This window comes from Trachypithecus francoisi, unplaced genomic scaffold, assembly GCF_009764315.1.
Source record: "Trachypithecus francoisi isolate TF-2019V2 unplaced genomic scaffold, Tfra_2.0 Lachesis_group0, whole genome shotgun sequence".
Classification (NCBI taxonomy): domain Eukaryota; kingdom Metazoa; phylum Chordata; class Mammalia; order Primates; family Cercopithecidae; genus Trachypithecus; species Trachypithecus francoisi.
This window is the reverse complement of record NW_022681453.1, coordinates 80,531,081-81,107,796: the sequence shown is the minus strand read 5'-3', so window position 1 is coordinate 81,107,796 and position 576,716 is coordinate 80,531,081. Positions and strand designations below refer to the sequence as shown.

Genomic DNA, 576,716 nt, shown 5'->3' with positions numbered 1-576,716 from the left:
AAACAAGAGAAGTTTATTCTCTCACTATTCTGAAGGCCACGCCCTCTCCGAAGAATCCTGCCTTCCTAGCCTGGCAGCCTTTGGCATTCCTTAACTTGAGCTGCATCACTCCAGGCTCTGCTGCTGTCTTCGCGGGATCTTCTCTGTCTCTGTGTGCTTTCCTGTTCGTATAAGGACATCCATCATTAGATTTAGGGACCATCATTAGATTTAGGGATCATCTTGAGATCCTTAACTAAATATACCTGCAAAGACCCTATTTCTAAACAAAGATCACATTCTAAAGTTTGGGGTGAACATGAATTTGTGGAGGGAGGTGGGGTGGATAATATTCAACTCACAAGGCTGGGCACTATGGCTCACACCTGTAATCCCAGCACTTTGGGAGGCCGAGGCAGGCGGATCATGAGGTCAAGGAGCGAGACCATCCTGGCCAACATGATGAAGCCCTGTCTCTACTAAAACTACAAAAATTAGCTGGGTGTAGTGGTGCATGCCTGTAGTCCCAGCTACTCAGGAAGCTGAGGCACGAGAATCGCTTGAACCCAGGAGGCAGAGGTTGCAGTGAGCCGAGATGGCACCACTGCACTCCAGCCTGGTGATGGAGCAAAAGACTCCGTCTCAAAAACAAAAACAAAAACAATAGAATGAATGAATGAATAAATAAATAAATAAAATTCAACTTACGATAAACATGTACATCTGGACCAAAGTTTCTAGGCCTAGCTTGCAATTTTTTCTTTTTTCTTTCCCTCTACCATGGCAATCAGCAATGCTCAGACAGCAGCTGCCCGCTCAGCCTGGGTCCTAGAGTGAGGATGAGGCAGACCAGAGCCCTAGGTGACCTACAAAGGAAAATAACATAAATAGAAATAAATGTGTCATCTCTCCTGAAGTCTGCCACGTATGTACGGTAGTTAATGACCACAGCCCATCCCTTCAGAGATACTGCCAGCAGCCACGGTAACTCCCTACTTCCTTCCTTTCACACAAACACCCTTGAATTGACCGAAACCATTCTATCGACTCATTGTTTCTTTTAATCCCAACCCCCTTGGCAACATTTCACTGCACTGTAATTCCTCTTTGGGGCCAAGGTATAGAAAGAAATAGATCTCCAAAGACTGCCTTTTGTATCCTTAGAGGGACAAGTTTTGTAGGAAAAGAAAATGAAGGCTAGAGTACATGGGTGTTCTCTGAAATGAGCTGCAGAGTAGCTGTCTGCATTGCAGACTGACAATTCCAAATGACAATTTCAAATGAAGTTTGCTTATTGATGCTACTACATGAGCTCTCTGAGTTCCATCTGCCAATCTTCTTTTCTCTGATACTGATCTCATTGCTATGGGTGTGGGCTAATGGACTCAAACTATCTTTAGGGGGCCTTAAAAGCGAAATGGATAAACTGGGTTCAAACAGACAAGACAGACAGACATGTCTGGAATCATGAGAAAGGCTGCCTGATTCCAGGCCCCGCCCACCTCACTAATCCGTCTTGAACAGCCCCTGGGTTTGACTGCTCCCACATACTAACTGCTGCTGCAGAAGCTGCAACTTCCCTCATCTCTTCCCCAACCACAAGCCCTGGGAACCACAACGGTAGTAAGAAAGAAAAATGTTCTACCAACACTGAGCTTAGAGGGGTGGTTCTCAAAGGGTGCTACTTGGGTTTATAGCATCTGCAGCACCGGGAAACTTGGAAATGCAAATTCTTGGGCCCAGCCTTAAACCTACTAAAGGAGACACACTGGAGTGTGGCGGAGCAATCTGTGTTTTATCAAGTTTTCCAGGTGATTCTGGGGCATGCTAAAGTTTGTGAGCCACTGGCTTAGTGTCTGACCTCAGAAGACAAGCGGCCTGCCTGTTCCATGATTTATCTTGGTAAAAGTATCACCGGTTCCTCTGTCCCCTTTGCTTGGTCAGGAGGGATCCACCTGTAGTAGAGTGGAGAATCCCTGTGAACCCAAGTTGTATCCTGGCCTCCTGGGTGTTTTGTATTAGCTTCAGGTCACAAGTGCTAGTCGGGGTTGTGTAGCACCCAGGAGACAGAAGCAAGTCAGCTACAAGTGAAGCCTCTCATGTGGACAGCAGGGTCTCTAACATCTGTTAAAGCAGCACATGTTCTACCTTTGTTCTGATAGAAACCAATGTGTACTTCAAAGTGGCTTGAGAATCTCTTTAGTTCTATATTTGGTGAGCTTAGAAATACTTTAAGAAACTGGTTTCACTGTAGTTTACAAAATGCCCTTTTTGTGTGTCTATCAAAGTACTTTGTATCTGAAATCTTTGCTAATCTCTTGTGAGTTTCCATTTACAAGATGCCATTTTGATAAAATACAGGAAGTATCCATATGGTTACGCAATTTTGTCTCTTTGTCTGGAGAATGAAGGAAACGAAACTGGGGGATCCCCTGGAGGAATGACAGATCAATAACCCATTTCACCAGGTGGCAAATTCGGTGGGTCCCATGAGGCAGTGTGTGAAGTAGAGGAGAAATGAGTCATACTCTATAATTCAAAAGAAAATGATATGTTCATTTTTGACAGCCATCTGGGCTAGACCACCTGGAGCTGTTTCTGGCGCACTAAGGTAAAAAGCTCATCCTAACCTGCCCTGTCCTCGAAAGCAGCGTTCTCTACACAGGGCTTGCATCAGTGCTGCACTGGGCTCCTGGCAGACAAATCAGTCAGACCTAACCGATGAACTCCGCTTCTTCAGTCGTCTGGATAATTCTCTTAATTTTGTCTGATAGTACTGAATTGCCTGAGAAAACCCACTGGTTTCTTGCACAGCGCAGTCTGTGAATCAGGATTTTTTTTTGTCCTTTTTATGTGAAAAAGTTCTACTTCTTAATCTTGTCCTCCTCTCCACCTTCAGAGCTCTCACTGTGTTTTGGAGTGTGATAAGTATGGCCCCAGGAGGCCAATAGAATCCTGTGATTTGTGCTCTAATATTCTGTATCCTGCCTGCCTTTTTGGGGTCTATTAGTCCATTTTCACACTGCTGTAAAGACATACCTGAGACTGGGTATTTTATAAAGAAAAGAGGTTTAATTAACTCACAGTTCTGCATGACTTGGGAGGCCTCAGGAAACTTACAATCATGGCAGAAAGGGAAGAGACACATCTGACATGGCGGCAGGCAAGAGGGACAAAAGTGAGTAGTGAAGAGGGAAGAGCCTCTTATAAAACCATCAAATCTTGTGAGAACTAACTCATTATCATGAGAACATCATGGAGAAACCACTCCCGTGATCCAATCACCTCCCACCAGGTATCTCCCTAGACATGTGGGGATTATGGGGATTAAAAGATGAGATCTGGGTGGGACATAGCCAAACCATATCAGGATCTGAGCCTTATGCCTATCTGGCTTCATTTTTCTTCCAAGAAATGCTTTGTGTTAATGGGCCTATAAGCTAGACAAAAAGGTATCAAAGTGCTAAGGGAAACAGTATATGTAAGTGAGCACGCATATCACAAGTGACAGCTTTTTTCCATGGAAGTTAAGATGGTCTCAGTGTCCCTAATTGGCACCTGCATATCTGTGTGCATGCACATTCTGAGGGGGTCATACATGGCTGAACCCACCCTACAGAGCCAGAGTGGACAGTTGTCCATGGGCTGTGATTGGATTTTGCTTCAGGGACCTCTCGACGACTACCCCAGCTGGTCCAGGCCAAGTGCCTGTTAGAAATTCCCACAGTCTTTGAAAGTTGGACTTAGGCATTGAAAGTTGTTTAAATGCAAATTATTTTCCACAAGGTAGAGACATTATTATTCATTAATATTTGGGCTTTAATGAATCTATCAACTTAAGAGAATGTGCCAGGGTCCTCTTTTGGTAATGCAAGTCAAAGAGATGTGTTTTAATAATGACAGTTCAAAGAGGAAAGAGTAAGTTCTGAAATGTTGTAGAAACTAAAGCCACAGACTTAAGGAATAGTATGAGGACAATAGTGATGTGGTAAGACATGAAATGACAAACGGGAAGTGGGAAAGTGGAAGACAAAATGCCTTCATAAGTCCACAGGTCATTTCTGCCTATGGCTCCTAGTGACTGTCCTAAGCACAACTGTTTGTGGAAACCCTTGCTGAGACACTGATACATTTTACCTCTGCTGTAGCATTATTGCTTCAAAGAATTTATTCACTTATTAAACACCTGGAGCACGCCTATACACCGTGGGGGTATCAGGAAAACAAAACAGGCAAAACCCTCTGCCCTCGTGGAGCTTGCATTTTAGTGGTGAGATGGGGAGAGACAACAGACATAATAAATAAGGAAAATGTGGTGTTAAATGGTGTTAGATGCTATGGAGAAAAGTAAAGCAGTGAGGGGATGCTGTTTTAAATAAGGTGGTCAGAGAAAGCTCACTAGAAGATAGCATTTGAGTATAAAGTGAGTAAAGGGTGAGCAAGCCAGGCAGATGTCAATGTAGAGATCATTTCAGACAGAGGGGAAGGTCCATGCAAGGCCCTGCAACAGGAGCATGCCTGGCTTATAGAGGAAGATCAGGGGCTCAGGGAGTGGTCAGTTTGGCCCGCCCAAAGTGAGAAAGGAAAACAGCAGCAGCTGAGATCAGAGAGATCATGGCGCAGGGAGGCGAAGGGAGGTGGGGATGGGGAAGTTCAGTTCATACAGGGCCTTAGAAGACTTTAACTCTGAATGAGGGAGTTTTGAGCAGGACAATAATATTATTCAACTTACAACTTAAATAGGCTATCACAGGGGTTAGCAAACTTTTTCCGTAAAAGGGAAGAGATGGTAAATATTTTTTCAGGCTGTGAGATCTCTTGCAACTCCCTGACTCTGCCATTATAGCATGAAAGAGCCACAGATAAGGTAAACTAATGAGTAGGGCTGTGTTCCAATACAACTTTATTTACCAAAGCAGTTCATAGGACAGATTTTGTCCATGTTGACCCTTAGGCTATTGCAATAATCTGGAGGAGAATTGTAATAGTAGTAGAAGCAAGAAGGGGTGAGATACTGGCTATATTTTGAAGGTAGAGCCAGCAGGATTTGCTGTCAGATCAAATACTCCAAGGTTTGTGGTCTGAGCAACTAGAGTCACACTGTTGAAATGGGGAAAACCAAAAGGGGAGGTAGGTAGGAGGAGAGGTATAAGGAATCCATTTGGGACATGAAATTTGAGATTCCTTTAGGATAAAAGAATTAGATTCAATGTTCTGTAACTCCCCTTCTAGCTCTAATATTCTATGACTGTACAACTGTGAGAGAATGACGTCTACCCCAGTGGCTTCTGCTGTGATCGTGTTCTTCAGGGAGACCTTCCACACTGCGTTACTCCATCCTTCCCAAATGCAATTGGTGATTATGTTGGCTAGAGATAAGTTGCTGGAAGGAAGAAATGCTGAAAGGGAGGCAACTTCCAGCTGAAACTAGCAGGGGAACTTGGAAGAGTGTCATAAACAGTATATGTGCCGGAGGAGGCTTGGAGGACTGGAGGCAAGTTCCTGTGTATCTTAGTTTCTGAGGGGTTACTGGTAATGGAGTGTTGTCAGTGGAGCAGGCTAACTTTTAACATGTTTTCAGAAAAGAGCAATGCAACTTCTTAAACTTCACATTTACTCCATGGTCCAAATGGCCAGACTTCAGTTGTGCTCACCCTCTGTAGAGATGCCCTGGAGCCCTATGTGGATTCCGATGGCCTCTATACGCCCACAGGACACAGCCATGGTCTTTGTCACTAGCTTCCCAGGCAATTTCCTCTGTCTTCTCTCTCCTCTCATCACTGGGAGATATGTCTTCTGTCTGCCCAAATTCTTTCCACCCAAAAAGTGGCTGTGTGCCAGTGGGATTGTATGCTATATGGAGAGCCGGCAAACCACTTTGGGAGTGAGCTGATAGCAATATATTTAAAATATGAGCATTTATCAGAAGCAGCAGATGGAGGCAGCAGAGTGGAGCTCCCAGAACTGAGGGCAGGGAGTGTTTCATTCAAGTGTAAAGGCACACCATCTAGACTCAGCTGGCACCAGCTCATGAAACCAGTGAAGAGAAGGAGGGGAAAAAAAGGCCACCTTTGTGCTAGGTTCGGAAGGTCACAGCGTTCCCTGACCTTGAGTCCTCGGTGCCTCAAAGACAGCATTCACTCTACGACTGGAAAAAACAAAAACCTTCCCGGTTGCTCTCTTTAATATTTTTTACTTCCTTAAAGCCTAGTAAATAGAACAAAAATCCTGAAGCTCAGAACAAATGGAAATATAGCCCATTTCATTTATGCATGCATGCATTAATTCATTTGAAAAATGTTTGTGACATGGCTCAGACATGGCAGAATCTATGGAATACTCTGGGGCAGAGAACAACGAGGCAGAGAGATATGTTGTAATTATTAAAGATTAAACATATTGAAAGTATTTTAATTTTAATTTTTTATCACAGTCTCCTAACCCACCCCTAAAAATAAAAATATATTCACAGCCTCTTCTACTATTTGAACTAAAAGAAGTATATGTTTTAGTGGTAAATTTCCTCGGGGTACAAGTAACAAACTCAATGCATTAGTGGGAATAGGGCAACAATATTAATTTCAAATCACCAGTTTGAGAAGAGTACCATGATGGTGACATCCACTTGGAAAGGACAGTTTTAATAGCTGATGTCAGGTCTGCAGATGAAGGTGTTTTGGATCAGAATTGTAATAGTAGTGGAAGCAAGAAGGGGTCAGATACTGGCTGTATTTTGAAGGTAGAGCCAGCAGGATTTGGGCTCCAAGGAAAGGACTCCAAGTCACCCAACAGAGGGCTTATACATTATACCCATAACAAGGAACCTTTGGGGAAATGCTTGCCTTCAGTTCTTTTTGAGAGACTTTGAAAAGTACCATTAGTGAATAAATCACATATTTCTTCATATTGCCTTTATATGAGAGTTTCAAAATATGAATCTTTTCAAAATATGGAAGGTGTGGATCTTTGGAACTGTGTAGAACTGTCTTTTGAAAAGTTCTCCCCAAATCCCCTGGTCAAAGTTAATCACTCCTTCCCTTGGTGCCACTAGGGAGGCATAAAGTCACATTTAACGATACCAAGTTATGTATGTAGCTGTTTCTCATGATGCATTGTGAATTTGCCAAAAGAATCTGTCGCTCAGTGCCTGGCACACAATTGACACTCGAGTATGTTGAATAAAGGAGCAGAGATTGCAGAAATTGTTGCCGTTATAATGAGGGAAAAATGAAAGATTACCAAATGTCCATTTTTATCATACTATCTTCAGGGTAAAATAGATAAATTGGAAAACATTCCACTTTAATGGATGCCAATATCATATCTACATACTCTCACAGTTTTTCTTTTTAATTTTTTTAAAAGTCATTTATTCCACAATTTTTGTTAAACATTTACTCAGTTTCAGATTGTGATGTCCTGGGGGTTACAAAGGTAATTAAAAAGCATTCCTGATGTAGTTAGTAAAGTTAAGAAGATAAGGTCATATTGAAGTGGGGTTGGCCAGTATGATGGGTGTCCAGTATGACGGATGTCCTTATAAGAAGAGGAGAGACAGAGATGAGAAAAAAATGTCATGTGAAGATAGAGGAATAGAGTGATGCATCTACAAGCCAAAGAATACCTGAGATCACCAAAAGCTAAGAGAGAGGCATAGAACATCAGCTTCTTCACTAGAGCCTTCAGAGGGAATGTGGCCCTGCCAGTACCTTGATTTCGGACTTCTGGCCTCCACAACTGCGAGACAACAAATTTCTCTCTTTTCAAACCAGAGAGAGGAAAACTCTTGCTCTGCTAACAGCTGAGTATACTAAAAAGGACTGGGTTAGAACTACATTTAGGGGAGCTGGGAGAGCACCATGGAAGGAAAGAACCAGGAAATCACCAGAGATGGAGAGAGAAACTGTGTCACTCTCAATTGACTTCCTTCCTTCCACTGAGGCTTGAAGGAAGCTTTAGAGTGTGTCAGGTTGTCTTAGTTCATTTGTGTTGCTATAAAGGAATACCCAAGGCTGGGTAAATTATAAAGAAAGGAATTTTATTTGGTTCATAGTTCTGCAGGCTGTATAAGAAGCATGGTGCCAGCATCCACTTCTGGTGAAGGCTTCAAGCCACTTGCACTCATGGTGGAAGGCAAAAGGGAGCTGATGTGTGCAGAGATCACGTGGCAAAAGGGAGGAAGCAAGAGAGAGGGGAGGTGGATACCAGGCTCTTTGTAACAACCAGATCTCTCAGAAACTAATACCAAGAGCTCACTTACCCCTCCTCCCCTAGGAAGGCCATTCATCTATTCATCAGGAATGAGCCCCCATGACCAAAATAATTACCAGTAGGCCCCACCTCCAACATTGGGGGTCAAATTTCAACATGAGGTTTAGAGGGTCGAGTATCCAAACTATAGTACAGGCAGACCAATATTCTCAGTAGGAAAGGCATTGGCCTCTCGGGGAGTTTGGAAATTTTAGGGGTCATTACTGGTGGTCACTGATGGCAGGACAGCTCTGGCATATGGTGGATGAAGGCCAGATATGCTAGATGTCCTGCTGTGCTATGGTTTAATCTTACACAACAAAGATTCATCCTGTATCCAGCATGATGTTTGAATGTCTCGCAAGATATCCACGTAGGTGAAAATGTGGTTATAATTATCTGAATCTAAAACCTAACTCATGTCACATGTACACAAAGCATACTTTACACAATTTTAATGAAAGCTGCATTTTGCAGAAATAGGAATCCCTTATGAATCAAAGGAATATTTTGTTTTGCTATCTTTGGAACTTTGCCAAAAGCAGTTCACCATCTTGGAAAACCACATCACCGACTATCTCATCACTCATGGTATTTGTATGTCCAATGTAACACACCTGAATCAGTCTTGTATCTGTCAGTCCCCAGTGATCCTAAGCAAACATCTCATTACTTTGTTATGTCTTTGAGGATAGTCATACCAACACATTTAAATAGAGAAATAGGGAGGGATAGCATTAGGACAAATACCTAATGCATGCGGGGCTTAAAACCTAGATGATGGGTTGATAGGTGCAGTAAACCACCATGGCACATATATACCTATGTAACAAACCTGCATGTTCTGCACATGTATCCCAGAACTTAAAGTATAATTAAAAATAATAGAGATATAGATATTTTATTTCATATTTCTTGTCTTTTTCAATATTATAGTGAAAGCATTATATTGAATTCTTTAAATTATGAGTATAGATCATATATGTTATCCATAACATTTATTCCAAGATTTAAAGGGCAGGTTAATGTCACTTAATATATGCCAAGGAGAGCAATGGGTCTGTAAGGATGAGAACCAGTGAGATGGGGAAAGAAGAACATTTTAGGCAGCACTTTAAAACTTTAACGTGCACATGAATCACCAGGGGATCTTGTTCAAATGTGGCTACTGTTTCAGTGGTTCTGGGGTGAGGCCTGAGAGTCTGCATTTCCAACAAGCCCCCAGATAACGCCGATGCTGCTGGCCCATGGGTCACATTTTCAGTAGCAAAGTTCTAGACAGAGGGGATTGAAGGTGCTAAGGTTTGAAGGTTTGGAAGACTTTTTCTGGGAAACAATCAGTGACTTGGTATAATCAGAGCACAAAATGCAAAGCATTACATGATGGTTGATGAGACAGTCAAGGCAAGCAGGGTCAGAGCACGCAGGACCTGATTCCTGTGTTTGGGCTTCATTTCGTAGACAATGGAGGACCCTGAAATGATTATAAGCAGAGTTCTATAATTTAGATCTCCCTGCCACCATGTGGAATGGCCCTGCTGGACACAGAGAGTCCAGTGAAGATGCTTTTCCAATTATGTTGCCAAGAAATAACAAGGACCTGAAGTGAGGAAGCCACAGTAAGAAAGGAAGGAAGAAGACAAGCTCGTTTTTTTAGAGTTAGATTTCCTGAGCCTTGGTGATTGATTGAGTGTGAACTGTGAAGAGGAGGGAGGTCGAGGATGACTTGTAAGATCCTGACTTGTGCTCTGGGTGTATGATGATGCCACTGGCCAGCACAGGGAGCACAGAAGGAGATGCAAGCTTGGGAGACAAAGTTCGGGGGGACTAGCTTTCAGACATGTGAATTTGAGATGCTGTCTTATCAAAAACCAGAAAGATATCTGTTTGAACTTTGATGTTAAGACCTTTATTAAAAGTGTATTGAGTTTCATCATAACAGGCATCACTCATGTAGGTGTGTTCATTTGCCAGGCTTCTGTGGATTTCTGAGAGAGTGGAGGGGGAACATGTACTATTACCACAAGCTCCATGGCTGACCAGCACAGGCATTAGGGTGAGAAGAAAAGGGGCAGTACTAACTTTTACGTATGTTAAGTATTCACTTGGGGAAGCCAAGGCGGGAGGATCACCTGAGGTCAGGAATTCCAGACTAGTGTGGTCAACATGGTGAAACCCTGTGTCTACTAAAAATACAAAAATTAGCTGGGTGTGATGGCGCATGCCTATAATCCCAGCTACTTTGATGGCTGAGGCAGGAGAATTGCTTGAACCTGGAAGGCAGAGGCTGCAGCTAGCCGAGATTGCACCACTGCACTCTGGGCAACAGAGCGAGACTCCATCTCAAAAAAAAAAAAAAAGAAAGAAAGAAAGAAAGAAAAATATGTAAGTACATAATCAGCGTGGTGTCAGAAAGTAGGAGACACAGTTGGAATTAATTCCTGCTTCCCAGGGTTGGTCTTTCTCTCTCTGTCTTTTTGTGTGTCTCACTCACACAACACACACCCCACCCACACCGCTGTCTTTACTATACCACTGGTTCACAGATGTTTGCAGGGTGGTGAGTTTGAGGTGGTCCTATGAGACGACAGGCCTGGTGTCCCCATTTCGTGTACTTAACCATGTCAAACTCCACCAACACCATGCCGCTAGTCTTCAGTGAGTGCTAGGGGCCAGGTCTTTGTCCATAATCATAAACAACATAGCTCTAGGGAGAAATTTTATAAATAAGTAAATGGAAGCTTATAGAGACCAGATAATTTGCCTCAGGTCACACAGAGAGAAGAAAAGGTGAATCTAGCCTGATCCCATTTCTTTTCTCACTGAGGCTACAATTCATTTCCTCTAACCTCTCCCAGTCCTACCGAAGTAAAACTGTCTCTCAAACACAGCATGCTGGTTCACATCTCTGCACCTCAGAGTATTTCTGCTTGGAATCCTCCTCTCTGATATTTAACTGTCAAAGTTCTATCTAGTAATCTGTCAAAATCCTACCCAGTGATCACCACATCTGTGAAGACTCTTCTAAGCCTCCTGATTTGATGCCCAGTACATATTTCCTGTCTTGCACGTTTCATGCTGCACTGTAACTGTGTGTTTACAAGTCCCTTTCTCTCTCAAGGCTGTGGGCTCCTGAAGGGCAGGGACCGTGTCTTAGTCCTCTTCCATCGTTGTGTCTGTTCCAGTACAGACTTTTGAAGTGAACTGGTGTGCACAGTCATTAGCAGGTTCTCTGTAAATTTCATGGATTGTAATAATGCCTGGAAAGTATAAGCCAGTTTCTAAAGAAAGTAGATATTAGCAATGGACAAAAAAAGTGGCTTGGAAAATCATAATCTTTTAGCACATTATTTACATACACAAGTTTCTATAAAAAAATGGGTTTCACAATGGACTCTCTTCCTCCTCCCTCCTGTCATCCCTCACCAGTAACATTAGGCTTAAATATTTAAATTAATTTAGTGGGAGTCAATATTTAATTTAAAGTCTAATTCTTATTAGGATTTTAATAAATAACATTTAATAACTACCAATGACACTTCAGCATATAGAATCTAATGGAAACAATTACTCCACACGGAAGTCTACACCTTGACCAAGTTTGAATTCTAAGTCTTATCCTTGGTTCTCTTTGTGTTGCTCATGTCTGTTGCTTTCTCTCTCTCTTTTCCTATTATTTCTTGAGTGGGTTTTATGTGAAAGAAGATGGACTTCCTTCAGGCCTACAATAAAGTAAAGTGACACTGACTTAAGAAAAACAAAATATCATTTATGTTTATATACAAGAAGATATAAAATGTCTACAAATTAGCAGATTTGGGTTTGAACATTAAACTTCATCATTCGCGTGCTGCATTGTTCTGTAGCATGTGTTTAATTTTATCATAAATTATCAAGTACTTTAAAAAACATGTAAAATGCTGTTTTCTGACTTTTGTAATTCAGATAACATTCTGGAATGGGACACACACACACACACACACACACACACACACACTCTTATATCTCCCTAAAACCACTGCATTAGTTAGGATCTTAAGGGAACAATCACCCAGATAACGTAAAGTAATATAAGTTTATCGTAAGGTCATATGTCTCAAACCGAGGTAGCCATGTCTCAAGGGATTACATGGCATTAGCCAAAAATATGGGAAGTAACTAAAACAAAAAATACGTCATGTCTGCCTAAATTATCCGTTTTAAATGAATGCAGCATTTTTAATAAAAAATAATACCAATCTCTCAAGGAGGAAAATGTAAATGGAATTTTGAAGATGAAAACAACATGAGACAGCAAAGAAATGCTAAGCTCGTGATAAGCCTCTTGGGCTGTGCCCCAGACTGCTAGTAGTACTGGTACCTCCTTTTCTTTTCTTTTGTTTAGTAGAAAAGTCAGAAAAGTGTTGTATAAGATTCATGTAGAAATAAGGACAATAACAAGAGCTGCACAAGAGTTGATACTGGAGACTGGAATGCTAGTCAAAGAACAGAATTCCCCCAAACATGCGAGACGACCCCTAGCAACTGAATTATCTTGACATCACCTCAGCAGTAGACTGCCGTTGGGTAACTCTGGCAAAGGTATACATATAATCTGCTTTAACAGTCCTTATTCCCACCAACCAACTATGCTTCCTGCCCTTTGTTTAGCTTTTGGTTGCAGCTTTCTTATAGCTTTTGCCCACTTCTAATTTCAGTATACCCAATGGCTTTTCACAATATCTACAGTTGACTTTTTCTCTGGGTATCTTCTGCTCCCACTCCATCTTCCAAATGCTCAAACCAATTTGTGCATTAAATGCCAAAAAAATAAAAAAATAAAAAATTCAGCCAAAGAAGGCATTATCATTCCTTCAATTAATCACCATCATCCCCATTTTGACAAAGATTTGTGCCATGCTGCCCGTAGCGCACTGGCCAGTCTACATGTTGTTTGCCTTTGAGTTCACTTCCCACTTTTGGCAAGGCTGGCTGTTGTTCTGTAGCAAGGTGACACAGGCTAAGAATTGAGATTTGTCAACTTAAGGATTCACTGTGGTCAGGTTTCCTCTGCAGAAGACCATGGAAGTGTGTCATGGTCATTCTGACTCTTGCCCTCTTCAAAATAGCCCCGCTAACAGGTGTCAGAAACTGATTCCTTTGGTACGGTAAACAAATGGTATAACCAGATAAGGCTTTGAAGGCTTTGCAATGAACCCCAATTTGTAAGTAGTTGCACAGAAATTTAAAGAATGGAATCTCTGTTTGGATAGATGTCCTATATAATGCAGGTATCCTTTTTTATTTATTTTCCTTTCCTTTTTTTTAAGTTTTGTATTTCAGCTACAGTGGTTTCAGTTAAACATACTTCTTAGTTCCTATTCCACCATTACTACTGGTTCATCACCCCCTTAGTCCTTTAGTGCTACTGTAACAAAATATCAGTGGCTAGGTAATTTATAAAGAACATAATTTTATTTCTCTCAGTTCTGGAGGCTGGGAGTACAGGATACAGATGCCAGCAGGTTTGGTGTCTGGTAAGAACCTGGTCTCTGTTTCCAAGATGGTGCCTGTTGCTTTATCCTCTGGAGTGGGTTAATGCAGTGTCCTCATATGGTGGAAGGGATGGGAGGGCAAAAGGGTGCTTCCTCCAACCTTGAGGTCTAAAGGGCCTAATGCTAATACCATTTTTTAAGATGAAGCCCTCGTGACTTAACTACATCTTAGAGGCCACACTTCTTAATACTGTTGCATTGGGCGGACAAAAACATTGAAGCCCTAGCACCTCCGTTGATTGGTTGATTGATTGGAATCCTTTTCATAATCTCTGACAGGGATTTAACCTACTGCTGGAACTTATTATCTCATAAGGGAGACAGCCTATTTCATATATTGAACTTGCTAATTCTTAGTTAATTCTTTCATACATTAAACCAAAAATAACTTTCCCTTAACTTTGCCCTAATGTCCTCAGTTCTTTCTTGTAGAACCATGTAGAAAATGTCTATTTCTTCCCCCAACACAATAGCCTTTCAACCCTACAAGGTTGGCTATTAACACACCTGACTTTTCACTTTTCTATGTGAAACATAGTCTGTTGTTTCATCAGTTCTTCATATGATGTGGGTTTAAGGCACTTTACTACCTAGTCACTTTCCCTTGGACACACTCTAGTTTGATAATGTCTTTTTAAAATATATATATACATTTAAAAATAGATATGCTCTGCCATTGAAGAACATGGTGGGTACAACCTTGCTCCTCTCATCTCTAGTTTTGGTTTTTATTAATGCATCCTAAAATTTGTATCAGTTTTTTTTTGGAAATAATATCACATTTTTGACTCTCATTGAACTTTAAATCTTTTTCAAGTGAACTGCTGTCAATTCAGAGCTTTCCTACCTTATATTTAAGTAGTTGATTCTTTGAACTTAGACGCAGAACTTAACATTTAACCCTATTAAATTGTATATTGTTAATTTCATTCCATCCTTCTCCTTTCCAAGGTCTTTTTCAAATTTGATTCTTTAATATTATCTATCAGCTTTACCTCCAACTTTCAGCCATCTACAAACTTGATAGGCAAAGTTTTTATTGAAATTCACCCAATTCACTGATTAAAATGTTTAGAATTTCAGAATAGAAGACAAAGAATCACCTTTAATAGTGGTTCTAAAATTTTAGTGTGCAAAATAATTACCCAGGACATTTGCTAAACTTGCAGATCCCCAAGTCCCATTTCCAGAAATTTTGATTTAATAAGTCTGGGATGTGATTCCAGGAATGCGCATTTTTAACTAGCACCACATTTGATTCTGATGCTTTTTGTCCTAGGCTACAGTTTTAGACATATCTTCAAAATTTTCCTTTTGGTCTAAATTGACATTAACATGTTCATTTAATTTTAATAGGGTGCTTTTTTTTAGTACAGTGTTGGACACATGATTAATACTGAATGAATGACTGAACAAAAGAAAGAATGAAGGGTGGAAGCAGTGCTCAACTAATAATTCAGCTATATTTCTTCATTTTAGTCACAAAGCCAATATGATCAGCTTTTTCAAATGTTTTGTTGTAATTGAATTATATTGTGTCTTTGATGTTTCCCACCGAAGGAAAAAAAGAGATGTATTTTGCATGACCTTTTCTTAATGAACATATGTTTTCTCTTAGTGATCATTGCTTTCCTTTCTAAGTGCTCACAAATCATGTATTTAACTCTTCTGTCTAGAATTTCATTGAAAATTAAAAGGTGCCTTATATTTAAACCTAGAAATCTCCTGTTATGAATTCTTGCTTTACTTTTAAGAAATTAGGGCATAGGTGTAGTGTTTTACTTATTTGCTATGCTTTAGGCCATGTTAGTTGTCTTTTATGTCTTAATATGTTTGCAGATAAATAAGAACTCAAATACTGGACACTTCAGCAAAAAGAAATGTCTTACTTTTTCCTAGAATTCATATTTACAAAAACTTTCAAAATCTGCAGAAAGACTCAAAGAATATTACAATGTTCTTAATCTAGAGCAACAATTGTTAGCATTTTGCTATATTTGTTTTTTTATATGTAGCAAGATATATAGCTAGCTAGATTTTCCCTTCCCCGCCTCCTGAACCAATTGGCTGCCATGTTATTTAGTCTCCTTTAGTCTAGAACAATTTTTCTGCACTGCTTTCTGCCTTTCGGAATGGATGCCTGAATTCTCTGATTATACTTCTTGGTTTTCTCTGTTTCTTTAGTTGAGTTTTGGCTTTTGAGCCATGTAAAGTTTTATATGTTCAAAAAATAAAATTAAAGAGGATTAAAAATAGCAAATTTTAAAATTTGTTCCTAAAGGGGAACTGGGGTGGCACATCACCATGTTCATCATCAATTTTAGGGAAGCCAGAGGCTAATCCAAAGTACAGAAGAGAGGGAAGGAAGGCTGGGCGGAAGAATACTCGACCGCTGTGAAGGTTCGGGAACATTCAGCAAGGTCATCGGGGATTTCCCCAGATAAAAATCAGCTATCAGATCAGTCTCCTGCTCCCAGCAAGGGGCCTGCCTCAGTATCCCCGCTGGCTCTGTTATCGGCTGGGAGCATCCAGGGCAAGGCGCAGCCTGCGCGGTGCAATGCAGCCATGGGTTTCAGATCTCAGTCCGGGGGGCTGTGGGAGGAAACCTGAGGTGACTCTCAGGGTTGCCAAGTCAAGGCCCAGCTCCTTTCGGGGGGTGGCTGGGTGATTGATTGCAGGGATATCAAGGACCCATCTCTAGCCCCAAGTCAGGGAAGATGTGGTGGTCCCCACTGAGGCTCTATCAAGATTTCATCGCAGTTCGACCTTTTGCTCTGCTCTGCTCAATCCTGTTTCCTTCCCTTCGCTGCCCGTGGGGCTAATTTTAAGTGCACCCCCTAATAAACCGCCTGCGTGCCCATCTGCAAGCACTGCTCCAAGCTCTTATTACCCTGTTAACACGTATGTGATCCTCACAACGCTGAGGTGGGTGCTGTTAACATCTTCATTTTATGCATGAGGAAACTAAGGAACAGAGACTGGCTAAGTGGCTGCCCAGAGGAATTCATGCTCCTGGGAGGTAGCAAAGGCTTGCCTCAAACACAGACATGGTGACTCCCTGCCGCCCCCTTATCTGCCACTCACTGCTCTTCTCTGTGACATAGAGATTGCTGTTAGCATACCCAGTATCGTAGTCCTATTATATTTCCCAGATGCTTTCCTAAGCAGAAATGTAGAAAAACTTCCTGGAGATTTAGCGTAGGAGGAGATGTGCCCTGATTGTGTGAAGGCAGTTCCAACCTCAATCTATTCATCCACAGGGCTTTAGCTCCAACCTGGAGAACTAGCTTCACCCTGTAAGCTGCATTCCCCAGCACTCAGTTTTCCTCTGGCAACGTGATACACCTGCCACTCCCATTCTGCAAAAGGAAAGACTATGTACAGCACAAATACCAAAATGAGAGGTAAATACTCTCCTCTTCCCTAAGACAAGAGCTAGTTCTTGTTTCCTGACCTATTTGACTGCACATTCAGAGCTTGTATAACGCAGCTAAACTAGCCTACTTAGCATTTATGCAATCTGCTCTGTTTTCCACAAGCTCTTTAAGATGTGACTTTAAAAAATCTTCTAAAAAAATAACGGCAAGGTCACAATAGCCATTTCTATAGGGAGACTGAGGAATGATCAAGACTCCGGTTGCAATTTAGGGTGGGGAAATCTTTCCACTCCGAGGAGCTTCTCAGGCGTTGGAAGGGTCATCAGTTGTCCCAGTTTTCCCTGGGGCTGACAGGTTTCCCAGGACATGGGACTTTCCTCTCTGAAACTGGGAGAGTCACAGGTAAACTGCGACAATCAGTCACCCTACAATGGACACTTTACGGCCTAGCATTGCTATGTTACAGAAATATCTGCCCCTCTACTGTGACTACTTTGTATTATTTCAAAAAAATATTGATTTTTTTTTTTTTTTTTTTGGCCTAGGAAATTCTCTATAGAAACTATGGAGATAAACAAAGAGAAAACTAAAAACCATTCACTAGCTCATTATGTAGAAGTCAATGTTTAAACCTTTCAACATCTTCTGTGTTTTTCTTTGCGTGTTTGTGTACACACATATTTTATACATCTAAAATTGTGCAGTAAGAAAAATTCTGTATGCTGATTTTCACTTAGTATAAGCATTTTCCCATATCAATAAGTATTTTTTGAAAACACCATTGCTATTGATTGCATAATTTCCACTGAGGATGTACTACATTTTATTGAATCATTCTCTTATTGTTCAGCACTTAAACTAATTTTTGCTGTTAATGATAATTTTGCTGTGAAGATCTTTGGGTTTCTAATGGTTTATTTTGAAGTGGTTTCTAGGACTTTACTGGATGAAAAGTTATGGGCTTAGTTAAAGCTACTGAATCCTGTTTCTAAAATGCTTCTGGAAAAGGCGGTAAATCAGCAGTGTTAATGCCCACTCCACTGAACTCCTGCCAACACTGAGAGTTTTTTCAATCTTCACTCATCTTATAGATTATTTTTTAAAAAGTAATACTAGACAATCTTCATTTCTTTGTTTACTAATGAAGTCCAAACCTCTTTCATATCTTTCTCATCTGAATTTTCCTGGGAAATTGTTTGTGCGTATATTTTTCCAGATAATTTATTGAGTTGTCATGTCTTCTCAATTTATGTGAACTCTTTACAGACTAACTACAATAAGTCTTTTTAGGTCATAATTGTTTCAAATACATTTTTGACTCACTGTTTGACAGATGTCTTAAAATATCCTAAAACTGTTTAAATGTTTATGCTCTTTAAGCAGTATTTTAAGCCCTGTACTCATATACATACGCACTTGGTAGAGGTTTATGCTTTCCTTTAAAAGTCTCTGATTTTTTTCACTTTTAGCCCATCTGTGCTGATTTAAAATTATTTGGTAATATTTGAAAAGAATATGTGTAATGCATATGTAATCATAAAGAGAAAAGGTAAAACAAAATTACATGAGTCCACCACCCAACTTAAGGAGTGGAACACACCTAGTTCACGCACTAGAACATATACCCTGTGTTCCTCCCCAATCTCAGATCCCTAATTTTCCCAATATGGAATTGTCATCCTGCTTTTGCCTTTGTTATTTGATTGCTTTTAAAAAACTAGTTTTATTATATATATGTTTGTGCCTCTAAGCATATGTTTAGTTTTAATATTTTTGAGCTTTACAAAACTAGATTCTTCTTTTATCTCTTCATCTCAGTCTTGCTTTTTTTCAGTAAGTACTGTGTATGTTTATCCATATTTTATGAGAAGATGTAGCTCATTCATTTTCAGCACTGGATAATATTTCATTTCATTTCTCATCTATATGTATGTATGTATTCATGGTGCATATGTACAAGAATTTCTCCTAGAGAAATATTATATTATATTGTATTCTTATTACATATATTATGTGGGAGTGGAATTGCTGGGTTGAAGTCGAAGTGCATGTTCAATTTTACAAGCCATTGCTAAATTGTTTTCCTGAATGGCTGTACTAATTACATTCCCAACTGTAGAATATAAGATTCCTGTTGCTTGACTTTCTTGCCAATACTTTGATATTTTCAAGTATTGAAATCTGGTAGCCATTTTTCACCCAGTAGAATTGCCCTCACTTTTAAGGCTTATTGGTACAAGTTCTTAAAGACTGAAAAGGAGTTCTCAGAAACAAATCAAACCTCTTTTTATGTGGGCTTCTCGTTTCTCCTTGGGGTCAGACACTTAACAAGCTGTTCATAATATGCAATGCTGGGCCTAATGTTCAGTCCTTAGAAGAAAAGGCCATATCAGCTGAGACAAGTGAACAGCAGACAGAGTTAGGAATTAGGAAGCTTGGGCTCTAACCTGCTTCTGTCACTGAAGCTTTGCAGGGCCCACGTATGAGTCATGTCCCCTCTCCGCATCCTATCTGCTCACTAGGCATAACAGAACTGACCTTCCTCCCAGCCCCGCCGTGAGGATGAAATCCTGTGTGGAGCACTTTGAAATCCTTGGATGAAAAGCGCGATAGAAGTGCCAAGTATGATTGTTACCCGTGCCAGCCACACTAGAAGACAGCATAAAAATAGGAAGCAAAGAAATTTCATTTTACAAAAGCTTCAGTGAGAAAATTGGCTGGTCAGAATGTCATTTCCTGGTTTTGGTTCACATACACGTTGTCTTTTATAAAATTAAAAGAAAAAAATAATTGTACACATTTTTAACTTTGCCGAGAAGAAGCCCTTTGGTCACCACCATCCCTGTGACGCCAGGTGAGTCCCTGATGCAGAAGGAAGATCGATACGTGAGGAGACCATGTGGAATCAGTTCTTTGTAGTTGCTCACCAATTTCTGTTTTTCATTGCAAGGAATCGAAGTCATAAAGTCTGAGGGGATGTTACAGGTTGAGGATTAGGGAGTGTCTAAACCTTGACGTCGTCACAACATAGGATCCGAGATACCTCCGGCTGAAACGGAGACTGTGCTTTCAGAACTGGCCCAGCACCCAGTCTCTACTCCAATGCTCTCAGGATCCTGCCCTTAATAGGAGAACAAAAGAGTTGCAGATTTAAAAACCCAAGAGGAAACCGTTGCAACAACCTTTGTCATATTAGGAATCCCAAAATAAGGTGAGTCACGCCCGTTAGTGTGCACCTTCATCCTAAAAATGACTTAGCTGTAGTTTTAATAGCTTATATCCATCTTGGTATAATGCTATAAGTGAGTTGTGATAAGCTGTAACCACCTTTGCTTATAAATTGGATAGACTGTGGAAACAGTTGCAAACCACGGAAAAGATATTTCAAACTCTGAGCTTGCTGCCTGATATGACACGCAGAGAATTTAGAATAGGAGTTTTGGATGCTGTTGCCACGTCTTTACTGCCTGTCTTTTACACTGGAGTTTTAAAAAGTCAAAACCCGACAGGGTTGTTTGGTTGCTGCATCCCACTGAGAAGTTGAGAAAGTAAAAGGTAAGGGGGCGTAGCCATGGGCTTGTCAGGGAGACGTGAGTGACACGAGTCCACCCACAGCAACTGTTCCATGAAGTTATGAATCATATTGTACTCGACTTGTAATTTCCACCCAGGAAGGGAAAGCTACTGAGCACTATTGAAATGTTTTGTTCAGAAGTTTCTCAGAGGGAGGGTCTTCATAGTGTTTTACAGAATAATTTGCATTCTAATTGGCATAATTGAATTATTGCCACAGAATTTGCATGGTACGGCTCCAGTAGAAATACTTTCCATTAAGAAATAAATACTCCTTAGAGGGGAAAAAATGTCCGTCAACTGTAGTATCCAATCACACAACAATCTCTATTTATTCCTCTTCATAACCCCATGAGAAGGGTCATCCTCACTGGATTTTCAATTTCTTAACTGAAGAAATTAGTTGAAAAGTGGAAATCCAACCTGCTGATAGTTTCTTTATCTGTCCACACCTCATAATGGGTTTGACTGATTCTTCTATTTAAATTGACAGATTATTTACACCTCTGTGAATTACAGTGTTGCTATGGTCTTTCTTTCCTTTACATTTGTGTGTGTGCGTGTGTGTAGAACGTCTGTAGTCAGGCTAAAATTCAGATCCCATCTTTATAATTCTTGTTTGTGTAATACGAATTTATCACAACGGCAGGATAGTGGATTATCATACAGCCTTGAAATATCACACTGATTAAGACAGTGGAGAGCCATAGGGAAATGATGGCATGTTAAGTGGAAAAGAATATGAAATTACATCTTTGCCACGCTTTCAAGTACTTAAATTGTGCATATGGAAGCATGAGCTGAAAAAGAAATATGGAAAAAAGAAACAGATGGTTGGTTGAAATTATGGGATTATGAGAGTTCCCTCTCCACCTTTTCATTCTTTTGTTTTCCATTAACACTCTTACAACATTGCCTGTGTAATAAACATGATATTAAAATTATTCAGCTGGGTGATTAACAATGGCCGAGATATGCAATCTACTTAAGTGTCCATCAACAGATGAATGGATAAAGAACATGTGGTATATATACACAATGGAATATTATTCAGCCATGAAAAAGAATGAAACCTGTCATTTGCAGTAACAAGAATGAGCCTGGGCGCCATTCTGTTAAGTGAAATAAACCAGGCACAGAAAGACAAATACCACATTATCTCACTCATATGTGGAATCCAAAAAGTAAAAAGTAAGGAGGTGTAGCCAATGGGCTTGTCAGGGGGACTTGAGTGATACGAGTCCACCCACGGCAGCTGGAAATTGCTGGAAGTAGAGTAGACTAGTGGTTACCAGAAGCTGGGAAGAGTAGGGTGGGGAGTGGGGAGAAGTTGGTGAAAGGGTACAAAGTTACAGTAAGGCAGGAGGAAGTTAGATAGGAGTGACATAGCAGTTATAGTATGGGCGTGGTGGCTCACACCTATAATCCTAGAACTTCAGGTGGCTGAGGTGGGCAGATGGCCTGAGCCCAGGAGTCTGAGACCAGCCTGGGCAACATAGCAAAATCCCATCTCTACAAAAATTTAAAAAAATTAGCCAAGCATGGTGGCACGTGCCTGTGGTCCCAGCTACTCAGGTGGCTGAGCTGGGAGGATCACCTGAGCCTGGGAAGGTCCAGGCTGCGGTTAGCCGTGATCACACACTGCACTCCAGCCTGGATGACAGGCTTAAACATTTTTGAAACCCCATCTCAAAAAAATGAAAATAAAAAATAAGAATAGTTACAGTTAGATAAGTTCTAGTGTTCCATTGTGCAGTAGGGTGACTATAGTTAATAAAAATTTATTGTGTATTTCAAAGCAGCTAGAAGAGAGGAATTTGAATGTTCTCAACACAAAGAAATGATAAATGTTTGAGATGATGGATATGCTAAATATACTTATTTGATCATTAAACATCATATACAGGTATGGAAATATCACGTGTACCCCATATATATGTACAATTATTATGTATTGATTAAAAATAAAAGAATAAAATTATATTTCAAAAAAGTACTTGGTTACAAGAGAAGATCTATCATAAAACGAATAAAGTTTAATAAACAAAGGACCTGAGTTACAGGTCCTTTCCCATGCAGGGCGCCTGTGAAAGCCTGGGTTGCTAAGAGTGATAGAGTTCCAGGTGGAGAGAGGAAGCTGGGTTACAATCAGGAAACATTTCTATGTCAGCATTTCGGGTAAATTGCTTAAAGCGATCTCAGAAGAAAAGGAACTAATTCGCCAGCGCTCCTGTAATTTGTCATGATATAATTTCTCATTCTAAGTAAATATTCGCTTTCATGCCTAATTTTGTATTTGCAATTTTGCATTCTTCTTCTTAAAGAGGGCTCCCATAATTGTATAAGCCTCATGCCTCACAAAACCTGAAGGTGCCTTTGGTGAGATGGATCATCAGAACACCAGCTGAGCACCTTGAAGTGTGAAATCTAGCATTGGATTCCATCCCTGACTTTTCCTAAGAATCACTGTGAATGCGCTGGACAAACTGCTGCTGCGCCGGGTGCTCCCTGTGTCATCACACTTCCTCATTGTATTTCTGGGTCCTCCGAAGCTGTTCCCAGTGCTTAATCATAAGAAAAGCAGCTCCAAATACTAGTTCAGAAACTCAGGTAGAAAGAGATCTTAAAGGTCATGTCCAGTCACTCTTCTGATGCTTGGTTCTTCTCTTCAGGAGGCATCTGGGCCTGGGCTTGGACCCCTTGCCTCAGTCAACCTATTAGAAAGGTCTTTTCTTGTCTTGAGACAAAATCAGTCCACTGCTACTGGCATTGCTCTGTACTTCCAGGCTCTATAAAAAGTGTCTAACCTTTCAGATGAGTATGGCAGAGGAAAGCGAGAAGAAAGAAATTTTAGTTGTTCTTCAACTTCCCAATTAGGCACGCCGTTAGGGGTTTTTAATATGGTGCTTGATTTAATCTTCTCATTAACTTTCTGTTGTAAGTATTATTATTTTATTCTAGGGGTCCCAGATGTAGCAAATAAAAATAGAGGATGTCCAGTTATATCTGAATTTCAGATCAAAACAAATGATTTTTAAAAAAACGTACACTCCCAAAAGTGTGAAATTAATTTGTCCTTGGACAAGAGATATGGAAATGTCATGTATTTTACCTGGAAATCCTGTTACTATGCCCATTTTTGGAGCTGAGAAAACTAAAGGTTGGAGCCTAGGTAAGTAGTGGAGCTGGAATCTAAGCCCAAGTCCTTGATTTCAAAGCACCACCCCATGGCCCACAATATCATACACTGATTTAGTATCTGCCTCCTACCTACCCCCAAGAAAAATGTGAAGTTAATTTGTCTTTAGATAAGAGCTACCAAAGTTATAAAAACAAAAGAAAACAAATGTATTCACAGCTAAGAGAAGACAATCTCCAGGAAACTACTGCTTCATTTATTTGACACTGGGCAGAAGTTTTGGTGAGAAATCAGCAAGATCATAGCCTGGAGTGAACACTGGAGGCATGAGATGTCCTTGAGAAAGAGGCTACAACAGAGGGTGGAACACCTCTTCTATTAAAGCGGCTGTTTTCCAGAGTCTCTGGAAAGCTCCCTCCTTTGTCATGGTGGTGGTGGGGAAGGGCAGGCTGGGACCCTAATGCATGACTTTCCACCTGGGTGTTACTGGCATCTGATGTCCTAATCATATTTCCCTGTCACCTCTCAGTGCTGATTTACTTTCTCCTCCCATTCTACATGCTGCAGAACTAATTGCCTGCCTAATTGCCAAAACTAATTGCTGTGACATTCATTGTTCATCTGCTCCTTTCTCCGGCTTGAGCTCAGGCAGGTGGCTCCCATGAAGGCAAGGGTGGAATTATTCCTGCTTTGGGGCCGGGATGCTTCAGAGTGATGGCCCAACAATTATCTTCCTCATGGAGGCGGACCAAGGAATCACCTTCCTCACTGAGCAGGGGACAATAATTCTTGGCAGGGGTTCACCTTCTTCTGGTGTGAGATTGGGTAGCTCTGACAGATTGTGAGTCAATTAAATTGTACTTTTCAGGGAGTTCCTCTCGCCCATTTAGAGATTAGGATTAGATTTGCTCATTAGGAAATTGACCCAGAGAAGTGAGACAGCTACTTGCTGACCACATAGCCCATTCATGGCGAAGTTGAAACTGGGGCTCAGATATCCCAATTCATAGCCCAGAATAATTTCTACTGCACCACACCACAACTGTTGCAGTTGGAATAATTACAGTTTTATATTTCCTAATAAACTTTTATTAAACCACTATCGAGTAGTATGTCTTCATTGGTAGCAAGAATAATAAATATTTATTGAGTTGTTATGAATATTAAGCCCACTTTTTTTCATGTAATCCTGAAAAAAGGCAAAATGACACAGATGCTCTCCATATCCTTATTTTATATCAGGGAAAATGGAGGCAGAGGGAGGATGGTAACTTGCCCAGGTCTGACGCCAGATCCCATCCTCTTACCCCTACAAGGCCACGTGCAGACTCCTCCTGACAGCTTCTGGATTCTGATACACAAAAGAACTTGTGAAGATGATTTGAAGGTTGGAGCCGGAGCTACGTGAAACTAATCAACCAGATTATGCAAATTATTATGTAAACTCCTATTATTGAGCCAGGATTCATGACAGTCCCTTTCTTCCAACACTGCTGAGATAAAAGCAAATGGATTGCAACACTAGCTTGGGATGAATTCAGGGAGCTTGGAAAGAATTCCTGGGATTTTCTGGGCAGTGGAAAAGACAGTGGGTTGGGAGTCAGGAACCTGAAGTTTAGTTTTGGGTCTGGCACTAGGTAGCTGCGTGGCCCTGGGAGGACCTAGTGCCTCAGTTTCTTCAACTGTGAAACGAGATAAGACTCCATGCTCTGGAAGACCCCTGCCATTCCAGGCATCTCGGATGGCATGTCCAAGATGGAAGCACACAATGACAGAGGCTTGTAGTGACCTTCAGGACAGCTTTCCAGTAGCTGTAAATAAAAGTCTTATTGTTTGGTTCTTGGTCTTTCCCCCCTGTCAGTGACAGGAAGAATAATAAAAGCAATGGCACTATTGTGTGAAATAAGTGTTTTCTCATCCAAAAGAAAACATGACATATACAATAGCAAACCATTTGCAAGCTGAAAAAGTAATTAATTGTATAAGTCATTGAACATGATAGGAAAAGTGAATTATGATAAAGGAGGACTGAGAGTTAACAAATGAAAATTTTATTTAAAAGTTTAAAAAGACAGTTTTTTAAAAAAGGAGAGCATTGGAAGGTGATTAACCTACAGAAAGAAAGAACTATTTCAAACACATTTAAAAAGGCACAATTAGAAGAATACTGGAAAAAGAAAAAGAAAAATTCAGTTTGATCTTGGGCGGGGGAAAGCTGTCTTCATGAAAAACAGATTTTGAAGTACTTTTGTCATCAGCTTCCTTTCAATTCTTCTGGTTAATTTCATGCAGGCTGTGTGACCTCTCAACTTCCCAATGTTTGTAGGAGAGGAGGGTGGTAAGGTGTGAGTGGAAAAAAAATTAATTTTCAAGGTATGGGATTTTAGAGTAGAGACTTCCTTAGCAGGATGGACCGTGACAGGGTGTTAGTGATGGAGACCTTGGGAGGAGCGGGCAGAAGATATGGATTTGAGGCCCTGACGTACTCGGCCTGCTGTATGATCTTGGACAAGTTCGACCCCTCTCAGGGCTTCAACATCTTCTTACCTACATGAAGCGATGGGATTGAACACCTCTGTGGGCCTCTCTAGTCTATATGTTTGCATTTCTAACAGTATAGTATGATTAAAAAAATAGAAAGTCAGTGGTCTTTAGGTTACTAGTCAGGATGAAACTCAAAAAATCTATTTTTAAAATTATGAGTATTGGGTGTGGTGAAAATACTCATATTTGGGGTCAGAGAGTTTTTCTAATAGAATCAACTCTAGAGTATTCAGGTTTGCTCTCACTCCAAAGAGGAAGTGAAGGCAAGCTCTGCTTTCTCCTCTGCTGCTTTCTTTGTTCATGGGAGTGTGCAAATTTTTCTGGCAACACAGAAGACTGAACACAGGAAGCCTGAACCCCGTGAAGCCATAAGGCTTAGCATGGGCGTGGGGGGTGATCAGCCCTTCATCTGTCATTCAGAACTCCATGCTGCAACACAGAGGGGGTAAAAAACCTTCTGCTCCCTGTTTCAACCTCAAGGGCAGAGAACACAGGCCGAGTTGCTGTTCTTGTCTCACAATCTGGAGGCCAGAAGTCTGAAATCAAGATGTCGGTGGGGTTGGCTCCTTCTGGGAGCTGTGAGGGAAGTATCTGTTCCCGGCCTCTCTCCTTGGCTTACAGATGGCTGTTGATATGGTTTGGCTGTGTCCCCACCCAAATCCCATCTTGAATTGTAGTTCCCATAGTCCCCACGTGTCATGGAAGGGACCTGGGGGGAGGTAATTTAATCATGGGGGCAGTTACCTTCATGCTGTTCTCGTGAAAGTGAATGAGTTCTCAGGAGATCTGATAAGGGGACTTTCCCCGTTTTACTCACTCAGTTCTCTTCCTGCCACCACTTGAAGAAGGACGTGTTTGCTTCCCCTTCTGTAAGTTTCCTGAGGCCTCCCCAGCCATGCTGAACTGTGAGTCAATTACACCTCTTGCCTTTATAAATTACCCAGTCTTGGGTATGTCCTTATAGCAGCATGAGAACGGAAATACAGCCATCTTCTCCATGTGTCTCTTTGCATTGTCTTCCCTCTATACGTGTCTGTTTCTGTGTCCAAATTTCACCTTGTTATAAGACACTAGTCTTATTGGATTAGAGACTCTAATGACCTCATTTAAATTTGATTACCTTGGTAAACACACTATCTCCAAATAAGGTCACATTCTGAAATGCTCGGGGTTGGGACTCCAGTAATATCTTTTTGGGGGGAGACACACTTCAATCCATAACATACTACAAGAGAAGGGAGCTGCTTATCATTGTCCGTTACCTGGAATCAGTTCAGACAACCATCATCTTCCTACATGCAAAGGAGAAAACAGTTCACCTGGCCATTTTTGCTATGGCAGGAGGAAATGTCAATACCAAACCATTGGAGAAGGTAGCTGAGTCATTCAGTTGTGGCAGCAACCACCTTTCTTCCCTGCACCCCCTGGCTAGGCTGCTCCATGTTGGGAGGCAGGGTGTTCAGTACAGCCACCGTGAGCTGAGTGAGGGCTTCAGCTGCAGGCTGGAGTGAGCCAGGGAGGAACTGCCGCCTATCAAACGGAAACACCTGCCACTGAAGGTTCACTGAAGCCTGAGAAAATAAAGGTCAAGGGCTCTGGGCTGTGCCGCCACCAGTCTCCACCACTATTCTGGGGCAGAATACACCTATTGGCTCACAATGCTGTGAAAGAAAACAAGAAAGTCATGATGGTGAGCACAGCTCTACAGAGGTAATGAGCCACTGGAGTAGTTCTGAGGCAGGAGCCAGAGGAGCTGCGACTTAAAGGCAGTCAGGGAGTGGGACTGGGGTCATGGGAGAGACTGGACCCAGTGGTCTAGTGGGTCATCTCATTCCAGATATGTGACCTAAGACCTGCATGTGTGTGCCTGTGCATGTGTGTGGTGTGTGCCTATGTGTATGTGGACGTGTGGATACATATATGTGTGTGCATGTGAGTATGCATGCATGTGCATGTGGGGGGTGTGAGTGACTAGATGGGGGAACATGGGGAAAGGGAGGGAAAAGAGAGGGTTAAAACCATGACAGGATAATAAGCATCTGAAATACTTAACTACAACAAAATGTTCTGAGGCTTTGTACAGCCATATTTTCCAAACTGCAGGTTGTGGCTCAGCAGTCAGCTGGGAAATCAATTTATCCATGCAGAGGTTCTTAACCTGGGGTCTGTGGACACTGCCCTCTCCCCACAAGAGGCCCAAGGATAGAACTGTATTTCAATATCATTGATTTCCTTTGTAAGCCTACGAGTTTTGCTTTATGCCTTTAAAAACACTCCAAGAAAGGATCCATAGACTTCATCACATGGGGTAGAAATGGCACGCACACACACACACACAAGCGCATACACACACACAGATACACATACACATACACACACACAAACACATACACACACACACACACGATTAAAAATCTCTAGGTCAAAACCAGCATTTTAAAAAGTTGTTAAGATAAATAGATTATAAAGAAATTAAAAAATTTGAGCTATGTATGTAATGAGGGTATTGTTTTGTGAAACTTTTGTTTTAGATATACAAATACTTATGTATGTAAAATATACATATGTATATGTGTGTGTACATATTTATGCACACACATATTTATTTATTTTGTGATGGAGTCTTGTTCTGTCACCCAGGCTAGAATGCAGTGGCATGATCTCAGCTCACTGCAACCTCTGTCTCCCAGGTTCAAGCGATTCTTCTGCCTCAGCCTCCTGAGTAGCTGGAACTACAGGTGTGCACCACCATGCCCAATTTTTGTATTTTTGTATTTTTAGTACAGTTACTAAAAATAAAAGTTTACTAAAAATTACTAAGCGATTACTAAAAAAAAAATTTTGCTAATTTTTGTATTTTCAGTAGAGATGGGGTTTCACCATGTTGGCCAGGATGGCTTCAATCTCCTGACCTCGTGATCTACCCACCTCAGCCTCCCAAAGTGCTGGGATTACAGGCGTGAGTCACCCTGCCTGGCCATTTATTTCTAACTGTAGAGCATGGGGCAAAAATTTGATAGCCACAGTTCAATAGCCTACTGGACATTAGGGTAAAAGATTTAAAAACTTTTTTTTTTAAATTATGAGTGAGGAATGTAGTGGGCCATTTGTGTTTTGGATTGGAGGGCTCTGCTCTTAGGCAGACGTTTGACTTTTCACTCAGCATAGCCACATTCCAGCCAGTCTCCCAGGGAATGGTGATAAGCTGGGCCTGACCATGCCTGTATGGCTACAGCCCTCTCTGCCTTGTTGAGGCCTGGGTTAATTTGAAGTGTTGCAGAGACGTGTTGATTCCTGTGGCTACAAGGCTCCTGGAAGTCTCAGAGGCAGAGGTATTGTTTCCTGGGAGGGGTGTCTTCCTGTGTACCGCTGGTGTACCACTAGTATATGCCTGCCCGGAAGTTTGTTCTTTCACACTCACAAGGCCACCTGAAGAAACAGAGAGAGGGTCTCCCACAGAATGGGACAGCAAAAGAAGTCAAGCAAAAGTGAAGAAAAGAGAAATAGGGGACAGAGAGGGGAGCTGTAACAAGTGTTCAGGAAAAGGGGGGTCAGATAGGAGACAGAAGCAAAGAGAAAATCGCAAGTGTATAAAGCAAGTGGCGGGACTTGCTGAGCCGTAGGTGTAGTAAGAAGCTATCGCACCAACCTGTTAGCTCCCTGCAGGTTTCACAGCATCAAGGATGGTGAAACCGAAAGAAAGAAAAGGCAGTTCAGCAGGAAAGATCAACAAAGACAAATCCTGGGACGAATCCAAACTGCTGTTAGAATTGAACCAAGCAAAGATATGACCACCCATATTAGTGACCTGTTGCTTAGTTTATTTTAAATGAAACTCATATTTACTTGATTAATTTAGAAAATCTGAGATTCACTAGAGCAGGAACTGTGCCTTCCTCGGTTCCTAGATCAGTACCAGTTACATAGTGAAGGCTTAATAAATATTTATAAAGGAATGTTAATGAATCAGCTGGTAATTGATATGTAAAATTGCTTGAAATTATAAAATAATAGTGATAACTAAAAGTAATACAGTGCATAATAGTATAGAAATCAACTTCATGGTTATCTCATTTAATCCTCACACAGTCCCATCAGGTATCACCATGATCATCTGCACCTTAAGATTAAGGCACTAGTTCAAAGCCACTCTATGATTTGTGCCTGGGATTTTAAACAATATTCTCTGATGCAAAAGCCAACATAGCACTTTGCCTCTTTGGGCATGTTGTATATGCCCACTCATGACGAATGCTTTGTATATTTAAGTAGGCATATCCATAGTAGGTATGGGTATCAGTTTGGATTCTCCAGGAAGCAGACACCCCGATGAAATTAGGAGTGTATGAGGAGAAGGGGGTCACACCTGGGAAAGATAAAGGGCGACTGATCAGGTTGGTGCAATGTATTAGTCCATTTTCACACTGCTCTAGAAAAATACCTGAGCCTGGGCAATTTATAAAGAAATGAGGTGTAATTGATTCACCTTTCCACATTGCTGGGGGAGATCCACACTTAGAATCATGGCAGCAGACAAAGAGAAACCAAGGACCTTCTTCACATAATGGCAGGAGAGAGAAGAGCCAGTGAGTGAGGAAGTGCCACACTTTTAAAATGATCAGATCTCATGAGAACTTCCTTACTACCATGAGAACAGTTTGAGGGAAACCTTCCCCATTATTCAATCACTTCCCACTAGGCTCCTACCTTAACACTTGGGGATTACAACTCAAGATGGGATTTGGGTAGGGACACAAAGCTCAGCCATATCTGACAGGGATGCTGATGTGCCACTTATGAAAGGAGAGGCAGAAGGAAGCAGGATGGAGCTGGGAGTGCCTCAGTCCATAATGTAGATCTGATGAAGTCTTAGCCAATATAATGGAAGTCCCATAGCAAAGACTGCCTGCAAAATAGCCTCACACTGGATAGAAATAGCCTGGCCTGGCCGTGAACCTCCATGCTCAGGCAATGTCTGGGTCTGCCTAGGATGTGCATGACCTTGGCTTGAAAGTTAAGGTGCATTCTACAGGCAGTGTACCTGGATGCTGTCAGCTAATTGCACATCTTGCAACCGGACAGCAAGTTCTTCCTTGAAGGGAGAAGCAAGTGGTACACCTCATGACTATATATGTTTACAGTTTTAAAGACATGACATTTTAATACAATTCCCACTTAAATACTTTAGCTGGCTGTTGTTTTCTTTACTATACCCTGACTTTCTAGTTAGTGAACTATAGCCAACATAGAGACCAAATGTCCCAGTTTGAAAATACTAAATTCCTACCTACAGGGTTAAGAGAAGAGAAGGGATTATGCTAGATTGAGCAATTAAAATTTGATACACTGGATCAGGTCAACTGTTACAAAAACACAGGTGCTGCCACTCTATTTTTCACATCCCTGGCGGACTTGGCCGATTGATCACAGCACTCTTCCTTATGAGTTGTGTTGTCTGCCTCAAAATTATTTTCAACATTGTGATCCAGACAGCCATTCCCAATCTATCACCATTGGCACCTAAGATGAAACCAATTTATCATCCCATCACTAGGTAATAGGGGGGAAAACACAGGTTTTGGAGCAGGTGTGTGTGCCCAAATGCTTGTGAGGGTGCTAATGAGAGTGTGAGATTGAGGGAGATGTAATGAAAATAAACACTTGAAGTTGTTTATCAATTAGAAGGTTAGGTTTTAATTTTTTAATTAATCTGTTTGAACCCAGAATACCTTTTTCCCAGAGGCAATATTACAAATAAGGATTATATACAAAAGTCAGCATCTAAATCCCTACTTATGTATATGTAACTATTAGTGAATTTGCTTTTGGATCCTAACAATAAACTCAGTGCTCATTGACCTTAACATATAAGGATTTATTCTTTCTCCCATAAAACGAAGTCCGTAGGTAGGCAACTATCAGCATACGTTCAGGCTTTTAGCAACAGATCTTTGTGATTCTGTTGCTACTTTCCTCGTAGTTACAGAATGGCTGTTGTTTCAGGCATTGTCTTCAATATTATTTGGAGGTAGGGTGCCCCTATTCATTAGGAAATTTAAAACTCTGTAAGTAGTCTCCCCCAGAAGAATTCCATGTACATTTCATGTGCCAGACAGGATAACATGACTGTCCCTAGCTTCAAGAACGATGGGCAAACCACATATTTTATTTTCCAGCCTCTGTGCTGGGAGGTAGCAAGGGAGAAGGGGTTAGACACAGCTTTTAGATAGTTTGCCAATAGTGAATGGTACTTAGACCTAAAAATAGCAGTACTAGTTTTCTAGAGGTTAAAATAATACTTGATGTTTTCGGGCATGAGCAGAAATATCCTGCGTTCACTCCTCTACTACTCACGTCCACTTTCTAATAAAAAGAATTTGATAAATGTAATGAGCATGTCTGTATATTTGCTGGGTGAGTATGGATTCTACATGTTTGTGCTTTAGCAAAATAATTCCTCCTTTGAGTTTCAATAGACTTATGTCTTAAAATCTAGTCATTGGATAGCTTTAATCTGAAATGCTGTTGATACATTACTATTCACTGTAGGATTAACCTGACAACCCACCACAATTTAAATGGGAATTTAAAAATTAAATTAACAATGAGTTATAAAGAAAGGTAAGAATGGCAGAAATGAAAATCTCCAGCCCACTAAGGATAACACTCAAAATGTATAGCATATTTACTAAAAATTACAGAAGTTCCAAACTATCTCCATGTCTCTAAGTGAGTCACATGCCAGAATTAACAGTTCTTTGGTGCTCTGCAATCTTCTTAGAAGAGTACAGAATTAAGTCCTTGGCAAACTGTAATAATGTGTTAATTTTAGATCATTATACCATAATGTAGTAATCCTTAGTAAATACTTAGTAAGTTACTAGAAAGTAGCTCTTCATCATATGCAAAAAATAAAATTGAAGACATTGCTTGTCATTGGCTTCCAAGAATTGAAGAAAGGAGATTTTAGAGTCAGTTTCTGGTTCATCTATAAGACAGTGTGTTGGATCACATTGTAAAGAATTGTGATGCACAGATGAGAGCACTAGTTTGAAATCAACAGCTGGATTTGAATTTCCATTCCACCTATGACTGCTCAGAACAAGTCTCTTAAGCCCTGCGTAGCCCAGTTTCCTCATTATTAGACTGGCAACTACTAACACAGAAACTATTCTACTTACAGTATGTTTGTAATTGAATCTATTTGTTGGAAATTCCAAAGTGACTAAGCTTGCCGTCACAAACACACTTCCAGGAACAGGAGCATGAATCAGTTTCTCAAAGCTTTTAATAAAAGCTGGTGTGCTTGTTTATATATGTTCAATGCCATATCTGTCTAGGTGATAAAATAATGCTTGGTACACAGAAGACACTAAAATATATAGCTTTTAAATGAGTGAAGGACATTTCCCCCCAAATTATTGTCATTTGTCATTTGTCTCTGCTGGAAGTCTGTGGGGGCAGATAACTGTTCTCCTTGGGGATCTCCTAAGTGTCCTGAGGAGGCCCTTAGGAGCCACAGCCTGCATTCTTGTTGCCTCAGCCCTCATGTGGATGTGAACCGGACCGGAAGAGGCGTTCCCTTTGCCTTCATGCAACAGTTTCAAGAGCAGAGTCTCTTCTGGCAGCTCTTAACCTTCTCCCATGCTAGCCCTCCCCGGAATGAACAGGAGACTCCTCTGCCCATCTAGTGTCGAGGTGTCGACTCAAGAAAAGTCATTCTTTGTCTTCGTCTTCCATTTTCCTGCTGTTATTGTCCACGAGCACAGGCGCAGCACTTTTGTATGTTGCACGATTTGCTCTTTGCCCTTTATAATCATTTCTACCATTGAATAATTCATCTTATATTGGTGTGAACAGTTCCTGTGTCTCTCATCACTTCTAGTTTTTAAAAATCTCTTCTGTTTCCATGGTAATTGTATATATCAACAAGGACTTTGAACACTCTCCATTTTCTTGGATTCATTGAACCTGATGTAGTTAATAATGCTTGGGAAAACTTCTCAAAAAAAGACTCTCACAAACACAGCAAAATGCACTGATGGTGAACAGCACAGTTTTTTAGTTCAAAAGGCAACATATACATTCCATATCATCTGCTGGTACCATGTAGTATGTTCTCACAGGAGAGCTTGGGATATTACCTGTGACTATCCACAGGTTGAAAGTTGGTAAGCAGAAGAACATCTGTAACTAACCTACTTTTTTCTGCAGGTTTGTTGGGATAAAAGTTAAAGTGCTCTAGTGCACTGTAGCCTATAAAATGTTATCCTTTCTGTGACTTGTGCCCCATTTCCACAGTGCCATGTAGAGACACAAAGAACAGATCTTTGTCCTCAGGAAAAGTGGAAACTCAGAGTTGAACTTTCTCCTCACTCCAAACATCACCATGCACGTGCACATGCGCGCGTGCACACACACATACACACACACACGCACGCACGCACGCACGCACGCACGCACACAAACTCCTAAGAGCTGGAGGCAGGGACACAGCAGGAAGGATAGTATAGACAAAATTTCTAGTTGCTGATCCTTGCTAACTCTCTTCATTTTCACAAGAAAACACCTCCTGGCATTTGCTTAATGGAAGGCACCTTTCTAGTCAGTCACTTGACAAGTGTTCTAAATTGGATTTTAAAAGGACAGAGGTTGAGATTAGGGTTAGGGATTTTTATTACATCTCAAAGTGCCTGTATAAATTACACAGTGGGGATTTTCAGTTGAAAGCTTTTCCAGATAATAAACAGGAGACTCATGTATTGGCATTTTTGTAATGCTCTAAGAATGAGGAAGTGTAGGTGCTGGCACGTATTCATGTAAACAAAAAGCGAGTGACGAATTTTTACCTTGAGTTTTAGAATCACACTCTTCTAAATAATTTACATATAAGGAGAGATCATAGAGATAACCTGTAGGAAAACAGAAAGATGAATTTTTTTCCAGCTAAACTTGTCTTGCTGCATAACTATCTTGGGCATATCAGATTTTATAAAGATACTTTTCCTCTTACATTTCACACTTCACTTTCACTATCGAGAAGCCAAGTGGAGGCATTTTCCCTGATAAGTGGGAGTTGTAAGGACTAGCTCAAGAGTAGAATAGGCTTAGGCAAAACTATAATGTAGGTGAAATCATTCATGTAACCTGAATCCTCTTTTAGTGTCTTGAGCCTAAGCCCTGTCTTAATTCCCAGAACCCCAAAGTTCTGCAGACAAAAAGTTCCCCATAGAAGTGGCCTCGTGATCTTTAAACAGAGCCCTGGGCTTAATCTTCCTTTTACTGCCATCTAACATTTAACAATTCTAGTATTCATTTCCTCAGGGCCTCAGCTTGTGGACAAGCTAATGAGTGCCAACATACCCAGAGTTCTTATGATCTAAAAGTGTTATTCTCCTGGGTAAGTGGTAAGTGGTTTGCATTTCAGCAAGGATAAATAAATGCCTTGGTTCAAAAGAATGACAGGATAGGATTGTTAGAAATATTACTTCCTCCAGGAAGCTTCTGCCTCCCTCTACCCTCATGGATTAGAAGTTCCTGGAAAGGCTCCTAAGTAAAGCGTGCTTCTCCTGTCATGGTACTTGGCACTCGTCATTGACAACACTTGTTTAATAAACTCTGTGGGTTCAGCCCCATGTATATTTATATACATGTACTGTTATATTAATTCCCACCACCCGGCTCCCTGATGGAACACTTGCAGGACATTAATAAATACTGTCGATTGAAGAATGAACAAGGCTAAGGGTGTCGGGAACTCTAGATAGATAATAGAGTGAGGGAGAGAAAAGCAGTATTTGAAGGCCAGATGGCTTTCACTGATGCTTCCTACTTGGTTATTTTATAAGTGACAAACCTCCGAAAATAACACTTAAAAGTAATAGTTTTCAGTATTGCTTTAAGTGCTTTAGAATCCCACTCAGCATTGGATGTAAATAGCATTGGAGGGTAGCCTTGATCTGCTACTGCCATAGGTACGTTTAATATACAGAAATTACACTGAAAGTGTCACGGCTTTCTTGTTTTACCCAGTGAGAAAATCCACTGCTCAAATTGAAACCAATGTGGAAATTACTCCTTCCATCAAAAGGAGCAGAGAATGAAAACAAAAACGACAAAATCTCCTTAGCTCCACAGTGATGACATAGAATGTTCAGATAAGAAAGAAGGCTTTGGGAAAACAACAATAAGAAAGTATTTCAATGGCATTCCAAGTAAACAATGACTAGAGTTTTGGCTCAATGTACTAGCAACACAGTGATAAGGGCTCTCCTCAAAGTAAAGTGAACTTGGAGCAAGTGAACGAGGAAACACTGAAAACAAGGGTGGGCTGAGAAAAACGCATCCTCTCAGAGCATGCAGTGAAGGCTCAGCTGAACTAATATGAGGAAAGGAAAATTTACCGCAGACTGTAGATCACTCTGTTAACCTCTCTGATGGGAGTCTTCTTCAATTGTTAGTGAGGGGGAGTTGTAGGTTTATATGATATCTGCATTGTAATACAACACAGAGTTTAGCAATGCACTGTGGCTAAGACGATTGTGTAACCAACTGGATGTAGTTCTCAGTGATAGCACACTCGGTCATTTTCAATTCTGCTTTTCTTTCATTTTCCCTTTTTCCTTCTCAGTTTCTTTCTCTCTTTCTATCATACTTCAAGTTAAAGAATCTCTTTATATGCTGCCATAGACAAATATATATGAACCACGTAGACCAAGAAACTAGGTAGTACACAAAGTGGCCAAACCCAGTAAAAGCCTATAACTTCTACACGTTTTACACATACACACACACTGCACTCATTTAATTCCCTCAACACCTCTACTCTGTAAAAATTTTATGCCTCCCATAAAATCCAAAATTTTATGCTTTTGGATTAGTAAACAAATTCAGGTAGGCTCAGTCATTTGACCAATGACAAACAACTAGAACATGGAGCATGAATTTGAAGCATCAGAGTCTGTACCCTTTTCTCTGAATATCTTGGGAGATAATTGGTACAAAGTACATAAAAATCAATATTGTCATTATTGTGTACTTAGATAACAAAGCAGTGTCTTCATTCCTAATAGATTGCGGCTCCCTGCTCAGAAAGAGGACATTTTTTAAAACTACAAGGTACAACTGAGAGCTTGGAAGCTATCCATGCGTTAAGTTTTAAAACCCAGCAGCTTCATGGTTTCCCTCTTCTGTTGGCCTGGCCAGTGGACACAGTGGTCACGCTCCTGGCATGGAGATGTCATTCACGGTAGGTGTTCTTGAATTGGAGCCTAAGGCTCCAGGATTTTTGTGGGTTCCTCCAGAATCCTACACTCCTTATACATTCCCACAGGGTGCCTGCCCAGGTGAGTGGCACGCTTCATGGTATCCTTTCAGATTCTATCACTAATACTTCTCCAACCCTGACTTACAATATAACCTGAGGCAGGATTAGAATGTTGGTACATTTTAATTTCCTCCTATGCCAAATCACAGTGCTTATATTTGCAACTCTGAGAATTGATGGGGTCAATAAACAGATTTAGAATTCACATGTGTGAGCACGACGAAATACTTTGAACTTCACTAAATGGGGAAAATACAAGACATTACATTTAGAAACTGTTTAGGAGCGGTAAATGGAGAGAAGCAACATTTTTGCTTAAAAAAACAACAACATCACAACCCCTTCATTATGTGCAGCATACAATTTAACAGGTGTGTGATTTATTCATGTATTCACAGACTCATGGACCAACCATTCCATCACAGCACTATTGTCTGCGAAGCAAAACACGTTTACAACAAACTGTATCAACTCCTCAGAGAGACTGAATCAGCCCATCTAAAAATCCGTTGCTTCTGATTGAAAAAGGGGTTAATAATCATCAAACTGATGAACATAAATAAACTTTACCTCAGTAAAGTTGTTTCCATCTTTGGATTTCTGGGTCATCTCGAATCAGTGCTTGATATGAAAGGGGAAAAATAAAACTTATGTATTATTTTTAGTGGATAAATGAAATATAATTGTTTCTCCATATGTATCTAGAATCACGGCCTTCTTGAGAAAAGTACCATAGTCCCTCCCTTCCCTGCTTACTCATCTCTTTTCTTGGGAGAAAGATGGTTTTTCTGATTGGTGAGACTGGAGAAAATTTGATACCCACTCTCGCAAATTTCTTTATCTCACACAGTTAAGTGTTGATGAGTCATTTCTCTTTTTCTTTAGCTCTCTCAGACCCAAGTGTTACCAGTGAAGGGGTGTCCAGGTTCTTGGTGCTTTGAACAAAGAATTGGACAAAACTCACAAACAAAGCAAGAAAAGAATGACACAACAAAAGCAGAGATTTATTGAAAATGAAAACACACTCCACAGGGTGGCAGTGGGCAAGCAAGCAGGTCAAGGGCCCAGTTACAGAAATTTCTGGGGTTTAAATACCCTTTAGAAGTTTCCATTGGTTACTTGGTGTACACCCTATGAATATGAAGTAGTGGCCTGTGATCAGTCTGATAGGTTGGAAGGGACCAATCAGAATGCAAACATCTGATTGTTTGTGGAGAGTGACCAATTAATACTCCTATGCAAATAAAGACTTTTTCCACAACCAACCTGTGAGAGGGGACCGATCAGAGGTACTTTCATTTTTTCACCTGTGATGCAGAAAAAGGGCGGCAGGGGAGAGGTGTTGCAAAGGGAGTAGCCTCTGGTCCTTTTGTTACTTGAGCACTTGGGCGTGGGAAGTTGGGGTTTTCCTTTTGATTTAGTTCTAGGAAGTCAGCATGAATCAGCCTTAGATTCCCTGCCTCCAGACCCTCCTGCCTCACAAGTGCTCCTAGGAGCTGTACGTGCCTCTCTTGTGTCCCCATGTGATCAGCTCGTTACGGGTGGGTCCTGCCAGGTCTCTCGTTCTTGTCTCTCCACTTCAAGATGGCTAGTAAGTCCTGGTCCAGTGAGTCCCCAGTGCAGACATAGAGCAGAAGGGAAGTAGCTCCAGTTGCATTTCCTGAAGTTTAATAAAGAACCCTGTGCTCTCTGTCCCATTACCTAAAGCTGATATTGTGCTTGGAACGTGCAGTGTTATCCAATCCATAGCTTTACCACTTCTAAAGTTGATACCACCCTTTGATCCTCTGCTTGCTCATTTTGCCAAGTTCTTAACTGCATGGAATTGGAAGTTGAGGGCTGGACTATTGATTTTTCACCCTGCCCCCAAACTCCAACAGAAACCAAGGGTTCCTGAAGAGGGGCAGGGCAGCAAGAGGGAGACTGAAACTGGGGCACCAGAACGGAATGTCTTCGAAGTGTGTGTTTGCCTAAGGTGTGTGTAGAGAAATAGCTACTTTTCAGTTTCTGCCTGCCTTTAATACATTACAATGTCCTAATTAAAAACATTTAAAAGGCTACATTGGGAGATGATCCCTGAGGCTAGAATGCTGTTGGCACAGTGAAAAGGATGCAATCAATAAGTAAACAGACAATGTCAACCCAAAGACCTTTCAGAACAACATGTGTACTCGAGGGGAAAAAAATTAGAAATCCCTTTAGCCTATTTAAATATTTTCCAAGATCTTTGTTAAATTTCTGGTAACAATATTTCTTCCTTTGAACATGCATTGTATGTTTGCCTTTGACTGAGAATGGCCTAGGCTAGAGACCATTTGGTATTCAACCTGTGACTATTTTAGTGTGGGGCTGGACCCCAAAAATTCATGCTTGATGAAATGATTTTCACTTACTGAGATGAATTTACTTTTTCTTCCTTCAGCAGTTCATCAATCTAATGGAAGAAAGAGTAGCTATCATAATAATGAGAATAGACTTCTAGGAGCATGAGCCAATGTCAATACTTGATTTAATAATGTAAATTCTATTGCTATATATTTGGTCTCAATCCAAATTTGCTTTAAATTGAGTTTTCTTGCCATTGCACACTCCTATCTCTCTGAACACACCACACACACACACCACACACTTGTTTTATTGTGTTTCATTTTATTGCACTTCTCAGAGAATGTGTTTTTTGCAAATTGAAGATTTGTGGCAACTTTGCATCGAACGAGTCTATTGGCATCATTTTTCCAAGAGCATATGCTCACTTCCTGCCTCTGTGACAGCACTTTTTAGCAATAAAATATTTTTAATGAAGGTATGTACATTGTTTTTTAGACATAATGCTATTGCACACTTGACTAAAATATAGTGTAAGTATAATTTTTATATGCCATGAGAAACTAAAAAAAAGTGGCTTACTTTATTGCAATATTTGCTTTATTACTTTGGTCTGGAACTGAACTCACAATCTCTCTAAAAGTATGCCTATATAGTTTTTCATAACATAGATATCACATTTGACCATATCCTATTGTTACTGAACAATGTTGGTGATAACATTGATGATATCAATCACTATTACTGGTATCATTATCAACATATCAATAAACATTTTTAGAACATTTTGAAATTGTCAGCTGGGTTTTGGTTAAATAAATACTTCTTGTCTGATATATTATATTCCAAAACAATAACAGTAACTGAAACTACCAAAGAAGATATGCTTTTCAAAGTAACATATTGTCATAATGTATAAATATCTAAATTTCATACTGTGGCATGACTGATATAAAGAACACTTTGTTGTTGTTGTTGTTGTTGTTATTTTGCTTTTTTTTTTTGAGACAGATTCTCGCTCTGTCACCCAGGCTGGAGTGCAGTGGCACAACTTCACCATGTTGGCCAGACTGGGCTCAAACTCCTGACCTCAGGCAATCTGCCCACGTCGGCCTCCCAAAGTGCTAGGATTACAGGTGTGAGGCACCATGCCCAGCCACAGAACACTTTTAAACCATTGAACTAGATAGAGGGGCTATAAAACTCTCATATTTCATTTTTTTTTTTTTTTGAGACAGAGTCTTGCTCTGTCACCCAGGCTGGAGTACAGTGGCGCAATCTTAGCTCACTGCAACCGCTGTATTCTGGGTTCAAGCAATACTTGTGCTACAGCCTCCTGAGTAGCTGGGATTACAGGTGCGTGCCACCAAGCCCAGCTATTTTTTGTACTTTTAGTCGAGACAGGGTTTTGCCATATTGGCCAGGCTGGTATCGAACTCCTGACCTCAAGTGATCTGCCCACCTTGGACTCCTAAAGTGCTGGGATTTCAGGCATGAGTGACTTCACCTGGTCTATTTCATTCTTTATATGCAGAAAAACTCTAAATCTAGGGTTGGTGGTTCTGAGCAGTAAGCATTTATGTGTTTAAGAATATTATGGAATCTTCTGGTTTCTCCAATCCTGTCCACTTACCTTTATTAGGATGTCCTGGGCATCTCATGCATTAGCAGTGCCGTTGACTGAACAACACGGGTTTCAATTGCCCTGGTCCACTTATACATGGATTTTCTTTTGCCTCTGCTATTCCCGCAAAACCAACCCCCTCCTCTTCCTCTTCTGCCTCCTCAACATGAAGATGATGAGAATGAAGACCTTGATGATTGATCCACTTCCACTTAATGAATAATAACTATATTTTCTCTTTGTTGTAATTTTCCCCATTCTCTTTTTCGATCTTACTTCATTGTAAGAACTCAATATATAATACATATTATATGTAGAATATGTGCTAACTGACTGTTAATGTTATTGGCAAGGCTTTGGGCCATCAGTAGGGTATTCATAGTTAAGTTATTGAGGATCAAAAGTTATACTTGGATTTTCAACTGCATGAGGGGTTGGTGCCCCTAATCTCCACATTGTTCCAGGGTCAAATATGATTTCCCAGCCCCTGTGTCTCTGGTTTCTGACCTGCTACTGACCTGTTTCCAACTTGTTCCTGACTTGGCTTTATAGTCTCCTACTTTATATCCCCCTTTATTCCTTGAACCAGGCCTTTGACTTTGGGATCCCTTCAAGAATGCTTGGCTCCTTCCCTCCTGGCTACACATACACATTGTTAGGAGAGATAAGCACCCCAGCAGGCTCTAGATGCAGCTGCTGTCCTAGTTTCTCTTGTGGGTGGATTTGGGACAGCAGGGATTCAAACCATAACGTGGTTGTTCCTCATCCTTTTTTACCTATTAAGCACTGGATTTCTTCAAGGCATAGTGCTAGGGAAGCCTATTTACTAACTCTGTGTGCTCTCTGAAAGAAGAAAAATCCACATTTATTGAGTAGTTAATTGAGTGGTTACTAAATACTGAGAACTATGCTAAAAGTTTTAAATGCAACAAGCCATTTTAATACTCCCAACAGCGTTATAAGGTAGGGAATAGTATATTCTCTGTTTTAAATATATGGGAAATTTGGAGTATTTGAGTAATTTCTTCATGGTTGCACAGCTAGGAAGTAGCAGAGCTGGGCTGCAAACTGAGGTGGCTTCATTCCAGGACTCCTGCTCCGAACCACTACCTTATATTGGCATTGGTTTCTATGGAAATCTTTAAGTTATCTCATCCACACTTTTGAGTGCAGTTGCCATCAAAGCATTGATGACTCCCAAACTTCAGTTGCCTACTCAACATTTCCATTTGAATGTCTCAAAAACACTTCAAACTAACCACTTTGAAAAGGGAACTCAGGTACCCCAACCCCTTCAAACCCGATCTTCTTATGTGTTTCCTTCCTCAGTGAAGGAAATCATCTTACATTAGTGGTACAAGCCAGATACCTTGGTGTCATCACTGGCTCATCACTCTCCTTCAATTCTGTACCCAATCCATTATTAAGTCCAGTGATTAACACCTCTGAAATACATTTCAAAGCAGTCCTCTTCTCTCTGTCTTCACAGCAACCACCTTTGTCCAAGCCACATTATCTTTCATCCAATCTAGTGAATAATGCTGTGCTAGTTAGGGTTCTTCAGAGAAACAGAAACAATAGGCTATATAGACAGTCCTTGACTTTGGGTGGTTCAACTTAAGATTTTTTGGCCTTACAATGGCGTGAACCTGTCTCAGTTTTGACGTAATGCAGTACAGTATTCAATAAATGACATGAGATATTCAACACCTTATTATAAAACAAGCTTTCTGTTTGTTGTAGTCTACAGCCTCAACTGTAGGCTAATGTAAATGTTCTGAGCATGTTTAAGGTAGCCTGGGCTAGGCTATGATGTTTGAGAGGCTATGTGTATCAAATGCATTTTCAACTTATAATATTTTCAATTTACAAAGGTTTATGAGAACATGACGTCATCATAAGCTGAGGAGCCTCTCTATATATAGATGTATAACAAGAGATTTTATGAGGGATTGGCTCATGTGATTGTGGAGGCTAAGTCCCACAGTCTGAAATCTGCAAGCTAGAGGCCCAAGTCAACCAGTGGCTCAAAGACCTGAGAACCAGGTCAATGGTTTAAGTCCCAGTCTGAATCTGAAGGCCCAATAACTGGGAGCACCAATTTATGAGGGCAGGAAAAGATGGATGTTACAACTCAAGCAGAGACAGTGAATTTGTTTTTTCTAAAGGGGATCTCAAAAAATTAGATGATGCCCACCTATGTTGGTGAGGTGACCTTATTTACTCAGTCTACCCACTTAAATGATCTTTTCTTTTGGAAATGCCCTCAAAGATACACCAAGAAATAATGTTTTCCCAGCTATCTGGACAGCTTTTAACTGAGACAAAGTGACACATAAAATTAACCATCACAATCCCTGGCTGGTCTCCTCCTATACAGCCTTGTTCCTCTTCATTTGCTCTTTACACTTAGTCTAAGTGATCTTTTCAAGATGCAAATCTGACTATATCAACTCCTGCTTCAACTCTTCAATGGTTCTCATTGTTCTTAGAGAATCTGCTTAGCATGAGACCTTGCAAAGTTTGGCCTCTGCCTGGAGCTCCAAAACCATCCAAATCTGTTCTCCCTTACTCTGCGCTCAGGCACAGCTGCCTTCTGTTATTTGGACCTCTTCAAACCACTGCAGAACCTTTGCACATGCTATTACCCCCACTGTTTGAAAGGCTCTCTAACCCTGAGTTGGGTTAACTTTCACTCATTCTTCAGTTTTTAGATCATCTATCAATTCTTTATGGACATCTTTCCTGGCGCCCTCGCAGACTGGATTAGGTTTTCCCGTCATATACCCTTACAACATCATGATACCTCACTGTCATAAAACTTAGTACAGTTTATAATTATGCTTTTATTTATGTGATTATACAATGGCTATCTTCTTCAATGGAATATAAACCCCATATGGGCAGGGACCAGGTCAATGTCAGCTAAGCATTATATACCCTGTAGGCGCTGGATAAATATTCATTGAGTGAATTACTTTAAAAACACAACAAAGTTAATTTAATTTAATTTTTTTGAGACAGGGTGTCACTCTGTCACCCGCACTCAAGTGCAGTGGCATGATCATAGCTCACTGCAACCTCAAACTCCTGGGCTCAAGCAAACCTTCCACCCCCACCTGCCGAATAGCTGGAACTACAGGCATGCCCTGCCATGCCTGGCTAATTTTTTAAAAATTTATTTTTTGTAGCTACAGGGTCTCACTATGTTGCTCAGGCTGGACTCAAACTCCTGGCCTCAAGCGATCTACCTGCCTCAACCTCCCAAAGTGCTGGGATTACAGGAGCGAGTCACTGAGCCTGACAGTTAATTTTAAATATAAGAGATTAAAGGGTAAACACTAAATCTATGGTGAATGATAGATCGTATATTAAATTTTAAGTCAGTTAAAGTGTTTCTCCATTCTATTGTGAACTTCTTAACATGCTCTGAATATCTCATTGTATAATCCTTTCAATTTTCTCAGTGGCATGTGACAGAAGGATGTGATCTGGTCTTTTCTATCCCTGGGTCCTGAGACTTGTCCCCACTCTGATCTGTGGAGGGAGAGCGGGCTGCTCCAGGACGTTGGCTGGCTGCCTGCTTTCCATCACACTCAGGACACTTCCCTGCATCTCCTCCTTCTGGTGTTCCCAGCTTCCTGCCTTGATGTCAGAACTGCTTGCTTGGGGCAACTCCTCAAATTCTTCTTTCTGTTTTTTTTGTTTTTTGTTTTTAATTTTATGTTCCCATAGGTTCAGCAGATGTCGGGAACTGGGGATTGGTGGGGATAAAGGGATGGTGGTGGTAATACCGATGGCTGGGCTAATTCCTGGGTCCTGGCAGTAGGAGAATTTGTGAAGATCTGACCTGAAATCCAAACTGTCTAGAAGAAGGGACAGGGAATTTGGGATTGCATGGAAGAATGAGATGCTGGTACAAATCACAATTTTCAGTGTGTTTTGGGAGAAATGATTAAGTGGCAAGTCTACCAACTCTCATCCTCTGAGACTAGCCCAGAAACCTGCATCTTAATATGCAGCCCAAGTAATTCTGAGGCATTTGGTCCGTGTATTGCAGTTTGAAAAATTACTGGCATAGAGATACCTTTGGCTGGCCATGGTGGCTCACACTGGTAATCCCAGCATTCTGGGAGGCTGAGGCAGGTGGATCGCTTGAGCCCAGGAGTTTGAGACCAGCCTGGACAACATGGTGAAACCTTGTCTGTATAAGAAATACAAAAAATTTAGCCAGGTATGGTGGTGTGCACCTGTGGTCCCAGCTACTCACCACAGCACTCCAGCCTGGATGACAGAGTGAGACCTTGTCTCAAAAAAAGAAAAAAAAAAAAAAAAAGAGAGATATCTTTTATTCAAAACAACATTAACCCTTGTTCTTAAAACAAAAAAGCCCTACTATATTCTCATTTCTAATGACTTACTTGGAACAACATACACAGATGCCATCATATGGGCTGATCCACAGGTCCCTTCCATTATAGTATCATTATAGTACAGTAATGGGTATCGTTGTATTTTTGTGCTAAGAAGCATACAGGAGCAATTACCTGCTTTTCTTTGCGAGTCTCAGGAACACCTGTAGACTAACACCTGGTGTTTTCTGTAACAGGTGTATGCTAGAGCTAGCAATGGTAAGAGAATCATATGATGTTAGCCTATATTATAATTTGCAGCCTGTCTCTCCTGCCAAGTGGGTCAGTTGAGATGGAGACCACAATTTGAGCAGATGTATATTAATAATTAAGGGAAGCATCACAATGTAACAGTAGAAGAATATGGAAGGAATAGGAAAGGCAATTTTCAACAGTTCAGGAAATTAATTTTCTTCCTTTCCCTCCATAAGTTTTCATCCTCTGCTCTACTTATCCACAAAGCTTTAGCTCCTCCCAAAGACTTTCTGAAGGAGATGAAAATAAGAAAGTTGTTTGAACAAAGGAAAACAGTTGCATAAATGATGGAGACACATCAGAGTTGGAAGGACCTCAGATAATCTGGTTCAAGCTCTCCATTATATGACGAGGAAATGAAGGCCCAGGGATATTACGTGACTGAGCTAGGAGATAGGCAACATTATCTTTTATTCTGTTTGGAACCCAAAGCAGGACTGGAGTCCAGGTGTCAGATGTGCTTCATTATTCTTTCCACAGTACCACAACACATTAACTCAAAGAGCACTAGGTAAGGGAAATTGTCAATGATATTCTCTCTATTACGATGGAAGTTGTATAACAACAGACACCTTGCCTATCTGGTTCACGACTGCATTTAAAATAGTGCTGTACACACTTTTAGTGCTTGATAAGTGTTAAGAAGGCCTGTGCAGCTTCCACTTTCGTGGTTCTAAGAAACTTGAACTGCTTGTAAGTTCTCTCTCTGATGGAGAGTCCATGTAATGACCACATGGAGAGGTGCACTGAGTTGAATAGTATCCCTTCAAAATTCATGCTCACCCAGAACCTGTGAATATGACCTTATTTGAAAACAGGGTCTTTACTGATATAATCAAGTTAAAATGAAATCATACCGGTTTAGATAAAACCTAAATCTAGTGGCTGGTGTCCTTATGAGCAGGCTATCTGAAGACGCAGACACACAGAGAGAAGGCCATGTGATGACACAACAGAGATTGGAGTAATATAGCTGCAAGCCAAGGGCATCAAGGATTGTCAACAACCACCTAAAAAGAGGCAAGTGGGGATTCTTCCCTAGAACCTTCAGAAGTAGCATGACCCTTCTGATACCTTGGCTTTAGACTCCTAGCCCCCAGAACTATGAGAGAACAAATGTCTGTTATTTTAAGTCACCCAGTCTGTGGCATTTTGCTATGGCAATCCTAGGAAACTAATCCAAGAGAAGAAGGGATGAAGACTAGCTATCCCAGCATTCTGGTTAACCTTTCAGGTGACTCCAGCGCCAGCTGCTGTCTGACTACAACCATATGTGAGACCTCATAGAGACAAACTGAACTCTCAAGGACTGAGGGAATTCCTGTATGCAGAACTTTCAAGGGGGCCTCAGACACATGAGTGTGCTGGCATGAGACATCTTAGACATTCCAGCCCGGAGAGCCCCCACATGATTGCAGTCACAGCTATCATCATGTGAAATAGAAGAACCACCCTGCTGAGTCCAGCCAACTCACCAATTGTGATGACAAATACTGTGAGAAATAATTAAAACGTTGTTTTGATCACTATATTTCACAGTTGTTTATCACACAGCAATAGATCACCAAGGCATTTGAGCTCTCCAGAAGCAGGCTCTGAGATAAGGAAGTGATTTGTTAGGACCTGTCCTCAGGGAAAACCAGAAGCATCGTGGAGTATCGGGACAATAAAGTGAAGCAAACGAAGTAAGTGTGTTATCAAGCAAGGTTCTAGGGAGGGTAAGTTTGATTTAATCCTGCAGGGAGTTTTGGAGACAGTGTAAGTCAAAACTCAGCACTACCCAATCAGGGTCAAAGGCACTAGAGTACCTAAGCTCCTTTAACTGCCAGTCATTGGTTAAGGGCTGTGTCCAGGATACAAAAACTTGCAATCACTTTAGAGAAGTGTATCCGTGGGTAACAGTCCCCATGGCCCACTCACGGGGGGAGTAGACACGGGGCATTTGGCAGCCTAAGGGAAGTCTTCCAACAAGGAGACACAGGTGTCAGTCTTTGGGAGTGAAGGCACACCCAGAGGCAGTCTGTGTGACAATGGTAAGCTTGGGTGACCAATTTATTCTGGTTTCCCTAGGACTGTCCGTGTTTAAAATGGAAAGTTCTGCATCCTGGAAATTCCCTCAGTCCTGAGCAAACTGAACAATTGGCCACTCTAGAAATGGATCCCAGGGGTCACAGGGAGAGCCTGATAATATCTTCTGCAGCCAATGCATGAATATCTCCAAACTAGAGTAAGTGGGGACCACAGGATCCTCTAGAGGCGGGTCTGTAGGAGGCCAAGGATGTGGGAGGTTAACAAGCAGGCAAGAACTCTTTTAATGATAAGAACCTGTGATCTATGACAGGGATAAGCAGTTTCACACCGTGTCAAACACTGCAGCAGAGCTAAGGATGATCTGAGTGGGAAAATGTCTTTTAGTTTGGCAATTAGAGGCATGGGTGAGAGAAGAGGCACATTGGTGCTACTAGGAGCTGGGCTGGAATAGGAATCTCAAACAATGGACACATGGACACAGCATCATCCTCAGACGAGGATATAAAGGGAACCAGAGCTAGGCTGAAAACTGGGGCTAGAGGAAGGATGGGGGATAGGAAGAGGTGAGTTTATTGTTAGGATTTTGAAACAATTTTCTGTGCTTCAAAAGTATCATTTTCGGATGTTTTCTGAGAGAAAGGAGTTCATGGATAAAAATGTAAGTAAAAGGTAGTCCTGGGGTAGTGAGGCTGGTGGGTTTGTAGAAGGAAGAAATGGAGTCCTAGTCACCCCAATTACAAACAAAGATGGTTTCATTTACATTAAGGTTTATGTAACTAACAGGATGGAAATTAAGAATTTGTTAGCAGGGATCAGAACTCTTTTGTGAGAGAAGACAAAGGTAACAGGGAGATTTCATTAAGGTTTATAGGTGTATTAGTCAGAGTTCTCTTAAAGGGACAGAACTAATAGGATATATTTATATATATATCCTATTGTATATATAACATATATTATATATATTTCGTATCCCTGGCACAGTCCCTTGTATATCTGTATGTAAAGGGGAGTTTATTAAGTATTAACTTACACCTTACGTGACCACAAGGTCCTGCAATAGGCTGTCTGCAAGCTGAGGAGCAAGGAGAGCCAGTCTGAGTCCCAAAACTGAAGATGTTCGAGGGCAGGAAGCATCCAGCACAGGAGAAAGACGTGGGCTGGGAGTCTAGGCCAATCTAATCTCTTCATGTTTTCCTGCCTGCTTTATATTTGCTGGTGGCTGATTAGACGGTGCCCACCCAATTAAGGGTGTATCTGCCTTCCCCAGCCCAGTGACTCAAATGTTAACTTCTTTCGGTCAACATCCTCACAGACACACCTAGGATTAATACTTTGTGTCCCTCAATCCAATCAAATTGACACTCAGTATTAATCATCACAATAGGTTAATAGATGGTTCAAGGACAACAAACACAAATTTGTTCATTTAACCTCAGAATATTAGATGAAAGGGGTGTTTTGAAATTAAGAAAGAAATTTCTACAAGAGAATCAAAAGGAATACCATTTCATTTAAATTCCACAAGCAAATAGATGGAAAAGGCTATGCTAACAAGCCCTAACACTTAAAGGTAAACTGATAAACAGGTTCAAGACAGGTTTGGATAAATTAATGAGTGCAGATCAGTACCAGATTAACAAAGAAAGGTGCTTAATCTTTACCTGTTAATGAGAACATGTGGACACAGGGAAGGGAACATCACACACTGGAGCCTGTGGTGGGTGGGGGAGCTGGGGGAGGGATAGCATTAGGAGAAATACCTAATGTAGATGACGGGTTGATGGGTGCAGCAAAACAACATGGCACAGGTATACCTATGTAACAAACTGCACGTTCTGCACATGTATCCCAGAACTTAAAGTATACTTAAAAAATTAAAAAATTTACCTGTTAATTTTTTCATTTGTATTTTATTTTGTTTAAATATTTAAGAAACATAAAAGTCTAGGTAGTGGCAACTTGCTGTCTCACATTTGTCCCGTATCTGCACAGCCTCTGCCTCCCCAAATAGAAATTACTCATATGGGTTTCTTGCGTATTGTTTCAAAGATTTTTAAGCATGTATATAAAAGCAAATAGAATAACCTTTTTGAAGGCAGGACCTTAGATCTATTTTCTCCACTGTGATATCCCCGGTAGTTAGAATGGTTCCTGAGACACAGAAGGTATTCAGTAAATATATGTCAAATGATTAAAAATATTTAACCCCACAATTTCAAACAATTAGTATCATCTGATATAGTTTGGATGTGTGTCCCTGCCTGAATCTCATATTCAAATGTAACCCCCAATGTTGGAGGTAGAGAAGGTGGGAGGTGATTGGATCATGGGGGTGGATCTCTAATGAATGGTTTAGCAGCATCCTCCTTGGTACTGTCCTCCTGAGAGTGAGATCTAGTCATTTAAAACTGTGTATCACCCCTCTGTCGTCCCTCTGCCCCCCTTGCTCCTGCTTTTGTTGTGTGATGCACCCGCACTCCTTTTGCCTTCTGCCATAATTGGAGGTTTTCTTAGGCCTCCTCAGAAGCAGATGCTGCTATGCTTCCTGTACAGCCTGCAGAACCATGAGCCTCTTTTCTTTATAAATTACCCAGTCTCAGGTATTTCTTTTTTTTTTTTTCCGATCTCTGCTCACTGCAAGCTCTGCTGCCTCCCAGGTTAACGCCATTCTCCTGCCTCAGCCTCCCTAGAAGCTGGGACTACAGGCGCCCGCCACCACACCCAGCTAATTTTTTTTTGTATTTTCAGTAGAGACAGGGTTTCACTGTGTTCACCAGGATGGTCTTGATCTCCTGACCTCGTGATCTGCCCGCCTCGGCCTCCCAAAATGCTGGGATTACAGGCATGAGCCATCGTGCCCGGCCTCAGGTATTTCTTTGTAGCAATGTTAGAATAGACCAGTACAGCATCCTATACACACTTGAGTGTGTGCATCTTGCTTTATTTACTTACCATTATATCCTTGAGATTGTTCTTTTTTTTTTTTTTTTTTTTTTTTTTTTTTAAGACGGAGTCTCACTCTGCCGCCCAGGCTGGAGTACAGTGGCCAGATCTCAGCTCACTGCAAGCTCCGCCTCCCGGCTTTACGCCATTCTCCTGCCTCAGCCTCCCGAGTAGCTGGGACTACAGGCGTCCGCCACCTCGCCCGGCTAGTTTTTTGTATTTTTTAGTAGAGATGGTGTTTCACCGGGTTAGCCAGGATGGTCTCGATCTCCTGTCCTCGTGATCCGCCCGTCTCGGCCTCCCAAAGTGCTGGGATTACAGGCTTGAGCCACCGCACCCGGCCTCTTTTTTTTTTAAAGCTGAGTTATAGTCCATTGTATATATACCACAACATATTCAACCAATCCCTTATTCAGGGCTGCTTAGTCCATTCCCAGGTGTTTTTTTTTTTTTTTTTTTTTTTTTGCTATTACAAACATCAGTGCAATGAATTTTCTTGTATGATTTTTGTATCTGTAGGATAAAGTTTTCAGAAGTGCAACACTGGTTTTTAGGAAGTCATGCCATCCCACAAATGTCTCAGATAATGGTGACAGAATTCTTGATCAAATGGACCAGTTGATCAAGTGGACCACAACATAGGCATGACACTGCCTATGTTCTTTCAGTGGTTATTGGGATTGCTAATGCCAGGTGGTTTTGGCCTGCTTTTTAAAAAATGCAGAGAGATTTTGCAGAATGAGAAATAGTGACAAGTGATGGAAGCAGTGAAATTGACACATGTATGCTCACGGTGATGCTGAATGATCAGAGCAGAATCAAATCTAAAATCCCAGTTCTTGTGTGGCCATGGCTCAGATCTCTAAGCTGGCTGTTTTAACTGTGAAGTTTAGGTTTTAGTTGCCGTAGTATACTAATACATATCTGTGTTTTAGATATTTTTCTAAGAACATTTGAGTACCCAGGCCTATGCATAATGGCTTCTTTGCCAATCTCCCTTTATCATGGCCTTTCATTTTCATCATAGCCTTAGGGCTTTGATCTTATTACTTTTGGTCAGACTCTGATACTGGGGACATCAGGCTGAAATGACAGCACCCCACGTGGTTTATCTCAGCGTTGTTCCTTATGGGGGAAGGCAAAGCCGAATCAGACATGGGTGATGGTGCTAAAAGCAAACAGTCTCTGATTCCTGAACCCAGACACACAGGGCTCTGCGTCTTCTCACTGCCTATTTCCATCTGAAACGTGAAGATAATGATACATGCCCCACACCCTTTGAGGCTGTGGTGGTGAATATTAATGAGATAAGCTTCAAAATGCAGTTTGAGCCTTCAGGCCTGAGGTCCTTGATAAAAATTGGGTTATAGAATTAGTGAGATAAAGGAGCACATTCAAACCATGACCATTTTTCATTAAAGACTACCTTGACAACTGTTTTAAGCCTTTAACTCCAATACAATACCTAGGAACTTTCACTACAGTGCAAATGTATTTGTAATACTCTGCTTTATCTTCTTATGTACTAACTGCCAAAGACAGTGGGTAGTTTATCCATTTAGCAGGTATGTTTTAAATGTTCACCTAATTCTGATGGAGTCGTTGGTCTCAGAGAGAGCCTTGGGCTGCCAGCAAGGAAGTCTGCTTTTCTCTGGCTCCACCTCAACCATCTGAATGGCCTTGAGCACTTTAGCTGAGCCTCAGTTTCCTTTTCAGTACATCAGGGAAATCATAACTTCTGCCCCACGTATCTTTGGGGATGAATGGGAAATTTCAATGAGAATGGATGTACAAGGTTGCTCAGTAGAATAAGGTCCATTAAAAATTAATATTACTATGAACATCTACACAGGTTACTTTTCAAGTTGAAAAGAGAACTGAGATGTTGGGAAACAGGTCAGTAAACTCTAGGTAAAGCCTTCCTATCAACTGAACCACAGGCCAGTAACAAATCTAAATTTTCTACTGTGACATAGCAAAATTATGTAGGCCTAATATATATGCATAAAACATGTATAAAAGATATACGTAAAATATGCACATATGGGTATAAAATATAGGGATAATAGTTCAGTAATAACAACAACAACAACCAAAATCTTTTCAGCCGGTGCACACTGAACTGGCCTCTGCAGGGACTGGCTTTCTGTGCCCTGGAAGAGTTAGGACATGTCAAAGGGGCCCAGTGTCAAACCCAGAGCCCTGCCAGCATGCATTGCATCCTTGGGGGTAGTCCCATGGCCTTTGGATGGTCTTGGGAGCCTAGTACAGAGTTTTATTATGAGAGCTCTAGGGACTCGATGAGAGGAAAACCACCTGTTGATCTTTTATTTTTCCCACTGAAAGTGGATGGCAACATGGAAGCTGGTGATGCTGGTAGCTATGGTGATGATTAGAGTCCAGTGGGCAGTGAGAATTCTCTAGATTCCACTTAAATGCCACCTGGGCAAAGTTGATAATGCAGAAGAGTAAAGCAGGTGAGATAAGGATTCTTATAATCCAGGGTCATTATATTTAGTATTCAGAACTGCTACTGATGGTCTCATTTCAGGAAGACAGCAGGGAGTGGTGAGGACTGAGGTTCAATGGAGAACAGTGGTCTGCTTGATCTGATTGTCACAGGTGGGAATGCAGGCTTTGCATTGTGGCATCTTTTGTTTCTTAGGATATCTGCAATCTGGATTTTTATGTGAAAGTCTCTTTTATGAATGTTGGTGTGTGTATACACATACCCATACCTTTACAACCACAGATCATGACATGAGGCAACCTGGAGTGGTCTCCTTAGGGGACCTTGGGTCCTCTGGTGGTGGAGGAGAGAGGGTGGTACCAGGCCAGGAGTGGAAGATGCGATTTTAGCTTAGCACTGCAGCAACATGATCCTGAGTTCCCACTTCCCCTGCTCTCCTGGAGCTCAGCCCAACCTCCGGGGTGGAAGCAGAGAGGCTTCTGGGCCAAGAGGTAAAAATGTGTCACCTTCCTAGGGACTGGCAGCTGAGAAACGCTGCTTTAGAACTGTTTTAGGTTTCCCATTTGGTGTGTCCAATATCACGGGTCCTCTTGGCCATAGGGAGTTAACATGTGGATAATGGAATTATGCTTTGGATGCCATGTGAGTTTCTAAGATAAACTGTATGAGCTGTATTACAGGAAAGGTGGGTCCATGAAGCGGAACTAATGGTGACTCCAGTAATCATAAACACCAGCTACTTCTAATACGGGGGAGGGTAACAGGCCAGTGATTCCCACCTTTGCACTTGTAAAATGCACTGCTGGGGTATAATAGCTAAGCAACAGACATCTTCCACATGATTCTGGGGAACTGGCTTGCTCCAGAATTGGAAGGATAAGCAGCATTAAATGATTCATTATCTTGCTTCTTTCCACTTCCTGGAATGTCCCAAATGGTAAGCAATGGGCAGGAAAGTGTTGGCCAGGGCACAGACGACAACTATGAATTTGGAGAAGGCACTTCTGCTCAGCTGATTACTTCAATTTTCTCACCCATAAAAGGGTATAGCCAAAGAGCACCTTTTCAATACACTGTGAAAGCTGATTTGAAAACCAAAGGCTTGATTCTTTTTTTTTTCTTCTCACTGTTAAGCCTGTATGTAGAAATCAGTTGCACCCAGTTTAATCAGACTTGTTTCTGTTTTGATGATAAGATCAAAGGACTAATAAATGAAGGCATGTAACCCCCGGGAAGGGGAGAGTGGGCAGTGATGCTGGGGTGGTGAGAATTAATACACATTTGAACACCAAATAGGTGCAGTTACCTACATTATTCCATTGATTTCTCACAACTTCCCCACGAGGGAGGCATCATTACCTTCTTTTTCCAGAGAGGGCAGTTTTCTTTTTGAAAGTTTGTTCCAATTACAAATCAAAACTAAAAATAAATGAGATACACGGGAAATGAGGGAAGAAGAGAGAGGAAATGTTGGAAGCTACATTCTTCTCCATTGCCTTTAACTTCTCTGATGAATCTTCCTTAGTTTGCTTCCTCTGATCAGTCCTTAAGGGGAAGCATTTCCAAGTCTTGGTCCTTTTCTCAGCCTCTATTGCTGACCGATCTTACCCACTCTGGGATTGAAGCATAGCTTCCAGGTAGATGATTTCCATTTCTAGCTCTGATTCTACTCCAAGTGCCAGAACCATGCCAGCCTGGCCCCCTCCTGGAAGGCTACCTGAACACATAAATGAGAAGGCTTAACTGCTCATGGTCAACCAGTGTGTGTCAGGCAAGTCCCTCTGGCCTCTCCAGAATCCCAGTAAGTTTAAGACTAAATAGCATCTGCTGAAATTAAAATGTCATGAATATGACTGAAGGGGGCGTCTCGGGATCAGCACGCCTTTTGGAAAGCTTGTGGGCTACTGAATGGTTTCTGAGAGCCACATAGAGTTTTCCGATGTCTCAGACTTCTTGGATCCCTTCCAAAAGTAGGGGAATCTCACTCAGTATCCTTACCTACTTGCTATTTCCCTACCAGCCTCAGGCGCTAGAAAGACCATATCTTTCTCTCATTCTCTAGGACCTGGCATTACTCAAAGTTTAGTATTCGGTATGATACCAATACCAACTCTTCTGCCCTGATCCCTGACTTGCTTGCCCCAGATTGAAACTCTAGGGCTGCCACTTTCTCATTCCTAACTGGACGAAATCATGGCATCCTTGGACAGACTTGGTATTTGCCCTACTGGCCTTCTCTGAAGGAATGGAAGCTTGGCCTATTGCTTCATATTTCATTACAGTGTCTAGTCCGGTTGCCCCACCGTTGCTTATTATAAGATATTCCCCTACCAAATGTTCTCTGATGCTATTTGCAACGGACTCATTGAGCATATCCACATGGACATCTCCAATATGCTTCAAATTCAACGAAATTCAAATCTAGTAGGGTCTCCCTCTTGACCCCGAATCAGAAACTTTTTCTGTTTGCATTATGTAAGAAGGGTCAATGACAGTAGGCATAGAATAGTGTAGTAGTCACCCATAGCTTCCAAAACTTCTTTGCTCTTTTTCCACTGATACTGCTCTGAAAAGTCATGACTGGAGTCCTCTCTCCCACCCTTCACCAGATCCCTTTGCCCTTTTCTTGTGGGAGAAATTTCTGGCTTTGCTACTGACTAGGTGACTTTGGTCAATTTTTTTTCTTCAAGCTATTGATTTAATACACATATAAAGTTCCTTGCAAAATAGTAGCTGCTCAATAAAGGGTATTTACAATTTAAAAAATTTTGCGCGGTGGCTCAAGCCTGTAATCCCAGCACTTTGGGAGGCCGAGACGGGCGGATCACGAGGACAGGAGATCGAGACCATCCTGGCTAACACAGTGAAACCCCGTCTCTACTAAAAACTACAAAAAACTAGCCGGGCGAGGTGGCGGCACCTGTAGTCCCAGCTACCCAGGAGGCTGAGGCAGGAGAATGGCGTGAACCCGGGAGGCGGAGCTTGCAGAGAGCTGAGATCCGGCCACAGCACTCCAGCCTGGGTGACAGAGTGAGACTCCGTCTCAAAAAAAAAAATAAATAAATAAAAATAAAAAAAATAAAAATAAATAAAAAATTTTACATAGCCAGCTTGACTTACTATTGTCCTCATGTATCATGTATCATTACATTTCTCAGATTGAAGGTTTTATGGCATAATGGATTCATATAAAGTCCACTATTATATGGCCTTGGGCATGTTACTTATCTTCTCTGGATCTCAGTTTCATATCAGTGGAATGGAAATAATACCTCCCTCAACTTAGGATGCTCAGCACAGGGCCTGACACACAGAGTGATAATAATGGTCATCGATACTATCTCGGTGCCTTTGCTCATGTTAGTTCCTCTTCCTGCTGCTTCTCCTCTTTTCCATTTTGAAAAATTCTAAAAGACTTGGCTCAACATATTTTCTCAACTGTGCTCCACTGTGCATAGTTTTGTTATCATATTTTATTGTTTTATGCCTATTTGCATTGCCCACTTTTCCTGCTTGACTCCTTAGCCTAGCATTCAAAACCCTCCACTTTATCCTTCTTTCTCCCAGTGTTCTTCTAATTCTTCCCCTCCACCACCTGAGCCCTTGATGCCCTTCCAGACCTCAGGACTTTGTGTCTTTTTCTCTGCCCAGAATGGCCCTTCCCGTTTTTCTTTGCTACCAGAATCTTACTCATCCTTCAAGAACCAACTCTATTAATTCTTACTTTCCTCCATGTTAGAATTCCTTCTTCACTCCCATTTCAATGATAGTGTGTTTATATCTCTATTATTAAACTCACCACTATAACATTTTAATTATGTACACAACCCTTTCCCATTAGACTATGAGTGTGCGGAGGGAGGGATTGTGCCTTGTTCATTTTTGTTTCCCTCAGTACCCATTACTGTGTTCAAAATATAGTGGGTAGCCATCAAATGTTTGTTGGATTTGCATGACATAGATGTACTATGTTACATCTGCCTAAACCAAGAGGCCAGAAATGTGATTAAAAGTGATGCTTCTGGGTCCACAGCCCTCTCTGTAATGCTTGTAGGCCACTGAATGTTTTCCAAGTTCCAAATGAAAAGATGGTCTAAAATGTATCATAATCTGTCTGAAATAAATATCTAGTCACAGCTGGGTGCAGTGGCACAAACCTATAATCCCAGAACTTTGGGAGACTGAGGCAGGCTGATTACCTGAGGTCAGGAGTTCGAGACCAGCTGGCAAGGTGGTGAAAACCCATCTCTACTAAAAATACAAAAAAATCAGCCGGGTGTGGTGGCGTGGGCCTGTAATCCCAGCTACTTGGGAGGCTGAGGCACGAGAATTGCTTGAACCCAGGAGGCAGAGGTTGCAGTGAGCCAAGATCATTCCATTGCACTCCAGCCTGGGTGACAAGAGCAACACTCCGTCTCAAAATAAATAAATCAATAGTCACAAACATAAGTACAGGCTAACACTTCATGACTAATGAAGTTTAGGAAGCATAAGAGAAATTGGGTCATATGTAAGGTAAATAGGTCAGTAAAACAAAGAAAAAACTAGTAGACTCTGGCTATGATATCTAGTCCCTGGGTATTATGTAGAATCCTTATTGAAATTTATGGTTGTGGAAAACTGGCCAGTTTCATTTTCAGCATGGTCGGGTCAGGGACATTTCCTCTTATCAATAGGAAGCTGCTATACAATTAAATGGATCAATGATGCAGTGAGCTGAATTAGTTTTTTTATGGTCATATAATGGGACTAGTTGTGCATTCTACATTATTTCAGTTGTACAAACATGATATTTGAATCTATCTTACAGGACAATGCTTGGGCTGCTTTAGCATATTGATTTGAGGAGCAGTAAAAGGAACTGGTGATAGGAAGGCAGTAAAGTGATATCAATAAAATTGTGCAGGGGATGCACATTTGACACACTGAATAGCTTTATGTAGACTTAATGATTTTTGAGAATAATTTACAAATCTGCTCTAATTCAATTAGTACTATAATCATCTACCTTAAAATATGGTGGGGTATTCTCTTATGTATTTACTGCATTTGGTTCTGGTCTATGGAACATCATGACACTTGTTATCAGTGGCACGCTGGTAAACTGGCTCTATGTTTTGTTTTGCTTTTTAAAACCCTGATTTCTAGTGTTTTCCTACTTCCATGGTATAAATACAGTATTCTCATAAGGGGCTGGTTTTAAGATACCAACGGTTTAACATCCAGCTTTCAAAGTTTCTGAATATGTGACAGTTTGCTTTTTGGAGATAGTTAAGAGTGGCCTCCAGCACACCACTGAAAGCTATTGTAAATAAGATAGTCTGCTAACAATTTAAAATCCCAAAAGTTTAGGACTAAAAGCATTCACAATATTCTAGTCCTACCCCTACCTTTGTAGGAAAAAAAGATTAAACTGAAGAATAGTGACGTCCTAAAAGTCATGCAGAAAGTTAGCTTGTGATATAAGAAATAGATATTTGGTCTCTGTTCCAGGTTTCTGGTACAAAACTCCTAAAACCCTTGTAATTTCCTGAGTGACAGGGATTAAAGGAGCATCAGTTGTCATTCATAATAAGCCTCTTTCAAGCATACTTAAGTTTAGGCTGATGAGGTAGCTCTTGGAGGATAGTGAGTTGAAGAACCATGTGATTAGACAGTAGGAATTTCTACACCATCCTCTGACCTCTGGGGAGAGGAGAGGATCTGGAGATTGAGTTCAATCATCAAAGGCCAATAATTTCATCAATCATCCCTATGTCATGGATCCTCCATAAAAACTAAAGGACTTCAGAGAGCTTTCAGGATGGTGAACACATGGAGGTGCTGGGACAGTGGCATGGAAACTCCATATTCCTTCTAATACCTTCCCCCATGTCCCTCTCATCTGGCTGTTCATTTGTATCATATAAACTGTCAAACATAGGTAAAGTGTTTTCCTGAGTTCTATCAGCTGTTATAGCAAATGCTCAAACCTGAGGAGGTGGTCATGGGAATCCCCAGCTTACAGCCAGTTGTTCAGAAGTGTAGGAGCCCTTGACTTGTGATTGGTATCTAAAGTGTCTTGCGGGGTTGAGCTCTTAATCAGTCAGGTCTGTGCTAACACTGGATGCTTAGTATCAGAAATGAATTGTTGGACACTCAGTTGGTATTCAAAGAGCTGGAGAATTAGTTGTTGGTGTGAAAAAAACTTCACACATTTGGCGTCAGAAGTGCTGTGAGTACAAAAAAAGTGTTTTTTTTTTTTTTTCTGTTTACTAGCAAATTTGGGATTGGAATCAAGGTGTCTGGATTCCCAGTGTATTCTATACACAAATCTTCACATAGGGAGGATAAAAGTCACTGGACATGAATGAAAACATGACTGTATAATCTTGACTTGAAATATGGATGGGACAAGGTGGGTGACAGCTGTGGTCATGAAGTTCTCATAGGGCTGCTCCAAACTACACTGAAAACCATTTAGGAAACCATGCAATTGGTTACCCTGCTCTTTGGTTTTCTGATTTAAGTGATAGTTTTTAATATCAGTATGTCCTAAAGTCCAGTGTGTATTAAGTCATCTAGGGTATTTATTAAAAATCTGCCAAGGCAGGGCTAATGTTAAGGCAATCCACAGGCCACACTGAGAATCCCTAGTTTAGATCCTCTTTAAAGACCCCTTCTGAGCTAAGATGCTTTGTTTACACAGAGCCAGGGAAAAATTCTAGATAGGTGGCTCCCTAAAGTGGTTCTTAAGTAAGCTGCATCAAAGGCACATGAGAAGCTTTTTAAAATTTCTGACCCCACCCCCCTCATTTCTACCCAAGCCGATGAAATAAAAATTGAGGGGAAGGGAGCTGAGAAATTGTATATGAGGGACTTGAGCATATATGCATTTCAGTATCCTCCGGGGGTCCTGGAACCAATCTTCCAAGGACACTGAGAGGTGATTGTATATATTTGTAAAAAATAATGGGACATTTGCTGATTGCAGATTCACAGCGTAGATAGGAAATTGTGAAGAAAATGAAACAATTCTCAAATTTCCTTGATTACACAAACTTTTGTTTTTGCGTAAAACTCATGGGAAGTGCTGACCTAGATAAATTAGAGGGCAGTAGAAAAATACTTCCTTAGAATTGTCAAAAAAATTGTTCTACTTGGCCAGCAAACCAATGACTATAAAATTATTAAAGTTGCATTCAATGTACCACAGAATTTTATTGAGAGTGAAAACCTATTTCAATAAGTTGATTAGCTATTTGATTCAGGGACAGACTGACTTCCATATAGAGCACATAATCTTTAAGAACTATCATTTTTTGAACTATTATTTTGAAATAATTTCAGATTTATAGAAAAGTTTTTAAAAGTACAGTTGAGTTCAGTATTTCCTGCTCCCACATTCCCAAAATGTTAGCAATTTCCCACATTTTTTCACTACCCTTCTCTCTGTATATGTATGAATGCACACACACACATACCTTTTTTTTCCTGAGCTATTTGAGAGTAAGCTGGTGACAGGGTGCCTCTTTAGAATCAAATAGATGTGTGTATTGTTAAAAGTATATTCTTTTATGTACAGCATAAATATCAAGAAATTAACATTAATACTATTATCCAATCCACAGGCTGTCTTCAAAATTTTCCTGTTCCACCAATAATTTCCTTTATAGCAGGGGTCCCCAACTCCTGAGGCCATGCACCAGTCCCAGTCCCTGGCCTGTTAGGAAATGGACCTCACCGCAGGAGGTGAGCAGCAGGCCAGCCAGCAATGCCGCCTGAGCTCTTCTTCCTGTCAGATCAGCAGCATTAGATGATTAGATTCTCATAGGACTGGGAACCGTATTGGGAACTGCACACGCGAGGAATCCAGCTTGTGTGCTCCTTCTGAGAATCTGACTCATGCCTGGCGATTTACGGTGGAACAGTTTCATCCCGGAATCATCCCCGTGCCCTTGCCCCTGGTCAGTGGAAAAACAGTCTTGCATGAAAGGGGTCCCTGGTGCCAAAAAAGTTGGGGATGACTGCTTTATTATATATATATATGTGTGTGTGTGCACATATATATGCTATATATTATATATATACACATACACAGACACATTAAAAATATTCATATGTATATATTTTTTCCTTTCCTGGCCCAGGGTCCAATCTGGAATCTCCTCTTGCATCTAGCTGTCTTATCTCTTTAGTCTCCTTTGCTCCGGAACTGTTCCTTAGTATTTGTTTTTCATGACATTTTTTGAGGAATATAGGCTATTTTGTACAAATCCCTCAGTTTGGATTCATCTGATGTTTCATGAGTAGATTCAAGTTATGCATTTTCAGCAGGAACCATGTAAGTGTGTGCTCTTCTCAGCAGGCCTTTGGTCTCTATTTGTCCCATTACTAGTGATGTTAACTATTATCACCTAAAGTGGTATCTACCAGGTTTCTATACTATGAACAACTTTTTCCTTGTAAAGTGTCTTACATAATTCAAGACTATGTAAATATCCTGTTTCTATCAAACTTTCACCTACTAATTTTAGCATCCATTGATGAGTCTTGCCCTAAACAATTACTACCATGGTAGATGCCATGTGGTTATTTTCTAAATCCAGCATTCCTTTTACATGAGCAGGAAGACCTTCCTCACCTCTCCATTTATTCATTCATTCATTTATATCTGTGTGGACTCGTGGTTTCTTATTCCATGTGTTACTCTTCATTACTATGATGATTGACTTTGATACTCAAATTGTCCCAGATTGGCCGATGGTAAACCCTCAATCTGCTGTGTCCTTTAGATATTTCCCATCATTATTTGAGTACTTCCTTTCTGGCAGAGCAAGTATTTTAGACTCACCTTGTGCTTTTCCTGTTGCAGCCCAGGAATCAGAAATCTAAGACTTCCTTTTTTTTTTTTTTTTTAAAGAAGAGAATTTAGATATCAAGATCTGAGTGTCCACAGTTGTAGTTGGGCTGTCACTGCTACTAGGCTCTCTCAGAGGACAGAACTAGGAAATGTGTGTGTGTGTGTGTGCCTGTATTTCTACATTTTAAATATTTCTATATTTCTATTAATCTATACATACTTTAAAAAACCCATGAATTCATACTGATGCTTCTAATTCTAATCCAATACCATAGGAAAAGAACTCATTGTTTTTAATCACTCTCTTGAAACTATACCAAGCATGCAGGCTTAATGTCATTAAACTCTTCATGCTATAGAATAGGAGCTAGAAGGAATCCTGGATCCACATAGTGCCAGTCATCTACTCATCCATTTACTAACTTAATACATTTACTAGACACTTTCTATGTGCTGGGCACCTGGCAAGGAATATGGAACTAAAAGATTTTGTACTATCCTAGAGTAGCTCAATTCATTAGGTAGGACAGAAGAAAATAACAATATAGTATAATAGGCTCTTTATTCAAGGTATGCACAGTGTTCTATAGGAAGAGAGGAGGAGCCTAGAGGCCAACCTGAGTTAACTGAAACATTTCAGAGAAGGAGGTAAAAATAGGAGGCTTATACTACTCATTGGAAGAATTTTTAGATTTTTACATGTTTGCATAAATAAAGGGTGTACTTTGCTTCTGGTAGAAATGCATTTTAAGGAAGGTTCTGATTATCTAAAAGTGTTCTCTGCAATGATTGAATTCATCAAAAAAAACTGCTCAGCCATGACAACAGTCATGCAAATAAATTCCCAGGACCAAAGGTTATGTTTCAGTTTTTGTACTAGACTCCTCCCAAAGACCATACAGGAAAAGAGCAACTTCAGATTTTTAAAAATGCTTATTTTCCCATGGTGGGTTTTCTGCCTTCTTTTTTTTTCTTAACAAATTAAATAAACTGGCTTATTTGTCATTGTATTGATGGTCACCCTCTTGCGTAGTTTATATACACTAACTTTCTCCTATCTAAACTTATCTTAAACTAAAGAGAGGTCTAGTAAGGAAAGGGAAAGATCTGTGTATGTGAGCATGTTGCAGGATACATCTAGAAAGTAAAAGCTAAGAAAAAAATAATAATATTCAGTGGAGAAAAGTATTAGGGTAAAAAATAACTTTTTAAAATTATTTTTGTTGTCCTAAACATAAAGCATTCTTATCGAATTTTACTACCACTGCTTTTGAAAATTATTTTAAAAAAATAATGCAGGCTGTCTCCTGCTTTGCGTTCCCCTGGCCAGTTTTCCCCAGTGCTGTCTGGCACTCTAATGCTGCTTTTTTCACCAATTTAGAAATCCTAGTCTAGAAAGTTGCTCAGGAAGATGCATAAGTAAAGATCATCAGTACTAGAGGCTGATCTTCATGCAACCTGTCGTCGTTCCTTCTTCTACAAAATGGTTCCCTAGTATAGCTGATACCACAGAAAAAAGCAGAAATTGAGACATGCATATGCACCTTCTCTTCATTCTAAGACCAGAGTCAAACAAAACTGACTTATCATCATTCATTTATCCTTTTATTTAGTGGCCTTAGATCCTAGAAGATAGATTCCCTATAAAATCATTTTAGCCATGAAATATTCATAAGAAATAAACTTCAAATGTTAATGAGGATACTGAAGTTTTTTTTAACCTAAAAAAAGTGGCAATTTTAGGTAGCCATAAAGCTGAGGCAAAGGTAGTTTGGGTTCTTGGAAAGAATCCTGCCTACCCATCTTTAGTGGCCTCTGGGCACAAAGCACTTATGACCACTGCAGAGGTGGAGCGATGCAAAGGACTGTGTCAGCAGTCCATGTTGTGACAGCAGCAGCATCTACAGAAAACATAGGTCATATACCTTGGCTTACACAAGGAATGCTAAGAAAAATGAGCCACCAGGTGGGAGCTTTAACACAGGTAATGATTAGTAAAAGCTCCTTAGAAAGTGAGAATTTGTAATTACTTTATTAAACATTACATTCAGTGTAAAGGCTTTAACCATCATAATCACCATGATATAATATGTGAGTATGTACATGTAAAAAAAAACCTATTGAACATAAAATTATGTTTTGAAATCTATGCAACATGAAATATAGTCTGATATAAAAAACCCAACTAATCAGAAACATGAAAACCAGTACGTTTTAATAAAAGCCTGTTGCTGGTTCTGGAATAACTGTGGCATGCATGTTCCTAGTCAGGTTGGACTTCTCCTTCAGCTTTGATTGGAGTAGTGTGTGTTCCACAATGCCAATTCTAATGTCCATCTCTACAGTTTCTTGCTTCAGTTTTGTTAAGCTCTGTTTAATCTTCACCAAAGGAGCTGCAGAATGAAAATAACATGAAATAAAAATGTTCATTTGGAGTATCAGTGTATTACAGAATTGTATGACATTTTCCTCACTTTGTCTTAAGCCAAAAATAGGGTTAAAAACATAGCCAAAAACTTACTGACATTCACACAGTTTTGCTGTGGCATTTTAAGCACCTGAGATTTTTTAGGATGAAAAATGATGTAGTATTTGATGTACTGAGACTAAACTTTCTTCCTTTTCTAGGGGAAGAGCTGCTAAACAGGTGTTTAAGGATGTGTTCAAGATGATTTTATGAGCTAGTATATTTGTCTGTAGGAAAAGGAAATACAAAGGGGGAAAAGGGGAAGAGAGAATTATCTTTGAGATGTAGATAATAGGCCCACTTAAAACATATTGCAAAAAAAAAAAAAAAAATCCTAAACATTCCCTTTTGCAAGATCATTCGGTATATATCAATAGAACTCTTGAAAATTTTTCTAGGGCATAGAAAAGCCTTCAGCAATCACTACTGGCCCATATCAAAGTAACCCGCTCACAATGGAGGATGATTACCAGAGGATGATTAATTCTTCTCTATTTGACCCCTGCCCAGTCAGTTCTACTGGGGAGGAGGGAAAATAAATTAAGGGTTATCACATCACTGCCTTAGTGTCATTTGGGCATATACTTAGTGCCCTTTTGTACATAAAATAGAAAAAGTGAAGCTCATTTGATGAAAACAGAACACAATATTATTTTTTAAATTGGCATAACAAAGTACATATTTAAATACTTCCCACTCTTTGAATCAACAGTTTGAATTTTTAAAACCTCTAAATTATAGTAAAAAAGCCTACCCTTCTCAGCTGATTTGTAAGACAAACAGTATGCTGATTATCAGACATTTTTGCACAATGAATCTCTCTTCAAACAAGCAACAAATGATTTGTTTTATGTATTTATACTATTTTGTTAAGTAGGTTTCTTGAAGAGCTATTTTTCTCTTGCTCAGTTTTTTCCCTAAAATGAGCATGTACTTACCACCATCAGTCATGCTGCTGCCCTTTTCTTCCATTTCTTGTTTTACCTTTTCTAATTCTTCCATAACCTTTCATGAAAACAAGTTTTCATAAGCATTACATTTTAATAAACTTTCAAAATTTTTGAATTATGTATTAAGAAAATGTAATTTAGATATTAGCCACACATATAGAAAAATACAGACATTAGGAACATTTTGGACATAATTCAAATAAGATAAAGTATGCAGATATACAAAGCTTTTCAGTTTTTCAGAATGCTCCTAATGATAAACTTCACCAAATGGCCGCCACGTCCGTTTTCTCATGTTGCAATACACTAAACACAATCAAAGTTGTTTTAGTCACTAGACACTCAAACCTCGCAATTAGCTCATCGCATATACTTTGAAATTCTCTAACAATTGGTTATTAATTAAAATAGTATAAACATCCTAAAGAGATTTTAGATTTCTAAAGGTTTTCTGGATATCTTTCTTAATATTATAGTTCTATAAGACATTATGTCACTTTTTCCTCTATAGGACACTAAAAAATGTTTATATCGGCCAGGCGCGGTGGCTCACGCCTGTAATCCCAGCACTTTGGGAGGCCGAGACGGGCGGATCACAAGGTCAGGAAATCAAGACCATCCTGGCTAACACGGTGAAACCCCGTCTCTACTAAAAATACAAAAAAGTAGCCGGGCACGGTGGCGGGTGCCTGTAGTCCCAGCTACTGGGAAGGCTGAGGCAAGAAAATGGCGTGAACCCGGGAGGCGGAGCTTGCAGTGAGCAGAGATCGCGCCACTGCACTCCAGCGTGGGCGACGGAGCGAGACTCTGCCTCAAAAAAAATAAAAAAAAAATGTTAATATCATATGGCTATGTATAAGAATATTCTTATTGCTTTATCCAAATCATGAACTCCAAACTCCAGGAGGCATACTTTGCTGTCACACTTGTTCCTATCTGCACTCTATTTGGCGATTATACTACTATAGCCTCTATTATTAGCAAAATTCCAAACCAGCATTAATATAAGTAGAAAATACCATCTTTAAGAAATTGAAACATTTTACATGATCTACAACTAAGCTATAATTATTGTGACTTAGTAGGCTTTATTTTTATCATACTGGTGAGTAAAACCTTCCCTGGGAATAAAGTGCTCATCCAAGTAAAGCAAATTAATTTTTTCAGGCACTTGAAACGTTACAACTGGGGATAACTATCTACTCCAAAAGAAGTAAATGGTTCCCTGGACTCCCTTCAAGTGTTAATTTACCTAACATAAGTGAATACTTTACTTCTACATACCGTTTTATTTGCTTAGAAGCACCACAGGATTAGAGTCTAAATATTTCTAATGTAATATTTTTAGTGTTTTAAAATAACTTTATTCCTCAAATTATTTCTATAAAAAAGGCTTACTTCTTTCCTGTCAAAACAGTAAAGTTTGTTCCAATTATACTGGATTGTAACCAAAGATCATCTTGGATTTTAGTCCCAAATAAACTACTGGCCTTTTTCCAAGGTTTTTTCCTCCTTTGGCTCTTCATTGAAAAATGGGAATATATATCAGGTCCTGCCTCTCTTGCAAGATCATAAAAATAAATGCAACTATTTATTTTTATGCAAATATCCTAAAGGAGGAGGTTATAAGCCACTCCCAATTGTGGACAGAGAAATACACTCAGGATCACACACAAGTTATCAATAACAGTCACTAAAATAAACCTTATATCTTGCAGACTAACATTAAAATTTGTTATAGATTCCTTAAGTCAGTGCTTTACCTATTCATCTCCATGTTAATAATAATTATTATGTAAAAATGTTGAGGAAAATTGTAAGTGTGCTAATATTATGAGCAGGTTTTTTGTTGAATTTAATACAGAAACTTCAGGCATCTTGTGGAAACAAGAAATGTATCAATTATTGATTCAGTGATAGGAAAATTAGGGATTTCCTAAAGAAAATGATTTAAAGGCACAGAAAGCAACTGCAATTAGCATTGTTAAACCATCTGTAGGTTCTCAATGGCTGGGGCCCAGCTGACAGGTGAGAAGCAGGGCAAAAGCACTGGTGTGTACCTCAGAGAGGAGTCTGGTTCTTTCCGTTACTCCTCCATTTGCCTGCTGGTATCGCTCCTTTGCCTGAAAGGAAAAACATTTTGTTTAATGGCAAATACAAAGCAGCAGAAGATTAAATACGACTGACCTCTTTGTGTTTGCAATTTCTGCATGTCATTTTATGACAACCCCCCCCTTGTTTGTGAATACATTTGTGAAAGTGACATTTAACTGTAGCCGTTTTATGTCCCTAATAGGCACCATGTATTTAACTAAAGCACTACAAAATGATGAACTACCTTAACCTTCATAAACTGACTGTGTACCTCGCATGGGCATGGTTCACAATAAAAACTGTCCTTGGTCATTCCTAAACAGTTTAGGAGAGCGGCTCTTGGTCAATCTAATTTGCATGCTATGCAGAGAAAATCAGTTCTAAAGCAAAAAATCAATCAAAGTAGAGCACGAAGCTCAGCAATTAATAAGGATTAATATTCAGTAAGACAGTACAATCAATTGGAGTATGTTAGAAACTAACAGTCAATTATATAATATTAATATTAGACAAATACATGGTGGCTTCAGAGTGTTTTATATTATTTTGATAGTTAAAATACTCATAAGTAATTGTGTATATGAGGGAATATATTAAATAAATAATACAATAAAAAAGTATAGATTTCTATTTGGTCTTTGAGAACTTCTGAAAGTATAGAGATATCTCAAATTTATTTCTACCTTTTTCTTTCTCAACTTTGTTTGCTAAAGACAAAAAATATGCCTTCGACTGATGTTTACAAGTGTCCTTACTAGTCTTCTTTAACATCAGAAAACAGGGGGCATAAATCCCAAAGGAAAGCTTTTAGATCCCTACTGCTGGGACAAAGAACTGGTGCTTTCAAAGTTTAGTGATTTTATTTTTTGGTTAAAATTCTAAAACTTTGAAAGAATGAAAAATTTGTCTCATTTTATTAATTAAACTGCTTGTCTTTGAATCTGTCTTGCTTTCACATTCCTTATGATGTGGTTGTAAGCCAGAATGGCAAGGACTGTCTTTTTCCTTTGACACATGTAAATGCATACTATTCTTCCTCCTATGCCAATGGTAAATTAACAACAGACTTAGAAACAAAACCAGGTGTCCTGATACTCTGTTCCTGTTTTAAGCTATGTTCCCCCAACAGCATATGCCTTCATTTACTTAAATCAAATGAAGACGTGCATTTAAAGGCTTCTAGGAGAAAACAACTTCTATTACATGTAAAATGGAAATAAGTTCACTTGGCTCTCTTGGCTTCCTAAAGTGGGCAGAAAATTGATGTTTTGCTGTTTATGAAAAGCATTTCATGATTCTCAAATGAACAGTATTGTGTCAAGTTTAGGGTTTAGGGTTGTTAACTTGAATAAATCCCTGGAAATAATTCTTAAATTACCTCACTCAGCTGGGCTTGAGCTGCACGATATTCTTGAACCAAATTCTCAAGCTGATTGTTGATGTACTTTTCTCGGCTGCCGATCTTTTCCAAAGTCCTAGTAATTTCATTATGGAGTTTGTCCAAAAGTCCCTAGAAATTCCATGGAATGTGCAGACAGAAGAACTCACAAACATATTTTTTCAAAAATAGTTAAAAATGGGTTAAATCTCAATCCATTCTACAAATAATCAACTACATGTGCAAAAGAAGACACCTTGAAATTTTCAATAGCATAAAATGTCTGTGATGAGAAATATTTTAATCACACTTAGAAGAATTTTAGAATAAAAATGCACCTGGCAGTGTTAGTCAATTCATTTGTCATTATACATGCTATAAAATGTATGTGACTATAATTAGCATTATATAGCATTCATAATCAAAGTAGGTAAGGGAATAACATGAGTTTCCTATAGCACAATTCAAAGGTGACTGAAATATTCCAGTTGGAAATAGATCCCTAAGCCTATAGCTCTAGCCTGGGACACATAACTTCTCAGTCTAGCTTTGCTTCTTTGTGACATTCTCCAAAGTCCCTATTTCTGGCAGGGCAACAAGCCTGCGGAGGCTGTAAGTTCTAGACATTTCTGGCCTGGTGTTCTCTCCTCCCTTAAGATTCAGAGAGGAAAGAATGATGAAATGTTTCTAATATATGTATTACCTATATATTATACATATATATCTTATATATATACATATATAGCTTTTACTAACATGTAAGTTAGCTTTCTTCAGTTGGCTTAAATGTAAGGTCAGTTGAAATGTAATATGGTACATTCAATTAGTAAGCTCCTTAAAGACAAAAATTGTGTCTTTTTCTTCTTTCATGTTCTCTTATAACAGGTGTTCCACAGATGAGTAAATGTACATTGATTCACCTAAAGTAATTCATATACCTTGGTCTCCTTTAGAGCAGATTCAATTCCACTTTTGTGCTGGTGCATTTGGTCAACATGGATTCTCCAATCCTACAGGCATAGAGCACATAGAAATAATGTAAAAAGTACTACATTTCCTTCTTTCCCCTACTTCTTGTGAAGTTGTAGCCTTTAATTACTTTGGTTCCTGCCCTATTTCAGGTGGGAGAGTCCTATTTATAGCTTCCAATCAGATTATAAAGAAATATGTGTAGAGCACTTTAGGATAAAAGGTTCTAAATAAATGTAAATTATTTTACATGTTCACAGAGTGATGTCTGACAATTTAAATACAAATTATTCCTGCACTGCTGGTGGTTAATATTTATGACTACCCATCAAAATGAAAAAAAAAATTCTAATTACTAGAAAAGAACGATTTGTTTAAGCAGTTACAATTCCGTTTGCCAAAAGCAATTCTGAACTCAAATATCATATATCAAAGATTAGTTTGTCCCTTGGAAATGAAAATGGGGCCCTCATCTTCATGAAGCCTTTTGAGTCTCTTTCTTAATAAAGGAAGTTTATAATAATTATTGGAGTTCATGTATTTTAAAATATCATCTATTACTATTAGACTGATCTGAATTAGTGTGCAAATCTGAAATCTACATCAACATTTTAATTTCCTACAAAACATATTAAAAATATTTCAGTTTACTACAAAGTAATACTTTTTTATTTTATTTTATTTTACTTTAAGTTCTGGGATACATGTGCTGAATGTGCACGTTTGTTACATAGCTATGCATGTGCCATGGTGGTTTGCTGCACCCATCAACCTGTCATCTAGGTTTTAAGCCCTGCATGCATTAGGTATTTGTCCTACTGCTCTCCTTCCCCATCCCGCATCCCCCGTCCCCCAACAGGCCTCGTGTGTGATGTTCCCCTCCCTGGTCCATGTGTTCTCACTGTTCAACTCTCACTTATGAGTGAGAACATGCGGTGTTTGGCTTTCTGTTCCTGTGTTAGTTTGCTGAGAATGATGGTTCCCAGCTTCATCCATGTCCCTGCAAAGGACAGGAACTCATTCTTTTTTATGGCTGCATAGTATTCCACAGTGTATATTTTCTTTATCCAGTCTATCATTGATGCAGATTTGGGTTAGTTCCAAGTCTTTGCTATTGTAAATAGTGTTGCAATAAACATATATGTGCATGTGTCTTTATAGTAAAATGACTTATAATCCTTTGGGTATATACCCAGTAATGGGACTGCTGGGTCAAATGGTATTTCTGGTTCTAGATCCTTGAGGAATTGCCACACTGTCTTTCACAATGGTTGAACTAATTTACACTCCCACACTCCCACCAACAGTGTAAAAGTGTTCCTACTCTCCACATCCTCTCTAGCATCTGTTGTTTCCAGACTTTTTTGATCACTACTCTAACTGGCATGAGATGGTATCTCATTGTGGTTTTGATTTGCATTGCTCTAATGAACAGTGGTGATGAGCTTTTTTTCATGTTTTTTGGCCACATACATGTCTTCTTTTGAGAAGTGTCGGTTCATATCCTTTGCCCACTTTTTGATGTTTTTTTTTTTCTTGAAATTTGTCTAAGCTCCTTGTAGATTCTGGATACTAGACTTTTGTCAGATGGATAGATTGCAAAAATTTTCTCCCATTCTCTAGGCTGCCTATTCACTTGGATGACAGTTTCTTTTGCTATGCAGAAGCTCTTTAGTTTAATTAGAGGCTATTTGTCAATTTTGGCTTTTGTTAACATTGCTTTTGGTGTTTTAGTCATGAAGTCTTTGCCCATGCCTATGTCCTGAATGGTATTGCCTAGGTTTTCTTCTTGGGTTTCTGTGGTTTTAGGTTTTACATGTAAGTCTTTAGACCATCTTGAGCTAATTTTTGTATAAGGTGTAAGGAAGGGGTACAGTTTCTGTTTTCTGTATATGGGTAGCCAGTTTTACCCCTGATCAATATCAATGTGAAAATCCTCAATAAAATACTGGCAAACCGAATCCAGCAGCACATCAAAAAGCTTATCCACCATGATCAAGTCGGTTTCAGTCCCAGGATGCAAGGCTGGTTCAACATACACAAATGAATAAACGTAATCCATCATATAAACAGAACCAATGACAAAAACCACATGATTATCTCAATAGATGCAGAAAAGGCCTTTGATAAAATTCAACTCTTTCATGCTAAAAACTCTCAATAAACTCGGTATTGATAGAACATATCTCAAAATAATAAGAGCTATTTATGACAAACTCATTGCCAATATCATACTGAATGGGCAAAAGCTGGAAGCATTCCCTTTGAAAACCGGCAAAAGATGGATGCCCTCTCTCCCCACTCCTATTCAACATAGTATTGGAAGTTCTAGCCCAGGCAACCAGGCAACAGAAAGAAATAAAGGGTATTCAAATAGGAACTGAAGAAGTTAAATTGTCTCTGTTTGCAGATAACATGATTGTATATATAGAAAACCCTTATGTCTCAGTCCCAAAACTCCTTAAGCTAATAAGCAATTTCAGCAAAGCCTCAGGATACAAAATCAATGTGCAAAACTCACAAGCATTCCTATATGCCAATAACAGACAAGTAGAGAGCCAAATCATGAGTGAACTTCTATTCACAATTGCTACAAATAAAATAAAATATCTAGGAATACAACTTACAAGGGATGTGGAGGACTTCTTCAAGGAGAACTAAAAACCACTGCTCAAGGAAATAAGAAAGGACACAAACAAATGGAAAAACATTCCATGCTCATGGATAGGACGAATCAATATCATGAAAACGGACACACTGCCCAAAGTAATTTATAGATTCAAAGCTATTCCCATCAAACTACCATTGACTTTCTTCCCAGATTAGAAAAAACTACTTTAAATTTCATATGAAGCCAAAACAAAAAAAAAAATCCATACAGCCAAAAAAATCCTAAGCAAAAACAACAAAGCTGGAGGCATCACGCTCTTTGACTTCACACTACACAAGGCTACAGTAACCAAAACAGCATGGTACTGGTACCAAAACAGATATATAGACCAATGTAACAGAATAGAGACCTCAGAAATAACACCACACATCTATGACCATCTGATCTTCAACAAACCTGACAAAAACAAACAATGGGAAAAGGATTCCCTATTTAATACAAAGTAATAATTTTAAAAGAGAAATTGAGAAATACCCATTGTAAAAGAAAAATATAATAAGTTAGAGTAAGTGATGCAACTAGGCTATTTCTTCATCGCACATATATGTTTGCATACCCTGATGCTCCACTTTGCTATCTACACTATTTTGTGAGTAAAAGGATATTTTGTGAATAGTCCCATTCTACCTATGACTTGACTTTGAAATGGCCTAGTGACTGCAGGGTAAAAAACTACTTGGGTACTTCAAATGTACCAATTATAAAATTACATTAAAGCTGCAAAGAACCTCAAAAAGCATCCAGTCTCAATCTTGTCATTTCACAGATAAGCAAACAGAGGCCTGGTGACAGCAAGGAGAACACCCAAGGCCACATAGCTATTGTTGCACCTGCATAGAAGCCAAATGCAGTCATTTCCACACAACACATACTGCCAGTTTGACGTAAAAAAAAAGGGGCAACTGCTACCTGATAGTGAAGGTGCTAGAGCAGAAAACAAATCAGCACTTTCCTTTATCCTTAAACATTTTTCTGTTTCATGAGCAAAAAGTATCTCAGAATTGGAGAGCTGAAAAGAACCTTAAAGATCTATTCCTCTACTTAACAATCATCTAGTGTAACGTTTTCATTTTATAGTTGAGGTGACTATTCACCACCCGTGACTATGACTACACAGAGTTGGCAACAGAACAAGGCCCCTCCAAGTCAGCTAATCAACACTGGAATAGAGAGAAGGGACAACTGGCTGGCCTCCTGCACCTGGACCAAAAATGGCTAAGCCTCAAAATGGAAACCTGCTGAAGCTCAAGTTAGCATCTTTATGAAAGCAAGTGAACCTAACATGCATCATTATATTATCATTAATTTTTTTGAAAAAGAACTCATTCTGCCTGGTTCCAAAAAGAATTTCAGAGGCCTTAATAAACACCAAGCTCAAGTATTTACATTGTTTCCCTCTTCCTAACAGTCTCTGTTTCTCTTTGCCTGTTTCTCTCCATATATATTTAGAAAAATGCATACATACATACATATACAAATACATATTTTTATATATGGCTTTATTATAATGGATATGTTAAAATAGTTTGTGTTCTGCCATTTCTACCCAGCATTATTTATAAATATATTTTTGCATGTATTGACATTTAAAACATTTTGAGAGAAGCAACCATGCCTGACTCATCTAGGTATAACTATGACAGTGTACACTAATGTAAAACTCCATGGAGGGGTTGGTATTTCTGTGGAACCTTGAAGCATGAGTAGCTTTTCAACAGGCTGTAAAGATGTGGGGAGGAAGTAAGTTCTTGGCTGAGGGAGTAACATGAACAAGGAAAATACATGGCGACCAAGCAGCCTAAGGCTGGCTAGCATGAAAAACACAAAGTTCTTGGGGTGGGCTCGGGAGGATGGATCACAAGAAAATAAAGCTGGAGAGGGAGGTTCAATTAGATCAAGGGCTTTTCTTACAACAACTAAAGAGTACAGATTTTATTATGTAGATAATGGGGACCTATCAGATATTTTTGGTTTCAGTTTTAAAGATAAGTGTGTTTTGAGAAAGTAACAGCGTAAAGGACTCATTAGAAAAGCAAGAGACTGAAGGCAGGTAGGGACCCAGTTAGGAGGCTAATAGTTCACATGACATAGATTAGCCAGGTCTGAATTACAGCAGTGCTTGTGAGAACAGAAAGGAAGGGATGCATTCAAGGGACATTGTAGAGGCAGAAAGAGCAAAACTTGAAGACTGACTAAAGGGAAGTACGCACATGGGGTGACTGAAGTTAAGGTGGAGTAGTAGAGAGAATGTGTCTTTAAGGTTTCCAGCCTGAGGAACTGCGGGGATATTAATACTACAGTGTGACAAGAACAGCATAGATTTTAGGGAAGTCAAAAATACTAGCAATTTGTGTTTGCACTTAAGTTTGATAAGCTACTGGGACATTCATGTATTTATAAAGCCCATTAAAGTGTTGATGGGCCAGCAATGATTTGTAATTACCTGCGAGGCAAATCTGAATATTTGTTTTATTAAAACCTTCTACATGGACACATTCCTGATATAAAGTTAAAAAAAGTAAAAAAGTATTCTTACCCTAACTTTTAGAAATTGTTCTCACAGAAATAATTGGGAATACACAAAGATTAATGTACAAGTTCTTGATAAAAGTAAAACAGCAGAAAACTAAATATCTAACAGTAGAGGACAGTTTAATTTTGTAATATTCATTCCACTACTAAAAATAATGCAATATGATACCGTTTTTATAAATCTGGAAACCAAGTAAAACTCAGTGATACTCTGTTTGGAGATACAAACATATGCGAACACACACACAAAAAAGACACTGTACACAAACTTGAGGATAGTGATTATTGCAGGTGGGAAGAAGCAGCAGCAGAGGAGCACACAGCTAACTTCAAGTGGTAATGGTCTAGTTCTCAAGTTGGGGGTGGGTTTATTATTGGGCTTCATAATTAAAATTGCTTCTCAACTTAAGATGGGGTACAACCTGATACACCCATCATAAACTAAAAATATCCAGTCAAAACTGCATGTAATACACCTAACTTTCCGAACATCATAGCTTAGTCTAGCTTACCTTCAATGTGCTTGAAAGGCTTACATTAAACTCAGTTGTGCAAAACCATCTAACACAAACCCTACTTTATAATAAAATAGTGAATATCTCACGTAATTTATTAAATATTGTACAGAAATTGAAAACCAGAATGTAGTTCTGGGTGCTCAAAGTATAGTTTCTACTGAATGAATATCACTTTTGCACCACTGTAAAGTCGAAAAATTGTTAAGTTGAACTATGGTAAGTCAGGGACTGTGTGTGTGTGTGTGTGTGTGTGTATATACACACACATACATATATATTATATACAGTAACACTAAACATCAAAATGCTAAATTCATGTTCTCAAAAAATATTTAATGAACAGCAAATATGCATACTAACAACATACATTAAAGTGGAAAATACAGTCTCAAAAAGGGTATTTTCATTAGGTGTCCAATTTAGTAAAAATTAGTATTTGCGTATTAGTATTTGAATGTGTGTGTGTGTGTGTGTGTTAAGACAGGGATTTGAATATGGGTACTTTTAAATTTCTTCTTTACTATTCCAGAATTTCCTAAATTTCCTACAAGGAAATTTTATTACTTTTATAATCAGGAAAAAAAAGAAAAAACCTTCTAGATGCCCAAGAAGTTCTTGAAAGGGGTTTAATATAGTTATAGTGGAAATAAATATAAATGATTATAACCGTGGCATTTTAAAAACATGAATATAAAAAGGCAAAATATATATCTTTTGAAAAACTATCAATACAACTAAGATAGTCAAAAGCTTTACAAAGGTTTGTGTCAAAATGAAGAAGAAGAAATGGGTTTTAATGATATGTAAGGACTTGAAATCTATCTGGATCCCTGAAATAAATAACATTAAAAGGAACTGTTCAACGATAAGAGTAATTCTTACATTAGCAGAGAATCCATTAGATTACAATGCACTTTTATATGACTTCCTTTATTTGAGACTCACAAAGGTTTGGAGACATTAAGTAGATATTGTCATCTCTTCTTATACTTCTACCTTCCCTTTAAGAGGGTTATGAGATTTGCTGGCTGGTTGTGGGACGAGTACACTTTCTTGCTTCATTGATGCTGATCTTGACTATGTGGTTCTCTTTAGTCAGTGGAATGATGGTGGACATGGTCTATGCCAGGATTGTGCAGAAGCTGTCAGAAGCATCCATTTCCCTGCTCTCTTGCTGTTTCAGACATGATAATAATAAGCATGCCACACATAGGGACTATCCTTTCAGCCTGGGTCTGAGAGTAAGAAACATAGAACCCAGCTGGCGCAGAGCTGCAGCCGAAGCAGGTATCAGCAGATATGTATTGTACGTGAAAATAAATGTGTTATTGTAAGCCACTGTGATTTGGGGGTTGTTATGCAGAAAAATTAACTACATATATGTATCTTATAGTGAGAAAAACTAAGAATCAGATAGGCTAATTGACTTTGGCAAAGTTTTATGTCCGAAAAATAGAGTGTGATCTCAAAACAGTGTGTTTTCACATACTACATCATGCTTTTTTGGGGGATAAAATAAACTACCAAAGAATTTATAAGGTAAACCAAGAATTCTTTTTGCTATTTATCAAGTTCTTGCTGGGGTCTACTGGTCACCTATTCTAAAGTGCTCTAACGTGTTCATTTGGCATCATTTCTCCTCTCTATTGAAGATGAATATTTCACTCAATTTTGCGTATTTTCTCTCTCAATGGAATTGAGAACACTAATACTATAGTACATCACTTCTTTAGAATTTCTATTTTTCAAAATCCTCTCATATGAAATCACATGTATAATGCTATCACTTATCAGGTAAATAGCAAAGGTATCAACGTAACCATAGATCCCCTTCCCACTCCAAATTCTTTAGCACTAAATTATAACATTATCTATCTCCCTTCTTCAGAAACTGAAAAACTGTGATGAAGTATCTGGAGATGGTGATTCATAGTACTCCATAAAATCAAAAAGTATGAGATCTAGTTGCAGCTGTTAAGGTGACTCGCAAGACTATAAGGATCTCTGGGTTTTACTTCAACACAATGACACCTGAAAGATTTCTTTTGCATATGCAGAGACATTTTCTTTGTCTAGATTTCCAACTCAATGCTTAAAGCTTCTCTCTGACACTGCAGGAGAAAGAGAAACTAAATCATGAGCTACAGCTAGAGATGGTAAATGGAACTTACAACTGTGTATAGGTTTCATTAATTTACAACTTGTAAAATACCAAACCCTCTTTTTTTTCAAAAAAAGTATGACTCTATGAGTGGAGAGGCATAGTGCTAAAGAATTATTGATAGAAAAAAGCCAAGGAAGCCACCTTCCCGTGTGCTGGGATGCTTTTTTCTATGCTCAGAAAAAATCCATGCCAGACCACAACTGACCATAGCAGTTCATGGAGGTCTATTCGCACTTTCTGCTTCTCCCTGCAAAAAAGCAAGAGCAGAGCTCCAAGGCTCTGATGTGTGTTGAATCATTTCCCATCACAAAAACGTTACTTATATTCTGACATTGACTCTACCCTTCCCTATTCTCACTGCCCACAATTATAAAGGTAATTACGATTCCATTATAATTACCGGTGAAACCTTAATTCAATGTTCTGTTTTGCACTTTTAGTGAATATAAAACTATTTACAAGGGGGATTATAGGCTCCATTTAAGACATCTAACTGCATTTTTCTCAGGCCATTGTTTCAACACAGAATTCACTTTCTCTAGAGATTTTCAAGATCACTCTAATGTATGGGAAAGAAATCCTATACCTCCACTTCACAGATCGGGTAACAAATTGAGGTTGTGTGATGTTTTAACACCACCAATCACAAAATGAATAAGAAACCAAGTATCCTTTCTCTCTCTTATAGGTTTTCTATTACATCAAGCAGTCGCCTTCATTTCCTTTCTTTTTTTTTTTTTTTTTTTTGAGACGGAGTCTCGCTCTGTCGCCCAGGCTGGAGTGCAGTCTGCCGGGTTTACGCCATTCTCCTGCCTCAGCCTCCCGAGTAGCTGGGACTACAGGCGCCCGCCACCTCGCCTGGCTAGCTTTTTGTATTTTTTTTTTTAGTAGAGACGGGGTTTCACCGTGTTAGCCAGGATGGTCTCGATCTCCTGACCTCGTGATCCGCCCGTCTCGACCTCCCAAAGTGCTGGGATTACAGGCTTGAGCCACTGCGCCCGGCCATTTGTTACCCAATTTCAATAAGAAGCACAGGAAGTTCTTATAACTCTCAATTCAAAGTCTGCACATTAAATGAATGTTTATTATCCTGGTTATTTTGCTAAAGCATGAACACTAGGGACGCTTGCTGCTTCTAATCTTCTGCAGACAGACAATCCAGATAAAATAACCTTGCTAGAATCATCACTAAAACAAGGATAAGTAAGTCTCAAAGAAGGATTTATAGGACTCTCCTGCTAACAAAATGCATAAAGCTTCAGTACAGTTTCTTTTGTGGTATCTACTTTAGTTACTTAGAAATTTTTAATCTCTCCTTCCTTGGGTATGGAGTAGTACCTCAACAGTCACATCCCTCCAGGGATCTTTTTAAATCTAATAATGATAATTATAATGTTAACATTCATGGAATGCTTAGTATGTGTCAGGCACTATGCTAAGCACTACTGGTACATCAACACATATAATTCTCTTAAAAAGTCTACTAAGATGAGGAAATTGAGACTTAGCTATTTTTAAGTAGACTGTAAACTCACACAGGTCAATCCATTGGTAGAGCCCAAAGTTGCAATGACCACTATATCATAACATCATTTTCCTTGATAAAATGCAGTAAAGTATACCTAAAAATTTTAAGTGGATAATGGTTAGGGGAGACTTCAGTTTGCTTGTAATATCTGAATTCTTACAAGAAGGTTATTCATATATTAATAGTGCAATAAAAATGAATTGAAAACATTCTTAGGATAAACATATGTAATTATCAGTGTTATCAGAAAAAATATCCAGCCCCCAGATGGCTTCATTATCTTCCCAAACATTTAAGAAATAATTAACAACCTTATACAAACTCTACTATACAACAGAAAAACACGGAGAGCAATTGCCAACATGTTTTATGAGACCTGCATAACATTATACCCAAACCTGACAAAGATCCCTAAAAACAAACAAAAATTACAGATCAATACCTTTTGTAATTACAGACATAAAAGTCTTAAAATATTAGCAAATCAAGCCCAGTGATATGTAATAAGGATAATATATCATAATCAAGTTGCATTTATTCCAAAATGCAAGGTTAGTTTAACACCAAAAAAAAATCAATCAATATAATTCAACACAAAGCGGGGGGCGGGGGTGGAGAGGAGACAAATTGTATAAATCATTTCAATCGATGAAGAAAAAAACTATTTGAAACAAAATTTAATGTCCTTTCATGACAAAACCTCTTGGCAAACAAGGAACAAAAGGGAACTTCCCTAATTTACTACAGGATATTTCTACAAGACATAAAGATAATATCATGCTTCACGGTGAAACTGAAATACTGAAAGCATTCTCCCTGATAACAGTGCTTAGAGCCAAAATAAGACTACAGTTCCTAACCAGTATAGCAGGCAAGATAAAGTAAAAAGACAAAAGGCTCACAAAGAAAGGCGACTGATGTTATTTGCGAATGACATAATTATAAATCAGAAAAGGCAAAATAATTTACAGGCCTACTGTTTAAAGTTAATTTAGCAAGTCACACACACACACACACATAAACACACACACACAGCTAGATACAGATATACATAAAAAATTGTATTTCTATATACCAGCAACAAATAAACATAAAATATATTTAAAAGATACCATTTTCAATAGTATCAAATAACAACAAATAGACTAAAGTGATAAGATACAGAGTCCAGATACAGACCCACACATACACGCTCACTTGATTTATGACAAAGCAGTGTACTGGTGAAAGAATAACCTATTCAGTAAACTGTCTGGGTCAGTTGCATATACATATGAAAACCAAGTAAGTCTTGAGTTCCACCTCACAACCATACACAAGAATCAAACTTAGATGGACTACAAATCTTCTGAAAGGTAACACAATAAAGCTTAAAAAAGAAAACAGTACGAGAATATCTTCATAATATTGGGGTTAGCAAAGATTTCTTAAAACATAAGTACTAGCCATACTTAATCCCTCCAAAAAAATCATTTTGGGTATATTAACATTAAGTCACTGTTTATCATAAGACACAAAGGAAAAGGAGAGCTAGAGTAGATATTTGCAGTACACGTATCTGACAAGGGATTCATATCCTGAACATATAAAGAACTTCTATAAATCAAAAGGAAAAGGAAATGGCCCAACGGCTAAACACAAAAGAAGATATCCAAAAGCTAAATAAGCATATGAAAAAGTGGCTCAACCTCATAAGTCAACCAGGATATGCAAATTAAAATGACAATGAGATATCATAACATACCTACCACGATGATTAAACTAAAAAAGACTAAAACACTACTGAATGTTGACAAAGATGTGAAGCAACTGGAAGTTCATACAGTGCTGGCAGGAATATAATTTTTTTAACCACTTTCAAAATTTATTTGGCAGAGTCTATTACAGCTGATCACATACCTACACCATGACCTAGCAATTCCACTCCTAGCAGAAATTCCAGTAGAAATGTACATAATACTATGAAAATTCTTCTATAGAACAATTTTCATAGCAGCATTATGTATAATAGTCCCAAACTGGAAATAACTCACATATACTCAGATGCAGGAAGGAGGAGACCTTGTTATGCAAATCTGCCACTGAAAGAGTGGAGAGCTAGAGGCTGTCTGCTGACCATACTTTCTGTGGCTGGGCAGCAAGGCCCTGGGGGATCTGGATAACAAATCCCTATTTCAACCACAGGGAGAGACTTAGTTATTAAATTTTTTAATTTTAGTTGCAGTGGTAGAAAGGTAGGGCCAAGTGGGAGTTATATTCCAAAAGTGACAAGTCTTGAGATTTCCTATGACATGTCTAAAAACTCATCTAGGGTCAACAATTCTTTGCAAATCTGAATGGCAGAAAATCTGATTAAGTAAAAGGGGCAAGGAAAATACTGTGATAGAAGGAGGTGCACATATCTAAGTTTACTCTAGGAAATACTTCTCAGACAAAAATCTATAAATTATCATGCTTTCTGCAAGGATATGAGCAGCATATTTCTTTCATCCACAGAAAATCCTCCCTTCCCTAATAAAAGAACATTATCTGTATTCTCTTTTTGCCACTTGGCACAAGCAGATTTGCAATCTCTTCTTGTTCTCATTCTCAGAGTTATGTTTCATTACTGCACTCATTTGTGTATTTATTTGTGTATGTGAGTGTATGTGTGAGAGAAAGAGAAAAAAAGAGAATGAGACTGTCTATTCAATTAAATAACTTTTAAAAAATGAGACTGAATAACTTTTCTAATGAAAAATGCCCATTAGGTTACAGGATAATTATAGAATGTGGTTTTCCTGAATTTTTAAATCTGACATTTTCTTCCATTGTCAGTAGCTTAAAGTCTTCTATGGTACACTCTTGTGGTGTAAAAGCGTAATTTTTATTTTTACGTGTTAAAGAACTATATGACTTAAAAAGAGTTAAGTAGCTATGTGTGGTATATATTGTGCTAATAAGGGAGGAGACCACCCCTCATATTGTCTTATGCCCAATTTCTGCCTCCAAGGGAAGAAGTAAAAACTAAAAGGCAGAAATGAAATCCACAGGTAGACAGCCCGGCGCCGCATCCTGGGCCTGGTAGTTAAAGATCGACCCCTGACCTAACTGGTTCTGTTATCTATAGATTATAGCCATTGTATAGGAATACACTGAAAATCCCTATCTTGTTTTGTTCCGATCCAATTACCAGTGCCTGCAGCCCCCAGTCACGTACCCCCTGCTTGCTCAATCACAACCCTCTCACACGCACCCCCTTGGAGTTGTGAGCCCTTAAAAGGGACAGGAATTGCTCACTCAGGGAGCTCAGCTCTTGAGACTGAAGTCTTGCCGATGTCCCCGGCCAAATAAACCCCTTCCTTCTGTAACTCGGTGTCTGAGTTTTGTCTGCCGCTCGTCCTGCTACATTTCTTGGTTCCCTGACCAGGAAGCGAGGTGAATGGTGGATGGAGGAGGCATCTCCTTAGGCGACTTGAGCCTGCCCTGTGGAACATCTCTGTGGGGGACTCCAACCAGCCCGAGCGACACAGATCCTGAGAGCGCTCCCAGGTAGGCATTTGCCCTGGTGGGGTGCCTCGCCAGAGCAGTGTGTGGCAGGCCCCGTGGAGGATCAACGCAGTGGCTGAAACCGGGAAGGAACGGGCACTTGGAGTCTGGACATCTAAAACTTGGTAAAACTAGTCTTTGAAACTTGCCCACTCTGTTTGAGTGGAAGCATGGCCTGATCACCCACGGTGTGCCTTTATCGGCACTTTGGTTTTGGTTTTGATTTGTTCTGAATTACTTGACAGGATCGGTCTTGGGAACTTGCCCACTCCATTTGAGTGGAAGCGTGGCCTGATCACCCACGGCGTGCCTTTATTGGCACTTTGGTTTTGGTTTTGATTTGGTTTGAATTGCTTGACAGGACTGGTCTTGGGAACTTGCCCACTCCATTTGAGTGGAAGCGTGGCCTGATCACCCACGGTGTGCCTGTACCAGCACTTTGGTTTTTGTTTTTGACTTGACTTGGATTGCTTGATACTTTGGTTTTGGTTTTGACCTGGCTTGGATTTCGGATACTCTGATGTTGGTTTTGATTTCGGTTTGGTGTAAACTACAAAAGTGTGTGTGCACCCTTTTTACTCATTGTTTTGTGGTGTGCATGTGGTGTGAGCGTGGTGTTCTGTCTAGAGGAAACATGGGTGAGGCACAAAGTAAGCCCACCCCACTAGGAACTATGTTGAAAATTTTCAAAAAAAAAAAGGGGGGGGCGGAATTTATATAAAAAGAGTGTTATATGGTAAATTCTTGTCCTGAAATAAATTAACTGGTTGTTTAAAGAAAGAAATGTTTGTAATAAGCCAGAAAGTTAAGGCATGTCAAAAAAAATTGCCTGTAAAAATCGTGAAAGAAAAAGCAGTTATAAAAAAAGTGTTTAAAAAAAAAGAATTTATGCAAAAAATGTTGTATAATTTAAAAGTAACTAGGCCTCCTGAATGTAAAACTATAGAAAAAAAAAAAAACAGTTTATGTGCAAGGTGTATAAGAAAAGCAAAATACACCTTTGGTAAAAGGATTATAAGGCGGCATAAGAATGTACATTTTTACCTAGATTAAAAAGTTAAAAACTACTGTTTTGAAGGTTTAAGCAAGGTTTAAAATGTTAATTGTAAAGAACATTCTGTGTGTAAACATATTAGCTAAAGTTAAAGAAGTATCATCCAGTTTTTCTGTGAACTGGACATTAAAGTAAAAGCATAACAGGTTTTTCTTAAAGCACCAACCTGCTCTTTAGCAAAAATTGTAAAAGATTAAAAAGAGTCTATAAAATCTTAACTTACGGTCAAACATTAAAAATTAAATAAATATGTCCACAAGGTTTTATTAAAATTAGGTTTAACATTAATAACACACTAATATAAAGATAAAACTTAGCTTATCTGGTATAAAAATCATACGAGAAGCATTGTTAAATGTAAAATGGTATTTGGCTTTCTTTGGTTTAAAAACTAATAAAAATAGCTGCTAAAGGAAATTTCTCAGTAAAAAGGCACTAAGGATTATAAAGTCCACTGCCAAGGTCCCCACATTTAAAACAAAAAGTCAATTTCTTAAAAATTCTATACTTGGTTTATCTTCCACTTTCCTTTCTTGCAAAAAAAAAAAAAAGAACAAAAACAAAAACAAAAAACGAAGTCTTTTAGCACATGTACCACCCCTAGAATTTCCAGTAAACCAACACCAGCCTGAAGATCACTTTCTCATCAAAAGGCAGAAAGAAGAAAACCTCGAGCCAGCCTGGGAAGGACCCTACCTTGTGCTGCTAACCACCAAGACTGATGTTCGTACAGCAAGAAAAAAAAAAAAAGAAGATGGACTCATCACACCCAAGTCAAGAAAGCGCCAGCCCCTCGAGTCATGGGCCATAGTCTCAGGGGAAAACTGTCATGCGCGTCCATGTGAAGAGACCACCAAACAGGCTTTGTGTGAGCAGTAAGGCTGTTTATTTCATCTGGGTGCAGGCGGGCTGAGTCCGAAGAGAGTCAGCGAAGGGAGACAGGGGTGGGGCCGTTTTATAGGATTTGGGTAGGTAAAAGAAAATTGCAGTCAAAGCGGGGTTGTTCTCTGGCAGGCAGGAGTGGGAGTCACAAGGTGCTCAGTGGGGTAGCTTTTTGAGTCAGGATGAGCCAGGAGAAGGAATTTCACAAGATAATGTCATCACTTAAGACAGGGACCGGCCATTTTCACTTCTTTTGTGATTCTTCAGTTACTTCAGGCCATCTGGGCGTATACCTGCAAGTCACAGGGGAGCACAGGGAATGCAATGGCTTGGCCTGGGCTCAGAGGCCTGACAAAAACCCTACCAAACTAAAGCTAAGAAAAATTTAACTCTTTTAATCTATTCTATTACTCTTTCTTCTTTCCTCATTCTATTGCAGACCATCTAGTTATTAATATAACCAAGTCAATTTCGCCTCAAACTATTGCATTTGATGCTTGCTTTATTACACCCTGTGAGGACTTGCCAAGTCAAAGACAGCTCTCTACTTCAGAAAAGTACTTCTGTCCCTCCTGACTCTCCTCAGATTAGACGTTAGTAAACTAGGACCATTTAATCTGGGGAGATTTCGATTAAATCCCAGTGCCAACCAGGAGCGTTGCCCCCCGATGTACAGCTTTCATGCCATAGTTGGTCCAACGTTCTGTGGACCACTAAAGAGCAAGGATGGACTGCCCCAATTGGTTTTTGTAATTTCCCTAAAACCATACATCCATTTTACTAGAGGATCATAGAAGTTAAAGACTTAAAACAAACTTTAGCAATTAAGGCAGGATACCAAGATGCAAATGCATGGTTAAAATGGATCAAATATTCCATCTGCACATTAAACAAAAGCAATTGTTATGCTTGCGCACATGACAGGCCAGAGGCCCAGACTGTCCCCCTTCCACTAAGGTGGTCCTCCAGTCGACCAGGTATAGGCTGCATGATAGTTCTTTTCCAGGATTCTACAGCCTGGAGTAATAAGTCATGCCATGCTCTCTCTGCTATATCCCAAAGTCCCTGCGGGTCAGCCCCCGAGGGCTATCCAGCTTCTGTCTCCCAACACTAAGTTCACTTCGTGTCTCTCATAGCAGGGAGGAAACTTAGCATTCCTTGGAGCCTTGAAAGGATGCAGTGAGCTTAAGAATTTTCAAGAACTCGGCCAGGCGTGGTGGCTCAAGCCTGTAATCCCAGCACTTTGGGAGACCGAGATGGGCGAATCACAAGGTCAGGAGATCGAGACCATCCTGGCTAATATGGTGAAACCCCGTCTCTACTAAAGAATACAAAAAACTAGCCGGGCGACGAGGCGGGCGCCTGTAGTCCCAGCTACTTGGGAGGCGGAGGCAGGAGAATGGCGTGAACCTGAAAGGCGGTTGGCGTGAACTTGGGAGGCGGAGCTTGCAGTGAGCTGAGATCCGGCCACCGCACTCCAGCCTGGGTGACAGAGCCAGACTCTATCTCAAAAAAAAAAAAAAAAAGAATTTTCAAGAACTTATCAATCAGTCAGCCCTTGTTCATCCCCGAGCGAATGTGTGGTGGTATTGTAGTGGACCTTTACTGGGCACTCCTGCCGAATAACTGGAGTGGCACTTGTACTTTAGTCCAGTTGGCTATCCCTTTCACCCTGGCATTTTCATCAACCAGAAGGAAAAATAATAACAATAATAAGACATCATAAAGTGAGAGAAGCCCCTTATGGGTCTTTCGACTCTCATGTCTATTTAGACACAATTAGAGTCCCACGAGGAATACCAGATCAATTTAAAGATTGAAATCAAATAGTTGCAGGATTTGAGTCAATATTTTAGTAGGTGACAGTTAATAAAAATGTGGATTAAACTACATCTATTACAACCAAGAGCAACAAGCTTTTCATGAGTTAAAAGAAAAACTCATGTCAGCCCCAGCCCTGAGGCTACCTGACCTGACAAAACTCTTTACACTCTATGTGTCAGAAAGAGAAAAAAAATGGCAGTTGGAGTTTTAACCCAGACTGTGGGGCCTGGCCAAGGTCAGTGGCCCATCTCTCAAAACAACTAGACAGAGTTTCCAAAGGCTGGCCTGCAGGTCCAAGGGCCCTAGCAGCAAAGGCCCTGTTAGCACAAGAAGCAGATAAACTAACCCTTAGGCAAACCTGAATATAAAGCCCCCCCATGCTGTGGTAACTTTAATAAATACCAAAGGACATCATTGGTTAAAAAATGCTAGATTAACCAAGTACCAAAGCTTGCTATGTGAAAATCCCCACATAACCACTGAAGTTTGAAACACCCTAAACCCCACTACCTTGTTCCCGGTATCAGAGAGCACAGTTGAACATAACTGTGTAGAGGGTGTTGGCCTCAGTTTATTCTAGCAGGCCCAACCTCCGAGACCATCCTTAAACATCAGTAGATTGTAAGCGGTACGTGGATGGGAGCAGCTTCACCAACCCCTGAAAAGTGACTCTGAAGAAGACGATAAGCCCTGCTCCAGTCACACCCGGAAGCTGACTGGTCCACGCACAGCCGAAGCATGAGGAAACTCATCGCAGGACTCATTTTCCTTAAAATTTGGACTTGTACAGTAAGGACTTCAACTGACCTTCCTCAGACTGAGGGCTGTTAACAGTGTGTACATTAAGCCACTGAGGTAGGACAAAAGGTTGCTACGGTCCTATTATTTTATGGTTATTATAAGCGTACTGGAACTCTAAAAAAAAAAAAAACTTGTTTGTATAATATTATTCTATACAAGGTACGTAGCCCAGGAAATGACCAACCTGATGTGTGTTATGACCCATCTGAGCCTCCCATGACCACAGTTCTTAAAATAAGATTAAGGACTAAGGACTGGTGGGAGCTCATAAATGATATGAGTAAAGTGTTAGCCAAAACAAAACAAAACAAAACAAAAAGGTTACCCAAACAAGTCACCTTAAAATTTGATGCCTGTGCTGTCATTAATAGTAATAAGTTAGCAATAAGGTGTGGTTCTCTTAGTTAGAAAAGAGGCTAAATGGCAGAAAATAAGTACATCTGTCATAAATTAGGACTGTGTGAAAATAAATGTAAATACTGGTCTTGTGTCATTTAGGCCACTTGAATAAAAGAAAAAAAATGATGAAGAGGATCCAGTCCACCTTCAGAAAGGAAAAAATTGCCCTTCCTGTACTAAGGGACAATGTAACCCCTTAGAGCTAGAAACAAAAGGGGAACATGTAACCCTAAAAATTGATGGAGCTAGACTGGATCTTCAGGTAAATATTATGGTTTGAAAAAAAGTTTATAAACGCTGTCCTGAGCCAGTATCAAATCTTCTATGATAAACTAAATGTGCCAGTAACAGAAATTCTAGGAAAAACAAGAAATTTGTTTTTGCAATTAGCCGAGCATGTAGCACAGTCTCTCAATGTCACTTCATGTTATGTATGTGGAGGAACTGTAATAAGAGATCAATGGCCATCGGAAGCCCGAGAATTAGTACCTACAGACCCAGTTCCTGATGAATTCCCAGCTCAAAAGAATCACCCTGATAATTTCTGGGTCCTAAAAGCCTCAATTACTGGATAATATTGCATAGCTAGAAAAGGAAAAGAATTCACTCAGCCCATAGGATGACTTAGTTGTCTGAGACAGAAACTGTAAAATGGTACCACAAAAACAGTCACTTGGTGGAGTTCGAATCACATAGAGAGAAATCTATTTAGCAAATTCCCAAAGTTGCAAACTGTGTGAACCCACCCGGAGTCCCACCGGGACTGGACAGCCCCCACTAGACTGTATTGGATATGTGGGCATAGAGCTTACAACAAATTACCTGACCAGTGGGCAGGTAGTTGTGTTATTGGCACTATTAAACCACCTTTCTTCCTACTGCCCATAAAAACAGGCGAACTCCTGGGCTTCCCTGTCTATGCTTCTCACAAAAAGAGAAGAATAGCTATAAGAAATTGAAAAAATGATAAATAGCCCTCTGAGAGAATCATACAATATTATAGGCCTGCTACTTGGGCACAAGACAGCACAAGACAGCTCATGGGGATACCAGACCCCCATTTACATGATCAACCGAATCACACGGTTACAAGCTGTCTTAAAAATAATCACTATAAAACCGGCAGAGCCTTGACTATTCTGGCCTGGCAAGAAACTCAGATGAGAAATGCTATCTATCAAAATAGATTGGCTCTCGACTACTTATTAGTAGCTGAAGGAGAGGTCTGTAGGAAATTTAACCTTACTAGTTGCTGCCTACACATAGATAATCAAGGGCAAGTAATTGAAAACATGGTTAGAGATATGACAAAACTGGCACATGTGCCTGTGCAAGTATGGCATAGATTTGATCCTGGGGCCATGTTTAGAAAACGACTCCCAGCGCTAGGAGGATTTAAAACCCTTATAATAAGAGTTATAATAGTAATAGGAACCTACTTACCGCTCCCTTGTTTGCTACCTGTACTTCGAATGATAGCTTCATCGCTACCTTAGTTCGCCAAAATGCCTCAGCACAAATGTACTATATAAATCACTATCGATCTGTCTTGCAAGAAGACATGGATAGTGAAAATGAAAGTGAGAACTCCCACTAATAAAATGAGTGACAGTCTCAAAGAGGGGAATAAGGGAGGAGACCACCCCTCATATTGTCTTATGCCCAATTTCTGCCTCCAAGGGAGGAAGAAGTAAAAATTAAAAGGCAGGAATGAAATCCACAAGCAGACAGCCCGGTGCCACACCCTGGGCCTGGTAGTTAAAGATCGACCCCTGACCTAACTGGTTCTGTTATCTATAGATTACAGACATTGTATAGGAATACACTGTGAAAATCCCTATCTTGTTTTGTTCCGATCCAATTACCAGTGCATGCAGCCCCCAGTCACGTACTCCCTGCTTGCTCAATCAATCACGACCCTCTCACACACACCCCCTTAGAGTTGTGAGCCCTTAAAAGGGACAGGAATTGCTTACCTAGGGAGCTCGGCTTTTGCCAATGCCCCCGGCCGAATAAACCCCTTCCTTTTGTAACTCGGTGTCTGAGGAGTTTTGTCTGTGGCTCATCCTGCTACACTGTATTTGTTGCAGGCAATGTGGGAATAATCATGGTCACTGGAAATATATGTTTCCTCAGGGATGTTCCTGCTTTCTAGAAATTCCTCACGTAGAGAAAAATAAAACATTATACATCATCGGTAAGGAAGGCGATGATAATCACTGGTATTCTCACACCTACCTATCACATAATTGAAACTGGAGATCTATAATCTCTAAATATAATACCTTTTAGTGAAATAATTATATTTCTAACATGCTCAAAGACTATCTTTACTGAAACTAAAGAGTTTTCATATGTTGACTCAGACCTATTATTCATGCTTACTCCATTAACACCCCCTTTCATATGGCCACATTGATCTTCTGAATGAGAATTTCCAGGCTTTAGGAGTTACAAGCAAAGAGAAGAGATTTGGCAAGTCAGACAGGGAGTGAATCAGGCTTCTGTGAGAATGTGGGAACACCCAGAGGTCAAATGAGAATTTAATTATTTTATAAGATGCTGAGTAACTACAGTGGAACACCAGAACAGGTGACCCCAATGGTACTCCCAACTTCAGTAATGTACGAACCAAAACTTGGATCTCATACTGATAAAACTCCCCACTTCCTCCTAGCTCAAAAAACCCTAAAAACAATAGAGGTTTCTCCTGCATATTTGAAAAACCAAGAAACATAAATTGTTACTTGGCAGAAGGAAACAAAATCAAATTAATGGGATAAAAACCATAGAGGTAAAATTTGTTAGAATATTAAGAAATTTTTTTTTTTTGAGATGGAGTCTCGCTCTGTCGCCCAGGCTGGAGTGCAGTGGCTGGATCTCAGCTCACTGCAAGCTCCGCCTCCCGGGTTTACGCCATTCTCCTGCCTCAGCCTCCCGAGTAGCTGGGACTACAGGCGCCCGCCACCTCGCCCGGCTAGTTTTTTGTATTTTTTTTAGTAAAGACGGGGTTTCACTGTGTTAGCCCGAGATCGTGTTAGGTGTCGATCTCCTGACCTCGTGATCCACCCGTCTCGGCCTCCCAAAGTGCTAGGATTACAGGCTTGAGCCACCGCGCCCGGCCGCAGAATATTAAGAAACTTTTAATAAAACTCAGTGATAGAACCACTTTAATATAATTGATTAGAAAAATGAGTCAAGCCAACAAAAAGTACATTTTATAGGAAGGTCCATATGACAAAGGCTTTATGCTTCAATTCATAGTTCATATTAAGTAATTTTAAAAAACAAATCATTCTTTGCAATAATAAAATATTTAGGTAGTCTAGAAATTTTAATTATAATCAATGTGTATTAATTCACTGCTTTCAATCACAAATGTCTAGTTGAGGTGTATCAGCAGTGAGGCATCAGCAACTTCCCTCTGCAGTATTTATATAACATGGAGTCTATTGGTTATTTCCTTAAAACTGCTACCACTGTTGATGCTCTTTAGTTACAACTGATGGTAATCTCTAAAGCAAAAACAGTCATTCTCTTATTTCAACTTATGATAAATGGAAACTTTCTCTGATCCAGTTGAAACATTTACCACACTCAGGGTAAACAGGAAGGAAGGAATCATCAACTATCTTTAAACACAGAATATCCTGAATGTTCAACAAGACTATGACAGAAGCAACTACAAATCTTTTTTAGTTGCTTAAGAATAGCTGGGTTTTTCTCCAACCCTTTACTGTATTTTTACATGTATAATTTTAAGCACAATATTCCCACAACTTTGATCTCTGTCCAGGATCCACATGAAACAAACAGCTGACCTTGCAATACAACTTTAAGTCCACAAAATAACACTTGTTTACAAATACAACAGCCCAAAACAACATTCTGTTTTGTGTAGTCTCTTAAAGAAAGCTTGTCTGTGAAAGTCCATCAGTGAATAGTTCCCCTCATTCTCTGAGACGTCATGGCAGTTGAGTAATCATACAAGCTGCTCTAAAAATGTATGTGTGTCTAGTTAATTTAGGCTGTTTATTTTGATAGCATTCACCTCTTTCTGATTATAGCAGGTGTTTTAAGAATACATTCGCTGAAAATTGTATTTTGTTTAAATAACAGCAGCATGTACATTTATGGCCTTACTATATTAAAAAGCATTTATTGTCTGGCAGCAATAGATACAATTACAAACATTTGTGACAGTAATTGGAGCTATTATTCCTGCATCGAGCCACATGGAGACCGACTTATTGCCACCTGTATTTACATTTGTTACTGGTAATTGTAAAAGCTAATTTTTTTTATTTGGCACCTTGTTTTTCTTTAAATTACGTGAATATTTCTCAACAGAAGGTCTACCAGAAAATCTGTAAGAATTATAACTGTAGTTTCTCCATTATTCAAATAACAGGCAGAGTCCCATTTTAATAACGATTATATACACAAAAAGTGTTCCCATATTCTAGGCCACAGATTATATATAATATAGATATTATTATATATTATATATTTATTTTTGCTCATGCATGCAAGAAACCTACCAACATATCCTAACTAACAACCAGAGTATAAGTCTTAACAAAGACTCTTTATTCCTAAATTATAACAATTTATAAATCCCTGCAGGTCAAAAATATTTAGAGAAGCTAAATTTTATTAATACCCACTTATATTGCATCCATGGCAGAAGGTCAAATCAAGTTACCCTTTCCACTGCTTTGGAATGAGAGGGAAAAATCCTCTATTGTTTCTAGAGGATACAGATTTGTCTATAATATGAGAAAGCCTACCATTGTAACTTTCTGCAGGATTTGGCTTCCAATTCTAAGAGACTTAGATCTAATATAGCAATTCTGTGGTCCCTCTAGGTTCATTTAAATGGAATTCTACCTGCTGATTAAAGGACGCCTCTCTTCTTTCTCTCAGGTTTTGGCTCTCACTGTGACTAGAGAGGCCCAGGGGCTCAATACTATTGCAATGATTCCATCCTTAGCACAATGACTCTTCCAGAATTGTTTCCTGCTGTGAATCACTCAAGGCAACGCTTATACAGTTTATTTATGTTAAAACAAAATCCAATGGCTTGGAGTTGAAATTTAAAGTTTAAGGTTCTTTTTACAACTGCACTCTAAGTCAGACACTAAATGAATAGGTTAAGTATTAAAAAGCAATGCAGTAAATCAAAGGTTTGAGGTAATTAGAAACACATGCTGTAATACTTCCAAGGCCTTTTAAAAATAATCTCTTTATCTAAATTCCTTGTAATGAATCTGAAGATTTACATAATTATTAATACTAGAGACATTTTGGTGGAATGAAGGGGATACCTACCCAACATCTTTTAAAACAACAAAGTAGGAAACATTTAATTATAATTTGGAAAAAAATCTACTTAAGTCATTAATCAAAATTCTAATTACAATATCCACAGGGCATTAAAGCATGTTAGAACATTTTTTCATTGCATTAAATACCTAATATTAAATCACTATAATGCACAATCGTTTAGTAATAAGTACTGCATAATTGAAGAAAAGGGCCTAAGTAGGGTTTAGTTGAAAACTGATTTCACACTTTCTGCTCTTCTTTATTTCTAGAGAACAGGAATAAATATTATTAATGATTATTTGGTTTCCATTGTGATTAAAAAAAAAAACTTGCCTTGAAAAAAAATCATGCCCTTGATAAAGACTAATGGGATTGATGATTTTAGAAGCCACTTTCCTTTGGGTCAATACATGAAGTTGAGACACTAATTGTACAAATAAACAACAGACAACAGCCAGCTCATATACAAATATGTAACTGTGACCCACCATCTGCAGCAGCCAGACCAGGAAGCAAAACCACAGCCGCTGTATCAATCAGCCCCGAACAGGGTTTAATCAATGACTGCTGGCTTTTCCACTTTTGCGTGCCACCCACTTCCAGTGTAGGACCAACCAGACAAAGCCAAATATCCTCCCTTCCCTTAACCAGCCAGTCACATATTATATCCTGCTTCTAGTTTAGCCCACCTGAAGATTACCAGCCATATCTGAACATACAGTAAATCTTCCCTTTTTTCCACTAAAAATCAGTTAAATTTCCCTACCTGCTTTTAAGTCTTTGCCAAACGGAGATGACGGTGGCTGACTCCCTTGCTATACAGTAAGCTCTGAATAAATAGCCTTTGCTTGGTCTCACTTGGATGGTCTCCATTTATTTTAACAAAGTCAAAGGTTTGCTTTTTATAGTAAAAAGAAAACTCAAAAAGATAGAATATTCTTCCTCAAGAAACAGCATTAAATATTCCTTTAGCAATTTAAAATTAATCAAAATTACAGAAAGTGAAAATTTATATGAATATGCATTCACCTTTTCCATTTCTCCAGAAATATGGAACATGGAGAATTCTTTGGCAGCTCAGCTTCAACTTTTGTTATATTCAACTCAGCAACTTTCAATTGATTCATTTAAAAATTTAAAAAGTTTATATGTTACTATAAGGAATTAAAAAATTTTTAATTATGTAGGAAAATATTATCCTTCAATAATTGTCCCAAAGCACTACTCTAGTTTAGGTATCCTCAGACAGTCAGTTTCCAAGAAATTGACTCCTGAGCTGTACTCATTAGGTCATAACTGAGGCATTACTAAAGTGGCATGAGCTAGGATTTGCCTGATTTTTACTCTCTTAGCAGAACTTCTGGCTGCATCTTTACATACATTATTCCAACTTGGGGCAGATCTGAACTGTTCTCTGGATACATAACCACCCTAGAAGTGCAGTTGTCCCTTGAACAACACTGGTTTGAACTCCATGGGTCCACTTATATGCAGATTTTTTTCAATAAATACATACAAAAAATTTCTAGAGATTTGCAACAATTTGAAAAAACTTGCAGATGAACCACATAGGCTAAAATATCGAAAAAATTAAGAAAAAGCTAGATATGTTATAAACACATAAAATATACATAGATACTAGTCTATGTTATTTACTACCATAAATATACAAAAAAATTATTATGAAAAATTAAAGTTTACCAAAATTTATGCACACAAACACAGACTGTACATGGTGGCACCATTTGCAGTTGACAGAAATGTAAACAAAGGTAGAGATGCAGTATTAAATAATAAGTGTATAAAATTAACTGTAGTATAATCTGTACTACTATAATAATTTTGTAGCCACCTCTTGTTATTGTGATGAGCTCAAGTGTTGCAAATATTGCTTAAAATGTGTGAGGTTAATCATGTCCAAGTGAGCAGTTCGTCTCTATAATAAATCATGTATCACAGTAAAAAGTTATTTCTTGAGGTTTTCATGTACTTTTCATGTTTAATGCAATATCTTCAAGTATTTTTCCTGTTTAGCGTAAACCCTGAATAACACCATGGGACCCATACAAATGTCACCTGCAATGCTGGAAGTGCTCCCAAGAAGCAGAGAAAAGTCCTGACATTACAATAAAGAGATGAATTCCTTGATATGTACTGTAGATTGAGGTCTGTAGCTGAGGATGCCTGTCATTTCAAGATAAATGAATCCAGCATAAGAACCATTATAAAAAAAGAAAATTTATGAAGCCATCACTGCAGCTATGACAGCAGGCACAAAAACTTTTCACTTTTTGCAAACTACTTTTTCCTCTTTTACTGAAAATGCAGCTTTTATGTGGGTGTAAGAAAGATACACTTACAGCCTCTATTATGATTCAAGAAAAAATGAAGTTATTATTATATGACAATTTAAAGCAAAAGGAGGGTGAAGGATCTAAAGCTGGAAATTTTGATGCCAGCAAAGGATGGTTTGATAATTTTTGAAAGAGGTTTGGCTTTAAGAAGTGTCAAGGTAACAGGAGACTCAGCTTCTGATGACTAAATGGCAGAAGATGAGTTCCTAGGTGCCATTAAGAATATCACTGTGGAGAAAAGATATCTGCCTAAACAGGTTTTTAATGCAGACTAAAGTGCCCTGTTATGAAAAAAATAAGTGCCACAAAGACATTTATTAGTAAGAAAGAGATGTGAGCACTAGGATTTTTTTTTTTTTTTTTTGGGACAGAGTTTCGCTCTTGTTGCCCAGGCTGGAGTGCAATGGCGCAATCTCAGAGCACCACAACCTCCCGCTCCCAGGTTCAAGAGATTCTCCTGCCAGCACTAGGATTTAAAGCAGGAATGGATAAGCTAATTCTACTGTTTTATGCAAATATAGTTGGTTTTATGCAAATATAGTTGGGTTTATGATTAGGGCTGCCCTTATTTATAAACTGCTAACCCCTGAGCCTTGAAAGGAAGAGATAATCACCAGCTGCCAGTCTTTTAGTTGTGCAAGAAAAAGGCCTAGACATTGAGAACCCGTTTTCTGGAGTGGTTCCATCGATGCTTTATCCCTGAAGTCTAGAAGTATCTTGTCAGTAAGGGACTGCCCTTTAAAGTTTTTTGATATTGAACCACGCCCCTGGTCACCCAGAGCCCCATGAGTTCAACACTGAAGGCACTGAAGTGGTCTAGTTGCCCCCAAACACAAAGTCTCCAATTCAGCCAGTAGATCGGGGGTCAAAAGGACCTTTAAGTCTTATTACACATAGTACTCTATGGAAAGAATTGTCCACACTGTGGATCCCCAAAAGAGGGAACATCATAAAAGTCTGGAAGGATTATATCAAAGAAGATACCATTGTTGTTACAGAAAAAGCTGTGAAAGTCATCAAGTCTTAAACAAATTCCTGCTGAAGAAAACTGTGCCAGATGTTGTGCATGGCTTCACAGGATTTATGACAGAGACAATCAAGGAAATCATGAAAGAGATTGTGGCTATGCCAAAAAAAAATTGTTGGTGAGTTTCAAAATATGGATTTTGGAGAAATTCAAGAGTTAATAAACATACCAGAGGAAATTAATAGGAGATGACTTGATGGAGATAAGTGCTTCCAAACCGTGACAAACAATGAGAAGGAAGACAAAGAAGTAGTACCAGAAAACAAATTTGATACTGGACAGTCTGGCAGAAGGGCTCTGATTATTCAAGACTACTTTGGACTTCTTTTATAACGTGGACCCTTCTATTAAAAATTAAAGCAAATTGTGGAAGAATTGGTACTATACAGAAATGTTTTTAAAGAAATGAAAAAGCAAAAAAAGCCAGAAATTTGAATGCATTTCCGTAAAGTTATACCAGTGTGCCTGCCTCTCCTGCCTCCCCTTCCTCTTCCTCTTCCTCCACCTCTACTGCTTCTGCCACTCCTGAGACAGCAAGATCAACTCCTCCTCTAGTCCGTACTCCTTCCTCAGCCTTCTCAATGTGAAGACAATGGAGATGAAGACCTTTATGATGATTCACTTCCGCTTAATGAATAGTAAATATATTTTCTCCTCCTTATGATTTTTTAAACATTTTCTTTTCTCTAGCTTATTTTATTGTAAGAATACAGAGTATAATACATACAACATACAAAATATCTGTTAATTGTTTATGTTATTAGTAAGGTGTCTAGCCAACAATAAGCTATTAGTAGGCAAGTTCTGAAGAGTCAAGAGTTAAAATGCACAGGGGTTGGCATCCCTAACCTTCATGTTGTTCAAGGGTCAACTGTAATTACCAGGAACATTATAATCAATGCCAAAAAAATGAACCATTAATATGGTCCATTCAAATCAGCATAAAACAAAAATTCTTTATCTTCAGCTGTGAAACATACTACTTGTATTCTTGGCAACATTTACTTCCCTAATTGTATTCTGTTTAAGCTAATATTAAAATTAGTTTGCATTCTTTGAGAACTGGCAATAGTAGCAAGTGGTGCCAGACAGTAGGGATAGGCTAGTTTTGCAATAAAAACCTTGTTGCAATATTATGGTGATTATACAAAATAAAATATTGGTATATGATAATATCTCATCAAAGCACATACATTAAAATATATAAAAAGAATAGAGGAGGAGATTTACTTTTCTGTAATTCCCTGCTAGGAAGCATAAAAAGAATAAATGTGTGAGAGAAGGCTGCTCTGCCTATGGAGTAGCCATTATTTTGTTTCTTTACTTCTCTAATAAACTTGTTTTCATGTAAGTTAAAAAAAAAAAAAAAAAGGAGTGTCTGAGCCTACCATGGCTCAGAAGGCTGCCTGATTCAAAAAAAAAAGTGTGAGAGAAAAAAGCAAAACACATATTTGATCCAGAGCCAAATAAATATGGGACTTATTTACTACCAAATTTAAATAACAGAGGTCCTTTACTTTTGTCTCTCTCACCTCTAAACCACTTCAAAATTAATTCAACACTGACCAGTAAAACCCACTGACCCCAAAATAATACATTTCTTTTCTTCTCTTTTCTTTAAAACACACAAGTGAAATCTCTAGATGTCCTGGATAGCCTGTGTTGAGTGAAAGGTTATTATTTTGGCCAAAGGGAAAAGAAAGGTTTTGATTTTGGTAGAGTGAGGAGTGGAGAAGGAAAAGGTCGACCATGATGCTGGAGTACACCTCTTCCAGAGGAGAATGAGTCTGTGAGAAGAGAGCTCATATGTAACCAGATGGTTTATTTTTATTTCTGAGACATAAGAAACTTTTCATTAGCTCCTTATTTTCCCAAGCCAGTATATACATTTATTTTTAAATAAGCTAAATAAAGAATTCACCTGACCCTAAAGTTGTATTTCCCAATTGCTATATCTGAAAGACTTAAAAGAAAGAGGAGTTTGTAAAATACTAGACACAAAGATCAAACAGTCTAAAGAAGAATTCTAAAAAAGCAATCAAATATGACTTTGGTCAATAGTTTTTACCACAAAGATCTAAATACAAAATGATATCTACATATTCTAAAAAATAATGAAAAAAACCTTTATCTGATACTTTGGAATGCTGTCTATAAAACTTAATTTTATAATTAAAATTAATTTGACAGAATATATCCTCATAAGATTGAGGCCTACAGAATGGCACGAGAATAAGGGTTCAACTTTCAACTCGTTAATTCTTTCCCAAATCAGAAGGACATTGATTATTTAAAAACTCAGGAGATGGCAATACTGGTCTGTTATAGAATTTGACCTGTACGTAGTTTTGTAAAAGACTATGTGTTAGCAGCTACATTTATATTCTTAAATTACTCCTATTAATGCAAAAATCAATGACTGCAAACTAAAAAATTCCTATTAGACTTCAAATGAGATGTCTGACTTTCAGAGTTTACTTAGCTTGAAAGTAAAGAAATTAAACTTGCTTCCTTGTGGGATTAAGCTATACTTGAGAGTTGCTAACTATACAATTATTTTATTTTAACACATCATTCTAACCAGAATCACAATAATAGTGAATTTTAATTTTATGAAAAGAATTTGTTCTGACAAAACCAAAAAATCAGAAATCACATTTTTGCAAATGACTTCCAGAAGATTTCGCTTAATCAGTGAAGAAGAAATTCTTATTAATATATTTTTAGATATGAGAGCTATACAAAGAATTCACCTGCAATGCAATCATTTAATAGTTGTCCTCTATAATGAGTAGGTAAATGGACTACAGGATTTGTCCACTTACCTTGAATAGAGTTTGTTTATAGCTGTTCACAGTGTAGTAAGACCTCTGTTGTTCTCGCCCTATCCTGGGACTGTTCTAGGAGTCTAGCTTATTTCCTACCTGCTCTAAGACACAGTTGTACAAGCTCAAATCCAGACATTCTAAGAATAAATTAGCTTCTAAGACATTCTGAAAACAGCAATGTTTGTAAGATTTACTGGGGGGTGGGGGGAAGCAGACACTGGATCACGCTTTCAGAGTGATAAGCTTCACTAGAACCTTGTTCCATAATGCTGGGGACATATGTCCAACCTTCTCCAAGGTTGAAAATTCTCCTTCAGTCTTTTCATCTAGATGTCTCTTTAGCCCCTTTTGTAGAGATATTTACACTACTACTGGAAGAATATTGCCTAGTTACCTATTAACTTATTCTGAAGTCATTACAGTTGTCCCTTGAACAATGCAGAGGCTGGTCGTTAGGGGCACCAATCACTTTGTGCAGTAGAAAATCCATGTATAAGTTTTGACTCCTTAAAAATTTAACTACTAACAGCTTACTTTTGACTAGAAATGATACTGATAATATAAACAACACGTATTCCTTATGTTATATGTATTATATACTGCATTCTTACAACAAAGTAAACTAGAGAAAAGAAAATGTTATTAAGAAAATCATAAGAAAGAAAACATACATTTACTATTCATTAAGTGGAAGTGGATCACTAAAAAGATCTTTATCCTCATTGTCTTCATGTGGAGTAAGAGGAGTGGTTGGTCTTGCTGTCTCAGAGGTGGCAGAGGCAGAAGGGGAAGAGGAGGTGGAAGAGGACGCAGAATAGCAGGAATACTGGGTGTAACGTTTATTGGGAAGTCTGCCTATAGTGGACCTGTGCAGTTCAAACCCTGATTTTACAGGCTACTAGGCAGAAGGGACTTGCCTTGTCTCAGATTAACCTTGTCTTTGGACTTGGACTTTTGGGGTTAATGCTGGAATGAGTTAAGACTTTGGGGGACTGTTGGGAAGGCATGATTATGTTTTGAAATGTTAAGGACATGAGATTTGGGAGAGGCCAGGGGCAGAATTATACGGTTTAGCTTTGTGTCCCCACCCAAATCTCATCTTGAATTGTAATCCCCAAGTGTTAAGGGAGGAACCTGGTGGGAAGTGACTGGATTATGGGTATGGTTTCCCCATGGGGTTCTTGTGAAAGTGAGTGAGTTCTCACGAGATCTGATGGTTTTGTAACTGTCTGGCATTTCCCCTGCTCACTTCTTCTCCTTCCTACGGCCTTGTAAAGAAGACGTCTTGCTTCCCCTTGGCCGTCTGCCATGATTGTAAGTTTCCTAAGGCCTCCACAGCCATGCTGAACTATGAGTCAGTTATACCTCTCCTTTATAAATTACCCAGTCTTGGGCAGTTCTTTATAGCAGTACGAAAACGAACCAATACAACAGTATTTATCAAATTGTAACTAGAAAGGAAGTAGAAACTTGATACAATGGGTGAATTAATCTGGTCTAATCCCCAAATCTTATTAAATATGACTTCTTGATTATTTTAACATTTTATTTATTTATTTAGAGATGGAGTTTTGCTGTGTCATCCAGGCTGGAGTGCAGTGGTGCAATCTTGGCTCACTGCAACCTCTGCCTCCGGGGTTCAAGCAATTCTCCTGCCTCAGCCTCCTAAGTAGCTGGGATTACAAGCGTGTGTTACCAGGCCCAGTTAATTTTTGAACTTTTAGTAGAGACGGGGTTTCACTGTGTTGGCCAGGCTGGTCTTGAACTCCTGACCTCATGATTTGCCCACCTCGGCCTCCTAAAGTGTTGGTATTACAAGTGTGAACCATGGCACCTGGCCAGCATTTTATTTTTAATCACGTGTATTGAATAGATTATCTAAGAGCACTTCCAGGCTGCTTTCTGTTTTGCCATGCAGCAGAGCTCTGACCTATCTTATAACTCTAATCTGTTGGTATGGTCATGGAATTCCTATTCATCTAAACATAGTATGATTTCCCAGAAAATATTCTGAGAAAATACCCCACAACACCAGGCAAATATTATGTCTTCCAAATCACTCTTTTAAAGATCTTTGCTTCACTTTTTGGACCAGATTATATTATTCAGTTATTCAACAATAATTTGTTAAATCCTTATTAAGACGAAAATGCTGAAAACTGAATCCTACTGCCCTTCTTTAATAATTTTAATAATTGGGAGTACCCCTAACCCTGAAGTTTCCTTATAACATTTTTTTTTAAGATAATGTGTTCCCACTTTGATACCTTATTGTCAGTCCTAATCGTGACTTTCAGTTGCGGTAGTACACGTTCCACTTCTAGGCTCCATTCCGCAGCATCTGTTGTGGATTCCAAAATATCTTCTTGTTTGGCAGTCTCGTTCATATCCTAAGAAAGGAAAGATATCACAAGATTGAGAGTTTATAAAAAGAAATGGTAAAAATTTGAGGCATTTTAGCAGTACTGCACAATTTAAATCAAGAATTGGTAGTGTTAAAATTATAGTGGAAGAAGAAATTCTTTTCTGTCTTCCTACAATGTTGAAAGAAAATAATGCACCAACCTGGTAGAATAGCAAAATACATATTAAAAAAGAAGTAAATATATGATTCAACTATTTTTACACGGAAAAATGTTTTTGAGACATCAGATAGAACTCAATAGGAATACCATCAAATGGACCAACAAGCCATTTAGGTATGTTAATTGGTAACAGTAGAAAAGATGTTTGGTAAGAAAACTCACTCATGTTTGGTAAGAAAACACTTAAATCAGGCATGGTGGCGGGTGCCTGTAGTCCCAGCTACTCGGGAGGCTGAGGCAGGAGAATGGCGTAAACCTGGGAGGCGGAGCTTGCAGTGAGCCAAAATTACGCTACCGCACTACTCCAACCTGGGTGACAGAGCAAGACTCTGCCTCGAAAAAAAAAAAAGAAAGAAAGAAACACTTAAATTTATTATACTGAAATACAAACCCCAAATCTGAAAGACAAAATATAAAAAAATTCCAGAAGGAAAGAATTGCTATTTACAAAATTTGTATTCATAAGTGAAGTGATAATTTATTAGGTCAAATTATAATATAGCTTAAAGGGTAATTTAATATAGACATATTTGAACTCAAATAGGGAGGGGGCCAAATTTCTGCATTTGGTTTCTACATTGGAGTAATAAAAATCCATCATAATTGTTTTTGAATTACAACAAAAAAGGCCCACTCTTTTCTTTTTTCCCACCCCTTCACATTTCAGCATTAAGTATGTATGGATCTGAAAATATAAATAATGTAGATTAATGATTTAAAGATAAAATCTAAGGCAGTAATTTTGGTACCAATTCTTCCCTTTAACTCTCTTAATAAATTATAAGTAAATCTAAAGAAAAAATTAAAATATCAATGTTTATATAGAGAAAAAGAGACTAAAGAGATATAAACAGACATAAAATGTATGAACCTTATATGAATTCTAATTTTAATAATCTGTAAAAAGATATTTTTGAGACAATCAGTGAAGTTTTAATATGGGAGAATACTGGATGATATTAAGAAATTACTAATTTTATAGGTATGACATGACATGGTTTTGTTTAAAAAGGCCTTATAAGTTAGAAATAAATGCTAAAATATTTACCGATGAATTGACAAGATGTCTGAATTTTACTTTGAAATACTATGAGGCAAAGAAAAAAAGGGAGGCAGCTTTAAATAAAACATGATTGACAAAATGCTAACAACTGTTGAAACTGGTTAATGTGGCATGTTCATTATCTTATTCTAATTTTGTATACGTTTGAAACATTCCATAATACAAAATTTAAAAATAAAAACTAGGTGAACAACCTCATGATGAAATTACATTCCCAATATATATTTATATCACTAAAATCACATTTCTTAAATGAAAGTTCATTGGATTAGTCTTTCCAATCAGATGTAACACTAACCAGAAGATTAATCTTACATTAGGGTTTGTATTTCTGTGGGAGCCTGAGGTCTTTAGAGGCTTTGAACTCACTCCCAACTAAGACTCTGGAACAGTGCTAACATAAGAAAGCCTCTCCTACCTCCTAGCTCATAACAGCAAGTCCTGTTTAGACTCAGAGCCTTAAAGCCTATACTGCTTTTTGTTCAGATTCAAAGGACTATATATTTCTAACTTCACCATTTGAGAATGGATAACTAATACACGTTTTTACACTTTATAATACATGGTCTGAATGTATTCCATTTAGAAAACCAGAAGTATAAAAACCCAAAACATTAAGTAAAATGTGAAAAAAAAAAAAAAAGCTGAAGATTCTACTTCAAACATCTAAATATGGAAACATTGTATTATTTAGAGTACTTAATGCTGTATACTTCTATATAAATTGGATCTAGGGTAGCACAAGAGTATCATAGCTAGGGAAGGAGGTGCTTCATTCACAAAGTAGATATGTGTGAAGTTACATGAGACTGTGTATGATGGCAGGAAAAGAGATAATGGGTCTCTGTGTCAAAACCTAAAGCAATAGGGAAGGTTCTCTGCCATGTAAATTCACACTGGCATCAATAAGATGCATATGTTTGGAAGAACTAGGCATATGCACATTCACCGGCACATCTGAGTACCTGTCTTAGACTCCACGAGACCAATTTCTCATTTTCTATACCACACAGGATAAACTAATGGGGGCTGGGGTAGGGAGGACATATGCTTTGCTAGTGGTATGTGAGCCCTGACCTCAGGGCATGTGTGTGGGTATACACACAGGGTTACTCCTGCCAAGGTTATGGACCCCCACATCCCAACCCTGCAAAATCAGGCTGCAACAAGACAGCATGCCCTCTCAGCAGCAGTTCTGAGTGATTCTTAATAGAATGTAGATACTGCATCAAATGATAAATTCAGTAACGTTACAGGGAACAAAATCAATATATAAAAATCGGTATCATTTCTATATGCCAACAGTAAACGATTTGAAGTAGAAACCAAGAAAGTAATCCCATTCACGACAGCTAAAATAAAATACCTAGGAATAAACTTAATCAAAGGAGTGAAAAAATCTTTAGAATGAAACTACAAAAACACTGATGAAAGAATTGAAGAGGACACAGAAAAGGGAAAGATATTCCAAGTTCACGGACTGCAAAAATAAATATTATTAAACTGTCCATACTACCCAAAGCAATCTACAGATGCAATCCCTGTAAAAATACTAATGACATTCTTCACAGAAATAAAAAAAAAAAAAAATTCTAAAATTTATAAGGAACTACAAAAGACCCAGAATAGTCAAAGTAATCCTGAGCAAAAAGAACAAAGCTGGAATGATTGCATTACCTGACTTCAAATTATACTACAAAGCTACCATAACTAAAACAGCATGGTTCTGGCATAAAAACAGACACAAAGACCAATGGAAAAGAACAGAGAATCCAGATTTAAATCCATGCATTTACAGCCAACTCATTTCTGATAAAAACACCAAGAGTATACATTGTGGAAAGGACAGTCTCTTCAATACATGGTGCTGGAAAAACTGGATATTCATATGTAGATGAATGAAACTAGATGCCTATCTCTTACACAAAAATCAAATCAATATGGATTAAACACTTAAATCTATGACATGAAACTATAAAACTACTAAAAGAAAACATTGGGGAAATGCTCCAGAACATTGGTCTGGGCAAAGATTTCTTAAGTAAGACCTCAAAAGCACAGGTAAACAAAGCAAAAATGGACAAATGGAATCATGTCAAGCTAAAAAGCTTCTGCACAGAAAAGGAAGCCATCAACACAATGAAGACACAACCCACAGAATGGGAGAAAATATTTGCAAACTACCCATCTGAAAGGGGATTAACAATCAGAATATATAAGGAGCTCAAACAACTCAGCAGGAAAAAAAACCCAAATGATCTAATTAAAAAATAGGCAAAAGATCAAAAGAGACATTTCTCAAAACAAGTCATACAAATGGCCAAAAATTATATGAAAAAATGATCACTAATCATTACTAATCACCAGAGAAATGAGAACCAAAACCACAAGATACCATCTTACTTCATTAAAATGGTTTTTATCACAAAGACAGGCAATAACAAATGCTGGCAAAGATATGGAGAAAGGGGAACACTTGTATACTGTTGGTGGGAAAGTAAATTAATACAGCCACTATGGAGAACACTTTGGAGGTTCCTCAAAAATCTAAAAATCTATCGTATAATCTAGCAATGCTGCTGTGGAGCATATACCCAAAAGAAAGGAAATCAGTATGTTGAAGAGAAATCTGCATTCCCATGTTTACTGCAGCACTATTCACAATACCCAAGATGGGGAATCAACCTAAGTGTTGATCAAGGGATGAATGGAAAAAGAAAATACGGTATATATACACAATGGGATATTATTGAGCCATAAAGAGAATGAAATCCTGTCATTTGTAGCAACATGGATGGAATTGGAGGTCATTATGTTAAATGAAATATGCCAGGAACACTAAGGCAAATATCACATGTTCTCACTCATATGTGGGAGCTAAAAAAAAGTAGATTTCATGGAGATAGAGAGTAGAATGATGGTTACCAGAGATTGAGAATGGTAGCTGGGAGGAGGGATAAAAAGGGAATGGTTAGTGGATATGAAAATATAGTTATTTAAAACTGCATTAGTTATACAGAAAAAATAAGACCTAGTGTTTAGTAGCACAATAGGGCAACTATAATTAACGATAATGTATTATATATTTCAAAATACCTAAAAATGTGGAATGGGAATGTTCTTAACACAAAGTAATGATAAATGCTTGAGGTGATTGATATCCCAACTACCCTGATCTGATCATTATATATTGTATGCCTTGTATCAAAATATCACATACAACCCATAAATACGCACTATGTATTCATAATAACTAAAGATAAAAAAGTTAAAAAATAAATAAAAATAAGTTTGATTTATGGAGTACCATTGGGGTGAACTGAAGCTAGATGCTGTTGATTAAATCCCAAAGCCAGTGCTCTCCAACCCTCATTTCCACCCTCATTTCCAACCCTCATTTCTATCCCCTCTTTCTTTCTCTCCTTACAAGATTGAAGTTCAGAATCACCAAACAAGACAAGGGGTCATACTCCTACTTTCTTTAGGCCTGGATGCGGGATTGTTCAAGTTGTGAATAACATACTCAAAATGTTTTACTGAAGGAAGGGCATTTTTCATAAAGACAGATGGGTTTGCAGTGGCCGTTTGAACTAGACCTAGAATCTGAGGCAGTAGGGTACATAAAGATCAAACGCTGCATTAAGATATGCTAGTGCATAAGCTATTTGTTTTTATGTTGGACCCTTTAGTAAGTTGCATTTACCCTTACTAGCTTATTATTTGGTTCCCTTAAGCAACAATTTGCTAACTCCCACTCCCAATGTCCTAAAATGATTTAACGTAGGAGCTCAACATTTTTCACTCACTTGTAGGCCATAATTAATATATGAGGGGAAATGGCCCAGTTACTAAATGAATAAAGGGCAAAAAGAGAACATTAGATTTGGCAGAGCAGCATTAACTTATTCAAACTATACAGTTTCTTTCTACATCCATGTTTGCATATCTATTTCATAACCTCATTCCTCACTCAACATTTCTTAATGCCTAATAACTGGATACATTAACTGAGCAAGCCCTATACAGAAAGTATAAATCATTTTAAAACTATACTACCGTGCCTTGGTTATAATACTTTGAGAAAACTTTTCTTCCCAATTGTTTTTCCATTTAACAAATGGTACTTTATGTGGGTCACTTGAAAAAGAGAAATAAACTGCTGTTTCTTTTAATCAAAATTTTATATCATCATGACAAAGTCCCTCTCTAACACGTTAACTAAGATAAAGCATTGCTTTTGGGAAGTTTCATTTTCCAGTTACTGCTGCAGAAGAAACAATTAGAAGCTCATAAGGCACAAGTTATCTAGAAGTCTCATTTATAATAAATTAATTAAACTAATAATCCATTTGTTAAACTCCTACAACATTCAAGGTAAGAATTCAGGCACTGTGCTTGGTGTGGAAAGCTAAAAGGATTTAATTGCTGCCTGCAAAATTTGCAGACTACTAGGAAGAGCCTGAGGCCAGTTAATGGGAGTAATAACTGGTCCTAGGTAAAAGGAGAAACTGATGAGATGGGAACTGATCCTGACTGCCAAAGGAAGAATTGAAAATAACAGTCTACACTATCCCATAAAGTAACCTTGGGCTCAAACAGTGGGGCACACCATCGAAGTCAGTTCAAGAATCAAACATACAGTGTTAAAAGCCTACTCAGAATCCTGTTCCAGTAATCTCTGGTCAAGCATCAAAGAAAGGCTATGTTCTGTAAAAATAAACATGAGATGGCAACCTCATGGATATACCAGTGTCCTGATTCATTTGAAGAACTCAAATCATATACCTGCTGAGAGGGTGTTAAAAGTCATATTAACTCTCAAGATTAAATACTCCCAAGACTCAAGGAAAAGGGAACTAAGTTGTCTTAAGAGTCACCACAGCATGGTGTAAATGTTACGAGGGATGGGTCTGGAATCACATCTGCTCAAATCCCACCTCCATGACTTACTAGCTGTTGGTTAAGTTACATGACCTCTCTAAATCTCAGAGTACCCATCTGTAAAATGAGAATAACAGCACCTTCCTCATTGGAAGGGGTGCTGTGAGCATTAAATGAGACAATGTATTTAAAAGGCTTGCACAGTGTATAATACATATTAACCCCTGGTATATTTTAGCAGTTATTATCATTATTATTACACGCCAAACATGGTATCAGATGCTTTTACCTATGGGTTAAATGCCCAACAATAACACCATGAAACACGGAGTCTTATTACCATCTTTTAAAGTGAGGAAACTGAGGCACAGAATAGGTAGGTGACTTTTTCAATGTCACATCCAGTGATTGGTAGGTCAGGCAGTGTTACTCTAGAGCACAAGCTCTAAAACACCTTACCATATATCTATCAACCCTTTGTCACCTAGGCTATAATTATTTTTCTCCAGTTTGTCACTTGTATTTTAACTTTATGGTGTTCCCCACTCTGCTTTCCCGTAATATAAAGTTTTAATATTTATACATTCATATTTGTATTTTATGTTTTTGATTTTCTTGTCATGCTTAATTATGCCTACTTCAAACTGCAACACTTGTCTGTCCTCATGTTTGGTGTGTGAGTGTGTGTGTTTTGTTTTGTTTTGAGACAGGGTCTCGCTCTGTCACCCAGGTTGGAGTGCAGTGGCATGATCTCGGCTCACTGCAGCCTCTGCCTCCAGGGTTTAAGCGATTCTCCTGCCTCAACCTCCCAAGTAGCTAGGACTACAGGAATGCACCACCATGCTTGGCTGATTTTTGTATTTTTAGTAGAGATGGGGTTTCACCATGTTGGCCAAGGTAGTCTTGAAATTCTGGCCTCAAGTGATCCACCTACCATGGCCCTCAAAGTGCTGGGACTAGAGGCATGAGTCACTGCACTTGGCCTCATGTTTTTGTTTTATTTTTGTGCCTTATTATTTGTTATTGTGATCCGTGTGGAGTTAATTTGGGTGTAATATATGAGGGAGGAATCCAGCTTTTTCTATAAATGGATTAGCCTATTATCTCTTCACCATTTAATTGAATAGTTCAGTTTTCCTCACTGATTTGCACTGCTTCATATACTAACATGACCACATATTTGTATTATTTTATCGACTCTATACAACTTTGTTAAATTCTGTGTATATTTTCAGACTTATAAAAAATTGCATCAATATTACACAAAAAAATTTCCATATACCCTTCATTCAGATACCACTTCCAAATGTTCTCATCTTACATAACTTTGGGCTAATTATGAATAAAAGGGTACAATGTTTCTCTCTGGATGCTGAGATTTGGGAAACTTTTCACATTTTTCTTTATACTCCTTTGTTCTTTCATTTTTTTAAAAACACAAGGAATATATTTTACTTTAAAAAAGAATAAAGTTTTTTCAATAAGCAGGTAAAAATAAAATTTGATTAACTTCCAAAAACCAGCTGTTACAGGTGGTATGCTATAGGAGTCTGAATGAGAAAGACAAGTATGTTTTAATGCAATAGTGAGTTTTAAGTTTAGCCTTGCAAGAATGTATGGGATATAGACAGGCAGAAAAGAGACAAGTCAAGTGTTTTCAGTGAGGAAAACAGCATAAGCCAAAAAACTGAAATAGGAATGAATATAACTTGTGAAGATCAAAATGAGAAAAGAGTCTAGGGGCTTAAACAGGTGAATACTGGCTGGGTGCGGTGGCTCATGCCTGTAATCCCAGCACTTTGGGAGGCCGAGGTGGGCGGATCACAAGGTCAGGAGATCGAGACCATCCTGGCTAACATGGTGAAATCCCGTCTCTACTAAAAAAATACAAAAAATTAGCCAGGCGTGGTGGCGGGCGCCTGTAAGTCCCAGCTACTCGGGAGGCTGAGGCAGGAGAATGGCATGAAACTGGGAGGCGGAGCTGGCAGTGAGCTGAGATCGCGCCACTGTACTCCAGCCTGGGGGGACAAAGCGAGACTCCGTCTCAAAAAAAAGTGAATACTGGGGAGGAAAAAAGAGTTAAGTACATTGTGAAAGACCTTGAAATCTAGGGTAAGGAATATGAATTTTGTCCTCCAGCCAGAAAAGAAGCCAAGAAGTTATAGGCAAGGTACAATTACTGTAGTTTTATACTTATCCAACAACTATTTATTTAGTGCCCCCCATGTTCCACACACTGCTATAGTCTAGGTATAGTGACTACAACAACAATCCTCATGAATAAAACATGTTAGCTATGTTTTATAAAGATGTATGGGTTTTTGTAGATTTTGGGGTTGGCTGTGGGGCTAAATGGGGCAAAGTGATAAGGGAAGTGTCACTGAGGGGATAGAAGAGATAGCATTTGAGCTGAACCTTGAACATTTGAGTCAGGTAGAGAGACAGTGGGAAGGTATTTTAGAAAAGAGATAATAGGAAACAGAAGCATTGAATGGGAGCAGATATGCTCACAAGGTATTTGAAAGCCTATGAGGGCACCCATTTAACCGGAATAAAGGGTTTGTAGAAGAAAATGAGGTTAGCTGTGTAGACAATAATCAAATTGCTAAGGGCCTTGAAAGTCAGATCAAAATTTTATTCCTCTATACTCTATATAAATGGACCTGTAGGCAATGAAAGCCATCAAACGTTATTGAATTCAAAATGACCTGTAATAGTCATGTTTCAGTAAGTCAGACAGAGAAGCAGGGTGAAAAATATTTTGACAAAGGGTGGGGGTGGGATTGAAAGAGGAAGACCAAAGACTATTTAGAGCATTACTGTTATACAGTCCAGACAGGCGATGAAAAGAACATGGCCTTGCAAGACAGCTGAAGGGATGGATATAGGAGATGTTTCAAAGGCAGCATCCATGGGTCTTAATGACTACATAGATGGCCTGGGTAAAGATGAATCAGACATATATTCAAAGCACTAACATTGCCAGGGGTAAGTGGTAAGTGGCGATGAGGATTTGAGAGATGGGTGGGTTTAAAAAATACAGGTTGTAAAAGACTGAAAAAAACGTATAGAGTCTGGTACCCATTTACTATATTGAATTATATAATAAATATCTGCTACTAGTGTTGATGGAAGGAACTATAACCTACCTATTTATAGAATGACAGCTCTCAAATAATATCTTAAAAAATCATTATTTTATTACTTTTCATCAGATCTCCCTGAGTCATTTCTGTAGGGGAGATCTTGTGTGACAGCAAATTTAGTCTACTGGGCCTTCAATAATAATCCATGTGACAGATTATGAAAATAAAGCCATGACATCACCAGGGCTTCCCAATTTACATAGAAATGCAAGTTTCTTGATAACTTATATCCTATGTAAGTATCTTACTCAAAAATACTGATGGCAATCTAGGGACTCATTTGTATTGAGGGATTGGGGCTTTTTCTAGTCTTCCATGGCACATAAGAATGTTGAGAACTAATTCCAGTTTCTAGGAAAGGTAAAAAATTATAAAAAATAAGAAATGCATGAAGTGCATACTCTATGCCCGCACAATGTCAGGTACTGCCCACAGGTTAGATTTTAATAATCTCAAAACAAGACTGGTTAGAATTATTTGTGTCCCACTGCCAGATAAGAAAGCAGAGTCACAGAAGTTAATTAACTTGCTATGGTCATGTGGCAAGTGACACACAGTCAGGAATTCATCTAAGGCTGCTATTTCTGCCATAGAATCTACCTTGAAGGTATGGACTCAGATCTAGAAGGGACCTTGAAAAGTCCTTGCTTCCTACTTTTTCTAGGCCTACAATGAAAGCAAGAAGAAAATAAGGATCTCTCTTACTTCAAAAGTGGGTTGAAAAGCTACACTGAAGATCAAGCAAAACTCGAACTGGGTGTCTTTTACACCCAGCAAGAACTGCCATTTGAGCCTCCACTGAGCAGTGAGAAGTAGAACTTTTTTCTCTAGCCCACATTTCCTATTCACCCCCAGATGTAAAACTGATGGGGGTGGTAAGGGTTAGTTACCAGAGAAATAAAAGCATTTACTCAGTCATAATGTGTCCCATCACACTCAAACATGTGGCATTTTAATTTCTCCTGTGAAATATCAACCATAGACTTCTCTCATAACACAGATAGGAGGTCTAACACTCAACTGTTTTAGGAAAGCAGAAGAAAAAACATTCTCCTTAAGCAGGAATCAAAAATTAATGGTAATTGATAGGGCAAGCTGTACATAGAACAGTTTTTTCTCCTGGATTACTCAGTAAGGATATTTTGTCTAAAATAAAAACATAAAACATATGTAAAATTTAAAAAATAAAGTATTTAAGATATTAACCAAAAAAGATCCATCTTCTTCCTCTCTTTGATTACAATACTGCAGTTTTGCCTAGATGAAACTCTAAACCTGAAATGACATTTTTACTCTAAGCTCATATTTTTACTTCCTTTCACCTTTTGCGTTTCAAGCTAAAAAGTCTCTCATTCTTACTTAGTATCATGAATTTCTTGCTAAGTAATTAAAAACCAATTGTGTTTAAACCTTTTGAGATACTTGGTTTTACACTGTGTAACTCAGGATTTGGTTTCCAAAACCTCAAATTTAGCATCTCAAGAAAGAATAGTAACTATGGCATGTTTGAAAAAATGTTTTGAAATGAGGTGATGGGCATTTAAAAATAGAATTCAGAGAGTGCGTGGCTCCCTCTCCTCTTTTTTTCACTGGGGGAGGAGAATGACACATCTGCATTGTGCTGCCAGAAGGCTGTTGCCATGATTCTGTTGAGTTTCACAAGGGTGAATGGAGATACAAAGACTACTCATAATTACAGCATAGCCACTGTGAACACCCAAGCAGTGCCCAATTGACATATGCAAATTAGAAATGGAAATGACTAGCACACCTTGGTACCACCTCATCACTAGAGTCTTCCTTTCCTGCTCCCACTCCCTACAGCTCTGAATAGTCTACTATACTCCTAAACATCACAGGCCCAGTCCAACTGTCAGAATTTTAATTCAGCACCAGTGTCCTTTCTTATGGCCACTCTTAGGGTAACTTCGGCTAAATTTCAGATTTCAAGAACACTCAGGAATCAGAGGGACATAAAGAACATGGAATTCTGTGGACTAGCCTTGAAGCCTAATATCTGTTCATAATGCTTTCCTTCTAAGAAAAGTTATCTCAAAATTCAAGTAATTAAATTACAAATGAAATTGTGGAAGATGAAGCAATGCCTCACAAATTACAGTTGTCGGCAAAATCATAATTGGGGTAAGGAATTAGAAAGGAAAATCACACAGAATGACTTTAAATATATTTTTTAAACCTTAAATAAATGTTCTCAAAAGCAACTGCTTCCAAAACAAACCAATGTCATTGTTATAAGCATTCATCATCAGTAGGAGGAACATATCTTTTTCAGTATTCATGAAACTACTGCTGTGTCATGATCGACTTAGGCAGATGTTTAAAGTTTAGTCAATGGGCAGATGGTATCTCTTTACAAATTCTTCAAGTTAGCAGTTACAGGCTTCAACTATGCTGTGGTAGTTAGGAAGATGGGTCACCAGGACCTCTTTCAAGGAAGATCTTGCTGCTGAGCTTCAGAGAATGTGGCTAGCAGACAGCCTCCTGCTGTCAGCTCCCGCAGAGAGCCATTTCACCTAGGAGTATGTCCTTCCCAGGGCAACTGGCCTTCAGCAGGTGAGCTAAGCAGGCAACACTTGGCTCTACCAGGTTGGCCAATCTTTGTCAGGCCTGTATCGCAGCATGACTTCTCCCTCTGCCCAATCCTACTTTCCTCTCCCCTCCTTTCACATGTGTCTATTTCTAATAAAAATCTTGCACTCCAAACTGTCTACGTTTGCATCCAGAGAACACAACCTGCTTATGACATGTCTTTTTCATTTGCATTCTCACTTCATTTTACTCCAAATCTCAAGAATATGCTTGTGTAAGTCCAACTCTTGGAATGATCATGATACTTAAACAGCATGCTTTTCAGGGTCTAGACTTCACTTTATTTAATGAAAGAAAAGAATATAGGTAGATTTCTCCCTGCATTATCCCACATGGTGCACAGAAGAGTATATAATTATTGTCAACAAGTTCTTTTCTCTATGAAAATTGCCTGTAAAACCATAAATGCAAAAATAGCACACATTCAGGCCTGTATTCCTACAGTATTACTGATTATTGAGCAACTTCTACACACAAGGCACAGGTGAAAAAAGCAGTGAAAAAGCTCCTGCTCTCGAGGAGTTTGCATTCTAGTGGTTGCGACAGAAAAAATAAATCAGTAATTAATAAATGTAATGCAATACCAGGGTCTGTGAGGAAAAATAAAGTAGCGTGGGTGAGAGGATAGAGAATGATTGGAGAAGCATCTTATTGTCTTAAAACTATAGACAGGGAGGGAATGCTGCAATCCACACACGGCTGGGCTTGTACAGTCACATATACATTTAGAAAGTCACTTTCCGTGACAGTAGGTATCGTTTCTGTTCCAGTGAAGAACTCATCATGCGCAACTTTCCTAAAATAATATTTCCTCTGCATTATGAGTCCACCTGCTGCATGAGACATAAAATCTTAAATCTATGATACTAACCTATATAGCAATTTTGTCTTGGGGAAAGAGCAGCCCGAACCATCATAAGCTGTAGTCAGACACAGCTGTCTCAGGCAGATGGCTTTAGTGGGCAATATCATGAGCTTGCCAGGTTTTATAAAATATGAAAGGGTTTTCTGCCTCATTAGTACCCTACGGTTGACCATCCACAAACACCTGGCGTTCACACTTCTTCCTCTTGTGGAAATATTACTATACATAGTCTTAGCTCTAAAGGATTTATATTATATAATTTTTGCCCAAAGAATCTAATACTTAGATAATCTACAAAAACACCATTTGGAAAAACCCTTCCTCATGTAGTTTGAGATGAAAAATTGAAATCAGGACCAATAAGGAATTGGTATAGTGGCAGAAGCACATTAAATTACTTTGCTCCTTCTCAGTACTCAAACTACTTTGTCCAGAAGGAATCACAGGTGGCCTTCACAGTTCTCTGTTTACACCATCAATATAAGAATGAATAACACAAACAACAGTTTCTTTCCAAGAATAACTGTGTGCATCTCTACTTTTTTTCTTCTCACACTCGACAAGCACTTTGTCATCATCATCTTCAACACATACATTAGGTAAATACCAACATTACTAATTATAACTTGCTAAAGGCAAGAATCATAACATATCTACATCTACACCTTGTTCAACTCTTGTTATGAGGTAAAGGGGAAAAAGCAATAGACTTGAGTTTGGAGAAGCAGTTTAAATTCAGGTACTGTGATTTATTAGCTTCTTAAAAGATTAAATTGTCCCAAGGTTATAAATTTCAGTGTTTATATTTGTAAAATGGAGATAACATCCACCCAAATACTTCACAAGGTCAGTAAAGAAATGTGTTTTAAAGTACTTGAAAACTACAAAACGATCTGCAAATGTAAGGTATTGATGTCACTGGAGTTTAGATTTAAATTTTAACATATTATTCTGATATAATTTTCAATTGATCAATAAAAAATACCTTCATTTAAGAGGTCTTTATTCAGTACCTTCTGTGTTACACCATGGGGAATATTAAAAAGGGTAGCTATCTATGTTACCAAGGAGTTTACAAATCAGATTTCAGGAGGGGAAATATGGAGGAAAGATGTGGTTTTGGTTTTTGCCAGTACTGAGTATTTTCTATGTGACAGATATTATTAGAGTGTTTTACATGTAGTAACTCTTTTAATTTTCAGAAACCTACGACAAAGGTAAAGGTAATATTTTTATTTCATTTACAGTTTAAGATGAGGCACAAGAAGTTTGGAAACTTGCCCAAGTCTGGAATCCTAGTAACTATTAGAGTTAAGTCACACACTCAGGCAAGTTGCCCACAATGTTATATTACATCTCAACTTGGGCAGAAAACACACACACATATATGCATCATTAATAATAACTAATGAGGATTAATAATACTAAGGCATCAATGAGGATTAATAATACTAAGGCAGTACTGATGCATCAATACTGTATCAATACTGCCTTAGTATTATTGATCCTCATTAGTATGATAAATACAAAGATCATCCTGGGGAGGGGTAGTCAAGGAAATCTTCATGATATGAAACCAAAACTAGATCCAAACTTGTTTTGAGGATTCAGATAAGAAAAATTAAATAAAGGACTAATAGAGTATTACTTTCCATATGTACTTTTTGAGGCTACAATAAGGATATATCCTTGATTAATATATAACATATTATATAATATATAAATTATATAACATTACATAATAAATAAAATATACTATAACATATAAATTATATATTTATATGTTAGTTAATTAATTTAACATATATTTATATATTATATATTTATGTTATATATTAATATATTATTTATAATACATAACATATATATTATATATTAATTTATATATTATGAATATTTTAATATGTTAATATATTCATAGCATGAATATATAAAAATTATTTATAATATATAATATATATTAATATATATGGGGAATGTAAAAATACCATATATATCTGAAATATCTCATTGGATATGTACTTTTATAGACTAGCGTTATTTCATAATTAAAACAGACTTAAAGCAATGTCTGATTACTTATCTATATACCTACCAGTCTTAATCCATTTTATTTAAAGAGCTACAATTTAAATATTTTCCTATAACCAAGATCATTAAATCTTGGCTATTAAAATGGAAAATAACTTGAAATAGAATACTTGATGTCTTTTCATAATAAAAAATGCCACCAGGCAAATTATTTTCAGTCTGCATGAGTAGCACTGTGTCAATTTTCCATGATACTGACAGGAGGCTGCCTCACTCACTCCTCTGGGTTTCTACATTTGCTATAATTATAACATTTTATATATAGGAAAGCAATTTTGAGAGCTACTTTTCAAACGGCATACAAAACAATGGCCTCATTGAAATTTCCAGCAGAACATGTACATTGATTGCTTGTTGGTCCTGCATGTAGCTGATGAAACTTACCAAGTGATATGTCTGGGCCTTTAAAACGTTGAGATCAATAAAGTTTTCTTCATTATCTGTCTCTTCTTCCTTAGAAAATAAACAAATTTTTAAAAAATTATTAAAAACTATAATTAAAAAATATATTTCCAGTTTTCACCTACACGCTATACTAGGCTATATCAAGCTTGATATAAAGACTAGTGTAGGAAAGGGTATTTAAAAGCCTAATGAATGTGTGCATAAAGTAGGGCACAATATTATTAACAGTTCATCTGTTTTTTGAGGTTTTGATGGTATTACTACTTAAATAGCACCGTTTTTGCAGTCAATAAAGAAAGGAAAAAAACGGGGAGAGGGAAAGGAAGGGAGCCATTGCTACAGAACTACAGATAAATATAAAAACAGGGCAAGAAACAAACCAAGTGGCTGGCAAATTTGATATAAATAGAGGGAGTTAATGGATATTTTTGAGCAATAAGACTGGAATGGACAAAAATGAGAGGTTGACAGACAGAGAATATTCTCATTTGCTCCAACCAATCACATTGATACATATTTTTTGACATATCATCTCTGGTATGTTCAAGCTTGATAAAATAATGGTTACCAGTACTGGTTGGTCCATGGTACTTAAATCTATTACCAAGGATAGTTCAAGAGGGTGCCAAGCTAATCCTAATCTGTAGACCAATTGGATGTAGAGGGCAGGGGTAGAAAGTGACCCTTTGAGAACCAACTCCCTCCCCAGTATGCAGTAAATATGGAGTCTGAGCAGGTTCTATGAGCATGTAGGACAAAACATGAGCTCCCCTTTTTTTTCATATGTCTTTGTGGTGACAAGTGACATAGTAAGTAACAAAAATTAAACAAGGCTATTTCAACCTCAAGGACACAATAATAAAGACAATGGAACTGGGTCCTCAAGTCATGATTTTATAAAGAAAAAAGAGAATGTCAGTTGGTGAACACTTCCATATGTAGAACTGTGCAAAGCTATAGTAGATTTCAAAGATAATCCTTATCTTCAACCATTTATAAATATATAAGACACTGGTTCTCCAAGTGTGGTTCTGAGAGCAGCAGTAACAGCATCACTTAGGTATTCCTTAGAATGCAAATTCTAAGGCTCTATCCCATATCTCCTCAGAAACTATGGGGGTTGGAACAACTAAGGTAAGGTATGAGAACTATGCTAAACTTTGGAGAACCAGAAACATTTTAATAAAATAAGAAACAACATAAATGTAGATTCTATACACTCCAGTGACGTTTACTTTTTTAGAGTGGGGCAGTAGAACACAAATGCAGACAAAAGTGATCACTTTATATCTTAAAACTGTGCAGAGGTATACACTTTTGACAAATGGCTTAGTCTAGTCTGTGTTTGCACTAATAAGAGTCTACTTAACAACCAGAGTAAATGAGTGAAATGTCAATGACTCAATGACCATGGGAGAAGAGACAAGTTTATAATGGTTTTACAATAACCTGATCAGTACTGTTTACATAGGCAATCAAGAGATACTTGTTGAACTATACTGGACTGAACACTAATAGGTAAAAAGCTTTGATAGTAGGTACTAGAATGAACCAGCAACCAATATATGGTGCTGTTTCTCCCACAGCCAGGATTTACAGGTCCAGGAATCAAAGGGTGGAAATGGAGTGGAATCAGCTATTACCCCTAGTAGCCCACTGGCAAAATTCTTGCTTCCTGTTCCCATGATCTTATGCTTTGCTGGCTTAGAGGTCTTAGTTCCAAAAGGAAGAATTCTTCAACCAGAAGATACAACAACGATTTGACTGAACAGAAATTAAGACTGCCACCTGGCCACTTTGGGCTCCTCATACCTCTGAATCAACATGGCAAAGAAGGCAATTACTGTATTGGCTGGCATGACTGATCCTATTAACAGGACACTGGACTACTCCAAAATGGAAGGAAGAGTATTCTAAAATACAGGAGATCTTTTAAGGCATGGTATTATCATGCCCTGTGATTAAAAATCAACAGAAAACTACACCAACCAAATCCAGGCAGGTCTACTTAACGGCTCAGACACTTCAGTAATAAAGATCTGAGTCACCCTACCAGGTAAAGAACTATAACCAGCTGAGGTGCTTACTGAAGGCAAGGGGAATACAGAATAGGTAGTGAAAAATGGTAGTTATAAACACAACTACAAGCATGTGACCAGTTACAGAAATAAGAATTGTGATTGTCATGAATATTTCCTAATTGTTATGAATATATCTGTATGTGTTTTTGTTTACTCTTATTCCCTTATGTAACATAGATGTACTGACTTTATATCATAGTATTTAAGTATTGTTACTTTTGTAATATTTAAGTGATATCAGGGAGAAGAGTAGATATCACTTATGGACTTTATCTCCTCTTCTGGAGAAGGAATTAGAGCAATATCTGTTGTACGCAGAGCAGTTATATTCTATTAGATGAAATTATAACCATGCTATGTATGGTCTTTATTTGAAGATTGTGGTTTAAGATGTATATGGGTGGTAAGGTGACATGGAGTCGACTTTTGATAGTTAATTTTATGTGTCAATTTGACTGAGCCACAAGGTGCCTTGGTGTTGGTTAAACATTATTCAGAGTGTGTCTGTGAGGGTGTTTCTGGATGCAATAAATAATTGAATCAGTAGACTGAGTAAAGCAGATTGTCATCACCAATGCGCCTGGGCTTTATTCAATCCACTGAAGGGCTGAATAGAACAAAAAAGCTGAGAAAGAGATTTTATCATCTTTGCCTCATTGTCACTGAAGACATTAGTCTTCTCTTGCCTTCTGACTCAGACTGAAACAAACTATCAGCTCAGCTGTCCTGGTCCTCAGGCCTTCAGAATCAAACTGGAACTACCATTAGCTCTTCTGGGTCTCCAGCTTGATAACTGGATCTTGGGACTTCTCAGCCTCCATAACCATGTGAGCCAATTCCTTAGTCTTTTTCTGTACGTGTGTGTGTGTGTGTGTGTGTGTGTGTGTGTGTACATCCTATTGGTTCTATTCCTCTGAAAAATCCAAACTAATTCATAGAAAAAGGATTAAGTTACTAAGTATTATTAAGAGAGCATTTAAGAGGAATTCAAATGTAAACAGGCTTAGAAAATTGTTTTGTAAGCTATTAGAATACATGAGGATTCTAATTTCAGTAAGTCAGAAGGCAGTCAAAAATTTCCTACTATTAGTCTAATATGCCTTCTTAATTCTGACTACCAATTACTATGGATAGGATTATGTACAATAGGTGGGAATATTTTGTGTTATGACCCCAACATATTTATAAAAATAATTACTAATGTGTCCTAGCTTGATATGGGCAATCCAAAATTAAAGGTTTCTAGATGATTATAGCAGAACTTTGACTGTGAGAAATAATCTTTTTTTTTTGAGACAAGAGTCTTACTCTGTTACTCAGGCCAGAGTATGGTGGTGGAATCTTGGTTAACTGCAACCTCCAACTCCCGGTTCAAGCAATTCTCTTGCCTCAGCCTCCCAAGTAGCTGGGACTACAGGCACCCACCACCACGCCTGGCTAATTTTTGTATTTTTGTAGAGATGGGGTTTCATCACGTTAGCCAGGCTAATCTCAAACTCCTACCCTCAAGTGATCTGCCCACCCCAGCCTCCCAAAGTACTGGAATTACAGGTGTGAGCCACCGCACCTGGCCAACCTTTACCATCCTTGAGCAATGCCACAAACTCAGACAACAGAATCATGTAATATCCCACCATCAAAAGGCTTCCTGGTGGTGACCCAGTCCTCCTTAAAGAGAAGAGTAGAGGCCGGGCGCGGTGGCTCAAGCCTGTAATCCCAGCACTTTGGGAGGCCGAGACGGGCGGATCACGAGGTCAGGAGATCGAGACCATCCTGGCGAACACGGTGAAACCCCGTCTTTACTAAAAAATACAAAAAACTAGCCGGGCGAGGTGGCGGGCGCCTGTAGTCCCAGCTACTCGGGAGGCTGAGGCAGGAGAATGGCGTAAACCCGGGAGGCGGAGCTTGCAGTGAGCTGAGATCCGGCCACTGCACTCCAGTCCCGGCGACAGAGCGAGACTCCGCCTCAAAAAAAAAAAAGAGAAGAGTAGAAGTAACAGAGGGCTCCTTAGAATAATATGATGACAATAAAGAAGAAAAGAAATTAAAGAGACATGATGCAAGGGAATGAAGAGCCTCAGGGCCAACCCCTTTGAGGAAGGCCTTCAGTTTACTCTTATGATAGTAGAAGGTCTTCACCTCATGGCTGGGAAGAAATGTGTGAAGAGGCTGCTTTCCAGTATATTTCTCTAAATTCACACTCCCAATAATAGTGCCTTGAACTTTAAAGGGTTCCCAGCTTTAAAATGAGCTATAGTTTCTAAATGTTACACAACAATGTGCTGACAGTATGATTTTATGGTCAAATATTTAATGAGTATGTACTATGCACCAGGCCCTGCACAATAAGTTGGACACACAACAATAAGAAAAATTACACATAGTTTCTGCCCTTGCAGATATTTTTCTTCTGACTAGTGGGTTTTTCTTTATTCCCTAGACTAGCAGTTTTAAACTATATGACTTTGAAGTTAAATATTAATGTACTAGAACCAGGTATCTGTTCATAAATTATTCATAACTATTAAATAGTTTTTAAGAAGATGAGGGAATAAATAAGGTGAACAACTGGGAATATATGAGTACTTAATTTCTGAGCTTGAATGGAAAGATCTGTTACACAAAGAATAAAGTCTAAACTACTTTTCATGTCCCAACAATCTGAACTCAGTCTATCTTCCCAGTTAATCTTTTTTTTTTTTTTTTTTTTTGAGACGGAGTCTCGCTCTGTCGCCCAGGCTGGAGTGCAGTGGCGCAATCTCAGCTCACTGCAAGCTCCGCCTCCCGGGTTCACGCCATTCTCCTGCCTCAGCCTCCTGAGTAGCTGGGACTACAGGCGCCCGCCACCGCGCCCGGCTAATTTTTTGTATTTTTAGTAGAGACGGGGTTTCACCATGTTAGCCAGGATGGTCTCGATCTCCTGACCTTGTGATCCGCCCGTCTCGGCCTCCCAAAGTGCTGGGATTACAGGCGTGAGCCACCGTGCCCGGCCCCCAGTTAATCTTATGCCACCCTCCCCCTCACATAGGAGCTCTGGCCATAGTAGTTTTCTCTTAGTTCCTTGATGATGCTAAGCTTCTTCCCGCCTTCGAAGCTTTGGCACATGCTACACAGCCAGGGCCTTGCCCACTGCCTGCTACATAACAAGTGCTCAATAAGTATATGCAGAATGAATGAATATATCTTTGTCTTGACTTTCAAAATTCATCACATTAAAAAGTATCTTTCATATTGACAAGTTTTACAATGGTCTTTTTCCTTCTGTAAATAACAGTCATCTTTTTTTACATATATTGTTTAAATAAGGTTTATTGACATTGCTATTAAAAATACATGTTAAAACCTTAAAAATACAAAGCATAGAAAACAATCATTCATAATTCTCCTACCCATATATAATGAATGCTAATATATTTCTTTTTACCATATTTTACGTAATGTTATAACAACATAAAATTTGGAATCCTCTCAGTTAATTTTATAGCATATAGTATAAGTTACATTCCCATGTCAATAACTTGGTATTTTTCTTTGCAAACTTTGTAAACTTTTTTTTTGTAGAGACAAGGTCTTGCTCTGTCACTCAGGCTGTAGTGGAGTGGCATGATCATGGCTTACTGCACTTTCAAACTCCTGGGCTCAAGCGATCTTCCCACCTCAGCCTCCTGAGTAGTTAGGACTACAGGCATGCATCACCATGCCCGCCAATTTTTCTTTTTTCTTTTTGGTAGAGATGAGGACTCACTACATTGCCCAGGTTGGTCTCAAACTCCTGGCCTGAAGCAATCCTCCCACTGCTTCCCGAAGTGCTAGGATTACAGGTATGAGCCAGCATGCCCACCCAACAATTTTTAATGGTGATATAGTTTAGATATATATGTCCCCTCCTCTGTCTCTGGTCCTTCTCCCCTCCTCTGCTCCTTCTCTGGCCATGTGAGATGCCTGCTCCCACTCTGTCTTACCATGGTTGTAAGCTTCCTGAGGCCCTCACCAGAAGCAGATGCTGGTGCTACACTTCTGGTATGGTCTGCAAAACTGTGAGCCAAAATAAACTTCTTTTCTTTATAACTTACCCAGCGTCTCAAGTATTCCTTCATAGCAACACAAAATGGACTAATACAAATGGCTTTATAATATTTTATTCAGATAGCATCTAATCTATTTAATGGTTATTTGTCAGTATTCACTATTAAAATTTTGCAGTGATTAAAACCTCCATAGCATATACTAACTTAAATACTATACTAACCTCAATGCCAAATTTCAATTACTTATGTTAAACTAATTATCTATTGATTTTAAAAATTACCCCAAAATTTTAATTGATTTATGACAGCAAAATATAGTTGACCCTTGAACAACATGGGTTTGAACTGCATGGGTCCACTTAAACACAAATTTTCTTTCATTTCTGCCACCCCTGAGACAGCAAGACCAACCCTTCCTCTTGCTCTACTTCCTTAGGCTACTCAATATGAAAACAGGGAAGATACTTTTATGATTATCCACCTCCACTTAATAGTATATATGTTTTCTCTCCCTTATGGCTTACTTAGTAACATTTTCTTTTCTCTAGCTTACTTTTAATGTAAGAATACAATATATAATACATATACAAAATATGTGTTAACTGTTTATGTTATTGGTAAGGCTTCAAGTCAACAGCAGGCTATTAGTAAAGTTTTTGGGAGTCCAAAGTTATATGTGGATTTTCAACTGTGTAGGGGCTGATGCCCATAACCCCCACATTGCTCAAGGGTCAGCTGTATACTATAAAGTTGTTTTTTTCCCCACCATTTCTGCTTCAAATCACAGGTATACTCCCTAAAGTACCAGGGTCAATCTAATTCAAGTTCTGAGAACTATCTTGAGAAAAAGTTCTTTTGTCTCTGTCATCTTTAGCTGCACACTATGGATGGCATATAAAACATACAAAAAGGCGCAGATTCTGCCAAACAACTTAAATAATGCTGATTATTTAAAAGCATTAAAAAAATTGCTATTCATCCTAATTGTAGATGAATAAAGGAATTCCTTAGAAATAAATGGTATACATATAAAGCAGAATTTATTAATCCTAAATTCTTTTGTTCTGTTTTAAATTATTTATTAGTCACAGTCTATTTAACATCATGAAGGGTTGTTATTAAAGTATTTACTCATATAACTAGTGGTATATATTTCCCTGAAGAGTTTAAGAACCTCTGCTAAAATTCAGACCTCAATCATTAGAGAATACAAACATTAACTTAATCAAAAGTCTAAATGATGATACTCGGCACTGTATTTAAAAGCTTTTCTTCTTTAGAAACAATGAAATAAAATATATTCCAGATAATGGAAGTCTGGGGGAAATTAAGAGAATGGAAAGTGGCCGAAAGGTGAAAATGAACAGAAAGTTCAGCTACACACATACCACAAATTCTTCATCCACTTTATCTAATGTTAATTCTGCATCATCTTCTGCAACAGTTTCTTCTAATTCTTCTACTGGGTATATTGGCCTAAAATAATAAGGTTAAAGATGAGATGGTAAGTTTAATATTTAGTAAGACAAAAAATCATAATGCAAATATTATCTCTTCTATGCCAGGTTTTGTCCTTTTTCACTCCACTTCCATAATCACTGTTAAATGTTTCATGTATTTTTCCTAAAACTTTCTATGTAAAAAGCAAAAGTGGTTATCTTCAAATTTATAAAAAAATGAGATGATACTATGCATGGTGTTACCCAATTTAATGCTTCTCACCAATACACCATATTTAAATACATATGTATTTCTCATTATGTTTTACATACCTGCACTGTATTTCATTGAACAATCAGTACCATAATTAATGTAACTGGCAGCCTATGACTGAACGTGGAGGCTTCTAATTATTTTGCTAGACAATATTGCAAAGATCATCTTTGTACATTTATCATTACACATACCGCTCAGAATACATTTGTTCAAGTGAAATAGCTGGGTAAACAACTTTATACATGTTATTGTTTTGCTATATACTGCCAAAATTGGCTTCCAAAATGTTACCCTAATTTAGACTCCAAACAATACTGAAGGAGAGTGACTCCATTTCCATATACTCACTAATATGATAAATAATACAAACTTTAATTTTAGCACATCAACCATGTGAAAAAAAATCTCATTCTTGTTTTAACTGCATTTCTTTGGCATGAAAGTGATTGAACATCTTTTCATATTTTAATTGGTTATTTGCACTTCTTTTGTGGTGAAATGTCTATTTATACCCTTTATTTTTTGGCTTTTTGTATATTAAGAAAATTAATGTTTTGGCTAACCTCTCAAAAATTATTCCCCTAGTGTATTACTTATAATCTTGGCTATTCAAGATTGTTACAGTTCTTATTAGATAGAGTTGGTAACCTTTTCTTGCACAGACCCTAGCTTCAACATCATATATTTGAGGCTTTCTGTCATACTACAACCCCTATACTCCTCTGGTCTTTTAATACTTCTATAGTTTTACTTTTCACATTTACACCTTTGATCAACCTGAAGTTTATTTTAACATAGGTAATAAGAAGGATTCCAGGCCGGGCACGGTGGCTCAAGCCTGTAATCCCAGCACTTTGGGAGGCCGAGACGGGCGGATCACGAGGTCAGGAGATCAAGACCATCCTGGCTAACACGGTGAAACCCCTTCTCTACCAAAAAATATAAAAATCTAGCCAGGCGAGGTGGCGGGCGCCTGTAGTCCCAGCTACTCGGGAGTTTGAGGCAGGAGAATGGCGTAAACCCGGGAGGCGGAGCTTGCAGTGAACTGAGATCCGGCCACTGCACTCCAGCCCGGGCGACAGAGTGACACTCCGTCTCAAAAAAAAAAAAAAAAAAAAAAAGGAGGATTCCAGCTTTCTTCTTCTTCTTCTTATTTCCAAAATGTAATTAGTGGTCCTAACATTAAACTTTGAAAAATCATGTATTCATCAAGATTAATGACACATTTACTATATTAAAAGTACTCAAATGTATTTGGGCTTATTTATGAAAACTTATTTTTTTTTCCTTTTTTAATCCAGTAACAAAGCTAGAGAGAAAACCTGTATTAAAAACTTCTACCTGGCTGGGTGTGATGGCTCACATCTATAATCTCAGCACTTTGGGAGGCCAAGGCGGGTGGACTGCCTGACACCAGGAGTTTGAGACCAGCCTGGGCAACATGGCGAAACCCTGTCTTGACAAAAAAAATTAAAAATTAGCTGGGAGTGGTGGTGTGCACCTGTAGTCCCAGCTATGCGGGAGGCTGAGGTGGGAGGATCGCTTGAGCCCAGCAGGCAGAAGTTCATTCCAGCCTGGGCGACAGAGTGAAACCCTGTCGTAAAAAATGAAAACCCACGCCTCAATCATGTTAACAGAATACAAAAATCAACATTTACTATTATGCAAAATACTGTGAACTAAATCAATCATCTTAAATAATGAATTTCCTAGTTTTTCATTAATTAGAAAGTATCTCAAAGGTCATGTTCTTCCAGGATTCATTTTGACATTTAGAGATATAAAAAATTCATCTATATTTAATGTCTATCTCATTTACATGTTACATAGCTGATATATTCTCTAATGTTGACTACTTTTCAGCTCCTTTTATTCCTCATTTAAACATAGTCCTTATAAGTTATCCAAGTCACAGTCTCTTCAATAAATGATGCTAAAAAACAAAAAAAGAAAAATAAATAGTAATGGAAAAACGGGATATCTACATGCAAAAGAATGAAACTAGACCCCTACCTCTAACCACTTATAAAAACCAACTCAAAATGGATTAAAGACTTAAATATACAATCTGAAACTGAAACTAATAGGAAATGTGGGAGAAAACACTTCAAGACTTTGGTCTGGGCAAGAATTTTTTGAATAAGACCTCAAAACCACAGACAATAAAAGCAAAAATAGACAAACACGATTACATCAACCTTAAGGAAACAATCAAAAGAGTGAAGAGACAGCCCACAGAATGGGAGAAAATATTTGCAAACCACCCATCTGACAAGAAGTTAACATCCAGTATGTATAAGAAACTCCAGCAACTCAATAGCAAAACAACAACAAAAACTAGTCCAATTTTTAAAATGGGCAAAAGATCTTAATAGACATTTCTCCAAAAGTACTATAGAAATAGCCAACAGATATATGCAAAAATGCTCGACATCACTAATCATCAGGGAAATGCAAATCAAAACCATAATGAGATATCATCTCACCCCAGTTAGAATGGGGATTACCCAATCCCTCACCCCTCAAAATAACAAAGGCTGATGAGGATATGGAGAAGGGGGTACCCTTGAACACTATTGGTGGGTATGTAAATTATTAGTACAGACACTATGACAAACACTATGGAGGTGCCTCAAAAAAACTAAAAATAGCACTACTCAATTATCCAACAATTCCACTACTGATTATATATCTAAAAGAAATGTAATCGGTATGTTAGAGATATCTGCACTCCCATGTTTATAGCAGCACTATTCACAATACTCAAGATATGGAATCCAACCTAAGTATCCATAAAAGGTTGAATAGAAAAAGAAGATGTGGTATATTTTCACAGTGGAATACTATTCAATCATAAAAGAGAATGAAATTCTGTCATTTGTAGCAATCTGTATAAGCATGGAGGACATTATGTCAAGTGAAACAAGCCAGGTACAGAAAGATAAATATAGAAGTAGAGAGTATAATAGTGGTTACCATACGATGGGAAGGGTAGGGGGAAGGGAGGATGAGGAGAAGTTGGTCAAAGTGGGTGAGTACAAAGTTACAGTTAGAAGGAATAAGTTCTAGTGCTCCAATGCACAGTAGGGTGACTACAGTTAACAATATTATATATTAATAATATATATTTGAAAATAGCTCAAAGAGATTTGGAATGATCTCACCACGATAAAATGATAAACGTTTGAAATGATGAATATGTTAATTTCACTAACTTGATCATTGTATATTGTACACATGTATCAAAACATCATATTGTACTCCAAAATTTGCACAGTTATGTATCAATTAAAAACAAAACTAAAAAATAAATTATCCAAATTACAATACATAGGCCAGGAATAAGATGTGCTGAGAAACAAAAATAGTGTTTGAGATATTACACCACAGCTTCTGGTGAATTTAGAATATATTAGGCTATGAATTTAGTAGTTTTTTAAAATGCTAAATACAGCAGCACATCTCATAACTTATTTTCTCTTGAAATTTAATAAAGTATTATGCACCATGTAGTCATTCTTTATATTGTACTAAATAATAATGTTTGGGTTGAAACATATGAAATTGCCATTTTTTTAGTTTAAAAATAGATGAATATGAGTAATTTCATATGGCTCATCCCAATGATACCAAATTCAAGGAAGTTATTAAACTTAATAGGGAGATTATACCTAAAGGAATATAATTGAATATACATTAAAATGTTAACAGGGAATTATATATATATATATATATACACACATCTTTCTACAGAAGTTAGTTCTAATAAAAAAAAAAACACTGCTTACTCATATTTTACCTGAATAGTGCCTTCTACATTCTAACCTATTAAAAATCCCAAACTGCAGAGCATAAAATTTATGTTTTCTAATTATAATCTCTATAAATTGAGTTTCCAAATGTTCTATTTCATCTATATGCTCAATATCTATTAAAACATCTAAGATAGACCAAGCATTATGCTAACAGAGTACTTGTGAAGATTTCATGATTTCTAGCAAGAACATCAGAATAGTAAAGAACAATTTTGTACCATAGGATAAATATAATAATAAATATAATAATAGAAATAAACAAAGCACTGTCAGGTTGGACACAAAAGCAATGAACAACGTCTAGAAGAGTGTCAGGTAGTTTCTTCAGTATTATTCTTGCCCAGTAACTACTAGCAAAGGAGAAAATCCCACTTAAAGTACTATATTAATTTCCATTTTTTCCTTAAATCTATAGCTATCAGTTCCCTCTGTGTATATATTATGCTTATGTGTGTAAACACATATACAAGAGACTTTTAAAAAAATGTCCAGAATTTACAAAGATATACAGTCACAGTTAAACCTTCAATAATTACATATTTGAACAGGGAAGGGGCACAATAATATGTAACACATCAGAATTAGTTTTGAAGACATCAGACATTCTAATTTTGTCTATACTGGCTTTTCTTAATTATCTGTGGCATTTTCAATTTAGAATAGTCAAAAGGAAATAATTCTTTTATGTTCAATTAAATAGATCTGCACCCTCAGAGGAAAATGCTATGCACATAAAATTACTATTATCAGGTTGGGTAATTGTTTACCTTTTCCAGGTGAAACCAATATATTTCAATGCTTCTTCAGCTAAGCAATCAAGAACATAGCACACATGTTCTCCATAACCTGACTTTAATTTTGAAGGAGGAAAATCTGCAGTTCTCCCCTGAAAAACAAAAGAAAAAACAGGGTATTATTTGTCAGTTATACTCCAAATGTCAAAATTTAAGCAAAGAACTGCTGAATGGATGTATCACTTTTCTTTCAAATGATTTACAATAACTGTAATTACATTGCTTCATAGAAATCCATTTCAAGTCTTTGTAACCTATTGATACATAAAAATACTGAAAATAAAGATTTTTATTGTTAAATGTATCAAATTAAAAGGCAGTAACATCATAGCAGCAGAACAAATTATTGATCTTATTAGAGTGAAAAGAAACCAGTAAAACTATTTAAATAACTATGTTAAGGACAGAATGATTCACTTGTCAAAAATTAATAACATTTGTGCCAAAAATATCTTACTGCCTGCCCAGGAAAAGTCAGAAATGAAAAAGCACAACTGCTATCATGGTCTTAAGTACAAGTTTCCTTTCAGAATATAAAGTGTTTTGACTTTGTAGGGTATAATTTTTCATTATCATTTTTTACATCAAGAATTAACCATTCCAAAATTTACCTCTCAGATATATCAAGATTTTATATATATATATATATATAAAATGTATATATTACTTTGGGCTAATAAAGAGTATATACTGAACATTTTCAGAAGTGACATTAATGTTATAATACAAACTATTTTAAGGAGGTTTTACCTGAAAATAAATTCATAATTATATTTACAGAGGAGTCATCTAAATGGCTAGCATTTGTTATTAAATTATCAGTGTTAAAATTCATAACTTGAGAACATGGAGAAAGAAGGGTTGTTTACACTTACAAACGACCGAAGCTCGGATAGTATGTTAGATATCGTGGCATTAGGGTCATCATATTCTTGAGGCTGCTCAAAGGGACGTCCTGCTTTATTAATCAACCAAGCAGCAAGAGTACAAAACATGTAGAACTGTTCACCAGGGTTGGTAGGCAGTGCAAAATAGTGTCTGTTTCAAAACAAGGAGGAATGGGGGTGTATGTGAAATAATGCAAGTATAATAACTAATAGGGCCGAATTCACAACTGTCCAGCAATCTTTCTTCCCCCCAAATGGCCATCATATCAAAAGGCCTCGATAATTCATCCTTTCAAGTTTCCAGTAATCCACAGCACTCACATTAAATTTTTTAAATCATCAGGATTAGCGCAATTACTACTGTACCCAAAATACTAGATCAAAGACCTTACACCCGGGAAATGTAGTGCATGTTAGAGTACAGAGCATGTAGAGTTTTTGCCAAAATGATTTAAGTGTCAGTAATAATACGTTAGTACCTTATTAATGAAAATGGTAATCTGGAAGAACCTCAGAGTTTAAAAGAGATCTCAAAAGATTACTCATTATGCATTTTTTACTCTTTCTAACCTATCACCTATGGTAAACATTTGTTTTTATCTTGGCTGCATATTCAATCACCTGAGGAGCTAATAAAAATACTGGTACTTGGCCAAACATTGCTTCTTCTCTCATGAATGAATTAAATCAGAACTTCAGTGAGTGTAGGCCCAGTATGGGGTATATTTCAAAAGCTTTCTACATGTTTATAAGGTGTAGTCAGGATTAAGAAACTGTGAATGTCACATCACCAATCTAAAAAACATCTGTGGGCTCTTGCTTAATCCCCTGGTCTACCAAACACACTTCTACGAGGATCAGTATGATTTATACCTAAACATTATAGGAATAAAACTCACTAGCAACAACATTCAAGTCAGTTTAATCAAAGATCTTATTTTTCTTGTTCATGTGTAGCTATCATTATTATGTTTGCAATGTATTTACAACTATTATAATCATTGTCATAAAAATCAGTTGTGTACTCCTTCATGTTTCCCAAACTTTATCCTGCAGGGTAAGTGTAAATGTTCTGGAAGATAACAGAAAGCTGGGAAGAAAAAAGGCCATGAAGTCCTTCCAGGTATATGCTCACTATCCTTTCAAAGCACCCACCCACCAAAAAAGTCATCTTTTCCTTATTGGCAGATGACTTCTCTAGGGCAGAGGAATGAACACCAATAGATACTGTAAACCTAGGACAGTGGTTCTCAAATATTAGTGTCCATCAGAATCATCTGGAAGACTTACTGAAACAGACCACTAGGCCCCATCCTTATAATTACTGAAAAGGTAGATAGACCTGGGAAAGAGTCTGAGGCATTTCAGTTCTAGTAAGTGCCCAGGTGATGCTGATGCTGTTGGTCTGGTGATCACACTTTGAGAACCATTAGACTAGGATATTCCCACACAAATCCATGATTCAAAGTATCCTGCTGAACCCCTGAAGACACAGAGATGACATCAACAGAATCTTAAGGTCATTTTCTTTTCATTTGAAAAATACACTTGGAAAAAAATGCATTTTTATTAATACAGGAAATGTTGGTTGTCTATACTATCCTGATCGATTCACTTTAATAATCCCAGGACTACCTTTTCTAACATGGATCAAGCAACACTACTTTTTTCCTTTATCTTTTCTCCGACTATGGACTAATTTAATATGAACAGTTTACATAAAGCCTACATATCTTTCAATTCAATTTATTGGAAGAGAGCAGTGGAATGAGATTAAAACTATCAAGGGAAATTATTTGAGCCTGGCTATAGACATTAAGTACTATAGATTCTTAATATTGATTGCCTTTTATGGAATAAAATAAATGTAAGTATTAAAGTGAAAGAAAAGCTATAAAACTGATTTATCTGGCTAAGCTACAGTGATTTGAGGAGAAGGTCCTAGCCGACCACTACCCTCAGCAAGTAATGGCATTGCTTTCAGGATATGTTGGACTTCTCCCCCACCGGAACAAGGGTAGAACTTTAGGTTCTATGATAGGGGACAATTCAATAGTTGTCATTCGTCTTTTCCACTTTTCAGTTTCTGAGAGTATGGTTATTGCAAAGGCAGAAGTCTTTTAAACCATAGCAAGTAGTTAACAAATGTACTAGCCGCATTTAAAGTGCTCCTTAACAGGGTCGTAAGTACCCACGGTCCCCAGTTGTATAAACAGGGTCTTAAACAACAACGACAAAAAAACCCCAAACTAGAAAAAAAGCCTTAAGTGATAATGGCATTCCTCTCTGGGGACGAGATTTTGGGCGGTTGTATAATATTTCTAGACATTTTCTTGTGTTTTTCTGAGTTTTCTACAATGAGTATTTGTTTTATATTTATAATCAGAAAATATAGTTTGTGTTTTGTGGTAATGTGTGTGTGTTAAAAAACAACAACAACAACAAAAAACAGGCAAGCTGTCTTCCAATCCTTTCCGCCGTTCCAAAACTTATTTATTCTCTCTACAAAAATACCAAGTCAGGGCTGCGTGAGCTCCACGGACCTCCCCGGAGTTTGGAGTGAAGTGCCCTTCCCTGGCTAGGAAGACGGAGGCAAGGAATTGCTAACCCGCTCTCACGGAATTGGTTCCCAGCAGGACCACGGAGGGCATCTCCCTGGAGGCTAGCAGGCACCCAGGCGCTTGGGGACACCGGCACCCACCTGGACGGGGCCTTCAGGTTGCTCTTCCGGGGGAACTCCTCCTCGTAGCGGAGCAGCTTCAGCTTCTCCACCAAGTCCTCCATCACCACGAACATGTGGTAGGCCGCGCCGGGCCCCCGCTCCACGACCACTTCCCCGGTCCCTTCGCCACGGGACCTAGGCACCCCATCTTCCAAACCCGACGTCGTGACGACGGCCAGGTCAGCAGTCATCGCAGTACGGAGAGAGTGCAGCGTGGGCTCAGGCCCACAGACCTCTGCGGCCTAAGCCGCGAGCCCTGCAGCCGCCAGTACAGCCACGACCGGTTACCAGGCGACCACCGGACAACCCGTCACCAGGGAAACTAGACTCCTCCTCCTTCCCTCCAATCAGGGCGGCTTTTCTGAATGACGTCGCCCGTGGCCCGCCTCTTGCCCTGCCTCTGCGGAAATGGTGGTCGGGAAGCAGCACCGCCCCTCATGGAGGCGTGGCGTTCGCGCCCCACTCCCCGCTGCCTCTCCTCCCTCGGCCTCTGGAAGACGGAAGAGAGGCGGCTAGTGACTCTGAGCTGGCTTAAGGTGTGTTGGACCTGGTGGTTGCTAAAGGCAACTAAGCGGGCATCTGGGTCAGCTAGTAGCTGTTAAAAAGATTAAAGGGAGGTGAAGACGTGCAGTATTGAAGGGTGCACTGGCCCACTGATACCTTTATTTTCTCAGAATTGAAAAGTTGTTCATAGTTGTAAAGATAGTCAATACCATAGGTTTCACTTTTACTGCAGGAACTTTCCAACAAGAGGTTTCTCTCGTTCTTTCTGTTTTTAATTTTTTCTTTCTCTCACTAGGCAATGCTGCACATAACAGTATACTGTAAAGCTTGAAGTACTGTATTACATTTCCTGGCTGTTAATCCAGTGCTAGGAAAGTGGTTAGAAGGATGAGGAAGAAGACAACGAACAAAAGGAGGCATTTGGGAGGCTTTATTTTACTTCAAAAACAAGAATACTAAGCTTCCATCCTGCTGCTTAATCTGTTTCGAACCCATTACATGTAGTATAAAGATTTTGGGTACTTCGTTAAATCCAGCAGAATAGAGATGATCTTAAAAGGAATTTCCCTGCCCTAAAGCTCTAAGTGTGGCTAAAGATAGGGTATTACTACTGTATTCTGCAGTTATTTACCTAGAAAATTCAAGAAAAGGTACATAACTGACCACAGAAATGGCCCAGCTTTACAGTTTTCAAAAGGATTGTGTATCGGGCAATTTTCTTAACAGTTGCAAAAAATGAGGTAAGTGGTGGATGCCTGGTAGTTTTTTGCAAGAAAACTTAATACAAGAGATTGAACATATGTTCGTGTTTATAACGCGACTTTCAAGGGCTCACTGATCTCTTGTATCTGCCACTACAAAGTATAGAAGGGCCACATTTTTGGATAACTGAAATTTGAAATGTATCTACAGTATCCTGTTTTTGTTAGAAAAATGAGAACACACTTTTCATTTTAATCCGTCTACAGCTAACTTGTTTCTGATACTAATAAGGTTATCAAAGTGAAAAGTCAGTAGGGCAAATACCATTTGCCCTATTCATTAAAGAAAGAAAGTACTTAAAATTACATTCATTAAAGTATTCATTAAAGAAAGGAAGTACTTAAAATTACATTCATTAAAGTATTCATTAAAGAAAGGAAGTACTTAAAATTAGACTTATGTAGAGAATAACCTGAAGGGGAGCCCACTGAGAATTTCTTTTTAAATAAATAACATTGCTTGCCTAGCACAAGTCATGAGCCAGCTGCTTTTAATAAAGTTGAGTGAGAAAATTGGGTTTGATGTTACACCACTACCAAATTGATCTTTCCTGGTCTTTGCCTTTTTGGAACAGTGATTCTCCCCGTATGTCCATACTCCAACCACCACCACGTGTGCAGCCTGGGGGTGTTACATGTTTGTATAACAGTCACAGTAGTGTAAGATAGATGTATGGCCTTGTAAAACTGAAGCATGAAAGCTTACATATATGTTTTGGGGTCCTAAGTTAACGAACAAGCAAACTGTGGCTGTTTACATGACTGAAAAAGCTCTCAGACTTGGGAAGTAAATGTATTACACTCAGGGAGGGAGATGTTCTTGCCAGGCATGCTGCCTACTTCAGATGTTCTGACAGTTTCAGGAAGTTACGTAACACTGTATGAAATAGTCAAACGTTGCTTTTTAGCTGATAAATCCTCCAACAACGTATGTATTTTAACTTGGGGGAAATAAAACGACTCCCGGAGTCTTAGCCATTTCCTTCCAGGTACAATACTGACTCAGCCTGGCTTGAAAGCAGTATAAAAGAATAATTTCCCCCCTTAACTGTGAAGAAGAAAAAAACCCGAAAATATAAAGTATTTCCAGTAATTGTGGCACAAAGAGAACAAAAAACGCTAACTGTTCAACACTGCATGTTTCCCCAATAAAAAATTTTTGAAAGAACACTGATATTTCATTGTTCATTTCAGGGATTTTTGCTGATTCCTTTTTACCGGTAATAGTTTGTAACACATCAAAAGGTCTTTTCCTTGATAGTTTTCTTCATGTGTGTGAAAGTGCACTCAAATCCTCTTCTAGCTGTTTCAGCCACTTGGAAGCTTTGGGAAATACATTTATATTAGGTTTTTGTTGTTGTTTTGTTTTTGCAGGACTAGCTTATTTGTTGACTAAGGATTTAGAGCTTGAAGAGAATGAACCATGTTCATTCTTCGTGTAAAATATCAATTTCATCCCTGGTTTTATTTTATTGACCACTATTAATAGCTGGTCTTCTGACTTTGAGTTTTATTTCTTACAAACTATCTGTGAGGTAATTGAAGGAAATTTTTTTTTTTTTTTTTTTTTTTGAGACTGAATCTTGCCCTGTCACCAGGCTGGAGTGCAATGGCGCAATCTTGGCTCACTGCAACTTCCGCCTCCTGGGTTCAAGCAATTCCCCGGTCTCAGCTTTTTAAAACTCTTGGATCTTTCTGTGAAACTCTGAAAACTAAATAGCATTCCAGGCCAGGCACAGTGGCTCATGCCTGTAATCCCAGAACTTTGGGAGGCCGAGGCAGGTGGATCATTTGAGGTCAGGAGTTCGAAACCATCCTGGCCAACATGGTGACACTCTCGTCTCTGCTAAAAATACAAAAATTAGCCGGGTGTGGTGGTGGGCGCCTATAATCCCAGTTACTCAGGAGACTGAGGCAGGAGAATTGCTTGAACTGAGGAGGCAGAGGTTGTAGTGAGCAGAGATGGTGCCACTGCTCTCCAGCCTGGGTGATAGAACGAGACTCTGTCTTAAAGAAAAAAAAAAAAAAAAAAAAAGCATCCCAGTCAAAGCCAATTTAAGCTCAGTGGATTTCCCTGAAAGGTGCTTAACAAGGCTGGAGGTGAAAAGGAGGCCGATCGTAGACTGGAGGAAGGCTTTCCAGCCGCATCTTCAAATAGAAGAGCAAGTCCTTCAGGCAAACCTTAGGCTTAAAGAACAAAGCTGCGCTGTGTTATAAATGGCTTAGTACCACCCATTCGGGTTGTTAAAAACTTAGAAAATCGCTAACTGAATAACTCTTCCTTGAAACTATAGAAAAGGAAAAACTTTTTCTGCCCTCTTTGAAAGTAGCTGTGCCTGTGAATTTAAATGAACATAAGACAGGTAAACAGGAAGAAAGCACACAAATTTTATTTAACATTTTTACATGCACATGGGAGCAAAGGAAAAATGAAGTTGATAGGACCAACAGTTTACATGCCTTTTTTTTTTTTTTAAGAAGACAATGATACGTTTGTAGGGAAGTGACAAGACAGAGGAAAAGGGATTTAAGCTTGACAAACTGTAGAAAAGTGACTAGGAAAAATATGGGTAAAATTAGTGGAAGATAAGGATTATTTTAACAGGTTTGTTTCTGCAGACCCATTTTAGCATTAATTTCCAGTCTCCCGTCATAAAAATGTTATTCTTTTCCTGGTACAGGGATGGCTTCTTTCTCATGGGAAATTTTATGACTTGCTTTTAAATAGAAAGGGGAAGGTCAGAGAGCCCTTCATATATCTGCTGTATCGCAGGTGCCTTCAGATCACAATAATCAATATGCAACAGCAGCGTATTTTGGGGTGGCATGTTCTAAACCCCATTCAACCTCATCAAAAGTGTCCGCCAAAAATCTAGACGGAAAAAATCGTATTTATGTGTAAATCTTTAAAAGCGATACCTTGTAAAGCAATGTGAAGACATTACCTCTTCAAAACTGTCCTATAGATCAGAACCAGCGCACTCAGACAACAAAATAGGAGTAACTATTGCAGTTGCTGTGATTAATTAAAATATCCAAGAGAATCTACAGACAAGTTTTAAGACAGCTCAGCAAGTTTGCCATATATGAGATCCAAACTAAAAAGAGTTATTGGATGCATAGTATTCTATTGACTATTTGGAATTAAAAGCACTTAAAACCCCAAGAAGTTACTGGAGATGATAGTTAGAAAAAGAAACCTCATAACAAGCAACACATAGCACCCAGGAACAAACCTATCATTATCTTTATTGAGAAATTGTTAAACTTTACTGAAAGTTTTGGAAAAATTCAAATAGGAATACAATGTTTATAATGAGAAAAATCAGCATATTTGCCCAATCTATAAATTTAGTATAATTTCAACTACAATTCTAGGAGGGCTATTCTGAAATTCATATGTAAGCATAAATTTTTTTTTTTTTTTTTTTTTTTTTTGAGACGGAGTCTTGCTCTGTCGCTCAGGCTGGAGTGCAGTGGCCGGATCTCAGCTCACTGCAAGCTCCGCCTCCCGGGTTCACGCCATTCTCCTGCCTCAGCCTCCCGAGTAGCTGGGACTACAGGCGCCCGCCACCTCACCCGGCTAGTTTTTTGTATTTTTTAGTAGAGACAGGGTTTCACCGGGTTAGCCAGAATGGTCTCGACCTCCTGACCTCGTGATCCACCCGTCTCGGCCTCCCAAAGTGCTGGGATTACAGGCTTGAGCCACCGCGCCCGGCCTGTGGCCTGTAAGCATAAATTTTAAAGAAGTATGAGGAAGGAATTACAATATATCAGCAAGATTCCTGGTACAAGTATAAATTAATGATATTATCAGAATATATACAAAATAGCCTGAAAGCAGATGAGCATTCATATGGAAACTTAGTATGCAGCAGAATCAGTGTTACCTCCTAGTGGAAAAAAAATCAGCTATTCACAAAATGCTATTAAAACCATGGGCTATCCATATGGAAATAAAATTATATCTATGACTTCCATCACATAAATTTCAGATGGATTGAAGACAAATGTAAAACATTTGTAACGTGTAGAAGAAAGCAGTATCTTTAATCTCGATGTAGAGAAGGAGTTCGTAAAATACTTAAAAAGAGAAACATAAAAATTTAAGAACCCAGATACAAAATAGGCCTCTATAAACAGTGAATAAAGAAGATACTTGTGAGCCATATAATATCAATGGATTAATCTCCAGGATACACAAATAGATCACTGCAAAGCCTCTGCCATTCTAGAGGATTGTAGGTGTGTTAGTCTAGGTTGGGGTTTCTCGTTCTAAGCTCTATTGTGATTTCAGGCTGGATCATTGTTGGAGGACTGCTGTGTGCATTGCAGGATGTTTAACAACATCCTTGGCCTCTACCCACTAGTTGCCAGTATCACCACCCCTAATGTCTAAAATGTCTAACTAAAAATGTCTCTGGACGTTGCCAAATGGCCCCTGGTTGGGGGTGGGGGTGGGGGTGGGGGTGGGTGGCGTGGGGTGGGGGTGGGAGGGCAAATCACCCTGATTGAGAACCACTGCTCTAAATTCATGAGTGGAAATTGCAAATACCTTTATAAGGACCAGGCATGTAAAGGTAAATGAGTGACGTGTGTGAGAGACCTATGGGGACCCTGAAAATTCCTGCACCATCTCGAGGAGGGGGCATTTTTGTCAGGCAAGAATACAGCCCAACTTTGCCATGTGTTCTGATTTTGCAAGGATCTGAAGCTAGATTTGTATGTCAGTGTGAGATCCTAATGCTCTTGAGGGTGACCTTTTTGCACAGAAAATATTTCACAGGCCGCTTTAGTTAAAGATATTTATTAATGCATTAAGTTTCAAAATTTAGAAGCCTTGTTCTGAACTTTTCAGTTTGACATTCAAATCTTATTCAATTTATAAATGTAGTAAATTTGTTACAGCTATTTGGGGGGGTGGTTTACAATTTAAATTCCTGTAGAAGTTTTACTTGTTTATAAATTCATTATATTCTCTTTAATGGCTGACAAACCATTCCAGATACTGATAAATTCCCTAAATCTAAAAGTAAAAGAAAAAGAGGTGGTGGGGCGGGGTGGGGGGATGGTGGGGATAGGGGGGTGTGGGCAGTGCAGTGGATAAGCTCTATTAAGTATTCCAATACTGTTTGTAAACATAGCTTTCAATGTAAAACCAAAAGTCAAAGTTATTCAATTACATGTTATAAACTGGAGTCACAAGTCAGTTTCTTTAATAGGACAAAATTTCAACCTTTAGATACTTAAATATCAAATATGCACAAATTGTTCTTCAACAGAATTATCACTGCTATGGGTTTACTTTCATCATTGCTGTACTTCATGTCAAAACATTCCAGAATTAAAATATATTCAGCCTAGGAAAGAATTACCCCAATCTGAGACTAAGAAGTGTCCCCATACAATGAATACCGCAAGATTCCTGAGCCAAGCATAGAAGGAATTCTTGTCTAAAGTGCAACTACTTTTGCACTGACCTAATAATAGTTAACTGCTTCAGCTGACTTTTGCTCTCAAGGTAGAGAAATGCCATCCAATTATATTGTACATATTACAAGGCTTTTTTTCGCTCCATGGTGTCATTTTTTTCAGGAAGAAACAAATGTATGTGTGAAGTGACTTCAGTTTACTATCCCTGGGTAGGTGACGAGGATGATTATTGAAGGATTTTAAGTAGGTATGTGCTGGTGGGGGCTGGGGTAGATGAGATTCAAATTTGCATCTTAGAGTTCTGGCAATAATGTAGAGAAGGGACTATAGAAAGGTGAAAATTGATTCAGAAGGTGATTTGAATAGTTCGATGAGAGATTGTCGTAAACTGGGATGAGTGGCAATTAGAATAGTGAAAATATGACAGTTAACAGACTTCAGGAAGCAGATTCAACAGAGCTTAGTAACCGACACCATGAGATATTCTGTAAGGCATGAAAGGCACTATGAAGTTGGCCCACTTTGGGGCAAGAAAGGTAGCCTTTATACCCTTGTATCACTGGAAACTCTGAGCTTCCCCAGACTTCTGTGGTTGGGGTGGCTCTTATTGGCCAAGGGTAATTTTCTGGAAAAAGATGCAGCTGTGAACGCTGAACAGCCAATACTCATGGCAGCTGGAGAGTGAGTACATCAGCCTGATGAAAGAGGAATCTGGGCAGACACCAGCAGCTTTTGCTACAGTAGTTGACGTTAAAATACAGTTCTTCTGAATTTGTTTATGTGGAATATGTACTGAAGTAGTGAAACTTAGATTAAAAAAAGAAAGGTTGCTAAAGGTACAAGCCATACAAACTGTCAGATAGGAAAAATAACATATAAGTAACTGCAAATATTGAAACATTCAGCCTAGTTTCCTGATAAGAGTTCTATTGCATCATGTATATTAGTAACACTTTGATTTGATACATTTTGGGTACTAACAAGGATTGATCTGATCTGTCAGAGTTTTGAAGGTTAAGTAGAAATTGGTTTATTCTTCAAGGGCTAGATTTAAAAGATTCAATTTATTTTATAGTCTGGGACAACATTCTTCCCTTAAGGAAAATTAGATTGAAGACAGAGAGTAGTGTTAAAAATAAATGTCACAGGAGAAAGCTCTCTTAATAGGGCTCCCTAGAGCCTAACAAAAGCAGAATCGGCTAGATGCTACCTCCTGTGGAATTACCATACTTTCATGGTACAACTCTGAATTTCAATGCACAGTATGCCAGACTTTCTGATGGCCTGTTTCACAAATAGTTATTGGCACCTTATCTTGATGTTTTGGAAACGGTTGCCCAAACCATTACACGGTAATAAAATGTTAAGTCCAAATGCCTTATTTTTATTCATAGCTCCTTCCTATTTGTGGAGATGAATTCCTACTCCACACCTGTACATTTTGCTTCTGAAGAGAAAAAGTAATCCATTTTGCATTTGCATCTAGTAAGATTTTAATGAGAGATTCTTTTCTTTCTGAAGGTGAGAGTGTGAAAAACCAAACTAATAGATCCAGGGATCAGATTTTGGCTTTTTGGCAACCACAGAGAGAGGGAGAAAGTATTTTCTAAGATTTATGTATTTATTTATTTATTTTGGTACAACAAACACTTTAGCACACGTAATATGTTAGGCACTGGGTTTTGGATGGCAATGCAAAGACTCATGGGCCTGGTGTCTATGCCCAGATAGCTCGTGCTTTAATGCAAAGACATGTACTTGGCAACTGAAAGGTAGTATCATAGAGAAGTAGAGAGTGTTTGGGATGAAAGCTTTCCAGACATTTATTTAACCCATCCAAAAAACAGAATTGATTTCTTCCCCTTTGTACCCCCATAGCCTATAGTACTTCCTCTCTCTGGAGTCTCATTTTTCTCCTCTGCATGGAAGAATCAGGAAGAATTAGGCAAGAGAAATTAGTAGAAGAAGCAATATATTTGAAGTAGGTATCCTGCCTTGAGAGGCAAACTTCAGAGCAAGGGTGATGGTGGTGCTGCTTACCATTTTGCCTAGGTATACAGAGGTATAAGTCGACTCTCTTTGGCTAAGAACTTCAGTAAGGAGTCTGCCAGATATAGTCATATATTTCCAGGATCTAAAAGCACATGTCTATCCACTAAGAATTCTAATTGGAACGTGTTTAATTTCATTCCAAAGAACTCACCCCAAAAAAGTCCTAAATCAAAGGCATAAACTAAAATATTTTTAATGACTTTCTAACAACTTATAATTTTCACTAGATATGTGCCCAGTGTATACTTTTTCTTTTCATTGTAACTATGGACTTCAGAGGAATACTATAAGCTCTGTAAAAGACTTTTCTCCCTTCTACCCAGTACCACAAGGCAGAGCATGGATTTATAATAGCAACTTTCTGAGGAAGAATAGACAATTGAATGTAGAATTTATGGTTGTCTAAGCATAAATTTCTCCCAAGAAAGAAGGGGAGATCCTCCCCATAGTTTACCCATAAAGTAGAAGTCAATAATGATTTTCCTTTTACCTCATAGAGTTGTGCAAAAATGGCTGACCATCTACCAGCTCGTTCTTTCTCTATTAATGTGAAATGTTTACACTTATGCTATGGTGTTAATATTTGTCCCCTCCAAAAGTCATTTTGAAATTTAATTGCCATTGTAATGATATTAAGAGGTAAGACCTTTAAGAGGTGATTAGTCTGCGAGGCTTCATCTTCATGAGTGGGATTGGTGTTGCTATAAAAGGATGAGTTCAGCCCCCTCTTGCTGTATCTCTCCATCTCATTTTTTGCCATGTGAGGACACAGCAAGAAGGTCCTTGTCAGATGCCAACACCTTGATATTGGATTTCCTAACCTCCAGAACTCTGAGCTAATAAATTTCTGTTTATTATAAATTACTCAGTCTCAAGTATTCTTTTAGAGCAGCACAAAATGAATTAAGACAGCTTACATGGTCCATTTCTAGACTTCAAACTTCAAACTGACATCAGTAGATATTTTTGCTTATTTTTATGCCTGCTAAAACTGTTTTTGTGGCTTTAGAGTAAGATTTGTTCTTTGGTAGAACAACCCACCTTTTCCTTTCAGTCTTCTTGATTACTATACATTTATTTTTTTAAGATCAACTATAAATGTATTTAATGTTGAAATATATACTCTAAATATACTTTTAAAAAATAATATTGAGCATATCACCAGGGATACAGTGTGTACTATTTGAGTCTCTTATTGGGCTAAAAAGGTCACAGAAGAACTCTCATTTTTCTTATTATTACACTGACATTTTATTTTAAAACAAATACTTGCTATTTTCCTTATGCTAGTAAGTTAGCACTGTTGAGTATGAAAATTTCATATTTTACTTTCTGAAGGCAAGAACAAACTATTACACTGTGAAAGATTTTAATCTCCTCAGCTTCTTGGAGGAAGAATAATACTTCTGAAATGGGAAAAGGGAGCTTTTAAAAGTAAAATTAGAAATGCCTCAGAGGATCTTGCTCTTTCAAAGGAAACACCAACTCTTTTTATAAAATAAAAAGCAAAAGATCTTTATTCTTGCTTGGAATACAATGACGGCTTCTTTATAGTTTTCCCCCCAGATCTAACCCTCTTTCAGTCTTTTGTCTACATTGTTCCCAAAGTAATCTTCCTAAAATGCAAATATGGACATGCCTCTGTACTACCCGACATTCTCACATGGTTCCCCTATTCAGGACAATATTCAGTTTTCTTAGCTTGCTGTGTAAACGCCAGGGACAGATTCTGGCTTTGTGGGGCTTGAAGCTTATACAGTTGGTGGGGGTGAGGGTGGGGGAGGCATAATTTTTAATAAGAAGAAATACAAAATTTTGAATTTGAAATCAGCTACAGTACTTTGGAAGGGAGCATGCAAGTAAAGCTCCCTGGAACATAAACTGCACTACTCTCTTGGTATATCTGCCTCTACTGGGGAATTGTTTACCATCTGAAATTAGGTGAGGTTACCAGATCAATAAATAATGACCAGGATAGGCTGGGCATGGTACCTCACACCTGTAAGCCCAGCATTTTGGGAGGCTGAGGCAGGAGGATTTCTTGAGCTAAGAAGTTCAAGACCAGCCTGGGTAACAACCAGTTAAGACCAACCAACTCTGTCTTAAATAAATACATAACAACCAAGATAAAGTAACTATCCAACAAGCTGACATTGATTATAGCCCAGAGATCTCTAACTAAAATTCAAGAGTTAAGGTGGCTGCATATAACCAGGATGGTGCTTCCTATCAAGAAACAGACTTGCTGACCCTTTATTATAGTCACCATTAAAAGGAGAATATTATGCTCATAGTTTTAAGACTATGAGCATAATATAGGTTCAAGTTTGGCCCTTAAATCACCTAATTAAATAAAATTAATTAAATTACTTTCATGTGATTTGAGATTGCAACCCTCTACCCAGGCAGCAACTAACTTCCTGTATTAATCCTTTATTATCTGGTTGAAACATTTATTTAACAATCTTCCTGTCTGGCTGAGTCACAATTCTTAATGATATTTTAATGGTGGCTGATTGGATTCTGTATCTTTTACACCTTTGTCTGGCTCTGCAGTCAATACCACTAAAATCATGCTAATGGCACTATGATTAACTCCTCATGCCAGACAAGGGGTCTTCCCCAGTTGAAACTGGAGAAGATTTAATGATAGGAATGCTACACATATTCTGTTGTCATTTTGGCCTACCTTATATAATCATCCTCTCTTCTTACTGTAAATTTTAGTCCTCCCTTTTTTTTTCTTCTATAGCCTCTTTTTGGGATTCCTTATTCTTTTATCTTTTGTGACCTTTCTCAAAATATTTATGTTAGGTTGGGTCCTCCAAGAAGCAGAGGCCAAAATGGGATTAGATATGTAAAAATTTTATTAGGCTATTTGCCTGGGATAGAACATGGGAAGGGACCACAGTCAGATCTTGATGCAAGACTGTTCACAAGTGGAGTAAAGGGAAGCAAGGTTGGGTGAAAGTGCTCGCTCTGTGCTGCCATGCAGTCTAAGGGCCGCCACTTAAAGCTGGCAGCCTTCTGCATCATCCTATATATGGGCTAGATCAATATTCTTAGGTTTGGAATCTGTTACCTCCAGAAACTAAAAAGGCTTTCAAAATGCTGTGCTTCCTTCCTTGTGTAGGAGATGCAAGATACAAGTTTGTCTTTTATTTTGGTAAGGTTGTCTCAGCAGGCCCCCAGTCGCTGAATCCCCAAAACTTAACTGAAGTGACTGCACCTGGCTCTTCGTTGGGTTAATTTCTCATCCTCTAGAGTGCATGCATCTTACCGAGACCTCCAGCATACTAATCACCTCTTGCTCCCACTCAATCAGCATCATGTCACAGATATAAGGGGCCAGTGTCATGTTCTATGGAATGTCCTGGAGGTCCAAATCTCTTTGAACTCTGTTATGACAGAGGACAGGACAGGTAACGTAGCTCTGAGGAAAACTTTAAATAGATATTGTTGTCTATTCCTGTGAATGCAAAGTGTTTCTGATTCTCTTTCCTGATTGGGCTTAAATAGAATGCATTCACTAGATCAGCGCCTGCATAATGTGTATCTGAGGATATATTTGTTCTATCAAGGATACCACGCTGGGCACAATAGCTACAAACTAGGATACTTCTTGGTTGACTCTGTGATAGTCTACAGTCATTCTCCGGGAGCCATCTGGTTTTTGAAGAAGCCAAAGCAGCAAATTGAATAGAGATATGATAGGAACCACAATTCCTGCATCCTTCAGATCTTTAATGCTGTCACACATATTTGCCTTGCCTCTCCAGGTGATACTATATTGTTATTTGTTTACTGCTTTGGGATGGCAGTTTCAGAGGTTTCCATTTGGCTGTTCCCACTGTAATAGCTCTTACTCCACAGGCTAGAAACTTAGTGTGGGGATTACTTTACTTGCCAAATGTATCAGTTTTATTCATGCATTCAAGGACTCTGTTGTGATGAAACATAGTTGCTGTGGTGAGGGAGAGTTCTCCTAAGGCCCCAACCCCTTCTTTAGCCTATGGGTTATAGATGTGAACGTTTGTTGAGGTCTGGGAACTGACCAAGCAAGCAATTGTGACATTGTTGGGCAGCCACCCAGCATCCTGCTCCTCCATTCTTGTCTTCATTTCATTGTCGTGTTAAGCAGCACCCTTGTAAACTGCCCATCTGTTTTGCCCCTAGAACTACGATGCTCTATTAACCATCTCCACAATTCCTTGTGGGTCAAGCAGCCTTGGCTGCCCCCAGTCATTATGGTAATTACAGCCTCCTGCCTTCTGATGATAAGTGCTGCCATCTGGCCTCTATTACGTCAAGGTCCCATCATCTTAATGATATTAATCAGGCCAGCTATGTGACTGCCTCTAGTATCATCATCCCTTGCCTCCAGAGGGAAACATCACAGAGTTCCTTAGTGGTGGTGGTGTTCCTCTCACCAATATATTCCCAATGACCTTGGGGAATGGTGTGTTCTCTAGGCCCTTCTGAGGAACATAATCTTCTGGTGGGTTTTCTGGCCTTTGGCGTGTATCCATTCCACATGTCTGCTTTCCTCAGCCTCAACTCCTTCATCTACCCACTTCTAGGGCACCTTGAACATTCCCACTTTATTGAGAATTGGCTAGGCTTCGAGGAGCCACACCAGCTGTGAGTTTACCCATCCCTTGAGGTCCTTGCTAGGGTGTTAAATCCTGGGTCTTGAGAAAGTGCTCCCAAGTCAATGAATTCTTTTTATGCAGTTGTACTTTCTGGCCTCTTTGATCAAGCACTTCCAAAATCCACTTTCAGGAGGAATTCACTGATTCCTGCTCCTATATGTCAGCTCATTCACACAATTCTTCAGGTATAAAGTCTCTTTCCTTCTTTATAAGGCACAGCACAACCCCAGGTGGGTAACACTGGGATTTAACCCTAGTTATTGGCCTGGAGCTAAGGAGAGGTAGTAGAGGTAGGCTTCCAGGGCATCATCTGTTGCCTTGTATGGGCAAGACTCCTGCTGTGCTGGGAGATGCTCCAGAAGTACTAGTTCTTACTAAGGAAGGGTGGGCTACCTCTGCACACTTACAGGATCTGGAAGGTTGCAGAGTCAACCTCTTCAGAACATTCAGTCTCTTGTCTCAGAGTTCCAGGTTTTCTCCATCAGGGAACTGATGCTTACAAAATTGACTTGCCTTAGCTGAGCATTAAAATATCTCTGCCTGCTTCAGGGTAGTGAGACTTCTTAGGGCTTCAGGTTTAAGCATTACAGTGAGAAAGGAACATCATTGTATGATAGCTTCTACTCAGCCTCAGGAGGACGGAACAAAAATACCTTTTTTAAAAAACATGTGAAGGTTTGTTACATAAGTAAACACACGTCATGGGGGTTTGTTGTACATTTTATTTCATCATCCAAGTATTATTGTGATAACGCAATAGTTATCATTTATGTTTCTCTCCCTCCTCCCACCATCCACCCTCAAGTAGACCCCAGTGCCTGTTGTTTCCTTCTTTGTGTTCGTAAGTTCTTATAATTTAGCTCCCACTTATAAGTGAGAGCATGCAGTATTTGGTTTTCTGCTCCTGTGTTAGTTTGCTAAAGATGATAGTCTCTAGCTCCATCCATATTCCCGCAAAAGACATGATCTTGTTCTTTTTTATGGCCGCATAGTTTTTCATGGTGTATATGTACCACATTTTCTCATCTAATTTGTCCTTGAAGGGCATTTAGGTTGATCCCATGTCTTCGCTATTGCGAATAGTGCTGCAATGAATATTTGTGTGCATGTGTTTTTATGGTAGATGTGTTCCCTTGGCTCCACTAACTCACCAGCATCTGTTACTTTTTGACTTTTTAATAATAACCATTCTGACTGGTGTGAGATGGTATCTCATTGCGGTTTTGATTTGCATTTCTGCTTCAGCCCCCGTCACCTTAGACACTTCAAAGCCTGAAGGCTGGAATGGCTAAGTTATCCAAACAGCAAAGACGGTGGCCTGCTCCTCCGTCTGGGAGCTCCATCCCAGGGAGGTTACAAATCTCTTTCAGCTGGAGAACACCAACAAGGGTGGCTAGAGGCCCTGGTTGGGAGGTCCCACACAGTGAGGAGGAATGGGATTGGGGACTCGCTTAAAGAAGCAGTCTGGCCATGTTTTGGTACAGCAGCTGTGCTGTGCTGGGGGATCCCTTCGGCCCCTGGTCTGCTCAGACACTGCAATGCCCAAAAGCGGAAACAGCTAAGTCTCCCAAACAGCAAAGATAGCAGCCCACCCTTCCCTTTGGGAGCACTATCCCAAGGAGAATTCAACATTCTGTTGGCTGGAGAACACCAGTGGGGGTGGCTGGAGGCCCCAGTTGGGAGGTCCCACCCTGTGAGGAGGAACAGGATCAGACACCCACTTAAAGCAGCCATCTGGTCACATTTTGGTAGAGCAGCTGTGCTTTGCTGGGGGATCCCTTCCACCCCCAGTTGGTTCCGACTCTTCAAAGCCTGAAGGCTGGAATGGCTAAGGCACCCAAACAGCAATGATGGAGGGCCCACCTCTCCCCACAGGAGCTCCTTCTCAGGAAGGTGCAATACTGCTACTGGTGGGTGGCTGAAATTCCAAGACAGTGGGTCTGATTTTCTGAGGCGTGATGGAAGTGCAACCTGCAGGCTGTTACTGCTCAGCCCTCTGGATTCAGCCTTTCCTCCTGTGTGAACAGGGGTCTACGCTCCCATTTTGCCAGAGCTGTAGCTACTTTTGCCAGAAAGTCTGAGTATTTAAGGCTCCAGGGTCTCCACACATGCCTGAGCAACTGCTCCAAGATTCCACATAGCTTTGTGTGTCAGACTGAAGGCCCTGGTGAGGTGGGCTCACAAAGAGATCTCCTCATCCAAGGGTTGCAAGGATCCATGGGAGAAGTGTGGTTTCCCGGGGTTGCACATTTATTCAGCACCTCCCTGGGCAGAGGCGGTTCCCCTGACTCCATGTTGCTCCCAGGTCCTATCTTGCTTTTCTTTATTTTCCATAGGTCAAATTGTTTTCTTGATTAGTCCCCAATGCGAGTACCTGAATGTTTCAGTTGAAGGTGTTGTATTTTCTCGCCCCTTCCATTTCTCTCCGTGAGAGGTACACACATTAGCTGCTTCTAGCTGACCATCTTGGCCACTCCCTACTTCCCTTTTGATGGAAGGAATACCAAATAATTTCGTGGTCATTTTTTTTCTAAGCTAGCACAACCAGCCAACAGGCTTCCTGTAAGGAAGGTTTAGAAAACCTGCAGCTTGATTGGTTGCTTCTCAGCTCTCCTTCCATTGCTAGCTTCCTGGATTTATACTCATCATAACCATCTTCAACTTATATTGAAGATACAATATTATTGTATTGTATTGCCTATTTACTTCTGTTTCAGTCTTCCTTCTTTCCCTGCGCCTGGTACACAGGTGCTTAATAAGCACTCAATTGACTGTTCTTGTCTTAAATCTACTTTGGACACAAAATTAACATATATATAATAGTGTATAAGGTAGAAAAATAAAATCTAAAGTTCATGTGGCCCAAATCATATCAACAGAGCTAGGTTTTCTTGGATCTCTCATCTATTATAAATTAAATCCAGGTTAATGAAATCCAGGAATTATCCAAATAACAAATTATAGGGAGCTGTTTCATGATTCTTTCTTTTTCTGAGATAGTTGATAAACATTTCAACAGCAATCTGACATATAATTCCAAAATAACAAAACCTAAACTTACCTCCAGAAATGGCCTTTCTGAACTGGGAATTAGGGAACTGAATTCTTACCCAAAAGCAATTAAATGGCCTTGAATAGGTAAATTATGACTTCATAAGGGTGTTCTCAGTGCAATCAAGAGCCATGTGTTTAGCACGGTAAGAGAACTGTAGGAGAGTTGGGAAGAATGACAACACTTTGTCCTGAAGGATGTTCAGAAAAATTATTTCGCCTTTTACTAGTCATATCTCTCTCTAAAAAGCTTGCCAAAATGTAAATGAATATTGAATTATAAAATAGATTAAAGTATTTAATTTCTGTCTGTACAATAGTTAAAATGCAAAGTAACAAAAGAAGCAAAGGGAAATGAATGAAACTAAAGCAAAATACATCTTATGGCTATGTATCAAATTACCCTTGAGTTTGTTTACTCTCCCTATGATTTATACATGAAGAGCTACTAATTTGTGATATTGTTTGGAGAACTCAGAGGTATCAGAATGAAACCAGTTTTTCCAAACTAAAATGAGTTGGGAAGATAAGAAAATCCACCATTTAAAATAAATTGGCTCAGGGACTAGCTAAAACTCAGGACAAAGCTATATCACAGTGAAATCCTTATTGGAGACTTAGCTTTGACCTATCAGTAAATACAAAATTCTCGTTTTAGTCCTTTGCAGCAATAGATATCATTTATTTATCAAGTTGATTTTGCTGTGACAGTTTGCATAATTCAATAATTTAAGAAATTTACACAATTTTAAAGACAAAACAAGGATGTATTAAAATTAGAAAAACAGATTTTCTACCAATCCATGCTTTTCATAATTGATTTAATACAGCAATAGGTTGGCCTTCAATTGCGCAGAATCTAATTATTGGATTTAGTGCTGTAATTCTTGAAGACTGGTGGGATTACACCTTTATCTTCCTCGTGTTCCCCTTGTTTTTGTAGTCAGACTAGAACAGAGCCAAGTGGCTTGCTATCTCTATTATCTTCCTATCTCACTTCTAGCAGGCCTAATCAAAGAGAGAATATATATGTGGAGATGGGAGATAATAGCTCTTTTACGTTGCTTTAGCATAAATTCTAGTGGGTTGAAAGCTTAAAATAATATTGAAAAGTATTATGACTCCAGAAAGCATCTGGTTGGGTAGCTATATCCCAACTAGGGGTCAATTCTAAGAATTATGGAGAGAGGGGAAGCAGGGCAACTATGTCGGACATCAATTAAGGCTACAAAAATAAAGGTTTTTTGTTGTTGTTGTTTGAGAAACTTACTGAATTTGCCCGTCTTAGAGAACACAATCATTCAATGTATATTCAGAAATACATGTATTTTGTGATACCTATTTATCCTTGGTAGTTTCTAGCTATGAAACCCATGTCATTAATTGAGAATTAATCCTTTTAGGGACCAAATTTAACATTTGATGGGAGTCTTCTCAAACACATGGTGTAAGTGATCCTGGTCCATTGAAAACCGGTTCATCAAACAGCAGTTGTGCTGCTATGCAGATGCCCGTCCTCCACCAACAAGGACCTTCTGACTTAGGTGTTTGGATGGAGGCTGTACGTCTGTATGTTTTAAATTTCTGCCATTGACTCTGAAATGCAGCTAGGAGTTATCCTCTAAGGAAAGTCACTGCTTGTAGCTTGCATCTTGTTGCTATGGATAAGAATTCAGAACCACCTTATTTCTATTTCACAAGCTACTGCTTGTCAGATTAACTACACTTCCCTGTGATATTTTGCAACGTGAATTTTGCTCCCATAGTTTTCACTTCATTCCATTCATCCTGGGCTTCGACTTCCTATTCATACCGTTCTACCTTACAGTAAAGATTTTTCTCATTTATGAAGAGAAAATAAAATCAAAATTAAGCAGTTCTACCTTCTTTCACTTGATGACTTTTAAAAAATATTTTTCAAGTAGTAAAGTCTATTCTGTCTTTATTGCTGTCTTTTTCTGCAAAGCTAGTTTCAACTTCCTGATGCAAATCTTTATTGTTTTTAGTTATATCCTGCTCCCTGAAACTATAATCTGAATAGTTGAATTTGTTTACATGTTTCTCTTTTTTCTTTCCTCTGTTACCTGCTAAGTAATTCAGGTGCCAGAGTTTAGTTTGAGCCTCCATCAGGACAGAACTGTCTTTCACAATAATAGACTATCTGGCATTTCAATGTTCTGAATGTTTTGAAATAAACCTTTCTTATATCTGGCACATTTTTCATAATGTGCTTGACATTCTTTTCTCTGGTTATAATAGATTGTGAGGTGTTTTCACTTTCTCCCAAAGTTTCTATTACTTCTACTTCAAAAAGCATTAATTTATCTTGGTCAGAGTGGAATTAATTTAAGGGGAACAAATGCTTTCTCCCAAAAAAGCAGCTTCTTAAAAATCTTGCTTTGTCCTTTTCTAAAGGATTTGCCAGGCAAATCAAGAATTTTAGAGTATATTCTCTTTTTTTGATAGTCCCTCTATACAAACATTTCTATATCAATAGTCAACTCAGACAAGGTTTTATGTAAATAGAATTTTTAATTAGTTTTTACAATAGAAAAAAAATTGGAATCATCTAATGTGTCCAGTGGTCCATAGTCAATATTTAACAGTATATGTGGGTGCTAATTTAGGCAACATTGAAAAAGGTGTTTTGAGATATGACATGGAAAAATACTTATGTAATACAAAAGTAGATCTGAAAATTGTGTAAAAAACGTGTTCTAAAAAAATATGCATACAAAAATCAAACTTTTTAAAAGTTATTTTATTATGATTATTGCATTATGTTTTTCTTTTTTAATTTTCTGAAGTTTCTATTGTCATATACTATTGTAAAAATAAGGAAAATTTATTAGATCATTTTTATCACATACACATTCTGTCAGTGAATATCTGCCTGTAGTTGCACCAGACCAATCTGCTTCAACTTTTATGTAACAAAGTTGTAAATTGTTTTTCGGTTGCCATGAACTCTTAGGTCACATAACCTTAGGTTGTATGCCCAGATGAACCAAGTGTGCACCACAGGGGAAACCTAAGTGCGTAAAGACTGGGAACTGAATTAAGAAGCTGACATTGCATAACAAGATCTAGGATCCAATCAGATAGAGCTCTGGCATCATTCCATGGCAGGATCCAGTCAAATCATGCCTCCTGGCATCACCTGATTGCAAGACCCAATCAGGTCACAGCTCATTATCCAATGCTTATAAAACTTGACCCAGCCCCCAGCTTGGAGGAACATTGCTTTGAAAATTATCACCAGTGTTCTCCTTACTTATTACAAGTCATAAAATCCCCTTGCTAAATCTTCCATCATTGTGGTCATTGGGTTGATACCTGCTAAGTGTCCAAACCCACCCACTATGTAGGTAACAAAATTCTGGTGACCCAGATGGAACTGGGACTCAGGTCCTGACCCCAAATTCCTCAAAGGCTCCTTATGAATGAAACAGTAGGCAGAGGCAGCTTGCCTGGACTAACCGACTTACGCTGCCTGAGAGGGGTTGGGTGCCATTCTCACGGGCCTCCAGCTTGGTGTCCTGCCCACTGGATTGTCGCTAGGACCTATCCTGATGGATCACTGGGACATTTTGTTTGACATTCCTTTGGAGAAGTAAGTGAACTTTGCCCTGTGGGCTGACTAGAAGGGTAATTCTCTGCATGTAGCGGCAAGATTTCTGGACCAAGCACAGCACACCTCTGATTGTGTTTCTGTCCCTGGCTGCTTTGTGATCTGGGGGATTGAGAGACACCCCTGTCCTGATAAGGGCAATCTGGAGCTAGATAGCTGACTATGGGACTAATTTTAGGAATTAGTTTTGTTGAGAGACAGGTTTTCATAGGAGGTGGAAGGGCTTGGTCTCCCTGAGCACCCTGTTTGCCATAACCTGAATCATCTACCAGAAGCTGGAGCTTTGGCCTTTGATGCAAAAAAAAAAAAAAAAGAAAGAAAGAAAAAGAAAAGAAAAGAAAAAATAAGAAAGGCCAGATGTGGTGGCTCATGCCTGTAATCCTAGCACTTTGGGAGGCTGAGTTGGATGGATCACCTGAGGTCAGGAGTTTGAGACCAGCCTGGCCAACATGGCAAAACCCCGTCTCTACTTAAAATACAAAAATTCGCTGGGCGTGGTGGTAGGTGCCTGTAATCTCAGCTACTAGGGAGGCTGAGGCCGGAGAATTGCTTAAACCCGGGAGGTGGAGGTTATAGCGAGCCAAGATGGTGCCATTGCACTCCAGCCTAGGCGACAGAGCGAGACTCTGTTTCAAAAAAAAAAAAAAAAAAGGTTGAACCCAGAGTGGGCCAAGAGTTGTGGGATCTGTGTCACCACCAATCCTGCCTCCAAGCCTCTGGCGGCTTGCACTAGACACTGAATAGGGATCCTAGGAAATGGGGAACATTGTAGCAGGACTCTAGCAGCACAAGTCATACAAGTAAACTACAAAAAGTAGAAGGGTGATTGGGAATGCTGATATCTCAATTGGTCAAGATTGCTTTTAAGGCATTTAACAGCTGTGACCAAGTCCAAGAAGGGCAAAAACAACTCGAGGTGAGACAACAAGCTATGCTGCTTACCACAGTTCTTAATTGCAACCAGCCAGCACACAAGGCATTTACTGGAAAAGACAAACAGCCATGGGCAAGACCCCCTAAGGTCCTCACTGCCTAGCCAAAAGGGCTACCCACCCTTGAGGCCACAACAATGTGCATATTGTAAACTAGAAACAATTAGAAGCAATTAGAAACAGGAGTGTTCTATCGAGGAGGGGGTGGATAGAAGAGGGAGAAATAATGAGACCCTGAGGGTCGGGGGCTCCTCTACAATCTAGGAATCCTGGGTAACAATTGCTATGGGAAAGAGACTCATGGGCTTTCTGACACTAGAGCTAAACTTCTTCCATTAGCCTCCCCTTCCTGCTGCTCTGCCTCTTTGCTACCCTGTTCTCTCTAAAATTTGATGAAGGGCTTCAGCCATGTGGGATAGATGAATTTCAGCTAAAATTGCTAGTCTGACAGAGGCACAGTTTGAATCTAACTCTCCTTTTAAGTAGTGAGTTGTACCTAACCCATGGTTAAAGTTTCAAAAAATTAATGCTACAAGATCATTATTTACATCTGATGGTACGTACAGGTCTAACTGTATTTGTCTATGGTACCAAATTGGCATATAAAAAAATAAGTACTTCTAAACTAAGCAAATAAAAGTTAATGCTTTTCAAGTTCACATGCCTGAGTAATCATTTAGAGAATAAAACCAGTCTTAAGTCTTAATAAAACTGTTGGTTTGATGGGGATGTTTGTCTTTCAAAATTTAACTTTAAGGTTCTTACTTTCATGACACTTACCTGATATGCAGTTATATAAGGTAATTAACAGATAATTTGCAATGATGACTAGCTTTGTCTAATGTGTCAGTTCTCGTAAGTTATCTAGGTAAACTGCTGAAAGCAAATTAGGTAAAGGTAAATGGGATAAATATCTATAAATAAATTTTTTATGTAATTTGAAATCCTAAAGTAAATAATGGATACTCATTGAATCTGTGGCTCAGTTCCAAATTAGACAAAAACCGGAACAAATTGCTGATTGGCTTCTTATATTTGATAGAAAGACTGATGTGATTTGACTATGTCCCCACCCAAATCTTATCTTTAGTAGTTCCAATAATCCCCACATGTCACGGAAGGACCCAGTGTGAGGTGATTGAATCATGGGGGCAGTTACCCTCATACTGTTCTTGTGATAGTGAGTGAGTTCTTATGAGATCTGATTGTTTTATAAGGGGCTTTCCCTGCTTTTGCTTGGCACTTCTCCTTGCTGCTGCCGTGTGAAGAAGGATATGTTTTCTTCCCATTCTACCATGATTGTAAGTTTCCTGAGGCCTCCCTAGCCATGCTGAACTGTAAGTCAATTAAATCTCTTTCCTTTATAAATTATCCAGTCTCAGGTATGTCTTTATTAGCAGCATGAAAATAGACTAATACAGTGAATTGGTACTGGTAGGGTGCTGCTGTGAAGATACCTGAAAATGTGGAAGTGATTTTGGAACTGGATAACAGGCAGAGATTGAAACAGTTTGGAGGGCTCAGAAGAATATAGGAAAATGTGGGAAAGTTTGAAACTTCCTATAGACTTGAAGAGCTCAAAAGACAGGAAGATGTGTGGAAGCTTGGAACTTCCTAGAGACTTGTTGAATGGCTTTGACCAAACAATGAAATCCAGCCTGAGGTGGTCTTAGATGGAGATGAGGAACTTGTTGGGAACTGGAATAAACGTGACTCTTGATATGTTTTAGCAAAGAGATTGGCAGCATTTTACCCCTGCCCTAGAGATTTTTGGAACTTTGAACTTGAGAGAGATGATTTAGAGTACCTGGTGGAAGAAATTTCTAAGCAGCAAAGTGTTCAAGAGGAAGCAGAGCATAGAAGTTTGGAAAATTTGCAGCCTGATGATGCAATAGAAAGAAAACCCCATTTTCAGGGGAGAAATTCAAGCCTGCTGTGGAAATTTGCATAACTAACAAGGAGCTGAGTGTTAATCACCAAGGCAATGGGGAAAATGTCTCTGGGACATGTCAGAGGCCTTTGATGCAGTCCCTCCCACCACAGGCCCAGAAGCCTAGGAGGAAAATATGGTTTCCTGGGCCAGACCCAGGGTCCCCTACTGCATGCAGCCCAGAGACTTGGTGCCCTGCATCCCAGCTGCTCCACCCATGGCTATAAGGGGCCAAGGTAGAGTTCAGGCTGTAGCTTCAGAGGGTGCAAGCCCCAAGCCTTGGCAGCTTCCATGTGGTGTTGAGCCTGCAAGTGCACAGAAGTCAAAAATTGAAGTTCGGGAACCTCTGCCTAGATTTCAGAGGATGTATGGAAATGCCTGGATGTCCAGGCAGAAGTTTGCTGCAGGGGCAGGGCCCTCACACGGACCCTTTTCTAGGGCAGTGCAGAAGGGAAAAGTGGGATTGGAGCCCCCATACAGAGTCCTCAATGGGGTACTGCCTAGTGGAGCTATGAGAAGAGGGTGACTGTCCTCCAGACCCCAGAATGGTAGATCTACTGACAGTTTGCACTGTATGCCTGGAAAAGCTACAGACACTCAACACCAGCCTGTGAAAGCAGCTGGGAGTGGGGGCTACCCCATGCAAAGCCACAGGGTGGAACTGCCCAAGGCTGTGGGAGCCCACCTCTTGTATCAGTGTACCCTGGATGTAATGCTATCAAAGGAGATAATTTTGGAACTTTAAGGTTTAATGACTGCCCAGCTGGATTTTGGACTTGCCTAGAGCCTGTAGCCTCTTTGTTTCAGCCATTTTCTCCCATTGGAATGGGTGTATTTACCCAATGCCTGTACCCCCATTGTATCTAGGAGGTAATTAACTTGCTTTTGATTTTACAGGCTCATAGGCAGAAGGGACTTGTGTTGTCTCAGATGAGACTTTGGACTTAGACTCTTGGGTTAATGGTAAAATGAATTAAGACTTTGGGGTACTGTTGGAAGGGCATGATTGTGTTTTGTAACATGAGGACATGAGATTTGGGAGGGCGCAGGGGCAGAATGATATGGTTTGGCTGTGTCCTCACCCAAATCTCATATTGAATTGTAGTTCCCATAATCCTCATGTGTTGTGGGAGGGACCTGGTGGGAGGCAATTGAACCATGGGGTTGGTTACCTTCATGCTATTCTCTTAATAGTGAGTGAGTTCTCATGAGATCTGATGGTTTATAAGGGGTTTCCCCAGCTTTTGTGCAGCACTTCTCCTGCTGCCACCATGTGAATAAGGATGCATTTGCTTCCCCTTCTGCCATGCTTGTAAGTTTCCTCAGGCATTTCCAGACATGCTGAACTTGAGTCAATTAAACCTCTTTCCTTTATAAATTACCCAGTCTCAAGTATGTCTTTATTAGCAGAGTGAGAACAAACTAACACAAAGACTAAATATGTTTGGGTCTATAAATATGCATAAAAATTACGTTAAAGGAAAACATGTTTTTCTAAAAATCATAAAATGTTTTTTGTGTGTGAAATACTAATATCTTAGAGACAATTGAAGTTTTTGTGCTTACTGTGTTTTTAATAAAATTTAGGAATACTGAGAGTTTAAAAAAATTCTAACTAATTTATGATTCTATATATGAGGTATGCCAAAAGTAAGATGTGTTATTAATAAGAAAAAACTATGAGAAAGACATAAAATGTGTTCTTTATTGAGAAAAAGAGTAATTTTGTCTTATTTGGAAGTTATTTAAAGGGAGGTCTAAAATATGGATTTAGGAAGAAATTAGAAACAAGATAGAAGGGAGCCAGCAAATAGGAGAGAGAGAGAGATGTGAAGAAAGTTGTAAATGTGAAGATGTATAGTTTGTACGAGGAAGAATCATATGTAGTGAATCTTTGTCCTAGTGTGAAATGACTCATTATTGAAGAAAGATAAAGTATAAGGCAAGGCAGAAAGTCCAAGCATGTTGTTGACCATGTGAGTAAGTAGCGATAAGGTTTATAAAAAGGAAGTTTCTGAAAGAAATTTGAGGTTTGATTAAATTGACTGTAAGTAAAACAATTATTTATAACATTCTTTCTAAAGAATGAACTTTGATGTTAAAACACACTGATACAGAACTTAAAATTTTGGTCCCCCTATTTAAGAAACAGGGGTTTCTTAAAATATTGGTTTGTTCTTAATAAGACTGGAAGAGGTTTTGATTTTTAATTCTGAAATTTGTTTCTTTAATAGCCTTTCTCTGAATTATGAATTCGTTTCTATTTCTGTCACATTCCTTCCTGAGAACTGTCTAGTTTCCCTGGTTTCAGATTTATCTTGAAGGTCTTAGAAAAGCAATGTTTTATTCCAGTATAACTTGATTTTGTATTAGTGTTTTCTTAATGTGTCTGAATTGTTTCCTGTAACCAGAACTTCTAGGCAGTTGCTAAATGTATTCCCCTGCTCAAGGTTACTGCCTAAAAAGCAAAGATTGTTTAGGAAAACTGAGCTTTAAAAGGGTTAAGGTTTTTACATCCATGTAATTACCTGTATTCTATAGAAGTCTTTTGATTGTCACTCTGGTTCAATGAGTAACTATTATTTAGGAGCAACCTATGATTCTGTTGAAGGAAGTACTTTGATTCTTGTTTTTTTTTACATCTTTGGCAGATTTTCCAGGATCCAAATCTGAACTCAAGCCTCTTAGCCTAAAATTAACTTTGAGATTTTTCCAGGTGGGCCCCCTGGAGAGCCTCAAAGAGTATGTTTCTCACCTTGTGGAGGTTTTAAATGATGAGACTTATTTGGTAAATAATATGGGAAGTGTTGTCCAATAAGGAATGATGCTTAACTTCAAGTTATATTTATGTAAGTGTGTTATTAAGAGGTGTGAAATTGTATGAGATTCCTAAAATACTGATATGCCAAGATACATGTCATAATTATGATTATGGTTTTGGATGGTTGAATGCCAAAGAAATACGTAAATTTCCTTGTCAATTGTAAATTCTCATCAGATTTCTGAATATGTCTGTTCCAGGTTTTTGTTATCCACAGTTTATTATTTTAAATTCTTCTCTGGAAGCATTTGCAATTGGCTGTAGTCCAAAATTGCCAAATAAGATTGAGCAGAACAAAATTAATGACATGAAATTAAGTAATTGATAAGGATAATGTTTTATGACTTAAATGTTTTATTTTCCAGATTCAAGGAAATTTTTTGTCATAAGCTTTCTATAGTTTGCAATAATCGGATAAAGTATCCTTTGTGAATAATGGTGGAAGCATTTTTTTTTCTATTTGATTTCTGGACTCCTATAAAATTCAGAAACTTTTTGTGAGTATTCTTACTTTTATTTAGTAAGTCCAGTAAAAAAAAAAAAAAAATCTCTCTTTGTAAGCAGGATACAATTGGAAACATTGGTTATATTACTAAAGTTTGGACTGAAATGCCACATTTTAAAATGTACATGAAATGCCTGGTTTCAAGAGTTCCCAGCTTTACAGTGAGTGAATGAAAACTGTCACTTCCTAGCAGGCCCAAGAACCTTAAGACGGTAAGTAAAATCTAAAGCTTGCCTTGTTTGGATTTCTAGTTGCAAGAGGTCCTAAATCTGAGATTTCCTATATGATCAATGTGGAGAGAAAGAGTTATGTTTCTAAGGAAAGCAAAAGTACATTTGTTACTAGATTGTAACCCTGTGTATTGTGTTCAAGTCCTTGTTATCTGCCTGTAGACTGGACTAGATCCTGAATTCTCCTCAGTTTCCCTAATATTTGGTTTTAACTAATTCCTGATGAACTCCCCCAGCCCTCTTCCCTCAGTCCAGGCTAGGAATGCTCTAGGGACATTCAGGGGATTTCTCCTTCTTAAACCTGACCAACTAGAGAATTAGATTTCAGAATTGGCGACAAGCTAGACTCAGGATACTAGGGTCTCCCTGTCTCAAAGCAGTTGATGCTGTCCCTTCCTTTGTAAAAGCCACAGAGAAGATATTTATGGGGCCACCTCTGACTGTCTACATTCCATGCTCTGTCGAGGCACTCCTCAATTTACATCACAAGCTGTCAAGCAAACTATGCGGATCTCTTTCTATCCTCACTTCGCCTTACCAGCATCCAATGTAACTTGCTTAATCTTACCACTTTAACTTTCCTCATGCCCACTCTGCCCAACAAGCAGAACTGCATGCTCTTACCAGTGCATGTCTTTTAGCCAAAAGTTAAAGGCCAATATCAACAGGCCACATCCATGGCAGTAGCTAAGACCCTATTGGAAAAATTATACCAACCTGGTATAATTCTTGAGAGCTTCCTAGTGACTAAGAAACTTATTTTACAGGGCAAATTATTCAAATGTTTCAAAATTTGGCCAATTTATCAACATCTCCATTGTGCTTACCACCCCCAGTCCTCTGGACTAGAGAAATAGACCAATGGACCAATGGAATAATAAAGCCCTATTGGTGAATATCTGTGCAGCATTCAGCATGCCATGGCTAAAAGAAGGAGACCCTTTCTTTAGTTTTCCTTAACCCATGCAAACATTCTTGGAAACCTGCTAGGCCCACATTTTCTTCTCCCAAAAAGGGGGAAATAATACTTAAGTTATCCTCACCAGGAGATTTGGCCATAGAAATAGCTCTTACCCAAGTTCCTATCTATTCAGTTGACCTCACCAGTGTTACCCACCCTGCTCTCCAAGAGCTACGTGAGAGTTTGGGGGCAAAATCCAACACCAACGATAACCCTGCAGATTATAACTGGGGCCACTTTCAAGGATACGATTTACCCAGAGGGGTTAACTCTAGTGAAGGAACTAGACTAGGAAGGCTTCTGGGGTCCTGGTTTGTACTGGGTTGTGTTTGCAATGGATATATAGTCACAAAGCTTTCCTGCACTGTTAATAGGGTTTCCCACTTCACCACCCAAGCCATCAGGACACAGCAGAGGTCTCTAGACAACCACATTGCTATCGACTATCACCTCACTGCACAGGGTGGTGTTTGTGCTGCTGCTAACACTTGCTGCTGTACCTGGGTAAATATTTCCAGTCCGGTTTAATTGGGAACATCTAAGGCCTACAGCGAGCCAAATCTCTGAAAGGGACACCTTCAGGGAGCCTCCTAGCTGAACCTGGTAGGTACAATTTCCAGTGTTGAGATATTTTCAGAGGATTTCTCCCAGTATAGGATTTCTTCTGTGTTTCACCCTACACGTCTTAATGATTCCCCTTATATTTGAGCTAAGCATTTAGCTCCTCTTTAAAATTGTTCTAGCCTGTTTTAACAGATGTCTGTAAGAGACCCCCGCCAGGATCTTGCTCATGCAACCTTTGAGACTTTAAATTCACTCCAGCTGGAAATCAGAACAACTCAAGAGACTTTGGTTCAAATTTAATAGGTACCTTAGTGCCTCTCATAAGTAAGTGAGTCAGGTTGCTCCATTGGCCACTGCCCCGCCTCTAGGGTCCCTGATGGACCTGAAGCAGGTAGCCAACTACTTCTGCACTGTCATAGAATGCAATGTGGTCCACCAACAGGTTTAAACCAATTCTTCAAGATGGATCCTGAGTGGCTAACTGGGCCTCCATTTAAAATAGAGCAAAGCAGCCATTTGCTGAGTAGGGGTGACATACATGCTCTGAGTTCCTGGAAAGCCTGCAGCATTGAACTTTGAGGCTTTCAGGATTCACACAAACCAGTCAATTAAAGCTCACCGAGTTAGCTAATCAGGGCTCAGCTGTACTGACCAATCAGAACTAAGTTAGTTTCAAGTTTCAACCCTACATTTGCATAGACAGTCTTGATTTGGAACCTGGGTGGAAACTTTTGCTGTAAGACTTAGGGTTCTCTTTGTTCTCTGGAACTGGTAATGTTGTTAACTCTTTATGCCTTTACCTACAACCAGATCAAAGCAACATCTGAAATGTAACTCTGATACCAGGGCACTAAACAATTACGTTCCTCTGACCGAGGTCTATATCCCTCATCAGCAGGAAGTGGCTAAAGTAGTCGTAGCTCATGTTCCCTCAAGATTGAGGAATGGATATAAAAAGGGGGGATGTGTAGCTGCACCAAATCAGTCTGGTTCAACTTTTATGTAACAATGTTGTAAGTTGTTTTTCAGTTGCCATGGACCCTTAGGTCAATCAACCCAAACTTGCCCAGATGAACCAAGTATGTAACCACAGGAGGAACCTCTAAGTACTTGGACCAAGGAGTGGGAACTAAATTAATAAGCAGATCCAGGATCCAAACAGATCAAGCTTTTGCATCACCCCATGGCAGGATGCAGTCAGATCATACCTCCAGGAGGATCCAGTCAGATCATACCTCCTGGCATCACCTCATTACAGGAGCCAGTCAGGTCACAGCTCATTACCTATGCTTATAAAACCTGATCCAGCCCCCAGCTTGGGGAAACACTGCTTTGGGGACTAATGCCCAGTGTTCAGTGTTCTCCTTACTTGTTACAAGCAATAAAATCCCCTGATGCCCGCTAAGTGACTGAAACTCCTCATTGTGTGGGTACTATGCCTAGCTGAGTTTCTCGTTTTTACACCTTGTCCTAGAATCTGTTTAATAATCACTTCTCAGATATAACATAGAGAACACAGGAAACAGTTGTGTGCTAAGTAATTGCTTCGATTCTCTCTCCTTCATGACAGCTAGTATTTAAGAACTTACTATGTGTGAGGCATAGTGCCAAGGTTCAAAGTACAGTGTTTTATATATCTAATTTAGATATTGCCTTGCTTAAGCCTTAAAAGAAATAATCTTGTGCTTTGTAGATGAGGACACTGAAGCTCAGATTGCCCAAGGTCACACAGCTGATATGTGGTGGGATGTATTTGACACAAGGTCTCTAATGACAAAGCCATAATCTTTCTACTACAAAGTGAACATTACCATACTTCTTCCATACCACAGTACTTGGCTAATATAGCAGCCTCTGACAGAATTATTTATGTAATAATTATACAAATTAGACAAATAATTATACAAATAAATCTCCATTCCCCAGCCCTTCAGTGAAATTCTTTTATTGAATTAAACTGAATTTTGAGGCAATTTCAGATTCACATGCAGTTGTAAGAACAATACAAAGAGATCAGATATACCCTTTACCCAGTATACCCCAATGGTAACATCTTGCAAAACTATTGTAGTACAATATTGTCACTATGTTATTGACATTGATACAGTCAAAATACGAACATTTCCATCACCACAGGGATTCCCCATGCTGACCTTTTGTAGCCACATCCACCTTCTTGCCCATACCACTTAACCTCTGGCAACTACCAAGCTGTTCTCTATTTGTACAATCTATCATTTAAAAAATGTTAAGTGAATAGACTCACACAGTACGCAACCTTTGGGGACTGGCTTTTTAAACTTAACCTAATTCTCTGGAGATTCATCCAGGTTGCTGTAGACAGCAATAGTTGATTCCTTTCTCTTGCTGTGTGGTATTTTATGGCGTGGAAGTGCCGCAGTTTATGTAACCGTTCACCCATTGCAGGGTATCTGGGTTATTTCCAACTTTTGGCTATTATACATAATATTGCTAGGAACACTACTGTATACATTTCTGTGTGACTCTAAGTTATTATTTATCTGTGATAAATGCTCAGAGGCACAATTGCTGAGCTATTTGGTAGCTGCATGTTGTGTTTTCAATGAAACTGTCAAACTGTTTTCGAGAGTTGCTATATCACTTTATATTTTCGTCAGCAGCGTATGAATGATCCAGTTTCTCTACATCCTGGCCAGTGTTTTGTGTTATCATCATTTTTTATTTTAGCCATTCTGAAAGGTGTGTAGTGATATAGTGGTTTTAATTTGTGTTTCCTTGATGTCCAATAATGTTAAACATCTTTTCATGGGCTTATTTGATATCTGTATATCCTCTTAGATGCAACGTCTTTTTATGTATTTTGCTTGTTATCTCATTGTAGTCTTTGCTTTTTCACTATTATTGCATTTATTCAAGATGCTAGTCCTTTGCCAGAAATGTGCTTTACAAATATTTTCTCTCAGCCTGTAGATTGGTTTTTTGTTCTTTCTCTTTATTTAAAGACAGGCTGTCACTCTGTTGCCCAAGCTGGAGTGCAGTGGCATGATCATGGCTCAATTCAGCCTTGACCTTCTGGGCTCAAGGGATCCTCCTACCTCAGCCTCCTGAGTAGCTGGGACTACAGACATGAACCACCATGCCCAGCTATTAATAATTTAAAGTTTTTTGTAGAGATAGGATGTCACTATGTTACCCAGGCTAGTCGCAAACTCCTGGCCTCATGCGATCCTCCTGCTTTGGCCTCCCAAAGTGTTGGGATTACAGGAGTGAACCACCGTGCTTGGTCTCTCTTAATGGAGTTTTTCACAGCGTGAAAGTTTTAAATTTTGATGAAACCCAATTAGAAACTTTTTTAATGGAATCTTGTGTTTAGTGTCAAGTCCAAGAACTTTTGCCTAGCTTTAGCTCCTGAAAATTTTATCATATTTTTTTTCCTAAAAAGTTTTATAGTTTTAAGTTTTACATTTAAGGCCAGGCTTATCTTGGACACTTTCTATCCTAGTGCTAGAATCAGCAATTTCTCCAAGGAGCCCCTGTTTCTTTTATTGGAAGATGGTATTAGAAACCAAGATCTGGGTGCTAGGCATGCTCATTGTTATTGAGCTGTCATTGCTTTTAGGTTCTATCAGTCCACAAAGGAAGAAAATACACTAACCCACATACTAAAGTTTTCATATATGTTTCTATAAATATTTTATATGCAAACATCTATATTTATATTAAGTTAAACATGAGTTTATACTGATACTGATGTCTTCCACTCTACTCTGTTGCCACATGGATCGTTCTATCTTCCTTTCTTTACTTACTTGTAAATTCCCAATACTGAGAAAATTGACTCATGTTATCTACCATCTTTTTACTTAATTATTCATTCTAGTATCCATATGTAGTAGTATCAGAATTGTTAGGCTGTACCTCAGTGGGAAATAACTTTACTAACTAGAGTACAGTGCACATGTGCAGTAACTTTTGCTTTAGTGTTGGAGACTCCACTCATTTCCAAAGTTACTTAGGTCAACACCTATTTCCTCACCCTCTTCAGTGAGATTGTTCCATACATTTGTAATACAATTGGATTGTTTTTTCACCATCTGCATTCTGTCCTGGGATTTCCTGACCTTCTAAATGCTTTTTTAAAATTTGGATACATTAAGGTTTACTCTTTGTGCTATAAAGTTCTATGGGTTTTGATAAAAGTGCAATATCAGGTATTCACGATTACATTATCATAAAGAACATATGCTCTAAAAGATCTCCTGCAAGTCACCTATTCAGCCTTCTCCTTTCTCCATGGCAACCACTGTTTTCTTTATGGTCTGTATAGTTTTATCTCTTCCAGAGTGTCATATAATTGGAATAATATAGTATGTAGCCTTTTCAGACTGGCTTCTTTCATGGTGTAATGTGTGTTTAGGATCCATCCATGTCTTTGTGTGGTTTAAGATCTCATTTCTTTTTTTAAATCACTGATTAATATTTATAAAATTAATATTCATATTATCCAATATGGTGCATATGGATGCACCATAGTTTGTCCAACACCAATTGAGGGACATCTTGGTTGCCTTCAGTTTTTTTTTGTGATGATGAATAAAGCTACTATAGACATTCCTGTGCAGATTTTTGTGTGGACATAAATGTTCAAATCAGCTGGATAAATATCTATAAGTATGATTGCTAGATGTATGGTAAGACTATTAACTTTGTAAGAAACTGCCAAACTGTATTCCAAGATGACTGGACCTTTTTTCATTTCCACCAGCAATGAATGAGGGTTCCTATTGCTCCAGATCCTCACCAGCAATTGGTTGTGTGTGTGTGTGTGTTTTAAATTTTAGACATTTTAATTGATGTGTAGTAGTCAGTTTTATTTTTATTCTTAAAAACTACCAAAGGACAGCATTTTTTTGTTTATTTTTTGGCAATGCAGGAGAATTTAAGGCAAAGATACTGTTCAAACACGGAGAATCACTGACTTGGCCTCCATCCTACAAAATGAGGATTGGCCTCACTGCTAAGGAATTTGCTTTAAAGCCTGGGAGAGTTTATGTTTGTAACATTCCCTTAAATCTGTGGTTCTCAGTCCTATCAGACTCAATGTTCCCTTACAACAAATGTTTGTAATGCCCTGTTTGCTATGCCAAAATGAAAGTTATCAATAATATAACCTAACTATATAGTTTTTAAAAAATCAATGTAATAAAAAGAGAAACTTTAAAAATTAAGAAATTCTATGTCCCAATATGTAAATGTTCGGTCTTAATCGCATTAAAAGACAATGAAGTAGTGAGATATCAGTGCCTTCTTGAATAAGTAGGTGAGAAGAGCGAAAGTCATTCTATATAAGACAGAGAAATTGAAGCAGTGATAGCTTAGTCCATTTGGGCTGCTATAACAAAAATATCATAGACTGGGTGGCTTAAACAAACATTTCTTTCTCATAGTTCTGGAGGCTGAAAATCCCAGATCAGGGTGCCAGTATGGTTGGGTTCTGGTAAGGATGTTCTTCCCCATTCCAGATTGCTGACTTCCCATTGTATCTTCATATGACTGAAAGAGAGCTAGAGAGATCCCTGGGGTCTCTTGCATAAGGATACTAATCCCATTCATGAGGGAGACACAGACATTTAGTCTGTTGCAAGTGGTATGGGTGGACACTGGAATAAAATCTAGTATTACTCTTGTGTATGAGAAAAAGAGGGCTTATTTGTATATAATGAGAGGGAACAACCCCAAAGTATGAATACATTATAGACTTGAAGTGGAAACAATGAGGATATATGGTTATTGCAAACCAGTTCAGAATTACAAGTATGGTGTTAAAATTTCCTATATTATGATATAGGATATAATAGTGATGAAATATCACACCTCCTCATATTTTGAAATCCCATTACATATTAGAGCATGTGTTCAGTCTCGGTTAAAAAGGCATGGGAGGCTATATTCTTCAGTAGTCAATAGGGATTATAGAATGGATTAGAAAGAAACAGTAAAATAAGAGGCTATACAGAAATTGTGTGGTGAACCATCAGGGATAGCTGTGGAGTAAGAACTGAAAACAGACAACCCCAAAGTAATCCTAATGCTATTTTCACAGCATAAGTTTTTATCCTTGTACTACAAAAATAATGTTAAATGTAATCATGTGAAATTTTTTAAAAAAATTATACTGAAATGTAATGAGATCTCCATGTGTTCTGATAATTTAATAATATTTGGCATCAAGTCACTTAAAAGAAGTCCCACATCTATTATGTATTTGCAATCTGCCTTGTCGTTTTTGCAGTAATTTCACTTCTGCACTAAAACCCTTTTTAACTAATATGTAATTGGAAAGCTATACTACTTTGAGTAGATGGAAAGCAAAAAGTAAATTATTCAATAGTTTCAAAATAATGTCTTTATCCCATTTAAGCTTTTCTCTCTGTAACATTCTTCACTTCAATTACATTGACTTATTGCATAAACATGTAAATTTTTTCAGTATTTCATCTAGTAAAAAGTATCATTGATTTATACTTGTAGTGGGTTTGGCATCATGGGACATTAAAACATTGTGCAAGAGGGTATTTCCTGCATTGGATTGTCCTGTGTGTTTTAGAGTATCTAGCATCCTTGTTCCTACATACTAAATGCCTAAGCTTCCATGTCTCTCTCTGTCCCCAGTCATCAGACAACCAAAAATGCTCCTATGTTTCCAAGATGGCCCGTAACCTACAGTACCTGACTTGTTAAGAATCACTCGGCCTAAATCTATGGATTCTATACTTGCATGATGAGTATAATAAGTTTTAGCTCTTTGATTTTATAAAAAGAAGTTTGGACAAATGGGTTTTGTAATGATTTCCTGGTGTCAGAAGAGGACATAATATATATGTTTGGTGAAATGGGAGTGTTAGAGCTGAGGTTAAATAAGTGTCATATTTTTTAAAGGGGGGTACAGAAAATGTTCTTAAGGAGTAAACCAGCTATTAGCAAAGAAGATACCGGGAAAACTTAGATTAGAAACTAATTTGCTCTTATTTTGTTCTTGTTCTTATTGTTTTAGTTGATAAAGGTAGGTTAGGATGAGGAAACTAAAAAGAAAAAGAAACTTATGTAAGCACGTACCATGTCCCAAGGCTCTACTGACACTTCCAAATCTAATTTCATAAAAGCTGTTTCAGGAGATTGTACCGTCGTCACTTAATAGTGGACAAAAATAGTTTTCTGAGAAATTATACCTCTGTTGTAAAACATAATCTGCCAAAAAGAGGAACAAGGAGAAAACTGAATGTTGGAAATGGAGCATATGGGAAATTACCCATTCTGTTGAATAGGCAAGCAGACTCATCGGGTGAGCCACATCAGTATGTTTTGAGGGAAATGGAAAGCATTTGTAAACTGGTAGGTCCAGACACTCTGTACTTTTTAACTTGATCTATGATCTTTTGTCCAAGTTGTAACAATATGCAACTGTTGTACTTTGTTCCTTGTGGGTGGTAACAAAATAGACCACCCAAGGTTTAGACTTTTTGATTCAGGTCTAGCTAGACCCTTGTTAAGCAATGGAGTCTAAGTTTGTGCAATAAACATTTCAATCTGAACAATGAATGAGGTTTCCCTTAGCTCAGTTTAAAGAGTCAATGCAGGTGAAATGAATTACTTTCTGAGAGATTATGGACAGAAAACCTCTAAGTGTTTTATGTGCCACCCTTGGCAAGCTCTGCATTTAGATTACTGGATCTTGTGCTTTAATTCTGGAGTTTCAAAGGCAGTGTGCTGGAGCATGCTCCTGCCAGCTTGTGAAGGTCAATTGTTAAATTCTTAAGAATTTTGCCATGTGTTAGTTAAACTCAGCCCATGATGGGAATATTTACATCACAGAAATCAGCAAGCCCTACAAATCAGTCTCTACTCTTCCTACCCAGAGCCGGTTGTTAAACATTTATCTGTATACTACTGTTATAAAATCATTCTCCTATTGTTACTGGCCTTTGCTTACACTCAAAGGATCTTGGATTTCTCAGGGTTTCTTTATAGGGCTTAATGTCTTTCATCATATGACAATTACTGAAAAAAATATTTGCTTTCTGGCCATAACCAGTTGGAATGAGGAAAATAACAAAGTTACTTATTTGGGGGTAGATCTCTAGTGCAGATGGTAGCGCTAATCAACAAGGCTCATTATCATTAAGGCTTTTATCATTTCCATTTATCTTCATTCTTTACTCCCATTGCCCTCTGGTGTCATTGGTAAACATTCTAATCAATTTAATGTCAATCCTCTTTATATATGTTCTTGTAAAATGTGTACTGTTCTGCATAAATCTATGAACTTATAGAAATAGTTTATCTCATTCTATTTTATTCTATTTAATACCTGTTACACCCAGAACTAGTTTTAAGGATTCTTCAATTGACTAGGTTAGTAACCAATTACCCTATGAAAAGACTGCACTAGTCCACTTCCCATCAGCCATTCTTGAGGACTTCCATATCTCAACATTCTTGCCAACAGTTAACAATTATCTAGCTTACTATTTCCAGGTTAATAGTTATAAAGTGATATCTTTTATAAATTTACATTTCTGATTACTTAAGAGTTTGAGCATCTTGTTATATTCTTGCTAGCCTTTTGGGTTTTCTTTTCCGTAAATAGCCGATAGATATATACTTTGCAGTTGTTTTTTTTTTTTTTTTTTGCCATGGAGTTTCTGTCTCTTATTATACATTTCATTTTAAATATTAATCTCTCATCAATTTCATATCCTGCAAATATATTTGGAAGAACAAATTTAAGTACCATTAATATCTAGTCCTTAAAATTAGAAGCCCATAATTTTATACGTTTTAGGGATTGTGTAAAAAAAGAAAGTGGTCCCTATTACCTTTTCCTTCATCTTCCCCATTGGTTCTTTTATCAGTCAGGATTGATTAGATGATGTTGCACTACCAAACATCCCCCAGATCTTTGTGGCTTAAAACAGGCTGCAAGCCTGAGTGAGAAATGAACTGTCAAGTACAGATCAACAGAGAGTTTTTTCTTGTCATAGTCGCTCAGGGACTGATGTATCAGCTATCACGTTAAGCATTGCCGGCTGCTAAGACAAAGGGAAGAGAGGATTCTGGAGGGTCTAGCACCAACCACCAAATAATTTGCCTGGATGTGACACATATTGCCCACAAGTCAGTGGCCAGGAGTAGTCATGAGGACTTATGCATTTCCAAAAGAACAAGGAAATAAAATCCTGCCATTTTCTAAGAAAGCAGAGCAATACAAATAGTCAATAAAATACACTAATTTGCTTTTCTGGCCACCAAATAGGCAGGTCACTTTTTTTTCCCCTCACTGCAGACAAAACATCCTTTCTTGAGAGAGATCGCCCCGAAGCCACTTCAGTCAGCACATACAACTCAAATCCCAACATCCCAACTCAATGAGAGATAAATGTATGTCTTTATAAGATGACAAGGTATTAGTTTCTCACACATTCAATATGTTTTGCCAGAATAACAAATGAATAACAACAATAAACAATCTTGTTCAGGTGGGAAAAAAATGGGACACTTGGGGTCAATGGAATGTAGCAATTCTGAAATCACCCTGGACATACATGGAGGCCCAGGGCCCTTTATGCTGAGGCTGGGGGGTTTCTAGTTAGGGCTCAATTCTACTTCCTGGGAGAAACTTCCTACTTCCTTGTTCCCCAGTGCCTATGGCTTCACCCTTGGGGAGTTTCTTGTTTCTTCATTATCTTCCTAGGCCCTCTCTGAGGAGAGCCTGAGAGAATGTATCCTTCTTAGTGGTTGAGAAGCTTTCTCAGTCTATGCTTTAGGGCCCAAATGTGATTTTAAGTTTCAAATAGTCATCAAATTGTGGTCTAGTTTTATGCTTCTTTAGACTCAACTGTAAATGTAATTGGGTTCTTATCTGTTGGGTTCCAAGCAGCAGCATGTGCCAATAGACATGTTCACAATTATTTTCAAGACTGTGCTACTTTTAATTAAGTGCCCAGCTTGAGCTTACAAGGTTGTAGTAGGAAAATCATAGCCTTTGTCTCTTTTCACTCAGCCTTATTGTCCTCTTGAAAGGATGCTATAACCTTAACGGGGCCTGTGCTCTATGAAAATTGATCCTTCCGAAATTTTAAGCTTTGGTCATGCCTTTGATGTGGTTCTTGCTGTAAAACTAATTTCTAATAAATCTTTGTTACTCAGAACCCTTCTCATTTTTCTCTTTTGCCAGCTGGAGATGAGAGGCAGTGCCTTTCCCAATAGTGCAAGTTTCAAACCTTTCAGACCTTCTCTGTTCCCTTTTATTCTTGCTTGTAAACCAGCCAATTATTTCCTGAGTTAATCAATTTCTTGTTTGTTGACAAATATAGCCAATGGTAACTAAAATTCTCTTTTCCAACCTCTTCTCTCACAAATACAAGTTTAGCAAGCATATACATGATCTGCCTACCACTGTGTCACAAGTGACATTTTTACCAAATGTTTCACCACTCTTTAATATGGATTGCTAACCTTCCAGTCTCTAACCTTCTTGCCAGAAGTGCAGCTTTGAGAGTCTTGGCCAACTTGACAGAGAGTTCCAGAGCAGACTGCCTATCACAGGAGATTTGCATTGGCCATAAATAGCTGCACTTTTGGATCCCTGATGTTCTAAGTCATTGGCTGGGAGCTGTCTAGGAAAAGGTGTCCTTGGCTCAAACACAGCAATAGATCCCAAAGGTGCTGCAGCTAGTGGCTATCAATAGACTACACTCCTCATTACAGGTTCTCTCTTAAAAGGAGATCTGAGCAATGCACTTTTGAACTATTATGCTGCCAAATTAGGTATTAGCTACAGGCTACGCATTACTTTTTTTACATTTTATCTGGTATCTAGTTATAGAGTCCAAATTTTCTCTTTTCCCTACTATAAATAAATCAACTGTCTTCTGCCTTCCATGCTACTCTGATGGTTCAGTCACGATTCTAATTACCTTTACTTAGTAGATTATCTTTCATTTCTTTCTGACTACTTTCACAATCTATCTTTCTGCAACATTTATGATGTGTTAATGTGATTTTATTTTTATTTTTACTGCCTCGGACTTCTAAATCTTGGCTTATTAGTAATTGTAAAAAGTTACCAGCACTATCTATCTGTCCCTTAGGCTTTCACATCCTTTTGGAGCTCCAGTTAGAACTGTGTTACTTTTCATTCTATTCTCCATATTTCTTGCCTTCTCTTTTATATTTATATATCAGTCCTTCTGGGTGTGTTTTGGAAGTCTCTTCAGGTTAGACTTCCAGTTTAGACACAGCAAAAATAAAATGTATAGCTTAATTCATGCTCTAAATTTCACATTTTATGTGCTGTAGTCTTCTTTTTCTACATATTCTATTTGATTGTGTTTAAAATCTCTTAGTCATTGTTCTTTAAAACTCTCTTGTTCCAAGTTCATTTTTAAGGATCTCATTTCTTTAAACATATATGCTTTTTATTCTGATTGATAATTCTGATATCTGAAACCTTTGTGGTTTACTTCTGCTGGTTCTTACTCATAGTATGTTTTCATTATTATTTTGTGATCTGTATTTTGATATGTGTGTGTAGATAAGCTTAATTTTCTGGAGATTTAACCATGGAATTCCACAGGACCTGTTAAATTACTCAGCGAGGATTGACATTTTCTTTTCTCAGTAGCTTGCTGGTATGACAAATCCAGGAATTCAAATTAAATTCTATGCTTGAGATTTCCTTGAGCCATACAGGTTATTTGAATTTAGACAGCAAACCTGAGAACTAATATATGATTATGTGTTCTCAGGGAAGAATTTATTTTCTTTTCCCTTTACCTACAACAAAGTTTGAGAAGGAAAGTTTCCTTGATTTTATCTTTTTGGCAACTTTTTTTTTCCTTATATCCTGAAAAAGTCAAAATTTTATGCAGGATCTCCCCCTATGTTCCCCAACTAGATATGCCACAGGATTTAGTTCTTCATATTAGCTCACAAAGAAGCAGCTCAAAAATCTCCAGAGTTCAGCAGAAACTGACAGGTCAACAGGCTGATTTGGTGGTACCTGAGTATCACCCAGCACTCCTAGTTTTAAATAATTTGAGGAATTTTTCGTATTCTTTAATTTTTTACCAGCCTGTTGACACTTTCTAAAAGATTTTTTTATATTTCTATTCATTCTCTTAGATTCATTATGTGGGGTTTTTCTTAGGATATCTAATCTACTATACTCGTGGAAATATAAATACTGATAATTCTTTATCTGTTGTATTTTTGATGGAGTCCCAATTTTTCCCCAAATGTTTCTTACTGGGAAATAAGATCGCATATTCTGGCAACTGAGTACTTTAAATAAAACCAACTTTCAATAAAAATCTAACTTATCCAAAAATATTTCTGTGAGAAAAGCCCCCTGTTAAGAAGAAAAGAAAAAGAAGTTCACATAGTCCAAGACAGATGAAGAAACTGTTTGTCACCAAAGGATTCTTTTTCCCAAAGTAAACTTGATGTTTTCTATATTATCTAATACTATCTTGATATCAACAAAATTTCCATCTCTTTCTGGTTTACTCATACTCAATTTCTAGAACCTCCATATTTCTTTCTCTTGATCGCTTATCTGTTCCTTTCCGTCCCCACTAGAGTCCAAATATTCAGGCTCTGTTTTGAATGTCCTTAAGTTAAAGCAGCATTAAATCCATTGGAAAGTGGACACATACATTTTCACTGACCCTTGAAAGACCCTATTCCCAACTGTTCCCCTCCTCTTCTCACTAAACCCGGTTGCCACACCATTGTCTGCTAAACCGTGGCCTCAATCTTGAGTGTCTTATTCCCTGCAGAACACTCAACTTGCGCACTCAATATGTTGCAACACTTTAGATAAATGTTTGAGTGAACTCCTTTTGATTGTGTGTTTTTTTTAAAAAATCTTTTCACATTCATTTCATTCAATTAATGCTTACTAGTTTCTAGGCAATGAGCTAGGTGCTGGGGTGACAAGGAGAATAAATATGACCCCTGTCTTCAAGGAGACCTTTTAAATAAGTTACATAAAGAAGTAAATAGTTTCCATGTGACTTGAGACATTCTTCACATCCCTTGGTAACCAGAGAAATGTAATCCAAAATCTGGACAAACCTGGCTTCTACAGAGAACTAGGAGAAAAGAATGGATGAATGTGTATTTGACTATCTGAAGATTACAAGCCTATATTTTTGAGCATGAGAGTTCCTTCTACAACATGCACAAACAAAATACATTTCCACAGAGGAAGATACCTGATAGTCACATAAGATAGACTGGTCTTAAGGAATCTTATCTTTCAGTTCCCTTTCAAAGTAGGGAAGGACATTCTGGAAAATTTGCTTCTTCCAGAAAAATAAAGAAAAATGGGTACGTGAAAGTTAGAAGGAATAACTTATTGTGTTTATGGTAAATAAAAAATTTTAAATAGACTATTGGTATGGCAATCTGATTACTATATCTGAGGTTCCTCAAAACACCTGAGAGAATCTTCACCTTAAAATTACTTTGACTTGACAGAATGCAGAAGCTGAACCTATTAACCTTGAGATTATGATTTTCATACCTTGCAATTTTCTCTAGCACTAAACCTGAACTAGTTAAGAATTATTAGTAACTAATAACTATTCAATAACTTAAAGAAATTATCATTGTATACTCCATTGCTATAGAGGTATAAAATTAATTAAAGTTTAGTGTTCTTCACCCAATAAATGATACATTTTTAAAATGTTAAGACTTGCTATGCAGAGCTCCCATTCAATAATGTGACATAGGAGAAACAAGACTCTATCTATACATTATACTAGCAATGTACCTATAGTGCTGTTTTATAGTAAAGGAAAGCCTGATCTGTGATTACTAGAATGAAGTCCTGAGTTTTCCCTTGTGGTGGCTGTAACTCCTTTACAAGGTAGTCCTTGACTTTACTGGCAACTGTCCCTACCTCTATCCTACTGGCTTCACTATAATCCTACTCCACCCTGCTGTGAAACACTGGGAAACTGGGAATAAGGATAGGGCAAGACACGTGAAATAGCAGGATGTTATTGTAGCTATGTGCTTTTTTTTGGTAAAAGGTGACAATATTATTCAGAAGAGTGTTTATACGTGTAGCCACCTTGTTCCTATGAAATAGATGTCAGATGTCATTCCCATTTTGTTACTGAGGAAATAGCCCTGTTGCTGAGGATTGGCCTAAAGACTCATTGTAAAATCATAATAGTATAGGAGGAACTTGCAAATGATTAGGCATTTGAGTGTCTACTATGTGCTAGGGCTTTGCTAGGGAAATCACATTTTCCTATACATAGCAAAATCACCAATCCCAAGTGGGAAAGTCAGGGGTAGTTCTAATAGCATTGAGAAGTTACGAGGGTCTGGCAGATATCAAGTCTCCTTGGAACTAGAAAATTCAGAAGTCTTTTGTGATACATATTTGAAAGATCAGAAGAACGGTAGCATAGTTTCATTTCAAAGAGGAGCAATTCAGTATTTCAGTATAAGTCAAATACTTTATATAGATTCTTGTTTAATCTTCTGACCACGCTGTGAGGTAGATGTTTTCCCCCTCTCGCAGACTAAAAAACTGTGATATAAAGAGATTAGGTAACTCACCACAATCTGTAAAGTAACAATGAAAGACTTCCAGGAAGATTGAGTTGAAGTACTTGTCCATTCTCCTTCCACTTAGTACAGTAAAAAACCTGGACATTATATTAAAACACACACACACACGCACACACACACACACACACACACACAAGACCCTAAAACATAGAGAAAAGGCCCACAAGCTAGGAACCCTAAGATCCAAGATCAACAGATTGGGGTATTCCCAAGGCTTTCTTTTAGCCTCATATATCTCAGAGTTGGAACTGAAATGGCTAGCAAACTGGAAATGCCAGTGGGCATAGACCAAAAATACCTGAACAAAATCTTTCTTTCTGTACTAAAACAATCAGGAAAGGGGGAAACCTAGCAAGGCAGAAAACTTTTAGGTAACGACTTCTTTACTTCAGCCAAATATGACAGAAAAACTGGTGGAGAACTTAGGGTTTCACTTTCTGGAGGCTATAAGGTGGTATAAGGAGTGTGAGTAGGGAATATGGACTTTCATCCTCTTAGGCAGTATCAAAGACCCTGCCCTCCCCAGGGTGTCAGTGAAGACTGTGTGGAATACCTGGACTTCCACCTCCACTCTGTAGTAATGAAATGGCACTCCCCTTTTCCCCTGCTGAAGCTGTGTCAGAAAAAAAAAAAAAAAACAGCTAAAACACCATGTAAAAATAAGATATAAAGTCTCATAAATGAAAACTTTCACACTGCAAAAGTGTCTGTTAAGAGGATGAAAAAATAAGCTACAAACTGAGATAAATTATTTGCAAACCATCTATTTGACAAAGGACTGGTATCTGGAATATATAAAATACTCTCAAAATTCAATAGTCAAAAGAGAATCCAATTTGAAAATGGGTGAAGGATATGAAGAGACATTTCATCCAAGAGTATATACAATTGGTAAATGACAGTTGTTAGGAAGAGTGTATACAATGTTGAAAAGATGTTCAACATTAGTAGACATCAAAGTGCAATTTAAAATTACAATGAGATATTTACACCTATCAGAATGGCTAGAATAAAAAATAGTGAGAACACCAAATACTGATAAGGATTTAGAAAAATTGGACCACTTATATTGCTAGTGGAAATATAAATAATATAGACCTTCTGGGAAACAGTTTGGCAGTTTCTTAAAAAAACTAAACATTCCAGCAATTGCACTCCTGGGCATTTCTCCCATAGAAATGAAAACTCGTGTTTACTCAAAATTCTGCACATGGATATTTATGGCAGCTTTGTTTGTAATAGCCAAAAACTGAAGACAATTCTGATATTCTTCAATGGATGAATGGTTAAACTGTGGTACAACCATACCATGAAATACTACTCAGCAATAAAAAGGAATGAACTGCACAACCATCTAGATGAACCTCCAGAGAATTATGCTGAGTTTAAAAAGCCAGTCTCAAAAATTATATACTGTATAATACCATTTATGAGACATTTTTGAAATGATAAAATTATAAAAATGGAGAGTAGTTTAGTGATTGCTAGGGTTTAAGTGGGCTGTGGCAATGAAAGGTCAATATAAGAGATCTTTGTGGTGGTAGAAATAGTCTGTCTCCTGACTGCATCAATATCAACATCCCGGTTTTTATGGGCCAAATTGTGTCCCCTCAAAATCTGTCCATTGAAGTCCTAACTCTCAGGCACCTCAGAAAGTGACTATATTTGGAGATAGGGTCTTTAAAGAGGCAATTAAGTTATCGTGAAGTCATTAGGATGGGCCCTAATCCAATATTTCTGGTTTCCTTGTAAGAAGAGGTGATGAGGACACAGACACATAGAAAAGGAAGACCTTGCGAAGACACATGGAGAAGACAGCCATTTACAAGCCAAGGAGAGATGCCTCAGAGGAAACAACCCTGCTGACATGTTGGTCTTGTACTTACATCTTCCAGAATTGTGAGGAAATCAGTTTCCATTGTGTAAGCTACCCGGCTTGTGGTACTTTGTCACGGCAGCGCTAGCAAACTAATACACTAGTTATATATCGTACTATCGTTTTGCAAGACATTATCTTCCAGGGAAACTGAGTAAAGCACACACGGTATCTCTTTATATTAGTTCTTAAAACTGAACGTAAATCTACAATTATTTCAAAATAAGTATTTTTGTGAAGTTATTCTGAGGTTCAAATGCAGGCCTGTCTGTTGCTAAAGTTTATGATCAAACTGGCCCAAACTTTTGACTCGGTCCTGTGTCAGAGCATCTTATTGTGAGGCTATCAGTAATCCAAACAATGAATTCAGACTCAGGAGTTTGACATAGAGTCTTAGTAGTGATGAGTCAAAATGTAACATTCTATGGGGTTTTCTGATTTTCTTTCTTGTGGTTTATTACTTCTGGACTGCCTTGTTCCACAGAGAAATGACCCTATCTCACAGACCCAGAGCTTTGCGTAAGAAGTGACCTCAGTGCTGTTGCTTTCATCTGTAAGTGAAAAGGCCTCAGCAATCTTAAAGGTAAATTGATGCCACATGGTGTTCTGTGACTTTCCAAAAGTCATACTACATAATTTGGAGCGCAACCATTTTGTAGTCATTAGGAACACATTGCTTTTAAGATGTGATTTGCACCAAATTTTCCCTAAATGTAAGCCACCTACATTGGGTCTGCAATTGAAAAAGTAGTAATCAGAACTAAAGAAATAGTAATTGTTTCTATGCTTTAAAAATAAAATAAAAATCTCCTGTCAGACCCAAGAAGCTTCTCTCTGTTCCTTATGTGGTAAGGGATTTTCATAAGGCATTTTCAGGGATAATTTTGACTTTGTGAATGTTTTGCTTCATATGCTGACTTTAGAAATTAACCTCTTCATAAAATTCAATCCCACTTTGCTATTTTGACATTTCCTTTGTTTGAAAGTATTCATTAACATTTCACATAATTGCCCTGTTTCCAGAGCAAGTATGTAATTTCCTACAAAATGAAGACCTCATAATGCATATCCAATAAAGTCCACCCTGTCTGCCACTAGTTGATACTTTAGCCTTATCATGGGATTGAAAGAATGATGTTTCTGCTGTTGGTCCTGTTGGATCTTGTTGAATCCTGTTGATTGTCTCCACTACTAAAATGTGACCACCAGCCACGGCCATTGATAGCACCTACTATTTTCAGTCGTTGTTATTCTCTTTGTTATGAACTCCTGGCTCTTTTCTTTTTCTTTTCCTTTTATTTATTTATTTATTTTGAGATGGAGTCTTACTCTGTCACCCAATCTCAGCTCACTGCAACCTTCGTCTCCCAGGTTCAAGTGATTATCCTGCCTCAGTCTCCCAAGTAGTTGGGACTACAGGTGCATGCCACCATGCCCAGCTACTTTTTGTATTTTTAGTAGAAATGGGGTTTCACCATGCTGGCCAGGCTGATCTCAAACTCCTGACCTCATGATCCACCCTCTTTGGCCTTCCAAAGTTCTGGGATTACAGGCGTGAGCCACCATGCCCGGCACTCTTGGCTCTTTTCTGAATATGTATACTGCTAGTGATTATTGCCAAGTCAGCATATAGAATGTCAAGCAAATTGATTAGAGCACTTTCATAACATTGACTTTACCGAGATGGCCATGTAAACAGCAATCAAATTTTCATACAATTGGATACTAGGAAAAGCCATGATAATATACCTGTGAGAACTTACATTCTAGTAAAATGTGAAGTCAAGGGATGAGCTTATAGAAACCAAGGTGTTTCACTTTCTGACCAGAGTAAATTGCACAGAGCTTCAAGAGGAATTTTTAAAAATCAAATGTGTGTGTGCCTGTGTGTGTGTATGATTAAATATATTTAGTCAAGGGATGGGCTTATAGAAACAAACATAAATATACTTAATTTAAATATATTTTTAAAAAATATTTTAAAAACGTGTTTATACATAATTTTATATATATATATTTATATATATGCTTATTTAAATAAAAACATATTTTCCTAAAGGATTAAAAGCAATTATGTAAACAGCTTTCACTTTGTAATTTTTTCAACTGAAGTAATCTGTTCCAACAAACTATAAGTAAAATGTTATTTAATAATTTTATCAAGTTATTAATCATGTGGATAATTCTGGTGTTCAGATTGTAGAATAGTAACTGACATAGGTATCTCTACGCTTTCAGGGAAATGGATTACTTGACTAATCTATACAGATTGTTAATGTGTTCTTTAGGCAAGTCATGGAATAAACTCAATCAGTTGCTCCACAGTGTTAAATATTTTAGTTACTGTATCTAAGATCCGGAAACTGGGTCTTAGTTTCCTTTCTTCATATTTATAACTTAACACATTGCCTTTCAATCTTTAGTGACAAGCAAGCACAGCAATGTTTACCCAGGCTGCTGATTCCTGGTATCTGTCAAATATTATAGTGATACTTGTTGGCTCTTGTATTAGAAGCAGTGTTGCCAACTGATCTGATAGTCTGCATACACCAAATAGAATTGCTCCCTTTGGACTACTATTTAGGTCTAGATCTGTCGTTTCCAAATCAAGAATTATTTGATATTCAGCAGCTGGTTTTTCTTGATCTCGTGCTCGTATGCTCCTAGTACTTCATCTAAGAGTCTTCATTTATTTTTTACTCAATATCCTTATTGCACCAGAAATAAATATAAATGGCCATGTTTCATTCTTATAAAATTATCGAAGGACAAACCTTCCTTAATACATATATGCATATATAATTACACTTGACAAACACTGATATTATTGCCATTTTAGAACTCAAAGCTATAAAGACATCATTCTGTTTTCTCTCCTCAGTGAGGCTGTTTGAAATAAGCCATCGATATATCTAAAATAAGCCATAAGAATAAAATCTCACATCTTATTAGAAAACATAGTATGAAAAGAAGCCAGGCAGAAAGCTTTATAGACCAACACTAGAAATGTCATTGAGTTAAGATAGTTATTTCCAGCTCTCTCAAACCATCTGTTGAATAGCAACTTACGTGTTTTTCTTTATATTTACACATGCATCCTTCTTCTTAAACAATTGCTACCTTAAAGGTCATCACAATTCTTATTATTAAACACCTAATGTGTGCAAGTGAAACAGAGCAAAAAGAGATGATTATACTTGGTTTTCAAATATTAAATCTTATAGCCTTTGTCTGTGATTGGAAATGAAAAAAAACGAGTATTGAATTTTAGGTCTGGTGATTAACAGGGTAATGAGAAGAAGGAACCAGAAAAATCGAAAGAATGTGTATGCAGCCTGTTTTAACCGAGTTTTCCCAAGCAGAGCCTGAAATAAGTCTTTCATGCAAGTACTTTTTTTTTTAATTCAGAGAAAATATCCTTTAATATAACCCTTTCAAATTGTTTCCTTCATTTTTAACTTTTATTTTAGGTTCAGGAGTACATGTGCAGGATTGTTTTATTGGTAAACTTGTGTCATGGGGGTTTGTTGTACAGATTATCTCATCACCCAGGTATTAAGCCTAGTACCCCATAGTTATTTTTTCTGTTCCTCTCCCTCCTCCACCCTCCACTCTCAAGTAGACCCCAGTGTCTGTTGTTCCCTTCTTTTTGTTCATGAGTTCTCATCATTTAGCTCTCACTTGTAAGTGAGAACATGTGGTATTTGGTTTTCTGTTCCTAAGTAAATTTGCTAAGGATAATAGCCTCCAACTCCATCCAAGTTCCTGCAAAAGACATAATCTCATTCCTTTTCAATAGCTGCATAGTATCCCGTGATGTATATGTACCACGTTTTCTTTATCCAAGCTATCATTGATAGGCATTTGGGTTGATTCCAAGTCTTTGCTATTATGAATAGTGCTGCAATGTATATTTGTGTGCTTGTGTCTTTATGGTAGAATGAGTTATATTCCTCTGTATGTATCCAGTAATGGGATTTCTGGGTCAAATGGTAGTTCTGTCTGTGGGTCTTTGAGGACTTCTCCCCAACTCATTCTATGAGGCCAGCATTATCCTGATACTAAAACCAGGCAGAGACACAACAATTAAAAAAAGGAAACTTCAGGTGAATATCCTTGATGAACATTGATGCAAAAATCCTCCACAAAATACTTACAAACCAAATCCAGCAGCACATCAAAAAGTTAATCCACCATGATCAAGGAGGTTTCATCCCCAGGATGCAAGGTTGGCTCAACATACAAAAATCAATTAATGTGATTTATCACATAAACAGAACTAAAGAAAAAAAATACATGATTATCTCAGCAGATGTATAAAAGGCTTTCCATAAAATTAAACATCCTACATCCCTTCATGTTAAAAACTCACAATAAACTAGTTGTTGAAGGAAAATACCTCAAAATAATAAGAGCCATTTATGACAAACCCACAGCCACATTATACTGCATGGGCAAGGGCTGGAAGCATTCCTCTTAAAAACTGGCACCAGACAAGTATGCCCTCTCTCACCACTCCTATTCAACATGGTATTGGAAGTCCTAGCCAGAGCAATTAGGCAAGAGAGAGAAACAAAGGGCATCCAAATAGGAGAAGCGGAAGTCAAACTATCTGTTTGCAGATAACATTATTCTATATCTAGAAAGCCCCATTGTCTCAGTCCAAAACTTCCTTCAGCTGATAAACAACTTCAGCAAAGTTTCAAGATACGAAATCAATGTACAAAAGTCACTAGCATTCCTACACACCAACAACAGCCAAGCTGAGAGCCAAATCAGGAAGACAATCCCATTCGCAATTGCCACAAAAAGAATAAAATATCCAAGAATACAGCTAATCAGGGAAGTGAAAGATCTCTACAATGAGAGTTACAAAACACTGCTCAAAGAAATCAAAGACACAAACAAACGGAAAAACATCTCACGCTCATGGATAGAAAGAATCAATATCATTAAAATGGTCATACTTCCCAAAGCAATCTACAAATTCAGTGTTGCCTCTATCAAGCTACCAGTGACATTCTTCAGAGAACTAGAAAAAACTATTTTAAAATTCATATGGAACCACAAAAGAGCCTGTATACCCAAGGCCATCCTATGCGGAAAGAACAAAGCTAGAGGCATCACATTACCTGACTTCAAACTATGCTACAAGGCTACAGTAACCAAAACAACATGGTACTGGTACAAAAACAGACACATAGACAGGTGGAGCAGAATAGAGAGCCCAGAAATAAGGCCACACACCTATGATCTTCAAAATGCTGACAAAAACAAAATACTCCCTATTCAATAAATTGTGCTAGGATAACTGGCTAGTCATATGCAGAAGCTTGAAACTGGGCCCCTTCCTTACACTATATACAAAAATCAACTCAAGATGGATTAAAGACTTAAATGTAAAACCCAAAACTATAAAAACCTTGGAAGACAACCTAGGCAATGCCATCCTGCCATAGGAATGGGCAAGGTTTCATGACAAATGCACTAGAAACAATTGCAACAAAAGCAAAAATTTGACAAGCAGGATCTAATTAAACTTAAGAGCTTCTGTACAGCAAAAGAGACTATCAACAGAGTAAACAACCTGCAGAATAGGAGAAAATATTTTCTAACTATGAATCTGACAAAGGTCTAATATCTACCATCTATAAGGAACTTAAATTTGCAAGAGAAAAGCAGGTACTTTATTTTGGGAAGCGAATCCAGGGAACAGGGGAGGGGCACTTGAGAAGAGTAAAACAGGAAGGAGGGAGAGCTAATACAAGAGTGTGCTGTTCAGCTACCTATGCCTATGGGTAACTGGGGCTTAGTCTTGGTGGGGCTGCCTTAAGGAACCACATAGAAGACCCTTCAGGATTATCAGCCAGAGAAAAACAGGGGAGCAGCCTGACCTCCACAGGCTAAAATTAACACTGGAGGGTTTGTATTTTCTCTGTTTTAGGAGTCTCACTAGAAAGCAGAGAATCCCTGGGATAACAAGCAAGACAGATGCATAGTACAGCTGGAATGAAGTGCTGGTAAAGGCACCTGTGTAGAGCCTGTTGCCTCAACAATGTCCAGGACAAAAAGGTGAGCTGAGGGATGTGGGGGGGGGGGGTATGGCAGGTGTTTAATGTAATGCCCAACTTTGACACTTATTCATTAGGTGTATCACTCTTAGCACCTGTTTCCTCATCCTAAATGAGGCAGGAGGATCACTTACCCTGGCTGTTTCCCAGAATGATCATTAAGAGAGTTGTAAAAGCACTTTGAAGCAATTTAAAAGCTAACTCACTGCAAAACTGAGAGTGGTTGATGCTATTGTAGACCTGGGACATGAAGCAATATCAGGAAAACAGAGAACTAAGAGTAGGTTACCGAGAGCACCTAGAAGGCCTCAGGAAGCCCCTGCACTGATATGGCAATTCTGTAGTTATATTAACTAGGAAAAAATGCCACAGATGCCAAAGAAAGTAGAGTTTATTTGGGAAAAAAAGAATTGCAATTCAAGTACACTGAATTAGGGCAACACTAAATAGTGTCCTTTCAGGCAAGCTCAGGTTTTTAATAGGAGATTTCTTCAAAAAGTTGTTTTGGGGGGCAATTCATTGGCTGCACAGAAATCCTACATTGCAGAGCTGTTCTGAATTAGTAGTTAGTTAGGGTACTCCCAGCTGAGGGATGTTGAAGGCTAGTGGATTCTGACTTAAGGTGTTATACAAGTCTGTTGGTACCTTCTGTGGCTTAATATTTAGCAGGTATGAGTGCAGTCCTCTCTTGATCTTCCAATTCCACTTTAATGCCTAGGTCTAAATTACTTTATTTCCTTTCACAGCAACAATGGACCAGGAAGGCATGACATGCACAAATGATGACAGGCACCACACTTAGCATCTTGGAAAATGAATATGTGAGTTTAACACCTGAAGTTTTTTAACAGCTGAAATATTAGAGTTTTTGCTGGAAATAAATATTGATTGAACTGATTCAGCAAATGCCTAATATATGAGGACCGTAATTCCTAATCTCCCTGTCAGACCAACTTAAGATTTAGATTTTAGCCATGTCTGTCCACCTCTCAGCTTTAAAGTTTAAATTCACTTTCTTCCGCAGTATTTCGACAATTGAAAGACTCCAGTTGGATTACTAATTTCAGCCCTATTTGATCTGAGGATGCAATCGGTAGCTACTCTCACATCCTCAAGTTACATGACAGTTATACTTTTTATTTCCTCAGAACATTTGCCAATTTAATAAATGTTCAATCCCAATATTAAATTCTCCCCTGAGCCTTAGCGCAGGTACATGTGCATAGATATAATCAGGGTTAACAATATTCCATATGCCATTTCTTCTCCCAGTCACTTGAAGACATCGTGGAAGCACTTTGCAGAGGAGAACCAAAAGTGGTCTTGAAATGGTAACAGATCTCAAAGCCTAACAGCTGAACTGAGAGCCCTGGGGCTTTCAACCCAGTTTCCAGTGGGCAGCAGAAGGCTCACTATGGATGACTCTGAGTAGAGAAGAAGGAAGTCAAGGAAGAGATGGGGAAGAGGAGGGGAAGAGTTCCCCAAATGTACCTTGCCCTCTCCCCTGAGTGTCCGTGTGTAGCAGGAGGTTAACGTTGATGTGGTGAGTAATGCAAGCAGTGGCCCTACAGGTTCCCCTAATGTAGGGTCCTAATGGTTAATCCTACTTCCTTTCAGGTTCTCCTTCCTGAAATGACGAGTATGTTGCAAGGGAAAGGCTTTGTAACCTAAAACTGTTGATCTAGTCTTCAACGATGGCATACACGTTATAGTCACTTTCTCTGTGACATAAATTTCAGAGAAATTGTTCTTTCCTTTCTCAGCCATTGATATTATTTAAAACCATGATTCTATTTTTACCTTCAGTTTGAACAATCTCTGCATAACAAGCATCTTTGCAGACACATGGCATTTCTTCCTAAAACTTCAAAACTCTTCAAAAAATATGTAATTCTTCTATTTTCAAGTTCCATGAGAGTCTGCTCTCCCTATGTGCACGCTTTAGGAGCTCTGCTCTTTCCCTAAACTAATATTACAGTGGTGTGATGTACCATTAATTACATGACCGTGGAGATTCAGAGGTGAAAGCAGAGATTGCCTGCATCTTTGAAGTCCCAGTTGGATTTTGATTTCATTTCATAAGAGATCTTATTAATGATAAAAGTTGGCATGGGTGACTTTGGGAATTCTAGGAAGAGCCCTGGAGCTTTCAACCCAGTCTCCAGTGGGCAGCTGAAGGCTCATTATGGATGACTCTGAGTGGAGAAGGAGGAAGTCAAGGAAGAGATGGGGAAGAGGAGGGGAAGAGGAGGGAAAGAGTTCCCCAAATGTACCTTGCCCTCTCCCCTGAGTGTCCATGTGTGGCAGGAGGTTAACGTTGATGTGGTGAGTAATGCCCAAAGGCTCTAAAGTTAGACAGGGCTCTATGATTATATGATCAGGGGATTTGTGTGCTATGCCGAGGCTTGGATGGCATCCTTTGTTCCAGACAGAAGGGTCCTGTTTATTGTGCTCCTAAGCTACTTTTTTCTTCACTTTGTAACTTTTGCTCCCATGCACTCAACAGATATTGACCAGCTACTATCTGCTAGTAAGTAAGTGGTAGTTGTTTGGGATACAACAGTGAGTAAAGCATGACTCCTAGCATCTGTTGTATGTGCATGCATGCCATGCATGTGACACTGAGGGAGAGCAAGATTAAGTGATATGACAGCATAGAGACTGGGCACCGCCTAACCCTCCATGTGGAATTCAGAGAGGTCTTTATTTCTCTGACGCTGAGTTTAAGCTTGGGTGTTCCAGCGACCAGAACTGTAATGGGAATTGTAGGTGCAGATGAACTTTGTGTAGGGTTGTGGTTCTTTCCCACAGAACTATCGGCACCCAGTGCAACCAGTTACACAACTTTCTTTACAACTCTGCAGCAAGCTAGACAGGTCACAGGCAGTCCCAACTCAGGAGGTTGCCTGCATCATGTTGATAGTGAAGCTGACACCATAGCATGGAAACCAGAGTCCACTGCTCCTACAGCTCAATGCTTAGCTGTTTCAATATATTATCTGAAACTGCATCTTTTAATTCCTGGACTTTTCAGATCTGTAGTGACTCAGATCTTGGCGGGGCTTAGTTTGAAGGAGGGAGTCCTTGGTGATGACATGATTTCCTTGGTCTGTCATAGGTAACTAATCAAACGTACCTTAGACTTTACTCTGAGAAACTCAGAGCTGAATTCAATGTTTATTCTTATGGACTACTTAGCATTTGACTAGATGGTGTGAATTTCTAAGTAAGGTAAGGATTTCTTTCTAAGTTGTTTTTACCTAGAACTTAAAAGTGGGCATGAATAAATCAAATATGGGTGGTTTTTATTTTCCTGTTAGGAAAAAATTAGTGACTGATCTTTTAAATTGACTTAGTGCATATACTATGTATTGTGCATATGCACAAACAAATATTTAGTAAAAGGTTGTCTTGAAGGGACATGCTGATATATTTCAAATAAAAGAACTTAGCAAAAATGAGGAAAATGCCTAACATTCTGGTAAGACAGTGAAGGAGGGATGAGCAATGTTTGTTTTGAAAATTATCTGAGAACTTTAAATAAATCTCTGAGGGTACATTCTTACTTGTAATTGTTCATCTAATTACACTACAGAGGCTTAGCTGCTCCAAGATGCACTGCTTTCCATTCTGTGGTGGAAACAAAAGGACCATAGTGGTGGTTATCTAGCAGAATTGTGATCTTTGAATTCTAATACAAGAAACTTAGAAGTCTCTTAGTTATTTCTACTGTCTCAAGGGAGAATCATTAAGTTTATGTCATTTTCAGTGCCTAAAACAAGATTCAAAAAGTTAAGATTCAATTCTCACTGGGTTTCTATTGTTTGGGACTTTGGACAATAGAAAAAAGTATAAACAGGTAATTTGGGTTTTTTTTGTGTTACTGGTACCTGACAAAACAAACTTGAGCTTCCTTATTTCCTAGAAACTTGGAGGAAATAATTTCTGTCCAGAATGGTAAATTGGTGTCATATCCCATTTATAAGCATATTTTAATCAAAAGATGTAATAACGTGTAGTGGTCAAGATCATAGTCTCTAGAGTCAAGTAATCCTTGGTGCGTTTGCCTGCTTCATCATTTTAACCAGTTGCATATTTTTCTCAGAGCCAGTTTCCTAATCTGTAAAATGGGGGTAGACTAGGATTGCTGTGAAGATTAAATGAAATTTATCAAAGTGTTTAGCAAAGTGCCTGGTATGTAGAAAGTGATTAATAAATATTATTTCAGAATATAGATGTAAAAGTCAAATAATTTCCTATATAATCATATTGAGTAGCCTGAAAGTTTGGTGGCTCTTCAATAAATCTGTGAATGAAGGCTTTGCCTACTTTTGGCGTGTGGCCCACCAGCATGTTCTATCAGCTGGCCTGAGCTGAGAAGGAAACCAATTCCTGTGTTGAGTTTTCCTCCAGGTGCTTAAGATAGACCATACCTGAATATTTCGATCATTAACCAGTGATCCTGGGTGGCTCCACCTTGCTCTGGTCAGTAACCGGTGTAGGTCACGTAGTAAGGCACTAAGCAAAGTGCTTTTCCTCCTGAGGTTGTCATGTCAACTCTAAATTCCCAGAGACTTGCCTAGGAGTAGAGAGTTTGTTCTGAGTTACATAACCAGCATCCTCTTTGAGGTTTTGAATGTCTAACTGACTTCTGACTGCAGGCATGCAAACTTTTCCCCTGCCTAGTAGGAATGAATATGCCTTTTCCAAGCATCTACATAGCAGCCACCCAGGAACTATCTGAGAGCCAGTTGCTTCCTGACTTAATTTCTGGGAAGAGCAATTGCCTACTCAAGACAAATTCCTTCCTCCTTATTCTTCTGTCAGATGAGATTAGCTATTAGGTATTCCCTCCCTAGGACTCTGACCTGACTCTCATAGAAAAGAAAATGAGGATCCAAGTTCATTCCATTTAACTGGGGCTATGAACATACGCCACCAGAAAAATTCTGCTATTCTGGCTTACTATAACTTTAGGTTATCCTTTCTAACACAATGCTATCTTTATAAAATGTACACACCTTTCCTTGATATTCAGTTGTGGTGTTTATGTGTTCAAGATCCTTCTAATTTAGCCCCAACTAAAGTTCCCAGTATGTATTTGCAGGCCTCTTTTACAGCACCATCTTCAGGAAAATGCGTATTTCTCTTCCTTCAGCATAGGCTTCACCCTTAGGAGCTCACTTTTCTCTGGATGTTCATTTCCAGCAGGTCTCGGGGATAATGTACTGTATTGCATCTTTTTCTGTTGGAGACTAGAATGCAGTTAGCAGGTGCAGCTTCTTATAACCGCAGATTCAGATATTTTTCTCTCCGTAAAAACTGTTAAATGTCCCCTTAGAGGCTCATTTTAAAATTGAGTAAGGAATGGGGGCTTGTTTTTCCTTAGTCCTTGATCTTGGAATCTTATAGTCTGACATTGCACATTGCTCCTTACCATTTAGAGTTCAAATCACTAATTCCCAAGTGATAAGAGATTAAGATACAAACCAGAGATAGGCAAATGTACATTTGCAGCTTCCTTGCTTTAATACTTCTGTTTCAGGTGGGATGTCTTCTCCATGGCTATCCAAGTCTGTCCTAGACACCACCTTTGAAAAATGAGATCCTTTCTATCTAATTTAACCTAGATTAGAGGCATCACTGAGAACACCTTCTGAAGGTAAAAACCTTTTGCCTTTTCTTTCTGTCCCATATTCTATATTCCTTAACTGCAATCACTAGTGTCCTGTCAGTTACACAAAATTAATGTTACTATAACTGACTTTGATAATATTTCTATTTACAAATTGACAAATTATATTCCTAATCTAATTACATTCATGCAAAGCTAGTAGCTCTGTAGTTTTATCAACCTGGCAACACGGAAAATAAACTTAATTTTTAAAAACAGGCTCAAAAAGTTAAGTCACTTTTGTAAAGACCTAGAAAAAATATATATATATATAATCATATAACTATTATAATGCATAAATATACAAATATGTTATATAAATATACTACATATTTACCATAGATAATAAGTGAAAAGGGTGAAATTGGTGGAGTCAGAGCTTAGAAATCTTGTTAGTCTGGTGGGAGGAGAGAAAGGAGAGTAGTAGTCAGAATATGAAGAATTCCATCGGGATAGTATGTTCTGAGTTTGCAAGTTCAGCAGTGGAACAGAAAGTTCTGGGTGATAAGTGCAGGAATCCTGGAAATGCTAGACTGAGTGGAGTAGAAGTAACTAGTTTTGGAGTTCTTGACTTTTTCTTCCTAGAGTTTTAGATTTGCTGGTAAGAATTTAGTAGATAAGAGAGGAGGAAGGGGCGTAGAAAAGCTCAGATGACCCGAGTGATAAGCATTTCTTAAATATTTTAGACCCATAAAGGTACAAATAATACTCTAACCCAACCACATATGCCCCATCCAGCTTAAATACCGTTGACACTCACTAGGTACCCTTTCGTGTAGGAGCAAGGGTCACTCCAGAATACACTTCGATTCTCACAGTGAGATACAGAATCCCTAAAGATACAGAAGCAATGGCTTGGAAAGAGCACAGTTGGATGAAGAGATTGCCAGCTTTATTTTCAGATTCCAGTGTGGCGAGAAGATGGTAAAATGAGCAACTCTTCTTAAGAAAAAGGAGATGGGGAAATGGTTCTTTGGGGGAATTGAGTTCCCACTGAGGCGGGAAAGCAGCAGGAATCTGAGCAGGCTGTGGGTAACGGGCAGTTTATTGGGTAATGACATTTTCAGAGTCCACAGGGAAGAGGTTTGAAAGGACCAATAGAAGGGGAAGGCTGGGTGGGTCGAGGGGAAGGAGCACAGAACCTGGGAGAGACAGTGTGTGAGAAGATGAGTAAGCAAGCGTCCTGTTCACAGCATGAAGTACCAGCTTTTGCAGAGACAGGAGGCAGGGTGGGAAGAAACAGCCCAGGGAATTCAAGGACAACCTGCCACGGTGTTTCACTGCATGCCTTTGTTTCATAGAAAGGATTTCACCACAAGGAGTTGATGAGTCCAAGATTCAGGTGCAAGTGATTTATTAAAACAGTGCTCTTAGAAGAAACCAGTTAGTGGTAGGGAAAGCCAGAGTGATGGGTAGGTAAGGAATATAAACCAGGTGAGTCAATAATAGGAAAAGCCTGGTTTGCTGGGGCTTCCAGGAAATAAGCTTCTCTCCTTAACAAGAAGTGCTGGTGAAACTCCAGTTCGTTTCATCTGAGCTTAGTGGTGTGTGATGTCAGGTCTGGAACATCTACAGCCACTTCGTTACCACGAGGGAAGCGAGGTTGTGGATAAGGTAAACCCACAGGAGGCAAAGCAGAGGCGTGAGGCCTGGTGACATATGTCCTGGGTAGACCTGGCCAGAGGCTCCCAGAAGCCTCAGTTATGTTTCTCAGAAGATTCCCTTTGTTCCAGGATGTTACTCTTATTGCTTGTAACAGAAATCTAAATTCCCAAACACTTTATTTTAATAATGCTGTCATATTTATCTAAATGTGCTTTAATCTTGGAATTGAGAGTAATCAAAAATGACTAATGACATCAAATATTTACGTTTAGCTTCTAACACAGCTGAAATATTTCATAGCAGTACAATGAAATGAGAGAATTTCCTTTCACACTGGAAAGGAAGGAATTATACATGCACAAATATCTCTTCTAATTTATGTCTTCTGATCTTGGAGTTAGTCTCCTTAAAATTTGAGTGTGAGGAGACCTAGGCCCTCCAAACCAATTTTCCCCATTGAATTTAGCTTTTTATTTTATATGCAAAACAACATATCCTAAGTGTGCTTTGTAGATTACATTTCTAATTCTTGTTCATTCTTGTGCTTTTAGTGTTGCATGCTCTGACATAGTTCTGCAAGCTGTCTTTGAAAAGCTTTTTACCTCTTCTTTTTTACTGTTCTTTTGTCTTCCCTGTGAATTCCAGAGACGTAACCGCAGAAATAGATGACTGAATACTAAGTATGTATAGGTTCTATTTTCCCACTTTTATTTACTTTTCTGAGGATTCCAAACACATTTGTTGTTTTGAGGCATTTGCTTTCTTCTAGAGTTATCTTCTTGCAGTCTTTTTTGTTAAGGTAACTCCTATTCAATTCTTACCCCTTATTTTTTTCACCGCCACAATTTTCCTCCCCTGCCCCCAATTATTTCAATTGTCCTTGTCTCTTATATTCCTGTTTTCTTCCCTAGGCTACTTTGAGAGACTACCTTGTTTCTCTTTCCCTTTTGGAATTTGAGGGTGGCCCACGGTAGTTTTAATCTGTTTGGCAAATTCTTGTAATCTTTTCTCCTAAGGATTCTACTCCTTTCTCCCTCAACTCAAGCAGCCTCCAGGTCATCTTGCCTCCTCCTTCTTGGAACCAAGCAGCACATTTTAGTTTTCACTTCTTCCTGCTCGCTACCTTGACTCTTCTGTTGTTTCTCTCCTGCTTCTAAGTTGGTTTCATCTAGTGACTCGCATTTACCAAGTATTGCCTATGAGCTCAGTGGTTTGTGTTCTGCCTGTACAATATAAAAGGTAATCCACATAACTGAGCTGAGGTATTGGGTTGGTATTCTCATTTTAGAAGAAAGTTGAGATGTGCTAGAGTTGAGGAAATAAGACAAGTAACAATCTAGATTTGATTTCTGTGTTGCTATTTATATTCACTATCTAATTCATACAAGAAGGTACACTTGTGAGTTACATAGATCTGATTTTTGTAGTAGGGAAATGAATATTAACATGAAGGTTAAACAGTCTGACTTTAAAATGGTATATAAATGAGTTTGAAAGAGAAAATATCTGATTTCATTTTCTGTTTTGTTGTAGTAGGAGGGTTAGTCATTCGATAACAGGTCTGAAATAGCATAATACCTGGAAACCGTAATTACTGGAACCTGTGACTATTTTACCATCCAGGGTTCAACCTCCTACGCCTTATTCTCCTGACAGTATGCTGAGACAGATACTTTATTGACTAACATCTCTCTCCACATTTTCCCCTGCTAATTGTACTTTGATTGGTTCAAATTCCACGTGGGGATTCCTTGATGCTGACAATCCAAGACATTCAGCTGTCTTCAAGTCAAGTAATTGACTTTTTTGAATTAGTTTTCAGTTTCATTTTGTTTTCCCCAATTCAAGTTGGAAACACTTCCTTAGTATTTCCTTGCTACCTGGGCTTTAGCAAATGCTACTTTACTCTCCTTCCAGCTACTCAGGAGGCTGAGGCAGGGGAATGGCTTGAACCCGGGAGGCAGAGGTTGCAGTGAGCCTTTTCCTAGTTTTATTGTTGGAGGCCTAACTCACGGGAGAGATTATGCAATACAGTTCTGAAGTCAAGGGGGAAGAGGTAGGAAGGGAGAGGAGAAGAGAAGTCCCTTGAGGGCATTTACTAGCAATGCCTCCTGGTGTTGCCTTTTCTGTTCTGGGCTGGCTCTCTCCTTGAAAACAGCACATACTAACAGCAAATTAAAAAAATCCTGGAATCAGTATGCTCTGTTGTCTTTTGTGGGGAAGTCAAAGCATCTTCTTTTTCTTCTCCACCTGTGTCCCACCTCTTTGTTGCTTGTTTAGGCAAAAAAGTAAAATATTTCTTCCCCTTATTTGGCATTCAACTGCTTAATTCAGTTATGTCTTGGTTCTGAGTTTTCTGTATCAACTTTTCCTAGAATGTGGAAAGTTTAGATCAACAGATTCAATCCTGTTTTCATTTTAGAAAAGTTTTCTTATATTTTATTTATGTATCAACTCCTTGATTTGATGAGTTCTTGACTTCAGGGGCCTATATCAATTATCCTAATACTGTGTCATTGATGTGCTATAATGTAACCTCATCTAATTGCATTCCATTTATGTTCTATAGCTCAACCTCATCTAGTGCATTCAACTCTTGAAGCTGAATTCATCAAGATATCACAAATCTTCCTCTACTTCGGCTTTCAGTGATATCACTTCTGTACTTTGCTAGCTCTACGTTCTTATTAGTTATCTCTAGAAATTTTAGTCCATATTTTGTTTCCTCATGTCTACAATCCTCTTCTCATCCTATTATTTTGTTTAGCTTGTTTTTGAGCACTTGTTTTGTTGTGTACATATCCTGAGCATTAATTTCTAATATAAAACATATAATTATTGTGTATATGTTTTCTAGAGGGTATAGACCTAATATAAGTGAAGGTTTCCTTTCTGCTCTTTGAACTGTTTTATTCCAGGTTGGGCTTTATTTTATTTTTTGGTCATTCGCATGCCATTCCTGTACCCCACCTCTTTTGGACTATAGTGTATATTATGTAGCATGTTGTTTTTTTTTTTTTGCTCAGTCAGTAGCCAGGTAATCAAACCAGTTCTGACACAGTAGGTGTGTGATGGGCTCTTGATTTTTTTTTTCTCATTTTATCTGAGACCTATAATCCATTATTGCAACCACCATTGCCACTACCTCACAGCAGGTGACTCGGATGGCTGAGTCTGTTGTGTTCTCTCATTTGCTTAGGCTGAGTTATTGGCAGAGGTGGAAATAAACTTTTTGTTAGATAATCGAACTGACTCTCATTTTTGGACCTACTGAATATCACATTCCAGTGTTTACAGCATTTAGTTGGGGGTGTGTATACACGTGTGTAGTGTTCTAAAGGGGAATGCACTGGGGTTTTGAGTGACTTCTCCCTGTTCAATGTATCATTGTATAAGCTATGCTCCCATTGTCATGTCAATGCCATTGTTGATGTTCCCATTTGTTTCCTACCACTCCCCAATCAAGAAAGAAAGAAGAAAGATTTCTCTCCAAATTTAGGCATTATATTAGTTTCCTCAGGCTCCTTTAACAAACTACCACAAATATGGTGGCTTAAATTAAGAAAAACATATCCTCCCATAGTTCTGAAGGCTAGAAGTCCAAAATCAAAGTGTTGGCAGACCCACACTTCTGAAGATTCTCGGGGAGAATCCTTCCTTGCCTCTCCCAACTTCTGGCAACTCCTAGTGTTCCTTGCCTTGTGTCAATATAATTTCAGTCTCTGCCGCCATCTATGTGTCTTTTCCTACCTCTCATAGGACTTAGGACACAGCCTAATCCAGTACGATTTCATCTCAATCTTTACCTTAATTACATCTACAAAGAGCCTATTTTCAAATAATCTCCCATTCTGAGGTTCTAGGTGGGTATGAAATTTTGAAGAACAACTAGTCAATCCGCTACAAATATATTAGAGCTTTCAGGGCTTCAGCAACACACCACAGATTTACTGCGTCTGAGAGTGGGCCTCACCTCCCTACTAATGGCCTGTTCTGCAGATCTCTAATCTCTCTAGATTTGGTAAATTGTTCCTTCAGCCCAGGATGATAGGGTACTTGTCCATGTTGCTAGTCTTGGGAGTACAGCGTCATTCTTGTTAGTTTCACTTAACCCTGCCTACAGCTGTATAAATAGTCACATTAGTAAACTATTCATGATTGCCACAATATGTTGTCATATTTGCTGCCTGAGTAGGATTACTGGTTGATTTTGCATCCTTGCCTTATAATGGATTTTAAAGGGACTATTTCTAATGTTTCCCCAGTGAAGATTCTGTTTTTATAGGGTTTTCAGACATATTCTTTGTCACATTAAAGCCTTTTACTCATCAGTGATGATGAGTAAATTTACAAAATGAGGAATTTACAATAACTTTGTACATTATCTATTTTTTCTGCATGTATTCAGATGATTGGTTTTTCAACTCTAATCTGCTTTATATGCTTTTAACCTGGGTTTTCTAGAAAACAGAGCCTGAAGCAAGGATTAAAATGCTTATGCTTTATTTGGGAGGTAAAAACTCAGGGCTGTGAGAGAGAAGGAAAACGGAAGCAAGGCAAGGGAAGACGGGCAGCTTTGTAAAGGGACAGATTACCATGCTGGCTACTGCTTGGCCATAGCATTCATCAGTGTGAAGGACTTTTCTGAATGGGAATATAGAAAACTGTGCCTCAAAGTCCTCCATGGGAGGAAAGAAGATGGGGGATTCATCTGCCCAGATCTAGTCACTCCTGCTGGTTAAAATTTACCTCACAGGAAATAAACAGCTCCATATATCCCAATGTCATCATCTAGTCCCTTTAATAGCAGCTCAGGGTGCTAAGTCCCATGCCCTGCTGTATAGAGTTCCATTCCATTCCAGAAGTATCAGGAGGGACCAGACACTCCAGGTATGTGCCTGGTTGGCTCAGCTCTGGGTGGTGGCCAAGGAGGAAGGCTTGGCCCTCTCAGGGCAAATGACTCAACAGAGCCTCACAGTGACAGTTAAGGTCAGTGACACCTTTGAGCCAAGGGAATCTGAGGCACACAAGACTTCGGTCTGATACATGTGATAAAGCACATTTATAAATCTTCTAATGCTAAATATTCTTTGGATTCCTGGAGAAAACCCAACTTGGTCACTGACAGCCATGAAAATGTGGGCTCACATCTTCTGCTGCGGGCAGTGTGGGCCGTTGCAGCTCTAGGTGCTGCTCTCTGGATCATCACCACCTTTGTGTCATGGCCATGACTGATCTCAGCCAATGCTCCACTGATGATTCATTCCCTCAGCGATTGAGCACAGTGGCAAGGCTAACAAGGGACTCCTCTAACGGATGGCTTTGGTGCAAGGGCTCCCCACTCATCTGACAAAACTTTCTTAGAACTGCGGCAAGCCCGATGTTCCTCTCACTCCATTTCCGCCCTTCCTCTCTCCTTTAACATCACAGTTGGAAAGTTCTCCTGACTTCTGCTTTCCCCCTTTATCCTTCACAGGAATTTTCCTCACTACTATCCCTTGAACATCGTGTCCCATCTTGGTGTCTGCTTCTTAGAGGACATGATCAGCACAGTCATAATACATTATCTGTTTTAATATTGTTAGATTTGGTTTACGACATTTTGTCCAGATTTTCATATCTCTTTTCCTGAGTGAAATAGATTATCTTCTGTCCTCATATAGTCTTTGTCTGGGTTTAAATAATACTGTCCTTGAAGTTTGGTAGAATGTGTCTGGAAAACCATCTGGGCCCGCTCGAGTTCTCCCTCTCTCCCCCTCTGTGTGTGTGTGTGAGGGTTTTAAACCGCTGTCCAATTTCTTTAATAATTATAGAACTCTTTAAGATTTATATTTTGTGTTTATCTCAGTTAAGGAAAGATTCTTAGAAAACTGTTTTTAAATCTACTGGCAGAATATTTCTGATAATATTATCTTTTCACATCTCTGCTTTATCTGTAGTTATGTCAACTTTTTTTAATCATACGACATTTTCTCACTTAATTTTGCCAGAAGTTTGTCTATTGTCAATTTGTAGTCTTGCTAATCAATTTTTGGCTTTAACCTTTTCCATTGTATATACATAAATTTTTTTCTATTTTATTCCACTATTATATTTTCCTGCTACTTTTATGATTTTTTTTTTTCTTTTTTGGAGACAGAGTCTTGCTCTGTCACCCCAACTGGAGTGCAGTGGCATGATGTCAGCTCACTATAACCTCCACCTCCCGGGTTCAAGCAATTCTTCTGCCTCAGCCTCCCAAGTATGTGGGATTACAGGCACCCACCACCATGCCCGGCTAACTTTTGTGTTTTTAGTAAAGACGGGGTTTCACCATGTTGGTCAGGCTGGTCTTGAACTCCTGACCTCAGGTGATCCACCTGCCTCATCCTCCCAAAGTGCTGAGATTACAGGTATGAGCCACCATGCCCAGCCCTTTTTGAAAATTTTTTCTAACTTAGATTTTATACTTATTTAATATATGCTTACCTTTATTCTTTTTTAATACAAATGTTTGACTAAATTCTCCTTAAGACTGCTTTTATTGTATTCTACCTCTTTGCATACATTGTGCTTTTTCATTTGGTCAATAAACCATTTTTATTTTAGAATAATTTTAGAGTTACAGAAAAGTTGTGAAGGTATTATAAGAGTTCTTGTTGGCTGTGCGTGGTGGCTCACACCTGTAATCCTAGAACTTTGGGAGGCCGAGGCGGGTGGATCATGAGGTCAGGAGTTCAAGACCAGCCTGACCAACATGGTGAAACCCCCATCTCTACTAAAAATACAAAAATTAGCTGGGCATGGTGGCAGGCACCTGTAATCCCAGCTACTCAGGAGGCTGAGGCAGAAGAATCCCTTGAAACCGGAAGGTGGAGTTTGCAGTCAGCCACGATCATGCCACTGCACTTCAGCCTGGGCAATACGAGCGAAACTCTGTCTCAAAAACAGAAAAAGAGTTCTTGTTAACTTTTGCCCAGCTTCCCCTATGTTAACATCTTATATATATGGTTCATTTGTCAAAACTTAAGAAATTAGCATGGTACAATACTACTAACTAAACTACAGATTCTATTTGAAGGTCACCAGTTTTTCCAGTAACTTCCTTTTTCTATTTCAGGATCCAATCCAGAATACCACAATGCATTTAGTAGTTAGGTCTTTTATTTTTTTATTTTCAATTTTAATTTTTGTGGGTACATAACAGTTATATATATGTATGAGATACATGAAATGTTTTAATACATGCATGCAGTGTAAAATAAGCACATCATGGAGAATGGGGTATCCATCCTATTAAGCATTTGTCCTTTGAATTACAAATAATTCAATTACACTGTCTAAATTATTTTAAAATTTACAATTATGTTACTGACTATAGTCACTTTGTTGTGCTATCACATAATAGGTCTTGTTCATTCTAACTATTTTTTGTACCCATTAACCATCCCCACCTTCCCCACAACCACTACCTTTTCCACCCTCTGGTAACAACCCTTCTACTCTCTAGGCCCATGAGTTTAATGGTTTTGATTTTTAGATCCCACAGAGAACATGTGATGTATGTCTTTCTGTGCCTGGCTTATTTCACTTAACATAATAATCTCCAGCTCCATCCATGTCGTTGCAACTAAGTGGATCTCATTCTTTTTTATGGCTGAATAGTACTCCACTGTGTATACATACATTTTCTTTTATCCATTTATCTGTTGATGGACACTTATGTTGCTTCCAAATCTTAGCTATTATAAACAGTGCTGTAACAAACATAGGAGGGCAAATATCTCTTTGATATACTGATTTCCTTCCTCTTGGGTATATACCCAGCAGTGGGATTGCTGGGTCATACAGTAGTTCAATTTTTATTTTTTTTTAGGAACTTCCAAACTTTTCTTCATAGTGGTGTACTAATTTAGATTCCCACCAACAAGGTATGAGGGTTCCCTTTTCTCCACATCCTTGCCAGCATTTGTTATTGCCTGTCTTTTGGATAGAAGCCATTTTAATGGGGATGAGATGATATCTCATTATAATTTTGATTTGCATTTCTCTGATCAGAGATGTTGAGCACCTTTTCATATGCCTGTTTGCCATTTGTACATCTTCTGAGATAGGTCTATTCAAATCTTTTGCCCATTTTTAAAAATTGGATTATTAGATTTTTTCCTATAAAGTTGTTTGAGCTCCTTATAGAGTCTGGTGATGAATCCCTTGTCAGAGGGGTAGTTTGCAAATATTTTCTCCCATTCTGTGGGTTGTCTCTTCACTTTGTTGATTGTTTCTTATGCTATGCAGAAGCTTTTTAACTTGATGTGATCCCATTTGTCCATTTTTGCTTTGGTTGCCTGTGCTTGTGGGGTATTACTCAAGAAATTTTTCCCCAGACCAATGTCCTGGAGAATTTCCCCAGTGTTTCTTGTAGTCATTTCATTGTTTGAGGTCTTAGATTTAAGTCTTCAATCCACTTTTATTTGATTTTTGTATATGGCAAGAGATAGGGTTCTAGTTTCAGTCTTCTGCATATGGATATCCAGTTTTGCAAGCACCATATATTGAAGAGACTATCTTTTCCCCAGTGACTATTCTTGGTACCTTTGTTGAAAATGAATTTACTGGCCGGGCGCGGTGGCTCAAGCCTGTAATCCCAGCACTTTGGGAGGCCGAGACGGGTGGATCACAAGGTCAGGAGATCGAGACCATCCTGGCGAACACAGTGAAACCCCGTCTCTACTAAAAAATACAAAAAACTAGCCGGGCGAGGTGGCGGGCGCCTGTAGTCCCAGCCACTCGGGAGGCTGAGGCAGGAGAATGGCGTAAACCCGGGAGGCGGAGCTTGCAGTGAGCTGAGATCCGGCCACTGCACTCCAGCCTGGGCGACAGAGCGAGACTCCGTCTCAAAAAAAAAAAAAAAAAAAGAAATGAATTTACTGTACATGTGTAGATTTGTTTCTGGGTTCTCTATTCTGTTCCACTGGTCTATGTGTCTGTTTTTATGCAAGTACCATACTGTTTTGACTATTATAGCTCTGTAGCATAATTTGAAATCAGGTAATGTGATTCCTCCAGTTTTATTCTTTTTGCTTAGGATAGCTTTGGTACCAGTTAGGCTTCTTAGTCTTCTCCAAACTGCAAGTTTCTCCTTTTTTGTTTTTTTTGTGACCTTGACAGTTTTGAGGTATAAAGGTCAGGTAATTTGTAGACTGTCTTCAATTTGACTTTGTCTTATGTTTTTCTCATTATTAGACTGGGGTTGTGGGTTTTGTGGCCGAGTACTACACAGGTGTAGTGCCATTATCAAGTGTAGGGATACGTAATGGCAACATGACTTACTGATAATGTTAATCTCAATCACATGGTTAAATTAATGTCTGTCAGGGTTTTCCATTATAAAATTACTATTTTTTCACCCATTCTCTGGTTGTTGGAACTGAATGACTAAATCCAGCCCACACTCAAGGGGAGGGGAATTAAGTTGCGCCACCTCTTGCAGGCAGGTAGTATGTGTATATATATTATTTGAAATTATTTGGTGTGGAAAAAAGGTATGCATTAATGCACATTAGTGGATTATTTATAATACATGGATTTTTTATTCTTTGGGTTATAATCCAATATTATAATTTATTTTGCTGCTTAAAGTTTCTAGCTTTGGTCATTACGGGCTCTTTGAAGTTGATGCCTGTGTCCTTTTGACATACCCCTACTTTTTAAAAATTAGCACTTTCTTTCTTTCTCCTCTTCATGACTCCTCAAATTTGTATTCTTATACTGCTTATATTTATTCTAGATCAGAGAAAAAATATTTTTCCAGAGAGAAATTTTAGGCTAAATTAATAAAAGATGTTATGTTAGTCCCAGTTTTGATATTTATAGCAAAAATAAGTCTTACATGAATAAAAAGCAATTATACATTTCACATATTACCTTCAGGGGAAAAATACCCAAAGAATTCAAAATTCATCAAAAATATCTGTTAATATGTTTGTGTTATTTTCATCCATCATATTCTGTAGAGGTTAATGACATATTGTTCCCCTCTTATTGGAAAAAGTCAGCTGGTTTAATTGTTAATTTTTTTGAAATTTCTTGGCAAGTCAGAGTAATTCATTTGGATTATCAAGAGAAATGTTCATAGTATAATGATCTGAATTCTGATTCTCACAAGTCATTAATCACTGAAAATGAACTGCATCCCACATCCACATTGGCAGTGAGAATAAATTTGCTTGTTTGTTATGATTATGGATTTGATTTCTCATCTCAGCTCTTATAGAACTGGATGCCCTTCTGGTGCATCTCAAGGCTGATTTGAAAGCTTGAGAGACTATTGAGAATTGGATTTGGGGAAGATGTGAGTACTTGCTATACTATATTTTACTCTATGTATATAAATTCCTTGAACAGAAAATTTTTAATACAACATTTAAAAGACATATTCAGTCATCATCTTTAGCACAAATGAAGTTTTGGCAAATGTATGCAGATATTCCCACACAAAAATACTATTTTTTGCATAAGCTTTTACCATTCACCAAAATGCACTATAAATCTGGTAGAGGGTTATAACTTATAGACCCTCCATGTTGTTTTAAAGAAATACAGAATTAAGAACATTTACAGAAATCTGTTGTTTCTCACTTTACCAAGTGTAAATAGGGGAATGTGTCTGTATGTAGCATAGTTACTTAGGTATTAGAAATTGTTCTACTCATAACAAACTTATCGTCTTTTTTCAGCAGTGTGATTTGCAAGTTGTAGAGAACAATGCCTGCGAAGCTTATCTTTCTGTGTTTTCTAATAAGCCTGTAATCATTTTGTTAAGCCTCTTGGGATGGCCTTTGTCTAAACTGCCTCTTGAGTAATCCCAAGTACTGGCACAACTTGACAAATAATAATTAAAGATACATGTAAATATGCCAACTAAATTTGGACCTATGTTTAATGCTTACTTATTTAGTGCACAGTGAAATATTTAAAGTGATGGCTAACATTTTGAAAACATTGTGTAATATCAAGCATTAGGTATTATTTACCCAGATATAAGAAGGAGAACATGGAAATTTAAGTGAGAAGAGCATCCTGGTAAATCAGCCTGTGCCAAAATTATGGATGAAATGAGCTGGATTCTTGATACTACCTTCAAAAATCCTCCAATTTTTCTAGAGCGAAGCTCTAGAAAAAGCTTATCCCTTTTCCTAGATTTAAGGTTGGGTATTGGGCACGAGAAAGAGTGTAGCTTTCAAGGTTGGTCTTTTCCATAATTGAGAACTAGAAACTGAGCTAGAGAAACCACACATGGTATATACACATTTGATTGCAGTAACTAGGGCCTGACATAGATTTGATTACTTCTATTTTAATCTAAAGAGATGTCTATGTCCCCAAACTAGTCTACTCTACATAATGGCAGAGAAAATGGACAAAACACAGCTGTTTTGGTAAGCATATCACTCACTTGGTATGAACAGAAGTGTGCAGATGTACTGTAGCGGTGTGTCAGTGCCTGCTTATCAGTTCTTGTTCTCTTTTCTGCCACATTGCAAGAAACCACATTTCCCAGACTGCCTTTCCCTCTGGCTTCTGTGTATGTTCGGCCAATGGCAGGCACAGGCAGAAAGGGCTGGAGGAGAGGGGAGGGAAGAAGCCACGTTCCTCCCACTCACCATTCTCACTTCCTGAGGTGTCCTGGCAGAGGCTGCCTCTCTTCTGCATCCTCTTAGTGGCTCTAAACCCCCCCAGACAATACTGACTGCCAACAGTACCTTCTTCTGTTGTCCCTCCAGCCTTGTGGGTTGTAGCAGCTTCTTTGTTACTGCTAATTTCTGGACTGCTTCACTCACCCCTATTGCTTCCCAGCCATCACCCACATGGCCAAGTTTCTGTAAGATAATAAATTTCTTCTTTATCAAAAACCTGTGGTGTTTCTGCTCCCTGGCTGGACCTTGTAGACTACTAGCTATGTCAAGGGACGGGGATCAGTATGAATAGTAGGACCTTTTGATGTCCTGCCCAGATCCCCTTTTCTAGGCAGGTGCACCCAAACTCCAGCTGCTGTGAGTGCTGGCTGCTAATGACTTTTGTATGCACTCTTTTCCAGAGACTTACCTTTGCCCAGAGATGCCTGGGAAGCTATGATGTTTCCCCAGGGGTGGCCCATGCCCAATGACAGACTGATTTGAGGACAAGCTGGCCCCTTGCGGCAAGGGTGAGCAAGTCTGTGGTGTCACTCAGGTTCCAGTGCTCCTCATGCTATGAGATAGAGACCAGACCTCAGCCAAGCTGATTTTTTGCTTGGCATCTTCCCTTTCTCTGTCCTACTTCCTTGATTCCTTACAGTTTTCTCCTGAAAGCTCACCCTCAGTAATTCCACTGCATGATAATCACCATTTCTGGCTCTGCCTCAAGGGAACCTGAACTAAGAGTATATTTTACAGAGGGAATGGAGAAAATCTGTTTAATCTGGTGAGATGGGGAAATGGAGGTTGTGAACACAGCTTCAATATAGTGATGACGAAACTAAAAAAACGTAACAGCTGAACATTCTTGAGGAATGAACAGTTGTGGGAGGACTCAACGTTTTGAAATTAAGGCGAAAAGTGATGCCTTACCAAAATTAAGGTCTAGAGAGGCTAGTTTTCATGGCAAAAGGATGATACTGTACTTCTGACCAGTGTAATGTGACATTCTGAGAGTCTTCAAGAGTATCAATACCTGTGGGGTAGTTAGAAATGCAAGTCTGTTCTAAGACTAGAAATATACATTCTGTGAGATAATTATATAAAGACAGTTTTTATCAGGCTTGAGTCATGCACAATTCTTTATTTTGGAAAAAGGCTGATGTGGGCAGTCTTGTGATACCCACGGGCAGGACTACTGTGATTCAGGGGGAGTGAAACCAGCAATGAGGGAAGGTCAACACAGATGTGTTATTGATTGGATCCTGACCATTGGGAACTATGCTCACTCCTGGGGGATTTTCTGGAGAACATTAGGAAATGTGTTTCAGAACGATTCAGCAAGGGCAAGGAGTGGAAGCATTCATTCACCCTCTCCAGAGCCCCCACGGATGCTACCTCCTCTGTTTCTGGGTTGTGTGTGCATGTGTTGTGGGGGTGCTGAGAGGATTCCTGTGGCGCTTTCAATCTTCAGAGCTCTTTGGGCAGTGGTGCAGCATCAAGGCAAAGTGCCACTGACTGCCCCTGTAGCTGCCTGGTTAAAACCTTCACAGAACTGACTGCTACAGTGTGGCTGGAGTAAGAGGTGGACCAAGTAGGTTGAAGTCCTACTTCACAACAGGTGTCCTGTATGGACCCTACCTGTAGTTATACCCATGGGGTAGTGAAAAGACTGGATCTGGAGTAAGGTCTGACTCTGCCACATAGACATGAACCTCTGTGACCTTGGGCAAGTCAGTCCTAACTTACCAGTGTGGAAATCGAAGCCAAGAGTGTTCAGGAACTGAACTCTGAGCATATGTCTTTCAGGGTTATGATGACTTAATCAGAGGCCCTCCTTTTTATCTCCAGACCCCAGCTAAATCCTTCTTAATTTAAAATGCACAATTTAATTATCTTTAGGGACTACAGTCAATTCAGAGAGGAGGTATGACTTTCTCTTCTGAGTTCCATCATTCCTAGCATTAACTCTAGTACACACCGTGATGCTGCATAATTGTATATACCTTTACTTCTGCTATGTGGAGTTCAGATTGATTTTTTTTATCTTTGTGCACACGAACACTAGCAAACTGGCAATCTGTTGTACTAAGAGTTGTGCCTATGAATACTTGATACAGAGAAAGAGGTCAAAGGAGAAAGAGATGGAGGAGATTGGGGGAACAACTGTAGCACTGCATTCCATATTCTTGTGAGCACCTACTCTTGTCAGCAGGAGCAAAGCAAATCCATGATCCTATACTGTCTCTTAAAAAAAAAAAAAAAAACAACTTTTCCTACTCCTACATCCTTAGGCTGACCCTTTTTCCATTTTGTGGATTCCTTCCCCTTTTGAATCTGTTCTTGATGTTGTCAAAATTAATTGCTTCCCAATTTTTAAATAGGATAAGAATATTGTTGGGCAGTGAGGAAGGTTGGCAGGAATGGGGAGGGGTTTTCCTGACCCCAGATGCCTCAGGGATGGGCCTGGCCACACCATGGCTCTTCTCTCCATGTCACCTGCAATCTCCCCGGTCAAAAGGACAGCTGAAAAGACAGGGGAGGGTGAGGAGAGGGTGGTAGGATGTGAACAAATATTTGTGTACCTATTATAGAGCCAGACATTTTACTTCATTGGTTGATGTGAGGATGAAATACATTATTTTTATCCACTGCCACCTTGAACCTCCATTTCACAAGGGAGGAAACAGTTGAAAGATGATCATATTATGAGTCATCTCATTTGTAAATTTTGGAGCCATAAGTCAAAGCCAAGCCTGGCTCCAGAGCCCACACTCTCGCTGCTTCCTGCTAAAACACCCACTGAGTTAACCCTAGGCTCAGGTGTCACCACTGTGGAAGAAGCCTGCCACTCTGAATTGGGATTTTTTCCCCTACTTATCTGACTAGAAAGTTTGCTGTGCCTACTAAGCAAGATATCAAGCTCTGGGCCAAAACTTCTTTTCAGCTCTTCGGAAGAACAAACACCCTTATTTTCCCAGATGGGTGGCAAATGGTGCTTTTGTACCCACTTAAACATTTTATCAGAGGTTCTCACCCTGTGAAATTAAATTCAAGAGGGCTCAGCAAGTGTGTGCCAGGGGTGCATTCTCTTGCCTCTCTGCCCTTAGAAGAGCCTTGAGTTCAGAGCTGAGCCCTGGGTGCTCCATAAAAGTGCTGTACCTGCTGATTGAGCCCTGCAGCTTTGCAGACAAGAACTTCAGCTATCAGAGAATCCTCAGATATGACCAAGATGGTTCCCATTCCATAGAATAGGGAATACAGTCTCTTATAGTTTAATGTGTGTCCAGGGTCCATGTCAGTGTACTTTCTCAGAGCAATTACCCTATCATTGTAGGTGATATATGTCTTAAAGGAGTCATTAAGCCAATTAGGATATATTGCCTTCCGTATATTTTGGGCTAAGTCCTCTTTATTAGAAAATAATCAGAATTTGAAGCTTGATTGATGCTTGGCCTAGTTTTAAGTATTATTTACCAAACTAGAGATAGCTACTCTAATCCATTTAGGATGTTAAGAGCAGACCTATAGAAGCCTCATGGGAGAATAGAGTCGTGATGCTTGTTCAGAATCTTTGGAAAGCACCCCAGCTGGCAGCTGGCTTTTCTTGGTATTTTAAAAGGGCATATAATAAGCATAAATAGAAGTATATGTGGTGGTTTTCTTATGGTTGTTTGTTTTTAAACTAGAATGCTATACCTTGCGTTTTCTTTTATCTTGATTTTTCAAACATCTAACTCCTTCACAAGCCTGATCTATTTGTGTGGTTTATATGTGCTGGATGTTTATTTGGGTAATCTAAGGTAGCAGAAGAGGAATATATTTAGTCATCTAACCTTTACAATAAGGAACATTTGAAATGTCAGCATTTTATTTCAGGAACAGGTAAGCTATTGCATTATCAGGCTTTTATTTATTTATTTACACCCTACATCTTTCGAAATTTGAAACAGCTTATGACAAACAGTAAAAAAAAAAAAAAGAAAAAGAAAAAGATGAAAGAGGAAAGAGTAAATATTCCAGCCAGAAAAGTCAACATAGTTGCTGTGATAAAGTATAATCCTGTGTCTAAGATTCTTGGAAACAGGGCAAGGTGAGAAACAAATTATAAAATCTTTAATATTCAGAAAGAAAGGAAAAAGTTCCTCTGGTTAAAAACAAGTACTAAGGTGGCCAGATACTGGGTCAGGTGCCAGAGGCAAAATACATAGGCATGAATGCTGTTCTCATGAAGCTCACAGTCTAGTAGGCATGATAAATATTAAATCTATCGATATATAACTAATTATGCTTTGCTTTTGTATCATTTATGGAAAAGTAACAGTTCCTAAATTTGCTTAAATGTCTCTGGCTTAGAATCTGTCCTTGACTCCCCAGTCAGAGACCTGAAAGATTAAAAGGCATCACCCAGGTTCAGAGACTAAGAGAAGTGATGGGGTAGGCTGGAGAACCTGCAGACAACCGGTATACCTCGGAAGAGTGTGGCCCAGAGGATGCTAGAAAGGCAGACAGTGACAGCTAGGTCAACCACATCCCAATGCACTGATTAAGCTTTACTTTATCAAACGAAAAATATGGGTTCAGGTAAACAGCTTTTATTTCTCCAGAAATATTGGCTTTTATTTTGAAATTGCTATGCTTACTAAATTGCACACTTTAGGCCCTATTTTTTTTTTTTTTTTCCAAATAAAACTTGGCAACCCTATGTCAGTTCCCGAAAACCATTTTCTTTAGGAATTTAACTGGTCCATGAAATCCAAAAAGCTGTGAACATTGGTCCACTAAGACCCTCAACAAATATGGCTGGAGAGATAGGAGGGCAGAAAAAGTTTAGAGGTGAAGCATGACTTAGTGACAGGATTTCTTCAGGAGACTAAGTCAATGTCTTCTAAGCACAAAAATCATGGCTGTCGTGGACAGTTATCAAGATTGAACAGTGTACTAGGCTCATGGGGTAAAGAGAAATTGCAATCCAGTCCTGGTTCCTCTCACCAAATCATGTACCATGGTAGGAGGCAGGGTCTACCTGGAAGAAGGGGAGCCTTTTGTCTTTATAGGAAGACACTGTGGCCAGTGACAGCACATATTCTTCCTGTGATCCAGCTTAATCCAAGGATAGAGCTTAACAAGTCTGTGGAAATGGATATACGGTGTGCAGCTAGGATCTCTGTGACATTTCCAACCAGGATTTTTTAAAGTATACACATATTCTTCATCATCCTCTAGCAGTGTGGTCTAAAGTTCCAGCTGTTGCTGATTAATGATGGATATATAGGCTTTATAAATTAAGCAGGCAAGTGGAGGAGTGAACAGCAGTGAGGGAAGAAGGGAATATCTAGATGTCCCAGCCCTTGAGGTTGGTACTTTATTATTTTACATAGGCAGGATGTAAGTTTATTAATAGAATCCTGATTAATCAAATCTGTAAGAGGGTGAGGTAGCCAGGATAGTAGGGAGATTACTTCTTTTTTTTTTCTTTTTTTTTTGAGATGAAGTCTCACTATGTCGCCCAGCTTGGAGTGCAGTGGTGCAGTCTCGGCTCACCGCAACCTCCACCTCCCGGGTTCAAGTGATTCTCCTGCCTTAGTCCCCGAGTAGCTGGGATTACAGGTGTGCGCCACCATGGCTGGCTAATTTTTGTATTTTTAGTAGTGACAAGGTTTCACCGTGTTGGTCAGGCTGACCTCGAACTCCTGACCTTGTGATCTGCCCACCTCAGTCTCCCAAAGTGCTGGAATTACAGGCGTGAGCCACCATGCCCGGCCCGGGAGATTACTTATTAAAGAAAATACTGTTGGGCGTGGTGGCTCACACCTGTAATCCCAACACCTTGGGAGACTGAGGTGGGTGGATCACCTGAGGTCGGGAATTCGAGACCAGCCTGACCAACACGGAGAAACCCCATCTGTACTAAAAATACACAATTAGTCGGGTGTGGTGGCATATGCCTGTAATCCCAGCTACTCGGGAGGCTGAGGCAGAGAATCACTTGAACCAAGGAGGCCGAGGTTGCGGTGAGCTGAGATCATGCCACTGCACTCCAGCCTGGGTGACAGAGTGAGACTTTGTCTCAAAAAAAAAATCAGTACTAGCTTTGACTATAGCCGATTTTGAATTTGGTCCTTATAGAGCAATATTTTTCTTCAGACCTCATTACAAAGCAGAGTAGAATGGTTCTAGACAATAGCTTTTCATGGAGGGTATAGCCAGTCATCATCAATGGCCATGGATAAAATCCTAACTAAAAATTCTACTTTAACAAACATGGTCTCCTAAATATGTGTACCAGGACACCTTAGCTGCAAAGTGGATCCATCCATCCATGGGTTATAGGGCAAACTGACCTTCTCTATGGAGTTCTCTTATAATTCACCAATTATGCTGGAAACTGTGCTGAAAACAATGCCTGCACTTAGCTAATGCTCAGTCTAATTCCTGGAAATACGCAATCACCCAAATTATTTTCCTTTTCCCCCAACATCTTTTTCTTCATATTATACTAATTCATGTTCATTGAGGAAAAATTAGAAAATAGAGAAGAAAAAAAATCATCCACAACTCTATCATGTAAAGAAACAACACTAACATCTTATTCATGCTGTCAAATATTTTCCTACCCACATGTATTTTGTCTGTGTCTGTCTTTAACTAAGATATAAGTTGTGTTGATCCTGCTTCTTACAACCTACTTTAGATCAGCTTTACTTCCATCCTACACCATATGGAAGTGCATTCTCCAAGATTCCTGGAATTCCTCAGAGATATATATTTATCTTTGTCTCTTTGTCAGCATTGGTTATGACATCTCATTTCTTTCATTTTGTAGCTATTTCCTTATCTCCACTTTGCAAATAGCTCCATTCTCCCAAACACATACAACATCACTCATAAGGCAGCTCTAAGTTCTTTGACCACTGACTACCTTGTTCCTATGCTCTTTCTCTGTTCCTTCTCTCTTCTCTTCTTGCCTTCCCACATCCAAAATTCCTGTTTATTTCTTATTTATGGTACCTCAGGAACATGCCTTGATGAGGTAGTTCAGAATATGAGGGCCTGGGTGGGAAAGAGGCAAAGACCCTAAAAGAAATTGTAGTGATAGCTAGTAAAACACTTTTTTTTTTTTTCTCACACCACATTATGTACCTGACAAAGACGGAAAACAGTCATGCCATATTCACATTGAAACCCTCACCTACCTTAGCTCTATTGTCGAAAATAGATTTAAGCTAATTTGGCCATTTTACAGTCATCAGGTTCTTTTTGTTAGTTATGTTGTTTCCATCGATTAGATTATCTGTAAGGGCACTCATAGTCTCTATTAAGTGCTTCGGCTCAGTCTGAGTTCTGCCAGTCACCATAGCAATTGTGAAAATACTCAGCCTTCTGCTCTGGGAGCATAATTGACGGGCAGTGCAAGCTGTTGAGCCTCTGAATCTACTGCTTCATTTACACTCCGGTCATGCTTCCCATGGCTGCTCCCAGCTCCCAGCCAATCACTGAGCACACTTGGGGTTATTAATGCAGGTCCCTTATGGTAAGTGTTGACTCCTCTCTTGTATGACCTTGGCATACAACTTCTCCAATGGTCGGGCTGAAGCTTTCTTGGAACCCCACTCTAATCTGAGACTCTTCCCACTTGCTCTTCCTTCCTTCCTCTACTCTTTTACAAGTGTTAGAACTTTAGTATGGTCTTAAGCTTCTTCTTGCCTTCTTCAGTTCCCTCTCCTTGTCCTTCTTGGATATTCTACCAATAAATTTTCTACAATAATTTTGTCATGGCATCTGCTTCTCTGAAGAACCCAAAATAATACACACACATTTAGCAAGTGACCATAAAGAGTCATAAAATCCGTTCTTGCAAAACTTGGTGATGTACCAAGCTCGTTTCTTTTAGGTACTTGAAGGTCCTTTCATGACAAGTTTACTAGAGGCAGACACTAAAATATTCTAGTGCTAACTGCTCTTGTGATTTCTATCATACTCCTATTAATGCAAGGGCAGATGTGCCTGTACATTTTACCAACAATAAAATATTTTGAGTATCTCTTTTGCTACTTAGCAAACCCGATACTAATGGAGTTAGTTCTCATTGAAGTACTTGTAGTAGCTGCTTCTAAAGCACAGATTTGTGGGGTGCTTGCTCTGAACAAGATTCTTCAAATATCAACTAACCATTCCTGGGGAGCAGATTCAACCCATGCATGCATGTACATATCACATGGCCTATGCATATTTGAAGTAAATTTCAGTATAATGTCGACTTTACCCATGTCAGTAAATAGCAGCATGTCATGATTGCATAATGGTCAATTGCATGAATATCCCACTTATTTTAATAAATTCTGCAAGATAGGGTATTTTGGGCCCTTAAGTTTTCACTGTTTCTGATTTAGCAAATCTGTATACTTTGCACAGTGTCCAACTTTTCACAGACTATTTCCTAGAAGAATTATTGGCTTAAAAAGCATGGCCAATTTTAAGGTTTTTGATATTTGTTGCCAAGAAGTCAGCCAGGAAGTTTGTTCCAATTTACACTTCAACCATTTCTATATGAGTAGGCTTATTTCTTTTCCTTTTATTTTCTGCATGTGAAATTATCTGTAAAATGTACAGTCCAAAGAACAACAGTAAAAAACCTAACCCTTGAATCCTCCACCAAGGTTATGAAATATAATTTACTCAGTTGGTGCAAAAGCAATTGCAGTTTTTTTCATGACTTTTAATGGCAAAGACCATGATTACTTTTGCACCAACCTAATAGAATCTTCCTGAGTTTGCTGATTCTCGTCATATGTCTTCATGCCTCCCCTCTTCATAGGTAAATCATCTAGAATTTAGGGTTATGCATTCCCTTGGTTTTCTTCAGAGTTTTGATAGTTTAATGATAGAGTGTGTGTATATATATAACTATATGTAGTCCTAAATATTATATAGATTTTTAAAATGTGGGCGGCAAATACAAAGCTAGTTGTGTGAGGAGAGTGTGATCACCACTGTTAGGTAAAGGTGTCTAGGACAAGATGAACTTGACAGTCTTCTGCATCCTGGGGCTTTATATGGGGGCTTTCTGGTGTATTCAGAAGGCGAGACCATGAGGCTCACCACAGTCCATACATTTGCAAGGACTGTAATGCAAAGCAGGTACTAACCATGTGATCAGTGGGAGTGGCATGAATTACCCTGGGTTTCTTGCTGCTAAGCTTGTTCCAGCTCACGGAAGTCAGTGAAAACAGAACACTTTGGTAGAATGAATAAATGTCCACAGCTAATTTAGGCAGCAGGACCTGGAAGAAAGAATAAGGAATTTATTAGCAAATTGTTAAAATCACTAGATTTGTATTTGGGCCAGTCTCTCCAGAATATTTCTCCAGGTGTTTAAAAAAAAAAAAAAAAGACTGTGCCAAAGCAGTGGGGATTATGGTCCTAACAGGGAGAGGCATGTCCTTTTAGATTCACTCTTCTCCAGTCTGGTCCAGATTCCAGCTAGCATTTTGGAATGTCTGTTCACCATCCTCCTAGGAATCCCTTTACTCCTCTTCTCTTTTGAACTAATTTCCTATATCACGTTGTCATCTTTCTTGATTTATACTTTTATTTTGGTGGAGCACATTTTCCCATAGCTTCTTGAAAAGGGAGGATGGGTAATACATTTATTTTGTTTTTGAGATAGTGCATGTCTGAAAATGTCATTCTGTCCTCCCAAGTTTGGGAGTTTGACCATACTTGCAAGTTACAAGTAATTTTTCTTTAGAATTCTGGATGTGGTTGCATTTTCTTTTTGCTTGCAAGTCATGCTGTTGCAAAGTCTGAAGCCAGTATGATTCCTGGCCCTTTCTATTAGCATTTTTCTCCTGGAAGTTAACGGACTCTTCTTTTTCTCTAGTTTTCTGAAATTTCAAAATGGAGTATCTTTGTGTGAATGCTTTCATCCACCACTTTTATTCAGTAAGCTTTTTTTCAGTAATAGCAATTCATTTATTGTTCTCGAAAATTTTCTTAAATACTTTTGTTTTCTACCGTTTCCTGTTTTCTCTTTTTTTATAGATTTTTTAGAGTTGTCATCTGATTTTAAAAATATTTTTTGTTTATTTTCTGCCTGTGTCTATTTACTGTCTAGAAGACATTCTCTACTTCATTTTCTAACCCTGTTAATGACTTCTGCTCTTATGTTCTCAATTCCAAGATGTCTTTTCTGTTAATTTCTTATGCCATTCTGTTCCCTTTTTATGAATGTAACGTTTTCTTATCTCTCTGAAGATGTTAGTTATAGTTTTAGTTCATCTGGTTTTGTTGATTTTCACCCTCGCTTGCTTGCATATTTTTATTTACTCCAGGATGTCTTTTTGTAAGGGGGGTTGGTTTTGTTTATTTCTGTCTTCTGTGACAGCTTTCCTCAGGGTATCTGGTAATCTCTCGATGTCTGCTTAACATTAAGAATGAAGGAAGCTTGTTGGAGGCTCTAAGAGCTTGGACTGTGGGCCATGCCTCTCAGGTGGAAGTCACTGTAGGGTGATGTAGGCTGGGGGATGGGCTGGGTCTCTGGATTCAGCATTAGATATCTGTTTGATAAATTAGTCTTAACCTCTACCTTAACTCTAATCTGTGCCTGGACCATCAATTCACACATTATTATGCTTTGTTTCTCCATGGAACAAGCCTCCAGATTTCTCCAAAGAAAGGGACAATGTTCAGTAAAGTGGAGTGCAGGACAGAATCTAGGGGGTTCAACTTCTTAAATAGTTTAATAGTCTGACTCTATTTTTTATCTTTGACTGCTGAGAGCTTTCATGCCCACCTCCTCCTTCATCTTCTGCCCCATATTTGAGCAAGCTGGTAAGAAAGCTGGTGCTGCACCCTGGACACAGCAGAAAGTACAACCTATGTGGGAGAGTGGATTTTCCCTCATCCCACCCGCTACCTATGATAAAAACCAAGGCTACTTATTCTCATTTTCACTTTCAAGACATTCTCAAGCCCATTCCAGAGTAGCCTGGGTGTTGTCCTACTATGTTTAGAAAGTACCATGATGTAATACAATGTGTTCTCATCTCTTGGTATGTACATGGCATCATCAGCCAGGACATCTCACCTATTAATTGGGAGGGGGCCATCCCACCTGTGTTAGATGGCTATAAGAAATAGCTTTCCGCCGGGTGCGGTGGCTCAAACCTGTAATCCCAGCACTTTGGGAGGCCGAGACGGGCGGATCACAAGGTCAGGATATCCAGACCATCCTGGCTAACACAGTGAAACCCCGTCTCCACTAAAAAAAATACAAAAAACTAGCCGGGCGAGGTGGCGGGCGCCTGTAGTCCCAGCTACTCGGGAGGCTGAGGCAGGAGAATGGCGTGAACCCGGGAGGCGGAACTTGCAGTGAGCTGAGATCGGGCCACAGCACTCCAGCCTGGGCGACAGAGCGAGACTCCGTCTCAAAAAAAAAAAAAAAAAAAAAAAAGAAAAGAAAAGAAAAGAAAAAGAAATAGCTTTCCTATGAGGTTTTCTTATCTTGGTCTTTTTTTCTTTTTCATTACCAGTTCCAAAGCAGTTCCTATGTCTTTTGAGTACTACATGGTACGAGTTGGTGGACTTTCACATTTTCCCATTAACTAGAGACTCGTTTTCTTGGGTCTACTAAGTCAGTTACCACTTGCCCATTTTTCTCTAGTTTCCAAATTTTTCAAATTTTTGCTGATTTTTTTTTTTTTTTTTTTTGGCCTCTCTTCTTTTTCTGCTTTATCCATTTCTAAAAAAAAAAAAAAAAAACCTTCCCATAGTGGGGGGTCTGTGGTTGGGGGACAGTGAGGTGGGGATGGTTAATGGAATAGAAAGAATGAATAAGACCCACTATTTGATAACCCAACAGGGTGGCTATAGTCAATAATTTAATTGTACGATTTTAAGTAACTAAAAGAGTATAATTGGATTGTTTGTAACTCAAAGGATAAATGCTCGAGGGGATGGATATACCATTCTTCATGATGTGATTATTTCACATTGCAGGCCTGTATCCAAACATCTCATGTACCCCATAAATATATACACCTACTGTGTACCCACAAAAATTTTTTAAAATTGAAAACAAAAATCCCTTCCCTAAATTTTTATTGAGTTAAGGAGATAAGAAATAAAATTAGAGGCGTGTATTTAAGCTGCTGTCTTAACCCAGAAATCCTGAGTGGGCTCATTTCTTCACACCTTGTCAACAATGGGTGCTTTTCCCATTTATTTAGTAAATGGATTTCCCTGAAATCCGTACTATGTTCTAATCGCTTTGACAACCCAGATTATCCATATTATTCGATTCTGGTCTAAACTACTTGTTCATATAACTAAAAGTCTAAAGGACAATTTCATGATTTGTGGCAGATTCTTAAATTTAGCCATTTGGTTTATCCTAAATTTGCTTCCATTTTTTAGTAGTGCTCTATTGTAATGCAGATGGAAAACATCACAATGTTCTAGAAGGGAGCTGAAATGAAAATGAATTATCTATACCTATCTCCACTCCACCTATGTGAGGGAAATTGAAAGATAATCACTTCATGGGTATCCATTTAAAATAAAAGCCACTTTTCTTTTCTTATTGGTTGTGAAAATTCAACCCATCTTTGGAACAAATTGAGCAGTGATTTACAATTTTTGGTTAAAAATGCCAGACTTAAGATTTCAAAATGCAATCCTTTGTTAGAAAACAATGATTTCATCAAATGATAACTCTACTTTGTCTTACTAGTTAATTCACAGGTTGGTGAATCTTTATATTATTAAATGTAATTCAAAGGTTATTTTCACAGTAAAAGCATACAGAGAAAAATTAGCCCCTGCCTCTCATAAATACCAGAGTCCTAGTCTCCCCTCTCAGAGGCAGTGGGCTAGATTAAATTTATTATTACATATGTTTTGAGAAATGATTTATGTGAGCACAAACATGTATATGAGTATGTGAGCTTTTTTCATATAACTAGAGCATACCATTTTTTCTGTTCCATGCCTTGTTTTATTAACTATACATTGCTGAAGATTTTACTATATTAGCACATTTAGATCTTCCTTATACTTTTAATATTTTTGTGAAAATAGAATAAATACAGAGAAGTGCACAAAATATAGCTAAATGAATCAACACAAAGCAAAAGCCCATGAAATAACCACCTGGTTTGCCAGGCAATCAAGCACGCCTAGGCTTTCACGGGGCTCCTTCATGTCCCCTCCAAGCCACTACCTTCTCTCTCTCTGTCAAAGGAAAACACTTTCTAGCTTTTATGGTAATCCTGTCCTTGCTTTTCTTTAGTATTATACCTAAGTATGCATCCTTAAACAGTACAGTTAAGTTTTGCCTGTTTTCAGAATGTCAAGTAATTCAAATCATACAGTATGAGTTATTTTGTATCTGACTTACTCAGTGCTTTCTATTCATCTCATCTATTCTAGGGCTTTTATATGCTCCAAAATTTTCCTTCCTTCTGGGCCTTGCTGCAAATTTGTAATTCTGTTTTTCCCCCTACCTCTTTAGAAATTATACATTCTATAATTCTTTTACTTGTGAACCACAAAATTATGATATACCTCATTGGTTCTTAAAACTTTACATTAATTGGTACTTTACTATTTTCATGGGCAATGAAAAGATTCTATATTCCTTTCAGACAGCTCACTTTTTTTTAAGCCCCTTCTAAAGCCTTAAGCCATTATTAGGTACTTTAATTCTGTCTTTAAAATATGAATGTCAGTGTGTTTTATTTATGTTTAAAATTCATATATTTAAAACCTTATTATTGTCATTAATCTCATTTTTTTTTTTAGAAAGACATTTATTCAGTGTCATGCTCAGACTATTACATTTAGAAATAAACAGCATGGGTGCAAAAAACAAAAAACTACATAAACTCTATGTTGGAATGCTTTAAACTTTCCACAAACAGAAACTAAAATAACCTCTTATGCAGTTAGTCACAAATACAGTTCTTCAGTTTTTTGCTGATACACATGAGTATTGTCTTAAATGTGTCTTTCTTTGCAGCAGCTAGGCCCTGTCACCACTGTACTTGGCCGAATTCACAAACCTATTGTAGCCTGTACCTCCCCTGTCACTTCTCTGGCTGTCCTCTCCTGTTAAGCTTTGCTTCCTGGCAATAATTAAAACCTTCTGCTACGATTGCTACTGGAACCATCATAGCCATCTTGGTTTTGTAGTTTGGCAAAGTATTGGCCTCCCCCACCATAGGAACCAGAGTTTCTGCCTGGTTCCCTACCTTCATAGGCCCGAAATTTGAAGATTGATTATTATAATTGCCAAAAATCATTATAGCTTTATCTACCTTCAAAACTGTTTCTATCTACCGAATCTATGATAGCCATGCCCACAGCCACCATATCTACCACCACCGTGGCTGCCACCAAAACCACCACAGCCACTGAAGTTTCCGCTACTACCAAAGTTGGCATTCCTACCAAAACTACCTCCACGACCACCACTCATATCTCTAGAACTACTTTGACCTCTTTGGCTGGATGAAGCACTAGCCATATCTTGCTTCAATAAGGCTTTCTTTATTTCACAATTGTGGCCATTCACAGGATGGTATTTCTGAATGACAATATTATTCAGGGAGTCACAGTCATCAAAAGTTATGAAAGCAAAGCCTCTTGCCGCTGCCTCAGTCAGTCATGAGTTCAATCACTTTAATTTCCCATAGTACTCAAAATAATTTCTTAGATGATGGTCTTCAGTGTCTTTTTTTAAATGCCACTACAATCTCTTTCACAGTTAAGTGGTTACCTGGTCTCTGAAGATCTTCATTTGAGACAGCGCTGTTTGGTTCCACAACTCTTCCATCCACCTTGTATGGTGTATTCATGCATTTTCATGCTGCTGACAAAGACATACTCAAGACTGGGTAATTTATAAAGAAAAAGAGGTTTAATGGACTTACAGTTCGACATGGCTGGGGAGGCCTCACAATCATGGCAGAAGATGAAAGGCACATCTTACATGGCAGCAAGCAAAGAACAAATGAGAACCAAGCAAAAGGAGTTTCCCTTTACAAACCATGAGATCTCGTGAGACTTATGCACTACCACGAGAACAGTATGGGGAAAACTGCCCCCATGAATCAGTTATCTCCCACTGAGTCCCTTCCATAACATGTGGGAATTATGGGAGCTACAATTCAAGATAAGATTTGGCTGGGGGTACAGCCAAATCATGTAAGATGACTTTGTATTCATGGCTATATCCAACTCCATGATGACATATGGGACAACCCCAAACCCTTGGAGTGCTTGGTGTTTGAGTCTCTCACTGCTACACAGTCCATGAGAGTTCCCATTGCTCAGAATGGCTCTAGAAACGCTCATCAGTTATTTCGAAGATCAACCATGTGAGGAAAAGCTTCTGCAGCTGTTCAGGTTTTTTAGGAGACTCTGACTTAGACATGGCTGCTATGGAAAGAGAGACTTCAATGATGCTTCTGCAGCAGCATCCCTGGGGAGAAAGCTAGTCTACTTATTTAAATTTGCCCTATATTCATAGCTCTTCATCCCTTCCTGAATTTGAGCTTCCACCTGGTATCATTTTCCTTCTGTCTGAAAAACACGCCTGTAGTATTTCACTTAGTGCAGTTCTGCTGGTTTCAAATTATGTTTTGTGTGTCTAAGAATTATTTCACTTTATTCTTGAAATCTTTTTGCTACAATTTTGGGTTGGAAGTTATAATTTGGGGGTTGCAATTTTGGGTTGGAAGTCATTTTCTTTGATCACTTTGAAGAAATTTTTCTCTCATCTTTGGCTTCTATTCCCTCTGTTTAAAAGTCAAGTATTTGCCTAATTGTTGTTCTTTTGAAGGCAACCTGCCTTTTTTGTTGTGCCTTTTGACTGCTTTAAAAGTCTCTTTCTCTTTGGTTTTTAACATTTTCAGTGAGGTACCTAGTTGTTTATCTTGTTTGAGGTTTATAGGGCTTCTTGAATCTGTGAATAAATGTCTTTCAGTTTTGGAAAATTGTCCTTCATTATTTCTTCAAATAAGTCCTACACATTCTCTTTTCTTTTTCGTAGGATTTCACTTATTCCTTCTCACTGTGTCCTCTGTTTCTCATCTTTCTTTCTAATGTTTCCATCCTTTTGTTTCTCTTTGCTTCATTCTGACTACTTTCTTACAGATCAATATCCAGGGGATTTGTTCTATTTAACTGTCTAGTCGGGTTAAATCAATCTTTTGTTGCTAATTTCAGTTATTTCCCAGTTCTTGTAGTTTCTGTTTGGTTCTTGATCATGGTTTTCAGCTCTCCGCCAAAATTGTCTATCTTGTCTTGTCTCTTTGAACAAAAAAGTATGGTTAAAGTCTATATCTAAAAACTAACATCTGAAGTGCATGTGAGTTTTATTTTCAGTTATCTGTTTGATTGTTTTCTTGTCTCCAAGTGCCAGGCTATTTTTTACTGTGTGTCAGACATTGTATTTGCAAAAATGTTGTAGAGGCTGGCACAGTGGCTCATGCTGTAATCTCAGCACTTTGGGAGGCTGAGGTAGGTGGATCACCTGAAGTCAGAGGAGTTTGAGACCAGCCTGGCCAACATGGTGAAACCCTGTCTCTACTAAAAATACAAAAATTCGCAGGGCATGGTGGCAGGTGCCTGTAGTCTCAGCTGCTTGGGACACTGAGGCAGGAGAATCACTTGAACCCGAGAGACAGAGGCTGCAGTGAGCTGAGATCATGCCACTATACTCTAGCCTGGGCAACAGAATGAGACTCTGTCTCAAAGAAAGAAAAAAAAAGTTGTAGAAGTAATTTTCAGCTTGGTATAATATTTTCTTCCAAAGGGAATTTGTTTTTATTTTGCTAGTCATCTGGGGCATTGATACTCTGGGATCACCTTAATCTAATTTTATCCACACAGCATGTAGGAGAATACCAACCCTGTACAGATTGTGATGGTGATGTGGAATATACTAAAGCCTAGAAAGCACCTCTTCTGGTAAGTAGGGAGATACACAATGAGGTTTCAGTATTTTCTGTGCAGCTATTTATTTGAAAATTACTGCATGACCAGGAAACATTTCAATTGCTTTGCAAATATTATTAACCTAATTCTTATAACAGTGATTTGGAGGTGAATATTATTATGCCTGTTACTACATGTGAAACAGGCAAAAAGGAGTTAGGTAACTTGGACAACAGTACACAGCTTTAAATAGACCTGGGCTTTGAATCCAAGTAGTAAGACATGAGGCTGTTGAGGTGAATTTAGACTTTGCACACTATATTATTCTGAAAAATGGTAAATTTTGGAATTATGGGGGAGGGCAGTTAGGAGTGGCATTTTTTATTTTGATGATTATAAATTTCAAACTGCATTATCTATGTGCCACTTTGATAGTGGTACTGGGGTGTTTAGGAGAAAATTGCAATAGTAGTTGTTATATAGGGAAGGGGACACGCCAGGAAAGATCTCAATTTGTGTTCACTCATTGCTGCAGTTCAGAATTGGGAGGAGGCGGAATTGTGGATTAAGTGTGGGGTCTCTAAAGACTCTTTTGCACTGAGAGCAGCAAGTATGAAGAAATTACATCTTAGAATCAGAGTTTGTGCTGGATTCATGCGTGGGATTTGTTGATTGTGTTTCTCTCTACAATGACTGCTCAGGCTGCTTCAGCATGAACAGTTGGCTCAGTACCCAGAGAGTGTTTGATTAGCTAAGTTAGGATGCAAAAAGCCATACACTATAGAGGAAATTTACCCTGGAATAAATGTAGATCATTTAGTCAAATTGCTATATTCTCAGCATGTTAAGACATCCCTGGGAGAAAATGCCACAGGAGTTTTCATAGAAGTACAAGTAAACAGAGCTTACTTTCCAGGAAACCTGAAAAGCATGACCTAACATGTGATTCAGGATCAGCCAACATTACCTTGGAGGAAAAGAGGTCCTAAAAAAGGAAACATCCTGAGTGAGTCCTAAAACTGATCCTATAGGGGGTTTTATGAGTCAAAACCCTTGGTTGCAAGTGAACAGAAATCAAATTCAAACCTAATCAGAGGCATAAAGTGGGGGAGGGGTGGCCAGCACAAATTACTGTCTTTGGCTTGACTACGTTGCATGTCGGTATAAATTTGTGCTTGCTGGAGTTGGAGAGAGACCCAAAATGTTTTCAGCGGGTCTACATATACTTTAAAGATTCTGAACTTAAAAGGGAGTGGAGGAATGTATTGGCTCATGATACTGGGAACAACAGGCATGGCACTAATTCACAACTGACTGGGTCCGGTCCAGAGGCTGAAAAATTACCACTGCTGCTCTTGCCTCATCACCCACTTTTGGTGTCTGCCCCTCTCTTTGTGGGTGTGTTAACTTCTGCTGCACCTGTGCTTCTCCCATATTGCTATGGAAGAGGGACACTGGCATCTTTCACTCTTCCTAGATTAGTCAGCCTGGGTCAGGTGTTTATGAGCAATCTACTACTGCATAACATATTACTCTAAAAATTAGCAGCTTAAGACAAACATTTATCATCTCAGTTTCTGAGGGACAGGAATCTGGGAGCAGCTTAGCTGGGTCATTCTGGCCTCAGGGTTTTTAATAGGGTTGCAGTTAAGCTATTGGCCAGGGCTTCCATCATCTGAAGGAGCTGGAGAAAACGCTTCCAAACTCATTCATGTGGCTGTTGGTGGGGAGGATTCAGTTCCTTGCCATTTGGGCTCTCTGTGGGGCTATTCATACAGCATAGCAGCTGACCTCTTCAAGAGTGAGTGATCAGAGAGTGAAAGAAACCGAAATGGAAGTCCAAAAAGTGTCTCTTATAACCTCATATCAGAAGTGACATATCATAAGTTTTGCGGTATTCTATTAGTTATACAGACCAGCCCTGGTACAGGATGGGAAAGGACTGTACAAGAGTCTGGGCCAGGAAGTGATCATCATGGGCTGTGGTAGGACCACTGCAGGTGCTGTAAAGGCAGAACTCTAAGGTGGCCCCCAAGATTCTCGCCCTCGGTATACACACTGCGTAATTCTCTCCCTTTTAGTGTGGGCTGCACCTGTGAACATGATTGAATAGTTACTGCTTTGATACGGTTACCTTTCATAACAAAGGTAAAGGAATTTTGCAGATATAATTAGCAATAGCAATAGATTTTTGAGTTAACCACCAAAGAGATTATTTGGGTAGCCCTGACCAAATCCAGTGAATCCTTTAGCAGAGACTCAAAGACTTAAAGCAGTGGCCCCCTGATGGCCTTGAAGAAGAAAACTGCGATGCTGTGAAATGGTGGGTGTCTCTAGGGTCTGAGGGCCTCAGTGCTACTGTTGCAAGGAATAGAATTCTGCCAACAGCAAGTGAGCTTGGAAAGGGATCCCAAGCCTCAGATGAGATTGGAATCCTGGCTGACAGTTCGACGGCAGCCTGGTAAAAACCTTGAGTGGAGGACCAAGCTGAGCTGTGCCAAGATGCCTGACCCACAGAGATGGTAAGATAATAAATGTATGCCATTTACCTGCTAAACTGAGGGCATTTCGTTATTCAGCACAGAAACATACAATGCCTGCTTGTGAAAGAGAAGGGTTAGGTGAAGGTCTTCTCTGTCCATCTTTCCTCAAACTGTGAATTGAGGTGAGGTCCCCAAGGAAAGAAAGTGCTGTTAGAGGGACAAGGGGGATGCAAAGGCTGCCAGGCAAACAGTCTACAGCTGCCACAGTTTATTAGGGTGTTTCAAACCTGGGCACCCCAGCCGGTTCGAGAATATGTCATCAGGCAAACAGTGCTCTCCACTGCCGTCTAGAACATTGTTCTCAAAATGTGTACAACCGGTGATGGAACTCTCTGGAGTGTTTGTTAAAATGTAGGCTCCTAGGTCTCACTCCAGATGTATTGACTCAGTCTCTACGGGGATTTGTATTTTATTTATCCTTTCATAGTTTTTATATTTTGAAGATTTTTCAAAATCAAAGTTAAAGGAAACAGAAGTGTGAGCATTTGTTTGCCTTTCACTGAGGTTCATCCATTGTTAATATTTTATCCCATTTTCTCCTCATATACATATTTATGTATATAATTTTGTTGCAGAACCATTGGAAAGTAAGTTACAGTAATCATGACATTTCACCCCTAAACACTTTAGTAATATAGCCTACAAATAAAAACTACCTCATATAATCACATGCCCTTCTTACACTGTAGAAATGAAACATTGACGTATTAGATAAAATACAGTGAAATTTTTCCCATAGGCCTCAAAATGCCCTTTGGAGTATTGTTTCTCAAATTCTGATCCTTGGACTAGTAGTGTTGTGCCACCATATTTTAATAAGAACCCAGTGAGTGACAAGCGCACCCATTTGAGAAGCCCCGTAGCAAGTTTTTGATTGAAGATCTAATCAAGGATTGTATTACATCTGGCTATCAAAGTTTTCTTTATTCTAGCTCAGAGATACTAAAGAGTAGTCCATTTTTTCCCTATTCTTTCTTCCTCTGCTGTCTGCCTCCCCCTCCCCATTCTACCTTGATGAAAACAATTGTGAAATTTTAAAACACTCCCATGCTTTGAAACTAACCACATAAAGTAGTGTAAATGCTTAATGACTGGTACAAGCAAGATGGAGAGGAATCTTGTGGCAAGCGAGATCACTAAAAGTTGACTGAGGTTTCATGAAAGACGTGGCATTTCTGTAGATCTTAAAATTGTAGACCAAGTTAGTTTCTCTTGATTAACTAGGAAACAAAGGACATTCACTTTAAAAAGTAAGCTGGAGTTAACTGAGGAATTTGGTTCAAAAACAATCAAAATTTTAATTTTTAAAAATAATTTCTGGACTCAGAAAAAATGTTAAAAATAATTTCCGGACTCAGAAAAATGGAGGCTACTTAACTGGGCACAGTTACCTCCAGGCAGTGGGACTAGTGATTTCCAACATTTTAGTGTATTTTCTGTAACTCTTCTGCAAAAAGACATTTTTGTAAAATTCTGACTTGCATTATAAATTTCATGTGAGAGTTTTCCATAACAGTAAAAATCCAGCATTAAAAATCATTTCATTAATGTACATTTGCATATCATAGTTTTCTTTCTCCCCTGTCATTGGACATTTAAGTTGCTTCCAAATCTTCACTGCAATAAGAAGCCTTGTTCATTCAATTATTACATCTCTGATTATTATAACAGAGTCCTAACAGTAGAGTTGCTGAGACAAAGCTTACAATAGACTCAAACTGGGGTGTGCGCCCAACTCATGCAGATTCACTTACAGGCTCTGATAGTGCCATCATTCTCAGTCTTAACCCTAACCATTCTGAGCCAGTAATAGAACATCTGGATTCAAGTTGGTTGAAAAGAAACCTGGAAACCTGACATACAAACAGGGAACTCTCAGGTGAGGACCTGGTGCAAAGATGTCAGGCTTCTAAGCTGGGTTTTGATGTTGCTTCTGCTGTTCCTGTCCTTCCTGAAGCTGGTTTCTGCAGTCCTTCCTTAGGTTGTATGAGCAACCTTAGACTCCTTCCCTTAAAAATCCATGGTTTCCTTGTTATTCTGGGTTCCTTTCTGTTGCCAACAAAAAAAGAAACCCCAAATAATATTCATGGCGGATTGTATATGATAGACACCTGTAGAAAGGTAATATTTGGAGTTAGCCATTGGACTTTACTGGGGCAAAAGGCAGTAAGGCTCCATTCTGTGTTCTGGTGCAGAAATTTAAGAGCTCATGGTAAGTGGTGGCCAAATAGCTAGTCCATTTATCACCCTGAGGCAACTGGGCATCTCTTTGGAAGTGAAACTTTGGGTGTCTGGATAGCTGATGCCAAAATGAAGAGAATGGAGGCTGATGAAGCACCCCAACTTCATAAATTATGTGGCTAATTCTGGTCCAGAGTCACATAGTCATTAAGTAGAGGTGACGTGATTCAAACCCACACAATCTCATGTCATAACCTTAGTTTTCAACCACTTCTTTTTATTCTCTTGCAAAAAGCAGCAAAGTCTCCTTTATGAAAAGAAGTGAATGCCAATGGCTCCTACCCATAGAATTGTCAGATTTAGCAATTAAAAATACAAGATTCCCAGTTAAATTTGAATTTCAGTATAAGTATGTCTGAGGTATTACCTGGGATATACTTGTACTAAAAAATTATTAGTTTATCTGAATTCAAATTCAACTGGACACCCTGGATTTTATCTTGCAACCCTATGTGGTCCAACCCTATATGTCTTTTCAGTGCTGCTCTCTCAGTAACCAAAAAAAAAAAAAAAAAATTAATTAATTTAAATTCAGCACATACATACCTCAGAGGATAGAGAGGAAAAAAAATTTTAAGAGGAAATTTCAGAAATTCAGATCTCGCTGAAATCATTGCTATAGTATTCATCAGGTAGTCTGTATTCAATGAGCTAGCCTAGGCAGCCAGCTTTAATTTCAAGTGCAAACCATTGTTGAATGCTGTCCTAGGCTAGATGACATTGAATTCCTTCCCCTTCATTATGCCGGGGTCTTTTTGGCTCAAAAGACTGTAAGAGCTAGTATTGGTTTGGATACATGTATGTGTGTGTCTCTGACCCACCTATCTCTCATTCTGTTGTGCTTCAGGGCCCAGAAAAATCTTTTCTTCCCATGGGAAGTAAATTGCGAAGGCAGGCCGCAGAATCCTTTAAAATGCACATTACTGTTCTTCATAGGCCAAGACTGCAGCTGGGAGGGTGCAATGAAAATGAGATTTCTAAACGAGCAGAGTTAGGAGGAGTCATGCTGAAAACAGACAACTGAAGACTCCAAGTGGGTGTAGCCACAGATTCAAAGGCAATGCAATAATCAGGGCCCAGGAAATGGTCAGAGAAGCAGAAGCCTCTGGCTTAGATTAAACATGGAATCTTTGGGAACCAAACTGATGAGCCAGCCTTTAAGGTCTGTGTTTTATTTTTACTTTTTGATATAAAACAAAACCCAAACTTTCATTCCCCAAGTGTCATCCGTGTTGTATCAATGCTGAGAAACTAGATGGGAATAAGGTACGAGTATCTGCATGTATATCATTCAGTCTTTTGAAAATAGCCTAGGATGTGGTGTTGCTTCTGATCAACTATTTTAAATGTATGAGGCAAACAAATTACAGCCACTTGGCTCTCCTACTGAAATAGCCTTTTTAAAAAAGGATGGGGAGCTAATTTGTGGATTCAGGAAGTTGCCAAGGATAGACATCCCTATTATGGACTCAGAGATAAACGTTTTAATTATATTCCACGGGGCCTATTATGAGTAACTTTAACTGACCCACAGGTAGAGTCTCTCCAGGAAAATAGCATCCACCAAGTATTTACAACAGAGGGGATTTAACTCAGGGAACTGGGAAATGAAATCAAATATGGTGAGGAGTACAGGTAACAGTAGGGTGTCACTTTCATGCTGGAAGGATGCTATGGGATCCCAGGGGTGAGCTCACCTTATGGAAGCTGGAATGGCAGATCTGCCCATCAGGAGCTTGAGTCATGGAAAAGGTGGCGCTGGTGCCAGAAAAGCTGTCCAGCATGTCATTACTTAATCAGGTGGTGATTCTCACTGCAACTGCTGTTCCACGTGTTGTCTCCTCATTGGAGCAAATTAATGCAGTGACTAAGGCAGATCTGAATACTGAATGATTCCTGTGGCAAATCTTAATATAATTGCAATAAAAGTTTCTAGATCTTGGAGAAAGGCTTTGCTCCCTTTAGCAAGTAATTATTCTTTTCAGAAAATGTATCTGAGTGAATCAGATAGTACACAGTACATGAAGATGTTTGAGTTTTAGATTCTATGATCGGGGATCCAGGATCCACAACAAAGCCAGGGACAAAGTTGAATGTGCCTGGCCACATTCCATCAAACCCCTAAAGAACAAATGAGTTGCATGAGCGGATTGTTTACATGCCCACTGAGCCCACCATACCGCTATTTCATCTGCAACCTGTGCTTGTGGCCTCATGGGGAGTCCCTTTAACAAGCTACTGAGTACAAAGGATGACTTTTCAGGATAACAACTACCACTGACTATAAGTAGGTTTTGCAGCTTTAGAGCCTCTGACAGGGCTAACCCTAAAAGACAATGGAGAAGGGAAAGCCTCCCATTAGGTAGAATATTGGGTAATACATCTCATTGTAACTTTACCTGAATGAAGATGAGGCCTAAAGTCAGGCTCTGTAGCAAGTTCTTGGGCATGTTGGTCAAGAACATAGAAGAAGACTGACTATAGGATTCAGAAAAAGGATGTGATCATGGAACATTCGAATGGATCCAGAACATGAGACAGTTAAGGAGTGCGTTGAGCAAGCATGAAAAGGAGGCGGAACTGACCTGATGGTGTGAATGCCTATTCATGCCATTGAGAGCTGCTGCTTCGGTCTTTCTGATGAGCATCCAGATAGAACATGACTGAGGCAGCCACAAAAGTAGCGATAGGGCCTTTGTACAGACTCTACCACACAGCCTTTCCCTCATCAAAGCAGACCATGCTAATACGATAGCTGAGTGATCCATTGTCAACCTTAGAGACCAGCCCGCATCCCTGATATGGCATCACACCTAGTAAACACAGTGAACTCCTTGTTGTATTATATCTAGTTGCTCTCATTATGGAAGGGAACAGCATTTCTTTTCCTACTTCCTCCCTGTTGTGCCCCTGCCAGTACTACCAATTGCAAACTTTCCAAATGTTTCATACACTATCTTGTTATCCCACCCAAATTGGCTATGAAAGGAGTTATTTGATCAAAAACAAAGAATGAAGGCAATGGACTAATTAAAATGTAATTCACTGTTTTATGTTCCCTATTTGTGAAGCAGTAAGCCTGATGGTGCAATGGTCACTACAGACAGTGCGGCAATCTCACAGGAGATCTTCTTCCATCTGATGACATAGCTACTTTGTAGAACACTGGTTAGGCTCTGAACTAGTGTTTGAAATAAGAAACACTTTCCCCACAATTAAAAGACATGGATCTAGGAACCAAGGAATGAGGAGGGACTGATGTATCTAACAATGATAACTAATTAATCTATTCCCAAAATTTTTACTTGCTGTCCCTCTTAGGGTGACTCATCTCTTGTTAGTACTTAAGGAGTGCTTTCATCATGTAATATATACTGTAGTTCTTCTAAATTGGAAGCTAAAACTGGTAATTTGGGCTCTTCCTGCTAGGGGACAACAAATTGCAGAAAGTGGGATACTGTGTTAGCTAAGGTGACTGACCTTGCCTAGTAAGGGAAGATGAAATACTGCTGTACAAATAGATCTAGGAGGAATGTGAAAGGAACTCTGTGGATCCTTACTTTTCCTCATGTGCTCAGTGGGAAAGATTAATCAAAGATGATTGCCCTTCTATGAACAAGACCGCTAGGAACTGCAACAACTCAAGAGCCAAGGTTCAGGTTATTCCATTAAAAAAAAAAAAAGCTGAGGGGCTGGCCAAAGGTAAGGAGATTACATTATGGGTAACAGCAAAGAGAATACCTAATACTGGTTCTGGCATGGGGGTAAATGGCAGAAAGATCTGTTTCCTTGTTTGATGTGTCATGACTTAGTGCAAAATGTTTTCTCTCCATATTTTACACAGTGTGCTTGTGATGGTAAAGTATGCCTTTTGGACCAGAGGTTGAAGCGGATTTGAGGGGAAATGGCATTACCAAGAGTAGTACTATTCAAAGTGAGGGGTCTGCAGACTGATGCTGGTGGGTGAACTGTTTATTACTGGTTCATGATGAGAGAAGTGCAGAACTAGAGTATTTAAAATTATGCTGTCAAGGTGGCATTAAAATTTCTATGGCTATTGTATGTAATAATAAAAATTGAGGCTTTCATTTGATGTTCTTTAATTTCATTTTTCTAGCAATTCATTTTTATTGCATTTTCCCAATGAATTTGTCCATGACAGATTAGAAACAAAAGTTTACTGCTGCTTTGCTATAGATAGTTTGAGAAACACTGCTCTTAATGAGCAGTGGCCTTGTGAAGTATATTGTAACTCCCAGATGCAGCAGCTGTGGGTAACTTTGGTCACTTGCCACTGTGAAGATGAGCGAGCTTGCTATTGTTCATAGAGATTTAGGTGGTGTTAGGTGGAGGTATCTTTGTCTATGTGGAATCTGCATGTTTGTACAGTCAAAGTTGAATGAATAGAAATATACCAATGAGTTAACTGAGCAGCTTATATCTTGATATCCTCACTTAATCGCTGGATGTCCTAGTCGCGACCAACTTTCCCAAGAGTGGAAGTACGTAACCAAAGTTCACCCACCCTAGAAACTTTAGAAGGTGGAACAGAGACCCATCCAGGTGGAATTTGATTGGAACTGAGTCACTGACAGAACCCAGGAAGTGTCCAGGGTTCTTGTGTTGACTTTCTTGGAATTGTCTGGGCCTTTGCTCTTTTTGGTGCTTGATTGTTCTTCCTTGAGTTCTGGAGTTACCAGTGTCCTTCTAATTTCCTTCTTGCTTATGTCCTAAACCTGTTTGTTGCTTGTCACTAAACTCACCTTAAATGATACAAAAGGTGTTGCAATTTTAAAGGCATTTGAAAAATATCACCAAGTTGCTTTCCAGGGACTTAATTATCAGTGTATGGCCTCACCAATAATATAAGCCACTGTCTCCAGGTATGTTTCTCAGAACTGAATATAACATGTATATAAGTGTATGTACAAACACACACATACACATATGTATATATGTAGAAATATCTGTCTATATATAGAAATATATATCTCTATATCATAGATATCTAGATTTGATATCTATATATCAAATATATATATGTATATGACATTCTGCCAGTTTGGACATTGGGACTGTAAAATATTTCATATGTCTGAACATTATTGAAGGTGAAATTTTAGGGGATATGAGGTGTCAGTATACTTTTATGTGCAAGTTATAGAAACAAATTTCCAATGCGCTTAAGCAGAGGGATTTTATTAGCATTACATAGAAGGAAAGGTTACTGGGGTAGTTTATAGAATTGAAGTAAGAAGCATGGGAACCAAGTCATGAGGACATGCTTGTTGGGGGCACTCATGTGTGCTCTGGTGCACTTGACTGCTCACCTTCAAGCACTCACCCTCAGCCTTCCTGTTCACTTCTCATCATTGATTGGTTTCTTTTTGTTGAAGTTCTCTTTGTGTGGCAGGAATTATTGCTGCCAGCAGTTCCAAATATATGCTTTCTGTCTACAAGCTTAGCAGAAAGAGCCCTTGTTTAATTTGCAGTAGTACTCTGGCCCTTCTTGGATCACATGTCCCCCTCCCACCTTGGACAGGTTGCCATGATTATTCACACCTGGATTATTTAGCCTATCCTTAGATGGAGTGGTAGAGCAGACCATTGTGATCAACGTGGCTAATAGTCCCTCCAGAATGAGATAAAACAGGGAGGGAGAGTTGTCCTGGAGGCAGGATTTCTGGGCATGCCTAAATGTCCTCTACACACTTAGCAAGAGCTCTTGCCTTTTGGGCAGATGGATTACATATTCAAATCAATGTTTTCAGGAGACTAAGATGGCAATGGTACATAAGTAGCTTGATCATATAATTTATCATTCAAACGGGGACACTTTTGAAAGTAAAAGAGGCTACTATTAATAATTAATGGAATGCCTGTTTGCCACAGGAAAGCTGAGCGACTGAAAGCAGACAGACGATTTTGGAGTTGTTGCACTAACTTCTGATGTGATACAGGTCTAACAGTAGTTATGACTATAAAACCATACACAGTTTTACAATCACTGTCTACCACTGGCTGGGAGAAAGTAACTTTTTGGAACCAGGGATAAGACTCACAAAAAGGTCAAGATTCACAAAAAGATTAAATCTACACTGAAATAAACTGTCGGGTTCTCCATAGTTGGTTCTCAGTGGAATCGCCTTGGGGTGGTGAATCACTGATGTGATCTGTGAGATTTCACAGTAGAGTAGTTAATAGAAGGCCTCAGAGTCATAAGCCCAACTTAATTTAGTCTTGACTTTGTCATTTGTCAATTGTAAGCTTAAGCAAGTTACTTAACCTCTCTGAACCTCAATGTCTTCATCTATAAAATGGAAATCATAATATTTTATGTGATTGTGCCTAGAATTATGGTGTATTACTATATGCTATATTAGTATATAGTACATAATATATATGTAATGCATATATTAGTATATGTTTAGTAATACTGAAAGGTTAGCATTAATACTACCAAAAGGGTTAATAAGATGCAGGAGAAAAAAGAAAATTATTGATTTTCTTCTAGCAGGCAAAATCTCCTATTAAACAGTGTTCATTGATTCTTTCTTCCATCTTTTTTTACTTATGTGATCTGCTCCTCTGATCTGACAAACTTACCACAAGTACAAAAGAACACCCCATTTGTTGGCCAGGGCGGAGTGGCTGGACCTCTCTCATTTGGTTTAAGGATGTCTTTGGTTTGTCAGTTGTGTCACTTGGTGCCCTTCAAAAATAGCTTTAGAATTGGTAAGAAAGAAAAATCTGGTTCAAAGGACTTTAAATAGTGAGCATGGAGTGAGGAGTGGCAACAGATGTGGCCCCAAATAAGACTTGCAAGGTAAAGTTAGATGGGAATTAGGATCGTAACTAGAGGGGACATCAGGGTCAAAGAGTGTTACTCAGTGTGTGGGAGCCTGGGGAAAGAGCCCCTCTGTGAAGGGCCAGGCAGATTAGGAGGAGGGCTAAGGTTTAGGGAAAGAGAGGAAGAGAGAAAATTGAGGCAGGGAGGAATTGCCAGAGATGGGTTAAATAGGGAGGAGAGTAGATGACAGAATTTCTGTTTCTCAAAGAAGGTGGTAGCTGATCTTTGGACAGTAAGGGATTGGAAGCCAAAGGAGATTTTTCTATAGTGACTCATGCTGGGCCTGGATCTCACTGCCTGAGCAGATGGGGGCATGGGTAAAGATGCCCCACTTAAAGAAATCTTCTTACCCTCTAAATCACTCAGCATTGGTTACACATGCCCCTCTCTTGCCTAAATTTGCCAGTCTTTACTAAACTCAGAAAACTTCTTTGGAGAATTTCTAGTTATAGAAACAAATAGAACTGAACAAAGGTTGACCTGCATGGTATATCTGGGCAGCTTGATTTATATGAACAGACCAACGTACCCATCTGTTCAAATGCATCAAACTCAAGTTCTCTGCATTTGAAAGTCTATATACCAAATTAAAGCTTTTATATTGTCCCTTCTTTAGTCTTACCTTTAGTGTTGAATTTATAAAGTTAAGGCATTGAAATACATATAGTTATGTCATAAGATGTCAAATTCACTTTTCCTACAAATATTGAAGTCCCAGCTATCTACTCTCAAGTTATTTTATTCCCTTATAGCCTTATTTTTAAAGGTCTCTTGAAAACAAGGATTTATTCTTTTTTTTTTTTTTCTTTGAAGGAAATAAAGAAACAGGGGTTCTGGAAAGTAAAATAGCTAGCCAAACTCTTTTCCAACTCTTTTCTTTTTCCTTTCTTTCTCTCTTTCCTTCCTTCCTTTTTCTTTTTTCTTTTTAGATGGAATCTTGTTCTGTTGCCCAGGCTGGAGTGCAGTGGTGCAATCTTGGCTCACTGCAACCTCCGCCTCCCAGGTTCAAGCAATTCTTGTGCCTCAGACTCCTGAGTAGCTGGGATCACAGGTGCTCACCACCACGCCTGGCTAATTTTTGTATTTTCAGTAGAGAAGGGGTTTCACCACGTTGGCCAGGCTGGTCTCCAACTGCTGACCTCAGGTGATCCACCCGTCTCGGCCTCCCAAATTGCTGGGATTACAGGGATAAGCCACCATGCCCAGCCTCAAACTCTTTTCTTGTATAAAAGAAAATTCCCACATTTGCAAGATAATGCTTCAGTTAATAGTCAGTGTTTTCTTTTTAATGTTGACACTAAAAATAAATAGGAATGTTTAAGTTAATGTGGTTTTTCTGTCAGAAAACTCCTATAAAAACCGTAAGGCACATTAAACTTACTAGAAACTTCCAATGGCTCATAACTAACATTTGTTTTAGCTTCAAGATTAAAAGTGTTTTTGCTACCATTACTAAGTAAATGTGTGTCTCTTACATTTTACATTACTCTGTTAAAATATAACACATCTTCTTTCAGCATTTTGTTGTGAAAGGAGACATTTGGTGTTCGTTGATGTATTTATTTAAACAAACAAAAAAACAGAGCCCAGTTCTTGTGTCAGTAGCTCTTCATCCCTTAGTTTTCTTAATTAATTATCTTCATTTTGTGTTACTTTGGAATGTTTGGAGACATTTGAAAATCCAACTCACAGTAGTTTAAATGTATTACTTAATTAACAGGAAGACTAGAGGTAGAGCCCTCAGCACAGACAGGAGCAGAGACTCAACAGTGTCATCACAGACCCAGCTTCTTTCCATCCATCTGCTCTGTCATCCTTGTTACTGTGACTTCTTAATCCTCCTACTTGTTTCCTCACAACTGTAAGATGGCAGCTCTAGCTCCAGACATCAAATCAATGCTCTGAAAGTAGAGGGAAGGGGTTTGCCATCATGTTCTGTTCTTGCATCCAATTTAGAGGCTCTCACTTCCATCCCAAGTCGGACATGCTCATCTCATTTACATTTCTGGATACTTTGTCAGTTCTTTTCAATATAGGCAGTCGCGCCCTGAAACACAGCTTGACAGAGGAGTCGTTAGCAAGGAAGCAGAGAAATGGTACTGGTGTCTGTCACAGTGTCCTTCCAAATTTAATCATCTCCTACTAAAGTCTTCTTTTAATGGTATTCTATTAGATTTAGCTAGTTGATGCTTATCGGCTGGCTCCTTTTTTTTTTTTTTGAGATGGATCTTTACTCTTGTCACCCAGACTGGAGTGCAATGGCACACTCTCAGCTTACTGCAACCTCCAACTCCCAGGTTCAAGTGATTCTCCTGCCTCAGCCTCCTGAGTAGCTGGGATTACAGGCACCCACCACAATGTCTGGCTTATTTTTTGTATTTTTAGTAGAGACAGGGTTTCACCATGTTTGCCAGGCTGGCCTCGAGCTCCTAACCTGAGATGATCCACCCACCTCTGCCTCCCAAAGTGCTGGGATTACAGGCGTGAGCCACTGCGCCCGGCCTGGCTCCTTTTACTCAACCACTGTAATCCCACTGGTGTGATCTTTCTAAAACACAACCTGACTTCATCATTAGCTTTCTAGTGTAGCTTAAAATAATGATCACAATCTACTCCTGGGACACCTTTCCAGCATTTTCTTTTCCATGTGGCCTGCTGGGCATTATTATCATCATATAGGATTTATGTTCTCTCTTGCTGCTACATCTTTGTTCTCTTGTTTGTCCAGAATAACTTTCTACTCTTCCTTATAGGCCAGTGTCTCTTTGTCCCTCAAACCTAATGCTTTCAGAGGTCTTCCTTAATATACCGCCCCTTCCAAGCTCAAGCGTCTTTGCTGTGTCCTTCCACAGCACCCGGTGGGAGCCCTTCTTTCTGCCTGCATCTCTGTATTATGATTTATTTGTTCATGTAATTCACCTATCTTTTGGTGCCAGATGGAGCTTTCTGAGATAAGGGACTGACTCATCCCTATACAGTTTGTGACCCATAGATGATGCTGAAATCATGTATTTTTAATGGCAGGAAGGATGTTAAAACTTTCCGGATGACAGTGTGGGGTACCATACAAAGAATGACCTAGCCCTGTTTCCTAGGAGGTCAAGATAAATTGGAGGGCATTTTATTTTCTCTTGTTTCTCAGAACTTGAACCTTTCCTGGCTCTAACTTAGGTATGGATTGTGAGTAGAAGACAAGGCTGCTGAAGCAATGAAGCTTTACAAACCAAAGTTATTTGGAAGAATTGACTCTGAGCACCAAAACTCACTGGTACAAAGCCAACATGATAACCACTGTACTTAGGAAATGACTCACTGAATTGCATACACAGAACTAGGCCAGGGGATTTTCTTTTCTTGTGTACCAGCTAGTCAGGGTAGCAACCACTTTAAATTCTATGGACTGATAGCCACTAATTCAGATGTACATAGGCACAAGTACTTGATAGAAAGCAGTCTATTATAAAGTATCACTTAATAAAAGCTCTAAGCAGTCTATGCAGGTAGGAGTAAGTCTTATAAAGATTGGGTTTGCCTATTCTCCACACCAATTCCTTGATTCCGATATTCAGTTACAGGTCACCTGCCCCAGCACCTTGCTATGTAGATACAAGTAGGCATTCTTTACTTCTAGATTTGAAACGATGACAAAGGGATTGAGTGGGAATGATTAATCTCATACTGGGGAATGATGATTGCTGGATGTATCACTTATCACACAATAGATGTATTTAAATGTAACAGCTGTAACCAGCACAGGATGGAATTCTGATATCAGGCATAGGTGATAAACTTAAATTGACATTGGAAAAGTAGTTTCCAGCTTCTAATTCAGTGTAGTCCAGATGTTTTGACCCCACATACTGTTGATCCTCCTCAATGTTACAGAAATTTGGTCTCACATTATCTGTGTTGAGAGTTCACCGTATCATTGTAGAACTTTCATTATTTCAGTGGAAGTCCTTACATCTGACAAAATCAGATGTGTCTAATTAAAAAACTAGTTAGTCTAGCGAAGCAAAAGTTATTCAGATTATACATTTTGAATTTTTTAAACCTAAACATAAAAGTCTACTCATTTTCTAGTCTTTTGGGGAAAATAGAGTCAAAGCCTTGTCCTGAGTATGGTGCCTGAGTATGGTGCCACTGTTTGATTATTTTTTTCTGTATCCATAGAACAAGCTAAATCAATAATGCATTATTCAATATTTCCAGTTTTTGTTTCCTAAAAATGGCCGGAAACCTTTGCATTCAAATATGTACAAAAAAGTCCAGTTCCTTACTCTTACAATTGACTTTGAATCTTTTGCCATTGTCTCTCCCACACCTAATACAATAACTGATTTTTTTTCATCTTTTTTGTGACTTGCTTTTATTTAGCTTTTCCAAAGCATTCATCTTATTCAATTAGTCATTGAAGATATATCACGTTTGGTCTTGTCCTCCCATTTAATCAATGAACATAACATTTTGTTAAATTATTTGATGATAACCCACGGAACTGTAGGGGGTGGAGGTGCACAGAAAGAGCACACTGGCTTTCCAGAAGCACTTGGTGTGCCATGGGCATCTAGCAATATGTTTTACAGAGAAAAAGGTGACTATTTTCAAGAAGTCCTTGGCCTTACATGTGCACATGTTCAGCACCAACTTTATTTAATGGAGTTCTGTTCAATTGCTCACTACCTTGATGTACTCGACAAAATGCCTGCTGTCTGCCGTGTTAACCCTGGCAATTTCTTTTATCTGTTTTCTTGGCTTTGCAGCATTCTTGCTAAACAACAACAACAAAACTCCACTCTGTCAAGCTATATTCTTTCTGATACAGAGAGCTATTTAGGAGGGTTATATTATCTACCCTTTTGACAAGAAGAAACAATTCGTGATTGAAGGCTGAGCTGGAAAATGGTCCCTGGAAGCACGAGTAGCTCCCTGGACCCCCTTGTGTAATGTGGATTCCTGTACAAGTGCATCATCTTGGGCTCTCCTTTCAGGGAACCAGCCCCTCCTGAGATGGGGATTTGAGGGCAAGAGAGGGAGTGTTCTCATTAACTGTATGAAACCTGTAACGAAGAGTGAGAAGCAGGATGACACAGAGAAAGACACTAAGAAAGAATGTGGCTTCAGGTGAAGGCTCAGCCTGAACCCAAGGGAGCTCTGGGCTATAGGATGTTTCTTGCCTTGAAGCCACCACTGGGGCAGGGAGTTGCAAAGCAACGTCATCTGAGAACTGCAGCTTCCATCGTGCAAGTACAATCCTCCAAAGAAGGTTGAAGTTATGTGAGCAGGTAGCAGCAGCTAAGCAACACATGCATGAAAACTAAATTGATAAAAGCAGTAAAAGGGGATCTGTGTAGGTGATTAACTGCAAATTCACAGAATATCAGATAGTAAATGTGTGGTATTTTTTAAATAGCTACTTTTATTGGACCCAATTTATGAGCCTCCCTAAATTTTCTGGGTTTCTCCTGTCTCTTGGGCCCTCAACTGGTTAGACAGAAAGAGACCAGGCCCAGTTTCCAAATGTCACCAGCTGACCCATCTCCTCTGGGAAAGCCAGCTTCAACATGTCTTCCATTATGCCTTCCACCATGGGAAGTGCAGCAGCTGCAGAGTCCAGACATGACCCAGGGAAACACACAGACTGTGGTTTCACCTTTCCTCTATTTCCAGACTCAAACACAAAGCGTCATACAGTTGAAATGCCATAGAGTAAGGCATGGCATTTGGCTTTTGTAGTGGTTGTCCCAAGGGGCCACAGCCACAACCAGGAAGAGGATAGGAGTTAATGCCCATGGGGGAAACTTTAACCAGTGGGGGCAACTTACAGATAAATTCCTTTTTGCTCTCTTCCTCTGATGGATTGTTTTGAGCTGCTGTGCTTCTGTAGAGCGTGTCTAGAGATTGTCCCTCATGACTGAGCAAGCGGCTCTATTTTCCATTTTGAATCTGTGGCTGGCAAAGCAAGCACCACCTAGTATGTGCTTTTCATGTTCTTGTTTCACTTCCCCTTTTCTCTCACTCTTCCTGCCCTGCAATTGCACCTTCTCACCTCCCCCAAAACATGTTAGCACATAATCTTAGCCTGATTTCCAAAATCAACAACAACAACAAAAACCCCACCAAAACAGAACCACAGGCAAAGACAGCACCCCTAGAGATCAAAGTTTCAGTACCTGTATAAGTCCCCTAAATGGTGGGATTTCACTGTAAAATATCAGGAGAGATATTTTGAGTAAAGAGAGGGTAATCCTGAAATTGTGCTTTTGTTCTTTTTCTGTCTAAACAGTCCTATTAAAATCTAAATGGATGCTAAGGAGCATCCCCAGGATGCTACAAAGAGTTTGCCTTTGTTAAGATGTCTTTACAAACTAGCTCGGTGTCATGAGCACTGTGGTGAAGCACGGAAAGTAAAAACAAGGCAGAGGAGAATGTAGCATCCTAGAAGCTGCTTTTCCTCGAAGGAATGCAGAACATTCATGAACTGGCATAATGATGAGAGTGATGCAAAACATTCTTCTTTTTCAGAAAAGAGAATTGACTTGTTCTATGGCTCTGGTCAGATTGAGACCAGCAATTATGAGGCCAGGGCTAGTCTTTTAAAAAAAATATTGGCAGATAACATTATATATTTTTATCGTGTACAACATGATGTTGTGAAGTACATATACATTGTGAAATGGTTTTGAGCATTACTAATGTGCAGGCTAGAGAATCTGTCCCAACCACAAGTGATGTTTGCATCATCATTGTCACAATTAGTACTGATGGCTGTGGTCAATTTAGTCTGGAGCTATTAAGATGGGTATGGGGGAGTTGTTCTGTTTTCGCTGTTTTATGCTTGTAGAAATGGCCTCAATTTTCTCTTCTGTCTGATTAGTCTTAGCATATGGATTTCTTTTTTGCCATATTCTATTGCAGAGGCTGCCTCTCTCCGCCTTTCTCCCTCACATCTGGAATCCAGCCAAAAGCACCAGAACAAGATGCTTCTCACATTTGAGCCCTTTTGTAAGGGTGCTGATTGCAACTTGGGTAACTTCAGTATAATCTAAGGTGGAAGCTTTCTGCTGCTTTTGGGGAAAAAATAAATGTCTAAAAATAAAACCTAGGCATAAAAATAGGGCCAAATACTCATTAACTGCCTCACTTAGCTGAACGCTGAAATTATTTCAACAGCACTAAATCAAGCCTTTGTGTAGAAGAGGTTGGGTATTTTTTTTATTCATAGTACTTTATCTTAGATGTTAAATGGGTTACTGTAATTTCTAACTTTATTCAAAACATGAATTAAATAGTCCTCAGAGACTCAATTTTTGGCTTATGCTCATGCTGACCCTTGACTTGGAGCACTTGTGTTCACAAGCCTCCAGGAATGTATTTTGTGGGCTGCTGTGGGAAAGGATGGGGGGACAGACAGGACCAGGAGCAGAGTATTCAAGGCTTGGGATGCTAGGGTTAAGAATTTGGATCTTACTCTAGGTGTGGTAAGCCACTAGAGGGGATTTAATTAGGAGAATATTACAGAATGACTTCTTTGTTAAAAATATGACTCCTGACTGCTGTATTGACAGTGGATTGGAAGGAGACAACAGTAGGAAAAGGGTAACCAGTCAAATGCCTATTTATAGATATCCAGGGATGAAGGGATAGTGGCTTTTGAGCAGGATTGTAATAGAGTTGGAGAGAAGTAGACAAATAATGGAGTTTATCTAATTCATTAACAACAAAAAGATTGGTTAATAGACTAGATACAGGGCATGAGAGAATGGAAGAGTCAAGATTGATTTCTAAGTTTCTGGCCCAAACAACTGGAAGAATTTGGTACTAGTTGAGATGAAGACTGGAGAAAGAACAGGATAGTTTTTGCTGTTTTGTTGTGTTTGGGGTGGGTCATAGAGCAATGGAAAAGGGAATGAGGTTGAAATGGTTCATGTTAACTTTGGGAATCTAAATGAACGGTTCAGAAGAATAGTTGAACGTATGACCTTGATCCAGTAGATAAGTTTGAGAATCCTTGATGTACAGATTATATTCAGAGTCATGAGACCAACTCACCTAAGGAGAGTGTACAAAGAAAGAAAACCTGGTAATATTCCATATTTCCACATAAATAGGGCAAGCAGAAGAGAACCAGTAAAGGACTAAGAAGGAACAGCAATGAGGAAGGAAAAATAGGAGAGTATGATGTTCCAGAAACCAAGAGAAGACTCTTAACAAAGGAAGGTAACAGTCAATTACATTAAATGCTGTTGTGAGGTTGAGTTAGATGAGGACAAATAACATTACTGTTTTTGGTGTTCTTGGTAATATTGACAAGGGCAGTTTATGACATGACATGCAGAAAAGAGCCGAGAGTTGATAGGAAATTGTAAAGTGGGAAATGAAGACAGCTACTTAGACAATTATTTCAAGAAATTAATGGAGCTGAGAAATAGATAATCAAGAGTAAGGGGAGAATTTTGTTTTTTTCTCATGTTTCTAAGATGGGTGATTGGAGCATTTATGCCTATAGAATTGATTCAGGAGAGAGAGAGAGATCCTGATGATGTAGTAGAAAGGAAATATGGTTGCAGGGACAAATTTCCTTTTTTTTTTTTAATTATACTTTAAGTTCTGGGTTACATGTGCAGAACACACAGTTTTGTTACATAGGTATAAAGGTGCCCTATGTACCTATGTACACATATGTGCCATATATACCTATGTATGGTGGTTTGCTGCACCCATCAACCTGTCACCTACATTAGGTATTTATCCTAACATTATCCCTCCCCTAGCCCCCTACCCCCTGATAGGCCGCAGTGTATGACATTCCCTTCCCTGTGTCCATGTATTCTCATTGTTCCACTCCCACTTATGACTGAGAACATGCAGTGTTTGGCTTTCTGATCTTGTGATAGTTTGCTGAGAATGATGGTTTCCAGCTTCATCCATGTCCCTGTAAAGGACATGAACTCATCCTTTTCTATGGCTGCATAGTATTCCATATGTATATGTGCCACATTTTCTTTATCCAGTCTATCATTGATGGACATTTGGGTTGGTTCCAAGTCAAAATTAAAAAGAACTAGAGAAGCAACAGCAAACAAATTCAAAAGCTAGCACAAGACATGAAATAACCAAGATCAGAGAAGAACTGAAGGAGATAGAGGAACGAAAAACCCTTCAAAAAATCAATGAATCCAAGAGCTGTTTTTTTTTTTAAAAAATCAACAAAATAGACCACTAGCCAGACTAATAAAGAAGAAAAGAGAGAAGAATCAAATAGACACAATAAAAAATGATAAAGGGGATATCACCACTGATCCCACAGAAATACAAACTACCATCAGAGAATACTATACACACCTCTACACAAATAAACTAGAAAATCTAGAAGAAATAGATAAATTCCCGGATACATATACCCTTCCAGGTCTAAGCCAGGAAGAAATCAAATCCCTGAATAGACCAATAATAAGTTCTGAAATTGAGGCAGTAATTAATAGCCTACCAACCAAAAAAAGTCCAGGACCAGACAGATTCACAGCCAAATTCTACCAGAGGTAGAAAGAGGAGCTGGTACCATTCCTTCTGAAACTATTCCAAACAACAGAAAAAGAGGGAATCCTCCCTAACTCATTTTATGGGACAAATTTCTTGAATGCAGAAAGGCGTGAGATGCAGAGTACAGGGAAAGGTTTGGCCTTGGATAAGAGCAGAAGGAGAGACAAAAAGAGTGCACCTAGATGTTAATGGGTTGGTTGAGTTACTGATAGGAGGATGAGAGAGTAGCCATAATCAGTCACAGCAATTAATGAAGTAAGAGCATCAGCTGGAAAGGAGGTGAGAAAAGGGAATGTCAATTTCAAGAGAAGGTAGCAAATATTGGAGTCATTCTAGGCAGTGGGAAGATGAACCTCTAGTAGGACAATGGACATGGAATGTTTCAGGGTTACATTAAACAAGGTGAATTTGAGTTAATTTTTGCTTAGAAAGAGACTGTAATTAAATTTTAAGGTTTTTTTAATGGCATATAGAGGCAAACGGTATTATTACATATTTGCATATTTTCATAGTAGAAAAATGAGTTTAACGATTAGTTGTGATCTTACTATTCAGAGATAATCATTGTGATATCCTTTTATATATTATACATACAAATACTTCCATAGGAAGAAATATAAAGGTCTTAATCTTGATAACCAATACTATTTTAGAGCAGTTTTGACTTTACCAACTATCTTAGTTATTGCTCTAAGAGAAATAAAAACAAATGGAGTGATAAATTTGTCATATTGCAAAAGTATTTCTATATTTTGTTGCTTTTTCCATTTTTATATAGCTATATCTGTAGTAGAAAATGTACAGTTAATGTTAAAAGGTCTTCTTTCTAAGGTTGTGTTTTCAATAACTTTCTTATAGTCTTTAAAATGTAAAAATGAAACTCTAAATTATTAACCTACCAGGTTTTATTTTGATAAGATGTGATTAAGGAATCTAATTTTACTTTTTTTAAGAAAAAATTGTTATTTTAAATTCAGGAGATACATGTGCAGGCTTATTACATGGGTATATTGCATGGTTAATTTCACTTCTTAAAATAGTTTTAAGTCATTCTTAAATCACATTATCTCACAACAAATATAGAACATATTCTTGTAATAGTAGAGCTCCTAAATGATATCTTTTTATTTATTTATTTTATTATTATTTTTTGAGACAGAGTCTCACTGTCTTGCCGAGGCTGGAGTGCAGTGGTGCAGTCTCAGCTCACTGCAACCTCTGCCTCCCTGGTTCAAGCAATTTGCCTGTGTCAGCCTCTTGAGTAACTGGGACTACAGGCACATGCCACCACACCCGGCTAAGTTTTGTATTTTTAGTAGAGACAAGGTTTCGCCATATTGGCCAGGCTGGTCTTGAACTCCTGACCTTGAGCGATCCTCTTGCCTTGGCCTCCCAAAGTGCTGGGATTACAGGTGTGAACCACCATGCCCAGCCACCAAATGATACCTTTAAAATTTTCTTTTAAAGATTTTAAAACCAATTGTATGCTATTCTTTAAACAAGCTATTTCTTACAGTGTAAAAATTATCTTTAATCCTATCATCTGGGAAAATCAGTTATATTGTACTTGCTTGAAACTGTAATGTGTGTACACATTTTGCCATCTATATTTTCTCACTTTTTTGAGTTTTTGAAACATTCTTTGTAAACCATGAATTTAATGACTTGCACTAGTATCAGATATGTAAAAATATATTTTCAGGTTTTAGTTGTTCTTTATTTGTGATTATAAACAACATCATAGTTAATACCACTGGCACTTAATATTGAATTTAAATTGATTTTAGTATTTTCTATTATTAAAGCAATATGTCCATGTAGAAAGCCTTAAGAATAGCAAACTATTATCCAGAGAACCACTGTTGCATATATACCAAATCTTTATTCATTCAAGAGCCATGTTTCAGCACCTGTTAATAGCAGTCACTGCTTCAGATATGAAACCTGCTCTTCATAGTTAACATCCTCATATATTTAGTCATATATCTTGTCAGTATCCTATGAGCAGAAATGTGTATGCTTTTATAAAAGGAACCATGCTATTTAGAAATTGTATTGTAATCTAATTTTTCTCCGATAACCCATTAAGAAATTCCTTCCATGCCATTGAACCATCCTTTACAATATCATGTTTAATGGCTACAAAAGAATTATTCGTGTGAATATACCACTCTTTTCCAATTCCCTTTAGCATTTTAAATCCATAACATGTGCACTTTACTTCTCTTTGACAGCATGACTAATATGTCCTGCACGAGACATGAAGGCACAGACGTCTTTCTTCCTCATTCTCATATCATCTCTGAGTGGATCTCAAGGTAATTTCCTTTGTAATACGAGTGTTAGTTATTTGCACTATCAGATAGAAACATGAGCACACAATGCAAGGTGGCTATTTCCTCCATAGCCATAGCATTGTGAACTTTCCTAAATCATCAGTTAATCAGAAGCAAGGAACAGGCTAGAAGTCTGCATGAAGACTAAAAATTATATATATATTTTCTGTCCACTCTGATTAAGACTCTTTCTAATCTGTTATCTGCTACCAGAAATAAGTTCACTGGAAAAACAAGTTTGATTGATTGATTTTTTTTTTTTTTTAAGTGTAAGCTTGGTACTTACCACTTGACAGAAGGCATTATCAGCTTTGCTAGGTCCTATGACAGGCATTCTTAATTATCCAGTGAAACATTAGTGGGGTTTAGCAGAGCAATTAGGGAGATCGACAATCACTCTTTTCCTTGCCCATCTTTCCGTGTCTTTCTTTTGGCATAATGCCACATCCCTCTAGCTCTCTGAAGAGAAACTAAATCTCTCTGAGGAAGAGAGGCGGGACATGGTAGGGTAGAAAGAGCCCCAGAGGGAAAGGCAGAGGATAAAGACTGTGACAGAGTCACTTGGGCACCCAGTTCTTCCATCTTGGGTGGCCTGGGCCATGAGCCAAAGGAGTTACTCCATTGTCCAAAAAGTCAGGACCTTTCCAGTGCTAATATCTTAGAATCCATAGACAGGGCACAAGATCTACTTAAAATATTTTGTAAATCAAAGTAGTTAGATTACTGCCTTCAATTATAGGAAGTGTCTGAGTATATTTTCTTTGCAAAAATCTCTTATTCTGCTGATTTCATTTGCTTTTTGAAATCAACTTGTGAAGTTGACAGTGAAAAGAAAACAAAATAAGTAAATCAAGATAACTGGGGATTAGGCTTCCACATTTATCTCCAGATATTCCTTACCTACATTTTGACTAACTCAGGATATCCTGAGAGCAGTCTTAAAGTCAAAGCAAATGAATGACTCCATTTTCCTTTTGGACTCCTCCTGCTCATGTCCTCCCCTATTTAGATCTAGTCTACAGATATTCCTATCAGATTCCTGAACCCAGCATTGTCTTCTACATGCTCCAAATATTTTCTTACCCAATCAAGCTGAGTTTATTCCATTCTTTTAGGACCTGCTGGCTGTTGCTAGCTGGATAAACTAATTTATTATTGCTAGTAGGAGTTAAATGTGAATATGTTCTGGGAATGAAATCAAAAGTCGTCTTTCAACATACATGATTTCCAGGCCAGGATTGGGAGATGAGATTATTGATCAAGTGGGCAGCAAACCAGTGTTTCTACGCCTTGGGCTGTTACCAGTTCTCCCACTTACATTGAATAAAACGGATATTCAATTAAAATTAAAACTCAAACACAGAGCTTCATGGTTTGTTTCTAATAATCAGACAACAAGTGTTTTTGATGATGTGGTCTATTAATAATCAGGCTGCTAACCTAGGAAGGTTCTTCTGGGTAGTTCTGGTATAATCCTGACCAAGCACACATCATTAATTCACTTTATAACTTCTCTGCTCTTGACTCTAGGCATATTCCATTCGGATTTCTTCACTTATGTTCCTATGAATGAACAAATCATCATTGGAAGACTTGATGAAGATATAATTCTCCCTTCTTCATTTGAGAGGGGATCCGAAGTTGTAATACACTGGAAGTATCAAGATAGCTACAGCAGCTACAATGTTCACAGTTACTACAAAGGCAGTGGCCATTTGGAAAGCCAAGATACCAGATATGCAAACAGGACATCCCTTTTCTATAATGAGATTCAAAATGGGAACGCATCTCTATTTTTCAGAAGATTAAGCCTTCTGGATGAAGGAATTTACACCTGCTATGTAGGAACAGCAATTCAAGCGATTACAAACAAAGTGGTGCTAAAGGTGGGAGGTAAGAGTGCATGTAAATTTTCATGAAACATAGCAATGCCTTCATTCCATGTTATTAGTAAGCATCTTTGTCTTAATATGCCATGAGCTTCCTTCCAAGTCAATACATGGAAATCTCCTTATTTTTAATGCACAGCATCTTGTAGTATACTAATGTTATAAATGATACAACTGTTCCCCTGTTGGTGGGTATTCAGGCATTTCCAATGTTTTCCGTTACATGGTTGTGATGAACACCCTTATAGCTGTACTTAATACCAGGAAATAATCTGAAAGCGAAGTACCAGAAGTAAGATTTAAAAAGGTTACTGACACTAACAGCATAAGACCATCCACTTTCTCCTTAGTCTTATCAGTACCAAATAACTGCCAATATCATGACTGAAAAAATATTGAATTGTTGATTTAAATTGCATTTTTCTATATTATAAATGAGGTTAATTTTTATATTATATGCTTTCCTTCTCTGTATTAGCTATATATAACACTATACCTATATAACTATAAGCTATTAATATAGTTAATATATGCAGTTATGTACAGTTAATATCACTCAAACACAGCTTCATGGTGGTTATATATAACTATATATAACTATATATTAACTGTATTACTATATTAACTGTTGCTAATTCTCATAGTTATATTGAACCAAACAGATATTAGATTAGATTAGAAGTTCTTTGAAGAAACTCAAAGAGCTTCATGGCTCCTTATTACTGGATTACCAAGAGTTCCTGATGATGTGCTCTGTTAATGATCAGGCTGCTGATCATTTATATGTAATATAGTTAGTATGTAGTATAATGTATAGTACAATTTTACATATAGATATATACACACATATATGCAGTATTTTCTTATGGATTGTTTTTCCCAGCACTAGTTTCTTTTTCTTCTGTCCCTTTTAGCTGCTTCAGACCTTGATTCAGAAATCACAAAATTATGTGTAAACAGAGTCAAATAGTCTGAGTCAGTATTTGAGAAGTGTAGAGTGCCACATGAACTCTATTTTATAGACTTAGACACCTCATTTTGGTTTCTCAATGAGGCCATTAGATTTCTTTCCCAGCTATGTTTCTAGAGAATTGAGATTGCTAGTTGCCACATACCCATGCCTGCTCTTTTTTTATTTCTTCTAGATAACTACACTATATCTTAAGGTTCTACAGAGGTGTTTTTTTTCCCCCTTTCAGTAACTGCCAAATTTTGCTCATAAAACTTAGCTTTTCATTTCATGAGTATTAAACAGTATTCTGCACAGATGGCCTATAAAAAAGCCAATGATGGCAGTTTTTCATGTGCCCTTCTTTCTCCTATGTAGTTTTTCTCACACCCATGATGAAGTATGAAAAGAGGAACACAAACAGCTTCTTAATATGCAGCGTGTTAAGTGTTTATCCTCGTCCAATTATCACGTGGAAAATGGACAACACACTTATCTCTGAAAACAATATGGAAGAAACAGGGTCTTTGGGTCCTTTTTCGATTAACAGCACACTGAATATTACAGGATCAAATTCATCTTATGAATGTACAATTGAAAATTCACTGCTGAAGCAAACATGGACAGGGCGCTGGACAATGAAAGGTAGGCTCCACAGGACTTTCTGTGTACACTATTTCAAGGTTGGGGGGTAATGGGGACTGATTTTCAAGGAAAGAAAGGAAGATGAAAGAAAAGAAAGCAAATCCATCTGCAGCAGTTAGAAGACCAAGACCGGAGCCCTAGGGCTGGTTCTTCTGACTGTATTACATGAAGCAATCATTCTTACTTTTGAGCATTAGTACCGTACCTCATTGATAACATAGAAGTAATTCTTACCTTGCTAGGTATTTATGAGTTGATTGAAAACATTTATGAAGTGGAAAGAAGCAAATCTGTTCTTGAATATTACTGTATTTCTCAGTGGCTCATCCTTCAAACAGGATTTTCTGTCAGCATTGCTCTTTAAAAAATCAAAAGAGAAAGAATACGTGTCTTTCAACAAATCACAACTTCCAGTCTTTCAATTAAACAAAATATTAATTAGTATAATTGCTTCTTTTTGGTTTCTTTACATAGTGTTAGCCCGTCAATCTTTATCCACTACCTCTATCACAACATGGTCAGTTTTTAGTACTCTTTCTTCTCATTTATTTGAACAGATCCAAACTCTGATCAATCTCTATATCCAAAACCTGTTTAATAAAAATTAATTTGCTATCTCCATATTCAATTCCAAGAAAATTTGTTTTCCTTTTGAGATGGAGTCTCGCTTTTTTGCCCAGGCTGGAGTGCAGTGGCGTGATCTCGGCTCACCGCAATCTCGGCTCACTGCCACGTCTGCCTCCCAAGTTCAAGTGATTCTCCTGCCTCAGCCTCCTGAGTAGCTGGGATTACAGGCATGTGCCACCATGTGTGGCTAATTTCTGTATTTTTTAAGTAGAGATGGGGTTTCACCATGTTGGTCAGGTGGGTCTCGAACTCCTGACATTATGATTTGCCCACATCAGCCTCCCGAAGTGCTGAGATTACAGGCAGCCACCGTGCCCAGACTGTTTTTCATTTTATTCTTAATAAAGCAAAAATTTTCTGTCAATCTCCCTTATATGGGGAAAATGGAGGGTAGCTGTTTTTTTCAGCCTTCTCTTGCCTAGCATCTCATATTCTCAAAATGCTCACCAAAAATATACTGAAATTGTGGGTGATTCACCACATTTACATGAGTCCAGTGTTAAAGGAATGAGTACCCAATGTTCATTCTCCAGTCAGGCAGCAATGGAAACATGGGAATGGGTTGCAAATGTTAATATTATAAACATTGTCTTTGGAAAATCCTAATTTATCATGTTCATTTAGAATTGAGTGTCTTGAAGCATGAACAGTTCTTTAGGCTCAGTACTGTTTGGTCTCATTGAAAAGCTACTACGTGCCAAGTTTTGTTGCTCACAGACTGTGAACTTAAGAACGTGGTCTCTACTGATTTCTGTATCCACAGCATCTAGTACAGATATAAAAATTAAACTAGGAACATAGCTTACAAAGGGAGTGATTAATTCTACTCTCTGTGGTTGGGCACAAATGGGGTTGTCACAGAGTATGTGCTTAAGAAAGTTGCATAAGGGCAGAATTTTAGAAGAATAGTAGGACATTCCAGGAGAACAGGAATATTCCAGGTAAAAAGCACAGAAAAGTAAAATTGCCTGGATTTGTGGAATCTACAGATCAAGAGATGAACCTGGAGAGGGAGGCAAAAAAAAAAAAAAAAACAGATGAAAGACCTTTTACATGTTGCTAAGGAGCTTGTTGAGTCTTGGAGATAGGATGGATCAGAAGAGGGATTTGAAACACAGAGAGCCCCTGGATTTGCCTTTTGGAAGGCTTGCTTTGGCATCACTCTCCTGCAGGTAAACTGGAAGCCAGGTGAGTCTAGAATCAGGGAGAACAGTCCATGGCAGTCCATAGAGGACAGCCTACAGCACTACAGAACAGGAAGGACAAGACGGAGCTGGGTCTGGAGGGGCAAGGCAAGAAAATTCAGCAGAGTCCCTCTTCTAAAAGAGCTCAGTCCGGTGGGGGTTGCCTGCACACAGCTGGAAATATTCTTACAGGCAGAAAAAGAGATTTTTGTCTAGATAAAGAGATTAAGAAGTAGTGAGGCCATAAAGTTAGAGACCACTAGGGAGTAGGTAGGGTAACAAAAGGGGTGTTCTGGGGAACACCAGCATTAGAGAGGCCAAACATTGAGTTTAATAGGCTAGCAACTGGTAGCAACATTCCTGAGTGCTTACTGTCAGGTTCTAAGAGTTAAAACAAGTACATCACCCCTCTAGCCGGCCCTGGCTTTGCCCTCCTTGAAGGTTTAAACTAACCTTGGTGGGAAACTTTAAAATAGTGGTAGTAAAACTTGTCTTGTAAGAAACCACAGCACAAATATAATTACTGTCCAAAAAGTTATTTCTAAATATATCAATATTAGTGCCTTTGTTCTCTGCTTTCTAAGTGTAACTTAGAGAATTCTTTTGAAATGTTTATCTTCATTGATGTTTTCTTTTCTATTGTGTTGTTAGATGGCCTTCATAAAATGCAAACTGAACATGTTTCACTCTCATGTCAACTTGTAAATGATTGTTTTTCTCCAAACCAAGACTTCAAAGTTACTTGGTCCAGAATGGAAAGTGGGATTTCCTCTATCCTGGCTTACTATCTGAGCTCTTCACAAAATACAACTTTCTATGAATCCCGATTCTCATGGAACAAAGAGCTGAAAAACCAGAGTGACTTCTCTATGAATTTGACGGATCTTAGTCTTTCAGACAGTGGGGAATATTTGTGCAATATTTCTTCGGATGAATATACTTTACTCACCATACACACAGTGCACGTAGGTAAGCTGCAAGTAGGTTCGGATAATGGGTTTTGGCTATAGCATTAGAGGTTTGTGAATATCAGACAGAAAATTAGCTTGGCTTTTCAAGAATATATTGATACCCTCTCAAAATATAATCTACAGTGGTATGTCTGGTCAGGATGTCGATTATCCTCCCTCCTTCAACCACATAAAAGTCCTGTTTTGAAAAAAAAAAATTACTCCCACAGATTTCCTTTCAGGATTTTGGGGCTTCAGAAATGAGGAGGAAACATACATTTTCATGACTCCATGGGCTGAGCATCTTCCATTTCTGCTCACTGCTGTGCCTAATATATACCTTAGCCCTAATGTTTGGGGAGTCAAGGCTAGGGACACATTAGGAAGTTACAATCGGGGTCCTGAAGAATGCTGGGAAAACATGGCAGTGTCTATGAACTTGGAAATAATCACCGCACAATATTTGAAGCACCAAGTATATATTCCTGGTTCAGTTCATTTTTACCTCTGTTGATAGTTCACTGCCAAAAACCATTATCTAAAATATTTCTAGTCAACTAACCATCGAGTCATGGAATATATACTCATGAAGCTGACCTTCTAGGTGAGCTAGATGGTCCCACCCTTAAACTATCAACTTCACATCATGGCAGACCATGGCAGCTCTTTCTGTCCTTCAATAAAGATATTTGAACTAGTGGAACTTATGTTTTAGAAGTATTTCTATCATTTCAATTGTGAAAACTAGGAGGAATAATGTTTGAAGTTTTGGTGATTCTGTGTGGTGAGATTTGGAGATAAGAGCACAGGGTTGTGCTTTAGGTTATGTGATCTTCAAATACTTGGAAGCTTCTGGACATTGAGTAATAACACTCCCTTTGTAGAGCTGCCACTTTGAGAGTAGAGAATGAAAAACTGGGGCTACATTTGAAGCTCCTATTTTTCTCCAAAAATAAAAGTGTCAGTTTTATGTAAAATACAGTTAAGCCTGCAATCTATTTTTAAAAATGTTGCCTCATGTTGGATTCATTTTGGAGTGTAAAAAAAAATAGTCAAGAAGAAATGTCCTAAAGACCACATATGGCCCGTCTTCCCACCCAGAGATCTAATTTTCAGTTCACACAAAGTGAAACATCAGGACCATTCCATCTCTGACAAAAGAGTATTTTCGGAACCTCTCATTCTCAAATAAATGTTGGCAGGTGGGGCTGGGGGAGGGTGTGCTCACCCTTCCCCACCAGGAAGAGGACTTGGCAGGAGCCACCCCAGCAGGGCAGGAAACAGGGCAAACAGTCTTGGTACCTTAAATATCATCCTTTCAAGGAACTTGTTTCCTATTCTGAATTGTGACTTTTCCATTTGTTGTCTTTCCCAGGAGGTGCTACAACAAGATAGGGGTCTTATGATTCCTTGAATCTAGATCTGGTCAATTAGTGTTGCACCAAGCTGAAAGGAATTAAATAATCCTTGCTAAGTTTTGCTGCTGAATCAATACGTGACCTTGGGCAAATATCTTTAGAGATGGGGGAACCTGAGGGTCACGAGTACAGTGAGAAGTAGACTTGTAGATTTCCTTGTAGGATTTCCTTTAGGAGGAAGAAAAATGCAAATGAAAATGAAAACACTGTAGAAAGTCAACCTAACGTTCCTACTTAATCTCTCCTTTACGTAGGTACATTAGTCCCCCCTTTCCATGGGGGATATGTTCCAAGACCCCCAGTGGATGCCTGAAACTATGGACAGTACAAAACCCTATATATGCATTCCCACATGGTACCAGGATTAATCTGTCCTTCCATGTTTATGCCTTGGTGCCTCATTCACACTTCTTATGATTACAGGTTCTACTGGGCATCTTCTTCTAGCAGAGCTTGTTTTCATTGCAATTAAAGACTTGCTTTGGATGGAAATGTGGCTGTAGCTTCATCACCAGCAGACACAGCCTCTCCAGTAATCTTTATATTTTTCAATCCAAGCTGATTTCTAAATCTGTGTAGCCATCCTCTACTTGCAGTAAATGGCCTGTTTCAAGGGATCTCTTGCTGAAGTCTTCATAAAAGCCCAAAGCCTTCCAGTGTAACATATCATCAAGCAGAACACATTTCTGTTCATGTCTTCCACCCTCAAATTTAATGCCATTTCCATCTTAGCATATACAACACAGTGTGGCCATAACTGTTGTAGGTTGAGACAACACAAATTTTCTTCTTTCTTTCTTCACAATTTTACAGATAGAAGATTCGTTTTCACCATAGATCTCAGCAACCTCAATATATGATTTTTCATATGTCAAGAGCTTTAATTGTTTTAGGTCAAGGAAGCACTTTATGGCTTCTTTTTGGTATATCCAAATTGCCAGCATCACTACTCTTGTGCTTTGGGACCATTCTTAAAGAAAATAAGGGTTACTTGAATACAAGCATTGTTATACCATGACAGTCAATCTGATAACTGAGATGGCTAGTAAATGATTCATGGTGGTAGTGTGTACAACGTGGATATGCTGGACAAAGGGTGCAGTCACATCCCAGGTGGGATGGAGTGGCACGACACGATATTTCATCATGCTACTCAGAATGGCACACAATTTAAAATTTAAGAATTGTTTATTCTTGGAATTTTCCATTTGGTTATGTTTGGACTACAGTTGACCATGGGTAACTAAAACCTCAGAAAGTTAAACCATGGATAAAGGGGACTCCTGTATGGAATTTCAGAATGACACAAATAGGTGAAGACATTAATATTTTATTAGTTGTAAAACACTATAGTATGTTCATAGAAAATTACATTTGTTATATAAACAGAGGTATTCATTCTAAAGGATAGCCACAAACATTTTCCTCCTGAATTGACCTTTGTGCTCTATCACTTGCTGCCCATGTTTTAGCAGAACATAGACCATAAGGTTAGCAGAGTTCTGACTTTGATAACCCAGGGTCTCTGGAGTCCCCACTTCCATTAATACTACTTTCAACAATTCTAGTCCTGACCAAGATGTTGGAGAATGGAGAAAGTTTAGGCTCCTCCAGTCATTTCTGAGGAGCTCTAAACACTATCAGCAGGTCCTCCTTTTCTGTAGTTTGTTACCCAAAGTCAACCGCAGTCTGAAATTTTTAAAAGGAAAATTCCAGAAATAATGTTTTAAATTGTGTGCCATTCTGAGTAGCATGATGAAATTGCATGTCATCCCACTCCATCCTGCCTTGAAGGTGAATCCTCCCTTTGTCCAGCATATCACACTGTGGATGCTACCCGCCTGTTAGTCATTTAGCCCTCCGCATAATCAGATCTACTGTCATGATACTGCAGTGCTTGTGATCAAGTAAGCCTTATTTTATTTAAGAAAGGCCTCAAAGCACAAGAATAGTGATGCTGGCAATTCGGATACACCGAAGAGAAGTCGTGAAGTGTTTCCTTTAAGGGAAAGCTTTCAACTTAAGGGGGAAAAAAAGCATATGTTGAGGTTGCTAAGATCTACAGTAAGAATGAATCTTCTATCTATAAAATTGTGAAGATGGAGAAAGAAATTAGTGCATACTATGCATAAGGTTTGGTACTAAGGTTTCAGGCATCCACTCAGGGGTCTTGGAATGTATCCCCCAAGGATAAGGAGGGACTACTGTGCCTATTATCTCTGTGGTCACCTGCCACCTCTAACTCAAGACCATGGCTTCTACTTAGCTCCTTTTATCACCTCTGAACTTACCACTGTCCCCTTAGGATCCTGTCTTCTCTAGGCCAATGGCAGACTGCACTCTTACTTCATCCTCCAAGGTGAACACTGGGCTGAGGCTAATTTATGGACATAATTATTCCTTTATAAAAATGTGTTATTTCTTATTACAGTATAAAGCAATAGAAACTGAAAAGGCATAATAGACGTATTGCCTCTCCAGTTTTCAGACTTTTCTCCCAGCTCCCCCAACCCCCACCAATCTCCAATAATATTATGGTATCTGTAGGTTTCCCACAATAGATACACTGAGACTAGGAGATATTTATGCTCAAGACAAACTCTCCTGTCCAGTCTGGGTTCTTGGCTTTATCCTAAAGGACCTTTTTATTATGCAAAGTGTTTTCATATTAATTCAGCATCCTACCTGTAATGCAGAAATAACTAGTTTTAAAAATAGTAAACATACTCCACCCTCACCCACCCACACATTTCTTATTTGGTACCTTTTCTTCCAGTTCACAGACTTTGTTTCTCTGTTTTATTTAGAACCAAGCCAAGAAACAGCTTCTGATAACAAAGGCTTATGGATTTTGGTGGCCAGTCTGATTTTGGTGTTCTGTCTGATTTTGCTGATTTGGAAAGTAAAACGTTGCACAGGTAATATCTCAGGAAGAATTTGGGCTCTGCCCCACATGTTCCACATCATGTATATTAAAGATAACATGGAAATACATGCCCAAACAGCTACTGGGCATGTAAATTGATCTGAATTTTCTGGAATGTCATTCACAAAATTTACCCAAAATCTTTTAAAACGCTCCTACATTTCCACCTAACCGTTCCACTTCTAGGAATTTATCTCACATTAAATGAGCAGAGGTACACCAAACTATATACAAGCATATTCACTGCAGCACACTGCTATTGCTTTTAGATTTCCTACTATTGTCAATAAATAATGGAGAAATTAATTAAATTAATTGATGATCATACTTTTTAAAAGTTTAATCTAGTATTGAAATGATAACCAGGATGACTTAATCATCCTGCATTAAAAGGTAACTGGAAAGAAAAAAGCCAAAGCTTTAAGAAGTTGCCTTTGGAGTGATGGGACCATGAGTTCTTTCTTACCCTCACACCTCAGAAGGAAGCCAGATACCCTCTTAAGTCCCTGGGCTCCGCTTGTTCTCCCTTGCTCTGCGCTTAGTCAAGGTTAGTGCTCTGATTGAAACTGCATTGTTCTTTCCTTATGGGTCATTTCATTTTAATTGTTGTTCAATTAATTTTTTTCTAAATTTTAGTCAAAAAACCTTACTAGTAATTTAAACTATCTTAAGATGCCATGATCATGGGAAGTACTCTAAGGAAGTACACTTTTAGGGAGTACTTCCTTAGAGTACTTTGCTTTTAGTAACAGAATTTTGAGCTACAGAGCATCTGGGCAAAACTTAGATCTGGTTGATCTCCACATTTTACAGATCAGGAAACAGGAATCCGGGCAGTTAGCTCAAGTGCTAAGTAGGCATGTGAAACAGATTTAGGTGGATCATTTAATAGCATCAAGCCAGCTAGTGGCAGAGGCAGGTTCAGGCCCCCAGAAGCCCTCCCTTACTCCACTATCCCCCTGAGGAGGCTCTGGGTGTCCTGGGAACTTGAGCTAGATCCTGTGTCTCTTTTATCTGTCTTTCTGGTTGATATTTGGCTGTCGCCCCTGCTGAAGTTAGGAGATTTGGGTTATAGCAGAAACTATTATTGAAGATATAGTTTTAGGGGCAATGGAGAGCAAGCATCTCACCAATTCTAGCCCTGTGATCATTTGTACTAATAGGCAGGCTAGTTCCTGTCCCTTGGCTGGCCAGAAGTAGTAAGAGACCACAGGCAGTTTAGCTTGTCTACCAAGATCAACCATTGACCTAATATACTGATATCTGTGATTGGATTAGGTTCAAATTATGGGAGAGGTGGTGCTACATCCTACTCAAGAATGATAGTTTAGTTTCTTTAGTGGAAGTCTGCATAAGTCAGTTCTCAACTGTAAACACATGGCACACTCAAAACTGGATAAAGAACTTACAAGACAGTATATTCACAGCTGGGAGCACCCGATTCACTAGCAAACTTAAACTTGAAGGGACAAGGACAGACAGCAGTTCCCAAAACTTGAAAGGAGAGAGTCACATAAGATTAGCTGCCCTGTAAGGACAGTGACTGACTTCTTTTTTTCTTTCTTTCTTTTTATTTAAGTTCTGGGATATATGTGCTGAACATGCAGGTTTGTTACATAGGTATACACGTGCCCTGGTAGTCTGCTGCACCTATCAACCTATCATCTAGGTTTTAAGCACCGCATACATTAGCTATGTGTCCTAATGCCCTCCCTCTCCTTTACCCTCATCCTCTGACAGTCCCTGGTGTGTGATGTTCCCCACCCTGTGTCCATGTGTTCTCATTGTTCAATTCCCACCTATGAGTGAGAACATGCGGTGTTTGCTTTTCTGTCCTTGTGATAGTTTGCTGAGAATGATGGTTTCCAGCTTCATCCATGTCCCTGCAAAGCACATGAACTCATTCTTTTTTGTGACTGCATAGTATTCCATGGTGTATATGTGCCACAATTTCTTTATCCAGTCTATCATTGATGGACATTTGGGTTGGTTTCAGGTCTTTGCTATTGTGCATAGTGCTGCAGTAAACATACGTGTGCATGTGTCTTTATAGTAGAATGATTTATAATCCTTTGGGTATATACCCAGTAATGGGACTGCTGAGTCAAATGGCATTTCTGGTTCCAGATCCTTGAGGAATCGCCACACTGTCTTTCACAATGGTTGAACTAATTTACTCTCCCACCCAAAGCATAAAAGTGTTCCTATTTCTCCACAGCCGCTCCAGCATCTGTTTTTTCCTGACGTTTTAATGATCGCCATTCTAACTGGTGTGAGATGGTATCTCATTGTGGTTTTGATTTGCATTTCTCTAATGACCAGTGATGAGGTGCTCTTTTTCATGTTTGTTGGCTGCATAAATGTCTTCTTTTGAGAAGTGTCTGTTCATACCCTTCACCCACTTTTGATGGGGCTGTTTGTTTTTTTCTTGTAAATTTGTTTAAGTTCCTTGTAGATTTTGGATATTAGACTTTTGTCAGATGGATAGACTGCAAAAATTCTCTCCCATTCTGTAGGTTGCCTGCTCACTCTGATGATCGTTTCTTTGGCTGAGCAGAAGCTCTTTAGTTTAATTAGATCCCAGTTTGTAAGGTGTAAGGAAGGGGCCTAGCTTCTATTTTCTGCATATGGCTAGCCAGTTTGCCCAGTACCATTTATTAAACAGGGAATCCTTTCCTCATTGCTTGTTTTTGTCAGGTTTGTCAAAGATCAAATGGTTGTAGATGTGTGGTGCTATTTCTGAGGCCTCTGTTCTATTCCATGTATCTGTTTTGGTACCAGTGCCATGCTGTTTGGTTACTGTAACCTTGTAGTATAATCTGAAGTCAGGCAGCTTCATGCCTCCAGCTATGTTCTTTTGCTTAGGATTGTCTTGGCTATATAGGCTGTTTTTTGGTTCCATATGAAATTTAAAGTAGTTTTTTCTAGTTCTGTGAAGAAAGTCAATGGTAGCTTGATGAGAAGAGCATTGAATCTATAAATTACTTTGGGCAGTATGGCCATTTTCACACTATTGATTCTTCCTATTCATAAGTATGAATTTTTTTTCCATTTGGTTTTGTCCTCTCTCATTTCCTTGAGCAGTGGTTTGTAGTTCTCCTTGAAGATGTCCTTCACATCCCTTGTAAGTTGTATTCCTAGATATTTCATTTTCTTTGTAGCAGTTGTGAATGGGAGTTCATTCATGATTTGGCTGTTTGTCTGTTATTGGTGTATAGGAATGCTTGTGATTTTCGCACATTGATTTTATATCCTGAGACTTTGCTGAAGTTGCTTATCAGCTTAAGGAGATTTTGGGCTGAGATGATGGGGTTTTCTAAATACACAATCATGTCATCTGCAAACAGAGACAATTTGACTTCTTCTGTTCCTATTTGAATACTTTTATTTATTTCTCTTGCCTGATTGCCCTGGTCAAAACTTCCAATACTATGTTGAACTATGGTGATAGAGGTCATCCTTGTCTTGTGCTGGTTTTCAAGGGGAATGCTTCCAGCGTTTGCCCATTCAGTATGACATTGGCTAAAGGTTTGCCATAAATCGCTCTTATTATTTTGAGATATGTTCCATCAATGCCCAGTTTGTTGAGAGTTTTTAGCATGAAGGGGTGTTGAAGTTTATCGAAGGCCTTTTCTGCATCTATTGAGATAATTACGTGGTTTTTGTCATTGGTTCTGTTTACATGATAGATTACATTTATTGATTTGCATATGTTGAACCAGTCTTGCATCCCAAGGATGAAGCCAACTTGATCATGGTGCATAAGCTTTTTGATGGGCTGTGGAGTCGGTTTGCCAGTATTTTATTGAGGATTTTTGCATTGATGTTCATCAGGGATATTGGCCTGAAATTTTCATTTTTTGTTGTGTCTCTGCCAGGTTTTGGAATCAGGATGATGCTGGTCTTATAAAATGGTTAGGGAGGAGTCCCTCTTTACCTATTGTTTGGAATAGTATCAGAAGGAATGGTACCAGCTCCTCTTTGTACCTCTGGTAGAATTCGGTTGTGAATCCATCTGGTCCTGGGCTTTTTTTGGCCGGTGGGCTATTAATTACTGCTTCAATTTCAGAACTTGTTATTGGTTTATTCAGGGATTTGACTTCTTCCTGGTTTAGTCTTAGGAGGGTGTCCAGGAATTTATCTATTTCTTCTAGATTTTCGAGTTTATTTGCTTAGAGGTATTTATAGTATTCTCTAATGGTAGCTTGTATTTCTGTGGGATCAGTGGTGATATCCCCTTTATCATTTTTTATTGTGTCTATTTAATTCTTCTTTCTTTTCTTCTTTATTAGTCTGGCTAGCAGTCTACCTATGTTGTTAATCTTTTCAAAATACCAGCTCCAGGGTTGACAGACACCTCATACAGGAGATCTCCAGCTGGCATCAGGCTGTTGCCCCTCTGGGACAAAGCTTCCAGAGGAAGGAGCAGTCAGCAATCTTTGCTGTTCTGCAGCCTCCGCTGGTGATAACCAGGCAAATAGGATCTGGAGTGAACCTCTGGAAAACTGCAACAGACCTGCAGAAGAGGGGCCTAACTGTTAGAAGAAAAACTACCAAACAGAAAGCAATAACATCAACATCAACACAAAGGACCCCCATACAAAACCACATCCAAACATCATCAGACTTAAAGATCAAAGGTAGATAAATACACGAAGATGAGGAAAAATCAGCACAAAAATGCTGAAAATTTAAAAGACCAGAATGCTGCTTCTCCTCCAAATGATTGCAACTCTTCTCCAGCAAGAGCACAAAACTGGATGGAGAAAGAGTTTGACAAATTAACAGAAGTAGGCTTCAGAAGGTGGGTAATAACAAACTCCTCTGAGCTAACAGAGCATATTCTAACCCAATGTAAGGAAAGTAAGAACCTTGATAAAAGGTTACAGGAACTACTAACTAGAATAACCAGTTTAGAGAGAATATAAATGATCTGATGGAGCTGAAAAACACAGCACGAGAACTTCGTGAAGCATACACAAGTATCAATAGCCGAATCAATCAAGCAGAAGAAAGGATATCTGAGACTGAAGATTAACTTACTGAAATAAGGCATGAAGACAAGATTAGAGAAAAAAGAGTGAAAAGGAATGAACAAAGCATCCAAGAAATATGGGACTATGTGAAAAGACTAAATCTGTGATTGGTTGGGGTCCCTGAAAGTAGTGGGGAGAATGGAACCAAGTTGGAAAACACACTTCAGGATATTATCCAGGAGAACTTCTCCAACCTAGCAAGACAAACCAATATTCAAATTCAGGACATACAGAGAACACCACTAAGATACTCCTTACGAAGAGCAACCCCAAAACACATAATCATCAGATTCTCCAAGGTTGAAACAAAGGGAAAAAATGTTAAGGGCAGCCAGAGATAAAGGTCAGGTTACCTACAAAGGGAAGTCCATCAGACTAACAATGGATACCTCTGCAGAAGCCCTACAAGCCAGAAGAGAGTGGGGGCCAATATTTAACATTCTTAAAGAAAATAATTTTCAACCCAGAATTTCATAACCAGCCAAATTAAGCTTCATAAGTGAAGAAGAAATGAAATCCTTTACAGACAAGCAAATGCTGAGGGATTCTGTCACCACTAGACCTGCCTTACAAGAGATACTGCAGGAAGCACTAAATACAGAAAGGAAAAATCGGTACCAGCCACTGCAAAAAAAACACCATAATATGAAGACCAACGACACTATGAAGAAACTGCATCAACTAATGCGCAAAATAACCAGCCAGCATCATGATGACAGGATCAAATTCACATATAACAATATTAACCTTAAATGTAAATGGGCTAAATGCCCCAGTTAAAAGATACAGACGGGCAAATTGGATAAAGAGTCAAGACCCATCAGTGTGTTGTATTCAGGAGACCCATCTCATGTGCAAAGACACACATAGGCTCAAAATAAAGGTATGGAGGAATATTTACCAAGCAAACGGAAAGCATAAAAAAAGCTGGGGTTGCAATTCTAGTCTCTGATAAAACAGACTAAACCAACAAAGATCAAAAAAGACAAAGAAGGGCATTACATAGTGGTAAAGGGATCAACGCAAAGAGAACTAACTATCCTAAATATATATGCAGTCAATACAAGAGCACCCAGATTCATAAAGCAAGTTCTTAGAGACCTACAAAGAGACTTAGACTCCCACACAATAATAGTGGGAGACTTTAACACCCCACTGTCAATATTAGATCAATGAGACAGAAAATTAACAAGGATATTCAAAACTTGAACTCGGCTCTGGACCAAGCAGACCTAATAGACATCTACAGAACTCTCCACCGCAAATCAACAGAATATACATTCTTCTCAGCACCACATAGCACTTATTCTAAAATCGACCACATAATTGGAAGTAAGACACTCCTCAGCAAATGCAAAAGAATGGAAATCATAGCAGTCTCTCAGGCCACAGTGCAATCAAATTAGAACTCAGGATTAAGAAACTCACTCAGAACCACACAACTACAAGGAAACTGAACAACCTGCTCCTGAATGACTCCTGGGTAAATAACGAAATTAAGGAAGAAATAAATAAGTTCTTTGAAAGCAATGGGAACGAACACACAACATACCAGAATCTCTGGGACACAGCTAAAGCAGTGTTAAGAGGGAAATTTATAGCACCAAATGCCCACATCAGAAAGCAGGAAAGACCTAAAATCGACACCCTAACATCACAATTAAAAGAACTAGAGAAGCAAGAGTGAACAAATTCAAAAGCTAGCAGAAGACAAAAAATAACTAACAGCAGAACTGAAGGAGATAGAGACACGAAAAACCCTTCAAAAAATCAGAGAGTGACTTTCAGTTGAAGGACAGAGCCAGACCAAGGTGACCGTACAGGGAAAAAGCTGGGAGAGTGAATACCTAATTTCACTCTTCCCTGTCTCTGATCTCCAGCCCAAATAGAAGCCAGGAGGAGCAGACACCCTGCTGATGGAGCCCAACGAGGTCAGCCTCCCATGGCTGAGAGAAGAATGGATTCTGGTTCTGGAGGAACAGTCAAAAGATATGGGCAAAAACTTTGTCACAGTATTGGCCACTTTAAAAAATAGATATATTCCATACTTCTGCAGTGAGATGGGCTGAAAATACATTTGAAGCTGTTATATGAAAAGCCACAAAACCTTTCCTAGCTCCAGCTCCCTGGTTGTAGTTTCATGACTGTGGTTCATATGTTTTATTTTTAAATTCCCTTTTCTATTACTGTTTTAAAATGTACTTTGTCTAAGATATGTATTAAAGGGCCATATTTTATGAAAGTCCATAAGGAGGCCTTCTTTGAGAAATGACATATCCCTTTTTCTTTAACCATCACTCTCATCCCCTCTTTGGCTATGACATTTCCATTGTTAGCAGTTGGTAGGAACCAGGCCAAGGATCACAAGAAGCCAGGAATTGCTGAGCTGACTGAACTGCCTTTACTCCCCTGCTTTGGAGCACCTGGATCAACCATACGCATTTACTGCTGCTTCTGGTGATGTGTTTTTACACTGAATGCATTTTTCATGTTGTTTGTTAAAGATATGAAGGGAGAGTAACTCAGATGATTCTAATAACATAATTATATTGAGATAGGACTAAGGGAGAATTTTGGTGTTTGCAAAGAAATTATTTTTAAGTTCTCTTTTTTTTCCTGTAGAAAGACGTCGTGTCTCTACTGAGAGCACTCATGATGATAATGCCTCTGATAATGCCGAAGAAAACATGGTAAGGCATTATTTCCTTTATCAAACAATATACAGTATAAAAATGCTTCTTTAAAAGGGTAATCGAAGTTCTGACTGATTCACATATCATCACGCAAGACTTTTATACAGAAAAAAAAAACCAGCAAGGAGGGGTTGGAGGATAATATAGCACGAAAAATATAATTAGACTTTTCCCAATGTCTATAATTAAACAGGCTCTACTTGCTTAAATACATGGTTGTTCTTCTTGTCTCCTATTGCTATTTGTAGAGAAGATCTCCAATGGCATTGTGCATATGAGGGTGAGCCAATGTACTTATTCTTATGATAGAAGCATGAAACATGGGATTGTATACAAGTGGAAAGAAACACAACTATAATTCACTTGCAAATTATAGTTTGATTGTATACTTCCTTTTTACTGCATTCCTTTTATTATTTACGTGTTCCATTAATCAGAATATAAATAAGGGCTAGGAGTGTGATAAACTTGTTTTTCCCACTGTTAAAAACCCTGAAACAGCTAGTAGGGAGATTAAAATTAACTGATAAGACTCAGACTTATTTTGTAATGGTCTCATGGATTTTTAATTACAGATGCAAGCAATAGACTAAAGCTTCTTACCGCCCACCCCAAAACACTACTATCATTAAATATTTAAGATATAAATGGTTATTCTGACTTGAACAACAGACATTTAGAGTCTATTTTTCTCGGTTCTAGTGTCTTTCAGGAAGAGTACAGGAAATGAGAGAAGACCTTGACAACTCATGACAAGCACCGTTAATATCCATTGACTTCATATCCCCTTTCTGCACTGCAATTCTAGGCAATGGCCTGTCAGACCAGACAGTTCTACCACTGCAAAGACTTGTAACCATTTTCTAGTATCACATTTACTTTTCAAGACATAAGGATCATTCACTGACCCACTACCTGCATTGAGTATACATGCCCGGATGTTAAGGATTCCAATTTAACTTCGAAAAGAACTGTCTCATTCCTTTACATTCCCGTTCCAGTCAGCCCAGGAGGTTACAGTGAGCTCTCCGCTAAGAATCAGGAAGAAATGCATCACTAGGGGTTGATTCCCAATCTGATCAACTGATAATGGGTGAGAGAGCAGATAAGAGCAGAAGTCACCTTAGTGGAAAGGTTAAAAACCAGAGCCTGGAAACCAAGATGATTGGTTTGACAAGGTATTTTTGTCTAGTTTTATATGAATGGTTATATCAAGGTAACCAGCTCAATTTGGAATGAATCTTAGGGAGGCCAAAGAGTAAGACTGTCAGTATCTTTAAGATTGCTAGGAAAAAGGGCCCTATCAACATAAGAATCTCTGAAGTTAGGTTACACCTGACCACACGAGGCTTGCATAGTTGATTGACTAGCCATGAAGATAATTTGAACTCTTCTGGCTCAATTGGCATATTACTAGTCAGTCTTCTAATAAATTTAGATTTTCATATAAATTTTTAAGCAAGAAGAGAAAGGAGAGCTCAGCTCATCTAATCTGTTTCCCTTAATTTTAGTCATCAACTTACATAAAAGAAGCAGTCTACTCTTAATACTTGTGAACTTGTCACTATAACCAGGCTTTTGCGATCAAGGTTTTGACTCTATAAGAGAAAGCAAATTCCGAATTGTGGTGTAACTGCCACCTGGTCCAATTTTATCATATGACCTCAGTTTCACAATCCTATACCTTGTATGTAGTTAACTCTGTTTTTGCTACAATGTTGTGATGGGTTATCACAAATAGCAAAGTATTAAGAATTCCAGTCAGAATGATGATTATTAAAAAGTCAAGAAACAACAGATGCTGGCAAGGCTGTGGAGAAATAGGAATGCCTTTAAACTGTTGGTGGTAGTATAAATGAGTTAAACCATTGCGGAAGACTGTGTGGCAATTCCTCAAGGATCTAGAACCAGAAACACCATTTGACCCAGCAATCCCATTATTGGGTATATACCCAAAGGATTACAAATCATTCTACTATAAAGACACATGCACACGTATGTTTATTGCAGCACTATGCACAATAGCAAAGACCTGGAACCAACCCAAATGCCCATCAGTGATAGACTGGATAAAGAAAATGTGGTATAAACACCATGGAATATTATGTAGCCATAAAAAGGAATGAGATCATGTCCTTTGCAAGGACATGGATGAAGCTGGAAGCCATCATCAGCAAACTAACACAGGAACAGAAAACCAAACCACATGTTCTCACTCATAAGTGGGAGCTGAACAATGAGAACACATGGACACAGAGAAGGGAACATCACACACCAGGGCCTGTTGGGGGCTGGGGAGTGAGGGGAGAGAACCTAGAGGATGGGTCAATAGGTGCAGCAAACCACCATGGCACATGTATACTTATGTAACAAACCTGCACATTCTGCACATGTATCCCAAAACTTAAATTATTTTTTTAAAAAAGTAACTTACGTATCTTAAAAAAAATCCATTGTGAAGAAAAACTCAATTGAGATAATATTTAAGTGTCTACCATCTCTGCTTCCCCCTAACCTTGGTTCCTTTTAAAAATTATGTCCTAGTGAAAGAATATGATACTTAAAACTGGATGCATCCCCAAGCTGAAGTTTGACTTTACTATGTGCCTGGGGTGTGCAGAAACAATAGCATCCTGACTTCAAGATTGGTAATATGACAACAGCAAATTTCTAAGAAAAGGTTTGGGATATAGAGATGTTTCCTGAATATAAACACTGGCTTATTAAAGGATAATTCCAAACTTATTTTTTACTGAAGTTTTTAAAAATTACCATTTCAGGAAAAAAAAAAAAACCTAGAAAAGTTCCACGTTAAATGTTTTGTGTTTTCTCATTGGGTTGTGACCAATAGTAAGAAGGAGCGACTGCTTTGGATACAGCCTGACACACATCCCTGCTAGTTCACTCTGTGGCTGTGCATCCCCCTCCACCAACCACAAAACTCAAATTTGGTTCGCCTTGCTTAAAATGGTACCCTAATTTTTCAAGAGGATTCACTTTGATCTGTCTGAGCCAACCCTGGCAATTGCAGTCCTCTTGCCACTAGACTGGTTCAGCATAAGAAGGTAAAGAAATCTGTTCCGTAGGATATAAGGAAAAATACTCCAAAGGTCTGTTTCTGGGAAGGTGTTTCTCCATTTTAAAAAGAGGTTATTGTATGAGGAGAAAATGCTCAGGACTGCTAAAGTCCTCTTACAATGACAAGAGATTCAGACAAGAATGAACCTGGATCCTCTGATACCACTGAGTCCCTGAATTAATTAATCTTCAAGCTACCCATATGAGTCAGGGTTGGATCAGGGAGGCAGAACCGGAGAATGACAGAATAAAGATTTATTATAGAGCTTCAACCTTACACAATTGTGGGTGCTGGTGGAGAAGTCTATGCCAGGCTGCTCCCTCTGCATCTGGTCCTGGGCCTGAAGTCACTGTAGGTCGGCTGTGCATGCAGCGAGGATGAAGGGAAGTCCATAAGAACAAACAGAACCCATTTCTGCCTCACGGCCACCACTGCAATGCTGTGGATGATCTCAGGAAAAGCTGGTGCTGGTTGCCATGGAGCTGCACACACACCTGGCCAGGACTCTGCAAAACTGGAGGAGGAGGCTGGCAGGACCTGGAAGAGCTCTGGGTCCAAGGAGCTGTCTCTGGTCCCTTCTAGCTCCCCTTTTTGGCCTGGAGTCATATTTTCAAGCTGTCACAATGCTTCGGTCTGTACACTGACCTTATGAGCGTAAAATAGCTGATTTTTGCTTATCAAATTAATGCAAAATTCTTTATGACCTACTCCAATCCAGAACCACGAGAGAGACGAATTCCGGACATGTTCCTCCAGCTGAGCTAAATTGGCACTGCAGAAATCCAGCGTATCACCTGTCACCGAATGTCTTGTGTGGGGTTACCTCCATGTTTAAAGTGTGTACCAGCATATAGCCTACATGTGTGTTGATTAGGAGAGTTTTGCCTACATGTTCAAATTGCCTAACTATGGCTATATTTATATCACAATGCTGAGGAGATTTTATGACTTTCATTCCACCACTGCCGGCTCACAATATACGTTCATAGATGTAGGGGTGAATCAAGCCAAAGTTGCCTAACTTCAGTAAAAACCATTCACCAACATGCCCTAGTCCCCATGGAGCGTGATTGGTCTAAGGACATCTATGAGTCCTACCCATTAAGAGGAAATATGGACAAAGGATTAAGTATTTATTCATTTTTTAAACATCAGAATCAAAAAGGTTCTTCCATTTATTTAATCTGTCATGTGAAACATTACAAGGTATTTTATTTGCATTTGAGGATCAAAAAATCCCCATTAACTGTGGAAGCAATGACATTCCCTTTAATTATCTTCTAATTGCCTTGTTTATATGGTGTGAAAAGCAATTTAAACATGTTTTTAAAAAATGTTTCCAACGCAAGCTAAGTTTTTGGCCATGAAACAGCACCTTCCTTGTACTTCTCCAGCTGTTGTCCTTTCAAAGCAGGGGATACTATTCTTTTTGAACCTGAAAAACAGAATGTCAGTGTGTTCTGTGAATTTCCTGTGATTTTCACCAGTGGAACACATGCCCAGAACCAAGCTGAGTCCTTTCCAGAGGTAAGCAGGCCTTAGCCAATTCTTCATTAACTTCAAAGGGAGGCAGGGAATTGAGACAATTATCTGCATTATAGAAAGCAGACCCGGGTAATTCACCCCAAGGGCATGCTCGGTCACTCTCAATTTTCTGCCTGCCTTGTCTTGCCAGTGAAGGCAGCGCCCTCTCTAGCCAACCCCATGAGGAGAAAGATTCTGCAGCCACATCACCAATTTGCTCCCCAGCCCTGACACAGAATTCTTTCAGCAAACCTTTTCCTTGTGTGTATGACAGTTGAGGGCTTTTTTTTGGCTTTTCTTCTGTGAAGGGGAAACAATTAGTCATTGCACTGCCGAGGAAGGTTTTCCTATTCCTCTCTAGCCTCTCAAAAGCAATTTCTGCTTTACTCACTGTGTTCTTTGTTGAAAAGAACTGTGACAAAGTCGAACGCATGGCATCTGTTTTGGAGGCCCTTCGACCTCCTGCAGCTGAATGCAATTGCAGCACATGGGAAGCACCTCCCTAAACAAGTCATTACATGGGGTTGCTGGCGGGCTCTGCAGAGAAGACCCTAAATCCAGTGCCACAACACTTCTCAAATTGGGGCCAGAGTTCAAACCTCTTAATTGGCCCTCTCGCATAGGACTTATCTTTGAGGCAGCTATTACTGAGACATCAGTAAAAAATTTCTGGAGTCTCTCAATGATTCATATGTCTTATATTTATATCTAAGTATCTTCAATATAACCAACTCTTAGGCTCTCCTTCAAAAGAGATGCTTTTGACCTCCCTTAAGGTTGTATTTATGCATATTATTGGCAACCCTATCAACTTACCTTGCAGGGTTACTAGTAATTCAGTTTGGGCCTGGAAAAATTTGTATAAAATAATCAGGAGTCCATGGAACAAAGATGATTTTAAAAAGCACAGATGGATCGGCTCAAAATTTGGAGTGCACTCTTTCCATAGTAGACACATACGTGACTTTGTACCACGTCAATATGGAGTTGAAGAGGGAAGATGTTTAAGATTGAGGCAGTGAAGGAAAACAAATGAAAGAGTCTTGCTTTGTAGTTCTCTGCTTTATATTCCTGATTCTGCCCGAAAACACAGAGAAATTGGGCTAGTGATGCACCATGTTTAAAAAGAAAATGAAATGATGGTGCCTATGTATGCCAGAAGCTACGCTCAGTGATTCCAGGCAATCTATTAGCTAATATCGCATGATCCAATCTCCTCTGATTCCTTTCTCCTAAAGCCAGACCTCATTTAAAAACTGTGTGTTCCTGGGAAAATTTTAATAAGGAAGCCGAGACTACCTGACCCTACCAAACATTCAGTACATTGTTCTTTGTCACTCTACCAGTAAAATCAGGGCAATGGCCTCTACCATTAGATTAGAAGAATCATTTCATGGACCAAAGAGATATAAAAAGATCCTTTCTCTGTGTTTTCAGGCAGAATCAGGAATATAAAGCAGAGAACTACAAAGCAAGACTCTTGCATTTGTTTTTCTTCACTGCCTCAATCTTAAATATCTTCCCCCTTCGACTCTATGTTGACATTGTACAAAGTCACGTATGTATCTACTACGGAAAGAGTTCACTCCGAATTTTGAGCCGATGCATCTGTGCTTTTTAAAATCCTCTTCTTTCCATGGACTCCCGACTACTTTACACAAATGAATCCAGGTCCTAGATCTCAGATCCTGCAAGTTAACATGGAAGCATTTGAAAAGTATAAATACAATGTGCATGCCACTCAAATGCTTAGCATTTCATCTACCTGGACAAGTATAATTTAGTAAACATGGGAAGACTTTATTGGAACCCTTTGTTCTTATCTTTTAAAAGCTTTTAAAGAGAAAAACAAATTTCTTGTTATACTGGTCCATGCAATGACATCAGCCCTAAACAAACATGATTGAAGAGTTAGAACAGAGTTGAATATCTGCCGTACCTTTTTCCCAAACTCCCTTGCTTTAATCTTGAGTTTATTGACTTGAGATTCTGCCACCTCTGCCCTTTCCTTCACTTCATTCAACTCATGTTGCTGCTTCTTATACTTGGAAAGGTATTGATTGGCTTGTGCTTCCTATAAAAATAATAAAAAAAGAAATTTCCATGCCTATATAGTCAGGTTTTTTTTTTTTCTGCTCTGACATGAAAAAGTTGAATAATGTGAAAAGAATCTAAACTTCTGAGTATTGAATGGGATATTGTATTTTGGTATGATATATTAGGATTCAGACTTTCTAGCAGGTATAAGATCCATTTTTTAATAACTTTTGTTCCCTGGAAATTCAGAACCTAGTTGGCACTTTTCATCAACTGGATGCAGTAGAGCTCTCGCAGACTGAAAATGTGCTGGAATAACCACAGTTGTCTGTTTTGTCCTGAGTTTAACATCCTATTCTACCCCTGAGTAGAGGGGGCTTGTCTTTAAAATTATATGGGTCAACAGGTAATTATTAGACCTTGAGCTAGAACAGGTAGTATTTTAGGCCAAATCATTGAAATAATCAAAACCCTCAAGAGTTAATATTAGGGATAAATCAATATATATGGCACTTACCAGTTACATTCCCTGTAGTTATAGATACTGACCCAGGGATGGCAAGTACATTTCAATTTATGGTGGTTTTGTCCACAACCATATCCAGGATCATCAAGAACAAATACTGTGAACCATGTTTATGTTTACCCTAGGTTTGGGGATGAGGGAGACCCCAGGGTGACTACCTTGCCCAAAACCGGCCTTCCCTACATGACACTCTGCTTTTACCTAGCTCATTTCTTGTTGTGCACCTGTTTGGGTGAAACCACAAAGGTAAAGGAGAGAGCTCTGGCTTCCTGGAGGGAAAAGCCACACACATGTTTGCCATGGGTGAGAATTCTAACTTGAGAAAAAAAACCGAGAATGAGCAGACTCTAAGCTGAGCTGGCCCTCTCTGACAAGCTGCTTGCTGAGCTCAGGGCCACAGATCTCCCTTAATCAAAACAACACTGGGAAATCCAGGAGGCTGCAACTTCCCAAGGCACTCACCGCCACCTCGACTTGCTGCTTGTAATTGTGCACTTTTAGCTGAAGTTTATCCATCTGAATTTGCATCCTGCTCAGATTCTTCTTGTCTTCCTCTGCCTGCAATACATAGGCATGTATGGGAAGGTGATTTAGAGGATCCAGCAGTCTACAATGGGGTAGTCTCATGTGGGGAAATAAGGGTTAGGGAACTTTATTAAACATCATCTCAGAGTTGTAATTTTTAACAATGGGTTTAACTCACCCAAGTTCCAAGAAATTGATAAACAGAACTGTCAGCACTAATGGTCATTTATCCTGATCCACCAACCTTTGCTGAAATGGGAGTTAAACCCATTAGGTTCGGTTTGGGTCTGAATGTCTTTCCAGCTCAACCAAGCTATATCTGCCTGAAGCTATATTTGTATACTTAAAATTAGTAGTGAATTATCTACTGTTATATTTTACTTTAAGGTGGTGGTGGTGGGGGTGCATTCCAGATGACGAGCTAAATAAAAAGCTGTATCTTTATTCAGCAGGAATGAAGTGCATTATTATAAAAGCCACATATGCAAAAATGAAAACCAATTGCTCCCCAATCAAAACAACTATTCCCTGAACTTTCTAATTGACTCTTGGTTTTGAGTAATAAAACTATAGAAAAGATAAATTTTCTGGAATTCTGATGCAGACATCAGCAGAGATAGCAAGGAAGATTCTACAAGCTGTGGGAACCATGGTGTGCCTATTCTCATTGCCTCAATTACAATCCAGCCTCAGGCTGGAGAAAGGAAATCTGGTGGGATAATGTTTCTCAACTGTGCTCCACAGAGCCTTTGGTATTCCAGGGAGAGAGGAGGCTACAGGCAGTCAGGTAGATAGGGCTCTGCCTGCCCCCTCTTTCCTCATGTCCCTTTAACTGGAGTATTTCCACATTGGAGCTATTGAACTTTTCAAAGGAAGAAATACCTCAATTTGCTCTGGGTGGAGAAGCTGATTTAATCAAGAAAGATCTACTGCTGCTTAAAATTTTTTTTTCTGGCTCCATTTGACCTATTCCATCAAATATGAACTTTTTTGGCAGCTTTAATGTTCACCCTACTTACCTTCCATTCCCCCCACCACCACGAACCCATTCCAACCAGGTCACCCTGTTTCCGCAGAGCTCCCCTGCTTACTCTGTCCTCCTTAGGTTTAGCCAAGCTGTTCTCATCATCTGGAATGCACCCCCACACACACCACCACCACCTTAAAGTACCATATAAAAGTAGATATTAATTACTAATTTTAAGCATCAGGAGACAGGGATGAATATATATGAAAGAACCTAGTTGGGGAACTGAGACAAGTCTGGTTCAAATAAAATCCCTTCTTTGTTTTTATCTGCCTATCTCTCGACTTCTCAGGTTTATAAAATTCAAAAAATTTGTAGCATTATGCGCTTACAGTAAATTATAAAATCAACACAAGTTTAATTGCTAACAATCAGTTTACTGAGAGGAGAGTAAATTGGTGGTAAAGGAGGCCACACAGAAGAAAACTGAAAAAAGCTAGAAGTGGTTGCTGATGTTCTGATGTCCCTCCCACATGGGAAGGCAAAGCCACTGATGTTAGGCCTAGGTTCCCATCTTAGCTGTGGGGCATTGAGTAACTGGTGGCCATGGCTATGCACTTCCTAGATTTCCCATCAAGAAAAGAACTTGCCATTCAGCTGTAAGAAGTGCTGTTACCTGATAATCTCCAACTGCAGTGCCTTTGGGACCTGCCACAGCATTAGCATTGAGGCCATACACTTCCCAGGCAGCCCCCAGGCAATGGCTGGGCACAGTAAGTCACTAGTGTCTGGCCATTTCTGCCCAACATGGGAGTCCTTTCTGGGCTATCTTCGTGCTGGATGCTTGCCCAGAGCTGCACTACAGTCTGACACTCTTCCCATCCCCTCTTCCTCCCTCAGCCTCTCCTTTCACGTCTCTGCCCCATCCTGCTTGCTTGCATCTTCATCTTTCATAGATGTCACTTCTAATAGATCCTTTGTACATCTAACTCTATCCTGGCATTTGGTTCCTAAAGAACCCTCTCAACACAGCAACTTAACCAGATTGTATTTCCTTATCCCTAAAAATGATACTACATTCTTGACTAGATGTATAAGATTAAATAATATCTACACAGATTCCTAGATGTAGGAGGCAGTTGATGGTAGAACTGAGTAGGTGGGTGGAGAGTGAGGGGCAGAGGAACTATCTTGACCTTCTATAGCAACTACAAGTACCTAATCTTATGTTCTGCTTTATAGCACATTTTTCTAGGTGCTGGAGAGAGAAAATAGGACAAGTTTCCAAATGGTAGGGGGATATAAAGGAGAGGATAAATGCGGCATGGGGACCAGTCATAGAACTGCCATGGAGCGGGACCACACTTGACTCCTTTCTGGTAGCAGAATCTTCCCAGAGGACTTCTCCTAAGAAAATGATATTTGTGTCCCTTTCAAAATGACATTTTTAATTGCACCTAGGAATGGGCTATCACCAAACACCCTGCCTCCTTGTCCTGGTGGTTATTTTGATGATTGAAATGACTCAGCATTAACCTTGAACATTTCAAAATCAAGTACCAGGAAATGTGGAGTGTCCCCTAATGTCTTTTTAAACTTACAGGGTCTAGCCTAATAGATATTAGCTGATTTGATGGCAGAAAATAGGCCTATCTAAGCATTCTGTAGACACTTGGAAGAAATTAATAAATGCACCTCATTCTAGTACATGAGAAACACTAGGATTATTACAATGAAGAAACAAGGGTAAGGCACAATAGAACAAGAATGCATTCTTTGGGACAATGAAAACCAAAAAAATATGTAACTTTGGTTTTTTGTTCTATAATGAAGTTGTTTACAGAATAAAACAATAAGAATAATCAATAGGAAAATAAAAAGAAAAATCCAGACATTAAAGCAGCATTTCACACCATCAACATGGGTGGTTTCTCCACCCTCCTCAAAAGAAGAGTAGAATAGCAAACTTTTAAGTTCCCAAGGTGTTTACCTACTTAGCCATACATACCATGGGCCCACTTCTCAGTGGCTTTGATATACCTAGCATGGTCTAAAGAAGTGTCAGACTAACTCATCTTACAAAAGGAACCACTTAATAATAAAAGAGCTGTGCAAGTCACTCATTTCGTCTTAATTAGCCCAAGATGATGCTTCTGAAGTGCTGTGCTTTCTTATCTATCCTTCCTGCTGCAAGGGAAGAAGACTTTGACATCTTTAACAACTCAGCCTCAGGAACCAGAATCAGTACTAAGCAGATCTTGCATTGGCTTTGTCAAAGAAGCTGTAAAAATGGGTGCCTAAAACGAATTTGTCTTTGTATTGGAATAGCTATCATGTGCACTGTGAGAGAGCTGGAATAAGCTATCATGTGCAGTGTGAGAGAGCTGGAATAAGCTATCGTGCAGTGTGAGAGAGCTGGAATAAGCTATCATGTGCAGTGTGAGAGGGCTGGAAAGTGACTTATAACATCTGTGTTCAACAATGGAAATCACACATCTGCTGTGTGACAGGGGGATGCCAGACCCTAGAGGGGAGAACAATACAGTGCCTCTGCCATCAGAGAATCTATGTTGACTGCATTAGAAAGAAAAAGGAAGCAATGATTGAAAGTGAAAATGTAAATGATGATATTTTTACTTTAGAAATGCATTAGTTACTTGTAAGAAGTCTGCCCACCTCTTTTCAATTATTGCTTGAGACCAATGTTAGTCAACAGGTGAGATTCAGAAAGCTTCAGAGGTCTCTCTTTAGTATTTTGTTTCCACCTGGCACTAGCAACAGTGTCCTCAGTGGCCTTGAGTGTTTGTGCAACCAGAAAATAGGAGTGGAAATGCACCCCGCTCCAATTGAGTCAGCATCCCATGTAACCTGCCAGCTGGGTAGCCACCCCGAGCCTCTGCCATTAACTTCATTTACACATTGTTCTCACTCAGCCACTCACAGGAAGGCATCTTTATGAAAGCACTGCAAACACTATGTGTGAAAAAATCCAGATGGTATAAATAGCTTTTCACTTCTAATTGCAACTTGCCGCTCACATTTTGTTTCCTGAGAGCTCTGAAAAGACTGATCCAAACCACTAATAGCACAGGAGCTCTGGGAGGGTGAGTCAGTGTCTACTGCTGAAGGAGAACAAAGATGAAGAGAGAACTGCAGGAGTCCCAGAAGGCCATTTCAGGCTTGAAGGAGCACTTTTCTGCAGGGTAGCGCCCAACCAGCCAAACAGGGAATGGTTTGGTTTCCCAGAGTACCTGATAGGTCAGCTCTTTGATGCATCGCTCAAGTCTGCGGGCTCCCCTCTGGGCCTCTGCACTGCGACGGATTTCACCCTCCAGTTCACCTTCCAGTTCACGAACCTGCAACCAAAACGTGACCTCAGACCACATGCTGCCAGCAAGGCTGGCCTTCTATTTGCCAATTGGCACAATCATTTGAAAGACAGCAAAGTGTCAAGGGAACATGCACACACCATTTCTGGTAGTACTTAGACAGGACAGTGTCTCGGGAAAACTCTCTCGCCAAAAGTAAGATCTTTTATGGATTCATAAAAGAACTGTTTAGACTGAAATATGTGAAAGGTGAATTCACACAGATATGAGAAGCTTTTTTCTTGAATTGCAAAATCACACCCAAAGTGTATGTATGAATGTATATGTAAGTATAGAGAGTAAGCAATGTGTAGCCCACTTGAGGATTTTGTCAACATACTACCTAATCTTCAGCTGCTTTCTCTACATCCAGCTCTGACTCTCTAAAGAAATCAGACGCTGAGTTTATGTCACATGTATGTCACCCACAACCCTACAGTCCCGCTTTGTGGGAGAGCTATCACACAGACGAACTGCCTGCAGCCTTACAGAATTACACAAACGAGCTTAACATTCATTCAATGCAGGTGCCTACTACATACCACACCCCAGTGCTAGGATACAGCAGTGAACAAAACAGACAAAAATCTCTTCCCGGAATTAGCATACATTCTAATGAGGGGAAGCAGACAGACAAAACAAAGTAAAATGTAGGCTATGTTTGATGGGGACAAGTGCCACAGAGAGAAATAAGGCAGGAGAGGGACTAGGGAGTTGATGTTGGCTGCTCCCCCTGGCTGGGGTGCCCAGGTATCCTCTTTTTCCTGCTTTCTCCTTGAGGCCAATGCCAGTTTCTCCAAGAAGCCTTCCTGAGGACGGGAAGGCCAGTGCCATGAGGCATGAATGTGCCTAGCGCATCTGACCCCACCTCTTACTCCCCACTGGAGCCATTCTTCCCTCCTGTACCTCCTCAGAGAGGTGCAGTGTGAAGGGAGGGGAGCAAGTGTGCAACTTCCTTGTGGATGAAGCCCATTTAAAGCAATCTTCTGACACCTGTCATATAGGAACCTGACACACAGTTCTGTCTGTCGGGATGTGAGCTCTTACAGGCCCTTCTACTTTTTTTTAAGCACTCGTTAAGAATTTTGGGGGCAATTAAAGTGATTAAAACACCTTGGGGAAAAACTGCTCTACTAAAGCAAATCCTAGACATCATGTAATTCCACCTGTAAATACTATTGGATATCATTCTAACAGGTAATGATGGTACCATGGTTGTGTCTTTAAGAATTTAACCATAATTCCTTAGTATTATCTGATATTAAGGAGTTCATCGTTAGTCATTACTACTGAGTTATCACTGGTTCTAGGCCATAATAGTGAACAAACAGCAATTGAAAATAAAATCTGGAAATCTTAGAATTGAGTTGGAAAAAACAGTTTCGTGTATTTTTTAGGGGAAAAATGCATACTTTTAAATGTTATACCTATATGCCATTTCTCTTATACCAAAAATCTTGGTTCTTATATATGTCATTGGATAAACAATGGTCTTACTGCTAATAGCAATTAAATGTTGGTATTTTGAAGTTATAAATGTATGGTTTTAGCCATTCTCTTGTTATTTTGTCCTTATATTGAGGGATGTATGGACAAAACATTATGTTTAAAGGTCACTGAGAATAATTTTTACTTGTGTATGTTTAATGCCCCCAATTTAATATATCGTTAACTTCATTTGCTTCCACTGGTGGTAAAATTTTAGGGACTGCTGAGTTTTTTTCTTTGACTTAAATTTGTTTTTTTAATTATAAAGTATGCAAATGATTTATATGATTTTCCAATCAAAACAACTAAACAAGGCACATTATGAAGGTCCGACTGTCATCTCTGTGTTATCCTCTTATAGATAGTCATTTTTATTTTTCTGATTTATCCTGTTACCATTTCATTTTGAAAATACAAGCATATGTGTACACCCTCATATTCCCCCACTTTCTTGAACAAAAGGATATACGCTTTCCACATTGCCACATTGCCCTCACTGTATGACTGTATGGAGGTCCCCGAAATATACTTTGATATTCCATTGTATGGATATACCATAGATGTGCAAAGGTGATACCTTATTTTTCAGTGGCCCTTTTGAACAATCGAATCCTAGTTGAATATTCTTTCCATTCTTGTAGCATTTATTATATGCCTTGTCTGTAGTCATTAAAATGGATTCAATAATTTTACAAATCTTATTTTCAAGATGAGTTACTACTTGTTTTTAAGCTCCCTGAAGGCAGATACTACATCATTTCTATCAGTCCTTACTGTATCTTCTCTGAATCTTTCTTGATCATTGATTTTAGTTGTTTTCCCTCTCCTTTCTCTGGCTGTCAGAAAATGGGCATTCTCTGCAGAGGAAATAACAGGAACAAAGGCACAGAAGCAAGACTGCCAGGGGTGTGTTTGGAAACACCAGGTAGCCCTGGAGTGAGAGCCTGGAGCTGGTGAGGTGAGCAGGAAGGGCTGTATTGTTAATTAGCAGGAGGGAAGTCAGATTTCATCCAGTCCAAGGAAAGTCCTATGTGCTCACCCAAAGTCAAGCAAAGAATGAATGCATATATTGAGATCTGACACTCTTAAAGATCTGAAAGTGCTAAAAGCAAAAGTGATAAAGGATGTGTGTGTTGAGGGGCAGATCTGGTGTCACATTCCAGGACAAAGAGGTCTTGAATTGGGGACTGTCAAGCCCTCATGATTACCCAGACTCCTACCCTGGATTCTAGTTTCTGGATTTGTTTTCTACTCCCCATCAGGGCCGTCTGTTCAGCTTCAGCCAGCCTTTTCTGTAAGTCTGTAATTGTCTGCTCCATATTTTCTCTCGTCTTTTCCAAGTGGGCAATGGTATCTTGCTTCTTCTTCAGTTCTTCTGACAAGTTTGCTGCCTGGGGTGGGGGAGAGGGTGAAAAAGGGACTGAGCTAGTACAGCAGTAAATTGATCTTAACATTTTTACCCATGATCTTCAGTTCCTGGTCTGACTGGCTGCTGCACCTTGCCTCTTATATGTGATCGCTTCCCATGATAATCTCCCTAACCACTACCACCCTCGAGTTTGTTAACAGTAACGCAATAGAGACAGCAGTAGCTCAGGAAAGAACAGGGTAAGGAGTGGTGGAAACAGACCAAAGATGAAGAACCATATGAACATTATTATACAACACCTGTATTAAAAGAAAGATGACCAACTGAAGCAACGGCTTTTCATTGAATAAAGCACTGGGATAATTGATTATTGAATAAAGTAACTTGTTTCACATTAATGAACCAGGAAAGATATGGAGAAGTGCCTACAAAAATCTATTCACATCTCACTTCTATAATTCTGTGATTCACTACACAAACAAGTTTGGCTCCAGGAATTTGGCAGTAACAGATGCTCTCACTGCCAATAATCTGGCACGAAAAAGGTTAATTGTGAAGCCTGCTCTTGGCTTTGGCTATGTGTACGAGGGCTTGGTGTCTTGATGCAATCGTTAAGAACTGTTTTGAGAATCTCTAGGTGCATTTAATGTAAGAACATGGCCCTCACAGCCAAAGCTTTTCTGTCTATCAGGTTACCAACCATCTGCAGAATTTAAGTGTGAGACTTTCATGCAGATGGTGAGGGCAAAGCATGAATTACGTTCCGTGATGTGGGGTTGGGACTCAGAGTTAAACTGTGGGAGGTTTAGAGGGTGGGTCAGAGATGAGTTCACTTGTCAACACACTGTCAAGAAAATCTTATCAAGGCAAGATTAAGCAGAGAGCATCTTCATAATGTACGATTGCATAAATTTATCAAACAGGAGCAGCTATTTTTATTCCTTTCTACCTATGTGGATTTTCATAAATGTTACACATATTTGTTCCCTTGGCCATCAAACATCTTCAAGGTTTCACACATCTCGTTTTCATCAGAGATCAGAATACTTGCCTTGACACAAAATGGATGAGTGATAGGCATGGTTGCCCATTCTTAGAGGGGGCTGGATTCTACAATGATTAGGTGATTGGGATTTGGTGCAATGGTTTTGTTTAGTTCCCCAAGTGTTAAGTAACTTGAGCAAATACAGACACAAGCTCTTTACCTCCTTTGAATTTTAAAATGACTAATGTAAAATATAATCAAATGTCCTGTCTCCTAGTTTAGTGGGGGGATCTGCTTCCCTTCATGTGGAAGGATCAGGGCTGTTGCATGTGGTTGTGCATTTGATGGGCTGCACAAAAGCTCTTGATGGAGAAGGGGTGAGCAGAGACAGAAACCAAGCTGGAGTCCCACTCTGCAATGGGACCTTCAAAGCTGAATCTGCCACACACAAACCTCCCCCTCCACTAATATCTTTCTCCCAGTGGTACCTTCCGTTAACCATGCCCTCTGAGAGAAGTGCTGCATCTGCCCACAGGAGGTACCCAGAGGGTGGCCTTTTTTCAGTCCCTACAGAGGTTCACCAAGGTTGGCAGCCAACTCTGAGTTCAACATCATTTAGGAAAATCACTGCCATCAACAACTGGAAAATAAAGAAGGTATAGCAGCCCTGAAGCCCTTTTTTACCAACCTGATTTTGCTCTTCAAGCAGTAGTACAGGTTGTAAAAAAAAAAAAAAAAAAAGTGAATTAAGCACTCTTTCCAAATCATCATCATAAAACTGTTATAGACCCTAGGAAAAATAGCTTTTTGTAAGGAAACACAGAAAGAATTGTTTCTAGACACTAGATATATTGATTCACAAATGAAAAGTGGCTTAACCGAAACAAAAGAAGACTCCTGCTTTTATAAGGTTTTGCTTATAGCAATTCAACTGCTCCTTTTCATCACCAGGGTATGTTAGTGGGAGGAGCTAATTGGCCTAATTTTTCAAGATGAGAATAGGGAGGCAGAGAGGTCAGACTAACCTCCTCTTGGCTGTATGGGAAATCAATGGAATACTTTTTGGCTGCAGATGTGCCCCTGCCCCTTGGCCACTGTGCCACTGAACTCTGGGAGACAGGATTGAGTAGGTGGTCAATGGACCCACCTCAGTGGCTGCCTTCTTGGCCTTTTCTTCTGCATTTTGACACTCCTGCACCACCTCTTCAGCTTCTTTCTGCATCTGGGCAACATCAGCCTCCAGTTTCTTCTTCTGGCTAAGAAGGCTTGTGTTCTAAAGAAAAGCAGCATTCCTATTAGGCAAGTAAAAGCCAGCAATGTAAATGCAAGCTGGTCTGTTCAGGACATGCAATGGGAGTCAGCTCTGGCCAGAGCAAATTTTATTATAGTGAGCCATATTCCCTTAAGCTATGCTCCCAACCCCAAAAGGCTTTTGCCATCAAACTTGAATGGAAGGGATTTCACCCATTAAAAGTTCAGGACTAAAGAGATTGCAGCCTGAATCAGAAGGGAGGAATGGTATCTAGATAACCTACAAGCCGCAAACATGTGTTTGGTTTTCAGTGGGTTGAGGAAATGTTTCTCTGCCATTTGCTTTTGGATGTGGTAGAAACAAGTGTTCTAGAGCAGAAGTTGGGGTCAACTGCAGACATCTGAGGGGAAGAGGTTGGGGAATAAAAATTGTAACTCCCAGTATGCTGCTCCAGAAACAAAAAAAATCATTCCTCTTCTTTTTCTACTTCCCTTCTTATCTTACTTTACAGTGAGGAGGTGGGGAAAGTAGTTCAGAATAAGCCTCCTCCTCCAGCCCTTAGGTACTCTCATTACCACGGAGGATTCTTTGTATTCTATGGTTGGTGCTGCCCTAATTCTTTCCTTCCTGAGTTGTGACACTAGAGGTCAAATATCCTTTTGCTGCTATTTGGTCTGTGTTTGAAGCCCAGCTTTTCTGAGGGTGTGAAAACTCACAGTGTATATAAAAGGCATAGGCTTTCTATTTTTTTATTTCTCCTTTCACTTTATCCATTTCACATTCACTTGCCTCTGGCTAGTGCCTTTCTTAGTAGCACGATGAAGACTTGGAAATAGAAAGATATGCCAGGCCAGGTGTGGTGGTTCAGACCTGTAATCCCAGCACTTTGGGAGGCTGAGGGGGGTGAATCTCTTGAGCTCAGGAGTTTGAGACCAGCCTGGGCAACATGGCAAAATCCCATCTCTACCAAAACTTTTACCAATAATAGCTGGGTGTGGTAGCATACACCTATGGTCCCAGTTACTCGGGAGGCTGAGGTGAGAGGATTGCTTGAGCCTGGGAAGCGGAGGTTGCAGTGAGCTGAGATTACACCATTGCACTCCAACCTGAGTGACAGAGTGAGACTCCGTCTCAAAAAAGAAAAAAAAAAAAAAATAGAATGATATTCCAGCATCACTGGTTCTATCTACCCCACTTTCTCTATGGCATGAAGCATCTTTATCGAGACTGCCATCTTTTGTCCTTATGGAGAGCCAGGCCCTGGATACCTCCAAGATTTCCACTTCCATGGCCTGAGAGATGGGGTGGAAATAAGCTGTATTTTCCTGAAGTGTTTTTTGGATGCTCACAGCACAGACTCCATAGAAACTATTTCTTTGTAGAGGAAGGTACAAGTACAAATACCAATTTGTTTGTACATAGAATCATTTAAAATTTGCTAGGGAGATAAGGGCTTAAATCTTTGCAAACTGAATTACTCTTTAACTTGTTATTTTTATTTTTTTTAGGAGAAAGGGAGTTAGGGGGTGTTTTGCAGAAAGGTAATCTAGATTGTCACAGCTCAGGTTTGAAAAAGGCACTTGTAATCAGTCAAAGATAAGTTTAGCCTCATATGTTAGTCCTAGGCTAGAGATCTGGAAATGCAGCAGGTAGCTAAGAAGGCTCCCTAAAAGGTTCAATATGTTTTGCTTGATAATGTTCTAGTAACTGCAAGGTGCCCCAGCATGGTTTAGGTTGGGGAGAGGTCCTTGTGAATAATATAATATCACCTAGACCAGTGCTGGTCAAAAGGTAGTCTTTCTATGAGCAGTAGCACCTGAGAACGTGTTCACTTTCTAGGTCCCATTGCAGAGCTTCTGATTTAGTGGATCTGGGGTGAGATCTGAGAATTTACATTTTTTGTGTTAGGGATTCTTATATGTACACATCAAGTTTCAGAAACTCTGCCCTAGAGACCAGGTCTCCCCTGCCTAATTTTCTTCTTCCCCAAATCCTCTCCTCTCTATGCATGCTTTTTCTCTAACTGAGCCTCATCTCTCTCTAGGCTAGTGATTTTGCACCATATTGGATCCCACTGGTGCATTATTATGTATGATATGCATGGCAAATCATTTGTTACCAATAGCAATTAAGTATTATAGACCAGTGGTCCCCAACCCTTTTGGTTTCATGGAAGAAAATTTTTCCACAGACCAGGTAGGGGGGTTGGGTAGGGGAATGGTTTGGGGATGAAACTGTTCCACCTCAGATTATGAGGCATTAGATTCTCATAAGGAGCATGCAGCCTACATCTCTCACATGAGCAGTTCACACGAGCGTTTGCGCTCCTATGAGAATCTAGCGCTGCTGCTGACCTGACGGGAGGCAAAGCTCACTCCCCTGCAGCTCACCTCCTGCCATGCAGCCCAGTTCTTAACAGGCTCCAGACCTGTACTGGTCTGTGGCCCAGGGGCTGGGAAGCCTTGCTCTAGACAGTGGATGAGTTAATTTTTTAAAAGTCTATAGTCCATTTTATAAGAATACAACTCATTGTATTTAAACTTTCTTGAAGAAGAAAAAAAAAATGTTTGAGTTAGCCTGTTGGGAATTATCTATAACCTACAGACTATTTGTTCTATACCACATGGTACCCAGATGGGATTGTGTCATACACAGGGAAAAAAAAGTCAAACTGTAGGCACAAACTAATTGCAACATCTTTCAACAGGCACATTTCTGGTTCATACTTTCTTTTATCCAGTATTTTTCAGTAGGGGACAACTGGCATTCTGGAAGGCACAGTTCCTTGGGATATCACCTTGAAGGAGTTTTGGTATCTCTGGACCCTACTCACTCAATGCCAGTGGTATTGCCCAGTCACTGTGGCAACCAAAATGATCCCACAGATAGTTCTGAATGCCCCAGAGTGTAGCAGTTCTGCCCTTAGGTGCTTTAAACTGTCCTTCACAATAATCACCACAGTAAAACTTCCCAAAATGCAAATCTGATAACTTCACTCTTAGCTACTCAAAATTCTTCAGTGGATCTCCATGAGCTGCAAGACAAAATTCAAACTCCATCAGTCTCAGGCTCAGGGTCCCTGGTGACCTGGCCCTACCTATCTCAGCATGATTTCTGCTCCTTCTGGCTATCCACCCAATACTCTAGCATGTTAATTTCCCTTAGACTCATAAACTCCTTCCCCCCACACCCCATGCCTCTGCCCTTGACTTTTCTCTCCACCTGGCTGGCTTCTTAAATGTCCTTCATGACTCAGACGAAGCATACTGTGCATCTACCTAACTCTTGGATTGTCAAGGAAGGCCTTCTGTAGGGGTGTGCTTGCTCTATCATTATACTCTTAGCAGTGTACTACAATTGCTTAGTTCAATCTTCATTTTTTTAGGACAGTGGAGACATTCTGTGTCTATATCACCCATACCAGTCCAGGTTATGGGGGGGTGCCCTATAAACACTTATCACACAACCCATTTACTGTAGATGCTTGTCCTGGAAACTATGGCTTCTTCTGATTCTAGGAGAAGGAGAAGGATTTAAGAATTCTTGCTTCATGTCACTTACATAACCTTCCATTAGAAGCCAGCGTCTGGACAGCGTATCATATCTGTCAGCAGTCACTCAGAATTGTCACGGCTTTCCTGGCTCCAAGGCAGGAGCACTGTTTTTATTCTGGGACGCTGGGGAAGCACATGGCTTAGAGAGAGCAGGAGAACCAGGAGCAGGAGTGGTTCTGGAACATTAGGGGATGCTCATCCCTCCCTCCCCAGCATCCTGGCTGTGGATGCTCTGACAATCCATTCTTCTGGCATAAGGCTTATTGTTATGGGTTGAATTTTGTCTCTCTCACACACACACACACACAAAGATATGTTGAAGTCCTAACCCCCAATTTATCAGAACGTGACCTTATTTGGAAATAGGGTCTTATTTTGTTTAGAAGGAAACTAGAAAAAAGGGAAGCAGTGGGGTAAACGAGCTAAAATGAGGTCATTAGGGTAGAACTTAATCAAATATGACTGGTACTCCTATAAAAAGTAGCAATTTAGACAGCAACAGACCCTCACAGGGGGAAGATGCTGTTAAGACACAGGGAGAACACCATGTGAAGGCAGAAGGTTGGAGTGATGAATCCATAAGCCAAGGAATGGCAAAGATTGCCAGTAAGCCACCAGAAGCTAGGAAGGGGCAAGGAAGTATTTCCCTACAGAGTTCAGAGGGAGCATGGTCCAGGTGACACTTTGATTGCAGGTTTTCAACCTCCAGGAATGCGAGAAAATAAACTTCCGTTGCTTTACGCCACCCTGTTTATGGTACTTTGTTATGGCAGCCTGAAGGAAATAACATACTTGGGAATAAATGAAGAGTATGACTGTGGCTCTGCTGCACAGCCTGTCCCTGTGCTTCACAGGCACATCCAAGATTTAACAGGGCGACTGTGCATGGTCCAAGGCTGCAACTGCATGGTCCAAGTGTGGGAACCACTGCCTTCAACCAACTGGCCCAGCTAATACGGAGAGTATATGGGCCCCACCTGGGTATAGAAAAGACTGATTCTTTCTGTTGCTTCCAGGAGCTCTTCTTCTGACAGCCTGCGGCCACGCTCTGTCTGCTCTTGCAAGGACCTTAGATCCTCTAGTTCAGACTGAAGAAGAGAGTTGCGCCGCTCAGCCACAGCCACCTGCTCCTTCAGATCACTGTTCACTTGTGTGCTGTCATCCAGCTGCATCTGAAGGTCCTGTGAGAGAAAAGATGGGCCTGGAGTACAGATCCCTCTGAGTTCAACATAGACTATGCACCTATGTATGCATGCTCTGACCATAGTTCTACGTATTTAGACATAAGCATGCTCCTTCTCTCTGGAAAGATTGTATTTGTTGTCCTCATCTTTATTGCTGAACACAACAATCTGTTGCTTAGTTTGCTTCCATAAGCAGAAACATTTTCCACCCCTCCCTACCCCATCTTACAGTTTTAAAATACCTTGATTTGAATCTGAAGCTGGCCCAGGGACTTGGTTGCCTCTGACACCTGCCGGTTGGCACAGCTAAGCTGGAGTTCCATCTCATTGAGGTCCTCTTCCATCTTCTTCTTCAGCCGGGTAGCCTCAATTCTGCTCTTAGCTTCAGAATCCAGACTAGACTGCATGGAGTCAATGGTACACTGCTGTTTCCTCCTAATTTGAAATAACAGTTGGAGTGGGGGAAATGATACATCCAGATTAATCAAATTCACCTGCTATGTTTAAAACAGTACAAGAAATAGAAAAAATAAACTAAAATCCAAGAAAAATGTTAAGTAACTAACAAAATGAGTCTAAGGGCTTTTATTTTAAAAACAGAGAGAATGAGAAGTTAGGTTAGTGAGTATATGTCCACCATAATGGACTAAGCAAGGTTTCCAGACCAACTTCCCTGAAGAATCCTGGAAAATACAAGAAGCTTTTCAAGGTTCCTGTGAGGCAGCTTTAGTCTCATCTGATATCCCATAAAGGATGATCTAGGGCAAGCACCTGGGTTTCCTGTGGTGGCTAAGGATGAAGGAAGGATGCTCTTTCAGACAGCCATAATATTTCAACTACTTTCAATGGTGAAAAATATCTGAACAAGGCAGGAAAAAGCCACTCAGGTTGGAACAACTCCTGAGATGCAGCAACACTGCTACAGTAGCCTGGAGACATAACTCTCCCAGAATAAAATGGTTATCTTTCTCTAGGAGTTTGAGAGTGCACCCAAGGATTGGCTGACAAAACCAATTGTGTGATACTGAATTACTTTAACACTTTAAATTCCTTCCTAAGAACAAAAACTAGAACTAAAAACGTGTTTGCAAAGTGACAGAAAACAATAGCTACGTGTTTAGGAAGGCCATAAAAAAATAAAAAATTGAGAGAATCCATGGGAATTTTTATTTCCCAAACTGTTTGTAGTTAGTTTGGAACCATGTGACTAGATTCTGGTAAATGCACTGTGGGCAGTAATGAAGTTTACCATTCCAGGGCTGGCCCCTAGAAATGTTCACTTGTGAGTTCCCGCAATCTCCCTTCCCCCTTTCTGCCAAACTTGATGGCCACATACAGAAGATCATGGAATCACAAGATGGAAAGAACCTGGGTCTTTCAATGACTTTGAATGTTATTGACCCACTCTTCATCCTACCTCACAATGGCCTCAAACATAGGCAAAAATAAACTTCTATTTGTTTTAAGTCACCAAGATTTGGTGAATGTTAGGACAGTTTAACTACTATAATAGACACATGCCCTGTTAAGCTCAATTCAGGAAACAGGGACCTGGTGCTGGACAGATAATAGAGAACAGAGAAGGCAAAAGCCTTTCTATTCTTCTTTCTCATAGAACCTATCTGCACAAATTAGATTAGATCAGAATTCGATTCCATGTTGAATTGTCATCAAGTCAGTGTCCTAACCTCTGTGAGGTCGATCAAGAAAGCATACAGGCCGAGCGCAGTGGCTCATACCTGTAATCCCAGCGCTTTGTGAGGCTGAGGTGGGCAGATCACCTGAGGTCAGGAATTCGAGACCAGCCTGGCCAACATGGTGAAATCCCGTCTCTACTAAAAATACAAACATTAGCCGGGCGTGGCAGAATGCATCTGTAGTCCCAGCTATTTGGGAGGCTGAGGCAGGAGAATCACTTGAACCCAGAAGACAGATGTTGCAGTGAGCCAAGTTCATACCTCTGCACTCCAGCCTGGGCAACAAAGCAAGACTCTTGTCTCAAAAAAAGAAAAAAAGGCATACGACCTACAGGGGGAAGAGAGGGGTCAGAGCTTGAAATTGGTTGACAGGTGGAGGTGCTACTTTTCATGACCCCCATTCTGCCCATTGGTGAGGGAGGCCTTAGAAGCAATTATGGAAATGTATAGAAAATAACTCTGTCTGACTCCAGAGTCCAATGTGAGCACCTGTCTTCTGCCTGTCCTTAGGCTCTGGGCTTTTGTTCAGCTTCCGGATCAGAATCCTACAGGGATCCCAGTAGGTAAAGTTAATATGGACTTTTAGGGACTGCATTATGTCCCCCCCAAAATTCATATGTTCTTACTTTACCCCCAAGACTTAAGAATATGACTCTATTTGGAGATAGGGCCTTTAAAGATGTAATTAAGATTAAATGAGGCTGTTAGGATGGGGCCCTAATCCAATGGGACTAGTTATAAGAAGAGACACAGGGGCCGGGCGCGGTGGCTCAAGCCTGTAATCCCAGCACTTTGGGAGGCCGAGACGGGTGGATCACGAGGTCAGGAGATCGAGACCATCCTGGCTAACACGGTGAAACCCCGTCTCTACTAAAAATACAAAAACTAGCTGGGCGAGGTGGCGGGCGCCTGTAGTCCCAGCTACTCGGGAGGCTGAGGCAGGAGAATGGCGTAAACCCGGGAGGCGGAGCTTGCAGTGAGCTGAGATCCGGCCACTGCACTCTAGTCCGGGAGACAGAGCGAGACTCCGCCTCAAAAAAAAAAAAAAAAAAAGAAGAGACACAGGGATGCATGTACACAGAGGAAAGAACAGATGAGGATGCAGTGAAAATGTGACCATCTGCAAGCCAAGGAAGGGCATTGGGAGAGAAACCAAACCTGCTAACACTTTGATCTTGAACCTTTAGTCTCCAGAGCTGTAAGGAAATACATTTCTGCTGTTGAAGCCACCCATGTGTGCATTTTGTGATGACACCTGTAGTAAACCAGGACAGGGATGCTCACACTCCACATCACCAAAAGCTGTCAAACACTTATCTGTCCTACACTGGGAAACTCTCATTTTTGCCACAGTTGACACTCCTTACACAGGAACACTGAAGCATCCTTAGCCTGGTGTCAAAATCCTCTGTACAGAAATACATTCTACTTAAGCAGGCAAACTGCATGTTTTAAACTGCACTTTTCCCACCGTTGTTTATGAAACTTCATGAGTGCCTGCAGACAAGTAAAAAGTGAGATGGTTTAAGAGGCATGAGTATAATACAGTCCTGGAGAATGGCTGCTAAACAATCAACACATTTCATACAGAGTCAAGAAATCTTTAAAATGAAAACTCCCTCAAGTACATTCTTTAAGAAAAATGATGCATTCAAGACCAAGGGCAATATAGGAAGAAGTACCTTCTTTTTCCTAAAATGTGAAATACAATTTAAAAAACCAAATGCAAGGAAAAATCGAGATGATAGAACTTTGAAGAGCTAATGATTTTAAATCATTAGTTCAGCATTTAAATCACTGACAATGCAATAGGTCATTTATTTTCCTTATGATATTTCTAATCTATGTCAAAGAAATAAGGGATTTTTTTCTTAATCCAAATACATATGAGCCAGCTTTAAAATAATTAACAAATTATTTTGCTATCATGTCTGAGTTTGAGATTCTAATTTTCAAAGACATTCGAAAATATTTTACTTAGAAGTGGGAAAAGATTTGAGCATATTCTGGCAGAGAGTCACTCAGACAATAAAAGAAACCAAGTCAGATGGTATATATAAATTAAGACCACGTGGCAAAGTTTGACATGACTGAGATCAGAGGAGTGGACTTTACAGAAGGAACATTACTATGTACCTGGGGCTCTAGACCAGGGGTGGGAAAACTATGGGCTGTGGGCCAAAATCCCACCATGCCCATTTATTTCCTATTGTCTATGGCTGTTTTCAACCTACAACTACAGTGCGAAGTAACTGCCACATCTCTGTGGCAAACGAAACATGTAGCTAGCAAAGCAGAAAATATTTAACATCTGACCCTTCAGAGAAAAAGCTTGCTTAGCCTTTCAATCAGTGATCAACCAAAACAAACAAATGAAGTATGATAGAATAAGGAATTTCAGTGCCTCATTCTCAAAAACACCTCTCTGGGTGTATCTGGGAGAGCAGAATACAGCTCAGAAAGCCCATGGCTGTGGACCAGTGTGATGACTCTCACATTTCAACATTTCCTCCAATCAGAGAATTACCTGAAGATGCAGGATGCACCTGACCAACCTGTTGTCAGCTCAGTCTTGGGCCATGCAGTGGGCCTTCAAGCTGGCCTCGTTTCCTCTGTCTAATAAGATGGGAAGATCAAAGCCAGCTACCAGCTCTTCTTCTCCTTCCATCAGTGACTGCACCATCACCTCCCTACCTCAACCTATGCCAACTATAACATTATTTATTTATTATAGAAATAAATAGAATACCCTATCATCCAAAAGTGTCTACGAAAGCCTGACTAGAATATGACGCAGTGTCTGGTGAACATTAAGCACTCCAACATCTGTTGAACAAGTGAAACATATCACACACATACCAGCTGCTTGTACTTTTCACCATCAACAGGCATCCAGGCTGGGCTCATTCAGAATCAGGCCTCACCAGAGTGGAAGACATGGCTTGGCAGCAGAGCATGAGTTGAATGAGTTACCCAGTTTGCTGCACTATGAAGGTTTTGCCTTTGCCTGCGGGTCACTTTCTCTTGCTTTTTGGTCCCTTTAACTTACTCACCAGGTCCTGTCTTCCTGGGAACCTTCTGTTTCTGTGGAGTTAATGATGGGTTATATGGGCATATGACCTTGAACCTGATCTTGCCCTCAGGCAATATTTTCCTTGTTCTATAACTTCCCTGGCTTATCCTTGATTGCTTGGAATCTTGTACTTGGCTTATTTTGTTTTTCCTGGCATTCCATTCAGTTTCCTTAAGATGCCCTGGTAGCCCCAAAGTCAAACTATCAGATTAAACCAAGGCATTTTGGTACAATCTATGCTCCGAGCAGAAAGGGTCTGGGCTGGTATTTGTGATATTTTGTAAAATAAGCTCATCTTTTCTTTCTGGATATACCTATTATAGTTATTATGAATCATTAACTAAAATGTATGAATAGCTCGTCCCCCTGCTTCCAGCCCACCCCTTCTTTTCTCAGCTCCTCCTGGCTTATGCCTTTTCTTCAGTTATTTCTCCTTCCAGTCCTAGCTCTTTGGATCTCTGGCTTTTTTTCACACTGAGATTATTATAATTGGTGAACTGCTCTACGACATTCAGATGTACCTGACGAGACACAGGCTCTCTGAGGATTCATTTCTCCTCAGCTGGGCTTATTTATAGGCACAGGTCTGATATTACTTGAAATCAGTGTTATTTGTTGCTTTTTTTAAATCTGCAGAAGGAGACGTTCATTTTTATTCCTTGTGGAAAGAAGTAGGGCAAATATCAAGGCCCAAGGTTTTTGCCCTTTATCAAAAAAATTCTTTTAGACACTGACTCAGAACCTCTTAAGTAGATCAGAATTCCTCGCCACAGTCAGTCCTATAGCAGAAAGTGCCAGTGAGTGAGAGCAAAGAGAACTCAAAGCACACAGAGGGCCAAATGTGGCTTGACATCCTCATTAAAACATTGACCCCCTTGCGAGTTTTGTCTAAAAATGGGCTATGGGAAAGAGGTCAGTTCAATTGAACATGTTAACAGGGTTTTTTTTCTTTTTCTTAAAAAAAAATGGTTTAACAAATACATTGAAAGTAAGTTGCCAGTTGAATCTCAGGCTCAAATGATTTTTCTTGCTGACATATGGCATTGACTTAAGGGAACAGATTAGATAATATAATCATCGTTAATTCCATGTGTTTATCATTGTGCCTTTGAACTACAGCGTGTGAAGTGCTTTGCCAACATCAGACTACTGATCTTTCTCACCACCTTCTGTGACATGTAGGGGCTGCTTTTATCCCCTCACTTCACTGAGAAGCTAAGAAGTGGAATGTCTAAAGTCATCAGCTTGTTATGACAGAGCTAAGAAAAAATTCTGCAACCCATGAGTCCTGTCTAATTCAGTTTCCTGACTATGAAGACTCAGCTGCTTTAACAAGGATTCAATAAGCAGCTTAGCTCTTGGCTTCTGCTCCTCTTCAAACAAATGGCTACAGGTACAAGCAGGGGGTATGTGAAAACTTCACTCTGGTCTGAAAGTACAGCATTGAATTTTTAATTTTTTTCTCCATGGCTCAGCATTTTCAGTCAATTTCTCAATGCCCAACAAAGTGGCATTATAGGGACATGCAGACAGTATGCATAGTCCTTATACATATAATCATTTATTTGGTGTTATCTTGAGTCTCATATGACAGCAGAAGTTCCTCAAATATAAGAAAATTACAAAATCCAGCAATAATTATATATAGATATTCCTTTATATCAATAGTGGTAAGCTCTCACCACTATTGATATAAAGGAATATCTATATACAATTGTGTATAAAGGGATATCTAATTGTGTATAAAGGAATATCTATACATGATTATAGATATTATATATAAAGGATACTAATATACAGTTACACTAAGTTTCTTTGGTAATACTCCAACAGGGGCCACAAAAGCAGCTGGACATAATGAGCTCTGTTTAGTCACAGATTCAGAAATGCATAATTGTTACATATCAAAATCATCTTAGATACCTAAAATTTTCTAATTCTTCATCTTTCTCTGAAAGCTTTCTTTCAAGTTCTGCTTTAGCTTCCAAGAGTTCAAGCTGGAAACGAAGAATCTTGCTTTCATTACGTTCCAGGGCTCCCTGGAATACATAAATAAAAAGCATTAAATGAAGTCCACTTTTAGACAAAAATTTTATTTTTTTCCCAAAACATATGTCGCTAATGTAGCTCTCTTAGAGTTACTGGGAAAGATATAGGTTCAAGTCAGGTCCCTAAGATTGCAACACAGTGAGACAAGCAACTGCTTTCATTTGTCATTTCACTTATAGATTTGACATTCTTAGGTCTTTCAGCTGTAGCTCCAGAACTAGAATTTTAAAGCCTATTTTAAAATAGAAAATTTGAGTCTTGTCTGTGGCTATATTTAAGCTTTTTAATGTATTACTCTTGACTTTTTCTAACATATTCCAACTATGGGATAAATTTTAAAAAATATCAGAGCTAGAACAAGGAAGGTGATAACTCCTACCTGGAATCTTCCATTAAATTCTGGACATCACGAGGGAATAGAGGAAAAGTTGGATGCATTCAGAGAAGAAACAACATGGTAGTGTCCAAATATTGTCATATGAAGAACAAATAAAGGAATTTAGGATGTATCTGACACCTAACACTCAGCGTGAGCCATTAACACCATAATTGGTACCACTACTGCAAATGAATTGCTTTGGCAGGCAGGAAGATTCCCTGCCCTTTTCTGTATTCAAATATAGTTAAGGCAATTATTTGCAGGGATGTTTTAAAGGCAATTCAATTCTAAAAGCATAGGTTTGGCTAAATCTTTAAAGCCTGTCCTGAAGCTAAAAATGTATATAAAAGAAGAAACCCAAAAAGCACTTGCAGAATACCAATGATATAAGGGCATAAGGGGTGATACAATTTTGTGGTCAGTTAGCTACAGGCAGTCCTAAAGGCAGAAGTAATTTTTTTATAGCCTCTTTTGAGGAGTGCTTAGCAGATACAACCAAAAGTAAAAAAGTAAAACTGAGTTGCAATTTTAAATAAAAATAAAAAGATGATAGGAATTTTAATAAGACCTCCCTTGATGTTCTCTTGATACTACCTTCAATATAAAAGAAAATAAAATTGCTAACGCACACTCAAAAACAAATGCTTGGATAACAGTTTCCTCAGAGGGAATAGTGTAGTTCCTTCAAGAGGAGACTGTCACCTCTAACCCTCTAAAATGCACTGAGAAAGTGAATCTTTAGGGAAGACGACCTGGGATGATTTGAGTTTTATGGCTTTAAAACAATCTGGTAAAGTTTCTCATAAAGGCTCACCCAGGAAAATAAATAATGCAGTTACAAATACATGTCCAAGTTGGTGAAGTATTTATGGAGGTGGCTGATGACAGAAGTTGAGAAAATGCTAATAGAATGTATTGCCATCTAGTGGTACTAAATGGTTTGAACACTATGGCCTTTCTGTCATTCTCATCCTTGACCCATGTGCAGATCAACTGAATATACAAAGATGCCTCTATGTTATATAGGACAAAAATTGTCAGTGCCAGTTGTATTTTTCATTGACTTGTCATAGTGCTTGAAATTTCTATCATAAAATTTACTTCTTTTAGTTAAGGTGGTGGCTTCAAAAAGTCCCTTGCCAGGACGGCCAGAGAACCAAAGGGAACAAGTAAACAAAACAAAGTTTACCAACTGTATAAGGACCAGCTGTGCTAGAGGGCACCACACTGCCAACCAAAAGGAGTCTGTATAAAGTTAGATAGCCTCAGGAAACATTTATGCATAACAGGGCAAGAGCTGCTGCCTGACAATTCTATATGGAGGGTAATATGGAAACATTTGCTTGGCAAGTTTCTTCTGGAATCATAATGGTGAGGTAAATGTAACAGACAATGCTTGGCACAGAGCGCTCCTTTGGGGTCTTGTTTTCCATCACCATACCTTCCAAAGGGCCCCTACCTAACACTGACTGCCACATCTTTCAAAAATCTTTTTTCATTTTCTACTGGTGGGAGGGTAGGGCTGTATTTGAATGTGCCTGAGTACTTGCTCAAAGGTTGAGTCAGGAAGATGAAGTTCAGCTCTGAGAAGAGGCTACATAGGGCTTCTTAACCACCTAATAATCATGATAGGGTGACTTCCTCCTCATTAGTTTACCTTCTTTGGCAAATCATCTTCTTAGAGGTCCTTTCAACTGCTAATGCACACTCAGAGATAAAGTCAGAGACTTTTCCTAAACTGTGAATCCGTAACACTGAAAACCCTCCTGTCAATCTGCACAAAGATGAGCTTTCAGAAACCAATGTTTGACAGCATTGCTTTGAATCTTATTTCCAAAACTACCAAAAGTTTTTGGGGAAAAAAAATTGAGAAGTTTTTGTGACTGACTCTTTAAAGAGGGGACAGCTATGAGAATATTTATTCATTCAACATTTGACAAATATTTACTGAGCCTCTACTACACGCCAGGCAATGTTCTAGGCCAGTGCTGCTCAAATATTAATGTGCATATGAACCACCAAGGGATCTTGTTAAAATGCAGATCCTGATTCAACAGAGATGGGCACAGGGCTGAGATTCTGAATTTTTAACAGCCTTCCAAGTGATGTCCATGGGCCACATGTTGAGTAGTGAGGGTCTGGGCACTGGGGATAACTGGCGAACGAGATAGACATAGTTCCTGTTTTTACTACAATCAGGAGATTTGCATTCACTGTTGTGTATCCTGCTCTCTGAGTCTCAATTTCCTCTTTTATAAAATGGGGACAGTAGTTTGCTACGGTGATTATATTAAAATTATGCATTTGGCAGAGTGCCTAGCATATAGTAAATAAACATTTGAATACATGTCCTTTTGTTGGTGCTGTTGTTATTGCTAGAATGCAAATCTTCTGCCTTGTCACAGTGAAAGCTTTCTTTTCTCCCTGGTGATAATACCTCTGTTTCTTCCAGAGTCACCTGGACTTCTGTCTTCTCTTGTTCAATTAGTTTCTTGACCTTTTCCATTTCAGTTAAGTTCTTGGTCCCTTCTCTAACCTGGTTTGTCAGATTAGAAATCTCTTCTGGAGAGAGAGGTAAGAAAACCAAAGTTAGTGAAAGGGCTCAGTCTCAAACCAATGATACCAGGCACAACAGACTGTTCCAGCCCACTGGAACAGCAGCCTCATGCCACCCTTGGTAACTTGATGACCTAGCCCATATGGGACCTAGAAATTTTAAAGGCATTCATTTTTTCATATAGTCTTTTGCCATCTGAAAATTGTCTACAACAAATGGTGAGGATGGTGCTTCAGAATATTGTACACTGGACAACCTTTGCAACTTTACATGGCAGTCCTGCTCATTAGAGCCATTCCAGGTTCCACCTGGAGGAACACAGACCTGGAGTCCCTACCCTTCCAGTGTAAGTGCTTAGCTATCAACACTAGTGGCTGCCATTGTTTCAGTCACCACTCAACACCGAGACAGGAACTTAAAGTAGAAGCTAGATCACTATCTGCCAGCATCCAAGGCATGGCCCCAGATAGGCCAGAGAATCAGAAGGGGCCCAAGGAAGACAGTGGCTTTAGCTCAAGCACTTGAGTGTTTTTTCCTAGCCTCTCATGAACATAAGCCTTTGACAAACAGAATAGGACATCCAGAAGTCACAAAACCTCTTCCACCTGATATTGTTATGGTCAGTTCTGCCTTTAGTACATAAGAGGTGTGGTATAGGGCCAAGTAGCTCAGAGAATTACCCAGTTCAGAGGTGGTGGAAGGAGCTCAATAAGTCACCTGTTCTCTGGTTCTGAGATTCTGGGCTGTGATGTGATATGATGAGAATTTTTAGAAGTTACAAAGACAAATATGTTAGACAGAAATTTTCATTGCATAATAAATTCTTCTCTGATAAGCACTCTCTTAAAGATAGGTTATCAAGAAGAAAATCAGGGAAGAGGTTCTCAACTCTGACTGCACCTTAGAATCACCTGGAGAGCTTTGGAAAAAGCTCACTCAATATTCAAACCCCACCCCAATCCAAAGGTGGTGCCCAGATCAGCAGCACCCGCCTCACCTGGAAAACTGTCAGAAATACAAATCCTTCAGACCTACTGAGTCAGAAACTCTGGGGGTGGGCCCCAGCCATCTGTGCTTTAACAAGCCCTCCAGCTGGTTTGGATGTAGCTAAAGTTTTCTAACCACTGTTTTAGCACCCCTGATGTCCCCAGCTAGTGCCTTGATCATAGACTATGTAGGTCAACAGAAAGTAAGCTTCATTTACGCCTCCAACAGTAATGAACTTGCTTCCAGGGCATCTCAGGGTTTTCATGCACATTGCTGTTGGTGCTGGGATAAGTTGGCAGCCTCTTTGAAGGGCTGTTTGGCAGTAAATCAAAATTTAAAAATTCATTTCATTAACCCAGCAATTTCTTTTCCAGGGATCCATTCTCCTGAAATATTTTTACATGTGCATAAATACATGTATAGGGATGTATAATGTAGGATTATTCATATTTGTGAATAATTGGATCTAAAATGAATAAAGTCTAGTTAAATGATAGCCATCTTTATTACAAAACACTATGTAGCTATTAAAAAGCTTGTGGTAGGTCTTCATGTACAGGCATGCAAAGAGCCACAAGGTACGTGGGAAGGTTGCACAGCTCAGTAGTTAAGTGCGTATATGCTGGAGCCGTGGCTGGGCTCAAATCCCAGATCTGCGACTTATCAAATGTGAATTTGGACAAGTTACTCAACTTATGACCTATATAGCCTTCATTTTACATATGAGAAAACTTAACACTAGACTATTCTGAAAATTTAACAATAAATAGTTAAACGGTGCCTGGTACGTAGTATGGGCTATACAAATATTCATTAAATCGGGAAATATATTCATATATGAAAAAATAAAACGTGTAGAACAAAATGTAATTGGGTAAAAAATACACCGTTGAGTATAGCACGCATGGAAAATCTTCATAAGGTTGTGGATATCAAGAAATTCTCATCAGTGGCTTCCTTTACAGAGGAGAACTGAAGTTAAAGGCAGGAAACGAGTCTTACTTTTAGAATTAATTTCATACAAATGGCATCTAAAATTAAAAAAAAAAAGGTCAAACAGAAGTATAAAAATTGAAAAGTTAAAACATGATGGGAACATGAAAATGCTGAAGACAGCTTTGCCTAGCTTTGCCTGTAGCCAGGGCTCTCCCTGAGCTACCCGCTCCGGCTTTGGCTCCGAGCCCAGCTTGGTGTACCTTGGAGGTTCTTGTTCTCCCTCCTGAGTGTCTCCTGGCTCACGATGCTCTCCTCGTAGGCATGCTTGAGCTTGAGGAGCTCTGTACTGAGAGCCTGGATTTCCTTCCGAGAGGTATCCAGCAATGCCTGTGACTCCTCATGCTTCTGCTTCCAGTTCGCAAGGGCCTTGCCAGACTGCAGCTGCTTCTGGTCCAGCCTGGCTGCTGCAGAGCGGACCTTCCCGAGGTCAGACAGGGCGTCCCCGAGCTCCAGCTGCAGCCGGTGTCTGGCTCTCTCCAAGGAGGCATTTCTGGCATTGGCCACCCCCATGGCTTCCGCTGCCTCCTGCAACCTAATTGCCAGTTCCTTCCTGAGAAAGGAGGATACCCAAAGAGTGAGTGAGGCAACAACTCTCAGAGAGCTCATCAAGTCTGCCCTGGATTAAAGATAGAGCTTGGGTGCAAAGTAAGATGGCACCTCTGCAGTGGACTTAGTGGTACAAAGCAACAGCAGCTCCTATCTGAAAGTGACCTCACTGTCTGTGACCACCATCCTCTGCCTCCTGTGTGCATGGGGTCTTTATTTTCCCCCTTTGCCAAGTTGCACTTGGAACTCTGGATCTCTTTGAATTCCTACAAGTATTTGCTTATCCTAAAGCTCTAATAAGCAATACTGACTTGATTATTTCCTAAGAAGAGGGAAAAAAGGAAGATTGTACTAAACACCCTACCAACAGTAAGCACCTTACAAATCTGTAGCCATGTGTAGTCACTAAAGAGCTCCCTGGCTGTGTTGCTTCTAAAGAACACTCTCTTGCTTTTTCCTGATTATTCTCTCACATCATGTGGCTCCTAAACATGACACAATTATTTCTTCTCTCTGAGTGTGTTCTCCACCTCAGCTCCTCTCTCCAGATTTATATTCCCAAATCCATCTCATTATCCTCACTTAACAGGTCCTACTGTTCTTACGGGGTACTTTAGCCCCCATCTGCTGTTCCTTGGGCATCTCTGAGATGGAGCGGTTTATTACCGTGCTTCTTTCTCCACCACCCCCATAATATGCTACTATTAGGAATTCTAATGGATGAAATGTGTTCTGTTGCTTACATCTCCTGCAGGGTTGCTGGCAGTCCCATTCTTACTCACTTGTTATACTTCTTAGATGAAAAGTACTATATGTACCCAAGCTCATCTACTGCTATTCAACAGAAAAAACTGCATAACTAGGCCAACAGAGCAATGTGGTAATAAAGTCCCCTTTGGGTGGAATCCTGCAAAAACCCCTATGTGCTCGGGATCCAGGAAGCATTTAGGCTCTAACAACACCCTGCCCCCGGCTTTCTAACCATAGTCACTTCACTTCTTTGCTTCACGTTTCTTAAGTGTGAAGAGGAGATTCTGATGCTTTACCTGACTTAAGGCAGTAGGAATGAAATAATTACAGGCAGTCGAGTGAAATAATTACATATATTTTAACTACTTTAGAAATGCTTGTTGATCAAAGAAAATAGGAGTTTCACTTTGGGTGACCAATCATAATGGATTGCCTGGGACTGAGGGGTTTCACCAGGTGATATGGTTTGGCTGTGTCCCCACCAAAATCTCATCTTGTAGTTCCCCTAATCCCCACATGTCGTGGGAGGGACTGGTGGGAGGTAATTTAACCATCGAGGTGGTAACTCTCATGCTGTTCTCATGACAGTAAGTTCTCATGAGATCTGATGGTTTTATAAGGGGCTTTCCCCTTTTTACTCACTCACTTCTCTTCCCGCCACCATGTGAAGAAGGACGTGTTTGCTTCCCCTTCCACCAGGATTGTAAGTTTCCTGAGGTCACCCCAGCCATGCTGAATGGTGAGTCAATTAAATCTCTTTCCATTATAAATTACCCAGTCTTGGGTATGCCTTTCTTAGCAGTGTGAGAACGGACTACTACACCAGGACATGAGATTTTCAAAGCTAAAACAGGAAACCTCCAGCGTAAACTGGACAAACTGGTTAACCTCGTTTTACCAATAACTTGGTTCTATGTTTAATATCAACTACTATTTTTCTCTTTAACTTGCCAACCATAAGCACCTACTTAGTTATCTCGAATATGTAAGGGGATATTGGAAATTAAGAAACTAAATCCTTGTCGTTGGGGAACTTAGAATTCAGAAGCAGTACACTGGGTCTTAGGTGAGCTTGAGTCTGCTAAACTAACTCATCATTTGAACCCCAGCCTGGAAATCAAAGCAGGCAAATCTTTAACTTCAATAACAAAAAAGAAACCAGGACCCTAGATTGTTTTGTAGCTGCCTACCTCCCCGAGGTGATTTAGAGGAAAAGCATAATACAGACAAAGTTTTATTTATTCAATGTCCCACCAATTTGAAAGTAAAAAAGTGTCTTCAGAGAGTACCATGTTGGCCCATTATTTTCTTTAGTTATTACATACTACAGAACTAGTTCCAACAAACCCATGTGGTCATAAAGTAGTCTATATTCTTTTGCTCTTTCCTACCCAACCCCCAAAGAAACCATCAAACAGAATGATAGACAGGCAATTTCACCTGAATTCTCCAATCATTAGAAGGGGGGGAAATCTTACTTCAGAAGTAAATACTGTATTTGGATATAAGAGGGCATCTCAGTTCAAAGCCAAAACTTTCTGTGGTCCAGAGTTTTGATAAAGCACCTACTGCATGTATTTTTAGTATCTGTCATTCTAAAACCCTTTTTAAGTTACTGTGGGTACAGAGATGGATCACTTGCCCCTTCTGGGACAAAACACAGCAGCTGTTCAGCAATTGCATAGCAATGCCTCTCAAAGATTTAGGTGAAGAACTGGAAAACATTATTTCTGGTTGAAGTTAAAGAGAAATGTATTGATCTTCCCCGGATTTTTGCCAAGCTACCAAGCCAGGGACACATTCTTTTGAGTAAATCTTTAATGATTATAAGCTGGGGTTTGACAATTTCTCTTAAAAATAGAGTTTCTTGGTCTCTAAGCAAAATGCTTCAGTTCTATACCCTGGTACTGAGTCACAATTCAGCTGTGCCCCAAACTTCTGTAACTACTAAGAACTTTTAAAACCTTTACATAGAAATGACTATAAAATTGATATTCTAACCTTAGGGATGGCCTGGGGATGGTTTCTTTTCAAAGCAACCTTTGTCCTAGAAGATATGACGACAGATTCTAACATTTTTTCCAGCTTCCCTGTCCATCTTCACAGACTACTTTGTAGTCTACAAGTTGTAGACCAGGGACACAATGACTTTGATGGAGACACGTACACACATGGACTCAATTATTTTGGCGTTACAAATGAAATATAGGGTTTTAAGCGATAGCCTATTTTTACACCATGGCTCAAAGTCACATCTTTTATGAAAACTTCCCTTGTGTCCCTAGAAAGAGCCTCCTTTCTCTCCCCAGGACCTCTTTATAGTCTCTGTCACTTTGTATTACACTTTTTATATTTTTAGTCCCTCTACAGAGTGTGCTTCTTACCAGCAGTGAATGTTTCAGCTTTGGTTTTGGGCTTGTTCCTGCACGTGGCAAGGATTTGTTAAATGCATACCACGAGGCCTTGGAGACAGAGTCATTATTCTCATACTCCTCCATGTGACTAACTCCAGGTTAAGGATAGCCTTGCCCTACTCACTTGGCATCCTCCAAGTCTTCTGTTTTCTGGATGACATTGTTTTCATACTTCATTCTCCATTGCACCATTTCAGCATTGACTTTGGATAAGGTCCGGTGCAGCTCAGCCTTGACCTCTTGTTCTTCCTCATACTGCTCTCGTAGAAGGTCACAGTCACGCTGGGCCTTCTGCAGGGCATGGGCCAGGGCACTCTGGGACTGTAGGGAACACACATTAACAAAAAGGCATGACCACCACAAACAATACAAGTCTTGAAAGTCAGATAATATTTTTTTAGGTAAGATTAACCTGCCACAAATTCAAGCTGAACCTGAACCTAGTAAAATAATATTAGAGAGAGAATTTGAGACAAGAGAAAGGATAGATAGTATCCAATTGCTGCCATTAAAAGAGGGAAGGGAATTCTATTTAGAGAAATGCCAGCTTGACTCTGTGGACTTAGGCCTGGAATTCTAGAAATAGTGGAGAATGCAAGGATAGCAAAGACAACATTCACTATCATTTAGGCAATAAGATTTATATTTAGCAATATATTAGACTCAGAGCTTGTTCAAACCAGAAAGAACCACTGAAATTTAGCCTTTTCATTCCACTGATGAAGAAAATAAAATCTTTTATTTCACACTGAAATCTCTAAAACCTCAGCTCCTAATACTTCAAAATAGTACTACAGCCCAATAGAACTTCTGTAATGATGAAAATGTTCTCTATGTACACTGTCCAACATGGTAAACACCTAGTCACATGTGGCTACTGAACATTCAAAATATGCCTAGTACAATGTGTGATCAAAACTGAATTCATAATTTTATTTAACTTTAATATAAATTTAAATAGCTACCTGTAGTGTAGTAGAGGCTTCTATATGTATTGGACAGCCCTGCTGGGTTTAATAAACATTTTTATCATTTAAATGGTGATCTGGCTAACCTAGCAGCATCATTCCCCCGAGACAATCTAGTGTGGAAAGAATCAGGGTCCTGACAGGTCCTCAAGGGTCCTTTATGCAAATTAGAAAAAAAAAGCACATTTTCAGGAAGATACAGCTCTGAGAGCACAAGGTTTAGTTAATGGCAGCCTCAGCCAGACCCCTCTGGGTGCTAAATGAGGAGCCACAATACACAATGACACTGAAAAGGATGCAGGCTTTGGAATCAGATGAACCTGAGTTCAAACTGTGACCTCTCCTCTTGTTTAATTTCATTTTCCTTTAAAGGAAAAACTTTTAAAACCTTTATGTGGCATTTACATGGCATATATTTAATTATGGAAGTAAACAAGACAGACAAAATCCCTGCCCTAAAGAGCCCAAAAGAAATAAGGGGATACACAAAATACACATGCAAATAAACTAATAAATAAAATTTCTAATAGCAGTAAAACAAATACAGCAGATAAGCACGATCTAGAATGTTTGGCTCCTTCTCATCAACCCCCTAAGACCTTGGGGAAGGGCCTTTAAGCAATGGGAAGGACAGTTATAAAAGTCCTAAGGCAGGAATGATGGTGCCTGGTTTAAGAGGCAGAAGGGAAGCCAGGGCAGCTGGGGGGAGTAAATGAGGGAAGCAGATGTAGGAAGTAGGTCACAGAAGGATGCTGGAGCCAGATCGGGGGGCTTGTAGGCCAACTAGAAGTCACTGGGAAGGCAGCCAGAGAGATCTTCTAAAATATAACTCATTTCACTAGTGCTTAAGTTTCTTCACAGTATACCACTAGGTGTATGACCTTGGACATGTTATTTTTCTTCTCAGAGCCTTGGTTTTTTCATATATAAGGATGCAATTCTATCTGCTTCATTTGACTGATACGAAGATTGAGATAACATGACAGAAGTATCTGGTACAATGTCTGATGCACAAACAATGATAAATTTTTAAATTTGTGTATAATATAGAAAATATGGAGAATCAAGGGAATAAAATGGTACAATATTTTAAAACAGACTCAACTACCTGCGTTTTCAGAGTATATGCCTTCATAGTATGGTCATGTACAAGTAAGATACTTTGGGGTCTTAGTAATAAGATGCTTTGAATATGAACTAAGAATTCATTTAAATATCAGGGCTCAAAGAATTCATATCTCCTGTTGGTCACTATGCTTTCATCTTCCAGAATCACTTTCACTGGAGTCACCTTCTAGCAACATTATATACTCACAGGAAGAAATGACTAATTTCTATAATTTATTGACAATTTAAAAGTAATATTGAGCTAACCCAGTCCCACTTATTGTATTCTAGGCTTTTATTTCACTTTTTCATGAGCAGTTTCAGAATCAAAATCCAGAAAGCGCCTTGCTGCCCTTCTGTTCAAGTACTCACACGAGATGGAAACACACACTTTGCTCACTCTAAATCTACAAAGAAGCCATTTGAATCAGCAAGGAAGATCCTTCAGCCATCAGGTTCTTCCTGGCATGGTTTTCCCCCATAACTTGTAGGGCATTTTCCCTTCTTCTTTTACAAAACATCTTCAGGCTGATTCATCAAGCACTATTTTTTTAAAAAAAACACACAGTCAAACAACAAGTGAGAAATAATAGATACATTCATTACTTTGGTCTCCTTTTCCAACTGCCCTCTCAGTTCTTCAGTCTGCCGAGTGAAGTTGCTCTTTTCCCTGGAAAGTTGGTTTATCAGAGCTTCCTTCTCTTCAAGCCTCCGTAGGAACTCGCCTACAGAAAGATTTCACAAAAGTACATAATTACAGTCTTCCTATCTATTGCCTCCTCCACTTGACTTACTGACTTTAAGGGTAGCCAGAGTGACTCCTACCCACATATGTTTGATATTTAGGAAGGGTCTGAGAGTCCTATTATTCAGCAAAACCATAACAATAATCCTTTTCAGGACTCAGAAGGGAATCCTAAAGATGAACTGATTTTTACTAATAAGTATGAATCAATAACAGATGATATTAGTTACTATTTATTGAGAAACTTCTATGCTCTAGGTATTTAATGTATGTTATCTAGTTTAATTTTCATAACTCCTTGATAATGTAGGTATTATACTAACCATTTTGCAGAGGAGGAAACAGAGCAACTTAAATATGACTGAAACAGAAACATACACAGTTCGTAATTGGTGAAGGTAGATTCAAATGAAGTTCTTGAAGACCACATTCTTCTATACCATATTCCCTTGTTTATTATATGTGACTTTGTACACTTCTGTTTGTATAATTTTTAGATAATTATAACTTTTATTACCTCATTTGTAAAATGAAGATAACAATAAAAGATTCTTAATGAAAACTAAATTAGTGTGAATGTGTTTTATGGTAGGAAATGTGACCACGAGAGGCAGAAATTGTATCATACTCTAGTCTATCGTTCCTGCTTAACTTATCCTATTAATTATAGTTGGGCCTTCCATATCTGTAAGTTCTGCTTTGTGGATTCAACTTACAAAGGTCCTCTACAGTTTAATTCAATTCTGACACTATCTTCCTAGAGACAGTGTCAGATACACACACACACACACGTACAAGTATATATGTATATATATACATACACACATATAAATATGCACATACACATATATACACACCCATATGTACATGTATATATCTTATTATAAATCACAATATCACATACAATATTTTTAAAATCATATTTGTTAACATCACTGCTGAGCTCATCAGAAAAGTCCAAGAATTGACAGCCATCAACCTAATGATGGCATATACATGTTTTCTAAAATATAATTTTTACCTAAAAGCTCCTATTTTGTTATTGGCAAGAAACATTGTCAGTTGCTTTCCCTGCAGTGACACGTTTCCTTTGTTCATTTTTAAGAAATCATGTGCTAAACATGTGAGTCTAAATAAGCCTAGTTTGTTTGCCAGTCATTCCTTCAAGTAAAAGTGATACTCCCTGAAAAAACTGCTAGCTCAGCTCAGAGCTTAATCACACGTCTTACTCCAGTATGAAACAGGAGTTCTTCATGCATACTTCTTGTTTTGTCACACAGAATAGTAAAAATATATATACTCAAGAGTTGAGATGTAAAAAATTCATTTCTTCTGCTTCTTTAAGGACATCCTTAAGTGAAACTGACTTTTAAAAAACCTGTGAGTACATATTAGGGAATACAATTTTAACTAGTATGTTTTAGTGCTACTACCTTGACTTGTGATCAGGCTCTAGTAATTTTAATCATTGTGGCTTTTGCACCATCAATACAAATGGCAAAAGAATTTAAGTCGCAAATAGTATCTTAGTATTATACTAAAATAGCTTCAACCTCATAGACCCCCTACAGGCTCTTGAGAACCACTTGGGAGTGAAACAAACTTTAAGAGTATTTGGATGAAAATGTCTTGTGGCTTTTTATTTATTTATTTTTTGACAGAGTTTCACTCTTGTTGCCCAGGCTGGAGTGTACTGGTGCAATCTCGGCTCACCTCAACCTCCACCTCCCAGGTTCAAGCGATTCTCCTGCCTCAGCCTCCTGTGTTGTTGTTGTTGCTGTTGGTGTTTTGTTTTTTGAGACAGAGTCTCACTCTGTTGCCCAGGCTGGAGTACAATGGTTACCTACAGCCTCCGCCTCCCAGGTTCAAGTGATTCTCCTGCCTCAGCCTCCCAAATAGCTGGGACTACAAGTGCCCGCCACCACGCCTAGCTAATTTTTGTATTTTTTTGGTAGAGACAGAGTTTTGCCATGTTGGCCAAGCTGGTCTCAAACTCCATGCCTCAAGTGATCCGCCTACCTAGGCCTCCCAAAATTCTGGGATTACAGGCGTGAGCCACCATGCTGGTCCAAAAACATCTTATTTAAAAAGATTCTGAAGAAATATAAATGCACTAGCTGGTTGAGACTAATATATCATGTATATTACAGAGCCAGTAGCCAGTTACTGTGGCTTAAGTGATCACATTTACTATTGGTTTCCTCTGAAAGCAGAGAAAGCTGACAGGACAGGGCATGAGAAAGAAACTTTGGAGGTAACCACCAACAAAAACAACAACAAAAAAAAAACAAAAACAAATAAACAATCTGGAGCATGGACCCAGTGAGGGGAGGATAGGCTTGGATAAATTTGTACTTCGAATTTAACTTACACAAAAGCCAACCAAAAGGTAAAGTTAAAAAAAAGGAAGAAAAAACTCCTGCAGCCTAAGCAGAATTACCATCTCAGACCCACTTTCATTTTACTCACTACCCACTCATTTCCTCGTCAAAAAAGTGAGTAGAAAATTAATGCCAGTAACTAGGGGGAGACAGCCAATGTCTATCAAAACAGATTTTACACAGCACTTCCTTTAGGGCCAGACAACCAGGTATTCTCCAGTTTTGTGGCTGGACTGTGGAGCCTACATACCAACTAAATCGTAAATAGCACAGATCAAACTGGGGGCTTGGTAGCAAGGCCAGGTTTCACACACCCTGTGGTCAGTATAAGGAGAGTCCTATTCAGTGTCCTTAATAGAACCAAAAATACTTTCTTCTTCTAGATTTCCAGGTTTTTAGTTTTATCAACTAATTTTAATTTAGCCCTGACCCTAGATTTGGCATCTGGAAATAGAGGTGTCTACTGGAGGAACTGGGTTATATATAGCCCAAATGTGTTCATTCTCTTTTTAAAAGTGTATGCCACTTGGGCATCAAGAATACATTGCTTATTTTCATTGACCTAGGAATTCTATCTCTCAGAATATATTACTAAAACTGATTTTAGTTATAGATAAACATCTAGCCACATGCTGTTCATAGCAGAGAGGCAAGTCAAGTTGCAGGCAAGGTTAGGTATAGTCAATCTCGATGAATTAGAAGCAGTCATTACAAATGACCGAGTATGCAAAATACAAAAGCTTATGATAAATTGAAAAAGAAAAACCCCCAATAGATTGTTACAATGTAATAGATTGGAAAAACAGAAAAAAAAAATCCATAGTGGTTGACAGTAATGAATAAAGTATGGGACTTTTTTTACTTTTATTTATTAAATGTTTATGGAGGATCAATAAGTACCAGGCAGTGTTCTAGATGATTGACATACATCAATGAACAAAGACCCTTGACCTCATGGAGCTTATATTCTGACAGATGGAGACAAACATATTTCTTGTGTCAAATATGTAGTTTGTTTGAACTTAATAAATACCATGAAAAGAGAAGCACTTGAGGAAATGAGCTGACAGTATTCAAATGTCACCTTCTCAACAGAGTCTATATCTTGACTTGCCCCAGATCTCTACTTGATTAACCCTTATCCCCAAGTCTTTCCAGAATTAATAAGGTGTTCCAGGCAGAGTAAACAGCTAGGGCAAGACTCCGAGGTGGAGTATGCCTGGGGTGTACAAAGCACAGCATAGAGGTGGATGTGGCCAATGCAGAATAAGACAAGGGGCAAGTAGGAAAAGAGGTCAGAGAGAACGACGTCCAATCATGCAGGCCCAGGTAGCTGGCCATACAGACCACTGCTTTTACTGGGTGTAAAGACACATCTGTCTTTACACCCAGTAAAAGCAGTTATTCAAACATTTAAAATTCATTATCCAAACATTTAAAATTTCATTATCCAAACATTTAAATTTTTTTAAATTTAAATATTCAATGAGGTAGAAATTGTAAAAATGTCATGACTAGTAGACTGTGGTTTGCCCCTCCCATCCTTTGATCTTGAGAGTTGCTTCTGCTGATGGCATATTATGATTTTCTACTTCTTAGAAGGGAACTAGGCAGGGGTTCCCAAGTGGCACAGAGGTAACACTTTCTAGACAAGAGGCATGTGTGTGGCAAAGCTGTCTCAGAGGCTGCATTCCTCCCCTAGGATCTTCAGATGCCCACCCAACCTCAGCGGGTAGTTCATTATCTCAGTTGTGCCTCCATGAGTCTGCTGGGATTGAGAATTGCCTGTGAGTCAAGCAACATACTTACTTACCACTCTCACTCCACAGCTCTGTCTTTTGTGCTGCCAGGTCATTTGCCAACTGAGTCACCTTATCTAGCTTTGCATTTGCTTCATTCAAGCGTTCTTCATATACAGTACAGAGTTTCTCAGCATTTGCCTGTGAGTTGAGAAAGAAGGGCTGGTCAGGGCTCACAGAGGATACTCTGAATCAGCTGCACAAAGGAGGAGGGGAAGAGTGACTCCGGGGATCCACACACTCTCTTCTGTAGTAAAGAGCTCAGCCAGCATTGGGAGATCACGTCTTCTGATTCCAGCATTGGGAGATCACGTCTTCTGATTTCAGACTCTAGGGTCTGGACCCCAAGAAGCCTAAACTTTGCAGAGTACAGGTGTCACGGGAGACACCCAACTTCCTGGGTATTAGGATCCTTTCTAGAATTATTTACTTTTCTGGAGAAGGAAACATGTCAAACACTAATGAGGTACATGATCCTTTTCTAACAGTATATATTTAACTGTCTTTTCCACTAGAATATAACTTTTGTTAGGGTAGAGATCCAGTTTAAAGATATACACCCTGTTGTCTAGAATAGTGCCTGGCACATATGAGGGCAATATGCAAGGGCGGAGGGGCAGAGGAAGGGGAAGGAAGAGAGGTAAGAGAGGGAAGGAGGAGGAAGAAAATCTAGAAGGCTGCCCAAGCAGGATAGAAGAAAGTGGAGTATCTGAGCCACAACAGCCTAATAACCAAATGTGAGCTGCCAAAGCAACTGTACCCTCCTGATCACTATGGCTACAATCTCAAGATGACCCTAACAGGGTTAACACTTCAATCCCCAAACCCAGCTTCTCAGAATTGGCTTTTCGTGCCTGGAGAAAAAGATATGGCATTGGCCTTTGCATTTTCACCTGATTTAAGTAATCAATTTAATCGCCAGACTCTTGCCACACTCTGAGAACTCATGTTAGCGGTTTTGAGACACAAGATCCTCAGATAGGACTAAGAGCTGCCAAATGCAAGATGAGGTATCCCCTTTACATACAAATTAACTGTAGTTTGCATTCTTATTATTTATATGGTTAGAAACAGTAAAATTACATTGGTGGTGGACTTCCACGGTTCTACAGATTTTACATAGCTGTTTTAGTGAAACTCATGTATAAATTATCTTTTTATAATTTTTTTTTTTTTTTTGAGACAGAGTCTCACTCTGTCACCCAGGCTGGAGTGCAATGGCACAATCTCGGCTCACTGTAACCTCCACCTCCTGGGTTCAAGCGATTCTCCTGCCTCAGCCCCCTGAGTAGGTGGAATTACAGGTGCATGCCACTATGCCTGGCTAATTTTTGTATTTTTACTAGAGATGGGGTTTCACCATTTTGGCCAGGCTGGTCTGGAACTCCTGACCTTGTGATCTGCCCACCTCAGCTTCCCAAAGTGCTGGGATTATAGGCAATCTTCCAATGCCTTCCATCTGCCCCATCCTTGGCGATGATGATGACACTATTAATGACAATAGCAGGAGCAGTTAACATTTATTGGGTGCTTGTTACACACCCAGCTCTCTTCTGAGCTCTATGTTTTAAATCTCAATTAATACAGCAGCCCATGAGGCCTTTGTCTGTACAAAGAAAGTATGCTATGGAAATAGAAGAATTGGGAGACAAAGAAGAGATTATACCAATGAAATTTTGAGAAAACAGTGAGGTCTAGTGAGATGGTGAAAGCTGATGGTGAGCCTAATAGTTTCAATGTCAAACTAATTGTTATGATAGAGCAATGGCCAAAGGATCAGGAATGTTTCAAAGGTGATGCCTGGTTTAGTCCTCAGGAAAACTTTTGTACCAGCCAAAACCTTGGTCATCTCTAGCTGGAGCCTATGCTCTGTTGAAGATTGTTTCCTTCATGCTATGTTGCAGGACTTTTCCTTAGTTCAGCTAAAGACGGGGTTCTTTGTCCCCGGCCACAAAACTTCAGACTCATAGACAATTTGAATGATGAGTAAGACAGGGTTTTTTGGGGTGAAAAGGAAGAAAAGGGGGAAGGAGGGACTTTCCCAAGGCCAGAGTCCCTGCCTGAGCGCTTGCCACTCACAGCTTGAATCCCAGGTTCCACACAGGAAGAGGAGGGGCCAGGCTCCAACCCACAGCAAATGGCGTGAACTTTCCGAGGCTCCACTCCAGTGGGCAGGCTAGTTAGTTTCTCCAGGGACCCCCTCCCACCTGGCTGTCTCAATTACTAATGGCTATTCTCTGAAAGACTATTGAATTATGTCTTCTTATATCTCCAATGCGGTGTTATGTAGTTCCATTTCACAGATGTCCTACAGCACACCCAGGCTTGGTGTAAACAGACTTAACAGAGATTCAATGGCCAGTTTCTCGAATGATGCCATCAGCCTCACATAGGTTAGAGCATTAATGTTAAATGCCAGGCATGCTCAATTGTCCCCACTCTCCACTCCTAACTGGAAGAAAACTATAGTAGTGATCAATGTGGCAGTTTTTAGGTTGTCTGCATAGTTTATAATTATATGTTGAATTTGTTTGCTCTCACTTCTGAAAATGACTTTGACAGTCAAAGTTGGCATGCTCATTTTTTTCCTCACAATATCTCTCAAAAGTTCATATTGCCTCTTTTTATAAATGAGAAAACTGAGCACCAGAGAGGCTAAATAACTAGCCCAAATTTATACAGCTATTAAATGTCAGAATTGGAATTCGAACTGAAACTGTCTGTGCAGATGCACACACACACAGAAAATGTCAAATATTAGATTTCTAAGCATCTGTTGTATGAAGTGGTGATAAAGGAAATACTAAGGATTAATTGAATCGATGTCCTAGGTGGCCCAATTTGTCATGAATCCTGGGTTCCAGAGGAAAATGGATAAAAATAGGATGATTATGAAAACCATTTTTATCTTATGATGTCTCCAATAGTAAATGACCTGTTAACTGAGCCAGGAGGAACATATCCAGGTGTGAGAAATGGCATCTGTTTATGGCCCTGTATATGCTGTGCTATGCACCTGTTTGCTTAGGGTGAAAACGCACAGATCTCTGCAAGACAACTTAGTCAGTGGTGTGTGGAAATGGTAAGAAAAGGAGCCAAAGACTTCCCAGTTTTTCAAGAGAGGTCTCCATGTGGTGAAAGCCAGCTGGGCTGTGTGTATCTGTAGAGTGGGCAGCCCACTTGGACAGATAGAAAAAGCAGTTGCCCTTAGGCATAGCTTCACATGGTAGGTATCCACATAGGCACTGCTAACCAATGATATAGTGTTTCCATATATAAAGTATTTTCATAAACAGGATCTGCAAAAAGACAATTAGATTGTTTATCTAAAAGTGGCCTATACGGGGATATAGCATGCAAAATAGCTGTACCCTCAAAAGAATTTTTAATTTAAGCATAAGGATAAGCAGTATGTTTTGATACCAGGGATGGGAAGGTTAATAGAATAAGGCACGTTTATCTTATAGCTGATTCTTAAAATGATGCATAAAAATGCTGCCTCCCAGAAATGCAGGGACCAATGGGAATTCAAAATAATCAAGATAATTGTGAGATTTCCTGTAAGTTCTAAATCGCCCTGAGCCTCTCTGTCAGCATAATATGCTTTTGAAAATGCTTCAGTCTCCACTGTACCACTGAGCATTGACATTCTCGCCATTATAATTCAGAAAATGATAAAGTAAACAATTCAAGGAACAGTTTAGCCTAATGTATATGCCTATGAGTGTTAACAGAAACAATTTATCATGCCAACAAATATTTAAAGCAGCAATAGGACATGCTCACCAACAGACATACACAGGATTTGGAATTGAAATTCATCTCTTCCATAGAATTGTGTGACCTTGGACAAGTCACTAAATCTATGAGCTCCAAGAGGCACATGTAAAAGTCGATGCTAGTAATTGAGTGCACGGACTCTACAAAGCACTGTAGTAAACATGGAAGTGAGACCTACTTTCTGCTTTCAGTGTCAGCAAAGTTAAAAGACTAGATAATGCATGAGTATAAAGAGGGACCCCAAAAGTGCTAATAGGAACTCAAAAACAGGTAAGTCTATAATGCAGGAGGTTGAACTTGAGCATTCCAAAGAGAATAATTAGTTTGGAAAAGGCACATTGGTGTAAAGATAAATATTTGGTGAAAGGCAAGCTGAAATGGAAGGTCCATGAAACAAAGCAATGGGATCTATAACTGGCAAGACAGGTTGACTCTGATCACAGGTTACAGTGTACCTTGAAAGCAGAAGTTTGGAGTCCATTTTAAAGCAGGGACATAATTCAATAAATCCATGCTTTATAAATATTCTGAATACTTTATAAATATTAAATTGGGCATATAAATATAGGATGGTTTGAAAAAAGAAAGACTAGAAGCAAAAATGATAATTTAGGAAACCACTGCAGTAATATACTTAAAAGGTAGAGAGACCTATATGGGAATGGGAATGGAAAACTATGAGGTGATAAAGACTGACCTGCTGCAATAATTGACTGAAAAGCAAATAGGGAGGAAAGAAGTGGTTGAGGCTTAGAACCTGAGTTATAAAAAGAAACCAGGTGCCAGTGACAGAGATGTTCAGAGGAAGTGCCAGCTTCAGGAGAAATAAAGACAGATGGCAGGGATTAAAAGAGTAAGGAGGTAGTGAGATACACACCTACTGCTAGAAAAAGCCTGTATTCCCATGCACGGAACATTAAGAATCCTTCTGATGAGGGCTCACAAGAAGAGGAGACCTGTAGAGAGAGAACTAATCTTCTTAGAGATTAGTTGGATGGCTGTGATTACAATGCTGATAGTAATATGGACAGTAAAGGCAATTCTGCTGAGGTCTTAAATGGAAATGGGGAATATCCTATTGGAAACTGGAAGACAGAGCATCCTTATTACAAAGTTCCAAAGAACTTGACTGAACTATGCCCTAGTCCCTTGTGGAAGGCAGAATTTAAGAGTGATAAACTAGGATATTTGGTGGAAGAAATCCTTAAAGAAAGTATTCAGGGCTCCATGGCTTCCCTTGATTGTTTAAAACAAAATATGAAGAGAGAGAAATAAAGATGAAATGTATAATCAAAGAGAAGCAGAATTTAAAGATTTAGAAAATTCTCAGCCTGGTCAGATTGTGAAGAATAAAAAAGTATTTTCAGAAAAAACAAAACAAAACACTAAGGATGTAGACAACCAAACATTTGATAAGGAAATTAGTGGGGGTAGAAAGAAGATAGGTGCTATTCACCAGGACAATGGAAGAATGATCCTGGAGGCATTTCTGAGACCTTTGTGGCTGTCCCACCCACATAGGCCCAGAAGGCCAGGGCCTTGATGGAAACATGATTTCAAGAGAGGATTCCCGTGAGACTTCAGAGCTTGCTGCCCCAGGCTGCCTCAAGTCTTTGCTTCTTCCCACATGCCAGTGCAGTGCTCCTCTGCCACTCAGGCAGGCCCAGGTTCAGCTCAGGTCACCACTCTGGAAGGCACATGCTGTAAACTATAGCAGCATCCATACAGTGCTAATTCTGCAGGAGATATGGAAGCATAGCTCCTCCACCTAGATTTCAAAGGATATTTTGGAAAGGCTTGGGGTTCAGGCAGAGAATTGCCATGGAAGCAGGGCCACCACAGAGAGCTCCCACTATGGCAGTGGTGGAACTGTGAGGGCAGAGCTGCCCCAAACACCCCAGACTTATAGAGCCACCAGCATGCAACACTAACCTAGGAGTAGTCACAAGCACCCAACTTCAATTCCTGAGAGCTCCTGTCAGGGGGGCAGTGCTATGTGGGGCCCTGGGGACCCAAACTCCACCCCAGTATGTCCAGAAGGTCAGACATGGAGTCAAAAAAGATTATTCCCAACTTTCAAGATTTAATGTTGTTTGCTTTGTTTTATTTTGGGCTTTTCCCTTTGTTACCTCTTTTTTCTTTCCGATTTCTCTTTTTTAGGAATGGGAATGTCTATGCTACGCCTGTTCCACTATTTTATTGTGGAAACACATAACTTGTTTGATTTCACAAGCTCACAGCTGGAGGAGGAATTTGCCTCAAGATGAATCACGCCTTGAGTTTCACTCCTATATGATTTAGATGAGACTTTAGACTTTTGAGTTGATGCTGAAATGACTTAAGTCTTTGGAACCTACTGAGGTAGAATGAATGTCTTTTGCTTATGTGAAGGACATAAATTTGGGGGGCCAGAGGTAGAATGCTATGGACTGAATATGTCCCCTAAAATTCATATGTTGAAACAATCGCCAGTGTGATAGTGTTAGGTGGGGCCTTTAGGAGGTGATGAAGTTATGAGGATGGGAGCCTTCATCAATGGGACTGGTACAAGGGAGCATCTGTCCCTTTCCCCCTTTTGCTCTTCTGCAATGTGAGGGTGTAGCAAGAGGCACCATCTTAGAAGCAGAGAGACCTCACTAGACAATAAACCTGCTGCTACTTTGATCCTGGACTTTCCAGCCTCCAGAACTGTGAAAAATAAATTTATATTATTTATAAATTACCCAGTCTGTGGTATTTTGTTATAGCAGCAGGAATGGACTAAGACACACACACACACATACACACACACACACACACACACACACACACAGAGAGAGAGAGAGAGAAAGAGAGAGACTGTTTCTTTCTACTCAGTATGGTATTTAAAAGGAATTAATATTAAATATTTCAGAAACCACTCCATATCATTGGAGATATTCTACATTTTTCTGGCCATAGTCCATGGAGATCAAGCTTTATTGTCAGGCCATGTCTTTCCCAGACTTTATAAAATCTGTTCACAAGAAGAGAAGGTTGCAGCAACTAGTCATTTGCTTTGCTTAATCTAAGGTAAAGCTCCTCTCAACTACCAGAAGACAGGGTCACTGATAGCGATGACCTCATAGTAGCATTTGACATGACAGCTTGCAGCATATAGGCTAATGGGCTCAGTAAAGAAAGAACATGTGATGAACCTTTCTTATAGTACTGGCTGATTGAAAAGATGCCAGAGGGGCCGGGCGCGGTGGCTCAAGCCTGTAATCCCAGCACTTTGGGAGGCCGAGACGGGCGGATCACGAGGTCAGGAGTTTGAGACCAACCTGGCTAACACGGTGAAACCCTGTCTCTACTAAAAAAATACAAAAAGCTAGCCGGGCGAGGTGGCTGGCGCCTGTAGTCCCAGCTACTCGGGAGGCTGAGGCAGGAGAATGGCGTAAACCCGGGAGGCGGAGCTTGCAGTGAGCTGAGATCCGGCCACTGCACTCCAGCCCGGGCGACAGAGCAAGACTCCGTCTCAAAAAAAAAAAAAAGAAAAAAGAAAAGATGCCAGAGGACATGAGGGAGAAAAAGTTCCCTCCTCTCAGCAAAGCTGTTTGTGTACACCATTCATTCAGATAGGCTCTAGGAGTATCCAGGCCATCACTGAGGAGCACTCATAACAAAAGCCATTTTTCTTTTTTTTTTTTTTTTTTTTTTTTTTGTTGAGACGGAGTCTTGCTCTGTCGCCAGGCTGGAGTGCAGTGGCCGGATCTCAGCTCACTGCAAGCTCCGCCTCCCGGGTTTACGCCATTCTCTCGCCTCAGCCTCCCGAGTAGCTGGGACTACAGGCGCCCGCCATCTCGCCCGGCTAATTTTTTGTATTTTTTTAGTAGAGACGGGGTTTCACCGTGTTAGCCAGGATGGTCTCGATCTCCTGACCTCATGATCCGCCCGTCTCGGCCTCCCAAAGTGCTGGGATTACAGGCTTGAGCCACCGCGCCCGGCCCAAAAGCCATTTTTCAAGAGAGACATAGATAATGGCTTCAGATTTCCAGCTCACTTACTTGTGCCATCACTAAAAAAGTCCATAAGGAACACGGATTGGAATTCTGGTAAAACCAGAAGCCACTGTCAGGTCACATTCAGGTGATGGCTGTGTGACCTTAACAATGACAACTAAGGTCAGGCCTGATCTATTCCATCTGAAGAACTATATTCTTCATTAGAAAATACACTGAGCCACTAAGCCGGCTTATTTTTCTTTTCCCTCCCCTCCCATTTCTTCCTCTCCCTACTTCCGTGTTCAAAAGCCCATGAGGATGGATGGGAGTATTTACCTTAGCCCTTGTCATCTGCTCAATACGGGTCAGGAGGTCATCTACTTCTAGCTGCAAGTCACTCTTGTCTTTTTCCAGTTTCTGCTTGACCTGCTGTAGATTTTCTACCTGGCCCTCGAGCTCAGCCAGGCTGTCTGCATGTCTCTTCTTCAAAGATGCAGAAGTTGCCTCAAAGTGCAGCGTGGCCTCCTCCATGTCTCGGCGCAGCTTCTGGAATTTGGTTTCCTGTTTCTTAGTTATTTCCAGCTGAGCCAAACTGGCCCCTCCTACCTCCTCCAGCCTCTCATTCAAGTCAGCCAGGTCTTGGGTGAGGTCAGCTCTCTCCTTTTCCATCTTGGCTCGAGTGGTCCTTTCAGCTTCTAGTTTCTCTTTCAAATCCTTTATTTGAGCCTGTAGCAAGAAATAATTTTGATTTTTACTAAGCACTTGTAGCAAGAGCTTTACTCTATTTTTTTTTTTTAATCACAAAGCTAACATGAACCTTTTGGTTCCCAATTTATAACTAAAGAAAACAGAATACACAGAAGTTAAGTGATTTGCCCCAATTCAATACCAAGACCAGAATTCAAATTTGCAGTTCTGCCAAATTGCTCAGCCCCTGATGACGGGCAAGCTCATTAAATTATATACATGGAGGGGAAAGCTTAGTAAAGAGCACTTCCCAAAGAAACAGGAAAATATCTTTCATGTGACAAAAAAGTGTTTAAGAGCATTCATAAAAATTGGAATGGTAAATTTTATATACAAAAATCTTCCTCATCTGAAATTCGTTTATCTGATCTCAACTATTTAGGACTTGGGCAAAAATCTGATCAATAAAATGAACATCTTCAAGTTCAAGCAATTTACTTGTAAGAAACAGCCTCAATTTAATTTTTACACACAATTCTAAAAAACTTGGTTACTTGGTTTTCTAGTCTACAGGAGATTTCAAGGAAGAGATTTGAAATAACAAAGGAGAGTTGGTGAAGGAATGTGGACTACTAAAATAAGTAGAGACACGGTATCATCAGAAGCAGGATTATTGGAAAAAGAAGTGATAACAACTCTCAGAGCCCCAAGCCCTTTTAGTACAGGTCAAATAGGTCTACAAATCCTGATAACATCACTGTATTACAGTACAATGAAGCCATTGATGTTACTATCATCACCTTAAGTAATTAGGCATAGATTAGGATGGGGAGAAAACAAGATAGAAACTGTTTTAGAATATGTTTTCCTTTCCATTAAATAAGACTACTGTGGCTTAGAAAAAACTAATTTCTAGATTGTATCAAATAAGTAGTCTATCAGTTCTATAGATGAAGTATGACAGAAAAGGTGCTTAAAAAAAAAAGTATGATTTCCACATTCAAGTAACCATGATCCTCTTCCAACTGGTTATCATGGGATCCAAGAAAATATTTATCCCAAATAATATCACCATTGAACCAAACATTTCTGAAATGTTTTGTCAGAAATAATATTTAGAGAACTTTTTGAGTCATCAAGGTAAGGAAATTTGTCTTTTGGATATATTGAAAAGTTTGTGGGTTTTTAAAATTTTTTTTAAATTTTGGATAAAGTCAAGAGTCATTTGAAGACAAGCCTGATGAATATGATAACCACTTGGAGATTAATAGCATGTCTGAAACTAAAATATGTTTACAAAACATTGAGATTGGTTTTCTTATTTGGCTCAAAATATCTCAGAAGATAAATATCAGAAAGAGGTTCCAAAATTATTTTGAGTCATGGTTATATTACTAAGATATTTATTTAGCTCCAAAGGGAAATTATCCATCTAAATGTGTGTGTGTGCATCTGTGTGTAAAATTACTTTATAACATGGTCATATGCTATAAAACTCACATGGTCTAAAACTTATAAATAGTTATCCATTATCAAATAATGTTTTGAGGCCACAAGTACCTATATAACTTACTGATTTTCAATTGCCTTCTAATCACAAAGAATAATCATCATAAAATTTAAATTGCTAACACTGAATGCATACCATGGGTCAGGCTCTGTGCTTACTACTTAAATATATTGTTGCATTTAATAATATTAGCTCAATGGTTGCCAGAAGGATTCATGAGTGAAAAAAAAACAAGTTTTGGATTTTAGCACAATGCCTGGTTCACAGCAAGGATTCAGCAAATTAGCTATTCATTTATATTATTCTTGCAAGGAAATGTAAGCTTAAATCCATCTGTGGAATGCCACAATTTCCCTTCTTAACCACTGTTCTTTTCTGCCTCTGCCTGTGATTGGCTAAGGATATGAATACCTTGGCAGAGAATTTGTCACTGACCCACGAGTCATCACCCATGGATCTAAATATAAGTACACAGGCATATTTGATAATTGATTACCTGAAGCTCTTTCACCATCTTCTGAAGCTGAGCTACCAGGCCTTTCTCATTCTCCACTTTTGAATTCATCTGACTGTTTTCTAATTCTTTTCTGTTTAGAAGAAGATATCAAATACAATTGTTCAGAATAATAACATTTTGTTTAAAGTGGTTAGAATTGTAATATTCCTAACACAAAGAAAAGATACATGTTTGAGGTGATAGATATCCCAACTACCCTGATTTACTCATTGTACATTGTATACAGGTATCAAAATAGCACATGCACTCCAAAAACATGTACAATTATTATAAATCAATAAAAAACACAACCAGGCTTTAACCAAAAGTAAAAACACCATTTTGTTTAAATATTTTTTTAATTATAGATATAATACAATAATTCATTCTCATTTTAAAACTTCAATGATTATGCCTACATCTGAAGTTTTCGTGGCTATGATACCTGATATGGTTTGTTTATGTCCACACCTGAATCTCATCTTGAATTTCCACATGTTGAAGGGGGGATCCAGTGGGAGGTAATTGAATCATGGGGGCAAGTCTTTCCTGTGCTGTTCTTGTGGTAGTGAATAAGTCTCACAAGATCTAATGGTGTTATAAAGAGGAGTTCTCCTGTACAAGTTCTCTCTTTTTGCCTGCACCATCCATTTTAGATGTGCCTTGCTCCTCCTTGCCTTCCACCATGATTGTGAGACCTCCCCAGCCATGTGGAACTGTAAGTCTGTTAAACCCTTTTTCCTGTATAAATCACCCAGTCTCGGGTAACTCTTTATCAGCAGTGTGAAAATGGACTAATATAGTAAATTGGTACCAGTAGGTGGGGCATTGATGAAAAGATACCCAAAAATGTGGAAGCGACTTTGGAACTGGGTAATAGGCAGAGGTTGGAACAGTTTGGAGGGCTCAGAAGAAGAAAGAAAAATGGGGGAAAGTTTGGAACTCCCTAGAGATTTGTTGAATAGCTTCAACCAAAATGCTGATAATGAAATGGACAATGAAATCGTAGCTGAGGCAGTCTCAGATGGAGATGAGGAACTTGCTGAGAACCAAAGCAAAAGTGGTTCTTGTTATGTTTTAGCAAAGAAACTGGTGGCATTTTGCCTCTGCCCTAGAAATTTGTGTAACTTTAAATTTGAGAGAGATGATTTAGGGTATCTGACAGAAGGAATTTCTAAGCAGCAAAGCATTCAAGAGGTGACTTGGGTGCTGTTAAATGCATTCAGTTTTGTTTTTTTGGTGTTTGTTTGTTTGTTTTTGAGACTGAGTCTTGCTCTGTCACCCAGGCTGGACTGCAGTGGCACAACCTTGGCTTACTGCAACCTCCACCTCCCAGGTTCAAGCAATTCTCCTGCCTCAGCCTCCCAAGTAGCTGGGACTACAGGCTCATGCCACCATGCCCAGCTATTTTTTTGTCTTTTGGTAGATGAAGGGTTTCACTGTGTTGCCCAGGCTGGTCTCTCACTCCTGAGCTCAGGCAATCTGCCCACCTCGGCCTCCCAGAGTGCTAGGATTATAGGCGTGGGCCACTGCACCCCGCCTGCATTCAGTTTTATAAGGAAAGCAGAACATAAAAGTTTGGAAAATGTGCAGCCTGACAATGTGATAGAAAAAAAAATCCCATTTTCTGAGAAAAAATTCAAGCCAGCTACAGAAATTTGCATAAGTAACAAGGAACCAAATGTTAATCCCCAAGACAACTGGGAAAATGTCTCCAGGCCATGTCAGTGGTCTTCGCTACAGACCCTCCCATCACAGGCCTAGAGGCCTAGGAGGAAAAATTGGTTTCGTGGGCTGGGCCCAGGATCCCCGTGCTGTGTGCAGCCTAGGGACTTGGTGCCCTGCGTCCCAACTGCTCCAGTCATGGCTGAAAGGGGCCAACATAGAGCTTGGGTCATGGCTTCAGAGGGTGCAATCCCCAAGCCTTGGCAACTTCCACCTGGTGTGGAGCCAACAAGCACACAGAAGTTATGAATTGGGGTTTGGGAACTTCCACCTACATTTCAGAAATATGGAAATGCCTGGATGCCCAAGCAGAAGTTTGTTGCAGGAATAGGGCCCTTATGGAGAACCTTTGCTAGAGCAGTGTGGAAGGGAAATGTGGGGTTAGGGCCCCCACACAGAGTCCCTTCTGGGGCACTGCCTAGTGGAGCTATAAGAAGAGGGCCACTGTCCTCCAGACACCAGAATGTTAGATCTACTATCAGCTTGCACCATGCACCTGGAAAAGCCACAGACACTCAACACCAGCCGGTGAAGGCAGCTGGGAAGGAGGCTTTACCCTGCAAAGCCACAGGGGAGGAGCTGACCAAGACAGTGGGAACCTACCTCTTGCATCAGTGTGCCCTGGATGTGAGACATGGAGATCATTTTGGAGCTTTAGGATTTGACTGCTCTGCTGGATTTCAGACTTAGATGGGGCCTATAGCCCCTATGTTTTGGCCAATTTTTCCCATTTGGAATGGCCGTATTTATCCAATGCCTATACCCGCATTGTGTCTAGGAAATAACTAATTTGCTTTTGATTTTACAGGCTCATAAGCAGAAGGGACTTGCCTTGTCTCGGATAAGACTTTGGACTGTGGACTTTTGAGTTAAAGCTGAAATGAGTGAAGACTTTAGGGGACTGTGGAGAAGGCATGATTGGTTTTGAAATGTGAGGACATGAGATTTGGGAGGGGCCAGGGGCAGAATTATATGGTTTGGCTGTGTCCCCACCCAAATCTCATCTCGAATTTCCATGTGTTGTGGGAGGGACCCTGTGGGAGGTAACTGAATCATGGGGCAAGTCTTTCCCATGCTGTTCTCATGATAGTGAATAAGTCTCACGAGATCTGATGGTTTTATAAAGAGGAGTCACCCTACACAAGTTCTGTTTTTGTCTGCTGTCATCCATATAAGATGTGACTTGCTCCTCCTTGTCTTCTGCCTTGATTGTGAAGCCCCCTGAGACACGTGGAACCATAAGTCCATTAAACCCTTTTTCCTGTGTAAATTAACTAGTTGTGAGTATGTCTTTATCAGCAATGTGAAAATAAACTAAAGTCATACCCAATCCCTGCTTTCCCACTAGAAGAAATTACCATTATCCTTCCAGAAATTTAAGTACTGACATATGTTTGTGCTTACATGTGTACACGTAGCTGTAGAGTTTCATTTTCCTTACTGTGATAGAATATCACATACATTTGCATGTACAGATTAACAACTTGATTGGTATTAATATATTATTCATTAAGATATTGATAAGAATAGCATTTATAATATATTAAATATGGATTTAATATTAAATATTGTTATATTTAATATTTTAAATATATTATTGAATTGAGAATTTTTTTTTTTTTTGAGTTTCACTCTTGTTGCCCAGGCTGGAGTGCAATGGTACAATCTCAGCTCAGTGCAACCTCTGCCTCTTAGGTTCAAGCAATTCTCCTGCCTCAGCCTTCTGAGCAGCTGAGATTACAGGCACGTGCCACCACATCTGACTAATTTTGTATTTTTAGTAGAGACAGGGTTTCTCCATGTTGGCCAGGCTGGTCTTGAACTCCTGACCTCAGGTGATCTGCCTGCCTCCGCCTCCCAATGTGCTGAGATTACAAGCATGAGTCACCACACCCAGCCTGAGAATTTATTCTTATCAATATATTAAGCTTAAAAATCTTAAGCTATTATATTTTAAGATAATTATTATATTATTATTAATTCAATAATATATTTTTCTACACAAGCCTACACGGAGTACTCCATTTAAAAATTAACTATGGCATAGTATTTCACAATTTAGACATTCCTTAGTTTGTGAATTTCACAATAAGCACTTAGGTTTTCCTTAATATTTTGCCTTTACAAATCACACTCTTCATAACCATGCCCCTTGTATATATGAGAGTGTTTCTCTAGAGCGGATACTGAGCAGGAAATTGCTGGGTAACGTATAGGTAAGTGCTGAAAAATAAGATAGCCCTGTCCCTTGCTCTCCACTAACAGTGTGAGATCATTGCTTCTCTACATTTATTCTTAATATCAGACTTCTGAAATTTTCTTAGAAAATAGACTACTATTTCATTGTTTTATTTGCAATGCCCTCATTTACTAGTAATGACTGCATCTTGTCAACTATTAGTATCTTTAAATGGTCAATAAATCAAATGGACTGACTGACTGTGTTATTTGCCCATTTTTCTATTAGGTGTGTTCATCTAATTATTGAGTTACAGATTTTCCTTGGATCTTTGACACTTTTTATATTTGTTACAAAGTTTTCTCTCACTTTATAACCTGTCTCCATTTTATTTGTATTGGCATTTGCCACATGTTTAAAATTTTGATGTCAAATATATCAATGTCTCCCTTTTGTCTTTGGCTTTTTGTGACTTGCTCAAGAAGACTTAGCCTGTCAATTTCCTAAGACTTGTTGACTATATTTTATTCTAATTTTTTTTTAAGTTGTGGTAAGAACACTTAACATGAGCTCTACTCTTAAATTTTTAAGTACAAAATGTAGTATTGTTAACTACAGGCAAAATGTTGTAAAGCAGATCTCTAGAACTTAATCATCTTATATAACCAACTTTATACTCATTGAACAGCAGCTCTCCATTATTTCTCCCTCCTCCCAGCCCTTGGCAAGCACTTTTCTATGAATTCGTTTCTATGAATTTGATTATTTTAGATACCTCTATTGGTGGAATCATGCAGTCTTTTTCCTTTTTGTGACTGGCTTATTTCCCTTAGTATAATGTCCTCCAAATTCATCCATGTTGTTCCACATGGCAGGGGTTTCTTTTCAAGGCTCAATAATAGTCCATTGTGTATGTATATTTTATATGTGTGTATATATATATATATATATATATATATATATACAGATGTATATATGAATGTGTGTATGTGTGTGTGTTGGGGGTTTTTCATTTTTAAAATTTTATTTTTTATTTCAATAGGTTTTTGTGTATATGTATGTATGTGTATACATATATATACATACACACACACACACACCCCACATTTTCTTTATCAATTCATACATCGGTGAATATTTAGGTTGTCTCTACATATTGGCTATTGTGAATAATGTGACATCTTCTAATGGTTTTATGGCTTTGTTTTGACATTGAGTTCATTAGTGCAACTGAAGTTTGTGTGTATAAATTGTATGAGGTAGCAATTTCTCTCACCTCAAGAAATTAATAGCCAATAATTCCAATACCATTTACTACATCTCTTGTCATTGTTAATTTGAAATGCCACCTTTATCACTTATTGCTTCAAATATACATAGGTCTATTTAGGGGAAAAGTTTTTTAATAAAGTTACAACTTTTTAAAAATATGGATTTCTAAAATGCTAAAACTCTTGACCTGTGGCCTACATGACATAGAGTATCATTTACACTTTGCTGCTTATCATTTGTACTGAAACACAATCTTCACAACTGAATGCTAAGGGAACTCTATCATCATTTTGTTTTAATTATTCCATTCCATTCATAAGGTCACCTGTTTCATCATTCTAAACACCTATTAAGCCCAGTAACTTATTAGCAGAATATGAGTCAAGCTTCACCAAGAGCATGTATAATAGCATATATGTATATACCAACAAGAAAGCCAGACGCTCACAGCTGGTCAACGGACTCTCTTCTCTCTTTCACTGTGGGCCTCAACCATTGATATACTACCATCCTTAATGTGGCCTTTTTTGAGACAGAGTCTCGCTCTGTTGCCAGGCGGGAGTGCAGTGCCATGATCTCGGCTCACTGCAACCTCCGCCTCCTGGGTTCAAGCGATTCTCCTGCCTCAGCCTCCCAAGTAGCTGGGACTACAGGCGCATGCCACCACGCCCAGCTAATTTTTGTATTTTTAGTAGAGATGCAGTTTCACCATGTTGCCCAGGATGGTCTCAATCTCTTGACCTCATGATCCACCCACCTCAGCAACCTGATCTATCTTACTCTTCATCCTCACTGTTTTCCTCTCATATTTGGTATAATCTAAATAAATTTAACCCTAATGGTTAAAAGAAAAAAAAAGTCTAGTTAAACAGAGGAAGACGACAAAAGGGAGAAGGTGAGAAAACCCATGTCACTGACTAATAGAACTAAACTGAGAAAGCCGTCTTGCTCCGAGTTCCTTGGGGTGTAAGGAATCCAAATGAGTTGAAAGTTCCCTAATTTTGATCATTTTCATGGCTTGTTTTAGATTTTAAGGTTTAATATTTATATAGTAAATTATTTCACCAAAATTCCTATGTAAATATTAAGTTATGTCTGACAAACATATATTAATTAAGTAATCAGAGAGTATGTAAGTCTTCACAAGAGGATTTTTTTTTTTTTTTTTTTTTTTACGTTTTATGCCATTGGTCTCATGAGTAAAAAAGAGAGTCATTTTTATTTTTTTGACTTACAGCTGCAAGTTCCCAATAGTTTACATCTCATATACCTTACACCATTCTTTCTCATTTGCTAGTCAGATACTTTCCTCTTTATGTCCTTCCAGATTATGCATTTAGTCTCTTTGCAACTATAAAATAAAGTCCGGAAAAGAAAAAAAAAATCATTTCCTAGGTTTGTTATCCTTGCCTTGGGTCTTGAGCTATCTGGCCCTGGAGTCCTAAGGATAAATGAAACAAGAAAGCTGTTCCTTGTAATATAAGGTCTCCAAGAATCTCATGTCAACAGAAAGGTGGCTTACTTCCTTAGCTCTTCTGCCAGGTGTCGCTGGCTGCTTTCCAGGTTCTCCATACTTTCCTGATTCAGCTTTAAATCGCCCTCCAGTTTGTGCAGTTCCCTTTCACAGTTAATTCTCGCTTTTCTCTCCTGCTCAAGGGCACCCTCAAGCTGACAAAAGGAGACACTATTTAGTCAAATAAATAGGTAGAGTTTATACTTCACTAGATGTGTTCAGTAACCACTTACCTTCTGGAAAAAGAAAGACACAAGCACAAATTCTATAAATGATGCCCAGTAACATAGATATTTCCAAATAAATATTGCGTATGTCAATAGGTTAACAAAAGAATCCAGAAATCACAGGGATGGAAGAAAACTTTAGAAATTACAGAATATGAGTTCTGTCTTAGGGAAGGAACCAACAAGAAATGGCCAGTGAACCCTTGATTGATCTCTTTCCAATGATAGGAAGCTCACTTCTTCACATGGCAGCTCATTTCACGGGTGGATAAGTCCATTTACTTGGGAGTGCTTCTTCATAAGAAGCCAAAATATTCCCTGTAAATTCTATCCACAAGCACAAGCTCTGCTCCCTGGAGCAACACCAAGCAAATCAGTTTCCGCATGATCATCCTTAATAATTTGGAATAACCCTAGGCATCACTGGCCCATTCAAACACATTCTCACATGGCATGATTTTTAAGCCCCGTCACCACCTTGGTACCCTCTTCTAGTTCATAACATCATGTCATATTCTGGTTCCTCACTAAATGTTCTCCATCAGAATATTCCAGTTTTGTATGGATTAGTATTGCCAGGAATTATATAGAGGTTAATTTTCCAGGAAGCTAGATAACAGTCACAATATGGCTTTTTATTGATTGATACGTTTACTTTAAAACAATGGAAGATACGCTCTGTAACCAGCCAAAGAGATGAAATTCAAATTGGGAGGGAGGGAGAAATTCTGGAAAGGATATATGTAAAAATCAGAAAGTAGATGAACACTGAGTCCTGGGGACTGAAAGTCTGTGTCCCCGCCAAATTCATACGTTGAAATCCTAATGCCCAGTGCAATGGTGTTGGGAGGTGGGCCCTTTAGGAAGTGATGAGGGCATGAAGGTGGAGCCTCCATGAATGGAATTAGTCATTATAAAAGAGAACCTGGAGAGCTTCCTTGTTCCTTCTGCTATGTGAGGACACAAGGAGAAGTCACCCTCCATAAACCAGGAAATGTGTCCTCACTAGACACCAAGTCTGCTGGTACTTTGATTGCAGACTTCCCAGTCTCTGGAACTGTAGGAAATAAACTGCTATTTATTTGCCACCCAGTTAATGGTATTTTATTATAGCAGCCTGAATGGACTAAGACACCAGGAGAGAATAAATGTGTGGGTGTGTGAGTGTGGGCAGGTGTGTGTGATGTGCATATACACGCACATATATAAACACCCAAAAATCCTTATGCTGAGGCTTTGTGAGATATGTAATTAGTGGAAATAGGAAGAAATGTAACACAACGAATAAGTAATAGAAGAAACTTATATAGAGGCAGGAAGAAAGAGCAGCAGACAAGGAAAAAAAAAAAAAAGACCTAACCACCCTTGTCAACAATTTTATAAAGGCTACACTTTATAAAAGTGGGGACTACTATGAGCATAAATGCATAGCATACACTATGTCAGCTGGGGTGGGAAAAAGGAAGAATTATTAACCCACACATTGAAACTGGTGTGAAACAGTTTTATTTCACAGGGCATTTAGAGGCAAAACAGGGGCATCATCTCTAGAATCTTAAAAGTAATTTCCAATAGTGTAGGTAGAACACAGCTTGTGCCTCATATATCTTTCAACCATAAATAAATCTCAGCACACCACTGGAAACACACATGGCCTTTAAAACAAATCCTTCAACACCAGTGTCAAACAAAGTACCAGCATATCTGTGGGACAAAATACCAGGTTCCGTGGGAGATACGGGAAAGCCAGTCACCTAGAGTGATAACCCTTTACCATTCATCTTACTGTTCTTTTCCTACCGTACAGGGTTGAATGAAAGTTGCATTTAAAAACTGACAGATTATATGCAGAGACCTCTCTTATACTGTCGTGGTTTTGTGTATAAAAAAATAACCCTTTTATTCTCAATAATCAGGAAAACCATGCTACTAGGTTTTCCTGAAACTGTCAAGATAAATTAATGAATTAAAAACTGGAGTTATGTATATATGTAGATAGATAGCTAACCAACCAGATACACCGTTACTGACCTCAACAACTTGCTGTTCCAGCTTCAGATTTGCTTTGCTCAGGCTGCTGAGCTTCTCCTCCTCCATGTGCAGGTCATCTAGGGTCTGCTGATGGGCCTCCTGCACAACTTTGGCTGCTCTGTTAAGTTTGCTGATATCCTCATTTAGAAACTCTACTTCCTCAGTCAGGTTCTTGACCTGTGGGAAGAAGATGACAGCTTCATTAAAGCCACTGCTGGAAAGTTGGGCATAACACTGAGGGTCATCTCCTTTTGTCGTCCAGAACAACACATGAGGTATCCAATGTCATAAAGAGCTGTATTTAGCCAAGTTCCTGATACACTTTCTAAAGCTAAATTTAGTTTTTCTCCCACAAAAATGATCCGTTATCTGTCATGGTCAAGAAATGGAGTATTCTGTTTAAACATTAATATGAGTAAATAATTAACATTATTCATAATTATTTAACATTATTAATATGAACTAAATTGGATGGCCAATTTAATTCACATTATTATATAACAGGAACAACACTAAAAGCAATTGCGATTTCTTTTGAGGAGTCATGGCATGTACCAATCGCGTTGTGCCTCAGTATCCCAAAAAAATGGCAGTTAAAGAAGGGTTCCAGCTGATAAAATATGCAAACATGGAAGTTGACTGTATCAGGCCCATGTGCTTTTTATGAAAGGGAATCAATAAAAATAAGAGTGCTGTTTAATAGCCTGCCAAAATTACAGTGTCACTTTGGAGACTGTATCAGAGGCTTGATGCAGACTCCTCACTGTCCTCAATCTACACACAGATGCGCAAGTTAAAAACCTCAAACAAACTCAGCCAAAACAAACAAAACAAAACACGAAAGCCCTTAACTAGAATTAAAGTGACATCTTCAAGGTCAAACTCCAAATCAATGACACAGCTGGGGACTCAGGCACATCCCGAATTATCTTTTAGCAAACCATATCATACTCACTCTTTTTCCAAAAAAAAAAAAAGGGTTTTTACAGGCCCCATGAAACCATTTTACTCTATTATAGAGTTCAGATGCAATAGGATTGGAACAAATGAAAATGTTTCATTTGGGAAGTTAAATAAGGTTCCATAAGTTCAAACTGGAAATCTGAATTGGGACAGCATAGTTTATCAGACCCTATATTTTGTGCCAGTTCTGACTCTCAATGCTGTAAAGTTGCAGGCCACTGTGTTAATGAACTTAAATAGAGCAAGTCAGATACCAAAACCTGATTTGAGAGTGGAATTCTGGCTGCTAGGCCTTCTAAACTAACATTATGGAAAAAGTACCTTGTGCTCTGTAGTACGTTTCTCCCTCTCTGACTTCACCAACATTGTTTCCAAGTCATCGATTTCTTTCTTCAACTCCGAACATTCATCTTCGAGTTTCCGCCCCCTGGCAGTCAGCTCAGAATTTATCTCCTCTTCTTCCTCCACCCTCTCCGACAGCTCTTTTACTCTGGCCTCCAGCTGGATCTTGGATTTAATCAGCCACTCGCACTGCTCTTCAACATTTGCCAGTGTCTCTTGCTCCTGCCATGATGAGGAGAAAATTGTTGCCAACAGCTGGAAGTAATTTATCAGCTAGGCGAAAATGCTGCTTAACACATAGCAAAGAGATAATTGCCTGCCCTCTGCCCAGCACTTTCACCTACCTTTCCTAAACAGCTGCAGTAATATTCCCAGGTCCCTGATCCGATCACTGAGAAGTGGAGAAGTTGCTTGTGTTTGGAGGTGCTTTCGATCTCTCAGGCCAATTCAGTAGATTAGATTACCTCTTCTAAAGCACTTAATAGAATCCTGGTGGCCTAAAGGAGCTAGCATGCCTCCAAAAATCAGTGGTGTGCTGCTTAAACCACAGCTTCTGGAAACATCCATGCGGGCACAGAGTTTGAGGTAGATAACTGCTCAAAAAATCATCTTTTAAGAAAGCAGAGTTCCCTCAGAATATTGCACTATAACTATTACAAGTGCACGGATGTATGTGTTTAATATACATCTCTTCTAATAAACTGAGCTGAGTTACATGTTTTTTAAATTCATAGGCTAAATTTAGAATTCATAAGTTTATTTGCAAGTCACTAACTAGATTTCACTGTTATTTCCAACTAAAATTTTTGCCTCAATGATTCTGATAGTACGAAGTTACACAAAGAGCCTATAGTACTCTTTCCTTTATCCTTGCACAGGCACTGCCTCCAGCTCTTATTGGGTGACCCATTGTTCCTGTGTTATGGGTCAAGTAAAAAGTAAAGGGGGTTTTTACTACAGAGCACCTTTCATAACTTTAAGCCCCTCTAACTTGTCTTCTTTAGAGGCTGAATAAAACCTCTTCTTCATAAGCAAGTTCTTAATTGTTGTTGGTCTTGCTGTAATATAACTTTACATACATTTTCATCTTCCATCTCTAGACCTCATCCATCCTTCACAACATGCCAGTTTGGGCAATGTATTAATGATCCATTTGCCTCACTTAACTTGTGTCTGCTAATCAGATCAAGAGTGGGGGCCGGGGGGGGGGTAAAAATCCAGGCTATTGGCCTCTGAGTAGCTCCTGGCTGGAGAATGGCTGCCTACCCAGCAAACAGGGCTCAAAGAGGCACAGATGGAGAGAGATATGGAATAACAAATGTACAACTTCCCTGAAAATCCCAAAACAGGGGCTAAATAAAAAAGAAGTATCAGGACATTTAGGAATGGTGAATGCAAATCAGAGAAGCTTCCAATTATTATGGGAAATAATGGGGACACTTTATCTTAGTTCACCCCAGATTGACAAGCAGAACAGTTTTTGCTGCATTCCATTCAGCCTGTATACAAGACCTGTCACCAACACTAAACAAAGAGGACAGTCCAATCGACCATCATTGATCTCTTCATTAAACATGACAGCAGGATTTGGGGGCTGACTGAGCAATGGTGTGGCAGTTTAGCAGTAGGAAGATTCCTACCCCAATGGCAGCTTTCTGACGTACTCACAATGTTAATTGGAACGGGATCACTCAGTTCTAGTGGAATTTTGACTAAGCAAAGAAGGATTTCAAAATATTTCTTTTTTTTTTTTATTATTTTGTGTTTAGCTTTCTCCCTTAAAATAATCATAAAATAGATATTATATATAATAATATATAATGATAGCTCTGTCAACTTCTTAATCACAGTTACAATCTGAACTCATCTCAACCTTCTTGGGTTTGCTCTGGAGTTTGCTTCCATGTGTTTCCCATGCTCCCCACGATGATCTTTGACATGCACCTCAAGCTTTTGTCTACCATCCCCTATACAAGCTGGGTCCATTTCTATCTCCTGCATCAACCCAGGTAGCACTGGCTACTTTCCATCAGTAGGAAGAATGATAGAAACTGGGAGGCCCGGTCTCAACCAAAGTCACCTCTTCCCTAAGCCAAAATATTTTACAAATTCTGATTCTTACAGTTCTTACAGTAGTTTTGAAATGGGGCCCAGGAATTTGTATTTTTAACAAGCATACCAGGTAAGACTGGTATACACTGAAGTTGTAGAATCACTGCTATGTTAAATATGTATCAGAAATGCGAGTTTGGGTGTAAAGTCTTACATAAAATACAGCCTGTTGGCATGCTGGTAGATAATACAGCTTCAAAATATTGAAGAGTAATAATAATAAAATAATAACTTGTGTCAGTCTGAAAGTACTAAATTTTCTCCGTTTTTGGTAAAGTTTAAAAATAAGAAAAACTGTTGTTTCTTATTTAAAAAGCAAGAAAAATTATATTTGAACACAGAATTTTTCAACTTAACACTGTGCTAAGTAGAGAAGAAAGTATTATAAAGGTGGTTAAAATTTCATCCTGGCCCTTTGGGCTGTTTTGGGATCACAGTAGTCCAGGTGGCTAGGGAGGAGTAACATGAAAGACAGTGAGTAATGACACATTAGCATCATACTGTAGACAGAGGCTTGAATGCCAAAACCAGGAGTTTGGAGTCTAAAAATGTACGTATTATATGATCTGAGGGTTGCTCACCCGGGAAGTGACATGATGCTTTTTTAAAGACAATGGTTCTTAATCTGGACTGGATATCAGTGTCACCCACAGAGATTATTTGGACCTATACAGAGTCTGCTTAATCAAAATATCTGAGAGTGGAGTCTAGGCATCTTTATTTTTTTTTTAATGTTTCACAAATGACTGATACAAAGTCAAGGTTAAGAACTGTTTTAAAAACTCTACTCATTAGTAATGTTGATTTGGACCCAGGAAGGGGAAGTAGGGAGACCAAAATCAGGATATCTGACTAGAAGCACACTGCAACATTCCTGAAGATCTCAGTCAAGCTTTCCTTGGGACCTACTAAAATCCTGTCTGCTGATTTCCTAATGGGTCGTGGGCTACATACAAACTTTAAATTAAGACCCAGAGCTTCCCGGCCTCCATGATGTGCTATTATACGTAAAAATCCATCTGATAATTTGTCCCTTTTTAAAAGACATCCTGCCAATGAAATCACTTCACTATGAAACAGGGTATCTCCTTGTTTTCATTGTCTTTGGTTTTATAAAATCCTTTGGTATTTGAAAAGCACATGCATCTATTTTTTTTTTCCATGTCATCATTGCCTGATTAACAAGGAAGTCTAATTAAAAACTTGATTTAAAGAACAAATGGTGTGGCTACTCACAGCCTGAAGCTGAAGAATCAGGTCATTTTTTTCCTGAGTGAGGGATACTTGCTTTGCTTTCAGTTCCTCCGTCTGAAACTCTGATTTCTCCAAGGCTTTCTGTAATCGTGCACACTCCTTCTTCAGTCCAGCTATTTCTTCTCCTATTTCTGAAGATTTAACAAGAGGCTTGATCTTGAAGAAGAGCCTCATCCAGGCCCAGTTCTTCACAGCCATGAAAGCTCTTATGTTCCATTGTATCAAAATGAGTGCATCCCTAAATCAAGAGAGAAAAAAGAAAAGCAAGTTAGCCCCGACTATAGGAGAATTAGTTCCCAAATTAAAATCCTCAATAAACACATCTTTTTAGGAGTCATAAAAAATTCTCATTAGTCTTCAAAGCACTTTTATATCTGGACTTTCACTTGATTCTGGCAAAAACTCTCCAAGGTATATCTGGGGTTAGCAGTATTATGGACTAGATATCCTAAAAATGTTCCCATCACAAACATTTCTTTGAATGAGAGCTGAACCTAAAGAGAGTAAGACATATAGAAGGCACCAAAAACGTAAACAATAAGTGAATGCATGCATAGCTTGGCCATCTTTAAGGAAGGAGGAAACGAGTCTTGGTATTGTAAGAGTCTGTATTTTCATATTCACATGGATAAAAAGGCAAGGCACAAGCCTTCAAAGAATCTTACCCTTAATAAAAAGGAGGACTGAAAAATTCACCTACCAGCAAAGAGAGATATCAAATTAAAGTACATCTGATTTGGTATGAGTGAAGACAAATTCTACTTCAGATATTTTTAATGATCCAGTACCACTGAATTATTTAAGGTTTAAATTATACTGCCTGAATGGTACAGAAATATCCAAGAAATTAGCACAATGATTTTTTTATTCTGATAATAAATACCTTTTCAACCCTTGGAGTAGGAAAATGCAAAATTACATTGAAAACAAAACACCTTAAACCCAAGCACCAGAAGTTCCCCTACATAAGGCACCCTGAAGAGGGGTTACAATCCAAAGTTACAAAACACATATAGGAAAATGAAGTTGAGCACATATAATAAAAAGTTTGATGAAACCCCCAAGATTTTCAGATAATTGTACTATCTGATGGAGACTATCAAATAATTACATTAAAAATTATTGACCAGGCGCGGTGGCTCACACTTGTAATCCCAACACTTTGGGAGGCCGAGGTGGGTGGATCACGAGGTCAGGAGAATGAGACCACGGTGAAATCCCATCTCTACTAAAATTACAAAAAATTAGCCGGGTGTTGGTGGCAGGCACCTGTAGTCCCAGCTACTCGGAGAGGCTGAGGCAGGAGAATGGCGTGAACCTAGGAGGCAGAGCTTGCAGTGAGCCGAGATCACACCACTGCACTCCAGCCTGTGCGTCAGAGCAAGACTCCATCTCAAAAAAAAAAAAAAAAAAAAAAAAAATTATTGTCAAAGATAAAAAGGAAAGACCTTTAGAAACAATGAACCACTCTGATAAAAGGACACACAGATTTGAAATAAGACCAAATAAAATGTCTAAAACTAAAAAATATAGCAGTTGAAATCAAATACTCAGTGGAAAAATTAAGCAGGTTATTAGAAACACTGGGGAAAAAAAACTAGTGAATTGAGAAAAGAACAAACCCCCACAGCTCCAGACCCCAGGATGGCCCTTACAACCTCAGGTTCCAGGCCTGCCCCAGTACCAGTCCAGACATGTAGCCCCAGACTGCCAATGACCCAGACTCCAGGGCCATCCTGATAATCAGTCCAGTCCCCACAGACCCAAGACCTAGAACTATCCCCATGGACCCAGTCAATAAGGGTGTTCCAGTAGATCCTAACCACAGACTGACTCTCATGGCCCCAGGATCCAGGCATACCCTCACTAAGTCCACTACCATGGACTTAGACACTAAGGCTTGCCCATGTGGATCCAAGATCTAGCGTATACAGCCGCCAAGCCAGTCTTCATGGACCCAGGAATTGGGCCTGAATGTGCACTGAAACTGCCACCAGGCCATCATGCCCCAAGACTCCAGCAGCAATCCTGCCAGTGGACACTGCCAGCTAGGCTGCCCAGAATCCCTGACCAAGCTTACTGCTGAAGAGGTTTTCCTGTTGAAGCCAGCCTATAAAGATTAAAAGATGTACTATTTCAAATGCACAAACACTAATGTAAGGCCACAAGGATCATGAATAATCAAAAAAATATGACACCACCAAAGGAACAAAACAAAGCACCTGTAACCACCCCTAAAAAAATGGAGATCTACAAAGTAACAAAATCAGAAACTGGAGAAAGCAAGAAATTACAGGTTTCTGAAACAAATACACAAACCAACTGGACACCTGGAGCAGTTAGGGACAAAGGCCTAAAATCTCTAGCCAAGATGTCTGGTGAAGATCTTGCCCAGTCAAAGCCAGGGCATAAATATGGAGGAGGGGGACTACTGTTTCTTCAAATGTACAGATACTTATGCAAAGCTGTAATAATCATGAAGAATCAGGAACACACAACAGAATAGAAAGAATGAAATAAACCCCCTAGAAACCCACCCTAAATGGAGATCTATGAATTGCTGACAAAGAGTTCAAAACAATGATCTTAAAAAAAAGTTTAGCGAGCTACAAGAGAATAACTAAACAAAGTGAGAAAAATAATACATGAACAAAAGGAGAAGTTCAACAAGGAAATAAAAACCATAAAAAAGAACCACACAGAAATTCTGGAATTGAAGAACACAATGACTAGACTGAAAAATTCCATGGAAAGTATAAATGCAATCAAGGGGAAGAATCAGTAAGCTCAAAGACAGGTCGTTTGAAATTACTCATTTAGAGGAACAAAAAGGAAAAACAAATGAAAAGAATGAAGAATGCCTACAGCACTTATAGGATATCCTCCAGCTTGCCGATATACACATTATGGGAGTCACAGAAGGAGCAGAGAAAGAGAAAGAAACAGAAAGCTTATTTAAAGAAACAATGACAGAAAGCTTTTAAATCTGGAGAGGAAAATGAACAACTAGATTCATTAAGCCCAAAGAACCTCAAGTAGATCAAATATAAAGAGATCTTCACCAATGCACATTATAATGAAATTCTCAAAAGTCAAAGAGTTTCAAATGCAGAAAAACAAAAGTAACTTGTCACATATAATGAAACATTCCTGAGACTATGAGCAGATTTCTCAGCAAAACCTTGCAGACCAGAAGAGAGTGGTATGATAGAATCAAAGTGCTAAAAGAAAACAAAAACTAAAAACCACCAACCAGAAATACTGTATCCAGCAAGGCTGCCTTTCAGAAGTGGAGAGATAAAGACTGCCACACAAACAAAAGCTGTGGGAGTTTATCATCATCACTACTTGCCTTACAAGAAATGCTAAAGGGTGTTCTTCAAGTTGAAACAAAAGGATGCTAACTAACCACACAAATATATATAAAAGTGTAAAACTCACTGAAAAGACAAGAATATAGTCAAATTCAGAATAATACTGTAATAATGGTGCATAAATCACCTTTTACTCTAATGTTAGTTAATGTACAAAATTATTTAAAATAACTGTAGCTACAATAACAGATTAATAGATACACAATATTAAAAATATTAAATTGTGACATAAGTAACATAAAATGTGGGGACAAGATAAGTTAAAATGAAGAGTTTTTATATGTAGTTGAAGTTAAACTATTGCCAGCTTAAAAATAAGAGGTTTGTCAGCTTAAGATAAACATGTAACTACAAGATGTTTTATGTAAGCCTCATGGTAACCACAAAGAAAAAACTTCTAGTATAAACATATAGAAGATAAAGAGAAAGGAATAAATGCCTAGCATTACAAAATATTATCACATCACAAAGGAAGACAGAAAGAAACAAATAATTTTTTAAACAATCATAAAACAATTAAGAAAATGGCAGTAGTAAGTCTGTATCTATTAACAATTACTTTAAATATAAATGAAATAAGTTCACCAATCAAAAGACAGAGTGACCAAATGAATAGAAAAACCAAACCCAACTATATGCTGCCAACAAGAGACACACTTTAGCTTTGAGAACATACACAGGTTGACTGTGAGAAATGGAAAAAGGTATTCCATGCAAATGGAAATTGAAAAAGAGCAGGAACAGCTATAGTTACATCAGATAAAATATATATAAGTCAAAAACTGTAACAAGAGATAAAGAAAGTTATTACATAATGACAAATGGGTCAATTTATCAAGATGATATAAATGTCTTTATATTTGACAAGATTTAACATCCATCCATTCATCCATCATAAAAATTCTCAACAATGTAGCTATAGAAGGAAGGTACTTCAAGATAATAAAGGCCATATATGACAAGCCCACAGCTAACATCATACTTAATGGCAAAAAACTGAAAACTGAAAGCTTTTCCTCTAAGGTCAGGAACAGGACAAGAATGCTCACTCTCAATAGTTTTTTTCGATATAGTACTGAAAGTCGTAACCAGAGTAATCAGCCAAAAGAGGAAACAAAAGCCATTCAAATTAGAAACAAAGAAGTTAAACTATCTCATATAGAAAACACTAAAAACCACCAAAAAATAGAAGTAATATATTTGTAAACTTGCAGGATTAAAAAAACATAAAAAATTAGTAACATTTCTATATACTAACAATCGACTATCCAAAAAAGAAGTCAATTCATAATAGCATCAAAAAATAAAATAAAATAAAATAGATAGGAATAAAACTTACCACAGAGGTAAAAGATCTGCATGTTGAAAACTATAAAACATTAAAAAAGAAATTGAAGACACAAACAAATCCAAAAATATCTTGTGTTCATGAATTGGAAGAATACAGGATATTTTTGGTTAAAAGTCCATAGTCCCCAAAGTTATCTACAGATTCAATGCAAACCCTTTCAAAATTCCAATGTTATTTTTTACAGAACTAGGAAAAAATTCCTAAAATGTATATGAAACCACAAAAGACCTTAAATAGCCAAAACAATAGAAACAAAGCTGGAAGAATCACATTACCTAATTTCAAAATACGCTACAAACTATAGCAAAGAAAACAGCAAAGTATTGGCATAAAAACAAACAAATTAACAATTACTTTAAATATAAATGGAATATATTTATAGTCCAATGGAACAGATATAGTCCAATGGAACAGGTTGGAGAACCCATAAATCAATCTATGCATTTATGGTTAGTTGATCTTCAATAAAGTTGCCAAAAACACACAGTATGGAAAGGACAGTCTTTTCAATAAATGGTGTTAGTAAATTAGATATCCACATGCAGAAGAGTAAGTGGATCCTCATCTCACACTATATACAAATATGAACTCAAAAGGAACTAAAGACTTAAATTTAAGATCTGAAACTGTAAAATTACCAGAAGAACAATTGAAGAAAAAGTTTATTGACATTGGTCAATAAATTGCCAACAATTTTTTTTAATGTGACCCCAAAATCAAAGGCAACACAAGCAAAAATAGACAATGGGATTACATCAAACTAAAAAGCTTTTGCACAGCAAAAGAAACTATCAAAAAGGAGAAGACAACCTATGGAATGGGGGAAAATATCTGCAAACTATACATGTAGTAAAGGGGTAATATTCAAAATATATGAGGAATTCAACTGTATAGCATGAAAACAACCCCATTAAAAATCAGCAATGACCTGACAGACATTTCTAAAAGACTACAAATGGCCAATAGTATATGCAAAAATATTCAACATCACTAATTATCAGGGAAATACAAATCAAAAACCACAATGAGATATTACCTCACACCTGTTAGAATGGCTATTAATAAAGACAAAAGATAAGGGTTGGCAAGTATGTGGGAAAAGGGAACCCTTGTACACTGTTGATGGGAATGTAAATTGGTACAGCCATTATGGAAAACAGTACGAAGGCTCCTCAAAAAATTAAAAATGGAACTACCATAGGATCTATCAATCCTAAAACACTAATGAAATTAGAATTTTGAAGACATATCTGTACTATCATGTTCATTATACTATTATTTGCAATAGCCAAGATACAGAATCAACCTAAGTGTTCAATGACAAATAAATAAAGTGTGGCATAAATATATAATGAAATATTATTCAACCTTAAAAAAGAAAACATTGTCATTTGTGACAACATGGGTTAACCTAGAGGACATTATGCTAAGTATAATAAGCCAGGCACACAAAGACAAATATGGCATGATCTCACTTATATGTGGGATATTAAAAAAGTCAATCACGGAAGTAGAGGGTGGAATGGTGGTTACCAGCAGCCAGGCCATAGGGAAACTGAGGAGATGTTGCTCAAAGGACACAATGTTTCAGTTACGCAGGATGAGTAAGTTCTGAGGATCTAATATACAGTATGGTAACCATAGTTACTAATTCTGTGTTGTATACTGGAAATTTGCTAAGAGAGTAGACCTTAAATGCTCTCACCACACACAAAAGATAAATTTGTAAAGTGAGGATTAATCAGTTTGATTGTGGTAATCATTTCACAAAACCTACATATATCAAAACATCAGATTATACACCATATATTCAACTGAATAAAGTTGGAAAAAGGAAAAAGAATAAACACAAAGTAGAAGAAAAGAAAGAATAAAGGTAAGATCAGAAATTAATGATGTAGAAAAAAAGTTTAAGTGGTTTATTAAATAGACTAAATAAAGATGTGGCATGAATGGTCAAGAAAAAGGAAAGAAGGCACAAGAAAACAATACTAGGAATGATAATACTCTAGAAATAGAAATAATTTAGGATTATGCTCTAGGAATATTATATAGATACAGTAGAGATTTAAAAATAATAAGGCCAGGTACAGTGGCTCATGCCTGTAATCCCAATACTTTGGGAGGCCAAGGCAGGCAGTTAACTTGAAGCCAAGAGTTTGAGACCAGCCTGGTCAAAATGGTGAAACCTTATCTCTACTAAAAATAAAACATTTAGCCAGGTGTGAAGCTACTCGAGAGGCTGAGGCCTTTATCCCAGCTACTCGAGAGGCTGAGGCACAAGAATCACTTGAACCAGGGAGGCAGAGGTTGCAGTGACCTGGTATCATGCCACTGCCCTCCAGCCTGGGCAATAGAGAGAGACTCTGTCTCAAAAACTAAACTAAACTAAAATAAAATAAAATAAATCGATCAAATTGAAAAATTCAAAAGAAATGTAAAATTTCTTTTTTAATAAAAGAAAGCTTTCCTGCACTAATTCAAGAAGAAAATATCTCATTAGACATGTAACTAATAAATAAATTGAATCAAAATTATAAAACCTATCACAAAAGAACCACCAGATCCAGATTATTTTATTGGCAATGCCTACCAAAGATTCAAAGACCAGTTATAAACTGGTTCATGTTTTGAAGAGAGAAAACATTCTTCAAATGTTTATGAGGTTAGGATAACCTTGATTCAAATTCAGATAACACAGCAGATGAAAATTATAGGCCAATCTTATTCATGAATATTGATGAAAAATCTCATGGTGATATTACAATCAAACCCATCAATGTATGAAAATATTTCTTAACCAAAGTAAGTTTAACTTTTTAAAAAATCTGTTAATATATTTCCACACATTTATAGATTAATTCAGAAAAACTATGTGATTGTTTCAATAGATGCAGATAAATGATTAAATAATTTCCTCATAAAAATGCTTAACAAAATAAAATAGAAGGAATGTCCTTCAAACAATAAGTCATTTCTACAAAAAAAAAACAAAACAAAACAAACAAAAAAAACTACACTGAACATCATTCTTTAAAGGGAAATGATAGCTTTCCCCAAAGTCAGAAATATGAAGACATTTGACAAAAGTTTTTAAAGGCTGATACACAAGTGGGTGAGAACATGGGACAACGGGACTCTCATACATTGCTGGTGGAGAGTATGGTATATTAGAAGCAATTTGGCAATATCTTGCAAAGTTGAAGTTGTGTGTGACCTAAAACCTATTATTAATTCATGCCCTAGAGAAGTGCCACTCAAAGTGTGTGCCTCAGACCAGCTGCTATCCACAAACTGTTATCAGAAAATGGAGTATTTTGAGTAATGATGCCCTCAAGAAACTCTCATATATACGAATGGGGAGACATTTACAAAAATGTCACTGCAGAAGCTACTGGTAAAAAAAAACAAAGGAAATAACAAATTTACATTAGCTGGAAAATGGATAAATAAATTATGATATATTTATATAATGGAATACTATACAGCAGTTAAAATCAATAAGCTAGCCCTAGATTCATTAACACTGATATATTTCAAAGAATAATACTGAATATAAAAGACAAACTTCAGGACAATATATACAAAATATTATTTACATGAAGACTAAGCACATGTAAAATCATGTCACATTTTAAGGATGTCTGCATATCGAGTAAGCAAACGTATGAAAACATACTTTTATATGACATATATAAAACATGGAATGAGAGACACAAACTCAAGATCTGAAAAGGAAAAGGTAAGACTTGGATTACAGCAGAACTATATGGGGGCTTCAACTATGTATGTTAATTTTTTAAAATGTTAGCAATTACAGAAAAAAAATGTTAAGAGTTGACTGGGTGCCATGGCCCATGCCTGTAATCTCAGCACTTTGGGAGGCTGAGGCAAGAGGATTGTTGAACCCAGGAGTTCGAGACCAGCCTGGGCAACATAGGGGGACCCTGTTTCTACAAAAATAAAAAATTAATAATGTTAAGAATTGAAATGCCTTCATGATGACTCCATGAGTATGTATTATAGTATTTTTTGTATTTTTTATTTGCTTGTGATCTTTCAAAGTAATTTTTAAGTCACGATTTAGAGAGAATGGATCATAAAGGTTTCACTTTAGACATTAAGAAAATAAACTATAGAGAAATTAAGAATCTTACCCAAGTTTACACAACTGGTTCTAGAAGCCATGTTTCCTGACCCCCAAACTCCCATATCACACTGAACACTATATGAGAGTCACAGAAGACCCTTAAGAGTCGTCTCTCTATTATCTTTGACATCACCATGTAATAATCATTTTCTCTTGGGAAAAAACAGAATTAACAAATTGTCAATTAAACAAGTTACACCAAGATCTGTAGACTTCTCTTCAGAAGACAATATATGCTAAGGAAAAAATAAATACAACTTCAGCATCCCTTGCTCACAGTCCCTTTGTTTGGAGATTTTGCTAGCTTGCTTTCCATGATTCTATTAAACAATAGACAAAACCAATGCCTAAGAATGTACAAGCGTGGTGATAAATGTCCCCAGTGAATCTGTCTGAAATAAAGTAAGAAAGTTATGATTACATGTCAACAAGAGCCACAGTTTCTGACCCACGGGACGTAACAAAGGGGTCAGAACACCTCGGTCTTTGAAGCATACTTCCCCACAGAGTTGGCTGTGGGCTATATGCAAACCTTTCCAGGTCTGCTTCTGATATAAATTATGAGTCGCACCACTCTCAGAGATCCAGACTTCTCAGAATATAAAAATCTCTCTCAAAGGGAAGCCTGAAAGCATGGCAAGAAATATCTGAATCATGCCTATACTTGGTTGAATAGGGCAATAAAAGCCCTTTGCACTTTTGCACTCTGTCTTTTTGTTATATCATGATTTAAAAATGTTTAAGACCCAGCCTAACCAGAGAAGGCAGCTCTTGACCTACTATAAGGCAATGAGATTAGTTGCACTGGTTGAGGCACACTATTACCCTAGCAGTGGGGGTGCAGGGTGGGCATATAATACCTTTCTTCCAGAATCTTCTGGAATTTGATTCGCATCAGTTTGCCCTGTGCTCTGGCTTGGAACAATGTGAAGACTTTAGATAGTCTCTCATCTCTCATTGCTTCCAGCTGGCCCAGAAACCCAGCTTTAAAAAACACCTAAAAGAAAAGTCAGATGTTAGCTCCACTCATAATGGGTATTCAGCAAATGTTTATTGAATGATCCTGTGAGCAACTGTTGTGTTCCTAGGGATAAATGTATCAATTCCATTTCTTGTAAGTTTTATTTAATGTGTAAAATCTACATCCTAGAAAGTTTGATTTTATAAATCTAAAATGTGAAAAAAAAACATGTTATTAAATCATGTGGTTCTATTGTTTGCTTAAGAACGTAAACTATTCTTCCCCTTATCTATTAATAATGTCTCAATTGTTCAGGGAACCTGGTTTAAGTTTTAAGATGGGCTCAGGCATGCAGTGTTCCAAAGTACCAGGTAGCGTTCTGCAAACATTTTCTGTAAAGGATCAGATAGTAAATATTTTTAGGCTTTATGGGCTACATACAATCTCTTTAGGATATTCTTGTTTTTTAAACAATTCATGAACCATCTAAAACCATTTTTAGCTAGTGGACCATATATTAAAAATAGGACCAGGCTCTTGGGCCGTAGTTTGCTGACGCCTGTTCTAGAGTAAGGCACTTTTGTCTAGGCATCAAATAATCTACAGTATTTTTTCAAGAATAATTACTAACAAACAAGGTGAAATGAGTGAGGTGCCTAAGGCACACATTTTATGGAGGCACTAAGTGTGAGAGTGCCCTGAGAGTGTGTGCCTCTCAACCTCACTTGCTCAACCCTGAGAATGAGAGCCTCTTTGAAATTTGTGCCTTAGGAGCTTCACTTGCCTCATGTCAGTCTTGGCCCAGAGGAGTAGCATACAGCAAAAATAACTAAACACACAAGGAAGGAAGGCATCATCAGTGAAAATCGGCAGAAACAATAAACAGCAGAAACTGATTCCCAAGTACTCAAAATGTGGGAGTCAACATTTTATAACCATATCCTACAGAATTCTAATTCTATGAGGTCTTTATCCTGAATTTTCCAACTCTCCTTCAAATAATTTGTTCCTTATATGGATGTCATTACGAACAAACTGATGTTGACTGCCAGATAAGACCAAATCTATTGCTTAGTTAGAAGTTCCCAAAATATGTGAATCCCAAGCTCATCTAAGATGAAATAGAATTTAGGGAATCACATTTAAGGAAGTTGGTTTTGGATTAATTTTTTTAATAGTGGGTTAACTTTGAAGTTTTAAATTACTCAGAGAAATCAGTCCCTAAAAGAATACTGTCGCTAAAAGAATATTGTGGATGAATCAGTTCACACATAGATAAGCCATTAGCTCCAGCAAGTCGATTCACCTTTTTCTAGCTCTGATATATACACATTTTCTCACAACACCAGGTTGATTCAGTATTTTATATCTTGGCACAAATTTGCTTAGATGAGTAATTATAAAAATGTAAATGTAGTCAAAACTGAGGTTTAAAAAACATTGAATATTTTTCTCAAACAGCACCGAAGTTTTCACCTTCAACTAAGATCTATTTGTGTTATTTATGGTCATGACAGCTGAAGAATGCCTTATAATTGAGCATTCACAGGTATTTTAAGATACATACTCTTCCCCCCATTTGTCTCCAAATGCATTCTTTGCAGTTTTCTGGTTACCTTAGTGATTCCAAATCGGTACTGGGTATGGTCTATCTCCAAGGAGCCAAGTAATTCTTCAGCTGCTTTTCTGCTGCTCACAAACTTGCTCTTTGGAAAGGTCCTTGGATTCAGAATGCAGTACCTAATTTAAAATAAAGAAAAAATCCTGGGGTTGGGAAATCATATTATTCAAATAAAGACTAATCTAGACAAATGAGGTGAAAGGAGTTATAGATTTTTATCACTGTTATTAATACGTTCAATTTTCACAAAATTCTTAGTAACAATAATGAGGGTACAAGCAATAATCCCTTGCATTGGTATAATAGTTTGTACTTTTCATATTGCTTTAGAAGCAACCTCATTTGATTGATTGCTCAATTAAACAGGGGTGGGATTGGAAGAGGAAAGAGAGGGAGGGAGGAAAGCATAAGTATCTCTACTGTATGGATAAGGAAACTGAAAAGCAGAGACATTAAATGTCTTTTCCAGGATTCCTTCACCCTGTTGGTGAGTTGGTGGAAAACAACAAATATGCCTCTTAATTCTAAAGCAAGAAATATACCCTTTTTTACTCTACCAGACTTTGCTCAAATTGACTTGATGACCTATAATTTAAATTTCTAGAATCCAGGAAATAGAAAAGATGCCACTCCTGCCTCCTGCCATATACCCTGCTGGCTTCCTTCCTTTCAGGGGCTTGCTAGTAAAGCCACGGCGTGCTTGGATGGCAGCTACGATTAAGTATACACATTTCAGAGACTCAATTCAGCCTCCATATGTTTCTTCTGTATTTATTTCTTCTATATGTGGGTCTATTGTCTGTTAATAGAGATTTAAGGATATTACAGTTACATGGATGTTGGATTTAAGGGGAAATAATAATGGAACTCTGTCATCATATATCTTCCCACCACCAAAACCCATCGATTTGTAGTCTGGAGGACATCAACCAAACAAACAATGCATGCCTAAACACTTGGAAAGGGAGGAAAACAGAATGAACTGCCTCAGGTTTCTTGGATCCTGGAATGTATGTTTACCTTTGTTTAAAATCAGCATACTGCAGTCTGTTTGGAAAACCTTCACGGCATATCCTAATCCCTTCCAAGACACCATTACAGCGCAACTGCTGTAGAACCAAGTAAGGGTCCAGTATACCTGGAAAAAAAAAGAGTCACGGTGGATCTGTGCCTGAAAAAAAATTATTGGCCCAGATTTTGTACCAATTGCTGCATCTTGGGTTAAAAGAAAGTCTGAATTGGATAGTTTCCACACGATAGGTCATAGGAGTTCACTCCCTTATTGCGTGATAGTACTCACAGTAATCATCCTATTATGCAGGCGTCTCCAAATATGATTTCCCTGAAATTCCTTTAAAATGGAACAAGCCCCTTAATTCACAGTTAGATGAGATGTTTATAAGCAAATATTCTTGGAAGGCAAAAAGATTACATTTTTTGCTAGAATGTAAGTGGCTGGTCTCACATTCATTTGCCAACCAAAAACCAGCCAGAAAGGGTGATAAGAACACAAAAGAGAACTGCTTTCTCTGCGCAGCAGGGGGAAGGGATAAGAAGAAGGAAGAATAAAAGGAAAGGGGAAGACAGACACAAGCACAACATTCTGTTTACAGTTTTGCTTAGGAAGGACTTGTCCACATGCCAGACTTCATTCTCCCCTTATTTTCATGAAAGTGCCTAAGTCCTGTTCTGTAGAATAAGCATCCTTCTGTCACCTTCTCATTCATCAAAAGAAGCTCTACTGCAGCTGTCGGCTGCAATCTCCAATAGAAGCCTTTGAAAAACCATCCAAGAAGCCACTGTCCTTGCCCTCAGAGAGTCTTCTGAAACAAGCCAAGGACCACATCTCCTATCACAAATTCCTACTACAGTATTACATGAAAAATGAAAACAAAAAAGGATTCCATGCCTAAGGTCACAGAAACAAACTTAAATCATATACCCATATTTCTATACTCCAATTCCTTTCACAGACAGAAACAGATAATCTATAAGAAGGCACAAGTAGGCCGGCACAGTGTCTCATGCCTGTAATCACAGCACATTCGGAGGCTGAGGCGGGCAGGTCACTTGGGGCCAGGAGTTCGAGACTAGCCTGACCAACTTGGCGAAACCCCGTCTCTACTAAAAATGTAAAAATTAGCCAGGCATGGTAGTACACACCTGTAGTCCCAGCTACACAGGAGGCGGAGGCACAAGAATTGCTTGAACCCAGGAGGCAGAGGTTGTGGTGAGCCAAGATCGTACAGTTGCACTCCAGTCACTACACTCTAGCCTCAGGGACAGAGCAAGATTCTGTCTCAAATTGTCACTTTTTTTAAAAAACGGGGGATACAGGGAGTAGAATCCTATGACACCTTAACATCAGACTCACTCATTCTCTTTAAGTACATATGAATAACTGCTTTGATTAGATCATGAAGCTTTTCTTTTTTTTTTTTGAGACGGAGTCTCGCTCTGTCACCCAGGCTGGAGTGCAGTGGCCGGATCTCAGCTCACTGCAAGCTCCGCCTCCTGGGTTTACGCCATTCTTCTCGCCTCAGCCTCCCGAGTAGCTAGGACTACAGGCGCCCGCCATCTCGCCCGGCTAATTTTTTGTATTTTTTTTTTAGTAGAGACGGGGTTTCACCGTGTTAGCCAGGATGGTCTCGATCTCCTGACCTCGTGATCCACGCATCTCGGCCTCCCAAAGTGCTGGGATTACAGGCTTGAGCCACCGCGCCCGGCCAGATCATGAAGCTTTTCTTATAACTTTGTCTCATGACTTTAAGAAAAAAACCAAACCTGCTGAAATCCAAGTTGACTCCATGGGAAGCAACTCTAATAGGTAACAGAATTGCTCCAAAATAGAACACAGCTAATTAGATTCCTTGCTAGATGGAAGCAGTGTCCCTAGACACATCCAGAAATCCAGCTGATAGGAAACAATGAGGCAAAAACATACAGCCGTGAATGAACATGAAGTGTTTGCATCGCAGAAACTCTAATAGCAACATCATTGTTTTGTATCACACTTTCCCAAAATAGGCCATAGTGTGTCAGGATTGGGGTCTCAATTACAGAAGGTTAGTAAAAATGCAAGATACTAAGGAACCTCAGAAATCAGAACCAGCAACATCTGGCTACATATTATAAAGGTGGTTAGTGCTCTAAAGACTTAGGGCTTGTCATATACACTCCTTGGAGGCCGACAGCCTCCAAACCAAGCTCCAGAGGGGCCTGTAACTCCAAAGAGATGGATGGGAATCTTCAAGCTCATGCAGTAAGGAAAGCAATCCATGTAGTTATTTTTGGTGAAACCCTTGTTTGGGGAATTGAAAACATTAAAAAAAAAAAAAAAAAAAAACCACCAACATCCACCTATCACATCATCCCCCTACAACTATTCACTGATCAAACGATATCCACTGCCCAGAATTACATAACTATAAAAAATGAATGCTATTAGAAAGAGGGAAGAAGATGTTGGCATTGGCAAGGAGTACTAGAGGGTGTTCTCAACAATTAGAAATGGATTTAGGAACTGTCTTTATGGTCAATTTAGATAACTCAGACCAAATAACTTCCTTTATGCTGAAATATCTACCTTAATCCCCTAATTGATTATTCAATTCCCTTTTTATTATAGTTTGCCCTTGTAGACAATGGCATGGGAGCTCATCCATGTTCAGCATAAAATTCAAGGAGGAATTTAAATAGTAATATCAAACATTCTAATGTTGCCCAATTGAGACTGCTCTGTGAAATCCTTCTGTATGTCCATTTCAATGGCAATATTGAGGAGGTTCCAAAGACCTCATTTTTAACATATTTTCATTGTTCTATACAACATTCTACCCTTATATAAAAGGCACCAATAAATATTTCTTTAAAAGATATTCACTATAGCTAATATCAAATCTATTTCCTAGAGTGAATTACAAAGAAATCTAGTTCTTACCCGGCATTTTATTCACATTGGGATTTATGCATCTCACAAAATGAGGGGCTGTTGATTTCAGATTAGTCATCAATTTATTCAGGTTTTCCTAAAATGGAGACCATAATAAACATAAAATCACTTTGCAAATCACTAAAAACACCAATCCACCTCACAAATGTCTCCAAATCTATCAACTTAATCTCACAGCCAAGATGTATTCTAACAGCAAAATAATGAATTCAACATTCTTTCCTGCTTACCCAATGCACGTTATTTCTTTCCTAGGGCAAGTCAATATTTATTTGACAGACATAGTTCAATTGTGAATCATCTCTACCTATTTTGAATTTGATAGCAGTATCAAAGTTATGGCTGGGCAATAAAATGGCTTGAAAAAAGAAATTGTTTCTCAAGTTATCTCTCTGTGGAAAACCTTTATCTTAGGTTAGATTCTCTAGAAGCCAAACCTGAGATGGGAATTCTGGTTTGAGAGATTTTTAGGGAGTGAAGAAAGCTGGGAACAGCAGGGGAAGAGAAAAGCAATGACTCAGACTCAGTTTTAGTCTGATCCTTGCAAGCAAGAGCTGTAAACACAAATGCACCAATTGCACCATAGGTGGTCCCCCTTGAGGCAAGGGAGAGGCTAAAGTCTGGAGAGGAGGGCAGAGAGGCAGCTTAGTTTCCCCTTTCGCTAAGTGAAATTCTGATAACTCAGAGTTGTTAGGAGCCAATATGCACATCAGCTGGAAGATGGGTGCAGGGATGATAGGTTGTAGGTGGAAACTAACAAAAAAATAAAGCCCTTAATTATAATAGCATAAACTTCAACTTTTCCAACTTGCTAATTCCTGATACTTTATCCTTATTTGAGGATGTGAAATGTCAAATACATAATAACACATGCAGATTGTGAGACAATTGATATATGAATAGATGCTATTAAAAATTACTTTATGCAGAGACGCAGCCGTTTGGAACGAAGTTCCTTTCTTTCGTTTCTTCTCCCCAAATGGTATAGCTAGCAAAAAAAAAAAGAAAGAAAAAAGATGAAAACATGTAAAAAGCTCATTTTTGTCACATTACCCTACCTCGCTGATGGAAGCATAAATTCATCAGAGTTCTAGAACAATATGGTAGTATCTACCAAAAGCTTCAAAATATGTATGTCTTTTATCACAAAATGTATATTTTTAGTGCTTTTCCTTAAGGATATAATCAGGCAACTGTGCAACAATACTCACTGAAGCATTATTTAGTCACTGCAAAAAAAATTAAGCAAAAATAAAATTAATCCACAAATGCACACCATAGGAGATTAATTTATGAGCGAATACGCATACAGTGAAACACTGTAAGCTTTTAAAATGATGACGTGGATCCATATAACTTATATGGAAAGATTTCTAGGATATTTTTAGAGAAAAAGTTAGTTTACAAAGCCTAAATTTTATATATGATGACCTTGAGTATGTATACATGTTTTTAAGTGCAGCTGTGTTATGGGTGACTATAAACATGAAAAATGTTGGGAAGTGTAAATACCAAAATGTAAATAGTTTGTTAATCTATATGAGGTTACAGGTAATTTTTATGTTCTTTTTTCAGTTTTTCTATATTGTCTGTGTTTTTAGCTACATTCATGTATTTATATTCATGATTTATAAAAAATAATAAGTCTATTTCCATTTTCTTGAAGAAAAAGAACCTGTGCTAGGCCAACCAGCTTTACAAACATTTGAATAATGCTAAGTCACTAAGATGTGCAACCCAGCAACAACAAAATTCACAGGCAAGTTGGACAGAATAGGGTAGTTGTCAATATGGAAAACTAATAAAATATTCTCCGTGCCTGAGTAGCAACTGTGCGGGCGCTGGCAGATGTCATGAAGCTTAATCACTAATGTTCTTTGAAACACCCCAGGTCTCTCAGTGAAACTCTTGACTTCTTTGTACTTCAGTTTTTCCATCCATGAAAAGGGAATACTTCATTAATTTTTAAAAAAGAATTATAACCCTGGTTTAAATTATTTGGATTCCCCGAGAGAAAGTATGGTTATTACTAGCAATTTAAAGTTTGGATCCATCAGAAACTTGGAGGCAAGTATTTTCAGAGGGTGTTTTAGAATTAAAAAAAAAAAAAAAAAAAAAAAGACCATTCTGAACAATTCTTGTCTTTTAGTTCCTAAGAACACAGTACACACCCTGAAGAGTCAGAAGACGATTTCTCCTCTAATTCTCTGCCCAAACCATTCTCTGATCTCTTATTATCAGAGAATTACTCAACTGGGAGTCATAAGCTTATGTGGCTACTATCAAACAGACTTCTCAGAGGTACTTTAGCAGCTATTAGAATCAGGCAAATGTACTGCCTGAACATTAGCTGGGTCCGGACACAATAGCTTCCATCTCTTCTTGAGGCAGGCCCAGAGGATTTCAGGCATGTTCCAGAATTATGTCATCATGTGCTGATGAAGCCAGAAAGTGCTAAATTTTCTCTCCATTCCCTATGTCAGTCGGGAGAACCAATCAGCCTGATAGGGGCTGGGAGTTAACATGCAGCTGGGTGTAAGATAACAGCAGGGTATGTTTGAAAGTGAGAGTACGCACCCCCCAGTTGGTGTACTGTTGCCATAGGGAAATCAGAACCCAGGCTGGCTAGATTATCTATTTCCCCAGAATTTCCATTTTTCAAAAGAAAATGGAAACTCAAATGTGTATGCGAAATCTGATTTTTTAAATTTGTGTGGACCAAACCAAACATGTTTGAAGGCCAGTTTCTGCTCAGAGGCTATTGATCTGTGACTTTTGCTGTAAATCGTGGAGAGCTTCCCTCTGTGTGTAGTTAGCATTTACTTCAGTGAGGCTGGTGTTAGCAACTTTGGCTCAGTATCTTCAAATCCATCATATGATGGTGCAGAAGTTTTCACTGCATCCTAAATGCAGTGATATGCATTAACTTATCTTAAGTAGCATCCCTGATTTTACAAATCTACTATATGGCAAAGCCTAGGTAGAAATATAGGAACACTGTACATATCTTAAAGTGTCATGGTAAGAAATGAGTAAGATAATGTATCTAACAGTACTTTGTAAATTACAAACTACTAAACAAGATTAGTTGTCAGAATAGAATGCCTGCTAACAGGTATTTGCTGCATGCTAGAGGCTACAGTTGAGCAAATCAGACATAATACCTGCCTTCACAAAGCTTATAATAACCCTAAGTGCACAGAGTGCTGTGAAAGAGAATATTTCAAGATATTTGTGGCAATAACTATATACATATAATAACTATGTATATATATATAGTTATTTAGATATTTGGGGCAATAAGTTATTGCCCCAAAATCATTCATCAAAACATGTTTTTTGTTTTCCCTTTGTAGCTAGGTAAAGTAGAAGACAAAAGCAGACCAGGAACAGACTTCTTGAATCTATCTTAGAGCACTAGTAACATCTCCCTGAAGAATCCCCAGCCTGAAGACAGAAAGACTAATAAGAGAGGACGACTCAGACCACAGGGAGCAGAAACATATCACAGGAAAGAAGCAAGAATTTTTGTAAAAGCTGAGGCAGCCATGGGTTCCATTCTGAGGCTGAAAAATCAAGGAAGATTGCATGACTCACCACTGTCAGTACTCATGTAATTTTCAAAAAGGCTCGCCAGGAGTCTGTTGGAAGACTTCTGAAATACAGCTACCACTGTTTCATTAAGGAGGTCTTTGTTCTTTTCCAGCCAACCACTGATATTATAAGGTACCTTTGGAAAGGCATGCATTTCAGGTAACAAAAAGAAAAAACATTGCATAAGTTAACATAGAAGGCTGTGCATTACTTTTTTACCTTTTTTTTTTCTTTTTCTTTTTTTTTTTTTTGAGACAGGGTCTCATTCTGTTACCCAGGCTGGAATGCAGTGACATAGTCACAGTTTGCTGTAGCCTCAATCTCCTGGTCTTAATCAATCCTTCCCCTCAGCCTCCAGAGTAACTGGGACTATAGGCACATGCTGCCATGCTTGGCTATTTTTTTATTTTTATTTATTTATTTATTTATTTATTTTATTGTGCATGTGTGGAGATAGAGTTTCCACATGTTGCTCAGTTTGGTCTCAGACTCCTACGGCTCAAGCAATCTACCCATCTCAGCTTCCCAAAGTGCTGGAATTACAGGGAGCCACCATGCCCAGCCTATGCATTACTTTTAATAAATCACAAATTATGTGGGTCCTTTACCTTTAAATCAGTTTAAGGTAATAGTACTGAATAACACTCCAAAAGTCCATTGGGCATCCCAAAAAGATTCTCAAGATTCTTATCATTAACATTGTCAAAAGAAAGGAACAGACAGGATGGGAAGAAGGGAGAGAGACAGGGGAAGAAGTAGAAGAGAGGAGAGAAAAGAACCGGGAGAGAGAACAACAAAGAGGAAGGAAGGATTCAATGGTATTTCACACCATCAGTCCTTTAAAGGCAAGAATGATAAAATAATCCAACTGTCTCTGACACACAGTGAACACTCAAAAAAACCCTAGCAATTGCAATGGTATTTTACTGTATATATCATTATAATTAATATGCCAGGATATCAAAGAAGAGAACTATAAACATATCTGTGTACGCTGGCAGGCCATTTTCAGGTCGAAGTATTATTTTATCCTTTATCAGTTCTCTTTTTGTTCCACCCAGAATCACCATCCAGAAGTAGAAATGCAGAAAAAGGGGCATATATACCGGTGAGGAAATGAGGAGAGGCAGCAAGAGTCATTAGAAACCTTTTTTGGCCATAGTTTGGAGACCATTACTTCACATTGACTATTTCTTTATGGGAGAATAAAAAAATCTTCAATAAAAAGATCAATTGAAATCACTCATCCACACAACGTTAAGTTAAAAGGAAGGACAAATGGGGAGAAACCATGACTTTGATGGTCTCCATGCCTTTCTAAAGCTGACTTGCTTTGAGTTAAGGTTGACAGAGTCCATTTGGAGATTTTTGACCTCTGTGCACATGGAATGCTATTGTAGTATGGCCATTTCATTTCCCGAGGGCTAAATGGCTACACTACCTTGTTTATGGAACTGAGATGTATTTTGTTCTTCTCTTCATTTAATCTAAACATTACTTAAATATCATCTAAGGACTTTGGCTGAGCGTATTTGAAGCAAAGTCAGGAAAATTCAAGACCGGGGGTCCAGAGGTAACTCACCACTCCTGCATAATGGACAAGTTCGAAATGAGCTTCAAATTTCTTCTTATCAGGCTTGGGCTTCTGGAGATGAACTGACTTTCCAAAATGGTTGTCAAAGAGTTTGGTCTTGAAAGTCAGGTCTGTAGCCTTAGGAAACATACACTCTTCTTCAAGGATGGAAAAGATGCCCATTGGCTGTTGAAGAGACATAAGAGCAGCAGATTTTTTTTTAAAAACACCTGCACTTTCAGTAGGGGGTCAGTATAAATTATTTCCCAGGAACCTAATCAATTGACAAAGGGAAGAATATTCACTGCATAAAACTAGCAATCATCTGTTGGGAACAGGTCCTCCAAAATCTGGCCATAAACTGGCCCCAAAACTGGCCATAAACAAAATCTCTGCAGCATTGTGACATGTTCATGATGGCCATAACACCCATGCTGGGAGGTTGTGGGTTTACAAGAATGAAGGCAAGGAACACCTGGCCCACCCAGGGTGGAAAATCGCTTAAAGGCGTTCTTAAACCACTAACAATAGCACAGCAATCTGTGCCTTAAGGATGTGCTCCTACTGCAGATAACTAGCTAGACCCAACCCTTTGTTTTGGCCCATACCTTCGTTTCCCATAAAGGATACTTTTAGATAATCTAATATCTACAAAAACAATGCTAATGACTGGCTTGCTGTTAACAAATATGTGGGTAAATCTCTGTTTGGGGCTCTCAGCTCTGAAGGCTGTGACACCCCTGATTTCCCACTTCAAACCTCTTTATTTCTGTATGTGTGTCTTTAATTCCTCTAGCGCCGCTGGGTTAGGGTCTCCCTGACCAAGCTGGTCTCAGCAATCATCCATTCAATAAATATTAATTAAATATCTGCTACTTAATACCCTTACCAGTAACTGCTGGTGATTGATGCAGCTGTGAGCCACATACACAAAGTGCCTGTCCTCAGGGTGCATATGTCCTAGTGGAGTGGCAGACAATATGCAAGTAAACAAAGAAATAACTCCAAAAAACAAATGACTTAGTTTCATATAAATGCTCTGAAGAAAACATTCAAAGTAAAGAAATAGCAGGGGGTAAGGAGGTTTCAGATAGAGTCATTGGGTAAGACACTTCTCCTGGATGAAAACAACAAGCTGAGAAGATCTGTGCACAAGTATTCCAGGCAGAAAAATGAAGAATGCAAAGGCCCCAAGGCCAGAGCCCACTTGGCAAGTCTGAGGTCCTGCCAGAGGCCAATGTGGGCAGAGAAAAGCTAGCTTGACGGAGTACATGTTAAGAGAGAATGTCAAAGAGGTAAGTAGTAGCTGGATCTCAAAGGCCTTATAGGCTGTAGTAAGACATGTGGCTTTCATTTTAAATGTAATAGGAAGCCTTTGGAGACTTTTTAAATGAAGTGCTGTGATTTGATTTATGCTTAAAGAGGATCATTGATTTAGAAAGTAGGGCTCGTGGGCTCAGTCCTGCCTGCACTCTGTACTGGAAAGCCGGTGAGCTAAGAATGGCTTTTACATTTTTAAAGTGTTTTAGAAAAACAAACAGGTTGGGTGAGGTGGCTCGCACCTGTAATCCCAGCACTTTGGGAGGCTGAGGCGGGCAGATCACCTGAGGTCAGGAGTTCGAGACCAGCCTGGCCAATATGGTAAACTCCTGTTTCTACTAAAAATACAAAAATTAGCCCAGAATGGTGGTGTGTGCCTGTAATCCCAGCTACCTGGGAGGCTGAGACAGGAAAATCACTTGAACCTGGGAGGCAGAGGTTGCAGAGCCAGATTGGGCCACTGCACTCCAGCCTGGGCAACAGAGAAAGACTCTGTCTCAAAAAACCAACCAAACAAACAAACAAAAATGTTACCACAAATCTCATGAACTCCATTAGCACATTTTTTCTCTAAAGGACCATAAAGTCTCTCTCAGACCTTTGCTATGCACTTAGTCATTGAAGCACTGAAAGCAGCATGCAACAACATGTAAACAAAATGAGTGTGGCCATGCTCCCATCAAACTTGATTTACCTAAACAGGCTTCAGGCTAGACTGGGTCCACAAAGTCAGTTTGCTGATCCCTGATCTAGAGTAGCGGTAGTTTTGCAGCTTATGAGAAGTCATTAAAAATAAGATATGCATTGAATTTAGAGCTGAGTGCCAACTTGCTGATGGAGAAAATGTGGTGTGTAGGAAAATTTTATTGCATCATATAGCACATAATTTTTTAAATGCATTTTTTACGTTTATTAGACTTACAAATCCTTTACTTGACTGCAAATTTCCTGAAGGCAAAAGCTATTTATAAAAAATGCTTACATTTTTCTACAGCATTTTACACAGTCTTCTATACAGTAGTGTGGTAAAAGGCCTAAAATTAAGGCCCAACATTATGTGTGCCTTGACATCTGGGAAAAACCAGGAGGGGCTCAAAAGTTCCCTTTCTGTTGTGCTCCCATGTGTTATGTCCCTTAGCCAAACACTCTCCTTATGGCAGGGACCATACATAGTGCCTGCTTATACCTGAGTAATGGGTTTCATTTCTCTATCAGCCCATGAAATTATTCAAACAAGCCTATCGCACCCTCCTGTAGGATTCTATTGTCACGTCACCTAGAATTACTACAAAGCCTGCCTCCCACAGCCCCTGCTTTTTCACTCTTTTCTCAGCACAACCCTCCTGTGGCCCTGCATGGTTCAAGGTGTACCCCCTGCAGGCTGTGAGCATATGTGGCTACTAAAATGCTGGTCTCATCTGTCTGGTGTTGGATGTCACATGTTCAGCCTTTCCCATAAACCTAGGGCAGGATTCCCTCCTTCAGCAAAGGGGTGAAGAGAAAGCAACCAAAACAAATAGTTGCAAAGTAGACTTACTTGTTGGTTTAAAAAAAAAAGTAAAAGCCTTTGTTTTAAGGCTTATTTCCAATAATACCAGAAGTTCCTGGAGTGCCAGGATGATGCCTTCTGGGGTTTGCACATCATAACCCTTATCATAGTAGGTTCCGAGGTAACTAAAGTGTAGGCCTCAGCACATTTCTGCTAAGTAATTAATTGACAGGTGAACCCTGAGACATACAGGTCTGAGTTCTGGGAACTTGACTGCTTTGCTGTGATGAACTATCAAACAAAATGTAAGAGTTGCCGATCAAAAAAAGCATGGAGGTATGTGTTTAAAGAAAATACTCATGTGCATACAAGAAACAACTAGATATTAATATGATTCATTTTATATTAAAAACACCAAGAATGAACACATCTGAAAAGTTTCCCTTGGGAGGTGATAACACATAATGCCAAGATGCTACCAGTATTTAAAATATTTTAGAACTTTCTTTGGGATACCTGATACTATTAACTACTGACATCAAAAATTCCTGTTGTCTGATGGTATATCATTATATATTATTCAGGTCAAGTCAGGCCAATAAAGTAAATAATGTGATCAAACTAGGCAGTGTAGTTTGGACTCAAAAACCAGTGAATGAGAAGTATTGAAGTATATTTTCTCTTGAGGCTGGTAAAATTCTAAAATCTATCTTAATCCCAATACCGTGAGAAATTTTCCAAAGAGCTAAATTACTGGAAGAAGTATGTTGCCTTCTAAGGTGTTTACACCAAACAAATAGTAAATTTTTAAATGTATAATTTGGAGAGTATTTATTAAGAAATAATAGGGAAAATCTCTTTACCAATGCCTTATGTACAACCATAAGTATGTCATCATATATTAATACTTTAGTATATAAATTATTGATGCACAAGTTCTAAACAAACTAGAATATTTCAAGTAATAAAATATGAGCAAATCCTATAATAGATGTGTTCACAGCATAAATGTGAAAGGAGGTCACTATAAACTTGAAGACCAAATTAACAATTAAAGTTTGTGTTAAAATACATTTTTTATTTTAGTTTGATATAAACTTTTTTTTTTTTTTGAAACAGAATTTCACTCTGTTGTCCAGTCTGGAGTGCAGCGGTGTGATCTCGGCTCACTACAACCTCCATCTCCCAGGTTCTAGCTATTCTCCTGCCTTAGCCTCCCAGTAGCTGGGACTACAGGCACTTTTTTGTAAACTTACAAATATGAAACTTTCATGTAATGAAAATCCTTTTTTCTTATACGTATACAGAGATGCATGCTATACGACATTTTATACACATTGATGTGTTTTAGTTCTTTCGAATTTTAAAAACATCCCATAATGCATTTTATTTCAAGGACTGAGTTTGATCATTAATATCTGCTACAAATCTTCTTCAGATAGCCCCAACCAACATAATGGGTCTTTTCAAAATTTAGAATCTTTTCAAGGAAGTCTTTGGTATTTTCATTTGCCTGACCTGGATCCTGTTAAAATTGTTTGTAGAAAACCAAAGACTTATCTTTTCCTTTTATCATCTGGTCAGTAATTTTTTCTCATTTTATTATATCAGTAGAAAATACAACAGGAAATTACATCCGTGATGCTAGTGTGTTATTTGGAATAACCAAGACTGGCACAAATGAGGCAACAGACTTCAGATCAACTAAAAATCAGTAACATTCACAGAACTTGTCAGGATCTGAACGTCTATGTCCACGTTCCTGCCTGAAAACAGTATCTTGTGATAATCAAAGAGTATATATTATAGGTGACAATTGCCAGGAGCTAAATCTGTCCCTCTGAGGACCTCCAGTTCTTTTGTTTCATTTCTAACCAGACAACTACAGCTTTTATAAGGCCAGAATACATTTACCAGATCATAGTTGGTTCATCCTTATTACTATTTTTAATCAGCTCATGGTTGATTCATTATTACTATTTTTTAATCAGCTTGTCTTTCCCACAGGAAGTTAACTTGTTATAAAATAAATAAAATCAATAGGATATCTACTCCTGTTGGAAATAATAGTTATTTTCGAAAAGATCTAAACCCTAATAAATGAAATTGATAGGACACAGATTGATAAAACCTGAGGCTTGCAAAGGACAGGGAAAGGTCAGTTGCCCTAGCTCCTTCCTAGAAGGATTGTTGAGAATCAACTGTGACAGCATAGCTAGAGTTTTCAGGAAATTAAAGGCTTCAGACTGCCCAGATCCATCTTCAAGATTCACCGCAATCCATGATTATGGCGAAGCCCAAGAGGCATATAACTGCTAACATGCCGCCATGCTTGCTCCCTTGGAGAAAGCCACAGAAAGGACATACATAATTCCCCAGCAAACCCCGCTCATCTTTCCCAGAACATGCAGAAAGATTTCAGAGTATTGGGACATCACCAAATTCAGAAACCATACACTGCAGCTAATTTACTAATAAACCATGACGTACTGTCATAAATTACTTTAACTGGTACTTGTCCAATTAAATGAACAAACTACATCCTGCAAGGTAGTGGCCTTGAGGATTGATGGCAGTTGTTTGTTTGCATGCTAATTTGCCAAATTTCGTTAAGTTGCTCTGGGTCTACTCATTCACCTTATGTTAATCAGTCAGGCCCTACAGTGCTCATATTTTCAGCTCTGTGTTTTTCCAGTCAAGAGCACGACAATTTTTAATCTCGACAAGTTTCCTCTCACATTAACAGTGGAGGCCATGCATTAGCAGCAAATGTGCAGTGAAAGCCTGTGTTAGAGATGATGGAGGGGGCAACTGACAAGAGAGTTTCGTTCGGAAGCCACGGGTGATGCACACAAACACCATTAAGACAAAATGTGCAGGACTTTCCGCCCCCATTTCCCATCCTCTGATAGAGCCTAAGTCCTGACATGGATCAACGTAGCAGGCAGGGACAATTCTCTCGAAATGAAAATGGACAAGGAGAAAAACATATATTACCTTCTCAATGAGATCTATGCAAGGTTGCAAATCCAGACCAAAGCCAATAGACACCCATTCAATGCTTTCTTTCTTATATTCCTCTTGCTCCAGAACAAACATGTGCCGATTGAAGAACTGTTGTAATTTTTCATTGGTAAAATTAATGCAAAGTTGCTCAAGGCTATTATACTTCAAGGATATGAATAGGTAAGAAGAAGAGATAAAAACAAAATTGAGGTCCACTTTCAAGAATGTCCGGTAAAGAAAAAACCATAACCATTATTATATGATCGGAAATAGACCCAACAAGACACAAATGCTCAATTAACTCAATTAATTGTAATTTTGAATTGTAATATCATTAAGTGCAATAACATAGCACTTAATGGTATTAAAATTTAAAATCATAATTAATTCCCTTACCTCTATTTACCTTTATGTAAGACAGAATTAAGAAATCAACAAATACTTAATACCATTAAGTACAACAATAATTACTATTAATTACAGCTCTTCTCCAATCAAGGTAGTCCTTAAGGTTTGCACAGAATGATCCTCATCCTTTGCCCTTATTTTCCCACCTTCAAGTAACATTTTCTAATCTTCTTATAAATATGCATTGACTTCCTTCTTACCAGATACACTTACCTCAAGGATTTCAAAACCAGTGATGTCAAGAATGCCAGTGAAGAACTGCCTTGACAGCTTGGCATCCAGGGCCCTGTTGATCCGTGTCACCAGCCACTTAAACATCCTTTCATACATTGACTTGGACAGGGCACCAACAGCACAGGTTACCTAGAGATCACATTGAAAACACTCCTTCATCTGACTGAAGTGCTCGTTTTAATCCTGGGCATTCTCTATCAGCAACCACCTTCTGGTCAAATCAGGATGTGTTTATTGACCTTCTGTGGTTCCAACATTCTGATGAATACAATGAGGAGAGAGAGAGAGAGAGAGAGAGAGAGAGAGGAGAGAGAGAGAGAGAAAGGAAGGAAGGAAGGAAGGAAGGAAGGAAGGAAGAAATGGAGGGAGAGAGGGAGGGAGGGAGGGAGGAAGGAAGGAAGGAAGGAAGGAAGGAAGGAAGGAAGGAAGGAAAGAAGGAAGAAAGGAAGGAAAAGAGAGAGAAAGAAAGGGAGAAAAGAGAGGAAGGAAGGGAGGGAGGGAGGAAGGAAGGGAATGAAGGAAGGAAAGGAGGGAGGGAGAAGGAAAAGGAGGGAGAGAGGAAGGGAGGAAAAAGGAGGAAAGGAGATGGGTAAGAGAAAGGAGTAAGCTAGCCTGGTGCCTCCTGTGGAAACACAGATGAGAGGAATCACGTTCCTATTATTAAAGGATTAACTATCCCGGGGTATGGTGTGGTGGTGTGTCCCAAAGCCTTGCTATTCAAAGTGTGACCCTAAGACAAGCAGCAGCAGCACCACCTAAGAGTATGCTAAAAATGCAAACTCTCAGGCCCAGTCCCAGACCTACTGAATCAGAACCTGTAAGCTAACACAATCCCCAGCTGATTACTATTGACAAAGACTCTCTCCTTGACCAAACTTTAATGAGGACCCCCTGACCCCTCGCCTCCACCTTACCTGTCCTGTCTTCAGCCTGTCTAGCCCAGCTACAGGAAGAAGTCTGCTAAGTCACTCACCCTTGATCTCTGATTAAGTTCCCTTATCCCTCACCTTTGATGTACATGTTATTGGCCTGCCTTTAGCAAGAATCCTGTTAGGTCAGTTTAAAAAAATCCTCCTACCCACTGTTAGTAATTTTCCACCCACTGATCCCCTCTCTCTGGTCTTGGGCTATAAATCCCCACTTAACCTTGTTGTACTTGCAGTTGAGCCCAGTATCTCTCCCCTGTTGCAATATATCTATTGCAGCAGTCCTGAATGAAGTCTTCCTTACCATTTTAATAAGATTCAGAATATTTGTAATACCATGCGTAATAGTTTGAACATAGTGATAGAGTACATTAGAAATTTATAATCCCTAATCTTTGTTCTGCCACTGCTGTAGATGCCAATGAATTGTGTAACCTTTGGCAAGTGATCTAACCTTTCTGGAAAGCAGCATCTTCATCTGAAAAACACTCTTAAAGGATCTTCCTAGGCTTAGCTTCCAACTCTTTATTTTATTAGTTCCCAGTGTTGCTCTCAACAACCTGGACAGAGAATAGCCATTTGGTGCATCATTCTGACTCAGATTCTCCTGCTGTAAAACTGAGGCTGCCTTTTCCTTCCCTGGAGGGGTGTGGCAAAGGTTCTAAAGTAACCCACTGGGGACAGCGCCAACCTTTGTGCCTGGATGATGCTCTACACATGCAGATCCTGCTTCCATAACTCAATAGCGCTGCTGTAGTAGCAGGTTTCTGACATACTCCAAGGAGGAGAGAATTTTAGTTGACCATTCTCCAAGCCTGGCAACAGAACGTGCTCCAACCACTTAACATTTAAAATAGGCCTATCACATCCATCCTTCTGCCCAGGAGACAGCACGCAGCAGGAGCCAGTTGGTTTCTGGTGGTGATTTAGTTATGAGTCACCCACTCCCTGATCAGTTATCTTGAGTCATTTCCACAGTAATCCATCAGCTGGATGGCATCACAGTTTTTTATTATCAGCATCAAGAGCACACACGTACAAATAAAGCATCAAGAATGATTTTCATCCTCTGTAACACAGAAGAAATCACTCTGTCTACAGCAGTCACTTTGAAACTTTAAAAAGAACATGACTAACTTGCTTACCCTCTTTTAATTCCGTAAATACTTGAGAAGTGGGAGTGGGAGAGACACTGTTAGGTCAGGTGGGGCAAGTGGTAGAGAAACATAGGAAGAAAGCCTGGAGATGTAGGCAGTAGGAGAAATGGATGGTAAACGTCTGCTGATGAATTCATGAAACAGATCAATATGTTGCTCACTGATTAATCATTTTCATCATTTTCTGTCCAATGAAGAGGAAATGAGGTGGCTAAATCTATACTTCCACTTTTCAAGGGTTAAGTGTACCCATTTCTTGGCTCTTTTTAAAACAACCTCACAGAAGACTTTGGTTACTGGGGGCAATAGTGCATGATAGAAAATAATAGAAAAAAAAAATGAAGTCAAGTAGTTAATTTTTTTTTTTTTTTTTTTTTTTTTTGAGATACAGTGTTGCTCTGCTGCCCAGGCTGGAGTGTAATGGCATGATCTTGGCTCACTGCAACCTCCACCTCCAAGGTTCAAATGATTCTCTTGCCTCAGCCTCCTAAGTGGCTGGGATTACAGGCACACACCACCACACCTGGCTAATTTTTTTGTATTTTTAGTGGAGACGAGGTTTCACCATGTTGACCAGGCTGATATCGAACTCCTGACCTCAGGTGATCCTCCCCTCTCGGCCTCCCAAAGTGCTGGGATTACAGGAGTGAGCCATCGTGCCCAGCCAAAATTTTTAACTATGTTGATCCCTGCCTTTCTCATTTGTAAAATAATAATAATGAAATATGCGTAGCTCAGGGTTGTTGTGAGATATCCAATGAGACAGGGGATGCAAACTGACAGCATATTTGACACTTAGTATCCAATAAATGTTAATCCTCCCTTTTCCACCCCTTTTCTGCTTTTATCACTTCCTCATCCTCATCCCAGTATTTACTTTCTAGTTGTGTCGCCTTGAGTGGTTAATCTTTCTAAGGGTCACTGTCTGTAGCTGTAAAATGGCAATAATAAGATCTACTTTGTAGGCTTTTTATTAGATTAAATGAGATAATCCATGCAAAGCACTTAGCACATCACCTATAGTTAGTACTCGGTGGACATTATTATTATGTTATTATTAATTATAAAGGAACTTATTTCTAGGTGACATAGTTAGATATATCATGGAATCATGAAATACTAGACCTGAAGATCCTTAGTTCTCGATAGGCATATATAGTGGTTTTCACCCTGGGATGGTATCTCCTCAAAGGAGGAATGCATTTGGAAATGCAAGTGGCATTTTCTGGTTGTCACAGTGACTAAGAATGCTACTGGCATTTAGTTACCTGGGGGCCAGGAATCCCAAACATCTACAATGTGCAGGACACTCTCATCCATAAAGAACTGTCCCATCTTAAATGCCAATGACATTGAGAAATACAAAGTTGTTCAGCCACTTCACTGCGGTGCTCAGAGAGATGAAGACAATTAACCAAGGTATTAGAGTTAGTTAGCATTATAGCTAGAACTAAATTTTGTATAGAATGTTAACGCTGCAAAATTTTTTCCCATCTTTTGCAATTGTCATCAACAGAGCATACATGTCTCTATTTTTAGCAGTGACAATTGTCTCTATAAAATCAGTAAAATTCCTAAGAAAAAAAAAAAAGCCTTAGAGTGTGCTTTTTTACTATGTCTCCAGGAGAGAGAGAGTGAGAGACGGAGAAAGGAGGAGGTTTTTTTATTTTAATGTTGAATAATAATATATTAGCTTGTTTCACTGGTCCTGTTATAGTAAAGGCTGGAGTCCTTACTATAATATTGTGTTTTTAGTTCCTCAGAACAAAATATGAGAGAACTGAAGGCTTGATCTCAGCCCTCCTATGGGATCATTAGTTTTATTTTTATTTTTTGCTTTTATTATTATTTTAATTGACAAATAATTGTATATATTTATGAGGTATACTGTGATATTTTCATACATGTATACAATGTGGTAATGATCAAATCAGGGTTATCAGCACATCTATACCTCAAACATCGATCATTTCTTTATATTAGAAACATTCAAAATCTGCTCTTCCTGCTATTTGGGCTCATTAGTTTTATACAGAGAAAACCCCTGTTCTATAATCATAGCATGTCATGCATGTTGTGGTGAATGTCTAAGAAGGCACGCAACTGCTGAACAACTCTAACCCCACTGCCAAGAAATAGCTCAATTATGTGTCCTGCTGATCGTGATTCAAGTTTAGCTCAATGTAGTCTCTTTTAACATGTGTGGAGCACTTACGGCTTACAGGGAATTGTTTTAGATGCTTGGGGCACTAAGATGAATTAGACATAGTCCATGCCTCAAAGAGGTTAGAAGACAAAAATGTAAGCAGATTATTTCAATATAGTAAAGTTAGTATTATATAGAGGTAGAATTATCCATTTATAGAGTAAGCTAAATTAATACATTGATTTTGATTAGTCATTTAAATGTTTTAAATAACACAGACACATCAGTTACCTTAATACACCAAGGGAAACACATCTATTCTAGTCATCATATATAAGATGACTGTCTTATATTACAAATTTGTACATTTGTCTATCTCTCTTTCAGAGTTAGGGTGTATACTGAGTAAGACTGGGTAAGAATGTTACTTAACGTTCCCTTTGACTCAGTTTGCTCAACTAGAAAAATCATAAATTATGCATTTCTGCCCTACTTAGCTCTGAGTATTATTGTAATAGAAGGCAATAATACCTGTGAATGCTTTATCCATACTATGTGTGACACCACTTCCTCTTTCCAGAAAGGCTACATTTCTCAGCCCCTTTCTGTAGCTAAAGGTATTATTTTACTAATTCCTATCAATGAACTATTAGAAGTGATATTACTTCTAGCCCAAGCAGTTAAAGGTGGTTGTACCTTCTCTACAAATGATCTTTTCTCCTTGTGCAGTCACTTTGGAGGCCATGTGTCCCAGATGACACAGAACTACAAAGAACAACATAGAACTACAAAACAGAGAAGGCTATATACTCTGTATTGGACTTGATGTAAGAAATATTTTGTTGTCACTGAGATTTTAGTGTGTATGCATTACTGCCGCCCAGCTTATCTCATATTTTCCCTTACACATTATAGCTATAAATTATTATTTTTGAAACTTACTAGCATGCTTAGATGGTCTCATTACCCAGTGGCCCTGGGAATATTTACTGCATTAAGGCAAAACCTCAGAGAATTTGTTATTCTCCAATACAACATTCTTCTGGATGCTAAACAAAGTCTACATGACGTTCCATCTCTCATTTCTGTTTTCAATACCCACCTCCTTTCAAATATTGGTTTTTAGCATATGTCCTAAAACTGTTTCTCAACTAACATGTCACCATGTGTCTTTTATGTCAAAGCAGCCAAATATGTGAGGCATGCCAATTTGCCAATTTTATCCATGTTAGGAACAAACAGCTTTGAAAGCTTCCTCACTGGATGACAAAGATGTTGATCACAACAAGTGGAGGGTTTGTCTGCATCTGCAAAGATACTTGCTACTTAAGGGAAAACTTTCAAAATGTATGTTTCAGACAACAGCATTTACTGTGGTGTGCATCACAGGTAAAAATATTTGGAATAGTCATCCCAAGAGCTCTTTTTTGCTCTTTTATAGAAGCTTTTATTATTGCAAACATCCTTAGTAGTTGAAAAATACACAAGTACACTATATATACAATTATTGGAAGATCATAGAATAATAATGCTCTTGAAATATCAAGTTCTCACCTGTTTTATAGTTTGACCTCTGGTAACATACTCATTACCAACTTTGATTCTAGGATGGATCAAGCCCTTTACCAACTCAGAGGAGTTAATGCCCATGAGGAAAGCAGCTTTGTCAGCATCTGGTCATCAGAAATAGAAGAGAAGAAGGAGAGAGGAAAACACTGTTAAAATTCATTCCATTATAGTCAAACTAACTACCCAAAGGACAGAAAGATAGTGTGTTTAGATCAATGTAGCAAGGTGGATTGTAGTTTTCAAATAAATGCCTGAATCCTAAAAGTTTAAAGGAACCTATTTCTGGGAAATGCAAGTCAAAGGCACATTGAAATCTCACTTCATCAGTTTGTTGGCACTGATGAAAAAGAAAATATAATGCCACTCACACCCACTAGAATGACTGTAATCAAAAAGGCAGACAATAACAAGTGTCGGCAAGGATTTGGCAAAAATGGAACCCTCATACATTGTGGGTGGGAATGCAAAATGATGTGCATTTTCTGTAAGAAACAGTTTGACAGTTACTCTGAAGTTAAGCATAGAGTTACTATAGAACCCAGCAATTTCACTTTTAGGTACACACCCAAGAGAAATGAAAACATACGTTCACACAAAAAATTGTACACAAATGTTTCTAGCAGCATTATTCACAATAGTCAAAAGATAGGGAAAAGTGAAATATCCATCACTGATGAATGGATAAAAATATGTGGTATACTCATATAATAGGATATTGCTAGTCATTTTACAAAAATGAAGCATTGATGTGTGCTACAACATGGCTGAAACTTGAAAACATTATGCCAAGTGAAAGGAAGTCAGACACAAAAGGCCACATATTGCAGGATTTCATTTCTATGAACTGTTCAGAACAGGCAAATCCATGAGGACAGAAAGTCGATTTTGGTTGCCACAGGCTGAAGAGAAGCAAAAATCAAAGTAACTACTAATAGTGGCTACTAAGAGTTTATTTTTGTGATAATAAAATATTCTGGAATTAGATAGTTGTGGTTGCACAGCCTTGAGAATATACTAAAACCCAATAACCATACAGTTTAAAAGGGTGAATATTATGGCATATGAATCTTCTAAAAGAGGACTAGTATCAAGAAATAGACTCTTTTAAAAATTGAGATATAATTTGTCTGAAGGACATGGAAAATGCCATCTTTATTATTTGTTTTCTCTTTCTATGCATGTACTTGTGGACTCTTTCAACAAAACACGGACTTGGGCCATGTAATCTGATAATTATAGACAAGCACCAATCAACAGAAGCCAGGACACTTGCCAGTTATCTGTAAAACGCCCATTCTTTCCCTGCAAAGTCTCTGTTTACTCCGTAGTGCCCTCTGCTGTCCAACAATAATACTTACACCCCACAAAATTGTTTTATGAAAGAAAACTTCCATTTCCCAAAGTAGTGGAGAATAAGTATTATCAGAAGGAAAAGTAAATAGGCATGCATCACGTTAGGTATGAAAAAATGACATAAAATAATGACACAGGGAAAAAGTTTAAGCATATTTCAAATTGTAGATTATTTCAGTTACCAAACAAAATAAATATTCCACTCATCCAAAACCTCTCTCTGCTTTCTATTTTAAATGAATTTGGAGATATGCTAGTATGTCTGGCATAGTCATTCTGTTGAATAATGTCTTATAATAGAAGGTAATGCAGCCTTTCTTTAATTCACTAAAGAAAAAAAAACTGCACATTTTCCTGAGCAATAATCACAAACAGAAAATAAAGTAAAAACAAAACAATTAGTGAGCTCTGTCTCATCTGTATTAGCAATATCAATTTCCGTTTCACAGCCTTTTAAGTGTTTACAAGGCTTAAAATGTTTGAAATGTTTGATTTGCTTATAAACTAAAATCAATATATATTATACATACATTGCTACAAGCTACATACCTACTTTATGTTAGTTTATTTGCAGTGATCATAGCCTGGGTACTTAGTTGCTATGAAACCTTTCAAAACACAAAGCTTATCTGGAAAAATAAATGAAAATCAAAAGTAGAGCAGACATGCTCATCCTGTGCTGAGATGAGTCTGCTAACAGTGCCAGGTATTTGGAAGCAAAAGCTTGACAATTTCAAGTTGAGAATCCGGTATGTCAGATCATAGACTTTTTGAACTGGGAGAGACTTTATAGAGTATCTAATCCAATGTGAAAATATGTAAAAGATGGGAAGAAATAAAATGTGTCTGGTCAATCTGAGTGGAGATGAACAGTAACCAACAATGTGAAAAACAATTTTCTGGTATCTGTCCAGGTTTAAAAAAAAGAGGAAACACTTGTTTTTTCTAAACTTTGGAAGCATGCAGAGGCATAATACAGGTAATAATAGTCTCAAGGAATAATTTCCCAAGCCAAGAGTCTTCATATATCCTTTTTCCAGTGTTAAGCACAGTCCTTTGAGTCTATTTTTATCCATGAACAAAAGAAACTCAAATTCTCTCAGGAGTACCCCACCTTAAGCTTAACAGAAATAGCATGTAACATTACAGGATTATTTCTCACTTATTCCAGAGACAGTTGAGTATCTACAGACAGGACTAGTGTGCCCTGGATTTACTCCAGAGATTTACATTATGCATTACATATGTTCTCTGTTTTGGGGGGCGGAAGAAGCAATAGAAGTCATCATCTTCCAAAAAGTAAATTACTTCATTTGCACTAAACGTTTACAGTTTATAATCAAGATGAAAATAGCATAAATCTATGAATAAATGCCCATCTGACATTCAGGAACTACTATTGTAAAGATAGCAATGTGTGTAAACATATTTTAATCGTATTGCCAAATAGGCTTTATGAAATTCCCACCCATAAGCATCAGTTCCTTCAGGACCTTGTGAATGAACCCATGGACTTTAATTAGGCTGCATGATCTTACCTGGGGGAGGTCACATTTAGCTACAGTGGTGGTTCTCAAGCATCAGTGTGCATTGGCATAGCTGGAGAGCTAATCAAATATTAAACAACAGGCTCCCTGAAGCAGGTTAGGGGCTGGGCTGCTCTAGTTTTATCATGTTACCCAGGTGATTCTGATACACATACAAATTTAAGAACAAAGTTGTTATTCCGGTAGTCCTCAACTTTGACGGCACATTGGGGTCCCTGGCAAGTTGTAAAAACAAATACTGATGCCTGAAATTCACCCACAGAAATCTGGTTTGTCTGGCTTGGGTAATGCCTGAGCTTCAGGATTTTAAAAGTTCCCCACTGATTCTGGTGAGCAGCCAAGTTTGCAAACTACTGTCTAGAGAAGAGTAACCAGGTTTGGTAAGTTCATTTTGAAATCAGGAAGATGGAAAGAACAAAGTATGACTTCACCTGAAAACAGGTAAAAAGATAAAAAATTCAAAAAGCAATCTTTTCCAAATTTACAATTCTATCCCAGTTCAGTCCCATCTGCAAATAACCAGATATGAAAGAATGAAACAAAATCCAGTTTTGTCAGTCTACAGGGGTTATGATAATGATATTAATCTCTTTTATGGAAGGTTATAATACAATTTTTGAGTTGTTCATATTTCATTAATTTATTAAACAAAGTTTACTGAGCATTTGCTATATGTAAGCCCTGATGCTAGATAACGTAATAAGAAAATAAATAAAAAAGGCAAAAATCCCTGGCATCAAGAAATTATAATCTATGAGAGTAAGTAAAACACGGGGAAAAAAATAATATGTCAGTAAAACAACTGCATAAGAGACACAGATATCAAGTATCATGAAAGTGTGAAGCAGGGCAAGAGCCCTTCTGGGCTGCATGACTGGGGAAGGATTAAAAAAGAAACAACATTCAATCTGAGCCTTGAAGGATGACAAGAGTTTTTGGAGGTAAATATGGGAGAACAAGAGTTTCTATAAAAATGAACAGCACGACTTGAAGCCACAGGCATTGAAGAGTACAAGGTATGGTCAAAGAAGAGGTTATAACCCAGATGGATTGGACTACAGTGCCAGGGAGTGAGTGAGAAACTGAGAAAAGTGGGTGATTTCTGGTTGCAGAAGACATCTAATGCTGCTATAATGTATTCATTAAAGAACGGGGAAATGTTAAAGGAGCTGTAAGCAGAGAAATGACATAACTAGAATCAGGCTTTAGAATGCTTAATCTTGGAAATGTGCAAGACAGACCAGAGTAGGAAGAGTTTTAAAGTACAGAGTGAACCCATTGCAGAATGCCCAAGTGTCAGATGCTGAAGCTCCAAATTAGTAATGAGAAAGGGAGAAAAAGAGACTGAGAAATATGACTAGGAGGTTTCCAGTCTGAGAAGTAGAGAGAAGAACAGTACTGTAAATATGAATAGAAATGCCAATAGGAAGACATCACTTAGGGGAGAAGATGATGGACTTTTAGCCATACAGAGTTTAGGATACTAGAAAATATGCAGCTGAGAGTTGGAAATATGGAGTTGGAACTCAAGAAAGAGGCAAAGGCTAGGATGCCCCTTTGGATTTGGGTGCTCTTCCCCCTTCCCTCTTCTCCATCTGTCAAGCTCCTTCCATTCCTTCCCAAATAATTAACCGGGAAAAATTTACATTAAGAACCCTTAGAATTAAAGAAAAATTCAACACCTCTGTTTTTAAAATGAGCTAAAGGTAGAAGCATACTGAAAAAAACTCAGTATCCAGTTAAGATGCTTAAGTTAATTATGGCACATTCACACAATGGAATATTTTGTAGCCATCTAAAAAGATATTGCAGAAAAGACAAAAGATATTCAAATATAACTTAGTAAAAAAAAATACTAGCATGCATATGATCACAAATTTTTATTTTAAAAAGTTATATGTGCATATTCAACTAGAAAGCTACATTAAAAAATATGTCCTTTGGCATTCACAGTGATTGTCCCTGAGTAGGTAGGATTCACGTAACAAATAATTATCCATTACTATGTGCCAGGCACATTTTAAAACCTGGAAATATAGCAGTGAACACACCAAATGAGGTCCCTGCTCTTAAAAAGCTTACATCTGGTGAAGACTGAGGGGTGAAGGCTAGGACAGTCAATAAAAACTAGCTGTATGAATGACATGAAGAAAAATATTTAGATTAGGGAGATAGTGGTGGAGGTAGCTAGAGAAGGCTTTTCTAATAAGGTAAGATCCAAGAAGTTACTTTAATAAGTGAGGGAGTAAGACATGAGGACAGGAGAAAAGTTCCAGGCAGAAAGAGGAGTTAGTGAAAATAGTCCTTCAATAGGAGTGCTTACAGGCTCCAAAAACAACCAAGAGGCCAGGACATCTGAGTGGAGGAGAACGAGAGAAGAGAAAATGGTAGATTTTGCTACTAACGGTAGGGATTAGAGAGAGACAGAGAAGTATTGGTTGGTGCAAACATAATTGCGGTTTTTGCTATTAAAAGTAATGACAAAAACCACAACTACATTTGCACCAACCTAATATCATAGAGGTTAAGGAAGCTGTGACAGGGATGTGGGGTTTTATTTGGAGTAAGGTGGGAGCCATTGTTGAGTTTAGAGCAGAAGGAGGACATGGTGGAACAAGGGCTGACTGACACTATGAAAGGACTGACAGTAGCTTCTGGGTGCAGAGCTGTCCACCTATCCATCATAGGCAATGGTTCAGGCAGGGAGACAAGGCAGGAGGCTGTGGCAATAATTTGGTAAGAAATGGTGGCTTGGGCTAGGTGGTGGCAGTGGACATGGCCATCGGGATAAGTTGTGAGCTTTTGGATTTCAAAGGTAAAGACAAAGAAAAAGAGAGGAGTCTGGATGATTCTGAGATTTGAGTCAGGGAGACTGGGAGAACCTAGTTGGCATTTTGGGGATTTATTTTAATGATCATTCTAGACAGATCATTCATTGTAAGGTGCCATAAATCTTTCTGGTAAGCAGAAAAGAGTATAGATTTTTTTAAATGTGAAGAAAAAACAAGGGGAAATAAAGCCTCCTGGTCTCACTCCTATGAGTTAGTTACATCCTGCTGGAATTCCAAGGGCCTTAGTTCACATCTCCATTATGTCATTTAATACATTTTATCATAATTTGCTCCTTATTATTTTTATTTTATTTATTTATTTATTTTTTGAGACTGAGTCTTGCTCTGTCACCCAGGCTGGAGTGCAGTGGTGCGATCTCGGCTCACTGCTACCTCTGCCTCCTGGGTTCCAGAGATTCTCATGCCTCAGTCTCCCAAGTAGCTGGGATTATAGGTGTACGCCACCACTCTTGGCCAATCTTTTGTATTTTCAATAGAGACATGGTTTTGCTGTATTGGCCAGGCTGGTCTTGAACTCCTGGCCTCAAGTGATCCACCCGCCTCAGCCTCCCAAAGTGCTGGGATCACAAGTGGGAGCCACTGTGTCAGGCCATGATTCATTCCTTTCTCTCATTGTTCTCAATAATCTATGTGCTAAAGGCATTCTCTTTCACCCAAGTTTAGCAAATTGACTGGATCATCAATAATTATTGAGGAGTGCTTCTTGATTCTGTGATAGGAGGATTCTACATTAGAATGGTAGTTGACAGAACCATTTTTGAAGAACAGCAACCAAGGGAGCCACTATTGATTAATTTTAAGTAAGAGGTGAGGTTAACTGCAAGGAAAAGGGTGCAGGCTTGGGCCCAGAGATTTGAAGTATATACCGTATCTTCAAAGTAATTCTTACTTTCTGTGCCATCTGCTTCCAGTTGCTCTTCTCTAAGTTTCTGTTTAAATTTCATGTTTCCAAAGTGCATGATGGCTCCAGTGAGTTTATAGCACCCATACTTCTCATCAGGAAGAAAGCCCAAGATGTCCATGGCTTGCTGTAAAAACAGAAACAGATGGCCCTGTCTTCATTTGCCTAATGGCTGCAGTGAGCACCTCACCCCCGCTGTGTTACACCTCGGGCTGTGGGCTGAAGGGAATGAGATAGACAGCTCTGTTCAAAGCAATGCAAATCAGCCCTGTTGGCACTTGGTCACCCGCAGTCTGCTCATCCCTTTAAAAGAGAATTAGGAAGGCACAAGACTAGGCTTGTTTAGTTCCCAGTAGTTTTAGAACTTTCCTTCAATGTCCTGCCTCTCTCTGGTTCCTTCCAGCAACATATAGATCACTAACTGGCTATATGAGGTTAATTATTTTGCCTTTCGTGGTTATGGCAGAAAGCACCATATCTGCTGAGTTGCTTGTTTCTGTGATCCCATGTGTTCTCCTGACTTTATTCTAGAGCAGACACATTTCAAAGACTGGTGAAAAGAAATGTTTAAGAAAAGCCACCTCACCATAAAATTGCATCCTAAGTATCCACTGCACAAGATGTGCATTCTCATACACCCCAAGAGGGAAAAAATTGGTACAATCTTTCTAGTGGTTAATTTAGTATATGTACCAAGAGACTATAAAAAATTCATAATCCTTAGTATTTTCACTTCTAGGAACCTAGCATACAGAAAAAGTGTTAAGCTACAGAGATATTCACCTCAGTGGGAGTGAAAAAAAATCTTGAGTCTAACACTAGGAGAATAGCTCAATAAACAACAGGACAAATGCCTGATAAAATCTTAAGTACCCACTTAAATGTTTATGAAGAGTTCCTAAAGATACTTGAAATGCTTAAACGATTAAATTGAGAAAGCAAATTCTATATGCCAAATGTATATGCAGCATAATTACAGTCTTTTGGTAAAAAACAAAAAACACTAACATGACCATACAAAAGCAGCTCCAAATAGATAAAAACAGAATAAAGACTGTAAAGATATACACCAAATAAAAGAGATGTTTGCCACTGAGTTGAAATATCTTTCTACTTTTTCATAGCTTCCAAAGTTACTATATTGACAATGTGCAGTTTTCTCATAAGTCAGTAAACTTTGGACAGAAGCAGCCCTACACTATGGAAACAAGATAACTTCTCCGGGTCCCTGAAGAACAGAACTCTAAGATGCTGTCTTTCATTTCTCATTGCCATTACCAGATTTCGCTTTGACAACTAACAAGCCTTACTTCTGTGGCCAGCAATTCTTCAGCATCATCCAAGCTCTCCACAGTAACTGCTCCACAGGAGCAAAAGTGGAAGTCTGAGGGATTTGCAGACACCAGGAGCATGTCTAGAGTGGGAAAAACATTCGTTAAACAGCTTAAAGAAATCCGCAAGTGCCTTAGAAAATAATTGGTCAATAGTCACAATTTACAGTTTAAATCATACTTGGAAACAAGCCAAAATAAAATCCATATTTTAGACCCAAACTTCTACAATCAATGTTTGCCCTCTATTAACTTGTCAGTAATGTGTTAATGCCTCCCAAGAGAAGACAGGCTGGCAAATTCCAAAAGCAGATTCAATTGCAGCAGTTTCAATTGCTGTAAAAAAACAAAAACAAACGAATAACAACAACAACAAAACACAGACAATGTGTGCTGGTAAAACTTTGAAAACAGGAATTTGGCCTAGATTTACGACTAAGGGCTGGAGGACAAAAGTATTTTGTAAAATTATAAGTAGAACAGATCTGAGCTTCAAAAGCTAGGAAGCAGCCAGACCGTGGGGTCAGCGCCCAGGGAACATTAGCAGGGCAACCCTGTCACATCACATCCTCCCTATTAGGAAGCTGAGTCTGTCTTTCAAAGGATCCATAAGTCAGCTGCTGTGTTCAGTGCTGCACCCTGATATGTCTAAGAGTACTGACATGATTCACTTAGTCAGGAAACATAATCCAGGCTGAAGCAGAGGCAGGCTGTCAGTCACGCATCAACTGACTTGGCAGAATCACGTTAACCTCTCACTGCCCAACACTTGATCCCAATGAAGTTTTCTTGAGCTGATCTTATTTTTCTATTTATTGCTCAATGAAGTGAAAATCGGTTATCTTGAACCCCAAATCTCAGAAACAAAGAAATTGGGCTACATAAACGTTCACAGCAGCTTTGTTAGAAAACAAGTCAAATGACCATCTGCAGTTGAATGGGCTAACAAACTGTTGTACATCCATACAGTGGATTATTATTCAGCAAACAAAGGAATGAACTATAAATACGTGCTAGAACATGGAAGAATTTCAAAATAATTATGCTGGGTGAAATAAGCCTGACAAGAAGAATATACACTCTATTTTTTTGGTTTTGTCTTTAAACATTCTAGAAAATGCAAACTAATCTATGGTGACGGAAAGCATATTAGTGGTTGCTTAGGGACTGGGGCTGGGAGAGGAGGGCTCCAATGAGTGAGAAGGGACAGGAGGGAGGTCCAAGGACCTTCTGAAGATCCAAGGACACTTTTGAAAGTATACATGCATTATGTTGATTATGGTGGTTTCATACACACGCATATATATGTTAACACTTACCTGTTATATACTTAAAACACATGCCGTGTACTTTAGTTGAAAAGTACTTCAGTAAATTTGTTTTATAAAACTTTAAAAATAAAACAAAATTGGCCTAGCTTAAATCAAGCAGAAGGTTAATATATGTATTTTAATAAAAATGACCTGTAAAATTTTTTACAGTACTTGTTTTTTAAATGATTTTTATTTTTTAAATTGACAATTTAAAATTGTATATATTTATGGTGTACAACATGATGTTTTGATACATGTATATATTGCAGAATGGCTTATTCCAGTTAAGTAATGTATCATCATTTCACATACTTATTTTTTTGTGTGGTGAGAATATTTAAAATCTACTCTGTTAACCATTTCAAGCATATAATACATAGTTATTAACTATAATCACTGTGTTGTGGAATAGATCTTTTGAACTTATTCAACTTTTTAAGATTCTACATGGGTGAGATAATGTGGTATTTGTCTTTCTGTCCCTGCCTTATTTCACTTAGCATAATGTCCTTCAGGTTCATCCACGTTACCATACTTGACAAAAATAACAAGATGTTCTTTTCTTTTCTTTTCTTTTCTTTTCTTTTCGAGACAGGGTCTCAGTCTGTCACCCAGGCTAAGGTGCGGTGGCACGATCACAGCTCACTGAAGCCTCAATCTCCCAGGCTCAAGTGATCCTCCCACTTCAGCCTCCCTAGTAGCTGAGACTACAGGTGCATGCCACCATGATCAACTAATTTTTTAATTTTTTATAGAAACAGGGTCTTGCTATGTTGCTCAGGCTGACCTTGAACTCCTGGGCTCAAGCAATCCTCCCTCCTGGGCCTCCCAAAGTGCTGGGATTACAGTCACGAGCTACCATACCCAGCCAAGATTTCCTTGTTTTTCTTTAAGGCATAATAGTATCCTATTGTGTATATAGACCATATTTTCTTTATCCATTCATCCTTCATGGACACTTAGGTTGTTTCTCTATCTCGGCAATTGTGAACAATGCTACAGTGAATATGGAGGTACAGATATTTCTTCAGGATACTGAATTCACTTCCCTTGGATGTATTCCCAGTAGTGAGATAACTGGATCATAAGGTAGTTCTATTTGTAATTTTTAAATTAACTTTCATACCATTTTTCATAATAACTGTAGTAATTTATAGTTGACTCAACAGTGAACAAGGGTTCCCTTTTCTTCACATCCTTGCCGACATTTATTATCTCTCGTCTTCTGATAGCAAGACAATATCTCATTATGGTTTTTGCTTTGCATTTCTGTGATGATTATTGATGTTGAGTTTCTCTCACAGACCTGTTGGTCATTTGCATGTCTTCTTTGGAGAAATGTCTGTCAGGTCCTTTATCCATTTTTTAATCTGGTTGCTTTCTTGCTATTGAGTTGAGTTCTTTATATACTTTAGATATTAACCCCTTATCAATATACAGTTTGCAAGTATTTTTTCCCGTTCATTCAGTAGATTCTCTCATGATGATGTATGATTGTTGTATAGTTTATGAAGCGAATACTCAGGGTATGAGGCCAAATGTCAAGGATTCCAACATGGAAGGACCTCTTGGTCACTTATCATCATTCCTGGAATCTATACACTAGTTGAATAGCAAGAATAGGTACAATAAATAAATAGAAACAAAAAAAGTCAAAAGAAAAAGAAAAGAAAAGGGGAACTATGTGTAGGACCAAGCTATACAGAAGGCAGTGAGAGCGAAGGATTGTGCATGAGCCCTGTCCAAAAGAACCGAAGACATGAGTCTTAGCTACACCTGGAACGAGGGTCAGATATAATTGAGAGCAAAGGGGTGAAGGGGTACTCATGGCCATGTAGAGGTCAAATAGAGGCTGGCTCTGAGGTAATATGTCACCTCATTTCCTTGACTCCTTCAGTGGGTGGCCAGCCTCTCTGCTGTGATTTCCATACCCAATTCTTTTGTAGTATGCACAAATCCTCATATTTCAGGATATGTGGACATCATCCTCTATTGTGAAGATATGCCCTCTTGTATTAAGCCTCAGGATACTCTGAAGCTCTTCTTTGGCAAACATGGATAGTAAGAGTTCCAGATGATCTTTTAAAATGTCCCCCAAAAGGACAATGGGTGCTAAAACAGGTAGACTGACAATACCCAGTTTGGACCACCAGATGTCAGGCTTTGCACAGTAATCAATCTCAGCAACCCCCAAAGACTGAAGAAGATAAATGAATTCAAGATAAGCATGAATTTTCCATAGCAGCCCAAAGGCATCAGATGCTTCTATTAGTAAACAGAGATTCTCTGAAAATAATCTTGCAGTCTCTGCTGGTACCTTCATCAGATCTTATGTGTCAGTCGCCCTATACCATCCAGAAACACGTCAAGAGTGTTAGATTTGATAGGGTTAATCAATGGAAGACCAAAAAAAAATCCTGTTCCAGGTTGAGGTGGAGAGAAGGTGGGGAGGAGAATGTACTGCTTATATAACACCAATTACATCTATGGCAAAAATAATTGTCTCGTTCGCAGAGCTTTCCCCATTTGGTAAGGGTACTTTAAAGACCAAGTAGTCAAAACACTGCTAGATTTATACCATACTTAATCTAAGCATAATGGACTGGGAAAATTGTTCCCACCAGTTCACTAGCCTGGATCTGTAATCTTATCCTATGTCCACTTCTGTGGGAGCATTGTTGTCCTCAAAAGCTTACCTCAAATACAATACCTTGGAAATCAAATCAGCATGTCATTCTCTCCTTCCAATGAATCCCTATGCCACTTTAAACTCTCTGCCATGGTCTACAATGTGCTGCATGGTCCAAACCCTGCCTACTTTACCCTATGTTACCCTCTCTACCACCCACAGTGGCCATTTTGCTATTCCAATAATAAATCAAATGCATTCCTGCCTCAGGACCTTTGTAGTCACTGTTCCCTCCTCCTGGAAATCTTTGCCTACTTGCTCCCTTACTTATTGAGGTGTCTGCAAAAATAGTCTTTTCAGAGAAATTCCCTGACAATTTCATCTAAAATAGAACTATCCACAACCCTACCAAACCCCATTTCTTTCTGTCCCCTCACCGCACTTTATTTTTCTTTATTCACCTGCCATATAACCTACAAAGAAATTAGAGCATTTTTTTTTTTTTTTTTTGAGACAGAGTCTCACTCTGTCTCCCAGGCTAGAGTGCAGTGGCACATTCTCGGCTCACTGCAACCTCTGCCTCCCAGGTTCAAGTGATTCTCCTGCCTCAGCCTCCCAAGTAGCCACAATTACTAGCACCCGCCACCATGCCTGGCTAAGTTTCATATTTTCACTAGAGACTGGGTTTTACCATGTTGGCCAGGCTGGTCTCAAACTCCTGACCTCAAGCAATCCACCTGCCTCAGTCTCCCAAAGTGTTGGGATTACAGGCATGAGTCACCATGCCCAGCCTAGATCATATATTCTGTACTTGTTTGTTGCCTGTCTTCCACACTAGACTGTAAGCTCAGAAGGGCAGAGGCCTGTCTATCTTGTATCACCACTGTACCCCCCATGATTAAAAAGCAGTGCCTGATGTACACATGGAAGCTCCAGAATAAATATTTGTTGAATAAATACATGAAATTCATTCCCTTATTCCACAGGGTTTTTTTTTCTTATTTTGTTTATGGTACTATCATTCTCCTAATCAAATCACAAAACTTGGGGATATTTTTGACTCATCACTCTTCCTCACTCCTACATTCAGTCACTACCAAGACCTGTCTATTCTTCCATGCATCTATCCCTTTTCCCCCACCCTTCCATTCCCAGACACTATTTTAGATCACTGTCTTGTCATCTCATACTGGGACATTTGCAATCCCTTCCATCCAAATCTCTGCCTCCACACCATCCTGCCCATTATCAGCTTAATCATCCCAAATAATGCCCTCAATAAATCATGACCTCCTATTGCCTCACTCCCCACAACACACTCACACACTTGCTCTGCCAACTCCCTGAGTTCAGAAACCATCAGAATAAAATCTCCACTATTCCTCTATGCAAATCTTTTCCTTTAGTCAAACTGGTCTCTCTGTTCCCTGCTCCTGCTTTGCCCTTTCCCAACATTGTGTACACTCTTCCTCCTACCAGAAGTAGCCTCCACTCTTCACTTTGTCTGACTGAATCCCCTTCCCATTCTCCGTTTCCCAACCTAAATTCCCCTTCTTTATAAACCTCCTGAGCCAGACATGGTGGTTCACACCTGTAATCCCAGCACTTTGGGAGGCCAAGGTGGGAGGATTTCTTGAGGCCAGGAGTTTGAGACCAGCCTGGCCAACATGACGAAACCCCATCTCTACTAAAAGAGAAAAAAGAGAGGAAACTCCCATTGACCACCACACACTATGATGCTATCTCCCTCCCCTGGTCTCTTATCTTATCATGTAGTTCTAATTAAGGCCTTAAATTAATGCTTTTATACACACACACACACACACACACACACTCACCCACTCATCTCTGCTGGGTATCCTACCCACTTTCAAACACTCTTCTTCCTTTTGCTACCAAATTGAAAAAGAAGTGTTGCCATTTACTGTCTGTCCATATAAAAGTATACAACACTAGTTCTATAATTGGTTCAACTCCCTAAGTTTTAAGGATGAATATACTGAAGTCTAAAAAGGCTAAGAAACTTACTGAATAACACTTTCTCATCCCCCAAATATGGCTTATTTTTCTTGTTTTGGAATAACCCTAAGCTCCAGAATCCTACACTTACCATGAAGCTCTTTTTGTCCAGATAGAATTTGATAGAATATGTGGTAGTTCCTCTCTCCAGGCTGCTGGAAAATCACCCTGGACTTTTCAAGCAAATCTGGATGATGAGAAATGAATAAAGATTCATACTTAGGCATTCTTGTAAAATGTAGAACAAAAGAAATCAGGCTGAGTGCAGTGGCTCACAACTGTAATCCCAGCATTTTGGGAGGTCGAGGTGGGAGGAGCACTTGAGGCCAGGAGTTTGAAACCAGCCTGTGCAACATAGTGAGACCCCGTTTCCACAAAGAAAAATTTTAAAAATTAGCTGGGCATGGTGGCACATGCCTGTAGCTGCAGCTATTTGAGAGGCTGAGGTAGAGGATTGCTTGATCCCAGGAGTTTGAGGGTGCAGTGAGCCATGATCATGCCATGGCACTCCAGCCTGAACAACAGAGTGAGACCCTGTCAGGAAAGAAAAGAAAAGAAGGAAAGAAGGAAGGGAGAGAGAGAAAGAGAGAGAGAAAAAAGGAAAGGAAAGGAAATAAAAGAAAGAAAAGAAAAGAAGGAAGGAAGAGGAAAAAAAGTAATCAGATAGTGCATTGAGTACTTACAGATATCAATGTCCACAGATGACAGCATGCCTCTGGCACCAAAGTGCATCCTGATGAATTTGCCCTAGTGTGGACACAGAACACACTCAGACACAGAACACAGTTTCCTATTCAAATTTTCTAAGCACTTGCAAGGACTTCATTATATGTAACTCTCAAAACAACTACTTCCGCAAAAGTAAGAAACAAACCAACCAAAAAAAAAAAAAAAAAGAAGAACAGAAAAATGCAATGTGGGTTTGAGATGAGATAGCACCAGCTAATATCTGGAGGAAGCCAGAATGATTGTCAGGACAAGCAGTGGTTCTGGCTTGTAGCCCCAAATCTGCTGATTGCTACCTGTGTATTCTTGTGGGCACTGTGAAATCTCTCTGGGCCTCACTGTTCTTATCTAAAGATGAGAAAAAATATTTCCTCAGCATATTTGTTTGTTCATTCAACAAACATTCATTGAGCATCTACTAAGATCCAGGTAACCTTCTAGGCACTGGAGATACCACGCAAGAAAAATAGAAATGGTCCCTACCCTCACGAATCTTATAGACTAGTGGGTAAGCAGCTACTCCAACAGCTCTGACATAAAATCACAAGAAAAGCCAGTATCCTAGAACTTAGAGAGTCAGAGAAAGAAGGGGCATAAAATGGAGTTGAAGAGGTAGACAAACTCCATATCATGTAAGCCATGTAGAACACGGGAAAGGGTAGGGTTTTATTTTTTGTGTGTTTGGGAGACATTGTAAGGTTTTAAGCAGAGGAGTGATGTGATCTAACTTGTTTCAAAGCACACCTTGGCCTAAATAACAGACAGATACCCTTTCTTCCTTATCAGTGAAAAGCCATAAGGCAGGATCTAGAGGGGCAGAAATGCTGTCCAGAGGTGCCAGTGCCCATGTCAGAATGCCAGATGCAGCTAAGGAGGTGGCACCGTCTGGTGGCAGCTAGAGCCTGTGGGATGAGGATGCTGGAACAGGGAGGAAGGCAGCCTGGTGGAGGCTGGCCCATGCCAGGAAGGCACCAGGGCAGGACAGCAGCCTGGCAAGAAGAGGTGAGTAGCTCTGTACAGGGGGATGGAACAGGTACATTAAAATATGTAGGACAGTGGGAGTCACACACACAAACACACATGTATATATACCCATACATACAAACGTGCAGGTACATATATATGCGTGCACATACTCATATACAGAGGTATATATATACATACCTATTTAGTATTAATTGAAAATTTTAACCCAGATTTCTTGATTATTTTGAACTTTTTCTTTTTCCTTCTCTCTTCTTTCTTTCCTTCCACTGAACCATCTTCATGCTTATTTTTCTCCTCGACTTCTTTCCTTCTGTCTTTCCAACTTTTCTCTCCTTTCTGTTCTCTTCTTCATCGTTTTTTAAGGCAAGTTCCTGCTCTGTCGCCCAGCCGGAGTGTAGTGGTTGCATCATAGCTCATTGTAGCCTCAAACACCTGTGTTCAAGTCATCCTCCTGCCTCAGCCACTTGAGTAACTGGGACTACAGGTGCACACCACCACTCCAGGCTAATATTTTTGTGTTTTTTTTTTTTTTGAGACGAAGTCTGGCTCTGTCGCCCAGGCTGGAGTGCGGTGGCCGGATCTCAGCTCACTGCAAGCTCCGCCTCCCAGGTTCACGCCATTCTCCTGCCTCCGCCTCCCAAGTAGCTGGGACTACAGGCGCCCGCCTCGTCGCCCGGCTAGTTTTTTGTATTCTTTAGTAGAGACGGGGTTTCACCGTATTAGCCAGGATGGTCTCGATCTCCTGACCTTGTGATCCGCCCGTCTCGGCCTCCCAAAGTGCTGGGATTACAGGCTTGAGCCACAGCACCCGGCATATTTTTGTTTTTAGTAGAGACAAAGTCTCACTGTGTTACCCAGGCTGATCTCGAACTTCTGGGCTCAAGCCATCTGCCCACTTCAGCCTCCCAAAATGTTAGGGTTACAGGCGTGAGCCACCACACTTGGCTATCTTTCTTTTTACCCGATATTTTTCCCTTTCTTCCTTTTATTTTTTTCCTTATCTTTCCTCTTTCCTTTTTAAAAATGTTCTTTTTCCATCCCTCTATTCCTTCCTTTTTCCTCCCTTCCTTTTTTTCCCTAGCTTTCTATCTTTCATATTTCAGCAGAAAGTCCTTTAGCATTCTAACAAGTCCCAAATCTACCAGTTGTTTTGTGAACCAGTATTAGTGCCTGCTATGACCAGCCAGACACTGTAAGCACATCTAAATGTGAACAGAGCAGCTCTAAGGCTTTGGATGGAAACTAGCCAAATCAGCATGTGGTTATTATTTAATTATGCCCGGAGACTCAAACAGGAAGCCTTCTGCAAATTTTCTTGTGAATTATACAGTGGCTCCCTGCCAGTCATTCTTGGCATAATATGGATTTGTTAAACTAGGTTTAGAAATCCAAATTCTTCCCCTTCCATGGGAATTCTAGTTATCAAAAGCTACTTAAAAATATTTTCTCGTCAGCCCCCCAAAAAAGTCTTCAGTGAAAAATATGCAGGGGTAAGGAGGCCATAGGCAAGAGTACAAACAGTAATTGTACTAAGTGAATTAGGAAGTGCTTACTAAATTGACTTGTCATAAGGGGTTTAGGAAATTACGAAGGAGAAAATATTTCAAATATGTAAAACGTAATAAAATATAAAGCATGATTATAATTTTTTGGGTGAGCTTCTCTACTGGGAGTGTAATTTGAAATGATTAAGATAAATGCTTTTTTCTTGAAATTGACCAAATAGAAACTCTTCAGATATATATTTATTTATAAAAATTTAATAGTCTTAATGACATAGATGGTAAATGTTTGTGAGAAATCTAACATTACAAACTTTAATCAAAGACCCTCTTTGGTGTTCTAGAATTGTTTTCATACCTATGTGCTTACATATGAGTTTTACCATTGCATACAAATTAAATACTTTGATATTATGCTAAATCATGTTACTTACAAAACGAGAGGAGTTGTCATTTCTCAGGGTTTTAGCATTTCCAAATGCTTCCAAGATAGTATTCGCTTGCATGATTTGCTCTTCTAACGCCCCCTGAGACACATGAAAGAGAAGTACAGTTGATTAAGCTATCAGTAGAATTCTGTAATGTGGCAAGCCCTCCATCTCCAGGTCAAACCCCATTCTTGCTTTGATAACCAATGGCCAAAACCTGCTTCCAAATTTGTTTATATTAGCTTGGAATGAGAAATCAGAAAAACAGGTGGATGACACAGGCTAACAATATACAATATCCCTATGAATATGTGGGAGCTCATTTATTTGCAATGCTTCTTTTTTGGTTGGCATTGGCCTGAGTGGGAAAAGAAAATCGTCACCAAATAAAAAAGAAAAACATACCAGCTTATTTACAGACAAACATCATATCATGTATTTCCCCCATAATTAATCTTCCTCTCTTCCCATCTGATCTTTGCACCTGGAAATTTATCCTAGCATAATACAACAGACTCTTGGTGTTATTAAACTACACTTTTGCTTGCTTCTTTTCCTAAGTAATCTAGAGGTTCCCACCGAGTAGTGACTTTTAATAGTATTGATCTTGAATTTGAATCACGTGTGCTCAGGCTGATGGGCCAAAACATATCATCGACCTGTCTACCATATCTACATGGCTTTATTATTTTCCAGTCAGCCTCAAAGACCCATTTTATGGGGGTAACTATATAGTATATGGTATTTAATAATTTATGGATTTATAAATATTATATCCCTTCTTATATCCCTTCTACTATATAATACTCCCCATTTTATGGGGGAACGTATATAGTACATCGTACGCAATAATTTATGGATTTTTAAGTATTGTATCCCTTCTCAGTAATATGGGTTTACTGTCCTTCAAATAAGTTAGAGAACATTATATATACACGAGCAAAGATTTCCATAGAAGTGTTATATATTATGTATTGTATTATATCATAAAACTCAATGGCTAAACCAAACCATTTAATGCACACCAAAAAAAAAAAAATCCACAAAAATCTAAAATGCTTGTAAAAACAAAGTTATATCTACTGAATAAAAGAGTTCAACGATGCCCAAAGAAATCAATAATCAAATTCAGGAATGTGGTCGTCAGAAAAGAAACTTCTATAGTTTAAAAATTGAGCCAGATGACTATTTTAATATATTTCTTACTTTGCAAAAACAGCAAACATCCAGTATCGAATTGAAAAAGCAAAATAATCATGCCAGACATAGAAAAATGAGAGGTCTAACAGCTCAGTAACTCATTGATTTTGAGTTCCATTCAGCATTACCTAATTTTATTTTGCATACCAACGTGTATGGTCTTAGTTATCCTCAAGTTATTATGATGTCCATTAACATGTTAATGGAGCTAAACTAAAATGAACAAGTTTTTTGTTGTTGTTGTTGTTGTTGTTGTTTTTAATAGGGAAGGCAAAGATTTTTCTGAACATGGTATGTGATTAACATTGAGGGGTATGTCCATTAGGCATTTAGAACTTGATCCAGGAGTTAGGTATGAATGAAGAAAACTTTTATTGGTGCATATTTGTGGGAATTTGATATCTCACAGTAGCTAAAGGGATTCAGAAATATCCAAGTCACCGATGACTCTAGACTTTAGGTAAGATGGTTTGAATCTTGAGGACTTAACTTACAGATCCAACAAAGACCAGGCCAGAAAATGCCCCTTTAAGCAGAAGTGAAATTGATTATGTAATTAATGTTTTCATGTTATTGTTTGGAGCACTTGATGATCCTCTCAAGGAACAAAGGAAAGATTAAAAAAAAAAATACTTTTCTATAATTTGCAAATTGTCATGTGGTACTCGTTGCCTCCTTACTTCCCAAAAGTGGTCAGGACAGAGCTTCCATGATCCAGGGGGTAGGGCCACCTCATCATTTCTGCCAAGCTATATAAACACTTACCGGCTTTTTCCTGGGTTCACTCATGGCTGCTATGGTGGCAAAATACTGGATAATATGTTTGCTGTTCACAGTCTTTCCAGCACCAGATTCTCCTCTGTGATTTGAAATTCAGTGACACAGTTAACTAGTTCTGATTATCAATGCAATGAAAGAAAGGTAATTTTGATCATATAGGCTATGGCAAGCAGGGAAGCTTTTACATAAAAGTAGAGCTTCTGATGGAACTTGAGGACATATTGACATTTAATTGGTTGGGAGAAAGGCAAGGACATTTCAGGCTGGAAAAACAGCATGGGTAAAAATCTGGAGTTAGAAAGATCACAAATTTTGTAAATATTAGGAAGCCTGTTCCTTATGGTCCTAATAACAAACAGTAGGAAAGCACCTCTTCTAACTAGACAAGGCTCCTCACTACCAGCTGTTCAAGAGATTTTCACATATGAAGGCTACCATACAGCCAAGTCCAACCCTCTTCTCAGAAAAAGGCTACCAATTACTTCACCAGGGAGTTGGGCTTTAGGCTTTACCTTACCTTTGACAACCAGCTAACTTTGTAATGTGGGAAGAGCACAGTGGTAAATCTATAGCCTCTTCAACATAAGCATCATTAAATCAAGGCCTGCCTGCCTTTATTTATACAAAACTCCAGAAAATAGTTTATCATCTCTATGAAAGTCTGAACTCCAACTGTTCATCTAGCTCTAAAATTCTGAGACCTTGTGATCTCTCCTGGGATAACTGAAGCCAATGGAGAGCCCAATGTACAAGGTGGTATCATCATCATTGCATGGGAAGGTAAAGGACTTTAGCACTTCACAGCTCCTTGAGTCTCAGTCACCATGCTGACATTTTACCTGGCTGGCCAGTGCTCTTTTCATCAAAATTCACATACAATAAGATACCACTGTGACCCTTCCTTCTATCCTTTTCACTCCCTTTCTTATTTCTCTAAATGTCACCATCTTTTAGTTTTCACTGCTTCATGTACTTTGGCCTGCCCCAATCTGGCTGCCCACAACTGCTTCTTAACTGTTCCATGGGCATGCCTACTGGACATTCAGCCCCTCTGCTTAGCCATCCAGAGGCTTTTGAAGGTGACCATTTGGGACAGTGTGGCTCTCTTAATCATCAAGAAGGTAATTAAGATCAGCTCATGCAGTATTTCTAAAGGATCTCTGAAAATGAGGGAGGCAGACTAGCTGACACCGTATTTGGAGTCATCACTGACTAAAGCACAATGACAATTTCCTGAGTATCTTTTTCTTACCTCAAAGGTATTGCACCTAAAGGGCAATTAATTCAAAGACGGTGAATCAAAGTTTTATTCCCAGTGAAATGGAGGTATCTATTTCCACTGAAACTTACTTCAGGCCAAAAAAGAAAAACAAGGCAAACACTTACGTAAAGAGTATAGACTGATTTTCTCGATCTACAAAAGAAAGAAAAATGCCAGAATATTCTTATGTTCGAGGATTATGTATTAGTATGAACTTATTCAAAATTTCCCTAGCTATAATTTGAAATCAGACACATGGGAAAGGATTAGCATCATTTATAGTTAGAAAAACATACCACTCAAATGGTACAGAGTAAAATCGATTTTGCCTTGCCCCTATGTATGCCAGGCATAAGAACATATAAATTAAAGGCCTATTTCTTTGCTCTACATACAAATGGTAACCAACTAATGATTGAGATTCTTGACACTTTAAGCCTTTTAAGAATCATTGTGTAATAATGTCTATAGAATAACTTCTTTGTGCCAGACACTAAAGCAGATGCTTTATATAATAAAGGCTAACATCTACAGGGGGCTTACTCTGGGCCAGCCACTGGGCTGAGCACTTTAAATGCATTATCTCACTTTGATGTACAAACTAATCGGCCCAATAACCCTAGGAGGTAGGTACTATTTCGCCCACATTTTATCTAGAAGGAAACAGAGGCTTCAAGTGATTAGTTAACTGTAAAGGCCATGCTCCACTCACAATGCCTAAGTGCCTCTTAGGGACATAGAAAAAAAGTAGATCAGATATTTTTACTTTTCATTTTGTAGGGCAGCTACTCACTGTGAAGCATGTCCTGAAAGGCGTTATTGGCAACAGCAAAGATGTGAGGGGGAGCCTCTGATCGCCTCTTCCCTTTGTAGGCGGCCACGACTTCTTTCTTATACACGGGAAGCCATTTGTAAGGGTTTATGGTCACACAGAAGAGACCTGAATATGTCTGAGGGAAGATCAGAAAAGATTTCAGAAACTAGATTAGAAATACTTCCAGGTTTGTCAGCTCTTCCACTGTCAAGTAACATTTGCTCAAATGTTACTTATAAAGGAACTCAGAGGAGAGTTTTTGGAATCATGTAGAGAAGGGACTTCTAACAAGAAGCAACAGAACCAGGTTAGAGTAACATCAGGACCTGGGATTACCTCTCTTCTGGAAGACCTGCTAATTACTAACAAGTCTGACACATGGAGCTTCTGAAGACAGAGAGGACCCTAATGGCAGGACTGCAGAGATTTCAGTAACCAGCCATCAGGCATTTGAGGCCAGAGGGGATTCTCTGCCTCAGCAAGATTAGGGGCTTGATTTTTAGGGCACTGAGAAGGAATAGCTCATGTGGGTCACTCAGTCACTGAAGAGGTTGAATTATGGCCCCCAAATAGACATGTTTATGTCCTATTCTCCAGAGCCTGTGAATGAGATCTTATTTGGAAAAAATAGTCTTTACAAATGTAATTAAGGGTTAAGGGTCTCAAGATGATGACATCCAGGTGGGTCTTAAATACAATAACTTGTGTTTTTATAAAAGACACACACAGGAGAAGGTGATGTGACAATGGAGGCAGAGACTGGAGTGATACAACCAAAAGGAATGCTAGAGCCGCTAGAAGCTGGAAGAAACAAGGAAGGATTCTCCCCAAAGGCCTCCAGAGGGAGTGCAGCCCTGCTGATTGGATTTGATTTTGGACTTCTGGCCTCCAGCACTGTAAGAGAATAATTTCTGTTGTTTTAAGCCACCCAGCTTGTGGTAATTTTGTTACAGCACCTCAGGGAAACTAATACAGTTACATGGTAAATCAGAGAGCTGAGGAGCAAGCTGGTTGCATGCCATGGGTCCTATGGCCATGGGTCCCAGATGCTATATCGTAGCTTAATCTACTCAGCACTGCTTCTGCTGCATAGGTTTTGAGCAAGTCAAAGAACCTGAGCAACCAACCATCAATTTAATGATGATGAAGAAATCATCTCACTCATTAATCACTAACTAGGTGACATGCATTGAACTAGGTGCTTTACCTACATTCTTTTATTTAATCCCCCAAGCTCCCATGGAGAGGCAGACATTGTTATCCCGCTTTATAGATAAGGCAACTTCAAGAAGTTAGGAAACTTAACAAGCAAGTGACAGTGCTGATGGTAGTCTGTCAGGCTCCAAGTCTCATGCTTTTAACTAAGGGTGACCTGTGGGAAGGCACATGAATGTTGACAAAATAAAATTGGGGAAATGTTAAGATAAGGTCCCTTCCCAGTAGACATTCCTCAAGGACTATCCCCATGTGAGCATGCTTAGACTCAATGTGAGAGATCACCCAGGAGAGACTGGGACATGCAATCTGAGTGCCAGCATGACAGTTCAGCAGGAAAGCGTATTACACACATAGATCATCCACTGGCCATAGCGCCGCTTCAGGGCATGCAGCACGGATGCCTCATTGAGGTGAGTCAGCATTGCCATGTCTTCAATCATTTCAAACTCTAGAGGATTCATCTGCTGGATTTTGTCCTCTTTTATGCTCAGACTCTGTAGAGAAAAGAAAAATACATGATATATTCCCCTGTCTCTTATGCTTATTCATTTTCCCATGCATCAGAAAGATTATTCAGACTCAAAAAGAAAATAATGATGCCTCATTAGGGGATGGGGCCAGAAGAAATTAAGCCAAACTTCATGGAAAAAAACATGAAAAAGTCCTCTCCTTCCCTAAAGATGAAGTAAACATAGTATTATTGTTATATCAAATCTTGTTATATCAAGATTTTCTGTCATGCACTACCCTAATCTTGTGGCTTCTGGCTAGCCCTGATTGCCTCTAAGAGTACATAGATCATATTACGCACGATCTAACCCCCAACTTCCAGCCCTTGATGTCCCAACATACCTTGGAAATTTAGAAGAAGAAGCTTGGAGTGGAGGATTAAGGAGGCAGACCTTATCCTTCCAGACCTAGTTCAAAACCTGTTTCCTCCCTCAAACCTTCCCAACTACTCCAGCTTATTAGTTTATCCTCTTTTGTCAAGTCTTACCACTTGTACTATCTTTACATTAATACTCTTGTGTATGTTTTAATAATTGGCTATGTTAGACTATTTTCTGGCTAGATTATAAATATCTTAAGAAGGATTTTTGATGTTGTCTTCTTTAATGACATTCAAAAACTTGCACATGCATGTTCATTTTTGATGTTGTCTTAATAACTATAATTATTAAATGCTTAATAACTATAATCACAATGCTTGGGATATGGTAAATAATAAATATTAATATCTTGATTAATATGGATGCATTTCTACTATCAAATACTTTCTTGGGATTCTTCTCACAGGTTTCCTAACACGCTTTCTATACCCCTTTTCCATGATTAATACATATTTGTGTCAATTGATTGCCCCATTTAATCCTAGTTGGTGATGGCTTCTTCCCAAGGCTCTTACACTCTTTACATTCTTGATTCAGTTTCTATCCATCTGTCTTCTTCGACATTGTTCTAACAGTAATCCCTCTCCTTTTGAGTCCCTTCACTTTCTGTATTTCAAGGACTCCTCATCTCCCCTCAAACTCATGCAGAACGTAATCCTATCTCATACATCTTCAAAAACCTCCCCTTTTCCCTAATTCTATTTTTCTATTTTTTTCATTACCAACTTTCATCAATAAGTAGTACTTTACACCCACTGGATTTATTGCCTTTGTTAATGTTACAAAGACCAAAGGTGATTGGAAGTGTAGTCACTTCTAACATGAGGAAGAGGAATCCTGGAGCCAGGGAGACACAGAGTAAAGCTGGGGGAATGGGACCTTCATTACATGAAGGAAGGACAAGCAGGACAAAATAAATCACCTTCAGACTCTTCTCTCTACCTGCATTAATGGCTTTCATGCTCTTCTTCCTAAGGTTGTAACCACATTATAATCACAAATCACCTTAAGTGCTGTTGAAGGCAAAGTAGTTTGTTTTGGAGAATGTGCTCAGAAGAGCAAGCCTCACATCTGGAGGCCTAATATAATTTAGTTGGTCATCATTAAGAAAATGAGAAGACAATACATAGACTGAGAGAAAATATGTACAAATAATACATGTGATAAGAGATTTGCATCCAGAAAGCAAAAGGAACTCTTACAACTGAATAATGGAGAGTCAATAGCCCAATTTAAAAAATGGGCAAAGAGCTTGAATAGACATTTCTCTGAAGGAGATAAACAAATGGCCAATATGTACATGAAAAGATGCTCAACGTCATTAGTCACCGGGGAAATGCAAATAAAAACCACATTCAAATACCACTTTATGCCCAATAGAATGACTATAATCAAAAAGAAAATACAATGTGTTCGTAAGGATATGGAGAAAGTTTCGTTCTTGTATGTTGCTGATGGAAATGTAAAATGGTAGCCACTTTGGAAAGCAGTTTGGAAATTTCTCAAAATGCTTAATATAGAGTTACCATATAATCCAGCAAATGCACTCCCAAGAGAAATGAAAACATGTGTCCCCACAAAAACTTGCACATGCATGTTCATAGAAACATTATTCCTAATAGACAGAACATACAAACAACCCAGTGAAATCAACTGATGAATGGATGAACAACATGGTATATCCATAAAATGGAATACTATTTATCCATAAAAGGGAATGAAATATTTATTCATGTGACAATGTGAATGAATCTCAAAAACATTATGCTAAGTGAAAGAAGCCAGAAACAAAAGGCCACTGATTATATGCTCCTATTTATCTGAAATTGCTAGAATAGGCAAATCTATAGAGATAGAAAGTAGATCAGTGATTGCCTGGGGCTGGTGCAGGAGGAAAGAAGGGGGAATGACTGCTAATGGGCACAGGATTTCTTTGGGGGATCTTTTCTAATAAAATATTGTCCCAAGGCTAAATGACCCTGACTGAGTCTCTCTATTTCTTCGTTTACTGATTTAGGACTAAGGAAAATTTCTTGCTGAATTTTCCCTTGTCCACCTATTTATGTTCCAGTTGAAAAGGACCAAGTTCTTTTCTTAATTTCATGAAGAGTTAAATAACATCTACCTAATTTGAGAATTTTTTACATAACAAATATTGACTGTCAGGAAGACATATGAAAGCATTCTGTGTGGTAGTTTATGAGTGGCTCCCAGAATTTTAAAAATCAGATGGCAACACGTTAGATGGTAAATTGCCTAAAAACAAATAGAACATTAAAAATACAAACTTTCTTGATATCAACAATATCTGCTTGTTATAGGATGTGGCTTGTTATGGATTTGGGAAGAGACAGAATTTAAAGGAGTTTAGAGAAGTGAATATTGGCAGGGAATCATCTGCAAAATCTATAAGGAAGCATTCATTGAAGTAGGATAGAAATGGGGCCCAGCTTATACCACGGGGTGGCAGGTAATGTGAAGTCAGCAATATAGGCAAAGGTTCTGAGAGTGAGCTGTCTTCTCAATATTACCCTGCTGCTCTGAATGCTTTGGTGGCAGAGAGAAGGGGCTGGGGGTATTATGGCTTCACTACACATTTCCTCTGTGAAACGGTCTAGCTTGTACCCCAACACTTGGCATAACATTTTCTTTCAAAGGTCATAGATGACCTCCTAATTCTGAAATCCAAGACTTTCTCCAACTCTTAATCTCCTTCTGTAGCGTTCGTCATTACTGGCCATTCACCCATCACTTGATCTCTGTGACACTATGCCATTTTTACTCAAATTATACATCTCATTCTTGATCCTACAAACACAACTTGCTTCATGGTTCCTTAAGTCATTATTCATCCCATAGGATACCTTTTTAAAAAAATACTAACTTGAAACATTGATGAAAAAGTGGAAATGGCTGTGAGTTCTGGTCAATAATCTTTGCCACTGGCAATTGTGTTACTCTGATTTATTCACTGTTCTTCATTAAATCTTTGATGGTAAGAGGAGGTTTTTTTTGTTTGTTTATTTGTTTTTGGTGACAGGATCTCACTCTGGTTGCCCAGGCTGGGGTGCAACCAGAGTGGGATCCCTGCTTACTGCAACCTTGACCTCCCCAGATTCAGGTGATCCTCCCACCTCAGCCTCCCGAGTAGCTGGGACTACAAGCACATACCACCACATCTGGCTTATTTTTGCATTTTTTGTAGAGACAGGATTTTGCCATGTCGCCCAGGCTGGTCTCAAACTCCTGGGCTCAAGCAATCTGCCTGCCTTGGCCTCCCAAAATGCTGAGATTACAGGCATGAGCCATTGTGCCCATTGACTTAAGGAGGAGCTTCTTAAAGTGAATGACTCCACAGTGAGTCAGTGGTATCTCCTACCCCAGGTCTTTAATTAAAATATTATAGAAATAATATATTTAGTTATTTGATAGAGAACATAGTCATCAACACAATGAAATAAAAATTTCTTTACCTTTCCATCTGTTGTCTCAACAATTACTGTTCCATCATCTTCACTCCCTTTTACCTCAGCCTCGATATAAGCATTCTCACCATCAGGAATCCAGCATTTCTTCTTCCCTGAAGAGAAAAAAAATGGATTATAGCTATAGTACTTACAGAAATATACACTGGACACTTTCATACTGATAGATCTAATCTCATTTCTGCTAAATCGGCTTGTTGACTACAGGAACTTGCAAAGTTAGATAAAATCATGAAAGCTCATCCTGAAGACACACTCACTCACATAATGGCTCTACAGGAACAAGAAACATCTCAGCAAGCAGCAGCTTGGGGGTGCCATAGATCATTTTGCTACAAGAAAGTTACCTCCCAACACCCCACCCAACCCCAACGCTTTCCTCCACTCACACCCCAGGATTTAGGTAACCACCTAACCGCCCTGGTGCTTGTACCCCTTCCAGATTCCCTCCCCAAAAAAACTCATTCAGAAAAGTCTGGGAATAACTAAGTGAAAATGTAGAATAATGTTACGTTCTTCAGTGTTTCTTTAGACCTCATGTCTAATCTTGGAGTGAAAGTCAGCTAAGTGAAATTACATGGTGGAATTGGCAGGGGGGCAGGTTGAGAAGAGAGAATATGGGTTGTTTATGTCACACAACATAACCCGCTCATATTATTTGTCCCCCATATGTTCTTTTTCTCTCTTCACCTTCCTCACTCCTATACCCCATCCCTAAGCAAAGTAGCCCTCCATAAACTGATTAACCAACAAGAGGTCTGGGGTGAAATGAGCCAGAACTCTTAGGAATACCTGAGGCAGCTTCTCTTTCTCTCCCACTTGAAGCAGATAGTGATGATGAATAAAAACTATGATTTTAAGGACCTGGGTGCAGTGGCTCATGTTCATAATTCTAGCACTTTGGGAGGCCAAGGTGAGAGGATATCCTGACCCCAGGAGTTCAAGAGTAGCCTGGGAAATATAGTCAGACCCTTTACTCCCCCAGTCCTGTCTCTACAAAAAACAAATAAGGACAGGTGTGGTGGCTCACGTCTGTAATCCCAGCACTTTGGGAGGCCGTGGTGGGCGGATCACGAGGTCAGGAGATCGAGACCATCCTGGCCAACATGGTGAAATCCCATTTCTACTAAAAATACAAAAATTAGCTGGGCATCATGACATGTGCTTGTAATCCCAGCTACTCAGGAGGCTGAGGCAAGAGAATCACTTGAACCAGGGAGTCGGAGGTTGTAGTGAGCAGAGATTCCACTACTGCACTCCAGCCTGGGTGACAGAGTGAGACTCTGTCTCAAAAATAAAAAATAAAAACATAAAAATTAGGCAGGTGTGACGGTGCATGACTGTAGTCTTAGCTACTCAGGAGACTGAACGGGGAAGATCACTTGAACCCAGGAGTTGGCTCATTTTCCTTTAAAAGTATATATATGTGTGTGTATATATGTATATGTAATATATCACACTTTCCTTTTAAAGGAAAATGAATATTTTATATATATATGAAAATGAGCCTTAGTAGAAGCTCACAGAAGTCCCCAGGTCACAGCTACTCAGGTAGATGGTAAAAGCCTTTGGCCGAAAGAGGGAAAATGCTAGCCAATGAATGGCTAGGGAAGACACAGGTAAAAACCCCACTATAACCACAACACTAACAGGTAATGTGAACTCAGTCACCACCATCACCTCTAATATATGAGTCACAAAAGCTAGAGAGGGCTCACTGCCGCAGGACAGATTATCCTTCTTTCCCAGAGGAAGGCAGTAAGACTGGGGAAGGAGTGTGTACAAAAGAGCTGCAATTGGGCACCATTCGCCCCTTCTTCCACCATGCTTGTTTCTGCAAAGAATTTGGTTGCTCACGACTTTCTTGCTATCAGCGCTGCCTTCTTCGTTTCCCTGATTACAAACAATTCACCACTAAAACTGCTTGGCAAGAGAAGTTTATGTTCCCATCTAGCTGATTGTGCATTTGCTTTCTACTTATCATTTGTGTTTTAAATACTGGCTTTGCATTGTATTCATTATTTTGGTCCCTTTTTGCAGAAACTGATTTTGCTTTGTGTTATGTCTATGAAAATATGCTTGTTTTTGAAAAGCACCCAGTTAGCATATATTTTTTGTGTGTGTTTAAGGTAAAATGCTCTGCATTTTAAACCAAATGTTATCACTTGAAAGAAACTTGAAGGTCACCTGGCACAGACTCTCTCCCTCTGTATCTCTCTCTCTTTTTAGAAAAAGAACCTTGGGAGAGAGATGAAGAGAGTTGCCCATAGTCACATAGCTAATTAGTGGTAGTCACTGTAATAATGTCTCTAGAAATGAGATCATCCACCTCCTGAATCAGTGCTTCTCCATTACAGCCTGCCTCCTCTAACATGCTTAGCTTTTTTTCCTCCAATTCTTCTCTTCAGGAGTAGGCTCATCGCCTGCCTCATGATGAAATCTCTCTTTTACCACCCCTGGAAAAACTTAGTGGGGGATAAAAATGATCAGAAATCCTTTCTCATCTGAGGCCCAAACCCTGACAGGGGCATTTTAAAAAATGAAGTAAATGAACTCCGTCAGTTTTAATTCCTGGTGTTCATGAATAATGCAGAGCTGGAAATGCAGATAGCAATGGATTTGAGCGAGACAGCCAGAATTTTAACACTGGCTTTGCTTGTAACAAGATATAAAGCCACATGTCTTCATCTCTTTTGGCCGTTCGTATTCTCATCTGTAAAGTAGGCCTTTTCCTATATGATTTCATAGCTTTAGACAATTAAATATCTTTTCCAATTTAAAGCTAATATGTGTTTATTGAAGAAAACTTGAAGAGTAATGTATGAAGAAAAGAATGTTTTTAATCACCCATAATCAAACAACTCAGAGATAGCCACTGTTATGTATTTGAAGTATTTCTTTTGAATCATTTTTCTAGGATATCGATTAAAATGGGAGTAATACTATATTCAGTTTTAGAGTTATTTTAAGTAGATTGCTTACATGTTCTAATATAAGAATTATTTACATTTGACTTTGGAATGGTGTTTTGTCTTAGCTCTAAAACCACTTGGGCTTCTTCACTGACACCCAGGAATTCTAGTTTTCCTTCTCAGGTATCATAATAATACATTATATTTATTTTTGTCACATTTATAGTCTCATTTGGTCCTCACAGCAATGGAGGAAGGTAGACAGGACAAGTATCATCTCCTTTGACAAATGAGGAAACCAGAGCTCAATAAAGTGAGGTGATTTGCTCTAATTATCCAGCCAGAGATGGTCAAGGACAGGGAATTTGAACCCAAGACTACCTGCTAAATACTTGTCATCACACTGCTTCCATTTGACCCGAGTTCAAAAAAGCAAACTCCATTGTCTACCAGCTTGGGAAGATGAACAACTTTTGCTAACACTTGTCTCTTTGCTGCCAGTGCATTTCTATGAGGAAGGATTGTTTGGCCCAAAAAATTAATAGAAAATTATGTAGATTGCTATGTTTTAAGTAATTATTTACGGTGCTGATTTTAATAAATGCATCATCCAATTATCTCTAATGCTTAGGCCCAATTTTTTTTTTTCTTCCTGGCACCACTATTATCTTGTCCTGCATTATCTAACTACCTGCGATAAGCCTCTGCGTGACCAGTTCTGACCTCAGGGATAGTTCGGTTATTGTATTTGATTTGATTTGATTTGATGGATTATAATTAGCCTAAAATCCAATCACAGTCATGAATCCAATGACTGGAAACTGGGAACTGATCCAGGACTGGTCTGTGATGGAAATATAATATCCTCCATAATTGGCTTGAATTATAATTGGTCATATTGAAGTCTAATGTTGACTAATTCTGAATACTAGAACAACATTCAGCCAGTCCTTCTGTTGCACCTACTGAATAATTTTGGATTAAGACATGTAGGTAGCTTGATGCTATATCACACTGTGAATCTGATTTCTACATCTCCAATTAGCTGAAATTCAACACAGACATGTAAAGGTAGCAGGAAAAAGAATAACATTTACTTAGAGATTTCAATGTAGAACTTAGCTTTTTTTTTTTTTTAAGGCTAAATCCCCATTAACCTTTGTCCTTGCCTGTAACTACCAAGGAATTATGAATCAGGGTGAGCAAGTCTCCTAGTTATCTTTTGCTTAGTGTTGGCTGAGTGACCCTGCTGACCTAGAAGACCGCCAGAGGCAAAGCTCCAACTTCAGAAAATTCTGGAGAGCCAGAGACAACTTCAAAGTCTGCAGCCTTACCAGAGTCTTTCCCTTTCTTCTTCCCCACAATGTACAAATGTCACCTACCAGTCTAAGTCACAGGCTCCTCGCTCTACTGTGGCATTCACTGATAACTAAAAGGTTTCTAGGAAAGGCTTTGTCTGTGGCCATTCCTGCAGGTGTCTGTATTACAACAGGGGTTCCTTGAAGAGAAAACCTGTCTTAGGACCAAGTGTGTAGGGCCCGGGCCTAGGCTGCCTCCCAGCCACCATTCCTACCCTGAATACTCAGAGGCCCTCAATTGCTGTTTCCTAGAGGCTGATCACACCCCAAGCAAATAAGTTAGGCTCTAGAACTGATGACTCTTCTCTATCAATCAAATCTTAGTCACCACCTTGAAGGAGCAAAATAAAGTGAAGCCAGCAGCCACCACATGTCTCACCGTCCAAGGCCGTGGCCTGTAGTAGAAGCAGCTCAGCTTCGCTTCTTCTGAGGAAGGCTGCGGCTTCTCCAAGCTCTGACAGATCCATCCTTATTAAGGCAATCCACCAAAAAAAGGCTAGGCCTAAACGTGAGTAGAAAAGATTCACTCTGGAAAAAAAAAAAAAAAAAAATGGTACAGAGAAGAAAAAAGTGGAAATCAAGCTCTAAATGAGCAATCATTCACAAAGATAGACCAAAGAGTATTAAGTTTTCCTACTACTACCTGTGCCTCTTCTTTCTCTTTGCTGTGTCTCAAATTTATACAAAATTAGACTCAAGAATATCTGACTCTAGCAGGGCTGACTTACCCACTAGACATAGAAAGCGCAGTGCCTGAGGCCCATGATGCTTTTAGGGGACCATGAAAATGTTTAATTTATTTTTAAATCAGAAGAAAAATATAAGTGTAATATGAATGATACATATTAATGAACAGAGCCTGGATTATATTCATCTTTAGGCCAACACAGTTATGAAATCTGATTTTTAATATTTTTTGTGGAGAAATGGTCCTTAAAAGACAGAAGTGCCTGTAGTCAGTGAAAGTCATAATGCCACCCTGGGCCATGGAGTTCTGACAGGTGATAGGATGGTCCAGATAGAGAAACATCAAGTTGTGGACACTAGGCCCTTTCATAGGAGTGGAGAGGTGTTTCGAGGTATCTAATTACCCCCAAGTAGACAGACCGTCATAGACAGACTATGGTTATAAAGAGAAGTGGTTCAGATAAATGTTCAGTAGTAGACAGTAAAGGGATAAAAAGATAAGTATCTTGGCAGAAATAAGTGTCTGGGAGCAGATGATTTACAAAAATACAAGCACAGATGGGCATTTGGGAGACCTGGCCAAGAGCAATAATGAAGAAGCCCAGGCAGAAGGTGACAAGCAGGTTACAGGGTGATGTGAGTGAGGCTGGAGTAAATAAAGAAGTTCATTGGCTCAAGCCAGGCAAGTATCAGTCTTAGAGGGACTGAGTTGCTGGGCAGATTATCAAGGCTGAAGTCATTGAGCACCCACTGTATACCAAACACTGGACATAGTTTATCTTTAATTTTCACACTTTACATTTGATAACAGGGAGGAGAAGAAATGGAAACTGGGTCTTCATGATCTTAAATGATAAGCTGTTATTCTCTCTATTTGGACAAAAAAAAAAGTCTTCTTCTTCACTCAAGTGTGCAAGGCAAGTGTTACTCGTCCCATTTATAGGTGAGAAGGTAGAGAAGGACTTGCCAAGTTTGCTTAGCTCAGGTGCTGCCTTTGAGGACAGATCAGCACCCACTTCAGAATGAACTGCAATCACTTACTCTCTTGCAATGAACAAATCCAATAAACTAATGTATTTCACTGCACTTAATCTGCTTTTCTTCTTTGTGGTGGCTTGGATAGGTATAGTGATGCCACTTTTAGGATCTAGTTTAAAGGAGTATGGCTTAAAGCAAAGACTAGTGGTCTAGGCTAAGACTTAGTTTTATTTCTGCCAGAAAAGAGGCATGTGACTTGTGGGAAATCACTTAGCGACAGTAGGTGCAGTTTCCTCGCCTATGTAATGCAAGCACTAGTCTTAATGTACAGGAACATTTCCTGAAGTGGAGAGAAGAAAACCTGCTCAAGAGAAACAACATACATGATGGCCCTCCAGAGTTGGGACTGAAGGTAGCATTTCTCAGGGAAAGAGACAAAACTGATTTTTCTGCGGGTGAGCATTCAGATTCAGGTTTCGCAATCATTATAACAGTAATAACATTGTTAGACATTTGAATATAGAAGAACTCAAGATAAAGGAAAGCTCTGAAAGTAAGGCAGAGAAATTTAGAAATAGATGATAGGAAACATCATCAACTCTGTGGGCAGGAACATGAGGAAAGCAGTATTTCAGGAAAATGGCTCTGGCAGCATATTCTGGGTAGATGGGGATGAGGAAAAGCCACAGTCAGGGAGACAAGTTGTGAGTCTGGATTTGTGAAAGAATGCACTATATCCTCCTCCTCTCTGTATGTGTGACCTCCTCGTGGCTTGCACTCAGTAGACAGTAGAGCTCAGGAAGTCTATTGGGAATATAAAAGATATCCATTAATACATGTGTGTACAAACTTCCTGAAAAGATACCTAAGAAATGGATATCTGAGTAGTGAGAGCAGGAGATGGGTGGGAGAAGGAGAGAACTACCTTTCATTTCATTCCATTCTGGTCGGTCAATGTGTGCCATGTGCTTATATTTCATAATTAACAGAATTTTTACAAGTAGTTCTTATTATAACATCAGAGATGAAAAGATCACAGCAAGACATAGAGCACACAGCTGTGTAACTCTCCCTGCAAGTCTGGAGCATTTAACATATTTAAAAGTATACAAGGAACAGAATATGCAGGAGCAGGCACTAGAAAATAGGAAACAGTAGGTGCCAGGAGTGGGGCAGGCCTGGCCATCATTTGGAGATAGGTAACTGAAGCCAAGAGAATGATTCACCTGAGCAAAAAAAGGATCGAAATCCTTCTTTCTCCTTGGCCCCCTCAGGCATCCATTAACCCCTTAATGTCCTACTGACCTCTGGGTCTCTTTAGGTTCCAGTTGCACATATGGCTTTACAATTTTATAGAATAACACACTTGTCACAGCCCAGTCCTAGCAACATCTTAAATTAGAAAACGGGCTGGGCACGGTGGCTCAAGCCTGTAATCCCAGCACTTTGGGAGGCCAAGACGGGTGGATCACGAGGTCAGGAGATCGAGACCATCCTGGCTAACATGGTGAAACCCCGTCTCTACTAAAAAAATACAAAAAACTAGCCGGGCGAGGTGGCGGGCGCCTGTAGTCCCAGCTACTCGGGAGGCTGAGGCAGGAGAATGGCATAAACCCAGGAGGCAGAGCTTGCAGTGAGCTGAGATTCGGCCACTGCACTCCAGCCTGGGCGACAGAGCGAGACTCCGTCTCAAAAAAAAAAAAAAAAAAAAATTAGAAAATGAAAGAGCCCAAATGCCCAAAAGAAGTAAACAAATTAACCTTGCCAGCAAAAGAATCAGGAAGCTCTATTTTGTGAATGACAGAGAAACATAGATGAGTATAGAACTCAAGGTAATTCTCTTAGAAGGAAAAATTCATCTACATGTTGAAAGCAAATTATCTTTGAGACTGGTATACTCGTGCAGGTTTATTGGAGGATTCTGACGCCTGTCGTAAACAAACTTGTATCTGATACTGCATATATTTACAAGATAGAAGAGAGCAGGGGGTAGCACTGGAATCCTGGGAGGAGAATAGGAAAGGATAGGGCAGACGGGCTGCATGCACATTGCTGGCAGTACCACACTCCTAGGACCTAGCTCTGCCTTTGAACATTCAGGAGCTTGATTTATCAATACATACTGGAGCGATTAGGTTCTGGGAATCACATAACTATGCTCAGAAGTGTGCAAAAATTCATTACCCAAACCTGGACCTAATTTTTGTTACTGGGATTTTTAAGAGGTGATGCCATTAATATTTAAATCAGGACAACAAACTTAATCTAAGACTGACCCAAGCGAATGGGGACATATTGACACTCCACTAATAAGAGATTTGATGACTTGAAATGGTAATTTCTAAACTGACAATGAGTGTATACCTTTTGCATAACTGCAAAGTCCAGGTTACTTGTCTGCATGATCCACAGGGCACATAGACAATATCATCACTATCAGAAGGTTGGATTCAGAGAAAGACATTAGATCATCATGCCCATGACATAATTCCGTTTGTAACACGGCAAAATAATGCATCTTGTTCTGTTCTAGAGTTCACCTTTACAGGGACTGAGCACCATATAAGCCATCAGTATCCTGTTTACAATGATAGGGCACAATTTCCAGGTGTATATTAGCTACCAGTTAACAAAGTAAACACAAAGAATGGTAAGCCCTTACAGGGAAGGGAGAGCTGAGATGTAAGCTTTTCCTCTTGGCCAAGAAAGAATCATGTTGGTCTCACCTAGCTGCCTTTCACAGAAAATATATTCGAGCAGCTGTAGCTGAGACAAGACACGAGCCTGGATGACCAACCATTCCTGTTTTCCCAGAACTGAGGTATTTCCCAGGGCTTGAGACTTTCAGTGTGAAAACCAGAAAAGTCCCAGGAAAACTAGAACAAGTTGGTCAACCTACTTTTGAGTGTAGTGCCTGTAGTTCTTTTAGAAATTCAATCACTATTTTGGAAGTCAGCTATTTTTATACTGGTTGTATTTCTGCAGCTGTCCCCCTCTCCCTCCTCAGGTATTTTGCAAACATCTTTTTGAAAATGTCCTTTTCAAATATAAATTTGAATATATTCATGCAATATAAATGTACTGCCCATCTATAATTGTCCATGTTAGGCCCAGGGGTACAATAATGCACAGAATAAATACTGTGCCCTCTTAGAGTAATAGATTTGAGTAGGGGTAGAAGTTTCTTCTGTCTTGAATTATTATGCATTAGACAAATCTGTAGAGAGAAATTTTCACACTTTGGGGTGGGGGGTGGAGCTGGTTATATGGCAAAGGTCAGAAAAGAAGCCCAGAGGGGGACTGTAGAAGCGAAGGGAAGAGGTGAGCTTGTACAGCTACAACTCCCAACTCACTAGTCTGAGTGGAAACCGTAGGCAGAGTTATGTTTTCTTAAGATGAGAAAACATATTCCTCATATTATTGTTTCACAGGCTCTTCCACTGTCTCATTCTCTGCCCACCATTCCAATGGAAGTGTCTCATCCTGGATCCTCCCAATCCCCTACGATAGAACCCTTGGAGTCATCTCTAATTGCTCCTTCTATCTCATGCCACATTCAATTCATCATCAACTTTTATTGATTTTTTTTTTTTTTTTTTTTTGAGACGGAGTCTTGCTCTGTCGCCCAGGCTGGAGTGCGGTGGCCGGATCTCAGCTCACTGCAAGCTCCGCCTCCCGGGTTTACGCCATTCTCCTGCCTCAGCCTCCGGAGTAGCTGGGACTACAGGCGCCCACCACCTCGCCCGTCTAGTTTTTTGTATTTTTAGTAGAGACGGGGTTTCACCATGTTAGCCAGGATAGTCTCGATCTCCTGACCTCGTGATCCGCCGGTCTCGGCCTCCCCAAGTGCTGGGATTACAGGCTTGAGCCACCGCGCCCGGCCAACTTTTATTGATTTTATAATTACCAGTTCTTACCCACTTCTAGTTGACACAGTTTGGAGTGCCTGTTGAGCCCACACTCCTATTAGAAGTGCCTGCTCTCATCTACAGGAATAAGCCAAAAGTAGCTATGTCTGTAAGGTGACACTGGTATCCTGGCCCAGCTTATAAACCGGGCTTCAGTATCTGGTCCTGGGAAAATCAGAGATAATCAGGGTATCCTGCTGGAATACAGATTTGGGATTTAGATGCCACTCTCCATCTGGGCTCTTTGCTTGAATGGCGTGATGCAAACTTGAGGGTTGAGGTTGGCATTGCGGTGTGGTCGTGTGGTGCCACATGCACGCTAGTCAGCAAAAGCATCAGTAGAGAGGGAGTCACAAGGATGAGGAGAAGCAGCAATAAAGGACCAAAGGAAGAGAGAGATCACTTTCTTATATCCCAAAGACCTTTCCTGGTAACAGTACCTCCTGAGACCTACATTTAATTTCTGCCTTTGATTTCCATAAGCTCTCTAAATGACCTTCCAGTACATTCTAATTTCTTTCCCAACTTTAAATAATGTCAAGTGAGTTTGTTATATGCCATCAAAATATCCTTAACTAATGCATTATGTCTCAGTCTTTGCCCTAACACAGTTTCTTCGTTTCTCTCCTAAGATGATGTGAAGATTGTGTATAAAACTCAGCACATTGTCTGGTACATAGTAAAACCTTAATCAACGTTAACTGTTCTTCTTACTATTCAACAAGCATTTATGCAGTCTTTGAACACTGTGCTAAATATGTAAGAGAGTAGCTTTGCTTTCCAAATTGCTTAGTGAATCTGAGATGTGCAAAACCATAATGAAGGATGGTACCATAGGGAAGTAAAGAGGGAAATTCACATAGTGGCAGCTACTAGCTGAGTAGATGGAGGTGAGACAAGGGAATTGTCTATTTGGATGGTGATCATTCCTGAAAGGTCACACTTTCTAGTCCTCTTACTGCTGACCACAGTAAATCTATCACTCAGCACTCATCTCTTTCAAACAGAGCTAGACAATAAATGTGGGGATGAGGGGGTGCAGAAATCCATATCACCTTGGCATTTCAGTGCCTTAACTATAAGCAGAAACTCAAATGATGTCTATGAAGTAAATTGTTAAAAGAGTTAAACTCTTTTCATTTTAGCAGTCCTGACACATTTTTAAGTCGGTTTCATCATAATTGATTAGATTCGCCTGAGTTCTTCATCAAGGTACGTTATTATGCGTGTTTACTTTCAAAGCCTTCTACTGCTGGGAAGCCATGATGCAAGTAATAAGAACAAATATTAATATTCCTTTGGGTAAACAAACACTAAGCATCTTTTGACATCGCCTCTTCCATTATTAAAATTGGAGACAATGCCTGAAAATGAGAATGGATTTATCCAGATGTCAACAGCTGAAGGGAAGAATTATCAAGCACTTAAATGATCCCAAACAAGCTGAAACATATGTCTTAAGGCAGTAAACGAAACACATTTGAGTTACAAGGCCCAGTGAATGCCACAAATCTGGGGAAATGCTGCAAGATGCTCCTAATTAGGGACACTACTGGGTAGAAAAATGATGCTGATGCTTCCTAGTATTCATGCTGGTGGGATAATCATGTTATGTGCCTTAACTCAGCAAGGTTTCCTCCATAGAAAATCTTACGTGGTTAGTCTTTAGGCAAAAATCTACCACCCCTTAACCAGCTATACTACCTGCAATTTATTTGTTTATATGCAGCTTGTTTCTCTGCAAAAGCAGGGGCTTTAGGCAGGTTTATCTTCTTCAAAGAGGAATGTTAAAAGGTTGAATTACAAACCAAGAGTATTGCACAAATTATCGATTATTTAAAGCATTTACTTCAAAGGGTAATTATTATTACAGCTACAGGTCTCCAGGCAATGCAGTTTACACTCCTAGATTCTGTTCCCCGCTCTCCTCCCACTGGAAAGTGGCTTTTCCTCCCATACCTCCACAGAAACTGTTCTTTCTAATGATCTCCTAAAGACAAATCTTAATTGGGTGTTTTTCAGTCTCTAATCCTACTCACCCTCTCTGCAGCATTTGACATTCCCTGGTTTCTGGGGTCCCTTCTTTTTATTCTCTTTCCCAGTTGTTCATTTACTAATCAAAGGTCCATCCACAATAAAAATTGTGAATATCAATGACATTTCTCTTTTGCTCCCTCCTTTCACTAGTTCCTCTCTCCCAGCTTTTACTGGCTCTTTAATCCTTTCCAGAACTGCCTTCTCCTACACTTTCCTACCTCCCAATCTCTGATCAAAATGCTGGGTCTTTGCACTGATCTATTCGCTATTGATCCAGAGAAGAACTTCTGATTAAATTCTTTTTTTTTTGAGACGGAATTTTGCTCTTGTTGCCTCAGCTGGAGTACAATGGTGCAATCTCAGCTCACTGCAACCTTTGCCTCCTGGGTTCAAGTGATTCTCCTGCCTCAGCCTCTCGAGTAGCTGGGATTACAGGTGCCCACCACCATGCATGGCTAATTTTTGTATTTTTAGTAGAGATGAGGTTTCACAATGTTGGCCAGGCTGGTCTCGAACTGACCTCAAGTGATCCACCCACCTCGACCTCCCAAAGTGCTGGGATTACAGGTGTGAGCCACCACGCCCAGCCACCTTCTGATTAAATTCTGTCATGCATTCATTTTAAAGTATGTCCTCTTAGGTTATATGGATTAAAAGAGTCATAAGACCTCAATAAGTTTCCACTCTAATGGACATGGACAATAGAGATATAAATCAGTGACTATAATTCAATATGCTAAATGCTAGGTGCTAGGATAGAGCAATGTACAGGGTCATAGAGGTCAAGGAGGCATAACGCTATATGTGTATTTTTAAGAATAACATTTTACAACTTAAAGGAAGGAATCTCAAACATCCCTGAAATGATACCTTTGGAGACAGTACCAATATACTATTTAATAAAAGCAATTCTGAGTTCTGAGTGTGTATCACACACCAGGAAACAGGTTAAGTGTTTTATACATAATAACTCTTTTAACTTTACAGTAGCTCTATGAAGGATATATGTAATAACCTTTATTATATGAAAACACTGAGTCTTAGAGAACCAGCAAGTGTTATTTCTAGTTTTAAATCCAGATACATGAAAGTCATTCTTGTTTCCTAGTTTATTCACCTTTACATCCAATCAATTGCCAAGTTCTGCTGACTCTTTCTAAATATCACTCAAAACCATCTACATCTTTCCATCACCCCTGCCAACATCTGGATCAAGGCCATCATCATTTTTCTGGGGGTTTATTGCTGTATTCTCTTACTTAGTCTCTTGACAGCAGCCAATCCAGAATGAGGCCCCCAAGTAAAGAAACACAGTTACCGTACTATCTTACTTAAAATCATACCGCATCCTATGATAAAAGTCCAACATGTTAACAGATCCTATAGAGCTCTCCATCCTCTTGCTTGACTGACACCCCCACCTCATCTCTCTTGCTGTCTCATCCCCAGGCCTGACCTGGCTGGGGCACTACTAGTAGATGCCAACAGCACTCTCTGACCTCTGGATGTTCACATGTCATGTGACCCCTGCCGGGAACATTCAGCCCTGTTCCTCCTCCTCTGGCTAATTCTTAATCATCCTTTGAATCTTCAGTAAGCAATATTTCTACAAGAAGGTATTCTCTAGGTTCGTTCTGTCAGCTAGATGTGTTCTTAGATTTCTTTGCTACTTGCATTATGAAAATGTTCATACTATTTTATTATTATTTGTTTAATTGCCCATCTTCCTAATGAAACATAAGTAATCTGAGGGCAGGACTAGGTCTGCAGCACTCAGAGAAGACTCTAGTTCTTCGGGTAGAGCCTTAATAAACACTTAGGGAGTGAACCAACAAATAGAGCAGACCCATCATCTGACTCCTGAGTCCTTGCTCTTAAGCATGATGCTATACTTCCTCCTGGCTGAGCTCCAGCCAGCCAGGAGGCTGATGTTCTTGGTTAGAAAAGCATCTAACCAAAATGCAGCATGTCCATACAGGCAACATGTCCTTGGTTTAAACAGCATCACCACTTCATTTCTAAGTTGGATGAGAAAAATTTAGATTTATGGTTCAAAAGAAGTATGCTAAGGATAAAAATCAACGAGTATACCATATCAAGAAAACCGGACTGGTAAGGAAAGATTTAAATAAGTAGTTTATTTTTTAAATAAAGTATTTAAGTCAATGCATCTGAATTGTATTGCCCCAAGATTTTTGAAACCATGGGGTCTTTGAACTAAGAGTTCTTTAATATCAGCTGGCTCATTGCTTCATATTTTACAGGTGAGTATGCAGGGACCAGCAAAATACATGATTGGCTCACATTCACCAACCAACAATAATGGAGCAGACTGAAAGTATGGATAGTTTTGAGCAGAGTTGAGAGAAAAATACTGACAATAGATCTATGAGGACAAACTGAAGGAAACTAATATCGAGGGCTATATTTTTGTGCTTCAGAATTGAAGGCAAATATACCCTCCCATAAAATACTAGTTAATATCACAGTCACGGAATAAAGATTAGCTCAAATGGAACATTGTCCTGATAATATTCCTTAGGGTCAGTGACCCATGATCTGCATAATAGAGTAACATTTACTTTAGAATTGCAGGCGCTGTTATTCAGCACAAAAGACATGCATTAAATATATTTAGTGATTCTAAAAGATGATATATACATTCAAGGTATTAATTGCATTATTTTCATTTATTTATTGGTTTCATATTTTCTGAATGTTCTTAACTCAGAATAATTATGAGTTTTAACTAAGTACTATTGTAGTCAACATCTTTGCATAATAGATAGTCAGATACACTTGTCTAAAATAAAACTAGAATATTATGTATTCCAGTTCAATTAAATATAACAATTTTTTGAACATTCAGTAAATGCTAGGAATTATCAAAATGCTTGGGATACTAGAATAATTAAGATGCGGCTTCTGTTTCAAGGTTCAAGTCTAGCAGGGACCAAGATTTGTCAATACAGTTTTCAGTATGGTAAGTAAAATAATAGACATACATTCTCCAAAAGATTATACCAAAAGTAAAAATTGCTGTTAAAATTCTCACCTCAGAGCAACTATTCTATTCTATAAATACATCATCTTTTTCTTAAAATATTGTTTCATATAACAACCCCCATGCACAAACTATCAGTAAAAATAGCAAATTGTTTTTAATACGCACCATTCAATGTATTGGTGGAAAAGGGAGAGATAGAAACCTACCTTGCAAAGATCAAAAGAAATGGGCAGACCAGTGCTGAGTCAAGACTTTATACACTCTTGTCAAGGTCAAGGGTGACAACTTCAGTCAATTTTGCATTGTTTCTAAATTTGTCTACTGGTTTTTAAGAAGCTGAACTCTTGGATCTGGATTTGGCACCCCAAATGTCTCTGAGGCAAGGGTATGAGATGCCAGAAAACGATTCCATTTCTATAACCAAAATCTGCAGACTAATTTAACTCATTCCCCAAATGCTTGCTACATAATAGGATTAGACAATATTAATAAGAGAAGCAGCAACACCCTCTCTGGTGGCATCAGTTTTGGAGCCTTGGGCTCAGTGCTCTCTCTCCAGGGATTTGGAGCAATTAAGTGAAGGGTCTCAACATGCTCCATATTGCCAAGAAAATATTAACCATAGATATCTACTATTTATTTAGGCTATTCTAAGAACACTAGGAAAGAGTATTTATTAAGGGTGTATTATGTTCCAAGGGATTGTTCCAATCGATTTGTATATATGAATTCATATAAGCCTCCTAACAACCTTATAAGATAGGTTTGATTATTCCCATTTTACAGATGTGGAAACAAAGGGAGAGGTCATAAGCTAGTCATTTTGGGAGACAAGATTTGAGCCTAGATGTTGAGTTTCAAAATCTATTCTTGTAATAATTATAATATACAATTTTTATCTCATGCATCTCATATGGTTCTTTAATTTCTTCCCCTCCCCACTGCCACAAAAGTATAATTTTTAAAAGTGTCTTGTCTATCCAAGGAAATGTGTTTCTATTTGCCTATTTCAACATTGAGAAAATTTTCTTTTACTGAGTGTCTAGGTGAAGCAAACAGCTAACTGATTGCTACAAAACAGGAGATTAGCCAGTCGGCCCTTGACTTTGAATTACTTTCTTAGGACTTACAAGCTTTTTACAAAACCTGAAAATGTCTCTCTGGAGCAAAGACTTTCTGAACTATTTTTAAAATGACTTTTGGGAAATTATGTAAAAAAAAAAAAAAAGGAAACTCTTTTGAGTTATAGGAAACAACAGTTCATGCAATCAGTTCTCACCACACATGGGTCAGTTCTGCATAACTCTTTCCCAGAACCAATTTATTAACCATTTCCCACTGAGAAATAAAAGATAATAGAGGACACCTCTGCTGAAGCCTATTACAACAGCATTGAGGGCAGAGGTAAACTAATAATAAATGCTGAAGCAAGTACTGTATAATTATACCCAATCAATTTGATCGAAATGAATCAATATGGCAGCCTAATTGAGATGATCTTTGTTGCTTCTTACAGGAATGCGATTTAATTAGAATCTCCAGTGATTGTAAACGGGTAAACTGAATTCACCAGTAACTTCACAGAAATCCCAGGCAATATGAGATGAAGCAATAGATAGAGCACCCTGGCTGGCTTTTTGTTCACAGGAAATGGACATTAAAGCACCCTACTTGGCCTTTGGGAGACTGCAAGCCATTTTCAGGTGTGCTTGGGGCCTGAGTAAAAGGGTGTGGTGGTGCGTTCAGACATTTGTAAAAGATTCAGTTCAGATAAAGCAGACAAAATAGTTTAACTTGCATTTCAAGAAGCTCTGAGGATTCAAGATGTTCAGTTGTGGAAGAAACTAACAAGACTGGTTTTAAGAGGGGTTTAGTTTGAAATAAATGAGAGACAACTGTTAAAAGTAATAAGCCTGTTTCCATTTTTGAAAGGCTGGGAGAGACATGCACCTGTAGACTCTGAGGGCAGGTGGTGGGGAGCAAGAGGAGATGTATGTAGTGAAGATGGTGGAAAGACGGAGGGGAAAAAAAAAAAATTCCAAGAAAGGGCATGAGGCATGATCAGGGAGATTCTGATGTGGCTTAGTGGCTATTGGATAGTTGACAAATCTAAAGGGTAGATAGGTGTGGTGACCCTGGAGATTCAAATTTTGCCTAGGGCATCATAAATATAACCCCAGGAATGTGAAACAGTGTTACTTCTTCTCTGGGTTGAACAGAGAATAGGGATCAAAACAAGGGTCTTAATGTAAAGTAAGTGGTGTATTTTAAAACAATCAAGTGAGAATAAGCTCTGTCAATAGTTGCTATATTCAAATGATTCATAGAATCTATGGATAATTGACTTGACTACAAAATTAAAGTAACTATTCCTAGCACAGAAGCCCCTTTGAAGATTTCTTGCATATTGACGACCACAAGTTGTTCTGCTTCACATGTAGTTGATCTAGTACTGTAATTCAAAGAACCAAAAGTCAAATCCGAAATCTTACTAATTGATTAATAATTGCTAAAGAGGAAATGTTTTGTAGCATTTACTACACAGATGTTACAGAACTATTTGAGAGCCAAATAATTCATATGATGGTGTTTTGAGACACAATTTAAAACATCCGTTATTCCTTCCTGTTCCTAATCTAAATAGAAGGGTTGATATCATAAAAGATGTTAGAATGTATTAGGTGATGGACGGAGGAAAAGAGGGCATCTTCCATGCATATTTGCTACAGATTTACAAAGGAAGGAAAAAAATCCTCTCACTTCCAATGCGCCCATCTTCTTCCTTTCCCAATTTTGTTGGTGTGATTTGAGAATGAGAACATTTGCGAAAGGACTTGATGTGTGGATATAAAGTGATAGTTTCATATTTGTTAGAATGTAAGATCATATGCTTCTGAGAAGCAGAATTCATTATTAAAGATGTTTGTGATATTTAAATGAGAATGAATTATAAAACAGTATTTACAGTATATTTAAGATTATATGCATAATAAAAGTTCCAAATTAGCTCTTTATGGATGGTGGGATTATGGATTCTTTTAAAAATTATTTTGCAACTCTATATTTTCTACTCCTCTCTTTCTATAATGGAAATATCATTTTGTGCAATAAATATTATCTTAAAATAAAATAAAGTGATGGTCAGTATTTCTGCATATAAATTAAGGTCAGAATTAGGTATATATCCTACTGAAACATTACAGTATGCCCTGTAAATGTATACAATTATTATTTGTCAAATTAAAAAAATCAAACTTCCAAAAACATTAAATAATTATGTATATGTTTTTGTATACATACATATATAATATACTTCTGCACATATATAAATAACATATAATTAATTTTAGATATCAAGAAGTTAAACATGTCATAAAGCTTGGGGTTTTTTTGCTTGCCTTTTGTCCTCTTGCTACAGCCCATATTAGATCTTGGATTCTCTTACCCTTCCACTCACATTATCCTTCTTGCTTTTACTCACCCCACACATAATCCAGATTAACAATTTAGGATGTGTTCTTTAATATTTTTCTCCATGCTTATGTGCTCAGGTAAACAAACATACAGACACATGGCATAGTGTTGTGGGTCATTTTACAAAATAAGATCAATTATATATAGGCCTCCATGTCCTAATTCTTCTCACTCAATAATACCTCATTGAAAATCTGCCAAATCAACTGCTACAACTCAAATGCATTGTTTTAATGATTCTATGATATTTCATATCATACCAAATGTATCATGATTTATTCAGCAATTCCCCTATTGACATTTCCAGAGGATTTTTTGCCATTATAAAAAATGTAATCAGCATCCTTGTACGTGTGTCATTACTCATGATTTTATTTATTTGAGAAAATGTCCTAGGAGTGGGGATGTTAAGTCAAAGAAAATACACATTTAAAATTCTAATAGATATTGCCAGATTGTTTTCCAAAAAGGCAGTAACAATTAACAGTTTCACCAGTCATATATGAAAGCACGTTTTTCCTGCATTACTGACAGTAATAGGCCTTTTCATTCTTTATAACTTTTTGACAATCCAATAGGTATAATGTAATATTTCATTGTTAGTTTAATTTCATTTCTCTGTTCAAGAATTTGAACATCTTTTCAAATATTCATTTGGATTAGTTCTTGTCTGAGTTGTTTGTTCTGTCTACTTTTTATTTTGTTTATTTTGTCTGCTTTTCTATGGGAGTATTTCCTTTTTCTTTTCAATTTGCAATTGTTCTTTGTACATTTTGTGTGCTAATCCTATGTCTTTTATTATTAATTTAATTTACCAAATTTATCATTTTTCTTTTGAATTCACTTATGGTAACTTTTGTCTTATATTTTTATACAGTTAAATATGCCTATCCTTTCTTTTTATAACAACATTTTTTTGGTCCAGCTTTGGAGGATTATAAACAGTTATATTTAGTCAGTATTTCTTGGTAGTCCTGGTATTAGTTGCCAAGGGTAACAAAAACAATAACAAAATTGCCCTTTGCAAGTAGAGTAGTTAGAAACAGAAAAACCTCAAAATAACAATGACTTAAATACAGCAGAAGTTTATTTCTCTCATGAAGTCTGGAAGGAGTTAATCCAGGGCTCCTATGTATATCCCAGTATAAGGGATCAGGTTTCTTCTGTCTTGATGATCTACTGTTCATGGCTTTCATTCCCCAGGTCAAGGCATGATTCAATATTCTGCTAGAAACTCAGCCATATTGTTCATTTACACTTGGGAAGAAAGAAGAAGAAGAAAAGAAGAGCCATGTCCTTTAAGGATACTTCCCAGAAATTGTCTGCCCTTCCATTCACATCACACTATCAAGAACTGAATTACATAGTTACACGTAGTTGCAAAGGATGCTTATGTTTCCCTGGCCACTACTGTAGAAAGTCTATTAAACTGTGCTAATTTCAGCTAAAGATTGGGGGTTCCAATCTTTAGAAGATGGGGAAAATGGATATTGGTCACTGCAATTACTTCAAAATAGTAATTAGCTGACACATTTTAAAACTAACGATTTGGGGTAAAAGGATTTTGTGAAGATATTATACTACTCTAAATAAAACAGATAGATAAATAGTGATGAATAAATCAATGAACTCACTTTCAATATTTTTCTAGAGCTCATTTATTTACCTTAACTTCTCTTTTCCAACACAATCACTCTCCAGTAATAATCTTCTGTAGCTACATGGGTACAGATGTTTTAGCAAATAATGCCTACTTATTTGGAAAATTTCTGTCAGCCAGAATGACCCAGCACACTGCATTGCTCAGTTTCATTAATTGCTTATCTGACACGTGTAATGGTCTTAGCAATCTAGGAACTTCCCTCATGAACCTAGTAAAATGATAAATGAAAGAATCAACTGGGCCAAAAACACTTTCCAGCTAGAAGGATTAATGCTACTGGGTGTTTTTTAATGAGTGGCTGTATTCAAAGGAGTAACTTCTGTTTAGATGCTCTCATGCCTAGCCTATTTTTAATAAGATTACACATTGAAAAAAATGTAATACATTTTATCTTTAACAGGTAATGATGGAGACAAAGCAGATACCATGACTTACAACGTGGGTTGTTATCTATCTGCTGTTTGGACCCGAGCAATAAATTTCAAAATATATTTCACTGATATCTGCTATATTTTTAAAATAATGCAGACTTTTTGAGAAAATCAGATCTCTAATTTTGAAATACATTATCTGTATTATTAAATAAATGGTCTGGAATTAGAATTAAGGGCATAGAGTAGGCAAACAAACATCTGATTTTATGCTTTAGTCATGTCTAGTAGTGATATGGAAAAAAAAGAAAAAGGAATAAATATCCTGTTCTGAGCTGCTCATTTACAATCCCACTATCTGTGAAAACTCCCGGGTCTGTCATTCAGAAGGATGACTTCTTCCCTCATGATTGAAACTGAACTCAAATGTGCCAAATGGGCCAATAAAGCTAGACTCTTATACAGTGATGCTTCAATAAACAAACTCACCATGCAGCACTTTATTAATCAATTCATGCCACCAACAAGTACATTAAAATGACAACTTATGCAAATTAGAGCTACCTAATTTTCCAGCTGTGAGGCATATACTTCCACATAGAGTTTCTACTAGTCTTCACTAAACTGAAGAAGATAAAGTTGTCAACTCTGAAATTTATTTTCCCTGTTTGCTTCCTTTTTCTATTTCTGTTCTCTCACTTGTGAGGGTAATGCTCTCTAATCTATTCATAGGTTTCCAGTCAGTTCAGCTCATGATCTGTTTATTAAGCCTGTCACAGAGTGAGCACTCGTGAATAAGGAAGGTCCCTGCCCTCAGGGAGCTTGTGCTCTAGAGCAGAAGTCAGACCTGTGTTAAGACGCCTGACAGTTACTTGAAACAGGCCAATAATAATTGCATTCTGATGTTTTCCAGTGATTTTCATTTTAAAAAGTATAAATTAGAATAGATTTTAAAATATCCATCCATTAACACTTACTACTTGCCATCATTCACATGTTTTCTCCAGTGGAAGGGTCTGGCTGACACTTGGTCATAAACTGCAGGCCATCTGATCGATGTTGCAAGCCTTGTTAAGCCTTAACTTTAATGAACATGAGTCCTGTACGTGGCTGAGAAAAAGGGTGAGGACTGAGGTTTGGGTTGACTTATTTCCATCAAAAAGATTGGAAAACAGATCGAACACAGTGAGTTAAAATTAATTTACATTTATCTGTATCTAATCCACTTTGCAGAGCTCTCAACTATGTTCTTACATTTTAATATTCTTATTTCTACTTGTAGAGCTCAAAAAGTTTTCTGCTTGCAGTTGTTCTTAAAATGTAGTATGCATCAGAATTATTTAGAGAGTTTGTTAAAAAGCAGATTGCCGTGGGCCACGCTCAGAGTTTCTGATTCAGTAGATCTGGGATGGAGCCTGAGAAGTTGTGTTTGAACAAGCTCCCTGCTGATGCTACTTGTCTGGGGGATCTCACTTTGAGAACTACTGTGCTAGACTGGAGGAATTTTCCACCACAGTAAGCAAGCAGGAGGATTCTGTTTAGCCACCAGGGATTACTGAATTCTCATCAGATCTGCCTACCCAGCCAGCCCTACAGAGCAGCCTCAATTAACCTTTCTCTGGTGACCCAGACACTGGCATTCCCCAGCCCTTCTCCATAGTCCAGGAGAGGCAAATCTTGCTCCTCCCATGCACTTTTCAGGTCTGCCTGAAAACATCCTTCACCACCTCTCATTGTAAAGGACTCTCAACTGGGGACGGTTATATGTTTTATGAGATAATTTCTGTTATTCTAATAGAGTTTAATTATTTTTTTAAAAAATCATCTCCTATCTCACCCCTAAGAAGATATTTGCAATGCATTTCCATGACTCCTATTTTGTGTTGACCATGTCTCTGAATTTCTCAGTATCTACACTAGTCAGATCGATTTTAGGTTTGAAAAATATGTCACCATAGACAAAATCTTATGGTTTATCAAGGAGCTTAGAGGTTAAGAGTGGGCTCTGAAGTAAGGCTGCCTGAGTGTGAATCATAACTCTGTTCTTGTCTAACTAGGTGATGCTGAGCAATTCTTTATTCTCTCTGGGCTATAGTTTTCTCATCCAGAATATGCCTTCATCTTAGTCTGTTTTGTGCTGCTATATCAAAACACCACAGACTGAATAATTTACAAAACCAGAAAATTATTCCTTACAGTTTTGGAAATCGGGAAGTTCAAGGTTGAGGAGTCTGTATCTGGTGAGGGCCTTCTTGCATAATTATCCCTTGTTGGGGGACTGAGAAAAAGGTGGAGGGGGAACTCAACTTTTTATAAGAACCCACTTCCTTATAACAGTATTAATCCATTAATGAGGGTGAAGCCCTCATGACCTAATTACCTCTTAATACTGTAACAATGGCAACTAAATTTCAACATGAGTTTTGAAGGGGACACATATTCAAATCATAGCAGTCTACCTCATAAGGTTTTCATTTTAAATACAATAATATCTGTAAGAAGAGTACCCAGAACAGATAAGCAACCCCTTTGAGTTAAGGAGATGAAGCTAGCAGTGTGTAGTGGCCAAGATGGCTAAAGTACCCAGAAGAGATAAAAAAAATTATTGCAAAATAATTGTAATTATATTGGAGGCATATATAAGTAGAATTTGATTCAGTTTCTTAATAATAAAGAATGGCCATATCATGGGAAGACTAATAGGCAGGCATAAGGTATGATGGATTTCTTTGGATCTTAAACTTCTTGGAATATTCTTCTTGGTAAAACAGTTGAGATTACAGACACACTAAAATCTGGATGATGGTTGGGTTTTTTTGCACTCTGCCATGAGTTTTAAATAGTTTGATAAGGAATTTTGTCTTTAAAAGCAATGACCTCATCTAGGTGTATGAGCATGTATCTCAATTCAATCCAAAAGCAGTAAACTCCCACTGAGTGTGCAGAAAGATGATCTAAGTTCTTGCGTTTACACAGGATTCTATGTGCTGGGTACTATTATTGTCTTCTGTTTGTAGATGAGGAATCAAAGTTTGGAAAAGAGAGATGACTGCGCAAGGTCACAGTGCTAATTAATACTCAACAGAACCAGTACTCAAACTCATACGGTCTGACACTATAGACCGTGCTCTTAACTATTCTGAGTTTTTGCCTCGGGGTTGGTCCCAGAGAAAACTACTCTCACTAAATAATTAGAATTCAGGCAACTTTGGTATCAGCAAAAATTGACAAGGTAACACGTCATACTCCATCCCACTAAGTACAGAGAGGAAATTTGGTGGAAAATTTCAGCACCATGACCCTTGGTGTCTGAGAAAAGGGAAGTGAGAAGTTGTATATTGTGAACTGGACACAAGAGCACACAGAATGAAATCACATGAAGTATTTTACCATCTGGATTTTTAAAAAGCAGGCTGGCTACATTTATGTCATTATAATGATCACTCAGAAATTACATCATAGTCTATTTTTATACTATCATATAGTAATTGGTGTGCTGCTGATTAAGACCAGCAAGAATAAAATTCTAGGCTCCTACTGTCAGGCTATTCAGCATTCTGTTAGACAAATTACAAACATATGTTGGGAGTCCACTCACTGCCAGTATTTGTGCTAAGCCTTTCAGGAAATAAATAAAGGTATTAGACATAGTTCTTATCCTAAAAGAGCATATGATCTTTTTGGTAAGATGAGGTAAATACAATTAAAATGATCATATGAAGTAGGAATGACCTAAATCGAGGATCAGATGAGAGAACAATAGCCAGGAAGGCAACATTATGTTGACAGCATGGGAAATCTGTGAATAAAGAGGTGGAAACATGCAAGATACATTTAGTCACTGTGCTTGGAACAGGGAAATAATTTCAAAATTCAGACTGAGAGCAGTGGAAGGCTTTGGCTGTCTTCGCTAAGGAGTTTAGATTTTATTCTATATTTCAAAACATTCTTTTAAGGCAAAACACATTTTTCAAACAAACTCCAATATAGGTCTCTTGACTGAGACATTTGCTTCCAACAAGGTGGGGAAATGGAGTAGATTTATCCTCCTACCTAAAACAACTTAAAAAAAAAAAAAAAAGCACAGAGCTTATGATACAATGGGTTTCAGTAATTGATTAACAAACAAAAAGGACAACGATGCCTGAAAGAGGGGAGCAAACAAGGCGAGCCGGATGACGGCCTCAGCTTGGAGAGTTTCCAGGACATAACACAGGGAGTTTTCAGACCATGACCAGCAACCTCTTTGAGTTAAGGAGATGAAGCCAGCAGTCTGTAGTGGCCAAGATGGCTAGAGTTTATAGAGCAGAGTACTGGAAAGGAGAGAGCTGCTCAGAGAGAGCTCTGGGGAACTGCAGAGAATCCTTATCAAGTCATCAGTAGTGATCTGTGTATGTGTATGAGGAAAGGACTACCCAAATAAATTAGAAGAAAAGTCCTCAGAGCCCTTTAGAAATAGTTTTTGTTCCTATAAGCCAGAGTGGAAAACTTCATACTTCATGGGGAATCAGGAATTGTATTCACAAGGGTTTCATGTCAATAGTGGAGATTACCCCTAGAATAAACACTGCTCTTGTCCTTTCTAGCAAAGCTTAAAAATCCAAATGGAAAGAATCAGTTTCCAAGTAACTTAACTGCAACTCAGAACAAAGCTCAAAGATATTTACAGGAATACAAATATATCTACGACCTAACAAGCTAGAATTCACAATGTCTGGCATCTAATTAAAAATTATCAGGCAGAAAAGGCTATATACTGTTTGACAACTGTATGACATTCTTAAAAAGGTAAAACATGGAGACAGTGAAAATATCAGTGATTTCCAGGCAGTTGTGAAGAGGGAGAGATAAATAGGTGGAGCACAGGGGATTTTTTAGGGGAGTGAAATTTTCTGAGTGACACTATAGTGGTGAATAGATTTGTCTAGACCCATAGGATGTTCAATACCAAGAGTGAACCCTAATGTGAATTATGGACTTTGAGTAATAATAATATGTCAACGTAGGTTCATCAATTATAACAAGCATAATCTGGTGGGGATATTGATAATGGGTGAGGCTATGCATGTGTAGGGGCAGGAAGTATATGGAAAATCTCTGTACGTTCCTCTCAATTTTGCTGTGAACCTAAAATTGCTCTAAAAAATACTTTAAACATTACCACCCATTCAAAGAAGCAGAAAAATACAGCTTAAATGAGAAGAAAAATCCAATCAAAATGGACCTAGAAATGATACAGATGATGGAATGAGTAGATAAAAACATTATGATAGTTATTACAACTGTATTTAATGTATTCAAGAAACCATAGGAAAAATTGAATACAGTAAGTAGAGCATGGAACAGCTGTTCTGGTTCAAGAAGTGTTGACCTCAAGATGAGCACTATCATGGGGTTCAGTGAAGCACAATTTGAGAATTATTGCTGTAAGTTATTGGGAACTATTGAAGGCTTTTCAGCAAAATTTGGCTTAAAACTAGTGGTATTTTACAAAGATTGAATGGGTAGTAGGATGCAGGACAGAACTCATGAATGAGGGAGAATGAGACCAAAAATTTCAGGCAGGTGGTAACCACAATACAACAGAGAAATGAGAAGTTTTGACCTAACATGACGGATCTTAGAGAAGCCGGTGGGACCCCAGAAAGAGTTCTCTTTCCTTTGTGAAGGGTAGGGTGTGCTTGAATGGCTTCGTCCCAAGAGAGTGGCCTGTACATTGGAAAGTGTCATGGTTCCTGTGGCATCTGGTAAGTTCTCACTGGCACTTGAAACTCTGGGGGAGAGGGTATAAATCTCATGCTGAGCCATACCCATATTTGCAGCAGGTCTCCAAGGTAAATAACCTCTGATATGCTGGAATAATGTAGGTAAGGGAGACTATTTCTAAAATATTATTAAAATAAAGGTGAATCACGAGGTCAGGAGATTGAGACCATCCTAGCTAACACGGTGAAACCCCGTCTCTACTAAAAAAATACAAAAAAATTAGCCAGGTGTGGTGGGGGGCACCTGTAGTTCCAGATACTTGGGAGGCTGAGGCAGGGGAATGGCGTGAACCTGGGAGGTGGAGCTTGCAGTGAGCCGAGATCGCGCCACTGCACTCCTGCCTGGGTGACAGAGTAAGACTCCGTCTCTAAATAAATAAATAAATAAAATACTTTTTTACTAAGAACACCTATTAGCAACAGGTCTTGCCATTTGAAAAATTAAAACTTGACACTTAGAGGGGTTAATTATCCCAAGGGTACAATATTACAGTAGAAACTGAAAGAGGTAAAAACTGAAAAACAACTGTCAGATTTGTAGGAGAGGTCCACTCTCATCTTAGAAAAACTAATTTTTAGGGAAGCACTGGAAGGGAGGAGAGCACGGGGAGAACGCAGTTGAGCTTTTCTCAAGAAAGGTAAAAGAGAAAGGAGATCGAAAGTAAAATAGAACATTTTCCCTATATAAAGATCCTAAATGTTATCATCTGTGATAGTTAAATTTTTGTCTTGAGTGGGCCACAGGATGCTCAAATATTAGGTCAAACATTATTCTCGGTGTGTGTGTGAAGGTGTTTCTGTACGAGATTAACATTCAAATTGGTAAACTGAGTAAAGCAGATTGGTTTCGCTAATATGGGTAGACCTTATCCAATCAAAAAATCTGAATAGGACAAAAAGGCTGACCTCCTGAGAATAAGAAGGAACTCCTCCTGCCTGACTCCTTAGAGCTGGGACATCAGTCTTTTCTGGTCTTTGGACTCTGACTAAAACATTGGCTCTTCTTGACTCTCTGTTCTTCCAGCTTTCAAACTGGAACTTACACTGTCAGATCTACTGGTTCTCACACTGAAACTACACATTGGCCCTCTTGTATTTCCATCTTACCAACTGAAGATATTGGGACTTCTCAGCCTTCATAATCATGTGAACCAATTTCTTATGAGAAATCTCTCCCTCTTGCTCTCTCTGTACACACATACAACACATCCGATTGGTTCTGTTTCTCTGCAGAACCTTGACTAATATGTCATCTTAGAAGGACTTTCCTACTATTGATTTAGGAAGTACTGTAGTTCTTTAAGATAAGATCTTACAACAAGGGGTTGCATACCCCTTGTTGTTGAAGAGGAGGCACTAAAATTAAAGGTCAGAGGTGTACCAGGGAATAACACCAAGGCCATGCCTATCTGGATGATGAACTCATCAAGAATAAGTATACTGCCAAACCAACGTATTGGCTACTGAGCCTGTAGTTCCACTTTACCAGTGTTTCAACAACTGGTAACTAATGTATTGAGGGTTGAAACATGATGACAGTGATTATGATGATAGAACTAAATAAAACAAGGTTTTCCATGGGCCAGGGTCCTTATTTATGAGATAAACTTGTTGTTCCTAGTCTCAAATTATGTATCTTTTGTGACTGTACTTTCATTTTATTCAGACGTATTTTTAAAAACAATAAAAGCTTTTTTTTTTTTTTTTTCAAGAGTATTGAGCAGGAGGATAGGCAAAATGGGTGAGACCAAGTTTGCTTTGAAGAGCAAACTGTCCTCAAGAAGGTCCCAACGGAATGCAATAGAAAGAAGTTCAGGTAGAAGAGCATGCCAGAATTACAGGGAAGTCTGGCACAAAGGCGGGGCAAGAAAAACAACAAATTAATGCTCAGAAGACCTGATATCCCCTAATTATCAATTATTTACTAGCTCTAGGATCCTAGGCAGTTTACTTAAATCCTTCTGAGTCTTAGATTTTCTGTAATTAAATGATTGAATTAAATTAAAATGTGACCACCATGCTCACCCGATAATTTTTGATGATCAAATAAGAGAATGTATAAAAAGATTAAGGTGGTTTGTTAAAGGTAAAGTCCTATACAAATATTGATTATGATGATCAACCAGGGAGAGATACACTGGAACCTCCAATGGGCAAGCAAAAGGTTTCAAAGTACAGGGTAAGATGCCAGACTGTGAGGAAGGAGTTGGGACTATATTTCTTGAAAGACTTGGGGACCACATAAGGCCCTAAACATGGAGGAATTGGGGTTCTGTAAAGGCAACCAGAATACATGTGGTAGGTCAGGAATCCATTTATTAGGACTCGGTTTTAACTTAGGATTTGATTAAAAGATGAAAGCCTAGGTAATGGAATTTGGACATACAACTACAACTGGTTAGTCAGCAAATTCAGCAAGGTGAAACTGCCACCCTGCCTTCTCCTTCAGGGGGTTTAAATACCTCCAGATAAAAGCCAGGACTGAACTCAGAATATTGAGTGAGGCTGAATCTATAGATGAAGGGAAACAATGTGTAACCAAGTAGATCTTTACCATAAGGATTTTAAAAAATACTCTAAAAATACTCTAAAAAAAGATACTCTAAAAAAGATTGGCTTATACATTTGAAGAACTTTTTTGAAAGATTCCTGTTTTCCATTCACGGGTCACTACCAGACATTTCTTGTCATTAATCTAAGGAGTCCTGTGAAATACACGATCCTTCTACAGCTGTAGAATTCTAATTAACAGAATTCTAATGAGATGCCTAGGTTTTCAAAGAAAGTTGAATGATAGTAATCACTAAGGCTCACATCAGAAAACTCTAATTGTATATTATAATAAAACACAGTGTCAGCCATAATTCATTTATCTTGAAAACAGAAAATTAGACCAGTCTATTTGATAGTATATTTTCTTCTAATATTTTTATCCCTAGAAGGATGTCTCATGAATACTCTATCAAATCAATGACATTTAAAGCTAAATTAAAACTATTTGGTCTTTCATAAGTTGAAAAAAGTGAAGTATTGAATTATTATTAAACCAGAAACTGGTTTAAATTTGTCTTAATTTTTATCATAAAGTCATATGGTAAAAATAGTCTCATACTTGTCTTCTTTACAAGTTGTTTCTGAAGCTTAAGAAAAATGATGCAAGAAATCATTAGGTCAGATTCAGTGGTTCATGCCTGTAATCTCAGCACTTTGGGAGATCACGGCAGGAGGAGCACTTGAGGCCAGGAGTTCAAGACCAGTCTGGGTAATACAGCGGGATCACATCTCTACAAAATAATAATAATAATAATAATTTAATTAGCTGGGCATGGTGGGATGCACCTGTAGTCCTAGCTACTTGCAAGGTTGAGGCAGGAGGGTCAGTTGAGCCCAGGAGGTTGAGGCTGCAGTGAGCTATGATCACACCATTGCACTCTAACTAGGTTGAGAGTGAAATATTGTCTCTTAAAAAAATCATTAAACCAAGATGAAAATAAAACTTCACTGTTTCTTTTTGAGAAGGCAACTTTTGATGATGTGCTTGGTGTTTCAGTTCTTCTGTATTCCCACTTGGTGGAAATTTAACATAACACACAGCTCCTCATAACATCCGACACCAACTGTAGTCTACTATCTCAAAATAGGTGTAGAAGACGACAGTACAGCATTGGTATTGTAGGACAGCAAATTTCAAAACATGGTTCCAAGATCAGTGCCATTAACATTGCCTGGGAACTTGTTAGAAATTCTTGAGCTGTCCCAGACCTACTAAATTAGAAACTCTGAGGATGGGTGTCTTAGTTCCATCTGGGCTGCTATAGCAAAATACTATGGACTGGGTGGCTCATAAACAGCAGAAACTTATTTCTCACAGTTTTGGATGCTGAGAAGTCCAAGATCAAGACATCAGTAGATATGTTGTCTGATGAGGGCCTGCTTTCTGCTCCATAGATGGCATCTTCTCATTGTGTCTTCATGTGGTAGTGGGGGCATAGGTCTCTCTTGAGCCTCTTTTAAAAGGGCACTAATCCCATTTATGAGGGCTCCAATCTCATGACCTAGTTACTTCCCAAAGGCCCCACATCCAAATATCATCATATTGGGAGTCAGGATTCAGCATATGAATCTTGTGGGAATGCAAACATTCCGTCTATAGCAGTGTGTCTGGTGGGTCCCAGTAATCTGTAGTTTAACAAGACCTCCAAGATTTTAATATACACCCAAATTTGAGAATTGCTAAGGAGATTCTAACAATGTGAGAGCCTAGTAAAAGCTATAGAGTGTTTTTTGGGGGGGTTGTACACGAAGTGTATTAACTGTTTTGACTTATTTGATCTTCTTATAGTTAATAAAACAGGCCACCTCCAAAAAACAAAACAAACAAAAACCACACACACATCCAACTCTGACATGAGTATTCACTAACCAAGATATCCCCTAACTTGCAATTCAGAACAGTTGGTAAGGGTTATTTATATGCATATTGACATTCCCTTTGTTGTTTTTGTTGCTGAACAAATTGCATTAGAAAAACGATTGCATGTTTAGGCCAGGCGAGGTGGCTCATGTCTGTAATCTCAGCACTTTGGGAGGCTGAGGTGGGCAGATCTTCTGAGGTCAGGAGTTCGAGACAAGCCTGGCCAAAGTGGCAAAACCCCATTTCTACTAAAAATGCAAAAACTAGCAAGGTGTGGTAGCACATACCTGTAATCCCAGTTATTTGTGAGGCTGAGGCAGGAGAATCACTTGAACCTGCGAGGCGGAGGTTGCAGAGAGCCAAGATTGTGCTACTGAACTCCAGCCTAGGTGACAGAGTGAGATTCTGTCTCAAAAATAAATAAATAAATAAAAATAAATCAAAACAATTGCATGTTTAAGACAGAGATGAGGAGGAAAAGGGGGTTGATGACATTTGTATCTATTTTATTTGATTTGAAAAACAGTTGTTCAAGAACACTCAGCAGATTTCTACAGCTCATTGGCCCAAACCATGTCTTGGGATAATATCTAGCATCAAGGGATGTTGGAAAAGCAAATGCAGAATATTATTTCTCACACTGTAAAGTTTATAGTTCTTTAAGAAAAAACTCATACAGGTATGGAGGGGAGAAAGGTGCTAACATTGACAATGGGTCAATCTATAGAATTACAAATAGGGGATGCCACTCAGGGTTCTACCAAGGGGGAATGGCCCAGGTGGCCATAATGAAAGTAATTATACAAGCAGCATCTTTGAACTTCAGTGACAAAAGTGGGGTGTGTCAAGTAGAATCTAAGCCAAGTTTCCAATAAGGGGCCTTCCCATACACCTTCAAAGAACCATATTAGAATGTACACTTATGGGATTCCTCAGCATTTATCACTTGCCCCTCCTGGAAGTAGTAACTTATTGGCCTGGCAAAACTTGGGAGACCCTCCTATCAAGGAACACAGCATCCTGGTGACAGGGTTACTGTTTGAAAACAGATAGTGCAGATCTCTCTTTCTTTCTTTTGAAGCTATTTCTAAGTGAAACATTCTCCTTCCTCAGCTACTTCTCCCATGTGGTAAATACACTGGATAGTTCTCTTCAGAGTAGGAATGTATTTAGTGCTCTCTCCCTGCAATTGGATGGGGAAATTCAAACTGAGTTAGGAGAGAGGCAGGCTTGCCAATTTGAGAAATCCACCCTTTCTATTATAAAGGTAAATCTATATTTTGACTACTCTTTTGTGTTGTTTTTAACTGATTACAACTTACAGAGATGGGAGCATGTGTGATAATTCCTCTAAATCTCTAACAAAGAAAGAGTAAAGTCATAGGGAGGCCTGTACAACCAAAATAGCCACACACTCTCCTGAGAGGACACACAGTCCCACCTGTCATCTCATTCATAGGTGATGTCTATTCCTCTTTAGGCTGAATCATTCTACCCCTCGAAAATCTTGTGCTATGGTCTAAATATGTCCCCCAAAATTCATATGCTGAAATTTAATTGCCAATGTATTAATAATAGCATTAAAGGTAGGGCCTTTAGGGTGATGATTAAGACACGAGAGCAAAGTCCTCACAAATGGGATACATGAAATATTTTATCCATATAAAAGAGGCTACAGGGAACTAGCTAGGTCTTTTGCCCTTCCACTTTCTGCCATGTGAGGACACAGCTACAAGGCAGCATCTTAGAAGAGAACGGCGCTCATCAGACACTGAACCTGTTGGCACTTTGACCATGGACTTCCTAGACTCCAGAATATAGTTTACAAATTACCTAGTCTGTTTTGCTATAGCAGCACACATGGACTAAGATATCCTGTAACCTAAATACTGGGCTACAAAGTTAACCACTGTTAATATATCTTACCTTAGATAGCAGATAAATGGGAGATGGGAAAAAAAACAAAGAAAAATAATTAAAAGGGGAAGAAAATAATACATAGCTCACTTCAAAGTTGGGATAAAATACACATAATTACTACAGTCTTGTTTCCGAAAGTGGGCATGTGACCACTGCTGATATTTCTGTCTTCTTGCCTATTCACTCTGTCTCTTTCCCCTTGGCAAACACTTCAGTTGGTCAGTTTGTCCCTGGGTGGGATGATCCAAATGGTTATTTTTGAAAGGCCTGGGTCCATTAGCAGTTAATGTAGTTTTTCATTGATTTTTATCCCAGACCTAGGAATACTAAGAGGTGCTCCAGAGGTTCTCCTGTGTGTCAGGCATTCTTCTTACTGCTTCCATTGTGTATAGTGTGGGATAATTCATCCTACCTAGTTGACAAACTCCTCCTTTCCTGATGGTTCAATATCAGAAGCTCCAAGTTGTTAGATGCCAGACTCAGCTTCCAGTTTAAGGAAATCTTTATTGTATCTCTTGGCGAAAGAGTTTCTTACTTCGGTAAGCACAAACTCTAATCCAGCAGAGCCTAGTGTCAAGAACAGGAAGCTGAAATTCTGCCTGATCAATGAGACTAGAGGAGCTCATCCTCCTTCCAGATAAAGCATTTGATAAATATTTTAAATTCTTTCAAACTAAGAAGTAAACTTCTTCAATTTCATAAAGCATTTATAAGAAAAACTTACATCAATTATACCTAATCGTGAAATGTTAACATCATACACTTCAAGATTGGGAAGAAGATAAAAAATGTCTATTCAAAGCAAAATTTTACTGCAGGTCCTAGTTGCTGTAATGAAGTGACAAAGAGAAATGAAAATCATAGAAATTTGAAATAAAGAAATAAAACTATCACTGTTTTGTGGACAATGAGATGTGTATATAAAAGTTCCCTTTAATTTCATAATTTATGAGATTGAGTTTATCAAGTTGGCTGGTTGAGGTGTCTTAGGGACTATTTTGTGTTGCTATAACAGAATACCAGGGACTGGGTGGGTAATTTATAAAAAGACATTTCTTGCAGTTCTAGAGACTAGGAAATCCAAGGTCAAGGAAACCACATCTGGGTCTTTTTGGTGCATATCACCCCATGGAAGAGAGTGGAAGGGCAATGGAAGGTGAGAGAAAGAAGGCAAGAGGGAACTGTTCTCACTTTTGTAACAAGCCCACTCTTGCAATACTTGCAAGCCCATTTTCTTGGTAACACTAATCCATTCATGAAGGCAGAGCCCTTATGTCCTAGTCACCTCTTATCAGGCCCCATCTCCCAACACTGTTGCATTGTGTAGTAAGTTTCCTACACATGAACTTTGGGGAAACATTCAAACTACAACACAAAGTTAATATACAAAAGTCAACTGTGTTTCAATTTAATAAATTTAGAAAATAAAAATTTAAAACAGCTCTCATACAATTGAGTGAAAGAAGACACAAATACATACTAATGAGTCCATATATATAAAGCTCAAAAGCAGGTGAAACAATACTGTAGTGTTAACACTACCATACTTAAGTTTGAGGAGGAGGGAATGATAGAGATTGAGTAGGGACATGAGGTGGACTTTTGACTTGGGTAGCTGTTCAATGTTATATATACGGGAAAACATGTGTTGTGCACTTTTCTACGTGTGTATATTCTTCACAATATTTTAAACAAATAAAGCAAGCAATTATGTATTAGCAGACAGAAAAACGATAAAGTAATAGATCTAATATCTGGTAATTTAAAATAAATAAATAGATAAACTTCTGGCTGATTTAAAGCGGAATAAAAATTGAAAAAGTCAATTATATAAAATAGGAAAATATAATTTATGGGTAACTACAGAACCAAGGACAGTAAAAGCTTATCAGTATACTTATTTGTTCAAATATATGCAAAACAAATGCCTGGAATTAAATACAATTCTAAAAATATAAATGAACACAATTTAGAGTAGAGATAATATTATCTGAACAAACCAATTAGCACAGAAGAAATATAGACAGTTTCCTGGCTGTACCCTCTTCTACCCCCAGAAAGCCCATACCTAGGTTGTTTCACAGGTCAGTTCTACTAAACCGTTAGAGAACATAAGCCTCCAACTCTGCCTATATTTTATACAGGAGCATAAAAAGTAAGTTAAATACTCCTAATTCTTTTTATAGCTAGAATAATACCAAGCCCTGACAAAGACTGCCCACATGAGCACACACAAAATAAAATGTATCTCACTTACATCCATGTGAAATTCCTAAATATTACCAAACAGAACCTATAAGCACACTAAAAATATCCATGATACATTCATTTCAGAAATTTAAGTTTCATTCAAATCAAGAAATATATTAATATATTTAATCACATATTGACCAAACATTTTCACTTTTTTTCCAGGTTACATGGTAGAATTATTTGACCTCTTCTTCAGTTCCCTGTGGCCATGTGATTTGCACAGGTGAATAAAATGTTAGCTAAAGTCATATGTATTATTTCCAAGTGGAAAGTTTAAAAGTTAGTGGCTGACCTACCAGGTTCTCTTTCTCTCCACCACAGACAGCATCTCTCAAAATGCCAGATGATGGCTGCTCTATGAGCCTGGCTCTGGGAGGAAGGAAAGTATGGAATCCTACTGACATGGAGTATGAGCCAGAAATAAACCATGTTGTTTAAAGCCACTGAGATTTTGAGGTTATTAGTTACTGAAGCACAAACTAGCCTATAACAACCGATATGATACTAATAAAAAGAGAAAAAAGTCACATTATTTTTATAGACATCAAAAAGATCTGATAAAATTCCATTTCCATTTTGGCACAATCCCTTCCCAGTCTTAATAAAAATTTTTAGTAAAATAGAAATAGATGAATACTTAACATGTTAAAACATGTATATCTTAACCCAAAAGTGAGCATCATGCTTCTTAATGGGAAAACACCAAAATCATTTCCATTAACACCAAGAGCAAATTCCTTTTTTAAAAAATGATCTGGATAAGTGAAATCAGTTATTTAAAACTTGGATATGAAAATGTAAATTTTTTTTACAGATGACAGAATGGGTTTATTATTTATAGTACTTTAGTGATTCTCTTGGATTCTTCAGGTAAATTCACTATTGGTTTGGGTACAACATATGTATATTCATATATTTTATGAATACAATGAACATATAATGAACAATGACAAAAAGCTAAAACTTAACAAGGTACAAAAACTATATTCAAATAATGTATTATCGAAGGTCATAAAGGAAGTATTATTGAAGATCATGAACACATGAAAAGATATACTATGTTTTAGAAGAGATAATTTAACATCAAAGAGATGTCAATTCCTCCTAATCTAAAAACCTATAAACCTAACATTATTCAAATAAAAGTGTCAACACTTTTAACAAGATGAGTCTAAAATAAATAATATAGAAGAATAAATATGCATGTGTACAGGAAAATTCTCAAATAAAAATGAGTGATCGGTCCTATAAAATATTCAAAGATTATCAAGTTGCAATAATAAAAATGAAGAAAAAAATTACAAATAAAAAATTCTTCACAGAAAAGCTAAACCATAAACAAAGTCAAATGAAAGCTAACTGAAAAAAAAATTTGCAATTTTTATCATGGACAAATGAAAAATGTACTTACTAAAGATCATCAGGAACCCAGTTAAAAAAAAATGAATAAAAAAAGATGAATAACCCATAGAAGAAATTGGAAAGGGATTAAACACTTTACAGAAAAGGAAACAAATAGTTTTTACATATATGGTAGCCACGAAAAGGTCTGTTAACACCATAATGGTTGAAAAACTTGGATTACAATGGAATGAGGATGTGGGGAAACAAACATTGCTAGTGGTTTATTTGTAAATGTACATACACTTCAACCAAGTAATATTTTGAATGACATCTGTATAAGGATAATTTCAATGTCTTCATTATAGCCAAAGATGAAAAACAATTTCTGTTCATTAATATGACTTAAACTATATTGATTTTAATGAAATATTATGAAACTGTCAAAAATGATCAAGAAGCCCTACATGTACTGATATCATGAAACGATTTCCTAAATATCACGTAGTGAAAAAGGTACAAAACAATATGTATAATATACTTGCATTTCTGTAGCCCACCTATATATATATAGGTATACACATGTTTATGTATTGTGTTATCTCTTTAATATATAAAAAATCTGGTCAAAAAATCAATGATTCTGTGGAGGGTAACTAGATTGCTGAGAGAGGGATGAAAGGGAAATAACTGTCATCTATCATCCTTTTTCTGTATTAAAAATTAAGACTTATACATTTTAGTAAAGTTTTAGATTTTGAGAATTGGGCAGATAGTTCCTTATGTCCATTGAGTGACCTGGCACTCCTATTATTTACATCTTGGATTACTGATACATTTATTATAATCAATGAACCAGTATTAATACATTAACCATAGTCTACAGTGTAAAGTTCATTTTGTATTACACAGTTCTATATGAATTTTGACAAAAGGAATGTCATGTACCCACCATTATAGTATTATACAGAATAGTTTCGCTGCCCTAAAAATCCCCTGTGCTCCATTTACTTATTGCTCCACGCTATCTGTTTATTCTTTCAAGTGTTGCTATAGTTTTGACTTTTCCAGAATGTCATATAGTTGTAATAATGTGTGCAGCCTTTTCAGACTGGCTTTTCATTTAGCAACATGCATTTAAGTTTCCTCCATGTCTTCATAGCTCATTTGTTTTTAGCACTGAATATTTTTTTCTCCAACTTTTAAGTTCAGGATACATGTGTAGAATGTGCAGGTTTCTTACAAAGGTAAATGCGCCCCATGGTGGTGTGCTGCACAGATCAACCCATCACATTGGCATTAGGCTCAGCATCTATTAGCTATTCTTCCTGATGCTTTCTTGTCCCCCACTCCTCCCCACAACAGGCTCCAGTGTGTGTTGCTCCCCACATGTCCATGTGTTATCATTCAGCTCCCACTTATAACTGAGAACATGTGGTATTTGGTTTTCTAGTCTTGTTAGTTTGCTGAGAATAATGGCTTCTAACTCTATCCATGTCCCTGCAAATGACATGATCTTGGTCCTTTTTTTTTTTTTTTTTTGATATGGAGTCTTGCTCTCTCACCCAGGCTGGAGTGCAGTGGCATGATCTCAGCTCACTGTAAGCTCTGCCTTCCGGATTCAAGCGATTCTTCTGTCTCAGCCTCCTGAGTAGCTGGGACTACAGGCAAACGCCATCATGCCCAGATAATTTTTGTATTTTTAGTAGAGACGAGGTTTCACCATGTTGGCCAGGATGGTCTCGATATCCTGACCTTGTGATCCGCCCGCCTTGGCCTCCCAAAGTGCTGGGATTACAGGAGTGAGCCACCGCACTGGGTCGATCTCATTCCTTTTTATGGCTGAATAGTATTCCATGGTGTCTATGTACAACATTTTGTTTATCCAGTCTGTTATTGATGAGCATTTGAGTTGATTCCATGTCTTTGCTACTGTGAACAGTACTGCAATGAACATACATGTGCATGTATTTTTTATAATAGAATGATTTATATTCCTTTGGTATATACTAAAAAGCTTCTGCACAGCAAAATAAACTATCATCAGAGTGAACAGACAACCTACAGGATGGGAGGACGTTTTTGCAATCTGTCCATCTGACAAAGGTCTAATATCCAGAGTCTACAAGGAACTTAAATTTAGAAGAAAAAACAACCCCAATAAAAAGTAGGCAAAGGACATGAACAAACAGTTCTCAAAAGAAAACATTCATGAGGTCAACAAACATGAAAACAAGCTTAACATCACTAATCAGAGAAAAGCAAATCAAAACCACAATGAGATACTGTCTCACACCAGTCAAAATGGTGATAATTTAAAAGTCCAGAAACAACAGATGCTGGCAAGGTTGCACAAAAAAAAAAAAAAAAGGAATGCTTTTACACTGTTGCTGGGAGTGTGAATTAGTTCACCATTGTGGAAGACAGTGTGGTGATTCCTCAAAGACCTAGAGGCAGAAATACCATTTGACTCAGCAATCCCAGCACTGAATAATATTCTATTGTGTGGATGTAAGTTTATCCATTAAATCACAATTGGTTGTGGTGTATAATTTCTTATACCCTTTTGCAATTAATCTGCTAATATTTTGTTTAGGTGTTCTGCATCTATACAAAACCAGTTTTTACTATCTAGACAAGATTGTAGAATTTGCATCATTTCTCTCTTTAAAAAATGTGTCGCAGAGTCCACGAAATTATCTGAGCCCGGTACTGTTTTGAAAGGTTATTACTGAATCAGGCCGAGTGCCGTGGCTCACACTTGTAATCCCAGCACTTTGGGAGGCTGAGGCAGGTGAATCACGAGGTCAGGAGATCGAGACCATCCTGGCTAACATGGTGAAACTCCGTCTCTACTAAAACTACAAAAAATTAGCTGGGCGTGGTGGGGGGCACCTATAGTCCCAGCTACTCGGGAGGCTGGGGCAGGAGAATGGCGTGAACCTGGGAGGCAGAGCTTGCAGTGAGCCACTGCACTCCAGCCTGGGCAACAGAGTGACTCCATCTCAAAATAAATAAATAAATAAATAAATAAAATGAATAAGGTTATTGCTGAATCAATTTCTCTAACAGATACAGGCCTATTCAGCTTATCTATTTCTCCTTGTATGAACTTTTGTGGTCTTTCAAAAAATTGGTCTATTACGCTTACATAATCAAATATGTGGGCACAGAGTTGTTGAGAATATTCCTTTTTTGTCTTTTTAATATTCCCAGGATAAGTAGTGATGGTCAATCTCATTTAGCAGGCCTATGCTCCACCCTTGAGTTCTAACCTTTACAAGTGCTTATCAGCACTTTTTTTTTTTTTTTTGGTCCCTTAGATGAGGCTTAAAGACTAGAACGGATTGGTTCAGAACATTTCCTTCCCCCACAATATCGATAACAGTAAAGATTTTCCCCTTGTTGGGTAGGAAAATGCTGTGGGTTATTTTCAAAATTTCCTCCTCCCCTTGGTCAAACATGAGGGGAGATTTCTCTGATCTTCAACTGCGAGAATCTGGTGGGGCTCCCAGCAGTAAAGCCTGAGAAAGCATGAAAATGTGTGTGGTAGGAGGGGCCACAAATCTTATTTGTACTGCTGATTTATTACAAGTCCCCAAAAGTGTTTTTTTTTTTTTTTCTTTTCAACACCCTGTTCTGAAGCTTCCTTGGCCCTTTTTGCTTGGATGCCCAGAAGCTGGGCACTGGCACAAGCCGTGCAAGACTAACAAACGCCTTGAAGTTCTTCTCCTTGGTGATGACTTTTTCTCCTTGAAGACATTGATATGTACATTACTGGTCCTGTTAGCTGGGTGGCCAATTTGAGTTCAGCAGAGCTGTCTTCCTTCACAGGGTCCAAGGGCTTCCTTGGGAAGAGGATGAACTTGTAGTAGCACTCCTTCAACTGGAGTTGCTGGCTTTTGGGGACTCACTGGACTTGTTCTAATGTCTCCTTGGATCCACAGATACCAAAGGTCTGGGTCACCGTATGGATGCTGGCCACCCTAACTCTTCTAAGCTGAAGCTTCTGCTAGCTCATACTTTGGTGTGATACCTCCCTGTGGGACATCTTACTAGGGGTTAGATGGGTCCAGATGCAGGGTGATAGGCAATGGTGGTGTGCTTTTGCTTGTTGGGCCTTGCATCTGTGGATCTTTTGGGTCAGCTGGTTGAACGGAACAGCTACTGCTACTCCTTGTGGAAATGAGGCATCAGGATCATGCCATTCTGGCAGGGTGCCATAGCTGCATATAGTCCTCCTCCAAAGGAGAACGCTTGGCTGGAAAGGCTCTCAAGAGTTTTAAATTTCCAAGCTAGTTCACATGGCCTCTAGTAATTCAACAAAATTACAGTTTAAGTGTTCCTACCAGGGCTTCAGATAAGTTGATCCATACTCAACTGTATTCTCTACTGTTTCCAGAATGATGATTTGTCCTGTGACCTCAATTCTCTGGTGGATCTAAAAGAAGCCACTGATTTTTCAGTTTGTGCAGTTTTTTTCTGGAGAGAGTGGGAGACAAGTTCTTTGCATGTTAAAACAAAGTCCATGGATCTTTTAATTTTTGAATTTTGTACCACGTGCTCATATTCTATCTCTTACTCTCCTCTGGCCCCCCACTTTCCTAAATAGAGAATCACACTTATAGTTGGTAAAATTAAGGTGATACTATTGTTTGTAGAATGGGAAAGATTTAAAAGAGGCATAAAGAAATAAATTTGATTAATATGTAATGACCACAGAACTAACCTTACAAAGAAACATAGCCTCTGAAAATATTAGCAGTATGATCACAAGTTGGGTGGATCATATCCACCCAGGAAACAAGGCAAACAAAACATGCTCCTTGGATCAACCTATAATATCAATAATCCAAGTCTCTTATTCAGTAGCTCAAGGATAGCAGCAATTCAAGTCATGGCTTCAGTCAGTCTAATCTGAAGGGTATTTGCATGAAATGTCATTCAGACTAAATGGTTCAGGGTGACCTTGCTTATTTTTCTCTCAAAGTGTTTTTACACAGTCAGCTTCAAACATTTATTATCGAGTTCTCTCTCCTCTGGATTCTGTACAAATTCCCAACATCCTTTTAACCCTTCCATGATATTACAATTAAAGGTTTGTATTTTCATTATCTCTGTAAACACAACCTATACATCTTCACTTTGAGTTAGATAACACTAAATGTCTTTGGACTTTTAAAAAAAGAGGCTACTACAAAAATGGTATTTCTAAATAGAAATACTAACATAGATTAGGAAAACTTTTAAATCTGTCAAAAGAGCTGGGAACATAATGGGATCCAAGTCCTAGACATACTGTTTTACTACTAAAATTTGGCAAACTTTTCTCAACTACATCTTTTCCTCATAATCTCCCTCCAGGAAATTAAAGAAGTAACAATGTACAACCTCACAACGAATTTTGTAGGTACAGTCATTAATTAGAAAATACTACAATACCCCAGAGAAGGCTAATTTGAAGTATGAAAAATGCTGCTTTCAAAAAGAGACGTTAATTTAACACTGCTTATAATTGATACTTATAATATAAATAAATTAGTCTGAGCAACCCAGACTAGTCTACTCAATAAAACTGTTACTCTTGGTGTAGACAATAATTTAAAGATTTAACTCCTAATCTCTCCATCCTTTACTACTCTTGAAAATAACAGAGAATCTTTACCGTTCATTTTACTTTCTCAACTGGCCAAATGTTTGATGAAGAGAAAGAGGAAACCAAGGACAAAGAACATAACAGTTTTTACTTCATTCCTTCTCCAAAAGGGAGATAAACCATTATTGAAAATCTACTAAAAGCCATGAGCTTTATTTGTATTTTTTTAACATATTTTTTCTAGTAAGTATGTATTATTCTCATTTTACAGAAGAATAAAACATTAAATAAAAACTTTCCATAGGTAGAGCCAGAAGTCAAATCTAGATGTGGTTACCAAACCAATGTTTTAAAATATGGTTTTAAAAAGTTAAAGTAACATTGTACTTTTAGAAACCAAAAAAGTCAATTATAATTTCATTATGCAGAGGTTACCACTGTTCACTGTTTCTAATATACATATATGTATATATATATATACACACATAAATCTTAAAAACACTCAGGTATCTGAATCACTGTTTACAAATAGTTTGGCTTACTTTTCTTCACTTAACACACCAAAAATCTCTTCCCAATACTTATTATATATTTCAGTAACTTTTCAAAAAGGATGCTTATTATTTTACTACATGACTGTACCTTATACTGATTAACCAATCTATTATGGTACAAATTGTTTCCAATTTTGTGCCATATTACTGTACATAAATCTTAGTGCATAACCTTATTTTTTTTCAGATAAATTGCTAGAAGTGAAGCTTCTGTGTGTTCCATAACAACACATACTAATTTAAAAGTCATATCAGTTTGTGTTTGAATCATGGGACCTCTTTTCTGAGAAGGCATCTTTTTCACATCTTTTTTACACACAAGGGCTTGGGCTCACTGTTCTTTGAGAATTCTCTCAGCTCTAAAATGCTGATTATTAACTGTGGGTATTACACAAATTAGCATGTAGTAGTTGATAGTAGCCTTTACTTTCAGTTACAATGAAAACCCCGCCTAATCGAAGATGAACAGTTGTGTTGTTTTTTGCTAGGGCTAATCATAAGCCTTTTTATTTGAGGTTTGAGAAAAGCATACGGCTACTCTAATACATTATATCTTTTGGCTCTTTGAGATAAGTGAGATGAAATATAATACTTAGAATAACAGGGAAGATAATGTAATGGAGAGGCAAAATCATGTTCATTACTAAATCCCTGCCAAATGCTCAGCTACTTACTGGAAAATTAGTTTTTAATAACATAATGAAAGTGAAAGCCAATCCACTCTGTTGACTTTGAAAATGTCACTCTCTAATGTAGTAGTGGACAGCATGTAAAAAGTCCTTTGCATGTATCCTGGGATTATCCATCATATTTTGAGATATCGAGAGAATATAGATACTGGGTCTTTAGGAAGTAGACAACTAAAATGTTATATTTAGTTGGAAGGAAAAGCCTTACTCCTTCTTGCATTTATGAAGGGATATTTGTAGCTCAATGTGCAAAAAAAACTGGGTTTTAAGAGTTATCCCTCTTATTCCTGGTTATGTGATAATTAAGTTTTTTCTGGGGTAGTTCTGAAATGTTTAAATGAACACAAGAATAAACGAAACAAAACTCACAGAGGTCTTTGATGACAGGAAGAAAGTCAATTCGCTGCAAAATGCTTAACTGAGTGAAACTGTATAAGGTTTCAAAGTGATGTGCATGTTGAAAATAAACCATGACTTTTTGAGTTCACAATGTTCCCTCTCAATTTATGGAGTACAGAGGCATATAATTTCAAGGACTTATCAGGCTCATTATTCACATTCTTAAAAAATCAATGAAACATCTGCATTAAATAGGCTACATATATACACACACACACACATATATATATATAAAGTCTGGGGTGTAGTGGTGCAATCACAGCTCACTACACTGGGACATGTCACCACACCTAGCTAATTTTTTTTTATCTTTTGTGGAGACATGGGTGTCACTTTGTTGCCCAGGCTGGTCTGGAACCCCTGCCTCAAATGATCTGCCTGCCTAGGCTTTCAGAATTATGGGACTACAGGCATGAGCAGTGACCAAGTTTTAATTTTTAAAAGTTAATTATCTAGAACGTAAACTCAGTGAAAGCTGGAAATGTACAATTATTTTCTTAATCCAAAATACTTTATTATGGGTAATACTCATTTAATATTTATTGGTAATCACTGAGAGCCAAGGTAAAGGGGTAAAGGGATGACCCAAATGAATCTAATGTCATGATTTAAATAAGTAATTCTCAAATTAGGGGGTTTGGGTAGAAAAATATCAAAAGGTCTTGTAGTTAAAAAAAATCAAGATACTTAACATGCCTATTTATTTTCTTAAACTATAGAAAGCAAATCTCACATGCTTTGCTTTGCTTGTAAGAATGTGCACAAAAAGTACATGCTATATTAACTGAAAAACTCTAAGTACTATATTTTAATTTTGTGAATGATATGAGTGATGTCATGTAGACTGCTATTTTCAATACATTATAACATTACCAAAATGTTCAATTTTCTACCTTTAAAAAGTAGGAAAATATTCACTTGGCAACTAACCATCAAATTAGTAACTGATTCAAGTAAGAATTACCAACAATACTAAAACTAGCAGATGCAAGTTGGAAGAGAAACAGCATATATGCAGTATCTGCCCACAAACTACTTACTATTTCCAAAGGGAAAAACACTGAAGAAACTACTTCATATTGGTGCATGCAAAGAGGTGAACATACTGATGTTGACAGCCAGAGTCTTTCCATATAATTGCTTAAAGCAAAAATTATCACATGGTTTTGAGGGTTAGCTACATAAGTAGAGGTAATGCACATGTCAACTATAGCATGAAGGATGAGAAGAGGACAGAAGGACCTATATAGTTGCAAGGTTTCTACATTTTATGTTAAGCAGTACAATATTAACTCTAAGTGGATTGTTAAAGGACTTATTTTGTCAAAATTGATAAAAAAGCAAGACCTAACTCTATTTGTTTACAAGTCATGAATTTTACATATAAACATACAGGTTAAAAGTAAACTGATAGAAAAAGATCTATCAGGCCAACAGAAAACACAATAAGAACTAAGTGGCTATGTTATTATCAAATAAAATAGACCTCAAGATAAAGATGACCAAACATAAAAAGACATTTCTTAATAAGTAAATGTAACATCTAATAGCAAAGTTTTGACTATTTTTGTTACTAAAGTTTGATTGGAACACAGCCATGACTATTAATTTATGTATTGTCTGTGGCTGCTTTTGTGCTGCAATAGCAGAGTTGAGTTGTTGTGACAGAAACTATGTCCCATAAAGCCTAAAATATTTACTATCTGCCCCTTTACAGAAAATGTTTGCTAACTCTTGCAAAGGATTAAGTCACAAACAGGACACATGGCTAGTACAATGGTATACATGCCAAAAGCAAAGTTGTAAATATAGTTCATAACTATTTGAAAGGAGGAAAAGAATCAAATTATAGTAAGACTGAGTTTTAGGGAATATAACTTGATAAGTAGCTATAACGTATGAATGAATTACCACAAGTAGAAGTAGAAATTTAAACATATTTTCATTTAAGTGACAGTCCTAACTCATAACAGAATCTCTTTTAATTCTTAAATAACTAGTCCTTTTAAGTAAATAGACCCAAAGGGACACTGACCTGATAATTTCCTAATACACAGCATACAGTTTCATTATTTTCTTTTTGTCCTGACATTAAATTAATGAACAATTTAATATAAACTTCAACCAACCAAATTTTATGAGACGTGTCTATTTGTTCAAGTGGCAAGTGTAAATAATAAAAGAAACTGTGTTAATGTATACTTTGGAGACAAACTCTCCCCAGCAAAATTTTAACAGGATGTGAGTAATCCTAATATAATGATGTACTTCCTAAGTTTTGTTTTTTCCATCAGGAAATGGACATGCATACACACATACAAAACCCTGACTATGGCGGTGGTTCAAATTTGATTAAATTTTTTTTTTAGATAAAAATATTTAAACACACTTTTGCTTTTTAAATGAGGTACACAGTCCAACAAGAAAACAAAAGTAAGTGATATAGTAAAGGCACTCAGAAAAACAATAGAAACAATATGAAAGGTGTTACAAGAGAAAGAAAGAGATGAAGGGTGATGATTAGTACTCACTTTCAAAGCTGCAGTATGGACTTTCCTCTTTAGGGAGAGAAGATTAGAAATAAACAGGTTAAAATTACATTAAAAAATGGCTACAATATATATATGGGGTAATTATATAGATCTTTAAGAAAAGGCAAACTGAGTTCTTTAAATACATACTTATGAGAATGGGATAGATCTGTATTATCTAATAGGATCGTTATCAAAATTAAATTTAATAAAATTAAAAATTTAGCTTTTTCAGTTGCACAGGCCACATTTCAAGGGCTCAATGGCCACTTGTAGCCACTGGCTATGGTATCGGACATCACAGAACATTGCCATCACAGAAAATTGTATAGGGCAGCACTAGGCTAGACTGTCTCAAGATGTTTGAATTGTAAAGATAGATTGATTTTCCCTACAGTTTTTGGTTCATTCATTCATTCATTTCTTTAACGTTTTGTCCCTTTTATTTTATAGAACCTTTTATTCTTCAGTCTTATCTATCCATTTAAACTTTTTCGTATTTGATTGAAAATGCATGCAATTTCAAAAGAGAAACAGAATGTACCTCCTCTATAGAACAAATAGTAATTTAAAATGTTTTACTCTGCATAATACTTTTTAAAAAATTTCCAGAGCTGCACAAATCTAAATTTACTTAAATCAAAGAGAGATATGGTAAAGCAAACACCAACTAAAATTAATGACTGTAATGGTATAGCAATAAAATCAATCAAAATATTGATGTAAAAACTTTTCTTACACAGTAGTTAGAGCATATGATTCAAATGAAAAGTACAGAAGGACCCTTGTATTTAAAAAAAACCATAAAGGTATTTAACCTATGCTTTAAAATTAAATGAACCAATTAAAAACTATTTAAGACAACACATTAAATACAATTCATATCAGAATTAACAGTAAATAATATTTTTCTGAATATGCAGCAAGAGTAGAATCCAAATTATCCTTATGTAAATCATAAGAAACTTATAATTAATTATAGATGATCTGGACCACTATGCAACATTTGAAAAAAGAGAAAAAAAACCACTAAATATACCTTACAAAAAAATTCTACACAAGTTATTAGATTTTTTATGAGACAGCTATTGTGTTAAATTAAATGTAATCATTTAAATGTAATAGTTTAACACAGTAACAGTTTTCTAATTTTTATACATTTTATTACCATTGCATGTTTTTCAAATTTAGAAATTATGCCACACGTTACTGCATTTTAAATGCAGTAATAAAAATTATTTTAAATTCACTAATATTCTCTTCTCTGCTTCTTCAGAGAAAAACTTCTCTAGCATTATCATACCTTCTCTCTTTTAACTTTACTTTTTACTTTTACTCCCTTTATATTTTTATTTTGTAATCTTTAGGATTGTTATATCAAGAAAGTTTAGTCTTAAGATCTAAATAATCACAAATGACAATAAATAAGACAGGCAATACAGAATAGAAAGCAACTAAGAAAAAGGAAAGAACCTTAGAAAAATGATAATGAAAGTTAAAAATGATTTTCTAATGTAAGAACCAAAGAAAGCCTTAAGCAATAAAAGCCAGAAACAAAAAGTAAAACTTAAAATTTTAAATTTCTATTCAAACTATCAAAAAAAAAACATACATCAGATCAGGGTCTTTACAGACAACTTATTGTTGTGAAGTCACAAATTAACTCCCCTACCCACCCCCTCCAATAGATAAATATATCAAAAATATCATTAGATTACAAATTCCAAAATGCCATAATGTCTATATACTGAGATTCACAGTTTCTGGATTTATTTTTCCACCACTTAAACTGTGGATCATCGCTATCATGTGGGAGTGTTTGTTCAATTCCTCTTGCTGAAGTTTCACCAAGGACTCTTTCTCTTCCAAACGACCTTCTAATTGTGCCTTTTGAACCTCTAGAGAGGAAGCCTAAGGAATTGGGGTTGGGGGAGGAGGAATAATTAAGAAGAAAAATAACTTTAATGTTTTCTCTATACATATACTTTAAGATGCTTTTATTTTTTATTTGTACAACAACCATTTCAAGAAATACTATAAATATTATACTTCAGTTAATTCAATTATATGGTGGTTTAAAACGAAAAATCATTAAACAATATAATACAAATTGAGAACACTTTCATCTTGTCTTAAGTTAATGCCAGCAGCTGAAATTTTGCAGAAAATACTACACACTACATATTAAAATTACTAATAAGATAATCACATTAAAGCAGAACCAGAAAAACTATAAATGTGATACTAAATTTTATGCCTCTTCCATTACTCAGTAGTGGTGGTAGATCAGTCTTTCAATCCTAGTCTGTTCTCATCTTTCTGGTAGTAAACAGGCCAGAAAGTACAATTCATAGCTAGCACTCAAGCTACGCAACCATGGTAATATAGAAAAAACCCTGGACTCAGATTCAGAATATATATCTGTTGATTCAGGTATTAGCTGTGTGACTTTAGTAAGTAACCTCAGACTCAGTTTCTTCAGTTGTAAGTTGAAAATATTTATTAATATTAACATATTATATAATATTTGTTACAGTGAAAATTATACAGCTACCTATGTATGACATCAAATACTGGTAACCCCTTTCCGTATTCTTTGCACACTTGAAAATAGTAAGTGCTGACACAAAGTATCTGTTTAATAACTGCTTAACTATTTTAGAAAATATATTATGAAAACCTCGTAACAAATGATACTCAAGCTGCTTTGAGATCCTAATATCTTCTAAAGAATTTGCTGAAGAAACAGTACATTCATTTATCCATATTTACCCTTTTCACAACAGACTTTTTCATTTTACTGCAAATGAGAAATGGAACAGATTCTTACCTTAATGCTCAGCTCCTTTCTTATCTGTTCTGTTCTGCTTAATTCTTTTCTAAGGGTATCAATGGTTTCTTCCTTATCTTCCCTTTCCTTTTGTAAGGTTTTAATCTTTTCTTCTTGTACTTTTGTTTTCTGATGCAAATCTTAGAAAAAAAAGTCAAGTATATACTCAGAGGTCTTACACTGACTACTCTGAAATGGTTTAGTAGCTACTATAAGAGTAAAAGAAAAATAACTAGAACAATGAAGAGAAACTTCTTTTTTATAACAGTATTCTATAGAAAATACCTTATGACAGTATTCTATAGAAAATACCAAATCTCCATGTCTTTCTTCCATCCTCTGTTCTAAATATAACATGCTATATAGGAGAAGGACAATCCTCAGAGTGTAAGGGTTAGAAAAGGGAGAGCTACAACTATGAAAAATTATATAGGTAGGTGCCTGCGCTCTAAGGCAAGTGAGAACAAAAATGTTTTTCTGGATCATTTTAAATATACCATTAAGAAGCTAGTAACAAAAAGTTACCTAATACTGCCACCTGCTGTTATGTTCCTTAAACTTTTTTTTATTTTGAAAAGGGCAATCCATAATCCTAAATCATTTAACGAAGGAACAGAAAACCAAATACTCCAAGTTTTCACTTCTAAGTGGGAACTAAACATTGAGTACACATAGACATAAAGATGGAACTAATATATACTGCAGACTAGAGTTGGCAGGGGGTCGAAAATTACCTATTGCTACCTATTTGGTACTATGCTCACTACCTGGGTGATGAGATCCATATCCCAAACCTCCGTGTCATGCAATATACCCAATGTAATAGACCTGCACACATGCCCCTTGAGTCTAAAAGTTGAAATTATAAAGAAACTAAATTAAATTAAATGGGCAATCATCTCTTTCTTTTTTTTCTTTGAGACAGTCCTGCTTTGTCACCCAGGTTGGAGTGGAGTGGCATGAACATAGCTCACTGCAGCTTTGATAACCCAGGTTCAAGTGATTCTCCAACTCACTTTAGCCTCATGAGTAGCTGGAACTACAGGTGCACACTACCACACCTGGCTAGATTTTTGTATTTTTTGTAGAGATGGAGTTTCACCATGTTGCTCAGGCTGGTCTCAAACTCCTGAGCTCAAGAAGTCTACCCATCTCCATCTTCCAAAGTGCTGGGATTACAGAAGTGAGACACTGTGCCTGGCCAATTTCTTATAGTTCCTAAATTTAAAAAATGTACTGCTTTTTCAGCTTGATCAAACTGAACTGCTTTTGTGAAACATTATGTCAAGAAAAGGGAAGCCATTTCAAATGTGATTTAAGGTTTAAAACAATAAGGGAAGTAGAAAATAAAAAAGCAAGCAAAACCACTCATGCTTCCAAAACAAATACATTAAAAATTGACAATGTATTAAATAAGAAACCACTTACTTGCTAGCTTATGTTCTCTGTCTACTAGCTGATTCTGTACTTCTTTTCTCTGTTCTTCTTTCTCTATTAATTGGGCAATACTTCTGAAGTTATAAAAAAAATGGAAGAAAACATTAATGAACCATATGCCATCTGTAACTTTTTTCCCCAAACAAGCACTTTGGGAGGCCAAGGTGGGCAGATCACAAGGTCAGGAGATCGAGACCATCCTGGCTAACATGGTGAAAACCCATCTCTACTAAAAACACACACACACACAAAAAGTAAGGTCTCGCTCTGTCACCCAGGCTGGAGTATAGTGGCATGATCTTGTGCTCACTGCAACCTCTGCCTCCCGGGTTCAAGTGATTCTCCTGCCTCAGCCTCCTGGGTAGCTGAGATTACAGGCACCCACCACAACACCCAGCTAATTTTTGTATTTTCAAAAATACAAAAATACAGAGACAGAGTTTCACCATGTTGGCCAGGCTGGTCTCAAACTCCTGACCTCATGTGCTTCACCCACCTCAGCCTCCCAAAGTGCTGGGATTACAGGTGTGAGCCATCACGCTCGGCATTTAAAACAAAATTTCTAAGAACAGCAATTGCCTGTAAATTCCACCAAATATATATCTTATATCTAAAATAAGTGACAATTCTATTAATTTTATCAATAAAAAACAATGTTCTATATAAAGAGAATCATTTTGGTTTTGAAAAATCCCACATATTCAGAATATAGAACTAGAGATTTTACTTTTCATTTTGTTCCTTGAGTGACTCATTCAACTTTTTCACTGTCTCAATGTGTTTATTCAGAGAATCACATGTGATCTGTAAATCTTTATTCTTCTTTTCAGTACTTTCATTTCTGAAAAGACAAGAAAATGGGTTGGCATCATTATGGAGGAAAACATATGAAGAAGAAAAGAAACTCAATAGTGTTTTCCTTACTATTTCTTCTAACCAAATTGCATATGCTAGAAGAGAAGGAATGTTATGAACAAGCAGGACATAAACAGAATTTGATCAACTCTAAAAGGCAGTAAATACATGTTTTGGTTGACAGATGTAGTAAAAATTACTATGAGATAGAAATGTGTGGGGCATTAATCTCTTATTTATGGACATAAAGCCTTATTTTACAGATGATATTGCATTACATAATTTGCTATAAATAAGTTTAGGGTTCTACATTTGTCTCTTTAAAACTCTGCATCTAATAGTCCTATTTATTTTATCTGCAAAGTAAACACAGAAAAAAATCCTTTCTAAAGTGATACTTTGATACTCAACTACCATAAGCATAAAATGTCCTTTTTATTTCACTAAGTACAAAGATTTTAAAAAAGCAACCCAAAAACCAAACCAAAACAAACAAAAAAAACCAGTAGCCAAATTTGGCTAGCAGTTTTTGTATCTAATCCATACAGAAATTTCAACAATCTGAGTTTGAGTACCTGTAGACAGTCCTGACCATTACAAATGACTTTTTCCCCAGCCGGCTTCATTTACATGTTATCCATTTGTCCATTCAAGGAATTTCACCTTCTGGCCCCTAAATCACTAGCTGGAACATAAGCAGGTCTTAGAAAACAAGTATTTTTCTTGGACCCTGCCTATCTCTTAGGTTCTCTATGTGAGGCATAGCAGGGACCTCCTTTTTAGGAGGTCTGAGGACCTCAAGCTGGAAAATAAAGGAAAATCCTGAGTTCATTCAAGGGAAATTCCAGGGACCTAGCTAGTCTTAGAAGTAAATAAGTAACTTGTTAAACAGGAAGGTATTAGTAGCCTAAATCAATAGTTAACAAACTTAAGAGTACCAGAGACTTGATTCTTTATAGAACTTGAAGAAAACAACTTAACACATGTCCCTGAGTTGTATTTCAGAGACCCGGGCCCTCACTGAGGAACCCCACTGACCAGATCCATTGACAAGTAGACCTCAGATAAGGGGGAAATGAAGGCTGAATTTTAACCACTGTTCTTTGTTCTAAGTTTCTTTCTCAGGGTCTTGAACAAAGTCACTCTCCCTAGCTAGTTCACATTTTTCTACTGACCCTAAATTTTTAAACAAAGCTGCTCTTCCTTAACCAACTGCAAATCGAAAAATCTTTGGGTCTACCCATTACGTGTAAGCCCCTGCTCCACAATATCCTCTCCTTTAAACTTAAACCAATGTGTAACCTTTTTTGATTTATGATTTTTGCCTGGAACTTCCACTTTCCTGAAATTTACTCTTGTCTTTAAAAATCCTTGCTTGCAAGCTACTGGGGGGGGTCAAGATTTGAGCATTTGGCTGCCTGGTCCTCCCTGCTTGGCACCCTGCAATAAAAGCCTTTTGTTCTATCACTGCAAACCTTGGTGCAGACACCTGGTTTTACTGTATTGAGCAAACGGACCCCATTTCAGTTCTATAATGTATTTTCTTCACTGCTGAAGTTCTCAACCTGGCTTATTGCTAATACCACACTTTATCAGTGGTGCCTCAAACAATCAGACTTTGTAAAAAGTTGTTGGGGAAAATATCCTACTAAAAAATTACTTTGTCATCATTTTCTAGATACTATTCATTTCTCACCCTTCATTATTATTGATGGGCAAATAAGCATATGTACCGTGCCAAGCTAAAAATTTCTGTACCTAAAAATTTCTGTATGTAGCAGCATAGAACAATCTTAAAATAAAAAGTAATAAACAAGTTCCCCCAGAGTGCTTTTACTTTTATTGGTTGGTAGAAAATACATAATTGTTCCTGGTCTTCCCTGTAATTCAGAAGTTTTACAATTGGCGTAAAAAGATAAAGAGTTTATAAGGGAGGGAAAACCAATCACACTTTGTTAGTAGGCACACAAATTGGTACAGGCTGAGCAACACTAATTTGAAAATCCAAAATCAGTCTAAAATCAAAAGTACTCCAAAATATTAAACTTTTTGAGTGCTACCATTGTGTTCAAAAAGGATACTCAATCTGTATCACATTTTGGAGGAAAATTTAAAAATATCTATCAAAATATTAAATATACATACCCTTTAACTTAGCAATTCACTTATGCAAACTTATTCTACAGATATAATCACACATGTAAGTAAAACTATAATCAATGACATTAAGAGATGAGTTAAACACACCTAGATTTCCATTCTATTAGGCTGAATGATATGAAATTGCCAATATTCAACTACTTTTGATCTGCAGAAATGACCATTCAACCTAATACTAATTTGACAACTAAGTTTATTTAAACATTATTAATGAAGTGCCTAACTATGCAGCAAGCACTCCTGCAGGCCCTAGGGATTTATCAGTAATCAAAACAGACAAACTTGTCCTTGTGGAGCTTATCTCCCAAATGACTGCTGACTGTATGAATACATAAAAGTCAACTGGAAAGACCTGTATTTTGTTTCTAACATTGATATTGAGTTTGAGGAAGCAACACTTCATTTCATAATGACTTAAGTTTCTTGATAATTACTTACCTTATGTGTTATCAGAATACATGAAATGCTTACAAAGGATTTCCGGGTCTCAGAAAAAAAATGCTGTTTGTTCATTCTAGATTCTAACCTTACACAGAAGATTTTACTTTATTTACCTCTGAAGAAGTTCCATGTAGGATTTTGTCAGTATTTCATGCTCTTCAGCCACAGACTCTAACTTCCTATTATGTTGAAAGAGATGCTCAATATCACTCTGGGCTCTTTCTGATTCAACTTGCTGTGCCTTCAGCAACACACTAAGCTCTTCATTTTTTTTCTCAACTTCTCTCAACATACTAGCAAGTGTCCGTGCCTTAAAAAAAAAAAAAAAGAACTTAGACTTTTCCATCATCTATATCATATGTTCACCACATACCTAGAATTTAAAAGTTTACTAAGTAACTAATAAGCTGGTATCTATTGGGTCATGCAAAGCTGTATTAGTTATATATACTTAAGACTTTACTTCTAATAAGTTGGATACTGTTATGATTTTTTATTTAATACATTATCTGATAAAAACAATCTCACTATGATCAAATTAATGGAAATGGATACAACTGCAGCAACATGAAGGTAGTACTACATACAGTATTCAATTAAAAAGGTATGGTCCTCAGAGGTAGCCATTAACACTAAACTGCTAAGTGTGCACACCATCAGCATTCTCATTTCAGGTGAGAATTAGGAACAAAATCTTAACGACATCACAGATGCTTAATCAAACACTTAAAATTAAGCTAGTATAATCAAGGAATGTAACCTGTACCATAACCTGCATGTATTTATTATGTGATATGAAACACTAAAAAAGCAGAAAAGTCACTAGAATAAAAAAACTCGGTTCCCTCCAGCCCTTTGGACTTTATTTTAGAATGCTAAACAAAACCCTAAGCCCTTCTCTGTTTTTATGACTTTGTAAAGAAGCTATATCCAGTTATTTAGTACTATTTTTATAAGAAACTTTTCCAGTAACATGGATAAAATACTAAACTCTCTAATAAAATATAAGACATGTCCAACAGACAGATAATGTAAGAATGTGCTATACGAGAGGGAAAAATTATTTTAATATCACTAATGTTCTTTCTTGTAATTTGTGACAAATTCAACATACCAGTTAAGACAAATGAAACCATGTTAAAATAAGAAAAAAAGAAATAAATATGGGGAAAAAAAAGAATACCATTATTCTGAAAATACTTAAGAGGCATTTTACTAGTCACTCATTTTGATGCATCTATCAAAAGCCAGGAACACTTTATTATAATTCATTCATTATAAATAATATCAAGTTGTATAGATTCCATTTGTATCTGCTGGTAATTTCATATTGCTGCAGTAAGTTCACTCTTAAGGTATACATTATATATGTACATAGTACAATGCCAAATTCACTGAGATTCTATAACGTGCCAAGTGCTATGCTTGGGCCTGGAGCGATAGAAGCAGTCTTTGATACCATGAGTGGTGGGATAAAAGAATTTCCACACGGTTTGAAAAATGTTATTGAGAGATAAGCATAGGTTTGATACACAGAGGAAGGATCGTCAAACATATCTGTGGGAAGGAGACCAGAGTAGGCTTCTGGGTAATGGGGGTATTTTAACTGAAATCTGAAGGATTATGAGTTAGGCAGAAGAGAGGAAAAGGTGTTCCAGACATGGTAAGTCAAGGAAAGTCGAGGAAATACCAGAATACGTCAAGTTCCAGAAAAAACAAAGTAGCCTAACATGGTTGACTGCAAAGAACGCGCAGAAATGAAAGATGTGGGTTGAGGACTATGTAGTTAGATTCCTTATATGCCAAACTAAAGAATTTTAATGATATTCTGAAAGCAATAGCAGCTACTGTGAAAGATACTCAGCACAAGAGGGACAGGATCATTTTACTGCCTTAGAGATCCCTGGGGGAGAGGCCAGGTGAAGGGGTAGAACCAAGGAAAGATGACTGGCTGTAGAGCAGCTGAGAAGAGGGTAGAAGACTACAGGTAGGAAGACTAATTGCTCTGCTATGATTCATACAAAAAATGAAAAGGATTCAGCCTATAAAAATAGTGGTAGAAACAGAGATACGGCAGAAAAGAGCAATATTTAGAAGGCAAAATCAACTGGACTTGGTGAATAATTATAGGAGGTAAAAACTGTGTGATTTCCAGGGTTCTTATTTGTAGAACACTAAGAACAGCAGAGGGAATACATAAGAATAATTCTAAAAAGGAAAGGGTGATTAGTTCATTATTGGTTATGTTGAGTTTGTGGTATTTGCTGTATATTTAAACGGAGCAACATACGCACCTAGTGCTCAGGAAAATGATCTGTGCTTGACATACAAAATTAGGAACATTACTATTTTGGTAACCACTGAAACCACAGAACACAAAACTGAAGGATAAAGGTTTAGAACAAAATCTTCAGAGTCCCCAACACTTAAAGGTACAACATAAATAATATAGGAAAACAATACTAGATAGGAAAAAAAATCAGATAATGATGTAACCAAAATTAGAGGAAAGAATTTCGGGAAGAAGGAAGTAGGCATGTCAAATGCTAAGGAGAATTTACTTCAATTAGAGTAACAAATACATAACTAATATTTTGCATGTTTTACTTCATTTTTAAAATTTTCTAGAAATCAGATGTGTCTTTATATTCTACACACCTCTGTTTCAGCTTGAGTTCTTTGACAGCGATGCTGAGCAATCAGTCTATCAGCCTGTGCAAGGGCTAGAGCTTTTGTTTCCAAAAGATCTTGTAGCCTGCTTTCTTTGGACTACAAGAAAACATATCATTAATTTTCATTTTAGCAATACATCTATTAAAGCATATTATACATCGTTAAAATAAGCTTATACTCACAGCTAATGTGGATAGTTTCATTTCATATACATCCATTATGTCAGATATTCTCACATCACAAATCTGATCCTTTACCTACATTTTAAGAGAGTAAAAAAAAAAAATGGAAAATTTTAATAAAATATTTTGACACAATGACAAAATAAGTGCCTACTTCAAAACTAAATCATTAAAACTTAATGATGAGTAACAAAATAAAAACAAATGCTACATCAGATAGGTCACAAATATTTCCCTTTTCTTTTTTGAGATGGGTCTCACTGTCACCCAGGTTGGAGTGAAGTGGTGTGATTGTGGCTCACTGCAACCTCTGCCTCCCGGGTTCAAGTGATTCTCCTGCCTTAGCCTGTCGAGTAGCTGAGACAAGAGGCATGCGCCACCACGGCCAGCTAATTTTTTGTATTTTTAATAGAGACGAGGTTTCGCCATATTGCCCAGGCTGGAATTGAACTCCTCAGCTCAGGCAATCTGCCCACCTCGGCCTCCCAAAATGCTGGGATTACAGGTGTAAGCCACCGCACCCAGCAAAATGTTGAAATTTTGACTGATTTTTCTTCATTTCCAAATTTTCCAGAATATTGTTATTTTTTATATCAAAAAATAAGTTTTCAATAGTGAAATCTGTACCTAACAGTGTTTAGATACACGTTATAATAGGGGCTGACATGTAGCTAATATGTACCAGGTTATAATTGCTATTTTTCACTCACCACCATTCCAGACTGAAGTTTCTCTATTAATTCTTCAATATTCAATCCAGGAACACCATCTTTCAAATGAGGAGGAGTTAAACACTTTACTGATGTAGGAAAACTGTGATTTGATGATTGCCAGGGCATTTTTCTGGGTATATGTTCTGTTTCCTGTTGTCTGTAGGCATTATTTGCTGCTATACTTTCTCCAAGTCTGAATGGGAGTCAAAGAAAGTAAAAAAATATATATGAAAATAGAAAAAAAAAGGCAGACTTAGTGTAGAATTAGGGAATCTTTAAGAATGGGTCCTTTTTTTGAATAGATGTCTTCAAATAATCTTGGAGACCATGATGAAATGAAGTCTTCAGAAATATTCCAAACTTTCCAGAGCATCTACTTTTCTGTTGCTAACCCTTTATAATGACAGCTTCACTTTTGGTTTGGAGGCATTGTAAGACTAGTTTATGAGTGTGGATTATCTGTAATAAGTACAAAGTTATTGGTACTGGTCAGAATAATGTTCTTATCATGGGGGATATCACCTGGCCTTTACATCCTTAGTCCTTTACCTTTCTCACTCAGTACATACTTTTCACCAACCTGACGTCCATTTAAAATCCTCTCTTTCTCCTACCCCAGGCCTTCATATGAGCTGTTCCTTTACCTGGAACACGCTTTCTACCACATCTACATAGGGCTGGCTCCTTCTTATCATCAGGTCTTAGTTCAAATTCACCTCTTCAGAGAGGCATTCATTAATGCCCTATATAATACTATTATTAACCACCCATCCTCTCCATAGTGAAGTGAAAAAAATATTTTTTTCACTTATCTCTTAACTAAAGTACAAACTGCATGATGGCAGGCACTCAGTCTAATTTACCATAGGCTGGGCATGGTGGCTCACACCTATAATCCCAGCACTTTGGGAGGATCACTTGAGTCCAAGAGTTCAAGACAAGCCTGGGCAACATGGTGAGACCCTACCTCTACAAAAAATAAATATATTAGGCAGGTGTGGTGGCACACGCCTGTGGTCCCAGCTACTCAAGGGGTTAAGTAGGGAGTATCACTTGAGTCCCAGAGGTCGAAGCTGCAGTAACTCATGATCACACCACTGCACCCCAGGCTGGGTGATAGAGTGAGACCCTGTCTCGAAAACAAACAAGTAAATACACACAAAAAAACTCCTACCTACCAATGCATCCATAATATACATTCAGCTTATTAAACTGCCCAAGATAATGTCAAATAAGGGCACTAAATAGTAAGCATAAAATGGACACCTGAGATAATGCTCAAAGAGAAAGTTATATACAACACAAATAGGATAGGGAATGCCAAGACACAGTGAAAATGGTGGGAAGGCCTCATATACAGAGGCAGAGGATAAGACTCCCATGTTCAGTGAGGCTGCAAATTTCCCCTTTGAAGCTTTTGAGGTTTTGTTTCATGTCAGATTACCAGTTTATGCAAGTAGGCCATCACAAAATAGAGCAGCTTTACAGACCACTTTTAACTTGTAACTTGAAAAGCTTCCTATGTATTTTTGTTGTTGCTGTTAAAAAAATTTATTATAAAATTAAGGGAATTTTGGTTACATGTTCTCTAGGTCTTACATCCCATACTTTAACTCTTAAGATATGATGACCTAAATTGCTAATTCTGAAAAGTGGAATTGCTAAATCAGTGAATAGCATATAGCATGGACCAGCACACTTTTTCTTATAGGTCAACAGTAAGTATTTTAGACCCAAGGGCCTACTTGGTCTCTGTTACAATTACTCAATTCTGCTTTTACAGAGTGAAAGCAACATAGACAGAGTATAAAAATGAGTGGGTGTGGCCATATTCCAATAAAACTATTTACAAAAACAGGTGCCTGCCCACTGGCCAGTTTGCTGACCCTGGTATATAGGGAATATCTTACCTGTTTATCAACTGCTCCAAATTATTCAAATCATTTTTACAAATTTGTATGTATAAATGACTTAAAAAAAGTTTTTAAACCAGACTCGTAATAGACATTTAGTTCAGAGAGACCTGAAACCTGAATTTTTTTCCAACATAATTGCAAATACTCTTATTGCTTGAAATTAACAAGTATAGTAGAAAATTTTGCCCGGTAGTCATTTTTCCACTTTCAGATAAACACTCAGATTTTTTTCTTTAGGAACTCTCCTATTCTCCTATCCCAAGTAACTTTTAGTCCACATCGTTCTCATTGATGATCCAGGACTGGTCAATGACTAATGCTTAGACCTTTTCCTTAAACAGTCGGGAAGGAAAAGCTCTTTCTATGGAGGAACTAAACTGGGAGGATGTAAGCTTAGAGTGCCCAGAAGTTATCATCAAAAAGAAGTGGCTAGAGACACAGAGGGATGGTACCTGAAGAACATTTAACTGCCTGGATCTAGCTTTTCCCTGAGTGAGCATACATCTGAACTTCTCATTTATAAGAATCAAACATTTTTAGAAATCATTTGAAAAATTACTATTACAATGAAGTCTTCAATTCACTAATTTGCTTGTCTATCTATACTGAGGACTAAAGAAACATAGCAGGGTATTCCAACACCACAAGAGGTAACAATGCAAATGATTACAACTCACACTAAAGCAGGAAAATCTGGCAGTGGAGCAGCTTCCAATAATATTCTCAGTCCAGACTGTACTTGTTCTCTATTATCTGACGTTAAAGCAAAAGCCAAAGGAGTAATCAAACGTGGGTCCTAAATAAATCAGACACCAAAAAAGAAGAAGCAGAAAGAATAAACAATGTCAGCTCTTTTAGATATGAGGTGAGTAAATATATCTAAATCTAAATTCTAGGCAAATTCTAAAATGTTTCTAACATTTGCATATATTACAGTCTATATTATAATATAGTTTGAATATATTATACCTTGTTAAAGCTGTTTACACTGCCATGTAATCGATATGAACACTAGTTTAAAAAAAACCTGGCAAAGGTTTTGAATGCTTTCAAATGTGCCTATAAAAATTATAACTTAAATATTTTCATGGATTAAAAAACCCACAACTGACTGACGTGTAGAATTAATGTTTTTTCCAAGCTATCATTTAAAAGAAAAAAATGGCCAATCACTTCCAAATTAAGACCATAAAATAAAAAGTAAAATTCAAATTAAATTAGAACATTTAAATTTAAAGAACAAAAAAATACTTACTTCAATCATTCATGTCAGTAAATATTTTACATTAGTATCGTAAGTCCCAAATCATCAACATATATCTAAAACGTCTGTGACCAGAAGTGTTTCAAATTTCTGATTTTTTTCAGATTTAAGAATATTTATATATACTTAATGGTTGGGCATCCCTAATTCAAAAATCCAAAATGCTTCAGTGAGCATTTCCTTTGAGTATCACCTTTGAGCTTCATTTTGGTACTTAAAACATTTTGTTTTTTGGAGCATTTCAGATTTTCAAATTAGGGATGCTCAACCTGTATTATGAAAAACATATCTTAAATAATGGACAAAACATCAGTTTGACTCCTTTAAAAAATACATTGAGATATTAGTGAAGAAAATGTTAAAATATAAATCCCTCATAATTAAAATGTTGAGTACCTTGTAGGTACCTGAGCATAATCCAATGTCATAGAACTGTGATAAGAGCAGAGCTTTTATCTCCAAAACACTCAATGGCAAGCCTCATTATTTCCAGTTCGTAGTCGAGGAAATTGAAGTTGAGAGAGGTGAAATAACTTACTCAAGTCTGTACTAAGAACTAGTAGAGTCAACATTTGAACTCAGTCCCTTAAACATGTTCTCAAAACATACCAGTTGTCCCTGCCTAAGGTTTCAGTTTTGGCTTCTACACTGTCTACACAGTCACTAGAGCCATCTCTGTTAAGCTACTATAGTAACTTAATTCACACATTTTTGTTAAACATCTGTTGTAAAGGTAGGTGTTGTAGATATCAAGGTAGATATTATTACACAAAGTTTTTAAGAGGCCAATGTTTTGGACTAGTCTCCAAACTATGCTTGTCTCCAAACCATACTATTACACTATGCTTTAGCAGACCAGACCAAACCAGAAAGGAGTCACTTGGATGAGTGCCATGTAATCAAACTGCACTTTGAAATGGGCCAGTTTTCCCAAAAACCAGGAGATTTCAGTCAACCTGAGTCAGTGTAATAAGGAACCCCCATTTATTATAACTCTATAAGAAAAGTAACTTTGAAATGACCAATCTGCTTTCAGTTCCCTATTTGTGCTTTCTTCAGCCTTTTTTGGGTCTACAAAGTCAACTTTCTCTGCTTAGCTCAGGGGAATGATTCATTCTATTCTACAGAATGAGGTTGCCAAATTCTAGAATCACAAATAAAAGTCAGTTAGAACTTTGAACTAAATTTGTTGTACTTTGTCTTTTGATAACATCTAGAGATCTTATTCAGCTACTATCATCATTGAAATTCGTGACTTAGCTATTTTCTGCACAGCCCTTCTAATTATCATAATCAAGTCCTTTTCTTCCAGCTGTCTCCCTATCCCCTTAATACCCTACATCAACCCTAACCAAAAACAAAAACCCTAAAACAAATACCACTCTTCCTCCAACGCCAACAGAAACAAATGAAGAAATGTACAACACAAGAAAGGAAAAGGTTGAGGAAGCAGCACTATTGTGAACATTCTCTACATTAGTGTCATGAGCACATATGTTCAATTCCTGTGAAAGTATATAAAATAACTGTGCAGTGAGACTATTATAACTGTTTAAGACAACAACTTTAAACTTTCTTCTCATTGCCAATTCAGAGAGTTATCTTCTAAAGATTAACAACATTAAAACAGAAACTTATATTAGGACCATTTTTGTATGAATAAACTTCAATGTTTGAAGAGTTTAAACTCACCTGAAGAATTTTGTAGAAGCTTACTTCCATACCAGGAACCAAAGGTTTAAGTTTGTTAATCAAATCAAGAGTTTTCAAAATTACATCAGCAGCAAGTTTGCTTTAAAGATAAGTCACATTTAAATTAGTAATTGAAAAATTTCTTAGAGCTTGTTTCTGTCCAAAATTCTAAAGAAAATGAAAAATCCAACACTTTTGTTTTTAAAATTCAAGAGGATAAAGTCCTGTATCTATTGAGAAGTAAAAATCTCAAAGCAATCAACATTCTTATAACTCAAGACCCAAAGAGAGCAAACTGGCATTAATAGCCTTAGTTTAGACAGTGTTTCTTTTACTACCAACATGCTTCAACTTTCTGTTTCAAGTAAGTAGTAGTTTTGAAATACAGTCCATTTAATTCTTAGCTTTGTCACTAGAGTATCAACAATAGACGGTAACCTTAGGCAATATAGAATATCTAATATGTAATGAATGAATTATACTAGGTCATGTTCTGAGTTTTGTACCTCAAAGGAGTATACAAATATAAAAATAGATAATTCTTACTCTAAAGGTACACAATTAGTGACAATTGTGATATTTGTGGAAACAGAAACAAATCATAGTGTCTAGCACTTAGTAGGTCCTCAATAAAGATTTATTAGATGGACTTAATTCATGGTGGGGTATAAAATAATATCTTATTACCATCAGTGAAAAATCCACCTTTAACCATAATTCCTGACCTGCTAAGGAAGGAGAATTGACTGTTATTAAAAAACCTTCAGCAGTGACTGATTTCCTTGTAATAAAACGACCCTTCTGTTTTTTCATGCTTTTCATTTAAAAAAGTAAAATTATAGTTAATTACTGAGGCAATGTCAAAAAGGAGCTCCAGAAATGTTCAGAACCCTTAGATAATTACAGTAAGTTAAAACAAGACAAAACAAACCTAAACAATAAAAAACAACAAATTTAACATTTCTTCAAAAAGCACACAATGTACAAATTGAATGAATTTACAAAGCATTATGAAAATATGTTTGTTAATCTGTTATACCTTAAGTTATAACCAAAGGATGGTCCTCCAAAAGGATGAGAATCACCACATCTTTTGATCTTTTACTGCCTTGCCATTTTGTCATTCGAGTTCATATACTCACCATAATTCCGAATCTGCAACCTTTGTTCCAAACCCCAGGTCAATCTTGCCATATGTAAACTGTTGTTCTATAAGAGTGGTACACTTGACAGTTGTCAGGATTTTTGCAATGTGCATTTTTAGTGTATCATCTCCACAGAGAGGTAAGTTTTGTTAAGACATACAACAAAAAAATTCTCACTTTATGTGTAAAAGGTAACATTCAGGATGATTTCACACAAATTATATCATCACTGTTGTCCAGTATAATTATTGTTAAATTAGCTCAATGACAGACAAGGAAACTGAAATTCACACAATTTAAATGAGTAGTAAGTGTTAAGAGATGGACTGGCACCAAAAGTTTCTGACTCAATGGTTAAAACAGCGAGGATATCTCTCCATTGGATGTGTTTTTTGTTAGCAAGAATCTCAACGGTTCAATAAATATTTATTGAATAAGAGGAAGCTGTTTTGTCATATTTGTATATTATAAATTAATGTAAACAGCAGCTATTTAAAAAGGACCAAGTTGTGGTCTAATTCAATAAGAAGGCCCCACTTTAATAATTATAAATATCTCTAAGGTCAATCAATCATGTATCCCTACTGCAGTGGTTCTCAACTTTGGCTGCATGTTAGAATTACCTGGGTAGTTTAAACAATCACAAACAAGCCAACACGCAAACACACACCACCTAATGATTTCAGAGTTTCACATCACTCCACTTATATCAGAATCTCTTGAAGTAAGGTTCTGCATCAATTTTCTTTTTTTTTTAACATGTTCTCCAGGTGATTTTAGGTAGGAAATCAGGGTTGAGAATCACGGCTTTAAAGGAAGAAAATTAAGGAGCAGTACCTTAGAAGAGGATATTAAACAAGGTTGAGTTTGCTCTAGGACAGAGTAGAATATATTCTTGTTGCGCTGAGATACAAGGAAACCTGACTAGATACATTTAAGAGATCTGGTTGAGATACAGTGGCTCTTTACTCATAGTAAAAAAGTATTAATGAAATATTTTAAAATTGGGACTTGGACTTCTTAGCAACTCAGAATTAGTTGGTCTATGAAAAAGTAAACACAAGAAAGACTTAGAAAATCAGTATATAGAAGTTAAGCAGTGAAACTAATTGTTCAAGGTTTCTTTTTAAATGAATGAATTTGTGCTGATATACTTGTCTTTTCTTACAACCATTATTAAAGCAATTATGAAGGCTTTATTTTGAAAACATAAGGTAAAACAACTGAGCTAAAATCATGACAACTCAATCAGTATTTCTTTATCCACGAATACACATCACCAAAAAAATGGCACTACTAATCGTCCAGGGGAAATAATTAGCATTAGACAGAAAACAGTAACAAGGAGTAACAGAATAGTTATTTTAAAATTTACCACCAAATGTCAAATTGTGATATAAATGTTAAAATAAAGCTTCAACAGCATTTTTAAAAATGTACCTTAGCTTTAAAAGTTTCACATAGAAAAATAAGGAAAAAAAATCATGGATCTTCTTCAGACTCATTGAGAATTTTTTCTACAGTTCAAATTTTAGTTCAATAATTCTAGATAAATAGCATAAAGTGACAAATTACAAATAAAGACAAAATGCAGTGAATGCAATACTAGAAAAAAAAGAATGGTTAGTTATATAGTTTTCATGTTGATAACAGTAAAGGATATTTAACAAAACTTCAATGGCCTTGGCAATCCTTTCACATTTTTTTCTTATTAAAGCCTCATCCAGATTTTGTTCTGTGAACTGAAGTTGATCAAGGATTGTCGGCAGCAGAAGGGTGACAAAACGATCAGCCGAGGAACAGTTAGCAGCATCTATGACATCCTGGAGAATTATCCATCACAAATGATTAAAAACAAAACTGGAATATACAATACAGAAATAGTCATCATTGAACTTTAACACTCTCTTTAAATTTTTTATATTTCCTTCAATATGCCATTGACTTAAGTCTTCTGTGAATAAATTTTTATTTAAAATTTATACTTTTATTCAGTTTTGAGGGTTATGGTTTTTTCTCAAATTAGACAGTAAGGTTTTACAAATAAGACTTTCTTAAACAGACTTTGTGATTTAAAAATTATTCTAAACTAAAAGTATTTACTGAAAACAAATATCCTGAATCTGCTAAAATTATAATAATTAAATAATAGACACTGCTCTTAATAGTTTATAACCACAAATAATTTCCATCAAGATCCTCAAAGGGCTTTTTAAATGTTAAAACTGATTGTTAAATAATCAAGACCAAGATAAAATAGAAAATTTTGTGCATAACTCTTAATGAACATATTTAATCACTTCATACACATATTTGTATATAAGATCCAGTTATGCGAAGGGAAATACTTTCAGGAGATATTGGGTTAGACAGAATGGATTTATAAACACAGAGAATAGCAGAGAATACTAAATTGCCCAGATAGTAAGATCTACCAGAATGTGGAGTTTTGTCTGTATCTTAAGTGCCTAGCACATTATCTGGCATGCTCTACTCCATTTCACTGACTGAATCCAATATGCCTCTATTATCCACTCAATGGCCTAATAAATAGTAATAATAATCCATGCAACGGCATCTATTGCAATGGAGAGACAATGTAACTATTCCAAGTAGTCATGCAACAAATTATATAAATCTTTTTAATATCTTTACTTATTACACTGAAATGAGCACTATATATATATAAACTATTCAGTGAAAAAAAAAAGAAAACACGAATATATATGACTGGTAGAAAAAAACTTAGTGTGTCTAGTATGACTGTTAGTAATTGAGATGTTTTCCTCAAGTGTATGAACTGGAAGTTTACTAAGCATGTTTTTGAAGACAAATTGTTAATTGAGAGTCACAAAAGTAGAAAAGTCAATCTGTCAGTCATCCTATTACCTCAAATATTTCCTTGAACAACTCCAATGCTAAAACAGAACAGTTTTCTGATCCGTCCAAAGGCTGGCTTAACCAGCACAGTAAAGCCACAGTAGGTTCTAAACATTTAGTATGGCTTCCCAGAGTGGCGCTGCCAGGTGGAGACTGTTCAAACATCATTTGAGTGAGCACATGGCGCAGCTGAGTCACTGAACAGAAGGCAAGAAGTAATTCTAAAACCTGTGCAATATAAAGTCTTCATTAAATATCAATTTCATTGGACTTTAATATACAAAGCAAGTGTATGATGAAGCTGAAAATGTTACATATTTTAAAGAAAATATTCTAAAACAAAACAAAAGTTTTTTCTTTCAATATTATGTTTCAAATGTGTGAAGAGATTCCAGAAGGTTACAAAATAAACTTATTAATGGTGCTTACTCCTGATAAGCAGGACTAAGAACCTCAGAGGAAAGCTCAACTTCAACTAATTTTAAACTCCTCCCACTCCTTCCATAGTACTTAAATTATTTTTAAACACAAACCTGTTTTGTTTATAAATGACCAAAAAAACCCTAAAAACTAAAATTAGAATTAACAATACTTGTTATAATCCTAAAATTCAATAACTGCTATAAAGGATACTGCAGCATAGAATATAAAACCTTCAGGATGGTTATTTCCACACTGTTTGCATACTGTTGGCATTATGATCCTTAGCTCTCCTACTGTACCCCATTTTTCCTCTACTTTATAAACTGGGCCTTATACCATAACATCCACCATCAATCTGTTTATTAGATGTTAAGATAAATTCCACCCCATTTCACATACTACCAACCTATCACTAAAAAAAAAATTTTTTTCTTAAGATCTCCTTGCCTCTCTACTTATTTCCAACTTTTTAAAAGTCTGTTTCTTACAAATGATATATAATTGGGATTTGTGTTTTAATCAACTTGATAGCATCCGAATTTAAGAGAATCCAGTCCATTAGCATTTACTGTAACAAATGATAATCTTTAATAAATATAAACTGTAGTACAGTCATGTGTCACTTAGTGATGCATATGTTGCTTAATGCATCATTAATTTTGTTGTGTAAACATCATGAGTGTACTTATACAAACCTAGATGGTAGAGTCTACTATGTCCCTTTATTGCCCAGGGGCTACAAACCTGTACAGAATATTACTGTACTAAATACTGCAGGCAACTATAACACAATTGTAAGTACTTGTGTATCTAAACATAGAAAAATATGGTATAGGGCCGGGCGCGGTGGCTCAAGCCTGTAATCCCAGCACTTTGGGAGGCCGAGACGGGCGGATCACGAGGTCAGGAGATCGAGACCATCCTGGCTAACACAGTGAAACCCCGTCTCTACTAAAAAATACAAAAAACTAGCCGGGCGTGGTGGTGGGCGCCTGTAGTCCCAGCTGCTCGGGAGGCTGAGGCAGGAGAATGGCGTGAACCCGGGAGGCGGAGCTTGCAGTGAGCTGAGATCCGGCCACTGCACTCCAGCCTGGGCGACAGAGCGAGACTCCGTTCAAAAAAAAAAAAAAAAAGAAAAATATGGTATAAAAGATTAAAAATGGTACACCCATATAGGACACTTGCAGGACTGGAAGTTGCTCTGGGTGAGTTAATGACTGAGTGAACGTAAAGGCCTAGCACATTACTGTATATTGCTGTAGACTTCATAAAGACTGTATGCTTAAGTCACACTATTTTTAAAAATTTCTCTAATAAATTAATTTTAGCTTACCATAACTTTTTAACTTTATAAACGTGTCCATTTATAAAGTTTTTGACTCTTTTTTTTGTAGTAAGAGAAACACACTGTACAGTTATATAAAAATACTTTATTTACATCTGTATTCTACCAGTTGTTTTTCTATTTTTAAAATGTTGATTTTTTCTTTTGAAACTTTTTTTGTTAAAAACAAAGACACAAACACATACATCAGCCCAGGTCTACACAGAGCCAGGGTAATTAACACCACTTCCACCTCCACATATTGTCCCACTGGAAGGTCTTCAGGGGCAATAACACACAGGGAGTTGTCATCTCTAATAACAACAATACCTTCTTCGGGAATACCTCCTGAAAGACCTGCCTGGCTGTTTTACAGTTAACTTTTTATAAGTAGAAGCACACTCTAAAATAACAAAGAATAAGTGGTAACACCCTTATCAAAATACTATGTACTGTACACAATCTTAATATGTGCTATACTTTTATACAGCTGGCAGTTCAGTAGGTTTGTTTACACCAGCATCACCACAAACACACGTAATGCATTGCACCACCATGTCAGAATGGCCATAATGTCATAGACAATAAGAAGTCTTTGTCTGTCACTGACTAAAACGTCATTACATAATGTATATTTATTTTTGAATAGGCAATACATTCACCTGGTTCAAAAGACAAACCCTGTAGGCAAGTAATGTTACCAACTGTTTGTGTATCTTACCAGATGTCTGTTATAAACATACAAGCAGATAGCTTTCCATGTACACTAGTTTTCTTTTAATGCACACATATAAAAGTAAAAAAACTAATTACTACTGCAGAGTTAGATGACTTTCCCAAAATGAACATATTCCCCTGTTGATGGCATTTGGGTTATCATTGTTAGCTATTAGGAGCAGTACTACATTTTGTACACATGTATACAATTCTTTGTGATAAATATCTGTAAGTGAGATTTCTGGGTCATAGTTTATACATATGTCCAGTATTAACAGATACCAGTTTTCATAATTGGTTGTACCATGAGTACTAAATGAGAGGTATGGTATGTTTGCTATTTTCCTTATTTTTCATTTTAATCAACTGGTGGGTGTCAGATGGTATCATACTACCGTTTAAATCTGCATTTCCCTGAAGATTGATAAAGTGGTACAATCACTTCATGTTTATTGACCAATTCAACTTTTTTGCTCAAGTATCTATTGGGCTCTGTTTTTTCTGATATATACATACAACGTAGAAAAATAATATATTTTGGATAAGAGTTCTTTGTTAGATATATGCATTGTAGTTATCTATTCCCGTTCTTTGACTTTTCATTCTTTTATTAGTGGTCTCTTCATGAATAGAAACTTAATTTTAATGTAGCCCAATGTATCGACTTTTCTACTGCATAGTTAGCGCTTTTGTTTCCCGTTTAAGAAAATCATTGTCTACCCCAAGGCCATGAAGATACTTTTTTAGGTGTTTCTTCTAAAACCTTCATTATTTTTCCTTTTCACATTTAAATCTACAACCTGTCTTATACTGATTTTTGCATTTGGTATGAGGTAGGGGGTCAAGATTCAGTTTTTCCCCATATGTATATTCAATTGACCCAGTGTCATTTATTGAAATGACCATACTTTCAAGACTCTACTGTTGTCAATCAGGAGACCATATGCTGTGAATTTGGTTCTGTTCCATTCTGTCCCACTGGGCTATCATTATGACAAAATATTGCACTGTCTTTAGACTAATCCCCTAAGCACCTGATATTTTAAAAAATCAGTAAATAGCATCATTTAAAAACTTCATGTTCTATTTGTCACGAGAATATAAATAAAACATGTATTTACTGATCTCGTATCCAGCCAATTTGTTAAATAGATTCACTTAATTTTTATAATGATTTTCACAGATTTTAGATTTTCTATACTCTCATGTCATCTGAATAGTGAGTTTTATTTTTTCCTTTCCAATCTCTATACCTTTTTACTTTATCTTGCCTTATTGGTCTGGTTGGGACCACCAATACTAAGCTGAACATCACTGGTGATAATGAGCATTCTTTTCTTATTCCTAATCTTGAGGAAAGCCTTCAATAATTTGCCACTTAAAAAGATGATGCAGTAGATTTTAGGTAATTACTCTATCAGGGAAAGGAAGTTACGGTTTATTCCTAGTGTGCTAATCTTTATCATGAATAGGTATTAAATTTTATCAAATGCTATTCCACCTTTAATAAGATAATATAATTTTTGTTTTTTTGTTGATGTGAGAAATTATATTAATTTCTAAATGTTAAACCATCTGTGCATTCCTGGAATAAACCTCATTTGGTAATAAGACATGATCCTTTTCATGTGTCACTGATTTTGATTTGCTAATGTTTTGTTTAGAATTTTTGCAATACGTTCATGAAAGATGTTGAGCTATTATTTTCATTTGTTGTAGTATCCTTGTCAGGTTTTGCCATCAAGGTTATACTGGCCTTATAATCAAAGACACTATACACTATTATATATTTAAAAAGACACTCAACTGTATCTTCCCCACCAATATGTATTTTGCTTTCACTGCTCCCCTCTTCTATCATAACGTGAATTATTTTTTACTTTAAAAAATTAAGTTTTAAGTTTTTATTTATTTTTATTTTTTTACTTTTCCATTCTCTTTCATGTTTTGACACCCATAGAATGCTTCTACTCCCCTGTGCTACCTGACCTCCTAAATTCCCTGAGATTGTTTAATACCTTTAGATTCGATTATTAGATTTTTCCCTTGCTCCAATAATCCTTATTTAGCACTTATATTAGATTCCTAGTCACTTTATTAAGATCCATTTAGACACTAACTAGAAATAGTTCTCATATTGTATGAGAGTCACTTCATTAAGATCCATTTAGATACTAATTAGAAATAGTTCTCATATTGCATATGAGAAAGGAATTTAGAAATTCTAGGGTTCAAAATAAAAAGAAAATATTGTTAAGTAACAAATTTTGTACTGTTTCAACCTTTCTACCATCTTTTAGATCACTGTTGTAAATGATTAGTTCAAAGTCATTCTAATTTTTTTCTTCTGTAAAAACCTGTAAGGTAAAGGCTGACCTGGAAAAGTCCTGCTTCACAACAGACACAAAAGTCACTTGTAGGAGGATTACAGATCTACATCTGAAAGTTAAAAAAAAAGTAGGAAGCTTTTAGAGGAAAACAATGGAGTCTATCTTTGTGACTTTGGAATAAGCCAAGGGTTCCTAAATGGAAAACAATAAACACTAAATTGATCTATGTTAAAATCAAGGCACCATTAGGTGAGTAAAAACGCAACTCACAGAATGGAAGAAAATATCTGCATGTTATATACCCTTCATAAAACTCCAAAATAACTCTTCCTACTTATAAGTAAAAGACAACGCATTAAACAAATGAGCAAGAGACATAAACAGGCATGTCAAAGAATATACAAATAACGAATATGTAAAATGATATTTTTACTAATAAAATATTAACTTATATTATAATGCAATACTACTGTATAGCCATTAGAATTGCTAAAATGAAAAAGGGAAAAATATCAACTGCTGGCAAGAATGCAGACTGACCAAATATTCATACAATGGTCCAACTGACTTTTTCTGAAAACTGTTTCATAGTGCCTACTGAACATATGTATATCCTATAACATAGTGATTCCACACCTAGATATAAAGCTAAGACAAGCATGTCCATAAGCTCACCAAAAGACATGCAGAAAACGGTAAATGCAGGTTTCTTCGTAACAGCTGATGTTCATAAACAAAAGAACACCAATTGTGCTCCTTTCCTCCTGGGGGCCCAGTGTGCAATGGCTGCAAACAGCTGCCTCACTAGTAGTGTACACAGCCTGTTGCTTGTATGGGTTGGCCTAAGAAACCTTAGAGACAGCCCTTTCCAATGTACATTCATGTCTCTGATCTCCTGCTGTCCCCCATCTAGGCTTCGGAGAGGTATTACGCAAGGTGTCTTTGGAAAGCCCCCAGGGCACAGTGGCCAGGCTTCACAGTGGCCAAGTCATCATGTCCATCCACACAAATCTGCAAAATAAGGAGCATGCAACTAAGGCGCCAAGCAGGGCCAAGTTCAAGGTCCCTGACTGCCCAAAGATCCACATCTCAAAGTGGGGCTTTATCAAATTTAATGTGGATAAATTTGAAGACATGAAGGCTGAGAAGTGACTCATCCCAGATGGCTGTGAGGTCAAATACATCCCAAAATGTGGCTCCCGGACAAGTGGTAAGCACTACATCCAAGAGGGCGTTCACTGTAATGTACCCTTACTCATGCTCACCAACAAATCATACTCCCTGTCCAAAAAAAGAACCAATCTAACAATCTACAACTATATGAAATGAGTGAATCTCATCATATTATATTGAATCAAAGAAAGTCTAGACAGAAAATGTATGTATTATATGCTTCTTTTACATAAAGTTCCAAAATATATATGTATATATACATACATATACACATATATGTATGCTGTTAGAAGTCAGTGTAGTGGTTAGAGCAGTTACCCTTGGCAAAGTAAGGAATAGGAAGGGGTAGGTACTGACAAAAAGGGACCACAAATACTGGTAACATTCTACATCCTGATCTAGACACTGGCGACATAATTTTGTCCATATTGTAAAAATATAGAGAGCCTGTGCATTTGGATTTTTCTGCATTTTACAGTTTTTTAAAAGTTTAAATGAAAAGTCGTGTTTTTACATACCTTTGAAGAGGAATCAGGATCCTTTCCATTAAGAAGACCTAATACTTGATTAAGACATGAAGAAAAGTGCTCATATCTAGGTTTAAAATAAAAATATACATCAAATGATAATTATAAAATTCATACATCAAAAGGGATTTATCTACAAGATAAACATAAAATTTATGTGTATTTTCTTTCATCTATTTATTTGGGCTTCTAACATAGAACACACTCTTGTAAAGTTTATACTTAAAACTTGTCATATATCTTACAATTATGAGATACATAAATTGGCTCTGTCATTTATTAAAACAGTGATTCATGTGGCAATACATAAATCATTAAAATTTTCAGTGCCTCAGTTGCTGTATTTTTTTAAGACTGTGTTCACTTTACGTAAAAATTCAAAGGACATAAGAATATCCTAATAAATTATACAGCTACTTTTTATAAAGCACCTAAAATTGCCAGGCATTAGTCTCTGCAAATAAAGAAGGGGCAGCAACTCATGTTACACAGCTCCAAGAAGTATTGAGGTACCCCTAGCATTATACTCCATGTGACTGATGTATCCTAGATTTGGGAGATGGTGCCCTGACAGGGAGATCACAGTCTGAAGATGAAGGAGAAGGACAGAAAGAGATAATACAAGGTAACATAAAATACAATGATATCATGGAGGAATGTATGGGACACTATGGAACAAAGAATATTGTCTCAATATTAAACCCAGACTTGAGTCTTAAAAACAAAATATAAAGGAGAAAGCATTTTAGTCTTCCAGAGGGAATACTCTAGAGGAAATAGCACATGGATACATGAAAGGGCATTTCTAGTAAGCTGTAAGTTCTATTTATTGTCTGATATGATTAGACAAAAAAACAAAATGTACGAAGAAATAAAGTTGAGAGGTTGTTAGGGAACTTTTGAAGGGCTATACTGAAAATCTGGATATTCACCTTGAATGCAATGGTAGGTCAAAGATTTTTAAAAGGGACATCTCGTTGAAGAAAAAGTTTTGAGCATATTCATAAAGGGGAAGGATCAACTGAAGAGAGAGGAGCAACAGCTTCAGAAAAGACAAAATGAGACAATCCACAGAGTAACAGTACATATTTATGAGTGAAACAGGATGAAACTAAGAATTTGGTATAAACATAGGTAAGTTTGTCAAGTGGCAAGGATTTGGGGGAGCTCCAATCAAATGGGGCTCGATTTAGATATTTTTTTTTCTCTGTGAAACAAAGATAAGGTCATCCTCTGCATAAAAGGCAGCAAGAGAAAAATAAAAAATTTCAAAGACCAGTCGGGCCAGCAGCTCACGCCTGTAATCCCAGCACTTTGGGAGGCTGAAGCGAGTGGATCGCTTGAGGTCAGGAGTTCAAGACCAGCCTGGCCAACATGGTGAAACCCCTTCTTTACTAAAAATACAAAAATTAGCTGGGCATGGTGATGTGTGCCTGTAATCCCAGCTACGTGGGAGGCAAGAAAATCACTTGAACCCAGGAGGCGGAGGTTGCAGTGAGCCAGGATCGCACCACTGCATTCCAGCCTGGGCAATAGAGTGAGACTGTCTCTAAATAAATAAATTTGAAGACCCATTGTAGAAAATGAGAAAGCTGACAAGTAAATATAAGAGGTCTGGCCCAGGTAAAGTTGTGTGATTTTCTCAAGCTCTAATTAGTAACCATGCAGTAAGTTTGACTTTGGAAGAGATTCAGGACTGGGTTATTGTTCAATGGCATACCAGACAAACAAGAGGAGTTGCCAGAGGTAATTCTTGGGTTCTATGATGGATAGAGTATAAAATAGATAATAGAACTGAGAGATTTGCAGAAGAGATGATTAAACAACTTCTTATTTATGCTAAACTGGATTATCTTTTAGTCTTCTAGAAGAGGTTTATTCAAAAGAATTTTTCTGTTTACTATGAAGATGCTGAATAAGCACTCTCTGGTGGCTAGAATAGATATACATGGATATTGGGAAAATCTCACAACAGATGAAGAGAAGGTAGGTCATGGGAAGGCATTCTGGAAGAAAAAGCTCACCTATCTAGAGGTTCTTAAGAGAAGAAAAAGTGAAATGCTAAAGTGAATGCTTCTTAGTTTTGCAAAAATCAGCTGAGCCGTATGAACAGTGGTCCAGCTTGCCCTAGTGCTTAGCTTTTATTAAAATAAAACTGTTAGATTCTATGTTTCTTAAACATCAGGGACTGTGTCTTCACAGCCTGTTGCTGCTAAGTGCCTGATCATAGGTAGGGCTCAGTAAATGTTTTCTTGTATGTGAAACTCTTTGAAACAATTTCAATTATTTCCTAATTTAGGATGACAAAGCAGCATAGGCCCCAGCAAAATTTAACTTAGAATGCAAAAAGGCCACAAGCTCGTTGGAAAACAATTACTACCTGATCTTAAAACATAAATGATCATATGAAATATACTGAGATAGAAAGGACATAAGAACATGTGTTCCTATTTTACCTATGAAAAGAGGCACACACCAAAGGAAACATTATCCATTTTTATACAAAAATTAAAGACACAAACATAATGACATCAATGTTTCAACACTATGTTTCATTTATTTATAATTTATGTAGAAATATTTTTATTGGCCGGGCGCAGTGGCTCAAGCCTGTAATCCCAGCACTTTGGGAGACCGAGACGGGCGGATCACGAGGTCAGGAGATCGAGACCATCCTGGCTAACACGGTGAAACCTCGTCTCTACTAAAAATACAAAAAAAAAAACTAGCCGGGCGAGGTGGCGGGCGCCTGTAGTCCCAGTTACTCGGGAGGCTGAGGCAGGAGAATGGCGTAAATCCGGGAGGCGGAGCTTGCAGTGAGCTGAGATCCGGCCACTGCACTCCAGCCCGGGCGACAGAGGGAGACTCCGCCTCAAAAAAAAAAAAAAAAAAAAAAAGAAATATTTTTATTGTCCCTATAATAAAAATATTCTTTCAAATAATCATAATGTTGCTTAAATTTTAAAACTGGTTTTAAAATAAATTAGCCAAGATGTCTATATTTTGGAGAATGGCACAACCCTATTGATCTAAAGCAAAGACTGAAATACACACATAGACGATGACTTTGTTATACTTTCCATTTCAGTATAGGAAAGAAAAAAGAGTGTGAGTAAAGCACATCAAAACATTTTCGTCAAGTAGACTCCAAGTCAGTAGACTCCAAGTTTACTATATTTTAAGAAGACAATTTCGTTTATAACCAACACGTCTTGATTAAAAAAAAAAAAAGTTCTAAAATTGACTGAAGTGAGTCATACCTGGTGAGATAATCAGCAATTTTAGCATTCTTAAGGAGATCCATCAGTAGGTCAACTGAATACTTTCTAGTTAGAGTGCCATCACCGTTTATGAGAATATTAAATATTAGTTGAAAAGTCTGATGAATATTTCGACCATGGAATAGCTTAAGGACAAATTAGAAAAGCATATTACACAAAAAATTAAGTTGACACCATCCTAAAAGGTAAAAATAAAAAAGTCTCAATGACTTTTAAAATATAAGACTAGAAACTTCAGAATAAATTTGAAAAATCGTATTTACCTTTTCCCCCACCTCTTCATTTAATGTCAAACTGGATAATATTGAAAGTGCAAACACAACCACAGTTAAACTGCTATGGGCCAACAAGGTGATAAGAGTTCGATAAAAAGATTTCACATTACTCTGAGGAAAAAAAGTTAAAAAATAAATTAGAATTATAAATTTTATATTTTGGTTTAAAAAGTATATCCTGCACAGAGTGGGCAAACTTTTTTAAACATCATTATCAACTCTATTAAATGATTCTTGCATTTAAAAGATAAATGTTTTACAGGAGACATTTAGATCAGAGATAAATTTAAATTCAAAAATTGTTATAAACAGAGTACCCAGAGAAAAAAATAATTTGGTAAATGTGTGCAAATGAGTGGGAGATAAATATTTCCATAGTTCTGTCACCTTAGAATAAATAATTCAATGATGGTAAATCAGGGTGTCAGTTCTAACAAAGCGATACATGCAGAGCAGAACAAAAGAGCTACCTTAAATACTGCAGGAAAAGTTGTTTAGCATTTGTGTTAACAAAAGAACTGTAATGAGGAACTCATAATTGTGGTGGAAGCAAAAAAATATTCAGCAAATTTAAGAATTTGTTTTACATTACACACCGTGGAGCAGCAACTAACTTTGCCATATTTGCTGATTATCATTTAGATTTAAGAGATTACAGGTGTGAGCGAGATGGGTCCTTTCTATATTGCTGACAGTCGTATAGATAGACACAATCTTGGTGAAGAACAGTTTCTACACGTGGAACTATGAGCAAATGTTTATTCTTCCTTATATTTAAGTGTTTCCTAAATATGAACTTTTTTTTTCAATTCAGAAATTGAAAAATACACACTATACATACATGTGCACGCACACGCACACACACACACACACACACACACACACAGTAACTCCACCTACAAAGTAGGACCAGGGTAGAAAAATGTAGCACTTGAACAAGTGAGATATTAAATTTAAAATCAAACAGGTAATACCCAATAGCACAGCAGGGAAATTGTTCACAAAGCACCTTAAAGAATTACTAACTTGCTTGATTTAATATACCTCTTTTTTTTTAGGATGGAGTCTTACTCCGTCACCAGGTTGGAGTGCAGTGGCGCGATCTTGGCTCACTGCAATCTCCACCTCCCGGGTTCAAGCGATTCTGCTGCCTCAGCTTCCCGAGTAGCTAGGACTACAGGTGTGTGCCACCACGCCTGGCTAATTTTTTTTATTTTGGTAGAGATGGGGTTCACGATGTTGGCCAAGATAGTCTCGATCTCCTGACCTTGTGATCCGCCCACCTCGGCTTCCCAAAGTGCTGGGATTACAGGCGTGAGCCACCGTGACCGGCCGATTTAATATACTTTTAAAAGTGATTCAGTTAAATTCATTTGCGTGTCTTCACTTATCACAAGTACTGTTGGTTCACACTGAGCACTTAACTCATGAATCTTTCTGTTGGAGTTGCCATTGATTTTGTGGAAATACAAGACTGAGATAAATCGGACTGCCAGTGATGTGCCTACCTTCTAAGAGCACAAACTAATTTAGTAATTCTTGTACTACTCAGTGTATTTTGGGATGCCATGCTAAGGAAAACTTAAGTATTTGCATTAACCCTTAACACTCAATCTTCAATACAACATACAGGAAGGCTGAAGTGCTTCAAGTTATTTATGTCAGTATGACTCTTAATTTTGATGGGTCAGCCAATAAGACACAGAATCCTTGTTCAAATTTGTTTTAAAGAAAAAGATAAATACAATTTTCTTTAAGCAGAGAATCTACCATAAGACAAGAAAATTAAAAAGAAATAAACTTCTTACCAATGTCTTTATGTGTGTTTGAACAGAAAGATTGTGCCGACAAAGATTTGCCAATAATCCTAGACAAGGCATTTTTAACTCATCTTCAGAAGATTGACTGTTGTTTTACATTGGTGTTTTGTTTAAAGAAAAAAACAGTAAAAGAAAAAAAGCATTAACATCATTCTAAGTCAAAATGACATAGTTAAGTTTATACTTTTCAATTCCTTTTTACATGCCAAAAAAAAAAATCTAATTAACATGAGAAGCCAGGGAAACTCTAAATAGTATTGATCATTTATCTCTTGTTTTAAAACCAAATTACCCTATTCAATTCCATCATGAAAACGTGGAAATAACTGTCAGTGTGGACCACGTGCTGTTTCATCAGTATATTTTCCCACAAGAATAACTACACAATTTTCAGTTTCAGCAATTTTTTTCTGGCGAAATCAATTCAGTCCATAAATTTTTCTTATGAAAATTAAAGCTGCTTTACAATTTTTTTTCCTTTTTACATTTTTTCACCAATGAATGAGGTCACATACTTTTACAACTTTTGATCCTTAAAATCATCTGGGCGGAACAAATAAGAATCGGAGTCTCACTCAGTTTACATAGTTAGAAAATGTTATCTAAGAAAATTGATCTACCACATGGTTATAGTTTAAAAATAAACAAATAGACTATTTGATTTTATGTTTGATTGCATACTTACATGTGATCTATCAGGAAGGTAATTAATTCATCTATATTGGCACCAGAATAGAAAATTTTGACATTATATGTTAACTTCTGTAGAAGTTGAATGCACTGAGAATAAGAAAATAGTTATAAATATAAACATTATAAAAACATCACCTGCTTAAAATAATGGACTATCAGACACATTCTGAGCATGTCCTTTTCCATTTCCTAAAACACTTTTTTTAAAAAACACATATAAAGTAATGCAAGAACTTTAGGGCTCTTCTCTCAATTCACACATTTCTATGTATTCTGTCTCAGAACATGGTTATAAACCTTGTTCACTTAGTCATCTTAAACTTGAATGCAGGTTGGAACACATGTAGTCCATCAATTAGAAGATACACTTCTTCACATTTTATCATCTCCAAAACTGCATGTCAATTTAATTGGTGATGTTTTTCTTTCTTACAACTGATGACATTTTAGAGTCAATGAAATATGAAGAGCTTTGAATCTATATTAAATAAACTATATCTATAGCTTTAATTTTTGTAGAACGTTTCCTCCACAGACTGAGACTAGATGCCAACTCACATTACAATTTTAATATAAATAGCTTATGTCTCAAAACACAGACATCTGTGTTTATAAGTCAAAGCAGTTATAATGTAGATTTGTTTTTCTTCAATAATGGTGCTAGAAATGGATAAGCTCCTCTTCTCTAGAAATATTTAAATTGTAGTATGTGTGCAACCAGCTTTTAATCAGATGAACTGCGCCTAATTACGTAGTATTTATTACATAGCACATATACACTGTAAGTCAGCAGTTTATGACAGAAACTATCAATTTTGATCTGACAATAATGAAAGGGGAATATACTGTGTGGGTGTGTATACCTGCAAAAACACCGAATCAGTGTGGCTGCTCCGACAAACCACTCCCGCCAGCACACTATTCAGATTATATGTATTCTGAAGACAATCTCTGGTTTCATTGTCTACAGCTGTAAGTTAAAATAAAATAGCACAAAATATATCATTTTCTTATAAGGTTTTCACAGATAATTCATACAGAATTTATTTCATATGAATTTATCATTAAAAAAGGTATGATATGGCTATTTTCTTTTCTATAACCCTCCAATTCATAAGTTCAAATGATTTCTCTATGTAAAATAAACTTTACACATTTGTAGCAAGCTTTTTCTTTGATACTAATTTATTTTAGTATCAATTAAAATCTCTTACTTTGACTATTAAAAGATTGTCAATTTATGGTATATAACCAAATGGAATACTATTTGGTTATATAAAAGAATGTATGTCATTTGCAGCAACATGGGTGGAACTGAAGGCCATTATGTTAAGTGAAATAAGCCAGACACAGAAAGAAAAATATTGCATGTATTCATTCATGTGCAGGAGCTAAAAGAGTTGATCTCATGGAAATGGAAAATGACAGTTACCAGAGGCTGGGAAGAATATGGGTGAGTGCGTGGTGATGGGAAGGGTGAGGAGGGGGAGCCGTTAGTGGGGGAGATGAAGACAGATTGGTTAATGGATATAAGCACACAATCAGATGGAATAAGTTGTAATGTTTGATAGTAAAGTGACTATAGTTAACAATGTATTGTATATTTCAAAATAGTTACAAGTGAAGACTTGAAATGTTCTAAATACATAGAAATGATAAATCCTTGTTTGTGATGGATATCCTAAATACCCTGAATTGATCATCACATACTCTATGCAGGTAACAAAATATCGTACATACCCCATAAGTTTGTATAAATATTATGTATCTGTGAAAAAATTTAAAAAGATTATCATTTCAATTTTTCTGTAAACCCCAAATGCTTCTAAAGTATAAATGTTGGAAGTGACTGGCATATTCATTCAAACTGTTGGTGGATGTTAGAAGTGGAAGAATCTTTTTGGAAAGCAATTTAGTAATGGTTATCAAATTTTAGAATGATCTAGAAACTCTAAAGGAATTTAACAGAAACACACTAATATGTGAGCAAAATTACACAGAATGTTCACTGCACTATTGATTCCAATACCAAAACTTAAAGAACTTTGAGTGTCCACTATTAGGGGAATAGTTGAATAAATTACAGTACCCTGTAATTATGGCACTAGGCAGCTATTAAAGATACCGATATGGAAAGAAACATCTGGTGCTCCGCAACCCCATTTGTGCTGAAAACAACCAATTAAAGATTTAAAACTATTGTTACAGCATAGAAAAATATCTGCAAAGAAACATATCAAGCCATGAAATGAGATTATATCCCCAAAGCTGAAAAGATGAGGGCTGGTGGTAATGGGTACAGGCTAATTCCATTTTACTCTATGTCTGGGCTGTCTAATTTGGCAGCCACTAGCCTTCATGTGGCTATTTAAATTGAGATTAATTAAAATTAAAGATTCAGTTCCTTAGTCCATTACCCACACTTCAAATGTGTAATAGCTCCATGTGGCTAGTGGCTGCTATATTGGATAACAGTTTTAAAACCATTCTGTCACTGAAGAAAATTCTATTGGACAATGTTGCTCTGTGTTAATACTTCTGGATCACTAGAATTTTTTGAACTATGCATATATTATTATTATAATCACACAAAGAAATATCCCTACTGCCCTGGACCAAACTGGGATAAAGTGACCACTAAATGAACATTCAAAAACCAGGCCAGGCGCGGTGGCTCACGTCTATAATCCCAGCACTTTGGGAGGCCAAGGTGGAACATAAGGTCAGGAGATCGAGACCATCCTGGCAAACACAGTGAAACCCCGTCTCTACTAAAAATACAAAAAATTAGCCAGGTGTGGTGGCAGGCGCCTGTAGTCCCAGCTACTTGGGAGGCTAAGGCAGGAGAATGGCGTGAACCTGGGAGGCGGAGCTTGCAGTGAGCAGAGATCGCGCCACTGCACTCCAGCCTGGGCAACAGAGCGAGACTCTGTCTTAAAAAAAAACCCAATATCAGTACTTTTACCTTTAGTTCTAAATTCAGTGTAATCCATTACAGAAGATGATTCTTTGATCAGTAGCTATGACTTTCTAGTGGTGTATTTAATACTGACATTATGTGTGGGGTTTTGTTTTTTATTTCGAAAGTAGTCCAGTATTTCCCAAAGTGCATTCTTCTCTGTAGAACACTGAACCTTTCACATGCTTCAGATTCCTTGGTCCAATATTTTTAGAAATGCTGCATAAAATATTTCCCTCTTTCAAAAGATTCACAATGAGCATTAGATTGAGAAGTCTTGGAAGGTGAATCATTCTTTAAGAGATTCTATAACTAAGCCTGCACTTTAAAATATTGTTCATACATCTTCCAAAAACTAAAAAAGAGAAATTAAATGCATTACCTAGTTGAGACAGCAAACCAATAATACTTAAGATCAGTGAAGCACTTATGTTGGGGTCTTCAAGTAGCTCTACAAGGCAACTCAAGCATTCACTTGTTAATATCTGATTTGATGTAAATAGTCGTGTGAGTTTCTGTCCAGAAATTACCTATAAAATAGTAAACAAAATGTGTTGGTTAAGAGATGGCAATTTTTATCTCTTCTCCATTTCAAATAAACTCAGTTCCTTCAAAGTGCCACTGCTACCTTCCCAATTTAAAAATTTCACACATGTTGTGAAAAATTCACCCCTGCCTAGATTACCTATCAATTCCCTAATCCCTCCCTCACTAGCTAAAGTAATCATTTGGATCTCAGTCTAAAATAATTTCCACCAGGAAGCTTTTCTTAGCTTCTTATACTATCTCAGTTAGGTCTGCCTATTATACTACCCTACAGTACATTATATTTCTATTTCCTAAGTTAGCAAACTTTTGAGTTCCTGGCAATATTTCTCCTTCACACTACATGGAACATGCAATGAAGGCATAGCCTACAAATCTGCACTCTACTACCAATATATTTACTTTGCAAATAAATTCTAGTACATTCTACTCACTTTGAGGGAGAAAAATGAAAAATGAAGCCCAAAGGGTAGCTATGTGATTATTCCTTCTGCTCCTTTCCAAAGACAATAGGTGAGCTCAGAAGTTAAGGGAGTACAAAGAAGGAAGTGAAAAGTGAATCTTTTTTGAAGTAGCAGGCAAAGCATTGAAAAATTTTATTTCTGATTATTCCTTTTTTTTTTACTTTCTTGTAATCTGTAAGCCACATACATGCATGCACAGACACACACAAACACACACACACACACACACACACACACACACACACAGAGTGAGAGAGATGAGAGGAGGTAAAGCTGGAACTGAAGGCCAAAAGCAGTTGTCACAAAGCATGAATTTTCAACACACTTTAGAGATGTATTTATTATAAAGCGTATCTTTTCTACAAAGATGGAAAAACCATTAGTTACCTTAGCATAAGACTAAATCTGTCCTGAATACTTATTTTAATAAGATCAAGCCTAAGCAGGCTGCTTTAGCATCCCTCTAAACTTTCCTTTCTGTATCCTCCCTTTATTCTCTCACCCACATCAGTTTTTCTTCTAAAGCTTTGCTGATAAAAGTTTCACATTATCTGTTCCCAGGGAGTGTTTTAACATTACTAAAGTAAAAGTCTATAAGAGAAAAAATAAGTCCAAATATGAAAGTACAGACACCAGTAACAGATATTCTGGGGTAGGAAATACTCTGGGCATTACCCTGTTGCTTATTTATAAATCTAGCTCTCCAGAGTCAGACATTTTCTGTTTCAAAAATGATTCTCTACAGGATTGGTCCTGTATCTCAATGACATAAATTGTCTAACATGTAATAATTAGATGTACTAGGTAAAATAAAAATTGCTTTACAAGTTTTTCCCTTTACTCATATACACTGAATGTCTTAATACAAAGATAATTTATTTTAATAATAACTAATACTTATATAGCGCTTATCTTGGCCTAGGCATTGATCTAGGCACTTAACATATGTGAACTCTTTTCATCTTCATAATAACTCTATAAAGTAGGTACCACTATTTTGTTTTGCAGATGAATAAACTGAGGCACACACTGATAGTAAAGAAGCACAACTGGAATTCATACCCAGGCAGCTTGGTTCCTGAATTCATGCTTTTAATCACTACACAAAATTAGTGCTATGAAATACCATCATTAAAAATCAGATTAGCTCAGCTTTGCCAGTCATCAAACATTCAAAGCCTACACTCTGCATGGGGCTATAAAAAAGGGTGGGAGAAGTAGAGAAGAATGAATAATCTCCTTTCACATGATACCTATCTCTCTCTGCATACTCAGATCTCGCACTCATGAAGTCTGCACAAAGACATTCACCATTAAAAATACAAATACTGTCAACCAAAATGGGTAAAGTTAAGAAATATGAAAACATCAAGGATTGGTGTGGATGAGTGATGGCAAATTTCACATATTGCTAGTGGGAAGGCGAAATGGCCTATTTCAGAAAACTGTTTGACAGTTTCAACTAAAACAGAACACAGGCCTTCTCAATGCTCTAACAATTCTACTCCTAAGTATAGAAATGTGTGCATATATCCCCAAAAATGTATGAAATGTTTACAACAGCTTTATTCATAATTCCACCCAGAAATGTAAACAACCCAAATGCCTATCAACAGGCAAGTGTATGTAAACTGTGGTACACTTATACAATAGAACTCTACACAGCAATAATAATAAAAAAGAAATGAAGTAGTGGTACCTGTGCAACATGAATTTCACAGATTATATTGAGTGGAAAAGGCCAGACACCACAGTACATACTGTATGAGTCTACTTACCTGAACCTTACGTGAAGGGGCAATGAAGAAACCCTATGGGGCTAGAAATATTCTATATCATGATACAGGTGGTAGCTACTACTCTACCTATATGTTAGCTACCAATATGGTAGCTACGGTACCTATATATTAAAAACTATCAAACTCTTCACTTAAGATTAATGCACTTTATGCTCTGTATGTATGTTATCCCTTAATTACAAAAAGTCCTTTGTAGTAGTAATCTGAAGCCAGTGCTCTTCATACCTTTGCAACAATGGTAGAAGAGTTTTCTGTAAACTCCTTCAAAGTTTAGGAATACAGTAAAGGCCCCATCCCATATTTTGTTTAAGTCTCTCTTTTTTTTTGAGACGGAGTCTCGCTCTGTCACCCATGTTGGGGTGTTGGAGTGTTTGTGGAGTGCAGTGGTGCGATGTCGACTCACTGCAACCTCAGCCTTCCGAGTTCAAGCGATTCTCCTGCCTTAGCCTCCCGAGTAGCTGGGACAACAGAGAGACGCCACGCCCATACAATTTTTGTATTTTTAGTAGAGATGGGGTTTCGCCATGTTGGCCAGGCTGGTCTCAAACTCCTGACCTCAGGTGATCCGCCCGCCTCGGCCTCCCGAAGTGTTGGGATTACAGGTGTGAGCCACTGTGCCTGGCCTTAAATCTCTTTCAATGCACGACCTACCTGTTTATTCAAAGAAAGATAATGTTTCAGAACAGCATACAAAATGCTTAACTCCCAATTTTTAAAATAAACTGACGCCCCTGCTTATTCTGCGGCTTCTGGAATCTATGCTAATTCAGAAGCAAAGCCTTAAGCATTTAATAGCTAACATTTTAATTATTAGGTTTGCAGATACTTCTTAAGTAATGAATGAAAAAGAGAAAACAAATGTACTTAGGAGATGGGCACCTGAAGTAGGGAGAAGAGGAGCACCAGTGAAGCTCAAGAAAAGACAGACACATTTAATACCACAGCAGATTGACTAACACCTGAAATCTGCTCTACTACTTGAAATCATTTTTTTCTGTAATATTTTACAAATCTTTGGCACATTAGTCTTTTGTCATAGGGTTAATATAACAAATACAATATATTTTAAAATTATGTTCAATTCTATCTTAACAGAAGAAAGCTGTGACACAGAGAGTTAAAATAAGCCTTAACTCAGCTTTAAAAAAATTAAACTGAGGTCAATGTTAGTTTGAATTCCGTAAATGCAAAACAAATGACAGCAGAAGATTAAGATCCTAAAACAAATGGTATCGTCTGAACACATATCACTAGAACAGAAAAAAAGGCAATTCAGCATTCTAGGATTAAAAAACTGTGAGCAATGTATTTTGGTAAAGAAAAAGGATTACGCTTACTAAGAAGGGGAACTGCTTCTGAAGGCTGAAGTAATGTTTTTCAAGTTTGAGTTCAACCCGAGTTCAAATAAGAGCAGGAAGCAACAAATTCAATTATAGATTACCGAAGAGCAAAACCAAGTTTTAATCATGACTTTCCGTCACTGAGAACAGCTGTGTATTCAGGGCTTGGTTTCGTAGAAAAACCAAAACTAGAAGCAAAGGAAAAGATAAAGCTCCGAGCTTTTTCGGTTCCCTACTCGAAACACAGCCTAAACTTCCCAACCTTTTGCCCCATTCCCACTTTTCCTAGAGCCTTCAGTGGGCGCTCTTGCCTCTCGCTGCGGCCAGCGGAACCCCGACACTCATTCGCCTTTACCAGTACGAAAAGACAACAGACGGATCGAAGGACCGTCCTTTCTTTCCCAGGCTGGGGCCGCCACTCCTCGGACTCACTGTGGACTAAGAATTACTAGGGGAGCCCCATCTGTCCTCCACCCCAGAGCCTCTCACCTCCAAGTGCCGCAAAAGCTGAGTGGCGTTCGCCTCTGACTTCACGGCTTTGTACTGACTGATAGTCAGGAGCAAGGACTTCAAGCAGGCAGTAGAGTCCATCGCACCGGCCGCGGCCTGGCTTGGGGACCACTACCTCCCAGCCTGCGCCGGCCTTTAGCTTTCGCCGCGCTTTTTTTGATTTTTTTTTTTTTTCGGTCCCACCCCCTCGCTCCCAGAAGCTTCCGGATCCGGTCGGGCTCCGGAAGAACCTAAGCACCCTGGTGGACCGTTCTCGGTGACGGCCGGGGTGGGTCGGGGTCGAGGTGTTGTGTGTGTCCGGGACGGGGGTTGGGAGCCGCCCCAGCTAACCCACCCTCGTCTGAGAGGCCGCGAGGTTTCGGCTTGAGATCCCGTGAAAGCGAGAAATCTCGCGATTTCTCGGGAGAGGCATCGGTTAGGCGAAGGCGATTCCTCGTTCAGCTGTGCGCTCTGTTTTCGTGCGCTTCCTCGTCCTTCATGCTGGATGGCCAGTTTTTCCTTTGTGCGTCATCCTCTACCTGAGAAATGGTCGCTTGCCCCTAGTCTAGACACGGTGAGGAGCTCCCAGGAGAAGAATCTTTGGGCCCTAGATTTTGAGGCGGCCTGGGAGGGGCCTCGTTTTTAAATCTCTCCTACACCCGCGCCTTCTGCCCGGGGATGGTAGTTTCTCAGAGTCAACCTATGGACGTTGGCATTATGTGGCAAATTAGTCATGCCCTGACCATAGTATTTGTCACATTTATTCGAGAAGGCTACCTCCTGCTGACCCTGGGCCAGGTATTGCTCCGGAGGGTGTTTTCGTTAGCGTCAGTTTTTGTAAGTGAAGGTGTCTGTTTCTCTCTGGCGTGATTGATTGTTTTATAATTCTCAATGTCTACGAAAATGGCACTATTATTTGCGTTTTTTTGATCGGAGATAACTTAATATTATTGCATGTGTATATAATGAAGCGAATCAGTTACTGGTTTTGGAGGTTTTTGCTTAATATTTCCTGACGTCGAATAAAGCTTTAAAAACCGGGATGTAGAAATTGCAAGAATAGGGTACATTTCCATTTAATTAAATCGTTTTTTAGAAATCATGTTTTTTCACTTCAGAAAGCATTTTTTGAATTACTAGATTTTTGAAGACAGGTTTGGTGTTTTGGTTTTGTTTTTTACAAAAGTTTAAAACGAAATCTGAAAGGTAAGAATGATTTAACCAGTTGGGACTTTCATGTAAAAATCTTTGGGTAACTTATGTGTTCATTCATGCTTTCATTCATTCCGTAGACAATTATAGAGCGTGTAACATGGGTTAGAAACTGCCGGTCAGGGCACAGAGATGAAGATAGTATCCCCTGCTGCGAGGGAACTGTCTAGTAAGGGAAACATAGAAAAAAGTATTTTTGAAATTCACCACATAAATGCAAGGCACCATGCAGTAACATGCAGCAATGGTAAAGAGTAGAGAGCCAGGTTGCTTACAGATTCTAGCTCCGCCTTTGACGCTGTGACTCTAGGCAAGCTCTCACTACTTCAGAATCTTCTTTAGGTAAAATCTGGCCAAGAGAAATACCTGTTTCGTAGGACTGTTCATTCATTGAGAATCTATAATGTGCTAAGCACTTTTCTAGACACAATAGATTCAGTGAATAAAACAAAAATACTACTGGCATGCAACTTACATTCTGGTAGGGAACCAAATAATAAGCACAATAAATAAGGAAAATGATATAAGGAGGAAAATAGACGTTATTACTCTAGAATAATGTTGGTAATTGATAAGGGAAATGGGAAGGTCAGGATAGACCTCATTAAGAAAGCAACATCTGGGGAAGTGCTTCAAGGAGTTGAGAAAGGGAGCCGTATTCTATGGGAAAACGTTTTTAGACAGGAAATGGCAGAGAAAGACCCTAGAGTGAGTTACTGTGTGCCAGGAACAACAAGGATGCCATGTGGCTAGTGTAGAAAGAACGAGGAGGAGAGGAGTAGAGATGAGGTCCTATACAGTCTTGGAGATGGTTAAAAAATGAATTAATATAAAGTGTCAGCTATCATCTGGCATAATTAAGTTCTCAGTGTTACAGTCAGTGGCTCATTGGCAAATGAAATGATCAGAGTTTGATAGTGTTAGACTTTTCATCTGTACTGACAAGAGTGTCAGCACCGTCCGCATTCAGAACCCCAGGGTAATGCTCAAAGTTGCCTGCTATCAGTGCCATCTTTGTTGGATTTTGACTTAAGCAGTCATACAAATTTTGCATTCTCTTCTGTATTTAATATCAATGTCTTTCTCAAAAAATCTTCACCAAAATTGATGTTGTAAGTTTAGTAAGATGTACCGTTTCTAGCTGTGATAAGTCTTGACATTTTTAATCAGAGATATTTGCATATCCTAATTTGAAAAACACTGATCCATACTTTTAGGCCTCAAAAAGGGAAGAAAAGGAAGAGGAGGCCAGGAGCAGTGGCTCACGCCTTTAATTTCCAGCTTTTTGGGAGGTTGAGGCAGAAAGACCTTGAGCCCAGGAGTTGGAGACTAGCCTAGGCAACATAGTGAAACCCCATCTCTACAAAAAATGAAAAAATTAGCTGGGCATGGTTGTGCTCAGTTGTAGTCCTGGCTACTCTGGAGGCTGAGGTTGGGGGATCGCTTGAGGCTGCAGTGAGCTGTGATTGTGCCACTGCACTGTAGCCTGGGTGGCAGAGTGAGACCCTGTCAAACAAAACAAAACAAAACAAAACAAAACAGATGAGTCTAGGTCCCGATGACCAAAGGCCTTAGTATCCTTAAACTTGGACTCCATCCTGAAGTCCATGGCAATCTCTGATTTTAAACTGGCACCTTGTCTAGTCAGATTTGTTTTTAGGTTGATTACTCTGGCAGCTAAGTGAAATATGGTTTTGGGGATAAGACTGGAAAGAGGGACACTAATTTTCTGGAGCTTTCTAAAGGATAACCAAGATAATTGAGGTGGAGATAGAAAAGAGGTGACAAATTTGAGAAATATATATGAGGTAAAATAGGTAGGATTTGGTGACATACTGAATATGAGGAGTGAAGAAAGGGATGAGTCTAGCAGATACTAAGTTTTTAGGTTGGATGAATGAGAAGATACAGATACCGCTGAGTTAGTTAATAGAAAGTATTAAGGGTATGCCACGTGTGGTGGCTCATGCCTTTTATCCCAGCGCTTTGGGAGGCTGAGGCAGGAGGATATCTTGAGCCCAGGAGTTCAAGACCAGCTTGGGCAATATGGTAAAACCCCATCTCTACTAAAAATAACAAAAAATTAGCTGGGTATGGGTGGTGCATGCCTGTAGTCCCAGCTACTCAGGAGGCAATTGTTTGAGGAACGCCTGAACCTGGGAAGTCAAGGCTACAGTGAGCCATGTTTGCCCCACTGCACTCCAGCCTGGCAATGTGGGCAACAATAACAAAGAAAAGTATTCAGGATATATTTTATATTCAATGAAATGTTATATAGTTTGTCATACTGTCTTGTTTGATTCTTACTATGTTTATTTCTCACTACGTTTATCCTGAGATTGGTTTACATAGACTTTCTACCTATATATCATCTGCAAATAGTTACCTCACCTCTTCCAGTATTTGCTGTCTTACATTATTGCATTAGTGTAAGCTCCAACATATGGAAAATCATGATAACTTTGAACATTTTTGTTATATTACTTAATTTAATGAGAATGAACAATGTTTTAACACAGTATAATTTGTGGCTTTTCTCATGTTTAAGAGATTGGTTTTTATATCTGTTTCATTCTAAAAAATGTCTGTCAAAAATTACCTAGTTTTCACATTTATGTATTTTATTTTTCACTTTAAAATTATAACACAGTAGATTATGTTGCCTTTTTGTTCTTGGGGTAATAATAGTTTACACTTATTGAGCATTTACCATGTGCCAAGCACTATTTTAAGGAGTTTCTACTTACCTATCTAATCTTTATATAACAACCGCATGCTGTAATGATCGCCATGCTACAGATGAAAAAACTAAGACAGAGGAAGGGGAAGTAATTTGCCTAAGGTCACGCAGACAGTAGTAACAATCCTGTTTTCTATGCTTCAGGCTTTGATTTGCTGGTATTTTATTCAGGATTTTATTACATACCTGTTTATAAGTGAGCATTTTCAGTAATATTTTTCTTTATTCTCACATCAAATTTGGATATTAGAAGTGCTTCATTTTTTTTATGCTGTGGGATAATAAGAATCAGAAATTATCTGATCCTTATAGGCTGTACACAGCTGGTCTGTAAAATAACTAAGCTTGATAGCTTATTTAGTGGTAGATGGTAGAAAATTAGCAAATATTTGAATTTCTTGTTTTGTTTTTTTTTAGATATGGTTTCACTCTCTTCTCCAGGCTGGAGTGCAGTGGTGTGATCACGGCACATTGCAGCCTTGACCTCCCCGGGCCCAGTTTATCCTCTCACCTCATCCTCCCTGGGACCACAGGCATGCCCCACTATGCCTGACTAATTTTTCTATTTTTTGTAGAGATGGAGTTTCATCATGTTGCCCAGGCTGGTCTCAAACTCCTGGTCTCGAGTGATCCGCCCACCTCAGCCTCCTAAAATCCTGGAATTATAGGCGTGAGCTACCATGCCTGACCTTGAATTTCTAATATAGTTATAGATCTGATCATTTATTCTGCCTTTCCGTAATTTTAGATATAGAGTTTTTTTAGCATAATAATTGTTTCTCTGTATTAAACATTTACTGATAAAAAGTTGTATTCACTATTCCAGTAATTCTCTTAATCTCATGGTTTTAAATTTCCATTTTCATTCTAATGTTATCTATATTTTTTTCTTAGTTGAGCTTTCCAAGGGTTTATCCATTTTATTCAGCTTTTCAAGAACCACTTTCATTTTATTAATTCTCATTTTTCTTTGATTTTAGAATCACTAATTACTGTTGTCTTTATTAACTTCATCCATATACATTCATACATTCATTTTTTATTTACTTTGTTATTTTTCTAAGTTTTTAAAACTTGAAGTCTTAGTACATTTCCTCTCTCTATACACACACACACCCCCTTAACTTCTAAGTTTGGGGCACTTGTGCAGGTTCGTTACATAGGTAAACTTGTCTCATGGGAGTTTGTTGTACAGATACTTCATCACCCAGGTTTTAAGCCTAAGACCCATTAGTTATTTTTCCTAATCCTCTTCCTTCTCCCACCCTCTGCCCTCCGATAGTGCCCAGTGTGTGTTGTTCCCGTTTGTGTCCATGTGTTCTTATCATTTAGCTCCCATTTATGAGTGAGAACATGCGGTATTTGGTTTTCTTGCATTAATTCACTAAGGATAATGGCCTTCAGTTCCATGCGTGCATGTTCCTGACAAGGACATGATCTTGTTCTTTTTTATGGCTGCATTCCTTACTGTATTTTTGCATTAAAGTCATTTATTTTATGCCATGTATTTTATATTTTGGTTTTGTGTTTTTTTCTTCACAGCAGAAGGTGAAGGCTAATAGACCAAAAACTTTAAAAAAAAGTAGCTAAACATCTCCATTTCACTTAAAAATGTATAATAATTTTAACCCATCAGGTAAATACATTTTTAAATGCTGATAGTCATTTATTCATCAAATGTTTATTGAATGCCAGTTCTTTTTCAGAGATTAGATTTTGTTGGTGAAATAGACAAACCAGAATAAGTACTGTTAAGATAAATAGAATGCTGTGGGAACACACGGTATTTTTTTAGGGTAAAATATTAAGTATCCGATTCCTCCATTCTTCAAAGATTGGCATAAAATTTCTCTTCGTGAATTTTTGTTGTTGTTGTTGTTGTTTGTTTTTTGTTTTTTTGGCTTTTTTTGGTTAGGGGAGACAGCATCTCACCTGGTTGCCCAGACTGGAGTGTAGTGGCATGATTAATAGCTTACTGCAGCGGCCGGGCGCGGTGGCTCAAGTCTGTAATCCCAGCACTTTGGGAGGCCGAGACAGGCGGATCACGACGTCAGGAGATCGAGACCATCCTGGCTAACACGATGAAACCCCGTCTCTACTAAAAAAATACAAAAAAACTAGCCGAGCGAGGTGGCAGGCGCCTGTAGTCCCAGCTACTTGGGAGGCTGAGGCAGGAGAATGGCGTAAACCCGGGAGGCGGAGCTTGCAATGAGCTGAGATCTGGCCACTGCACTCCAGCCTGGGTGACAGAGCGAGACTCCGTCTCAAAAAAAAAAAAAAAATAGCTTACTGCAGCCTCCAGCTCCTGGGCTCAAGCAATCCTTCCACTTTAGCCTCTGAGTATCTGGGACTACAGGCAAGCACCGCCACACCTGCCTAATTTTTAAATTTTTTGTAGACACAGGGTCTCGCTATGTTGCCCAGGCTGGACTCAATCTGCTGAGCCTCAAGCAATCCTGCCTCAGCCTTCCAAAGTGCTGGGATTACAGACATGAGCCACCACACCCACCTGTAAATTTTTATTACTGTCTGTACTTTAGATTTTGCATAGATATTTTCCGTAATTTATACTTTCAGAAACACACCTGATGGAAGTAAGTAACACTTGCTCGGCATGTTGTAACTCAAATGTAGTGCTGTCTAACTCCTTTATTTCTTCTGGAAAAATCTAGAAAGAACATACTGTATTCTATCCTGAATGTTATCATCTCTAGTAACCAGGGTTTAAGTAATAGTAGATGAATTAGACTGAATGAAGACTTGAATTATAGTTTTGACAGAACTGCAGAGTTTGCAGCATACTAAGTCTTGTAATATGGGAATTATACCAGGGGTGTGAACACGGGGCTAATTGTTTATTCATTCATCTCCTGAATATTTAATGAACCCTTGATGCTAGGTCCATTTCTATGTTCTGGGGATACAGCAGTGAATCAAATAGACAAAATTTCCACCCAAGTTGTTTTCTTATAATGGGGGATATAGACAATAAGGTATATAAGTAAAATTACATGAATGATAGTAAGTGTTAGGGAGTGAAAAAAGGAAGGAGGAATAGGAAGTATCAAAGTCAGGACAAGGTGTTACAATTTTAGATAGGATGGAGTGCTAATTGATGTATGCCAAATAACAAATCACCTCAAAAACAATGGTTGAGACCATGAGCATTTATTTCTTGCCCACAGATTTGTGGTTGATTGCAACCAGATCCAGGCCTGATTTGACTGGGTGGCTCTGCTTCAGCCTTCTTGTGGGGAGGGGCAGATATCTGGATTTCTATTTAGGTTATGTTGTGATGTTAGACATCCGGGAGAGGTTGAGTAGGCTATCAAATTATTGGTAGTTAAAGGAGTGGTCAGGGTTGGAGATAGAAATTGAAAGCCTTGAGATTAAAAGATATAGGACCAAGTCTGGATAGAAAAGACATTTTAGGACTGAACTCCAAGAGAGTTAAGTATTTAGAGGTTGGGGAAATGTGGAGGAACCGGCAAAGGAGACAGAAGTTAACTGCAAGGAGATGCAGGTTCTGTCTTGACCCCATGGTTGTCTACAGGTACCATTTTTACTTGTGGCATATGAGCTGCCTCTTGACTTCTAAAGGAGAATTGTAGGTTAGCCAAGAAGGCTGTTAAAATCTACACACAGGCTCCCTGTTTACATCTGCCTTCAGAGGCCTTGAGGTGTGCAGAAGGGTGGGTGAGTTCATTTTTTAAAGCAATATTGAATGCTTAACGTGTGCCAGGTTCTATTCTAGGCACTAAGGAATGAAAACAAAGTTTTCCTAATTTGATGGGGCTTACATTCTAGTGGGGACATGAAGCCAAATCTAAAACTGAGGGATTATTCAGTAGACATAAATAGCTGGTAGAACAAAAGTTTCATTGGCGCAGTTTCCACAGCATGAAGTCAGAAATCCTGCAGTAGAAAATTGGCAGACGTCTAGGCATGGGGTCTTTTAGATAATCTTGTGCCCCATGTAGCTAAAACAATTCAAATATTAGTATTAATCTGATTCTACCCCTTATGCAGAGTCAGGAAACTAAGTGTATGATTAGTGTCAACTCCCATTTTTCAGAAATGTTACCTTTTTCACAAAGCCAGAAAATCTAAAAAATATTAATTATCCTTTTACAATTATTTTTCCTATTTTCTTTCACAAGTATCAAATATTACAGTTCAGCTAAACTCTTAAATGATTTGCCCAACCATAGAGTTAACTTTCACTTTTGAAACAGTTTCTGCTTTTTCTTTTTATACATTTCACAGCATTCAACTTTAGGTTAAGAGTACAAGGTTTGAATATTTTGGATATATATTCCCCCATTTTCATATCCCACATCTCAAATCTAATCACATCTACCCGAGAATAAGAATGTTGCCTTGCTTTTTTTTTTTTTAAATGCAAGTACTATCCATTGTTTCTGAATCCAGTGTTGAGTGTAAGATGAGTATAAGTAAAGATGAAAGTAATATAACTTTTAAGTTAAGGAATAGTAATCCTGGTAACTACTACTGCTTGAAGACCTATCTTCAAGATAGGTGTAGAGCATGGGTCTTTGCTTATCTCACTTTTAAATTTCTGATCTTTCAGAAAATAAATACTCTCAGGCTTATGAAATGGCTGGATATCTATTTCCTGAATTAAAATATGAAGCTGTTTTCTAAGACAGTAGTGTCCAAAGTACAGTTTGCACACTTCAGGGGATATGTGAAACTGTCTATTGAGGTGTGGGAACAAATATTAAAGCTTTTTTTACCTTATCCTTTTTTATGTTATAATAGTTATGCCTGCATTTAATTTATAAGTGAATTGATATTCTTATATTTTCAGCATATTCTCAGATCTTTCACTGTTTTAGGGATATGTGATCAAAAAAGTTTGGAGATTTTATTTTAAAAAATCTTTAGCTTTGAGAGATCATTTAACCAGGCATGAAGTATTGTCCATTTCATTGTTTATTTCAGTACCATGTATAGTATCTGAATTGTTTTGTTGAATAGAAAAACTCTAGCAAAACTAATATGACTAATGATATGAAATATTAGGCTGGCATGATTAATAACTTTTACAGTATTACTGAGCAATAAGAATGTGTAAATAGTTTTGTTTCTGAGTATGCATATGTGCATATTATCTAGTCCAGCTCATAATTATACATTAAGCTTCTATAAAATTAAATATGGCACTAGAAGTAATGGGACATGGAAGAAAATGGAATTGCAGTTGGTAAAATGTGGGGCATGAATTTCTGCTCTTACTGATTTATTAACTATGAGAACTCTATAAGCCTCAGTTTCTTAATTTTTAAAACTTATTATAGTAATGTTTATCTTCCATAGTTGTATAAAGATCAGATGTTTATTCAGGGTGCATAGCTTAGAGCGTGGCACATAGGAGCTGATGAAAATTAAGCTTATTTTCAATGCAACCCAAGGTAATACACTCAGTTAATATCTTATGAAAAGAAACTCTTCATAACCAAAAGCTTGCTCTATCTTCTTACCTACACCCTTGTTACAAATGTATGCCTTTCTGAGATAACAATGAGCTGCCAATTTTCTTACATGGGTAGAGCAAGCTGGAAGTGAATAGGGCAAGCTTTCATTGGTGGTGGTAGAGGCAAGTACATGAAAGAAGTATTCCTCATTCCCTGGTTGATTACCATCTCTACGTGTGTTATGTCTCTATTATCTAACAACTGTAATGACAACATAATATTTTTAAATTGCTGAAAATATTCCACCTTTGGAGTATGTGCTTAGGGGTAGCATATGCTTCTTCCTGTGGTTTCTAGCTACGTTTCTGAAGAGTGTGCTTTTAGCAGAGCTACTGTAAATATTTGAAACTGATGGGTTGTTTAGTATCTGGATAGTGTTTCAGGTAAATCCTAACCTGTGCATATTCATTGTAGGCACATTCCAACTATTCAAAACAAATAAATATATACTAAAGGTTTACCTGTGTAAGTCCAAAAGTAACTAATTGAATAGATCTGAATAGAATTTAAAACCTGCTTAAGACAAGATGTTAATTTTGCTTCAGGAAAGGATGTTTCCTATGTTGGCAGATTTGTAACAAGGGGTGGTGAGTACACATTATAACGCTCTTATTTCCTGGTTTAAGCAGACATATTGCTAACAATGATCTTTGCAAAGTGGCAAGAGCTAATAAAAACAGTAATCTTTTGGGATAGAAAATATCTTACAGTTTCCGATAACTTTTGCAAATATTTTTCCACCAGCATCCATCGGTTTTGGAGTTTGACTAAGCAGACTGTATATTTATTCTTTGGGGAAAAATAATATTTTAGCTACTGGTGTCTAGGTGTATGTATTTTGTAGCTTTTCCAGGAAGTTAAACAAATTCAAAAATGGAGAAATTAACAATAAATTATAAAACCAAGTAATCAGTATATTTTGTTCATACTAATTATTGCTAATACAAAATAATGGTGCAGCTTGTTAACTTGTTATTCTTTGAGTCTAACCTAATAGCCTCAGCCATTTTTGTCTACACAGAGCTCAGCTCACTAACATATGAGAAATAAAGACTATCATAATGCTGTAACCACATAACAACTGCACAGTAGACCGAATGTTTGTGTTCCCCTCATTCAGTGTTGAAATCCTAACCCCCAATGTGATAGTATTAGGAGGTGCGGCCTTTGGGAGATAAAATAGGTCATGAAGGTAGAGCCTTCATGAGCGGGATTGTAAAAGGACCCCAGAGAGCTCTCTCACCCTCTTTCTACCATGTGATGATACAACCAGAAGTTAGAAGTCTGCGGCCCAGAAGAGCACCCTTATCAGAACCAACTTTGCTGACACATCGGTCTCAGACTTCTAGCCTCCAGAACTGTGATAAATCAATTTCTGTTGTTTCTATAGTACTTTACTGTAGCAGTCCCAATGACTAAGACAGTCGTTTCAAAAGCCATCAAGAACGGCTGGTTATTGCTGCTAATCTAGCAGACATACTCAGATCAACAGTAGTTAAAATTCTGATTCCAAGGAACTCCTATCACAAAATGTCCTGCCACGTTCTTTGAAAGTGTTTTCTTCAATGTTTTTAAGGGTTGAAGTGACCATAGCATCTTACGTCTCAACTTTGAGGAGTTTTTTGGAATTCTCTTGGTAAAATTTAGCAGAAATGAGAACTAGCAGTGTCAGAGTCTGCTTGTTAACAGACCCATGGTCTTCTGGAGTACATTTAATTCAATGTTGAGTTAGGAAATCCAGCTTTTCAAAATAGCTATCAAAATTTTAACCAAGTTGCATGTTCAAGGTGGTGGTATTGCAGCATTGTTTGTAATAACAATTTTTTTTTTAAGTCAAACCTAGAGACATCTGAAGTTTTTAATCAATGGTCTGGTAAAATGATACATGCATACATTGACATATCATGCAGTTTAAAGACTAAAGTAGATGTATATGTGCTGGTGTGAAAAATGCAAGGTGCTGAACAGTGTGCACACATTATGTTGTCTTTTGTGTCATGTGTGATATATTTAAAAAATAATATTTTATCCCATTTCTTAAATCTCATTAACATTTCTTTCCGTACAATAGCATTTCTCCTTCACAGTAGGGAATTAGAAGAAAAGTTAATTAATTTTGCTGCAAACTTAAACAGTTAAATGATGATTATTTTGATTATGAAAATGGTGATGATAGGAACACTTATATAGTGCTTACTATGCACCAGGTGCTATTCTATTATGTGTTTTAAGCATTTAATCTTCGTAACTCTGTGAAAGGGGTACTGTCATCCCTATGTTTTAGATAAGGAAGCTGAAGCACAGAGAATGTTTATTAATCTCACATAAAATCACACAGCTAGCTAGTGTGTGTCAAAGCATACCCTTCCAGAGTGATTACAGTGCTCTTAAACTACTATACAGCCTCTCAGTTTTGACATTAATGGAAATCTAGATATTTTATGTCGTTTTGCTTTCTTGTAGACATAAGTTTGTTTGTGTCTGTACATGTTATGTAATATCAGGATGGTCTTATTTTTCTTCCTCAAATCAGTCTCTATGTCCACTTAATTAAGTTTCTTAATCTTAACTCATTCGTTTGGAGAGTAATTTTATGCCCCAAGGGATATTTGACAATATCTCAAGATATCATTGATTGCCACAATGGGGCTGAGGTGTGTAGATGTGTGGGTGTGGGTGTGTGTTGGTGAGGAGCTGCCTCTGGCATCTGGTGGACAGAGGCTAGGGATGCTGTGAAACATCTTAAAAATGCATAGGACAACTTCCTATAGCAGGATTATCCAGCCTGGAATGTCAGTAGTTCCAAAATTGAGAGACCCTGATTTACTGGGCAAAGGAAAAGTTCATAATATCTGAATTCCTTTCCTGAAAAAGACAAAATATATTACTTTGTTTTAAGCTAGTAGCGTGGAGAAAAGTGTGAGCTTTATTTTTATTGTTTTCCACACTGATACTCACTTTTTCCTTCTGGCGTTGTATAATCTGCAAGTGCTGGAGTTGTCAAGGGAGGGAAATTCATGGGACATCCACCCACACTTTGAAATGTAAACTTGTTGTTGTATTAGAGTCTCTATCTTGGTCAGGTATTTTTTAAATCAACCCAGTAGAGCCATAGACAGTTGGTTTTGGATAAACATAGATATTGACCCTTCTGGTGTTAAAGCTTGAAACTTGTATTTATTTGAGTTTCTTCCTCAGGAAAGGACCTTCAGGCCTCTCAAAAAAGGTATCCAAGAACTGAAAATTACCAGATCACTTCACCAGATGCCTCCTTGTGCCTCCCTAGTTATTGCTTTTTTGCAAATTATTACATTTCTTCCCTGCTATATAAAACCCTAGTTTTAGTCAGTCAGGGAGATAGATTTGAGATTGAGCTTCATCTCCCCAGCTATAGCACCCAATTAAAGCCTTCTTCCTAGGCAAAACTTGTTGTTTCAGTGATTAGCTTTCCGGGCGGCCAGCAGTAGGACCTAGACTGAACCCTTGGTATTTTGGTAACATTTTAGTCAAGATGAACATTTGAGTGGATTTTTATAAAAATGTGCCTATATACAGTTTAGGAAAGTTACAGTAACACAAGTTAAATGTTTAAGTGGATTATTTAAAAAATTATACATAAGAGCTGTGCCTGCTTTGACGTGAATAAACAGCTTTAAAAATGGAAACAAAATACCTTTACAACTAAAAAAATTGTTAAAATTTCAGTAAGAGGGAAAGTAGGAGCTGAGAGTTCAGGTAGAAGGAACAGTAAGAAAGCCATGTTACTGTTTATTAAGATATGGATGGCATTACCTTATTTTTCAACCAGTAAAACACAGCCTACAGATAAGATCATCTTGGTTAGCGGATAAAAGTGTGCTGTAAATTGACATTGAACTTTAGCTTGCCCTCAGATCAACCAACAAGGACCTAAATAGATTCCTGAAGAAGAGCAGTCTCTTAATCCCAGGAAGTCAGAGTAAATTTTGTTTACTGCTGACAGGGAAAAGTCTATTGAAATGAATACACTAGGGGAAACTAGATTCAAGATTTACCTTTTTTTCCCCCGTCATGTTAACCCTGACTTAAAAGGTTTTCTCCAGCCTCTTCTAGAATGGTAAAAACCTTTGGATTATTTTAGCAGCTCAGTGGTGACATTTCAGGCTGGCTACTTCCTTTTGGTTGCTAGGCACTTCGCCTTTCTCGCAACAGAGGCTGTAAAGTGCTACTGCTGTTGCTGTTGCCAGTAGTGTTTGCCACACATACCTGTTTAGCTCCTGGTGAAATGATGACATTGATGATTCTTTCTCCTGGAAAACCTTTCATCACAGAGATTCATCTCAGGTTGTATTTTGAGCAAGCTGAAAAAGCCTGCTTAACTGTTAATTTGGGATCCAAATATCTTTTTGATTTGTTGATTAATTTTCCACCCATTTCTTTTTCAAGCTGAACACTGAACAGGTTTGCCTCTGTGTTGTCACCAGAGGATTTTCCTCCCTTCTTTTCATCCTTGCTGTGATCTATGCAAATAGCTACTGGCCACAGAAGAGCTTAGCAGAGGGGGAGGTCTCCAAGTCTGAGCTTTGATAAATTCTGGAAATGAGGGGATTGTTTTGTCTGGAAAAGGCGTACATTTGTATTCTCTAGCTATGAAATAATGCCTTAACTATTGTTACTTTTTATTAAAATAACAGGGAGATTTATAGAAACCATAAAAGTAGTTTGATCACAGTCCTAAAATCCTCACAGTTATGTCTTTTTCTATACAGCTTTATTAAAGAGATGAAGCAGATCTGATCTAGTGTGAATGACAAGGTTTATCCAAGCTCTCTGCTTCGTTATTAGTTGTAGTTTGTATCTTTCTTCAGTATTTGAACAGACAATACAAATTAAAATACGACTTTGCTTACTGAATTTTTGAAAAAAACTATGAAATAACAATTATCTAGGAGAACTGTATTCATTCTGTGTAGGTGAGTTGTAATATAGCAATGAAGTGTATTTGTTGGGGATGAGCAAGGAATTAAGAGATACTAGAAGAAAGCTCTTTTAAATGAAATTTAGAAGGAAATCTCTCTCTGTGTATATATGTGTAATTTTGTGTTTTAAGATATCAGTAGCAAATTGTTGCAGAATTATTCTTGTCTCTTAAGACTTTCTGTGTTACTTAGAGTTGGTGTGAGTCAAATGTAGAATATTGGTATGTGGTATCATAATTAGGAATACTTGTTTTACAGATGATCTCCACAGGACTTATTTTAGCCCTTATACCAGGCTGAGTTGCCCCTTCCCTTATCTAAGCTTACTGAAAAGATACACAGACCTCAGGGTTTATTAGATGGGTTCAGGTTCTGCAGTTACTTCTTCCTGTCTGTGGTAAATTGCTTTTTTTTTTTTTTTGGTGGGGGAAGGGGCAGGATATCATTAAAATAGTGTTTATTTGAGTAAACACAATCTGAATTCTTAATAGGTGATTTATAGTTGACCTTGTGGAATATATTTTATTGATATGGGAATTACCCTATGCTGAATTACCTTTTAGTAATGGGCCTAGCTAGAAAGGCTGTACCAATCTAAATTATGGAATTGTATTAAATGTGCTGTTACAGAAATGGCTACCCAATTACTGAGATAAATAAGCAGGTCAGAGACAACAAATGAGAAACTTCATACAGTCTTGTGCTTGGCAGCAAGGCAGCCTACGTCCGTTTTATTTATGCAATTGCTGCCACTTTCTTTTCTATTTCTTCTATTTCTCTTTTTGCCCCAGAGCATATAACAATAGTTTTACATATGATTTAACACTTTCTGGGCTTAGGGTAGGATCAAAAAAGGAAGCCAGCCTAGCACAAAGCACTGTAGTCTAGAGGCTTGAACTTTCAGTAAGAAGATTAAATGGGACTAGTTTTAGAAGAGTTGTTCTTGGAATAAATAGCTATGTAAATAAATATATATGCTTATGATACTCTAGTCTCTTTGTTTTCATTTGTGTTGCCTCAGTGTTATTTTTCTTTCAGGAAATATCCACAACATCCACTGATGTTGGAACACGAGATTGTGCAAGTGTTCTGTACATCCTGTGTCTCCTGTTTTATGGAGATGTAGAATCATGACTTGGGGAAAAAGTAGCTACATGTTATTTGTAGACTAAAAGAAAACAAAACAGCGCTGTCAAGATTGTGTTAAGCAGTAACTCATATTTACCTCTATGGAAAATAAATTAGTATAAATCTTTTGGGAAGCCTTTGAACAATGAAATGTTTGTGTCTTTTGATCTATTAATTTTACTTTTGAGAATGTATTATAAAGAAATAATAAATATGGGAAAAGCTTTATGGATAATGGAGTTTATCATGGAACTATTTATAATAGAAAAAATGGGAAATTAAATGACCAACTATAAGAAAATGGCCAAGGAAATCCCAATCAACCAGCTATTGTATAGCCATTAAGAATGTTTACTAGGAGAATAAAACAACATGAAAGATTATTTTGATATAACATTCAGTGGTGAAAAGGGTGGGGTGGAACATCTTTTATTTAATATGATTACAAATTGGTAAAATATACCTATGCTTGGTAAAAAATAAGCATATTAAAGGATGGGTAGTGATTGTGTTTGGGTGGCAAAACTATGATTCATTTTCTTTTATAGCAGTTTCAGATTTTTTTCAAATGATCGTGTTCTGTTTTCATAGTGTGCAGAAAAAGTGTCACTTTCCTACCTTCATAAAAGTATTATTTTCCTTACAGCATTAAAGGGCAGTATTTAAAGTCAGTTTGCAAGCAGTGGAATAAGATTTTTGTGAAGAAACCTTGTGCAGCATGGATTCTCTACCAGACGAATTTTTTGTGAGGTAAGGCAACAGTCCCCAACCTTTTTGGCACCAGGGACTGGTTTTGTGGAAAACAGTTTTTCCACGGATGGTAGGGATGTGGGGAATGGTTTTGGGATGAAACTGTTCCACTTCAGATCATCAGGCATTAGATTCTCATAAGGAGTAGGCAACTTAGATCCTTCACATGGGCAGTTCACAATCGAGTTTGCATTCCTTTGAGAATCTAATGCTGCTGCTGATCTGACAGAAGATGGAGCTCAGGTGGTAATGCTTACCCACTGCTTCCTCCTTGCTGTGCAGCCCAGTTCTTAACAGACCATGTACCTGTACTTGTCTGTGGCCTAGGGGCTGGGGACCCCAGAGGTAAAGGATAGGTTGACAAAAACCAGCTGCATTTGTTGTATTCCAAAAGACATAATGTTTGTTTTTTCCACGTAACCTTGGGAAGCTAGTATGAATGGGAAACCCTTTTGCTTCAAGACATTTCAGCAAGTTTGGTTAGTGGGTGATGCAGACTGGGTGAAATCTAATTTTACAGAAGTTCACTGGGGATTACATTCTCACTGAAGAGCTAAGAATTGAAAAATATGCCATACCTTACTGTTCAGTCATTCTCATGAAAATGTTGTATCATTTAACAAGTGCTTACATAGACTTACTATGTCAGCATTGTTTTTAATGCTTTTACGTTATGTTTTACTCATAAACCTCATAACAACTCTATGAAGTGAGTGCTTTTATTATCCCCATTTTCTAAAGAGTAATTTAAGCGTGATGCAGAAGACCCTACTGAATGATTCAGTGGGCCAAGGCCATAATGACATTCTCTTTTCTCCAAGCAGGGTAAGTTCAGCCCACCTCTACCTCATATAATACTAAACAGGGTTGTATTGGAGATCTCCCTCCAGGCTTGAACTATCTCGTATAATAAGCAGTGTGACCTATTAATTTATTTTACAAAAGCATTTACTGATTCCTTTGTGCTTAGGGAATAAAGACCAAGACAATATTTGTGTACCTAGAGATAGCTTATAATATAGTGGCAAGATATATAAAAAGTAATTATATCTTTAGGCAAATTATGTAACTATTAGAGATTCTGTGGCTGTCTATAGGAAGAAAAAATAATCATTGACTGGTGATTGAGTTTCCACAAAGTAACATTTGAACTGATCTTTAAAAAATGAGAAGTGTTGTGATGGGTTTACAAGCAAGGGAAGACAAAAGGTCATTTGGCTGAGGTGAGGAAATAGCAACAAAAAGTACTTAAGAAAAATTCTTGGGGTGTATTTTGACTATGTTGCTAGAGATTTTGGCTTTATTTGTACAGAGGAGGAGGTGAGGGTAAGTTGGAGTTACACATCAAAATTTGTAATGGAGCCCATAGAGAATATAGCAGCCCACATGACACTTTTGATTTAGAAGACATGAAGTAGGTTTTGGGCATCTGGATGCCCAAACATCCAGCTTCACAGTTGATTTTAATATGCGTCTGGGATTGAGAAGTATTGGGTTAAGGAGGGAATGATCATGAAATGGAGTTTGCTGGTAGAGTATACACTTTAGAACATTTTATACTCTTTCTCAAACCTTGAAAGACTTCAGAATACTGCTGCAGTATATTTCATTCCTTGATAACACAAAGATATAACTTGTGTTTTGCTTCATTTTTTGTAGGGCAAGTGGGACTTGGAAGTGGAGGAAAAGACAGTTAATAGGTTTCTTTTTACCATGGCACCTTAAAGAGCACTGAGAATCATATTGTGAAATGTTTGCATGTGTGTATCTCCTTTTGTAGAAACTTTTCACTAGAAGTTTGAAAACGGATAATACCATTTTATATATCCATCCCAGTTTACCCCAACAAAATCAATTAGCATATAGTAGATGATAAATGGTTGTCTGTCAAATGAATACATAAATGTAAAGTCAAATAAGAGAATATAAAGTACAGTTCTGAATAAATCAGTCAATATAAATTTCTCAGTGTTCTCTCTGCTGGTGTTCAGAATTAACATAGAATAAATCATATATGACCCTATATTATATGGTTCCTTTATTATGGTTCCTATACAATGGTTCTGTATGCAGGCAAAAGCAATACTACAAATAAAATTTTCAGTTCGGTATATAATACTGCAGTATGTTCACATTTTGAGCTAAGGTTAAAAGCAAAACCTGTCAAGTGATCCCTTATTACCCAAATAGTTAATAGTTTCTAAATACGATGTTTTTCCTCAGTTAAAAATATTTTGGAAAACTGGACAATTGTAAGTTTAGTAACCCCAAACAAAAAATAAAATGATCTATTTAAGATAGATCTCTCCCTAACCTGTAATATCTTCATAAACACACAAAACATCAACCTTTTTAAGACCTTTTTTTCCTTTACCTTGAAACAGTGCTATAAGGTTTTTTCCCCATTATTTTGGTCTACTGCATATCTATTAAGGATGCAGTGTTTTTCATAATAGGCTTGTTGTTTTCTCTACCACCATCCAGTAAGGGCATGGCCAATTTGTCTTCTTTAACTTGAGTCTCTAAAGAGATATGGCACCTACCACCATTACCAGTCTTTGATGCACTTTGGTTACACTTTCAGACAATAATTCAATTGTTAAGATTCTTTACTACTACAATTTGTGTTCTTTGTGAGAAGATGCTCTTAATATACCTATTTTCATTTAAAATAGGCATCCTGCTGTGGAGGATCAGAGGAAGGAAGAAACTGAGAATAAGCAAGAAAAATCATCTGGTCAACTGGTAAGAGAAAGTTTAATTTTCATTAACTTTTAGTTAATTGATAATAACTGATTATATATGCAAATGCAGTGATACATCTAGTCACTTTAATTACGTGTTAAAATTTTTTGAGTGAGTCAACTTTCCTACCTTCATAAGTAAAATGGTCACAGTTAAATCTTGCTTTGATGATTGATACTTATCTCAAGGTTGTCATTCTAAATACCATTCCATACCATAACTAAAAGTTAATTAAAAAATTGAATGGAATCACCCAGAAATAGCCCAACAATCAATTTTAAGAAATCCCTCATTTGTTTTTTGAAGGGAAAATGAAAGCAAAACAAAACCTATACACATATAAAGAAAACACACATACACATATACAGAATTTCATTTGGTAAGAAGTTTGAGTCATTTCTGAAGTTAAGTTTATTCTTTATTTTTATTTTGTTTATGGTTAGAACTTCTAGGTCTAAATGAAAGAGAGTAATTCTGAATTATACATAAAAGGCTTTTATTACCAGTGATATGCTTTTATGGTAGTTAAAACTAGTTGTGTGAACATCATATGTTCATATATTTTATGAAAGACTGATGAAGAGATATTTGTTTGTTAGGTTCTCGTTAGTATAATTTTACCTTCCACATAGTTTTGTATAATGATTGATGTCCACTTGTTAATAAGTGTATTAGTCTGTTCTCATACTGCTATAAAGAACTACCTGAGACTAGGTAATTTATGAAGAAAAGAGGTTTAATTGAATCACAGTTTCTTAGGCTGGACAGGAGGTGGCATGGCTGGGTAGTCCTCGAGAAACTTACAGTCATGGGAGAAGGCAAAGGGGAAGCAAGCATGCCTTCACATGGCGGCAAGAGAGAAAGAGACCAAAGGGGAAGGTGCCACACACTATTAAACAACCAGATCTTGTGGGAACTCTATCATGCGACAGCACCAGGGAGATGATGCTAAACTATTAGAAACCACTCCAATGATCCAGTCACCTCCTACCAGGTCCCTCCTTACTACTAAGAATTACAATTCAACATGAGACTTGGGTAGGAACATGTTTGTAGGAAAGTTTGCAGAGGTTATCCTGTAACTTAGGAGGGGAAAATATATAAACATAAAATAACCATGGTATTCACCTGCATGAGGTTATCACTGTAAAAAATGCTGCAGGGGAAGTACGCTATATGCACATGTATGTAGGGTTGTACAGTTGAGCAAAGGCAAGAATCAGGGGACTAGATCCAGAAAAGACGTTTCTAGGTACAGAATCAGGAATACAAAAAGCAAGGAAGGTGGACACTTTGACCTGAATTTTGTTTAGATATTTAATCAATTTTGCCAAAATGGATTAAGCATCAAATATTTTGACAACTAACTTAAATTAAAAATATGGACCACGCATGGTGGCTCATGCCTGTAATCCCAGCACTTTGGGAGGCTAATGTGGGCAGATTTACTGCTTAAGCTCAAGAGTTTGAGACCAGCCTTTACAATATGGCAAAACATTGTCTCTGCTAAAGATACCAAAATTAGCTGGGTATGGTGGTGCGTGCCTGTATTTCCAGCTACTTGAGGGGCTAAGGTGGGAGGATCACTTGTGCTTGGGAGGTCAAGGCTGCAGTGAGCTGTGTTCATACCACTGCACTCCAGCCTAGGTGACAAAGCAAGACCCTGTAGGCATGACACTTACAATATTTCCTGTTGAAAAATTTTTATTCATACTATAATCTTACCTGTGTATAAATTTGTTAATTAGTATCAGATGATTCTACAGGTACTTGTGACTAGAATTGACCTTTAGTTGGAATTATATGCACGACTGATATTGGTCATTCTTTATAAGGGGTTTTTCTAGTTACTTGGTAGAATTTTTTTTAACTTCTTGAAAAATTTCAAACTTGTAGAAAGGTTGCAAGAATGATAAAATGAATAGTAGTACAATGGACATCCTTCATAGAGAGTTAGTAAACTGTCAACGTTTTTCTACATACATAATCTTAAGAAATGCTATGAAATCTAAAGTATATTTATTGAATATAGATGGGGATGGAGGAATCTTAATTTAGCACTCAAACCCATTTTTTACAACAGTAACCTCATACAGGTGAATACCGAATACCATGGTTATTTTACGTTTATATATTTTCCCCTTTAAGTTACTGGATAATCTCTGCAAACTCTTTTCCTTGTGGCAATTAACTAGGGAAAAGAAGGGCAAAACGCCATCATTGAGATTAGGCAGATAGTCCTGCAGTGGACTTCATTGGTTTCTAGTTACTTTCCTGTGTGGCTCCCGGTCTGTTAGAGAACTGAAAGTGAGTTAGCCCATACAAGGGCATTTTCAGCATCTCAAGCTCTATGGGGCGTCGGCAATAAGAAGTTCTTATTTTCGGAGATCAACAGCAATATGATTTCTATTCCTAGAATTTCCACAGAGTGTAAAAACTCTGATTTCTTGTTAAGGTTTGAAGGAAGGCCATCATCCATCTGTTCTAGGCCATTTATCCATCTCTGTTGTCCACTAGTTCTTCACAACTAATGTTAATAGATATTCCAACAGGACTTGATAGTGTAGTTATCAATTAATAATTACTAGTGCCTTATTCTGTAAGAATAAATTCCTGAAGATTATTGCTATTTATACAGCTCTGACTAAATTGAGATGTTGAGTCATTCTACTTTACTACTTTGTTTACAGTTTAAACTGTTACAACTATTCGTTTTCAAATTGCTGTGTGTTTAATAGCTGAAGTATCAGTCATATAATGTAAAAAGCACATTTAGATATATTTTCATGTTACAGAGAATAATATATATAATATTTTAAGTTCCTAGAGAACAGAGAACATATATTATTCTTCCTTAGATTTTTTTTGTAGTTTTGTCATAGAAGCTAGGAGAACAAGGGAAAATGAGCTTTGTTCCTTTTTTAATACTTTGGCTGATTTTAGAATTAAAGTGAATGAGAATATGCATAATTGTGTAAATTTTAATCAATAATGTCTTCTAGGACAAACAGGAAAAGGACATAGCTACTGATCTTGTTCCTGTTAACTTACTATTAGAAGTGAAGAAGTTATTAAATGCAGTTAATACTCTACCAAAAGGTGTGGTTCCTCACATTAAGAAGTTCTTACAAGAAGATTTTTCCTTCCAAACTATGCAGGTAACATCTTAAGTTGTTATTTGGGACAGAAGTGCAGCTGTCTGTATATGAATTTTTTAATTGAAATTATTTTTAAACCACAGTGTAGCCAAGATCTTGAAAAAAATCTCCATCTTACTTCTTGTAAAGGACTTTGTTGTCAGCCTTGACTATAGACTTTTAAAAAATTGAACAAATAGAGTCATTTGGTGCTAGCCTTTTAAGAATAATGGTAGGAATGTGGGTTGGTAGCTTGGAAGCTGTTGACTACAAGGTCTAGTGTTTATTCCAGTCCCACTATTAACCTGTAACATGCCACTCTGGGACAGAGGACTGCTTTTGGTCTCCTAACTCATAAAATGTTAACACATTGGGCCAGACACAGTGGCTCACGTCTCTAATCCCAGCACTTTGGGAGACCGAGGTGGGTGGATCACTGAGGTCAGGAATTTGAGACCAGCCTGGCCAACATGGTGAAACTTGCTCTCTACTAAAAATGCAAAAATCAGCCGGGCATGGTGGCACATGCCTGTGGTCTCAGCTACTTGGGAGGCTGAAGCAGGAAAATCGCTTGAACTCAGGAAGTGGAGGTACAGTGAGCCGAGATCATGCCACTGTACTCCTGCCTGGGAGACAGAGCAAGACTGTCTCAAAAAAAAAAAAAAAAGTTAACAAATTTGTAAACAATGCATTTTTAAAAAATCATATGGAGAGTTTTGGAGTTACTTGTATAATAAATACTCTGGAAGCTATATTTGTAGATTTCAATCTTGAAAGTCGTTTTTCTGTGTAATTTGTGGTAACTTTCAATATAAGAAGGATACCATTTCTTAAATTAATGAAGTTTTCTGAAGTTAAAGAAAATTATATACTCTTTTCTTTGTGGCAATTAACTAGGAAAGAGAAGGATAAAGCACTGTAGTTGTCTTGAGAAGGCTACATTTGTTTTTCTGTGAAGGAATGTATGGTTATTTCTATGAAACACATTAATACTATTATGATTAAAAATTCAAACAAACTGAAGCTATTCATAAGACTTTATGCACAATTATAATCTTAACCGAGATAATTTACCACAGTATAAGTGAATTCTGGCTAGAAATTGATAGAATAATGCCACCATTTCCCTCTTATCTTTTGGAAATCACTTAGAAACAGTAAGACGGAAATCAGTAGCCTTCAGATATGCAAAAAATAGCAACTAGAAGGTAAAAATAGAAGAATAGTACAGGCATCTTTTGGTATCTGTGGGAGGTTAGTTCCAGGACACCCCCAGCACAAAAATCCAAGGATGCCCAAGTCTCTTATATAAAATGACATAGTATTTGCAAACAACCTGTACACATTCTCCCATATACGTTACATCATCTCTAGATTACATCTAGGTATTGCATACCTAATACAGTGTAAATGCTGTGTAAATAGTTGTTATACTGTATTGTCTTTTCAATTTTTTTAAATTATTGTATTCTTGCTATTTATTTATTTATCAAATATTTTCAGTCCATGGAGGGTTGAATCCATGGAAGCAAAACCTGTGGATATGGAGGGCGAACTGTACTTATTTATAATGATAACAAAAGTAAAATACTTAAGAAATGTACAAGATAAACTAGTATTTCTTTAAGCTTGTTCTAAACCACTTACATGAGAATATCTGACCCCTGTACCAGTCCTAAAGAATCAAAATCTCTGGGGATAGATCTTCGAATTTGCATTTTAGTAAGTACCCAAGCACTGATTGTACTCACATTAAATTTAGAAATCAATACTCCGTATTAAAACAATAAGTAAAACTCTCTAAAACTCTATTAAAGGTAAGAAATGAGGACCTGAATGGAATAGTACATGTAGGAAGACACAGTATGTTAAAGCTGTCAATTTTCTATAAATTAAAATCCATAAATATTGCAGGATTCCACTAAAATAATAGGATTTTTTTGGTTAGTGTCACTAAATGCTAAGTCTAAAGTTTACATGGGAAATAAGAGGAAAAATAGCCAAGAAAATTATTTAAGAAAAGTGTAAAGGAATAGGGCTGGGAATTTGCCCATTTAAAAGATTAAAAGTTATTATGAAGCTCTAGTAACTAAAAGATTGTGTTACTTGTTCTTTATACCTCAGACATATCTAGAAAATAGAAGATAAGTTCCAGAAATAGGATCAAATATATACAGAACCTTTATGAATGATAAGATGATAAAAATAGACGATATTAAAGGAAAAAGACAAGTCAATCTCAGTGGGATATTTTAACATACTTCTCTTAATAACTGATATAACATGGACACAAAATTAGTAGACCTATAGCAGACTTGCTCTAATTGAGACATACATGTATAAACATTGCACCAGATAGTGGCAGAGTATGCATTGTTTTTAAATGCACACAGAACATTTACAAAAATTGACCATATACTAGGTCACAAAGCAGGCCCCATCAGATTTCAAAGTATCAAAACATACAGAGTATGTTCTCTAACTACTGTTCAGTTATTCTAGAAATCAATAAAAGAGATAATCTAGAAAACTGTATGTTCATAAGGTAAGATATATACCTCTAATCTAGGTAACCAATTGGTCAAAGAAGAAATCAAATAAATCAATAGAAGTTAAATACATTTTTGAACTGAATAAAAATATATATCAAATCCTGTGTTATTAGATAAAGCTGTGCTTCAAGGAGAATTTGTAGCTTGAGGTGTAAATATTAGAAAAAGCAAGATTGAATATCTAAGCGTGACATTCAAGAAGTTAATGGAAGAACAGCAAATTAAAAGCGCTTGAAGTAATAAGGATAGTTAAAAAAAATCTATTTAAAGCATAAAATAGAAAGGATTAATAAATCCCAAACTTGCTTTTATAGAAAGACCAATAAAATTGACAAATGTGTAATAAGTATGTCCAAAAAAGAAAGCAAAAATATCCAAAATCATGAATGAACATGAAAACATAAATACAAATACTGTAGTCATTGAAGATAATAGAGATAATTCTGCTATTTGGAGTAGCTACCTGGTTTGTCTCATAGCAACCTTCCTCTGTGAAGAACTGGGAAAACTGGACAAATTTTTTTCTAGTAATTCTTATTTTTGCTTTTCTAGTAAATTATTTAATTCAACCTGGGATAGAGATGATTCCAACCTTTACTTAGTTCTTTGAGGAAGAGTCAGTTTCTCTGTCTTTTGTAGCAGATTCTATCAGTGCCCTTCCCATACCAATTGAACCCTACCTATATTTTTAGTATGCTCTGGACAGTTCTAGTTTTCCGTATCTATATCTGTATGCCTCAGGGCCTTTTTTTCTAGAACAGGAGAAAGCTACTTCTCCTGTTTAGAAGACCCAAGGAATTAATATTCCCCCATCACCACAGAAAGCACTCAATCAGTAGGTCTTGGGAGTTATCATATAAATATCCCAGTTGCCTCTTCCCTTGAGTTGGTTAATACTGAGGTTTGTATTTTTGAGTTTTCTAAAATTTCCTAGTTGTAATAACTGCAGTGGCCCACCATGGGTAACTAGCATAATAACACATCTTTTAATTAAAACCTACTTTTCCTTCACTTTATTACTTCTCTACTTTCCTACCATTGTCTCTGTAAATGGTAGGAAATGTCTCAAATAAACTATTTCCATTGAAATCCTTGAATTACGGTCTGCTTCTGTTGGAACCAAAACAGGGCCTCAATCAAAAGAATGGGCTATTTACCGGGGCTGCTCCTCCTTATAGACCATGTGCTCCAATATTCCACCAAGCCTTGCAAATCTGCTGAAGTTGTGCCACAACTGAATATGGCAGTTACTTTAATGAGAAAAGTAGCTTAAAAGTCAGGTCTCCAGAGATTGCCTTTCAGAGGTTTTTATTTTCATTGTCTTAGTAGTTTTCCATTGCTTTCAGATAATTAGTTTTTATATGCTGTCCAGGTGTTTTAGTTATTCTCATTGGGGAGACTGATCTGAAACCACCTAGGCTGTTTGACAGAGGTGGAACTTCAGTATTATGTTTTATGTTTCTATTCAAATTCAAGAGATATTGTTTGAGCTTGGAATGTAGGTGAAATTCTTGGCTAGAAATGTAAATTTGGAAACTATCAGTGTGTAGACACTATTTAAAATTGTGATAGAGGGTTACTTTACCTAGAAAACATGTATTGATAGAGAAGAGGCACATTAAATTAATTGCTAGGGAGACTGAAATAAAGTATCTAGTTAGCTAGGAAAAAAACAGGAAAATGTTGTATATGGAAACCAAGTTATGGAAGTGTAGATTAAATTTTCCTTGCAGATTATACATTATTAAACAGATTACATAATTTAAACCAAGCACTTGAGGGTAGAAAACATTGGGGAATGGACACAAAGACATAGTCCTGCCTTCCATTTCAGCCATGTAAATAAACTATAGTACGTAATAAAGCTTGCATTAGCTCAGTTGCAATCAGATTGTAGCATAAAATGGTTTACCCTTGTATTGGTATTAATGCCAGCATTCCTGTTTACCACAGGTTCAGGGCTGGAAGATTTTAGCTATGTCACACAATAGAAGGTATGAGAGTGAAGTGGGATTACCCCTTTCCTCTGAAGTGGGTGTGAATGTCGCCAACCCCTTGGCAGGTATAGGAATACCTTTTTTAAAAAATGTTTTAAAGAGGCTGGGCGCAGTGGCTCACGCCTGTAATCCCAGCACTTTGGGAAGCCGAGGCAGGCAGATCACGAGGTCAGGAGACCAAGACCATCCTGGCTAACATGGTGAAACCTCGTCTCTACTAAAAGTACAAAAAATTAGCCGGGCGTGGTGGCGGGCGTCTGTAGTCCCAGCTACTCAGGAGGCTGAGGCAGGAGAATGGTGTGAACGCAGGAGGCAGAGCTTGCAGTGAGCTGAGATTGTGCCAGTGCACTCCAGCCTGGGCGACAGAGCGAGACTCCATCTCAAAAATAAATAAATACATAAATGCATAAATAAAATTTAAAATTGTTTTAAGGAAATAGTTACAAATGACATTCATCAGACTACTTAAAAACAAACATGAGAACATTGTATCTGGTTGGTATGGATTTTTTTTTTTTAAAACCATCTTCATCTCTATTTTTAAAATTTTCTCCAATGAGCATGAATTATTTGTATCATGTAAACATATGTAGATGTTTGTTCAGACTTATAGACATTTTTAACTGAATAATTTTCCACAGAGAGAAGTTGCAGCTAACAGCCAGAATGGTGAGGAAATTGTTCCTGCTTTGACTTTACGTTTCTTGATTACACAACTAGAAGCAGCACTTAGGAACATTCAAGCTGCCAATTATACAGTAAGTGTTTTCTTTTTGAAAATTTGATATAATGGACTTGATCAAAGTTTCTCAGTGAGAAAACAGCCAATGCATGCTTATTTTAAGGTGTGGGCCAATTTTTAATTTTCTCTTTTACCTCTAGAAAAGGGTATGTATAAATTGATTCCTTCCTGTGTCTTGTACTTTCTTATATGACTTTTGGATAACTTATATGTCTTATACTTTCTTATGTGACTGGCTCTGTAATAAGCCTATTCTAGTCTCCTTCCCTACCACAAAATTGTACATCTTAAGAAAAACTTGAACTAATAGAAATGGGCTTTCCCAAATAGAAATGGAGAATCATAAAGTTAAAAAAATAAGCCAAATATAGAAGGACAAATACTGCATGATGTCGTTTGAATGTGGAATCTAGGTGTTGAACTCACAGAAGCAGAGAGTACAATGGTGGCTAGGGGTAAGGGGTCAGGAGTACAGACTGAAGAGATGTTGGTCAAAAGATACAAAATTTCAGTTAGTTGTGAGGAATAAGTTCGAGAGATCTGTTGTACAACATAGTGACTATAGTTAATAACAATGTATTATAATCCTGAAAATTGCTTAGATTTTAAGTATTTTCACCACAAAAATGGTAAATATATGAGGTTATACATATGTTAATTAACTTGAGTTAGTCATTTCACAATGTGTACATATTTTATAATGTCATGTGTATGATAAATATATACAATTTTTATTTATCAATTTAAAAAGAAAAAAAAAATCTGTCTTTTTTAACCATAATGAATCAGTTTCTTTTTCTTCTGAGATTTCTATATCTGTAAAAGTTGGAATTTCTATTAGAGGTAAAATTAACAAAATGTATTTATGTGTTTGAGATCAAATGATACTTTAGAAATAAATAGGGTTATCTTCAAAACAAGACTACCCAGACACCAAAAAAAGGAGCCTAAGACATTAACTCCCATATTATAATGATGTACAAAGAGATGGAAAAATAATTCTTATTTAGGACTCTGGAGATTAGGGTTCTTACAGGGTGAGTTACACCATTCAGAAGGAGATCCTAGTTGGACTCCAGTGAGGAAACAAAGAAAATGAGGGGTTTGCATCTTGTAATCCTGAGAACTTTGGGGATATGGCGGACCTGCTGTTTCTCCCACTGACCAGATTGCCAGTCAGTGAAACAAATCAATGTGAAATCAGCCTTAACAGGTACCCACTGCTTAGCCTTCTTTACTTAGACATTACTTCAAAGATGAGTCTTAGACTAGGAAATGGAAGAGTTTCTCCCTTCGTAGCTCTTGGTAATACTTGTGAGCAGAAGTGGCATTGTCATGATCAAAGCAGTCTATTGCTGTTTCTAAATTACTCTATCTGTCCTTCAAGGCCACCAAAAAGGGATAAGACAACCTTGTAGGAGGCAAGAGTGGATTATGTATTATGGGGGTGCAGTTGCCAATTGCATCTCTATGTTAATTTTGTTCTAGTTCTTGGAATAATCTTTGCTAATGAGGAGAAGGTAGGAGAAAAGGATAGGGGCTTTAAGTTAAAAATGTACAACTTGCATCTTTAAATTCCAGAGATTTTCCTCCTCTAATTATAGCATTACCACAATTCTGTATCTTACCTTGTTCTTAGAAATGTTTTATTCAGAATTATATTAGCCAGTCTCTGTTGTGTTATTCATGAAGCTGTTTTCTTTTAAGTACAAAATAATTGCTCACATTTATTTAGTGTTTGCTGTACGACAGCCACTGTTCTAAGTGCTTTGTAAAAATTAGCGCTTTTACTGTTCCTGAGTACCCCATCTTAGCGCACAGAGTTTAAATAACTTGCTAACTTGACCAGGTAGCAAGTAGTGGAGTCAGGATGCAGTCCTTGGCTCTAGATTCTGTGGTCTGAACTACAACATTTTACTGCCTCTTCAAGGATGGGAATTTTAAGGTGGGAACCACTTAGATGTTATGGGGAGTTTATATTAATAGACTCACTTAGTCCATCAAGAACAAACACACGTCTATCTCCACTGAGATCAGTTTGAAGCCAAATTTCTAATCCCAGTCAGTGATCTCCTCATCAAATACTGTTGGTCATTAGAAGCATGCAAGGTGAGAGTATACAGTTAGATCAGTATAAACAGAAAGCTTATGGGCCGGGCGCAGTGGCTCATGCCTGTAATCCCAGCACTTTGGGAGGCAGAGGCAGGCGGATCAGGAGGTCAGGAGTTTGAGACCAGCCTGACCAACGTGGTGAAACCGCGTCTCTACTAAAAATACAAAAAATTAGCCAGGCATGGTGGCATGTGCCTGTAATCCCATCTGCTCAGGAGGCTGAGGCAGGAGAATCGCTTGAACCCAGAAGGCAGAGGTTACAGAGAGCCAAGATTGTACCACTGCACTCCAGCCTAGGTGACAGAGTGAGACTCCATCTCAAAAAACAAACAAACAAACAAACAAAACAGAAAGCTTATATCCTGTGGATATTTATTATTCTGTGTACCTAGAAAAATCTTGTTTATGGTATGGGGAAATCTTGATGAAAAAGGGTAATGTGACAAAAGATAGGGTTATAGTCTTCAATCAATATAGAGCTTAAGAGCAGAGGAGTCCAGGGTTCTCCAGAGAAACCAGACTGGTTTTTGCTATGTGTGTGTGTGTCTTTGTGTCTATGTGTCTGTGTGTGTGTTCTATTTTATATATATAAAACATACACACAAATACTTATATACACATATACATATACATGATTATAAGGAATATATATGTGATTTATTATGAGGAATTGGCTCATGTGATTATAGAGGCTCAGCAAGTCCCATGATCTGCTTCTGTAATCTACAGACCCAGGAACGCTTGTGGTATAACTCATCCCAGTTCTGAAGGCAGAGAACTAGGTATAAATCCAAGGATGAAGGCAGAAGTTGAGATGAGATGTCCCAGCTCCAGCAAGCAGGCAGGGAGCAAAAAGGGATGAATTCTTCCTTCCTCTACTTTTTGTTCTATGCAGGCCTTAATGGATTGGATGGTGCCCACCTACATTGGAGAGGGCATCCTGTTATACCCAGTCTACCATTTCAAAGGCAGTTTTCATCACACACATCTGGGTGTGTCTCTGATGAAAACCATTTCATCAGTTTTCATCAGAGACACACCCAGAAACAATATTTAATCTGGGCATCTTGTGGCCAGTCAAGTTGACACATGAACTTAACCATCACAAATACAATGGACAGAGAGGTCTTGGTGTACCCCTCACACAGTTTCCCTCAATAGTTACATAATTACATTACTCCAGAACATATTTTAAAAAAAAACAGGAAATTGATGTGGTTCATGGGGCTTTGTGTCTGGAGTCTCCAAGACCACCCTCATATTCAGAGATTTGCTAGAAGGACTGGACTCAGCATATGGTTATTCTCATATCTAAGATTTATTACGGTGAATGATAAGGATATATAGTGATCATATGGGGAAAAGACACAGGTGAAGTCTGAGGAAAGCCACCTACAGGTTCCTCCATATTTTCTCCCTTCCTTGAGAAGCCACACAGCATATACGGCCACCTCCAGCAATGCAAATATGGCAACATCCACAATGTTTCTGCCCAGGGAAGCCCATAGGAGACTCAGTGATCAATATTTTTATTGGGCATTGGTCATCCAGGTACCTGCTACCTGGCATGTATCAAAATTCCAGACTTCCAGAAGGAACTCCCAGGTGCTCAGCATAAATCACATTGTTTGCACAAATAGTCATAGACATAGCAAGGCACCTTTATCAGTTAGGGAACAAAGTTCCCAGACATCAGCAAAGATCAACTTTGCAAGCAGGCCTTAATAAGGATAACTGCCTCAGGCCAGCTCTGTTAACTTTTTAATGCCCAGACTTGTATAGTTCTGTGCCATGTTATCAAATGTGTACATTTGTGTAACTACTACTGCAATCAAGATAAAAGAACTATTCCACCACCGCAAAAATCTCTCTTATGACTTTTATAGTCACACCTACTTCTCTCCCTCTATAATTCACTGATCTGTAATCTATCTCATCTCAGTAATTTTGCATAGACCATTTTTATGTGAAGGAAATATCCACATGGTTTGATTTTTCAATGAAGAAGTGATAAGCTTTATGTCCATACTATTTTGCAGAATTCATGTGGGAGAGTAAAGGATTTTGATTTAAAAGATCATTGTTTTTTTGTTTTGTTTTGTTTTTGTTTTGAGATGGAGTCTCACTCTGTCACCCAGGCTGGAATGCAGTGGCACGATCTCGGCTCACTGCAGCCTTCGCCTCCTGGGTTCAAGTGATTCTCCTGCCTCAGCCTCCCGAGTAGCTGGGACTACAGCATGCCACCACACCTGGCTAATTTTTTGTATTTTTAGTAGAAGACAGGGTTTCACCGTGTTGGCCAGGATGGTCTCAATGTCCTGAGCTTGTAATCTGCCCACCTCAGCCTCCCAAAGTGCTGGGATTACAGGCATGATCCACCGCACCTGGCCAGATCATTGTATTTTTAAAGGTGGATGGTAGTAGCTACTTCAGTGTTCATTATATTATTATTTAATGTGTTCTTGATACCTAAAATATTACATATTAAAAGAGAGTGAAAAAGAGTTTTTGAAAGGTTTAATGTAACAAATTTTTATACTTCTTTTTTACCAGTTTTTAAAAATTTTTATTTTTAGTTTTTGTGGGTACATAGGTGTACATTTTATGGGGTACGTGAGATACTTTGATGCAGGCATACAATATGTAATAATCACATCAGGGTAAATGGGCTATTCATCACCTCAAGCATTTATCCTTTGTGTTACAACAGTCCATTTATACTCTTTTTCTTATTTTAAAATGTACAACAAATTATTGTTGACTGTATAATCATTTCAATTGATGCTGAAAAAGTAGGGTTGGTATTTTTGTAGAGATAGTATCTCACACTATTGCCCACTTAGGTTAAAATGGCTTATGTACAAAATATAGGCAATAAATGCTGGTGAGGATGTGGAGAAGAGAGAACCCTCTTACACTGTTGGTGGGAATGTAAATTAGTAAAACCATTATGGCAAGCAGTTTGGAGGTTCCTCAAAAAACTAAAAATAGACCTACCATAGGATCCAGCAATCCCACTGCTGGGATATACCCAAAGGAAAGAAAATCAATGTATCAAAGAAGTATTTGCATTCTCATGTTTATTGCAGCACTGTTCACAGTAGCCAAGATTTGAAAGCAACATAAGTGTCCATCCAGATGAATAAATAACAAAAATATGTTACATATACAAGGGGAGTACTATTCAGCCATAAAAAAGAACAAGATTCCCCCCAGCACTTTGAGAGACTGAGGTGGGAGGTGCACTTGAACCTGGGCGTTCAAGACCAGCCTGGGCAATGAATTGTGTGAGACCCCATCTCTACAAAAAAAAAAATTAAAAGAATGAGATCCTGTCACTTGAAACAACATGGATGGAACTGGAGGTCATTGTGTGAAGTGAAATAAACCAGATAGAGAAAGACAAACTTTACATGTTCTCACTCATTTGTGGGAGCTAAAAATGAAAACAACTGAACTCATAAAAATAGGAGAAAAAAGATAGACAGTAGAATGATGGTTACCAGACACTGGGAAGGGTAAGTGGGGGTTGGAGAGACTGTGGTGAATTATTTAGCATGTCAATTGCTTTTATAAGCTCCAGAATTTCTACTTGATTTTTAAAAATTATTTTCAGTCTCTTTGTTAAATTTATCTGATAGGATTCTGAATTCCTTTTCTCTGTTATCTTGAATTTCATTGAACTTCCTCAAAACAGCTGTTTTGAATTCTGTGTCTGAAAGGTCACATGCTTGTCTCTCTGGTATTGGCAACTGTTGCCTTTTTTAGTTTGGTAAAGTCATGTTTTCCTGGATGGTCTTTATGCTAATGGATGTCCATCGATGTCTGGGCATTGGAGAGTTAGGTATTCATTATAGTCTTCGCTGTACAGCCTTGTTTTGTACTTGTCCTTCTTGGGAAGTCTTTCCAGGTATGCAAAGGGACCTGTGTATTGTGATCTAAGTCTTTGGTCACTGCTGCCATATTTGCATTAGGGGACACTCTAAGCCCAGTAACCCTGTGGCTCTTGCAGATTCGTAGAGGTACCATCTTGGTAGTCTTGGGTAAGATCTGGAAGAACTCCATGGATTACCAGGCAGAGACTCTCGTTCTCTTCTCTTCCTTTACCCCAAACAAACAGCACTCTCTCTGTGCTGAGCTGCCTGGAGCTGGGGGAGGGGTGACACAAGCATTCTTGTGGCCACAACCACTGAGACTCCAAAACCAGCACAGTACTGGTTCTTGCTCAAACCCTGTGGTGACCACTGCCTTGCTACCATCTATATTGAGTCTCTCCTTTCTGAGCAGTGCGTTTCTCTCTGGCCCAAGGCAAGTGCACAAGTGTCAGACAGGACTCAAAGTCTGGAAGTGGGAACCCCAGAAGCCCAGTTGGTGCTCTACCCCACTGTGGCTGAGCTGATACCCAAGCTGCAAGACAAAGTGACAAAGTCCCCTTTACTTTTCCCTCTGCTTTTCTCAAGCGGAAAGGCGTCTCTCACCATGGCCACCACAGCTGGGAATGTGTTGGGTCACACCTGAAGCCAGCATAGCTCTGAGTCTCACCCAAGGCCCATGGCGTGTACTGCTACTACTGCTGATTATTCAAGGCCCAAGGGCTCTTTAGTCAGCGGGTAATGAACCCTGCCAGGATTGGGTTCTTACCTTCAAGGCAGTGGATTCTTTTCTGCCCCAGGATGTGTCTAGAAATATTGTATTGGAGCTAGAGCCTCAGGATTCTACTGTGGCTGAACCGATATTCAAGTGGCAAGGCAGAATCATCTTTACTGTTCTGTCTCCTCTGCTCAAGCAGAGGGAAGGTGTCTCTCCCAGACATGTGGGTTGTTTTCCCTTGAGTTGGAGGGCTGACATAAGCACTCCCTTGCCTACCCCATCTGGTATCTTACTAGGTTGCGTACACCACAAATCCACTGGCTCCAAGCCCAGCACAGCACCAGGATATGGCCAGGAACTGCAGTCCTTGTGGCCTAGACTGCCTTTTATTTAGGACCCCAGAGCACTTTGGCCCACACTGGCAGGGCTTGCTAGAACTCAGGCTCTGACTGCTGGGATGGGCGATTTGCCTATGGCTAACACTTGTCTAAATGCTACCTCCGTGATCGCTGACTGAGTTCTGCTCAGTGTGGCTTTCTGATGTGACAGGGCAGCACTGAGTTCCAATGCAAAGTCCCACAGTCACTGTGCTTTCCTTCCCCCAAGTGCAGATTCTCTCTCCATGCCACATAGCTGTAGTCAGGGGATGGAGGAAGGGATGGTGTCGGCAACTTAAGACAGTCTTTCCTACCCTCTTCAGTGCCTCTTCCCTTAATATGATGTTCAAACCAGGTAATGTGATCACTCGCCTGATTTTTGTTTCTACGAAGGGGCTTTTCTGTGGTGTAGTTGTTCAGTGTGGTCTTCCTGTGTTGGGGATGATTGTTGGAGCTTCTATTTGGCCATCTTTGTTCATATCCTTTCCTTTTATTAAATTTTAATGTTTTATTTTGAGATTATTGACTATCCTGTTTCTTCTTCCTGGGTCAAATTATCAAATATATCTAAAATATAGTTATTATTAGATGACTGATAATGTTATGATAATTTTTACTTGTTTTAATAATTGTTAATTAAGCTTGGGATATTTAATTAAGCTTGTTGTACTGAAAAGCAGCTTAGTCTAAATAACGAATTAACGTACTTTTTTTTCTTTTTAGGCACACCAGATTGATATTGGTTATTATTTGACATTACTGTTTTTGTATGGAGTAGCAGTCACTGAAAGAGGAAAGAAAGAGGTAACATGTTATTTGCCCTTTATAAATTTTTTTACATCTTAGAATAATCAGGCCAAAGATTATAATATGAAACTAAAAATATTAAAAAAGGAATTAGCTTGTAACTTCATTTATTTATCTTTTAAATGCTTACCATTCATGTAAAATAAAAAGTTATTTAGCTTCTTTCACTTGCATAATACATTTTAATCCATTTTCTAGCATGGCTTAATCCCTCTGGTTTTAATCTTATCCCTTTTGTAAAATATGAATTTTACCTCAAATTCTTTGTCAAACTTAAGTGCAAATAAGTACAAATCTGGGAATTAACTAGATAATTTCTAAGGGTTCTGTTGAATTTAACATTTCTTTTTCTGATTTTTAATGATTTCTCATATTTTCTTCATAGCTTTGATATTTCTCTTATTTTTTCTTCCCAAATCTGTATTTCTGACTTCATAAATTAACTATATAAATATGACTTGTTAATTAGGTAAAGTAGAATTGATAAGCAGTCAAACTGAAAACATTTCTATTTTAAATAATTTCGTGTAGTACTAATTATTTAGCGTGATGTACTAGAGAATATTTTAAAGTAAGGCCATGCAGCATTTTTCCAGCTTTTTTTTCTAGAGAGGCTGAGGCCATTATGCCTCAGTTTTACTGAAGCATCTATTATAATAGATCCCGATATTTACTTCCAGACCTATATTGTTTATGATTAAGGTAGTGATTCCCCAAAAGAGTCTATATCTATGGGCAAGAAGTCACTTACTTTCTATTTGAAATACTGTGAAGAATTGTGCTCCCATTAGGAAGAATGATAGAGAATTGGGCTCTAACAGTTATCAGAAAAGCCCTTATTTTGGCCAGTGGTATTTGTATGTATTATGTACTTATGTATATAAGTACTTATGTATGTATATGTATGTTTTTAAAAGATGGGGTCTCACTATGTTGCCCAAGCTGGACTTAACTCCTGGGCTCAAGCAGTCCTCCTGCTTCAGCCTCGTAAGGAGGTGGCACTATCGGTGTGCACCACAATGCCTAATTGCCAGTTTGAGATACACAAATTGTTGTTACCATCTTAATATTCACTTTGAAATATTGGTTAAAGAAGGTCTTAAGTTTATTTATAAATAAATATTTTAAACACTGACTACATGATCTTTGTAATCACATACAGAGATGCAAGGATTCAGAATGTGAATAAATGACCAGATGATTGGATTATTTTTAAAGCTGCCCTAATTTCTCCAGTTTGAGAAATAATTGTTTATTGTAAAAGAAAAAAAATGACTTTTACATCAGCCAAACCTAGTTTTATGTTACTACAGGATTATACAGAAGCTGAGAATAAATTTCTGGTGATGAAGATGTTGATCCAAGAAAATGAAATTTGTGAAAACTTTATGTGTTTAGTTTATTTTGGACGTGGTTTACTGCGATGTGCTCAAAAGAGGTAAGGATTTTAATTAACGGGTAGATGTTGCCTGTGAAGTCTCAGCATTGTGAAATGGAAGTAAGTGTGCTCCGTATACCAGGCATCGTGACATTTGTGCTCTACTGGTTTATCCTTTTCTTCTTTGGTTATTTGTATAGATAATTTCTTTAATGTAGTTGAGAATATTAAATAGCAAACTTAAGAGACCATAGCAATAAAAGGCAGTCTAGCATTAACATTAGGAGCATAGGCTTTAGAGTCTGATAGACCTGGGTTCAGCTACATTTTTTATCACTTACACTAAGAAACTTAATGTTGTTAAGCCTTATATTTTTTTCTTATCTCTAAAATAGAACTAATAATAGTGTAGGGTTCACTTCATGAGGATGTTGCAGGTGATTAACATAGTCCCTAGGACACAAAAATGCTATATTTAATAAATAAATTATGGTTGGAGTTATTAGTATTATCACCACTAACTTGAAATAGTTTTTAAAAGTATAAAATGAGCTTATAAAGAGTTGAAAAGGGTCCAAATGCTGAGTTTTTGGAGTATTGGCTACTGCTTATTTTAAGAAAGTGAAATTGTATGGAGGAAACTATATAGATTATCTGTTGACTTCCTCTGTGGAGATCCATAACCATTTGTAGCATCATTCATTCATTTTATTTACTAAGTATCCATTATATTCCAGAAACTGTTAGGTGTTGAGGTTACAGTAGTTTACAAAATACAGTTCCTGTCTTCATGTAACTGAAAGTACAGTGAAAGATACAGATCTTAATCAAATAATCAGTCATAAAATATTTATGAAATAGAATAAAGAACTATGAAGGAAACTAGAGTGAATAACTAAAGTCTTTCCTGGAGACTGGTTCTGGGAATCAGAATTCTCCCTGAGGAAACAATGTTTGGCTAAGATCTGACGGATAAATTTGGAAAAGTTTACTTGGGCATACTTTTATGAAGGATTACTGCTGGGCCAAACCATTGGATCCCTAAAAGTGTCACCTATGTGGTAGTTCCCTGATTCTTTGTAAGGTTGATTTCCTATTCTCTGGGTTGCCTGTATTTTTACTAGGGTGTCCGCAAGACATCTCACTTCTTGTTCACTCGGTCTGAGCAGCATGTGCCATCAATATAGTGGGGCTAGTATGATGCTTTGCAGAATGTCAAGATGATCCAAATCCCTTCAGTTTATACTGTGACAAAGTAAGAGAATTAACATAGCCTGAGACAAGAACAAAGAATATGTCCTGCTGTCCTTCTCAGATGTGAAAACTGTTTTTTATTCTCTTTACTGATGAGCACTGGAGAGAATTCATTCTCCAGATAATTGACACTGGAAGTCCAGTTGTATGGCAGCATCATTACTTTCATCCCTGACCTGTGGAGGACAACCACCACTGAGCTCCTCAAAGACCCTGGTGCTCTTCTTACTCTGTATTTCTTATTGTATTAATGAATGGGGTGTCCTCTGAGCCTTTCTAGGATCACTTAATGGGTTCTGTGTTTTTATGTAGTAAGTCAATTCTAACATTCTCACTTCCTTGAGCCTCCTGACTCCTTTAATATGCCTCCAAGAAATTTTCAGCATTTCTACTTAATTTACTATAGACCACTGTTGTGTCCAAGTTTCAAGGAGCCTTCTCAGCACCATATTAGGACTGGATTCAGGTGTCCTTTCTAGGAAAGTAAATCTTGAATTATGGAAGAATTTTTCCGTATCAGTGTACACGTCCCCATCCAGCCTTGTGTTTACCCTTGGTTCAGCACTTTAAAAATCCACTTCCACTCATGTTCCTGCCAGTACATTCTAGTCGGGCTCTGCAATTCTTATGATTAACAAACTTTTTCTTCCTGTGCAGGGGCTCTGTTTTCTCACTTGGGCTCTCCACTTGACCTTAGATTTATTATCTGAGGGCAATGAGGTAGGGGAAGATCTTAAGAAGTAAGGGCATCATCTTTTGAGACATGCATCTCAGCTGATATTTTTGCATGGTCTCTAAATAAAGATAGGCTGCTCTCCTGTGGCAAGGAAGAGGTCTTTGCCATTCAAGAGCGTTCATGGGGGGAATTTAAGGATTCAGTGTTTCTAAGCACATTCACCTAAATATCCCCATTTTAGATCCCAGGGTCTACTCATAGCATATCAAATCCCTAATTTGAGTGTAGTTCTGTTGAGGCTGTGTTTTGGGTCTCCTTTGCAGCTGTTCTACCCTTATGGTTAAATCTTGAGCTTCGTTTTCATCATAGTCTGCCTTATGTCTAGAGGAGGTTCTTTAGATGTTGCCATAGAGGCCTTCTAGTTTGCAGTGTCCTGAGTTGATGGTATTAGTCTTGTTGAGGCTGTGCGTTCAGTATCAGTTTGTTTCACTTTATGATTAAATTTGGGCCTTATTTTCAGCACGGATTATGGCCGTCGGGGATGAGAGTCTCATTAAATTGCCCCCATAGAGGCCTTCTGGATTTCACAGTGTATCCTGAGTTAATAGTTGGCTGACCTGTGCCTGTCATTCTCTTTCTTCAAGGCCTCCAAGACAGTTAACAAAAGCCAACCAACTCTACAGTCCCTTTAATTACCATGGCCCCCATACTGTTCAAGCTTGAGCTACTACATAATCTAGTGCCTCCCCTTCCACCTGTATTTCATCCCACTCTGCCGCAGGTGAGAGTCCTAGTATTTGTATTTCTATGGCATGCCAGAGGTTATCACCACCCTATTTACCACAAAAAATGGGTTACTTGTTGTATCTTTGGTAAACCATGCATCTGCACAGTCCCATTCAAACTAACCTTATTTTAAAATTCCTTTCAGATATAATGGAGGACTGCTAGAATTTCATAAAAGCTTACAAGAAATTGGAGATAAAAATGACCATTGGTTTGACATAGATCCTACAGAAGATGAAGATTTACCTACAACTTTTAAAGTAAGAAATTATTTAAGAGTAGCATTTTATTTGTAACTAATCAGAATCATAATGTGTGAACCAACTATGTCATATTCTTACAGCAAGCATGTTCTTTTATTGGCACATAACTTTTTATATAAGAAACAACCTTTATTGTATTACCTAGTGCAGAATGTATGATTCAACAAGGAGGGAGAAGTGAGGTGGCAGTGTTAACATTTTCAAATAACAAGAAGATTCATAGCAGTACTAGGCCAGTACTCTGCATGGTTAGAGTCAAATGTAGCAGTTAACTTTTTTTCCTAATTATCTTTACCATTATTTTGCTGTGGATTTATATTACAAAGTACTAAATGCTTAGTTCAGAAAACATGGAAAATATAAAAATGCCCAAAGGTGAAATTCATCTGTATTTCTTCTTCAAATGGATAAACCGTTGTTAGCATTTTTATTTATATCTTTCCAGACACACACACACACATAAACAATAGCCTTTATTTTGTGATTTTAAGTGTGATGTTGTGCACTCTTATTTGTACTCTGGAAATATATAGTATTTTTTATTTCTCAGTCATTAGACTATTATACAATGCAATTTTGGTGTAATGTAATATATAGCTTTGCTTTAATTTGCTCAACTAGTTCCCTACTAAGTTTATTCTAAATATTTCCGTTTTTTCTTCTTATATAAAGTGATCTTTGCATATTCCTCATGTCATTTCATTAGAATAAATTTCTAAAGGTGGAATTGTGGAGCAAGTGTTCACACAATGTAAAGTTGTTACACGTCTCCATATTTTATCTCAGGACATTGTACCACTTTATATTCTTCAAATAGTGTGAGACTTTTCATTTTCCCACACCTTTTGGGTGTACTTTACCTTTTGGGTAATTTTTAACCCGTCTGATAGCCATTTGGGTCTTTTAAATTTGTTTAATATGAACATAGCTACAGCAGGTTTCTCTTGGTTAATGTTTGAATGACATATCTTTTTCAAAACTTGAAATCTTTCTTGATCTTTATGTTTTACCTGACTTTAAGGCCAAAAGCATTACTCAAAATAAAGAGAGACATTTTATTAAAATATAAAATTCAGTTATCCAGGAAGATATAATAACTCAAATTTGTATATACCTAGTAGTATAGCTTCAAAATATATGGGCCAAAAATTGACAGAATTGGAAAGGAGAAATATTTTTAAATCCCCAATCACAGTAGAATATTTTAATATACTTCTCTCAGTAATCAATAGAACATGCAGACAGCTTTTGGCATTGTCAAGGTAATCATATGACTTTTAATTTTGACTTGCTAAAGTAATAATTTTATGCATTTTTAAAATACTAAATTTTCACCCCTACTTTACAAAGCAGTCCCTTACTTGATCCTGGTTGTTTTACTCTTTTTTTTCCTCTTGTAAAAATATTTTGCTTTCTTTATTATCTAACTTTTTAAGTGAATTTTTATTTAATGCACAGTAATATACATATTCAGTTTGTCAAATAATCTTTAAAGACTTAAAATAAGAGTTTCTGTTTTGTCCTCTCTATCTGAAATTCTGCTTCTTCCAACTTTCTAAGCATTTTTCTTTGATGTTTACCTATTTTTCAAAAAAATACTGCTATTTAAAACATATCGCCAGGTTTTCTCTTTTGACTTTTCACTGTCAAAAATGAGAGTTTAGCTTGCTTATACATCCCCTACACACACACACACACACACACACACACACACACACACACACACACATTCTCTCTCTCTCTCTCCTCTCTCTCTCTCTCTCTCTCTCTCTCTCTCTCTCTCTCTCTGTTTCTCTCTCTCTCTCTCTCTCTCCCCCCTATCCTACTGGTAGTTACACGTTTTTATTAAGCTGGCCTCAGGGTTTCCCTTCACTCTCATCCTGGGAATTTTCCTCACCTTTCTTCTATGTGGAATCCTCTGTTTCTCGGAACTCAAGTTTTCCTTCCTAGGGTTGCTTCCTTGTTTTGGTGGTGCAACTCCTCTAGCCTCTAGCAGCTTCCTGTAAAAGAGGGCTTGCATGGGAGGTAAATTTTTTGAGACCTTTCAAGTATCAAAATAATTTATCCTTTGTATGCTCTATTCATATCTTGCTTGAGGGTAGAATAATTTTTCTTTTCGGAAACAGGTTCTTGCTCTGTCACCCAGGGTGGAGTGCAGTGGCATGATCATAGTTCACTACAGCCTCAACCTCCTGTGCTCAAGCAATTCTTTTCCTTCAGCCTCCCAAGTAGCTGGGACTACAGGCACATGCCACCGCACTTGGCTAATTTTTTTTTTTTTTTTAGTAAAGACAATCTCAGTATGTTGCCCAGGCTGGTCTCAAACTCCTGGGCTCAGGTGATCCTCCCACCTTGGCCTCTAATTTTTTAAAAGCATTTTTCTGTTATCTTTTAACTTCTAATGTTACTTTTAAGAAACTTGATTTCATTCTGATTTTTAAACTTTTGTATTTGACCTGTTTTATTTTCTTCTTTCTAGGAATTGTTAAGGATATTTTCTGTATCCCCAGTGTTCTGAACTTGTGTTTTTTGCTTCTGGGACATTTTCTTGTTTTATATATTTGATAATATTTTCTTAACTTTCTCTTTTTCTTTGTGAAATACTTATTATTCAGATGCCTTACGGACTAGACTGAGTCTCTAATTTTCTTATTTCTCAAAATATTTTTTTCTACTCTCTGGGAAATTTTCTCAACTTTATCCTGCATTGAGCTAATATTTGTGAAATAATTTCTAGAGGCTTATTTATCGTATATACCTTCAATATGTTACCAGTAATACTGTTTGAAATTTTGTAACCCTATCCCTCTAAAGGATAAGTATGAAGGACCTTATCTAATCATTTAACTTAGACCTGATAACATGATTCACCTGTATTTAACCAGCACTTCATTTATTTGTTATGTGTTTTATTCTATTTTATTTTTTAGAGAGAGGGTCTCATTCTGTCACCCAGACTGCAGTGAAATGTTGCTACCATAGCTCACTGCAGCTTTGAGCTCCTGGTCTCAAGCAGTCTTCCTGCATTGACCTCCCAAAGCACCGCGATTACAGGCATGAGCCACCACTTCCGGCCATTTAATCAGCATTTTAAAATGAGAAATTATATTCTGATTTGTAACCGAAGACATTGAAAACATATTTCTCTACTGTACTTTTGCCCATTATAGCAGGAATGGCATATTGCACTACCACAGTGGTTCCACTGCCAATGTAGTGACCTAGGGATTGGTTCCAGCCAAGATTCTCTTGTACGCCAGTGATTTATTAGCTCTCTGTGTGTACATATTAGAGCAAATAATTCTTGATAGGAACATGCCAGGTGTTATGCTATGAGTTAGGTGATAAAGAGAAGTATGTCTTCAAACATACACTTCTCTCCATTCTCCATGATTTTATCATTCATTAAGAAATCCAGTACTTCTAATTTAGGACCTTCCTATATGTTGTTTACTTTGAATTAGGGAAATGTTTTATTACTATTAAAAAAATACATATAAACAAGCACTTCAAAAAGGGGTATGATATGGACATATAACCAAGGTAAAACATGGGTAGTCTTACTTTATTATTAATAATTCACAATTCTTTGTTTTTAAAATCTAGTATCTTCTTAATAATGTTATCAAGACAACTGAAAGTAATATAATGAAGCAGACAATTTGTAGTTACCTAGATTGTGAGCGATCTTGTGAAGCTGACATTTTGAAGAACACCAGTTACAAGGTACTGTAATTGTCGATTAACAGTATTTTTAAAAAGCAATTGAAAAATTATATATATAAAATTATAAAAATTATGTATAAAATATTTTAAAAGAGCATTTAGTTTAATTACAGTGGTAGAGCAGCTGAAAAGTTATTTGACTGTCTCTGAGAACTTAGATTCAGAGTGATCAGGAATTATTCTGTGAGTCAATAAAAGAATAAATTGGTTTTGCTAAGGTTTTGTAACATTCACGTGCATCTGAAGTTATAAGTATTATTCCTGCAGTCAATCATACAGTAAAAATGATGTAAAAAATGCTTTACTTTATAGTTAGAATTGTTAGAGGTTAAGAATGGTAGCATTTTACTAAGGAGAAAGGTTGTCATTCCTCAGGAATGATGCTACTAAATAAGTGATCATTTTCTCTTCTATGGGCCTTGGCAGGGGGAAAAGTAACCAGCCTTGATTTGAAGAAATTTAGCTGTCAGAATACTTCTGATAGATCTATCTCTCTGCATCTATCAGAATACTTCTGATAGATCTATCTCTCTGGATCTATCAGAGTACTTCTGATAGTTCTATCACTCTGGATCTATCAGAATAAGACTTTGTGAAATCACAAGATAGAATGAGACGATGTGCAAATCAGACAATACTTCTAAAAAAATAACTGAAATCTTAATTGCGAGGCATGATGTGTACAGCCAGTCCGATAGTTTGGGAGAAGGAGAAGACCAAGATCTACTCAATAGAAGTTGAAAAGTGAGCCTGGTGAGATGCAGTGCTCAGGGTCAAGCTTCTTCAGTATTGGTTTAGGTGACATGGCGATATGGTCCTAAGGTTTCTCAAGAATGCTTTAGGGTTCTAATCAAATGAACAACAGCATGTAACAGCAGAAATACCTGGGCACACAATTTAATTTTTGTCATCAAAGCAAACATTTTAAAAAGCAAGGCTGTAGTTTCCAGGCAGGGTACAGAGGGAAGGACAGGCAATCTATATGCTCAGAAAAACCAGTAGCTCAGGAGCTGTCAGCAAGGCAGCAAATCTGAGTTCTCATGATTGGTAACAGAGGGGATTCAGGCAGTAATGGTATGGAGCTGGGGATGGAGGAAAAGAGACATGTAAAAATGGAGATGAACATGTTCCTCTATAGACATCACTCACTGGGTTTCTGATATTGTGTTGTACGTAGAATATGGAAAATATATTAACTTTTCAAGTTATTGACCATTTTTTACCATCCTAATTTTCCTGTCTTTAGTGACTTGTAATTTGGTGATCTCTGATTTCTGTTAATAAATTTTGAATGCTATGTAAAATTTAATTATAGAATCATTTTTAAAGTGACTTAATATAATTTTTTTATCTGTATAAGAATCGCCATGTCCTTACTGATAACTTACTTTTATTTTTTTCCAGGGATTTTTTCAGTTAATGTGCAGTAAAAGTTGCTGTGTTTATTTCCATAAAATTTGCTGGAAAAGGTTCAAGAATTTAAAGTATCCAGGTGAAAATGATCAGGTATTATATTCGTTCTTAAAACTACAACAGCATTTCTTCCTCTACCCTTTCCTCTTTTGTTCTCTCCCCCATCGTTTCTTCCTGTTCATAACTTCCCTCCTTCTTTTTACTTCCTTCTTTTTTCTTTTTCTTTTACTTCCTTCTTTGTTCTTTCCCAATTCTCTCTGATGCTTATCTCCCTACCACTTTTAATTCATTATCATCATTTATTGAACAGCTCTTTGTAGATGATACGCTACCAGTTGATTTGCTTAGTGGTTTCTATCAATTTGTTCCCTTCCTTTTAGAAATGTATACTCTTAAGAATAGAAATATTGTTGCATATATGCACATAGGATCATAGAGTAGAATTTCTTAGTAAACACGCAGAAAGGATAATTATACAATTTTAAGGATTTCCATTTTAGAGGTGATGAACAAGGACAGATTTCATAGTCTTCAAAAATATATTTGGAATCTTTAATATTTATATTTAGTTATAATGGTTACATATCATATATAGTTATGTAATTATATAACATAGTTATATATTATATGTAATAGTTATAATTATAACTATAATTATATGTTATAATTATATATAACTATATAACTATATAACTATAATTTTATGTTATAATTATAAGTATAATATATAATTGTTATAATTATTAACTATTATAATATATAACATACAATAGAGTTTTTTGCAACTAATAAAAGTGGAAATACAAAGCCCAGCTCTGAATTAATTACTCCTTAGTGAGCTGATGACCGTAAGTTGGGTCTATAATGTTTGGTTCTATAGTGTTTACATTCTACAAACAACAGAAAACTCATTTAAAGTAATTGTGATGTAGTAGAAAATGCATTGAATATGGAGTTGGGAGATCTGGGTTCAAGTCCAGACTGAGCCACTTACTAGTTTTATTATATTAGACTGGTAACTTAATTGCTCAAATACTAATTTTTTTAAGCTATAAATTAAGAATAAGATAAACCTATTTCATAGGGTTTTTGTAAGAATTAACAGATAAAACAGATGAACTCACATTGTGAACTGTAAAAACAATTGTATAAAGATTTACTTATTTATTTTTAAGTGGTATATACTTTACAATTTCCTTGATTGTTGGGGCAGTTAATATTACTGAATTTTAGAAAGAGAAGTAAAAGAAAAATGAGTAACTTAGCCAAAAGAAATAGCAGGCCAGAACTAGAGAAAGGATGTAACATTTTTATTCTTTCCTTTTCCCTGGAATCCTCATGTATCTGATAGAAATTCAGTAATCCTCTTTACGCATAATTAATGAGTACATTTTACTTGAAGTTGCTTTCTCTGGAGCAGCAAATGCATCTTAGTCTGTAATACAGCTACTTGAAGATTTTGAAGTAGAGTGAAATCATACATTTTAAATAGGATATCCATTGATTTATGAAATGGACCATCTTTTAACAGCTACCTGTCAAATATTCCCATCTTCCAGTTTACTATCTAGCGACATTTGCTTCTAACTACATTTATTTAAATATAATCAGATTTGCACATCAGTGATTTTTTCTATTTTTATTTTTTTCTATTAATAACTTTAGAGTTTTAGTGGGAAAAAATGCTTGAAGGAAGGATGTACAGGTGACATGGTAAGGATGCTGCAGTGTGATGTACCTGGAATTGTTAAAATTTTGGTGAGTATCTTGTTTTGTCCTTTTTTTTTTTTCCTTGCTTTCCTTCCTTGGAAAAATATTTTTGACTGGAAACAGACCTGGGATCATCATAATTGGATTCCAGCCATGTTGCTTTGATGGTAACTGAGCTGTTGGACCTTTTTATTGCTGTGATTTATGCAAAGTAGTATTTAAGTGGTCTTTAAGAACAGTAAAAATTTAAGAATAAAGAGAAAGACACAAAAAGAGAAACAAAGACAAAATATGCCGTAAGTATACCAATAAGGAAAGTATTGTGAACTAAGGATAATGTATCTAATCCTTTGACTCTCTAATCTAAGGTTAAAAATAATTTTAGACTTTCTGAACCTCTTTTAGTCTGTAAATAACCCCCTATGAAAGTCTCTATAGAACATCACATATAGTACCTGTTACATAAAATGCACTCAGATGATATCCATGTTATGGTTTAATTAATGAACTATCTTGTTGAATTTTTAGTTTATAACTAAATAGACCAAATTATGACTAGAAATGTATCTTATTTCTTTATTTTAAAATATGCTATTTTTGTATTTCAGGTTTGGCATTTAAATCCTATAGTGATGTAAAGTAGAACTGCTTTTTTAAGGTCAACTCTAGTTTGTTTTTTTGATCAGGATTATTTATTACTTACCTTGTTATTTGTGTTTTGTTTGTTTTATATTCACTGTGACTTAACTCTCATTGTATGTTTCAAATGTTAAGCTAAGAAATAACATTACAAATTTTGAAAATTGAACTACTTTAGGGCTATTTTTTTCCCCATTACTTGCAGTTTGAAGTTGTGAGAAAGGATGAATATGTAACCATTGAAAATTTAGGAGCAAGGTAAGCTTAAAATAAAATATTCTGTTACTTTTTTGGAATATGCATATATTTTTTGGTTGCTTAATTCTTCTGTATTTCTGTCACCTAATGGAGCTGCATTAAATTTTAAGGTAGTATTAAGGTTTGTGAAAAAAATCGTATTTAATTGCCATTTGTTTCCCTCTCTATCACCATTTATTGTAGACATTTTACGTTGTAAAGCAGAGATGGAGAAATTATGTGAATACTTTCCCATTAAGTGTGAAAATAATCCTTTTCTTTAAACTAAGATATTTTTCTTAAAGTTAGTTTGTTATGAAATATAGACTTTTCTATATTTCAAAACTTATCCAAACCACTAAGCTTGTCTTACAATTAGAATCTTCTTGTTTCTTAGATGAGAAAACTGTATTGCAGAGTAATATATTTGATAAGCCTAGAATTAATAGAGATATTACAGAGTGTTGCTACTGAAGTTAGAAATTTCAATATAAATGTTCTCCTAATCCATTGATTCTCTTTTTCTTCTGTTTAATGTGTAAATGCCATTTTTCAATCTAGAAGGGACATTGCATTGACATCTAAAGCATCAGTTTTCCCTTATTAGTTAATGAAGCCCAAATCTTTATACCTAGCACAGATCTCTCTCCTAAAAGCTTAGCCTGTATACTTACCTGCATACTAAATATCTCTATTTTTATTTTTCAAAAATGTTTATAATTCAGCATGGCCAAAACTGGACTCATGATCTTTCTTTCTAACACTACTTTGTAACTTTTTTAAAAGTCCTATCAATTTAGTTTTTTTTTTTTTTGAGACAGAGTCTCACTCCTTTGCCCAGGCTGGAGTGCAGTGGCTCGATCTCGGCTCACTGCAAGCGCCGCCTCCTGGGTTCATGCCATTCTCCTACCTCAGTCTCCCTTGTAGCTGGGACTACAGGTGCCCGTCATCACGCCCGGCTAATTTTTTTTGTATTTTTAGTAGAGACGGGGTTTCACTGTGTTAGCCAGGATGGTCTCGATCTCCTGACCTCGTGATACACCTGCCTCGACCTCCCAAAGTGCTGGGATTACAGGCGTGAGCCACTGCGCCCGGCCAATTTAGTTTTTAAAATATAAATTTCTTCCTATTTCTGCCCTATCTCTACCACTTCACTAAACTAAATGAGGTTATCATTATTTCTCATTTGAAATTCTCAAACGGCTTCTTAAAACTGTCTGTCTTTAGCCTTTCCTTTTACCAGTCTGTGGTTTTCATAACCATCAATAGGACTTTTCTAACATAAAAATTGGAATATATCACTTCTGTGCATGAAGATCTTTCAGAAGCTTCTCATTGCTCTTAAAATTAAGTTCAGATTCTTTAACTTAGCTCTTCACTTAACCTTGTACACAGCTGAACTCATTCATGCCATCTCTTGTCACTTTACTCTGAACCATACATGTACCAACTATACGGAGCTGCTTTTGGTTTCTTCAGTGTGCCATCTCAAGAAACTTCCCAAGTTATTGCATTGAAGTGTATCTAGTTTACTGTTTGACCTCCAAGCTTTACTTGGAATACTCTGCTTTGCCTAGTTAAAACTTTCGAAAAGCCTTACTTAGATTACAGTAGATGTTCTATAACGTATTTCCTCTATTTCTATCAAAACATTTACTAACGTTTATTACACTTTCTTCTCCATTTGAATGTAACCTCCACCAGGGCAAGAACTTTATCTTGTTTTCTGGTATGTTCCTGGCACATAGCATAATATCTGGCACATAGCTAGGCCACAATAAATACAAAGTAGAGATTCTGGATTCCATTATTCCCCAATGGGTAATGTTACTTTCATTTTGACAGGCCACTAATTTGGCTAGATGTGAACTTTGAACACTTTCTGATCCAGTCTGAGTCCAGATCTTTTGGCCTTAGTTGAGCTGCTTTAGTCTGTTCCACACATGTGGTTCAGTGTTCAGTCAGAGAATTGTGGGAAAGAATTTGGGGATCTCTTTTCTGATTACTTCCCCTTCTAGGATTCCCCCATTCTCTTAGGAGTCATGGTTCCATTTCAGTTTTCTGGTTTCTTCAGCCAAAGAGACCTTTTCTCTGTAGTGATGTCATCTTTCTCATTCCTAATGTTAGCAATCTGTGTCTTTTTGTGTCTTTTTTTTTTTTTCTTGATCATTCTGGATAGAAGTTTATCAATTTTGTTGATCTTTTCAAAGAATCAGCTTTTAATTTTATTGATTTTTGTATAATGTTTTTGTTTTAAATTTCATTGATGCTCTTTGTAATTTCATTTCTTTTGTTTGCTTTGGGTTTAATTTGCTTTGATTTTTTTAAGGTGAAAGCTTTGATCATTGATTCGAGACCTTTGTCTTTATAAATTGATTTTACATTAAGCATTGCTTTAACTGTGTCCCATATATTTTGATGTGTAGAAGTTTATTATTACTATTTTCATTGTATTTTAAATATTTTCTAGTTTTGTGTGTGTGTGTATGTTTTAACCATAGGCTCTTTAGGATTTGTTAAATTGCCAAATGTTTGGTAATATTTCAGCTGTCTTTCCAGATACTGACTTTTAGTTTAATTCTCTTGCAGTAATTTATTTTATGATCATATTACTGTGTATCTTGGTGAATGTTCCACTTGCATTTGTAAAGAATCTGTTTTCTGATCTTGAATGAAATAGTCTATACATTAGATAAAATTAGTTTACAGCTCTGTTTCATCATTCTATATAATTTTTGATTATTTACTTTTTCCACCAGTTACTCAGGGAATGTTGAAGTATACGATTCATTTTTTTTGTCTGCTGTCTAATTGTATATCTAGAAACTCTTATTAAATGCTACACACACATCTAGGATTGTTACCTTTTTTTCTTGACAATTTGACCCCTTTATTCTTATTTAACATCTTTTTTTTTTTTGTGGGATGGAGTCTCGCCCTGTCACCCAGGTTGGAAATCTGTGGCGTGCTGTCGGCTCACTGCAACCTCCGCCTCCCAGGTTCAAGCGATTCTCCTGCCTCAGCCTCCTGAATAGCTGAGACTACAGGCGCATGCCGCCATGCCCAGCTAGTTTTTGTTATTTTTAGTAGAGATGGGGTTTCACCATCTCTACTGGGATGACTAGGATGGTCTCCGTCTCCTGACCTCATGATCCACCCGCTTCGGCCTCCCAAAGTGCTGGGATTACAGGCATGAGCCACTATGCCCGGCTTTAATATCTCTTTTTAACCCTGATAGTATTCTTGCCTTAAGTGTTTTTTGTCTGTTACTAATATAGCTACTGCAGCTTTCTTTTGATTAGTGTTTGCATGGTATATCCTTTTGCATCCATTTACTTCAACCTATGTATATAGGTGGCATAGGTCTTTCTTGTTTTATATATACAATATGACAATCTCTGCCTGAAAATTTTTTTTTTATTCCATTTGTATTTTCTTTACTAATTTATATGGTTGGAAATCTACTGTCTGCCTTGTTGTTTTCAGTTTTCCCTATCTGTCTTTATTGTTTATTTTCTGGTTTGGTTTATTAGTTTTACCCTTTTTTAGTGGTTGCTTGAGGACTTACAATACATATTTTTAACTTACCAAAGTTTATTTTAAAATAGTATTATACCACAGCATGTATAGTGTAAGATACACCTTACAATAATAGATTTTCATTTTCTTCCCTCTTTTGTGCTATTGTTTTAATGTTTTACTTCTGCTTACTTTATAAATTACATAATATATTGTTACTTGTAAGTGTAGTTTAATTTTTTCTGTTTTGAACATTATATGTGGAAACATTCATTTTATGCATTTTAAAATCATGTTTAGTGTGATTCCATTCTTACTATTATAGTTTTAGAGTTTTCATTTTTATTGCTTCACTAATTTAATCATTCTGCCATTAACAGATGTTTATTTCTAGGTCCTGGCTCTACCAATAGTTTTGCAGTGAACACTCTTGTACATGTCGCTAGGTCATTATGAGCAGAAAATTTTCCAGAATATATACCTAAAAGTAGAATTGCTAGGCCACCTGTATATATCTGTAACTTTACTAGCTTTTGCCAAATTGTTTTCCAGCGTGGTTTTACAAATGTACACTCCCCACCAACAGTATGGGAAATACCTTTTACTCAGTATCTTTGCCAATGACTTCATATTGTCAAGAGTTTTACATTTTTTCAATGTAATGTGCAACTAACAGTGTTACAATGGTACTGGAGATAAAAATCAGTTAACAATAACAACCACCACCAAAATCACTTTCCTCGTTAAGCTTACATTGTAACGTTGTTGTCCAGTTTTTTTTTGTTTTGTTTTCCGTGGTTCATTTCAAAGCCAAGCCATCTGTTTAATGGCAGCATTTACCTAGTGCTTATTCTAGTTAATACATTTTGCTACTTTATTTTTTATTTTTCTAATTATTTGTATTGATGTTCTACTAGCATCTTTATTGTTTTTAATCAGTAGGTGTTAAATGAGTTGGGTTTTCTTGGAATAGTTATTGCCAAAAATATTATATGGTGAAGAGAGGTCCAGGGAGGACTTCTAGGTTTGCTATTTTTCTGTTTGCTTGCTTGTTTTTTTTTTTTTTGGTTTTTTTTTTTTTTTTTTGTCTTACAATGCAAAGCTTTCTTTCCTTTTTTTCTGCTACCACACATCCTTTTTGCAAGGAAGTTTGTAATATGATAGTTTTAGTATGAAATCTGGCAATACTGCTTACTTGATAATTCTAATGAAAGTGACAGTGTAGGGTTTTCATTGTTGGTGAGCTCTCTTTGTTCATTATTTTTTCTCCTTGAATTATTTATAGGAGTAGAAGATGAAAATAGTTACTTAGCCATGCTCATGCTAGAAATCTTGACTGACTTTCACATTATTTTATTTCCACTATAACTTAGTTTTTTTCCATTTGCAGTTATAAAAAGTTGATATCTCTGAAAATAACTGATACTGATATAAGACCGAAGATCAGTTTAAAATTTAATACAAAAGGTATTATTTTATTTTTATATGCCTTCTGTTGAAAAGTATGTTAAAATTTTTGACTTCTCTGTCAACTTTCATGCCATTAACAACCACATCTTTACTGTGTTTGTCATTCACTGAGCTTGGGGTTATACCAGCACTTGGTGTAGGCTGGAAATCACAGACAGGAAGATCAGCAGATGTATGGATCTCACATTACCTTGGCATCCTATAGAGAGGCTTGCTAGGTCTGGTGCATAACTGTGACTATACCACGGGATTGTGTTCCAGCAGAGGTTTTCTACCAACCTTTCCTTCCCTTGTTGCATTCCTTCTTAATAGAGCAAGCATTAGAGTACCCTTACATGAAAGGAATGAACATTTTGAGTTTGAGGCCAAGTACTCTAAACTTAGCTGCCAACTTTTTAGGAGCGTGCTAGAAAATGCCCTACCCAGAACCTGGAGACCTTAATTAAGGGACCGTGGGCCCATGGAAGAATAGTTTGGTGGCAGTCCAGCCAACTTTGTATTTGGTAACCCAAAGAAAGCTCCCTGTGTCATTAGCTTTTTAACTTTGCCTCCACAGTGTATATCGAGTATTTCAAGCAAAAATGTTAATTTAATAAATCTCTTGAAACATAGAATCTTGAAGGATAAAATAAAGCTGCATTTTGTGAGAAACACATATTTTGATATCCATATAACACCAAATGCCATCGTATACCAAATTATTAGTACTTTCTAATTCACCTCAGCCCACTTTTCTCCTTTGAAAGCACTATTAAAACAGGAAAATACCAAATAGTTCAGTTTCATGCCTTATTCCATGTTATTGATGAAATACCTACCTCTCTTTTTGAGGGAATGAGAAGATGAGGTTTATTAGATCAGAATTTCTCAAACATTATACATATATTTGATATATATCTGGCAATTTTGTTAAAAGGCAGATTTCAATTCAGTAGGTCTGGAGTGGGGCCTGAGACTGTGCTTTTCTAACAGGCTCTCAGGTGGATGCTTGATGCTGCTGGTCTCTGGGCTACCCTTTGAGTAGCAAGGAGCTAGATCTTTTGGCATTTCTTGATATAGATCTGACCTATCTGGTATAGTAGTCCCTAGCTGTATGTGCCTACTTAAATTTAAATTAATTAAAATTAAATTGAAAATTCAGTTCCTTAGTCACCCAAGCAGCATTTCCAGTGCTCAATGAGTATTAGTGCAAATATAAAACATTTTATCACACGATATTCTGTTGGACAGTGCTGATTAGGATAAAGTATAATTTTTTATGTAAAGTATAGTTAAACATTGACAATTAGCATTCTTGGCAAATTTCAGAATTTTTAAAGACCTAATACTGTGATGTTATTTTGTTGCCAAAGATCATTTACTTGAACAAAACCTTGGATGATTGAAAGACTTCTGTAGTGATTAGTCTTTGTTATTACTTTTGCTTGGGAACATGTTTTTTTTAGATGTTCTGACAGAGAGAAAGCAGCATGCTAATTGAGCACTGGCTGTGGCAAAGCCCTGTACTATCCTTCATTCTTTTGGAATAGTTTTTATCCTGCAGGAGCTTAGGATATAATGTGAGAGACAAAATGGAAAAAGAGAATTAATGTAGAATGTCTTGACTTCCCAAAATTTATTTTCAGATGAAATGCCTATCTTCAAGCTTGATTATAATCATTTCTATCATCTGCTTCATATAATTATCATTTCTGGTACTGACATTGTTCGGCAAATATTTGATGAGGCTATGCCACCCCCTCTTTTGAAAAAAGAGCTTCTTATACACAAGAATGTGCTGGAATCCTACTATAACCATCTTTGGACCAATCATCCTTTGGGTGGATCATGGCATCTGCTTTATCCTCCAAACAAGGAGTTACCACAATCCAAACAGTTTGACTTGTGCCTCCTATTAGCTCTTATAAAACATTTGAATGTGTTCCCTGCACCCAAAAAAGGATGGAATATGGAACCGCCATCTTCTGACATCTCTAAATCCGCAGACATCCTGCGACTGTGCAAATACAGGGATATCCTCCTTAGTGAGATTTTGATGAATGGTCTCACTGAGTCACAGTTCAGTTCAATTTGGAAAAAAGTTTCAGATATTCTTCTGCGCCTTGGGATGAAGCAAGAGGATATTGACAAAGTGAAGGAGAATCCCATTGAGAATATCTCCCTTGATTACCATCAGCTATCCATCTACCTAGGCATACCAGTACCAGAAATCATACAGAGGATGTTATCCTGCTATCAACAAGGTACTAAGTGATTATTTACTTCAGCCAATAAACTTCCGTTGATTGAATGTCTACTCTGTGCCAGGCACAGTGCAAAGGGCAAGAGATTCAGTGAGTTCATGGTTTTGGGAAAATGGACTCATCAGGAGGGTAATAGAAATTATAGTGCTAGAGATGTTTCCAGAATACCATGGGAAATCCTAGGCTGAAGGAGTCCAAAAAAGCTTTCTGGAGAGTGTGATAGTTAAAGAACTATTAATGGTGTGCAGAAGTTAGCCAGGTGAAAAAGATTGAGAAGGATGTTTCAGAGGGAAACAAAAATAAACATATAGAAACATAAAAATATACTGCAGGCAACTAAAAAAGGTTGGCTTTATTGAGATTAGGGGAGAGTTCATAAGGTACATTCAAGAGGATTTTTTTGTCACATTGAGGAGTTCGCATTTTTCAGACAGAAATCGTTGAAGACTTTTAAGTAGAGTTTTATCACATTAAGTGGAGTTTTATTCTAGTAAAAATTAGTAAAGTCTAAAACCATGACATATAGGTACTGTGTGGTTTCAAAGATGTTCGTTTAGACAGTGTGGATGTATGTTTCTTCTACTTTCTAGCAGAACCTTTTTTAGTTTACAATTTTAGCAGCTATTCGTTGGCTGTAGGTAATTTTAAAAATCAGGTAACATTCAGGCAAGTGTTTGTATTGGCCATTCCCCAACTTGTCTATTGATATGGAAAAGACTTCAGACCTCCTCTCCCACATCTCAGGATACCTTCTCAGCTATTCTTTTGGAAAGCAGAGTTCAAGACATGACAACATTTCTGAAACCCTGCTGTGCTATTCAGGATGACTTCCTGGTCCCAAGTAATTTACAGCCCAATGAACAACTGATGACCACATTGATGCTATATAAACACAACTGTACAAGTTTCTAGTGAACTGGTCCAGGTTTTCTTCAGAGATAATTGCTGTGCCCAATTTCAGTCCTGGTATTTACTAAGGCTCTGGAATACCTTTGTTTTCTTGCATAATCTAAGAATGAAAGAAGAGGACACTGAGTTTGGTATATAAGAAAGGCAAGAATTTTTAACTTATAAATTAGGGTTTTAAAAAATACATTTACTCTATTAGGATTTTAAATAATTCATGAGACTAGAGTATTTGAGAAAGAGTTTTGAGCACCCATTCAATTCAAAGTATTTTAAGCTGTTCTTAAGCAGTCAGAAGAGCTTATTGGTCAAGTCCCTTTACTAGAGGCTTTCTTACCATCTTATATTTCTTTCCTCAGCTATTATAGTTGCTTTTTATTTGGATATCTGATAATTTGATTAACATCCATCATCCCACTAAATCTCCATGAAGATTGTCCTTTTTTTCTTTACCATTCAATCTCTGGAGCTTAACACAGCCTGATACACGTTGTAGTGCTCAGTATTAATGGGCAAGGAGAGCAAGTGCTGATCTGGATAAATCAGATTGCTAAAAAGGTCCCAACTTTCAATGGAGGTTTGCTGTGTAATTAACTATTGTTTCATGGCCTTAGACTGTAAACAAAAGTATTTGTTGCTTGGTTTAAAGTGCTTGTGTTCTAGGCTTTATCTCTGATACCACATTTTTGTTTACTTTTTTTTTTTTTCTAATCATGGGTTTATAACCTTTATGTGATAAAGATTGTGTCTTGTCTAAACTGGATTGATGAGCAAAGCTGGTTATTTTTCCAGTTACTTATAGAATAAATTGGTGCAATATAAAAATATTCTGCCTTTTCTTAATCCTAGCCAGACATTCATTTGTTGCAATTGTACATCTAAAATTTTTCTTTATGTATTATAGGAATTGCTCTACAGTCAATAACGGGCAGTCAGCGTAAGTATATTTAAAAATAAAATGTATATTTTAAGTATTTTAAGTAAATATATTTAAAAATAAAATGTGTAAATGACTTTTTAACAAGAGATACCTATGGAATTTTTATTTGATCAGAGAAACTAAATGATAAACTATAATTGTGAAGAACTTGGGCCAGGCACAGTGGCTCACGCCCATAATCCCTGTACTTTGGGAGGCTGAGGCAGGTGGATCACAAGGTCAGGAGATCGAGACCATCCTGGCCAACATGGTGAAACCTCATCTCTACTAAAAATACAAAAACTAGCCAGGTGTGGTGGCGGGTGCCTGTAGTCCCAGCTACTCAGGAGGCTGAGACAGGAAAATCGCTTGAACGCAGAAGGCAGAGGTTGCAGGGAGCCAAGATCATGCCACTGCACTCCAGCTTGGGTGACAGAGCAAGACTCAGTCTCCAAAAAAAAAAGAAATTGGAAAATCATGTGATCAAATCACCACTGGTCTGCTGAATCAAGAATGAGCTTTATTCTACCTTTGGCTTAGTGCATGTGCTCCAGGATTTTCCCAAAGATTATGTTCTAACGTTTTAGTCACAGAAACTTCAGCAGCCAAAAATACCTTCCTGCTTTCTCTGTTTGGTGTTTAGCATGTATAACTTCATTTAGTCTGTCTATTGTTTATAGCTATATACTTTTTTTGCCAGGTGATAAGTTGTAATTTTTTTATTTCCATTTTTGTGCTGTTGTTTTTTTAAGTGCAATTAATATTCTTCAATTAAAATTATACTTAAAAATACACCACCACAGATTTGTTTGGGATAAAATGCTGGACTCTCTGAGACCAGTCAGACAAAGTCCACAAGTTTTGAGACTGAGTCTCTGGGCCAGTATCAAGGAGCAAAGTCTCAAAGAAAAGGTCACGTAATAGGGGGCTCACACCCCTCTTATGAAAAAGAAAGAAAACAGAAAAAATAGATCTTCTATCTTCTTATTCTTTATATTTCAGATATATGTGCTAAAATAATATGAGTTGAAGTATTAATAGAATCAAGGTCAGGACATGCAAAATGTTAGTATTTAGAGTCTACTTAAGTTCTAGAGTATCTAATATCTAGAGTCTACCTAAGATTCCAGTAGGTAACATAGCACTCAGGTTCATACTGATTAGTTGCAGGCTGGTGTTTGCACATATTATTTGGTAATTGATAAATGAACACATTTTCATCGAGTAATTGAAAAGAGTAAGATATCTTTTTTTGTGAATGTTGCTTTTTTGGCAAACATTTTAATATTGATAAGAAGCTGAAATTGCTTTCATCTAGATTTTGAGAATTTTGTCTTTAATGTTTAGGTATTGAAATAGAAGAGTTACAGAATGAGGAAGAAGAACTAAGTCCACCTCTCATGGAGTACAATATAAATGTGAAATCAAACCCTGAAATACAGTTTGCAGAACTTAATAAAGATGGGGCCTCAATACCCAGTGAATCTTCAACAGAATCTCTTAAAGATCTCCAGGAAGTATAAGCTCTCATTAATATTTGAGTTAGAAGAACTTATTCTGGGCCTTTAATTTGTTGCATGTGCTGTACTTAAAGCATCCCAGATAATTTTAGCTTATATTTTCGTAGTGTTTATATAGACCTTGAATTGGAATGGTCCTTTCCTCAGTACTTCCTTCCATAATCTTTCTTGCCATAACCATTTATTTTGCCATCATTTCTTAAATACTTACGTGGCAAGCATTATGCTAGATTGTAATTTTTTTTTTTTAATCCCAATTGAAGTGGATATGGGAAGGTATTAGAAAGTAGAAGAAAGTATAGTCTAAAATAGAGAGGAAAGAAAGGAAGAGAAAAGTGGGATATTTCAAGACCGTTTGCACAGAGGTAGAATGTAAATCATCCAGAATGGAATCTCCATATTTCTTGACAAATAAGTGGTAATGGTTATTATATAGTCACTAAATTCTTCTTAGATCTTTTATAGGCATGAATATGTTGCTTTTTAAAAAGTGCCTTCCTCCTTTGTTACTCACATCCGTGTGTGTAAGTGAGCATCTGTGAACTTTTATTAGTAACCTACTTATTGACATTATGTGTCGTTCCTTTATTCATCAGTGATTATTTAAGGACAGATAAAAATGATGAAAACAAAAATAATTGTTTCCATAGAATCTAGAAAGAAATATCTATAATATTAAAAACAAAAGATCTTAGTGGTTAGAGGAAACATATTTTGCAAATTTTACCCATTGGACAGTTTGAATTACATATTTAATAAATAATTTTTTATCTACTAGGTTAAGAGTAAACAAAGGAAAAAGAAAAAGACTAAGAATAAAAAGGTAAGAGATTATAATAGCATTATAATAACTGATTATGAACACTTGATTAAATATATGAATTCATTGTTAGAACTTAAATTAGTTCAAATAGACATATAGCACAAATGATTCAATAGCTTACTGAATATATGATTATAGAGAAGTCTGCATATGTTATATCCTGGATGATTTTCAAGTATGAAATTGTATTTCATATTTCCCTAAATTGTAATTTATACATTTGCATATATAAATATAGACTGAATTAGTCACATGAAAATTTCATTAATTTCTACATACCACTTATTTTTAAAATGGGTACTCATTGTTTTAAGAACAGCTCTTTGTCATATCTTTATTGATGTGTTTAGAAGCAGCTTTCAAAACTTTTAAGAAATCTTGATTTTTTTCTTTTTGTCTGAGACTATGCCAAAAATGCAATAATGTGCACAAAAAGGTACAAATACAAACCTCTTGCATTGCTGCTGCTTTGATATTTGTCAGTTGCTAGATACAAGTCAGTATCTAGCACAGTTTTAGCAGTGAGTCTCTTAATTGCTAGGAAAACTATAAGGGAAAGCCACATGTCTTTTTGTAATCAAGCATATAGATAACCACCATGTTATGCAACTTTGTGGTGAAAAAACATTGTTTTCTAGCCTGAAAAATATTTTTAAAATCTTAATATATTCTGTATATTATAAATTGAATGAGGATATTTGCCCAACCACAATCTGGTAAGCCCATGTTGTTAGTCATTGGGAAGTGTAAACAAATTGTAATCATTAATGAAACTTAAGACAACGAAGATGAATTTGTAAAATACTAATGAAGTCAAGATTTAAAAAAGAATTTATATGCGAATCTGATAAGTAAACATCATTGTTATATTTAACAATCATTTATTATAATTTATTTTACTTAAAAGTTATGAAAGTTAAATTTTATTTTTTAAAGACATGAGTATGGATATTTTTCCTTACTTTTAGACAGTTCTTATCTGATAAAACAAACTAGTTTGTTATTTTGATGATGTTTTTAATTTTTGCCAAAGTATTGGTAAGTCATGGGTCTAATACTACATAAAACTGTCCAAGTAAATTCACAGCTGTCAAACCACCAAACTAAGTTGCAAGGGCATATAGTGTGTCTTGCCTTTACTGCCATAAAATTAAAATATGGTAATGCTCAAGTTCTCAAATTTTAGTTAAAATCCCATTTCTACTTCAAATTGAAATTAAAAAAGGAACAAACACAACTTGAAATAATATATTTGTTATTATAAATATAATTACACCACTCAAAAATTCGTGACTAGTAATATTAATTTTTTAAATTAAATGTCAGCAAATATCTAGGAACTTTTGTTTCTTTAACATCCTAAGGTTTTCTTCAATTTATATTATTAAGTAAAGTTGAAATACTTTCTGAAATAAGATAATTTTATCAAGATAAAATGTGGACATTAAAAGAGAGATCTTATATCTTTTACCTAAATTTTAAAGTGGGACCTCAAAAATTTCCTAGGACCTATGAAATGCTAAAAATTTATGCATATTATTACTTCATATGGAATAGTCTTATTCAAATAATCAGTTACTATATTGTAGGCACAAAGAATTGTCTAGTTATAGCGCAAAGCAACCAGTTATAAAAAGTGAAGCCAACCAGAGGGAGACTGACTCCATCTCAAAAACAAAAAAAAAGTAAAATCAACTAAACTCTCTAACTAGAAGTTCTCATGAAAAATTCTAGCATGTAGAAATTTGCTTGTGTTCTACAGTGCTGACAAAGTCTCCATGAGTGAAACTGTGTCCTCTTTTACTTATTTTATTACATAATATGTCTGACTTACATCCTAAAAATACCTATCAGGGACTCTCTGAAAGAATATGAAGGAAAAGTAAAATTTGTATAGCAAATAGAGGGGCAGTACAGATAACTTCTAACTAGTATGTATAGGAACTTTGTAGCTGCTCTATATGTTCCCTTTCTTCAGTTAAGTATTTAGTATTTGGCTTCTAATATATCCAAATTATAAATTACTCTTTTGGGGGTTAATAAGATCCTCACATCCTCCACTCAGGGTTAAGTTGGGCAAAAGAATAGAAGACCTGTGATGAAGTGTTGGGAAAAAGGAAACATGTCAGGAAATAAATCCAGGTCATCAAATTGGGTGACCTTGGCCAATCTCACTTTATGCCAATGAATGTATCAGCCATACGAGGCTGATACTTGCATGCATAAAGTTGTCATGGGAAGAGCCAAAAGGGAATTTGAGAAATAATCCATTATGCTAGATGTGTTTATTGTGAACAATCAAAAGTCTTTTCAACTCAGGTATTCAAGTATACTAGAGCAAAGGCAGGAGTCAATAATTCTAAAACATAGAATCAAATTGGTACTGGACATTACTGGACATTAAGCATAAGGACAGATGCTGAAACACAAAAATCTTAGTATACAGACAAGAAAGCTAAACAAATATGTACATACAGCATTGTATCTATAGAGAAGGAGACCCTGAAGTTTCTTGTATGCAAGAGATGGTAGAAATTAATACCGTAATACTCTTAGTTTAATGCGTGTTAAATGCCATCGATACTACCTTTATTTGGTTTGCTGCCTTTATAGTTTTATTTTAATGAACATGAAATTTAGGACTTTAAGATTTTTTTCAAATGTGATCTTAACACTTCTTTTTCTGTGAGATTCTTAATGTATATGTCTGATTTCTCCTTATATATAGGTTTTCAAGAACCCTTGTAGTTAGTGTAGGAATAAATTGGAATTATATACATTGTGTCCAAAGGTATATCAATAGGTACAAACACATCTCCAATACTCACCACTCATCTGAATCAGTGATTTTGAAGTCACGTTTCAAGACTCAGTAGATTATAAGACCAATTTGGTAGATAACAGCTGCCATTTTAAAAAAAGGAAATAAAATAAATAGGAATAAAAAATACTAGAGTTCATCACATACAATATGAATAAGTTTTATTTCATGGAACTTATATTTCAGTTTTATACTTAGGTATAAAAGTATATGTGTAAGTGCATATGACATCATGATATATATTTCTTTAGTTATGATCAAAAATTTTTTGAGAAACACTGACCTAAATGTAATTATATTACTATTATGTTGTTTTGATATAGTTGATATAGATTACTAATTCTTAGGTTATTTTTCAGAATAAAGACTCAAAAGAAGACCAGGTGTAAGTATTAGTTTATTTAATTTTTAAGTTTTTCTTAGTATTTTTAAGGCATACTTACCTAATACGACACAGGCTTCCTTCCTTTGGGAAGTTTTCTAAGAGAAGAAGGATAGTTCTTTGTCTTAATAATTAATAAGTTGCTGCTTTTTTATAGGAAGTAACAAAAAAGTTAAATGATCATTTAATGTTTAATTATCATTTGCTTTGGAAGAATAGAACCTCCTACCATTTTTCTGTAAGGCTACTTGAGTCATTTTAAAATATAGTCTACATTGTAGTTAGACTGTATTTTAGTCTAGACATTGTAGTCTAGACCAAATCTCAACTAAGACCTATTTTAAAGGATGCATCACTCCTAGGTTTGTAGCCTAGGAGCAATAGGTTATGCCATATAGCCTAGGTGTGTAGTAGGCTATACCATCTAGTTTTGTTATGTCCCAGTCACCCCTTTTACCAAAAAGTTTGGCTTTGTTGTTTTTAAGACTTAACCTGCATTTTTTTAATCCAGTTATTCACAGTGAATTTTGAACCTTTAATGGAAACATTTTAATGGCAAAAGTATCACTGTATGTTGCATGTATTGTGCATGATTAATAACAGTGTAGTAGATGAAGGAAGGGATGGAGACAGTCTAATGAAGAGATCATTATTCCTACCAAAAAGTTTGTTAATTGAGTAGTGGTGACTTTGGAGAATTCTGAGGACATAAAGTAAGATATCTTTAAAACAGCAGCAAGAACATATTTTGTTAACTTTAAAGCTATCACTTGTTGATATTTTCAATTAATGTGATCCACTTGATATATAAAATAGTTCATCATTTAAAATGGGTTTTCACTTTCTTTGGCAACAAGTTGAACCACTGGAGCAATAGTTTTGTTTTGTTTTTAGACTGTGTCTAAATGCCATAAATATAGCTTAATAAAGATAAAACAATGTCATCAGTCACTTTGCTCATCTTGCTTACACAGAGGATCCAAATCTGGATAATGATCAGATCATCTAGGAAGCTTTGTCTTTAAATGAGAATTTTCAAATATACACAAAAGTAAAGAGAATGGTATATATATAATAACATATATACCTATAACTCTGATTCAACAATTATCTATGTTTTTCACATTTGTTTCATACTTCCTTTGACATTTTGTTCTCTACTGAAGTGTTTTCAATCCCAAACATCCTTGTAATTTCACCCCTTCATTCTTCAGTTTACATCTTAGAAATATGAACATTTTCCTATATTATCTCAATGCTGTTACTGTATAATTTTGTACTGCATAACAACATTTTGATCAAGGACAGACCCCAGGTATGATGTTGGTCCCATAAAATTATAATGAAGCTGAAAAATTCCTATTGCCTAGTAGTGGTGTAGCTATCATAACACTGTAGTGCTATTACTTTACTTTTTATAAATTTAGTGTAGCCTAAGTTTATGGTGTTTATTATAAAGTCTACAGTAGTATACAGTACTCACCACTCATTCACTGACTCACCCAGAGCACCGTCCAGTCCTACAAGCTCCATTCATGGTAAATTAAATGCCCTATACAGGTATACAATATTTTATGTTTTATATTGTATTTTTACTGTAATTTTTCTATGTTAGATACGTTTAAATACAGAAATACTTGTTAAAACTGCCTGTCATATTCAGTACAGTAATATGCTATAACAGATTTGTAGCCTCGGAGCAATATGTGTAGTAGGCTATACCATCTAGTTTTGTGTAATAACACTCTATGATATGTTACGACAAAAGCGCTTAACGACACATTTCTCAGAAAATATCCTTGTTGTTAAGCAATGCCTGAGTGTACTTTAAAAAATTTAGGAATAATCTTAGTGAACTTTTCAAAAACACAAATTCATTTATATTTTTACAGTTGTAGGTGTGCCTGGAAACATTTAATTTTTAAAAGCTCTTCGGGTGACGTAGAAAAGTAATTGAGTTTGAGAATCAGTGGTCTACACAAGCAATTGATTTCATCGAACTTTCCAGAATGTTTGGGTCACTCTAGAATACCTCAGTAATACCTAATTACTGCTTATATAGTATTTTATGAATTATTCCACAAGCATTAGATTTCATTGTTTTCTAGATCTCTAAAGTGTTCTAAAAAAGTAATAATGTATCTTAGAGTTTCTATTCACTAGTTAAATTGAGTCATATCACACTCTAAGTAAAAATACTCCTATTTCTTGTTGTCATTCAAAGAGATTAGAAAGGAAATTTAGAGCTACTAAGTAGTAGGCCAAGTGAAAGGACAGTAGCATGCAATTAAATTTTAGGAAAAAAGTGTAGAAATTGGTTAATTGCCATTGTATATATATATAGTATTTCCATTTTTTTAAAAGTGGTCTCTGTTAGTAGTGTAGTTACTGAAATACATGTTATTACTGTAGTTCTTGTTAAAAGTTCTGTTACAAAAGAAACCTCCATTTTACAGTCTATTTTATATTGCTGTTTTCAACTCTATTTACACGTACATTGGACCTAATCACTGAAGTTGCTTAAACTAACCTACTTGTCAAGAAAATTAAGGGGGAACAAAGAATGTTATGATGGTAAAATAATACAGCAGATTTGCTTGCCAATATTTCTGAAAGTACTGTTTTCTAAAGCAACTGATGTTACTAGTTATAATTTGTAAAGTGAACTCTGTAGTGTCATAGTTCTTGAAAACAGTGGCATGAACAGAATTAAATAGGTACCTTGATTGAGTGCTACTTTAAATATGCTAATTATGAATCTTCAAAAGAAAGACTCAGTATGAACACTATCCAAACTTTCTTTGGTCATGAACCCTTCTAATGCTGAGCATCTGATGAAACCAGTATAATACTCTTTGGAAGCAATAGCTTAGATGAAAATCACTATACAATTGTAAAAACTCACATTGATTATGTCACCACTACAGCCCATATATGGTAGAAAAGGAAGAGCAGTTGAAGAAAGAACAAGAAAATCCACATTCAGTCAGTAGACCTATAAAAGATGATGCAAGTGATGTTCAAGAGGATTCTGCAATGGAAGACAAGTTCTATAGCCTGGATGAATTGCATATTCTGGACATGATAGAGCAGGTAAGCATAATTAGAGAGGGTGCCTGCCTTCTTTTAGATTCATTTGTTATCTAGAGTTTTTCCTGTGACTCTTTAAACAGCAAGACCCTTTGAAAAGCCCAGTGGTTTATATTGTTTGTTAGGAGAAAGAAAAACATAAAAGGTAAGGAGGGATATATAAAGGAAAATAGAATAAGAAAACAAAGAACCCGTAGGAGCTGGAAACTTCACTTTAGCCCTCAAACCATTTCCTGGCTTTAAATATAGGGCAAAGTTAATTACAAATGCATTTCTTGCAAAGGTTTTTCAAATACCACAAAGGGAAAGAAAAGACTAGCATAATCCTACTAGATTACATGTCATGAGAAAAATAGTTTTGTAATATAAAGCTGCTTTCATTTTTAAAAATTAAATATGATTGTTACCATGAAACATCTACAAAAAATACTGATGTATAATCATTTTTTTTTCTGGCTCCGTTCCTGGTAGTAGTCACTGCTTGGAATGATGTACCTGTATGTGAAGAGGCATGTGAACACGATTTAAGTGCTCAACAGCAAATGAAATAATTTTTTTAAAAACAATTTTTTTTACCTACTAATGAGAATTCAATGATAACCTGCTCTGCTGTTTAAATATAGTGGTATGTCATATGTGGGAATACTCATTGTCTAAGGGTACAGTTAGTGCAAATGATTCCCTGGCTGATAGTACAACATTCATATAGTTGTCCTACCTTTTTTTCTCCTAATTAGAATATGTACATTTTAACTGAAATGACATATTCTTAGCTCTGGATATCACACTACAGTTTAAATATGGGATCTCTGGTTTTCATTCTATAGCCATGAGACTGTGGGAACTCAAAAGATAGAATTAAAATGTCACATATCTTCAAAAAAGTTTATTCATTTATTCAAAACCCGTTCATCACCTACGTATTGTGTCAAGAGCTATGCTAAGACAGAGTCTCTACAATCTATGGATAATATTTACAATCTAGTAGATAAATTGAACATTAAACTCAAATGATACGGTGTAATAATTAAGTGTGTGGGCAATTAAGACTGCCTTAGAATGCAGGCTCCTCCACTTTCTGTGTGATTTGGGGCAAGTTACTCACTATTTTATCATCTCTAAAATGAAAATAATGACTGCCTACGTCATTTTGTTCTTAGAACATAAAAGCATTACAAAGAAAATGCTAAAGAAATGGTAAGCATGCAGGTAGTGGTATCCAGCAGTAGCAGCAACAGACAAGTAATTGGTACTGTTTATTAAATGCTGTAATTGAGGGGAGGTGGGTTTATCTAAATTGGGTGTTTGGCTTGAGACAAAAAACGTGAAAGGAGTTAGATGGCAACTTGAAATCCCTTTCGGATATCTAAAATATTAGTGATTTTTTTAGAGGAAAATAATACATGCATATTTCCTTTGCTCAATAGGGCTCAGCTGGCAAAGTCACTACAGACTATGGAGAAACTGAAAAGGAAAGGCTTGCTCGTCAAAGGCAGCTTTATAAATTGCACTATCAGTGTGAAGTAAGTATTTTTGCCATTAGATCTGAGGGAATTGAGAAGTATTTCAAATATTAAACTTACTGGTGCTTTCTGTTTGAAAAGAACTTAGTTTGTTTGCTTTTTTCTTTCAATTTCTGGTGACTTGAACATAATTATCTGAAATAATATTTTTTATTGATCAGGATTTCAAAAGACAGTTGAGAACAGTGACTTTTCGGTGGCAAGAAAACCAAATGCAGATGAAAAAGAAAGACAAAATTATCGCGTCTCTTAATCAACAAGTGGCTTTTGGAATCAATAAGGTTTCCAAGTAAGTATAAATCTTTTGATAAAGGGAAATTCTGGGTTTGTTCCGTATCTTTAAGTTAATCCCTGCATAACCGCTAGATGGCACTGTGACTACACATTAGGAACTCTAACCACAAGACTGCACTTGTTTAAAAACCAGCCGTATTTTGTCTTGCCAACTGGATTGAGAAATAAGCAGCTGCTCACACTATATATCAAACGTTTCATGTATTGGCTGAACAAGTGTGAAGATAATGGAATTACATGAGAAAAATAATTAACTTTCAGGTCATGACTCTTAATTTGTAAAAATGTGACCAATGATTGGCTATTTCTTTATAGTATGTGAGTACATTCCTTAAAGACACCAAGGAATCAGTTGAGTGTATTTTTATGTTGGTCTCTCATTTCTATTCTAAGCCTGCGAGATTGAAAACAAATCTTTATGTTTGTTTGATTGATTGGGGGAGACTCTTTCCTCCCTTACCCCAATCTCTTTTCTCCTAAACTTAAAGTATTAAATGCCTTCAGATGAAAAATTCTGACTGACTTAGGGAAAAATTAGTAACCTGCTTTGTTCTTTTTGTACTAATCACTGCTTCCAACCTGTATTTGTTTAAATAGTAGCATAGTTTGTAGCACATTATTTTAATAAACAGTAATACCATAAGACACCAGCCATCCAAAAAGTCTAGTTTAAAATCCATTGCAGTTTCTAGAAAGCTGATAGGGAGAATAGACAAGTGCTTTGAATGTCTTTGAGTGGGGAGTCCAAGATATTTCTTACAAAACTGAGGAACTATTTGCCAGAGATTTAGGTCTTAATTTTTCTTTCATATATTGTATCTACCACATGAAGGGGTTATCAGGAAGAACTAGATGCCGTAGTTCTGACAACATAATTTCACTCACAAACATTGTCAAACTTATCCTGACTAAAGTTAGAGAGATCCTTCAAGTTCAGAAGGCTGTGAGGACTTAAGAAAACTTAGACAAATGAAGCTGGCTGCGATGACTTAAGAAACTGTACTTTATGTTGGACGCGGTGGCTCACGCCTGTAATCCCAGCGCTTTGGGAGGCTGAGGTGGGTGAATCACTTGAGGTTGGGAGTTTAAGACCAGCCTGACCAACGTGGAGAAACCCCATCTCTACTAAAAATACAAAATTAGCCAGGTGTGATCGTGCATGCCTGTAATCCCAGCTACTTGGGAGGCTGAGACAGGAGAATTGCTTGAACCCAGAAGGCAGGGGTTGTGGTGAGCCGAGATCGTGCCATTGCACTCCAGTCTGGGGAACAAGAGCAAAACTCTGTTTCAAAAACCAAATAAAAAAGAAAGAAAGAAACTATACTTCAGCATTCAGAGCTTCATCTGGATGACCAATCCAGAAATATGTCATATAATATCAGAGATTAGAAAAGCAGTGCCATCAATGCAGATGAGCTGCCTCTCTTCCATCCGAAGATATCCCTCCGCAACTCTTGACCATGGATCTATGCACTCACTCTATATGCTTGAGGCTATAAGCAGTCCACTTTAGGTGATGCACATGTCTTCACAAAAATGAACATTTCGTGTTGGGCATTCACCAAACATTTATCAAGGGCCTACTATATTAGAAAACTTATGGAAGCCACATGTAGAAGATACCAAGATGTGTGAGACATTCATTATGATCTAGTGAAGAGTGTAGATTAACATGTAAGGATAAAATTACATAAAACAGAGACTTCCAGGTCCACCAAGATGTATAGTCCCATTCCTTACAGCTGTTTCTTGTTGAAACTTTAACACCCTGGATGTAACGAAACAGACAAGCATAGGGACGCTCTAGAAGATGGAATAAGAAAGCATGCTGTCTAAAGACACTGAAACTTGAGGAATGAGCTGGCAGTAAATTTTCTCTCTGCCTTCCGTATATCTCGGGACACTTTGGAAGCCTTCAACCTGGAATTGCTAATAAGCACAGGGGGAGAAAAACTCTAGAAAAGCCTGTCCCTTCTAGCCAAAGGATCAGTAAAACGAAATTATAACAATAGAAAGGCTTTTTGACAATACCCACCGTACTGCAGCCACACACCAGTGGCCCCACACCACCCCTTGGAAGTAGGCAGTACATGCTGATTCTCCCACCTAAGTAAGTAGCAGCAATTGTATTTTCCTGTTGGGGTAGTGTTGGCAGTACCAAGCAAGCAGCTGACTTCCAAGTTCCACTGGGGAAAAGGAGACAGTGCTTTAATTCCTCTGCCAGGATGTGTCAGTGTGGTCCAGCTGAAAGCTGAACCTCTACTGCTACCCAGCACCAAGGTTACTTAAGCCAGTCTGAGACAAAGCTAGTCAATACTAGCTTCATCCCTACTCCCTCTCACTAGGAATTAAGACTTCACCCGTGGGGCTAGTTGGCATTCCCTTTTACCCCCTTCCCTCAGCTGGTGCCAGAAGGGCACAACAGGGAGCTAAACTTCTGCCTCCACCCTGCAGCAACAAAGTACTGCAAGTCTGTCCTTTGCTTACTCCTTTCCTAATGTCAGCAGGGCCCAGCAAGGAGCTGATCTTATTTTCCACTTGGAGGCAAAAAGGCAGTGTGAGCTGGTGCTCCACTTTCATGGGAAGGTGCCAGTTGGGCTGGGAGGGGAGCTGAACTTGTACACTGTCATCTGCATTGAGGCAGCGTGAGTCAGTGCCCACTTTTCCTGGGGTGCATTTGGTAGAGCTCAGTGCAAAGCCATGCATACACACCTCCTTGGCTTTTACATTATATCTCAACAGGAGACTGCCTGCTAAAAATAGGAAGATTAAATAGAACCCAGAGTCTCATAATATTCAAAATATCTAGGCTACATTAGAAAACATAGATCATACCAAGAACCAGGAAATTAAGACAAGAAAGACAAAAGACCAACAAATGACAATATTAATATTATTCAGATATTTGAATTATCTGACAAAGATTTTAAAGCAACTATCATAAAAATGCTTCAACAAAATTGAATAATCTTGAAACAAATGAAAACCTAGAATATCTCAGGAAGGAATGGAAATTATATACTAGAAAATACAGTGATTGAAATTAGAACTTGCTGCATATGATCACTAGTAAAGTGGAGATGACAGAGGATTGAATCAGTGAACTTGGGGACAGATGAATAGAATGAACTCAATCTAAAGAAAAAAGAGAAAATAGACTGGGGGAAAAAAAGAGTCTAAAGGACCTTTGAGCCAATAACAAAAGAGCTAAAATACTTGTCACTGGAATTTCAAAAAGAGAACAGAATGAGAGAGAGACTGAAAAAGTATTCAAAGAAATACTGAAAATTTCCTAAATTTGATGAAATTTATAAATTTACAAATTCAAAAACTAAGTGAACCCCAAATAGCAAAAACTCAAATCCATGCTAAGACACATCATAACTTAACTTCTGAAAACAAAAGACAAAGAAAAGACTTGAAAACAGGCAGAGAAAAACATTACTTATGAGAACAGTAATTTGAATGACAACAGATTTTTCATTTGAAACCATGAAGGCCAGAAAGAAGTGGCAGTTTATTCAATTACCAAAAGAAAAGAGCAGAACCATGAATCCTGTATTTAGCAAAAATATTGTGTAGGAATAGAAGGAAATAAAAACAGTCTCAGACGATGGAAAATTATAAGAATTTATTGCTAGCAAATTCACATAGCCTACCATTAAAGAATGGCTATAGGAAGGTCTCTAAACTTTAAAAATAGTAGAAGCTTGAAACTTCAGAAAGGAAAGAAGACCATCAGAATGAGTAAAGAGTAAGATAAATAAAAGTTTCCTACTGTTTATTAATTTCTTAAACCATATTTGATGGTTGAAGCAAAAATTGTAACACTATCTCATGGAATTCTATGTAGAAGACACACAACAAAAAGTGAGGAGGGTATTCAAAAAGTGAGGAGGGTAAAGGGACCTAAATGAGAATAAAGCTAAGGATATATCATGCAGACGTTTATGAAAAAAAGTAAGAGTGGCTATATTAAAATCAGATGAAATGGATTTCAGAAGAAAGAAGAGTGTTGGACACAAAGAGGGACATTACCTAATGATAAAAGGATCAGTCCACAAGAACCTCAAGGTATATGTACGAAAAACAGCCTCAAAACACATGAAGTAAAACCTGATAGAACTGAAAGAAGAAATGGAAAAGTTTACCATTATAATTGAACACTTCAAACTCCACTCTCAATTTATAGTACTACTAAACAGAAAATCAGCAAGGATATAGAAGACCTCAATAACCACCATCAACCAGCAGGACCTAATTGATACTTATAGAACACCCCAAATAACAGTAGAATACACATACTTTCAAGTGACCACAGGATGTATCTACCAAGATAGACAATACTCTGGGCCATAAAACAAACCTCAACAACAAATTTGAGAGTTGAAATCATACAAAGCATGTTCTCAAGTCACAATGGAGTCAAATTAGACATCAACAGAGAGATACCAAGAAACCTCCAAAGGCCTGGAAACTACGCAACCCATGTCTAAATAATCCATGGGTCAAAGAAGAGATCTCAAGAGAAACAAAATACATTTAATTTATATGAAAATACAGTATGTCAAAATTTGTGCCACACAGCTGAGGCAGTGCTGAGAAGGTTATAACACTAAATATACACATTAGAAAGAGAAAAGTCTTTAGTGGATAATCCAAGCTCTCACTTCAAGATCCCAGAAAAAGAAAACCAAAATAGACTCAAAGCTTGCAGGAGGAAATAAATTACAAAGATTAGAAATAATGGAAGCAGGATGCAGTGGTACACACCTGTAGTCCCAGCTACTTGAGAGGCTGAGATGGGAGCATTGCTTGAACCCAGGAGTTACAGTTCAGCATGGGCAACATAGCAAGGCCCCATTTCAAAAAAAAAAAAAGAAAGAAACTAAGAAAGACTGAGTTGGAAAAAGAAAAATAGTAGAGAAAATCCATGAAACAAAAAGCTGTATCTTTGAAAAGGTCAATAAAATTGACAAACCTCTAGCAAGACTGACAACATAAGAGAAAAGACATAAATTACTACCATCCAGAATGAAACAGTGATATCACTGCAAATACTACAAACACTGCAGACACAGAGAATTATACTGAATGAAAAAAGCCAGTTCCAAAAGCTTATATACGTTTCTATTTGCTGAACGTTCTTGAAACGACAAAATTATAAAAATGGAAAACAGATTCGTGGTTCCAAGGTTATAAGAAGGGGATGAGAGTGGAAGGGAAGTGGTTGTGGCTTTAAAAGGGCAAAATGAAAGATCCCTGTGGTGATAGAATGGTTCAGTATCTCGACTGTGTCACCATCACTATTCTGGTTAGGGTATTATACAGTAGTTTTGCAAGATTTTACCATTGGGAGAAATCGGGGAAAGGATTCATGGGTTCTTTGTGTATTATTTCTTGTACCTGCATGTGAACTTACAATGATCTCAAAATAAAAAGTTTAACTGTTTTAAAAAATAATGAAAAACTGTCAAACAAGAGTATACTTAGTGGAAGTTTTGTAGGGTAGAGAGAATACTTTTGATTGTTGTGATCAGGAACTTCTTTCCGTGAAGAACTCTATTACAGACACAGTGCTGAACCTAGGCATTGAGGGTTAGGTGGGATGAGATGGAAGAAAAGACAGGGCATCAAGACAGAATGGACATAATGACTACTCTGTGTTCTCAGATAAGCTTTTGAACGTTTTCTTCGTTTAATTCATCTGAACATTGCCCAAGAGTATGTGATAAAATATAAATATTCTTTAATTGTAAATGTTGGCTTTTTTCATCTTAGAATATGGAGATTAGAAAGCAAAAATAGTGTGGTTTTTTTTTTTGGCCTAATTCAATTTAATGTGTGCAGTAAATGTTTGGCAAATATTTGTTGATGATAGTTGAAGTGTTAACAAAGAAAATTTTATAGAAGTGACTTTGGATAAACCGCAATAAGCAATTAATCATGTCAAGAAACTGCTGTCAACAGTCTGTAATAAAACTTGATAATCAGCTAGAGTTAACTTGAGAACTTTAGATTTTTTAGAAAGAAAATCTAGTAATTTCATCCTGTTATATTAAACATGAGAAAAAGACTGAGAAGTTAAGACTGCCTGAACATATGTAGCTGGTGCTTATCTGAGCTGGATAGTAAGAACTATGCCTACCTTATCCTCTATTATTTAAGAGTCTAGGTGTTCTGAATTCCCCACTCGTTATGCCAACTATTATTGCCAACTCTAAACTAGAGTTGGGTAGAATATTGAAGTAATGGAAGTATACAAAGTATACAAAGTATACGAAGATGTCAGTCTTACAAATTTTAACTGCTTTTCAACTCTGTCAACATATTCCTATATATTACACTAACAAAGCTTGTATTTCTTAATATTTCACTTGAGAACATGACCTCTTTTGTACAGAAAGAGACCTGGTTTCTTTTCACTGCATTCTCAGACCAACAGAGCATTAACTATAAGTCTCTAAGTCTTCTAAGAAGCTTAGAGTAAAGGTGAATGGGTAGTCTCCGAAATCTAGTAGTGAGCAGTCCATCCAACATTAAAGTCGTCATTTCAAAGACTTATTATTCCAATAATTTATATTAACCAAAATTCTATTTATCCTGAGTTTAAATATATTAGAGACTTAGAGAAATGTGCTTTTATTAAAAATCTTTTCATATTGAAGTTAATTACTAGGTTTATGTAAAAGCTTGGTTGTGAAAAGAAATACAGCAGCATAAGGGAGGAACATCAGAAACGGTATGTGAATATATGTCAACCAAAAAGTATTTGCGTTTCTCTTAGTTTCTTATATATTAATTTTGAAGCTGATCACAGGCTATAGATTCTGATTTATACAACATTTTTACCCATTCTTTCCATGATAAGATCATGTGAGTGACCCCCAGGTGATAATTCATAGTTTTAATTAAAATTTGCATTTATACATAGCCTCATCACTTCAATATTTAAGGTTTGATTTCCTTTAGACCTTAAATCTTTCATAATTTGCATGACTTGATAAAATACCACTTTAAGGAACTTAAAGTTCTCAATCTCACAACAAGCTTAGAAAATTAGAAGATACCATCTCTTGTTTTCTAGTAGGTAAGCTGAAGCATGAAGAGCTAAAGACATTTTGCCAAGTCACTGTGCTTGGGATGCAAGATAACACTTCTCTTTTGCTTTCTAATTTACTGAATTAGAACTTAGTTCCCCTCTCTTTGGGAAGTCAGCAAATCAGACATCAGAAACAAGATACATTTTAAAAGGACCAGTTCTAGGAGTTCAGTTGTATTCAGGCTCAAGATTTGTGGCACCAAATGGACATACTTTGTCTCCTCCACAGCTGTAGTTAGAGCTGTTCTGACTGTGTTAACGACAAATAATTTCTAACATCTTTTGACTTTCTTGCTTGTTTGCGTAGATTACAGCGTCAAATCCATGCTAAAGATAATGAAATCAAGAACCTTAAAGAGCAACTTTCTATGAAAAGGTACAAATTTAGCTTTTTCTTTTGGTGCACTCTCTCTGAAACTGTATTTCACTCAACACTTTCTGACTGGCATATCGATGTTACTTATCTTTCAAACCGGCATACTTTTGAGACTGATATTGAACAGTATTAATAATACACTGGGACAAAAGGTGTAAACTGGGAATATCTTAGGCAAGTAGGGAGGTATGGTCACTTTAGCTTTGACTCTAGAAAACTGCTAGAAGAATCTGTATCAGCAGCGGTACAGTCCCAGAACAAACTACTGCCAGAGACTAGACCTTAAGAGTTACCCCAATAAATACTATAAGATGTGGCTGCTTTATGAAACTGGCCAAGTTTTATTCTTATTCATCTATTTTGCCTGTGGGTAATTTTTTTAATAACACCTTTTTGAAATCCATGTCATATAGCATAAAATTATCTCTGTTAAATTATACAATTTGTTGATTTAGAATATTCACAGAGGTTTACAGTCATTACCACTATCTATTTCCAGAACATTTTTGTCACCCCAAAAAAGAAGCCCATTAGATGTCATTCCCTATTCTCCCCTCCTCCAGCTTCTGGCAACCACTAATTTATTTTCTGTCTGTGTGGATTTGCCTCTTCTGAACATTTCATATAAATTGGATCACATAATATGTAGCCTCTTGTGAGTAACATTTTTCACTTACCATATTTTCAAAATTCATCCATGTTGTAGCATGTATCATTACTATACCTTTTTATGGATAAATAATATTCCATTCCTTGGCTATATCTTATTTTTCATCAGTTGATGGACATTTGGCTTGTTTCCATTGTTTGGCTATTATGAATACTGTTATCAATATTTACATACACATTTGTGAACATGTTTTTGTATTTCTTGGGTATGTACCAAGGAGTAGAATTGCTTGGTGATCAGTAAACTTTATGTTTAACTTTTTGAGGAATTGCCAAACGGTTTTCCAAGTAGCTGCACCATTTTATAATCCTATAAACAGTGTATGAGGGTTTCAATTTCTCCACATTCTGATCAACATTTCTTACACATGTTAGATTACATCTTTATTTTACCAATTGTATTATATGTGAAGTAGTATATAAATGTGGTTTTGATTTGCATTTTCCCACTGATTAATTATGTTGAGCATCTTTTCATGTGCTTATTGACCAGTTATGTATCTTCTTGGAGAAATGTCTATTCAAATCCTTTGCCCATTTAAAAAATTAGATTGTCTTTTTATTGTTGAGTTGTAAGAGTTCTTGTCCCTTATCAGATAGAAGTCCCTTATCAGATACATGATTTTCAAATACTCTCATTCTGTGTGTTACCTTTTCATTTTCTTGATGTCATTTAAAGCACAAAACTTAATTTGATGAAGTCCAATTTGTAATTTTTTTCTTTTAGGCAAATTTTACATGATATTTAATGGTATAATAATTCATTCCTTTTGTGTTAATATATCTGCTTGAATATTTTATTTTTTTCTCCTCAAAAAAGTCTAACCTTAGTGATATTTATAATATACTGTTACCAAGTTTCTCATCAATGTTTGTTAGGTCCTCAAGTATCCAAGTGTTTCTAATAATAAAACCTCAAGGACGGCCTTTGTGACAGTCTCTATTATAATGCTGTATTTTCAATTAATTGTTTTCTTTAAATTTAGAATTTGGTTTGTATGTTTATAGAATTCTGGGACTCAAGTGTAAGAAACTGAGATGGGATAGAAAAAAAAGGAACGTCATAGGTAACCATTTCCCTAATGTCCTTCATAAACAATGTCTTTACCATCATCTCCCTCCTTCCCTCTCAAACTATAGGGTTTGCTTTCATTCAAAAATGTTGAATGTGAGCACTGAAATAACCAGTCAAATATTTTAATGCACTGATAGGTATAATAAAAACCTGTGTGTTTACTATCGTTGAGATACAAAAAAGCTTATAGAAATTTTATGTAGAACTTATTAATCAAGATAATAGCTAACAGTTATTTGGTGCTTATTATATGCCAAACACAAAGTGCTTTATATTATCTGAATTAGTTTTCACAACAGCTCTTTAAGGTAAGTAGTACCATTTTTTCCATTTTCCTGATTTTTACATGTGAGGAAACTGAAGTATAGAGAAATTAAATAGCTTGCTGTCTTAGGTTGAACTGTTCTATCAAAGTACCATTGATTGGGTGGCTTATAAAAATAGAATTGTATCTCTCACAGTTCTGGAAGCTGGGAAGTCCAAGATCAAGGTAGCAGCCTATTTGGTATCTGGTGAGGATCCACTTCCTCATAGACAGCCGTCTTCCCACTGTAACTTCACATAGCAGAAGGCAGGCAAGGGAGCTCTCTCAAGCCTTTTTTAAAAGGGCATTAATTCCATTCGTTAGAATTCCACCCTCATGACTGATCATCTCCCAAAGACACCACCTCCTAATACCATCACTTTGGGGGTTAAGATTCTACATATGAGTTTTGGGGGTACACAAACATTCAGTTCATTGCACTTGCCCAGGGGTTTTACATTTAATAAGTTGTGGAGCTAAGATTCATCCTCAGACAACTTGATTTCAGAGCCAAGTTTTGAATCATAACCTCTACCCTGATAGCTTTAAAACTTCTATACTCTTGATAGTAAAGAATAACAGTAGGAATTGAACAATATCCTCTCTTGTTTCTATGTGCTACATATACTTCTCCAAGAAATAAGTTCCTACTGATTGTATAACTTATCTTTTTTCCTCCTGAATTAGATGAAAAAGGCTGTGCTTGATGTAATATTGCAGAGTCTTTAATGATCATGTGTTTCAGATCTCAGTGGGAAGTGGAAAAACATAATCTGGAAAGCACAATGAAAACATACATAAGCAAACTGAATGCAGAAACTAGCAGAGCTTTAACAGCGGAGGTAAAAACGAAACAAAACGGGGACAGGGGTTTGGGGTGAGGGGAAAAGTTTTACCTGTATACCATCATACTAAAGAATTTTTCAAAGATTGTTTTTTGTATAAACAGAAATAAGACATCTTAGTATCAGCCAGGAAAATACAGCTCAAAGTCTTGTGCTTTTTTGACTCATTGGCATATCATGTGTGAATACTACAGTTTTGATGATCTTATGTTGTTTTCCCCCAGTGACTTGAAGAAATTGGTCTATTACAGTATGTATAGCAAATACAGACATCTTGGGGAAATTCTCATGAAGCCAAGTCACTAAGCCAAACTTCTAATAATAACATTTTATTGCTGCCACAATATCTTCTTTGTTTGCTACTTCCGATATAGATCTTACAAAAATACATACAAAAATAAATACACATCATACACCTGGATATGAAAAACCCAACTTTTCAGACTGCAGTAAAGTTACCCAAATTTTTCTAAGTTAGAACACCACACAACTAGGGTCTCTCAAAAGAAATATGATTGTATATGTGTATGTAATTTTTATATATACATAACAAAACTTGATACACAATAAGATTCACATTTTTGGAGAGCTCACTGACATTAAAAGCACTACAAACCTTCCACCTCTGTCATGGGTAAGCTCTATTCTCTAGCAGAGTACTTGGGATCCTGGAAGTCAGCAACCAAGAAGTAGTATCTGAACCAAAAATCCATGAAGAATACTGTTGGGATATTAGCTTTAACAAAAGAAAAAGTTCAGATTACTTTAAAAGCTCAAGTTTGTATACAGTGTTTTTTTTTTTTTTTTTTTTTTTTTTTTTGAGGCGGAGTCTCGCTCTGTCGCCCGGACTGGAGTGCAGTGGCCAGATCTCAGCTCACTGCAAGCTCCGCCTCCCGGGTTTCCGCCATTCTCCTGCCTCAGCCTCCCGAGTAGCTGGGACTACAGGCGCCCGCCACCTCGCCCGGCTAGTTTTTGTATTTTTAGTAGAGACGGGGTTTCACCGTATTAGCCAGGATGGTCTCGATCTCCCGACCTTGTGATCCGCCCGTCTCGGCCTCCCAAAGTGCTGGGATTACAGGCTTGAGCCACCGCGCCCGGCCTACAGTGTTTTTTATTGTTTTTAATCAGTAAGTTTCTTTGTGCTTCTATTATTAATTTTAGAAAGAAAGAACTTTCTAATACTTAGTATATACTGTCCAACAGTGTATTTTAGTGAATACTGAGTGTTTAGTAGTAAAAAACAGAAGCTAAATGAATACAAGTAGTGATATGGAAAGGATTCCTGCTGCGGGAGAGACACTGAACTACGTAATCTCCCAAGCCCATTTGTATCTTTCTGTATGATCTTATTATTACCTCTTCATCAATGACCAAAAAAATAGATAGCAGGAGTGTTCTCAAACTACTGCATGTTAGAATTACCAGACAGCTTTTAAAAATGCCAATGCCCAAGCTATACTCAGTATCAATCAGATTAGAATATCTGGGACAAAGGCATCATTTTTGAAAGTTTCTGAGATGATTCCAGTATGAGTGCACATTTGAAAAGACGTGCTCTAGAATGTTTACCAACCTAGTAACCATTAAATAAGGAAATTAGAATTGCATAGGTGGCATTGATTTAAAAGCTTTTGTGATGTATCTTGAATGGTCAAGGAACCTAGATGCTATTGGAAGAAATTGAGAAATAGCTTTAAATTTACTTGAGATGATTGAGAAGAGAATGTTCCTTTACAAGCACACCTTCAACTTCTTTCTCTTTCTCTCAAAAACCTGTAGGTGTATTTCTTACAGTGTCGTAGGGATTTTGGTTTGCTTCATCTAGAGCAGACTGAAAAGGAATGTCTCAATCAGCTTGCCAGGGTGACTCACATGGCAGCGAGGTAATCTTTCCCTCTTCCTTAATGCATATTAATTTTAGAGATGTTAGCAAGTGTCTCCATGGTTGAATGTAATCTGTGATATGTTTTACATATGTGACATCAGAGTTCTTAAAGAAGCTCTTGTGGGTTTTTTGTTTTGTTTTGTTTTGTTTTGTTTCGTTTTTTTCCCCCCTGAAATTCCTTTTACCAGAAGCTGCTGTTGTTGTTGTTGTTGTTGTTAAACCTCAAAAGTCGTTTAGTTACTTTGATGCTTGTACTTGGCTGCTTCTGCTGAAGCACTGAGAAGTCTACTGAGTACTATGTACAATAGTAGCTGCTGAAAGATTTTTTCCCTTTCTCTGTAGTGAAGTAGATCGAAAGTCTCAGAGACATACATGAACACCAGATACTTATGAAACAAGGTAGATTCTAATTGGAAGACTTTTTTTCTAATTGTTTTCCTTCATAATACCTGATTTTAAACACCTAGGGAATATGTTGAGGGAAACATCAGTATTAACACCTAAATCGTATGTTAAGGGTAGTCTTCTGCTATGCTTTTATAGTAATTATAGAGTAATTTTCAAATATTGAACAGGTTGCATGAAACTCTCCTTGAATGTATAATTTCATGGGGTACACCACACTTAAAGAATTAATTAAATTAGAATCTCTGGGACCCAGGCATCATTATTTTTAAATGATTAGTATTTTAATAATCAGCATTGTTCTTTCATTCTAAAGAATCAGAGTCTTTGATGTTTCACAAGATTATCAGGATATACTGATGTGCACTCAGGGAAGTACTGTTGTAAATGATCTATTTTTGCTTGCTAGAAGCAGAAAGAGTGCTCTATACATTAGGATATTATGGAACTTCTTTGTATGAGATTATCCTAGTGATAACTTGTTCAGCTCTTATAAAATTGTTGGGCTGGGTGATACTGGCGTGGGATGTTATAATGGATAAAACCTTTTAAAAGGCCATATGAAATATTTTTTCTAGAGATAATAGACCCTAACGACTTCAAAGTTGTTCCTACCTTTGTTAAGTCATTTGGTAGGCATGAGTTGATATAACTATTGTTTGTGCAATTTATGTACTGTATAAAGGCAGCAACCTCATTTATCCTCATAGGGTATTTCTAATTTATCCTCCCAGAGACAGTATCTTTTTCTAATTTGCAAAGGAGCCATATAGGCCAACCATGGCTTTTTCATGTCGGAGTGAATGTGAAGATAGTCCAAAACTTGCTTCCAACGTGGGTCAACATTTTAGAGAACACCACGGTATTAGATTACTGAGGCTTTCCTGCTTCATTGTAAAGATTCCTTACAAAAGTTTTATAATATGTACTAAAAATATATCATCAAGATAGAAAAAAAAACTTGTTCTGGAAGCATCAATTACATTTGCTCTTGAAAAATGAATTTTTTATTACTGTTTTTGTTATTTTTAATAACACACCTGTCCATACCTCTTTATGCCCATTTGAAGTAATTGTTGGTGATGGGGGTAGTTTTGTTTTTTGTTGACATATATGCTAGAAAGCATGATAGACATGTTTGGAAATCTCAGTGTTATAAAAAGAAAGAACTTTCTTTTGTGTCTCCTTTTCTACAACAGCAACCTAGAATCACTTCAATTAAAGGCTGCAGTAGACAGTTGGAATGCCATTGTGGCAGATGTTAGAAACAAGATTGCATTCCTCAGGGTAAGTCCTGAAGTATATTTAGAGAAAATTGGCTTAATGTTATAGATGATGTAAAGTTAGAAAACATATTAGCAGAAAAAATTAAAGAAGAACATATTTTCCATTTTAGTTATTAAAGTTTATGCCTTCACTTTGAGATTACTTCCTTGTGGTTGGTTGTAGATAACATCCTAGATTCACACATATAGTCTTTTATATCCTTAGTCAAGAAAATAATAAACTCAAAAATTGTGCCCTCACACCTAGCTTTCCTAGAATTTCAAAGCTAACAGTGCCACAATCAAAACTAAATGTTTTGGCCAGGCACAGTGGCTTATGCCTGTAATCCCAGCATTTTGGGAGCCAAAGCGAGAGGATCACTTGAGCCAGGTGCTCAAGGTTGTGGTGAGCTATGATCATGCCACTGCACTACAGCCTGGACTACAGAGTGAGACTCTGTCTCTAAAAGAAAATTTGGAATAAAAGCTAAATGTTTTAATGCAGTCTGAGTAATAATGTGTTTACAGAATTAAAAGGAAAATCAAGTAGGCCTGTATTTGTTTTCAGTCTAACTTTTTATGTAATTATTCCATAATGCAAAATCGTAAATTCCTAAGTACTGGTGTAGGACCATGCTGCAGATAATCTAAAGAGATAAGCCACTGACTATTTATTAATTGATTTTATTTTAGAATCTTTTTATATTTATATACTAAGGTCGATATATAATGTTGATTTTTTTGTGATTTCACAACACTGTCAGCAAAAAAAACAAAAAAACCTTGCCATTCAATTGTGAAGTGCCAAAAGCAACTGCATATTTGTCCAGCTCCCTTGGGGGTTTTCACTGTTTCTCTCCAAACTCTTTCTTACTCAGTCTTTAGTGATGCTTAGGGTTTCTGTTGGGTTTATTCAAAATTTTGGCCTCAAAAGACCTGCCCCATGTTTTCTTCCAAGCACATGTCCTCCATGCAGAAGTTTCTAAATGTTTTGTTTTATAAGACTTTCTTTCCCAGTTCTTATGGGTTCTTTACAAAATAATGTGGTAAGCAAAAGTGGGGACAATGCCAAAAAATGTTGAAAACGTGTTGTTAAACTTCCAGGTGGGAGTTTTTGTCAGAATCCAAGAGAATAAAATGTACATGGAGCTAGAGCAAGCTAGAGTTACAGATTGTGAGATAAACACAATGTAGAATTTAGTAAGTAATCTCTGAAATTTTTCCTTCAGTTTTTAAAATGAACATTTGCAAGTAGTTTAACTGCTTGTTACAAATACATTTTTTCTTCTATTTTTTAGCCAGTATAATATTTATAGCTTCTTGAATCTTTAGTCTCTTTTTTTATTTATGTCAGTGGTTCCTATTTTAGAGCTGAAAATTTTGGAAACACTGAGGAATTATCACAAGGATCTGTGAATTATCTGTGTCTCTGTTTCTTATTAACCAATAATGACTCTTAAAAATACAACTGTTTACATGTGGGGATGGTCTGTAGAATTTTTTTTTTTAGTCAGAACCTGTTTTTATATTATTTCTGACAGGTTGGGAACCACTCTTTTACGTTGTATTATTCAAAACTACATCAGATATTCCCATATGCTGTCTCTTTAAAGTTGGTTGTTGTCTAAAGTATTTTTAGTCTTCTTCTACCAGACACAGTACAATGAACAAATAAACAAAGTAAAGCAAGGATTTGCCTTGAGTACCTTGCCTCCAGTCCAGCTTCCTCCTCCACCACCCAGTCCTGAGATACTGGTAAGAAATACAACATTTTGAATAATTGCCCTTTTCATTTTGACAAATGGTAAGGGCTGTGAAACACTGAATATACAGTATGTTTAATGTGTGTTCAAAATGGAATAGGGGCATATTGTGAGTATCAGTTGTAATTAAGACCATACCTTCGAGTCACCAGATGAAATAATTAGATGGGTGAGGGCTGTACAATAGGTTATATCACTGGATTTTAGTGAAGCATTTGATATACATAGAGTAATATTTTCTCATTCATCCTATTTCACCTACCTTGTGGGAGCTAAATGATGAATACTCAGACTTCCCAGTGTCCTCATGTTACCACTAGATCAGAGGTCCCCAACCCCTGGGCCATGGACCAGTGCACAGCAGGAGGTGAGCGGTGGATAAACAAGCAAAACTTTATGTACAGCTGCTCCCCATTGCTCACAATACCATCTGAGCTCCGCATCCTGTCAGATCAGCTGCAGCACTAGATTCTCACAGGAGTATGAACCATATTGTGAACTATGCATGTCAAGGATCTAGGTTGTATGCTCCTTGTGAGAATCTAATGCCTGATGATCTGTCACTGTCTCCCATCATCCCCAGATGGGACTATCTAGTTGCAGAAAAACAAGCTTGGGGCTCCCACTTATTCTACATTATAGTGAATTATATAATTATTTTATTATACATTACAATGTAATAATACTAGAAATAAAGTGCACAATAAATGTAATGTGCTTGAATTCTCCCAAAACCATCTCTACTCCCCGGTTCATGAAAAAATTATCTTCCATGAAACCAGTCCCTGGTGCCAAAAAGATTGGGGACCACTGCACGAGATGACTGAAACATCTCAATGTAATACCCTGCACAGCTGGACCTCACCTCTGCATTTCTACTTCAGACTTTCTTTTTGTGAAGTTTTATATTCTATTCTACCTTCAACAGCAAGGACAGCTTTTACTTCTGCCCCTTCTCTGCTTGTTGTTAGGGACAAGTGGATCTTAATCAGATAAACTAATCCCCATACTGTATTTTTGGGAAACATAGTTCCCTAAAACTCAGTAAATTCACACAACTGTCCAAAAGACCTTTTAAGAAGGTGTCATTAGATGATTATTTGTATTATTCTAAGAGATCTGGTGATAGGAAGAGAGGAAAAATGTAAGATATTTGGGGACAGATGGCTTTGATATCACCACTCCTACTTATAATAGAAATCTAAAAATGTTATTTCTCCTCATGGTTGAGTATAACAAAGAATTTAAAAATTATATCATTTGTATGGATACTGTTTCAAAAGCAGGATCTATAACTAAAAGAATTATGGGATATATACCATGGGCTTTAGTTTAGAATGATAGTATTGCCTTTTATATTTTTGGTTAATTCAGTTTCTATAGGAACAGTGGATTATGAACATTATTATTCTAGGTTTGGATCATCATCATACCCAACTACTCTGATAAGGAATGTGTTCCAGAGAAATTCCAAAGATTCCCTGTAGTAACACATATTTTTTTGTAGGATATCTAAAAACACTGTACCTTCTGCACATATTCAAAATACTGCCCTTAGATTGTAGTTAAACTCTTCCATGGCTCTTAACTATAAAATGGGTCCACAGACTGTGAAGCTACATACAGAGCTGTTGTTTGGAGTTTCCTGGAAGCAGACCAGTATAAGCCTTGGCTGTCTGATGCAAGTGATACTCTGTGTCTGACAAACATAGTCAAACCTTGACCTCCAGACCCTCCAGATCTTTTTATCCCTTTGGAGACTTTCTTATGTCTGACGTGTCTTACCCAGGTTTAGTTAAGTACAAAAACCCACTGGCAGTTAGGCTGTGTGGTAATTTATAAGCATCCTTTGCTAACATTCTGAGGGGTTCACCTGTATCTTTTGTGCTACCTAATTAGGGTCATTGCTGTGCTTGATTAAGCTAACAGTTGTGTTAAAGTACAAGCATTGGTGACCACTGAACATTAAAGGAGAGAGTTTGGGAGAAGAGCAGCTAGAAACATTACAGCGCTATTTGCTGTAAACTGAGATGGTACATACAATGGAAGTACACTAATGAGGTCTGGGTTCAGATCCTAACTTTGTGAAGAGCTATGTTGATCTTGGGAAAATCAGCTCTTCTGGACTTTTGCTTTCCCATCAATAAATTAGGAAATTGTACTGGATGATCTGATCACTCAAGTCCCATCCATTTCTGGGATACTAGTATTCTGAGGAGTGGTCTTCAGACTTACATAGTAGAAAATTCTGTGAAAGTGTGGATTGTTCCCAGTTTAACCCAGTAATTCTATATGTTTCATTGTATCTTGATTTTTGTAACTTGGCTGTTTAATCCTCAAAGAACTGTTAGTACCATTAAAAAGATCATGCAACGGTTATTTAAAATACACAAATCAGTAAATATGATACATCATATCAACAGAAAGAAAGACAAAAACCATATGATCATTTCAATAGATGCAGAAAAAACATTTGACAAAATTCAACATCACTTTATGATTAAAATGTTTAAAAAATTAGGTAGAGGAGGAACATACCTCAACACAATAAAGGCTATATATGACAAACCCACAGCTAACATTATACTAAATGGGAAGAGGTTAAAAGTGTTTCCTCTGAGATCTGAAACAAGACAAGGATGCCCACTTTATTTCTAATAAAAATAGTACTAGAAATCCTAGCCAGAGCAGTTAGGCAAGAGAAAGAAATAAAAGACATCCAAATTGGAAAGAAGGGAGTCAGATTGTCCCTTTTTTCAAACAAATGATCTTATATATAAAAAATCCCGGCCGGGCGCGGTGGCTCAAGCCTGTAATCCCAGCACTTTGGGAGGCCCAGGCGGGCGGATCATGAGGTCAGGAGATCAAGACCATCCTGGCTAACATGGTGAAACCCCGTCTCTACTAAAAACTACAAAAAACTAGCCGGGCGTGGTGGCGGGCGCCTGTAGTCCCAGCTACCCGGGAGGCTGAGGCAGGAGAATGGCGTGAACCCGGGAGGTGGAGCTTGCAATGAGCTGAGATCCGGCCACAGCACTCCAGCCTGGGTGACAGAGCGAGACTCCATCTCAAAAAAAAAAAAAAAGAAAATCCCAATGACTCCACTTAAAAACTCCTAGAACTAACAACTTTGGTAAAGATTCAGGATACAAAATCAACATACAAGAATTAATAGCATTTCTGTTTACTAATAGTGAACAATCTGAAAAAGAAATTAAGAAAATCACATTTACAATAGCTACAAAAAACAAAGGTACCTGGAAATAAATTTAACCAAGGAGGAGAAAGATCACTACCCTGAAAACTATAAAACATCGATGAAAGAAATTGAGGGCATATTTTTCCATAAATGGAAAAATATGTCATATTCATGAATAAGAAGAATTCAAGGAAATGCAAATCAGAATTACAGGATATCACCTCACTTTAGTTATTACAGCTACTGGTACCCCAACAGATATATAGACCAATGGAACAGAACAGAGGCCTCAGAAATAAAGCCACACATCTACAACCATCTCATCTTTAACAAACCTGACAAAAACAAGCAATAGGGAAAAGATTCCCTATTTAATAAATGGTGTTGGGAAAACTGGCTAGCCATATGCAGAAAACTGAAACTGGACCCCTTCCTTACACCTTATACAAAAATCAACTCAAAATGGATTAAAGACTTAAATGTAAGACCTAAAACCCTAAAAACCCTAGAAGAAAACCTAGGCAACACCATTCAGGACATAGGCATGGGCAAAGACTTCATGACTAAAACATCAAAAGCAATGGCAACAAAAGCCAAAACTGACAAATGGGATCTAATTAAAGAGCTTCTGCACAGCAAAAGAAACTATCTTCAGAATGAACAGGCAACCTACAGAATAGGAGAAAATTTTTGCAATCTGTCCATCTGACAAAGGGCTAATATCCAGAATCTACAAAGAACTTAAACAAATTTACAGGAAAAAATCAACCCCATCAAGAAGTGGGTGAAGGATATGAACAGACACTTCTCAAAAGAAGACATTTATGTGGCCGACAAACATATGAAAAAAAGCTCATCATCACTGGTTATTAGAGAAATGCAAATCAGAACCACAATGAGATACCATCTCATGCCAGTTAGAATGGCAATCATTAAAAAGTCAGGAAACAATAGATACTAGAGAGAATGTGGAGAAATAGGAACACTTTTACACTGTTGGTGGGAGTGTAAATTAGTTCAACCATTGTGGAAGACAGTATGGCGATTCCTCAAGGATCTAGAACCAGAAATACCATTTGACTCAGCAATCCCATTACTAGGCATATACCCAAAGGATTATAAATAATTCTACTATAAAGACACATGCACACGTATGTTTATTGCAGCACTGTTCACAATAGCAAAGACTTGGAACCAACCCAAATGCCCATCAGTGATAGACTGGATAAAGAAAATGTGGCAAATATACACCATGGAATACTCTGCCATCATAAAAAAGGATGTGTTCATGTCCTTTGCAGGGACATGGATGAAGTTAGAAACCATCATTCTCAGCAAACTAACACAGGAACAGAAAACCAAACACTGCATATTCTCACTTATAAGTGGGAGTTGAACAATGAGAACGCATGGACACAGGGAGGGGAACATCACACACTGGGGCCTGTTGTAGGGTGGGGAGCTAGGGGAGGGATAGCATTAGGAGAAATACTTAATGTAGTTGAAGGGTTGATGGGTGCAGCAAACCAGCATGGCATGTGTATACCTATGTAACAAACCTGCACATTCTGCATATGTATCCCAGAACTTAAAGTAAAATAATTTTTTAAAAATAGCTATTATAAAAAAAAAAAGATATCAAATGTTGGTGATGATGTGGAGAAAAGGGAACCCTTACACACTGTTGGTGGGAATGTAAATTAGGACAGCTATTATGGAAAACAGTATCGAGGTTCCTCAAAAAATTAAAAATAGAACTACCATATGATCCACTGGGTATACTACTGGGTATAGTGGGAAAGGACATGAAGTCAAGTATCCTAAAGAGACATCTGCAATCCCATGTTCACTGCAACATTATTTACAATTGCTAAGATATGGCATCTATTTAAGTGTCCATAAAGGTTGAATGGATAAAGAAAATGTATATATACACAATGAAATACTATTTAGTCATAAAAAAGAATGAAATCTTGTTATTTGTGACAACATGGATGACCCTGGAGGACATTATATTAAATTAAATAAGCCAGACAAATACTACCTGATCCCACACATGTGGAATCTAAAAGAGTTGGTCTCATAAAATTAATTAGTAGAACAGTGGTTACCAGAGACTAGGGAGGATAGATGGAAGGCGAGCACAGGGAGAGGTTGGTTGGTCAATGGGTACAATTAGGAAGGATAAGTTCTGGCATTCTATTTAGTAAGATTATTATAGTTAAGAGTAAGGTATTGTATATCTCAAAATGGCTAGAAGAGAGGATTTTGAATATTACCACCACAAAGAAATGACAAATGAGGTGATGATATGCCAGTTACCCTTTGATCATTACACAGTATATACATGTATGAAAACATCACATTGTACCCCTAAAAATGTACAATTACGTGTCCATCAAAAATAAAAATAAAGTGTTAAGTAATAGTGGTTCTCAAACAGAGCAGGACTGTTGACTGAGTACCCACTATTCTTTCATTTTTTTAAGACTTTACATGTAAAAAATTTGACACATATGTAAAAAATAGTATGAACCTCTTCAAACCCAGGAGCCAGCCTCAGCATTATCAACATATTGTCAGCCTTGTTTTATGTCATTCCCTTTTTCCTCTCCACTGGAATATTTTAAAGCAAACCCCAGATATCATTCAATTTATCCATTTATACTTTGGGCTACATCCTAAAAGATGAGGAACTCTTACTGGGTATAATCATAACACCATTGTCTTACCTAAGAAAATTGTAATTTTTAATATCCAGTTGGAATTTTTATTTTCCCAGTTGTTTAAAAAAATCTTTTTCTTACCCAGCAGGTACATAATATTCTTTTCAGACGTTAAGACTCAAATGCCAATCCAGTCTATCCGTTGTAAAGTTCCCCATTAATATTTCATATGATAGTTTTAGGATATTAATTAGAGCTATGTTGCTGTTCCTCATTTTTTAAGTTCAGTAACTTAATTGTTATTGAACTCCTGCTTTATGCTTTATGCCAGTAGTAGGCCTGGCACATAGTACATATTCAATAAATCTGCCCCCTTCTGTACTCCAGCCATCAAGGTATCTTTTCCACAGATAGCTGCTAAGAAGGTCTAGATTTCCATAACCCCCTGGGAAGTACAGTAATACCCACAAGCATATCTGCAAATCACTATATCAGAGTTTATCTCCCAGGCCCATCCCACTTCCTCCTCCAACTCTCCTTGGAACTAAACATTAAGTCAGAATTTCATCAAGTATTACCTCCAATATAAAATATTTTCTATGGATAACTTTGGGTTGTTCTGTGAAATTTCTGAGTATCAGTATTGCCTACCAACATGGATAACACTTCCTGAGAATCTCCTTTGCATAGTCCTATATGATTACAGTTGGGAGGGAACCTTAATGATTACTTTATACAACCCTCTCATTTTATCGTTTAGGAAATTGGTTTCCAAGGTTATTCAACTAGGTAGAGAGAAATATGACTAGAATCTATTTCTTTTCTGTCTTTGTCAATGCTGTTTTCAGTTTATCTCATTGCCCTTTGTTTTTCTGATATTCATATATTTCATTATCTGACATACATTGTTTCTAATGTGCTTTGTATCTTGAGTTCAGATGAGTGTCTCTCCCCCCCCATATTGCTGTATGAATTTAGATGATGTTCTAAATAAATGTATAAATATGTGCGGGGTTTTTTGTTTGTTATTATTATTTTTTTCTATTTTAGATGCAGCAGTTCTTAGGAAGACCCCTTGTGAAAGAATCTTTCTTTAGACCCATACTTACTGTTCCCCAAATGCCTGCAGTTTGTCCCGGAGTCGTCTCTGCGACTGGCCAACCTAGAGCCCCCCTGGTAAAAGCTTTCTTGGTGGAATAGATGTTAATTAGTTTATTACTCTAGTGGCCTTCCTGAATGAGTATCTTCATTTCGTTCATTTATTTGATATGATAATGATGGTGGTGATGGTGATGAATGAATGCTTCCTGTCAAGCACTGTGCTCAGGGTGTTACTTATATTATTTAACTGATACTAGCTTAGTTTTGGGATACAAAGATAAATATGTTTTTATACTACAGAATCCTTAAAATTATAGTATTGCTTCTGAAACAGGAAACAATGAAGGGTAAATTGATGTTTTTAATAGATTTTTTTGGCATGGTTGTTGGGAAGATTGAAAAGCAAAGAAGCTAAGTCACAACAAACTAAATTATAAATTTTATTTCCACACACATACACACACATAGTAGGATATTGTTTCAACTGTATCTATAAACAGACAATAAAATATAGCATCACCTTGGAACGTAAACTGTAAAGTTATAAATCTTCCCAGCTACAAATAGCCAGATAAACTTTATCCAAACCTGAAGAAGGAACAAATAAATTTGAAATTACCAAAATTATCAGTTGTAATCTTGGTGAAGGTAAACTTTTTTTTATTAAAGAAAAATCTTCCAAAAGAATGATGTTAGATGTAATTAATGAAAATTCTCTAAGCTGCATTTTCCTATATTTAGGTGCAATTAATTGTTTCTTTTCTTTTCTGGTCCCCATATATTGCTAATAGTTTCCTTTTGAAATATATGGTCAGATGAACTCTGCTCATTATTGTCGAGGCTACCTGTCTATAAACAAATCTGTATATAGTCCTTAACATGCTAAATAAGTAACACATCTTTTTATTACCATGATATTACAGTGTTAACTCTTGCAATTTGCTTGCCAACCATTCTATAAGAAACTATGATAAAATTTTATTAAAAACATTAGAATACCTTAACCTCCTAATTACTTTCTGATTCCTGGGGTAAAGCTTGACATTGAAGCAAATTCAGATTTCTGGGAAATATTCTGCTTCTCCTCACTTATTAGGCTCTGTACAAATTATTACAATGACTGTTAGTAGTTGCTAGTTTTTCATGAATAATAACCTAATATTAGAAAATGACCCATTAGAGCCTTACATAAAAGGTACGGTGTTCATGATTATCTTAGTAATCAGATGAGCACTCCAAAAATATTCACTTATTATATTATTTAATTAGAATCTTAAGAAGGAACTACCATAAAATATGGAGAAAACTGACAGTTTCATGGTTAAGAGTCACAACAACTTCTGTACCACCTTTGTCTACAACATTGATGAGACATTGGGCAGAGCAATTCTAGCAGTATTCCCATCTTTATTTGGTTGTTTGAAAATGTAACTTTACTTTCTTGTTAAAAAGGTATATATGCTAATCACAAAATATGAATAATATAGAAATGTAAGCACATTAGAAAACAAAGTTACTGTGCAACTGAATCCCTAAGAAATAATCACTTCTTATGCATGGTAATTTACAGACCTTTCTCCGTGTATACATATGCATTTTAAATTTTTTAATATAAAAGGAAGTAATATCATACTGTGCCATAGACGTTTTAAAAAATCATATTGCATGCATATCTCTTATGCCCAGACATACAGTTCTATTTTTAAAAACTCGATTAGATGTGCCATAATTTATTCATTCCTCTATAGACATCAGGTTTTTTTCAGTTTTCACTGTTAAAAAAGAAATAGCAGTAAACAGCCTTCATGTTTTTTGTACATGTGTGTAATTACTGAAGCAAGCATGTCCTATTTTAAAAATAAGTTTTAAATATTTATAAACAGTTAGAAATATTGTTTGTATTAGTTAACAGAAAAACCCTAAAAGGGATTGTGTATGTCAATATTCTTCTTCATTCTATCCATTTTCTTTGTCCTATTTTAAAAATAAGTTTAAAATAAACAATTAGAAATATTAATTAAGAGAAAAACTTTAAAAATTGAATGTGTATGCCAGTACTCTTCTTCATTGTACCCATTTTCTGACATATAGGAATGTAACTTCTTCATAATTAAACCTGATGGGCTATAACTCTCTGCCTCTTACAGATGACTGGCATAGCCTGGGCGCTGCCAGCACCTGTGGGAGACGCTGTGCCTCCCAGTGCAGGTCTGGGGAGTGATCCCTCCATGATGAACTGGGAGAGAATTACAGACAGGCTGAAAACTGCCTTTCCACAACAAACCAGGTATCTTAGTTTTTATTTACTGTTGGGTACAGATCATATTCTCCAGTTTTCATAGCCATAATTGTGGCAATGAAACATTTCAGCGAAATATAACAAACACAAAAAAAGTACAGATGTTTCCTTACCTTGACCTTGGTAAGGACAAAGAAATTTACCAAGAAGGGACAGTGTTCAGTGGTGAACCTCTTCGTTAAAAAGTTACTAGTCTTAAATCATGAGAGAATAACTTTAAATTTAGGTTTGCTCATTTACTGAAAGTACAACTAGACATAAACTTACCCAATTTTAATGACACTAACTGCCATAATTATCTTAACCTATCTCCAAAGTGAATTTTAAGTTGATTGTATGCTATATAAGCCCAAACATCTTTAGAATTTAATTTCCTAATTTCCTTATTTTTGAGAGTCCTTATAGTTTCTTTGTTGGAGAACACACTAAAAATGCAAGAAATCGTAACTTTACTGTGCTTTTCACGGTCTACCTTAGGTAGAAAGATATTTAATTATATTCCTACACAAATGAAGTTTCTTTTATCTCAACTCATGTCTAAGGAAATAATTCTACTTTTCACAAGTATTTTTGAGTACAAACATATAATATATATACTGGCACACTTCATTGTTAAATTATAATTTTATAAATTTCATAATAGTGAATAGATAATACAATAGAACTCTAGTACAGTTGTTATAAATATGTATAAAAACATTATAAATCAAAGGTAGCTGCATAAGGCTGATGACATGACGCTTCATTTGGGAAACAAAAATATTTCATTCTACTTTGTCCCATCAAAAATGTAGATGCAAGCTTTGGGTCAGTGGATCTTGGGAGTTGAAAAGGAACATACCAATTAAAATAATTGTGGGTTCTTTCATTATATAATCAATGTAATTTTTAACCTTTGCTTTCCTGTTCTGTTTAATCTTTGTTTTCTGAGTTTTACAAAAGTACAACTATTAACACTGATAAGAGAGAAACCAATAGCAACATAGTTAAAAATAATGTTATCCTGAGCAAGAGACCACTTGAGAGATGGTATAAAGAAGCCAGTGCATAAATAAGTGGATGAACTTAATTTTCACCTAGTGAGCTCTCAAAAACAAAGTCTCTTTTTGGAAAGAAAATAAGTACTAAACTTTATCACTCATGAACACATTAAGTATCATTAATGAACACAATTAGGAGTTTTCATTTTGGTTTAAGATAAATGCAGATGGACCTGTGATCACTTTTTTAGATCAAAGACCTAAAGAGTCCTGTCTATATGATACACATCAATCATAATGATAGGATTTTATATCTCCTTTGGTGGGCACATCCTCAAAGGTACTAAGGAAAATCATTACTGCCCTTTCCTTTCCTTGATCTCTTCCAGAAAAGAGCTTACAGATTTCTTACGGAAACTGAAGGATGCTCATGGAAAGTCCTTATCTGGACTGACATTTGATGAAATTGTTTGCAAGATTTCCCAGTTTATTGACCCCAAAAAGTCTCAGGTAAAATGCGAAAACAGCCAAAAAACCTGTATCTCTCTGCCCTTAACTCTAGTAGTTAACTGTTTTAATTATCTCCATAACCTGTTCAGCAAATCAGTAACTTGTAATCATATTAAATCATCCATTAACAGTAAATAACAACTTCAACTTACCAGTTGATATCAGCAGTCTTTTTGAAATGCCTATTACCTAATCATTCTAGAAGAAAACTGACCTCCTTGAAATTTGCTCTAGTTACTTTGAATGAGTGTAAAGAGATACTTTCTGATTTTCTTGAAAGATTTATTTTAATTAAAAGAATGTATAGAGTTATTTTTGTTTTTACCTAGCTATGAGTATACAAGTATTGCCACCATTTTGTTCAAGATTTCTCACAAATCTGATTATTTACCCTTTTGCTAGTTCTTACTATACCCCATTCTGTGCTAATGTGTCAGCTCTTACTAGGACAATTCTGAAAAAATAAACATTATATTCTTATTTTCAGAGTCAAGGAAAATCAGTGTCAAATGTTAATTGTGTTTCACCTAGTCATTCTCCATCACAGCCTAATGCTGCCCAGTCCCCAAAACCAGCATGGAGGCCCCTCACTTCACAAGGTCCTGCCACGTGGGAAGGAGCCAATAATCCAGTAAGACTGAAATTGATGATTCTGAACACATTTAGATATGGGAGAAAACAATGAGCTAAATTTAACATTTTCTGTATTTTCCCTAGGATGAGGAAGAGGAAGAAGAAGAGCCTTGTGTGATCTGTCATGAGAATCTGTCTCCAGAAAATCTTTCAGTTTTGCCTTGCGCTCACAAATTCCACGCTCAGGTAACACTTTAAATTTTCCCATTAATCAGCTAAATGAGATTCATACTGTCTTACTTACTGTTGTATATAGGCATCATTATCCATTGTGGTCTCACAAGTTCCACTGGGTATAACTGTGAGCTTTTGGGTACCACACAGAAACATTTATGCTTTTCCCATACGTAACCATGGATTGCATTGTGCCCTGTCAGATCTCCATCCACCCTACCAAAGAAGGGGACAATGTTGAGAGTCAGATCGTACACAGTAGACAGTTCCTTCTAACAGAACTGGGACAAATATTGATTGACGTGGTAGTCTAGTGGCAGAACCAGCAACAGCACCACTTGAAATTGACATGCTATAAATACCACATAGTGTTCTTTGTCCATAATTAATGACAGCCCCCTTTCATAAAGCATAAGATTTATTAGTCTCCCCAGGCTCCTATATTTGCTTTTGAAAGATACTCAGGCTTGAGTTTTGATGTTAGAAAAATGTGAGGTTGGACTGGGCGTGGTGGCTAACACCTGTAATCCGAGCACTTTAGGAGGCTGAGGCAGGCGGATCACGAGGTCAGGAGATTGAGACCATCCTGGCTAACACGGTGAAACCCCATTTCTACTAAAAATACAGAAACAAAGTTAGCCGGGCATGGTGGCAGACACCTGTAGTCCCAGCTACTCGGGAGGCTGAGGTGGGAGAGTGGCATGAACCCAGGAGGTGGAGCTTGAGTGAGCCGAGATTGGGCCACTGCACTCCAGCCTGGGTGACAGAGCAAGACTCCATCTCAAAAAAAGAAAAAAATGTGAGGTTGTCATGTCTTTTGTTGATTCTTGGCATTTATATAAATTCTGGTGTTACTGCCACACAGTTGCTATTGATATATAATTTAGGATCCAAGTCCTCTGTTGCAGAGATGTAATTTGACACAGGAAAGGTAGTCATAGAAAAGAAAGGCTTTTCAGGGAAGTGAATAATAGCCAGTTCAGTCAAGCCATGTTTGTAAGACATCATTTCAAAGATATGATTTGTGGTAGCTGGTACAGAATAATATTTTGTATTTGCTCTAATATGAAGATACATCCACAAAACGCCTAATCCCAAAAGTTTTCTAGGAAAGATCCTTAGCCATTGACTTTCCCCTTTGAAGTTTTTAAGGTTCTGACAATTTAGGAAATACATGTTAAACAAAATGTATGCTACTCTTTGCCATTGCCCATGAGTAGAAAGCATATAATTCATTCAGGTTATTTTTTATGACTATAGTTAGTGGGCCTATTATATATAGTGCTTATTATTAATCCTCTCTCATCTGACCTGGCCCTCCATTATTTATATAGGTAAAAATGATTTGTTTTTGGAGAGTCGGTATTCAAGCAAGTGACTTAACAGATAGTTCATAGCCGAAAATGACTGTCATTATCACCAAAGAAAAAAATCTGAGAAATGTATTCATGATCTAGGGATTTTAACTGCAAACACCATAAGCATTTCATACCAGGTACTATTGACTTTTGTATGATTAGTTATGACTTTTTCTGAATTATAAATGAGAACAGTATATAGTAAACCAAAGAAAGAATATAGCAAGTTTCTCTAATTTCCTTGTCAGGAAGAATTGCTAATCAACTTGAAAATTGGGGTTGAAGGAAGAATTTCTAGTAGAATAAACTAGCTAAAAGGTATTGTGCAGTTACCACCTATTTTGTTCAGGAAACCACAGGGAAGGTGCCATGGTTGCAGCAATTGGCTTGACAGTCCACAGGGTAAGGCTTTAAAGATCCACCAGAAGACATATTGGTTGGTAACCCTGATGCATAGATTGACAACTGCCTCTGCTAGGCTAACTCTGAGAGACTGACATAAATCTTTTTGCTCCTTAGTGCATTAGACCATGGTTGATGCAACAGGGGACATGTCCAACCTGCAGACTCCACGTTTTGCTACCAGAAGAATACCCTGGTCACCCCAGTCAGCAGTTGCCCAAGATCTGATACAAGGTCAGGGGTGTCTATGCAAAGGAAGCTCAGTTTTCTTTTATTATGAGCTGCTTGTGTGAGTGGTGTAAAGCTGTGTGCTCTTCCATATAGTGCTAAAGAAGCCAGCTAATTTTATCAAAGCATCAGCCAAAGAAGTCAGAACAAATCTTCAGGACTTGTGAAATGAACTGAAAGAGCTTGAAGCAGATGGAATTTTAATAGTTATACTATATTTGCTCTTATCTTAGTAGGTTTTTTCTTGTAATGGAAACATAACTGTTAGTATATTTCTTAGTATGTTTTTCTTATCTTTTTAAATTCTTATTTCACTCATCCTTTACTCTCCCCTCAAGTATTCTACACTTTAATTTCCTGAAACAAATTTAAGCAAGAGGAAAAGGGAAATAGTAAAGAGGTAGGAAAATCCCACAGAAATTTGTGTTCCTTCTAACTTTTAAAACTACCTAAAAAATATAATTGATTTAAATTTTATCTCAATATTCCCCATTCTTTTATATCCCCTTAAATAGGTACCCATGAAGAGATTATGAGCTACTTGAAGGTGGAGACCAAACAGTGGTGTGTTGGAGCTGGCTTATAATGGCTCATGAGTGACAATCATTAGTTTGAGGGATTTTATGAGCCGGTTGTCAAGTTGTTGCTAGCTTGAAATCTGCCACAAAGGGAGCACTTACACCATAGAAATTGGTAAATGCTGTAAGTGAAGACCTACCTTTCCCTCAAGAGCTAGTTGTTAAACCTTTACCAGCATACTGCTGGACCTTGTCTAAAACTTCTTTGTGTTCCCAGTGTCTTGCCCAGTAGATACAGGATAAATATTGCCAGAATCAGATATCAGGAAGTAGTAAGAAAAGGAGTTAATATGCAAACTAAATCACTCACTCAGTTGTATAATTGAGATCTTCTGTTCATTTGTTTCTTGGACCTTAATCATTTGCATTTTGGAGAAAATTTTTTCTGCTTTAAAAGTCTGTAATTTCACTTTCTTGTGTCGGGGAGAGGGAAAAACTATTTGTCTATAGTTGCTTTTTGTGATGAAGTGAATACCCAGTGGGCTAAGTTGCATATCTAAAGCTTGTCACTAAGAATTTTCATTTTTAGCAGTCAAAAACCTATTTTGACAGTAGTGTTGTGTGAATGCTGTAAGTGTTGTACATGTCTCTGGTTTCAGAATTAAAAGAATTCAGAGTTACCTTGTGAGATAAATGTTCTTTGCTTCATATTCACAGTTTCACTTTCATTTAATTTATGGGGAAGAATAAATGCTTCCTGACTCAGAAACAATTTTGCCTGTATACTTCAGTGCAAATATATTTTGAAGTTACTTTTAAATCTTTATTTAAAACCTCTGTTTCTGTAACTGTGTTAAACGTATTCTTCTGTAATGAGAATAGACTGGAACATGTGAGGGAAAAATATCAAAACAAGATGGCAGTCATCTAGGCATGTAAAAATGCCAAGAATGTCTTAGAATTGCACAATTTAGAATGTATAGAGCCTTTAATCACCTTGTCTGGCACCTTGTATTAGTGCATTTTCATGCTGCTGATAAAGACATACCTGAGACTGGGCAATTTACAAAAGAAAGAGGTTTAATGGACTTATAGTTCCACATGACTGGGGAGGCCTGACAATCATGGCAGAAGGCAGAGAGGAGCATGGATGGCAACATGGATGGCAGCAGACAAGGAGAGAGAGTTGTGCAGGGAAACTCCCATTTTTAAAACCTTCAGATCTGGTAAGACTTACTATCCCAAGAACAGCATGGGAAAGACCTGCCCCCATGATTACATTGTTTCCCACCAGGTCCCTCCCACAACATGGAATTATGGGAGCTACAAGATGAGATTTGGTGGAGACAGAGAACCAAACCATATCACACTTTAAGGTCATGGTCATATAGCTAGTTATCTTGTAAAACCAATGTTTCTTAGTTCATATTTACAACTGCAATTTCACTTTCATTTAGAAAAGAATAAATGTTTCTTAATTGAACAACTATTTTATCTGTGTATTTCATTATAAGCATGTTCTGAAACTACTTGAAATCTTTACTTCAAATGTATCTTTCTGCTTAATTGGGCTTAAACTTTTTCTTCTGTTTTGAGAAACGTTAGGAAAATGGGAAGGAAAATATCCAAGAAGACAGTTATATAGACTTATAAAGTGCCACAATTGTTTTGGAATAACAGAATGCCAAAGTTCATTGGACCCTTAGTGACATATAATTCATTCTCTTATTTTACAGGTATGTTGTACCCAGTGTCACATGGCCAGATAGTAGCTAGGCCAGTCTCAGTACTTGAGGGTTCTGATGCCTCATCACATGCTTTCTCCACAAACTCATGCTGTAATGGGGTATTGGTGTTGACTTGCCCTGCTTAGCTCCAAGGATGGGGCCAGAGAACTTAATGCAGTAGTTGGTATATAGGGAGAATGTAGTAGGACAGTGCCCCAGAAAGTTATATTTAGTTCTTTAGGTGCTAAAGGTAATGGGATTATAGTTTTTTATGTATACTTTAAAGACAATTGCAGGGGTCATTCTACCACACAGAGTGATCACTGTCATGCCTGTGCCTACTGAGGGATGATCCAGAACACTCTACCCTGCTGAGAAATCCATTGAGGACCAGAAAGCTCTTAAAGTGGAAATATTTCCATCAAAAACAATCTGAAAGTATCCAGTAATATCACTGCAGCTGCTGTTAGATGATATGTCATAGATTTTCCTTCATATATATTGTCCATGTATATAACATTTTATAGCTTCTATGGGACACCTTCAAATGTGTTTAGTACCTCATTTGATCCATGAATAACTCTGAGGTGAGTGTTATTATGCTTATTTTACAAATGATGAATCTGAGACTCAAGTAAGAGGGAAATAATCTGTCCAAAGTCATAGGTACAAAGTGGCATTCTGAGATTTAATTGGAGTCCCTTAGCTGGTATTCTTTTCATAGTTGCAGCCTCACTTTGGGTTGACTTTGTGCACACGAGAAATATAGTCTTTTCTTCCTTTTAAATAAATTTTATGATAAATTTTATTTTATGATTAATTCAGGGAAGGTAGGCTTATGTTTCATCAGATTCAAAGTTAGCAAGAACCACCTGCATTTATAAAATACTCCTGGAATACCTTATCTATGAGCCTCTCAGATAAGAATTCTAGGATCACAGTAATGTGGGACTATTCTGGTTTATACCCAGATAAAAACAACAAATGAATACTAATTTGTTATAAAGATATATAGTTTGATTTTCTTGAGCTGGCAGTTTTCAGTAACTACTGCAGATTTGAATATGCTACTTAACAGAACTAATGGACTCTTGTTCTTAATTTTGTATCCTGGACCACCATCACATTACTCATGGTGTATTTATAACAATGCATATTCCACAAAGCTGTCTGGGAGTCTCCATTTGGAGTAAGTATCACAGGTATTCTGATGCACATTAAAATTTGAAAACAACTGCTGTAGTAAAAAGCAGATTTCTCACTCAGATCTAGGTTTAGATTATTGAATTCCATATCTAGCATATTGTATGATCATGAGGACATTACTTTTCTCAACCAGTTTCTTTTCTGGAAAATGGATAAAATGCTACTTGCCTGACTGCTGTCATTTTAAATGAACATTTCTTTTTTTTTTTTTCCAAAGTAGCAAACGAAATTTCCATTAGTCATTCAATCTATTTACACTTACTCCTTGATCATAAAATTATGAAAGGTTATCTTCAACTATCCTTATTAAAGCAGAGAGAGGAAAATATAACCAGTAGTCCAACTTCTATTTTCACATAGCCCCCAAAATGTTGAATGTTAAGTTTACTGCATAAAAATATCACACCCTCATAACATTTGCTTGATCCATTTAAACTACATGAACTTTAATAATTCCTAATACTGCCTAGCAAGGTTGAACAAACCGATAATGATCTAGGAGACTGAAAGTTTTGAAGATACGTAGGAAAGATATCT

At 37.9% G+C, this 576,716-nt stretch overlaps 5 protein-coding genes, 1 long non-coding RNA gene and 1 other non-coding gene across 13 annotated transcripts; 4 read left to right on the top strand and 3 right to left on the bottom strand.

The window, feature by feature from the left end:
• Positions 1 to 3,463: 3,463 nt before the first annotated feature.
• Positions 3,464 to 6,393, top strand: LOC117083565. Its single transcript, XR_004437125.1, has 2 exons — positions 3,464 to 4,846; positions 5,212 to 6,393. It is a non-coding gene; the product is annotated as an uncharacterized LOC117083565 (long non-coding RNA).
• Positions 6,394 to 63,596: 57,203 nt separating this feature from the next.
• IFT57 (intraflagellar transport 57) lies at positions 63,597 to 134,048 on the bottom strand. The gene is made up of 11 exons (XM_033211364.1): positions 133,589 to 134,048; positions 130,876 to 131,038; positions 129,974 to 130,092; positions 125,064 to 125,151; positions 117,546 to 117,614; positions 102,188 to 102,310; positions 70,452 to 70,523; positions 69,514 to 69,645; positions 68,102 to 68,164; positions 66,030 to 66,096; positions 63,597 to 65,017 (listed from the first exon to the last, which is right to left on the bottom strand). Exons 1-11 carry the CDS (start codon positions 133,798 to 133,800, stop codon positions 64,839 to 64,841), a joined length of 1,287 nt encoding a protein of 428 aa, XP_033067255.1. The 5' UTR covers positions 133,801 to 134,048; the 3' UTR covers positions 63,597 to 64,838.
• A 25,895-nt stretch (positions 134,049 to 159,943) lies between these two features.
• On the top strand, positions 159,944 to 263,879 carry HHLA2 (HERV-H LTR-associating 2). The gene is made up of 13 exons (XM_033211363.1): positions 159,944 to 160,093; positions 161,447 to 161,675; positions 184,091 to 184,218; positions 184,964 to 185,038; positions 185,490 to 185,760; positions 243,503 to 243,586; positions 245,135 to 245,497; positions 246,821 to 247,087; positions 249,550 to 249,867; positions 254,074 to 254,184; positions 261,109 to 261,159; positions 261,851 to 261,918; positions 262,624 to 263,879. Exons 6-13 carry the CDS (start codon positions 243,529 to 243,531, stop codon positions 262,672 to 262,674), a joined length of 1,287 nt encoding a protein of 428 aa, XP_033067254.1. The 5' UTR covers positions 159,944 to 160,093; positions 161,447 to 161,675; positions 184,091 to 184,218; positions 184,964 to 185,038; positions 185,490 to 185,760; positions 243,503 to 243,528; the 3' UTR covers positions 262,675 to 263,879.
• Positions 263,880 to 268,204: 4,325 nt separating this feature from the next.
• Positions 268,205 to 398,685, bottom strand: MYH15 (myosin heavy chain 15). The gene is given in 42 exon segments (XM_033201821.1): positions 268,205 to 268,598; positions 269,550 to 269,645; positions 273,831 to 273,935; positions 276,656 to 276,826; positions 278,937 to 279,062; positions 283,573 to 283,776; positions 284,022 to 284,214; positions 290,473 to 290,588; positions 293,415 to 293,539; positions 295,718 to 296,067; positions 299,352 to 299,548; positions 301,909 to 302,027; positions 306,242 to 306,368; positions 314,306 to 314,695; positions 316,663 to 316,753; positions 323,361 to 323,506; positions 325,610 to 325,786; positions 326,894 to 327,136; positions 330,263 to 330,518; positions 340,016 to 340,152; positions 341,733 to 341,856; positions 342,758 to 342,875; positions 345,678 to 345,765; positions 346,610 to 346,677; positions 349,287 to 349,419; positions 350,866 to 351,042; positions 356,663 to 356,833; positions 357,293 to 357,442; positions 363,097 to 363,215; positions 369,753 to 369,891; positions 371,075 to 371,178; positions 377,148 to 377,243; positions 377,740 to 377,803; positions 380,706 to 380,798; positions 382,665 to 382,758; positions 384,066 to 384,093; positions 384,734 to 384,890; positions 386,323 to 386,466; positions 390,336 to 390,442; positions 394,997 to 395,117; positions 395,119 to 395,145; positions 398,647 to 398,685. Coding segments are annotated over 42 exon segments (5,985 nt in total). The 3' UTR covers positions 268,205 to 268,343.
• A 39,080-nt stretch (positions 398,686 to 437,765) lies between these two features.
• CIP2A (cellular inhibitor of PP2A) lies at positions 437,766 to 476,932 on the bottom strand. Its single transcript, XM_033211362.1, has 21 exons — positions 476,553 to 476,932; positions 472,297 to 472,444; positions 469,819 to 469,925; positions 468,948 to 469,042; positions 468,251 to 468,347; positions 466,431 to 466,553; positions 466,147 to 466,292; positions 462,878 to 462,953; positions 456,402 to 456,620; positions 455,176 to 455,335; positions 453,510 to 453,651; positions 452,368 to 452,467; positions 450,089 to 450,207; positions 447,493 to 447,688; positions 446,783 to 446,857; positions 446,586 to 446,696; positions 444,041 to 444,237; positions 441,199 to 441,312; positions 440,463 to 440,545; positions 439,035 to 439,174; positions 437,766 to 438,115 (listed from the first exon to the last, which is right to left on the bottom strand). Exons 1-21 carry the CDS (start codon positions 476,652 to 476,654, stop codon positions 437,945 to 437,947), a joined length of 2,721 nt encoding a protein of 906 aa, XP_033067253.1. The 5' UTR covers positions 476,655 to 476,932; the 3' UTR covers positions 437,766 to 437,944.
• Positions 461,916 to 462,050, top strand: LOC117084684. Its single transcript, XR_004437590.1, has one exon. It is a non-coding gene; the product is annotated as a small nucleolar RNA SNORA70 (small nucleolar RNA).
• A 37-nt stretch (positions 476,933 to 476,969) lies between the features above and the next one.
• Positions 476,970 to 574,729, top strand: DZIP3 (DAZ interacting zinc finger protein 3). 7 transcript variants are annotated; one of them, XM_033211359.1, is made up of 33 exons: positions 476,970 to 477,126; positions 492,735 to 492,838; positions 495,514 to 495,583; positions 498,586 to 498,741; positions 503,911 to 504,027; positions 511,814 to 511,894; positions 513,211 to 513,335; positions 516,137 to 516,251; positions 519,861 to 519,980; positions 521,385 to 521,486; positions 523,059 to 523,151; positions 523,948 to 524,000; positions 528,889 to 528,965; positions 530,594 to 531,211; positions 533,022 to 533,054; positions 534,384 to 534,553; positions 535,335 to 535,379; positions 538,560 to 538,585; positions 541,510 to 541,675; positions 543,100 to 543,195; positions 543,357 to 543,484; positions 550,899 to 550,967; positions 553,761 to 553,857; positions 555,640 to 555,743; positions 557,350 to 557,437; positions 559,069 to 559,170; positions 566,094 to 566,219; positions 568,292 to 568,431; positions 569,813 to 569,933; positions 570,421 to 570,564; positions 570,651 to 570,752; positions 572,618 to 572,734; positions 573,244 to 574,729. In XM_033211359.1, the coding sequence occupies exons 2-32, from the start codon at positions 492,807 to 492,809 to the stop codon at positions 572,726 to 572,728; spliced, it is 3,627 nt and encodes a 1,208-aa protein (XP_033067250.1). In that variant the 5' UTR covers positions 476,970 to 477,126; positions 492,735 to 492,806; the 3' UTR covers positions 572,729 to 572,734; positions 573,244 to 574,729. The 7 variants fall into 7 exon arrangements, 6 of the variants coding, with proteins under 6 accessions (XP_033067250.1, XP_033067251.1, XP_033067247.1 ...); XM_033211360.1 differs by having other exon boundaries at positions 570,481 to 570,564; positions 572,618 to 574,729; XM_033211356.1 differs by having other exon boundaries at positions 572,618 to 574,729.
• Positions 574,730 to 576,716: the final 1,987 nt, after the last annotated feature.

What these genes read in the sequence shown, in the direction of transcription:
- IFT57 (XM_033211364.1), bottom strand. Translation starts at nt 133,800, where the DNA reads ATGACTGCTGACCTGGCCGTCGTCACGACGTCGGGTTTGGAAGATGGG. An exon ending in AACCTGAAGGCCCCGTCCAG is followed by an intron (nt 131,039 to 133,588) that starts GTGGGTGCCGGT and finishes GTTTTGAAACAG; the next exon opens with ACACTATTTTGCACTGCCTA. An exon ending in CTGCTCTAAAGGAGACCAAG is followed by an intron (nt 69,646 to 70,451) that starts GTATATGAATTA and finishes TGGAATTTCTAG; the next exon opens with GGACTTTTGGACAAACTCCA.
- HHLA2 (XM_033211363.1), top strand. Translation starts at nt 243,529, where the DNA reads ATGAAGGCACAGACGTCTTTCTTCCTCATTCTCATATCATCTCTGAGT. An exon ending in ATCTCTGAGTGGATCTCAAG is followed by an intron (nt 243,587 to 245,134) that starts GTAATTTCCTTT and finishes TCTTGACTCTAG; the next exon opens with GCATATTCCATTCGGATTTC. An exon ending in AGGGCGCTGGACAATGAAAG is followed by an intron (nt 247,088 to 249,549) that starts GTAGGCTCCACA and finishes TTGTGTTGTTAG; the next exon opens with ATGGCCTTCATAAAATGCAA.
- CIP2A (XM_033211362.1), bottom strand. Translation starts at nt 476,654, where the DNA reads ATGGACTCTACTGCCTGCTTGAAGTCCTTGCTCCTGACTATCAGTCAG. An exon ending in GTTGCAGATTCGGAATTATG is followed by an intron (nt 452,468 to 453,509) that starts GTGAGTATATGA and finishes TTATCTTTAAAG; the next exon opens with CAAACTTGCTGCTGATGTAA. An exon ending in TACATGGAACTTCTTCAGAG is followed by an intron (nt 441,313 to 444,040) that starts GTAAATAAAGTA and finishes TTGTCTTTTCAG; the next exon opens with AAATGAAAGTACTGAAAAGA.
- DZIP3 (XM_033211359.1), top strand. Translation starts at nt 492,807, where the DNA reads ATGGATTCTCTACCAGACGAATTTTTTGTGAG. An exon ending in AAAAATCATCTGGTCAACTG is followed by an intron (nt 495,584 to 498,585) that starts GTAAGAGAAAGT and finishes AATGTCTTCTAG; the next exon opens with GACAAACAGGAAAAGGACAT. An exon ending in AATTGCACTATCAGTGTGAA is followed by an intron (nt 543,196 to 543,356) that starts GTAAGTATTTTT and finishes TTTATTGATCAG; the next exon opens with GATTTCAAAAGACAGTTGAG.